Source organism: Anser brachyrhynchus, assembly GCF_964034855.1.
Source record: "Anser brachyrhynchus genome assembly, chromosome: 1".
Lineage (NCBI taxonomy): Eukaryota > Metazoa > Chordata > Aves > Anseriformes > Anatidae > Anser > Anser brachyrhynchus.
The window spans coordinates 211,161,778-211,661,166 of record NC_137694.1 but is presented as its reverse complement, the minus strand read 5'-3'; the positions used below and the strand labels follow the sequence as shown (position 1 = coordinate 211,661,166).

General features: G+C 51.7%; 16 protein-coding genes and 1 long non-coding RNA gene across 50 annotated transcripts in view; 9 read left to right on the top strand and 8 right to left on the bottom strand.

Moving 5' to 3' along the window:
* Positions 1 to 10,519: 10,519 nt before the first annotated feature.
* Positions 10,520 to 38,792, bottom strand: CHRDL2 (chordin like 2). Of its 2 annotated transcripts, none has more exons than XM_080575301.1 (11): positions 38,094 to 38,792; positions 30,637 to 30,749; positions 30,068 to 30,161; positions 29,026 to 29,168; positions 24,912 to 25,005; positions 23,390 to 23,445; positions 21,927 to 22,095; positions 20,800 to 20,994; positions 17,892 to 18,074; positions 13,363 to 13,455; positions 10,520 to 11,730 (listed from the first exon to the last, which is right to left on the bottom strand). In XM_080575301.1, exons 1-11 carry the CDS (start codon positions 38,173 to 38,175, stop codon positions 11,651 to 11,653), a joined length of 1,302 nt encoding a protein of 433 aa, XP_080431427.1. In that variant the 5' UTR covers positions 38,176 to 38,792; the 3' UTR covers positions 10,520 to 11,650. The 2 variants fall into 2 exon arrangements, with proteins under 2 accessions (XP_080431427.1, XP_080431428.1); XM_080575302.1 differs by lacking the exon at positions 38,094 to 38,792 and adding an exon at positions 36,288 to 36,511.
* A 10,703-nt stretch (positions 38,793 to 49,495) lies between these two features.
* On the top strand, positions 49,496 to 73,181 carry RNF169 (ring finger protein 169). The gene is made up of 6 exons (XM_080559987.1): positions 49,496 to 50,330; positions 58,203 to 58,279; positions 63,767 to 63,913; positions 64,803 to 64,915; positions 65,931 to 66,030; positions 67,676 to 73,181. Exons 1-6 carry the CDS (start codon positions 49,874 to 49,876, stop codon positions 68,873 to 68,875), a joined length of 2,094 nt encoding a protein of 697 aa, XP_080416113.1. The 5' UTR covers positions 49,496 to 49,873; the 3' UTR covers positions 68,876 to 73,181.
* On the bottom strand, positions 71,349 to 87,582 carry XRRA1 (X-ray radiation resistance associated 1). Of its 2 annotated transcripts, XM_080559959.1 has the most exons (19): positions 87,343 to 87,582; positions 86,089 to 86,198; positions 84,978 to 85,132; positions 84,689 to 84,760; positions 83,782 to 83,854; positions 82,971 to 83,068; positions 82,498 to 82,557; positions 81,203 to 81,336; positions 80,586 to 80,684; positions 79,350 to 79,600; positions 79,150 to 79,190; positions 78,265 to 78,381; positions 77,335 to 77,428; positions 76,846 to 76,964; positions 76,261 to 76,533; positions 75,691 to 75,847; positions 75,463 to 75,575; positions 75,051 to 75,156; positions 71,349 to 74,592 (listed from the first exon to the last, which is right to left on the bottom strand). In XM_080559959.1, exons 1-19 carry the CDS (start codon positions 87,441 to 87,443, stop codon positions 74,327 to 74,329), a joined length of 2,439 nt encoding a protein of 812 aa, XP_080416085.1. In that variant the 5' UTR covers positions 87,444 to 87,582; the 3' UTR covers positions 71,349 to 74,326. The 2 variants fall into 2 exon arrangements, with proteins under 2 accessions (XP_080416085.1, XP_080416084.1); XM_080559958.1 differs by lacking the exon at positions 82,498 to 82,557 and having other exon boundaries at positions 74,451 to 75,156; positions 75,463 to 76,533.
* A 3,584-nt stretch (positions 87,583 to 91,166) lies between these two features.
* On the top strand, positions 91,167 to 97,595 carry SPCS2 (signal peptidase complex subunit 2). Its single transcript, XM_080559998.1, has 5 exons — positions 91,167 to 91,301; positions 93,611 to 93,694; positions 94,239 to 94,403; positions 96,089 to 96,219; positions 96,839 to 97,595. Exons 1-5 carry the CDS (start codon positions 91,224 to 91,226, stop codon positions 97,023 to 97,025), a joined length of 645 nt encoding a protein of 214 aa, XP_080416124.1. The 5' UTR covers positions 91,167 to 91,223; the 3' UTR covers positions 97,026 to 97,595.
* Positions 97,596 to 97,712: 117 nt separating this feature from the next.
* Positions 97,713 to 100,523, top strand: NEU3 (neuraminidase 3). Of its 2 annotated transcripts, none has more exons than XM_080590239.1 (4): positions 97,713 to 97,792; positions 98,651 to 98,716; positions 98,829 to 99,062; positions 99,231 to 100,523. In XM_080590239.1, exons 2-4 carry the CDS (start codon positions 98,690 to 98,692, stop codon positions 100,299 to 100,301), a joined length of 1,332 nt encoding a protein of 443 aa, XP_080446365.1. In that variant the 5' UTR covers positions 97,713 to 97,792; positions 98,651 to 98,689; the 3' UTR covers positions 100,302 to 100,523. The 2 variants fall into 2 exon arrangements, with proteins under 2 accessions (XP_080446365.1, XP_080446366.1); XM_080590240.1 differs by having other exon boundaries at positions 97,727 to 97,792; positions 98,656 to 98,716.
* Positions 100,524 to 104,595: 4,072 nt separating this feature from the next.
* P4HA3 (prolyl 4-hydroxylase subunit alpha 3) lies at positions 104,596 to 109,799 on the top strand. 2 transcript variants are annotated; one of them, XR_013940348.1, is made up of 13 exons: positions 104,596 to 104,866; positions 105,259 to 105,401; positions 105,512 to 105,732; positions 106,626 to 106,778; positions 106,862 to 106,913; positions 107,080 to 107,237; positions 107,324 to 107,500; positions 107,943 to 108,007; positions 108,103 to 108,262; positions 108,544 to 108,601; positions 108,891 to 108,959; positions 109,350 to 109,446; positions 109,631 to 109,673. XR_013940348.1 is itself a non-coding variant. In XM_080559474.1 (13 exons), the coding sequence occupies exons 1-13, from the start codon at positions 104,688 to 104,690 to the stop codon at positions 109,699 to 109,701; spliced, it is 1,608 nt and encodes a 535-aa protein (XP_080415600.1). In that variant the 5' UTR covers positions 104,598 to 104,687; the 3' UTR covers positions 109,702 to 109,799. The 2 variants fall into 2 exon arrangements, 1 of the variants encoding a protein (XP_080415600.1); XM_080559474.1 differs by having other exon boundaries at positions 104,598 to 104,866; positions 108,539 to 108,601; positions 109,631 to 109,799.
* Positions 109,800 to 111,124: 1,325 nt separating this feature from the next.
* PPME1 (protein phosphatase methylesterase 1) lies at positions 111,125 to 140,714 on the bottom strand. Of its 4 annotated transcripts, none has more exons than XM_080559587.1 (15): positions 140,543 to 140,682; positions 133,846 to 134,553; positions 129,455 to 129,548; positions 127,531 to 127,623; positions 124,643 to 124,700; positions 124,044 to 124,095; positions 122,106 to 122,260; positions 121,509 to 121,599; positions 121,064 to 121,129; positions 120,082 to 120,214; positions 119,200 to 119,329; positions 118,595 to 118,639; positions 117,558 to 117,622; positions 116,433 to 116,500; positions 111,125 to 115,176 (listed from the first exon to the last, which is right to left on the bottom strand). In XM_080559587.1, the coding sequence occupies exons 2-15, from the start codon at positions 134,019 to 134,021 to the stop codon at positions 115,158 to 115,160; spliced, it is 1,245 nt and encodes a 414-aa protein (XP_080415713.1). In that variant the 5' UTR covers positions 134,022 to 134,553; positions 140,543 to 140,682; the 3' UTR covers positions 111,125 to 115,157. The 4 variants fall into 4 exon arrangements, with proteins under 4 accessions (XP_080415713.1, XP_080415716.1, XP_080415714.1 ...); XM_080559590.1 differs by lacking the exons at positions 133,846 to 134,553; positions 140,543 to 140,682 and adding exons at positions 132,166 to 132,315; positions 132,827 to 132,956; XM_080559588.1 differs by lacking the exon at positions 133,846 to 134,553 and having other exon boundaries at positions 140,543 to 140,714.
* A 49-nt stretch (positions 140,715 to 140,763) lies between these two features.
* C2CD3 (C2 domain containing 3 centriole elongation regulator) lies at positions 140,764 to 200,493 on the top strand. 3 transcript variants are annotated; one of them, XM_080559422.1, is made up of 32 exons: positions 140,764 to 141,258; positions 142,694 to 142,851; positions 143,479 to 143,678; positions 144,107 to 144,324; positions 145,077 to 145,209; positions 146,639 to 146,767; positions 147,956 to 148,100; positions 148,482 to 148,642; positions 150,573 to 150,788; positions 151,234 to 151,346; positions 153,015 to 153,133; positions 154,168 to 154,290; positions 155,987 to 156,448; positions 157,370 to 157,521; positions 158,891 to 159,134; positions 159,684 to 159,867; positions 160,880 to 161,060; positions 162,822 to 162,994; positions 164,014 to 164,131; positions 165,443 to 165,711; positions 166,558 to 166,647; positions 167,964 to 168,584; positions 169,228 to 169,545; positions 172,862 to 173,000; positions 174,460 to 174,527; positions 184,224 to 184,429; positions 185,446 to 185,546; positions 186,421 to 186,582; positions 187,644 to 187,861; positions 189,397 to 190,420; positions 190,844 to 190,937; positions 199,575 to 200,493. In XM_080559422.1, the coding sequence occupies exons 1-32, from the start codon at positions 140,904 to 140,906 to the stop codon at positions 199,716 to 199,718; spliced, it is 7,038 nt and encodes a 2,345-aa protein (XP_080415548.1). In that variant the 5' UTR covers positions 140,764 to 140,903; the 3' UTR covers positions 199,719 to 200,493. The 3 variants fall into 3 exon arrangements, with proteins under 3 accessions (XP_080415548.1, XP_080415549.1, XP_080415547.1); XM_080559423.1 differs by having other exon boundaries at positions 186,406 to 186,582; positions 187,719 to 187,861; XM_080559421.1 differs by having other exon boundaries at positions 186,406 to 186,582.
* Positions 200,494 to 200,639: 146 nt separating this feature from the next.
* Positions 200,640 to 204,138, top strand: LOC308179487 (putative mitochondrial transporter UCP3). Its single transcript, XM_080559724.1, has 6 exons — positions 200,640 to 202,059; positions 202,173 to 202,383; positions 202,615 to 202,812; positions 203,142 to 203,243; positions 203,337 to 203,517; positions 203,672 to 204,138. The coding sequence occupies exons 1-6, from the start codon at positions 201,934 to 201,936 to the stop codon at positions 203,775 to 203,777; spliced, it is 924 nt and encodes a 307-aa protein (XP_080415850.1). The 5' UTR covers positions 200,640 to 201,933; the 3' UTR covers positions 203,778 to 204,138.
* Positions 204,139 to 204,321: 183 nt separating this feature from the next.
* Positions 204,322 to 208,244, bottom strand: DNAJB13 (DnaJ heat shock protein family (Hsp40) member B13). 2 transcript variants are annotated; one of them, XM_080559668.1, is made up of 8 exons: positions 208,128 to 208,243; positions 207,106 to 207,209; positions 206,857 to 207,018; positions 206,308 to 206,465; positions 205,933 to 206,046; positions 205,370 to 205,483; positions 205,157 to 205,233; positions 204,685 to 204,887 (listed from the first exon to the last, which is right to left on the bottom strand). In XM_080559668.1, exons 1-8 carry the CDS (start codon positions 208,193 to 208,195, stop codon positions 204,734 to 204,736), a joined length of 951 nt encoding a protein of 316 aa, XP_080415794.1. In that variant the 5' UTR covers positions 208,196 to 208,243; the 3' UTR covers positions 204,685 to 204,733. The 2 variants fall into 2 exon arrangements, with proteins under 2 accessions (XP_080415793.1, XP_080415794.1); XM_080559667.1 differs by lacking the exon at positions 205,157 to 205,233 and having other exon boundaries at positions 204,322 to 204,887; positions 208,128 to 208,244.
* Positions 208,245 to 209,049: 805 nt separating this feature from the next.
* Positions 209,050 to 221,255, bottom strand: PAAF1 (proteasomal ATPase associated factor 1). Of its 2 annotated transcripts, XM_080559644.1 has the most exons (12): positions 221,145 to 221,255; positions 221,006 to 221,046; positions 220,289 to 220,392; positions 220,006 to 220,095; positions 216,830 to 216,928; positions 216,020 to 216,170; positions 213,944 to 214,138; positions 213,493 to 213,584; positions 212,323 to 212,438; positions 211,212 to 211,294; positions 210,745 to 210,827; positions 209,050 to 209,551 (listed from the first exon to the last, which is right to left on the bottom strand). In XM_080559644.1, the coding sequence occupies exons 1-12, from the start codon at positions 221,189 to 221,191 to the stop codon at positions 209,474 to 209,476; spliced, it is 1,179 nt and encodes a 392-aa protein (XP_080415770.1). In that variant the 5' UTR covers positions 221,192 to 221,255; the 3' UTR covers positions 209,050 to 209,473. The 2 variants fall into 2 exon arrangements, with proteins under 2 accessions (XP_080415770.1, XP_080415769.1); XM_080559643.1 differs by lacking the exon at positions 221,006 to 221,046 and having other exon boundaries at positions 220,289 to 220,414; positions 221,123 to 221,222.
* Positions 221,256 to 221,306: 51 nt separating this feature from the next.
* On the top strand, positions 221,307 to 223,104 carry LOC308179557. The gene is made up of 2 exons (XR_013940421.1): positions 221,307 to 221,353; positions 222,616 to 223,104. It is a non-coding gene; the product is annotated as an uncharacterized lncRNA (long non-coding RNA).
* A 2,699-nt stretch (positions 223,105 to 225,803) lies between these two features.
* Positions 225,804 to 351,268, bottom strand: MRPL48 (mitochondrial ribosomal protein L48). Of its 4 annotated transcripts, none has more exons than XM_080559683.1 (8): positions 351,161 to 351,268; positions 232,348 to 232,400; positions 231,960 to 231,997; positions 230,894 to 230,979; positions 229,988 to 230,160; positions 228,334 to 228,436; positions 227,336 to 227,425; positions 225,804 to 226,063 (listed from the first exon to the last, which is right to left on the bottom strand). In XM_080559683.1, the coding sequence occupies exons 1-8, from the start codon at positions 351,251 to 351,253 to the stop codon at positions 225,989 to 225,991; spliced, it is 711 nt and encodes a 236-aa protein (XP_080415809.1). In that variant the 5' UTR covers positions 351,254 to 351,268; the 3' UTR covers positions 225,804 to 225,988. The 4 variants fall into 4 exon arrangements, with proteins under 4 accessions (XP_080415809.1, XP_080415810.1, XP_080415808.1 ...); XM_080559684.1 differs by lacking the exon at positions 351,161 to 351,268 and adding an exon at positions 233,276 to 233,436; XM_080559682.1 differs by lacking the exon at positions 351,161 to 351,268 and adding an exon at positions 232,851 to 233,084.
* RAB6A (RAB6A, member RAS oncogene family) lies at positions 239,250 to 297,400 on the top strand. Of its 3 annotated transcripts, none has more exons than XM_080559879.1 (8): positions 239,250 to 239,576; positions 274,369 to 274,427; positions 279,124 to 279,177; positions 280,550 to 280,655; positions 282,704 to 282,815; positions 283,977 to 284,070; positions 292,325 to 292,391; positions 294,393 to 297,400. In XM_080559879.1, exons 1-8 carry the CDS (start codon positions 239,507 to 239,509, stop codon positions 294,455 to 294,457), a joined length of 627 nt encoding a protein of 208 aa, XP_080416005.1. In that variant the 5' UTR covers positions 239,250 to 239,506; the 3' UTR covers positions 294,458 to 297,400. The 3 variants fall into 3 exon arrangements, with proteins under 3 accessions (XP_080416005.1, XP_080416004.1, XP_080416003.1); XM_080559878.1 differs by lacking the exon at positions 280,550 to 280,655 and adding an exon at positions 280,723 to 280,828 and having other exon boundaries at positions 239,251 to 239,576; XM_080559877.1 differs by lacking the exons at positions 280,550 to 280,655; positions 294,393 to 297,400 and adding an exon at positions 280,723 to 280,828 and having other exon boundaries at positions 239,271 to 239,576; positions 292,325 to 292,711.
* PLEKHB1 (pleckstrin homology domain containing B1) lies at positions 295,767 to 308,086 on the bottom strand. Its single transcript, XM_080559900.1, has 7 exons — positions 306,834 to 308,086; positions 305,482 to 305,541; positions 304,955 to 305,107; positions 304,138 to 304,240; positions 303,562 to 303,601; positions 302,359 to 302,464; positions 295,767 to 302,045 (listed from the first exon to the last, which is right to left on the bottom strand). Exons 2-7 carry the CDS (start codon positions 305,516 to 305,518, stop codon positions 301,909 to 301,911), a joined length of 576 nt encoding a protein of 191 aa, XP_080416026.1. The 5' UTR covers positions 305,519 to 305,541; positions 306,834 to 308,086; the 3' UTR covers positions 295,767 to 301,908.
* FAM168A (family with sequence similarity 168 member A) lies at positions 311,140 to 490,672 on the top strand. 13 transcript variants are annotated; one of them, XM_080559743.1, is made up of 12 exons: positions 311,145 to 311,372; positions 345,637 to 345,837; positions 363,102 to 363,202; positions 401,075 to 401,189; positions 401,349 to 401,446; positions 407,413 to 407,500; positions 470,904 to 470,984; positions 480,501 to 480,626; positions 485,767 to 485,909; positions 487,254 to 487,428; positions 488,527 to 488,657; positions 489,366 to 490,672. In XM_080559743.1, exons 5-11 carry the CDS (start codon positions 401,360 to 401,362, stop codon positions 488,637 to 488,639), a joined length of 813 nt encoding a protein of 270 aa, XP_080415869.1. In that variant the 5' UTR covers positions 311,145 to 311,372; positions 345,637 to 345,837; positions 363,102 to 363,202; positions 401,075 to 401,189; positions 401,349 to 401,359; the 3' UTR covers positions 488,640 to 488,657; positions 489,366 to 490,672. The 13 variants fall into 13 exon arrangements, with proteins under 13 accessions (XP_080415865.1, XP_080415869.1, XP_080415867.1 ...); XM_080559741.1 differs by lacking the exon at positions 345,637 to 345,837 and adding an exon at positions 331,390 to 331,523; XM_080559736.1 differs by lacking the exon at positions 345,637 to 345,837.
* A 3,238-nt stretch (positions 490,673 to 493,910) lies between these two features.
* RELT (RELT TNF receptor) overlaps positions 493,911 to 499,389 on the bottom strand; it is an 8,726-nt gene continuing 3,247 nt past the window's right edge. For 3 of the 6 annotated variants that reach the window (XM_080559535.1, XM_080559536.1, XM_080559537.1), the window contains exons 2-11: positions 498,671 to 498,891; positions 497,859 to 497,933; positions 497,590 to 497,750; positions 497,378 to 497,463; positions 496,902 to 497,126; positions 496,569 to 496,649; positions 496,396 to 496,477; positions 496,052 to 496,267; positions 495,826 to 495,961; positions 493,911 to 495,549 (exon numbers count right to left, since the gene is read on the bottom strand). In XM_080559535.1, coding sequence (XP_080415661.1) covers positions 495,358 to 495,549; positions 495,826 to 495,961; positions 496,052 to 496,267; positions 496,396 to 496,477; positions 496,569 to 496,649; positions 496,902 to 497,126; positions 497,378 to 497,463; positions 497,590 to 497,750; positions 497,859 to 497,933; positions 498,671 to 498,700 — 1,284 coding nt within the window. In that variant the 5' untranslated portion in view covers positions 498,701 to 498,891 and the 3' untranslated portion in view covers positions 493,911 to 495,357. The remainder of the gene's footprint in view (positions 495,550 to 495,825; positions 495,962 to 496,051; positions 496,268 to 496,395; positions 496,478 to 496,568; positions 496,650 to 496,901; positions 497,127 to 497,377; positions 497,464 to 497,589; positions 497,751 to 497,858; positions 497,934 to 498,670; positions 498,892 to 499,389) is intronic. The other 3 variants (XM_080559539.1, XM_080559538.1, XM_080559540.1) reach the window with 3 other exon arrangements.

Below are 499,389 nucleotides of genomic sequence, written 5' to 3'. Positions count from 1 at the left end.
TCCTGCGGCCTGGCACCATGGCTCCACTGGGCGCGCATCACCCTGCGTTTGGCCGTGGGGATGTGAGAGGAGACAGCGCCAGAAGTTTTGCTGAAATCCCATTGAAGCCCACGGCCTGCCATGGACAGGATGTCCCCGTGCACGCTGCCTCTGCTCCCTGTCCAGCGGGGGTCCCAGCCCACCTCGCTCCCCTGTTGCTGCTGCAGGAAATCTGGTTCCTGCGGGACAGGGTGCAGCATTTTGGGCCCCTGGGCTGGGGGGGACATCCCGATGCTTCCCGTGACACCCCACCAGCATGGCTCATCCCCACAAACTACGAAATGCAAGACTTAGGGAAGGCCAAAATTAATGCTGGGTGGCCCTTCAACACGATGGCTTCGGGTGTAATATCCACCTCTGGGACCCAGCACAGCTCCTGCCAGGAACCAGCGGGGGGCACCCCAAGGAGGGGGCTTTTCCCACCTTCCCCTTTTTTTCTGTTTTTCCTCAAACTGGGGAGACAAGCCTGGTGGGAGGTGTCTGCCTGAGGTCACCCATCTGACTCACACAACACTCGGGGTTTCAGGGACAAGCACTCCCGTCCATCCTCGGCAGGGCGAGGACCACAGGATCTGGCCCCTTCCAGCATCGCTGATAAACAGGATCCATCGGCGCCACGGCACAGAGCTCGGGTCACCCCCACCACCTGCGTGCAGCCACAGGGAAGAGACGAGGGGACGAGGTGGAACCCCACGCTGATCGTCATGGTTCAAAACACCTGAAGGGGAGGGAAAGCTGCAGACCCGAGATGCCGCCCCTGCCTTGCAGACCTGCCTGGAGATCTGCTTGGGACGAATTCAAAACTCACTGCAGGGAAAATAAATAACCAAGGGACAACATCTGCTCCTGAAGAGCCCACCTCACCCACCATGGACCATGGGTTGGGGAGGGGACCTGTTGTGTCCTGCGTGCAGCCAAGCAAGGGCTGGAGTCCACAGCGGAGACCGGAGAGCTTCATGAACAACCATAACACTCTGCCAAAAAGCTGTAGGAAGACTAAAAAAGCAGAGGAGAGAGGATAAGAGAGGAGGACATGAGAGAGGAGAATGCACAGAGGCATGGGGCAGCCAAGGCGCTTGCCAAGTCCATCCCTTGGGGCCACCAGGACACCATTCCCCAACCTCCCGCTGCCCTACCCCCTGCACCATCCCAAACCAAGCTGCCTGAAGACCAAAAGCCCAGGGCGTTGTGGTGGCAAGAGCTGCCTCTTCCCTAATCCTTACCTCGGAGTAAAGGGAACAGAGCAGAAAACTGCGGAAAGCGGCGGCCGAGCCCTTCCCAACCGACTCCCGGCGGGGAGACTTGGCGCTGTGCTCGCCCGTGCGTTTTCCCCCAGCTGGCCTCTTTCCTGGCCTGCTGGCTGGTATTTTGCAGTCGTTTCGGTGCCAAGGAGCTGTGTTCGGCCGGATGACGTTATCCCTCTTCCCCAGGCCAGGTGTGGGGAGCACGGCCGCTCCCCGGGGCTGCAGAGCCTCGCAGGGGAGGAGGGACCATCCCCGTTGGGAACAGCGCTGGTGGGACCTCACCCAGAGCTCATTTTGGGGTCCCAGACAGAGATTGGGCCACTCTTCTCCTGCTCATGTCACCGACACGAGGAGCAGATCCCAAGCTGCGAGCCCCAGCTCCCACCGCTGCTCCTCTTGCAGCCCAGCGCCTGTCCCAGCCCAGGACCCGACGCGTGGCCCAAGGGACCCCGAGGTGCTCAGAGGGCAGCCAGCACCTCGCCAACCTGGCCATCCCCATCCCAGCCACCATACTTGATGCCCCGCTGAGGAAGAGAGGCGAAACTCAAGTTCTGGGTCATAGGAAAATGGTTCTCCCCAGGCAGCGAGCAGCAAGAAAGTGTTAAATTCCCCTTTCAAAGAGAAAACCTCACTCAAAACCCTTTTGAGTGTGTAGGGCTAAACCCCGGCTAAGCCAACATGAACAACAAAACCCCCTCTGATTCCAGCAGGCTCCGATTTTGTCCCGAGCTGCTCGGATCTGCAGAGCAAGCCCAAGGCTTGGATCCACAACCAAGCAAGAGGCACCCAAGTGCCCTTGGGCGTCCGATCATCTCGGTCCAGTGCTGGTCTGGCAATCCAACGCCAGCCACAGATCGACGCTGCCTGGAGGGCTCAATTTGGCAATCTGGGGTGTCTACCACCAGTTGTTGGTCATTGAGATGAAGGGCCAGAATTCATCCAATTCATCCACCTCCACTCGATCTTCTTGTTGGTGTTGGTGATTCACATCCAGCTTCGAAGGGGCCCACACCGACGTCCATGCAACTCCTCGGGACGTGATAAATCAGTCTGGAAGCAGGTCAGTGTTTCTGTTCACTATTTAGTGCTGATGCTCCCACCATGGGATGGGAGCTGGAAGCCTGATGAGGGTCAGAGGAACTTCCACGGCCACACACCAAGCCGTGCTCGCAGCCTTTCAGCTGATCCCTGATGCAAGGGCATGGCCCCTTCCATCAATTTGTCCCTGTCCCCATCTGAGCTCAAATGAACACTGTTGGCCACTGCAAGAGGCTGTGGTGCCCATCCCAGCCCATGGGTTGAACTTTATCTCAACCCAGCCAGGACCTGGTTCTTCCCAGGGCAGAGAAGTTAGCTGTCTTCTCTCAGCCACCCCAAATCCACCCTTCCAAGCCTCCTGACCAAAAATCTGCCACACAACCACATCGCAGGATCATCCAGTCCATGCTTGGGAGATGCTTGGGTGTATGCTGAGCACCAGCCATGCTAACGTCTGGTCGTGCAAGCCACTGCTCTTTGACAAGAGGAGGAAGAGGAGGCTGGTGCATCCATCTGGCAAAGCTCCCGGGCTAGGCTGAAGAAGACAACGTTGAGGAGAAGGACAGAAGGTGGGCAAAGGGAGGGATGAAGATGGTTTGGGGAGGAACAAGGGTGTGAAAATAATGAAATAAGGGGATAAATGGGCCAGCTGCATGTAAGCAGGTGGGTGGTCACCATGCTTGGCCCTGGCCAGAGCAGTCTGTCCCACTAATTAAGCTCCATTTCCTCATTAAGCTCTGTTTCTAGCAGCTCTCCGAGGTGAGGAGCTGCATCCCGTGCGTGCACAGCCGAGGTGCCAGCTACAGTCGGAGCAGAGTCCAGGTGCTGGAGCAGCCGTCAGTCTGGGATGGATCCTGGAGAAACTGGGGGGCTGTGGGTGGGCACTGAGGGCACTGGGAGAACTGGGGGGGTCCAAGCCATTGACCGGGGAGGTGGTGGGGCCTGGGGGCTGCCTGCTGGGAAGGTCCCTGTGGGGTGTGCATGGTCTTCCAGGAGTGGTGTCTCCTAACATGTATGTCCCAGGGAGCCTGGCTTCTCATGTGGACACCCTGGGGGTGGACTATAATTTCTCCGTCCCCAAATTTCTGCAGGCTCTGAATGCTTCTTGGGGCAATTTTGGACACGGTGAGTAGCTCCTCACCCTTAAAAACCAGCGGTGCTTCCCGCTGCCTTCCCATGCCATCAACCCAACCTGGAGAACCCCACATCCAACCTCCAGCCCCTGCAAGAAGCTGCCCCACTTCTGAAGGGGCCCAAGCCCCTCTGGGCACCAGCAGGGACCTCTGAAAACCCCAACTCTTCCACTGGGGTACCTCAAGCTTTGCCCTCTCCGGCTCCATCCCCAAAGCCCAAACGGGGTGCGGAGCTTTGTGCAATTCGGGCAGGGGGGGCGAGCTCCTCACCCCCGTCCCCTCCGAGACCACCACTTTCCCATTTGGGGACACCAAATGTGTCTGAGGCACGTGGTGAGATACAGGGGGATGTCTTCTCTGCAGACCCCCTCCCTGTGTCCGATGGGCCCACTGGGTTTATTTTCATTGTCCGTGCAGCTGGGAGTCAAAAAGGGGCGCCTGGGCCAAACAATCCTTCTTACTTCATTTTCAACTGTTTTCAAAGCCCCTGATCAGACGACCCAGATGGTGCTAAATGGCCATGAACAACCTTTAAACAGTGGGTTATTGTTGTGCTCATTGAGTTAGATAATTGTGATGGGCCTGAACTAATTAATTTCTACCACCCAAAAAAAAAAAGGAATGAATCATGGTCTTTTGGCAGTGCTGGTGAGAAGGACTCAACCCTAAGCAGTTGCCTTCAGATTTACAGGCAGGATTCAGCCCCTGACCAGCTCCCACGGGTGAAAAATGAGAGGCCAAGAAACGCAATCCTGGCACGAAGGGGCAGCAAAAGGCAGCGTGCGCGGTGCTCCTGCATCCCACCGGGCGGGAGGACCACGAGCACCACGCGATGCTCCTCAGGCAGAGCCCTTTGGGAACACCACGCTGGTGATGGCTCATGCACAGGGCACAGAGGGGAGAGGAGGAGTCTGATATAGAGATATAGAGGCACAGAGATATAGGCGTATAGAGCTATAGAGATATATAGGCATAGAGAAATGGAGGCAGGGAGATATAGAGGTGTAGAGATATAGAGGTAGAGAGAGAGAGAGGTGTAAAATACAGAGGTATAGAGGCATAGAGGTATAGAGATATAGAGGCCTAGAGATACAGAGATATAGAGGCATACATGTAGATATAGAGGTATAGAGAGATAGTGGTATAGAGGCATAGAAATATAGAGGTAGAGAGTTATAGAGGTATGGAGGTATAGAAGCATAGAGATAGATATAGAGGCATAGAAATAGATATAGAGATATAGAGGCATAGAGATAGAGAGGCAGAGAGATAGAGAGGCACACATACAGAGATATAAAGGTATAGAGATATAGAGGTGTAGGGGCATAGGGGCAGAGAGATAGAGGGAGATGGAGATAGAGAGATACAAAGATAGAGATACAGAGTTACTGAGATATAGAGATACAGAGGTACAGAGTTATAGTGAAATAGAGATATAAAGATACAGAGATACAGAGATACAGAATTATAGAGATATAGAGTTACAGAGATATGGAGATAAGGAGACAAGAAGATGCAGAATTATAGAGATATATTATAGAGATATAGAGGTACGGAGATACAGAGGTATACAGATGCAGAGTTACTGAGACACAGAGCTATAGAGATGCAGCTCCCTCCTTGGCGATGCTCAGAGCTGCCCCACCTGGTCCTGGGCACCTGCTCCTGGTGGCCCTGCTGGGCTGGGAGCAGATGGACCAGCGGTGCCTCCGCCCCGTGATGCTGGGACAGGGCCCCTGCAATGTGGTCTGGCCTCGCTGCTCACGTTTCCTCCCTCTCCGATCCCTCCTTGGGCTCCAGCCCTGCCAGCCGTGCTCTCTGAGGATTTCCCTGTTTTTCTCATCACCCCTCTCTCCTCACCCCTCTTCCTGGCACCGCAGGCAGCCGGGGGCTTTTTCCAATGTCCCAACGCGCTGGCAGAGCTCTCCTCGGCAGGGAGATTTTTGCCTCCAGGTTTGGGGGTGCCGGGCTTTGACGGAGCCAGGGGCAAGGAAATGTGATCTCGTTTCCCCAGATTCTGTATGTCCTGAGCCTCTCCAGCATCCAAAAAGGTGCAGAAACCAGGGAACGGAGTGATTACAGACGCGTTTCTATGCGAGAAGAGACAGGAAATATTAGGACTGTTTAGTCTGGAGAGAGACGGGCTCGCGGTGGCAGGAGAGCAGCCTGCGGGCTGCGCAGCGTGGACACTGCTGATTTCTCCATCCCTCACCCCTGGAAGAGAAAGGGATGCATGGGGCAGCGTGGCCACGAGGACAGCGCTCCCCCAGCACGGCACGAGGGGCTCTGACCCTGGAAAGCCCTATGGAGAGCCGCTTCGGGAGAAATCCCATCCCTCTGGGGAGGGAGGAGGTGAGCTGGGAATAGCACGGCCCCGTTCACGGGGAGATGCTTCACCTGTGAGCCCAAATTCCAGCTTCCCCCAGCGCTGCGGGGCCCTTGTTGGCTTTTCGCAGCAGCACCGAGCCCACCCGACCCCTCCTGGAGGTGTCAGAGCCCCGCGGGCATCGTGACACCGGGCTCAGGAGGCAGGATTTGGCTTCCCCTCTGCTCCTGAGCCGCCGGCAGGGAAGGGGGGCTTCGTGCAGATTAAGGTGAAAGTAGAGATTTTGCATGACTGAAAAACCCGATGCAATGGAAAACAGCAGGAGCCAAGGAAGTTAGCGTAGCTGGCAATTATATAGACATATAGTTTAGAGAAGTGTTTTGACTAACCTGATAATAGAGCATGAAATAGCATGGCTCTGACGTAAAAGAACCCCGAGACCCCGGAGGTAGAGCCAAGATTTCTGGTGGTGACTTGCCATCGGCCCTGGAGCGCGGAGCCGCCGGGTGATTCAGGCTGGACGGGACCCCAGGAGGTCCAGCCCCAAGCAGGGCGAGCTCTGACCTTACACCGGGTTGCTCGGGGCTGCCTCTGGGCAGGGTCTGAGTTTCTCCAGGGATGGAGATGCGCCCCCCCCCCGCCCTGCTTCTGGCGGTCCCTGTTCAATCAGCCTGAAGCAGAACGCTTTTTTGGGGTAACTTCCAGCAGGGATGGGTCCAGCCCAGTGCTGCCTGCCTGGTACTGGGGACCCCAACTGGACCCAGTGCCCAGATTTGCCCTGCAGTGACCAAAGGTGGCCCAGCTCAGGTTCCTTTGGCCATGGCATAGGTGATCTCCTACTGCACACACAAGAGACCCCAGTAAGAGGAGAGAAGGGGACGCAGGAGGGCCAGCAGGAGATATGGGTCCTGCAGAAGAAACACCAGGAGATGTGGGTCCTGCAGAATAAGTGCCAGAAGATGTGGGTCCTGCAAAAGAAAACCATGCAACCATGTCAGTGCTTGCACGTCTATGAGCAAGGAGGACCCTCAGCTTGTGGTTGCAGAGCTCTTTGGGAAGGATGGGGATCTCCGAGACCTCCGTGATGTCCCCTGCCCTGTCCCACCTTCCCCAGGAGGAACAAGACCAGGTTTCTCTTGACTTACCCAGCAGGCACAAGAAGGGGTCTGAGCCAGGTGGGACCTTTGCTGGTGTGGCTAAAGCTACTGGTGTGAGCAGAAACACCGCACCCGCTGCTGGCACCGCTGAGCTGGAGGAGCAGCAGGGCTTTGATGCCACTGCACAGAGGTTGTCTGAAGTCCTGAGAGCAAAAAACTCACAGCAAATACCCAAATGCAGTAGTGAGGCACTGGCACAGGTTGCCTGGAGAAGCTGTGGATGCCCCATCCCTGGAGGTGTTCAAGGCCAGGTTGGACGAGGCCTTGGGCAACCTGATCTAGTGGGTGGCATCCCTGCCATGGCAGGGGGTTGGAACTGGATGGTCTTTGAGGTCCCTTCCAACCTGAGTCATTCCTGGGCATGCCAGGAACATCCCCAACCCCCTTGGTCCCCAAGCCATGGTGGCATGGACACCACGCGGTCAGGGTGGTGGGACCCATGGCATATCCCCAGAAAATGTCCCCTGTGGACCCCCAAACCACAGCACAGGCACAACCACCCTGCAGAAATCCCGGCCATAAAGTCAGCCCCTTTCTTGGTGGCCCAGGGTGGAGGCAGGCTGGGTCCTGCCAAAGGGACACAAGGAGGAGGAGGGAGGTGACAGGGAGGTGACGCCACCGGCTGCGAGACGTTGGCTTTGAAGCGGTGGCTGCTGATCCAATTAAAAGTGTTAATCCCCAGCAATGCCCCCGCGGGGAGGCACGGTCATTAGGGCATGGCCCCGGGGCGCGGGGACTGGCGTGTCACCGACACCCTCGCAGGAGATGTCCCACCTCGACCCCCCCCGAGCCCCTCCTCGGCCACGTCCCCAGGCAGCGCTGCGTGCAGAGGCTGTCACCAGCCCTTGTGCACGTCCCCAGTGCTCCCCTGGGGTGTCGCATCGGGTCAGGTGTGTCCTGGGCGAAATGAAGGTCTCCAGCACTGGTTTGGGGGGGAGCAAAGTGATGCCGATGTTTTCTCCCTCCCATGTCATGGCGGGGAAAGAAAAGACGTAGGGTCCGAAAGGTAACGGATGGGGAAGGAAGGGTGGGTGGGGATGGATGGATGGATGGATGGGGAAGGAGGAATGGGTGGAGGGATGGAGGGATGGAGGGCTAGAGGGATGGATGGATGGATGGATGGATGGCTGGATGGATGGATGGATGGATGGAGACAGGCAAATGGGGAAGGGCGAATGGATGTGGAAGGATGGGTGGATGGATGAGGAAGGATGAATGGAGAGGAATGGCTGGAAGGATAGGGAAGTGTAGATGGATGAAGGAAGGGCAGGTGGATGGAGAAGGCAGGTGGATGGGGCATAAGGAACCCCCCTAAGAAACCCATAGGTGCACTCTATCACCTGCAAGGAGAGCTGAGCCCACCACTCAGACCCCCATTGGCTCAGGGTCACTTCAGTTGGGTAAAAGCCCTTCCTGCCTCACCGCAGGAAGCAGAGGGGACATTTTGGGGCCTCCTTGGGTGGAGAGAAGCTGTCCCCTGCCAGCCATGGCTCCATCCCTCGGGCAGCAGCCCCCTGAGCTGCCCTGGGGCAGTGCAAAGCCAGCTGCTCTGGGATCGCTCCTCCAACCAAGCACCAAAATGCCGGTGGTGAGGCCCTGGCCAGCCTGCCAGGAGCCAGCAGCTGAGATGTGGGGCTGGGCAAGCACAGCTGCAGGCTCCTCGAGTTCGCCCCTTTGGTCCGTGCTGCTACAGTGAGCCAACGCGAAAATGTTTTATCGTTCCGTATAAAATTTATGGGGTGCCTTTATGACAGCATCCCAAAGCAGGGCTGCAGTAAAGGAAGAACTAAAAGGCAGCAGAAAGCCTGACCCACATCAACAGAGAGCTGGCAGTGGCAAAATGCCTGATGGCAGGGGAAGAACTGACAGTGGAGAAGATGGGACGGTGTTGGGAACAGCCAGGGCAGGGGATGCGATGGGTCTGGGGGATCAGGAAAGCTCTGGGAGGCTGGGACAGTCACATCCACAGCCACACCATGCAAATGGCATCTCTGGAGCTCTCTGGGTCCTCCTTTCATGGTGGGTACGCACGGCACCAAGCCCTGCTTGCTAGGAATGAGTTCAGTGCAAGGACAACAGCAGCAGCAAGAACGGAGCACACCCAGTCCATCTTGTGTCTCCACCATCTTGCATCTCCATCGTTGTGCATCTCCATCGTTGTGCATCTCCATCATCGTCTGTCTCCATCATTGTGTGTCTCCATCACCTTACGTCTCCATCATCGTGCATCTCCATGAAACCTCTCCAAGGACATCCCTTGCTGCTCAGCCCTTACTCTCTCCATCTCCCTGTCCAAGGCAAAGCTTTCCAGGGATCCAGGGCATTGTGGCGCTGACCAGGATGGTGCAGCTCCATGGACACTCTAAACGTGCGCTGCCTTTTAAAATAAATACAACACACCGTGCTCCGGGTATCCCCACCCGGGGACAGCAGTGAGGTTCTGTGCTGATCTGCACCCTGGAGGCCTCCTGCCGTTTGTGGGCTCAGCACCCTGCGCTGTCCCGGTCCCGTACAGATGGCTGTAGGAAATCTCATCCAGTGGGCTTTGTGCTGGTTTTCCCCCAGGAATGAGGCCGCTCCAGGAAACCCAACTGAGCAGCCTCATTTCCAATGTCCAGTTCTGGTAAATGAGCATAAATTGGGCCTCAGCTGGGCTTCAATTAGAGCATGCAAGCATGAGTTAATTAGGCTGACGAGCGAGGGGTCGGGCTGTGCCTGGGGGCTGGCAGCATCCTCCCCTGGCAGCGCTGAGCGAGTCGGTGCCTTCGTGCCTCTCCCTTGGCAGGGGACACCCCCAGCTCACAGTGCTGCGGCCGTGAGGTTTTTCCTGGGTAAATTTAACCAGAGCAGCCCCATCGCCTGGATGATGGCACGGCGATCCCAGCTGCTCTGGTCATTCCCCAGTCGCTCCTTGCTGCGTGTTCGCTGGGGCTGGAAACGCTTTGCTACCTGCCTGTGCCCCCGTGAGGCTCCAGCGATGCTCCTCCGTCCTTTGAATGAGCACAGACCTGGTTTCCAGCCACGTCCCAAGCCTGTGGCAGCAACCCCTGGTCCTTGGGAGCATGAGGAATAGCAAAGAGGAGGACACGGACATCCCCAGGGTGGGAGCTGCTCATGCTGAGCCTTTCACAGCCCCATGTGAGTGCTCACCTCTCCAGCAGCGAGCACCTGCCCTCACTTAGCCGCTTAGGTGCCAGTCCAGCGCACCAAAACCTCCCGTTTCCTGGCCCAAACTTGCCTCCAGCTTGACCCCCACACCCGCTGCCAGCCCTGAGCTCAATTCTCAGCCCCAAACCACGTGCAGACCATCAGCAAGCGGGGTCAGTGCTGCCTCGGGACAGGATGATGCCCCGGGTGATGCCCCAGATGATACCACAGCTGCTGGGTGGGGGGTCTGCAAAGCTGCTCCCCAAATCCAGGTGGCCAAAGCAGGGCCCCCAAAGCCTGCTGTGCCCCAGGGAGAGGGGACCATGACATGCAAGATCGGGGCCACTTGGCTACCCCTTGCACCCCCTCCTGCCAAAACATGGATTTAGGAGAGACTCTCATGGCTGCAGGGAAAGGAGAGCCGGCACAGGAGGGTGAATCAAAAAGACGCTTTAATCAGATTTATCCGACAGCTCTGGATCTCCAAATAAATAGATTTATCAAAACGGAATAAGACAAGAAACCAGGGATAAATACATGTACCGAAACAACCTGAAAATCCCCCAAAGCTATTTCCAGTCAGGGGGAGAGCAGCGCTGCTGCACGCCCTCCTCCCCACGCTACAGCAATGGTCCTGTTGGCCCTTTGGGAGATGCCCCTCCTGTGAATACAGCCCAGTAGATAGTATGTAGGATATATATAAATATATAGCATAGTAACACGCGTAGCAGCAACCTTAGTGCAGTGTTCGGGGTCTCGGAGCCAGTTAAGCTTACATCCTTGCAGGCTGCTGCGGCGAGAGGGGACAGGGGACAGAGGGGGGCGGCACCAGCGGGCGGGTGGCATCGTCCCCGTCCCCCACTGGCACCACGAGCAGCAGCTGTGCTGCTGTTGGCCTTGAATTTGTGTCACCATCCCAGGACCCTGACTCTTCTCCACGGTGTCGCTGGTGCCAGCAGGCACGTCCTCCCAGAAATCGCGTTGCTGCATGACCTGCAAAGAAGGGAAAGTGCCCCCCCAGAATTCTCCCAGCTAAAAAAGAGGAGAAAAGACTTTTCAGGAACTACCCTGCAGAGGATATTCAACCAAAGAAACCCTTTGCAGCTCACAGGGCCTCCAAGAAAGGAGGCAGGGAGGTTTTTTCTCTCCTTGCAGGTCACCCTTATGCCGGCAGTGGTACCGAGCAGGGTCTTCTCCTGCTTGGCTGCTAGCTCCCGATGCTCCTCAGCAATTCCTCCTCTCTTCACATTGCACCAGGCCTCCCTCTGCTGCCTCTCCCGCTGCACACCCAGCACTTTTGGCAGCAGGGGATGGCGATGGCCGTGTCTGCTCTCCCCTGGAGCACGCCAAGGGGTGACACGTCCATAGCGGTGGCCGGGCTTCGGCGCGGACGTGGTGGCATCGGTTGGGTTCGGTTCCTCTGCTGGAGTTGCTGTCATTTACACTAGTGTACCTCTTATTGCTGTGCCAGTCTATTTAATAATGCGAGTTTTTTTCGTATATATGGGTAGGTGTGTATGTGTGTGTGGGTGTAGATAAATCAATAGCTAGGTTAAAGTTTCTCTTTTACAAGTTCTTTGTTTCTTTCTCTGGACTCTCTGTCATCGTCAGCTCTGACGTCTGGGCTCGGAAGATGTTCCAGTGACCTGGATGAGAAGAGAAGGACACTCATTAGCACCCACCCTCGGTGGTCTTTTCTCAAAAGAAAAGCAGCACCTTCTGAAATGGGGACAACACCCTCTTCCTCCTCCGCACGTGTTTTAGCTGGAGCGCAGCGGGCTAGATCCAACTCATGGCCAGTTACTGCAGCAGGCGAACGGCCCCCCCAGCATGGCCGGGGTTAGGGTGAGCCCTTTTATTTCAGGGAGAGAAGGGTTTTGTTTGTCCTCTGACTCTTCTTCAGGAAGCCAAAATTCATGATTTGTGGACCATGGGTGGGTGTGCTTCTCTGCCCCCCTTGCTGGCACGGGGCAATAGCTGTCAGCCCCATTTCTTTGGGGTATTGCTCAAAAAAAAAAAAAACACATTTACACTCGTTTTTCTGATGCCAGCCCAGCCTTAGCTCTTCGTGCAGGACTTTGCAATGACCTGCAGTGGGGAAGATGCAGCTGAAAAAGGAGGAGAAACCCCCAGGTCGCCCCTCAGCACCACCAGTGGGCTGCAAACTACCTGCAAAGCAAACGCATCCCCCCAAAAAGGGGCACCAAGCCCCCCCAGCCCCTCTCCTCGCTCCCCCTAAACCCCAGCATTCCCATGTACCCCCCCTCAACCCCAGAGATGCTGGAGGAGGCTCAGAGCCTTCTTTGCATCCCCTCCAGGTGGTCGCCCCCACGTAATCCCAGCGAGGATTACGCAGCCCAAACGTAGCCATCCCCGGGGGCATATTTTCTGCCTGAATGAACCTCCTGTGGTGGAGAAATCCCCGGCCAGTGCTTTCCGAGAATCTGCGGTGGCAGCAGAGGGATGGTTTCCCAACAGGGTTATTCATCACGGGAAACTGAGGCACGTGCCAGAGACCCCATCCTGGTGCGAAGCCCAACCTGGGAGCGGGGGCTTGAAAATCCCCCAGGGCTTGGCCAAAAGGTGTTGTCACAAATGGGTGGGAGGTGAAAATAAATCCCCACCTGCCCCAACCAGAGGCACCGGGTGTGCTGGTTCGACCCAAGACCCCAGCCCATGGATGCTGAGCAATGCGGGAGTGGGCTCGATCCCAGCCTGACCCATTAAACTCTAATCCAGCCCAGGAGAAAAGGCAGCCAGCGGGAAATAACACGGCAGTTTTGCTCTGCACAGGCACTCTCGGCATGTGCACTGGCATTCCTGCTTTTTGTAACATTTACGCACATCCAAGACCATTAAGAATGATTTTTTAAAGGTATTTCAGAGTTTGTTTTCTTTCAAATCCTTTGCATCATTTTTTTTTCTCCCCCGTAATGCCAGATGGATTAGATATAAAAAAATCAAACAGTTTTACGGGCTTTGGAGAGATGTAGCCTTTGGATTTCACAAGCGTGCGTCCACTTTTAGAAAGCTGGCTGCCCTTTCCAATGCCATAAAGTGAAAATGTGACCGCTGACCAGGAGTGCAGGCTCTGCGTGTGAAGGGAGCTCAGCCCTGGCCCCGTTGGGTTTGCACAAATCTTCTCCCCCATGCTCGATCCCGCGCTGTGCCGGTGTTTGGGCAGCCTTGGCGGCACGGCCAGCGCACGTCAGCAGAGCTCGGGGTGCTGGGGCCAGGCAGGAGGGGGGACGGGGGGGGGGGGGGGGTTCTTTCTCTACCTTCGTTCGTCCTGGTGATCAGCCTGAAGTTCTGCGCTTCTTGCTTGAATTCCTGTTTGCTGATCTTCTTGGTCTGGATCAAGTGAAATATCCCTGCAGAGGGAAACACGGGGCGTCAGACAGTGAGGACCAGCTGGGATTTGATGATGAGATGCTCATCTCACCCTGCCGAGAGGCACAACCAAGGGACAGAGGCACCAGGGATGCAACAGGGTCCTGTCACCGAAACCTGCTGGGAGTTCAGGATGTCCAGCCCGGGGCTGGCAGCAATCTCGTTTCCAAACAGCGATTACTCACCGATTCGGAACACGGCGTTACGACACCACGGAGCAGGTGGAACCAATAAGACTTTGTTGCTCTGGAAAATATCTCGCCCTGGAGGAGCTCTGATCTCCCCCAAACCACCAGGGAAATGAAGGTGGGATCAACAGGATCCCAGTTCCCTTCCTCTCTGCTCGCTCTCCCCCAGTCCCCTACCCATGGGGGCACCGCAGAGCCTTCTCCATCCCCGGGCGCTTCCCTATCCTCGAAGCAGCCCGCACCAAGGATTTTCCATCCCTTTGCCCCCAGCCCTGAAATTCCTCCAGGACAGGAAATCAGGACTGACCTCAGCACAGACGGATGGTTCTGCCCGCGCCAGCACCGTCCCGTTGGGGGGGGGGTGTGCCTGAGTCAGAGGTCTGACCCGAGGAAACCAGAGCGTGCATTTAGCAACGGAAGCGACCTTTCCGTGGGATTAGGGCTCGTGATATTCCTCTTCGCCTGCAGGCGTGACGAAGGGGGCAGGTATGCCTGGCACATCCTTCCCCGCGTCTCGCCCAGCCTCTTCCCGTGCGCCCAGCATCTCGCCGGTGTCGGGGGCGGCGTGGTCCCCTTGTTTGGGTAAGAGACCTTCCCTCTTCCCAGCAGCAATTACACATGGAAAGGGTATGTAACGACTGGGAACCGACGAGCGATGTGTATAAACGAGATGTTGTGGGCTGTGGAAAATTAGTACAGGAAGTTAAGTACAGCGGGAGAAATATGTGGCTGGTTGGACTATTAATAAGTCCTTCGAGTGGGTCAGGAAAAGAAGTCCTACCAGTAACAAAAGAAGATACTGGATGGGGATAATAAAACTGTTAATGACGCAAGGAAGGCACAAGTGTTCAATAAATCCTCCTGGTCTATACTTAGAAAGGAGCAGGAGGGTGTGCTTGTAGCCCCCGTGGCTGATGAAGCACTTTCCAGTACATTAGTAACCAGGAGCCTATTTTAAACAAAAGCCACAAGAGATAAACATCTTTTAATCAACCGACCTAGATAATTTTCACCTGAGAGCCCCCGGAGAGCTGGCTGAGACCTTCGGCCGCTGGATGGTCACTGCTGACAAACGCCAGGAGCTGGGGAGCTGCGGAGGAATGCGGACGTGGAGCCAGCACTCGCACGGAGAGCGCGAGGCGGCGCGGATAAGAATAGCCCACCGCCCGTGGAAAAGCCAGCACGGGATGGAGCCGGTGAAGAACAAGAGCATTTGGGGTGGTGACGGCTGGACGGTGCCATTTCACAGCCAGCAGAAGCCGTCCAAAGACCCTGGCTCATGGGGGATGAGATGGAGAGAGGCGCTGGGGCTGTCCGGCACTCGCCGCCCTTCTTGGTGCTCTACGTCCTGCCTCAGGACCAAACCCAGATAGATCCCAGTATCAGGGAGCGCAAGGAATGAATGAATGACCGGACCATCTCCGAGGCAGAAATCCATCCTTGCTAATTTTGGAGACGCAGGGGAGAGACAGGCTCTTCAACAGAGGAGTTCTGCCCATCCTACAATGCGTGGACGGGACAAGTTGTTGATGCCTCTCTCTGCTGGCCACGTGGGGACCACCGTGACTGCAGAGACGCGGCACGCCGTGCCAGGCTGGGAGGGAAGTCTCAGGAAACTGGTGTCAGGACTTGCTAAGCCATGAACAAAGTGGGTATTTCTACGGGGTTCTCAAGGGATCGGCCTTAGAGAAACACCAGGCAGCGTCCTCGCCCATGTGCTGGAGGCAAACAGGAAACCCGTGGCTGAGCCAGAGAAAATGGTAAATAAAGTGATCTGCTTGAGGGAGCTGCGATGCCTGGTAGGCAAACGTCTTGGTACACCCAAATTGTGCTGATACAAGCCATGTCCGTGCACTACAGACCTCCGAAATGTCCCCAGGGACCCGAGAGCATCAGCAGGTGGATGGAGACGTGGGTGCGCTTGTGTGAGACCCACCCCAGCAGGACGCAGAGGGGAGACCTTTGATCAGAGCCCTGCACTCTGTTTCGGGCTCTGCACTTCAGAAAGACACAGAGGGAGCCTGGAGAAGAGCTATGGGAAGGACCAAAGGACCAGAAATTGCTGACATCAAGGGAAGACCGAAAAACCTGGAGCTGTGTAAGAGAGGACACAGGCAGGAGCTGATGGCATCTTCAAATGCATCAGGGGAAAGGAGTCTGCTTCTTACCCAACGCAGAGCGAATGGGAAGAGCTTGAGGTGCAGGGAGGCTGTGTGTCGGGAAAAGATTTCCCTACAGAAAGAGTTTGTGGCTCTGGACCCCAGAGTTTCCGTGGCAGGAGACCTTCAAGCTCATGCCAGAAGTGCACAGGGGTGGCTGGTCCGGATGCCACAGGTCCTCTCCAGCCCAGGCGTGAGGGCACACCGGAGTGGTGAAACAGAGGAGATCGCTGGTGGTCCTGGAGCTGCAGGGTTTTAGGACAGAAAGGAATCTTTTGGGCATTGTCTAATGCACAGCCTGGCAGGGTAAACCCAGGAAAGAGGTCCTGGGGTTTTGCACCTCCTCGTACAGCCCAGGCATCCACAAGGCAGCAGACGACAGAGCCTCTGAACCGTGCCGATCCCATCCATTCCTTTTTTGTCTTCTCCTTTTAATTCCTTCTCCAAAACATCAGAAAGTCAAGTTTCAAAACCCCCAAGCCATCCAGACCCCTAAAAACGCGGGGGAGCCCCCACCGTGACCCGTGCAAGCTGGGCAAAGCTTTGGGCTGGACGTTGCTGCCAGCTTCTCCTGCTGCGTCCTGCCCCGTGGAGGCACCGTCCCAGCACAGGAACGGAGGAGGCCACGTAGGTTTGGTGAGCCCGTACAAAGGCAGATGGACGGGCTCCAGGCGTGCCTTGCAGGCTCTTTTCTCCACACACGCTGCTCTGTTGGTAGAGTGATGGACCATGGAGAGGTGGAATCCATAAGTGACTGAGCTCATGCTCTTTCCCAATAGTAACACTTCCCTCTGCCAAGCAAAAGAGCTGTGTTGGCCTCGGGGACAAGGGCCTCCCCTGTCCTTGGCTGGCAGGGCTTGGGAGCTCCGTGCAGACGCGAAGCTTTTGGCCTCGGAAGGTGGCAAGAAGGTTTGGGTGGTGACCTCTGCCAAGCAGCGAGGAGAGGAAACGGTGGGGCCCAGACAGTGCAGGCTCAGAGCTGTCCTCCAGCTACAAGGTGCCATTGTGAGGGAGGCTTCGCCGCGGTGTGTGTGGGGGGGGGACGGGGAGAGGGGCACCGTGCAGGACGGAGGATGGCAGGGGGAGGATGGAAACATGGTGACGGCCACGGCTCCATCTCTGGAGGCGATTTCTCTGACTGCTACCCACGTACGCCCATGCACCCATCCTAGGCGGCTGGGAGACCAGCCCCTGGAGGGCTGAGGACTCCTCTGGGAGAGAGGTGAGACAAGAACACACCCAGGAGACCAGAATATCTGCTCACAGAGGTCCACGAGACACTCAGCTCCATGGACCAAGGGGTGCTGTATCCATAGGTAGGGCGCAACCGACCTCGAGTGCCTGAGGTTTTGAAAGGGGTAGAGTACGTCCGATGGAGGCTCAGGGTTGGGTCTTGCTTTGGGCACCCAGAAACCAAACACAAATGTCTACTGGACCAAGCATTTTGGGTGGAGACAGGCTCCTCTGGTCCATGAGGGTGTTGCACAGCTGGATGTGTGGGGAGATCGGTGTCACTTCACAGATGATGTGCTCTGCTCTGACTACTGGAGGACACACCAACCAAAGGGTCCAAATCCACCTGTCCCAAAAGCAGGCTGGGGAAACTCATCGTCCCTGCATGCATTTTGTGGAAGCCCTACAAGCTTTGTTCCCAGCAGTAGGAGGACCGGGAAAAAGAAAGAGCAAAAGCGAAAACTACAGAGTGACCAGAGTTTTTTGGCTTGTTTGTTTTCCATGTGTGTTTGGCATGGAAGCAGGCAGGTTTTGAGGAACGGCCCCACAGCCCCCGCCTTGTTTGCCCACGTGCTGTGCCTCCGGGTAGTGTTACAGCGTGCCACTGGGTACACTGGGACCAAGAGTGGTTTCCAAGCCCTGGTCTGCATGCAATGACAGCAAGAGAGTGTGAAAGGGAGAGTTAGAAACGCCAGCCTGCTGTCAGCAGGTTTCGACTCACTACACGAGGTCTGGAGCACCACTCGAAAAAGCCTGAAAAGTTGAACAAAGCTTGGAAAGCACCACATTTCTGCACGCACTTTCGCCATTGCTGGCTGGTTTTGTTACGGGACTCACCTTTAATCAGCTTCCAGTTATAGATTTCCACCTCTTCAGAGGGCTCCTTCTCGATTGCGATTGTCCTCAGGACCTCCTTGGAGGTCTCGGAGCTCGGTGGCACAAACATGTACACCAGGACGCGGTTGGGGTTCTTGCCGCATTGGGCGGTGACGATTTCATCGGTGGGTTTGACTCTGGTTTCTGGGGACAAAGAAGAGCAGAGTTTATTAAATAGGGCCATGCAGAGGGGCAGGAAGGAGGTTGGAAGAGGCCATCTCAGCGCCCAGAGGTGGCACCTTGCTGTGTCTGATGGTGTGGGACACAGCCTTGCTCCCCAGAGCTGGGAGATGGCTCAGAGCTGGGTTGGGATCCTGGCAGCCCCAGAGCACCTGCACCAGGACTGGAAGCGAAGGGCGACATTGATAAAGGGTCCGTAGACCTGCTCACCCCAATATTCCCCTTGGTTTTGGCAGCCTCTACACCAGCAGGGACGGGGCAGGGTGCTTTGCTCTGCCTGGATCCCCCAAACCCACCGTGGGGGGCTCGGTGCCGTCGCCACACGGCACAGCCCAGGCTGGGTTCCCCGCTCCCCGTCTCGCTCCCATCCCGGAGAAGCAACGTCAGCGAAGCGGAGAGGGACGAGCCCGCAGCACGGGAGCCAGGGCTGCGGCTGGGCTGCCTGGGCACAGCGCCCGTCCCAGCCCCACGGGTGGGCTCAGCCCCAGCCCCAGCCCCCTCCCCGTGCCCACGCTGAGCTCCTTCGGCCCCGGAGACCACCACCGGGACCCCAAGGGGGATTTCTTCAACACCCCCGGTGAAGAAGAGCCGCTAATTTTCTTGTTGTTGTTGCTTCTGGAGCAATTAAGAATCCCCCATGGTTTTGGAAGGAGATTTATTGCCTTTGGTTGTGGTCCTTGGAACGCAGAGGAGCTCGGCTCAGCTGAATTTAGCCTTGTTCTCCCAGTCATTTTGGATGCTGAAGCTTTTCACACTACTCGAAAGAAAGTTTGGCTATAAATAGACGCGTGGGGTTTATTTTAGTAGGACGGTTATTTTAGGCCCGATTCTGCTCTCCCCACGCTTTCTGGGGTGGTCCTGAGCCGCTCCTCGCATACACCAGGGGAGAGGGGATGGAAATCCCAATTTAACGGGACGCAAAGCGGGACTTTTTCAGCAAAAAGAAGATAAGAGTTCAACCCTGCAGCCTCAGCGTGACCCGAAGCGGGACAACCACGGCTTTTGGGTGCAGGGTCTCCATCCCAGACCACCAAACCTCTCCCCCTCCAGGGCTGCTTGCTGCGTGGCTCGAGGCAGCCCCACATCCACTAGTGGTAAGGATCCAAACGCTCTCGCAGGTACAAGAGGTGTTTAACAACCTCGGAGCTTCACACCAGAGCCACTCGATGGCCAACGGCGTGCAGCACGTCGAGGAGGAGGAATAAAGACCGAGGTGTCCTGGCTGCTAGCTTTCTCCCCAGTAGCGGTGATGGTTTGCCCAGTGCATCGCAGCAATTCCCCTTTTGCAAACAGAAAGCGGTCGGTGTTTCTCTCCAAGCTCCCGCGTACAAAGGAGCACGAGGAGGACAGTCATGGAAAGTGCCTGGAATTAGAAGACGGGCGAAACCGCCGTGCAGTGAAGCAAGGGACAAGCATGTAACTTGGCTGAGCAGGGGTGTGTGTGTGTGATTGCTATCTGTGAGTACTGGAAAGCAAGAAAAAAAATCGTTTTGGCTGGGTCAGAGTGTTTAACTGGAAATAAATGAAGACTGAAGAGCAAACGATCCCAGCAGAGAAAGCTGTAGACTTTAAACCGGAGAGACCTGCTATAATGGGAATGCAAGACTGGAAGGGCTCTGCTCAGTCATCACATCCCATTCCCACCAGGCACCACGTCATAAATCCTGCTCATAAACATATCACAAACCTTATTAAAACAAGCTGAGCTTCTGCCCTTCGCTCCCCAGGGGAGGCCGTCCCAGCACCTCCCTGCTTGGCAGAAGGAAAACCTTAAAAATCCCAGCTGAAATTATTTTGCAGCCTGTTTGCCCCCATTCCTTAATGTGATAACGTCCTTTGCTTGCTCTCCCTGGCGAGACCCCTCCATGAAACCACCCTGAAGGAGCTCATCAAAGATGACCCAGCAATTGCTGCATCTGAAATCAGGCTCAGGGAGGCTCAGGTCTCTCTAGCCTCTCTAGGGAAGCCGTGGGTGGTCCATCATCTAAACATCCAATGCTGAATCATAGAATGGAGAGGGATAACCTAGAAAACATTCTCCAGTGGGAGCAGGAGAAGATCTGATGCCCTGATCTATCTTTTCCAGGTCTGTGCTTGCAGGTGAACTGCTTTCCAAAGACCCAGAAGACCCTGAGAGACCCAAAACACATTGAATATGAAAGAAAGAGGTCCTCTTCACCGTGCCCCAACCAGCCTGGTCCCACCTGGTACACCCCAACAGCTGTGTGTAACCCGGTCCTTCCAGGGATGGAGAATTTAACCCCAACTCAGACCAAACCACGGGTGCCACAGACACCCCGTACCTGGAGAATCTCCTTCTAATTTCTAACCTGCATTTTTTCAGCTGCCACAATTTAATCCCATGACTTCGTGTCCCAGCTGGAGGCCTGGGGCACCATCTACCTGTCTGAAGACTGCTAGCGCGCACCTCTTCAGGCATCTTTCTGCAGACTACAGCCACCCAACGCACGCGACCTTTTGGGATCAGTGCAGTTCCCTCACCTTGGGGCAGTCCTCCAGGACAGGACAGCCCTTATTTCAGTGCTTGCCCTGCCGAACCTGCTCACCCAGCATGAATTCAAGCCTCCAGTGACGTGAAACCCTCCCCACCTCCACGCACAGGGCTTTCAACCACAGCTACAGGAAGGAAACAGAAGACGGCAGCAGGAGCAGGTGGGATTCCACGTACCTGGACATATTTTACAGCATTTCCCGTCCACTTTCTCGGGATAGTCACAGGGATACTCCTTGGGGCACGAGATCTTCTGGCAGTCCTGGACGCCGTCCCTGCAAGTGCAGAGGATGCAGGGCAGGAGGCCGTAGAGCCGGAAGACGGGGTGCCACACTTCGCCGTGGGAGTAGGTCTTCCCGTTGTAAACACAGGCTGGAGGAGACAGAGAGAAGAGCCTGACGCCCGTGGAAGTAAATCCTCCCCCTCTTGGCACGCCCGAGGTCTGCTGGAGCTCGCCACGTTTCACAACCTCCCAAATGTTCGTGCCCACCAGCAGCACACCCGCGTGCAGCGGGCACAGTGAGCGCGGGGATGTTGCAGCCACCCCAACCAGGAGGTGCCCCAGGACCAGGGGACGAGGCTCCAGGAGGTGGAGGCTGCTGGGGCCGAGCACCCCGGGGGAGATGAGGGGCGGCTGTAGGCAGGACCTCACCTGTCTCCTGGCTTCTGTGAGGCCAGGGTCCCTCCAAGGCCATCGCCAGCAGCAAGCACAGCAAAGAGTGCCACCTGCTGACTTTTCCATGCAAATTTTTGGAGGTCCCAAAGCTTTCCTCCAGGGCTTCATCTCCAAGGGTTGGAAAGAGCCCTTCTGGAGGCACAGTGGTTGGAGAGCCCCCAGGGGGAGAAGGGACCTGTCTTCTCCCCTTTGTCTCCATGCAGTTGCCTCCCCGTCTTGCCTTTCTGCTCTCCCCTCCAGGGGGACAACAATGGCCCCAGGACAGACCCACCACATTGAAGGTAGGTGCAAGGAGGACCCCCCTGTCCTTCTGCATCAGGGGGGCCTGGAAGGACCACATGAGGTCTTCCAGCTGACCACCTCCCTTCCCAGGTCCCAAGGTCTCCAAAACACCCCAAGAACCGACCTTCTCCCAGTCCTGTGGTTGGGGGATTCATCCAGACAAAGGGTTGTGGGCCCAGGGTCTGGGCCACCAGGGCTGAGATGGCTGGGTGAGGTTGGTTGTGGAGGAGAGGGAGGTGATAGTCAGTGGTGGAAACCTGCTGCTGAAACAGCTTCCCTGGGGTCCCGAGTCCTGGAGAAGTCAACTCCGGCAACGTACAGAGCACCTGGCCCCTCCATCCCTTACCTTTCTTGTGCTTCTCCTTCAAGACGATCTTGACGGTGGTGCCACCTCCCCCCTTGGGTTTGAAGCTCCTGGGAATGAACTCCAGGGAGGAGCTGAGAACGGTGGATGCCGTGGCTCCGAGGGGCTTCCTGCCCATCGCTTCCCCCGAGCACTGGTCTTGCGAGTGCCTCTGGGAACAGTCAGAGAAAACAGGGGGACTCAGACCCAGGCAGTGCTGGAGAAAGGCACACAGCGTCCTGCATGCTCTCCACCAGGATGGGAAGGTTCAGGGACTGCAGGGATGAGCAACGACCCCGGAGCCATCTCAGCGCCTGCCATCTAAAGGGTCCTGAGCAGTTTGTGCCAATGTCCCACGCTAGTGACCTCCTAGGCTGCATGTGGGTCACCTCCCTCATCGGGGCAGCACCCCAAGCCCAACACAGCACCCTCAGGGAGACATCTGGGGTCCTAACACAGGCAGGGAAATGTGCTGGGCTATTCTAGGCACTCGCTGGACAGCTGAGGATTGGCATCAGCACGACCTACCCAGGATCAGCGAGGTGAGGACGGGCCGTATCCTGCCCTCTCACCTGGCTGGCACCACGAACACTGGTGAGGAGCTGCCAGCCAGCAGGAGCAAAACCCCTGGAACATCCCAGGCTTCCAAGAGCAAAACGCTGGGACAAGACACGCAGCACAAAGGGTCCCCTTGTGTCTATTTTGGAGGTTTTATAGGTGGTGGAGGTGTGATGCTGGCAGTTCACCCAGCAGTATGGAAAAGGGAAGGGCCAGGAGCTGTAAGTGACCTAATCCCACAGACCTGGCGTGGGCTGCCCAGCTCCGAAATGTCACCCTGAATCAACCCTCAGCAGCCAGGGAGTCACTTTTTCCTTGCTGGGGCTGCTGATACAAACAGCCTGGGGAAGAAATGCTTGTGGCCAGCTCCAGTGCTGGCTGCTCTGGGGGAGCTCCAACCAGGGGCAAACACCCCTGAGCCCAGGGGGAAGAGAAAATAACAACATCTGGAGCAAAATCCCCCAAAGAGAGATTTGGGCCACCTGACTCCATGGGCAAGGGTCATATCTGGCTCTTGGTCACCTCTGAATCTTCTCTGTTCTCAACTCTTTGAACCCACTGGCCAAGGAAGAGGAGAAGTGCTGAAGATTTCCAGTTCCCGCAGGACTTTTGCTCTTTCAAAGACATCAGAGATGCTCCAGAGAAGCCAAGAGTCCTCACCTGGTGCTCTCAGGTCTCAGCCCGTGCTGATAGCCCTCACCTAAAGTCACCCAAGCACGACTCAACTGCAAAGCAAGTGTCAGTGGTTCTGCTGCCCAAGGAACTGGCCACCCTTGTAGAGCTACTATGGGCTGTTTTTTTTTTCTTTGTAGAATACTATGGCCAAGGGCAAGCAGCTTTGTTTGAGCTGTATAATGGGAATGTGTTAGAAGCAATGCTCTGAGTTTGAAAATGCAAAGGTCACGTACAACACCTCTGTTTAACTGCAGGGGTTCCTCTTCCGCGGACTTCTCGTATGAGCCGTCTGCAAGGAAACAACATTGTCCAGTGAAATGCAGCAGGGCTGGATGAGGGTTTGTTCTCTGGGGTCCAGCCGACTAAAAGCAGCTCACCGCAGGGTGCTGGACCCCTGAGAGCTCTGGGGTGAGAGGAGCTTTGAATATGCAATTCACAACATTCAAAGCAAATGGCTTCTCTATGTCACACGCCAAAACCCTTTTATCCCCACTGACTGTTAATGAGAGCTCAGCTCCGAAAAAGACTTGGCCTTGTAGCCTTCTGAAATTAGGTGGCATGGAAATACCCCGGAGGTAGAGTACGAGGTGATGGGGATGATCTGGCATTAAAAAGAGATTCAAAGACATTCCTCATGAAACACTGAGCAGATGGCACCAACTGCAAGGGAAGCTCGGGTGGTGCCCACAGCTCCGTAAACGTGGTTTGCTTGGTGTCCCACAACCAACCCAACCTGGACCAAACTCCAGTCTTCCCAATGTGCACACTGGTTGCACTGTCTGGACCTCACCTAGGGCTTTCTGTGGGACCTGGGCTCTTCTGAAAAGCTGCCTGTGCCAGAGCAAAACATCCCCCCTCCTTTCGGAGCAATCTCTTTGCTGCTGGTGAGGTCAACAAGGCCATACAGATGCCACCAAAATATTTTAAAATGTCTGTCTTTTTCATGAGGTCATTAAACAGTCTTAAATAGATCACCCCAGCCCTGAGAGTCTGCGATTCTGCAAAACCCAGTGACTTTTGTTTTACCATAACAAAGAGTCAGCCCAGCACAGAGCAGGGAGGCAACCCCAGCCCAGTTTTCTGCCGACTGTTCAGCAGCAGCCAGCAACCCTAACAACTAAAAAAACATGAGGGGTTGGGGCTACAGGTTGCAAAAGGGGAGAGCTTGTAGGAGGCACCCCCAGGTCACTCTGTGTCCATGGCCAGGGGGTCACCATTGCCTTCCAGCTTCAGATATATATTTCTGGTATTAAATGAGTTAGGGGAAACAGCAGGAGATTCATGACTTTTCCTTGGAGAGCTGTGAGAGTGAAGGCTAAGCTGTATTTAGGTGGAACAGGGGTTTTCCCTAGGGTCTGACCGTCCTGGAAACTTCCCTAGAGCATCAGCAGCATTCACCATCCCTACGTGGTCCGTACAACCACGTCCATCCTGGTGGGCGAGTGATCCAGAGGACATCACCCCCCATGCAGGTCACATCTTTTGCAGCAGTGGCAGGACAAAGGGCTCAGCCCTGGACTGCATGCGGGCAGCAGGGAGGCAGGACACAAGAACTTGTGGGAGGGGAAGCATGGGAGAGAAAAACTCAGCCCTTATCTTTTGTTTCCTGGTGTGACCCAGACATAGCGAGTGGCCTGATTCAAAGCAGAGGTTTCCAAAATCTTGCTTAAGAGGCTTGGAATAGCTTCCGACAGGTCATGGTAGTCCCCATGGCTCCCATCCCTTGCTCAGGAGCAGCTCCTGGCCCCCCCTTACCTTTGCAGACCTGGCAGCAGGAGTCTGGCACCGTTAGGGGAGAGGAGCACAGCAGCTCCGGGCAGGTCACCAAGCCGCAGTAAATCTGGCCTTCCTAGGGGACAGGAGCAAAAAAAAAATGCATTGTCAGCATTACCAAGGTCCAAACAGGGCTGAATGGCCCCAGTATCGGTGTGCCAGCACTTCAAATTGCAGACCCAGCAGAAATCCTCAACACCCCAATAGTCCATCCTCAAATATCACTAATCACCTAATGACCAAATATCCTAATGACCAAATATCTTCAATATAACTAATCACCAGTGACCAAAAGCTGAAAATCTGCCCTGCCGTGCTCTTCATCCAACATCCTACCCCAACGCGGGGTATCACAGTATCACAGTATCACAGATTTCTAGGTTGGAAGAGACCTCAAGATCATCGAGTCCAACCTCCGACCTAACACTAAGTACTCCACTAAACCATATCGCTAAGCTCTACATCTAAACGTCTTTTAAAGACCTCCAGGGATGGTGACTCCACCACCTCCCTGGGCAGCCCGTTCCAATGCTTAATAACCCTTTCGGTAAAGAAGTACTTCCTAACATCCAACCTAAAACTCCCCTGTCGCAACTTTAGCCCATTCCCCCTCGTCCTGTCACCAGGCACGTGGGAGAACAGACCAACCCCCACCTCTCTACAGCCTCCTTTAAGGTAACTGTAGAGAGCGATAAGGTCGCCCCTGAGCCTCCTCTTCTCCAGGCTGAACAATCCCAGCTCCCTCAGCCGCTCCTCGTAAGACTTGTTCTCCAGACCCCTCACCAGCTTGGTCGCCCTTCTCTGGACTCGCTCGAGCACCTCCACGTCTTTCTTGTAGCGAGGGGCCCAAAACTGAACACAGTACTCGAGGTGCGGCCTCACCAGAGCCGAGTACAGGGGCACAATCACTTCCCTCGACCTGCTGGCCACACTGCTTCTTATACAGGCCAGGATGCCGTTGGCCTTCTTGGCCACCTGGGCACACTGCTGGCTCATATTCAGCCGACTATCAACCAATACTCCCAGGTCCCTCTCAGCCAGGCAGCTTTCCAGCCACTCATCTCCCAGCCTGTAGCTCTGCTTGGGGTTGTTGCGCCCCAGGTGCAGGACCCGGCACTTGGCCTTGTTGAACTTCATACAGTTGACCTCGGCCCATCGCTCCAGCCTATCCAGATCCTCCTGCAGAGCCTTCCTGCCCTCGAGCAGATCGACACACGCACTTAGCTTGGTGTCATCTGCAAACTTACTGAGGGTGCACTGGACGCCCTCATCCAGATCATCGATAAAGATATTAAAGAGGACCGGCCCCAGTACCGAGCCCTGGGGGACACCACTAGTGACCGGCCTCCAACCAGATTTGACTCCATTCACCACAACTCTCTGGGCCCGGCTATCCAGCCAGTTTCTAACCCAGCGAAGCATACGCCAGTCCAAGCCCCGAGCAGCCAGTTTCTTGAGGAGAATGTTGTGGGGAACGGTGTTGAAAGCCTTACTGAGGTCAAGGTAAACCACATCCACAGCCTTTCCCTCACCCACCAAGCGCGTCACTTGGTCACAGAAGGAGATCAGGTTCGTCAAGCAGGACCTGCCTTTCATAAACCCATGCTGACTGGGCCTGATCGCCTGCTTGCCCTGCAAGTGCCGCGTGATGACCCTCAAGATAATCTGCTCCATAAGGGTAGGTAGTGCCTTGCCCTCAGGCACCGTTAGCACCACCAGACCTGAAACAGCCACCACACACCTGCAAACACTCCGTAACACCAACTCAGAGCCGCGCAAGAACCTGTTCCCTAACAGATCCCAGGACGAGGAACTGCAAGGGGTAGGTGGAGAGGGGAATCACGATGCTGAACCCAGAGCCAGGTCCACCCCATAGCTCTGCCCCATCTCGGTGTGGGGCGATTCAATAACACCAGAAGCAAGCAGAAAGGCACTGGGCCAAGAGCTCTGGATGGGTGTTCAGGTGCAGACTTTTTTCCACTGGCTTGGTGGTTGCTTTGGAAAACACCTGTAGCGATACAAGCTGAAAACCATGGCCAAAGCCGGTCCTGACTTCAGTGCATCCCAGTCCCATTCCGGTCAGCAGATCTGCAACCTTTAGCTGCAGGGCTGAGGTTTTGCTGCTTTGCAGAAGGGTTGACGGGGATGTTGAGCAGCCCAGCAGCAGCAGACCCCAGCAGCACGGCCATCTTCTCCGCACGGGAATTTTCTCCAGGACGCCACCAAGCTCTCGCTCAATGGAAAGCAAGAGGTCAGCCAAGGATGTCCTTAAAATCTAAATCACAGCAGCTTCTCCTGCCATCAAAAAGCCCAGCCACCGCGCGGGGGACACGAAGAGGAAGCAGAAATCTGGTGGATCTCGTGGAGGTCGCTGCCAACCAAACCCTTCAGGGACCTGCACGTGGACCAGACCTGCAGGGAGCAGGGCTTGGCCAGGGAACCACGTTCTCCTTTCTCCTTCTGACCAGCGGGCCACTGCAAAGACCTGCCCTGGGCAGGAGAGATCACGTCATAAAAAGCAGGATTTAGGCTGGAGGCCCTGGTCTCAGGACGGTTTTCAAAGACGTTTAGCCCAGCTGTTCCCGCAGCTGTTCTAACAGCTGACAACATCAGACACAGCCCGGCAAGACCCCACTGCTGCGAGGCTCACAGTCATCCTTTTATTTTCCCCTTTGTATCCAAGGCATTATCCTAATAAACAGAGGCTGAGCGAGAGCCAGTGCCTCCAAGTGGGACAAGCAGTTCCACAGGCTCTTGGTGATGGTGGGGTTGGAAGAAGGGCCACATGGGCACTCACAGTTGCATTTGAGGGCTCTTTCCATGGTGTTTGTCCCCATCAGAAGGTGGTCTGGCATCCACTTGGGGTCAGTAAGAGTGGAACCAGCCTCAGAAGCTGCATAAAAGCTGTAGGAGTTGGACTCGATGATCCTTGCGGGTTCAGCTCGGGATATTCCATGATTCTCTGATAATTTCCAAGTGTAAGCTCTTGCTCTTGCCACCTAGCTCCCAGCACCTTGCTCCCAGGCTCACGCAGACACCAAGGGCCCAGGCCAGGTGTGCCAGGTATCGCGGACACTCTGCAGTAGAAGCAAGCATCAGCTGATGGCAACCACCACGTGCATGCTCCTGGCATGGAGAAATGAGATGGTTCGGGTTCTTTCACTGCTCTTTCTTCTCTGGCTGAGCTCAGACTAATTCTTTGCTGCAAGCAAAGCACGGACCATTGGAGCCTGGAACCATCAGGCTCTGCACAACAACCAGTGAAAGCCACATCTGTGCCACCCTCTTGTTTATGGCAGCGTCCAAGTCCAGCAGTTTCTAACGCCCTTCCTCACCGCCTCTCGAGGAGGAGGAACTCCTCCAGCCATCTCCCGACACTCAGCTCCTGGCTCGCGCAGCCCACGCTCCGCACACCTTCACCATCACCTCTGGCCAGGCTGCTTCCTGCCCCCCCGAGCAATGCTTCTGATTCACTGCTTCTGATTAAATCTGAGCACGTGGGATGAAGATCACCAGGAGCCTGCCCGTTGCCATCCCCGACTGCCGGGTTCGCAGCGAATGTCCCCACCTCGCTGCCACCACCCCCAGCACCCAGCAGTGGCTGGGAGCCACCAAATCATTTCTGGAGCTCAGCTCAGCCCCACCAGCTCCACGCCAGGCTCAAGATCCCAAGAGCTTCTGAAGCCCAAGAGCCGGCCCCTCACGCCCATGGCACCCTGCAGGCGGGCTGAGCTCTCACAGATCCCCCTCGCTACAAACTCATCGGCTTTGTGCAGGTGCAGGAAGGCTTCCAGCTCTCCTTTTTGCCTTAAGATGTCCCAGTGGGGCAGGTGGGACAGCTGGATGCTGCAGAGACCAGTCTCCATCCCCTGGGACAAGGCTTTGCCCCCTGCCCACCCCAGGGAGCCCTGGCTGTGCCAGCCCTGAACCCATCCGTGAGATTTCCAGCAAATAAGTGGTGTGACCAGACGTTCAGGCTACTTTCCCCAGTCTGCTCCAGCACAGCAGAGGTTTTTAACCTAGCAGAACATTTTAGGGGTGCAGGAGAAGACCCCAAGCCCCCTCCCCACCTCCCGTGGGCTCCCCGGAGGCTTACGGAGCAGCTGCACTGCACACACTGGTTGGGCTGGCGGCTGGGGAAGAGCTCGCTGGTGGTGAACGTCTCGCCTTGCTGGTACGTCGTCCCGTTGTACTGGCAGGACCTGGCAGGCGCCCGGAGGCCAGAGGGGGAGTTTGGCTCTGGAAAGGAGGATGAGAGAGCAGCGGGGTGAGAGCCAGCCCCTGCCAGCACAGATACTCAGCAGGTTCCCCCCAGACCAGCCCCAAAGGACGAGGACCTTTTACACTCCCCAAAAGCTTTTGGGGAACGGGGCTGCCCTGACCACGCTGAGCTCATCACAAAGGTGAAACCCAGGCAAGTGTCGTTCATTTTTAGTGGGATTTAATTACCCATGGGAGAAGCCCTTTAGATCTGGCTCTGGCTGATGTTGGAGGTCATCCCAAGTAAGGGAGGGAAAAACTCAAGAATTTTGTGCAAAATCTTCCAAAATGTTCTTTTTTTTTTCTGCATCCAACACATTTTGCAGGCAAATGATCTGGTTAACATGCTAGCTTCTGGTTTGTCACTGAGCTGTGAACTGATGTTTTGTCCCTACAAGGATGCTCAGGATGGGGGGAGCTGCAGAAAGCTGTCTGTTAAAGGGTCCTTTCACATCAAAGTGATATTTTGGGGGAGGCAAGAGCAATGTGGGCAGTGGTCATTGCTGCCCTGACCTCCTGAGCAAGGCCAGGCCCAGCACCACCGTGCTGCTCCCTGATGGCAGTCGAGGCATGTCCCGCAAGACTGTGAGCAAGCCCCAAGCCGTGCCTCAGTTTCCCAGCTTGTTAGAGGTCTGCCCGCTTCCTTGGCATGAAAACCCAGGAGGGGACAAGGAGGTTGTGTGCCCCTGGCCCAGCACTGGCGTGGTGACCCCAGGGAGTGACCCACCCCCGTAAGGGGTTTTCTTGTCCCCTGTTCACAGCTACAAGCGCTGGGAGCTCACAGCCCCAGATATGTCAGCTCTGGGGTGGGATCTGCTAAACGTGAAACAATTCCCCCCTGGTTCCCGTCATCCCCTTCCCAAGGGACATTCCCCTACCGAGACACCGTGGGCAGCACTGCTGGGGGTCCGTGACGGGGCTGGCGCACTGCAGAGCCGGGCACTGGATGCGATAGCACCTGGTGTTCCCATTCTGAGAAGAGATTAAACCGGTTCTTTTAGCTACACGTTCACCCCACGAGGAAAGAAAGAGCTTCCCAAAGTTACCCCTTCCTTGGCCTTTCTCTAGGGAGCTGGGCAGAGGAGGAGGATTTTGCATGATGGCCCCATTACCTCCTGGACGAGGATGTCTCCATCCTCGGCTCAGACCCCGGTGCCAGCTAGCTCACGGTCTCATCTCTCATCATCAAAGACCACCCATGGTCCCATCAGAGCCCAGAGCCACCTCAATCCACAGCCCATCACCGCTGCTGGGACAACTCCCTCATGAGGTCAACCCAACACCTACGGGGGCGTGTGGGGCCTTATCCAAAGGAAAGACATTAATCGAATGCCCCCATGGGACTGGAAGGGGCTTTTCTGGTCAAATTAGACCCCAGGATCAGCCTGTAATGCCCTGACGTGGTGGCACCCTGCTCATCTCTTGTGGCACCCTGCCCAGGACGTACCTCGGAGCAGCTGCAGCGGATGCAGTACATCAGCCCCTGGGGCTCCAGGTAGGGGTGCCAGCTCTCGCCTGGGCTGTACTTCTTGCCGCTGAAGTCACAGAACATATCCGGCCCTGAAAGTCAACGGGGAGAAGCTGCTTGAGAGAAGGAAGGGGACAGCCCCCCGGGACAGCTCTCCTCCCTCTGTGATGAGAAGAGAAAGGACGGATCGGTAGCTGCACCATCACCGAGAAGCTGACGGTCACATCCCATCCACCAGCCCAGACCTGGAGACATTCCCCAAAATCCATCTTTTTGCCACGACGTGTTTCTTTAGGCTGGGACCCCTCTGACCAAAGGGCAGCTTTGCCGTGCAAGCTGGACTGCCTTTGCAGAAATTAGAGTTGTCCCTCTAAAACACTTCAAGTATAAAACATTTGGAGCATAAAACATGCTCATTTGGAGATGGAGAGGTGTCTTCAGGGTGACACCGTGGGACTGGATTTCCCCCAAGAAGACCAGAAGGGCTGTGAGTGGGGGGGGAGAGAGGAGAGCCTGAGTTTACAGCAGTTTCACTATTAACAAAATGGGAAAGGGAAAGGGAAAGGGAAAGGGAAAGGGAAAGGGAAAGGGAAAGGGAAAGGGAAAGGGAAAGGGAAAGGGAAAGGGAAAGGGAAAGGGAAAGGGAAAGGGAAAGGGAAAGGGAAAGGGAAAGGGAAAAAACGATAGGCTGACCAAGTCAAACTTTTAGCCCACAGAGCACAAAACCATGTATTTATCTATTCCTCTCTGATGTTATCACCATGAGAAGAACCAGATTCCAGCTTCCAAACTGGAGGCATCCATCCCAGAAAGGATCTGGCCCAGGATGGGTCTGACCTTGGCACAGGGGGAAGGACAAGATGGTGCCCAGCAGCACGGGGGAATAAGTCACCCTTTGGAGATCCCCCCTCTCCCTACATCTCAGCAGACCCCTAGCAAATCCTCCCCAGCTCCAAGCTGCACTCCAGCCCTTCAGCAGGACGAAGCCATCCTCAAGTCCTGAGGGCTTGAGGGTCCATAATTACCAGCAACAACCCAGGGCTTTGGCCAGAAAGCCCAATTCAGCCATCCTTAATGTCTGCACCAAAAAACATCGCCTGGCCCTACGGGGTCGAGCTCCAGCCCCATGTAGGTCAGACCTACACGAACCTGGACCCCATACCTCCACCACAGCCTGGTGGCTGTCCCCGTGCCATGTCCCCAAGCCCCGAACAGCTGGAACGACACACCGCTGCTAAGGCTCTTTGGTGAATAAGCACACGCCTGTCCGTGTGTTATTAGTGGTTTAAGTGCTTACAGCCCCACTAAAAACTGAAGGTGATTTAAAAGGTTATGTCATCGAGGGGATTTGAGGTAGTTGGGGCGATTACGTTGCTGGAAGGCAGCTGAGATGTTTACGCTCCCTGAAGTATTTACGGGCCTTTAAAACCTTATGGCGCCCTGGGGGAGAGGGCAGAGGGGAGACAGCTGTTTGCCGAGGCACGGTGCCCAGCTCCTGCCGCTGAAGCTGGAGATGTCACGTCCTTAACGCCAGCATTTCTCCCACCGACCAGGTAAACCTCACACAAACACGTTTTGGTGGGCTGCCGTCCCTCCTGAGGCTACTGAGCATCCTCAGGATGAAGCCGAGTGATGCTCTACAGCAAGCAGGTCATCTGCAGCCGCTGGGAAGGGCAACCCTAGGGGTCTGCCAGCAGCTCCGAGCTCCTCGTTGGGTTGATGGGTTCAGGCATGAGTTTCTCCAGGTTGCACCTTCCAAGCAGGTGGCCACCAGGTGTCCTGACCGCCTGGCCCAAGCTCAGTGCGGTGGGGCCAGCACTGCCTCTGGAGAGGCGGAGATCTGCAATGATTTTCAGGTGGATGCCATCAGAGGGACAGGCTGGGGCGCTCTCCTTTCGCCACTCAGGTCTCTACGTAGTCCTCATAGCGTGCTCCAAACCTCTGACAAGTCAGCAAACCCATATTCCTGGCCATGCACCGGCTTACAGCAAAGCATGCAAAAATGCGGAGTGCATGGCTGGAAATTGCAAATACCAGGGAGAGAAAAAAGAATATTAAAAAAAAAACACCTCATCGTCACTTTGCAAAAGGGTGAGAAAATGACTTCATTTTTCCCTGCTTGCAGCATCTTCGTGAATTATGCTGAGGGTGAAGAAATCAAGTTGCCTTCATGTGACACGGCCCCACTCGGCTCGCAGGCTCCCATGCCAGTTGGCTGCTTCGTTCAAACATTTAATCACTTGCCTTTCACAAGTGGAGCCCTGGTTTGGGTCCAGCCCTCGAAAGCAGCCTGATTCATGTCTGCAAAGGGCCCGCTGGTAAAATTAAAGCCGACTGGCAGCACTGGGCAGCAGCAGACGCTTGTCCGCATCTCAGCAGCACTATGCCGCCTATTTGGCAAGAGGCGCGCACGTGTTTGGTTAAAAGCAAGCTGGGGTGGATGGAAGGAGGAGGCTTAAAAGCTGGAGGCTCTGGATCATTTTTTCCCATGCCAGGCTAATAATTTCATTTTCAGAGGTCAAAGCTTGGATATCTTCCCAATTCACTCGGAGTGAAAAGTCATTCGTGGCAGCGCGTCGCTCCCGTGCCTTTCAGCCTCCTCGCTTACTGCGTCTTCAGCAACAGCATGCTCACAACACTCAGGCTGCTTTATTTCATAGAATCCCAGAATCACAGAATTGTAGGGGTTGGAAGGGACCTCAAGAGATCATCGGGTCCAACCCCCCTGCCAAAGCAGGTTCCCTAGAGCAGGCTGCCCAGGTAGGCATCCACGTGGGCCTTGAATATCTCCAGAGAAGGAGACCCCGCAACCTCCCTGGGCAGCCTGTCCCAGCGCTCCGTCACCCTCACCGTGAAGAAGTTCTTTCGCAGGTTGGTGCAGACCTTCCTGGGCTCCATTTTGTGGCCATTGCCCCTTGTCTTGTCCCCACAGAGCACTGAAAAGAGGTTGGCCATGTCCCTCTGTCTCCCACACATAAGATATTTGTAAACATTGCTAAGATCCCCTCTCAGTCTTCTCTTCTCCAGGCTGAACAGACCCAGGTCTCTCAGCCTCTCCTCACAGGGGAGCTGCTCCAGGCCCCGTATCATCTTTGTGGCCCTCCGCTGGACTCTTTCCAGGAGATCCCTGTCTTTTTTGTACCGGGGAGCCCAGAACTGGACACAGCAGCCCAGGTGAGGCTTCTCTCATTGCTTCTCATTTTCCAGGGAGGACTTCTAGGCCGTGGAACGTGTTCATGGTTGCAGGACTGAGAATCCACGTGAAGCCATCCTCCTCCATCCGCCTCCGAGGCACAACCAGGCCGCGATGTCCTAAACCTGGAAACCCCACACCTGGAGTGGGCCCCACAGCAGCAGGGATCATATTTGGGAAGGACTGAGCTCCCCTTGTGAAAACGTCCACAAACAGGCCCCATCCAACCGCTTGCTGACCAAATACACGAGCCCCTGATACGGGACTGCGCCCTTCGGAGCACCATTATGGGCGGTAGGCCTCCCCGGCCACCAGCCGCTTTCTGAGGCATCTCCAGCCCTGTTCTGGGTGAGGAGCATCTGGTTAAACCCACTGAAGGCCCCAGGTGGGATTCGGGGCCAGCGGCCCAGCCCCACTCACGTCTGGAACCGATCTGGCACAGGCTGTCCCCAAACAGTGCCCACGCATTTGGCAGAGCCCCCGTAGGCACTGCCAACGCCACGCTGGGGAGCGTGCCAGGAGTAGGAGCCCGACACCCCTGGGCAATGCTTGAGGCTGTGCCCAGGCCCTAGTTTACTCTAATTATCATTAATTACCTTCAGTTATCATTAATTATCATTAATTGCATCCTGGGTAGCAAGGACAGTGTGTGATAGATGGAAAGCATGACGGGGTGAGGCAAGAGAGGGCTGTTGCAAAAACAGGGGTGATGTCTGGCCACGGCAGGGACAGAAAGAAGCAGTCGGCCTGGGGCAAAGCCTGGGAGGCTTAGGACAGGCATTGAGGGACGTTTTCTGGCTGTCAGGAGATTTAAGCACCACATTAGGCTCTGAGATGCTGTCTGAACCCACTGGAGCTGCACCTTCATGAGACCATCTAGAGACACCAGCGCGAGGTGTCTCAAATAAACCCAACGGCATGGAGAGCCCCCTCCTGCGCTGCCTGCGGTGACCGCCGACACCTCCCTCACGCCACCAAAACTGCTCTGATGCCTCTTTGAGACAGATCCTGGATGCAGACAGGTCCCCTTGGCCTGTGCGTCCATGAGAGCTGTCCCCTGAAGCTCCCCGACGCCCTGGCACAGCCGTTTGAGCCGGTTCACTGCGTCCCCAGCAGCAGCAGGCTGGGAGGACGAGGACGTTCCCGTGGGTTTCTCAGTGTGTCACGACTTATCCCAGTGCCTGAACGCTTTGGCCACGGCTGCACCAGGGGCTAACGCGGGTGAGATGCTCTCCTGCACTGGTGCTGAGCCCCACTGCGGTCTGTTAGCAGGAACCAAAGCGAGCTATTCAATCCTCACGCGTGATCGCTACCGAAACGCCGCGTTCGGCCGCCGAACCCTCCTTTGCTCGGCTGTGCTCACTTCGCTCCCCTCGGGATACGAGGACTGGTGCTCGGTGCGTTTACTTGTGCCTGTGCAGGACCTTGTCCTCACACCCCCTGCTCCCGGAGTGGGGTATCCAGACCCGTGATGAAGATCCTGATGGGTCATGGGGGGTTAAAAGCAGCTTTTACATCCCAGGTTGGACATTCCCGGGGCAACATTCACCTTCACGCACCTATCCCCAGCGTGGGCTCACGGTCTAAAGCCTGAACCGTGGCTAGAAAGGGGCAAAAACACCCACAAGACCCAAAAGCACAGAAAACGAGGGTAAACCCACTCCACTCTGCTCGCCCCCCAGCCCCGTGCCTCAGTTTCCCCAGCAGGGAGTTTCCCTCTGGATCCCAGCTTTCCCAGCAAGGATGCTACCGAAAAATGCCGCAGGTTTCAGCGAAGACACGACACCCTTGCTTCTCTGCGTGCCTCTCTGTGCCTCTCTCCCCAGCCCTGGCGCAGGATTTCCCCCTCCCCACGGTCCCCGTTGTTCCCCAGAGCCCTGCCCCACGCAGGACACGTCTCAGACGGGCTCCTGGCCCCAGCATTTCGGATGTCAGGCACCTGCCACGCCAGGCGAGCAGTTTGTGCAAAGCAGAGTGCAAGCTTTAAGAGCAGCCATAAATAAAGTGAAAAAAAGCACTGTCTGGTACAGAAAGTCCAGGCGCTCCCGTGACAGCCCGGTATTTATGAAGGGCTTAGAACGCAACTGAGCTGCGAAGGGACTGGTTAAAACACATCAGGCTCTTGACGTGTTGCATCCTAACGTCTCCGCTCGTGTCCAGATCACTTCCCACACGTTTGCCTTACTCAGCCCTGGGCTGGACATCTCTTCTCAGGGCTTTGGGAGCCCAGAAATCCCTGCAGCTCTGCAAACGCAGCCTCATGAATTATCACTGAGCTGCCCAGGGCCAGGGCAGAGGAGCCAAGGAAAGCCCCGCACCCGGCGTGTCCCCGGGGGGCTACAGGAGCAGCGGATGAGGCCCCGTTTCCCTCTGCTCCTCCCCAGGAGGGACACCTGGATGCCTAAATCGGGGCGTGCAGCCCTCACCTCTCCCTTACCGTGGCCACTGGCAGGATTTTTGCTTTCCATCCCGGTTCCTCCCATCCTGGAGCACTGCGTCCCTCATCGTGCTGGATTCAAACCCGGTGCGAAGTTTAAAAGCAGGGCTAGGCAGAGCCCCTTTCTCCAGAAGCCACGGGATAAACAAATGAAAAGAGCAACTTCCAAGCTCCTGGGGAGAAGCACTGCCCTGCGCTCTCCAGAGATGCTGGTGTTTAAATGCCTCCAGCCAAAACATCGTTGCGCTAAACTATTGCCGCTGAATTACTCACAGCCGACGGGCTGCAGCACTTTCAGCCCAGTAACCTGTGCCTCCGATATTTTTTCAGCGGAGAGTGTAAATCCCCTAAAATAGCCTGTTTCTATGGGCAAATTCTTCTTTTCTGACTTGCCTTGAAGCCCGAGCCTTTCTGCTTTCTCACCTATTTTTAGCCAAGACACTGTAGGTCTCTTGGCTGATGAGCCTGCTTGTAACTAATTCATTCCTGCCTTCGTTCGCCCCAAGTGCTTGGCCTTGAGCGAAACGGGAGGCAGCGAGCGGCGGAGGTGAGCGGAGGAGCAGAGCCCACGCTCTGACCTTGCCACCAAGCCCAGCGAGGGGGGCTCCAACCCCGTCCCCATCCCACAGTCCCCAGTTCTTTGTCACCATCGCCACGGAGCCCCCGGCGCTTCCCCCCAGGCTGGGTCCGTCCTCAAACACGCCCGGATCCCCCTGGGACCAAGGACCGTGCCCGGGTGGTTCTGCTCACGCAACCCCCCGATTTGTGCCCAATCTGGGGGCTCTGCTACCACCTCCAAAGAGCAAAGAGCTCACCAGCATCTGTGTCACCTTCGGGGAACGTCCCCATCCTCCTCCTAACGTGGGTACCACGGCTGACGCAGCCCTGTCGGAGCGAGGACTCAGACCCATCGTGCAAAAAAAAAAACGATGCCGCGGACCGAGCTTGGCAGATTTTCGTAAGAGCAGGGAAGGGAAAGGACCCAAACTCACTCAGATTTTCCCCTCTGGGGCTCCACACAGCCCCGAGGAGCAGAGGCTGGAAACTTCGCTGTGTTTTTGCCCCATCCCCTTGCACCCACAGCCCTCGCTCGCATCCCGATCCGGCCACCTGCTTTTCCCCCAGCCCCACCCCACCTCCAAAAGGAGCAACCCGGCGCCCACATTTTGGGTCCGTGCTCCAGGAGGGCGACTCTTTGCCGAGAGCCTAACGCAGCGCTGGCACCGGGCGAGCCATAAATCACCCTACCGCAGCCACCGGCCCCCGTGGACTCTCCTGGGATTTGGGTAGATTAAAGGGGAGAAGAAGTGTAGGGTCACAACGGGGTCCTGCTCCCTGCCCGGCGCTCGGGTGGCTTCGTGATGCTGCAGGGGTGCCCAGCACCTCCAGCACCCTCCGGGCTGCTCGAAAACCTGGGCGAGTCCTTCGAGACGTCTCGTCCAAGCCTCCCTTCCCTTCCCCATCCCAAATCGTCGCTGGGAGCAGAAGCAGGAGAGAGGGCAAGCGTCGGGCAAGGAGAAAAGCCCCCAGCTTCGGTCTTGGGGGTGGGAGGGGGGGGTCGTTTCCCCAAAATGCTCATCCCTCCATCGCTCTCGGAGGTGAGAAGCAGCGGGGTGGGACGGGACCTGCGCGGGGCTGCAAATGAGCCCCCTGTCCTGCGCGACACCCAGCCCCCAAGCCCTGCCCTCGAAGCCCCCCTGCTCCTTTTTTTTTTTTGGGGGTGTGGGGGGGGTGATGGGGAAACTGAGGCACGGAGGGACCCCGCGGGGGCCAAGCAGGCGGGGGAGGGGAGAGGGGGCTACTTACGAGCCCGGGCTCGGCTCTCGGAGGCGAAGAGGAGCAGCAGGCACCGGAGGAGGAAGGCGAGGGGGCCCGCACCGGGAAGCATCGCAGCCCGGCGGTCGGTGCCCGGGGGGGGGGCTTCGGTGCCGGTACCGGGGGTGCCTCGGTGCCGGTGCTCGGGAAAGCTCCGGTCCCGGTTCCCGAGGGTGTCTCGGTGCCGGTACCGGGGGGTGTCTCGGTGTCGGTGCCCGGGGTTGCTCCGGTGCCGGTGCCCGATGTCCCCGGTGCTGCTCCCGGGGCGCTGCGCGGCGGTGGCTCGGGGCTGGGGGCGGGGGTGGAGTGCAGGAGGTGGGGGGGGGGGGGACGGGGTCCCGGGACCGGTGCTCGGGGCTGCTGCTGCTGTCCCCGGTGCTCGGGGGTGTCCCGGTGCCGGTGTCCCGGGATGTCCCGGTGCCGGTGTCCCGGTGCTCGGGGGTGTCCCGGTGCTCGGGGGTGTCCCGGTGCCGGTGTCCCGCTGCCGGTGTCCCGATGTCCCGGGGGTGTCCCGGTGCCGGTGTCCCGGGATGTCCCGGTGCTCGGGGGTGTCCCGGTGCTCGGGGGTGTCCCGGTGCCGGTGTCCCGCTGCCGGTGTCCCGATGTCCCGGGGGTGTCCCGGTGCCGGTGTCCGGGGGTGCGGCGGTGCCGGTGCCGGTGCCGGTGCCCGGCGGGGTTCGCCTCGCTCCGATCAAAGGCGCCTCCTTTAGGAGAGCGAGGAGTTTGTTTGTTGGTATTAAAGGCGGAGGTTGGGGGGGGCGGGGGGGGTGTTAGGAGGAGGGGGGAGATCCGCAGGGTGGCTTTTTTTGATTTTTTTTAATTTTTATTATTACAATTTTCCCTTTTTTTTTTTTGGGGGGGGGGGGTTAGGGAGGAGTAGGGAGCCACACGCTTTAACCCCTGCAGCCACTGCCCGGGCCGGGGGGGTCGGATCCTGCCCCGGGGTGCTCCAGGAGCTGGGCTTAACGCCCACGGCACCGCCCGCACCCCCCCCATCTTCTCCCCCTTGCCCCCAGCCGGGCACCCGGGAGCCACGAAGCCCCCCCCCCACCCCACACTCGTCCCGGACGGACCCAAGCCCCACGCTGGGGCTGAGCCCCCCCTGCTCCATCCGCCCCATCGCGGGGCCCGGCAGAAACGGGGGGGGCCGCAGCCTCCCCTCCTGGGGCTCTGCTCAGCCCCCGGGGCTGCGCTACCCACGGCCCAAAGAGCTCAGGACCACCGGGCCCTCACACAGATGGGTTCCCGCAGCCCCCTTGCACCCCCGAGACTGGATTTTGCCTGGATTTTTACTCGATTTCTCCTACTACAGCTTTTTTTTTTTTTTCCCATGGGGTCTCCCTCCTCTTCCTCATGCCGCCGGCCAGGGAGGGGCTCCCCTCCCCTTCGGTCCCCTATCAGCCGCGTTATTGTTTATTTTCCTTCATCAATTCGAGCTCAGGATCAGGTTTTCCAGAAGGCGAGGTCTTCATGCCCAGCGCCAACCCAACTGAGACTGGCGCCCGGTGCCAGCAGCTCCAGTGTGACCCCAAATCCCTCAATCCTGGTCACCCCAGCCACGGAGAGGAAATGGCCGAGGGGAATTTCTGCAAAAAAAAGCTCTTCTCTCCATCTCTCTCTTCTTTCTGTCTGTCTCTGTCCCTGTCCCAAGCCAAGCACCCCCTGCACCAAACCTGCAGGTGCCCCCATTCCCGGAGCCGGCTGTGAGAACGGGAAATCTTTGCGATAAGAAACCCGTTTTAATAACGCTTTAAATCCTCAGCTTTGTTGCCTTCTGCTCCAGCTGCCGCGTGCGAGAAGTCAGATTGCATTTCTTCACCCCCGTGGGCTGGACGCACCTTTCTGGAAGAAGGCGGCACCCACGGAAGCACAGCAAGCAGAGGCAGACGGGTCCTCGCCCCACCTTGGCTCGGGAATATTTGTGATCCTGGAAGAGCACAGCATCGCGCACAGATCCACTTGCTCACGAGCTCTAAAAATAAGCCCACCGCCCCGCTCACTGCCCTCCCCTGTGAATTGCGAGCATGGTTCGGCTGCAGGACCGACGGAGGGACGCGGGAGCCCCTTGGCTAAGCGGAGGAATCCTGAAATGGCCGCCCGCCTTCAGGACAAGCTACAAAGCCTTTCTTCAGAGAAGCCAGCGAAATCCCCCCTTGTGTCCCGTGTGGGACAAGGATGTCCCCATTTGGGATGAGGGTTTCCCCATCTGGGATGAGAATTTCCCCATCTGGGACAGGGATGTCCCCATCTGGGACAAGGATCCCCCCATTTAGGATGAGGATGTCCCCATTTTGGATGAGGCTGTTCCCCTCCTGGATGGGGACGTCCCCACCTTGGACAGGGACATCCCCATTTGGGACATGGATGTCCCCCTCTGGGACAGGGATATCCCCGTTTGGGATGAGGATTTCCCTGTCTGGGATGAGGATCTGTGATGGGGATGTCCCACGCGGTGCTCGGGGCACCCCCATTTTCTCTCCGTCTTTCCATCCCTGCCAGCAGCTCAGTGCCTCTGGGTGGTGCGGGTTTGCCCTGACCGTTCAGATTTATCGGGTGTCCCATCTCCGCATCTCCTCGTTTCACCTCTCCTCTCCTTTCCAGCCCCTGGATTTTGCTAGCAACGCTCCTCTGTTTTCTTGCCCGGCCTCGTTAAGGAGGCTAAAGGGTTCGGGGCAAGCAGCGGGCTCCTTCCAGCCCCCCAGCACCTCGCCCAGGGCAGACGTGAAAAGCGCGCTTGTAGCGTTGGTCTGAAAGCGCTGAGAAAAATGGGGATGCGAAGCCCAAGTCAATGAAGGTATTTTGTGCCTCCGCTGCGAGGGCAGCTGCTGAATGCAGGACTGTCGATCCTGGCCGAAACTTTCGGGAGGGTTCAGCCGTGTCCTAAGCGCAGACCCAGGAAATAAAGGCCGGTCTTGTCAGGAGCAAGGTGCTGTGTTACGTCTCTGTTGCATCTAATAAAGAATACATTCACCCCTTGGCAAAACCCAGGCTCTTTATCTTAATCTGTGACGGAATCTGGCTGACAGGTTGATACTGCCAACACCAATCCATCTGCGACCGTGAATCAGGCTCCAAAAAAACACGGGATTGGCTTGCAAATAATAAAACCTGGCTCCTTTTTATTTGCCTTCTGGTTCCCGAGCCTTGAGGTCAAATTCACTTCATGTTTTCTGGGCAAGCAGGAAGACGAGAGGATTTTTTTATTATTTTATTTTATTTTTTTTCCTTCTCCCCAAATGAAAACCGAGCTTCTCCTACAAACTACTGAACAAACAGCGTGGGCTCCAACAACATCCCCCGCCTCGCGAGCCTCGTGGCAGGAGCGTGAGCTGGCCGGGCTGCGGGCCGCGGGAGCTGGCTGCTCTCCCTTCTTTTTCCCTGGAAGTTTGCAGCCTGGCCCCGTGGGCCAGGAGGAAGGCGAGGGCTGGCAGCGGCCGGGCGGCGGGGCTGGAAACCTGGGGGACGTGGAGCGTCACAGCCGGGCCGATGAAATCCAGCTGCCAAAAAGCAGGAGCGAGCCCGGCCACGGGGATGGAGGAGGTAAAACGTGTCACTTCTGCTTGGGGGCTGCTCCTCACGCGGAGCCCCGGCATGAATCCTGACCGCCGGTCATCCCGCAGCGCCGCCGCGGCCCCGTTGCGGCCCCACAGCAGCCCCCACACTGCTCCTCCACCAGGCGCGGCGCCCGAGCCGGCTCCAGCAGGGAAAAGTCACCTCCACGCGTGGATTCGGCTGGGTTTTTACACGGGGTGTTGCACGAGACCCCGAGCAAATCCGTCCCGGCACCGCCTGAGAAAATATAAAGATAGGATAAGGGGGTTTAAACCGAAAGGGGGTAGGGTGAGGGGGGGGATTGGGAAGAAATTCTTCCCTCTGAGGGCGCTGAGGCCCTGGCCCAGGCTGCCCAGAGGAGCTGGGGGTGCCCCAGCCCTGGCAGTGCCCAAAGGCCAGGCTGGGTGGGGCTGGGGGCAGCCTGGGCAGAGTGGGTTGGAATTGGACCATTTTTAGGATCCCTTCCAACCCAAACCTTTTGGGGGTTCTGTGAGTCTACGAACTGCAACCGGAGGGAAGGCTGACACCCGAACCCTGCACGAAGCAGAGGTGGGATCCCTGTTGTAGCTCCAGTCTTCGTTCAACCCCGCTGATGATCGGTCACCGCACACTTCATTTTCGGCTCACGTTTGGTACCTTTGGAGGAGGAGTTGACGCATCCAACATGCTACAAGTCCGCGTCGGTCACCTACAGCAGCAGAGACAGAGCCCTTCCATCCGAGCAGGATGGGCATACTCTGCCATACGCCACCGGTAGGGCTAAAGTGAGCAAAATCCAACTTCCCCAAACCCCCTTGGTGCCACGGAGTGACACAGGGCATTCGAAAGGGGGGAAGGCGATCCTACAGCACCTGCTCCCCATCCGTGTCCCCAGAGAGCCGGCTTCCAGGGAAACCCCGTTCGCCGCGTCCCCAGAACAACAGTGTCGGCAGCAGAAAGCCAAGGTCACCACGGCAGGAGCACCACGGGGGTCCCAAAAAGAGGAAAGCAAGAGAGGGAAAGGCCAGAGCTCAGCACGATGCTGGGAAGGTGCTTGGTGTGTCCTGGGACCATGTCTGGCACCGTCTGGACATCTGCATCCCATCCTATGCTGGAGCCTCGTGGGCAGCCAGTGTTTCCTGGGGATTCAGAAGCTTGTCCGTGCCCCTTCCTGCTTTTCCAGCAGCTATTAATTCCCCTCCAAATCCAAGACTGGCCACCAGGGAGAAGCCTCCACCTCTTGAGGCCCAGAGCCGCTCAACCTGTCCTGCTCGACAGCCCTGGAGCCATCACGGGGTAGAGAGGGACGCTCGGGTAACTGGGGCGGGTGGTGTGGGTGGCTCTGTTCCTCACTGCTCCATCTGGGCACCCCATGGAGAGCGCTGGATGAGGAGGAAAACCATTTTTCTCAGAGGCGCAGAGTAAATCCGGCCTTCCCATGTGAATCTCCAGGAGCCACATCCGCTGCTGGCTCTGCAGCTCCACATTCAGTGGAGAGGAGAACTGGCGTGGACCCTTCGGGCCGAGCCTTGACCTGGTTTTGTGCTGCCACCTCTTGTCCTGGCTGCTGGTGAGCTGCCCTTGCTCGGGGCGAGTTCCCCACACAGCTCTAGTACCCCTCCTTCCTGCCTCATCCCCGTGCGTCCACCAAGCAGAGAGGGTTGGCTTTGACCTCAAAACACTCAGCAAGCGGCGAATGCTCGCTCTGCCTCGAAACGCCGCAGCCCCTCGAGCTCTGCAGCCTGCAGGGGACATCGCCCTTCCTCTCCTCCTTCACCTTCCGGGGAAAAGGATTAGCAGCCTTTGCGTTTATCACCCTACAGCGATCCCACAGCTGTGGGAGGGGATACGTGCAGCCCAGGGAGCTGGAGGTAAGGCCATTCGTTACAGCTCCTTGAACACAAATTGTGTCCCTGAGGGCTTTGCAGATACACGACAGGGTCCGGTCAAACCCTGCGAGAGCACGGGGTTGCCGGCATCTGGGAACATTTGTTCCCTGAGCAAAGAGCCGCAACTACCATAGGCAAAGCAAATTTGAGCAGGAATCGGAGCGCTGGAGGATTTGTAAGAGCTCTAAATCCGCACATTTGAGGGTTTGAGGCAGCCACTGACTGATGAGGCTCAGAAAGAGAATTTACCCATGGAGCCGTGTGACCTGGAATGGGAAATTTGGTAATTTTGGGTCATCTCAGTGTGCCGGCAGGCACAAGACCAACACCCGGCAAGTCGTCTGGGTGAGCTGCTGACAGAGAGCACGGTGACTCAGGGCAGAGGTTTCCCTCCAGGGATGGAGACCAGCGACCAAGAGAAGGTGGGGAAGGGGTGAGAGATGCGAGGAGGAGCCCCGGGGCAAGAGGAGCTCCAGGAGAGGTGAGAAGCAAAGAACTGCTCCTCGGCAGGCTGGGCAAGGCAGAGGTTTTGGCTTGGGGTGGCGGGACGCACGGCTGGAGCCTTGCACAGGCTTAGGATACCCTCTGCAGGCCAGCCCTGAGCTCCGCACGTCCCAGTCACGGCGCTGCGGTCGGAAGACGAGCAGGAATCTCAGAAACCAAGTCCCGCCGAGGCCGAGTTGGATGCGCAGGAGAAAATCTGGGAGTGAGCCCCTTCCAAACCCCACCTGCTGCCCCTGGGGGCTCTGCAGAGAGCTAAGGCTCTGCAGGGTGGCTCGGTGGGGAAGCATCGTCTCTTCCTGCATCTTCTGCTCCTTCCAGGACGGGCTGCTCCACGAGGAGCTACTCCCGCGGGAGGAACACACCTTGTCTGGCTCCATCCCGCAGAGACAGCTTCTGGACGAAGTCCAGCCCCAGCACCAACCCGACGCCTCCTTCGTGTTGTCGCTTGGCTTTACAAGGCCACGAAGACTCCGTCGATCCCTGGCAATGGTCGTTGTGGTGTTTTGTGGATCCCCTTGGGTCTTTCAAGCGGTGCAAGGCTTCGCCTCCAGCTCTGCAGCCGCACCTTCTCAGCTGCCTGCCCAACGCTCAGGTGAGCAGAGGGCCTTCACCAGGGGCTTGAATTAACGCTAAAAAAGCAAATAGTTTTAGTGCCACGGTAAATAGATGAAAAGAAGCAGAAGAGAAACACAAGAGATTTCCATAGCAACCAGCACCAGGGCTCGGATTTCCTCCGATTCCCCTCCCCTGCACGCAGACAATTCGGGGGTGCCGCCGTGACCGCTGGCCTGGCTGGGCACGGGGCTCCTCAGGGAGCTGCAGTGAGCACGCGATGGGGCCGGGCTCACGGAAATCCTCTGCTCCTTCACCGACAGAAGCACCGAGTTCCTTTGGAAAGGGATGCTGAAACCAAGACTTGCTTGAAAAACAAATATAAAAAATCTTCTAGCTGATTCAAGCCCCTGAAAGCAGATGCCCGCGGTGCCAAGTCACGTTCCCAGGGCGCTGAGCACAATCGCCATCAGGGTGACACCCAGCCCCAGCACTACTAAAATCTGTGCTTCAGGCAATGCCCAAAGCGGCCAGAGCTCCGTTTGGCGAAATGAAGCCACATGCAGCCTCGATGCAGCTTGGGACTTCCCAGAAAAACAAATAAATAAATGTCACCCTGGCCAAGCTGAAGGCTGAGAAAGAAGTTCTCGCACACCTGAAGACGGACGTGGTAGAAAACAGGGTTGGGGATGTTTTGGTACCAGGATTTTAGAAGAATTATAAAGTAATATCATTATGTAATAGAGACAAAGACTTGTTCAGACAGGACGGCAGGCAGGAGGAGACATCCCAGGGGAACTGGACGAATCGCAGACATAAATTTCAGCAGGAGAAATTCAGGTCAAAGAGTGAGATAGGAAAAGATTGGGACAGAAAATCTGGGAAGGCATCCGGGGCCCCATTGCGGGAGATCTTTGAGACGAGGCTGAACGTGTCTGTCCCGCTCAGCGCACAGCCCTGCAAGAAAAAACTCTCCAAGAGGATGCCCCAAGAAAACTGATGAGTGTTGTGGGCTGATGGGCGTTGTGAGCCACGAGAATGTCCTAAAGCCACAAACGTCCCTGTGTGAACGGGCGCCTCTCCCGCTAGCGGCACCGCCTCAGCCGTGTAGAGTGCCCAAAACCTGAGAGCTCTGCCCTGCTGCAGATAAACGAGCTCCAACTGCATAGCAGTTGATGAGGAGCTGCTGGAGGCATTAAAGGATGGAGAAGTCCAGAGAGAGGTGGTGGACGCAGTGACCTGACACCAGGAGAGAACAAATCTCCACAGGTACAAGTCTACGGGGGCCGATGCCATGCGTGCCGGGGTCCTGAGGGGACTGGCTGATGGATTTGCCAAGCCTCTCTCCATGGCATTTGAAAAGTCCTGGCAATGAGGGAAAGTCCCTGGTGACTGGAAGAAGGGAAACATCACTCCCATTTCTGAAAAGGGTAGAAAGGAGGACCTGGGGAACTACAGACCAGTGACCTCCGTGCCTGACAAGATCATGGAACAAATTCTCCTGGAAGCAATGTCAAGGCACGTGGAAGACAATGATGTGAGACAGCCAGCACGGCTTCACCGAGGGCAAGTCGTGCCTGACCGATCTGGTGGCCTTCTACAATGGAGTGACTGCATCAGTTGGCAAGGGAAGACCAACCGATGTCATCTACTTGGACGTCTGTAAGGCCTTTGACACGGTCCCACATGACATCCTGGTCTCCAAATCGGAGAGATTTGGATTCGATGGGTGGACCATTCAGTGGATAAGGAGTTGGCTTGAAGGCCGCACCCAGAGAGTGGTGGTCGATGGCTCCATGTCCAGGTGGAGGCCAGTGACAAGTGGTGTCCCTCAGGGGTCTGTCCTGGGACCTGTGCTGTTTAATATCTTTATCAACGACGTAGACGATGGGATTGAGTGCACCCTCAGCAAGTCTGCAGATGACACCAAGCTGAGTGGTGTGGTTGACACACCAGAAGGAAGGGATGCCACCCAGAGGGACCTGGACAGGCTGGAGAAGTGGGCCCACGTGAACCTCGTGAGGTTCAACAAGTCCGAGTGCAAGGTTCTGCACCTGGGTCAGGGCAATCCCAGACACGAGCACAGACTGGGAGAGGAACTCACTGAGAGCAGCCCTAAGGAAAAAGACTTGGGGGTTCTGGGGGACGAAAAGCTCGACGTGAGCCGGCAGTGTGCGCCTGCAGCCCAGAAGGGCAACAGCGCCCTGGGCTGCATCACCAGAGGGGTGGCAGCAGGGGAGGGAGGGGATTGTGCCCCTCTGCTCTGCCCTCCTGAGGCCCCACTTGGAATCCTGCATCCGGGTCTGGGGCCCCCAGCACAAGAAGGGTGTGGGGCTGGAGAGTGGGTCCAGAGGAGGGCCATGGAGATGATAAGAGGGCTGGAGCACCTCTCCTATGGAGAAAGGCTGAGAGAGCTGGGGGTGTTCAGCCTGGAGAAGAGAGGGCTCCAGGTGGACCTCATGGCAACCTTTCAGTACTTAAAGGGGACTTATAAAAAAGGACTTATAAAAAAGATGGAGAGCGACTCTTCGCTCAATCAGATAATGACAGGACAAGGGGGAATGTCCTTAAACTAAAAGAGGGGAGACTAAAAATTAGAGGTTAGGAGGAAATTCTTCACTCAGAGGGTGGTGAGGCACTGGAACACCTTGCCCAGAGAAGCTGTGGATGCCCCATCCCTGGAGGTGTTCAAGACCAGGTTGGACAAGACCCTGGGCAACCTGATCTAGTGGGTGGCATCGCTGCCCATGGCAGGGGGTTGGAACTGGATGGTCTTTGAGGTCCCTTCCAACCCAAGCCATTCTATGATTTTCTGAAGTCTCTATTACAACTATCTTCCCCTTATTCCCAGGGCACACAAGAACATGACAAAGCCCAGGTGGATCCATGTCCCCCTCCCCTAGGCCAGCAGAAGAAGCAGCTGCTCCTGCTCCCTCTGCACATTGCAACACCCCAACCTCAGCCCCCTCAGCCAGGGTGGGAAAGGGCAAGCTCACAGCAGGGGAAGTTTCAGGGTAATGGGAACTTCAGGGATGGTTTATCCCCCTCTTTCTTCCCTGCTAACTCTTAGAATTGATTAATCTTCCTTGGGATGTTATTGCTGGACGGACCCCCCATCAGATGAATAACCCAAACACCAGAGCACTGACTTGCCCGAGCCTCCTTGCACCCGTCATTTCTGGAGAGGACAGAGCTGTGCACCTGATATTGAACATCCAGACAAGCCGGGGTCTGACCTCACAAGCCTGCATGTGGCTTCGTTCATGGCCATATCCAAAATATTTGGGGGAAATTATCTGTGGCCTCAGTAACCCCAAAACCGTGCCCGGGGATGGGATGGAGCCAGTTGCTCGAGGCCAGAACTGTGCCAAGGACCTTTCTAACAATCCCCTTGGGACATACCCTGTTTTACCCCTCAGGTTCCTGGCATGGGGAAGGGGGGGACAGGAGGGAAAGCCAGGGGTGCAACGCATCCCCCTGCCCTGGGACCTGATCCCCAGAGCAGGGCACTTAATTCAGGGAGCAGTTAATTCAGGGCAGCTGCCAGTCTGGACGCCTCCGTTACTCGCCCGAGGCAGGAGGGAGGGGTGTGGGTTAACGTGGCCAGCAGGAACATTGAATTACGGGAGATTTATGCCTGACAATGGAAAAAAAAAAACTTTCTGGTGACAGGGATAGGCTCCGGCAGCCGCCCCGGGGGGAGGTGGGTTGCCAGCACTGGAGGTTTTAAAGAACAGGATGAACAAGCATTGCTCGGGAGTGACTCAGGCTGAGCTGATCCCGCTGCAGGGAAAGAGGATGAGTGAACAACCCCCCTTGGGGACCTGGCCGGCCCCATTTTCCATGAGTCCTGCCCCCCTCTTGGGCAATGCCGGTGCGTGAGACAACACGGGTCTGAACCTCCGCAGAGCGTGTGTCTTCCATGACCAGCGTGCCAGGGAGGTTTGCGTTCATTCCCCTCATTCCCGAGGAAAGCACATGCATCCGGACGCCACCGCTTCTCTCCTCAACCTTTCCCTCCTGGAAAAGCATCCCTCTGCAAATCCTGCCCGGAGGAGGAGGAAGCGGGCGAGGAGAGCTGCTACGAAATACGTCCTGGGGAGCTGCCACGAAACACATCCCAGGAACCTGCTCCTAAGGCAGCCGATAACCCCTTGGGGCTAGAGCTGGGGTTTGCTGTGCACCCGGAGCTCGTCCTCGCTGTCACCATCTGCTTATGCCTTTGCCCTGCTGCCTGGTCCCCACTTGCTTGTTCCCAAAGCGTTTGCCTGGCTTCTTGCTGCCCCCATGTCCCTCCTTCCTACACCCTCCCTTCCCCGCCAGAAAGCAGCACGATTAAATGCGATTTTGCATCTCTTCCTCCAAGGTTCCCCCACAGGACGCGGCACCTCTCAGGAGGAAAATAGTTCAAAGCCTTTCCCTCTCGGTAAAAGCTGCCTGTTAAATTGTCAGTCTGCTCGGTCGCAGCTCTCCTCCTCGTTTGCTAATCGCTTGGCGCTGGGGGCCAAGCGCTGTCGGTCTTCCTTCAGAAACGGCTGTTCCTCATATTGAGCCTCATATTGAGCCTCCAGGGGATGTTCGTTAACTGCTATTAATGGAAATAATCGACCCTGCATCGCTAAGCCTTCGAACCCTGACAGCGGCGGGTGTACGGCAGCGCGGTCCTCGCAGCCTCCTGCAGGAGCCAGGCTCTGCTCAGCGCCGTGGGGCTGCTTTGGGGGGTTTTTAGCCCAATTTCTTTGCCTGGGCTGAGGGAGCCCAGCGGTTTGGGTGCAGGTCCCCTTGATCCTCAGCCCTGCCAGCCAGGCTGACAGGAAGGCCACGTCAGGATGGGATTTGGGGGTGCGAACTGTGCACTGAGCAAAACGCTAACATATAAAATGCTAAAATACGAGTGAATATTACCCAGGAAAGGCTAAACTACGTGGTTTGTGTGGAACTAGGCTCTTTGCTCTGCCTGTTGATGCGGCACAGAGCTTATAACCGGCTGATCTCTGGGGGGCCCCTGGGTGCCTGCGGGCGGCAGGAGACGCAAAGGGGAGCTCAGGCGGGTTTGGTCTGTCGGTGAGTCTAAAGGGGAGCGCAATCAGTGGGTGTAAACCGCAAGTGACAGCGAGTCGGGATAGAAAAGGGCTGTTAAGGAAGAGGGGTTGTGCGCGGTGCTTTTATCACTGGGGCAGCGCGAAGGGAAGCTCCCTGAGGGGAGCCGCGGGCTGCGCGCCCCCACCTCCCCACGCGGCCCCGCGGGCACTGACAGAACGCGGCGCCCTCCCCTTCCTTTTATCCCCTCCCCTCATGAATATTCACCACGGAGGGAGGGGGGCGTGGCCTCGCCTCATGAATATGGAGATGAACCCGGGCGGGCGGGGCCGCGTCCCCTCCAAGTGTGAGAAGATGGCGGCGGCGGCGGCGGCGGCGGGCCCCGGCGGCCGGGCCGCGGTGGGGCGAGGGCGGCGGCGACCGGGGGGGCGGCCGGGGACGGCGGAGAAGACCGAGGATGAGGCGGCGGCGGAGGCGGCGGCGGCGGTAGAGTGCCCGGCGTGCCGCCAGGCGCTGGCGGAGGCGGTGACGCCGCCCTGCCGCCACTCGCTGTGCCTCGCCTGCTTCCAGCGCTGCCTGCAGGGCCCGGGCCTGCGCTGCCCGCTGTGCCGCGGCCGCCTCGCCGCCGCTGGGGCCGGAGGAGGCGGAGGAGGAGGAGGAGGAGGAGGAGGAGGAGGAGGCGGCGGGGGGGAGCAGCGGGCGCCGGACCCAGGTGCGGTGGCGGCTCCCGCCCCTCCCCCAGCGCCAACCGCCGCGGCGGCTGAGGGGGGGGGGGGGGGGAGCGGGGGGGCGTGGCCTGTGGGCGGTGGGCGGGGCTTGGCTGGATTGGGGCGGGGCTTGCGGCGGGGGGCGGGGCTTGAGCTGGTGGGCGGGGCTTGCGGGTGTGGTGAGGGTGCGCGGGGCTCGGCCCCGCAGTGTGGTGGGTGGAGGGGCAGGGGGAGGGGGGTGTTTGTCGGTGGTGGGGGATTTAAGTTTAAAAAGGGGAGGTTTGGGGGGGGGGGGGGCTGGGGGGCTTAGGAAGGTGGTGGTTAGGGGTGGGGGGTGGTGGCATGGGGGACAAATGGTCCCCGGGGGGCTTTCCAACCCTAATGGTTCTGGGGTTCTCTGAAAGTCCTCCAACCTTGGCTGGGGTTCTCTGAAGCTCTTCGCCCAGAGGGTGGTGAGGCCCTGGCACAGGTTGCCCGGAGGAGCCGTGGATGCCCCATCCCTGGAGGTGCTCAAGGCCAGGCTGGGCGAGGTCCTGAGCATCCCGATCTAGCGGGCGGTGTCCCTGCCTATGGCAGGGGGCTGGAACTGGGTGGCCCTTGAGGTCCCTTCCAACCCAAACCATCCTATAAAGGGGCTGCAGCTGCCCCACCACCACCAGGGGACATGGGGCATAGGGCTCCCCACCCCTCCGGCATGAGAACGCCAGCCAGGGGTGAAGGGCATCAGCCCCCCGTCCCCTTCCCTGGGAAGCCTCTCGCTGGTGGCACCGGTAAGGGGATGGATGGGGCAGCATCGGGTCGCCTTGCATCCCCACGAGGTGGCACCAGCTGGGACCATCCGATGGCCAGCAGGCGGTTATTTTGTCGTAACACTGCCCAAAAAGTTAACGGTTACGGAGGCGTTGGCCGGAGGGATTGAACATCAGGCAGGTTTGCGCTTCCTCGGGAGGGGAATCGTGGTGAAGCCCTGGTCCTCGCTGACGGCGAGTCCGTCATCCCCGAGCTTTTTCTGTGGAGTTTCCTCCCCACCTGGTGAGCTCAGCGCCACCAGCACGCTGCTCAGCCCTGGCGCGGCTCCTTCCCTGCGCGGTGCCCGGAGCAGGCAGCGCTGACGAGGATCGTCCACCGTCGCCGTGAGCACCTCTTTGCTGTGGGAGCCTTCCTGTGTGCTGCTGGAAGCCGCGGCGAGGTGCTGAGCTCCGGATGAACGCCCACGTGCCGCTTCAGCCGTGCCCCAACCTGTCCCTGCGGGGCACGCTGCTGGCCCCCGGGTCCCGCTCCTGTCAGCGGGGAAAACCATCAGTGTAGACGGCTTAAATTGCTGGTTCAGACCAACCCCGCTAACCTCTGCTGGGAAGGAATTCGCAAGGGTTTGCCGGATTTGATGACTTTTTGATGGACTGCCTGGAGGGGAGATGCACCGCGCTGGGACAGGAGGGACAGCCACCAGCCCGCTGCTTCGCCGCAAAACCTCCCGCTGAGTTGGTCCTTGCTCCTTGCTGGTTGTTGGCCCTGCTTGGTCTGCCCTCGCCTGCAACATCCACGCTGCAGGAACGCTTATATTTGATGAAAAAATGAGTTTGGACTCTCTGCTTGTCTCGCGCTGTCTCAGGTGCGTGCGTTTTGCAGCAGGCACCCGGTAGTCGTCTCGATAAACGTTTGCTGCCCACCTGAATTTCCCGAAGCTCTGGAAGTGGCTTGGAGAGAGTGGTGAGGGCTCTTAGCACGGAGGAACGTGGGGTGTGCACCCAAACGCAGAGCTGTGTGTATGGCTGACACCGCGTGGTCCCAGCGTTTCCTCACCCCGGGTGCTGAACAGGGCTGTGCTGAGCGCTCCGCATCAGCCTCACCGCCACAAGGCCGTGCTTAAGGCTATGGAGTGGCTCAATTAACGGGTGATGAGGCGAGCTCAAACGAGCTCTCATCTCGAATGGCATTCCCGGTAAGAACAAGCTCGTCCTGGAGCAGCACCAGCTGCTGCATCCAGGCTGGAAGCTGTGGGGCTCATTGACCACTTAGGTGGCAAGTTGGGCTACCAGCGTGGAAATTGGGCTGCCCAGCACCATTGGGGTTTGTCCCTCTCCAAGGATGGATGGAGGCTCCGCAGCCACCTTAACCGCCCCGTCAGGAATCCCAAAAAGCGTTCTCGGTGTCCAGCAGAACTTGCTGCGTTTCACTTTGTGCCCGTTGCCTCTTGTCCCGCCGCTGGGTGCTGCTGAGAAGAGCCTGGCAGGTAAAATCGTCGTGGCCCTTCGCTGGTCGAGGCAAGCCCCATCCTGCTTTGCCCTTCGTAAATCCACGGCGGCTGCTCCCGATCTCCTTCTCCGTGTGCCTGGAGGCGGTTTCCGGGATGAGTGGCTCCGTCACCAGGGATCGAGGTGAGGCCTTCCTTTTCGGAGAGGGGCGACGCTGGCTTTCTTCAGAGCACCAAGAACCTCTCCTGATTGCCGTGGCCTTTCAAGAGCGGCCTCCCCATGACGTTGGCCAACTCTCCACGCGTGAGAAGGAGCCGTAAAGTCACCTGGACCCACGTACCTCTGTTTAAATGTTTCTTAACCTGATCCTCCCTCCAGCGAGGGTCTGCCTGCCTTCCCCAGACATTCCCGGGACTCGCCAGCGTGCGTAAACACCTGAGGGGAGGCCATAAAGGCAGCGGGGCCGGGTTCTTCTCTGCGGGGCCGAGTGACCAGCACGAGCTAACCCACAAGAAGTTCACTTAACGCCAGGTCACTTCCCTTCTGTGCCGGAGCACTGGCACGGGCTGCCCGGAGAGGGGCTGGGGGCTCCTCCGCGGGGTCTCCGGCAGCCGCCGGGACGTGGGGCTGGGCGAGTGGCTCCGCGGGGCCCCGCTGGGGCAGGGGGCGAGCAGCGGCACCCAGGGGTGCCCCCAGCATCAGTCGGGCTCTCAGCAAACACTGAATAAGCTGACACAATTAAATCACTTGAAACCTGCAGAAATGATTGAGAAAAATACTTTTCATGTTTTTGTTTTTTTTAAACATGAGAGATGCTGCATCTTGACTTGGCTGAAGCTTCTAGCTTAAACTGGGCAGCCAGCACGGGTTTTGAGTCTCAATTTCTGTCCTTTGCTGGGATTTGAACACCACAGTGGACTTGGGGAGACCCTGGCAGAGATCAGGGATTAAGTGCTGTACAAATACACAGGAAGACAAAGTCCTCGTCGCGGCGCTCGCCAAACAAAAGCGGACGGAGGTAAGCGGAGAGGAGGCGCCCGCTGCCCTTTGAGCTCCCGTTTCCCCCAGCAGCAGCACCCAGGCATCCGTGGGTCCCACGTGGCAGCTGGAAACGTGCCCCTGGATGCTGGTAAGAGGCTGGATTTTGGGCTGAAGCAGCCGAGAGGAGCAAGGATGCATGTGCCACGCTCCTGGTGAGCTGCTCAGGCTGAGCCGTAAGAAAATCAGGACGCTTACGTTTCTCCGAGGACGATGGAGTGCCCAGCAGCGAGACAAGTGGAATGAAATTCATGGAAGGAGAGGTGGATGAGGACGGGGCTCGATGTTCTCCAACAGCGGGCACGAGGCCCAGGTTCGACCAAACTGATAGGTTTTTGCCTGTCGCTCCTGATGTCGCCATCAGAGGGTATGGGTGTCTTCGGGGAGCTTGGAAAATCCCCGAAGGAGCAGTGAACAGCGAAGCATGACTTCAGTTTTCCAGGGAAGAGGCTTGTTACGCTGGGCAGGAGCTGGAAGCTGCTCGCTTGGTGCATGGATAATAAACGGCTGCTTCAGCAAGAGACCTGCAGGTGGTTTTGGAAAGCCATGGGGGAGGTTTTTCTGCTGCACCGAGGTCAACGTTTGGGGCATCCATTTGTGAAAACATCCCCAAAAAAAACGAATTCCCTGGCCACGTTTGTATAACAACCTAAACACACGGAAATTTCGCCTAATACCCAACCAAAATCTCCTTTGTTACAAATTCAGCCAACTTCCTTTGTCTCTCCTGCCCAGCAGAAATTCGTGCAATCAATAACCGAGCCCTTAACGAGAGGGCATTTTGATGGCCAGCCGTCTGGCGTGACTTCCCCGTCCTTCCTCCCCTTCCTCCTGCCTTTTTCTGGCTCTGGATGCCCTCTTGTCCCGCTGACCTAGACCGGTCGAGTTCTCGAACATTTCCAGGTGATTCCTTGATTTCCTTCCACTTCTGCTTTCTGCAGCCTGTCTCCAGATTGTTTTTCCCTCTAGAGCACAGCGCTACGAGCTCGCAGACAGCAATCCTGGCCAAGCACTCCCGTGCTGCGTGAAAAGCAGGGATTGACTCCAAAAACCCAACTGAGACCTGCACCATCGGAGGTTCCAAGTGATTTAATTAAGCACATCCAAGGAGCACCACCTTCCTCTTCCTCCGCGTTGTGTTTAACCTACCATCGGAGCCGGTAGCGAAGGGACTGGTTAGGACCTGACCTGGGCTAGTCCCGGTGACGACGTGGGGTGCTGTCCTGGCCTGGCTGTTGATCGTTAGCTCTTGGAAGATAATTGTTCAGCAAATTGGGCATCCTGCTGAGAAATGGTTATAGCTAGTTAACCGGGTGAGCTTTTAGGTGCTTCTGAATGCAATAGAAGAAAGCCTGCTGTTAGAAACCCTTCTGTTCCTCAGGTGCTGGGACAGGGAACGACTCAGAAATCGCAGGAACCGGAGGATGGGCAGGGAAGCATCACACGTGGAAGCCTCGTGATGGATCCGTGCCTGCTGAGCCCACGCTGGCACCGTGGCTGCTGCGTTTTTGGCCCCAGCAGCTCCGGGAAAGGGGGCGAGCTCGAGTGCTGCTGGATCCTCGAGTTCGGGCAACACCACATCTGTGCTGCGATGTTGTCCATGAGCCTGAAGGGCTCAAGACTGACCCCAGCAAAAAAAAAAACTGACCCCAGCAAATCTTCTTCCCCTTCTGCACAAGGTTAGGAGCTGCCGCTCCTTGCAGCTTCTCCATCGATGTCACCCTCACGCACCATGTCTAAGGGCAGCATTTAACGTCCTCAGCAGCGTGCTGGTTCCTGCTCTCTCACCTTCCTGCCTTATTTCTTTATGTGTTTCTGTCCGGAACAAGATTAGGGCAGTGCCGGCGTAGTGCCTGCGTTCTGGGGGCAGGTTCCTGCAGGGGCTGTGCTGCAGCGCGTTGGTGCCCGCTCGTACCACTGGTCCTTCACTTGCTTCATAGAGCACGACTGTGAGCGGGTGCAAACCCTCTCACCCCTGGGAGGTGACTTTTTTTCCCCCTCAACCCCTAATCAACCCACCAAAGAAGGAGGTGAGGTGGAATTAACATTAGTTGGGTACGCATCCACGGCCCCTTTGCTCCACGAAGCCTCGAGAGCCATCACAAACCACCCGCAGCTTGGATTTCGGCAGCTTTCCAGCACCACCCCTCCTGTCCCTCGCATCCCAACGGCCTCTCCATCTCTCATCTCCCATCCCAAGGCGTTTGCTGCTGTAGGATCACGTCTGTAGGACACCAGACAGGACTCCCACCTGCACCGGGACCGGCGTCGGCGCACCACGTGCAGGCATCGACTGCTTCCAGCCACGTCCCCGGAGAGGTCTGGCCACTTACAGTCTGTTGTATTCTTCACTTCGGTGCGTTCCCTTTAGTGCGAATGGCCTTTCATCTGGTTATATCCCCACAAGACCCCCAAATGTTGTAAATCCTCGCAGAAGACCTGTTCGCGTGCCTCGTGTGAAAGCCGCAGCCACTGGGAGCCAGGCAAACCATACCAGTGCCACGGATGAGCAACAGCATGCAGGAAGGCTCTTCCGAAACGTCTTCCCTTCTCACATCTTTGTTATTTATAAATTGTGTCTGTGCTCCTGTTTGTTCTGCAAAAAAAAATCAATGATCACAAATGCCGAAACTTTTCATATTTCCGATGTTTTCATATTATTTCACCATCTCGTTCTTTCTGCACCCGCTGTTCGTGTTCACTGGTGGATTTCTCCTTTTTCTCTATCTTCCTTTTATTGCATGCATGGATCCGTTTTGTGGCTTTGTGTACCTTTACCAGCTCCCCAAGCCCATCTCTTGGAGAGGAGGCACAGGGGGAGGCAGTGAATTTGGCACCCGAGGACCCGGGCTGGCGAGCGGGTTGTGAAGAATCTCCTTTTCTGACACCCCAGGTTGGGGCAGGAAAACGGGGAAACTCCCCAGGTGTTCCCCCAATGCCCTTATCAGGGTGAGTTACGTATGCGTGCAGCACACAGCTGGCATTTCTTCATATAACTCCGTAATAAAATACTTGGAAAAGAGCTGGAGCAACTGCTCCCGTCGGAAACCTGCTTCCAAACCTCTCTGCATTCGCAGCCAGAAAATCGCGTTGTGTTTTGGAGGCGTGCAGATCTCCGAACAGAAACCCCAGCTGCTGGAAGAGGGGAAAAAAAAAAAGCAAAGCCTCGAGGTTTGGTTATCCCCCCGGGAGCGAAGGGGAGAAGGAAGCAGCAGAGCTTGCTGAGAGCGGCCGAGCTTTGGCTTGCAGGACAATGGATGGGGAATTGAAGGATTTCTGCACCGAGGTGACCTGTTTGGGGTCTGTTGTTCCACCCACGCTGCTGGATTTGCTGGGTGCTGCTCGGGAGTGCAGGCGAACGGTGCCCGGGCACGATGCCCCCTTCTGGGGGCTGAAATCGAGAGGATTTGAGGCATCGAGGGGTGTTGAGGCTGCCCGTCAAATGCCACTTATTATTTAACATCACTTTTTGTTATGAGGAAATGCGCTGTCCTCTCATATGGTGCAGGAATTGACGACTTTTCGAGGCTGAGCACCGCAGGATGAGGCCCCTCTCTGGCAGCCTCAAGAGCTGGGAGCTGAGGTTGTCCTGGCACGGGCGCCGGCCCCGAAGCGAAAGAACTTTTGGAAAGAAGAGGGCTGGGAAAGTACCGCTGTCCCTAAACCCTGCGCATCTGGGGGTGTCCCAGCCTTAAACCTTGGGGTAAAAAAAGCTGAGACTCTTGGAAGAAAGAGGAAACTTTGCCGAGCAGCCCGGTGGAGGCGGGGCCGGCGGGGAGGATGCAGCACCGCGGTGCCACGTGCGCTCGGTGCCTTTATTCCACGCGGAGCTGGAAACGTGGGTCCCCGGGCTTTTTGGCGTGTCCGTAGGACGTACCGCTTGCTGCATACAGGTGCTGTACGTAAAACCGACCGTTTTAGCTAAACCAGCACAACCTTATAAACGTTTTATTTAAGAGCTCTGGTGAACCCGTGTGGGCGATGGAGCGGGTGGCACGGCTTGCCTTCGCTGCTGCTCCGCTCCCTCAGCTTAACCCGTAGGTTGTGTTACCCTGGAGGACAAAAACATGCCTTTTAGTGGTGAAAATAAGGTCTGAGCTGAGCCCCAAGCACTCAGAGGTTGCTGTAGGAGCATCACACGTGGAAATCCAACCCGATAACGCGCACGGGGAGCTCGAGGCCACGACCGACACCGCCTGTGGCCGTTTACAGCACGGGGAGGGCATTTCTGTCCTAGCACTAGCTCGTGCAAGGTGGAGCAGCAGCTTTTTTAGAAACAGCACAGCCTGTTAGTCCATATTCCACTGCAGGAGGTGTGTTCGCCTTAGGAGCGTGCGAACCTCGCAGAAATACGGCGTGATTTGTTAAATTCGGGAGCTGGCGGCGCTCCTGCTCCCTCTTAGAGGGGTTCTGGTGGTGAGTTTAGAAGCAAAATGGGTGCAGAGGGGATTTTATCGGCTTTTAGCCCACGTTGTCCACCTTAGCCTGCGTTGGGGTGCCTGTGGGTGTGAGGCTGGCAGGCAGAGGTGTGCCAAGGTGTGCTACAGCTGTGGGAAACCGCTGCGGGAGCTGCTGGGCAAGCAGTCCGGGCAGCCCCGGCCACCTGCACTAAAATGTCCTTCCTCCTTCTTCTTCTCTTTCCAGACTTCATATTCAGAGCGCCCATTAAGCTAAGCAAACCAGGGGAGCTTCGGGAGGAATACGAAAGCCAGCTGAGGAAGGTACGGTGCTCTCATTGTGGTTTTTCTTCCAGGGTTCCCAGCAGGAACGCCATCCCACCTGTAAGGACGACGAAGGGCTTTCAGTTCCTGCTCTGGAACAGCGACCATTTGTCCCCTTCTGCTGCTCAAACAGTTCAGGGAGATGCACTTGAGCGTGCAGAAAGCAGTTTCTGGTGCCGTGGGCTGCCTTCCAGAGCCGGGAGGTGGGCACGGACCGTCCGTGGTGGACCTCACACAGCCCTCAGTTGTGTGGGGTTTATTGGAGCATCCGTATTTGCGGATAAAATCCCATAAAAAGTCAATCCCATAAAAAGTTTTGCAGCATAGGGCGACTTCTCCTTCCTCCTGGAGTAACATCCTTCTCCTTAACTGTCCATCGCAAAACTGAGTTTTCTGTCTGTCCTTAGGCAGGAAAAGCCATTATTTAAAGACAAAAATTAAGAGGGGAAAAACAGCTTTCCAGCTGTTTTGGAATTAGAGTCCGGGAAAATATTTTCTCCATTTAAACTAGGGATTGCTTGAATCTAAATCATCCAGTGGCTAGTCCTTTATGGAAGCTGGCTGCTTTGTAAGTGAGAATCATTGCAGTGAGAGCAATAACCGCTGTAGCAGAGCGGATAAAGGTTAAATTAAATCCAATTTTCTTAAATCCCAAATCCCACATCCCTAATCCCATTATGTGCCCGGACCCGTGCGTGGCCCTGCCGGAGCAGCACCTTGGTCCTCGTGATGGCGTTTTGCTTCATCCTTGATGAGTTTTCTTTGGGGTTTTTGATTGAAGGTCTCAACAACAACGGAAAAGGCTGATATTTAGATGGAAAAACAGCCTTGGCCACTGCATGATGCTGAGTAGGAAAACACTGTTTAGGTGGTGTTTAAGGTAAATAACCAAGAAACGCTTGCGTTAAAATGACACATAAATTAGGCAGATTTAATGCGGAAGGGTTTTCTCTCCTGCTTCCCCCTATGTGGAGCTAGCAGTGCCAGGTCACTCGGGTGACTTTGCCTGACCGTGACCTTTCATTAGCCGATTTTTAAGAAACAGAAACTTCTCTGGTCTGGGTGCCTTGTGCTGTGTGTCAAGTGTTGCGGCTCGTGGCGCTTTTGGCAGCGGCGAGGCGCTCCGTTGAAGCAGAGGTGGGTTAGGCAGTGCTGCAAGACTGGGCAGAGAGAGACAAAAGTCTGGTTTATTAATTAACTTGGATGTGGATCACTGTATCGGGCAATTTATTTCCCTGGGACCCAGAGGATGAGTGTACTCGGGGTGTCTTTGGCTTAGCAAAGAACTAAAGCTGTTCCTGTAGGTATTTACTGCAGACCTTGCCAGGGTTTATAAATCTCGCAGCGATAGCGATTGGAGACTTCCCACGATGGTTTGGGAGCCAGCCCCAGGTGCCGTGAGGCTCAGAGGAGCAATCTGAGCTGTGGTCGGGCTGCAGCAACCCGGAGCGGTTCTGGCGTCTGCTGCTTGACCTCAAAAAGATGCCCCATAAGCAAGCACCGGCACTTCTCCCTTCCGCGCCCATCAGGAGGAAATACTCAAACGTGTTTCTGGCATTTCGGGGATGGTTTCGTCTCGTTCCTGTTCCCCTTTTTGCTCGCCCCAGGGAAAACGGCAGCGTGGCCGTGCCGGCAGCGTGGCGGTGACGATGCGCTCCAGCTTCTCCCTTGTTCCAGGGGGAATTTTGACTGCTGCTTCACAGAAGGAGGAGACTCCTGGTGCCAGCGCTTCGGGGAAACTGAGGCAGAGGACTCCGATTTGGGAACCACGCAGAGGACTCGGATTTGGGAACCAAAGCTGGCGTATAACCGGCCTTCCCTCGGTGTCCGGAGGCTTCTCCCTGAGCCTTCAAGAAGCTGTTCCATCCCCCAGACGTGAGTCGTTTTCCTGGCCCTGCTGCCCAGCCTTTTGCAGTCAAAACCAAGACAGTCACTGGAACAGCACGCCGAAGAATATTTATTCAGAGTGGATAACCTCGTGGTGGGATTTTCTCAGCGCCAGTGGTGACCTGGCTCTCGGAGGGAGGTGAAGGGTTTGCTGCCTAAGCGCAGGATGGCAAGAATAATTTTCCTTGTATGCAACTCGCTTGGTGCTCTCATATTTTATCTGCTTCCCAAGGAGGATCTCGTTTCCGTGTGCTACAAACAGAGCTCGTCCTCCCATGCTGTCCTGTCGCGAGTGGCCGATCGCTTGCCAAGGCGTGCGCTGACGCTCGGCTCCGTGCAGCGAGGAGGAGAGGTCAGGCGTGAGTCTACCAGACTTTTTTCAAACAGCAGTGCTGAAGTTGCCACATCTCGAGCAAAGATTGCCGTTTCAAAATCAATCAGTGGCTTGTACGGCATTTTTTAAGTTCCAAATGTGGTATCTGAAACGGTGACAGGAGGTTAAAAGGAGGTGCGGTAACCGTGCTGCTGGTAGCAGCTGATGGGGCAGCATCCAGGAGTTCAGAGGTGCTGCAGAGCATCAGGTACTTCTCCCGGGGTAGAATCAGAATCAGTCAGGTTGGAGAAGACCTCTGTGATCATCTGGTCCAACCTCGAACCCACCACTGCCAAGTCCACCACTAAACCACGCTACCAAACTCTACATCTCCACAATTTTTGAAGACCTGCAGGGATGGTGGCTCACCCACATCCCTGGGCAGCCCATTCCAGTGCCTCGCAACCCTTTCAGTAAAGAAATTTCTCTTAAAATCCAACCTAACCCTCCCCCGGTGCAACCATTCCCTCTGGTCTCATCACTTGGTACGTGGGAGAAGTTTCACCCTGGCTTGCTTCAGTTCCCACTCCTCATGTCCTAGCACGGTACTGCAATGTAATCACCCGCTCCGGGAGATAATCGACATTAGGCTTTTTAAAGCGATGTTTCAGGATTAGCGTGCGCCTCATCGTTAGCGTCTGGCTTCGCTTGCAGCCAGCAGGGCCAGAGACTTGGCCACAAGTCTCACACGCAAGGTGTCCACGGATGCTGACACAGACTCACTTAGGGACTCGCTCACTTTTGTCTCTAAAGCAGAGTATGTAAGTTCTTTACAAAGAGAGGTTTTTCCCTAAAATGCGTTTTTTCTCCTCTGTAAAGGGAGAGCCTCCTGGTTTTGGGCATTGGCCATTGGCAGAGTGCGTGCTGGCACCTCTGGCTGGCTGTCCATGGGCTTGCCTAAAATTAAATATTCCTGTGCATTCTTACGTATGCTTGCGGCTTTATATTTGGGAGCTGAGTATAATTTTGGACATCAGGAAAAAAAGGGAAGGTTTCCACCTAGCTTCCTTCCATACAGCTGAAAGGTCCAGGAGCACTGGGTAGGACTCAGCCAGCCCAAGAAGTCATCCTCACGACGCGCCTCAATGTGACCTATTTTTTCGGATCCTTCCTGAAGGCCTCTGAAAGCACAGAAGCATTGCTGAAAGCTCACGAGATGTGCAGCGGAGCACTCCCCGTGTCTGAATCACGTGGCGATAATCTCTCCGGCAGATGATGTGTTGTAGTTCCTGCTTCAGCTTATGAATAGATCGGGAATTTCAAGACACATCTTAAAGGCGTTGCTTAACAAGAAGTAAAATCTGCCTTTGAAACCGTTTGCTGAACACCCACAACCAGCCAAATGATGGTTTTTTTTTTTCCTCATCTTTCTACCTTCTCTTGTCCTCCTTCACCCTCCCTCATCCCTGTGGGGTTTGGATTTTGTAGGGTTTGGGTCCTTCCTAGCCTGAAAACCCTGCTGTGCCGTTTGTGTAACGCACTGTGAACTCCGTTTCCTTTCCCTTCGCATTTTAGGATAGCTTCCCTTGCATGTCTATGCTTTTTTTTTTTTTTCCCTGCAGCAGGGAATGAAAATACTGAGTATTTTTGGAGAAGCGAGGAGCTGTCGCAGTGTCACCCACGCTCTTTGTGCGCGGCGCCGTAGGACGAGCACCCGAGCTGCCCGTGAAAGCCGTCCGTGCCTGAAGACAGCCGGGCACTGCTGCCCCAGGAGAAAAGGGGGAAGCCACCAGAAGAAAATAAGGGAAATTCAGGACAGCTCCTCGCCGCCTAAGCCACCGCGCTCGGCCTGAACAGAGCTGGAAGTGCCGGTGCTCAGCACGGCCGCGGATGATCGGTGCGGCGGAGCTGCAGCTCTAAAAGGTTGGGCTTGTAGAGGAGGATCACCGTTCACGGAGGTGGGTGGAGGAAGGAGGGAGGAGCAGGTCCATGCACGTACCTACGGGGGTTATTCACGGCGTTACGTGCGAGCTGAAGCTCGGGGAGAGGGGAGAGGCTGGGCGAGACGAGGGAGGAGAGACGAGGGTGATGCTGCCTGGACGGGCTCAGCCGGGCGGTGGTACCGAAGGCGTCTGCAGATCTTCATCAGGAAGAGGTGGTGGAAGGGAGGAGAAGAGGGGCTTTGTTGGCTCTGAGCAGAGCCTGCGGCCGTGCTGGGATAACCCCTGGGCTCGGGAAGGCTGAAACCTCTGCGCCAGGAGGAGCTGCTGGAAACCAAAGGTTGGCCTCGGTCAGTTGGAAGCGGTCACTGTGAGGGCTCCTGCTTTTCCCAGGAGGGCAGGGGAAGTGCTGGCACTCCTCTAAAACCCACTTCTCTTCTTACTGGGCTGCACAAGCTCAGGAATGGGGAGGGGACCTTTGGGGAAGGTGAAGGAGCATCTGGGACTGGAAGGGGCATGGTCTACAAGGCACAGCAAAAGCAGCATCGGTGCAGGGCATGGATGGGAGATGTGGCTGGATGCTCCTGAGGCTGCCGTGATGTGCTGTGGGATGCCTTGTTCAGCCTTCAGGCTTGGAAAACGCGGCAGTGCAGGACGGATGGATGAAATAACGTCGCCTCGTAACCTTTTGGAGTTGCTGCCAGTGGTAAAAGCAACCTGAAAATGTCTAAAAATACACGAGGATTAGAAAGAATTAAAACTTTGGGCCTCCAGTTGGAAAACTTTGGGCCTCCAGTTGGCCATCAGAGGGTTGGACGATGTCTTTGGGTCTTCTCTATCCCAACGCATCCATGGAATTTATTAGAGAATTGCTGTAACTAACGAACTTGCATGTAGGTGATGCTGTCTGTGTACCTGATGAGTTGTGGGTATCGCGTTGTGGTCCATTTGAAGACTAAAATGGAAGCGTAGCTCGCGTGACGTTATTGTATACGTGCATTGTCTTGCACATTCCTATTTGTTGTATGGTTACCTACAAGCAGACAGAAGCTTTCGTCTCTCTTCTAGAAAACAGCGTGGCAGAGAAGTCTTCGTCAACCATTGCACCTAGCTGTTTTTGTTGCCTTTGCTGTTACGCAAAGACGATGTCCGTGCTGTTCGTGTAGCAGCAGGAACAACCCCATCTTCCCGTGACTGCTGCTGAGTAGGCAACAGCTCTAGAGCAGAGAACTGGAGACACAAAATTAAATGATGTGGCCAGGCTCTTTTGGAAAACCCCTTGTTGACAGCCAGGTGTGGCACCTGAGACACTTCGATTATTCTGTCTCCTTTGTCGTTGTTTTCCAGATGAGAGAAGAAAAACTACAAGAAGAAAAAGCTTCCGAGGATCTGATTCACAAGCTCATTCTGGATGACATGGAAGCAGGAAAAAGAAAAATGGAAGAGCAGCAGAAAAAAGACGAATCTGTGGTGCTCAAAGCCAACCAGGAGTGTGTAAGTAAGCTTGTACTTGGCAATCCACGTCGGAGACGCTGTCTGGGGGGGGTGAAATTACTGCTGAGATTCAGTCGTGGAGCAAGAGTTGCTTTTTTTTAAAACAATTCTTCCTTTGACAGTGGATGTTGACACGGGGTGCTTTCCAGGATTGACTTCTCTATAGCCTTGAAGGGGATGAGTTAACAGTTTACAAAGATCCGTGCTGTTGAGAACTATTTTCCAAGAAGGTTTTTGATGACTGGAGATGTTCTTCCGGGGGTTTTTCTCCCCTTCTGCCCACCTCACTCAGGACTGGAGGTGCGGCTCTTCCAGTTATGTGGGTTAAACCTGCAGAGGTGCCTGCTCTGCTTCGGGTGTCCTCAATCCGCGGGTGTTCCTGTGAGCGTATCTCCATGGCTCCTGCAGCACAGCTATACGATGCCGTAGCCCAGCAGATTCCTCCTGCTGAGTGGTGCCCATTTCTCATTTCAGCTGTGAGACTCCACAGGAAATGCTCTTAAGAATTAGGGATTGGTAGAGGATTATGCGGGCACTGAATCATGTCCTGAAGTGTTTTTGTTGAAAGATTTTCTCAAGCTTCCTGTCCATCCAGTGTCTGATCGTTAAATTCTCTTTGTTCAGTGAGTCACAGCTCTACGTAGGAGCTGTGTGCTTATTTTTGCATTATTTATGCTTCTGGAACCAGCCTCTGAGCTGTTACGGTTCCGGTGAAGAGAATCCACGAGCGTTTACCTTGCTGGGAGGTTGCACTCTTGGTTTATTTCCTCTAGGTGTAATCACAGCAGAGGCTTTTGGAATCTTTAATACCTTTGCAAGAAAGCCCTTTGTTTTCCAAGTGATTCTTTTTGTCGTACGTGTCAGCTAACTCTTCCTTGATTGACCTCAGTTTCCCGAACGCCTCTCGGATTCGGAGAATGAAGAACCATTCCAGGGCAAGCAAACGCATCGGTCAGCTTTCGTTTCCAAGACCAGTGCCTACTCCTTTGCCTTCCTTTCAGGGTAAGATGCTGAGACCTGATTCGAGTTTATTTACGTCCATTACAGACATAAATATCTTGTTCTTCTTGCTGTTCTTCTAAACGTACCCGAGATGCTTTGAATTTATTAAAATCCAATCCAAATCTAAAACAAGCAATAACTTTTCTGAAATTTTAGCGTTGGTAAAGTGTCTGACTTCCTCCTACCTGTTATAAAATCCTGGGGGTTAACGCGTTCAGTGTTCATCCCATGGTGCAGAAAAATCGTTGACTAGGTGTAAATTACCAAAATCATGAAAGAACAGAATTCTTTGTGTTGAACTCAAGCTTTGTTTCAAACAGCTCCTCAGTGAGACCTCACGCGAGCAGCCCAGGGGCTTCCGTACTGCTGTCGTTAGCTCTGTCCTCAATTAACTACAATTAGGAGAGGTGTCAGGGTGTTCATTGGGGAGACCCTGAACACACGATGGGGCTCTGGGGTGCCGTGGTCAGGAGTGTCCATCCCAGCTGCTGCTTCAGCTCCCTCGACCCGAAGGTTTCCCTGCCCAAAACCCTGGGCTCAGCAGCTCAGCGCTGCGGCTCCCCCCGGGAACGATGCAGGCAGGTCCGTGTGGTGCTCACGGCTCGATTCCACCTCCCAGTGAGACTATTTCTGCCTAATACAGAACAGCTCAGCTGGAAGGGACCTACAAAGATCATCTAGTCCGAGTGATTTTCATCAGTGGCTTCATTTTCGGTCTGGTCCGGCTTGCGGCGTAGCCGCGCGAGTCAGACCGTGGCCACGAGGCAGTGGGGATGAAGATGAAGAGGGTGGGGGAACGGGGTGAGGTCCTGGCACCGGGGTGGGCAGCAGCCTCCTGTCCCATCAAGCTGGATTTGGGGCTCTGTCCGCAAGGACGTGGTCAGCTCAAGGCTTTTGGGTGCCCTGTGCTCAGCCCCAGCCTCTGCCGGGGCTGTTTGTCGTGCTGGTCCCAAGACGAGGAAGTTATCTGACGTCGACTCGTATCCACTGTTATCTCACATCAACTGCTTTCCAGGAACCTCACCTCCAAGGTGGAGAGGAGTCGGAGCTGCACTGACACCATCCAGGAGAGATCAAAGAGCAGGCAGAGATCAGCCCCGGCCAGCAAAACAAAGGTACGGCCGCTTCGACGGCGCGGGGCGGGGAAGGCTTTGATGTGTTACCTGCCCTTATCCGAGGTCACCCAGCGCCAGCGGTCTGCGGGTACAAAGTGCTGGTGCTTTGGGGTGTTGCTGGTGCTGTGTTATCGCCCCGGGGCCAGTTGGCTCCATACAGCTCACAGCAAAAACCTGCGAGGTTGGGAATTACAGAGCGGGAGGGTGGATGGCTTGCAGAGCTTTGTTGGCTTTGTGGGGCAATTGGAAGGGCTCTCTTCGCTCCTTCGTTTGGTAATTCATTTTCTTGCCAAGGCTGAATCTCCAGACAACTAAACAGGTTTTTTTTTCTTTAAACTTTAGGAAAAAAATCCTCTTTCTCCCCTCTTCTTTCCAAAGCTGTTTAAGAAGAGCAAAACTCGCTGCTCGCCTGGTGCGAGCGTACTTTCTTTCGCACTTTCACCGAGCTCTCTGCCGTGGGAAATGTTGGCCTGGTCCTGCTTCCCTCAGATCCTGCAGATGAAATGAATTTCCTGGCGGCTTCCCGGTGGCTGCAGCAGCAGCTTTCTCAAGGGTCCCGGTGGCTTTGGGCAGTGCAGCTTAGCAAGGGACACCGGTGCCGGGGGTCACCGCGTCAAAAGTGGGAGACATGGGGGTACAACATGCTTCAAGGCCATGACGCCTTGATACCCGTTAGGTTTTCTCCTCCCTCAGCCACCTGTGGTGCAGGACAAAAGCCTCTGCAGCCTTTTGGAAGGTTGGCTTGGTTGGGGGGATGACGCTTGGGATCTGGTGACATCCCCGTCGGTACGTGAAGTTGACCCCAGTGAGCACCCGGCTAGCGTCCCCGAGGTTTCGGGCATGGACCTTGGTCAGTCTCGTGTTAAAAGCCTGGTCCAGTCCCTGTCGAGGCTGATAAGAGATAAATTGAGCTCAAAGCACAGGATCTGTAACTAAGCTGCCCTCCCAGGCCTTTTTTTTTTTCCTCTTCAAGTTCATGGGCCTGGCCAACTAAGAGTTGCACTGCAAGGATGTTCCACAAATCTGTTTTGACCCCAAAATCATAGAAACCACTCCTATTTTGGGTGAAGCAGAGCAAGGCTCCCATTGTCCTCGGTTAGCAGCTGGATAAAATAATTTTATGTTGGAAAATAATGATGCCATTTGCATTAGTGCGTAAATTTACTTGTGGCTGGGTTCTGCCGCGTTCCGGGTGTAGGAGCAGCAGGAGGTGGTGCTGGAGATGCTCCTCGCAAGGTCTGCCAGAGCCCTTTCCTCCTGGTGGTTTGCAGAGGAGCGAGATGAGCCCAGGCCGAGTATTTATTCCTCCTCTCCTCTGGGTTCCTAGGGAGCAAGAAGCCCTTTGGTGATCGCTTCCCTTGAGGAGCGTGGCTTCCTCCAGCTGCCTCTCAGCTTCTTGCATTGCTTCAGATGTGTTTTTTTTCCGGTGGGGTTGCCATTTGTGCGAGCCCGGTAGCCCAAAGAACAGCTCTTACACTAAAATAAACTCGAGCCCCGGGTCGTGCCGGGGTCTGGCGTCCCCCCGCTTAGGTCCCGCGTCATCCCTGACGTGCCATAAGCAGTGGCGGCGGCTGCTCCTCTCCCTCACTTGCCCAAACTCTCCTCCCCGACCAGCTTTGTTGAGCGGTGATGCCTTGCCTTGCAGGTCCCCCCCGTCACCAGCGCCTCGACGCCTCTGCTGGGCGTCCTGTCGTCCACCCAGAACAACCGCTGCCTCTCCGCCCCCGACCTGACGGCCGAGAAGCGCCCGGTGCTCGCCGCCGCCTCCTCCCTGCCGGCCCTGCACAAGCCCGAGCGCTCCATCAGCCCCGAGAGCAACGACAGCATCTCGGAGGAGCTCAACCACTTCAAGCCCATCGTCTGCTCCCCCTGCACGCCTCCCAAAAGGCTTCCAGATGGCCGGGTCCTGAGCCCTCTCATTATCAAGTCCACCCCGAGGAACCTCAGCCGCAGCCTGCAGAAGCCAACCACCTACGAGGCCAGCCCCAGGATACTGAAAAAGTGGGAGCAGATATTCCAGGAGCGCCAGGTGAAAAAGACTCTCTCCAATAAAGCCACCCTTACGTCCTTGGCTTCGGAGCCCGGGGAGGACGCCGTGGGTCCCGACGTCACCAACCCCGGCCACCGAGAGCAGCCGCAAACGCAGGACGATCAGCTCCCCCCCGAAGCGCCGGGAGGCCCCCGCCCCGAGCTGGATTTCTTCCCTTCTATCAGTGAAACAACGCCGGGAAGAGGGGGCGAGAAAACCAGGGATTCCCAGGCCTTACCGACGGACGAGAGCGCCGCCGAGCGATCCGCCGTCGTCACCTCCCTCCACCCGCGGCCGCCCGAAGCCCCGGACCCCAAAACGAACGCGTTGGTGGACAAATCCTGCCTGGCTCTCGGCCCTAAAGCGCTGAGCAGGAGGATCATCGGGGTGAGCGCGGCGCTGCCGGACAGCGGCGCCCTGGGCGTCCCCGTCAAGCCTTCGCCGGGGAAGAAGCAGCTGAAATACCTGAACAGCAACGAGCTGATCCACGTGCAGAACAGCTCCTTCGAGGGCATCATCGGCGAGCAGGCGCCGGCGCTGCGCCGGGGAAGGAAGAGGCGCTGCAAAACGAAGCACTTGGAGCACAACGGCTCCGTCAAGAGACTGAGGCACGCGGCGGGGGACGCGGGCTTGGCCCCGGAGGAGCGGCTGGTGCGGGAGGTGGAGCAGAAGCTCCAGCAGGAGGAGGAGGACAGGAGGCTGGCCCTGCACCTGCAGAGGATTTTTGACAGCGAGAACAGGACGGTGGTGGAGAGGCGGAAAGTCCGGGTGGACCGCTACCTGCTGCGCTCCAAGAGCACTCTGGGCGCCAAGTAGCGCTGCCGGGCGACGTTGCCTTTCTAGGGGACGATGAGGTTTATCGGATTGTCTTAGAGGAAAGCTATTTTTTTGTCATGCTTCCACCCACGCCGTTGTGTTTGTTGTTTTATTTTTTTTTCGTTTTGGTGGTAAGGCGTTTGGAGGTCCAGTTCGGAGAGAAGCCAGAGTCCTTACAGATTTAAAGAAAAAGGGGAAAAAACAAAACAAAACTCCTCCAGCCTGGCTGGTCCATGGGTCTGAAAGAGGTCCCTCAGCCCCCCGAACACACTGCAACGCGGGTGGCAGTCGGTGACAGTGGGGTTCCCCTAGCAAGAAGGGTTTTATGGGCAGTCCCCGGGGTCCTGGCTCCTCAGCACCCCGCTTGAGCAGGGGTTGGACCAGACGGAGCCAGAGGTGCCTCCAACCTCCGCCTCTGGGTGAATGTTTTGCGATTACTGTTTACGTTTTGAGATTATTGAGGTTTTTCTCGCGCGAAGGACCTCGGCCAGTCGTTGCCTCGCCATCTCGGTGCGCCAGGAGCACCCGGAGCTCCGCTCGCGGGGAGGAAAGCAGGTCCTGGGAGAAGTGTGCTCCTCTCTGCCTGTCCTCTTCTCCCGATGCTGCGGTGATCAGACGTAATATTATCAGAATATTTGTACACCCTGGCTGGATTTAAGCTTAAACCAGCCGGGCTGTTGGCGAGGGAGGCTTCGTGCTGCTGCTTGCAGGTACCGGGTGGGTCCACCTCCGGTGGTGACAGCCGAATGTGCCTCGCTGGCTGCACAGGGCTGAGGTTGCTTCCTCCGAGCAGAAGGCCAAATGTAGTGAAGAAGGGTGTAAAATCGGGATTTTACAGAACGTTTTAGGAATGTTGCATGTTCCTGGTAACGGCAGAGCAGGAAACTTGGGCTGGGAGCTGTCCCCTGGTGCTGTGAGCCAGGGAGCTCCTGCAGCTTTTCTCCCAGGGTTTCTTCTCCTTCCTGCTGAGGCTTCAAGGGGGAAGGAAGGGAGGATGGAGGAAGGGGGACGCTGGCCCTGGGAAGGAGGTGGCAGGTACCCTGCAGGCTCTTGGCACCCCTAAGCCCTCTCCCAGCTCCCGAGGAGTTTCTGGCAGGGGGTTTGGGGGCACACGGGGTGCAATCTGCCCTCCCCAGGCTCCGAGCGTGCCACCCGCAGGTGTTTGAACCACTACGAGAGCTCAGGTGAGCGATGCACTACAGATTTCCACTTCGGGGCACGGGGTCGGGCACGGCTGGTGGAGCAGGAGGAGTTGTCTACCCAGACGTGGCCCTCGGTGGCAGCCGCCTTCCGTGCTCTGCTTCCTTTCACCTCTCTGCCCCATCCTTGGGGTGATTCCTCGGGTTATTTCTGGTAATCGGGCTCTAAGAGCGCTGCCTTGCAGTGTGTTCGCTGGGGACCGTCGGTGCCAGGGGACGAGGGACGTTTCCAGGACGTAACCGAAGCACGGGTTAAACGCGCCGTGTCCGCGGCACGAAGGGAAGGGCAGCTCGTGGTTGTACAGACCCAGAAAATGGTCGTTGCCCAAATTCCTCCTGAATTTACCTTAAAAATGGCCCAATTTCTCCCTTCCTCTTAAACAAAAAAAAAAAACAAAACAGGAACTGGTTTTGTTTTTCTCTTCCAGCACGCTTGTGGTAACTGCAAGGACCCTGGCGCGTTTTCCGACTTGAACTGGATTTTTTTAAAAAAAAAAGAAATCTTATATTTTAATGGATAAAATTTATATATTTTAAATACTATATTTCAACAGATCGACACTTTCGTTTTGAGAAGTCTTATAGCAATGATTCCGTAATATATATATATATCTATATATATATATATCTGTATCTCCTTACACACAAACTACTGGATGGCCGAAGCCGTACCCAGCCCGGGTCTCCGCACCTCTCCGGAGGCGGATCTCTGCCCCTCGCACGGTGCTGCCGCATCAGGCGCGGTTCTTTGGACTCGAACCGAATCATGCTCGCGTACCCGGCGATTAATTGGAAGGAGATGGAGTAATTAGACCCCTGACTGGACCGAGAAGAGCGGCGCGGAGATGAGTAGCCGTGGCCTGAATTCGCCCTCTGCAGCGGTTTCTAAAGAATAAGCTCAGGATGGAAACCCCCAGCTTTTACCCAGAATTTGATTTTTTTTTTTTCCCTGATATTTTAACTTAAAGCGTGCACTTCCTGAGTTCATCCAGGTTTATTATTAATTATACAAATCCCCTGGGCTCTGCCCCTTGCCTGCGGTTAATCCCTTGAGCCCCGAGCAGATTTCCCTCGACGGTTTTCTCCTGTCTCGCTGTGCTGGTTCCCTCCGTGCCGGTGCTGCCAGCGCTCTCTGAGCAAGCCTGCACAACCCAAACTACGTTTACAGGGGGGTTACGTGCTGAATGTATCCTTTTCCCCTCTTAAAAACAATTTTGAAGTCCGGTGCACCAGGCCAGTGTCTTTAAATATCATTTTTTAAAAAAAAAAAAAAGAAAAGAAAAAGGTTACGTAAATATTTAGTTTTTTTGTGTTAATTTTCTCTTTCTACATCTCAGCGGATGTGCGTGCGGCACGGCCTGAGCTGAAACCTGTCTGGAGACAAAAAAAAAATAAATAGATGATGGGGAAAGAGCCGCATTAGTACGGCCGCTGCCCACGGTGTGCCCGGATCCACGGACCCCAAATTTGGCTTTGTCAGCGGCCGGCTCGCCCCGAAACCCGGCTGCCCAGGCCCTGCACCGCGGCCGGCCCGTTGCGTCGGTGTGGGAGGAGACCTCTGAATGTTTCGTACCACGACCGGGAGTCGCTGCCTTCGTGCGTCGCTGCCCCCTCGCAGTAGACGCCGCACCCAGCGAGCGCTGTCGGCACGGGACCGACCTCTCCTGGAGCTCTGTGCCTGCAGGTTCCCAGCCCCGCTGACTTCAGCCTTCAGAGAAAACCACGGCTCGACCGCAGCTTCGCCGTCCAGCTGCTGAAAGGCGGAGGCAGGGGCTGGCAGCTGCTGCTTCCCATCCAGCTCCCGGGGAGCTGCTCGCCCGCGTGCCCGGCTCGCCTCGAGTCCACCCGCGTCGCTGTCGGGTTTAGGGACTCGGGGTGGTTTGAAGCGACGACGAATGTTTTATTAATTTAACGCCGTGTGAGTTCGTTTGAGCTTGCACAAAACAAAAGAACTGTATATAACTTGGTGTGAAAGAGCAGAAATTCCCAGCCTCGCGCGCTGCAGCGGGCAGGTGTTTCCTTTGCCACAACGCGTGCCATCTGAGGAGCAAAATACCTCTTGCTGGATGCAGCGCAGGATCTGCAGAGGCCCTAAGATGACGCCGAGCGTTTCTCGCCGCTTGCTGGGAAGCAGTTTCTCACCCTCCTCCCTCCTGCAGCCGCCTTCTCGCTGGGACAGAGCCGTCCTCGCCGGCCGTGGGACGGCACGGGCGCTGCACGTCCTCCCACCACGTGAAGCTGTCCCTGCCGTGTCCCGCTCCTGGGAGCAAAACCAGGGCAAGAGCTGGCTTGCGGCACCCCCCTGGGACCGAGGGGGCGATAACCCAGTGACTGAATCTGCCAAAGACGCCGCCGGACTCCACCAAAGCACCTTGGACTCCGTGGAGCTCTCTGCGCCGTCCGGAAAGGTTCGTGCTCAGAGTCGGCGAGGACAACCGAAGGAAAAGTGCCAAAAGAAAGGATCACGCAAGCTGATTGTGTAATGTTTTGTTCTATAGTGTCAGTATTTTTTTCTCCAAACGCTCTTGTACATGCAGCGCACCGTAGTCCTTGAAGTATCGCCTGAACAAGCGCTTCTGTGTATTTGAGCAAGGAAAGCAAGGGGGAGGTAGAAGCCTTAAAGACTCGCTCCTGTTTCAAAACCAGGCCTTCGGTGCTGCTCTGAGAACCCCGCAGGGCTCCCAGCTCCTCGCCAGCCCTCGCTGTTCACCAGAAATGCGTCCCCTCAGTCCCGCGGGGGCGTCTGAGGAGCAGGAAGGGCCGCTCCTCGCCGTCCGGTGGCCGTGGGCGCGACGTCCCGGTGTCACCGCGCCGGAGAGCTGCGGGGCGCTCCCTGCGGTGGCGCTCGGTGAAGCTGGGAGGTGGCACCAGCTCGGCAGCAAGCTCCAGGCGTGGTGCGCGTCTGATAGAAACGGTGCAAAGCTCGTAAAACCTTTCCTCTTTCCCCTTACCTTCAAAGCACGGCGAAGCGTCAAGACGGCTCTAGAATTAGCTACTCACTATGCAAAGAGGGAAATCTTCAACTGCTGACCGAGGGGGGTTGTGTCTGCCTGGTTTTTCTCGGTGTTTACTGTCAAACTGTTGAAAAACAAAGCTAGATGTTGCTACACTTTCCTCCCCTGCGCTTTAAATCGTTGTGCTTTAGCGTTCTCCTCAGCTCGCCATCGGGAACACCGGTGCGGTAAAAGACTGCGGTCGTTTTGGGTCTCAGCTGAACCCCCGTGGCTTCACCCGAATGTTTTTAAAAAACGATGGAAGTTACTGGGAGACCGTTCACTTGCATGTGTAAATGTGTGGGTTAAAAAAAAATGACATGCAGGCGTCCGTCATGTTGTGGCTTCTGTTATTCGGAACAGAGTAAACCCTGCTTGTGAACGCTCGTCACAAACCAGAACCGTGCCAGCCGTGTGCAAATCGCGCGTACCTTTTAACAGCAACGAGGACTCAAAACTGCAGGACAAAGGCAGAGGTTAAAACAGAATAAAACCAGGTTCTGACAGTGAGCCGCCTCTTTCTGCTCAAGTCGCTGCGCGGGGAAACCGGCACCGTCCTCCCGCGGTCTGTTTTGAGCGGGTTACGGGTGGCCCTGTCCCAGGGAGGCTGCTGATTAATATTTTGGGGGGAAAAAAAGGGTGAAGGTGAGTATAATGACACGTTCTGCACGTAGGGAAGCAGGCAGCGGGTGCTGCTTATCCTCCATGTCTCCCCTTCTTCCCCTTGCCTGTCCCAACCCCTTGGTTGCACTGGTGCAGCTCTTCTCGGGCTGGATTTGGGTTTTTAATGCCTGGTTTTGGGCTCAGCTCCCCAGGCACGTTCAAGTCCAGCAGGCAGAGCCCCGGGGCCAGCCTTGCTCTGGTGACAAGAGGGACACGGTGACATTCAGAGCAGGCAGACGCAGACAGGGCGGGCACCGTGCTGCTGCTCATCGCTGCCAAAACCTCCCTGCAGTGCCCAGGGAGCGCGGCAGTTCTTGTACGGGTCGGGTTTGCGCAGGGGCGGGGAGCACACACCTTATTTACAGGAGCTGCAGAGCGTGACAGCGAGCAAAGGGTTTTCATGTGCTACCGTCGAAGCATTTCAGATGTTTTGGTGAGATGTTTTGGTGCTTTCGAGCTGGAATTTGCTGGCTGAGAGCCTCAGGTGAACCTTTTCCCTGCTCTCGATTTTCCAGTCTCGGGAGGGGAAAAACGGCTCCAAACCAATTTATAAAAAAAATAACAAATTTATCCAAGAGGACAAAGGTCTGGGTGCTTTATTCAAGCACTGGCTGTGCCGCAGCCTTCCCTTTGGGCACCTTCTTGGCCACTTTTTTTCCTCGCAGCTGGAACTGTTCAGGGCTCCCCTGCTTGGAAGCTGCCTCCGCCAGCAGAGCTTTGATCACCGGCACCTCGTCCGAGAGCCTGCCCGTGCCCGGGGCCGGCTCCTCGCCGCTCTCAAACACCTCCTGGAGCTCCTCCATCAGCCTCAGCGCCTCCCGGTACGTCCTGGGGCTGGATTTCCTCTTTTGCAAAGCAGACGCTGGAAAAGGTGGGAGCAGAGCGATGGATCCTGCCAGCACACCCAGCCCTCCCAACCCAGGGGGCTGTGGGAGCGGGGCTGGGAGAGGTCCTGAGCAATTCCAGAGTGAACACAGACGTCTGCGCGGCCACAGGGCTGGGCTCAAGCTGGGCAGTGGCTCTTAGAGCCTAATTTATTCCCTTTTCCCCCAGTCTTTCCCCAATTAGTGCAGGGGAAGGGGTTGTGGAGCCCAGAGACTCCAGCAGTGCCTGCTCTGCATTTCCTCCTCCATGAACCCGCAGCCAGAGCACCGGGGGCAGCGCTTTGGGGGACTGAGGGGCTCAGGGTCGTGGGGTGAGGCTGCAGCAAGCAGGGGAGCCTCAGTTCCCAATGCCCGCCGAGCTCAGGGGCACCTTTTTGTTCAGATCCTGCCCCTAAATCTGTGGTGACGTGGAGAGAGGGGGAGTGCGGGCACGTACCCAAGGGGACGGTGGTGACGGTCGAGGCGTTTCTCATGGCCACCAGGATCCCTTCCAGCACCTCCGCTTTTGTCTTGCGGGCGGGAGGGCCGGGCATCCTCCCGTGCTGCAGGGAGGGAAGATCAGGAGGCTGCGGCGTGCCTGCCTTCCAGGGGGACAATCCTCCACCTCCTTCTCCTGCTCCCTCTCCCAAACTAACACAAGCCTGTGCTTCTGCAGGAGGGAGGTGAGACGGACTCTCTTTTTTGGACCGAGCTGGTCCGTTTTAGACACTGACCTACGATTATCGATGCATTAGGCAATACTGGATCAGCTTTCCACCACCCCAGAGCTGCGCCGTCAGTTCAGGGACACTCCCAGACACCAACATCGCTAACGGTGCTGTTCTCCCTTCAGAGGCTGCTCCCTTTACCTTTTTCCGAGGCACGTAGGGCTTCTGCAAGCTGTCCAGGCGTGGCTTGGCATCGCGGTAAACCAGGGGGTGGTTCAGGATGTAGCAGAGCGCCTGCACGTTCTTTTGTATCCCTGTGAACCAAAGGGAAAAGGGGACAACAACAACAGCTTTTGCTGCTTCTTTCTTGGTCAGAGCAGACCAAAGCGCCCAGCAGCCTGCTAAGAGCCCTCTGCTCTCCTCGCTCACCAACTGGCTCGATAAAATCCGGGTCGGTGTCCCCACTGAGCAGCTCCTCGTAGCGCTCCGGAACAGCCCGGGGGCTCCCTTCCTCGCCCTGCTCGCTCCTCTTCTCCAGCCTGCCCTCCGCCACGGGTCGCCGCCGGGGCCCGGACACGTCCTCCACCTGGAAGAAGCAAAACAAAAGACTTCACAGCAGCGTTTTCCTCGCAGCCCAGAAGGAAAGTCAGCCGGAGCCCGTCCTGCTGGGGTCAGAGGTGTCTCCTGGTGGCCCTGAGCCACGCAGCCAGCACCTCGTCCCGTCCACGCGTGGTGGGAGCGGGCGCGGAGGGGGAGAGGGTCCAGCCCCGTCCTCTGCAGACTGACAGTCCTGGGATTTCCAGGGAAATCAAATCGGAAATTGCCCTCGTGGGCTCTAAGAGGGAGCTTTCCAGCAGGCGCAACGCGGGACGGATGAGCTGGGTGTTTGGGGCTACGCCCCGAGCCAGCACAGCTCCGTGCCCCCCCCCCCCCCAGTGCCACCCAGGGCAATCTGCCCACCCGTTCGTGTCCTCGCGAGTCCTGCCCAGCCTCACACACCTGAGTCATGAAGAAGGCTTCAACGTCCTCCGGGGCCGTGCTGGGAGGCCTGGAGCCGCGTTCCCCGTGCCCCAGCACCCCCGGCCTGCTGCTGCCGGCGTCCCTGCTCAGCGCTGCAGGCGTGGGGCCGAGGGGAGGCAGCGGCCGGGGCGGACTCGGAGCCCCAGCTCCTCTTGTAGCCTCCTCCACGGCTGGCAGCGGCCTCCGCAAGGTTTCAGCAGGAGCTTCCAGCGTCGGCGGCTGCTTCTTGACCTTGGGGAGATGCGACGAGACCTGGAGGGACACGGAGGCATTCAGGGGACGTCCTGGCAGCAGCTTCAGCCCCCCAGGAATCCCTCAGCTGAGGCCGAGGGGCAGGATTGGGCCCAAAGACCCAGTTACGAACCTCACCTGGGCAATGAGGGAGGAACTGGGGGTTGGACACCCCGGCCTCACGCGGAGTAAAGCTCCTCCACTCCTTCCCTCCAGCCTGCCAACCCCACCGGGGTCCTGAATGCTCTTCCCGTGCCCCCCCCCCTCCGCCCTAAATACTGCAGCCGGGGTTTTGTCCCTGCCCTAGGGCAAGCCCCATTTCCCCTGCCTCACCTTGCGGCTGGCTTTGAGAGGGATGGAGAAGTGCCTCCGCCCCGCAGGCAGGCTCTTGTGGCGAACGAGTTTAATCCCCAACCTCTGCTGGAGGAGCCGGGTCAGCAGGGGCAGCTGCCCTGTTGGAGCAGGGGTTCATTAGGATTTATCCCCTGGGAAAGCTGCTGGAGGAGGAACCCTGGATCTTCGGGGGATAAACACGATCCGGGGAGCAAAATTTAGCCCGAGACTGCGCCGCTGCAGTCATGGTTGGGCTGTTAGGGGCTTCAGCGGGGCCAGGAGCAGCAGCAGGGCGTTGAAACAGCGTTTGCAAGAGCCCTGCTCGTGGCGTTGCTCTTTCACAATTAAAGCACCTTCCTGGGGGCCTGGGCCAGCGGGGCAGGGGTATCCAAACGCCAAGTGACGATGACAAAGGGGTCCCTGTCCCAGAGAGGGGACAGAAGGAGGGACGGAGCAGGAGTGCCCCGTGGAGCCAGGGTCACACTGTACCGCTCCGGGCGGCGGCGAGGGGGTTGTTGTGAAACGTCAGCTCCTTCAGCCGCGGGAAGAAAGCCAGGGGTAAGAGGGCCGTCTCATCCGTGATCTGCAAGAGAAAAACGGTTTGCCATTCACTCCGAGCAGCTGCCGCCGAGCCACACGGGAGGCTGTAGAGTTTCACCCCAATCCCCCCAGAAAAAAACCATCCCTCCGACGCGTGGGGAGCCCAGCACTGGGCAGATGTGTGCAGCGGGGAGGAGGGGAGGAGGAGGGAGGTGGCATCCCTGAACCAGAGACGTGGTTTGCGAGCAAGCAGAGCTGCACCATCACACCGCAGGGGACTGTGGCGGTTTTACCCTGCTGGGCAGCTCCACCACAATCGCTCTCTCACTCAAAAGAGAGTGGAAAAACTGCCCTCGAAAGAAGAGGGAGAAGAAAGTATGCTGGGGGAAAAAAAAAAAAAAAGGTTCATGGGTTGAGATAAGGGGAAGGTGGGCCTTCCTGTACCCCGTTTTCTGATGCAATCCCCCTTTTCCTGGTGAATTCTGATAAATCCTTCCCTCTGAGGGCGCTGAGGCCCTGGCCCAGGCTGCCCAGAGGAGCTGGGGGTGCCCCAGCCCTGGCGGCGCCCAAGGCCAGGCTGGGGGGGGCTGGGGGCAGCCTGGGCTGGGGCTTTAGGGCTCCTTCCAACCCAAACCAGTCTGTGATTCTGTGATAACGTGCAGGGGTTTAGACAAGCTGGGTGCAATTCAGCCGCCTAGCAGGTGTCCTGTCCCACCTGAGCGGTGCTGGATGCCTGAGACGTCCCCGTAGGTGGCAGATGGACGCCAGGGAGAGCTGTGCCCCTCTGCCTCAGGGGCCGGGGTATCTCCACGGGAACTAACCTGGGGCTCAGGCAGCTGAACCTGTGCACCTACGGAGAGCCACGGGACCCAAAATCACCTTGTTGAAGGCCAGGCTGAGACGCTGCAGCTCAGGAAAGGGAGCACAAATGTCTCTGCGCACGGAGGGAGCGGGCAGAGTCTTCGAGGCAGATGGGCCCCCGTCCCTGGAAACACCCTGAAGAGAGGAGGAGGAGGCTGAGGCACCGCTCCAGAGGCTCTGCAAGACACGGCAACACCTCCACGTGCACAGAAACTGTTAATACTGGTGCTTTCCCAACCGCTACCTGCTGCGTTCCAGAGCTCAGGCTTGTGGTGAAAGCCTCTGAGGCAGGAACCAGGCAGAGAGAGGCAGCACGTTGTCAGTCCAAGGCTCCAGACAGGCTGGAAAACGGTGTCTCAAAGCAAAACAGCCCCTTACAACCATTGCAAGGCGGTGACTCTGAGCCAGCTGGTGGCAGTTGGGTGGCAGCCTCGTTCGGTACACGGTTGGTGGCAGATTGTGAAAGGGCCTTTAAAATCCTCTCCGTAGGAAACCAGTGCCCTCTCAGCAGGGACACGGCAAGAGGAAGCCAAGAGCTCTCATTTCCTTCCTGCTCCCTGCTGCGTGCCTCGAAAGCCCTCAGAAGCCTTCACGTGAACTCCAGGCACCTGAGCTTCAGTCCTTACCTGAGCTGCAGAGCACGCTGCCCCACGCAGGGAGCGTGTTTGTGTGTCTGCATGAGCAAAGAGCTACCCAGCTTCCATTTCAAAGCTACAGAAGTTTAAGCTCAAGTGGTTGAGGGAAAACTTGCTCCTGACCTCCCTGATGGCAGACAGTAATTACTTGCAGCACCCAGAGTCTGGGCAGTACTGGTGAGCTTAAACAAAGAGCTGAGAGAGAGGCGCGGGGAAGGGAAGCTTTGGAGCCCGCACCCCAAACCACAGGTCAGCCAACGGTTCTTACCGGCACCGGGCATCCCTGAAAGCCAGAATCAAACCGGACCTCTGCAATGAAACACAAAGTGAGGGTTTGGATGTGTAATGCATGAGGCTGAGCGCTCAGCTGGCCCCGATCTGGAAAAGCCAGGCTTCACCCTAATTTAACTGAGCCCTCTCCCACCGAAACAACATCGGGGAGGGCAGGGAGAGGCGTGCACTGCTCACCTCTCCCGGCTGGATCCCCGTTGTTCTGTAACACAGAATATTCAAGCTGCCCTCTCTTCGCTTCCAGCTCTTCTGGCACCTCCGTGCCCTCGTGCTGGGGCTGCTGCCGGAGGCTGCTCAGGGACTGGTACCACTCTGCCCTAAAAGTGCCGTCGTCCAGCGCGGGGTGGAGGGAGAACTGCCTGCTCTCTGCTTGCTGCAGGTAGGGGACCGCTGAAATCCTGTTTCGGTCCAGATTCAGTTCCCTCAGGCTAGAGGAAAGAAGAAACGCACACACAAAGCCATCTGCTCCTCCTGGCAGCCGCGGGGCACGGGGCTGGCCCTCCAGCGCAGAGCCAGCCCGACACCCCCGTCCTGCTGCCCCGCTCCCCTCCTCTCCTGACGTGTAAAATCCAAACCATGAGCTCAGTTCATTGCCCCCGAAGCCCATGACTTCAGCCCCCGAGACCAACCCGAAGGTCACCCAGCACTGGCTCATGGTGGGAATTGAACAGACCAGGAGACACCCTGGCAGCTCATTAAATCACCAGAGCTCTGATGAGCCGTGGTCCTGCTGGGATTCCCTAACGATGGCCCAACTTCCCATGCAAGTGTAACACCACCGGTGCACTTACCTGGGGCCACAAGAGAGCTTAGGGAAGAGCAGAAACCCCAAACTCTTCACGCCACTCCCCCAGCCTCATTACGAACGCTGCGCAGTTTCCTCTGGGAATATCCTGGCGGAGCCAACAACCCAGACCCGATTCCCACCTCCAGGTCACCAGGTGACATCAGAAGGTCCCGGCGCCGTACCCAAACCCTTCACAGCTCAGCTGAGGGGCACGTAACTGCCCCCTTCCTAGCGGCTCCTCTCTGGCTGAACCACGAAAGCCCGTGTTAAATAAAGGGAGCTGATCCACAGCCTTTCCTAGCGCTGCTGCGCTGGAACGAAGGACAAATTGGGGCAGAGAAGGGAAAATGGAGAAAGTAACTGCTGTTTCTCAAATCGGACCCGGCGGTCAGCAAACAGCCAGGGCAGGATCTGATTTAGCAGCCATCTGCTGGGTCTGGCCTGCCTGCGCTTTGCAGCAGGCTGTTCGCTACCATTCAGTAACATTCGCGAGTTCCCAGGGAAGTACCCGAGTGAATCACAAAGAATTTGGGTTTTCTTTTAAACGTTGTTGCTGTGCAGCAGCTGATGGAGGCAGCTGCCAGCCCCCGAAAGCCAGCGCTGCCTGCTGCTGGGTGCTGCCTTACCTGCAGAGATTAGAGAGGCTCACAAAGACACTCGGGTCTGACAGCTGATTGTCATCCAGCACCAAGACCTCTAGAGACGGAAATCTTAAATGAGCAGAGCTGTGAATACAGAGAGGCTCATTAATAGCAAAAAGGGGCTCGTTAATAGCTCATTAATAGCATACTCAAGCAAAGACGGGTGAAAAACACATCATCTGCTGTCGCTGGGGGAAGACGTATCTATCTGCTCGCTCCCCTGGGAGACGGGGCTGGGGCTGCCTGCTTTTTTTGAAGAGGAAACTGATATCTTACCTAAAAGCAGCTAAATCGAATCAGTCTGAAAGACCACCTAGCTCGGCGCCTTATCTCCGACAGCCGCACACATGCGGGCAAGCTCCATGGCAAGGGTCTAATTAACGAGGAATAAATAGCATCCTGCTCACGTGGCTCGGCCACCCAGCTGCTGAATCACCGCCTGGAGGTCCCTTTCTGGACAGCAGGTACACTGGGTGAGCACGGTCCTAGCTCAGGGCGCCAGGTCAGCCCCCTGGCTCCATCCCCTGCCCACCCAGCGCATCCCCTGGGCACACCAGGACCTCCCTGGCCAAGGCAAAGCCCCGTTTGCTGCGTGCACTCACTGCCAGGAGCCTGCCAGGTCCGCAGGCAGGGTCCGAAGCCCGTTGGCCGTCAAGCGAAGGATCTTCAGCTGGGCCAAATCCCCCAATGCCCAAATATCCTCCGGGGATAAGTTGTTATAGGAGAGATCCAGGTCCTGAAGGAAACAGAAGAGGGCAGCCCCTGGAGCAAAGAACAAGTCTCTGCTGGCTTTCCCCAGGTGGATGTTAAACCCTTACAGAAAACTTGCTGTCGTGCTACTGCCACCCCAGGGTGACGCCACGGGTGTCTCTGATGTGCAGGGACTTCACGGACAGCGGCGGGACCTTGGCAGGAGGGCTCAGGGCCGGCCACTCGTGTGACAGCAGGCAGGATAAAAACAGGGAACAGACCCTGCTGGGAGCTCGTGCACAAGACGAGACTTGAGGTTGAACAGTGATAGTTTTCTGGGGCATTACAATAGGCTGTATTTCCCTGGCCCGAGCTCACGGCTCTTTCCAAATCAATTTAATGTGATTTTCCAATGAATATTCCCAGAGCTGTCTTCTCCAGGCTGTCAGCAAACAGGATCCTGGGTACTGGTTCGAGGACGAAGCTGGGATCCAAAAGGGCACCATACGAAAGGGAGATGTGATGGGGAACGACGCAAGGATGGGCCCCATCCCCACCTTTCACGGCCGATGCCAGCGACCAGGCTGCTCAGGCAGAGGCACTCAGGGATGGCCAGGGTCCAACCCGGCCTCGTGAGCCCTGCAAATTCAGTTCCCAGCACCCGGGGTTGCGCTCAGGGACTGACTCAGACGCTGAGTGAGCTACCAAAAGCACGTCGGAGGCACATTGGAGAAGCTCTCCCACGTTTCATGGGTTTTGAGGCCTCCCAAAGCCTGCAGGCAGGAGGGAGGCCAGGACCACAGCAGCGCGGTGAGCCACGCCATCAGAGCCTGCAGAGCCGACCGCCAAGCCACAAACCATCCTTCGGATGAGCCAAGAGAGAAGCCTTTTAAGACAGAACTTTCCACCCAGCAGCAATCACAAAACGTATACGGTGAGAGAGAAATCCAGGCAGGGTCACCTCCCTGAAGAGAGCAAACCTCGGCGAGGTCAGAACTGCTGATCCAGAGCCTGAGCTCCCTGCAGCAGAGACCCACTCCAAGCTGGAGGGAGAGGACAAGGCCCCAAGCGCATTCTTTGTATTTAGGATCCACTTTGTCCCTTTTTTCTTTTTTTAAACAAAAAAGCAAAAAAAAAAAAAAAAAAAGAGACTCTTTTGCTGTGTTAGAAAGGCAGCCTGTAACTCAGGGAAACCGCAGAAACCTACCTGGAGAGGAGGAGGACGGGACGCAGGGAGGTAGAGCATGGCATGGAGGAGGATGGGGACCTGCCAGGGATCATACAAAATCGGGTGAAGGATGACACCGGTGACTGAAAGCCTGCCTGGCATCAGCAGGGTGAGGGTCCATGAGGAGCAAAAGAAGGGCAGGAGGTGAGGAGGACAACAGTGGGGAGTCTGTGATGGGCTGAGTGGAGAGGATCCTACAGCAAAGGGGTTGGTGTGTGACGGGGAAACAAGGGGTCCTGTGGTAAAGGGCTGAGCAGTGGGCATCTGGAAGAGGAAGCAAGATGTGCAGGTCCCTGAGGGGCAGCAGAAGGGACGTCCTGGTTTCACAAGGAAGCAGGAAGAGAGGATTTCAGAGAACTCACACCGCAGGGACACACGTCAATGCTACATGTTAGGCTTCAGTGTTATGCTAGGGAAGAGATGACCAAGGTCTCGGCTCCCCCTCATCTTACTTCTAAATGCAGGAAGTCTCCAGCGGTGATTTTCAGATTTCTTAGGCCGTTCAAGGAAAGTTCCAGTTCCCGCAGCCCCGGAAACTTCCGAAATGGCTCTGCAAGGGTGGAAGAGGAAACAGTCCAGCGAGTGAAGACCAGCAGTAACAGAACAAGCCAGGTCCCAAGGTCTGTCGTGGACCAAAACCAGCAGGAACAAGCAGGACTCTGTAATATTCCACTGTGATCAGTTGGCACGTTTGAAAGAAAATGCCAACTCAGTTAGACAATTGTCCCTACCACACATAACGCCCCAACAGCCCACTCCTTAGACATCTGGTTTGCTTTCATGCATTTCCTTCCCCCCCCAGCTGGACTCTTGCGCGAAGCTACTGCCAGCACATTTAGCTTATACGTTTTACTAGTCATAAACAGATTTCCTTTCTTCTTATTCAAATTAACTGAGCCCATGACACTGGATTTGGATTCACCTCCCGGCTCCCCCATTAGCCTTCTGAGCCTTTGGGACAAGTCGTTTCATTATTCCATGTTTCTATATATTAAATGGGGATTTTCTTTGTAAAGAGCTTTGTTTCTAACAACAAAAAGGGCACGGCCGTGGCACACAATTATCATCACTGAAGAGGGAATTAGTGCAAGGATTTCAGCTCAGTAACAGAAAGGAAGCAATTCTGCAAAGTGCTGTCTGTGTACATGAAAAGTCTTTGTAAAGCTCTGAGTTTAGACAAGCATAAGCTGCCCTGGCTTGAAAAGCAATATCTGCTTTTTGGTAATGCAAAAAAAAACAGATTTTTTTTTTTTTTTACCTTACCTAACGTCAGCAGGTTCTCAGCAGCATTTATAAAAGCAACACAATCAAATTTCTCAAAATCATCTTCTTTAGCCTGAAAAAAAAAAAGTGTATTAAAAACAAAGCAAAGCAAAACAAAACAAAACAGCTCCAGCTGTAAACTGATCTGAAACAAGTGGGTCTCTCCGTTTCGCGTAATGCCTAAATCATAGCATTTTGTTAAGTCTTCCTTTGGTTTTCTGTCTATGGAGAGCATTTAAAGCACAGCTGAGCTGGTGGCTGGCTTCCAGAAGACCTGGGTTAGCCGAGCCCCAAAGCAAAGCCCCCTCTGTGCCCCCACTGCTGACCTTGCCCCCCTGCATGACACAGGGCTCCTAGGCCACATCTGATGCCCACAAGTGACCCACAAAACTTTGCCACTCTATATAGCACGTCTGTCCTTCCCGGCACCAGGACAGGACCCTAAAAACACCCTTAAAACTATCAGCACCTCAGCTCGTTCTGTCTTTGCTCTGCCAGCTAGTCACCGGCCCAAAGGAAAGTCACTGAAGTTAAACTCCTGCCACAGCTGAGATAAACACCCCTGAATCCAGAGAAAAATAACTTGCAAGTGTACATAAATGAGGAACAGGCTACGCCTGGTGAAGACCATGTTAATCTGGGGAAGACACTATTTAATTTAATTTTAATTAATTTAATTAATTTTAATTTTTTTTAATTGAATTGAATTTTGTGAAGACACAATCCAACAGCCTGCAAGACAGATCATTCAAGCCTGTTCACAGCTGGCTGGCTCACCCTCCTGGGCAGGAAACATGCCTGGTTCTGAGGTGTTTTCTCTGATTTCTGGACACTTACATGCTAATGTAGTATTTTTTTTCAACTTTCAAGGCAGTTCCTTAATATTTCTTGAGCCTCTGATACTCACAGAGACCAGATTTTGGCTGCTTATGTTCACGGAACACAGGTCAGAAGGGTTATGCAAACAGTGGTGCTTCATCTGAAAGTAAAAAAAAAAAAATAAAGAAATGTTAAGGCCTGCACCACATCTGTAAGCAACCTTGTATGTCTCTTCCTGGGACCTGAACCCCAAAACCAGACCTCAGCTGTCCCCCGCTTCACGGAGCAATACCCCCAGGTGAGGGTAGCATCTGGTCCCTTGGGTCCCAGCAAGGGGGAAGAAAGTGGCAGGGAGATGGGGAGGGAGAGGCACTCGCCAGAAATGTCTCATCCAGGACATTGTCTTCATTATTTTCTTCCACAGAGGCAGAACGTGGGGGCTTTCTCCTCTGCTGTGCTGTCTCCCTGGTGGTTCCCGGCTCGGCCCAGGCCCGTGGGGTGGCTATGGGTGCCAGCAGCCAGCGCCCAGCCCCTGGCACGATGGAGATGCACAACAGAAATGCAGGGATATAAAATGTTGAGTGACCACATATTTAAGATAGGGACATTAAAGCTGCAGCCACAGCCACAGAAGAGGAGAAACATGCTACTTTAGAGATGCTAACAGAGCAGTGGGCTGCAGATGTAGAAATGTGGGCCGAAGAGCCTTCTGGAGGTCTCCAATCCACCCTCCCTCCCAAAGCAGGACCATCAGCAACATCAGATCAGCGGCTTTGCCTAGCAATTCCACCACCTCCCAGGGTAATTTGGCCTGCACCCAGTGCAGAAGTTTCTGCTAGCATCCAACCTAAACCTGCCAGGCTGCAATTTTTTACCTCATTATACCATCTGCCACTACTAAGAGGAGTCTGGCTTCGTTGTCTTTGTAGCTGTGCTTCAGGCAGCTGTAAGCACCAGTCTGGTCTCCCCTTGGTCTCCTCTTGGCAAGAGGAAACAAGCTCAGAGCCCTCAACCTCTCCTAAAGGGTTATGTGTTCCAGCCCCAACCAGCCCTGTAGACCTCTTCGCTATTTCTCAAATATTAGAAGGCATTTCTGCCATTCCTAAGCATTTCACAGATGTGACTCTCAAACCCCAGAGACGAAGAAGCTCTGGCTCAGAACAACTGATGAAGAACCATGCCGTCTATCCATGTGTGTTTCCTGAAGCTTAGATGTTGCTTCCCCCCTGCCATAATGTTGAGTTGTCTGCTGGAGCTTTCATTGAACAGATGCCTTAAACATTCTGCCCTCTTCATTTCAGTCTTAAACAATTTTAAGACTTTTTTAGGCCAGTTTAGGCATAGCTTTAAGTTCTTTTATCTGGCTTATCAGCTGTGATGTTGATGCAGAAAACCACAGCTGAATGTATGTGGCATGCCTGGTGGATCTGCCCCTGTGGGCATGCCGTAATTCTGCAGGGTGACTTCGCCAGCAGCACTCAGCGTCACCTTCTTTACTGTTGTGCAAAATGTTTCTGGCAGGAAAGCAGTTCGTGGCATAATTGCTTCCATCACCCATTTTATAGAGTCCGGTTGTAGCCATCTCGACTGCAGTATTCCTGGGAAAAGTGGGAAATAAATAAATGAGTTAAATTTTTCACTACCTCCAGCATTACTTTGCTTTAAGCAGCTCTTTACAGAGGTAGTCACAAATCAAGTATCGGCTTGTACGCAAAGGAACACTGTTAGTGCCACATGAAGAGCATCGCTTCTAAAATGGAGAACAAAATGAGGTGATAGGCATATGTGCATTATTTTCCATCTCAGGAGAGCAAAATGCAGACACCAGAGAGCGTGCGGGTCAGGCTGTGTGGACGGTGACTCAGGGGATTGCGGCTTTACCCATTCCTCCTTCCCCCGGCTCTTTTCCCTTGCAATCTGAGGAGGCTCTGGGAAAAAAAATCACCCACCTTTCAGTCCTTGGAAATACAGTTCGGGGGTGCTACATCAGTAATTAACTGTAGCATGAAGCACAGCACCATCGGTACGGGTAACGATGGTGCTTCAGCACCCACGGAGGTGCTCAGCGCCATGCTGGCACTGCTGGGTGGCACAGCGGTGGTGGCACAGGGCATGCCAGGGGCACGCAGCTGCCCGTGTGACTTGTGAAAAAATACCTTTAAATCTCAGGATTTCTGAGGCCTTGCTTCACGGGGGTACAGGGGAAGGAGACTGGGAATTTGACATCACAGGAATGTGAGGAAATTGAGCCAAAAGCAAGGGTAAGGTACAGGTGTGCTGGAAATTAGGTGCCTTGTGGTGAGCGGGTCACGTTAGGAAATCTTCAAGGAGGTTCAGGCGTTTATGAAAAACGCATGAGACTTGTTTCTCTTTCAGCTTAAGGTCGGACTAGGCGATCTTGGAGAACTTTTCCGACCTAAAAGATTTGGCGTGTCTCTGACCAGCAGCCCCCAGCATCCCCACCCGCTTGCGCCACCGCTCCCCACGCACACCCCACTCACAGCCCACCTTGCACACGCGCCTCCCTCAGTCCTGACACACTCGTGTATGTCCCCTACAGCGCCCCAGACGCCCAGCACGCCCACACACACCAGCACCGCATGAACACCCACATGCACGGAACAGCACCACACGTAACCCCGCCTGAACACCCCCACACAACTCCCACAGCCCCACACGGCCCAGATGCACCCTGACACTTCAGTCCGTGCGCCCACAGCACTCGTCACCCCCCTTTCTCACCCCACGGACCCGGCGCCGCCCGCCCTCTTCCCCCTCTCCCCCCTCGGCCTCCGCGCCGCGCCCGCCATCTTCTCCCCCTCCCCTCGCCGCGCCGTCGCCATGGCAACGGGAGGGGGGGCAGAAAACTACAACTCCCAGCGTGCCTCGCGCGGCCAATCCGCAGCGCCCAGGTCGGCGGAGGAGGAGGAGGAGGAGGAGGAGGGAGGCGAGAAGATGGCGGCCAAAGGCGGCAGGAACGGGCTGCTCGACAAGGTGCGGGGCGGGACGGGGGAGCTCCAGGCGGCCTGCCAGGGCCTGCAGGGGGAGGCAGGGAAGCTGGGGAGGGGCTCTTGGTCAGGGCTGGGGGGACAGGACGAGGGGCACCGGCTGGAGCCTGGCAGGGGGGGAGGCTCAGGGGAGGCGTTGGGAAGAAATTCTTCCCTCTGAGGGCGCTGAGGGCCTGGCCCAGGCTGCCCAGAGGGGCTGGGGGTGCCCAGGCTGAGAGGGCTTTAGGGCCCCTTCCACCCCAAACCCCTCCCTGGTCCGCCTTCGGAGCAGCAGCTTTGCTCGCAGCCCGGTTTCAGGTGCTCGTGGCGCAGCCCCTTTGTTGTGTCTGGGGGTTGCTGGGCCCTGCTGGCAGGCAAAACTAAAGATCTGGGGGCGTTTTATTCCCTTTTATTCCCGAGAAGACAAAAGCAGCTGCCCCTGTGTCAGGGCGTATCCACAGAGTGGCGTATGTGGCATCTTCCGCTCAACTTCAAAAGAGGGCCGGCTGCACTTGGAAACGCTTTAACTCTATTTTCATTTCTATTTTCATTAATCTCTGTATACCCCTAATTCCTAATGAGCGCCGTTTCCTCGTGTCTGCTGAAGCTGAGGTCACCCTTGCTGCGTATCTGCTGAAGTCACCCTCGCTGTATGCAACGTCTGGTGGCGTTTCTTTAAAATGGTCAGCTAACCCCCTAAGTAAATTCTGTTAGGGGACGGTGCCGGCGAAATATCTCCGGACGTCTCCCGCAGGTGTGCTCGGCTTGCAGCTCTGAAACGAGAGCGCTTTGTGGTTACGCTGCAGGAACTTAACAAGTGTCACGCTCTCGAGGCATCCCCGCGGCCTCCGCCACGTGCCGTGTGTCCGAGCGCTGGTTATTTCGGAAGGAAATGAGATCGTTGGTGAGGGAAAGGCACTGCTGCTGCGGGAGCTGAATCGCTCCGGAAGAACTCACTGAGAAGTTCCGTCAGGGTTTGTGCACAAAGCACGTGTGCACGCTTGAGTCCGCTCTGTTTTCCTCTCCCTTTCTTCCCAGTGCTGATCCATGCGCCTTCATTTCCTCCCCCTTGATGACTTAGATGAAATCTGACCGTTTTCGGGAACCGGGCTATCTGTTGCAGAGGTATCACCTGGAAAATTGTCTTCTCAGTCCCTAATTGCTCACGTTTTTCTCAAATTGAAAAACAGCGCCTCAGCGCCAAGGCTTGGAAGTCCTACGACAGGCTGCTCGTTTCACGTACCTGTTTGTACTTTGCTGGTAAGCTGAATCAGGGGGAGTTTAGGAAGACAGGCACATTAATTACCTGCTTTTTTCCCCGCTTTCTTTTGTCCTTCTCATGTTCTTTCAGTGTCCGTGAAAATCAGGTAGCTCCTCCTGACCTCACGTAACCAGGGCCACCCCGGAGCGCGCGCTGGCTGACTTCAGGCTGGCGTGACAGCGACTCTCGGGTCCTCAGCACCTTGAGGTTTCACCATTTTATTTCTCTGAGCTGCCAGCAGCACGGCACTGAGTTCTTAACCAGAGCCTCAGCCCTTTTTTTTAGGTTTCGCAAGCCACATCCTGGTTCCCAGCTGCTGCGGATGTTCCTTTGAGGCCTGTTAGAAGTTCCTGATCGTAGGGTTTAAGAAGGGGAAGCTGTTTTCTTTCCGCCCTTCTACTAGAAAACACAGATCAGGTGCAATGCAGGGATATTACTCTCCTTGAAGAGCTTAGGTAGCCTGCACTGGTGTTGATGGCAACAAATGTTGATGGCAACAAATCTTTGTTACTCTGTGGCTTGATTGTTTATGTTTGCAATACCCAAAGCGCGCCGTAAACTTCCGAGCGAGATTCGAAGAGACAAGGCGGCTGCCAGAAGGTGTCGCAGGCTGGAGTTGGACGTGGTGTAAATGAGGCTGGCAGGAGAGCAGAAGGAACAAGGCAGGGGAAAAAGGTGAAGTTCGTGCTGCGCCTCGCGTCCGAGACGTGAACGTCTTGAAACTTCCCCTGGGGTTTGTCTCCCGCTGAGGAGGGAACGGTGAGCAGGGGTTTAGGGGAAGGTGAGAGCTCGACAAAGGAGCTGTGTGCGTGCTCGGATGCGGCGGTGGCTGCAGTGACACGAAGCGCTTGTGTTCCTGCCCCTTTCTTGGAGCTAACAGCAGAATGCTTCCTGGCTGCTGCAGGCAGCAGCTTTACTGAGCAGCCGGGGTCCCCGGGAGGCTGGTTTCTGGCTTTCCGAAGTTGCATTTCTATATTTTTTTTTTTTATCTTCTCTTAGTTTCAAATAAGGTAGCCGCCGGCCACGCTTGGTGCTGAAGCCTCGTTCTTACAGGGCTGTGTGGCCAGGTCCCAAGTCCCCTGGCTGCAGAACACCACGTTTGCTTCCCCTGGGGAGCTTTCCCTGGTGGGGAGGAGAAGTGAGGCCTCCGACGTGATGCCATTTCACTCGATTTTTAACAGAAGGGAGTCGAGTCGCACCCACGCTGACGATGGTTTCAGAATAGCTGGGTTCTGTTTTACACCCCGCCCCCACTCAGGCTGGAACCAAATCGAAGTTTTCCCTTTGAGGCTTCCGATCTCGCGCCCGAAGTGGTCAAAGTAAATAACGTGATAGCGAAATTCCTCCTTCTGGCTTCAGGAGCGGACGTGTTGGCGTCTGCCGTGCTCCACGGGACGTCGTCGTGCCCCCTGCAGCTCTGCCTCCCCTCGCGCTGATCCGTGGGGGGGCTGCCGGCGTTCCTCTTTCCCCCGGAGCTGCAGCGGAGAGGCGCGTGCGTGTCGCTGCGCTCGCGTGGACGTTTGTTGCCTCCTGTAAGCGCCTCCTTCGGCTCCTCTCCCGCAGCCTCGGCGCTAACCGAGAACGGAGGTAAAGGGAAGGCCAAAGCTTCGCCCTGCCTGGCGTCCCAAACTGCAGACGTGTCCCCACCGCCAGATCCTCTCCGGCGTGAGCCGCCCCGCGTTTATCCGCCTGTTTCTGCCTCGAAGCAGAACGGGTTGAGGCTGAGCAGGAGCGAGGAGCTGCTGGTTCCGCTCTCCGCTTTACGCGGTCTAAGATTAGATTTATTTTTTCCCCCCCGGTAACAGCTTTATTTAAAAAATGCCACGTGGGCTCCACGTGCGCCTCCGAAAGTGCTGCTTCCCGGCTCCGGGAGAGATCAATATTGGCTGTCGCCGCTGTTAGCTGGCAGCTCCGGCATCGTGTGGGTGAGGACGGAGGGCAAGGGGCACGAATCCAGCTCTCGCGCTGCCGCGGGCTTCCCAGGTAAAGCTGGGGAGATGATTGTGGCAGTGCCTCCACTCTTTTTTTTTTTGAGTATCGACGCCCCCCTCTGCGCAAATCCCTTCTCTAAGTGAAGCGTTAGCGGCCCTGTGCCCCCAGGGATGGAGTGCAGGCGCCTGTAAAATCGCTTTAAAATCCTCAGGCTTTTAATAATAAGCCCGGGGCTTTATTCTCATTCGTTTCTCGATTCCTGAGCTTTTCTCCTTGATATTTCCCAGCTAGTTTTCCAACGTACCTAGGAAGCCGTCGGTTTTATTTCAGAGAAGAAGGGCAGAAAGCTGAGCTTCGGCGCTGATTCCGTCCTCTCAGGCTTTAGGGAGGAGAACCAGGCCTCGGCAGGCGGATTGAAAACGTGAGTCCCGACCATGAGGTAGATGCACCGGGCTGTGACGCCGGGCAAGCTGCTGTCGCCGGGAGGCGAGGCTTCAAAGCGTGCAAAAACAGTCCCCGAGGTAAGAGGAGGGCAGGGCCCAGCCACGGAAGGGACGCGGGAAGTGGGACCGTGCCCGCTGGCCTCACATCGGGACCTCGGCAGGCTCCCAGGGTGCTGGGCGCCGTCCGAGCTGCCCGCCTGCCCGTTCCTCTTGTCGCAGAGCACGCCGGCTGTTTTTAGGGTGTGATTCCCCAGCGAGAGCTGCAGACAGCTTCAAAAGGAGTAAATGCAGCTCCTTTTTTTTTTATTTAAATTCACCAGAGACCCCGGGGGACTGGTCCCCCTCTGGCACTGCTCGGTGTGGGGGCCTCTGGCTTCTCGCTCTCCCTTGGGAACAAGCCTGAGAGCACTGGCACGTTTTACGTTCGGGGTGTCCTGTCCTAGCTCCAGAAACATGGGGAAACATTACTCAAAACATTTGCTCGGTTTTTACTTCTTCAGAACGATTCTTTCAATGGTCTTTGGGGAAAAAAAAAAAAAACGCAGCTGTGCTTCGAGGCAGGTCTGGTTTGGAGAAACTCCCGCTGGCCTGCGAAGGTTCCCCGTGCTGTGAAGTCCTGCCCGTTTACTTTGTTGGTTATTATTCGCCAAAAGCAGCAGGGGAAGGGTTTGACCAGCTGTAAAGACTCGGCCTTTTTTCAAGATGTTTTACCGACGGCAAAAACAGACGCTGCAGGCTTTCCTTTCCTCCTTAGCAAGGCTCGCTCGCCTTCCTTTGAGCTGCGCGAATACGAGAAAGGGGAGAATATTTCCCCGCGGGCAAAGCTGAGTTCAGGGTTCGGTTCCTCACGGATCCAGCAGAGAATCCAGCTGTGCTGTCCTGCACGTGCAACGCCAGTCGACCCTTTTGTCCCTAAAATAACGGGGGTTTTCCGCACCTCGTGGGAATAATCCTGTAGCCTACGCACCTGGTGCTGTCTCAGAAAAGCTCTCCCTTTTAGGGTTTTGCCAAGCAAAGTAAGGTTGCCCGTGGACGGGCTCGTTGTCTTCCCTTCCTCTCCCTTGCCAGACACGGAGCCTGCCCCTGAGAGCAGCGAGGGCAGGTCTGAATGGTTTTCCTCAAGGCTTTTTTGATTTCCCAGTGGGATGAGGTAACGGGGGCTGGGCGCAGGGGTTGTTTCCTAGGGGTTTTTGACTTCCAGCTTTCCAACTGGGAGAAGAAAACAGGCATTTTTTTCCCTTTCCCTACTCTAGCTCTTGATCCTTCTGTCCTTGGGAATTCCGAAGGGCAAGAAATAAAGCTGCTGTAGATGCTTTTAGAAGGACGGATAAACGTTTGAGGGAGTTCTGTGTTCTTCCCTGGAAAAGGGTTTGGCTTTTGGTATTGTACGCTGTACTGACCTCGGAAAGTGGCTTGAAAAATGTGACCCAGCAGCTGCCTGAAATATTTCGTAACATCCACCGACAGGAGAGCTCCTTGGTTGTCTGTTTAAAGGCTCCTGGCCGTTCCTCTGGCCCCTCGTAAGCCACCCTTGGTGACGTTTGCTGTGCCCCGCGTAATTCATACCCGCGGATCCTGGGGGATGATCGCGCTTTGCCCTGTGCGGACACGGGGGGAGCAGATCAGGTTTCACCTCTTACTTTAAAACGGTTTCATTTGCGTTGATTTCCAGAGGAGGAAAGGAGCTTTCGTGACAGGTACGTGGTAAATCCGTCTGGGGAGCTCCAGGAGCGGGAAGTAAGACGAGGGAGGTTGAGAATCGCTTCCGCTGACAGCTAGAACGCAAACTTCCAACAGCGGGTTGAAATAACGGGCTGCTACAAACAAAAAGGGCTCGGACTCACGGGTCCGACTGTGGCGAGAAGGAGTCGCCACCAAAAAATACATTTCAGAGGAAAACTAAGGCCTTGCAGCACCCGAGCCATTGTGTCTGGGGTCCCTTCTTGCTGAAGGACCTGCTCCTGCAGCGCAGTTTGGGGACAGTCTGAATACTGAAGGGCTTCAAAGTCTTTTTGTTCCGTGCAGGACGATGGTCGGCCTGAAACTTCCTTTCTTTGTCGTGCCTTTATATTTGTCGCTCGTGCCCAGACTGCTGAGGGTCCTTTGACGTTTTCCTCTTGTCTTCCACCCGCAAAGAGTCCGCTTGTGACTTCCTTGCTCTGAAGCATCAAGGCAAGCGTGAAGCCCTAACTGCAGCTTTCTGGGGCTGACAGCAGTAACAGAGCGAGTCCTGGTTAGGCTCGGGTCACAAACAGCAGCTGTCCTGTAGGATCTTTGGGTTTTCTCTTCCCTTTTGTGCTCCCGACAGGAACGAGTGTGTTCAAATGCGACCCTAACCGGTGCCAAACTCTCCGGGGGCAATTAACTCCTTTTTCTTCCCGTTGCAGTGGAAGATCGACGACAAGCCAGTCAAAATTGACAAATGGGACGGGTCGGCCGTGAAAAATTCCTTGGACGATTCTGCCAAAAAGGTACGTCCCACGACGAGCTCCCCCTGCTCGGAGCCACCCGGGCCTTTGCCTTCCTGAAGGCTTTCAAACACAGAGCGATGTGAAACTGCACAGAGAATTCGGGGATCGGCCTGCGGCTGTTTCCCCGCAGTACCCAGCAGCTCCCGTGCTTCCTCGGCCCCTTGCAGCGTGCTTTCAGCGAGTTGGGTTGAATTTGGTGGAGCTGGGCTTTTTATTTTAGCCCTTTAGGTGAATCCTCTGCGCCTTGGGCTTTATATTTAGCTTAAGAACTCGTTAAACATTTACGTTTTGTTCGTGAAGTGCCTGTACCCATGCTAATTCTGTATCTTGTTTCTTGATTCCTGTGGATCTGAATTGGCTACAGCAGCTTTTGTGCTTGCAGTAACAGCAATTACCGTGGTGTCCGAGGTGATATTAATTATGCATAAGGTTTCTGTTCGGCCGACCCGCACGAAGTAGGTCGTTTTGTCTAAAGCCTTTTCAGAAGGTTTGTAAAATGTATTAAAAAGCACAAGGTAAACCCGGCTGCACGATTCTCCCGCAGGTCCTCCTGGAGAAGTACAAATACGTCGAAAACTTCCGTCTGATCGACGGCCGCCTCATCATCTGCACCATCTCGTGTCTCTTCGCCATCGTAGCCCTCATCTGGGATTACCTGCACCCCTTCCCTGAATCCAAGCCGGTCCTTGCGTTTTGTGTCGTCTCATATCCTTTGCCTGCCTTGTCCCGTCTAGAATCCCGGAATATCCCAAGCTGGAAGGGACCCCCGAGAATTATCGAGTCCGACTCCAAATTCGAGTCCCATCCGAAGCACGTTCCCTCCAGGGATCCTGCTTTGGCAGGGGGGTTGGACCCGCTGATCCCTTGAGGTCCCTTCCAACCCCTCCAGTCCCGTGATTCTGTGAAACTTGCGCCAGAAGGGTTTTATTTTCCCCACGAGCCCTTCTCGGTCTTCCCGTTTTCAGGCACGCGGGGATCTTGCCGCCTGCGGCGCGGCGACCGGCTGACTCCCAGCCGTTTTCCGCGTGATGGGCAGCTCCGTGCCTGTCTGGGTGGTCGTCATCTGATGGTCACGCGCTGAAATGCGGGTGATCTGTGCGCGATGGGGCTGCAAACTGCCCGTTAGAGCAGAGGCTGGGCAGCAATTCAGCTCGCTCCGAAGCCCGCAGCAGCCTCCTGGGCAGCTGAATCACCCCCCTGGCTGCGCTGACCCCCGTTTCCTAAATCTGACAGCTGTGCAGACGTTCCTCAGCTTAGGGGTGTTAATCCCAAACTGGAAATCAGCCCTTAAAAGCTTCAGGGTTTTGTTTTGTGTGGTTTTTGTTGTGTTTTTTTTAATTGTAGTGTGGCTACGGAAACCTCTGTCCTCCCCTAGTACAACATCTCGGCTACTGCGAGTGGGAAGTGGAGCGGGGGTAATTCTTGCCAGCACCTCTCTCGGAGAGGAGCAGGTGCTGAGTTTAGGGGGGCAGCGCTACAAATCGGGGTTTAAATGCTTAGAACCAGCTCTAGTTAAAGGGTTAACTCTGAAATACCAAAAAATACTGGCGGTACTGCTTCTAACGCGGCACTGCTGGAGTGGGTTTGTGTGTGTGTGCACGCGGTTGGGCAGTCGGGGTCTGTGCCACCGATTTCTTCGCAGTTCCTCCAGGGGGACAGACGTCTGCGGAGGTTTTACAACGCAAATGGACGTGACAGAGGATTTCCAGCACGAACGGATGTGCCAGACGAGCAGCGCTGGCCCAGAGCCGCCCACGGGCCTGCTCTCAAGGGCGGCTTTGGCATCGGTGAGGCAGCCTGGAAGCTTGTTGCTGACCTGGGAGCCGCAGTGTCGCTAGCTGGGCAAGTCCCGTCCTTGTTGTAGGCTGTTTTTTGTCTGTTTGGCACTCGGCATGAGCTCCGGGATACTTCATCCCCCAGCATTTGGGGTGATTTACTCCTGAAAATGAGAGAAATTGCTTGATTCGTGCTCAACAGAAAAATAGCGCTTATTCTGTGGCTCGCACTTTGCCACCATCTCCTGCAGATGTTGCTCCAAATAATTAGCAAAGTAACGGAAAGGAATATTTCATTGCTGTGATTTCTGCTTTACTTAAGGGTTTCACGAAGCATTCTGTGCAGCTGGCCCGGAAATTTTGTTCTTCAAAGCCCGTAGCGGGTTCTCGCTTTCCCCACTGCTTCCAGCCACCGGTTGGTGCTCTTGTGCCGGTGCAAAGATCCTAGGAAAGTGCCCCAGTTATTATTTAGCTTCCCGTGCTCGCGGGACGTCAGCCAAACAGCTGGCTGGGAATGATAACGCCGCGAGAGGTGGCTGAAAGGCGCTGTCTCAGGGGACCCCGGCTCCTTCCTTGCCTATCTTCAGCGTCTCAGTTTCCTTAACCTTTCCGAACATATTTTGTGATGATGGGAATCCTGACCATCTACACCTCCTACAAAGAGAAGAGCATTTTCCTGGTAGCTCACAGAAAAGACCCAGCCGGGATGGACCCCGATGACGTGTGGCAGCTCTCCTCCAGTCTCAAACGGTATCGGAGCTTCGGTTGGCCTGTAGTTACCGCGTGCTCCACGGCGGGGCAGGAAAGCTGCATTTAGGATACCTTAAAACAAAATGGGGGAAAATACTGGTGTCACAGCACCGGGGACGTGAGCTTTCTGCACTGGCTACTCTGTCGTGCTCTTTGCTGCTTCCCCGGCAAGCCGTGGTTAATATTTGCCACGGAATTACTCAGAAGCAGCAGCGATCAGTAAAGCTCCTGCCAGTCTTGTGTGCGCTGTTTCCACTCGTGTCTCTGTAGGATCATCCAAAATATTTTCCCTTAGTTTCGTACCTACAAATCTTGTTCCACCCCCATCAAGATCGCCGTCCCTAAAAAAGGGAGTAGCGCCGAGCAGTTCTCCGCCACAAACGTTCACGTTGTGCTTCTTTTTAAAACGGGGGGGGAAAGCCTGATCCCTTACAAAGAGTATAAAAACCCTTTAATTGTGTTATAATTAAAGCCTGGGTGAGCTCCCACATGGGGTGCTGGGTGCTGGGACCCCTCCTGGGGCTTTCCCCGTGCCAAAAACGAGGGTTCCCCCTTGGCTTCACCATCCTGGGCCAGATTCGGTGAATTCTGTCCTGAAATCTCGCTGCTCTCCCTGCAGGTTTGACGACAAGTACACCCTGAAGCTGACTTTCATCAGCGGGAAGACCAAGCAGCAGAGAGAAGCCGAGTTCACCAAATCCATCGCGAAATTCTTCGACGCCAACGGGACGCTGGTGATGGAGGCCTACGAGCCCGAGGTCTCCAAGCTGCACGATAGCCTGGCCCTGGAGAGGAAAACCAAATGAGTCCCGCCGCCGCCTGCCTCCCGAGATCATGCTAAATTAATACCAATAAAGTCAACGAGCAAAGCTAATTGCCTCGGCTTTTGTCCTGAAATCCCATTCCAGTTCGGATGAGCCCCCCGCCCCCTCAACGCGTGGCCGGAGGGGGGGCTTTTTTATCTCGTCGGCATCGCCTTTTGCTACCTTTTGCCTTTCTGCTGGTGAACTTGCGGTAGGAATTCAGGACAAAATCCGCGTAGGGAAACAAAGCGTCCACCCGCAAACGAGTTTTCTTTATTTTTGTATTTAATTGGGGGGGGGAAGGGGGGGGGGATCGTTTTATATCAAAGCCTTGTATGTGTTGGGGTGGGGGGGGGGAGATAAATGCGCTGCTTCTGTACGTTAGGGCAGGAAAGCTTGCCTGCGAGGTGAAAATAAAAGGAAGAAAAGGTTTTTTTTCAGCTGGGAACGTCGCTGTGGTGTCCAGCTGCCCCCCCTTTTTGCCCCCCCCCCCACCTTGTCCCCATCCCACGCCTCCCGCTGTACCCCGGCCTTTTCTAAACGGATTTTTTTGCAATAAAAGGGTCGAACCGCCGCGAGCCTCTGCCTGAGCATCTCTTGGGGCGCATCCCGGGGTTTTTTTGGGGGGGGGGCGGTTCGGGGAAGGTCCTTTAACGCCCTCCCCCCCCCCCGGGGAACGGGGCCGGGCGGAGCCGGGGGCGGAGCGGGGCGGGCGCAGCGCGGCGGAACCGGGACGGGAGCGGCGGCGGGGGGGGGCCGGGAGCCGAGAGGTGCCGGGGGGGGGTCGGAGGGTTGGGGGGGGACCAGGGGGTCGGGGGGGCAGGGGGGTATGGGGGGGTATGGGGGGGTATAGGGGGAATCGGGCCGGGGGGGGGAGAGGGCCGGGAGGGGGGTGCGGGGGTGTTTGGTGCCTGGGGGGGGGGGAATTGGGGGAAATTGGGGAAATGGGGGGGGATCGGGGGGTGCAGGGGTGTTTGGGGGGGGATTGGGGGATGCAAGGGGGGGGTACGGGGGTGTTTGGTGCCGGGGGGGGGGGGAAATTGGGGAAGACGAGGGGGATCGGGGGATGCAGGGGGGGTGCAGGGGTGTTTGGGGGGGGGGGAATTGGGGGAAATTGGGGAATCTGGGGGGGGGGGGATCGGGGGATGCAGGGATGGGGGGAGTTCACCCATAGGGGTTGTGGGGGTGTTTGGTGCGGGGGGGGGGGAGGAATTGGGGGAAATTGGGGAAACCGTGGGGGGGGGGTCGGGGGATGTACGGGGGGATGCAGGGGCGTTTGGTGCGGGGGGGGGGTGGGAAATTGGGGAATCTGGGGAAAATGGGGGGGGGGGGAATGGGGGATGCAGGGTTTGGGGGGTGTCTGCCCATGGGTTTTGGTGCGGGGGGGGGATGCAGGGGGGGATTGGGGTGTGCAGGGGTGTAGGGGAGTGGGGCTGGGGGGGTGGCAGGGGTTATGGGGGCCGTAGGCAGGTTTTGGGGTCTGGGGGATGCTTGGGGACTCCAGGGTGGGGACGCGGGGGGTGTTAATGGGGGTTTGGGGGGGTCTTGGGGATGTCCTGGGGGGGGGAAGGAAGGAGGCTTTCATGTAATGGGACCGAGGGGCTCTGACCCCCCCAACTCCCCCCCAGCTCAGGTCCCCTCGGGGACAGGGCCGCCGGGCCGCCACCATGGCCCAGGCCGTCACCTGGCTCAAGGTGAGTCCTGTCCCCACCCCTGCTTTGAGGGGGGGCCACCAGGAGCCAGCCCCATTCTTTTGCGATCATTAAACCCTTTCACTACCCCCCCATCCCGCCTCTTCCTTCCCAGCGGCTGCGGGGGTCCGGGGAGCGCCCGCAGCTTGCGGGGGCCCTGCTGAGCCCCCCCAGGGAGACGCTGTTCCGGCAGGAGGCGGCCGGCGGGGTCACCTACCGCATCCCCGCGCTGCTCCACGTCCCCCCCGCCACCTTCCTGGCCTTCGCCGAGAAGCGCTCGTCCGCCCGCGACGAGGACGCCGAGTACCTGGTGCTGCGGCGGGGCCTCCGCAGAGGCCACGCGGTTGAGGTAAGGCAGGGAAAAAAAAAAAAAAAAAGTCAAAACTATTAAAAGCGGGGCGTTGGGATGGGTCGCGATGTCTGTTGGAGCGGGGTCGTGCTTTGGGAAGAAAGGGGGCGGCAAGTTTTGGGGTTTGGTGGTGGGGACCCCGTGGTCCCAACCCCGTTGTCCCCGCAGTGGGGGCCCGTGGAGGAGCTGCCGGGGCTGGCGCTGCCCGGCCGCCGCACCATGAACCCGTGCCCGGTCTACGAGGCGTCGAGCGGCACCGTCTTCCTCTTCTGCATCTGCGTGGAGCGGCGGGTGACCGAGTGGCACCAGATCCTGGCGGGACGCAGCGCCGCGCGCCTCTGCTGCGCCGCCAGCCGCGACGGGGGCCGGAGCTGGAGCGCGCTGCGGGACGTCACCGACGAGGCCGTCGGCGCCGACCTGCCCCGCTGGGCCACCTTCGCCGTGGGGCCGGGCCACGGGGTGCAGCTGGCCTCGGGGCGCCTGGCCGTGCCCGCCTACACCTACTACGTGCACGGGCGGCTCTGCGGGCTGCCGCTGCCCTGCTGCACCCGCCCGCACGCCTTCATCTTCTACAGCGACGACACGGGACGGAGCTGGCGCAAGGGCTCGCTGCTGCGGGGCATGCGGACGGGCGAGTGCCAAGTGGCCGAAATCGGCTGCGGGGACCGGGGGACGTTGTTGTACTGCAGCGCCCGCACGCCGTGCCGCTGCCGGGCCGTCGCGCTCAGCACCGACCGCGGGCTCCGCTTCGGGCTCCCGGCGCGATGCCCGGCGCTGCGCGAGCCGCCGCAGGGGTGCCAGGGCAGCGTGGTGAGCTTCGCCGCGCCCGACGGTGCCGAAGACGCCCAGCACTGGCTGCTCTACTCCCACCCCACCGACCGGCGGCGCCGCCGCGACCTGGGCATCTACGTCAACACCGCGCCGCCGGACGGGGCGGGCTGGAGGCACCCGTGGGTGCTGCAGGAGGGACCCTGTGGGTATTCCGACCTGGCCGCCTGCCCCAAAGGCGTCTTCGGGTGCTTGTTCGAGCGCGGGGCCACCAGTGCCTGCGAGGAGATCGCCTTCTGCCTCTTCGCCCTGAGCACCGGCGGCGGTGCCGAAGCGCCGTGCCATGGGAACGGACCCGTTTTAGAGGTTTTGTCCCCAAGGGATGGAGGTGACAGCGGGGAGACCTCGGAGGAAATTCTTCTGGGCGCGACCCCGGAGGAGGAGAAGCGGGGTCGTGCGGCTTTTAATTGACGCGTTCGTTTTTTTTAATGAGTGATGTGCATCGTTGGCCGCCGTGGGGTTGGTGGGAGCTGGGTGCGGGGGGGCCCCGGGGTGGCACCAGCCCACACCAGGACCCGAAACACTCCTCAAAAATCAGCATTCCCAGCTCCCCTCCTTGTCATGGCAAAAAAAGCAGAAGATGCCACCGAAAGCATCATGGGGAAAACCCAAACATGAGGTTTTAGTTACAAATTCCTGCCGCTCTCACATGGCATGAGATGATTCCTCTTTTCTATAGTTTTTTTCCCCCAGTTTTCCATTCCCTGAGTTTTTCCTGCAGGGAAGGGCACTCAGACGTGAGCCCAGCCGCAGGGGACAGGCGGTGGCTTTGTCCCTGGGGGTGACGGTGGCAGCTCATCACAGTCTCACGTCCTTGTGCCACCGGCAAATAAAATCCTCCACAGATGGGTGGAATCCGACCGGTCCCGGGTGGCAGAAGGAGGCAAAGGGGACGGTGTGAGGACATGGGAGATGGAGTGAAGGGACGTGGGACATGGGGTGAAGGAGACGTGGGACATGGGGCAATGGGGACATAGGACATGGGGTGATGGGGACATGGGACAGGAACTAATGAGGACATGGGACATGGAGTGGAGGGGCCGTGGGACATGGGTTAATGGGGACATAGGACATGGGATGATGGGGCCGTGGGACATGGCATGAAGGGGACGTTACCCACACCCCGGAGCAGAGAGGCTCACAGCAAACCCCGTCGTGTCCCTGCACCCATCGTGCATTCACCCATCGCGGTCCTGCACCTCCCCACCTTCACAGAATCACAGAACCATCCAGGTGGGAAGAGACCTCCAAGATCACCCAGTCCGACCTCCGACCTAACACTAAGTACTCCACTAAACCATATCGCTAAGCTCTACATCTAGACGTCTTTTAAAGACCCCCAGGGATGGTGACTCAACCACTTCCCTGGGCAGCCCATTCCAAAGCCTAACAACCCTTTCAGTAAAGAAGTTCTTCCTAATATCCACCCTGAACCTCCCCTGGCACAACTTGAGGCCGTTCCCTCTGGTCCTGTCACTGGTTACCTGTGAGCAGAGGCCGACCCCCAGCTCCCCACCCCTTCCTTTCAGGCAGTTGCAGAGAGCAATAAGGTCTGCCCTGAGCCTCCTCTTCTCCAGCCCAAACCCCCCCAGGTCCCTCAGCCGCTCCTCACAGGACTTGTGTCCCAGGCCCTTCCCCAGCTTCGGAGCCCTTCTCTGGACACGCTCCAGGGCCTCGATGTCCTTCTGGTAGCGAGGGGCCCAAAGCTGAACCCGGCACTCGAGGTGCGGCCTCACCGGAGCAGAGCCCAGGGGGACGAGCACCTCCCTGGCCCTGCTGGCCCCGCTACTCCTGACACAAGCCAGGGTGCTGTTGGCCTTCTTGGCCACCTGGGCACACTGCTGGCTCATATTCAGCCGACTATCCACCAATACTCCCAGGTCCCTCTCGGCCAGGCAGCTTTCCAGCCACTCATCTCCCAGCCTGTAGCGCTGCTTGGGGTTGTTGCGCCCCAGGTGCAGGACCCGGCACTTGGCCTTGTTGAACTTCATGCAGTTGACCTCAGCCCATCGCTCCAGCCTATCCAGATCCTCCTGCAGAGCCTTCCTGCCCTCGAGCAGATCGACACACGCACTTAGCTTGGTGTCATCTGCAAACTTACTGAGGGTGCACTCAATTCCCTCATCCAGGTCATCGATAAAGATATTGAAGAGAACTGGCCCCAGTACCGAGCCCTGGGGGACACCACTAGTGACCGGCCTCCAACCAGATTTGACTCCATTCACCACAACTCTCTGGGCCCGGCTATCCAGCCAGTTTCTAACCCAGCGAAGCGTACGCCAGTCCAAGCCATGAGCAGCCAGTTTCTTGAGGAGAATGTTGTGGGGAACGGTGTTGAAAGCCTTATTGAAGTCAAGGTAGACCACATCCACAGCCTTTCCCTCATCCACCAAGTGCGTCACTTGGTCATAGAAGGAGATCAGGTTCGTCAAGCAGGACCTACCTTTCATAAACCCATGCTGACTGGGCCTGATCGCCTGCTTGCCCTGCAAGTGCCGCGTGATGACCCTCAAGATAATCCGCTCCATGAGCTTCCCTGGCACTGAGGTCAAACTGACAGGCCTATAGTTTTCCAGGTCCACCCTCCAGCCCTTCTTGTAGATGGGCGTCACGTTTGCTAGCCGCCAGTCAACTGGGACCTCCCCTGATAGCCAGGACTGCCGATAAATGATGGAAAGCGGCTCGGCCAGCTCCTCCGCCAGTTCTTTCAGTACCCTTGGGTGCATCCCATCCGGCCCCATCGACTTGCATACATCCAAGTGCTGTAGCAGGTCGCCAACCATTTCCTCATGGATTGTGAGGGCCACATCCTGCTCCCCATCCCCTTCCACCAGCTCAGGGTACCAGGTATCCAGAGAACAACCGGTCTTGCCGCTAAAGACTCAGGCAAAGAAAGCATTGAGCACCTCACCCTTTTCCTCATCTCTCGTCACTAAGTTTCCCCCTCCATTCAGTAAAGGATGGAGATTCTCCTCAGTCCTCCTTTTCGTGTTAATGTATTTATAAAAACATTTTCTGTTGTCTTTAACAGCAGTTGCCAGGTTGAGCTCCAGGTGAGCTTTGGCCTTTCTAATTTTGTCCCTGCACAGCCTTACAACATCCTTATAGTCCTCCTGAGTGGCCCGCCCTCTTTTCCAAAGGTCATAAGCCCTCTTTTTTTTTTCCTGAGCACTAGCCACAACTCTCTGTTCAGCCAGGCCGGTCTTCTGCCGCGCCAGCTCGTCTTTGGGCACGTGGTCTTCTCCTGAGCCTTTAAGATTTCCTTCCTGAGGAGCGCCCAGCCTTCCTGGACTCCTCTGCCCTTCAGGGCTGCCTCCCAAGGGACTCTGCCAACCACTGACCTCGTTGCTGTATTGTATTTCCAGGATATGTCTGGGAAGCTGGAGTCCCCCACGAGAACAAGTGCTGGTGATTGTGTGACTTCTGCCAGCTGTTTCTAGAACTCCTCCTCCATCTCCTCATCCTGGTTCGGCGGTCTATAACAGACCCCCCCACCAGGATGCTTGCCTTGTTGGCCTTCCCCCCATCCTAACCCCCCAGGGACTCAACCTTATCGTTCCCAGCCTCGACTTCCACAGCATCAAAACACCCTCGAATACGGAGAGCCGCGCCACCACCCCTTCTGCGCTGAGGACGAGGACCAGCAGGACGGGGAAAGGACGGGATGGGGACAGGCAGGAGGGGGACAGGAGAGAATGGGGACAGGGAGGGATGGGGACGGGATGGGATTAGGGACAGGAGGGGATGGGGAGGATGAGGAGCAGCAGAATGAGGACAGGACGGGATGGAGGCCAACAGGAGGTGGGGGGAGAGAGAGGCTGGAGGCGGGCGGGACAGGACGGGAGGAGAGTGGGGACAGGGATGATGGGGGCAAGGAGGATGGGGACAGGCATTATGGGGACAGCGATGATGGGGAGAGGGATGACAGGGACAGGGAGGATGGGGACAGGGAGGACGAGGACAAGGACAACGGGGACAGGGAGGACGAGGACAGGGATGACGGGGACAGGGAGGACGAGGACAGGGAATTTTGAGGACAGGGAGGACAGAGACAGGGAAGATGAGGACAGGAGGGTGAGGACAGGGAGGATGGGGACAGGGATGATGGGGGCAAGGAGGATGGGGACAGGCATTATGGGGACAGCGATGATGGGGAGAGGGATGACAGGGACAGGGAGGATGGGGACAGGGAAGATGGGGACAGGGAGGATGGGGACAGGGAGGATGGGGACAGGGAAGATGAGGGCAGGGAGGATGAGGACAGGGATGACGGGGACAGGGAGGACGAGGACAGGGAATTTTGAGGACAGGGAGGACAGAGACAGGGACAATGAGGACAGGAGGATGAGGACAGGGAGGATGGGGACAGGGATGACAGGGACAGGGAGGATGGGGACAGGGAAGATGAGGGCAGGGAGGATGAGGACAGGGATGATGGGGACAGGGAGGACGAGGACAGGGAATTTTGAGGACAGGGAGGACAGAGACAGGGAAGATGAGGACAGGAGGATGAAGACAGGGAGGATGGGGACAGGGAGGATGAGGCCAGGACAGGATTTTTACAGCCTGGGGACAACCAGGAGGCCACAACCACACCGGGGCCAGCCAGGAGGGGCCGCCAGCACCACGCCACCACCGCCTTCCCCCCCCCTTAACCCCCCTCAACCTCCCTTCCCCCCCCCCCCCCCCCCCCCGGCGGGGCCGTCCCGGCCTCCCCGTCCCTCCCGGGCCTCCCCTCGGCGGCCTCCAGGCGGAGCCGGGGCCGGAGCCGAGGCCGGGGCCGGGGGGCTCGGGGGGATGCGGGCCGTGGGGGTGCTGGGGCTGGGGGCTCTGCTGGCCTGGCTGCCCCCCGCCCCTGCCGACACCTTCTCGGCTCTGCGAAGCGTGAGGCAGGCGCGGGGGGCCGAGGGGAGGCTGCTGCGGAGGCTCCGAGCCTACCTGCGGGAGGAGGGCGCCCGCCTGCGCCGCCTGGGCAGGTAGGGACCCCCCCATCACCCCCACCCCGGGACCCCCCGGTGGGGGACACCCGAGGACCAAGCCGGGGATGCGCCGAGGTGCTGCTGAAAATGGGAGGTTGGGGCGTGGGGGGGGGTCCGAGAGGGGAGGAGGCTGCGAGCACCCATGGGTGGCACCGGGGGGTCCCGTGGCACAGGGGTGGCCCAGGAAGGAAGGGGACGAGGTCCTGGAGCTGGGATGGTCCCGAACGTGGGCTAGATGCTGGGGACGGAGGCTCTGCCGTCCCCACGTCCCCACCGGGGAGGACGCTTAGGGTCTTGGCCCATTTTTCCCTGCGGTTTTGGGCAAATCGGGGCGTTTGGGTGGCCCCGAGTTGGCGCGCCACCAGCAGCCTCCCCCCCCCCCCCCATAGGTTCTACGAGAAGGTGCGGGCGCTGCACCAGGACCCCGGCGCCTCGGTGGACAACCCCTTGCTGGCCTTCAGCCTCATCAAGCGCCTCAGCTCCGACTGGCCCCGCCTGGTCTACAGCGACGAGGCCACCGAAAACACCCGGGGTACGGCACCGCTGCTCCACCCGGGGTCCGGCGGAGCATCCCCAGGGCCGACGGAGAAGGCTCGCGGCCTCCAGCCTCCACTGAGAACCCCCCCCTCGCCCCCTCCCCAGCTCTCCACGATGGTTTCAAGGAGGTACAGCAGGAGCTGCCCGGAGCCGAGGACCTGGACGGGGCGGCGCGGGCGCTGATGCGGCTGCAGGACGTCTACGGGCTCAGCGTCAAGGGCATGGCCAACGGCGTCTTCCAGCCCGCCGGCACCGGCCGCCCGCCCCTCTACAGCCCCGGCCGCCGCGTCGCGCTCTCCGCCGACGACTGCTTCCATGTGGGCAAGGTGAGGGCGAGCGCGGCGGCGCGGTGCCCCCGCCGTGGAGCCACGTGGAGGTTTTGGGTTTTTTCCCCCCCCCCCCTTCCCACATGGAGGCGACGGGGCCCCTCTGAGTCAGCCCGCAGGCATCCCGCGGCTCCGGCCCAGCTCGCGGGGTTTCTGCTGCCTCGTGGCTCGGGGAAGGGAAAAGGCGAGCTGATGGCTCGTCCTGGAGCCCCCGTCCGGCACGGTGCTGGCACAGGGCTCGGTGCTGCGGGGAGGGTCTCATCATCCCCGCCTGGGGGTGAAAGTGGGTCCCCGGGAGGGATTTTGGGGGCTGTGAGAGAGGCTGAGACATTCTCGGGGCAGTCCCCACTGCGGGGCCAGGACTGAGTCACGGAACATGGGGTAGGATGGGGCGAGGTGGGGTGGGCTAGGGGGGTGAGATGGAGGTGGAGACGGGGATGGGATGGGCAGGGGGACGGGGATGGGATGGGGATGGAGATGGGGGAGTGGGGATAGGGGGCAGGAAAGAAAGGGATGGAACGGGTGGGGGATGATGATGATGAGGATAGGAGGGAATAGGGATGGGGAGGGGACTGGATATGACTAGATGGATGGGGGAGTGGGATGGGATGGGACGGGATGGGATGGGACGAGATGGGACGGGACGGGACGGGACGGGACGGGACAGGACGGGACGGGACGGGATGGCACGGGACGGGATGGGATGGGATGGGATGGGGATGGGGATGGGGATGAGAAGGGGATGGGATGGGACTGGAGGGGATGAGAAATGTGACAGGCTAGGAAGGGGATGGGATGGGACCAGGACAGGGACGGGGACGGGAACAGGGACAGGACACCGGCCACGATGACCCCACCAGCAGCTCCGAGCCACCGGCTGCGCTGCCTCGCAGGTGGCCTACGACACGGGCGACTACTACCACTCCATCGCGTGGCTGGAGGAGGCCGTCAGCCGCTTCCGCCTCTCCTACGGCAGCTGGAACCCGGAGGAGGAGCGGGGCAGCCTGGAGGACGCGCTCGACCACCTCGCCTTCTCCTACTTCATGGTACGGCCCCCGGCCCCCTCCCCAGCCCCCCGGGGCCGAGCCGTGGGCCTGGGGCTCCTCACACGCTCTCCGCTCCCACCCAGGCTGGAAACATCTCCCACGCCTTGACACTCTCCAAGGAATTTCTCCACTACGGTACGGGGCTAAGCTTGGTTTCGGGGTGTCCCCGTCACCTCTGCGTGCCACCGGCCCCGCTCCCCTCATTTTTTTGGCACGGTCGGGGTAAATCTCCAAGGACCGAAGCCAAGGAGGTTGGTGATGGGGACGTGGGGCTTTGGGTGACGCCTCCCCGCCCCAGCAGACCCCAGTAACCAGAGGGTGACGAGGAACGTGGCCAAGTACAAGAAGCTGCTGGCCACAGGGGGGGACCGTGCGGGGGGTCCCTTGCGGCGCCCCAACGCCACCCGCCTGCAGAGCCGGGACGCCTACGAGGAGCTGTGCCAGAGCCTGGGGGCGCAGGTAGGGCTGGCAACGGGGATCCCACAGCCCCCATCCCACCACCACCAGCCCCTTCCCCACACCACCCCCATCCCCTCTCTCCCCAGCCGGCCCCGGAGCGGCCCCCGCACCTCGGCTGCTCCTACGAGACCAACGGCAGCCCCTACCTCCTGCTGCAGCCCGCCAAGAAGGAGACGCTGCGGCTCCGGCCCTACGTCGCCTTGTACCACGACTTCGTCAGCGACGCCGAGGCCGAGACCATCAAGGGGCTGGCGGGGCCCTGGGTGAGCCCTGGGCGGGGGGGATGGGGATGAGGTTCCCCTCCTGGAGGAGGATCCCCAAGAGGTGGTGGCTCGTGGCCCACCCTGAGCATGCAGAAATAGATTTATTTTTTTAAAGTAGGGCCCAGCCAACGCTTCCCGCACGGTGGTGAGCCCAGCTTGACTCCATCCTGCTGCCCTTGAGCCCCCCCAAAGGTTTTGGGGACAAACTGGGGCCTGGCACGCACCTGAACTCCCTCCCCGGCCTGCTGGCACCCAACACGCTGCACGGCCACCGTGGTGCCACCGTCACCCCCAGGGGACACCTTGGGCGGGGATTTTTGGCCGCCAGCTGGTTTAAACACCCCAATCTGGTCCCCAAGGGAGTCCCCGCTCGGCGCTGGGGGTCCCCCAGCTCGGGGGCGGCCCTGTTGGCAGCAGCGTCCCCTCCCCGTGTCCCCTGCAGCTGCAGCGGTCCGTGGTGGCCTCCGGAGAGAAGCAGCAGAAGGCCGAGTACCGGATAAGCAAGAGGTAGGGCCACCTCGTCCCCCGTCCCCCAGCAGGGCCCCAAGTGCCCCCAAAGGAACTTGGGGGGGGGGGATGCCTGAGGCTGGGCGTCCCCGCAGCGCCTGGCTGAAGGACACGGCCGACCCCGTGGTGCGGGCGCTGGAGCTGCGCATGGCGGCCGTCACCGGCCTGGATTTGAGGCCGCCCTACGCCGAGTACCTGCAGGTGGTCAACTACGGGCTGGGCGGCCACTACGAGCCACACTTCGACCACGCCACGGTCAGGAGGGCTTGGGGTGGGCCCGGGGTGGTGCCTTGGGAGGGAGGTTCCTGGGCTGGGCCCGTGGCGTTCCCTGGAGTCCTACCTGGAACAGGTCCTGCAGTGGTCCCCAGGGAGGAGGGAGAAGGAGAAAGCAAAGGAATGGAGGTGGAGGGAGGGAGAGGGACTTCCCTGGGGACAGCGCAGAGCTGCGGGGTCCGCCGGGCGTGCGGGGCCGCCGGGCTGAGCGGTGTCAGCGTGCGCCTGACCTCCTCCACCTCCTCGTTCTTGGGGCAGTCCAGGAAGAGCCCCCTTTACAGAATGAAGTCCGGCAACAGGATCGCCACGGTCATGATCTACGTGAGTCGCCCCCCCTGGGTTTGGGCCGAACGAGGTTGCGCTGCGCGGTCGTCAGTAGGGTTCAGAGTGAACGGGGTTTCAGACGGGCGAGGGCGGCCCTAAATGGGATTGTGGCAGGGTGTTAAATGAAAACCCGGTGCTGGCAGGGAATTTCTGGGCTCGGGGCGTGGGCAGCACATGGGGAGGGACAGGGGAGGGTCCGTGCCTCAGTTTCCCCGTGTTGCGTCCCACAGTTGTGTCCCACGGGGCAGGGCGAGGGCCGCGGCTCACATTTCTGCTCCTTTTCCAGCTGAGCGCCGTGGAGGCCGGCGGCTCCACCGCCTTCATCTACGCCAACTTCAGCGTGCCCGTGGTTAAGGTGAGGGGGGAGCGGGGCGGGGGGGGGGGGACGCAGCTCTCCGGGGTCTCGTCTCATGCAGGGAGTCGTGGCTGAGCCCATCCCCGTGCCCCAAACCCTGACCTGAGGCTCCCCGATCATTTTTGGGCTCCAATGCCTGACCCCGAGGCTTCTGCCTCCATTCTAGGGATGCCAACCCCCAATTTTGGGGCTTCTGGCTTTGTTTTAGGGGCACGAAACCCTAATCCCATCGCTCCCAGCCCTGTTTTGGGGCACCGAACCCCAACCCTAGAGCTGCAGACTGCTTTGGGGAGCTGACCCTTAACCCTGGAGCTCCCACGGGGTGTTTTGGGACCTCAGGGCTGTTGTGGGGTGCCAAACCCCGGGCCGTGCCCCCTCTCTGCCCCGCAGAACGCAGCCCTCTTCTGGTGGAACCTGCGGAGGAACGGCGACGGGGACGGGGACACCCTGCACGCCGGCTGCCCCGTCCTGGCCGGGGACAAGTGGGGTGAGACAGCGCCCGGTGTCACCCCGGGGTGACACGGGGCTGGAGGGGACGCGAGAGGCGCTGGGAACCAAAAAATCCTGGATAACGGGGGGAAAAAAATCACCAATATTGGAGCTGGGGGGGGGGGATGTCCCCGTGGGGTGCAACGGGGGACGGAGGCAGACGGGTTCCTTGTCCCCCCCAGTGGCGAACAAGTGGATCCACGAGTACGGGCAGGAGTTTCGGCGGCCGTGCAGCCGTGACCCCCGGGACTGAGCGACATCGGGGGCTCGAGGACGCGGCTCCTGGCCGGGGGGATGTTTTTGGACCCCTCCGAGCCAAAGCTGGTGAAAATAAAATCGAAGGAGACCGAACTGGAGTCTGGGGGAGACGCCTCGGCGTGGTCCGCAGCGGGACGGGGACAAGGCTTGTCACATCCCCGTCACATCCCCAGCCCCAAAACGGCCTGGCACAGCTCCGAGAGGGGACACGGGACAGACTGCCACCTCCCCCTCCGCGCCGTCGGTGTTCCTGGCCCCGCCAGGGGCCTCGCTCAGCCCCACAGGGATGCACCCCAAAGAGCCTCCCACCCCACACCCCAAAGAGCCTCCCACCCCGCACCCTACCCAGCTCGGCATCCTCGGGCAGGGCTGGGGGGGGTTTGTGGGGGTGTGGGAGCGCTCGTGCGTGTGGGGTGACGTGGGGGCGCGTGTCTGTATCCCCCCCCCATACGCCTCTGATGCCGGCCTCGCCCCCTAAACACACCCCCAGCCCCAGCTAAAAAGCCTAAATGACTTTTTTAGGATAAAAAGGACCGCCAGCCAGAGCCATGGCGTTCCTACGGTAATCGGTACGCTTCAGAGTGAACGAAGCGGACCCGAGGAAAGCCGCGGTATCGTCCTTACCCCAAAGGGCCCAGCTCAGGAGGCATGAGCGCAGCGGGGTCGGCGCGGCGGCCGCTGCCTTCCAGCCTCCCTGGCCCCCAGCCCACGCCCTCGCTCAGCCCCACTCCCCGGGGGCGCCGCGGACAAGCTCCCTTTTCTCCGGCCGACCGCAGCTCCCGACGTGACTGGAAGGCAAAGGAGGCGGCCGGGCTCCCCGGCAGCACCCGGAGATCGGGCAGGGACCCCCGCGCCGCTCGCTTCCCCCTGAATTTCAGAGGGGGGGGAACAGCCCCACGAGGGACTCGATTTTTGGGGATCGCGGTCAGCCCCTACCCCCTCAGAAGCTGCCCCGAAACTCCCTGACTTGCGCGGGAGAAATTGAGGAGCTCCCTCGCCGCTGGGGCTCTCGGGCTTCCTTGCAGGCACAGGACCTTGAGCACAACTTGAGCCATTTCGGACGGCGCTGCCCCAAAAAAATCCCCGCTCCGGAGCCGAAACCCGCAACCCCAGCAGCGGGGGCGTTACAGAACACACGGCCCAGCACAGCGCCCGCCAGCCGGAGCCCCACGATTTATTACTTTCAGCTGCTCCCGGCCATGTGGGAGCGATCAGGCGTGGAGGGGAGGGGAAAAAGCAGGAGCTGGGGCCCAAGCACACTCCGCACCCGCTGGAGCACGAGCAGGGAGGGTTCGGAGGATGAGAGGCTTCCGTGCATCACCCAAAAACCCCAAAGCGCCCCTCTCGGGGCCACGACGGTCCGAGAAGCAGCAGCTCTACCCCCTGAGACAGGAGACGGAGGAGCTCCTACCCGAGGCTTTGCACAAATGCTTTATTGGGAGGCGAGAGAGATGGACACCGAAGGAGAGAGCGACAGGGCGAGGCGGGACACGGCGCGCAGCCTCCGGGGACCCGAGGGACGCACGAACACCGTTTTCCTTCGGGGGAACAGACACCGATGACGAGAGGGCCCGGCTGGAAATCCTTCCGCGGGGCCAGCAGCCCCCAGGGGAGCTTGGAGCAAAAACCCCAAGGGTTGGGGCTGCCTTGGGGACAGGGCGCTGAGCGGCGACGCTGCAGGAGCGTGGGGCAAGGGGGTCCGGCCCAGGCGGGCCCGGTCCAGGTTCCCCCCCAAAACTGCTCTTCCAGCTCCTGAGCAGGGCGCCAGGGCCACGTGTGGTTGGAAACGGCAACCCAGGGCTGCTCGGCAAAGCGGTTTTTGACCTTAAAAAGATCCGGGTCTGGAGTTTCGGGGGGTGTTAAGCACCGCTTGAAACCACGGGGTTCGTCAGACGCTCGGGGTATCCCTCCCAGCCCTTCCACAGCCCAGCTAAAAGGTAATAGGGGAGGGGAGGAGAAGGGGCAGTGCTCAATGCGAGGCTGTGCAGATCCTTTAGGGCTGTCCTGCCCCGACACCCGCCTGGTGCTCACCCAAATGGCAGCAGAAGTGTTGGGTTTTGAAGCCCTGCTGCTGCCCCGGGATGGTGGCGGCGGAGCAGAAACCAAGAGACGGGAAAGGCCGCAGGGTGCTGAGCTGAAACCACACGCGGCAGGACGGGGCTGTCGGGGGTCACCCAGCCCTTCCCTCTGCCAAAAGGGTAAAAAAAAAAAAAAACAAACCACCCCGCCAGCTGGGTTGTCTGCGAAAAGCCACCGTCAAGGCTCCGGGGGAGGAAATGCAGCTGGGTTCGGGGAGCCTCACAGACCCCCGCAGCGCCGCTCTGCGCTTTCGTTCCTTGCCAGCAGCGCTCCTTTCTTTGGGGGGCACAGAACCCGACGTCCAGGCGCAGTGAGCCCCACGATTTTTAATCGGCTTTGGGAAAACCTCAGCCCCCACGATTCGCTTCTGAAGGCGCCTGACAAGGGCCAAAAACGAGGCTCCGAAGCAAGCTCCGCGCAGCAAGCACCTGGTGACACGGTCCGGCCCCCTGATTGTCGGGGATTTGGACACGCAGCACGGAGCTCAGACGCGTGCGAAGATATTCACCGCGTCCGCAGGATCCGTACTCGAAGCAGAGCCACGCGCCGTGGCGGATCAGCAAACACCTTCCCCAACAGCCCCCGCCGCTCCTGGAGCCTGCAAGGCACCGAGGGTTCGGTCCGAGGCACCCGGCGGGACCCATCGCGGGGCTGCTCTGAAAAATTTACGAGGTCAACCCCGGAGCAAAGCGGTCCCCCGAACCACGCCGCCTGCTCCTGCCAGGCCTCGGCCTTTTCCATTGCGCAAGTTTCCACCGATCCTCAACCCCAGCCGCTGGAGCGACAGCAAGGAGAGATTCCTAAGCGGCGTAAAATCCGCACCCTTTCCCTTCAGCCTCCCCCCGTTTCGCTTTAACCGCGGGCAGAAAAGCGCTGAAGGCTGTGAGAAAGCGCGACGGGCTGGCAGCCGCGGGGGGACCTTCCAGATTTCCCCGCTTTTAACGAGTCGAGGACGCCTCTCTCCGCAGCTCCTTTTGCCGTTTGCCGCGTTATCCCTCACCCGGACGCCATTTATCTCTGCCTGTCGCTCCTTCCTCCCAGAAAAAAAAAGAAACTGCAAGAATTTTTTTTTTCAGGCAGAAGCAGACCCTCGGAAACGTTCGGTTCAGCGCAGCAGGAAGGGGTTCCCAGCCCTCCCACTGCTGCCACCCCTGGGGTTACCCTGCTCCGAAGCCAGCGCCGCACCGGTCCCCAGACGGACACGCCGCCAGTCCCCAAATTCCGTGGCAGTCAGGACCGAGAGCCTGGCGTGGAGCACTGCCACACGAAAAAGCCCGTTGAAGCGTTTATTTCTCATTCACTTCTCGTACGTTGACACCAAATTGAATTTCTGAGGAGCCCACGGCGCTCGCGGACACTTGTTCCACTTCCAAGGATACTTCTGCAGCGCGCCAAACCGATCTTTTTCTGCTCAAAATGAGTTTTGTTTTGTTTTCAGATTTCTCTCAAACCGTAAAAACAAACAAGGGCAGCAAACGCGAGGAGCTGCCTGGGCGAAGCGCTCAAAGCCAGCTCCTCCAGGACGCGAAGCGCGGAGGAACGTGCCTTCACCCGCATCGCTCCCGAGCCTGACGACACGCTTAGTTTTCCCCGGGCTGCAGTGCTCACACGCTGGAGTATTTTGGTCTCCAACAACGCGAGCACGAAAGCAACGCGGAAAGGCCCGAGAATTTTGCTGCTCTTCAGGTTGCATCTGGAAAAAGTGACATTTAACGTCTCAGCTGGCCAAGGTCCGTTTAATCCCGCACCAGCTAGCCCGGGGCTGGCTGTAGCCCCACGGTCACAGCGAATTACCGCAAGAATTAACAGGGAAACGCACAGAGAGGGAGGCCAGCAGCCAGCGATTACTTTTAACAGCGCCAGCGGCCTGGGAGAGAGCCGAGTGCTGTGGAATCGGCTGTTCTTGCCTCTAATTCTGCTTCTCCTGCCCTGACGCGCTGGGGAAGGGACACGGCGCGACGCCACGACCGCTGCGCCCAGGGCTGGCGCGTGAACGAACCGGAGGAGCAGGGCAGCGCTCCGTCAGAGTAAATCTCCGCGTTCAGCCGGCCGCGCCGGCTCCTCGCCGCCCTTCCCCGCGCCCCGCCTGCACCAGGAATTCACCGCGGCTGCTCGATATCCGCAGCTGCCCGTGCCGGGACGCACGCCTCAGCAAAACAGCCCTGGCAACGCTGCTTTCATCATACAGCACGGAAGGGCGACGGACGCGAGGGAAAAATAAAAGGCGACCTCGGACGACCACCGGCAACACGGCAAGAAAAACCGCTCCAACACACGGCCGCTCGTACGCTCAGGAGCGATTCTTAAGGGAGGTGAAAGCAAGCGGACGAGTTGTCTGTGGATAATGACCCCTGAAGAAAAAGTTCTTCGTGTAGCTATCGGTTTAAATGGAAACATGGAAAAGCAGGCAGCGAAACGATCTAGGAAGGGACGGGGAACACGAGATCTTTCCTCCAGTACTGGGGGAGCACACGGCAGCCACCAGCCGCCTGCACCCCCGCATCGACGTTAGGATTGACTCCAAGCTCTTCCAGGCTTTTCTCTACTGCGCCCCTTGCATCTTTCTCATCCCAAAGATGTCGATCTCTGCTCAGTCATGTGTAGCGGCTACACAAAGGGGAGCATAAACACATTCCAGAGGCAGAGAACAGCCAAATAGGCAAACTGCCTGTTATTCGGGCTAGTTTTCCTCAGTGAGAACTCGAAAACGAATGTTAACAAAGCTGCGAGACTCCGAAACGGAGCTCACGGTCCCCCCTCACCTTTTCGTTTCACGGTCCCGTCCGAATCGGCGCAGGAAAGCAGCACCAGGCTCCTGCCACAGCTTAACCCTTAAGGCTGACACCGGTGAGAGGAGCCTCGAGCTCCCAGCAAAGCCAATTCCTCCCTCTGCTTTAGAGGGAAACATTTTATGTGTTAAAAAAAAAAAAAACAATCCTAAGGGGCACTTTGAAGACGACTAGGCGATTCGTGGAGAAATCCCGAAGCCTTTGGATAACGTTGCAATGGCCTCGGTGGATCCGGGCTGCCAAGAGCCCCTTTTTGCAGTTGGGTCCAAGAAAGCCTAAGAACTGACGGAGATGGGCGTGATCGACTACTTGGGGTTTCAGGAGGTCTCGCCTTGCGGCAGCAGAGAGGAACCCATCTTCCGAGGGTCTGAAGAGCTTTTCACGGTCTTCAACACGAGCCGCTTCCCAGCAAGGAAGTCCCTAAGCGGGTACACATTCTGGAGAACTAGTTCTAAAGGGACGAATCTCACACCAGCTTCTCGCCGCTGCTGAACCGGAGGGATGAACGGGTATGGAATACATCACAGTGGCCTCTGGTGCAGTTTATTTACAACATGACTCCGCGCTGGAGAACACCAGGGTATTAACAAGCAGGAAACACACTAGGAGGGAAAGAAGGAGAGGGGGGAAAAAAAAGGTTACACGTTAAAAATCAAGGTGCTCCCCGAAGATATTTGGCTCTGCGACGCTCTAAATTTAGTAGATTAACCCAGAGTAAAACACAGCCAAGAGGAGCCTAGCGTGTAAAAGCACTCAGCAATAAACTTGTAAGCTACGTGATAGTGAGAAGCACAAAACCTTAATATATTGCTGCCCATGGCTAGCGAGCCACCTCACTGCCTCCAAGCCGCCTGTGTCAAAGCTGCCGTTGCTACAACCGTTAAGAGCCGAAGGAAGAGAGTAGTGCCTCCGAAGGCTCACAGGCAGCACGGGTTGCCAAATACAGCGCAGAAGCCCTTTGGTCTTCTCACCCTCATCATTTATACATCACCCTACACCATTCCCTTTCACTGAAGTTAAAATACGCAGCCCGCAGCCCTACACTTCGACTGCTCCATCCCTAAAGGCACAGGATGAAGGGGAAAGAGAAAGGGAAATCATTCAGCAACACCTGTTTCGTATTGCCCGTCCTACAGTATGAACAAATTTTGAAGCTTACAGCTTCTGTGGAAGAATTCTTAGCTAAAAGCAGGACGGCTTTTCGGGACTGCTCACTGAAACCTGAAGGATGATCTCGAAACAGGTTAGTACCTTCTGCGAGCGTGGCCCAAGCACTGGTTTAATTATTACCTTTATGATATTGTAGCTAAGATTTTAGGAGTTTTCCAAGCAACCTTACCAATCGCAACCCACTCACGGCTGCATGGCTAACGCCAGAGGGCTGGCTTCTGTAGCTCGTCACGATAAGAAAAGACAGGAGGTAATTATCGAAAGCCTGCAAAGCGAAGCACGCAGCTTTACCTGCCTCACCTCACCAGCATTTCCTGGCCAAAGCAGCGTGGTACAAGCTGCTTCCAGGGCACGGTGCCTTGATTATTTAAATAAAAACCTGTTTATTCTGAGTACCACAGAGCTTGTAGTTTTGCCCTCTGGCAGGCTATAAAGAAAGGAATCAGCTAGGTAAGATCTGCCTCCCTCCAAGGAAGGAGGTTTCACTAACACAAGTGAATACCCGAAAAGTTTACAGAGAGCACAGACGTCAAATAATTACTGGCTGCGATTCAGCGCTGTTTGTTTACATGCGGTTTCAGCATTACGCTGAAACTCCGAGCTACCTCCCGCGCTGAAAGCCACAAGCACACAGGAGGAGCAAGAGCTCTGCCCGAGGACCGCGCAGCCTTGGAGTACAGAACCTTACCACTGGAATCCACCGATGGGCTCTGTAAACCTGTGACGGATCAGGAACGTCGCAACAGCTTCAGCAACCTGAGGGTAGGAAAAAGCGGTCAGAATTCAAAGGGGGTGCGAAGTCAACAAGAAATCCAGGCAGTTCTTGAAGGCTGCAGCAGTTTCAACTGCAGCCCGTGGCCGTAGGACCCTCCTGCTGAAGCAAGCTTGCTCCTTTAAAACTAAGAGCTCGGTATAACAGGCTCGGGTCTAAGAGGAGGAGATGCGTGCGTCCACACTTCTACCTTTACTCTAAAACTGATCACACAATCAAGAACTGACAAAAAATTTCAGGAGTTCTAAAATAAAAGAAACAAAAAGCACCACATCAAAAAAAAAACAACCTCTTAAGTTTAGCATGTGAAAAAAAAAAGGTTAAGTGAAATCACGATATACGTTATTCCTACAAAGGATAAATCAGTGTCCTGACACTATTAATATCACTTAGAAGCCATATTAAAAAGAGCAAATATTTAGATGAAAATAGTTATTTTACACTGGTAAAGAGAAGCACTGACAGACTGAGTTTGGTATTCACAGCGGTCAGCGTAGAACAAGCTTTAAAACCAGCTCTGTTTCCGACCACAGGCTCCCCTGGCTGCGCCGCATTCCTACCGCTATCGGGACAGCAACTTCAGCATCACAGAAGCGGCCCTGCTCTGTCAGTCTGTGAACTGCTTCAGCAACATTTGGAAACTATTTGGAAAATCTGAGCCGCCCGGCTCAGCCAAACAGACCGACTCCAAAAGCTGGGACGAGCGGAAAGCTTCGCGAGGGAAGACAGGAGGTTAAAACCGATCCGCGCCCCATATGGGAACAGTTAGTTCCATCACCGCCAGCCTGACAGTTCCATCTACGCCCTAGCCAAGCTCCGCATCTCATCTAACATCAGGCTTTCCAACAAGCTTAAGAAATGTGATTAAATCCAAGCTGTTTTGCAAAAAAACAAAACAAAACAAAACAAAAAACAGTTATGGTATCATGCCCAAAAGGTTCTTGCAGCGTAAATCTCTGCTTCGCAGGAAGCAAGGGCCCCTTTCGTATTTAAGCTGCGAAGACCACGATGCGTTCGGCACACCACGTGCGTGGAGCTCACCTTGTCTGGAGCATCTTCATGGACCGCATGGCCGCACTGCGGAAGGACTTGCATCTGGAACTTCCCTGCAGACCAAGAGAGGCATCGTTGGAGCGGCTTTTTAAGCGGTCCTGCTTTCTAACAGCAATGGTTTAGGCAAGTAATTCTCGTGTCTACAGGAAACAGGCACTGAACCCTCAAAAGGGCTGTGAATTTATGAGCTCCTCTTATTAGGATCACTGTATTCTTTATAAACCTCGCTGTGCCTCACTGTGCGCATCTGGTGAAGGAGGAGCAGGGAAGGCAGAGTCTAAGGGAAACTGCACAATACGCACAGCAGCCAGTTTCAACAAAATGCAGGAACTGGACGCTTAATTCATCTTCCCCAGGCGTAACTAGAGCAGGTTCCCAGGAGATAAAACAAAGCCAAACTTCTTAGAGGTTCTCGACAGAGGTTGAACTAACCTTTCAGTTGAAACTGTTACCAGATCTACCCTAACGCGATGTTTATCCCGTTGCCCAATGCTACCTTCCAGTATCAATTGACATGGAAATCTATGAAAATTGGGACCAGTTTCTTCTGCCCCATGAAAACTGGGGCAGAAGAAAAAAATACATTCATGGAGATGCGGCTAGAAACACTGGGAAACATGACATTTTTGGGTGGTCCCAAGTGTTCTAAGCTAGGAACATCGAGAATGTCACTAAAAAGGGGGAAAAAAACAAAACCAAAAAGAAATCCACAGAGAACACCAGCCTGATTCTCCAAGAGAAGTGTGGCAGCCCCACTGCTGGAGACATCAAACACTAGACTGAACAAAAAGCATGGTGAAAAGCCCTTCGTGGCTTCTAATTCAACCTTCCCCTTCTCAAATTCTCTGCTTTTCCTACAATCACGCAGCTAAGGAATACTTTGGGATTCACTAAGTCTTTAATGCGCATTTGTTTTGGTATAATCTGTACCTGGTAAGAGGCCATTCCAGTGCTCTTGTTTGTGTACCCACAGCAACAAGCTATCATCCAAAAAGAGCGTTACAGTAACAATATCAAATATTTACCTTGCATCTGTCCAATTGTTAGATCTTTATCCAGCCTGTCAACACCTACAACCAAATAAACAGATGTATTGGAGAAGAGCCAGGGAGAATATGGCTGCCTAAGCAGATCTTTACTAGGCGTTTTGAAAGAGACATTTGGCATAAAAAAAACGCGAACCAAACATCAGCTTTGACATTCGCTAGGGTGTTTCACTGCTGCACCTCAAGAGAGTGAAGTGACAGGAAAGAATCCCAGCCAAAAGTGTAAGAACGCATCCTTTCTACAACTTCAAAGGATGTTTGTCTTGGTCATGCGTTGTGTTTCCTACCATGACACAAAAAGGGCCCACAGCTGGCTGCAGAATATTGATAAACTGACTTTCAGGTGAAAGTCATGCCCGCATCTGTAGGAAAATACCGTGTTAGCAGAAGCTATCTTGATACTAGAGGCTCTGAACTGATTCCAGATCTGCACAGTTCAAATGGTTTACGATATTTCATGATACAGAGAAAAGCCAGGGTGGGGAAAACAGCTCCACTATTCTCAGACAAAACCATTAGCCAAATGCTGACCTTGTTTTCTAAAACACAAGTGGGACACCACTGAATTGAAACAAGACACGTACCAGCTAAAAGCAAAAGCTTTGGAGTTGGACAGCTTAGGAAGAGGTTAGATAACCCCCTGAACCAGCCATCCCAGTACTTCTCTGTTTTCGCCAGTTCAATTCGCCACGTGTATAAGTGCTCCTTCTTTGTCTGCAGGGAGGAAAGAGAGCTCTGCGTTAGCGATCAGTAAAACAGCTGAAATAAAACTCAGTGTCACCTCGAAATGCATCTAAAAAATACTGGCTCCCTCTGGTGGATTACGCACTCCCAGCAGACAGTTCTTCTTGCTCCTTATTTCCTCTCCAAATCACAACCAAAGTATACAAAAAGGGAGCAAGAAAGTCAGCAGGAGCTACACCTACAGACTGAGAGAAGACTGGAGTTTTCAGGGAACTTAATTTTCTGTTTTTTCACTGGCACAAATAGCTCGTGCACTGCCTGTGCCTTCAGATTTGCCTCTCAACAGGTTAGGTGACACAGAAATAGACGGGGCTAAGCAGGCTGCAATGATTTTCCTTAAGGAATTTTTCATTCTTTGGTCGCAACTGAGCAAAAATACCATGAAGGCTCAGAGAAGAGCAGTCCTCATTCACGACTTAAAGCCCCAGTTCAGATCGTATGCACTAAATCTGAGAGCCTCTGAGGAAAGAAAACCAAATACACACTTCACTTCTAAGTCACAACCCAGGATGGAGTCAGTGGAACAAGACCAAGAAGAAAAACAAGAGTCCCAATGTAAGTTTTCCAAGGGAATTGCTCTCATTTATATCAGAACAATATTTTTATATAAATATATAGATATTTACATCCAAATATATTTATCTTTGGATAACTATTGGCTACTTTTCTTGCAGGGGAGCACCATGCAAACACAAGCTGAAACACAGCGAGAAACTCCCTACCTCCGTGTCATCTTCCTTCTTCCTTTTGTTGACAGAGCCACCCCCTTCATCATCCTCTTCCTCCTCCTCCTCTTCTTCAATAATGCCCTCCACTATGGCTTTAGGACATTCAGGACTAGCAGCTCCCTCACACCTGTGAAAATAAAGCCAGGAACTGATTCCCCTTCCAAAACCAAAAAAAAAAAAAAAAAGCATGTTTTAAACCTAAAGCGGTCAGTAATTTCTCAAACACTGGCTGAGAAAAATCCCCCCACCAGTTTAAAAATAGCTGGGGATGAAAGATAGTCACGAAGTGCCCCTGCAGCACACGCATCCCTGTGCAAACAGAAATGCAAACAGCTATTTAAAAGGGACAGAAGTGGTCAAAAAAGCAATACCACCTCTTCTGAGCAGGGTGTTAGAGACCTTTGTAAAGGTTCCGGGTATGTCACGGATTACTGGCACAGGCAGATCACTCTGATCCCCCCAAACCCACCTCAGCCCACTCCTGAAAAGCAGAATTAACCAATTTTTAAAGGGAAGTGAAAGGCACCATACCCAGAAGGCCAACCCAATGTAGGCCAACGTTTCTGAAGAGACATTAGACTAACACTTATGTCCTTAACGTGTGCAGAAAGGCAGACAAAGAATACACAACCAGCAGCAGTTTATACATATGCATATATATATATATAAATATAAATAACTGTATTACTCCCGTCCCCCATATATATATATATGTTATTGTTATTATTTTTAATAATTTAGCTCTTTGTGGATTCTGCCCTACTGAAATTCTGGGCAGGTTCCCTCCAAGTGCCATGACTATGATTTAGTGCTGCTGTGGGTATCCGACTGTGATCAAATGAAACGAAGAAATTTGTATTTGCTAGAAAAAAAAAAATCAAGTTCAAGAACATTTATGCTCTGTAGGGATGGTATTGCACAACAGACAGGAAGACTTTCAGAGCTTTAAGGAAAAAAATATCAAAAAGCAACCTACTGTTTGACTTGACCGACCATAGAAACTCTAGCAGATTCGAGATTTCTTATTTGTCCGCTTTTAACACTAGAAAAAAAAAGCGAAGGCAGAAACAGTTACTGAACGCATCAGTGACTAGCAGGCCCAGAAACAGAAGCAAAACCAGGTAATTTTACCCAAACCACCTGGCTCCCAGCAGCTCGGTGCCCACCAGGCCCCCAGGGCCTTTCCTGCCCTGCTGCTGGAACTCTGCACCTCTCCTTGCTGCACCCCACGAGGTTCCTCCCAGCCCACCTCGCCCTCCTGCTCAGGGCCCTCTGGAGAACCCGCTACTCCCCCTGTTTTTGTATAGCTGGGGAGGTGAGAGTGTAAGGAGGAAAACTGACACGTTACGTAAAGTTTGTGCCTTTCAGGAGTCAAGCAAAAATGGCAAGAGATTTTGAGACTGCATAAGCTCACACCTTACCTCCACTCAATTGCGTTCTCGAGCGACTTGAATGTTTTGGGGCGGCTCCGTAAGAAGTTCTGCATGCTGTTCAGTGCATCCATGGCCGTACCTAAAAACAAGAATTTTCACTTTATGGCATGTAGTGGAATAATTATCGTGTCCTTCTATACAGGACTGGCTACCAGGGAGTACCCTCAGAGAGAGCTGGGGCTCAAAGGGGATTTAATGCAGTTAAGGAAAATACAGCTTAGTATTCCTAAGCCTACAGCTGTACCTGTTCCCCCAGCAGAGAATTAATATTTGAACAGGTAGGGCATTCAGAGAGTAGGAAAAAGCAGTAACCACACATCACCACCATGCACTAAATAAAAAACAGCCCTCCTCCGTGCTAACAACACAGTGTTACAACCAAACGATGAGGACAAGAGCAAACAGAGATCCCACCTGGGAGGAGGAAAAGGAGGGGTCCCGCAGCAAAAACTATTTTATGTAGGTAATTTGTGTTAGGAGGATGGAATTAGCATAGGTTTAAGTGGGCAAAACCTCCTGTGTTCAGGGATTTGGGGGTAAGAGAAAAAAGATGAGCGTGGAAGAAAGAATCACGCTCACGCTTACCTTCCACAACGTCTATCATGCACAGACCCAGTAAACTTGGCACCAGGTTTGCGACCGCCGTGTGCACCGCAATGGCACCACCCATGCTGTGCCCAATAAGCATGATGGGGGGAGGGAGGTCCCCGTACAGAGCTTCGACCACGTTTCCAACATCTCTGCCAAACGAAGATAAAAACCACGGTCAGCACCTCTACGTTCATACGTTTCTGAAACCGTTCTGGACAACGGGAGGAGGACGTACAGATCCAAGGCAGACGTCTGGCTCCAAATCGTCTCCGCATGCTTATTTAACCCACAGATTGTTGGGACAAGTTTATTCCCTTATCACTGTTCAGTTTCATTTAGGCACCAATACAGGAAATCATTTAAGCCAACACTTCACTGAACAAGCATGTCATTTCCCTTTTTATAAACAGAAAGTGCTTTTTTTTTTTAAATCCCTTAAGCAAACATTTTACATTGGCATTAAATGGTGGGAGTTTTAAATAAAAGGTGAGGAAAGCGTCACATTCTCTCGCACGGAAGCGTAGACTAAAAAAATTCACAGTTCTGAAAGGAGAAACCTTTTGCAATTAAATAGAAAAAAAAAATAACCAAGCCCTAGCAACCAAGGCAAAGAAGCACTGAACACAAGCAAAGATTGACTCTCGGGAGCATAGTTACTACAAGGCAAGCAGAGATTTCCCCTTCTTTTTCGTTAAGGCACCTACTGTAAACTGAAGCTGTCACTGCAGTATGTGAATGTTGGCTGGCACAATTCACACACAAAAAAAAACACAAAACAGCACGGCTAAAGACTGAAACCTAGTAAAGAGCACAGTATTTTTAAGACGGATTCAGAGTTGCCAAAATTGTCTTTCCAATTCAGAGGAACTGAAGACCTGAGCAGCATCGCATCTCGTAAACAGAGAGCGAGTCAAAAGAAAAGCTAGCTTGTTTGTTCTGTCAAACAGAAAATGATTGGAGGATTTAATAAAAGATGAAAACTAGCTATAATAATAAGGCTTCCATTTAAAGGCTAATGAGGAGTAACTTTCAAAATCACTGCTAAGAGGAGAACGAGGTTTAAAAACAAAAGGCAACCTGTTTTCCCCCGTAGCAGTGCTGCCGCAGATTTAAAAATCCCAATTATTTCATACGGCACCTCTTCAGGACGCTGACGGATCAGGACCTGACAAGCCGCAAGCAGCAGCAATAAGGCAGACAATGGAAGTCAGAATACATTTCACACATGGCCTCCCCACAACAAACCCAGTAGATTTGTTCATACGAAGGTTACAAAATCCTTCGTGATTTAACTGTAGTCATAGGAAAGAGCCTCTTTGTATTAAATGTGGACATAAGGGGACGTACTGAGCTATTCGCTGCTCACGCAGCTTGTCAAGAAGAGGATTTGCACCCCAAAGCAGGTCATGACAATTTGTAAAAGCAACTCCCTCCGTGCTCGAGTCTCAATCCTTGACCCACACATTGGGGATGCTGCCAGCCCAATGCAGATGCAGTCTGAACGCTCACTAAAAGAGCGGAAGAACCTCCAAACTGGTGTCTTCAGGCTAAAATGCCCAAATTATGCCTGAGGAAAGCTTTCTCCCTTCTATTCGGAAGTCTCTGGCAGGTGTCATTGAGTATTACAGGTTTAGTGTTTGCTACAATGAAGTCGCTGATCTTTAATTTGGGTTTAAAGCCGATGGGGCCTAGAGAACAAGCCCACTTTGGAATATGACTCAGCTGAAAGAGCTGATAATTTATTCACAATAAGTTTTAAAACTGTCCTAAAATGGAAGGAAAAGAAGTGATAGCTGCCAGAATCATGTGAAATGAAACTATTCTTCCAGCTCCCTTGAATGAAGGTTGTGTGCCCTCCAGAAGTTCAAGCAAGAAACAAAAATAGATGTGTGAAAAGCAAAATACCGAGGGGAGCACGTAAAGCTTCCTTACTTTGACATCGTCTCTGCAGACAGATCTTCAGGATTCCTAACTTTTGTTTCTCCTGAAAGAACAAAAAAGTTAAGATCACTTAAGCTGAAAACCTTCAGACCCCTGAGGACTTCGAGCAGCAAATGGACAAAGCTTTTTGGCACAGTTACGAAGAAAGAGCCTACCTCAGTTAACATGAATAATTAAGAAACCCAGAATTAATAAAAACGTTTGGTACTTTATCACTTCATAGCTTAAGGGTAGGAAACACTCCCCATGACTGTTCCATATTAGCAACGCGTCTTAAAACTGAGCACCACACCTGATTTCTAACAGGAAAAAACACCTTTCGGTTATCAAAATACAGAGGAGGGGGTTGCTGCCAACAGGTAGGAAGGAACAAGTCCACCAGTGCCCCGCATAAATGCGCAGGGAGTCTCAGCTGTTAACGGACGGGGTCAGGTGGCTGCAGAGCTCTACAAACCACTTCCCCATCCCTGTCTTCGAATAAAAATAAGGATGCCTTAAGGATGATTCCTCAGCCACTTTGGGAGGGATTCGTTACAAAAAAAAAGAGAGCATGCGATGAGCTTATGTGATTTGAAGTTTGTTATACTTACCATGGCCCCGGAGATCTAAAGCCACAATCCTACACTGAATCCTGCTAATGATTGCAGACTGCAAGAAGGGACAAAGACAAGATAATTTGCAAAGCGCCACACCTCACCTACAAAAGGATTAGCAACATTAAGCACCCCCTGAAACGACAGCAAAGGCTAGGACGGCGTGACAAAACCCTCCACTGCCAACGAAGGGGCTGAACCTGGAGGTTCGGGTCCCACAAAGACTATCCCGTATAAACTACCCTTAATTAACCAAAGCTCCATCCTTTCTACCATTGTTCACGCCGCCTCTGAGGACGTTTATTTCATTGTGCGTTAAGACATTACGTGTGCTTCCTAACAAATACGGAATTCAAGCTCTGTAGCACCTCTGAAACACAGCAGTGGGATTACAGCTGCTGAAGCAATGCCCCCCTTCCCCAAGCCCAACGTGTTCCAAAATTAGCCTCAGCTATCCACAGCAGACATGAAGATGAAGCAGCTGCTTCGCAGCACACATTCAATTTGCTCTTAAAGAATGGAATTTTACAGTAAAGCTGGAACGTACAAAATTGATTAGTCCAAAGACGTTGGGAGGGAAGAAGCGAGGCATCTTTTTAAAGTAAGGCAAGGCTGCCATAGGATGATGCCTCTATTTGTCCCTGACAGCTCGATTTGCATAAGTTATTTCAGGCATCACAGCGATTAAACAGCTTTCTCTGTTGAAAGGAAGACTTTTGTGTTAAGGAATCGTTGATGATTTAAATAATGACCCTGCAGGGTTGGGAGGATTTGTTGAGGGACTGTTAATAAACCACCTACGTAACAGGCAGAGATCCAAAAGCTACCCAGTCCTCATATTTTGGTTGTTCAGCTGTTCAACTCCTTAGCGACTGAAGCAGGTGCTTTCCCAGCAACCTCTGAATCCACAAGGTAATATTTTAGACCCCAAAAGTCACCCTGAAACCTCCCTTCGCAAGGTGCTTATGCACCTAAGCAGTAATTTACCCAGTCAGATGAACAGCCTACTGCTAAAAATCAACCCACTGTCACCGGAGAGCAAGGCAGGAGGGCCGTCAACATGATGTGACAGAATGGGAAACCTTCCAGTACTCTGAGTTTTAGCCAAACAGAAATAGTTTGGGCAAGAAGAGCACAAGCACATCACCCAGGAATTTAGCAGGCCGCTAAACAAAAGAAGAAAGCAGCACCCTCCCTCTGCCGGCTATTATTAGATGGTTACGTTCAACGCTTCCTAACTGGAGAAATTCTTCTTCTTCTGTTGTTTCTGGTTGGTTTTGCTTTAGTTTGTTTGGTATTTTAAAGATTGTTTAAGGTCTCGTTCATTTAACTTGACTATTAGGACGAGGCCAGAAGGCCACAAAGATGCTGGGGAAGAGAAGGCCCCGGGGAGAGCTGCCAGCGGCCTGCCAGGGCCTGCAGGGGGGGCAGTAAAGCTGGGGAGGGACTCTTTGTCAGGGCTGGGGGGACAGGACGAGGGGCACCGGCTGGAGCCTGGCAGGGGGGAGGCTTCGGGGAGGCGTTGGGAAGAAATTCTTCCCTCTGAGGGCGCTGAGGCCCTGGCCCAGGCTGCCCAGAGGAGCTGGGGGTGCCCCAGCCCTGGCAGTGCCCAAGGCCAGGCTGCGGGGGACTGGGGGCCCTGCCCAGGGCAGGGGGTGGAATTAGGTGGGCTTGAGGGCCCCTTCCAACCCACTCCATTCTCTGATTCCACGTCTGCTTGGGACAAAGCTGCTTTTTCAAAGCATGCACAGGATACAACTTAATAACAGCCACATAAAGGCACCAGCTAATTGTGGCAGTGGCTTCCTCCAGATGCGCAGGCAGGTGCGAGGCACAAATCTGCGTAATCTTCTGTGTTATCTTTGTTAGCTGTCAACAGCAAATTAAAAAGCCAGGAAGTGTGAAGCACAGTATTACAACCGCAATCACTCCACCAAATCCAGCAAGCTTGAGATTTTTAAATACGAAACTGGTATTGGTTTTGCTACTGGGAATAAGAGGGGAATGGCTTTAAATTGCAAGAGGGGAGATTTAGATCAGAGGCCACTAGGAAATTCTTCACTCAGAGGGTGGCGAGGCGCTAGCACAGGTTGCCCAGAGAGGTTGTGGATGCCCCAAGACCAGGTTGGACGAGGCCATGGGCAACCTGATCAAGGGGGTGGCATCCCTGCCATGGCAGGGGGTTGGAAATGGGTGGGCTTTAAGGTCCCCTCCAACCCAAGCTGTCCTGTGATGAAGGTGGTTTAGCCGTGGGTTACACCACCAGGATTGCTCAGTAGTAGTCACCATGGGAATTCAAGAGCCGTTGGTATGAGCTCTTGTGAAGCGTTCCTTCTTGCTACCCGTCTGAACGTCTCCTTAAAGCCCACTGAGGAGCAAAAAGATAAATATGACACAGCCAGAGGCACAGAGGAGATGTAGACACTTCATCTGTCCAGTCACACTTCCATGAAAGTTGTCCTATCCCACCCTTCTGCTAAGAGTGCTAGATAGCTCAGAGTCCCTGGATTATAAAAGCTCCCAAACAGAAATCAAGTGCTGCAAGCGATTTTACTTTACCTGCAATCCTTCAAAGTTTTTCTTCCTCACCTCTTTTTTGGTTTTGTTTTCAAACACTTTTTTGTTGTTGTTTTTAAACCTTTAGTGAAGTGCTGTGTGGAAGTTTTGGCCACTGTTGATAATTAGAGCCTACAAGATAACCCTTCGCTATGCTTTACCTATTTAATACACAGACGACTTGAGTCAGGTACATACCAAGAGATAAGACACAGTTTTCCGAATTATTTTTCCTCATGCTTAACACAGCTGAATGATCAGCTGCCTTCCATGCTCAGAGGACTACATGAGCATGCATATATACTTGTATAAGTCAGCAGCTTACTTACAGTAAATACAGCCCAGGAAAGAGCAGAATGGCCTCCACCGTGCAGGAGCAGTAAGACAGGTCCCTCCGATCCACTTTTGTAAATTCGAAAAGTGTATGAACAGTTAAGGACATCTCATAGTTATCTGATGTTACTCAGCTGAATGTATTTTGGAGTCTGCAATACCCGACAGTGTTTTGTTTCTACCCTTGTGTACACAAGGGCTCATCTCTGCCTCTGAGCAATGGGCACGTGCAAGCATAAAACAAGCTAAATTTTGTACAGTTAAAGAGTTCTTTTCCTACTGCCCAGGTCTTCTCCTCTATAACCTACACACCTCCTGCCAGCAACCTTTTCCTTCCTCGAGCAACAGAGAATCGAACTGAGAGAAAAACAAACCATTACCAGCATGTGCTATGGAGCAGGTAGTTTTGATTTGGCATATTTTCCTGTTACATCCAAGAAAAAAAGTCAGGTAAGCCAGTAAAAAAGATTCTTAGGGCAGTATAACTACTACCTGGAATATAAACTGGTGAAGAAGCTTCAGTATGGTAGCTGACATCCCCTTACAGTATTTATTTAGACAGAAAAATCAGTCCAACTATCACTAAAAGCATTGTCACTTAGGGAAAGGCACAGATCTGGGAGTCGTGAGATCTGCATTCAGTGCCCCAAACTGTGACCAAGAGATCAGAGAAGTCGCTCCACCTCCTTCTGCCATTCTTGGGGCGGACAGAAGCGCTCCCCTAAACCTCACCACGCCAGCTGAGGTTCCTGACCAAGCTGTTCGTCGCGGTTCTGCTGAATACTGGAGTGCCCTTAAGATTTCTGGTTATCACCGACCCAAATAGGTCCATCATCCTTTTTATTATTTATAAAGCCTCAGGGGCGCATGCAGCACTTCACAAGGAACGCAGACAAGGTGTACATCGTGACGAAGTCATAGCATCAGTTGGCACGACTAATGAGAACACAAAATAATGACAAGGTGAATAAAACAAGGGCAGAGAATTTTGCTCATTTTAAAGTAGCACATGCTATTGGCAAGGAAGAAGTAATTATCATTGATATTGGGGCTGAAATAGCTTGGAAATTTGGTTTTCTTAACAGCCTCCAGCAAGTTGGGATATGCACGTGTAAAAAATAAACAACTATTAAATTACAGCGTTGCGTTATTTAACCACAGACAAAAACATTTTCGTTTCGCAGTTAGGTCAGAAGACCTGGGAGTACCTCTCAGAGCGCTTTTTGTCAGAGCTAACGGGTACAGGCAACCAGTGAATCGCACACCCAAAGCCAACTGACGGCCTTTGCCTCAAACTGAGCACGTTAAAGAGGATTACGGACATCAGCTGCACTGAGCAGTAACTGGAAGACTTGCAAAAAGGGGCGTGCTTGAAGAGAAGTATAAAAGCAGCACGGGTATTTGCGAAGGGGGCAGAAATCTCGGAGAGCAATAGTCAAAACCTGGTCCGATGCAGCCAGAAGTCTCCCTGCTGGCACCGCCACCTCTGCCCGGGCCAGAGGGAGAAGCCTCCCCACCTGTACACCAGCTCGGGGGCTTTAATTTGGGGTGCAACAAGTAGCAACCCACGCTTCTCGGGGGTGTGCATGACTGTGCTTGTCCGTTTGTGCACGCATAAAGGAACAGAACTCCCTGGGATCAGCTGTAGAGGGCCTCGGGAAATCTGTAGGTATTTATTAACGTGTAGACGTTCAGTGTTGGGGCCTGGTTTTGCCCTGCTGACGCTGATCCTGAACGTAGAGCTCGCTGACTGCCAGTTAACTACCTGTCGGTAATAAATTAATAATAATAAACGTATACGGATAAACAAAGGAAGATGAGAAGAAATAATGTGGAAAAGATTAAGAGAACCCCGGTAAACTCGAAAGACACGACACTGAGATTTTCATAATGACTGTGGCAATCTGGGAAAAAGGATATATCCTTGCCAGTTTCGTTTTCTACCACAACGTCCTCCATAGACTCAAAGTACTGGCTCCAAAGCACTGGGGAGAAATCACGCTTTCTTCCAGGGCTGCAAGGAAAAAAAAACAAAAAAGATATTTTGGTAAGTCTTTCATTTAGATTGGCATGCAGGGGTCACAGCATCCACTGAAGAGAATACACCAGTGTTATACAACAGTGTAAAATTAGACGCAAATGGTACATAAGTGAAATTCTTACGATATTAATGATTTTATAGTCAGTATGGAAATCCATCTTTTTTTCCCCTCTAATTGTTGTTCCTGTTGAGGAGATCCCAAAAACACACAGGAAAACTAATGAAGAGACAATGAGGAGAACGCTCTCCTCATGAAGCGATGCCAGGGAAGACTGACCGAGGGCCAGTTGGACTACAGGGACCTAAAGTCAAGGGAAAAGGAAAAAAAAAGAACAGGGCCACGTAGAGATGCCGTCCCCCTACAACCTCCCAGTTTGCAGCCACCCACAGATCGCAGCCTTCAAAGTCAGAGGTACCTTTGCGTGTCACGGTCCTTCTCCAGCCCCTGCTGCTGGCAGGGCTGGGAGCGCTCCAGCGCCTGGAGCCATCCTGAATTTATGACTCAGCCCATGAATCATAATAAAAATAACAATAAAAAGAGCACTTCCCCTCTCAGGAGTCACCTTGACGCTCTAGCTGCGAAAAGCAGAGCGTCAGCTGTATGCTGCAGGTTACTGCCAGACTAGCAAGGATATAAAAAATAAAGCATCCGATTAAAGACAAAATTAGCGCTTGCCACGAGAGTACGACTTTCCTAGAAATCCCCCCTGATTTTTGGGAGGGATATTGTTCAAGCAAAGTCAAACTGCCCCAAAAATAGGATTTTTAAAGGAACTTGTATTTTAAATTAAGGGCTGTGATGACAAGACCGCGTAACAGATGCTGACAGCTCTGCCTTGGAAGTACGGGCTTCCAGGCTTCGGTTTGCTCCAGGCTTCGCACTTATTCCCAGGTTAATTTCTCTAATTCCTTTAGAAGTCAGAACCTACCACATGCAGAAAAGCTCCTTCATCAAAAAAAAAAAAAAAAGGAAAGGAAACATCTGGCCAAGCACATCGCAGTCGCCAGAGACTCCTGGATGCCTGACGCCACCCAGGCAGCGCCCAGAAGCGAGATTCCTTTTTTCCATCAGACCGCGTGCCGATCGCAGATGAAAGAGCACTGAACAGGCACAAAAATCGTGCTGGTGGGCACCGGGGGTGCCCGTGTTAAAAATCAACTGGTGACGAAAGATTTGGGGCTTGGGGCTTCAGGCAGACGGCAGCTTCCACCTGCACCGGGGCTGCAAGGGAAGCCGAGCGCCACCCTGCTTCGTGCCCCGCCTGGGGGGGTTTTCCTCCCTTCCCGTGGTATTTTCCTGCCCCCGCTCTGCAGGCACAGGGAATAACACCGAGGAGAGGCACTCGGACGAGGCCTGCCTCCCCCAGTGACACCTCCAGAAGGCCAGCTGGCGTTCCTCGCCTGCAAGGCTCGCCCCCTCGCTGTACGAAGGCTGGCTGCTGCCGCAGCTTGTCGACGGGCACGTCGCGAACCGCCGCAACGAGCGCGCCTGAAATTAGCGCCACCGATCCGGGGAACGCAATCCCCCCCTTGAATTACGGGGCGAGCACAGCCCTGCTCCGCGGACACCACGCGGTCGGGGCTCTCAGAGGCGCCCCACCGACAAACCCATCTGGTTTTTTGGTTTTTTTTCTGGTTTTCTGGTTCCATCAGCGGCTGTGCCCCCGTTACTCACGCGCGGCTCTGCGCTAAGTTTTCCTGATGACTCAGGGGATGCAAAATCTGTTTCTCGGGCTGACATTCGCTCGCTAGCGCTAACGGAGCAGCGCTTCGTTTCGGCAGCGACACGACCAGGCTCGATTCAAGCCCAGCGCCACGCAGGATGAGTAACGGCGCAGCGCTCCGCAGCATCCCTGCTCCTCGACTTCTGGGGGAGGCGATCAGCACGAAACAGGGAAATCGGGCACGGGCGAGGGGGGCTAGAGACCCTCACAGAAGGAAATCCCCTCTGCTGAAGGAAGTTCCCCCCGAATTCCTGGCTTCCTAAAGAAATAAAGGGACAGACAAAGCAGCTTCTCAGTTCTGTAGAAATAAAACTCCTATTTCCCCCGATATTTCTAAAAAACGAAACCTAAAAGAGCCGCCCCCTGAATGTTCCAAATTCGCTTCTGTGGGTTTCCAGACTCCGGTATTGTTCTTGTCAAGCTTCAGTTAAATAAAACGGGGTGTCACACACGTACACGAACCCAGAAGACATTCGTCTCAGAGAACGAGATGAAGCTGAGGCAGTGGAAGAGATGAAAAACCACCTCATTCTTTCAAAGAAGGCCGTAGCTCAAGAGGCACAGAGCAAGAGAACAGAGGCGACGAGCCACTGTGGTATCGGGAAGAACCGAGCACAGGCGCCCAAGCGTCTGGGGAGAGGAGGCCACGTTTGCTGCAGCACTGATAAAACATCCCGCTAGGCGAAAAAAAAAACAACTCCCACTGAAGATCAAGACCCAGAAAACTGCAACCGCCGAACTTCACAACGACTCTATGATTGCCTTGATGATGCTACGATTATTAATAGACGGTTTATCACCCAGGACCACCAGGATGAGGAGAGGCGGCGGCAGCTCCGTAAGGAGGGTTACCCGCTATGACACGCCTCCAGGTTTTCGCCACGAGCACCAAGGGGATCTCCGGGGGCCGCATCCTCAGCGCCAGGCGGTGCTCATGGAGGGCAGTTTCCATCCTCTCGCCACACAAAACTGCTTCCACGGCAGCCGTGACAGCAGCGCCACGAGTCAATTAAGAGCTGAAGCAAAAAGGAGAACTTTGCTTGCTTTTAAGCCCACGCCATCACGGCGTCTGCCCATCCTTTACAATATTAAGGACTGCACAAACCTCTGTTACATTTCCCTCGCCTGGCCAGGTGCTTTGCCGGCCGAGAGCCCAACTTTATTGATTCCCTCCTCGCCTGGAAGCCATCCCAGCCCCTAACCTGCCCTCTCCGTACCATTTCTTGAACTTGCTGTAAGGGAGCGAGCAGCCCACAGCTTGGGGAATTCCCCCTCTCCTAGGATGCGCGGTTAATGACAACAAATTTCACCATTATTCTAAAAACGCTGCGTTTCAGGCTTTTCTACAGAGTGTTGCTGCTGATTTCAGGTTTGATTGTCCCGAATAGATGCGTGTGATTAGTGAGTATCGTCACCCACCTGGCTGCAACCCTCCCACGGAATTCATCGAGCTGGTGAACCGCAGGAACCCCCTGGAAACTTCCCTTTTATTGTGAGATCTGAACGTCTGTGAGTGGTTTTTCCTACCCATAATGGAGGCAGGATTCCCACAGGAAGCTGCTGGTTGATCCCGTCACGCCGGATGAAGGCTCCTGGTTGCGTGACAAATTCCTCCTCTTGTGAGAGCAGGGCCACAGCGGGGACAGCGAGCAGCACACAAATGAGAACCGGTTCTGGGGACACAGCGTCCTGCTGCTAGTGCGAGGGCGTTACACCAGCACCGGGTCGTAGAGATAAGAAATCAAAGAAGCTGTCAGCAGCACGAATTTGGGATATTTGGAACCAAAACTCAGTTGCACAGCAATGCTACAGCGATGGGAGGTAGCCTGCGTTGTCCCCGATGGCATCGGGCTCAGGATCTGTCACAAAAGGCAAACCCCAGCCCGTGGTTTCTCCCGATAAGAGCAGACCTCCGAGCACTCAAGGCTGACAGAAGCAGCGTTAAGCGCAGCACTAACCGAAACCAGCTGCCACGCAGAAATCATTCCCTAATCCTACAAGGCCGAGAGCAAGCTGTCCCCGTCCCCGTGGCTCGGTGCCTCACTCCACTGAGAGCAGGGAACCGTACCAAAAACCCGGGGATCATTGTGAAGCCTTTTGGGGTGACCCGACGCAGCTCCTTCTCCTGGCAGACACCGGTGGCAGGGGAATGGTCGGACCAGACGACCTCGGAGGTCTTTTGAACCCTGATGATTTTAGGGTTTTAGGACCCACCAGCTGCTGCGAGCGCTCGTGCAGTCACCGTAACGCAGGAGGAAGCTGCACCGCTAGAGAAGATTGCTGCCCCTCCATTCCCCTCTCCTTACCATCTACCTGCTCCCAGTTTTGTGGGAAAAAACGAATGGGGAATAAAAACAAAACAGAAAAACAAGGGCAGAAACCAGCGACTTGTTTTAACATCTCCAAGGCCGTTTCTGGTACCAGAAGTGCAACGCAAGGTCTACTGCTAAAGCTCTGGAAGCTCCACAGACCTCCTCCTGCTGAAGTTCTCCTGCAGGAGGCAGTCAGACGCTAACACCAAGATAAAACCACGATGGATAACTCACGGGTTGCAAGAGGAGCCCGTGAAATCAGAGCCGAGCCGCTCCCTGGGAACTTGCCGCTCCGCTTCTTGTCCTGTTGTTGAATTTCGTGGTGTTAGTAAATGCTCGAAATTCAGCTTAATAAGAGTTAACGCCTCCAGAGAAAGTGTCGTGTCAGAGATGAAGTCTCTGGGACCCATAAATCCTGGAACTCCTGCTTGCAGGAATTAGAGCAGAAAGCAAAAAGGACCTGGGAGTCACAAACTGTCGTCACCTCTGATGCAACTACTGCAGACTAATTGAAATCGCAATACTTGCCTCCAAATAACGCTGGGGAAAAACGCAAGGGGCCTCTGATTTAAACCCCACACAGGGTAAGGCCAGCCGTGGAGCTTTCCACGAGACAGCAAGCCCAACAAGCAGCGGCTGCAGTTTTGCACCTCGCTACGCCGCAGCGGTACTTTGCCGACCAAATATTTAAGCTGTCAGAAGTAATTACCGCTTTTTAAAGCATCCGGCAGACCAAAACAGAAGCGGCTCCAACACAATAGCTTGTCGAGAACGAGCCTTAGCCTCGAAGCCAGGCAGCCACCACGCGGGACCTGGAATCCCAAAACGAATTCTGGGCACGCTCTGCCGCCGGTTTTATCGTCCCGCGCGGTCTGCCAGGGCACCGGGAGCCCACGCGTTTCACCAAATTCCTCACCAGTCCGCACTGGGCTCTTCCTTCGGCTATTAAAACAAAAATCAAAGTTGTATCGAGCAGGGAGAAGCGTTTTTAGAAGTCCCTTTTTCTGTCGACCTCGGCTCCGTATTTACAACCATAAAACCAATTGCAGAACATAGATACTTAACCCTTGCGTTGTATTTGAACCTGACCAAAATAAATTAAATACAAGCTATTTAAGAATCGCCACGGCTGACAAATTGTGTTTTAAGAAAAAAAGTATCTAAAAATTGGCCAGAACAGTGTGTTAAGTTCTGCATAAGACTCTGAAAACACAAAGTGATTCTTTATTAAAGAAAAATCGGAAGAAAAAATGATTAAAGAGGGAGAAACTAGTCACAAGCGTCACGATCAAATTAAGCACATCAGATTCAATCAAGGCCTTCCAGCTAATTAAAAGATCCCGGAGAACATGCATCGTTTTTATTCCCGCGCTGGAAAACAACAGCAAACTCTTCACCGCCAAATCTCATTTGGATGCTCAGCTCCGATTAAGCTGGGTCTAGAAGGGAGCTAATGAAGAACTTACAATTAAGCTGGGTCTAGAAGGGAGCTAATGAAGAACTTAAGTAAGATGCACACGCAGAGGCTGTTCCAGCTGTCAGGAGCTGCTTCTAGGGGGGTCTCGACCCCTCACTAGTGGTTTTGTAAGCTCCGTTTTACCAAGCCAAGCTGGATTTTATTTCCTTTTCAACCAGGCGACTCAAGCGAAGACCTTAAGGCGTGCAGGCAATTAGGCAGATTTGCTCCTTGAAGTAAACAGGCACTAAAAAACCCGAACGCGAGCTCCTCTCACCAGGGTGGCTTCCGTGCGCCGCCCAAGCGAAAGGGAAGCGCCACCTCCCTCCCCACAGCCGGAGGATGCGGCCGGAGAGCGCTTAGAAGACGAATAAATCAGGGCAGCAGTGCACGTGCAGCTGGGAGGGGGCTGGAATTTAGAGGAGAGGAGGCAGAAATCGAGGGCAGCGTGCCGCGAGACACAAAGAAATCCAAGCGTGCGCCTCGCACTGCTGCACGAGCCATCTAAGCGCTGTCACAGCAGCCATTTTAGCCACCCGGGGCTGGGGTTTTGCTGAAACATTAACGCCGGCGCTGCACACAAAGGGAGGATTCGGTCTCCCCGCCGCCCCGCCGCGCCTGGTTACATCTTCCCCCGCGTCATTTCCCGACAGACAACGGTAAACGTGGAGGAGCCCGCAGGCACAGGCAGGGCTAAGACGAACGGCGGCGGAGCAGAGCAGCAGCCAGCCCCACGCGGGCACGGCTCCGCTGTTTGTGTCGGCCGCTCTGATGACCTGAGCGAGACTTCCCAGTAAAGGAAGCGCAAGGAAGCGATCGTACTGGAAAACGGCAAAAAAATAAATAAGATACAAACCTACTCTCACCCACGTGAAGGCGGCAGCGGGCGATGTTTTATTTCACACCGCTGGAACGTAGCGATCTTAACAGGGCACGACAAAAAAGCTGCAAGGATTTATTTTGGCTAAGAAGCCCTCGGCACTTCTGGGAAAAGCTTCTTCACCAAAACGTTAATCCCAAGGGAAGCTGGAAAATGGTTTTTTTTTTGAAGGAAGCATCCCACCTACCCCCGTAACCTGCCCTTCAAGCCGGGGACGGCTGGTGCCTGAGGCACCTCAGCGCCGCAGTAAATTACGTGCCCAAAGCAATCTCACCTGCGCCACCCTCTGCTCCTTCCCTTTTCCTCTCAGCCACCCCACAGAGCCACGGCAACACTGCCTGCCTGATAAAAGAGAACATTTTTAAAGTTAGGATTAGAATTAAATAAATAAAAAAAAAAAAGAATTGGGGGGAATAAAAGAGAATCCAACACTCCGGTCTGAGGCCTGGCGTAGTCGAAGCGAAGCATTCCTCTGCAGAAAAACCAGCTTGCCGGTGCTGCTGGCTAATTAGCGAAAACAAACGCTGATGGCCCTGCTTCCACGTTAAGGCATTCGTAAGAGCCCAGAAACGAAACGGATTTATAAGGACGAGACGATAAAAGCCCAAACAAATCTTCTAATTTTAACTGTTTTCGCTCCCCACGAAAGCTTGAGTTTTACAGGACTATTTTGGTGTGCCTGGGGTATCTGCCGGCGCCCTAAGTCACACAAAGATTTTCCAGTGCCTAAAGTTACGTAGAAACGATTCACACAGATACGGCCGAGACGCGAGCAGCCACACAGCGAAACCGTAGAAGGCGACCTGAGTTGAGAGGTAGTCGTGCCACGAGGAAGAGAGAAATCACCGTGCTGAGATGTGCGCATGAAGTTACCACCCACAAACGCACACGAAATTATCTTCCCAGTTCCCAGGCGTGCCAAAGCCTCTGCTGAAATCCCATTCCCACTTTTGCGCTGCTGTCCAAACCCCAAAATGTCAGATGAGATCAACGGGAGAGGCCAGAGGTCTCGAGGGGAGAAGAAAAGGTTCCAGGCAGCAACGCGTCGAGCCCCCAGCCTGAGCAGGCTCAGGAGCGAGCGGGGAGGCGGTGCTGACCCCCAGGCACACCTCACCTGCGAGCTCATCAGCACCAACAGGCCAAAAAAAAAAAAAAAAGGAAGGAGACGATCACAAAAACGCTTTGGCAGGTCCCACCCCGTGCAGCCCTGCTGGTGGAAAGCCCACGGGTCCAAGCCAAAGCGTCTGCTACAGCGCCGAGACCAGAACCCATCACCCAGCCCACGTTACCAGACAGGGGCTGGAGCTCTCTGCTGCGCCACCCTACCCGCGTGGGGCGTCCAAAACGTATTTAAAAGCCGCGCCAGGTGCGCCTTGCTCCGCTGTGACAACCCCAAACCCCTCCTCAGCACAGCATTTCTGCCTCCCCGCTGCCCGTCGCGCTTTTTGCTGTCTCCTTTTCGCGCTTAAGCTCCGAGTCTCGCCGTGCGGGGCCGTTCTGGTGCCAGGCGTGCGGTGCCTGCACAGCAGGGTGCCATCCGTAGAGGGATTGCCTCGAGAGCGCTCCGCAGCCACGAGAGGACTGGGAACTACTCCCAGCTGCTTCTAAGGGGGAGGACTGGGGAATTTCTGATCCTCATCCCAACACCACGCTTCGTATCAATATTTCTGAAAGTATTTGAAGGGGAAAAGAGAGGTTGATAGCATCATAAAACAACAGGAAACCGAGTTCCCTTCCTAACCATTTCCCTCTCTAACACCGAGCGTTCAAAAACCCTCCGAAGATCGGGAAGAGAAGGAAGTTACATGAATTACTGTATGGGATCGCTACTAAGCAGCACTCCGCCTGCGTAAATATCACCGAGGTGCGAGAACACCCCACAGACGTACAGCACAAAACCCATTAAGGCCACCTGGAACCCGGTCGTTTACCTGCCACGAGCAAGTGAAGCAGCGAGCGTCAGGGGTGCTGCGCCCGCACCTCATTAAGCCGCTCCCTTAACAGCCTTCTGTGGTATTTCCTACCAAAAATTCTCAGGAGCCTGGGTTTCCAGAAGCAGCGCCGACGCGGCAAACGCATCCCCCAGCGCAGCAGCGTTCTGCAGGAAGCCACTTGCTAAGAAAAACAAACAAACAAAAAAAACCAGCCCGGATCTGCCAGCTTACCAACTCCGAGGTCCTGCAGCAGCCAGCAGGTCGCCCGACATTGCAGGGAATTAATTTTTGACTTCTTACCCTTACCGCGGAGGCGCCTGCCGCCAGGAGCTGACAGCGGCGGCAAGAGAAACTGGGAACCGATCTTCCTCCTGGCGAAGGCCGCCTCAACGCCAGCGTGAAGCCTTTATTAACAAAGTACGAATACCTAATTGAACAGGCAACGAGACGTGGCGCCTATTTATAGCGCCATCACTGCACGCGCTGCTTTAAGGGAAGAATTAGGGTGCTGGCGACGTTCACAGCCCATGAACCCGCCATGAATTACGTTGAAAACTTCACCGAATAACCACAGGAGGCGAGGCTAAGCTAGGCAGGATAAAAGAGGAAGAAATAAGAACCATTTCTTTACCTCAACCAGAAAAAATTCAGCGTTTGGCTTTGTAGAGCGTAAGGGTTTGCTTGCTTAGTCCCATTTTAAAGGGAGCCAGCAGGAGTCAATGAGATATTGAGCATGAAATCTAGCCCTGCGCGCACGACGTCGCCTTCAGCACGCTCCTCTGGAGCGCAAGACCCTCCGCAACACAGGCGGGTGAATTTTTTGTTCGGTGACCCAGGCGCATCACCGCCACACAGCACAACAGCAGGAATCAGAGCCCCGGCGTCCCGACTCCACCTCGGGTAACCGAGAGCCCTGGCAGCACTCCCGAGAGGGAGAAACCCCCTCCGAAAGTCGCTCAGAACCGCTCCTCACTCCCGAGTAATCCTCCAACGCAATTTTTTTTGGGATTAGCCTCAAAGCCGTGCCATTCTATGCGGCTTTAAAATAATCCAAATTAAAAGAAGGGAGCATTTGACGAACATTTGTTAGCGGGGCAGAGTCTAACCGCACCGATTGTATTGCGCCTACTCAAATAAGACAAAGGATGTGATGGAAGAAACATTTTACAACTATGTTTTCAAGGAGAGGAGAAGCAGCCGTCATTCAGACATCTCCCCCATCCCTAAAAACCTAAACATTTCATTTCCGTCACAGCGGAGTAGCCGTCTTCTTCATTATTTCTTTCAGTTAGCCGATTTCACGCACCAAGGCGACGATTCCCGGCAGGAACTGCGGGGTATTTTTAACCCAAAGCAGAGCACTTCGTGTCCTCGGGAGCTGTGCAGCACACACCCGGCCCTGGCGGAGGCTGGCTGGCACGGGAGGACGGCATTCCTCCGAAGGATCCTCCTTTCACCACACCTAGCTGCCTGCGTGGAGCACGAGCTCCCTCCTCACCCCTCTGGAGATGAAATTACTACTCCTCTTCCAAACCATCCCATTTGCAAGGCATTTTCCTCCCTCCGACTCTTAATTAAAGGGCAAAGCTTTCACCAAGGTTGTCCTTGCCCAGCCAGTCCCTGACAGCTCCCGTCCACGCAGCCAGGCACCAGCCGATCTTCTCTCACGCTTCCAGGGGACGTTCTCGCTCCTGCTTGAAAGACTTGCCATCTTTTTACCGTGTTGCACTGTCCCAGATGAAATATTGTCATCACCTGAAGCACCGACTCGCCCACTGCACAGCTTCACGCAAGCTCCTGCTGCCGGGTGAAGCAGCAGGTACGAGGGAGTTACTACAAGGGTATTTTTGCACTTTTTCCCTTAAAATGGAGGCAGGCCAGGGAACACCGGGGTATGCTCTGGCTCACGTAAGTCCCAGTCCCCACAAGAAGCCCCCCCAGCACTGCTGCAGTCACCGTCCCCAGCACAGAGGCACCTGCAGAAGCCTGCTCGAGGCTTCCCCAGGCAGGAACTGGGCAGGAATAGGGCTGGCTTGGGGGCTCGCTGGGCTCCCACCCCACATCGCCACCCACCTTCCTTCCGTGGATATCCACCTCTGAGGGGCTGCACCCCCACCAGACACACACACACAGAGCTCCCTCCCCCACCAGCCCCCCAGCAGCAAACACCCCAAGCCCCCCAAAAGTACACCCCAAACACCCCCTAAAATCCGTCCTAAAGCTCTCCCGAGCGCCTCAAAGCACCCCCCCAAGCCCCTCAACCCCCCCCAAAGCACGCCCCAAGCCCCCCAAACCATGCCCCAAGCCTCCCCCAAAACACCCCTCAAAGCACGCCTGAAGACCCCTCAAAGCACCCCCCAAACCCCCCAAGCCCCCCCAAAACACCCCAAACCCCTGAAAACACATCCTGAGCCCCCCTAAAGCCCCCCCCCAAACACCCCCTAAGCCCAATGAGCACAAAGAGCTCCCAGAACCAGCCCCACGACGCAGGAGGCCCCCACCTTACCCAAAAACCCGTGGCCTCACCGCCCCCCGCCCCAAATCCCCTCAGACCCCCACCCAAATCCCCTCAGCCCCCCCCCCCAGCCCCCTCCATCGCCCCCTCAGCCCCCCCCATCGCCCCCCCGTCCCCCAAAGCCGCCCCCCATCGTCCCCCCGTACCCCATGCGCATCTTGGAGCCCGCCTGGCCGCCGCCGGGCAGCGGGGGCCGCGGCGGGAGGCGGCCGAGGTGCAGCTGCTTCTCCAGGGCCGACATGGCCGCCGATACGGCCCGGCCCCGCCGCCCCGCCGCCTCCCTCACACGGCCCCGCCGGAAGCGCCTCAGCAAGGGCTGCTGGGAAATGTAGTCCGCGCCTCCATAGGGGTCAACGGGACCGCGTTGCCTTAAGGGAGATGTAGTCCCGGCAGCGCCTCGCGAGGTCTCCTGGGAAATGTAGTCCGCGCCTCCGTGGGGGTCAACGGGAGCGCGGTGCACGATGGGAGGTGTAGTCCCGGAAGCGGCCGTTGCTAGGCAGCGGCTCCATGGGGCCGCGGAGGCCGCAGGCCTCGGGCCCGGCCTCGGGGGGTTCCCGGAGGCGGCGGGGGGCGGGCGGCGGGGCCCGGGGGGGCTCCGAGGGTCGTCCCGGTGAGGTGGCCGCTTCCACCAGCCTGCCGCCGCTGGTGCGGGGCCCGGCGCGCTGCTTCCTCCGCTGTACGCTGGGCCCGGTGCTGTGGGCAGGCCCCGCGCCCCCCGCCTCGGCCCTCGTCCGCCTCCGGTGGTGGGGGGAGACCTCGGGAGGCACCGTCCTGAAGGTCGGGGGGCCCGGGGGGCAGGGGGCGGCCAGCACGCGCTTCGCTGTCCGCTGCGGGCCCCGGCAGCTCGCTGCCTATCTGACGGGTGAGCATGGAGGTCCTGGAGAGCATCCAGGGAAGGGCTGCGAGGGGGCTGGGACACAAGTCCTGTGAGGAGCGGCTGAGGGACCTGGGGGGGTTTGGGCTGGAGAAGAGGAGGCTCAGGGCAGACCTCATTGCTCTCTGCAACTGCCTGAAAGGAAGGGGTGGGGAGCTGGGGGTCGGCCTCTGCTCACAGGTAACCAGGGATAGGACCAGAGGGAACGGCCTCAAGTTGTGTCAGGGGAGGTTCGGGTTGGAAATGAGGAGACATTTCTTCTCAGCAAGAGCGGTCAGGCGTTGGGACGGGTTGCCCAGGGAGGTGGTGGAGTCCCCGTCCCTGGGGGTGTTCAAGGCAAGGTTGGACGTGGTGCTTGGGGACATGGTTTGGTGGGTGACATTGGTGGTAGGGGGACGGTTGGACCAGGTGATCTTGGAGCTCTTTTCCAACCCTAATGATTCTGGGATGCTGGATCAGGAAGGTTTTGTTGTCGCCCTGGGGGCTGGCAGCAGTCCTGCTGGCGGTTGAGGTTTGGGCGGGTCTCCAAAACCCTGCCGCCGCCTGTCATTTCGAGGTCAGGTGGCTGTTAGTAGCATATTTTCCACATTAATTATGCATTTTAATTTCGAAGAGTGTGAAGAACACAAAGACATTCAGATGAGCTTGTGCTGTCATTAAGGTGCTTGCTTTACCCAAGGACCTGCAGGAGCTTTATTGGAAGGCTGACGTCCAGTGCGTGTCCCCTGCTGGCACTACTTCTATGGTGATATTGTAGTCTTTATGTGGTAGAGCAGATCTTATACTTGCTTATTACGCCCTGTTATCAGTGCAGTGCTTTCCCTGCTGTCCGATGCCCAAAGAACTTAGTGCCCAAAGAATGGAGCTGCTGAAGGATCTAGGGAACGAGACTTTCTGAGGAGCAGCCAAGGGAGCTGGGGTTGTTTGGCCTGGAGAAAAAAGGAGGCTCGACGTAGACCTTATTGTACTTTATGGTTATCTTGGTTGGTTGTAGCGAGTGGGGATCGGGCTCTTCTCCCGAGCACCGGGTGATAAGACGAGGGGAAATGGCCTCGGGTTGCGCCAGGGGAGGTCGAGGTTGGGTTTTGGGAGAAATTTCTTTACTGAAAGGGTTGTGAGAAATTAGAACAGGGCCGCCCAGGGAAGCGGGTGAGTCTCCATCCCTGCAGGTCTTCAAGAGATGTGTAGATGCAGAGCTTGGTGACGTGGTGCAGTGGTGGACTTTAGGACTGGGTAAAGGTTGGACTGGATGGTCTCGGTGGTCTTTTCCAACCTGACTGATTCTACGATCCTGTTTCCCAAGTTTGCGATACCACTCTGTGTTGACCTCTAGCATCTCTTTCATTTCACCCGACAAGTCTCAGGTGCGTTTGATTGTGGCCTTGCCGTGTCACTGAAGTGGAGCTCCTCCTGATTTTTGCAGATATGGGCGTGCTTGTCCTCGAGGTGATGACCAAACTCGACCACCTTCCAACCGGCAGAGTGCAGATCACCCAACTGCCCCAGCTCTCTCCCAGCCACCCGATCGGGGGGTTTTTCACCATACTTTCACCAACGGCTGAGGAACTGGGCGAGCTGCAGGTAATCCTCCCACCTTTGCTCTTTGTTGTCCTATATAATGCTGTAATGCAGAGTAATCAGGTGTCAGGACCCGGTTGTGCTGTGTATGCATCCTACAGACCTGCCCCCTGCCCTAAAACATTTACAGATTAAGGTAGGAAATAAAAAAAACGAGTACCGATGACGTTGACACTGGTTCCCTTGGAAGGATGTGTGGCGTTGGTAGTTCAGCTTGAGTCAGAAGATTTGTGAAGGTGAGTTTTTAATGGTGGATTTAAAAGTAAATGGTTCTGGATAGTTTCTCTGGAAAACGCGGATAGTTCTGATGTTTCTCTAGAGCCCCACAGGGCTGATGTTTGTAAAATATTTGGAAATCTGGAGAAAAGAAGGTGCAGTTCTGTTCTGCAGCCCTGGCTCTGGTTAATTTATGCTGGGAGATAGTTGCCCGTGGTTTGGAAACGTGGAACGCGAAATAAATAGTTGTGGATGTGTCCGAGTTTTAAGATGTTACAGAGCTGAATGATACAAATATCGCTTTGCGTGAAAAAGCGTGAGCTTTCCGTATCGTGAACAGTGAAGTTGAATAGAGTACGTGCTGCACTTAACTAAGAAAAAGATGAAACACTGTTTCCACATTCTATTTTTCAGGTTTCGCTGGTTCTCGAACCCCTGCCAGAAACGCATGGCACCGGCAGCCCGGTCCCAGCCCCAGAGGGAAGTTTAGATACCGCTCCTGCTCAGGGAAGCAGCAAGCCCCGGTCTCTTGCTCCGTCGCCGCAATCTGAGCGCACACGGGTGACTGCTGCTGGCCGAGAGCCTGCTGACAGCAGCAGAGCCACAACTCCCAGGTATCTTTTCTTTGCCGTGACAAAATTCTGGCTCGCTTTGCATTTCACGCTTCTCTTAAAGCAATGACAGTACACTTGTGGATTATGGAATACTTGATTTCCTTTGAACATGCCTTTTATGAGCTCCAGCACGTTCAGCATTTAAGAGCCTACAGGGACAGTTTCTCATCGGGTATAAAATTGCATCCTACCTTGACTTGGTTCCATCTGCGCTAGTTGAGGCGCCACGAGTCCTTTATTTACAGCTTGAGTCAGTCTGGCTGATGGGATGAGTGGAAAATGAGGAGTCAGTAAAATGAGATGTCACTTTTCTTTTTGGAGTGGGTGCAGAAGGGAAGCAGCTGCAGTGCTGGGGAGAATTTGAAGAGGTTTGAATCCCTTCACTGCTCCACTTCAAATGGATCAAATGCTGTTTTCTTTTTCAATAGAGGAAAGGACCATTTATTCTTTCAAGAGAACTCTGAAAACATAAAAGACGTTCCTTCTGCTTCCCACCGCCGTCTGATTTTACCAGATGAACGTTTAAAAGTGAATCCTCTAAAGCAGCAAGTGTCATTTCCCGCCAGCGCTGATCCTGACGCGCCTCCCGGAACAAACACGCGTGTGTTCTCTTTGCATAACCCAGCTACAAAGGACCTGCTCTCAGGTTTGTATGCAGTTGGTGTAGAGAGATCTAAGGAAAAGTGACTCTCCCATGCTCTTGCTGTATTACCTCAAACAGAAAAGGATAACAAAAAGATGTTTACTTTAAAAAAATTAATATTTTAATGTGCCTGAGCCCTGACCTGGAGGGATAAAGGAAAAGGAATTTCAGCCTCACAGCCTGTTTAATCGTTGCCATATCTTCTGAGATGCCCATCAAAAGATGCCACTCGTGTTCATACAGGGGTTGGGAGGGTTTCTCTGGCATTTTCTGAGGGAGAATGATTTCTTTTCCATCGCCTGCTAATTAATTAGCATTCCTTTTCGATCACGGACCTCCTGGACTGGATTCGAATGAGCGAGTTCCCGTATGTGTAGTCTTTGGAGTTTTTATATTTTATGTATTTATAGAGAAGACTTTAAATTACACTGCTGATGAGGCATCCTAAGGTGACAAGCTACTCTTCCGTAAATTTATCTTGCTACTGGATCTTAATAATGCCTTCTAATGCCTGGCTTGCGTGTGCGGATGAGTTATTTGTACAGCTGTGAGTGGGAGACTGACAGAGGATTGCTGTCACTCCCAGCTGTGCTTTATGGTGTGTAGCATGCACTGAACCTCTGTTATGTCAAGATCTCTTTGTAGTAGTATAAAATAGAAGGTTCGTGACTGTATCCAGCATGCTTATTGTGTTTACACACAGCTTTTAAATTGCGTTTGAATGCTGAGGTGTCGTCCCTCCACTTATTTCTCAGCTCTTCTGGATCAAGGCAATAAACTCCGCGATGCCATGGTTGTTTCTGCGATGAAGTCTAGCCCGGACATGGAGATTGAACTGAGCGAAGTGCCTCCTTTCGTGAAGACGGATGGTTTCAAAGCAGCAGCAAAGTGAGCTTGGAAAGGGGGAAGTGAGATTTAGTTCCAAAACGTTAATTTTGAGGCCTTATCCTTGAAATACTGAGATTCACATGCTGTATTTTAGGATTCTCAGTCAAAGGGGAAATTAGTCTTTGTGAGTAAAAGCCTCCATTTTGTGTATTGATTTTAATCATCGTGTAGTAAGCCTTGATTTAAATAATTTTAATTATGTTTTGCACTATTTTTATATATAGTACAGAATTTAATAATAAAATATCAAACGTTGGTAAAGAGTAGGAGTATGATAAGGAGCATAGCAAATGAAATGTTACTTGCTCACAGAGAACAGGTTTTCAAAGAAATATAGTAATTAGTGGCATAAAGTGAGTACTTTTGCATATTCTAGTTTGCTTCTATGGGTACCAAAACACCCATGAAAATTTGCATCTCTACGTGTGTTCTCAGAATTAGCAGTCATTGTTATTTCTGTAGGAACTTTGCTAGCAGATGGGTAAAAATAAGTGTGCCTTTTCAGCCTCAAACTCCAATTTCTTGTTTTGTAGTAGACTTAGTAAATGTTCTCAATCCAGTGAAAGTGAAATTTAGAAGAATTAAGACAAATGCACATTTTTTGCAAGAGAAACGTTGGAAACGTTAAATTCTTATTTTTGGAACACGATGAATAATTGCTTTTTGTTCCACTGTAAGCCAGAAAATGAGGTCATTCTTTAACAGTCAAAGCTGCTGTGCAAATACAATTTAAATCATTCAGATGTGAATAGCAGTAATATTGTGTTTACACTTTCTAAAAATCTTTTGATATTAAAAATATGTTTAAATAGAAAATGCCGTGGAAATGAAAACATAAAAAGCACTGGATCAAAAGTCGCTATCATGTGAAAGACACCTAATGACGTGTATAAAAATTATTGGTGGCTCTCAGTTCATCTTTTGAGGTATAGATGTGCATACGTGCTTTCTTTGTGATGAATTAATCAGAACAATTACACAGGTTGGCGTTCGCCGTGCCCTGAAGAACTCACTGGTTGTAAGACACGAAGTCCCAGTGCTTTTGCTCAAACTGTTCATTTTTATTTTTTTTAAGTAGGTGATTTGTTGGACTCTGTTGGAAAAATTCACAGCATGTCACTTATAAACATCTTACTTGACTTTCTCAAGCCCTCTCTCCTCTTCCGTGCACCAACTGTGCTTAAACTGCAAGTTTGGGCCATCTTGACACGTTGCAAAGTGTAAGATTTTTGGATGAGAAATGTGACTTGCAGCAGGAAGTTGTAGAAAGCTTTTGTGTACCTGGAGGTTAAGCTACAAATTGGAGAAGGCTGAACATAACCTTTGCTTTTTACCCTTTATATGACTGAAATCCTGAGCGTGCCAGAAAGACTTAATACCTTTATTTTTCCTTTCACTGCTCTCTGTGCTGCTGTCGCTTGTTAACCAGGAGCCCAAACGTCTTGAACTCCGATTTCGTGCCCGCTCCTGAAGATCCCCATCCCTTCACATCTGACATCACAAGTCAGCAGCTGGCCCTCAACTCGGAGGAGAGAGCGATACAGTTACTGTTGGGCAAGTGAGTGTAACGCACTGAGGATTACTGCAAATTGTCCTTGTTTGTCCACTTTATACTGAAAAATGCCTTTTGACCCTTCATATTCTCCACACTTCTGGAAACGTGAATTGCATGAGCTAGTGGTGACAGGAGGTGTTTATCAGCTTGCACTCAGCTTTAATATATGACAACCTGGGTGGCTCGAAGTCCCTTGCTGTAAAGACGACAGGAAGATTAATCACAGTCTTTGATAAAATTAAATTACTTAAAAGTTGTAACTGTTGTGTCCTAAAATATTGAGGTGTACGTAAATACAGTGCTTCTGTGAAGGACTTAGAGTCTGTTAATTAAAAATAGAGAGGACTAATAGTTATTTCTAACCTTTCTCAGGTATTAAGTTGACCTTTCTCTCTTATTTTGTGAAGAGTAGCAAGAGTATAATCGATGCTTCCATTGTCTCTATTCCAGTCAGGGGTGGGAGGCATACAGCTTCTGTGTCAGATGTGCTTCAGAATTACAGTTCCTATGTCCTGTTCCCTGCACGTATTTTTTCCCTGCACCTACTGGATAACAGTGAAGACTTTGCAGGTCATAAAATGGCTTTGAACTTATAGCACAGATGGAAAACCCTTTAACCAAACAAAACTCAATTCGTTCCAACCGTGCTTTAAAGATAGTTTTATCTATGTACCGAGACACGGTTTGTATTTGTTTTTGATTATTCTTAAGTATTACTGAGAGCTTGAAGAGACCCAAAAGGTATAAAGAGCTTGTGAATTAGTATTATAGGTAGCTGTTTTCAGATACCTTTCACAGTGAAGGTCATCAAGCACTGGAACATTTTGCCCAAAGGGGCTGTGGAGCCCCCAACTTAGCAGATATTCGAAACCCAGCTGGACAATTTCCCAATTTCCATGCTCTAGCTTTGAGCAGCGGGTTGGACCAGACGATCTCCAGAGGTCCCTTCCAACCTCAGCTGTCCTGTGGTTCTGTGTGCATATATTCATAAGCTTTTTATTTCAGATGGGTCCAGAGATGGTATTGTAAGGACTACTAGCTGGGCACAGCGCTGTGCAATCATAGTTCGGCTGTTTCCAGAGGCAGTACAGCACAAATCCAGTGTAAAATAGGCAGCGTTGTCAGAATTTGTGTGAAATTGACTGCAGAAGTTGCAATGCTATGTTACGTTTCTTTCTTCTGTTCCCACAGTGCTGACTTATCTCCTGTGCGTTTCTGGGATCAGACAGGTTCCCTTTGGGATTCTCTGTCCATTGGGAGCGAGGTGTATGACAGCGAACTCAATGATCCCCACTACGACCAGAGTCTGCTAGAGAGTCTTTTTTACACGGCTCCTGTAAGTGCAAAGCAGAAGGAAGGTGCTTAATATGCAGTCCCTAAGGGGAAAGGAAATCAGAAGCCTGTATCGTAAATAAATAAATCAGTAGTAGTAAAGTTTAATAAAGTATCCTACAGAAACTCGTGAGAACGTTGCTTAAAATTAGTAATGTTAATAATATTAATACCATAAAGACTAAAAAGTCAAGTGTTGAATTTGGAAATTGTGAGGACTTCGGCTGTCCACGAAGCCTTGCTTTTTATATGTCTGTGAAAAAAATTGTTAGAATATTATTTGTTTCAAATTATGCAATCCACAAGCTGTGGGTCGCTTTTTTCTTTATGTATGCTTTCTGACAATGATGGCTAACTTATTTTACACGCATTATTTCCATTTCAGAAATCAGACTCCAGTTTAAGTGATTTCCTCAGCGATGAAGACGTTAACCCTTCCAAAGAAATGGGCAAGACAAAAACTGTGAAGAAAGCTGATTCTGTGAATCCACAGAAGGATTCTAGTGCCTTTGATCAGGATCAGAAAGTGACAGAAATTAAGCCCAGGTAAATAGTTGTGACTCCTTTAGCAGCACCTTGCTTGTAAGCTGCTGTTAGCATGAATGTTATGCTATGCTAATGTTATAACTATGTTATCACACTCTGTCATTATCACACAATTTACCAAATAACCATTTTGGTGGGGAATTTTCATAGCATTTCTGGGAATGATAGAACCCAGGAATAGCTGTATGTTGTTATAGAAACTGTTTTAAAGAGGTGTCATTAGTGAAAATGGTGAGTTTGACAAAAATGCAGTGAGCCTAATAATATTTTGAACTGTCGAAATAGAAATACTAAGGTCTGAGCGAGCCTTTTGAACTCTCACCCTGTCTCTTGGAACAGTAATCACTTTGTAACCTTCACCATAAATCAGTCCTTGTGCTGAAGAAAGCAGACTGCAGACCAGCCTTGTACAGTTCTGTGGTCTTGTGTATGTATCAGAACAGCTCGCATCCTGTGATCTGTCTTTGCGTAGCATTTCTAAGTGTACAAAACATGAATCCACTTTACAGGAACAGAGTTCACATCAGCAGAGCGTGTTTCACTGCTGCTCTGTGTTCTCTCCTATATCTGCAGTAAGTAGATTCAGACCTGAGCTAAATTGCTTTTTTTTTTTCTCAACACAGAACCAATAAAACTGCAGAATGTTCTGGGATCAAAATTATTCTTTTTCTCTTGTGCTTTGACTTTCCTCTAACTTGGGTGAGGAAGAATGTTCATTTTTGTTTTTTTTTTGTAGTCAGATACACTTTTGGCTTATCAACTAATTACGAAACCGCACATGCCACAAAGGAGCAAATGTCAAGTAACTTAAATGCAAACCAAAAGCCTGAAATCACAGAATCACACTATTGTTAATACTGAAATGCACTTTTTGAGATCATCCATCTCAACCTCCTGCTCAGGCAGAGTCACTTGGAGAGGTTCCCCAGGACCATGTCTGGTCAGGCTTTGAATATCTCCACAAGTGGAGACTCCACAACCTCTCTGGGCAACCTCTTGCAGTGTTTGACCACCACCCTCACAGGAAACAGTTTTTTACTAGTTATGATCAAGCTGTTTCAAAAAAAGCTAATTCGTATGAGATTTGAAATGGTATTTCTTTAATGCTGAATACATTTTAAAAGTTTACAAGGATTACGTATTTCCACACGTTTTGTTTAAAGAAGTAAAAATGATTCTAGTTATTTTATGTAATTTACAAAAAGAACCAGTAGCATTATGCTTCTTTGTTTGCTAGTTTGCGTGCATATGTACAAAAGATTCTGGATTCTAGCAAACAGACAGGAGAATTACAGTAAACAACAGTGAAATAGAAGTTTCTCTGCTTTATGTGCTTGTAACAATGTCCTTCAAAAATCTGGTTATCAAGATTTACCAACAAGTATTAAGGTTTGGGTTTTTTTGTCCTAATACAGCTCCAGACAATTATTTCTAAAACTTTTCTTACAAATGCTGCTGTTTTTATATTCAAGTAAAATTCGTATCTCCAGAGGTGCCAGTACAAAACCATTTACAAGTCAAGCTTTAGAAATAAACTGTAAGTGAGATTTTAAATTATGACAAAAATCCTGTTGCTGTTCCTCTGCAGCAGCGATGGATCCAAGCTATTTCTTCTGCTTGTGTTGTGTAGGACATGAAAAAAAGCTTTTCTTTTCAAAGAGTTCACCTACAATAAGCATCTTTCAAAACTCCAGCAGCATGGAACGTGCTTTTTTGATTGTTCGTTTTAAGTAATAGACCCTTGGTACTGTATATGGTATGATTTCTGTTACAGAAACCACCAAATTTGTTGTAAAAGGTACATTAAAATGTGTATTTTAATGATCCATGAGCAGTTTTTAAATAATATCCTACCAAGCTACAATTTTCCATTTGTACAGTCACGTTAAAAACATTTGCATCGACCTGATTCTCAGTTTTCTCTCTGCAGCTGCTCTCCTCTTAGACAACTCGCTCCTCTGGATGTTGGCACGGAAGAAGTTCGCGTCGCTTCCTTGAGCGTAGACAAGTTGGCTTTGCTGGGACGAATACACCTGGCCAGAGTCATCATTGAAAGCTTGAGAATCCCTCCCGAGAGCACCCAGATTACACCGAGAAAGAAAGGTTTAATGGGGAAGCCTCCAAGGCCTGCATCAGTTAATAAGTGGTAAGGGGGATTGTTTCTCACCAACTTCTTACCTGTGCCATGGAGGTAGATTTTCCTGAGGTCTGTTTTGTCACCAATTTTACCTAAGCTCTTCTGACATAATCCCATTTCTCTGGTCGTCTCAGCAAACTGTATGCTATAGATTTCTAAAAAGTAGAGATGGGAATAATTTGCCCTGATGTGGTCTCGCTTCAGGCTGTTTTTTCTAGTGCTTTGGAAAAGTACAAATGTGCTTTGTGCATGGCTGCACACTGCAAACAAAAGGCATTTTTAGAGGCGAATCTGACTTACACATAACCCATTGAAAGAATAAAATAGTTTAATTCTAAGATAATAGAGCAACTTAATAAATTGTGAATACAAAGTTTGTCTGCTATGTTTGGGTTCATTACGTGCATTAGGCTTCAGATGGAGTGTGATCACCCATTCGCTTTTTTATTCGCAGTACCTTCTTCGTTGAGTACCACTTTCCTGTGGGAGCCTCCAAGAACGAAAAAGGACAGGTCTCCGTGACAACAGAAGTGATTCGAATAGCTTCAAGTAAAATCACTGACGGCGGTAAGACCGTTATTTTTCCTCTCTTTTATTTAGTCCTGTTGAGTGTGACATCAGTTAGAAATTAGTAGCATTTTCTTAGGTATTTTCCTTGCTGCATGAAAAATATTCTGTTTTATATTACGATTGGTGGCACGTCTACAAACAGAGTTAGTGCACTGCAGCTGGTGGAATGCTCCTCTTTGGGAAGAGAGAATTTTTTTTTCTTCCAAGAACTAGTCACATTTCTTTTCCAAGGGACAAAAATAGCAGGTCTGTATGTCCATTCCTTCATGTCAACGTAAAACCGATATCCCTTCTGCAATAATACTTAAGATGACAAAAGACTTTTATCTCAAATAAATACCTAATTCCTCCAGGTGCTGAAATATGTCACGTAACATACGAGAGCTCAGAGAGTCTCCTGGATCCAAGAGCCCCTAACGAGTCCTGCGCTCCAATCAGTAGACGTTCATCTCGTTACTGAGTTACCGCTCCTTGTATCCCTGAGAATGTTTTAGTTTACATTTCTGTCCTTGATGAGCAGAAAATGATGCATGAGCATCATTCTGTGCCCAGTCTTCCCAGAAACTGGAATTCCAGCGTGATTTTCAAATGACTTTCCCATATGGTCGTTCATTGGCTTCGCATCTTTCCGTATTGAATTAATTCTGAGTTCTCCACCTGCGTACAGACAAAACTTCTGAACCTCGGCTGTTTGTACCACAGGGAGAATACAGGCTCCTGCGCTTTGTCTTGTGTAGGTAGATTCCAGCTCTTTGGAACTTAGAAAAATTGATGAGGCCAGAAATAGTCTGAAGAAGCCATCTAGTCAATCCAATGTGCCTTCATTTTTCCTGAGAGCTGCTTATCTCATTTATTCAAGATCCTGAATGAGAGAGATTCCTTAGCCTCCCCAGGCAAGCTATGAAAGTTCCTTCCTGTCAGCAGATTTTTCTTATATCAAACCTGAATTTTTGTCATCACAAGAATACTTATTTTATTCATTGTGAACAAGGAAAGCACACTACTTGGTCGCTGTTACTGTACTTCTTGTTCTTCTCTTTTCCAGACTAAGCACCAACCCGTTCAGTCTTTTCTTGCAGATAATATTTTTCTCCTGAACCTGCGATTATTCTTGCATCTCAGCTTTTGACTCTGTCTTTATTCAAAGTGAGCCAGAACTGCCCTCCTGCTATTTCCTGGCCGTAGAAAATGAAGAACAGTTCAATTTGGGCTCGATGTTACTAAGTAATGCATAATTAGATGATCGTGTTTATATCGGAGGAGTGATTACCTCCACAAGAAAGCCTATTAATATTCAGTTAATTTTGAATATTTGTTGCTGCTCTGAGAGAGGGAAAAAAAGGTAATTACCCACTGACTCGCAGCATAATTTAATAGGTTGAAATGTTGAGAGATTCTTGTTGAGGGTTCTAGCAACAGCTCTTCCCCTTTCAGCTTCCAGCCCTTCCTGATCTCTTATTCTGGCAGTTGTGCAAATGCTCTCTGCATATTTGTCCATCATTGCCAGAAGTGCTGTCACTTTCCTCTCCTGCCTCCTGAACTTCCCGTGTCTCTATTCACCCTGCATATTCTCTGCGGAGACTGAAGATTTCTCTGTTTCTGATCCAGCTCGAAAGACAGGTATTGATCCAGCTAAGAGCTCACAAGTCTCTGTCTTCCTTGCAGTGGTGAAATTTCAACAGCGGTTTGTGTTCCCTGTTCGTTTCGGTGGAACGATGATAGAGCACTGGTGGAGCTCTGACCTTGCCTTTAAAATCTACATGAGAAAAAGCACCCAGAAAAAGGTACTTGTTAAAAGTTGCTTATACTTTGTGTCCTGAAAAGCAAAAAAAGAACCTCTTGGTGTTTCAATTTCCTCCGGACAGTTATGCACCCAGAAGTGGCTTCTTTAAGTCTTAATGCAATGCTTCTTTTCAAGTGCTGACATCTCAGCCATCAGAGGCAAAACGGACAAAAGCAATGTGGCTCAACCGGGCAGCTTTTTAACCAACCGTTGGAGGGGTTAGGTAGGGAAATGACACTGTGTGCAGACGCTGTAAGTTGAACTCGGCGCTGTTCAATCTTGTCACCCAGCTAAATGATTTCCTGAGTTCAAGACTGACAAGCAAAAAAAAAAAAAGCCTTTCCCTCATCCTTAAAAACTGAGCTCTTGCTGTGGAAGCGCATTGGATCAATTACAGACATGAGTCTTCAGAGAGAGCACAGCTCGTTTAGGTGCACAGACTGAGTTAGCGTGGGTGCGCTTGATATCGTTGCTCTGATTAGGGTAAGGGGAATAATGTGAGTTGTGAGAAATTGGCATCTTGTGCATCTAGGAAAAAAAAAAGATCTTTATTTTGGGCAAATAGATGCAAGTAACCGTATTTGCATAATCGTCTGCGTGTGTTAAAAGTCGGCTGTTGGTGTTAACTCAGCCTAGGTTTTGTTTTCATCACCACCAAAGATATCTGGTCGTCAAAGATATCTGCCCATCTGTTCTGTAAGGAGCTTTTCTTTTAATGGATTAATAAATCGTGTCTTTAAGTAGGGAAATCTTGCTCGGTAATGAGGATTTGGAATGTTAATTTTTGTATTAATCTGGAACTGTTTACTGTCGGTGCTGCAAGAATTTTCCTTACAGTTTTCCTAGTGATACTTGGAACTGGAACTAAGGGAAACTTTCCTACAAACCCCTGTTGGTACCACTAATGGTGTCAAGGTGGGGAGGGTGAGTGGCTGACCATGGCTTTCCAGCTCTTTCAGAAGCCTTTAGCTTCACAATATGCCCGTAGTTGTTTAGCCCTGACAGAAATCTTAGAAAATAATTTCTTTTTCTCAGCCAGTGGCCGTTGGCTCGGCAGTGCTTCAGCTGTGCAAGGTTATTCAGTCGGAGTTGCTCACCGTCAGCGACGAGATACCTGTGGAAAAAGAGGGAGATCAGATACAAGTTGGACCACTAAAGGTATGTTTTTTTTACTACACACGGCTAGAGTTAAACCGTCCACTGTTACTGAATTTGGCCAGATGTTCTCCTTTCTTTTTTTTCCCCCTCTTTCTTTTCTGTTAATTTGCCAGGCCTCAGATATGGAAGTTCCTAAGGCCAATACAAGACAACATGAAACTTTCTTTTTCCTTGGGGTTTTTGGAAAAATATTTAGCACCTTCTCCAAGTCTAAGGATTTTGGTGTGTGAAGTTCCTCTGGCTGCAGGGTGAAACAAGAGTCAATAAGCTAGGGCTTGGGTACAGAAACCACTCTGCCAGCAGACTTTGAGTGGCTCAGGGCTGGGAGGTTTGGCAATATGAGAAAAGGAAGGCTGCAGCTCTGTGTTCCTTAGCTCCACGCGTGATATGAGCTGAGGCCTCTCCTGCCACAGAGGCCTGATGCTCCTGCCCTTGGTAGCACTTTCTCTCTTCAGGAGTTGCCTTCTTGAGCCAAAATTTCTTCTAGCAAGTTCAGCATCTGATTGAGAAGGTGTAACAGTTCTGCACAGCACACTGGAGAGGTTTGCCACTTCTGAGGATAAAGAGCCCTCTAGATTAGCAAACGAAGGGTGAAGAGAATATTTGGAAATTACATTCAGAGCTCCTCAATTATTCCAAGAGAACCTGAGCAAGGATTGGTTCTGTCACTTTGTAGTTCAAGGTGTGCCTGATGTTCTTTGTCACGGGGGCCTGTGAAACTTGTCGGCCTTCTTCCAGAGAAACTATTCAGCTGAGCAGCCAGTAGAGGAGCCACAGGGAAGTGAAACACAAAAGTTGAAGTTAGGTGTGGGAGGAGTTCATCGATGGCAGGAGAAGAGAAATGGCATGTGGTACAGGAGACAAGGGAGCAGAACAGGATGTGGAAGGAGGCATTGGAGGAAATAAGTGGAACAAAATTCAATACAAGAACTGATGGAAAGGGAAGCTAATCTTTATTTTTAGGAAAACTGCTTTTGGTCACTCCGTCTCTTAGATTTCACCCACTCAGTGTAATACCTACCTATCATCACCACGTGTGTCCAGCTATTCTGGCCAGGGCATGGAGGACAAGGGATGTCAGCTAAAGAGTCCACATCAAACTTCTTCGGCTGTTTCTGACGGATGGTCTTGAATGCCTCTGCTTTGGATGTGCCTTTTATACCCTTCAGCAATAGATACTGTTTGGGATCTTTTTTCCCCAATATCTTGTCTCATTCCTCCTAATTCTTAGGCATTTTTAGAACTCTCAATTCTTGAGTCTGATTATTTTGTTTCCCTTAACTGGGTATTTTATGGCTTGAGCCCTTCCTTCCTTTATCATGCTGCCTTATCTTCTGAGTTCAATTCGTTCTTCATCCTGTCATGTGTGAGGAAAAAACAGGAGCCCACAGAAGAGCAAGAACTTAGGGCCAGCTAAAATCAGCAAGGAATGTAGAGGTGAAAGAACAGTGAAAGAGAACATTGAGAGAGAAACACCTCTTTTTCATAATTTTCCTGAGCAGTAATTGCTGTAACAAGGTTTATTTTGCACTCACGGCTGTAGCTTGTAGCCAGCTGCATCTAAAGGTAAGCACTCCAGGTGACGATCTAACGCAGTTCTGGAACAAACCACGCAATGCTTTGTTCCTGAGTTCGTGTTGCAGTCTCTCGTCTCGGCACATCTTCTGATCAGCTCGATTTGCCTTTTTCAATATAGGTGGCGTTAGAGCTCGCTGCTGACAACAAGGACTTCACCTGCACCGCTGCCAGGTCAGCAGTGGCTGCGCAGCAAGTCCCAGCGCATGCCGTAAGAAGTCCCCGGCTGGAATTCCGGGAGCCCAACAGGAATGGTGTAAACGCAGAGGGCTGCGTGAAATTCAGCAACCGTGAGGACCTGCAGAAGGCGGGAGCTTCCAGCACGGACGTTGGGTGGCCACCGCGGGCTGTATCAGCCTCTGTGGCCCGTAATCTCCTGGCACAGACACCTGCGTCTGAAGATTACGGGTTATTGCTGCACGTGCTGCTGATGGTGCCTGATGGGAAGGATTTCATTGCTGAGCAGTACGGGCTCCACGCTTCTTGCAACGTGTATTTAAACTGCAAGCTGCTCAGCACGGAGGAGGCAACAAGATCTGCTGTCATATGGGGCACGACACAACCTGCCTTTAATTTTTCTCAGGCAAGTCACCTTTCTGCCATGTTAAACTGATTTAAATGTGCTATTCCACACCGCCACCTGTTTCGAAGATGGTTTTACGTATGTAGGAACCTCTCTGCTCGGCTCTGTCCAATACACTGAAAGTATTTTCAGCATTGTTTTGGCTGCTTTGCACAGTTTGAAATGCAGCTCCTAGAATCACCCAAATAATAAATGAGACTCAAAGTACAAAAGAGAAACAGTTGGAGAAGTTTAGGTTAAAACTGGGCACAAAATTTGACATCTCCTTTCTTCTGCTTTGGAAAGAAAGCATTGAGGACAGCATCCTAATATGTAAAAGTAGATTTTTTTTTTTATTTTGTTCCATTCCTTGGTGTTCTCTTTCTTCTTAACAGGTTTATCAGCGCAGAAGTGTGAGCTTCTATCCTAACATGGGCCAGAGCCTTCCCCCAGCAAACAGCAGAATTTCAGATATTTAATAATTCCAGTTTGTGATATTCTTCTCAACATATTTCCTTGGAAAAGTCAGCACGCTCAAATGCATTTGTTTTGTTTTTAGCAATGGCTAGTGATTTGTGAGACTTCTCGCTCTTCAGCTGAAAAAGTGAAACGTACAAACGTAGCACAAGAAGTCTGAAATAGTTGTCTGAAAGGATTTCGCTGTGGTTTAGTAAGCAGGCGTTAAAGTTAAAAGCAATTGTTCTTAAGGTAGTGTGTGATCATACGTTAAAATTTGTATAAATCGCGTTTATTTTCCTGGCTTGCTCTTTGCCAAGCCTACCAGTTTTCTGACGCTTCCTAGGCAATTTAATTTTTAATTTCCACTTCTGAAGCACACAGTTCTGTACGCTGTGGACTAATACAGTGCTACCGGAACTCTCTGCACGAAGCAAATAACTTCAAGCGTGTTCCGTGTCCTAATTCTGAATTAAACTCTTCCAGGTGATGCCTTTTTCACTGACTTCCAAGCGCTTGGAGCGACTGAAGAACAACGTCATGATTATCGAAGCGTGGAACAAGCTGGGAAGCCCTGGCAGTGACAGGCTGCTGGGATTAGTGAAGCTGCCTCTTCATCAGTTCTACGTCTCGTTCAAGTAAACAGCTTTGTTCCACGTTTTAGCGGGTCGGAAGAAATCCTAACGGGTGCTCAGGGAAAGAAGAGAAGGGTGGCATCTGAGGTGTTGTGCGAGGGTTCTTAGCAATGATTTGTAGCAAAAGGCGTTTTTGTCACGCTCGAGCTCCCTCTGACGCTTCCACGCTGATCAGTGTCTGAATAAATTCTAGTGTCCTGGTACAGAAATAGAAGCAGGCAGTGAGAAACAGACCCTGCGCCGCGCCAGGCTGGGATCCAGGTTAACTTGCGGAACTACGGAAGAGTAAAGCTACAAGAGATCAAAGTGACTGCCCAGGAAAAGCGAGTCCATGGGTGATTTTCCAAGGCTGTGACTGGTGGAGTGATTTTGTTCTTGGTTCTGCTCTGCCTGGATCCAATCGCTAGGGATGCTGCTGGTTTGCGTGGCACAGGATCGTGCTCGTGGTGTCACAAACCTGCCTACTGCACGTCTTAATTGTTATTTTACCCAGTGGGTCTCTCCAGAGCTCTTCGTTCTTTTTGCTTCAATGTTCTGGCTTCTCGTTCAGTCAAATAAAACACCAGATTAAAATAACTTAAATTAATAGCAATACCGTACAGAAAAGATTCTTTCCAATGGGAAGGGTTAGTTCCTTTTGTTTTGGTCAGGCTAGTCGTAGGTGGAAATCAGCTGGTGCTGGAGCTGGCTCGCAGCTACATTATTAATTGTTAGTGTGCCGTTTGTTTGTGGCTGGGTTTTTTTTGTGTGTTTTTTTTTTGTTTGTTTGTTTGTTTGTTTGTTAGTTTTCTTTCATAGAGTCATAGAAGGGTTTGGGTTGGAAGGGGCCTTAAAGCCCACCTAATTCCAACTCCCTGCATGGGCAGGGACACCTCCCACGAGACCAGGCTGCCCAAAGAAGCAATATACATATATATTTTGTGCCTATCTTTTGCTTGTGTGTACCTTCGGTGTGTTATTAAAGGTTTTTGCACTTCTTCGGGAGATTGTCCCCGTCCCTGCTTGTCTTTCTGCCCAAGTCCATCTCCAAAGGCATATAACTACCTCATAAAAATCATATATGGCTGCAGTAAATTGATAGAGGTCTTGTTCCAGTTCACCACCTTGCTCACAGATCTCTAGGCTGGCTTATGATTAAGGCCACTTTGTTTTCCGAGAGCTTTCATTGCCAGAAATAGCCTTTTCCAGTCAGCAGAACATGGAGCTGGGCTTTATGAGGGCTGTGATGTGATGGGGCTGAATTCTGCGGGAGGAGAAATGGATTGGTTTCTGGTTACATTATGTTCCATCTAAAATGAGTTGTGTGATCGCGATCAAATACAGATGGCTCACTCTCACACTTTGTTTGTTTGTTTGTTTTAATCTGTTGTAGGGATCCAAAGATTTCCCACCTGCTCCTGCAAGCTCAGTATCCCGTGGTTGCTGTGGACAGCTACATGCCCGTGATAGATGTCTTTACCGGCAGTAAAAGCGGAAGCCTGCGGGTCATTCTGGCGATGGGGTCAGCGGATCAAATAGTGGCACTGCAAAGGCTAAAAAACGAAGAAGGAATGGTGCCTCCCATCACCCAGCGCCCTGCCCACTCTCTGGACCCTCCTCCCCCAAAGCCCACAATGGTATTGTTTGCTAAATTCCCCTTATTTTTTTTTATATTGCTTTTATTGCTGCTAAGGACACGTGAAAAAGAATTTTACCTTTGGGTTCACTGACAGACCAGTCATGCCCAATCTTTTTGATTTTATAACCGACTTTTGTTATGGATGATCGTGTTCTGTGCAAAATTATATTGTTTATACTCCTTTCTCGTCTGCTTTGTCTCCAGTCTGGACATTATTCCCCTTCTTACTGCCCTGCATGTCCGCCCCTTCTATTTACATGACAAATGCAGTAAAAATAATTCTAGAAAATCGTAATTTTCACAGCCTAATTCTGTACCATACAGGTTTTGCCACTACGTTTGGGTTGTATACACATAGAGTTTCAAGCTTTTTATGTGCTGTGGTTTTTGGTGTCTGCAGGAAAAAAATACTATCAGGCTTTCAGTATTTCTGTGAGCTTTAGGGAAAAAATGGCAGATGTCTGAGCTTCTTAGAATCTCATGTTCCTAATGCTTGTGTGCTCTTTCCTAAACAGTTTTCCTTTCCGTGTGCATTTTGTTTTATTAGCTGTTAGGGAGAGAAGGGGAAGAACTGATGGAGCACGTCTTTGAGATTCACGTGGAGAGCGTGAAAGGACTCACCCCCCTGCAGTCCACAGTCTGGGGGGAGGCTGACTGCTACGTGCAGTACTATTTCCCGGTTCAAGAGCCTGGCTCTGGTGCATTGCAGGGAACTGAACTGCATGAGGAAGGTAAGTTTGTTTTATGACACCTCCTTATTTAGAGCTTTACTTAAATATCTCCTCAGAGATCAGCTCGGTACAGGTAGTGACCTTCTAGTACTTGGGCTCGGTCGGTAAATTAAAAGCTTGCTTCAGCTGAGGCAGGTGGCAAAGTTTCCAGCAAAAAAAGGTGCCTGGTTTTCAATCTATTCACGCAGTACATTTCTGAACAGCTTTGCAGGGAATACTAGGACCACGTACGGTTAAATTCAACAAAGACTTGGCATGCACAAGTCTTCTGACGTACTCAATTTTTATGGATACACAAGAAAGGACCACCTGTTTTAAATCCTTGGGAGTAGCAAGGAGTATTTAAAAAACTGCAGTTGTAGAAAAAGGACTGCGTTGGCTCGGTGTACTTTAAATCACTAATATATATTTCCTCTGAAAAATGACAGTGACGTTGTTCCATAGCAACTGCTGTGGGCTGTGTCAGCTTCCAGCCACGTTTAACGACAGTTTGCAGCCCGCGTCTCACAGATTCGTGGGTGAATTGCTCAGAAAAGAATTGTGAAGTGAAATTCAGAAGAGCAAGCATTTCGTCAGGAGGCTTTAACTTATCGTCCGTGGGTCCTGCCTCCTGAAGGACTGCAAAAAGGAGAGGGCTGGAACCCGCTAACGCAGACAGCTGAAGCACTAGGATGTTTCTGTGCCTCATGGTGTGGTCTGCACGGAGGCTTCCTGCGCTTCCACCAGCCGAAAGCAGGGAGTTCCCATAGAGCCATACAAACAGAGCAGTTTTGCTCTGATTTTGGCCAGGCTTTTTAGCACGTGTGTGACACTGCATGAATGTGGCCGCATTGCTTCCAGGCCCAGCACTGCTTTCCTGTCCCTACACAGGTCTTCCCAGCACTTCTGATTCTGCATTAACTTCCCCAAAACCAGTTCAGGTGTTTGAAACTTAGACTGTGATTGTCCTCTGATTCTCTGCTTGGATTTGAATTCAGCGGTGGCTGTTTAACCAACTCCGTTTGACTCGCAGGCATCAAGTTAAAGCCTTTTCGCACAGCAACCGCTTTGTGCATTCCTGATCCTGTCTTTAATGATGAGCATCACCATTCCTTGTTGGTTCCTGCCGATGTCCCAGTTCAGAGGCTCCTGGTCGGTGCATTTATGGCACCAGGAGCAGTCGGAGGAGGAATCCAGTTTGAAGTCTGGTGCAGGTACAGAATAACATCATATTCTTCGTAGATGTCACAGCAGTACAGATGGAGGCGTGTCTGTTACTGAAAAATCTCTAGCTGTGGTTATTGAATAGTAAGGGAAAAATTGGTTAACTCATCAGCATCTGGTGATGAATAGCTGCATTTAATATTGTTTAAGACATTTGAGCCTTTTTCCACTAGAAGTGCTGATTAGCCTTTTCTTCTTACAAGCTCATTAGCAAGTGTGTGCTGGCTAATAAAGCTGTAACAAGGAAAGGGTAACATAGGGTAAGATATTTTGTTATTTTTTCCACTTTATTACCAGCATAGTGGTCTAAAAACAATGTTGAAATACTTGGCATGTCTACATTTTAATAGCACCCTGGCAATATGATTGCATTATTTTGTTCTTTTTCCATAATACAAGTCACTGGCTTCAAGAAAATACACCGTAAAATGTTTACAATATATAAATATATATATTTTTTTGTATTTCTAATATTCTTCTTAGATGATTGAAGAGTGTTAGCTTATGTTTGTGCCTATTTGCACAATGTTTCATGATGTAGGTAAGATGAAATTATCTCATTTAAGCGAAGTTCAAATCATGGTTTCTTTGGCAGCTGAAGCTAATTACTAGTAACAGAAAGTAGAGAACATAAAGATGGACAACTTTAGAAAAGCCTAATTAAAATAACTCATCTGTTCATTCTGTAGGAAACGAGCCAAGCTATTAAAAATTCCCAGGTTCGTTATTATATGCTGGATGTGTTCACATCAATGTTGGTAATGACCAGAGCAGCTGAAGTTACGAATTGTTAGTACCCGGCATCTCAAATACACACTTTTGTAACTTCAATTTAATCTTGCCCTAACCACTCTCATATATTGGCTAAGAGATTTAGGCTGTTTTGGTACAAAGGAACAAATTACTGAGCTGGAAACTTTTTGAGAATTATGTAGACATCTTCTTGCCAGCTCGCAATATTTGAAATGAAAAAAGCTTGCCAACAGATCCTAGTAATTAGGGAGGAGCTTAGATTCCAAAGATTCCAAATCATAGAGTTCTTGCTATGACACTAGCAGCATCTTGAATTCCTTCTAGAAGCATGGGGAGGAAGGAGAGAAACCAGCAGGTGTACTACAACAAGGTATTGGGACTAGAAGTCAGGCAGTGCTCCAGCCAGGACTCAAACAGTCTATTCATTGCCCCAAAACGCAAAGAGAAACCCAAGTCTATGTTACTACCACGTTACTCAGTCACTGCTGCTGAAAACACAGTGGATGCCTTTCTCCTGGTCTCCTGGTTCAGTAGATACGGTGCCAAACCTGGCTTTAAGCTGAGTGAAGCAGAGTAGCACAGTTAGAAACTGTCTTGAGTCACTTTATACACTCACAAACTGGCACCACAAATCTGTTCCACAAGTAATATTTTGATTTACTAACAGAAGCTGAGAGTGGGGAATATTGTGTGCTAGATCCTTCTCTTGTTTTCCTTTGGGATGCCAATTTTGAGTAGAGTTTTTGCTAGATGCCTGGCTACGACTAGTACAAGTGTACATGTGTAGCATTATCTACCTTGAGCACTTAGTCTTTTTTTTTTTTTTTCCTTTGGGAATTCACTTACGTGGGCTTATCCCTTAGCTGTCAGGAGTCTAACAGGTCGTGTTGGAAGACACGCAAAATAGAGTGGACTTTTGTGTAGTTTTGAGAGAAATGATGATCACTTTGTCGTTGCCCAAGCAGCGTGACTGACACTGCGCCTTTGTCTCTTCCCAGGTATTACTACCCCAATGTCAGAGACCAGGTGGTTGCCAAAGGGACCTTGCCTTTGTCGCGGCTGTGTGCTATGGTGACTATGCAGCGTCGTGAGCAAATAGACATACAGACCTTTAATCTTCCGTTGGTCCCGAGGACTGATTCCTCAGAGGAATTTCACCTGCGGTCTTCAGGTAAGGAAGGCTTGTGCTTTTTCACTCATCTATAAGATGAGAGTCTGCGTATTCACTGCCGAGATAAATTAATATGTATTTGTGTTGACAACTGATAATCAGCCAGGGGTGTTTTTCCTCCCAGATTTCACTGGACTCTTCACCTAGTGAGAGTCAGTGAGAAACATGAGCAACCTCAAAGTCCTAGCAAGTTTTAGAAAAGCTCTTCCTATGTATTGACCTGCTAAATTGCCAAATTAGCCTCAGTTAGGTTTCCCATATAAGGTGAGGAATGGGAGGTCTGAAGGAGGGCTGTGCGTGGTATTTGGTATGAGCAGAGACGTCTTTCTGCTCTGCGGTAGTTCTTTCAAATAATACAGACATCAGCTCTGGGAAGGCCACTGAGGAAACCTCTACAACCTCTTTCCATCAGAGGTTTAGCATTAACTGTAAAAATGAAAGGCAACTTCTTGGAAAAAGTGGACATAAAAATGCAAAGAAAATCTGTGGTCGCAGAGGGAATTCAGTGTACTTCAGTTATTTTGTAATAAATTAGCCACGTCAGAAAACCTCATGGAAGCTTTTGTCACTGCAGTGCTATTAAAAAGATCTGTTGAAGCACTGCAGTAATATATTTAAAAACTATTACAATAAACGCACACATGAGGGCGCGTCTGGGTTAAAGAGGCCGTCCTGGTTTTACTATGTCATAAATTTGGCAGTGAGAAGGAGCCATTACGACCGTCTGATCCGACTGCCAGTAGGTCAGGCTGCAGGCTGCAGTCCTTAAAATCTCCTCCTGTGCCTCCAAATCTTTCGTGCCTCCTGTAGCAGCCCGTAAGGAAGCAGAGCACCTTGCACAGCCGGTTTCAACAATCTTTGATTCCCAGCTAAACCCCTCTGTTTTTTCCATATGGATTTTTTAATGCATTAATAGAGTAAATTTTATATTAAGAGTTACAACTGAGCGTTGATTCTCTTGGATGCAACTGTACAAAAAGCTGACCGTTTCCTTGCTTTCTTTCTTTCACTGAATCCAGGCTTGCTTGATGTGAGCGTGAGATACCACCGTTTTGTGAAAACAGCAGGAACAACCACTCGCGCTGTTTCTCTGTCTGTACAAATACACAGAGCAGCTGGTTTGCAAGCAGCAGCCAGGTAAAGCCTAGCCCTAAAAATAAGATTATTTTTTTTTCTCTTAAAATAACTTTATCTGGAGGCAGCAGGCTGAAACATTAGATTAGAACAAACTGTAACTGGCCAACTTTCCATCTGCAGAGACCGAGATTCAAACTGGGTTCTGATCAGAAGTGAAAATATTTTTATACAGTGGTTATTTTTGTCCCTTAAACTGCAGAACAATGTAGTAGCAGTCGTACTACAGCAAGCTTGAGGCTGTAATGTTGAGAATGAAGTAGTTTAGACTTGCAGTGCTTTAGCAAAGCGAAGAGCTGGGAAAGACATCATGTGGTATTCTTAGAAGCAAAGCTCTAGCCATAGCTTTTGGTCCCTCGGCCTTTTGTGCAGTATTACTTCCTTCCACGTTTTCCAACACTGAAGGGTGAAATAAAATGGTGTCTGTGTGGGCACTGGATCTTGGTGTTACTGATGCTATTTAAAAGCTAGCTAAGACTTGTTTTCTTGAATTTGACTGGGGAAACGTGGGTAAACTAACTGGTAGGTGACACATCTCTTTTCTCCAGAAGGCTGCTGCTGTTACTGCACGGTACCGCATGAACTTAATTCTTGAAAATTGCACATTCTAAGCGTAAAATAAAAAGGTGGAAGAGAGGGAGTCAATTCTGTAAGCTAAGAGAGGATGACTCCTCCTGTTCTAGAGTACTGCCCACTGATCTTTTTTTAGTGTTGCTGAGCTCCTGATCCTAATTAATTCAAGTAGAGTCCTTACAGTGAAGATCACTACCATATCGTGCTTGAAGAAGTTAATTTTGAATGACCTCCAAGCTCTTTATACATCAGGTGTATGACCTGAATAATACCTGGGTCTGTTCTATTGTAAAACACCCCATCTGTTAGTTTCACCTCCTTTTGTTTATCAGGTATAAAAATAATTTAGCTTGGCCATTTACTTCCTACTGGAGTAGGTTCTCTGGGAAGTTATCCTGCAGCTTTGTCTACAGTATGGGATGTTTTTCAAGGTGCTGAGTCTCAATGACTTTGGTCTCAGATCCTGACAAGGATAAAAGCACAGCCACCAGTGCTGGACCTTGTCATAGTTACTGTCATCATTTTGTATCTTTTCCTACTGTATTCAGATGAAAAAAATGATGAAAATAATCTATAGCAAAAACCTATTTTGACTTAAAATACAAGTTGTTTTGTCTCATCTTTTTTTTTGCCACAAAGACTTGAAAGCTTTGTATTAATTAAATAATTAATTGAAATTCTAGATTTCTTGTACTTTACGTTCATTCTCATTCTCGTTTTCTTTTTGCATCCTAAATGAAGAGCTGTGGCAGAAAAGAACCCTTCGGTCCAGTACTATGCAGGTGTGGGAGTTAACGCTTATGTCTCTGTGCACCTCTCCTTCCTACCTGAGACAGAGAGGCGCAACACACAAGCCGTGGCTCGTACTTTCTGCCCAGAGTTTGAGCACCACATAGAGTTTCCTTGTAACCTCATCATCCAGAAAAGCAGCGGAGAAGCCTCTTGTCTGGGAGAGCTCTTGCAGGCTGCCAACATCGTCTTCTCTGTCTACCACCAGAGCGTCAAGTCAGGTAAGGAGAAAAAGTGATTATAATGACTAAGTGTAGTTGCATGATGATCCAGTCCTTTAATTGTCAGTGTAGAAGACAGGCTATTCTGTGCAGTTGCTAATAGATGTAATTACCTAAATGGTCTTCCAGAGAAGGCTTTGGGGGGTACTGTTCCCCTTGCACAAACAGTTAAGGCTTCCAGTGCTCCAGTTGATCAAGATCACCTTTTAAACGAAAAGATAACAATTAATAGTAATAGTTCTTAACTCTTGAAGCACACTGGCTTTGTATGGGTGTGCCTTATTGCCTTCGCTTTATGAACGAGGTAATGGAGGTTCAGAAACACGACAGCTTAAAATCCTCCAGTGATCCTATGTCAGATAAGCAAGATTCTTTCATAACACGACAACATACTGTAGAATTACTTTGTAAACAAAAGTTATCGAAAGATGACGTTGTTTCTTACTTCTGGGGAAGAAAAGTCAGGAGTGGCATGTAGAGTAACTGTAGTAAAGTACACCGCTAGCTCCCTACTGACTACTTAGTGCTCACCTGTGGAAACATTCCCCAAAAGCTTCTCCAAATTCAGTGGTGGTGGAGCACGTATCCTGTAATTAATGTGCATTGGGACCACTTACAGACAAGCTTTGTTGACACCCCTGGTTCTCACTGAATTTGGCTTCATATTTTCTGCACCGTTTGTTTTTTTCTTTTTCCTTTTTTCATGGGTTTAAAGTGTTTAAAGTATGACAGATGAGCTGTTTGCTGTTAAGGCGATGCAGCTTTCTTTCAAAGAAGACAGAGTCTCAATAGCTTCTAAATCTTCCGTTCTAGCTTGGTGCATTTACAAAATTATTTGTTTTCCAGCCACTGACACATTGGCAGCTCGGACATCAAAAGATTATCTTCTTGGGACAGTTACAATTCCAACCAGAGACCTACTGAGAAGAAGATCTGGTAATGCAGCAGTGTTACGCTACCAGCGTTCCGTGTACATGCTATTGTAATTGCTTAAAACAATTTTGATTCTTACGGTATTTTTTAGACTAAAGTTCTCTCAGATACTGCACATCTTCATTAAAAATCCTATCTTAGAAAGCTCATAAATGAGATGTTGTTTGAAGATGAGTTTTTAGGGTGTAGGATCTTGTGCATTGAGTACAACTTACACTGCTAGCATGGATTTTTTGGAAACTGCAAGAGAGCAGCTATTTGCACCTTATTAAGAGTCAGGAACTGTACAGGCTAGAAACTGGAGACACTCATCAATTGACAGCTGAACTGGCTGAAGGAATATTAACCTGCTTAATACTTTATTTGGTGCTCTTCATTTTCAAGTTTAAGATGGAAAGTTTAAGAGTTGTAGCATTCAGCGGAGGACCAGTGATTACTTTTGAGTTGTCAAAGCCGGAAACAAAAGCTTAGATTAAAAGCAGTTGAATTAACTTTTTCTTTTTTTAACTGAATGTAATATACAAAGTAACACTAGGTAGAAGAGGTAAAGATTTTGTAAGATACAAACTAACACCAGATAGAAGAGGTAAAGATTCTGTGTAATATCTTTATTATCCCTCCCATAGATCAGGTTGCTCAAAGCTCCATCCATCCTAGCCTTGAATGCTTCCAGGGATGGGGCATCCACAGCTTCTCTGGGCAAGCTGTTCCAGTGCCTCACCACCCTCTTAGTAAAGAATTTCTTCCTTATATCTAATCTAAATCTACCCTCTTTAAAGCCTTAAACTCCTTGTCCTGTCTGCGCACTCCCTGATAAAGTGTCCCTCCCCATCTTTCCTGTAGGAAATGATGTTTTCGTTATCATAATGATGATTTTCATTAACATAATTATGTTTTCGTTATCATCTTGTTTATTTCTGCTTTAATTTCAGTGTAGCGCCCATTTTCGCCAACCGTGAAGTCTTTGGTTTATTTTTAAGAAAATAGGAACGGAAATTTTTAAGAAAATCGGAAGAGAGGAGGAAAAAACTGAGAATGCCTGATTTTATAGCTGGAGATTCATGGGATATAGTTTTATTGTAAAATGAGTATCGTTACTGAAATGGAAAGAAAAGTGTGTTTTGGATCAGCACTACCTGTGAGGTTGTCTGAGGTCTAACAATTTGCTGCTTTTTCAGGCTAGAAATGAATTCCAAACTCACAGGAAATAGACGCTTCGAGTACTGGTTCTTGGCTGACGACCAGAGTGCAGGATTTTTTTTGCTGACGTTTTCAGAGGGTAGGAAAAGTCTAATTAATTATGATCTCTTCTCCTGAAGGTATTACAGGCTGGTACCCCGTTACCCTAGCTGAAGATGTAACGCCTTCACGCCGCACAAACATCATGCAGGCCCTTGGGGGAGGACTGGAACTTTCTGTGACTTTTGCTCATCACGGTGACAGAGACCGTGTCTTGGAGGCTGCGAAGCTTCTGGGATGGAACAGTGAGGAAAGCCCTGAGGACAGTTTGGATGAGAGTGACGAATGGGATCAGAGTGACGGTCCAGTGGCTGTGACCATTTCAACCCCAAGGGTGTGGCTGCCTGTGCACTGCGTGCTGCTCGCAGGGCAGGCGCACCCGAACAGAAGCACCTACTGCTACCTCAGGTATAAGCTATACGATCAGGAAGCCACGTGGACTTCCCTTAGGAGGCCTAAATTGAGTGACGACGCAAAGAAAGTCACGGTGAACTTTAAGAAAGCAAACAAAGTGACCCTCAGAAGGAGCCAAGGGCTGATTTGGTTCTTCAGGGAGGAGAAACTAGAAATCCAGGTGTGGTGGGCATACGGTAAAGAAAATGACGCGGAAAGACCACTCGATACAGATCGTCTCATTGGATCCGCCTATGTCGACCTCGGAGCGTTAGCAGAGAGGTCAAGGAAAGCGCTGAGCGTTGGTGGTAAGTTCATAAAGAACGTTGTCATGTTCTAGTCCTCTTTATTGATGTTGCTTAAATCTGTAGTGAAGCAAAAACTGTACAGCTTTGTTTTGTCCTCGATGCGATACACGCTCAACTCCTCCTTTCATCGACGATAAACAAGGTTCGGATGCTTGCCTCTCTGGATTCAAAACCTAGCAAGCTTAAATGGGTGCAAAATTGGTAGCAATGAGCAATAACAATTAGCCTAGCTGGATTAATGAGGAATGTTCCTTGAGAATGGCAGTTTTGGGCATCGTAATAGAGTGAGAATAGAATATCTCAAGAAGGCTGAAGGCTTGTAGTCAGAGCAAAGGACTAAGCAAGAGAAGATCGTGTGTGTATGCAGAGGCACTCTTCACAGGACTCGCAGGAAGTTGACGCGTTTTCAAACAGCAATCTGAACTACCAGTGAGAAAATGAAGTGCACCGTTTGGAGGTTTGGTCATTATTTTTACCTTTCCAAGCTGGTATTCTTCACTGTGTGATACCTGGCTTAGAAGTCACACTGAAAATCAAAATCGTTCTGCTGAGAGATCTTAAAATAATGAACTGGACCAGCTTTTTCCAAGATCCTATCCTTTCTTTCTCTTCTTTAGCTGGTTGTTTGTGAATTCTCTTGCAGGAGTTTACCCGTTGTTCAGATGCAATGCTGCAGACCTAGCAGGGGCTGCTGTACGTGTTCACGTTGCCCTTTCTTCCACTTCTGCTGCCCTGACCAGCGGACTTCACTGTGCTGAGGAATACAGCAGTAGTGAAGATGAGAGCACAGAGAAAGCACCCGACCCGAGCCAACAGGTTGCTGAAAATCATTGTCAGAATCTGGATATCGTAAGTGCAGAAATCCCCAGTGAGAAACCACAAGAAGGCGACGTGGAGTTTCTGGAAAACACAATTGCTGTCAATGTCCTCGTGGAAAGAGCAATGCATCTAAGTTTAAAAGGTAAACCACCACCACCTCCCTTTTTGCTGGCGGTGGCTTTGTTTTTGATTTGTATGTGTGTGTTTTTGTTTGGTTGGTTTGTTTCCTGGGTTCTGCTCGTTAGAGGTACTGCAAGGAGCAATTTACAGACAAAAAGCCCAGGAATTTTCTTCCAACTTACTCCAGCAGTGAATGAACGCAGCGGGTTTTGATCTTGGCTCGCAGTATTGCAACCCTGAGACCATTGCATTGTAGAATAAGTAGAGGGGAAGCAGGAATTTAAACTATTCAGCCCCTCTCTATTAATAAAAAACAAAATATAAATGATATAACGTTCACTGTTACAGATGACAACTGAATTCTGCAGTTAAGAATTACCAGAATAACTTAACCCCGAGATCCTCCTGTCTCAAAGACTCTTGCCAATTTGCATTTTTAGCATATAATCAATTTGTAAAGCTGGCTTTATTTGTGCTATCTGGAGGCTGCCAGCCGCAGCACGGAGGAAGGGCAGTGTGAGGGCAGAGCAGCCTGAACTCCCCCAGGCTTGTCGCTCTGCTTCTCGCTCTGTACGGTGGGAATTACAGCGAGGTGGCTGCTCGCTGTGCTGAGCGTGACCGAAGAATTCCCTTCGCTTTTAAATTTATGCTAAGCGTATTAAAATATTCCTTCCTAGCGAGCGATGTTTGCTTCTGGATGTGCAGTAAGGTAACGTGGCGAGTTTCCAGTTTCAGAAGCCTTGTTTGCCTCAAGTTGCGGTCTATAAACGAATCTGGTTTATTAAAGGTGAGAAGTGCCTCACCCTTCACCTTGGGCACCTTTAATGCTGCACGACTTGCTCACTTTGTGTTTGCTCAGCACTCGGAGCGATCAGGTCTCTTTTGGACCGTTACAGATGCAAATATGCGGTGTTACCAAATATGAATAAGGGACTGACTCAAGGTGAGCTTCCTGGACATGTCTCCCTTAAAATCAAATAGTTCCTAGTCTAGGTGACATGGCAGAAAAAAGCCCTCAGCATTTTCTGGTCTCACAGCTAAGAGAGTCAAAGAGAAGCCATAATTTAATTCATTCTGATCCATAGTGAGCCCCACAGGTGGCTTTTTTATAATCAGTGATTCTGTAATCCTTTGGAATTCGTAGCCTTTGGAAACTTGATGCAACATTATTTGCCACTGCAAAGTTCTGGGAGTGATAAGGAGGTGTCTTTTGGTGGCGTACGCTATGGCAATGTTTCTGTCTTCAAACGAATTACCTTCTCTTGATATTTTTAGAAGTAACTCACCGTGAGGCAATGGATACACTGGAACAGTGCATATATATAAGCTGGTTACAACAAGAATTTGCATTTACAGATAAAAAGGCTAGAATACGTTTCCAGTCCAGTAGGTAATGGATGTTAAACTTCCTGCGGTTTTGGAAGAATTACTTAAGACATACGATTTTCAAAAATTGAGTGAAGTTACAAAATGTTTTCCCAAGTCTCTTGATATTTTTTGGTGTTCTGGAGTGACATTTCCCATTTTTTTTCTTTTTTTTTTAAGATCTTCCAAAAATACAAAGGAAAGAACCTACATTTCATAACGTCAGAAAGGAATGAAATTACTTCTACTTTGACTACAAAAATTGATTATTATTTTTTTGTTAGGTCTGCCTTTACATGCAAGAGCCGGTGAGCTGGTCTAGACAGGTCCTGCTCGTTTCTCTGAGCTGATGTCACATAACCCACGCCTGTGTTTGACTTGCCATGTCTATCGTCTTGCCAAACTGAGAGGATTTCTGTGTGGCATGTTTTAACTGAAGCCATTTTTCATATTAAAAAGTATTTTTTTAAAAAAAATCCTCTTCTTGGTTAAATCTTCACGGTTAAGGGATAATAAGTGAGCGGTAACTCCGTAAGCTACAGCAAACCAAACGCATTTATTTTCATGGCGAATCAGACTGCAGGAGAAAAGAGATTTTTGTAGTTAAATCAGATTCATACTCATCGGTTTTGATCGTTCTGGACAGCGAAGTCTTAGAGAAGTCCAAAGCCACACGCAGAGTCCTTGGAAAGCAGAGTTGAGGAAGCAATCTGTAACAACAGGGCGGTATCTGATGGCAAAGCGTGACCTTGTTTCCCCTTGGCTAAATCCATTTCTCCTAGCAGATTTTGCCGGCTACCAATTCAGCATCTCAACGGCTCCATTAGCAGTAAAATGCTTCTACAGCTCTGCAAGCCAAATTAATCTCGCTAAAGTGACAGTGACAAAGAGGGTCCGAGCCTGGAGGAAGGGTCGCATGCAGAGGGGAGGTAGCAGGGAGGTAGAAATCTTCTGATTCCTTCTCTGAATTTCCTAAGTGCCTTTGCAGGTCACCGTCCCCCACAGAGGCCCTAAGCCTCCCTTTTGAGCTGCAATTCAGCGCGGGTGACCGTATAATTTCTGCATCTCTCATTCAGTACTTTCTAATCCATAATATTCAGCGGCATCTAGGGAATATCGAGCTCCATCCCTTAATTTGATCTTGTGTTCCTCTGATTATAAACTTCCTGCCTCTAAGTGCAAGCACACCCAATTATATCGGACTAGTTCATTCATTACGTGTTTTCTCACCAGTGTTTTCCCAGCTCATTTCAGGACAAATGAGGGAGGAAGCGGTCATATATCCAACCCTGAACTGTGCTTATGCAAGGAATTTCCTAAAGCTTTCATAGGTGCATTGCAGAGTGAATTGCAGCCCTAGTTGCTCAGCTTAGCAATCACAAAGATCCACTTTGGGTAGGGATTAAAACCAAATTATTTAAAACCAAATTAAGTATTTGCTGAAGCTACTTCGTACAACTTCAGCTGCTCCCTGTGTAGCTCCCCGGGCTAGGGCATGAAGGCGATTTATTTTTCCTTCCCTATTGATGTTTTGACCAAAATATTAAGGCCTCATCTACACGAGATTGTTTTTTTTTTTTTCTCACATTTCCTACTGATGCAGTAGCAGGGCTGGTGGGAGCACACAAGCACTTCCTTAGTGATCGAGTGCTGGAATAGGGTCCCAGGGATCTGGGTATTATTCCTAGCTTTGCCTTTGACTTCTCAGATGATCTTGGGCAAACGTTTTCTCTGTTCCATCCTTAAATATTCTGGTTTCTGTTCTATAAAAGGTTCGTGTAACGTTTGCCCCTTTTTGTAAACCCAAAGTATTTTCAGCTCCGCCAGTGAGAAGGAGCATTTCCTAGACGGTGAATTTATTTGTTAATGAACAGTTTTTAACTGCTAATCCTTCCTTTACTTCTTTCCACAGACGTTATTAATAAGCTTTTTATCCTTCGGACAAATCCGACTTTAATTCTGTGTGATTTCAGGGAGTCCTCTGACAGAACGGGAAGTAACAGCACCCAGCAGCTGCGTGACGTTTGCTGTTGCTGGCGCGGATGCTCCAGTAAGCACTTCGGTGATAGAAAACACCGACTCGCCCGTCTGGGACTTTCAGCAGCAAGCGAGGTGCGTGGTGTGGACTCGCACAGACGTGCTCGCAGAGCCTCTGGGTCTGACAGCCAGTGGCTAGGTGTGAAAATAACACACCCAGTTAGGGGTGCCTTTCTGCTTGCTGCTATATTTCCTGCTCGTGGGTGTTATCAGCTGTAAGCCTAGACTCCCTCTCATTCAGAGGCTCCAGCTTTTGATCCAGCGAGCTCTAAAAGGTGCTTCGGCCAGCTTTGAGGAGCAGTCTTGTTCAGCTTCTCTCAGCTACAAATGCGTATTTCCATGTTTTACAATTGCCACGTGCTTACCCTGGGTAAAAAGTTACGTGAGGAAGCTTGATCTTAAAGCTAACATGAGGAAGGGCATTTTGACCTGCACTGAACCTTGGCTCCGCTGTGTTTTTGTGGCTTAAGACCTTGGATGAGTCAGTTTGTTTCCACTCATCCGTAGTTTCTCCATCTAGGGGAAGGGGCTGGTAATGGCTAAAGGCCTCTTGGGAAGATAACATAAAGATTTGATCCAGTTTATTGGCTTTTTCTGTACATTTTCCTTCGTTTTATGCTTAGCAAACTGGCAAATCACTATAGCAAACACAGCTCGGACTGGGGTATCAGAGCCTAGGTTGGAGCAGGTGAATTGACCACTGCAAAGCACCTCAGCTGATGAGTTTGTTCCTTGTAATAGTCAGTAATAAACCTGTGTTTGCAATCTTGTTGTTTCTCCAGAGCTTCCATACCAAATCTTAAATGAATGCCAAAGCTATAGCCAAGGGTGTTTTCTAAACGAGGTGAAACAAGTCAGATACAGGCAACAGGAAAGCTTACCTAATTTATTTTGTCCGTCACAAAATACTTGCAAATCCCTCAGTCACTCCTGTGACTGCACAGGAGTGGGCTTTTCCTACCAGACTGTTGAGTGGGGTTTTTGGTTTTAGGGAATTGTAATATGAAGGTGAAACCTTTGAAGGGCAAATAGCTGCAGGTTAAAGGTTTGTTTCAGAGGTTGCTTATGCCCCAACTCGTGTCTGAATTGCTTTAAGCAACTTAAAAGCTGCTCCGCTAAGATATTTTTCATTTCAATGTTCAGGGTTTGGTTTGGTTTGGTTTTGTTTTCCAGAAATCAGCTTTCAGATATTACAGCTTTCAGCCTTAACCCCAGTGTTTTGCTGTCTCCGTACTTACTGAGTCATGAGACTGTTTCTCTTTCCTAAAATTCCTTGTGGTTTCCATGGCCTAACTTCTAAATCTACAGAAAGGGTGAGGAGAGGGAAACACTTCTTGAATAATCAAAAGCCCAAACCATGTAAGATAGTTATGCTTTTGAGGACTTGGTGATCTTTTTTGTTTTCCTGCTCATCACTCCAGGAATAAACTGACTTGTCTGGGTAGATACAGTGTCACTGAATCTTCAGAGACATTTTACTGTACTTGCTCTTTTTCCTACTTCCCATAACGAAATATGATTTTCTTCTTCGCAGATTATCCAAAGAACTTCTGCTGGATCCACAGCAAACCTTGGTCTTCAAAGTGTGGCATAAAGCAGCAGGTAAAATTTGTAGGGCTCTATTGGGAAGAGAGTTTTTCTGCATCCCTTTTCTTGGGTGACTTCAAGTAAATTAAAGAGTGGAATTGTAAAAATATTTTTGGCTTTGCACTAGAAGAATACTGTAGATAAATACACATTGATTTCCTGCCCCTCAGCACCCTTCTTTTCCCCATTAACCTTCTGGCAAGGTTTGGTTCGTTTGCATTTCCATTTTTTAATTTGACAGCATTTTAGAGGCTGGATTTTCCTACGGAACATACATTCTTTACTGTGTTTTTCATCTGCTGTTGCATTCAAATAATGTTATAGTGGCATGGGTATGTTTTAAGAATTATTTTTGTGTCCAGTATTATTTTTTGTGTCCAGTATTAGCAGTCACTGGGTCAGTTGGAGGCCTAATAACAAATACGAGCTTTTTATAAGCATTTTTACTGAACCTTCTATGTATTGTTAAATGATAAAAGTTACTGCTAATGGGCCAAATTGGTATTTGCTTGTTTTGCTGCTAGGCCAGATGCTCCAATATTTAATGGATACCAGCCCAGCACATGTTTAAAAGTCTGCGTGTTTATTGTTGGGAAGACAGCCCTGCTTCTTCACTTCAAACTGCTGTGTTGTGAGCTTTAAAATCTGGATCTTTTCCCCCATTTCTTTTCATGTATTTGTTGTGGTTTAACCCGGCTGGCAGCTAAACACCACACAGCCGTTCGCTCACCCTCCCCCCTCCCTCTCTGGGATGGGGGAGAGAAACGGGAAAGTGAAGCCTGTGAGTTGAGATAAAGACAGTTTATTAAGACAGGAAAATAATAATAACAATAATAATAATAATAGTGATAATGGTAATAGTATTAACAATAATAATGTGTAAGAAAACAAGCGATGCACAATGCAATTGCTCACCACCCGCTGACCGATGCCCAGCCTATTCCCGAGCAGCCGGCCCCCCCACCCCGGCCAGCCACCCCTATATATTGTTTAGCATGACGTCAGATGGTATGGAATACCCCTTTGGCCAGTTTGGGTCAGCTGTCCTGGGTCTGTCCCCTCCCAGCTCCTGCTGCACCCCCAGCCTGCTCGCTGGCAGGACAGAGCGAGAAGCCGAAAAGTCCTTGGCCTGGTGTAAACACTGCTCTGCAACAATTAAAACATCAGCATGTTATCAGCGCTCTTCTCATCCTAATCCAAAACATAGCACCCTACCAGCTACTATGAGCTACTTAACTCTGTCCTAACTGGAACCAGGACAGATATCCACCCCTTATTCCATACCATTTATGTCATGCTCAGGTTACACTCTGTCCAATACATTCTAATTAATCACCATTTTCATCTATGATATACAGCAATCATGGTAGTGATGACATACATTATTATATAATAATTAACATACTACAATTCAACTCATGGGCTATTCTCACCCAGTATCAAATCCCCTTGAGGTACACACCAGACCTCCCCATTCTTTTGCATTACCCACCAAGTGCATCCAGGTCCCTGAGCAAAAGCAATTCCACGAATGGGTTTGCCTTTTCCTGAGGCAGGAGTAGCCCAGACTGTTTTACCCAGCATGTTTCTTATGTGCACTACAGGAACTTTATCCCCTTCTACAGTGCGTAACAGGTTTGATTGGGCAGGTCCAGCTCGGTTGGCAGATCCCCTGGTATTGACTAACCAGGTGGCCTTTGCCAAACGTGTATCCCAATTTTTGAATGTCCCAGCACCCATTGCTTTCAGTGTAGTCTTCAACAGTCCATTGTATCGTTCAACTTTTCCAGAGGCTGGTGCATGATAGGGGATGTGATACACCCACTCAATACCATGTTCTTTGGCCCAAGTGTCTATAAGGTTGTTTCGGAAATGAGTCCCGTTGTCTGACTCAATTCTCTCTGGGGTGCCATGTCGCCATAAGACTTGCTTTTCAAGGCCCAGGATAGTGTTCCGGGCGGTGGCATGGGGCACAGGATATGTTTCCAGCCATCCGGTGGTTGCTTCCACCATTGTAAGTACGTGGCGCTTGCCGTTGCGGGTTTGAGGGAGTGTGATGTAATCAATCTGCCAGGCCTCTCCATATTTATATTTCAGCCATCGTCCTCCATACCAAAGAGGTTTTGACCGTTTGGCTTGCTTGATTGCAGCACATGTTTCACAGTCATGAATAACCTGTGCTATAGTGTCCATGGTCAGGTCCACCCCTCGATCACGAGCCCATCTGTAGGTTGCATCTCTACCTTGATGACCTGAGGTGTCATGGGCCCATCGGGCTATAAATAATTCACCTTTATGTTGCCAGTCCAGGTCCACCTGAGCCACTTCAATCTTAGCAGCCTGATCCACCTGCTGGTTGTTTTGGTGTTCTTCAGTAGCCCGATTCTTGGGCACATGAGCATCTACATGGCGTACCTTTACAACCAGGTTCTCTACCCGGGCAGCAATATCTTGCCACAATGCCGCAGCCCAGATGGGCTTGCCCCTGCGCTGCCAGTTGTTCTGCTTCCATTGCTGTAACCACCCCCACAGGGCATTTGCTACCATCCATGAATCAGTATAGAGATAGAGAACTGGCCACTTTTCTCGTTCAGCAATATCTAAAGCCAGCTGAATGGCTTTTACTTCTGCAAACTGACTCGATTCACCTTCTCCCTCAGCAGCTTCTGCAACTCGTCGTGTAGGACTCCATACAGCAGCTTTCCATCTCCGATGCTTTCCCACAATACGACAGGACCCGTCAGTGAACAAGGCATATTTCTTCTCATTTTCTGGTAGCTTGTTGTACAGGGGGGCTTCTTCAGCACGAACCACCTCCTCCTCTGATGATATCCCAAAGTATTTGCCTTCTGGCCAGTCCATAATCACCTCCAAGATTCCTGGGCGACTGGGGTTTCCTATTCGAGCCCGCTGAGTAATCAGTGCAACCCACTTGCTCCATGTAGCATCAGTTGCATGATGCGTAGAGGGGACCCTTCCTTTGAACATCCAGCCTAGTACCGGCAGTCGGGGTGCCAGGAGGAGCTGCGCTTCAGTACCGACCACTTCTGAAGCAGATCGAACTCCTTCATATGCTGCCAATATCTCCTTTTCAGTTGGAGTATAGCGGGCTTCAGATCCTCTGTATCCCCGACTCCAAAACCCCAGGGGTCGACCTCGAGTTTCCCCAGGTTCTTTCTGCCAGAGGCTCCAGGTGGGACCATTCTCTCCGGCTGCGGTGTAGAGCACATTCTTTACATCTGGTCCTGTTCGGACTGGCCCGAGGGCTACTGCATGAACTATTTCCTGCTTAATTTGTTCAAAGGCTTGTCGTTGCTCAGGGCCCCATTCAAAAGCATTCTTCTTACGGGTTACTTGGTAGAGCGGGTTTACAATCAGACTGTAATTTGGAATATGCATTCTCCAAAACCCCACGACACCTAGGAAAGTTTGTGTTTCTTTTTTGCTAGTTGGTGGAGACATAGCTGTTATTTTGTTGATCACATCCATTGGGATTTGACGGCGTCCATCTTGCCATTTTATTCCTAAAAACTGGATCTCTCGTGCAGGTCCTTTAACTTTATTCTGTTTTATGGCAAAACCGGCCTTCAGAAGGATTTGGACTATTTTCTTCCCTTTCTCGAAAACTTCCTCTGCAGTGTCACCCCACACAATGATGTCATCGATGTACTGCAGGTGTTCAGGAGCTTCCCCCTGCTCCAGCGCAGACTGGATCAGTCCATGGCAAATGGTAGGGCTGTGTTTCCACCCCTGGGGCAGCCGATTCCAAGTATATTGGACTCCCCTCCAAGTGAAAGCAAACTGTGGCCTGCACTGTGCTGCTAGAGGGATGGAGAAAAATGCATTAGCGATATCAATTGTGGCATACCACTTGGCTGCCTTTGATTCCAGTTCATACTGGAGTTCTAGCATGTCCGGCACTGCAGCACTCAGTGGTGGCGTGACTTCGTTCAGGCCACGATAGTCCACTGTTAGTCTCCACTCACCATTAGACTTTCGCACTGGCCATATGGGACTATTAAAAGGTGAATGAGTCTTGCTGATCACTCCTTGGCTCTCCAGTTGACGAATTAGCTTATGGATGGGACTCAGGGAGTCTCGGTTGGTGCGATATTGCCGCCGGTGCACAGTTGTGGTAGCGATCGGCACTTGCTGTTCTTCAACCCTCAGCAACCCCACAACAGAAGGGTCCTCTGAGAGACCAGGCAAGGTAGACAACTGTTTAATGTCCTCTGTCTCCAAAGCAGCTATGCCAAAAGCCCAGCGGAACCCTTTTGGGTCCTTGAAATATCCTCTTCTAAGATAGTCTATGCCAAGGATGCACGGAGCATCTGGGCCAGTCACAATACGGTGCTTTTGCCACTCATTACCGGTTAGACTCACTTCAGCCTCCAATACAGTTAACTGCTGGGATCCCCCCGTCACACCATAAATACAGATGGGCTCTGGCCCTTTATAGCTTGATGGCATTAGAGTACATTGTGCACCGGTGTCTACCAAAGCCTTATACTTCTGTGCGTCTGACGTGCCAGGCCATCGAATCCACACAGTCCAATAAACTCGATTGTCCCTTTCCTCCCCCTGGCTGGAGGCAGGGCCCCTCTAGTCCTGGTCAGAATCTTCATTTCTGTGTTTAAAGGACTGCCTGCTGGAAGTTGGAGCAGCAAACCTTTCAGAGAACTCCTTTTTCCCAATTGTTTTCCTTTGCAATTCACGTACCCGTGCCTCTAGGGTCGCAGTAGATTTTCCATCCCATTTTCTCATGTCCTCTCCATGGTCACGTAGGTAAAACCACAGGGTGGTGCGGTGTGTGTGCCCACCATATTGTCTTCCTTGCATAGATGAACGTTTACCCCTAATAGCTGAGACACTGGTTTGTACAGGTGGGGAGGAAAATAAACTCTCTTTAAGTTGGTGGATCTCTTCAGAAAGTTTCTCCAAGGTATTCTCTTTTAGCTGGTGGACACTGGTTCGTTCAGGTGAAGGGGAAGATAATCTTTCTTCAAGTTGGTGGATCTTTTCAGAAAGTTTCTCTAAAGCATTCTCTTTTAGCTGGTGGACACTGGTTCGTTCAGGTGGAGGGGAAGATAAATTCTCTTTAAGTTGGTGGACCTCTTCAGAGAGTTTCTCCACAGCTGAGACACAGGCCTTTAGGGAAGAGGAGAGATTTCCTTCGTACTGCCGGAGTATTTTAGTCACTTCATTCACTGTGGGATTCTCCTCCGTTTTCCAGGCTAGCATTGCCAATGAGCTGGCATATGATGATGGGGCACTCTGTACAAACTTCCGCCACATGGGTAGTGTACACCGGACTGCATCTGGATCTGCGGATGTTTGTGCGTCGTCTAGGTCCTTATAAATTACTTCCCGTACGGCCAATTCCCTCAGGTACTGAATTCCCTTCTCCATGGTGGTCCATTTGCTTGGTAAACATACAAGTTCTTCCTTGAAGAGATACCTTTCCTTCACAGCTGACAGGAGACGCCTCCAGAGGCTGCGAGATTGTGCTCCATCTCCAATTGCTTTGTCAATGCATGCGTCCCTAGCAAGGGATCCCAGCCGCCTGGCTTCCCTGCCCTCTAATTCCACACAATTGGCTCCCGTGTCCCAGCACCGGAGCAGCCAGGTGACAAGCTGCTCGCCTATACAGCGACCAAAATCTTTTCGCACATCTCGTAGCTCACGCTGGTATAGAGTCCGGGTAATTACTGTTGATTTTTCGACATCCTCATCCTCATCTTCAGTCTTCTGCACCTTTGATGGCTGGTATGGAGTCCGGGTAGTTACTGTTGATTTTCCGACATCCTCATCCTCATCTTCAGTCTCCTGCACCTTTGATGGCTGGTATGGAGTCCGGGTAGTTACTGTTGATTTTTCGCCATCCTCATCCTCATCTTCAGTCTCCTGCACCTTTGATGGCCCAGCCTCGTCTTCACTTCGCCCAGACTTAGCAGAAGACTGTCTGCGTTTTAAACGACCTGAGCCTCTATACCATTTTTTCACCTTGTCTACAGGGGCAACTTGCACTGCTACAGCTCGTTTCTCTGACCCAGCCACAGGGTCTGCCACAGGGGTTGGAATACCCTCTGCGGGGTCAACTTGCACTGCTACAGCTCGTTTCTCTGACCCAGACGCAGGGTCTGCCACAGGGGTTGGAATACCCTCTGCGGGGTCAACTTGCACTGCTACAGCTCGTTTCTCTGACCCAGACGCAGGGTCTGCCACAGGGGTTGGAATACCCTCTGCGGGGTCAACTTGCACTGCTACAGCTCGTTTCTCTGACCCAGACGCAGGGTCTGCCACAGGGGTTGGAATACCCTCTGCGGGGTCAACTTGCACTGCTACAGCTCGTTTCTCTGACCCAGCCACAGGAGGGGGAGCAGCTGCAGGAGCTGGGGCAGCTGCAGGAGCTGGGGCAGCTGCAGGAGCTGGAGCGGCTGCAGGAGCTGGAGCTGGAGCGGCTGCAGGAGCTGGAGCGGCTGCAGGAGCTGGAGCGGCTGCAGGAGCTGGAGCTGGAGTGGCTGCAGGAGCTGGAGCTGGAGTGGCTGCAGGGGCTGGAGCGGCTGCAGGAGCTGGAGCTGGAGCGGCTGCAGGAGCTGGAGCTGGAGCGGCTGCAGGAGCTGGAACTGGAGCGGCTGCAGGGGCTGGAGCTGGAGCGGCTGCAGGAGCCGGAACGGCTGCAGGAGCTGGAGCGGCTGCAGGAGCTGGAGCTGGAGTAGCTGCAGGAGCTGGAACTGGAGCGGCTGCAGGAGCTGGAGCGGCTGCAGGAGCTGGAACTGGAACGGCTGCAGGAGCTGGAGCTGGAGTAGCTGCAGGAGCTGGAACTGGAGCGGCTGCAGGAGCTGGAGCTGGAGCGGCTGCAGGAGCTGGAGCTGGAGCGGCTGCAGGGGCTGGAGCTGGAGCGGCTGCAGGAGCCGGAACGGCTGCAGGAGCTGGAGCGGCTGCAGGAGCTGGAGCTGGAGTAGCTGCAGGAGCTGGAACTGGAGCGGCTGCAGGAGCTGGAGCTGGAGTAGCTGCAGGAGCTGGAACTGGAGCGGCTGCAGGAGCTGGAGCGGCTGCAGGAGCTGGAACTGGAACGGCTGCAGGAGCTGGAGCTGGAGTAGCTGCAGGAGCTGGAACTGGAGCGGCTGCAGGAGCTGGAGCTGGAGCGGCTGCAGGAGCTGGAGCTGGAGCGGCTGCAGGAGCTGGAGCTGGAGCGGCTGCAGGAGCTGCAGCTGGAGCGGCTGCAGGAGCTGCAGCTGGAGCGGCTGCAGGAGCTGGAGCTAGGTTGCTAATAGCATCAATTGCAGCTCGATAGGCACAAGCCAGACCCCAGCACGCTACAGTGATTTGTGTCACTTTGGAACTGCCAGAGTCATGACACCTTTTTTTCAAGCATTCTGCCAGCTTTTTAGGATTTTGCAGTTGTTCAGGGGTGAATGTCCAAAACACTGGAGGTGACCACTGCTCTAGAAACCTGCCCATATCCTCCCACACTCCCTGCCACTCGCAACTATCCCGCCTCAAGACAGATCTCCGGATGAGATTCCTAAGTAGTTGTTTAACCCTCCACAAAATCTGAAGCGCATTCAGGAGACATAACAACAAGAGCAGGCTGGTCTGAGTATCCCAAGGATATTCAACATCTCGGAGAACCACCGTAACTAGCTCGGGGGATAAGAGGGTGGTGGTGAAGGAGAAAGGGAGAGTGAACAGGTAGGGAAACATGTCTTCCCCTGTCCCCTTCACAGATTGGCTCCCTAACGAAAACAGGCAATAGGTGTAATTGCTAATAGTTTCCGAGATATGGGTTCCAAAGTATAGAGTCGACGTCAGTGCTGAGTACAAATACCAGGTTAAAGTCATGACCAGATATCTCATCATTTCATAAGCCATTGTTACACCGCACAGTACCATAACAATCTTAAACCAGGGCCCGGAAAGGATAAACAGTGCAACAGGGAGCACATACAGAAAGTAACGCACCATAAAACTCAATTTGGAATACAGGTACAGCAGACTGGAGATTAAGGCAATCAACATCGTGACTAGCAACTATTAAGCAGGTCCAATACTTATACCAATTTTAGTTTAACACACTCTGGTCAGATTTGTCGATATCTCAACCCTTCGGGCCCCACGTTGGGCGCCAAAAAGACTGTTGTGGTTTAACCCGGCTGGCAGCTAAACACCACACAGCCGTTCGCTCACCCTCCCCCCTCCCTCTCTGGGATGGGGGGAGAGAAACGGGAAAGTGAAGCCTGTGAGTTGAGATAAAGACAGTTTATTAAGACAGGAAAATAATAATAACAATAATAATAATAATAGTGATAATGGTAATAGTATTAACAATAATAATGTGTAAGAAAACAAGCGATGCACAATGCAATTGCTCACCACCCGCTGACCGATGCCCAGCCTATCCCCGAGCAGCCGCCCCCCACCCCGGCCAGCCACCCCTATATATTGTTTAGCATGACGTCAGATGGTATGGAATACCCCTTTGGCCAGTTTGGGTCAGCTGTCCTGGGTCTGTCCCCTCCCAGCTCCTGCTGCACCCCCAGCCTGCTCGCTGGCAGGACAGAGCGAGAAGCCGAAAAGTCCTTGGCCTGGTGTAAACACTGCTCTGCAACAATTAAAACATCAGCATGTTATCAGCGCTCTTCTCATCCTAATCCAAAACATAGCACCCTACCAGCTACTATGAGCTACTTAACTCTGTCCTAACTGGAACCAGGACAGTATTAAAGTTCAGCTGGCAGAATTTTTGCTTCAAAAATAAACTTCCTGCGTTAGTCAGCCTTTCTCTGCGTTGTGCGGAGTGCCGTGTGTACACAGCGATTCTCCTGCCAATCCTTCTCCCTGCCCTGGTCTTTCATTGTTTCTGCGGAGACATTTTTAGCTGAACGTAACTGCTAAGATAATCCGAGTGACATCCTCTTCTTGGGTAGGATTGTTTGTTTGACAAATTTGCAAGACAGAAAAGACGAAATGTCGCACAAGAAACGAAACAGCGTAATGCCAGTGGGCATTTTTGAAAGTTTAGGCAACACGAGAAGGGAAGAAACGTGAGTTTCTGAAGTGAGAATGCAGTTCTGGAGGCAGAATGCATTTGCTGAGGTTGTCAGATTGGCTTTCAGGTTCATTTTTACAGGCCTCTGGCTGGCTTTTATTTCTAGCCCATTTTCAAACTGAATATTTTTCACTTTATTATAACCCTTTGTTAACTAGTCCGTCTGATAAAGTGTTAGATAGGCTGTGAACTACCTTGATGTCCTTCCTTACACCTGCAGCAAGGCCCCTGTTCTGCTGTGAGCTACCCCAGTGTCAGCATTCAGGTTATCACAGTAGGGACAGACATTTTGGCTTATCTGCAGGGACAAAGCTGTTCTAATTGCTTGAAACAATTTTTCCTTCTCAGCCAGACACCATAGGTATCTTAGTTTGAAGGCTGGTAAAAACAGAAATAACAAGTTTCTTTTTGTTTTCTTAAACCCTATTCTTTACACCACTTTTTTTTTCCACTCTTTTCTTGTTCTTCATCTCATGAGAGCTGTCAGCCTTTAACCCTTTTTTCTTTTTTTTTTTTTTTTGAGTTTTATAAGATGTCTTTCCCTGTAAAGCTTCGACACATTTCAAGGCCCGTATAACTGACTGACTTCTGGCATTTCTGAAAATGTTTCGTTTTCATACAGCTTAAATTAATATGTGCTTTATATTCCTCTTCCTCAGAGACTGAGCGGGTGATAGGATTTGCATCTGTGGACCTTTCTCCTCTTCTTTCTGGCTTCCAGCTGGTGTGCGGGTGGTACAACATCACAGACTTCAGTGGGCAGTGCCGAGGACAGATCAAAATAGCAGTTTCCCCCCTTCAAAACATAAATAATCTCAAAGAAGAAAAGCAGGCGAGGATTCGGACCCAGACTCCAAATTCTTCAGTATGTAGCTGAATTTCTTACCCTATGTGTATCAAATTTTATCAAATTAGATTCCTAATAATCAGCACTGACTAGGTTTCTGAAGAAATGAGCAAAAAACACATAATCCATTCTTTAAGAATATCGCTTTCTAGTTCCTTAGTACCTGCAGGACAACAGTAGTTACAGCGCTCAGTTAAACCTTGGTCATGATCATCTCCAGTGGCTTATATCGCTCTGCTGTTACCTGATGGGTGCTTTTTTCAAATTATTATTATTATTTTATTATTTTTTACCGTTAGGAGGTGATTCTGTGGTTTTGGGAGCCTGGCATTGTTCCGTTTGATTGGTAGCTGATGCCCAAAACCGTAATTTAAATTTGCTCTTTTCCCAATTAGGAAATTTCTAATTTGACAGGGATTTAGTTTTCTGGAAGTTTTGCCATTTCACATGTGTGTTTTAGTCTCTCGACTTTCCAGCTGTACTGGGATGTGATATACACATGGAATGGAGTCACTGTACCCTACTTTCCATCAGTTTCCTCTTTGGTAGGGCAGAGAGAGATCCAACAATCCTCACGCTACGTGTAACACATGCAGTTACTAAAAACAAAAAGGTAGAATTTTATCCTCTTGCTGAGTTAACATTTTGTGGTTTTTGTAATATTTTATGATACTATTTTCAGCATGTGTTGTTGTGGTTTTTATTTTCTGTTATTAGCCACGTTTCCCTTTTTTGGATGCCTGCTTTATACAGCAAGGTTGAAACTGGAAAACGTAAATTGGAAGCTGTGGTTACAAATGAACAAAGGCTTTAAAACAGACTTCCTGTATTTTGATATTGGAATCTGCCTTCTAATAAATGCTTCTGAAATAAGAGTGTTGTTAAGTGGCAATTTGGCTCAGTGCTGCAAAATCCTTTGAAAATTTAAATTTAGAAAACTGAAGTTTTTATTTGTTAGCGCAGCAAGATAGTACTTTAATTTATTTATTTTCTTACTGTGGAAATCTCACACGTGGTGTTTCTCTTTATTCTAGGTGAAAGAAAGCTTTCCAATGTTGCCCAGTAATGTTACAAGCTTTTCCAAGCAGATGTCAAATACCTTGTCAAAGGAAGTTAGTGTTCCTACTCGAGAACCGTAAGTCAACTGGCTCTGGGTCATTTTGGTCATTTTGGGGGCTCAGAAGTCCACGTATCTGAAAACATAAAGCCCTGTCAGAGGTCCTTCCCTGTGTTTGGACTTAAAGATTTTACCAAATTCCCTTTACCAGTGAGAGGAGCCCAGGAGATGGCAATCTTGGGACATGTACCTTTCTACGAAATCCAGATCTTCTTTTTCTCACTGGTGATTCCTGACTGTTGCATTTCCAGCCTTCTGCTTTAGGATTTACCCTATGCTAAGGCTAAAATTGGCAATTATTTCTTCCAGGCCTTTATAGGAATAAGGGTTTTTTATAGTAAGAAATTAGAAGTGAGTGTTACTGGTGTATCCCCTTCATTTTGCCATACCTCCTGGCTGGTGAAATGCTGTGGTATTGCGCATTCCAGGACTAATACTGGCAGATATCCTGCAGAAATTCTGCTCAATGTCCCTTAAAACAAGCACCAGTGTGCGTACATGTATCTAGCAACATATAAGAAAGCATGTTAATTCATGGTTGGTTTATTTAGCGCACGTAAGAGATGGTATTTCTCCTGTACGTGTCTTTGAAGTTTAGAGGGTCCATGGGCCAGCGTTATTTGGCCTGACCAGCCAGACTGACAGCTGCTGGTGGGCGTTGCAGATTCCCTACCAGCTGCACTATGGGTAGCTGCAGGTGTTTTTTTTGTTTTACTGTAAACCTGACGCAGTCAGTAAAGGCCATTCTTGATGATGTTTGGAAAAGCTAGTTTCACCCGCCAGTGGCTCTGTAGTGTGCTTAAAGCTGTTGCGTGTTCTTAGTTAGCAGGCTTCACAAAATCAGAGATGCCAAACTGCTTTCTGTGGTTACATGTAGGCCTGTTCCCGGCAGAATGAATTCCCCTAAGACGCACACACCTCGTCATGAAGAGCATATGCAGAATGTGCGCAGGTTTCATGAGTCCTTGCAGCAAGCGGAAGGAAACGCACACCGGGCAGCCAAGATGGACTCGTTATCGCTGTCATCACGTGCTTCTCTTCTAACCGCTCTCAGGTAAGGCAGAGCTGTAGCCAAAATCTTGATCTAGGCGTTCCTGCTCTGGCAGGGGGATTGGACTAGATGATCTTTCAAGGTCCCTTCCAATTCCTGCCGTTCTGTGATTCTGTGAAAATGGTAATGCAAAGCCTTAGATTCGCAAAGCGGAGCTTGAAACTTAAGAATTCTTGCGTTCAGTTTTAAAGGAAATGAAAATATACAGTAACTGATTAAAAGTTATCAGTGAGATATCTGTAATAACAGCGGGATGAGATGAAATTGGAAAAGCACGGTCTGGGGGGCAACTCAGCATTAGGACTGAGGTGCTCTAGCAATGCAGTGAGTCTCCAAAGGGAAACAGTAACAGCAGTGTTTTCAAATCTAGGTCGAATGCTTTGCTTTATCCATCTCTGTTCATCTGTAACACGGCACACACTAGTAAGCCAATAGTCCTTTGAGTGACTTTTTCACGGATAGAAAAACAAGCCTGTAAGCACTTTCATCGTGCGTGTAGCTGGATGTCCTTTCCCAGCAGGATGCCTTTATTCTTACTAGAAGCACCTATTTGTTTATTTATTTTTGACTAGATTCTAGGTTTGTAGATCAGGTCTAAATTTTGGGAGAAGCATTTTCATTACCTGTAGGAATATGGGACTGAAAGAGACTCTGAGTCGTTCCATCCCTTCCCCAGCTACCAGAAGCAATATATCATGAAATCCTTAGAACTTAAGCAGATATAAATCCTTAGATTTTTATCATGCTCAGTCATAAAGTCAAGTAATAACGTTGCCGTTAAGACTTCTGCTGGAAGGTCATTTCAAATCCAACTTTCTTTGAGTGAGTACGTTTAAAACTAGCTCCTTTTTTTAACTTCCAGCCTAAATTTGTCCTTGAGAAAGCTTTGTCCTTTTGCTTAGGTAGAGCACTTACCTACTGATGTGTTTTTCAATAATAATCCTTAGTCCTCTGTTTGCTTATTTACATGCAGTTGACTGGAATGATGCAAACAGAACCAGCCTGCTGTAGGTTGGTTGTGGTTTGGGGTTTTGTTTTTATCAATTTTTTACCACTGCTTACAGAAAAAACTTGAGTGAGCTGGATGAGGTTCAGAGATACTTCAGTCAGAAGCTGACCAGGTCTTTTCCTGACTTCAGTTACGGTAACACACCCAAACCAAGCCACGAAGAGCAGGAGAGTGATCATCAAGGCTTGAGGAGCCGAGAAGCGGATCCCAATGGATACCGTCTTCTGAAAAAGTCGAGTCAGTTGGTGTCTCAGGTCAGCAGCCTCATCAATGGTAAGTTGTCACTTGGCCTGGAATTTTTGGTCAGATGCTGCCTTAAAGTATCTTCAAATTTCTCACATAATCGAGGCCAATCCCTGGTGTTGGTCACCAGTATGTGTTAGTGCACTGGGGGAACGCTTCGGAGAGATTTTCAGACTTCTTTTGGTAATGATAATGTTGGGTCGAAACACACTCAGAAGTCAGGTTAGATGGGAGTTAAGGCTCTCTCAAGATAGCCTAAATTGTACTAAAATTTCAATGGCTGTTCGGTAGAAAAAGAGAGGTCCACAGGATGGTTCTGAGCTGAGTCTGCGGCTCTTTGCTGAGAGGAATTGGCATAGATCTGTTTTCAGGTGAGACTTATGCCTTGTGATGAATAGCTAAAGTAAAGCTCAGGATAGGTAAGACAAAGCTCTCAGTAAGCAGCTTAATTTCTATTTATCATATTCATTACATTTAGTCCTTTACAGGCATCGGTGCAATTAATTTTCCGTATTATTAGTACACAGAAAGACATTCTTAAAAAGGCCAGAGGATGACACAACAGTGAAGGAACTCGTATCTCTTTGTACACCTTGTTTTCAGATCTATGCTTTTTTCACTTTGCCTGACATTTCTCCCAGCTCTATTCTAACTTTCTTCATTAACTTCTTACTGATTGCACTTAATTTATTTTAGCCTAACCACTCAAGCCGCTGCGATGTTATACCAGAGAGGCACAGTGAACAGTAAAACGACTAAGAAGCCAACTCAATGCTAGTACTTTTAAAATAATCTATCAGAGGAGAGAAGCTGTGGCTCGGGGAGCTGCCAGTTGGAAAGTTAATTCCGTGCTGCTTCTGCCTCCAGCTGCCTGCAGGGAAACGCCACTTCCAGGAGATGGAGCTGGAGGGCACGTTTCTGTTACGCCAGAACCTGCCCTTTTTGTATCGCCACCTCGATTTTCTCATGTTTTCTTCTCCAGGCTTTTGCTTTTTTTTTTTTTGTCCCCTTCTGTTAATTGTTTTTACTGCTTCTTTACGTACTCTCCTCTACAACCTGTCTCAAACTCTTCCTTCGTTTCCAAATGTCCTCCCCCCTTGCGTTGCCTCGTGGCAAGACTTTCACTTGCCTCAGAGTAGCAGTACTTTGCTGTTTAACCTAACACTAGCAAACTAATTTTTCAGAGAATTTGAGAATTGAATAGGATCTGTTAACTAGGAACCAAAACCAGGTGATCACGGCTTTCTAAAGAAACTGCAAAATCCCCCGAGATATTCAGGATTGCATATATTCTCTTAATGTCAAGGCTCCTAATCCAACCATCTTTTTTCAGAACCTGTGTCTGGAGCATAGGCAGCTCCCCGTTTTCAGTCCTTGTAATTTGGCACAGCAACTGAACAATAGTCCTGAGTGAATTTCTGGTTTATTAATATTTAATTAATAATCGCCTGTCATTTGATTGGAGTTGGGAAGTTGAACTGATTTTCTGCAAAAAGCCCAGGTAAATCAGCTAAAGGGTGAATGGTTGCCCTGTGCACTTACTGATGCTGTTTTCTATTAATCAGACTTACAGACCTTCACTAAAAATAGTAAAGACTCTTCTGCTGGGCATCAGGACAACGGCAGAAAGCCGGGTGCTGCTCGTGTACCCCACCAGAAGGCTGCAAAAGCCAGAACTGAAGTGCGTCAAGGCCAGGGTGAGTTGGACTCGACCAATGCTTGCAGTGATACGCGGCTGCCGTGCTCTTTTGGGAGGCACATATTGCAGGAGTTGCTAGACCAAGCTGTCCCTGAAAGCGAGCATCCTTTGCCAGCGGGCTACATCCAGAGAGATGAAGGTGCTTTTGCCATCCAGCCCCACAGCGAAGAAGAATACGAGGAGGATGTTATAGAACCACGAACTCTTAATGAAATAACAACCCTGACGGACAAAACCAGCCCCTGGTCCAGCGTGCTCTCCGAAGTGGAACTGGGAGCTGACCAGCAGCCCATAAATGCGAGGCCTGAAGATCAGGGGGATACAGATTGTTTGCAAAAAGGGAACAGCGGGCGGAGCAGCTCGTTGTCCAGCGTACCGCAAGGTGACAACCGAAGCGTGCTCACCGCTCTTAGCCCATGCGTCAGCCCCTGCACAGAGCAGAGCAGTCCTTGGGCAGGAGTAGAAGGCTTGAAGAGCTTGAACGGTGTCACAGAAAAATCTGAGATGGAGCTGCTCCGTTCTGCTCGTTTGTCAGCGGTGCATCAAACAGTTGGTGGCCCTGTAGAAAATGGAAATTGCGACTGGGATAGAACGTTTAATGCTAAACAAATAAAACACAATGCAGAATTTCACGCGGCCTCCGAAGAACTTCTGGAATTTCCAGGAGTCATTGGTTTGACCAATCGAAAAACCACAGCGAGAGAGAAGGAAGATGGTGAGGTTTTAGGTGAAGATCATCAAGATGAGGAAAAAAGTGGTTCCAATGAGATCTTTGCGAAGAGTGTATCTGCTCGAGCAGGCTCAGAAGGAAACAGTGGTGGCTTTTCTGATGGCAGCCGTGAAGACCCACCGGCAGAGTCAGGAAAGTCTGAGAAACCAACAATTGTTTTGTATCCTTCCGTTTCCTTAAGCACACATTGCATTCAAGGAGCGTATCTTACTGCTTAGTTAGAATCGTATTGGCCTCAGCAAAGAGAAATTCACTGTGTGGAGCTCTTCCCTGTGAAATAAGTCCAGAATTGATGGCCAGGGAATGGGTGAGAAGTCACAGAATGGTTTGGGTTGGAAGGGGCCTTGAAGATCATCTCATTAAGTCCGTGTTACGTCGTGTTTCAGAGCGTAGTGAGGACTTCCTTCCATTTGTAACCAGTATTCGGTGTTCCGAATGATAGCACGATGATTAAAATTAATGAGTTTCACCGTCGGGGATCCGCTTGGAGCTGTTACAGCGAGGCTCATTGCCCGCCTGCTGCCCCGTCAAGCTTTGTGCGGTCACGCACTGCCAAAGGTTGTTCCTTAACAGCTCTGCTCAGACCTGATCCCGTTGTTGTTCCCAACTTCTTCCTTCCACCGCAGCAGATGGAAGCCTCCATGAGGATGCTCAGCATTTCTTCCCGTCCTTCCACGGTAAGTACGGGGCGTCCTTTCCTTTATTGTCCCAGCTTAACGGCGTCCGAATGTTCGGGTAGGAATGGAAGGACTTCTCCCTTCCTTTGCCTGTCAGCGCTGAGGTTAGAGGTTGTGACAGCTTCCAAATCAAGGAGAATCTCTCTGATACCTCTTCTCACAAAGAGAATCATTTTCAACATTCGTGATTCAACGTTCTCAGTGATGCTTGTTCATCTAAGTGGCGTGTTTGTCCATGTAGTCAGGGAGGTTGCTCTTTTCCTCCCCTGGAGTCGGTGGAATTCGCAGGTGCTCCACACTTCCTTGTGCCTTATCATGATATAGGGTGCCTAATTTGGGGGATACCTGTAATTATGACTAATTTGCACCTCTTAGATTGGGATAAAATAGGGAGTTTGCAGCAGAGAGCACCTCCCTGGGAGGTATTGACTCCTGTTCTTCGATGGAGGGAGAGGGAGTAGTAGAAGTACTTACGCAGGCTGATGATTGCTTTTATTGCTTCATAAATATTTTTGTTTGCATAAACGTTTACTTGGTGCAGGAAAGTAGAGACCGTTTTCTTTCCAGAAGGTTTGTGACTCGATTGTTTTGGGGTCTAACCGTTATTCCTGTGCAGCCACAGCAGGGCTCTGGATGTGGATCTCGGGTACTGCACCATGTGGGCCAAGTGTTTACTGCTCCCAGAACAGATAACGCGTTCACTCCCCTCCCTGTGACCTATGAAACAAATGCTGTAAGGAACATTTATGTAATCAGAAGCAGCTTGCTTGATCAAACAGAACAAAACCAGGCAGGATCTAATGGCTCCGAAGCAATGGAAACTCCTTGCAATTAATAAACATGTTTACAGGCAGGTAAAATGCATGGATTTTTGCTGTTTTGCGTTATTAAAATGATTTTTTTTCTCATTTACACAAGGCTTACCCGTTTCTGAAGCCTTTGAAACTTGTTCCTGATGAAAATACAGAACTCTATCAGAGCAGTCATGGTCACAGTGTGCTTTCAGGGTCCTTGGATGTAGTTTGACCATAACACCTAGGCTGCAGTATGTCTCAGTGCTTGTTAAGCATACTTTTCATGCTCTATCTGAACACTTCAGATAAAATCCAAAGCAGATAAAATCCCCAAAAAAATCCAAAAATCCAAAGCAGAATCTCTGGCACGTTTCTCCTGGGGAATCTCCTTTGAATTATGTTTTCCCTTCTGTCCATCCTCGCTCTCTTAATTCACTGCCATGCCCCTTCTTCCACGTTTTGCTTTCTCTGAAAGCTTCTGCTTCTTCCTGGAAGCAGCCTGTCCTTCCGTGCGTCTGCAAAGCAGCGCTCAGACCTGCGGGCTGATGTTAATGCCGGTTTTACTCGAATTCCCTTTCTGTGCAGTGCTAAGCTCGGTGGCTAGCAACACACCCCTGAAAGTGGTCAATAATTAGGGAGAGTATTAGTAAGGCCCCGTTTTGGATATAGCTGACCTTAAACCAGCTTAATTCCGGGAGTAACTAGAGCTAATCTTTTGCAGTTACACTTTGTAGGCATCTGTTGAGACAGGACTCGGTTCTGCCCCGCGCTGCGCAGCCACCATCAAGCGCCCGATGTGAAGAGCAGGAAGTTTTACGTTTATGCCGGCGTTACGCCGCCGTTCAGGAAAGCCTGCTTTCTCGTATTTGTGTTCCTAGCTAGCGCCGAGGACGTCGGTTTCTAAATCCGGGTTTGTTTAGTTTCCGCACAGTTCAGCAAACGCCGAGCGTGACGGCAAGGCCGAAATCTGAGCTGTTATCATCTGAGGATCAGCAGTGCCCTGTCGCTCACATGGCGCTTGGCAAGCCTCCCTCCTGGCCTTGCTGGCGTTCCTGACGCCTCTCCCTGTGGTGCCTGACACCCTGTTTTCCCTGCCTTTCTCCACAAAGCGAGGAAAAACCGGTGAGGAGGCGAAGGGGGCGGTCACGTCAAAGGAGGTGGCAGAATTTTGAGACAAAAGGGCTTTTCTGGGTCGTGCTGCGAGGACTTGTGGATCTTGAGGACTTGAGAGGTGCTGCAGTAGCTCAGGCCACGTGGCAGGGACTGGAATTTTGCAGAGCCTCACGAAATATAAAAAAAAATCAACAAATGTTTGACCTTTTTTCCTCCACCACATCAGATTCATGTCCAGTTTCTTGAGGTCCTTCCCGGCTTTCCCGTTCCACTCTTGTCACCTGCTGTGACCCAGCAGGCCAGGTTCAATTTCTGCCCCTTCTCAGGTTCATGGAGCAGCTTCGCACTTGTCTCCACTCAGCCCCTTTCCCGGCTGTTCCTGATATAACCTAGGGAAAAACTTCAATGCTAAACTTAACAGCATCCAGCACTGTATCGTGGTTACTTTAAAGCTACATCTATTTTTTAATGAACCAGAGCCATCGTGTAGGTGGCCCGGATTACAATCCAGATCTTTTTACTGACCGTAGCCTCTGGCCTCACTTCTCCTCCCTCTTTGCCTGTGCTGCATTCGTATGTTCCGTGCTATTTTATATACCAGGGCTGAGTTTTTGAGTCAAAAATTTAATCTCTCTAGATAACGACCACTCACGCGGAAGGCACTGCAGCGCTGATTCTGGTTAGGGTTTCAGGTAATCATACACTAGAGAAAAATATAATAATGAAATAAAACATTATTGCAATGAGGTGCTAGCTGGGAAGCCCGTGTTAAGGTTTGCTGCCTTTCAGAGTGACCCAGTCTACTCGTATGAAGCTGTTTGGGGGGGAAAAAAGGTATTTAAAACCAACTTTTCACTAAAATATCTTTATTTTTTTCCACACTTCTACGAATATTCCAAAAGGATAAGAAACTTACATTGAAACCAATTTTACCCAGCATAAGTAGTTGTTTCGTATGGATGTACCTTCAGCGTAGGCTAGAAATAACACTTTTATAACACAAACTTAGCACCTTTGAGGTGTCCTGAAACTGCAGCTGGCCCGCGAAGGTCCAAACATCCTTTCTTGGTTGTGACGTTTGTTCTTGGCCTGCTCCCCTTTCAGCTGCAGCCGTGGAAGCTCCTTTTTTTCCCCAAGCACGTTCCCCAGAGCTGAGGTTTTTAGCCAGTAAAACTTGTCCTCTTAACCTGCTGAACAGAATTGCTGCTGTTCTTTTTCGTTTTCGTGATCAGAAGCCGTATTCCCCACGTCTGCCTGGGACGGGGTGTGCCGCCTGGGATGGGACGCGAAGCTTTGGCTGTCCAGAAAGCAGAAGTAGGTGCAAGGTCGCTCCGCTGGGAGGGTTGTAGCCTATTGACACAGATCCGTTTCCACTCCTGCGTCAGCGCTCGGCCAAAACTCGCTGTCACGCTTGCTGCGCCGCCGGGGCTGAAACGCTGCTCGCTGCCAAGGTGCTTACCCGAATTCTCTGACCTTGAAACGAGCCGGCCCCCAGGACCTCCAAAATGCCGACAAATCCCTTTGCTTTGCTCGAATCCCCGGCGCACGGCAGGTAGGTAATCCCAGGCTGGTTTAAGCGTCCTGCCGTATCGCAGCCGCTTCTACGAACAGGAAAGCAAAGCACAGTCTTCTGTACCTAAGTCCTCTTCCTCTCGCGTTTTCCGAGAGGAAAACGCGTCCTAAAAACGCAGCGCTGAGGCCAAAACGCCTTGCTAAAAGCTGTGTGTGCAGGGAATTTGCGTATTTCAAAGAAAAATCGCTTTATACAGAGGGAAGCACAGAAGTGTAGCCCTTTCCTGTATCCCCATCCCAAAAACGTTGGTGAAGCTAAACCTGCGGATGCGATTTCCTGAGGCTCCCGATCACCTCTGCAGGCTGGGGGTGTTAACTGTGCCTGTGAGCTTGGCCCGTTTTCACGCCTGAGCATGGGAGCAGCAGGAAGAAGAGCCTCTGAGCCTTTCTTACGGCTGGAAGTTCGTGTTTCAAAAGGGTTTGGGTACGCGTGTCAGCGTGTCTGAGTTGCCGCAGGTGGACGCGGCGGTACAAAAACGGGAGCAATAGGATTTGAGGCACCTGCCTGTGTCTGGAAAAGCGTGCAAGTGCGGTGTTTGCGTGCTCACCCTGTTTACTGGCAGTCAGGAGCGCACAAACCGCTACCCGTCGCCTTGGTGTCATCTGACAGCAGCGGGCAGCTGCTCTCCTGTCGTATTTTCAGTTTAGGAGCACGGGGCTCCTTTGGGGTGAGCCGTCGCACCGGGGGCTTACGTTGAAAATGTGAGCTGCCGCGTCTCCCTGGCAAGCGGTGCCCAAAGAGTCCGTGTACAGCAGAAATGCTCATGAGAGGGGAATTCGGGAGCCAGTTTTTTAGAAAGCAGGTTCTGCATCGTCCAGGGCGCTTGTAGTTTCGGTAACGAAATCCCAAAGTTGTCCATCGGACACATTTCCGTAAGCGTTTCCCAGGCTGCAGTGGCTGCGGGCAGGAGTTCGCAGCCTTGGCGGCGCTGGCGGGACGATTTCTTTATGGCCACGGTACCAAATGCCATTTCGTGATAACGTGAAATAGGATGAATTGGATGGTTTGGGGAATGTGATAGAGAGCCCTTGCTACAGTATAAACCCGCATCTGCTGTAGCATCGCACGCAGCTCCCCCGAGCTGCGGGAATTCCTTGCCGTGTTTGGGTTTGTGGGCTTTCTTTTTTAGGCTTTCCTGGGTGAAGGGATGAGGCAGTCCGTGTAAATTCCTTGCAGATACATAAAGCTGGTGTTCGGGAGCGAATGCTGCCTTGGTGCACCGAAATTAGAGCCCTTTCGCCAGCCCTGAGCTCTCCCTGTGAACATTTTTCTCCGTGAACAGCTAACGAATGCTGTACAGAGACCAGAGAGCCAGCACGAGCTGGTTGCTGCCCGGCTCCAGCCAACACGAAGGTTTCGGCTGTTTCCCAAACACTTGGCTCGGGGAACGGGGTGGGAAGAAAAACCTACTGACCCGGCCTCTCTGCACGGCCTTGAGCGGGGAGGCCAGCAGGCATCTCTTTTTGCTCGCTTTTAACCTTCTGATGTTGCCAGGTCTGTGTTTAAAATCTCTCAGCAGCTTACGTTTGGTGTGGGCCAGGTTATCCCAGAGCAGAAAGAAAAACAAAGCAAGGATTCTCGAAAATATCGACGTGTCTTTTTCAGCAGGATAAAAATGGGTGCTGGTTTTGAAGGATCGCAGGCCCTAGCTATTTTCCTGCGTAGCCTGAAGTCTCTTGTAGCACTATTCATGTAATTTCCAGGATTCACAGGACAAAACTGGGAGCTGGTTTTTAATTCTACTGATTTATAGCTAGTTTGTTGTGAGCCTTTTCTGCACTGCTAGCTGTGAAGACAAGCGAGCCGTTCCCACCTGTGTCGTCCTTTTTCTTGACCGGGCAGCCCGCGAGCAGCGCCGTCATCTCGGTGAGCATTGCCCAGCACAAGAAACAAACAGGCCGCTTGCTCCTAAAAGAGCCGTTTCCCTCCCCAGACGGCGCCCCTCGAGGCGGGCAGCGCGCGGCAGCGGGCTCCGGGCAGGGAGCCGCTCACCTCGGGAGCCCTTCCTGCCGCGGCCGAGCCCGGCGGGGACGGAGAAGGCAGCACGGGGATGTGGGCCAAAGGCCGGGCCGCTGTCAGCTTTCGGAGCCAGCGCCGTCCTCCGGGGCAGCCTCAGCCCTGTGGTTAGCGAGGTCCCAGCCCAGCACCACACCTCCCACACGGGCACCGCTCGCTTGGGCCTCCGCGGGCACCCAAGGCTGGGTCCTCAGCTGCCTCAGCACCCGAAATGTGGGGCACGTCGGCTCGTTGGTCTAGGGGTATGATTCTCGCTTAGGGTGCGAGAGGTCCCGGGTTCAAATCCCGGACGAGCCCTGCTTTTTTGGGCCACCAGGGCCAACGGCATCGGGCTCGTGTCAGGAGGGAGCAGTGCGGCCAGCGGGGCCAGGGAGGTGCTCGTCCCCCTGGGCTCTGCTCTGGTGAGGCCGCACCTCGAGTGCCGGGTTCAGCTTTGGGCCCCTCGCTACCAGAAGGACATCGAGGCCCTGGAGCGTGTCCAGAGAAGGGCTCCGAAGCTGGGGAAGGGCCTGGGACACAAGTCCTGTGAGGGGCGGCTGAGGGACCTGGGGGGGTTTGGGCTGGGGAAGAGGAGGCTCAGGGCAGGCCTTATTGCTCTCTGCAACTGCCTGAAAGGAAGGGGTGGGGAGCTGGGGGTCGGCCTCTGCTCACAGGTAACCAGTGATAGGACCAGAGGGAACGGCCTCAAGTTGTGCCAGGGGAGGTTCGGGCTGGAAATGAGGAGACATTTCTTCTCAGCAAGAGCGGTCAGGCGTTGGGACGGGTTGCCCAGGGAGGTGGTGGAGTCCCCGTCCCTGGGGGTGTTCAAGGCAAGGTTGGACGTGGTGCTTGGGGACGTGGTTTGGTGGGTGACATTTGGTAGGGGGGTGGTTGGACCAGGTGGTCTTGGAGGGCTTTTTCAGTTAATACATTAGGTTTTTACTTAAAGGGAAACGGGAGTTTCTGTGTACGCTGAAAACCCCAGTGTTTAGTGGCACTGTGACGTCCGTGAGGAAGTGCAGCTGCCGGGAGAACTCGTGCACTGAGGGGCTGTGACAAAATACTGAAAGAGTAGCGTGCGGCCTGTGGGCTGCTTCATAGCGTCCCTGCAGGGAACCGAGGCTGCCCGGTCCCGTTTGTCAGCGGGCCTGGCCTGGCTGTGTGGGGGCCCTGCCTCTGCTTTGCAGGAGCGCTTGGTTTGGTTTTAGGGCTCCGCGTATCACAGAGTCACAGAATCGAAGGGGTTGGAAGGGACCTGAGGAGATCACCGGGTCCAACCCCCCTGCCAAAGCAGGTTCCCTAGAGCAGGCTGCCCAGGTAGGCGTCCATGTGGGCCTTGAATATCTCCAGAGAAGGAGACCCCGCAACCTCCCCGGGCAGCCTGTCCCAGCGCTCCCTCACTGGGAAGAAGTTCTTGCGCATGTTGGTTTTCTCCGTGAGTCTGTAAATAGCAAAAATCCAGGCAGAACGTTAGAGATGGAAACATTTAAGGTGAAATCATCCGAGCGCTTACAGCAGGGAGCTGTAACGGTGAGCACCGATCCTCCCGCCTGCCAAGCCTGTGCCGGAGCAGGCCGGGTCAGCAGAGCTGAAGATCACACTTGGGAAATGTCGCTGGGAGGTTCCAGCCTCTTGCCCTTGTCTGCGTGTGGGAAGGGGGAACTGGTGTTAAAGCAGCTTTAGCCTCTTACACGAGCCTCTTGTCCCTCGCCCTGGGCTCCAACAAGCACAGCTCCACCCGGCACACGCAGGGCAGGACGGGGTTTTGTTCCGCAGAGCGCTTCCCCTTACGGTTCTCCGCCGGCAGAGCTGCCACAGAGCTGCCACTCGGCGTGCTCGCCGCACAAGAGGTATCCCAGACCGCTTGCTCCTAAAAGAGCCGTTTCCCTCCCCAGACGGCGCCCCTCGAGGCGGGCAGCGCGCGGCAGCGGGCTCTGGGCAGGGAGCCGCTCACCTCGGGAGCCCTTCCTGCCGCGGCCGAGCCCGCCGGGGACGGAGAAGGCAGCACGGGGATGTGGGCCAAAGGCCGGGTCGCTGTCAGCTTTCGGAGCCAGCGCCGTCCTCCGGGGCAGCCTCAGCCCTGTGGTTAGCGAGGTCCCAGCCCAGCACCACACCTCCCACACGGGCACCGCTCGCTTGGGCCTCCGCGGGCACCCGAGGCTGGGCCCTCAGCTGCCTCAGCACCCAAAATGTGGGGCACGTCGGCTCGTTGGTCTAGGGGTATGATTCTCGCTTAGGGTGCGAGAGGTCCCGGGTTCAAATCCCGGACGAGCCCTGCTTTTTTAGGCCACCAAGGCCAACGGCATCGGGCTCGTGTCAGGAGGGAGCAGTGTGGCCAGCGGGGCCAGGGAGGTGCTCGTCCCCCTGGGCTCTGCTCCGGTGAGGCCGCACCTCGAGTGCCGGGTTCAGCTTTGGGCCCCTCGCTACCAGAAGGACATCGAGGCCCTGGAGCGTGTCCAGAGAAGGGCTCCGAAGCTGGGGAAGGGCCTGGGACACAAGTCCTGTGAGGGGCGGCTGAGGGGTGGGGAGCTGGGGGTCGGCCTCTGCTCACAATTAACCAGCTTCCAGCCCTGACAGCACGTGAGCACCGCAGCGAGTTCACCTCTCCCCTAGAAGCTAAATGCAGGCACGCAGCCGCTGAAGGCGGGGATGGGAAGCCACGGGAATGCTGCTCGTCCTTCTCCTCTGCCTTTCGCACAGCCGACAGCTCCGGCAGCCTGTTCCCCGGCCAGGCTGCGCGGTGTCGGAGCGAAAGGGCGCGGAGGTGAGGGGCAGAGGGGAAGTAAATAGCAAAAATCAAAGCAAAAAACTAGAGGTTTTCACATTGAAGGTGAAATCATCCGAGGGGTTACAGCAGTGGGATTTCTGTTCGGTGGTTGTGTTTGGAACGGACACTCAGGTAATGTGGGAAGGAGGAGACGGGGACTACTGAGATACTCCCCGAAATGCGGAGCGCTGTGCTCCGAGACCCATACCCAGCCCGGGCCACGATGCCTCTCAGCGCGCAGGGTGAGAAAAAGCCCTTGAAGAAGAACCAGTGAGCAAGGGAAGACCTCGGGAGGGGGATTTCTGCGTATCCAGCTGCTCGTAGGCTGCAAAAGGCACACCCAGCACCCGGGCAGAGCTCGCAGGGCTGTAAGGTTTTGTTCCTTCTCTCCCCAGAGCGGACGCGGAGCTGCGCTGGGAGGAATCCCGTACCGAAGGCCGAACCGTCCGAGGCCGGCGCTGGCCCCAGACGCTCTCTCGGAAGAAGAAGCCAAGAGAATCGCCCGCATCTTCTCTGCTCGGCTCTCCAAGAAAGAGTAGCGAGGGTGAGAGCCCGTCCGGAGCGGCTCCTGCCTGCTGTGGGCAAAGGCTGCGGCCTCCGGGGGGGAAGGAGAAGGCAGCAGTTGGGCTCAATCTCTGATATTTTGCCTAATTGGTATTAATTTAAAGGGAGGTGGAGCCTGGTGGTCAGCCAAGGGGAGCACAGAGGCTGCACCTTGCGAGGCCAGCGCCCAGGTGAGACTCAAGCCCCAGGCTAAGCAGCAGGGCGTCACCTGGCCTTCAGGTGCTCGGTTTCTGAGCTTTATTCCTGTGAAATTTCTCCGGTTACACCACCCCTCCCCTTTTATTTTTATTTTTTAACGAGCTGGGTGAAGCGTCCCATTTTGGGGCAGCTCCTCTTTTCTTGAACCAAAGGAGGGAGGACGTTAAAAATCGGCCGTCCTGGCGGGGAGCTGAGCGCCGCTGCCTCCCTGCCCGCGTGTGCTGGGGACGGGGAGAGGAGAGGAGCTTCCTCCCCGCCTCGTACACCCAAAAATCACTGCTGGGAAGCAGTTTGCTGATTCTCCGAGTGCGAGAGGAACGCGTGCGCCCGCGGTGCTTGTGTAAATACGGACCCAGGGTCCTGTGAAATAGCGGTGTGTGTACAGAAGGCTTTTACGGGAAATGTGGCACTTTTATAACGTAAATTATTTTTGTACGTGTTCGTCCGCTACCTTTTGGATAACGGCTTTGATGCAAACCAAGCTAAGTTATTTTTTTGTACCGCTCCCCGACCGCTGCTTGTGTTTCAATAAAATTATGATTTCTTCTCGTCCGGGGCGCGGTGCTCGGCTCCGCATGGGCAGGGCTTGGTCCCACAGCAGCCTCGGGGATGCCCCAGAAACGCGTCCTGGAGGCTGGGGGGCTGAGGGCGTGCGTGGAGGTCTCTGCTTTGAGAGGGAATCGAGCGTTGCTGCGTTGCCCAAGGCGGACGGTGGAGGCGAGCAAGCGCGAAGCCTTCCTGTCCCCGGAAAGAAGCTGCCTTTAGAACCCCGCTTTCGAGTCAGGATGGAGGGAGCCGAAGTTTCATCGTCCCTCTTTTGCTCCCTTCTCTGCGCTTTTGTTTTTCCTAAAGGCGAAATTCGCCACGAAGGTCTCTCTCCTTGTCCCTGCGGGGAGGTGAAACCGTTTCCAGGGCACGCTGAGCGTCAGCGCCGCCCGGGCAGGGAGGTGGAGGTGCCAGGCGTCCCCGTACCGCGCGTCCTCAGCTTCCCTTGCAAGAACAGGAGGGATGCGAGGGCTCCCTTCTCCCCTTGCCAATCCCGCTGGCAGCCCCAAAAAGCCCAGGGCGGGGTTGGGAGCTCCGTGCCAGCACGGCCTTGAGTTTTAAGACAGTAGGAGAGGGAAGGAAAGGGACACTTGTTGAGCTTTCACCCCATCCCCAGCCTCCAGCACTGTCCTGAGCTGCATCCTGAGCCTTTGCGCATCGCAGCCCTCGAAAGGACAGCGTGGGTTTCATTGCCTGAGCCCGGGTACGGCCACGGAGGGGTTTCGGATTTGGGGTTTACCTCAGCCGCCCGCCTGGCCCCTGCCCTGGGGTGGCTCCACGTGAGCGCAGGGGACACGTTGTAGGAAACCCCACTGGTAAACAAGCTCAGCGGCGAGCCCGGGGCCCTGACAGCTGCTCGGGATCGATGACAAACGCGCGGCCGGTGCCGGGGCCAAGAGGGTCCCTGCCCTGCCCCGTGCCGTGCTCCCCGGCCCCAGGGTCCCAGCCGGGCAGGAGCGTGTTCGGAGCGGGGGCTGAAATGAAGCAAACCCCTCGCGGCTGCCAGGTGGCCCCGCGTTCAGCAGCTCAAATGCCACCGGGGGACAGGGTTTTGCTGTCACCCGACGCCGGCGGCTGCTGGAACGTCCCCCCCCCAGGCGCTATATAAGGGGAGGGCCGAGGAGCTGGCTCGCAGGGCGCTGGCTGCGCGCAGTGGGTGTAAGGAGGCAGACGGGGACGCGGTGCCGGGTCCCCACGGTAAGGCCCTGTGGGATCCGGGGAGGGGGTGGGGGTCAGCGGGCTGAGCGAGGAGGCTCCGTGCCTCGGTTTCCCCGAGGACGCGTGCGAAGAAAGGGGGAAGGATTTGGCTTCTGAGCGTGTCCCAAGGCAGCCAGAGCCTCCCCGGCAAATCGTCACCTCCGTCCCCAAACGGGGAGCCTGGAGGAAGCCCCTCCCGACGCGGCACCCCGCTGCGAACCCTCCCGTTCCCTCGCAGCCCCTCCAGCCATGGTGGGCCTGAAGCCCCCCGAGGTGCCCCCGCCGGCAGCCGTGAAGTTCCTCAGCGCCGGGACGGCCGCCTGCATCGCCGACGTCTGCACCTTCCCCCTGGACACCGCCAAAGTGCGGCTGCAGGTACGGCCCCGAAAACCCCGCTGAAAGCTCCCCGCAGCGCTGGGAGCCCCCACGGGGGTGCGTTTCGGGAGGGGGGAGGCGGAGGGTAAGGCGACGCCGTCGGCACCCTGCAGATCCAGGGCGAGGTGCGGATCCCCCGGAGCCCCAGCACGGTGGAGTACCGGGGCGTTTTGGGCACGCTGAGCACCATGGTGCGCACCGAGGGGCCCCGCAGCCTCTACAGCGGGCTGGCGGCGGGGCTGCAGCGCCAGATGAGCTTCGCCTCCATCCGCATCGGGCTGTACGACTCGGTGAAGCAGCTCTACACCCCGAAGGGGGCTGAGAGTGAGTGCAACAGCGGCCGGGACCCTGCCCCGCGCGCAAGCCCCTTCCCTGCACCCACCCCATAGCGACGTGCGACCTCCCCGTGACGGGGCAGGGCCCACCCCGTGGTGCCCGACCCCCCCCCCCCACAACCCCTCCCAAATCTCACACCCCGGAGCCGTCCCCGCTTGCGGGCTCGCCGCGGGGTTCCCTGCTCGGCCGGGTCCCCAAAACGTGCGCGTCCTCCCGCAGGCACGGGGCTGGCGGCGCGGCTGCTGGCGGGCTGCACCACGGGGGCCGTGGCGGTGACGTGCGCCCAACCCACCGACGTGGTCAAGGTGCGCTTCCAGGCCCACGCGGCGCTGCCGGACAGCGCCCGGCGCTACAGCGGCACCGTGGACGCGTACCGCACCATCGCCAGGGAGGAGGGCGTCCGCGGGTTGTGGAGAGGTAGGGGCTGAGATGGGGATGGGAATCGGAGGATGGGTTTGGGTTGGAAGGGGCCCTAAAGCCCCCCCCCAGCCTGGCCTTGGGCACTGCCAGGGCTGAGGCACCCCCAGCTCCTCTGGGCAGCCTGGGCCAGGGCCTCGGCGCCCTCAGAGGGAAGAATTTCTTCCCAACGCCTCCCCGAAGCCTCCCCCCTGCCAGGCTCCAGCCGGTGCCCCTCGTCCTGTCCCCCCAGCCCTGACAAAGAGCCCCTCCCCAGCTTCCCTGCCTCCCCCTGCAGTGGGGACAGGGCTGGGACCCCCCACCCAGCTGGGACCCCCCCTCCCGCACAGGGACGCTGCCCAACATCGCCCGCAACGCCATCGTTAACTGCGGGGAGCTCGTCACCTACGACCTCCTCAAGGACGCGCTGCTGCGGGCGCAGCTGATGACAGGTGAGGTCGGTGCAGGGGGGACGCTGCCGGGCGCCGGCCCCATCCCCACGGCCCTCACCGGCCCCGGCTCTGCCCCCCCCCCCCCCCCCCCAGACAACGTCCCCTGCCACTTCGTGGCCGCCTTCGGGGCCGGTTTCTGCGCCACGGTGGTGGCGTCGCCGGTGGACGTGGTGAAGACGCGGTACATGAACGCCGGGCCCGGGCAGTACAGGAACGTGCTCAGCTGCCTCCTGGCCCTGCTGATGCAGGACGGCCTCGCCGGCCTCTACAAGGGGTGAGTTTGGGGTAAAAAAAGCGCAATATCACGGCGGGCACGGGCAGCGGCGTGGCTCAGCACCCCCCCGGGGCTGCCACCATCGGGACTCGAGGCAGGGCTTTGGGTCCCCGGGGACGTCGCCTCCAGCGCCGTTTTTTTTCCCCCGGTACAGTTTCATCCCCTCCTTCCTGCGGCTCGGCTCCTGGAACGTGGTGATGTTCATCTCCTACGAGCAGCTACAACGTGCGGCGGTGCTGGCCCGGCCGGCTCCCCCCTGAGCCCCTCCGGCCCCTCTCGCCAGCGCGGGCGAGGGGCAGGAGTAAATTACGTTAATTGCTGCGGCAGCAGGAGCGGGGAACGAGGCCGGACGCCCCCTCCCCGGCCCGATGGGGATGATGACGAGGACCAAGAGGGTCCCCAAGAGGGACCGGCGAGGCGGACGGAGGCGCTGCAGGCGGCCGTTTGCAGGGACGTGGGAGAAAAGGTTTCCGGAGAGGAGTTCAGAGGGGGATTAAAAGCACTTGTGGGGTTTCCAGCCCGGAGAGCATCGCTCCTGGCGGCAGCGGGAACAAGGCGAATGGAAGGGAGAGGTGTGGGCAGGCGGGACGGAGTTGAGGGATGGGGGAAAAACGCGGTGATTCCTGTGATTTCCTCACCCGTGCTTCAAATAAATCACCCCTACGGGATCTGAGCGCAGCGGGACTCGGGGTTCCTTCACCTTTTGGGGGGGGGAATCAGAGAATCGTTAAGGTTGGAAAAAGCCCTACGAGCTCACCTGGGCCCCCTACGACCGATGTCAGGACGGGAGGGGGTTCTCTGAAGGAATAACTGCCTCTGGGGGAGCACGTCCCCAAATAAAACCCAGGAGCGACCTTGTTCTGCCTGGCTGTGGGCGAGCCCGTGAGTGCAGCCAGCGTGTTCCCCAGAGGGTGGCTTCTGGGCTGTGAGGAGGGGGCTCCCCGAGTCCCCAAAAAGCTTTCTGCGATCTCTTAACTCCAGCCCCGCGCGGTGCCATCCGTGGGGGCTGCGCCGTCCCGTCCCGCTCCGCTTCCCCGCCAGCACCAGCCCCCAGCAGCCCGCGAGGGCAGAGCCCGGTGCTCCTGTTCCCCCCAAAACCCCCTCTGTGACCCCGCAGCAGCTGAGCTGGCAGCCGCCCCGTCACCACAAAGCCACGAGAAGCCCGGGTCCTGGTGGAAATCCCTCGTCCCCAGCGCTGGCGGCAGAGCTTTATTGGCTAGGAGAGCAGCGCGCTCTTCAGGAGCGTTTTCTTGTCGGGCGTGAGCTGCTTGGGGAAGCGGATGTCGAAGGAGATGAGCAGGTCGCCTCTGCGCCTGGGGTCCCCGGGCAGCGGCATCCCCTCGCCGGGCACCACCTTGCGGTACTTGGGGCTGCAAAGCAAAGGAAGGGCCGAGGAGCTCCCGGTCCCCCCAAAAAATCTGCCCTTGCAGCGCTGCCCCGCACGCCGCAGAGCCCCGGGTGCTTCTGAGCAAGTTGCTGAGGGCAGATTTGCTCCCCACCCCCAGCTTCCACCCCTGCCCCGTTCTCCCCTTTCGGCTTCACCCCCCCCCCCAACGTTACCAAACCTCAGAGGCCCCCAAAAGAGGCGAGGAGCTCCCCCGGGCCCAGCGCCCTGCGGGGAGGCTCCGAGGGCACTCACTCCACGATGTCGTTGACGGGGACGTTGAGCAGCCGCCCGTCCAGCGTCCTCACCTCCACCGCGCAGCCGACCAGCGCCTGCGGGACACAGCAGGGCCCCCGGGCTGCGTTTTTAAGCCCCCCTCCAAGGGACCCCTTTTATAAAACCGCGCGAGCAGCACGTGGCCTCGCAGCGCAGGAGCAGGCGGCAGCTCCTCGCCTCCCGGCTCCTCACCTTTCCCAGGGGGATGGTGGCCACGTAGGTGAGGTGGTCGCCGGCCCTTTTGAACCTCGGGTGGGGTTTCTCCTGGACAACGAAGGTGATGTCCGCTGGAATGACATTGGGACCCTAAAAGCAAAGGGAAAAAAAAAAAAGGGAACTGGAGATGTTAAAGCTTTGTACAGGGGAAGGTGACACGAGCGCCCGCCCCCTTCGGTGCTGCTGGCTGGGGAGAAAAGAAAGGGATTTTCTTCATTTAGGGGGGAAAAAAAATGTCTTTATCAAAGTCTCCTGCCGAGCCAAAGAAAACCAGCCTGGGTTTTGCAAAGGTGAGGCCAGACAGAACAACCACCACCCCTTTCAATTATTTTTACCCTAAGGAAAAAGTCAGACAGAAAGGAAAAATACAGACAGAAAGGGCTCTTTGTTTTATTATTATTTTTTTTGCTGTCTTCCTGAGCACAGCAGCACTCGTCTGCGCCGGAGGACTCTGTCGCTTCCCTGCAGCAGCGCACAGGGCACCAACGGGAAATCTGCGACGAGCGCGCGGCCCAAAACATCACCCCCGCGGCCGTCACCTGGTCTCCTTCCTTCTCGAAGGTGATCCTGGTGCCTTGCCTCCACCCCGGCTGCACGTCGATGGTCAGGATCTTGTCCCTGATGGCGCTCGTTCGGCCGTCTTGGTTCATCACCTGCGGGGCAGATGAGGGTGACGAAGAGCTCGGCAAGGCAGCAAGGGCTCCCCCTCCCTGGAATCAGCCCTTCCCGGGAGATTTCCGTCAGCTCTCGGGCTGAATTCCTCCCGGCGAGCCAGGGAAGGAGGCAGCCGGTTGGGATCCTGCCCGCATTTCTGGTTTTCGGGGTCCCGTGGTACGGGACCAGCCTCAAAGCTTCGGGTTCTGCCGCCGGAACGTCCCGCACCGCCAGGGGAACGCCCCAGCGCGAGCCCTTACCCTGCGGGAGATCTTGATCTTCTTGGTGCAGCCGTGGAAGAGATCCTCGAGGGAGAGGTGGAGATCCCGCACGATCGGGGGGTCTCGCTTCAGCGCGCCGCGGCCTCGCAGCCCCCCGAAGGGCACGACCGCCTCCGAGCCATCCTCAGCAAAGAATTCTGCGGGGGCGAGCGGAGGGAAATAGGACGCCAGGGGGGGTAACACGGGGCTCAGGGATGGCAACGCCGAATCCCAGGGTCAGTCGGTTCCCAGGAGAGGGGAGAATAAAAGCTCCCAGCAGGGGAGGCTGGTGTCCTCCAGGGGACTAAACCCCGCAGCATGGCCGGCCTCGGAGAGGCAAAACTCAAGAGGAAGCACCGAGGGAGGAAGAAGACGGAGGGGCAGAAGCAGAGCTCCTTGGGCGGCAACCCCGGGGCACACGCGGTGCGTTCGGGTAGCTGGGGAGGGAAACGTCCCCGCGAACCGCAACGTTTTGGGGCTGGCAGCGGCCTCGGAGCCACCCCAGGGCGGGCGCGGACCCCGCGGGGAGGCAGCAGAGCAGCCACGCACCCGCGAAGGGGTTGTCGCCGCCGAAGAACTCCTTGAAGACCTTGTCAGGGTTGTTGTGAAACACGTAGCCGGCCGCCCAGGCGTTCTCATCGCCGCACTCTAGGGGGATGCCGCCTTTGAGACCTTCTTCCCCGAACCTGTCGTAGATGCCTTTCTTCACAGCTAGAGGACGAGGAGATATTGAATATTATTATTTTTGTTTGCTGTAGAACTGGGAGAGCTCCTCCGGCTCGAGCCCTGCGCACTCACGGTCGCCGAGCACGTCGTAGGCTTCAGCCAGCTGCCTGAACCTCTCCCGCGCCCCGGGCTCGCGGCACTTCAGCGGGTGGCTCTTCAGGGCCAGCAGGCGGTAGCTGCGGGGCGGGAGGAGGAGGAGGAGGGAGATGATGGTGAGGAGGAGGAGGAGGAAGGTGGTGAGGAGGAAGATGACGGTGAGGAGGAGGATGAGGAGGAGGAGGAAGATGGCGAGAATGAAGATGATGATGGTGGGGAAGAGGAGGAGGAGGAGGGGGAGATGATGGTGATGAGGAAGATGATGAGGAAGATGATGGTGAGGAGGAAGATGGTGGTGAGGAGGAAGATGGTGGTGATAAGGAAGATGATGATGTTGAGGAAGATGATGGTGAGGAGGGGGGAGATGATGGTAATGAGGAAGGTGATGGTGATAAGGAAGATGATGATGTTGAGGAAGATGATGGTGAGGAGGAAAATGAGGAGGAGGAGGAAGATGATGGCGATAAGGAAGATGATGATGAGGAAGATGAAGGTGAGGAGGAAGATGTTGAGGAAGATGATGGTGAGGAGGAAGATGGTGAGGAGGAAGATGGTGAGGAGGAAGATGATGGTGTGAGGAAGAAGGTGATGAGGAAGATGATGGTGAGGAGGAAGATGATGAGGAAGATGATGATGGTGATGAGGAAGATGATGATGACGAGGAGGAGGAAGATGATGGTGAGGAAGATGAGGAGGAAGACAATGGTGAGGAGGAAGATGAGGAGCAGGAAGATGATGGTGATGAAGATGGTGAGGAGGAAGATGAGGAGGAGGAAGATGATGGTGAGGAAGATGAGGAGGAAGATGATGGTGATGAAGATGGTGAGGAGGAAGATGATGGTGAGGAGGAAGATGATGACGAAAAGAGCCCATCCCGGAGCCCCGCAGCCCCCCCACCCCCCCCCACCCCCCAGCCCCCGCCGGCTCCAGCCCCCCCAAGCCCCGCAGCCTCCCCCCCGAGCCCCCCCGGCCCCCCCCGGCCCCCCGGCCCCCCTCACGCCCGCTGGATGTCGGCGGCGGAGGCGCCGCGGCCCAGCCCCAGCACGGCGTAGTAGTCCTGCCCCATGGCGGCCCCGTTGCTAGGGGCGCGGCGCGGGGCACGCCGGGAGTTGTAGTTCTCGCCGCCCTGTGGCCGTCCGCCATCTTGTGCCCCTGTAACGGGCTTAGGATGGAAAAATGATTAAAAAACCTGCATTTTAAGCGGTCCCCAAATCAAACAGCCAGCTGTCCTTGCTCAACACGTGCAAGACATATTCTGCATATGGTCTCTAGGTATTGAGAAACCAACTGTGGTTGTTTCAGGGAGCCTCAAGCTTTACGGGGTTCAGTGTGAGATTTAATCGTGGCTCTGGGCCAACGGATAGAAACCCACGTTGTAGTCCCAAAACTGCGAAAAAACAAAGAAACCTTGACGTAAAGAGGGAGGCCTGTAGCTTGGGTATAGTCTTGTAGCTGAGAAAATAAGGAAACACAGAGACAGCTAGCCTTGAGCTAGCAGAAGCGAGGAAGATAAGGGATAAAAGGTAAAAAATAAGGAGAAAAACAGCTCCAGACTGATCTCTAGTAACCTTCTGCTCATTAGGGGTCATTAACATTTTAAAAATCACACCCGCCAAAATGCTGATGTGGGATTTGGTGTCATTTCCCCCTCCCCCCAGTCCTCTGTAATGTGCAAACTGAGCAGAGATAGTTAGGGGAGCTGGAATAGCTAATCCAAAGTAGCCCAAAACATAATTTTCACAAGTTTGCTGTGTCTAAATAACAGCGATTGAAGTCAGAGGTGTGCTTGCTTTGCAGAAGATCACTAAGCACCTGACTCTGCAGAATTACATATTTTATTAGTTAATTAAAAGACCTTCATGTGGATTCTGACTGTGCTTATTGGCATGGCGCACCAGGCACAAACCTACAGACAACATCTCAGGCAGTGCTTCATTTTTTTATTTTTATTTTTAAAGTTCTCATGAAAATGTTGTTCCCCACACACGTTACGAAAGCAGTTGCTTTATTTCAGTCCGTAACACAGTACAGTCATCGCAACCATCGCACCCAATCCCAGTTTAATCCCCCCCTCAGAAACAGCAGTTACCTACACAATAGTTTAAAAAAATGGAAAAAATTGCTGCAATGCCAAGAACCTAACACCTCAGAGACACTTACCAATGAAAAACAGAGTTGTGTTCTAACAGGTAGCCTCCTCCCACCAAAAAACTCTCTATTTACAGCCTGGTCATCACAACAGCCTCAGACACTTCTATTTACACATCTCACACACACTGTACAGGAAAATAAGCTTGGAACAGCTATTTCAGCACATCTCTCTGCTATTCTGTGATCACAACGCCTAGAGGTCAGAAAGCTGGTATCTCCTCACTATCCCGTCTCTGCAGCATGTATAAATCTGCTTCTCCCAAGAAGCCACCTGAAAGGAAAAAAAAAAGAGAGCAGTATTTGAGCACAGTATCCCTCAACGTGACAGTTAAACATAAAAGAAGAGATGGTCAGCACCCTGCAGCTCCTCCCAAGAAGAGCCTGGATGTCTAGAGAAGACACGTGGCACCTTAAACTTTCTCTCTCAAAACAGATCTCTTCCATCAATCACCAGTCACCACCATCTGGCAGGAAACGTTCCCATCTCCCCTTGGTACCTCACAACTCACTGAAGGACATTCACACATAGAGGAAAAAGTTTATTTCCCTCGGATTTACAGGCAGCCCAAATAACCCTCTCCTTCATCCTTAGAGCAGTCCTGACAACCAGCTCTGGCACTTGTTGACAGAAATCAGGTTTCCTTTTTGGACTTTTTGAAAAAAAAACAGAGGGAACAGCAGGTGACCATTTCCTGAAACAGCATTAGCAGGTTTGTAAGGACAGTTCGAGACTTCACTCGTCTCAGAGGTGAGCAGGCAAGTGCTCACATAAGGGGTCTTCTGGTAGATCTGAAGGGGAAAATGACTGGGTTTTGCCCACATACAAATTCTGCAGGTCAAGTTGCAGCCTCAGAGCGATGCTGCACATTAACCATGTCTTTCTAGGTCAGAGGACTGTGCAGCTAGGACAGTGTAAAATTAGGAGATAACTTCCACCAGTAACACAAGGTTCAGAGCCCAGGGAACCCAAGTCACGCTCCCTGATCTCTGCAAGCTCAGCAGAGCTTCTGGACACAGAACATCACAAGTACTTTCTGGGCTCACACTGCCAAGGAGCAGAAGACAGGCAGCACTATGCCACCAACTGTTGCTTTTACCCTGATAATCTTCCAAGCACAGATCAATTCCAGCTTCTTTACAGAAACACGGCTCTGTAAGATCTACTCCAACAACGAAGTTTTTCCGCTGCTTCAGTTTTACTCCTGCACAGCGGAGATAATGCTACCACGTACCGCAGAGAAACGCTGACGGGATTTGCTTATGCAAAATATTAAGATTATTCAGCTCGAAAAAAAAAAAAAACAAAGCTGAAAAGTCAACTGTGCGAAGGAACCCATTGCGTGGGCTGCCAACTCCTGAGATAAATCATAGAATCAAATAAATATCAAATAAATGCAGCTGCCTGCTACCTGACATCGCCTTCCCCAGCACCTTTTACCTTCGTCAACGTACCACGTTCCTTACCTTGTACACAGGGTCACAGTCAGCTTCGGTGAGGTCGATGACATAGTCGAGGTCTTGCTGGATGATAAAGCAGGTCCCGTCACCTGGTCAAGCAGAAGAGACACCAAGCAAGGAGGGTGCGTGGATTACTGACATAAGCCACGCTGTTCCTACAGCCAGGACTACAGGCTGAGCAGAAATGCCCAAGAAAATGGAGACACGCTGCGGGAGTGAGATGGGAAAAGGCTCTAATGGTTGAGAAGCACCTCGGATACCCAATTTTGGAGGAACACAAGAAAAAACAAAACAAAAAGGCAAGAAGCAAGCACATAATATAATTCCTACTGCATTCCCTTTGTGCCATGGAAACTGTCCTAGCAGCTCAGACGCCCAGCCAGTGCTCATTTATTAGGGCAACCCACCGAGAGCACGGAACTGCTCAATTCCATTACACAACCCGTACTGCCATGACACAGCACCCGAGTTACCTTGGCTGGCAACAAATCCATCCCGGTAGGGAAGCAGAGAAAGCACTGGCGCTCCTGATCTCTGGATGACCTGGATTGGAGCACTAGAAAGAGAAGCAGAAACAAAAATGACGGTCTGTAGTCAAGAACCCATTCCAGTGCGTCAGCACTGAACAAGGAATGTGAGCTAGCAATTAAAAGATACGTGAGCAGAATGTAAGACACGGGGACTTGATCAGAAGTTAGCGGTCTGCTGTCTGGATGCAGAGGAAAGACAGCACGGTTGTCCCACAGATGTTATCACAGAAGTGGGAATAAAAAGTGAGCTAGCAGGCAACCACCAGCAAGCCTCCCTGCAGGATTACAGACAAGGATTCTCCTTACCAAAACACATCCGTAAGCTCAGAGCTTACCCAGCATGAAAGAATCTTCAGACTTTTATGTGAGCCTCTCCACCCAAAAGCACCATCTGGATGCTTCCCACTTAGTGCTTGCTTTTGACACTGATTAAAAACTGACCTCAGCAGCTGTCTGCTGCCCTACGCCAGCATGAGGAGCAGACTAAAGGGGTAAAATCCTACACGCTTAGGTCTCGGTGGCAAAAAAAAAAAAAGGAAGGGGCTGTGCTTTTGGTGGGAGAGAAACTGCTGCTGGAAGTCTTATGGTAAATCTGCCTGTATGTACGCAGACACCAAGAAAAGGTTCTTCACTGAGAGGGTGGTCAGGCACTGGACCGGGCTCCCCGGGGAAGCGGTCGCAGCACCGAGCCTGCCGGAGTTCCAGGAGCGTTTGGACAACACTCAGAAGTACGGTTTGATTTTTGGGTGGTCCTGTGTGGAGCCAGGAGTTGGACTCCGTGATCCTCGTGGGTCCCTTCCAATTCAGGACGTTCTGGTGATTGACAAGAGAGCATCCCACCAGATCACTAACGCCAGACAAAAGCATCACCCTCGGCGCTCCCCAGGAGAAAGAGCCGTCCGCGAGGTGCTCACACGCTCACAGGGCCGTTTTCGGGGCTGTACCCACCCTTCAGACGAGGCGCTGTCTGCCAGCACCTGCGACCTGCCTCTCCTTCCCAGAGGAAAACAAGAATTTGCCATTTAAACACCCGCAGCCCCAGGCGGGCACTCACTTTGTGTTTCTCACGTCCAGCTGATAGATGTTCCCATCCTGAGTCCCTGCTAGGAAATAAGTACTCGAGAGGAACGTGCAGCAGTTGAACGCGTCGGATCCACCAAAGAGGAACACCTGCGGATGCAGGACGAGTGTCAGAGGCTCACGAACGGGGACAAGGCAGGCAAAGGACACAGAGGAATAGGAACTGATTGATTTAGGAGGTCAGCACGGTCGTTTCTGCGAGTCACGGCACGAACTGGCACACCCTGAGCTAGATTAACGACCCCAGGGCTCTGCTCCAAGATGCACGGGAGAAACGTGCCTCAGGACCGGTCCGGCCAAGCGGGCGACGCTGATGCCATCGGAGAATGCTCCTGGGTCCCCGCTGGAGAACAAACGCGCCGCGCACCGGCGGGCAGACCCACGCCGAGCTCAGATTTGTCTCCAGACACGCACGGAGCAGCGGGACCAGGTTGGCAGAGGCCATTCCCTTCTCACAGGGCCGCGGTCGATGCCGCGAGCTTTTACCAGCTGGGCCCGTGCCACACGCTCACCGAGGCTGGTCAGCGGAAGCGGCTCCACCCGATTTTCCCTCCCCACAAAGGCCAGAAGGAATGAAGTCTGCTACAGCAGGAGGTTCTGTCCTACTGCCCAGGAGAGCCCCGGTATCAGCAGCCGAGGCCTGCCAGCTGCCTTTCCCTCGCTGAGGAGGGAGCACGCGAGTAATTCTTGTTCCTCAATATCCCCCCAACACACACACACCCCAAACCTAGCCAGCAGGAAGGAGGGAAAGGATCCTTTTATCGCTCTGGGGTTCGGCCTCTCCTCCAAGGAATAACTACGGAGGAGGACACCGCAACGTGGGACCCCAGAAGAAACAGCAAGCTTCCCTCCGCCTCCGGGCAGCCACTTCGCATGCCGCACACCAAACACGAGCCGCGTTACCACCAAGCCCGGCTTAGTTTTAGCCTGGTTCTGTCCTTCAGCTGCCAAACCGAGGAGCAGCTGCGGCAGAAACCAAGGGGCTGGGGCCCCGGAGATGGATTTGTAAGAGCAGCTTTGCGTCTCAGAGCGCTCGCTGCGGGTGGCAACAGCCCCACGCGCACACCACAGCCCTGCGCGGACCTCCTCCTCCTCCTGCAGGCGGGGTATTTCGAAGGGCACTGCCGCGGCTCGGGCTCCTTACCGGCTGCCTGCTCTGCAGTCCCACCCCTTGAAGCTTCTTGTCTTCTCGTGCCAGCAGCAGGATCTTCCCTTCCGTCCCGATCTCCCGCTCGCCTGACAAGAGGGGAACGGTTAAGCCCAGCAACACATCCCCGCAGGGAGACACGAGGGCAACAGAGCCTGACAGCTGCGCTCGCCCCTGCTGAACCCGCAGGAACGTTCCTGCTAAAACGGCCTCCAAGACACCAGAAGCAGCAAGGTGGGCCAGTCATCGAAAAGCCCCCAGCCCTGATCACTCAAGTTGCTTGATAAGGCTTAATTCCTCCCCAGGGTCGGAGCGAGCTACTCTCACGACCCTCGCGAGGGCGCGCGGCAGCACGCCATGCCCTCGGAATTGTACCTGCGACACCAGGCCAAAAAAAAACCCCAAAAACTAAGAGGAATAAAGATCGACTTCAGAGAAAGCTCCTCACTGGGAGTTTTTTCCGGGGCGCCCAGGTTCACCGAGTTGTCAGCAGCGCCCACGGCGATGCCGTTGACGGGGGAGCCGCAGTCAGCCACGACAGCCAGGCAGGCGGACTGCCCGCAGTCCCAGAGCCGGGCGGTGCCGTCTCTAGAGCAGGAGAGGACGTTTCTTCCCCGATCCACGATGGCGGTGTCCAAAATACCTGCACCGGAGGAGAGACCAACGGTCATAGGCGGCACAGAAGGCAGACGGAGGCCGAAGAACATCTCACTTCCGAAGGCAGCCACGCGCACTCGACGGCGAGCCCCGAGGCGCTGCTCCCAGGGCGCCAGCAGCAGCGCAGCGGGGGCACGGAGGCTGCAGGCAGGCAAATTGCGGGGGGGCGAAACGTGGGGGCACGGAGCCACGGCCTCTGGAAAGAGGTACGCGGAGGGCAGCAGCTCCCGGAAGACTACACGGAGCAGGAGCCCTGCACAAGGGGGAGTTATCGTCAGCGAGACGATCGGCAGCGCCTCAGGACTGAGCTGATACTGCAGCGGCTGCCAAGTTCCTACCTCCAGAGCCATCCTCTCCCTTGGAAAAGAAAAAAAAAGAGTCTGGGCCAACGCTCTTAAGATGTTGCCAGCTCTGGATAACCTCAGAAGCTGCACGGGGCAAGCGGCAGCACCAGGGGAGCAGCCTCAGCGGACGCTCGCGTCCCCCAACCACTCGAATTCTCTGCAGGCTGTCGGGTTTGGGCCCGGAAGGTGACCCCGCGCTTCTGCGGAGGGGAACAGTCAGACAGTTCGGTTCAACCAGCACTTCCCCTCCAGGAGCAAACGTTCGACATCGCGGGCTCGAAGGGCGAGACGAGCCCAAAAAAAGTCAGCGGAGCAACGGCAGCAGTTCGGGCTGGGGTTGTGAACAAAAAAAATGTCGGTGCCAGAGGCACCAGGAGCCAGCCAGGGTTGTTCTGACCGCAGCCGCCGCCCTGCCCCGTCGCGTTTCGCTTACGGGCCGTTTGTAGTTCGGATCCGCGCAATTAAATCCCAAAAAACAAGGGCCGGCTCAGCGCAGAGCAAGCTCAAGTCCATCGGGTTTTCGGCAGGCAGCCACCGAGCGCCCCGTGAGACGACAGCAGCACGAGCAGAGCCGCGTTATCTGCTCAAGGAGGAGGGAACTCGGGCAGGGTTTGGGGCACCTGACGCTGCGTCCGAAGCTCCCTCGGGCTTGCTCGTGAAGCGTTCGGGTTTGCAAACAGGATTAAACAGCTCAAGCGTTGCGGGTAAACCCGCAGCGCTTCCGAATGAAGGGTCCTGGCAACCAAACCCTTTCAGAGATTGTGTCAGGCTCTGGCCAGGAACCTGCTCTCAGGAGCCTTTCTGGTAGCTCCTTTCCCATCCCCTGCAGTCCTTCGCTGCCCCCTGAGCGGAGGGAACAGCGCTCGACTCGCCACAGGAAGCGACCTGGGTATCCTTCACGCAGGAACACCAGGAACGTAAGAAATTTGCTCTCATTTTCGGCAGCGAGATCGCCGAGGGGGGGCAGAGCTGAACATCTGCCACCAGCGCAGGGGCGAACGAGCTTATCCCAGCCCTTCCTAAGGAGCGAGAGCAGCTGCCAGGGTGAGGTAACCGCCTGCCCGAGCTCTGCACGCCCCCAACGAGCTGCTGCGCGCTCCTGTGGGCAGGGGAAAAAAAAAAAAGAAGAGGCTCTGGAGTAACTGGATGTAAGCACGGCGATCTGGGAGCGAGCAGGAGGCAGTCCCAGCGCAGCACAGGCAGCAAGGCCACTGAATGCAGCTCAGGGCTCTGGAGAGGCAGAAACGCCCCGGAAGAACAGCGTGCCCTCCGCCTCCGGCAGGCTAACGGGCTGCGTCCTCCCCCTCTGCGCCTTAATCCGCGAAGGAAAACGCAGGTCGCTGAGAGGGGCGGCTTCAGCTGGCTCACGCAGCGACCGCCGAGCTTTTCGTTCACACCCCGGGGGTTTAAAAAAACAAAAAAAAAGCTCCTCGGGACGCCCGCGCGGCACAGAGCGCGGCAGGCCGGCGGCCGAAGCCCTCCCTCAGCCGCACGGCGCCCCGAAGGCCGAGCCCCCCCCGTACCTCCTTTGTGACCTTTGAAGGTTACGACGCAGCTGGCGTCTTCCGCCGACCAGATCTTTAGCTGGGCGTCCATTCCCCCGCTGAGAACCACGAGGCCCGAAGGGAAAAACCTGCAACAATTCACATCATACACATGGCCTTCCAAAAGTCTCTGGAAAAACAAAGAGCTCCGTGCTAGTTCCGTCGTCGTCGTCGTCGCCCTTCCGCCAAGCGGTTCCCGAGCCGCGACGCCGGAAAACTCGGGTCACACGCGGGGCTGAAGCTCAAATCCTCTGGTTGCGGGCAGGCAAAAAAAAAAAAAAGGCAGCAGGCATGCTTCGAGCCTCGCGCTGCCGCTTGGGCAGCGAGGGGCAGCACGTTTCTCTGTAATAACGCCTTAAAACGCCTTCAGCCTCTGCCCAGCAGCTGCAAGAAACGCCCGAGCAGAAGGCAGCTAGCCGCGACGCGGTTAATCCGTCAGGGGGCAAGAGTTTTCTCTCCCTCTCTCTTCGTTTCAGAGGGAATTCGGTGCTCGTACCGGGCGGGCGAGGAGCTGGCAGTTACCGCCAGCACCCCGGCCGTAAATCCCAAGCACCCTCTCTCATTTTTCACCCCGGGGGCTCTCCCCCGGCCTGCTGGGCTTCAGTTCTTTTTGGGGGAGGCATGACAGAAAACCTCCGAGACGTCAAATTTCCATGAGCTCGTCAATCAAAACCCGAAGTCTTTTCCGGCCCCAGAACGCGGTGGGGGAACGGCCTGACCAAAGCCATGCCTGAACGATTTCGGCAACATCTCAGACAAGGTTTAAGCACCAAAGCCACCCGCTCTTACTCTTATTTCTCCATTCGCAGCCTGCCAGATTTTCATGGTCCCGTCCGTGCTGGCAGACACGCCGAGCCCTCCGCCGCTGGAAATGTCAAGGCAGGTAACCTGCAGGAGGGCGAAACAACAAATAGCGGCTTCAGAGGATTCTGTACCCAAGTATCTCTACTCAAAAGCATTTTGCTGGACTCTTCACAACACAGAAAGTTTCCTTACATACATTTTCAGCCTGGTAACAGCCTCCTAACATTTAACACCCTTCAGCAAGGACGCACAGGCTCTCCCCCCTCAAACCCTCAACGCGTTTTCTGAGATTTTTAACTAAGGCTTCCTTTAGGAAATCAAAACCCGAGCGGATCCTGAGCACCAGGACAGCGTGAAAAGAAGCCCCCCCCGATTTATCTGTTGCCACAGCTCGCTGCGCTCCGCCTTCGGGAGCGAGCCGCTGCTCCGGGCCGAGCTGCAGCCAGCGCCCAAATGAATTGGGTGACCGGGACCCGGCACAAAACCCCGCGGATTTCTTGGAATCGCCACAAATTTGACAAAGAAATTGTTGTTCTCTGCCCGTCTCTCTGCAGAGATCCGCAAAGCGGGGAGGGAAAAGGAACGCCGAGTCAGGAGCCCGCAGAGAGAGCGGATGCGCCGGAGGTTTGCCCCAGGTGAAGCAGGAATCCCGATCTTTCTGGCAACTCCTGTAGGCAGCTGAGAAATAAGCTCGAGATATTACAAGTGCCCCGACCCCTGAGCCTACAGATATTCTCGCGGACGTTGAGGAAGCCAAAGTCTTCTGAAACGCTGAGCGAGAACTGACTGCTCGCGCAGGCGGGCCGGCTCCTCGGAGGGTCGGACTCGCCGCGGGATTAACAGCGCCCCGCCGCAGGATTAACATCGCCCCGCCGCAGGATTAACATCGCCCCGCTGCGGGATTAACAGCCGCCTGCTCTGCCGGGCCACCTGACTCCTTCGGGAGGCAGACGTCGAGCTGCCACACCTGCCGAAGGATCGCCTTCCCCACACCACGCAACGTTTACCGCTGCCGATTAAGAAAGGCAGGGGTTTTTTTTTTTCGGATACGGGTAAAAGGACGCAAGGCGACGGGCATTCTGCACCCTACAAGTGAGATAATTTCCAGTACGGGCTGCGGCGACGCTGAAGGGGTCGGCTAAGCGCCTGCTGAAATTGTTAGAACGAGGTTAGGGGCAGGGGGAGCACCGGCACCGCACCCTGTAAAAAAAAAAAACCCGCAGAACCATCACGGCTCCGCAGAGGAACGGCTGCCGGGCCTCGCGAGATCCCGAAGGCTGCCGGATCCACGCTTCGTCACCTTCAGAAGCTCCCCAGTGAGTGCGCTCGCGCTTTTGGGGTTCGAACGACCTACTGCGGCGGCCGAAGTCAGGGGCAGAAGTGAGGAGCGCTGAGCCACCACGGGCAATCGCCCCGATTAGCGAGGGGGCTTTGCTGAGGGAGGCGATCGATACTCAACTTAAAAAAAAGCGGGGTTTGAGAACTAAAACTACTCAAAAAAAAGCTTCAAACCGGAGTTGGAAGCACGAGGCAACGGCTCAGCCGTTACAGGAGCCGCTAGGCACGCTCACTTGCAGCTCGTTACCGTTTTCTTGACCCGACCCGTGGCAATTTGCTCCCTCTCAAGCAAAAAGCAGCCTGCGGAGGACGTTTAAGCAGGAAGGAAACCCCCCCCCGCCGCCGTTTAATGCGTCCGCGAGCTTCCCGGAGGGCTACGGACGTGCAGGAGCGCTCGGAACAGGAGGCGGCAGGTAAACGGGACGAGTTTTAATCTCGGCTTTAAGCACGCCAGCTTGAAGCTCAGCCGCCTTGCAGAGGGGAGAGGTACAGCTGTACACACCTCGGTGTACGTCGCCGCTGAGCTTCGTTACCGCGCAGCCCGCCTTTCCAGAGCTTTCTGCCGGGTTTAGCGCAACGATTCGCTCGGTAAACCACGGGGCAGCTGGGCTGCAACGGCCCCGGAAGCCTTCGGGGGACTCCCTTTAGCCCAGCTCGCTTTTCCTGGGGGCCTTTTCCGCCTCGGCAAACGCAGAGCGCTCCCCAGTGGGGCCGAGCTACGCCTACTCCGTGAAAAAAAAATTAAGTTTTCGGTCTGAACTGGCCGTTCCGCGGCACCGCTCAGCGAGGAGCTGCACCTGGTGTATGCCCACATTGAGCGAGGTGCAACGAAAAAGACGATTTAAAAGAAAATGATTTAAAAATGATTAAAAAAATGATTTATGAAATGATTAAAAAATGATTTAAAAGAAGATTTACTTCTTTTATTAAAAAAAGCGCCAAGTTCGTGCCCTGTTTTGTTTTTTTCAAGCGTGCAAGCTGGGCTTTTCTACTCCTTAAATTCTACTGTTTAAATTCTCGACCATTAACAGACGATTTTATGCAACGTTCGAGCCCTGAGCGCTCCACTGACCCTGCGAGCAGGAGCTCAACGCGGTCGTGTGGCAAACGTCACAACTTCGTTAGACGAGAGCAGGCAGGCCCTACAAACCGGGGATGGCTTTGACCAGGGACGAAGAGCTCGGCGCCCGGAGCCTCTTGGTTTTGCCTCTTTTACTGAAACGCGCTCGTTTCTGTGATTATTCTCACGGGTCGCCCTGCGATTACTGAAACGCGAAGAAGAAATGCAAGAAAACGCTTCAAAAAAAAAAGGGAGTTAACTGCGAGTGCTGCAAGAGCCACGCCTGGTGCCTGCGGCGACGGGCAGCCCCTCGGACCCCTCGACAATTAATCCCTACTCCATCCCCTCGCAGGAACGCGCTAAAATATACTTCAGCGCTCACCTCGAGACTTTAATAGGATATCGGTATTTTTTTTCCTAGGAAATACAGGGAAATCGGGATTCTCGTGGCTTGAAATCGCTTGGGATTCTCTTAAAAAAAGATTTTTAGTCCCAGCCCAAAGCCAGCCCTCGCTACCGGTCGCGTTTGAAGGTCTGGCTTCTTACAAGTTCGATCCTTCAAAGCTTCCAATATCCTAGAACCACGCGCATCGTGAGTAGCTAGAAGAATAAACGGGTTCGTTTTGGAAATCCACGCGAGCGTCTAAAGGATCTCGGACTTTTTTTTTGGGAAATTGAACCCCGATTACGTGTCTGAGGCCCGGGAGGTTTTATCAGCCGTTTAAAGCCGCCGCCGGGTTCCCCGCTCGAGGGGGGCACTCACACTTTTCTGGTGGATCCTGGAGAAGGTCGCGAAGGGCGCCAGGAACTTCGTGGACGCGTTTTCGTGAGGGCAGGAAACGAGAATGCTTTTCTGCGGGGGGGAGAAGAGGAGAGGGGGAAAAACACGAGCTGTTAGTGCTGTTGGAACGCTGCTGAGCGGAGCGGCTCCAAACCAGTCGCCGCCTGCTGCTGGGGAGGCCCCGAGCAGCTCGGGATCCCCCCGGAACCCTCAGGTGACAGGTTTTGGCCGTCCCCCCCCTCGCCGCCCCCCCCAGCCCCGGCACCTTGGTGACTTCCCCGACCACGAAGCCCTCGGAGGCGGCGATGTCGGGGACGCCCTCGGCGCTGAGCCCGCGGCGGGTCAGGCTGCCGTACAGCGTCGGCTTCCCTGCGGGGACAGCGGCCCTCAGCTCCAACCACCCCCCCCGCCGCCCCCCCCAGCCCACAGGGGCAACCCCACACATCCCCAGCCCACGAGGACCCCCCCCCTCCAACCCCCCTGCCTTTAAAGACCCCCCCAAGCCTTCCAGCACCCCCCCCAAGCCTTTAAAGCTCTCCCCCCCCCCAAGACTCCTGCCCCCAGTCTTTAAAGATCCCCCCCAGGGCCCCCCAAGCCTTTCAGGACACCCCCCAGGACCCCACTGGGCCTTCCAGGCCCCCCAAAACCTTTAAGGGATGCCCCCAAGATTCCTCCCCTCAAGCCTTTAAGACACTCTCCCACCCCCCCAGCCTCCAAGGACCCCCCCCAGGCCCTCTCCCCAAGCCTTTCAGGACATCCCCTAAGGCCCCCCCAAGCCTTTAAGGACCCCCTCCAGCCCCCCCCCCCCCCCTTTAAGGGCCCCTCCTCCACCCCCCCAATCTTTCAGGACCCCCCCCCCCAAGCCTTTAAGGACACCCCCCAGGGCCCCTCCTCGCCTACAAAGACCCCCCCCAAAAGCCTTCAAATAACACCCCAGCCCCTCCCCAACCTACAAAGACCCCAGCCCCCCCTCAGCGCTCACCCGGGCTCCTGCAGCTCAGCCAGGCCTCGCCCTCGTCCCTCCTGCGGACAAAAAGCAGCGGGTTTGAGCCGGGGGCCGGTCCCTGAGGGGAAGGGGCCGGAAGGGGGGGGAAGGAGCCGGGGCCGGGCCCGGCGCCCACCTCAGGGCCCGGCTCCAGTCGCTCTGGATGCGCAGCGCGGCCGCCATCTTGGCGAGGCGCCCTCCTCCTTCCCGTCAGCCCCCGCGCGGCGGAAGCGGGGCTGCGCCGTCCAATCAGCGCGCGCCCCTCCCCTCCCCCGCGGCGGAGCCCCGCCCCCGGCGGTGCAACCCGGAAGCGGGGCTTAAAGGGGCCGCGCCGCGCTGGCTCGGGTGCGGAGGGGGGGGCACCCAAGGGTGGGGGAGGTGCTGAGCACCCATGGGGGGGGTGGGGGCGGGTGAGGAGCTCAGGGGGACGCTGAGCACCCATGGGGAGTGCATGGGTGCCCTGGAGGGTGGTGGGAACCTATGGGTGCATGGGGGAGGGTGCTGGGCGCCCATGGGTGTATGGGGGGTGCTGGGTGCCCTGGGGGGGGCTGAGCACCCATGGGTGCTCTTGGGGGGTGCTGCGTGCCCTGGAGGGTGCTGGGTGCCCTGGGGGTTGCTGGGCACCCATGGGTGTATGGGGACGGTGCTGGGTGCCCTGGGGGGTGCTGGGCACCCATGGGTGCATGGGGGGTGCTGGGCACCCTAAGTGGTGCACAGGGGGATGCTGGGCACCCATGGGTATACAGGGGGTGCTGGGCGCCCTGGGGTGTTGCGTGGGGGGTGCCGGGCGCCCATGGGGATACAGAGGGTGCTGGGTGCCCTGGGGGGTGCTGGGAAGCTATGGGTGCATGGGGGAGGGTGCTGGGCACCCATGGGTGCATGGGGGGTGCTGGGTACCCTAGATGGTGCACAGGGGGGTGCTGGGTGGCCTGGGGGGTGCTGGGCACCCATGGGTGCCCTTGAGGGTGCTGGGTGCCCTGGGGGAGTGCTCAGCACCCATGGGTGCCCTGGGGGGTGTTGGGTGCCCGGGGGGTGCTGGGCACCTATGGGTGCCCTAGGGGGTGCTGGACACCCATGGGTGCATTATGGGTGCTGGGTGCCCTGACAGGATGCATGGGGGGTGCTGGACAGCCATGGGTGCATGGAGGGTGCTGGGCGCCCTAGGTGGTGCTCAGGGGGGTGCTGGGCACCCATGGGTGTATAGGGGGTGCTGGGTGCCCTGGGGGGTGTTGGGCACCCGTGGGTGTATGGGGAATGCTGGGTGCCCATGGGTGCATGGGGGGTGCTGGGTGCCCTGGGGGGTTCTGGTCACCCATGGGTGTATGGGGACGGTGCTGGGTGCCCTGGGGGGTGCTGGGCACCCATGGGTGCATGGGGGTTGCATACGGGGTGCTGAACACCTATGGGTGCATTATGGGTGCTGGGTGCCCTGAGGGGGTGCATGGGGGGTGCTGGGCACCCATGAGGATAGAGGGGCTGCCGGGTGCCCTGGGGGGTGCTGAGCACCCATGGGCGGGGTGATGGCAGGGTGCTGGGTGAGTGCCCCCAAAAGGCAGGGCTCTCACGGGGGGAGGCAGCACCCCGACACCCATCCCCTCCACCCCCAGCCCGCCTCCAGCAGCGGGGCGATGGCGAAGCCCGGACACTCCTGGAGCCGCCGCGGGTCCGGGAAGGAGAAGAAAGAAGAGGAGGAGGAGGAGGGGGAAGGCGAGGACCCCGTGGACGCGATGATCGCGCGGACGGGCTGCACGGCGCAGCACTGGGCGCTGCAGGAGTGCATGGCGGAGCAGCGCGACTGGCGGCGCTGCCAGCCCCACGTCCAGGCCTTGAGGCACTGCATGGCCCGGTGGCAGCGCCCGCGCCCCGAGGAGCCGAACCCCGAGCAGCCCCAACGCTCATCCCCGGGGGGACTGAGAGACCCCCCCCAGGGCTAAAACCCCCCCTGGGGATCCCCCACCGGGCACCGGCACCATCGACCCAAGGACGCGGGCTGTGCTATTCGATGTTTTTTCTCTTATTTTTTGTTAAGCGGGTTGCTGTCGTGGTTAAATCCGCGTTTAATTTTAGGCCGGGAAATTAAATTGTGGTGTCATTCGTCCTCCTGGCTCCTGTCGTTCCGCACTGCTCGGGCGCAGAGGAGGTTGTGGCGATGTGGTGATGGAGGGCTGAAATTGGGGGTGCGGTGCACATTTATAGAATCCCAGAATCATTAGGGTTGGAAAAGCCCTCCAAGATCACCTGGCCCAACCACCCCCCTACCACCACTGTCCCCCACCAAACCATGTCCCCAAGCACCACGTCCAACCTTGCCTTGAACACCCCCAGGGACGGGGACTCCCCCACCTCCCTGGGCAACCCGTCCCAACGCCTGACCGCTCTTGCTGAGAAGAAATGTCTCCTCATTTCCAACCCGGACCTCCCCTGGCACAACTTGAGACCGTTCCCTCTGGTCCTGTCACTGGTTACCTGTGAGCAGAGGCCGACCCCCAGCTCCCCACCCCTTCCTTTCAGGCAGTTGCAGAGAGCAATAAGGCCTGCCCTGAGCCTCCTCTTCTCCAGCCCAAACCCCCCCAGGTCCCTCAGCCGCCCCTCACGGGACTTTTACTCAAAGATTTACTCAAAGCACTCGCTCCGGGGTGGCCGGCGATGAGGCAGCGGGGCGCGTCGCAGCCCAAAGCATCCCAAAATGGCGGGTTCACACCAGGCCACGCAGGGCTTTGGCGCTGCCCTGCTGTGGATTTCCCTCCTCTGCACCTTCCTGAAGCTGTTCCTGGCGGCGATAACCTCGTGTACTGTGGGACGGGGATTTGGGGGGGTGCTACCTTCTGGGAAGCCCCAGGAGGGAAGGGGTCGGGGGCTCTCATGGGGCCGCGAGCCTTCCCTCGTTCCTCCTGGCACAGCAGCAGGAGCTGGGTGGCCTCAGCCCCACATAACACCACCTCGAGGCCCAGAAGCTGTAAAAAACAGACTCAAATCTTCCCCTATGATATTGAAATGGGAATGTGCCCCCAGCTTTGGCCCCGGGGGAGCTTCCCAGGGAGGGGGCTGCAGAGTGGCTGCGTTTCAGCAGCCCAAACCCCAAAACCGGGGGAAGCTTTTCATTCCTGGTCAAGAAACCTTAGTGAAGCTGGTCTTGAGAGCGGTGCTGCTGGAGGCAGGAAGGCACTGCCTTCATCTGCTTCTGGAGATTTCTCATCAGACGTCCCCAGATACAGCAGGGAAATTGCTCATTTCCCAGTGAAATGCATCAATAAATCCTATATTTTCCTAACTTCCTCTTACTATCCATCAAGTCGGGGCTCAGACTTGTTTATAACGTACTTACCCAAAAGACGGCATGATCAGATCCCAGCCTAACTAAAAACAGCCTTCGCCACTGGCTTTCACGACTAAAAACACAAGGAAAGGAGCGAAAACCCGGGTGCTGTGACCCGTTGGTGGGTTTTACAGGACGGCCATACCCGGCCGAACAGCCCAGCCAAATTCGGGACACCCTCGGTCCCGCGTCCCTCCGCCCTGCTGGTGCTGAGCTAGGGCAAGGAGCCGGGCGGTCCCTTGTTGAATTCCAGCAGCGTGGCAGGGCTGATCAGTATTCCTGTGGGGGCGCAGAGCTGGCGGGCTGCGGCTCTGCGAACAGCTTTCGTCTCGGCTTCCCGAACCTGCCGGCAGCTCCCGCAGCAGCTTGGGGCGCTGGGAGAGCAGAGCCGGCGCGGTCTCGCTCCCCGCGTCGGAGCCTAGACGCGGTCAGAATAAAACGCTCTGGCTTTCCTGGTGCTGCAGGGCTGAAATTCTCAGCACCAGGGAGCTCCTGGTGAAAGCAGCCTGATTTTCACACGTGTGCTCATTGTAAGAATGAGGTCGAGTTTACAGGTCTGGAAAGCTGTGAACTCGGCCTAATTCTGCCTTCCCAACAGCGGCACATCTCCCCCTAATACACGAGAAGGTTCCCTGGCACAAAACAAACACAAGAAGGGAATCAGACTTGGATCTTACTTGCCCTCCCTGCCCAAGCGTGGACGACAGGCACCGTCCTGGGGAATTCCCCAACCTCCTTTGCACTTGGTCCTTTCGAGGCACACCCATTTCTCCCCTTCCAAAGGGCTGTTGTAAAAAAGAAGGCTGACTTCAGAGATCCAGGGGAAAACGCGTCCTTTGTGGCGTGAAAGGCAAATGAGAAACGGAGGAGTGATTTTGCACACGCTGCCTGCCAAACGGCTCCAACCTTCCTGCCTCTGCCCTCCGAGGCTTTTTGCTGTTACTCAGTGATTGTTCAGCTGCTCGGGGATGATCATCCCCAACCCTCCCAGGGCTCCGAGGCTCCATTCGTGTTGGCACAGCTCTGACTGAAGCAGCTGTACGAGAATAACGCCGTGTTCCAGCCTTCAGCTGCAGTAAAGGGCAGGATGGTCCCTTCCACGTCAGTAGCATCCGGGAGAATTTGCTTGCAGCGACAGGAGAGTGGCTGCAGGAGTCTGCGTTTGGGCTGGGAGGACAGGGGCTCCTCCTCGTAGCAAAGTCCCTGCTGGCTGCCACCTTTTTGACTGACAAAAGGCAACCGGTTCTCCGATTCTAGATCTCTAAGTCATGAAGTTTAAGCCTTCGACTCTAAATTTGAGCAGAGATTTGCCTCAGCAAGCAGTGCAGGTTAGCACAACGACCTAGCGATTTCTGCAGCCCTAAACCTGCAGAAACGTTCACAAACCAAAAGCAAAACATGCAGAAAAAAGCAGAAGAACTGAGAAAAGTGAAACATTTCACTGTGGACCCCATTCCCCCAGAGAAAAAGAAAAAACAGTTATAAACATGTGTATTTCTTTTTATTGAGACGGGATGCTTGACAACAGGGGAAATTTCTTTGAAGTCACAAATTTATCAATACAGCGCTCGTAAAGCTACCTTCTGGAGGCTCGAGCAGCTGAAGAGGAGAAGCATCACGTTCCCAGGGATGGCTCTGAAAGGGACGGAGTGTTCTTCCTCCTCTCAGCTCATCTGCGCTAGCAGCTCCTCGAGTTCGGGTCGGGCCTTCAACCGGCTCTTGAAGTCAGCTTCTGTGTGCTGTTGAGGGAGGTGAAAACCAAGCAGATCAAGATCACCTTGATTACTTTTTCCGAGTCAAAAGGAAGATAAACCCTCTCCTGAAGAGGAATCGACGAAGAGTAGAATGAAAGAAAGCCAACTGAAGCCAGCGGGACGCCTTCCTGGCAAGCACCAGGCCGTGCGTCATCACCGCGCGGCCGCTCGGCAGTTCAGCCTCGTCGGTCCCTCCTCACCCAGCTACCTGCCGCAGGTCCGCTGAGGTGAGGACGCACCAAAATTTACCACAGGGTAAACAGAAAACTGGGGCAAGCTGTTGACCGTGTGTTAAGTGCAGCTACCAAAGCAAAGCACGCTTCCTTCAAGCGAGAAATTCCATTTTGGAAGAGAGAGCACTGGTGTCGTGCTCAAGAAGTCAGCTGAAGACGTCCAGACCTGCCTCTTTCTCCAGAATTTCAGAAGAGCGTCCCGAAGCTCAGATCTCTTCTGCGTTGCCAGTCTCACGGAGCCAGCTTGGGTCTTTCCCAAGGGCTTCCTGCATCAGACCGCGATGACTTTGCAAATGGCACAATGTCACAGCTCTCCCTCCAGAGGCAGAGCCATCAGCCAAAATTTAAAAAAGAAAAGGCAGTCCTAAGGCAGGGATGGGACTGTGACCAAAGCAAAGCAGATTACTGGACTCAAGAGACCTCCTCCTCTACTCCACTTTGCAGATACGGAAATAATTAAATATGCTACAAAGGCCAACGAAGGGAACTGCTTTCACATTTGAATTTAGCGTACTGCTTTCCCTTTCCTGCTGCAAAAATCTACTCCCTGAATAAAAAAAAACTCCCCTTCTGCAGAAAACAAGCAGGACCCCTTCCAGAACTCCCTCAAAACGAGGCGCAGTATTTGGCTTTCCCACCTCAGCTTTGCTACCACCTGCTCCACGCAATTCCTGATGATTCCCAGACAGGCGGCTGTGGATTCTGACTCGCAGGGAATCCGCGCGAGCGAAGGAAAACAACTTGTAACTCGCCATCCCCTACAAATCTCTGGGCCTGGCTGGGAAGGCGCCTTCTGCGGCACTAATTCTAGAAGGCTAAAAGGGAAATAAAGCTCAGCAGGTGTTAGAGGGAACAGCTTTTGACAGATCAAGTGAAGGCCTGGTTCTGGGAGATCTTGGGTGTCCATAAGTCTCGAGCAGACGCTGGCAGCCTCGGGAACAGGTCCCGTGCTTTTCCAAGCAAATTCATAGCAAGCACCACAGCCGCTTTGTAAACGCGGAGACGCCAGTGAAACGAAACGTACCTCTTTCACTAGCAGATGGACCCCTTCGGGCTGGTTGCTCTGAACGATTTCCAGCAGTATCGGAGCAAACGTTGAACTCAACCCGCTGACCTGAAAGGATAAACGAAGTACTGCGGGAGCAGAACGCGAAACGCAGAACGGACTTGGCTGTTTTGTGTTTTTTTTTACTAACAGCACGGGAAGAGTCCACTCCAGCGCGCGCCAAGGGCTGTCAACCGCTTCGTTACGGAAGCAGGCTGTTTCACGTGCTCACCCCTCACGCGCGGCACAGCCCCGAGCTCTTGTTTTGGCTCTCCTCTGTGAACGCCGTGCTTCCCGGCCCCCTCCTCCACCTGCATGACAGCTTTCAGCCCCGCAGGCTCTACCGCGCTGTTCACTCTCAGTGGAAGCACGCTTCTAGCCCCTTTTCCACGTTGCGCAGACGCGTGGAAGTAGATGCAGGGAGTCTTAACCACGCACGAAGGTCGTCTTTACTTCAGGTGAGGCTAATAAAAAGCCACCGGGGCAACCCACAAGCTCCAGCATTAACCTCACGCTGACTCCCTAGAGAAAAAGTCTGCCTCAAGGTTCAGAACGTAATTCAGCAGAGCAAGGAACACGCTATGCAGGGGGAAAGAATCATTTAGCAGAAGTGCTTATCTCAATCAGTTGTATAAATCTGAAGCTGATGCTAGCAGTATTTTTCCATTTCATCGAGTTTGTCCAATTGTTCACCCTTAAACATGATTTTTCTACCCCTTCTATCAAGCACTGTGCATAAAACAGGTAACACATCTGGCTGAGGCAGACAATCCAGGAACCCCTTCTCTGTCTTCTGCTTTCTGAGTAGAAATGCCAAGAAATCTAATTAGACTTCTTTGCGCTTCCATTTATGCGCAAATGACACACAAATGACACAAATTTGGGACTTAACTCCTGCTGTCAATGGGATTTTGAGAGCCTGAGAGAGGAGGTGCCGCACACGGACCGCAGCGCTGGAAACAAAGCCCAGCTCGTACCTGGATGACCCTCTGGTGGGTAGTAAGGACGGCGTCCAGCTGCATTTTGGAACCTCGCTCTTCCAAGAACAGCACTTCGTTGGTTTTGGTGGGCATGGCGTAGCTGCAGGAAGCACAGGTCAGGGCTTAGGACGGGGGGATCGGCGCTACCTTACGGGAATGAATCAACTTCCAGCAGCGGAGAACGTGGAAGGAGATTAACTTTTCATGAGAAATTAATTATGCAAACAGCGTATCGTGCAAATCAAGCCCTGGCAGAAGCTGGGGGTTTTACTGGAAAGAGATAAGGGGGAAGCTTGCAGCACTAGAGCCAGAAGAAACCTCTTTCAGCTACAAACACCAGCCCAGGAAGAGAACTTTTAATTTCTTTATAACTGAAGGGGAGCTTTCAAGCAAAACTTCTGGCTGAACCGCCACACCTGCCTCTGATCTCCCACGCCACTCCGAGCACCACCTCACAACCTCCGCCTGCTCCCATTTCTCACCCAGAAGAGTATTTCCTTCTCGCCCATTTTGCCTCGCCGATTGCGAGGCTTTCAAAGCACAGATCGTTTCTTTCTGCCTACACTGAACTTCGCACATCGAGTCCGGCCTCAGAGGGCACAGGCACGAGGCGAGGCGAAGACACTTCACGCTGGAAGTGCTTTCAGTGGCCCGAGGCTGGGGGATTTCCCTGATTTTCCCTTTCAAGCACATCACCATGGACGGCGCTAGAATTTCTTTAGAGTTGCTGCGTATCCTTCTTGATAGATGCCTGGGAGACGCTGACGTGCCTCAGCTTTTAGTGCACGAGGTGTCACAGAGAGACCCCAAACAAGCGATCTGTGAATTCCGGATTTCAGATCCACGTCTGACAGTTCAGCACAGTGGATGAACAGGAAGAAAAATGATTTTTTGGTCTTTTTTAACCAGCACGAAGCCTGAACCACCGCTTATACTCAGAGGTACACCTGAAGAGGACATTTCAAGTAACTGCCACTAGTATTTTTACTTCCTTACAGCAACATAGTGTTTCTCTCGGTGACTACAGCTCCTCAGATGCACTGCAGAAGCCAAGAAGCTCTGTAATAACTCTTAGAACTCACTCAAACCACCAAAGCTGCTATGAGGGGTGCACCTGCTTCAGAGATCTGCTGTGCAACAGAAGCATCCTTTACTAAGGCACCTGCTACTGAGCTAACGTTGCGGGTAGCTCTCCCAAAACCTTCACCCTGGGTTTCCCAAGCTCACGCTGGTTTGTTTAGCACCACTTGCTTGTTGCACGACGTACGTGCAGAGGGACGAGCCTGGATGAAACGCTACAAAGAAAAAAAAACAGCAGCGGAAGTCAGCAATATTTATGCCCGCGTTCCTGGGCTCAGCACCCCCACGCTTTAGCTTTTCTCTCAGAGGAATGAAGCTACACTTCATCCCTGAGGTTTGTTCAGTGCCTGAACAGTTCTGTTTCAGCCTCCCATAAATAAAAAAACTCCACAGACAAACAAGAGAGCTAGCAGAGAACACCGGGCAGATGACATAAGGTTTGGATTTGTACGTGGGAATCTATCACAAGGATCATCTCGTGCCCTTTGCCACAAGGCGTCGTCATCTACAAGCCTCACGACGCACCGCGATTGCGCGGGATGACAAACGCACAGAGCCACGTCCTTTGTACCTTTCGCTCACTCTGACGGAGAACTGGTTGCAGAGTTTGTGCACATACTGAGCAAAACGCTCCACGAGACACATATCATAGGAAGTCAGCTGGATATTGACATCCCCGTACTCATACTCGGTCCCAGCATTTATCTCTTTCATCTGTACTTTATCCTTTTTCCTCTTTGGAACCTGTTTTAAGGAAAAAAATAAATAAAAAAGCATCTTTTTTCTGAACGCGGCTGGAAATAAAACGCATTAACCCTTGCCAAACACAGGAGACTGCCCTACTCTCATCTGACAAAGGTTTGCTGAACTGTGCTGAACACATCACAGCCCATCTGTGCTCGCTTTCCCTAGCTATAAAACCGGGCTGACATTATCTTAGCAGATGTTCTCAAGTTGAGCAGTTCAGCTCTTGGATGGCAGAACCACAGAAGCCGCAGAGAAAATACGTGCCTACCATGATTAATTTCGTCTTCCAGGAGACACCAAAGATGAGAAAACAAACTGCTTTCATTTCAGCTCCCGCCTCCGAGGCAGCTCCCTGGATGAGTTATCGTTACCTCATTTTGCAAAAAAAACCTGTCCTCCTTCCAAATTTCAGGGAATGTAAAAAGTTTAAATGCAAATAAGAGCTGCTCGCAACGATTTGAAGTTGGTTTGTCAGCTTCATCATCAGGAACACCTTCCTCCGTCCCGGGCTACTCGTTAATTTAAACAGGAGCGTGGTGGACAAAAGAAAGTATTTGGGCAGCGTTGTACTTCATAACAGTTTCTACTGAGAGATGTAGCGGTAAACTGTTACCTGCCTCCTTTTTAATACAGTTCACCAGCCACGGATTTAATAATATCAACGTTTTAATCAGCCTGTAAATAGACGGGTCGGTGAAAGCAGGAAGAGTAAGGGAGTTTTTATGCCTACCTCCTTCGGGAGTAGATGTTTATACTTCCCAATGCCGTGTGTAGGACGGGATTTGTACTGTCTGTGGCAGCTCACGAGGGCACCACCTTAAAATCAAAGCAGAGCAAACATGTTTTCTGCCAAACAGCACACATCCCCTCTTGGAACAAACAGCCACGGGTGCTTCACAAGCCCAGAATCCTTGCTGGGGACAAGGATTTCTCCTTAGTTCTTTGAGGGAAGGCAAAGGCAGACCAAGGCTTCAGCGGTCTCTACCCCACGCGAGCAGCCCGTGTAGCCCATCAGGCTTGCTACAATTCACAGTCGGTTACGGGGAGCAACCCGTAAGGGAGGTAGAGATTAAAAGTGACTCATTTCCCAGGCAAATTCTCAAGCAAACAAAACGAAACAAAAAAAAAAGAGGCAGGCTTGTCAGCACCAGTGGATGGTGAGGATCCTAATGAAACGTTGCATCTGTCTCCTCTTACGTGACAGCAGCGATGTTGTCATGATGGATCTGAGCCCGCTTAATTTTAAATCCAGCCTGTTCAAATATTCATATGCTAGGAAGCCAAATCAAAATGGCATCAGCTTTTATTTATACTTCCTTCTCCAGAGTAAAATGAAACCCTCCACAGCTTTCATTTTAATAAACGAAGCTCAGAACAGCAAAGAGAAACTGAGCACCAAGGATCTAAGCCACTTGGTTACACTTTGCCTCCATGTCAAAATCAAATTCTACTTCAAATTTAAACAGAGGACTCCACCAGCTCAACAAATGTTAAAGTGGAACCTCCTGTGGGTATAACTCACTTCCTGGGCAGCAGTAGAGCAACAGGGGCTGGCTGGTGCCACCCTGCAGCGTAACGCCATGAACAGGAGCGTCTGCCCAGCCAAGAAAGGGGAAACAGGAGAAAAGGTTAGGGGAAAAAAAAGGTATAGGTGGAAGCGCAACAGCACGCGTTGGGTTATTTAACCAGCCAAAATGTGACTGACAAAAAAAAATCAAAAGGAGACGTGAACACTCAAATGTGAAATATTTATGTAGATAAAGTTTATCTTGCATGGGATTGATGAGAAGCCTTACCTGCAGCACACAGATGGCTTTCTTGGGGTGTTGCTGCTCTGTAGGAAACAAGACAATTATTATCTGTAGGAAACAAGATAATCATTAAAACTCCAATCTCACACAACTATAGAAACGCTACATATCTGGCCGATCTCAGCAAAGCCTCAAATCCATCAGCCACAGATCAGATCCTGCTATCACAGACTCTCTCCTGTCCTCCTCCTAGAGGTCTTTCACCTCCCTGATTTCAGCTGAAAGTCTTCCCTCCACAATCAGAAAACTTTCCTTATCAAGCAGTACTTTTTACAATCGTATATGTCTTCTGACCCAGTCTGTAGCAGCGATCAAGTGTTCTTAACCCCTTATGCTGTGTTTTGTTTAACAGATTTGATTTCAAACCACTCACCTGCTAAGAGCGAACACCTGCTTCAGCAGCATTCCCTTCTTCAGGCACAGCACCTGCACCGCAGTCACAAAGCAAGCTCGGTGAATTTTCAGCGGCGCCTCCCAGAACATACCCCTCGAAACAACACCCCAAACCCTGCGAACGCGCCAACAAACCTCCCGATCCACCCACGGCTACCGCTCCCCACAACACCACCGCGACGCAGAGGGAAGTGACAAAGGAGGAGGGTGATGGTGACTACGACGAGGTTCTCCCGCACCCCCCTCACCTTCCTTTGAAGGAGTCGGGGTTGGAGATCCTCCTCCCTGCGGTTACAGATCCCACTCGCCCCTCGCACCGCCCCAACGTCTCCGGGCTACGACGGCCACGCGAACAACCCTTGCGCTTGCCCCAGCTCCGCGCGGACCGGCGACAACGCAGCTCGGCCATGGCGGAGCGAAAAAGGGAGCGTTGCTCTGCCGTCACCACAGCCCTGGTGGGCTGCATCTGGTTGACACCCTCGCCTCGCCACCAGAGAGATACGGGGTGGGGAGGACCGGAGAGCTGAAGGGTCCCCGATGGTGGTGACAGGGCTGGGGGCTGTCCTGGACCTTGTGGCACTGGGGTGGTCCCTGGGCTCCCAGGGAGGGGTGGGGAGGCCCTACACCTCCAGACCCATCACCAGTAACAGAATCTGGGCCTGTCACAGAATCATTAAGGTTGTTAAAGCCCTCCAAGATCATCTGGTCCAGACATCCCCCTATCACTACTGTCCCCCACCAAACCATGTCCCCAAGCACCACGTCCAGCCTTGCCTCGAACACCCCCAGGGACGGGGACTCCACCACCTCCCTGGGCAACCCGTCCCAACGCCTGACGGCCCTTTCTGAGAAGAAATGTCTCCTCATTTCTCCTAATTTCCGACCTAATCCACCTCCCACCCCATTACCTTGGACCCCGCCGCGCTCATCCCCACAGAGCCGCGTCCGCCGCCCAAAGCGCTCCCCCCGCACCCCGCGGCCCCCGCCCCGCGTTCCGCCGCCCGTCCCTTTTCCTTTTGGGGCGTTATAGGGCGAAACCCCGGCGGTGGGGGAGCCGCAGGGGGATGGAGGAGGGAGGAGGGATGGCGGCAGGCAGCGAGGGCTGCGTGGGGAAAATGTCTGCTTATGCTGACGGGGGAGGGCAGAGACCGCCATAACGGGCATTTGTACAGCGCAGGAGCAAACAGGAGACACTCCTGCTGCGTAGAAGAGAAAACACACTATCCCTGTCCCTATCTTTGTCCCTGTTTTTGTCTCTGTCCCTGTCTTTGTCTTTGTTCCTATCCCTGTCTTTGTCCCCATCCCTGTCCTTGCCCCCACACCAGGGCCAGCGCGGCGCACCCAACCCTGCCCGCTCGCCGCTTCGCCTCGCTACCCGCCGCCCGCCCCCGCGGTCTGATTGGCCCTCCGCCTCGCTTCTTGCAGCGTGATTGGTCTTCCCCTCTCTTCTCGCAATCCGATTGGTCTTTTGCTGTGTCCATCAATAGCAGCCGGACGCTGTTGCGTCGCGGCTCGGCGGCCATGTTGAGTGTGGCGCGCTGAGCGCAGCCAGCCCGGCCCCGCCCCAGCGCCGAGCGGCGGCCATCTTGAGTGTGGCCCGCGCGGCGGCGGCCATGTTAGGGCGGCGCAGGGGCGCTGTGAGGGGAGTGGGGCTGTGGGGCTGGCAGCCATGGGGTCGTCCCTGTCAGCCCTCAGGCGGCCCAGCTCCGTCCCCTCCGGCTGTAGGATCACAGCCAGCACCCAGCAGGCTCCCCCCAGGCTCCTTGTCCTGTGTGAAGGGCGCTTGGGGTCATCCTGGGCTGAGGGGATGCTCCTAAAGCTATCGGGGGCAGCCCTGCTGCCCAGAGCACAGAAAAGTTTTATTTTTAGTGCTTGCAGAGGCAGGACCGGACCTTAGCCCTTAGTAAACATCCACGTAGCAGTTACAGGGTCAGCTGTGTCCACGCTGGCAGGAGGCCAGGGGCTTTGAGCCTGAAGGAGGAGGATTGAACAGCACTGGGGGCCTGCAGCAGGCACGCATGTGGCCTGTGGGAGAAATAAACACGATTTTATTTTTTTTTTGAAGCAGGGTGCTCTGCTGAGGTGAATCCTGCCTTACTGCCCGCACTTTTACCCCTGTTTCTGTCCCTCTCAAGGCAATTCCCTAAAATATTTTAAATGGAAAGAGTGGGGCTGGCAGGAGCCTCTCTGATTTATATATAATGCCTGTTTATCGCTGAGGGGAGGTAGGCGAGGAGGTCTGCCTGGAAAAAACAACACAGTCACACCTTGATTCCTCTGAAACAACAACAAAAAAAGGGTGGCAGCTCCTTACGGTTTAATAGAACTGAAGAGACCCTCGCAGGGTCTTCGCTGTCCCTGGCACCCTTCTTAGCCCTCTGCTGCTCCTCTTCTTCACCAACCCAAACCTTCGTTTCCCCGAAGCTCTTCCCCACACTTCAACCTGGCCCCAATTTCCCCGTTCTTGCCTGGCAGACGCTCCTGGGGCTGAGCCCCCATCTCAGCGCCCTCCCTCCCGGGCAGCAGCTGCCTGGCAGCGTGGTTTCAGGGCAGGATTTAAAGCCCCGCGGACCGATCGCTGCCCCGATCGCTTTTGGCTGGAGCTGGCAGGGCTCCTGATGGGCTTTCTCACTCTCTCTTTAGAGTTTCATCAGCGTTCGTTGGCACGGCAAATCTCCGCAGCCGACCAGACTCGCGTGTCTGCTTCCTGCTCCGTCATCCACCCTGCCGGCCCTTGCCCTCGCTTGCTGAGCGCACGGAGCTCCCAACGCGCCCTCGACACCCCCAGGTATGCACGGAGGGAGGAGGAGAAAGGTGAGAGAACAAGGTCCACGCAAAAACAGAGCCCAGGTGGGCTTTATGCCGTGCGCAGGGCTGTTCTGTCCCCTCCACCCACGGTGTGGGCTCAGCACCACCTTCGCGTTCAGCCTCCCTGCTTTGCGAGGACGCGGGCTCCCAGACCTGAGCCGTGTTTTCGTGGCACTCCCTGGACACGACAAAGCTGCTCGTGTGGACCAGATGTTGTCCTGCCCTTTGATCACTCCTCCGCAGCCCCAGGCAGGGCCACCTTGGCAGTGACGCTTGTTTGATAACCCCAAGGCGCTTTCAGCGAGGAGCGCTGCTGGAGTTTGAGCTGGGTTCAGACCTACGCTCCCATTCCAGGAGGGCTGGGCTTCTCCTCGGGTAAACTTTGAAGCCGTGGACGCAAGGCCGTGCTTGAGGAGGGACGGCTGTGCTTCGAGGGGAATTAACCGACCCCATTAATTTACGGGGTGAGGCCGTGACAAGCGCTGCAATTACGAGCGTGTTGTGCCCACGATGGTGCTTTATTCCATGGCCTCAAATGCTGGATGTTCCTGGAGGGGAGCTATAACCCCCCCCGATTCCCTTTAACACCTCTCCCCTCATGGGCACTAACCTTTTGGCCATCCACGACACATTTCTGAGCATGGAGCATTGCCCCAGACCGAGCTCGGGGTACAGCAATCCCTGCGAAACACACAACAGGAATCCCCCCCCATCTCGTAGCGGCCTACACGTCTCAGTGAAACAAAGAGTCCACCCCTTAATTGCAGAGTTTCCACGAGGTCTGCCTCAGACTGATGAATTTTAAGGCCAAAAGGGACTGTTAAATGACGTAATCTGGTTTCCTGCAGGTTGCAGGCTATAGATTGCCGCAGCCTTACAGCTGTATGGAAGCAGATCACCCCGGGTTTGACGAAAGCATCTTTCTCACAAAGGCTCCTGCTCTTGATTTCGCCTGGATACAAAGAGAGCTCTGCTCCTGGCAGCTTGTTCTGCCAGCCGAGAGCACTCTCAGTTAAAAACGCGGCCCTTATTTCCACCGTGAACGTGCCCCGGCTCCTGCTCCCAGCCGCCGCTTCTTGTCGTGCCTTTCTTTGCCTCGTGAATCGTTTCCGAGCCAGGTAACCCAACACCTGCTGAGGCTGTTTCCAGGAGCGGAGCCTGCTTTGCTTTTTTTTTTTTGTGACTGTTGGAAAAAGAAACAAAGGTTTTCGCATTGTTCCTTTCCCCCGGTGGGGGACTAAACCCAAACCATCACCTTTCTCTGTACATCCTCTCTTCTCTGTTTCTAAAAAACCAGAGGCTTAGGGCCACCTGTAGGGCCTGCAGGAGTCGGTGGACGATCTCCCGTGGCTTCGATGAGCGGAGCAGGTCCCTCAACTGCTGGATCTCCGAATCCTCATCTCGGTCCCCTGCCAGTCCCTCAGGCCGAAACCGCTCGGGCAGGCAGTACGAAGCGTTTACTTTGCCCGTCATAAAGGGATGCGGAGCCCGAGCAGGGCTTTTGGACAGAGCAGCGGTCAACATAATCCTTACCAGCAGTCAAGATTCATCCCTGGTGGAGAGCCTTTCCCCGGGAGCAGAGGGAAAGGTCCCGGAATCCATCCAGGCACGTAAACAAGGGCAATACACGGATTTAAAAAGACGTTGAAATGATTTAAGTCAAGCCTCTGCCGGTCTAAACGTCCTTTCCTCATCACGTCAGAGAGCAGATGTAACGACCAGCGCTGCCCAAGGAGCGCTCCCAGATGCCGAGCGCAGAGCAGAACGCGACCTCCTGCCTATTAAAGCCTCCCTGAATTTAACCACCAAACTTAAACTTATTTAAATTTTAAATTTAAATTTAAATGTAACCACCAAAGGCACGTTTTCTCTTTCAGTTCCCTGGCAGTTCGAGGCCTGGAAGAGAAAAAAAACAACTCGGGAGCGGTTAATGGCGTTAAGGGAATACAAATTAAATAATCAAAACTAGAAAGGACAGGTGGTTTTTTTTTTCAAAACACCTCCTAATCCCGCGCCTGGGCTGCGGGTGCTGCTCGGGGTGGGATTCGTGGCAAAACCCAGGTCCCCGGAGCAGGAAGGGTCAACGAGCGTTTGCGTTCGCATGCAGAGGACGTGCCGGGAGACCCCGAAGGACGCTCACGGCCAGGACGACCTACCTGCGGGTAAATAAATAATCGCCGGGACTTTGTGCCCCCTTCAGCTCCGAGGGCCGCGTCCAAATCCGGGACAGCCTGAGGCGGCTGGGAGCCTCCTCTGCTGCTGAGCCTCGAGGGCGAGGCAGCCAAAACGGGGAGAAACGGGCAAAAAACAGCTAAAGGAGGGCTTGCCCTAGGTTAACTGGATACGGTTCATAAAAAAAAAAAGGAAAAAGGAAAAAAAATGGCCCAGGTTTCCCTCTTTTCCTACAAACGAAGACATTTTGATGAAACCAACTGGGGGTGGCAGCTTCCTGGAGGAGCCTCTGGAGACGTTTTGGGCCGTGTTTTTCGTTTCCTCGGGACCTGGAAGTGCCGAAGGTCACCAAGAGCTTCCTGAATTTCCGCACGCGCCGGCGCCGCGGCGTCGCTCGGGGCCCAGGCACCAGCTGAGGCGCCCGAGGAACCGCCGCGGATTTCGACGGGAGCGAGAGGCAGCGGTAGAGGCGTGAGGTTTCGGCGTCCGCTCGCAGCATCGCAGCCGGACGGCGGGGGGAGGATTCGGTGTTTCCACACGGGGAGGGAGGCGGAGGAAGAGGAGCGCTTGGAGGAGAGTATGGGGGGCGCTTTCCGTCCAGCTCCACGCTGCTTCCAGCCGTCAGTAGGATCCAGAGTGAACGCCCCCCCCCCCGCTTCCAGCCCTCGTTAGGCTCCAGAGTGAACACCCCCAGTACTGAGGACCACCTCTCCCCGCCATCGTTAGGCTCCAGAGTGAACACCCCCAGTATTGAGGACCACCACTTCCATACATCGTTAGGCTCCAGAGTGAACACCCCCCAGTATCCAGGACCACCTCTCCCCGCCATCGTTAGGCTCCAGAGTCAACACCCCCAGTATGGAGGACCCCTGCCCCCTGCCATCATGAGGCTCCAGAGTGAACACCCCCAGTACCCAGGACCACCTCTCCCCGCCATCGTTAGGCTCCAGAGTGAACACCCCTCGGTATCCAGGACCACTGTCCTCTGCAATCATTAGGCTCCAGAGTGAACACCCCCAGTATTGAGGACCACCTCTCCCCGCCATCGTTAGGCTCCAGAGTGAGCACCCCCCAGTATCCAGGACCCCCGCCATCATTAGGCTCCAGAGTGAACACCCCCAGTACCCAGGACCACCACTCCCCACCATCGTTATGCTCCAGAGTGAACATCCCCCAGTATCCAGGACCCCCACCATCATTAGGCTCCAGAGTGAACACCCCCCAGTATCCAGGACCCCCGCCATCATTAGGCTCCAGAGTGAACACCCCCGGTATTGAGGACCACCACTTCCATCCATCGTTAGGCTCCAGAGTGAACACGCCCAGTATTGAGGACCACCTCTCCCCGCCATCATTAGGCTCCCGAGTGAACACCCCCCACTATCCAGGACCACTGCCATCATTAGGCTCCAGAGTGAACACCCCCAGTACTGAGGACCACCTCTCCCCGCCATTGTTAGGCTCCAGAGTGAAAACCCCCCAGTACCCAGGACCCCCGCCATCATTAAGCTCCAGAGTGGACACCCCCCAACATCCAGGACCACCTCTCCCCTGCCATCGTTAGGCTCCAGAGTGAACACCCCCAGTATTGAGGACCACCACTTCCATCCATCATTAGGCTCCAGAGTGAACACCCCCAGTATCCAGGACCCCGCCATCATTAGGCTCTAGAGTGAACACCTCCAGTATCCAGGACCACCACTCCCCACCATCATTAAGCTCCAGAGTGAACACCCCCCAGTGCCCAGGACCCCTGCCCCCCGCCATCATGAGGCCCCAGAGTGAACACCCCCCTCCCCCATTCAAGCCCCGCCCCCCCCGCCCCCTGATTGGCTCCGCGGCCGGGCGCCGAAGGGCGGGGCGTTAAAGGGCGGGGGCCGCGGCGCGCATGCGCACAGGAGGAGGAGGAGGAGGAGGGGGGCGGTGACGGGCGGGGCCCCGCGGCGGCTGCGTGAGGCGGGGGCGGGAGTGCGGCCCTGAGGGGAGCGGCGGCGGCGCCTCCAGCTCCGGCAACTCCCCGAGCCTCTTCCCGGGAGAGGGGGGAAAAAGGGAAAAAAAAAAAGGGGAAAAAAAAAATAAAATTAAAAATAATATAGCCGGGGAAGCAGAGAGCTCGCTTGGGGGGGGGGAAGGCTGCCGGCGGCACCAGCAGCGGCACCATGTCGGCGGGCGGCGACTTCGGGAACCCGCTGCGGAAATTCAAGCTGGTCTTCCTGGGCGAGCAGAGCGGTGAGGAGCGGGGTTTGGGGGGGATCTGGGGGGGGGGGTTGGGGCAGATCTGTGTGGGGAGTGCCCCTGGGGGATGGGGGTTGGGGGGGGGGGATTTTTGACGGGGGTGCCCCCCCCCCCCACCCCGAGGGGGTATTTGAGGGGGGCTGCCTCCGGGGGGAGATTGGGTAAATTTTGAAATAAATTAAAATGTAAGCGTTTAGGGTTATATATCTGTATATATATTTATTTATTTTTTTTGGGGGGGGGGTCCTGTAATGGGTCCTCCCCCCCATCAGCTCCCTTTCAGGGGAGCGGGGCTCGGCTGCTGATTCATCAGCCCTTAAAACCCTTCAAATTCCAAAAAAAAAAAAAAAAAGGAAAAAAAATCCCTGAAATTCGAGCCAGTGGGGTTCTTTTCTTCCTGGCCTTGTGCATTAAAAAATAAATAACCGTGCTTCTTCCTTGGGAGAGCCCCCCCCCCCCCGGCGACGTCCCCGGGGCAGCGGTGAGTTTTTGGGGTGCCCCTCGTGGGGGGCGGGGGGCTCGGGGCCATCCCCGCTGATTTTTGGCACGGGAACAAAAAAATCTGCGGGTGTCAGGGTGGGGTGCTGCCCCCCCCCCCAGCCACCTTTGGTCCCTGTGTGGCAGCAGATGACGAAACACCTCGGCTTTTCTCCCCCAGCGCCTCGCAGCCCGGCGTTTCCTCGCCCCTGTGGAGGTGAGCCCGGCCATAAAGCTGCTCCTAAACCCAAATATTTTCATTTTCCACGTACACCGTCGGTTCCCTTTAGCCTGCTCCTTCCACCCTCTTATTTTTTCCCCTTCCCGTTAGCGATTCAGGGAGCACGAGTTCAACCCGGCGATTTCTTTTTGGGGGGAGTCGCCGGCTCGGCTCGGTGCTGCTCGGCCAGCCATTTTCTGAGGGTTTGGGAAGAGGGGCATGTGTAGGGGATGCTCTCGGCTTTATTTTTGTTTCCCCTCCGAGTGATTCGTTAATCTGAATTAAAAATCAGCCGTGCGTTCGCAAAACGCTGCGTTTTCCTGTATTTCTGAGCCTCAGTCGAGGTTTGGTGCATCTTAAATCTCAGCAGCTCAAGGATTGCACGTGAATTTCTCGGCTGTCTGTTCCAGCAGCCGCATCTTCAGACAGCTCCTTCCTCCAGCCTCGCCGCGGGTTTTCTTTTTTTCCCCCTCCCAGCTAATCGTCTGGAGCTCGTGAATGATTCCCCTTGATAGCCTCAAATCTGGAGAGATTTGAGGGGGGGGGGAGAGACGGGGCTTTACGGGTGTAGTGTAAGAAAATACTGCTAACGAAATACCCGGAGCGCCGCTGCTGTGACCGGCTTGCAGATGCCTTCGAGCTGGCTTTAACGTGGCCCCGCTGGCGGCTGCGCTGCGGGATTGAGACCTGCCTTTGTCTGGGCTCCTGGGCGCTGACCGTAGCGCAGCGGTGCGGCCCCGCGGCCCCCAGGTGCTGCAGCCCGGCTGTGCTCCCTGCCCCGACGCCGTTCTCGGATGGTTCTGGCACGAGAAGGGGGGAAAAAAAAATGCCTTTTTTTATTTCGGGGCCGAATCTCTTCGGGTGGCGCTGGCGTGATGTAATGCTTTTTTTTTTTTTCCTTCCTGGTGTCCAAAGCGTGCCTAGCTCCCCTTAACGTGCGGTTCCTGGAAGAATAAACGTCCTAATAATGCTCCTCCGTGTCGTGGAGGTAATTCAGGAGCATCTCTCGTTCTGCCAAGGGATTTCGAGCGGGTTTTGCTTCCATGCACCTCCCTCATTTGCCATTTTGAAGGTTAAAGGAAAATGTAGATTGTTTTTTTTAAAAAATAACAGCGGTTTTGTGAACCTGCCCGTCTCTTTGTACAACTGTTGCGGTGGGTTGCTGCGTTCCCTCCCTGCGCAGCCCGAAGGTTGCCTGCCCCGCTGGAAGGCCGTGATTAAAGCTCTCCTCCCGCCGCTCGGAGGGGTGCTGGGCGCTTCTGCTTCGTTTGCCTTCGGGGACCCGGCGGTGGCAAACGAAAACCTTCCGAAGGGCTGCGGTGCCGCCGGGGCCGCTCCGGTGAACGTCTGCGGTACGGTTAAGAGATCCTTAACCCGAGCTTGGCGCTGCGCAGGCGTTTCAGCCCCGCCGTGTCTCTCCCGACCTAGATGGTTGTGTGGCACGGGCAGGGGCTCGCCGGGTAGGGGCTGGAAGCGTCGCCGGGCGATGCGACTGGAATCTTGAGCCCGCTCGGTGGCTGCCGCCCGTGCTTTCTGCCCCTCTCCTCGGCCATATTGCGGGAGCTCCGCGCCGCTCGCGCCGACTGCGGTGATTCCTCCTCGTTATGCAGCTCACCGCTAGCTGCGGATCCTCTCCCCCCGTGCCAAGTTGATGGTTTTTTGGTTTTTTTTTTTTTAAGAAACCTTTCTCCCCTCGCTGCCCGAATCCCTCCCAAGCCTTTCCCTTGTTTTTTTTTTTTTTTATTGTCTGCCTCTCGTGCCTTTTATTGCACCAGCTCCTCGAGGAAGCTGCCGCCCCGCTGCAGGGAGGCAGGTCGCTCGCCGCTCCCCCCCCCCCGGGATTTCCTGCAAGTCATCGCCTCGGCTCCGCGGCCCCCGCGCCGGCCAGCGAAGCCTGGGCTCTTGCCGCATGCACCGAGGATTCATCGCGAGCCCGCAACGTAATCCGCAGCCAGCTCGAGGAGAAAGAAAGAAATTTCTGCCTCCTTTTTATTTATAAACTTGTAGTACAAGGGTACGGCAGCGGGCCAGAAGGCAGCTTCGGCAGCGCTTGCCTTAATTGAATTACTTTTTCTCAATGATCGCAGCTTACAGAGTTTAGTGGCTTTAAATACGCTAATCTTTGCTGAAAAGGCAGAGAGCTCTGCGCTGGGGGGATTAGATAGAGCTATTGTGTTTAAAAAAAAAATAAAAAATAAAAATGGTGTGCTTCTTACTGCCTTTGATCTTGTTTTATCAGGTGACTTTCCTCAGCCCTAATGCCTCAAGCTTAAGGGATTCTGATTCCTGGGTCGCATCAGTGAGTGCGCCCATCACCTGTGCCGGGGTAGCTCCCCATAAATACGGTTTACACTCAAATATGACATATTTAATTTTATTGTGCCTATGAACGCCTCTCCTCTGCTCAGTTTTTGACGGAGGGGGCAGAACCGGCCGCTGGGGCGCTGTAATAGCGATATTCTCTCCTCACGTGGCTTTCTGATGCGGCTTTTATTGGCGAGCGAGTCTGAAGGGCACCAGCGCGTGCAGAAAGCAAAAGAAGCCCCCGTCGTCTCGTACCGCCTCGCGTAAGATCCCAAATAAATAAAAAAAAACCAGAACCAAGCAGCCATTTTTGTCGGGAACCGAGATGTTGGCGCCGAGAACGCCGATGGGTGCGATGTAAGAACGGGTAGGACGTAACAGTTCGGAAACCGCTGCTGAACCGCGCCGTTACGCAATGGTGTTGGTCTGGGCAGCGCCGAGCCCGCTAATTAATTAGATAATTGGAGAACTGCGGGTGGTTTGGGTGCGAGGCTGGCCCAGCGCTGACCGCTGCCTGTAAGACGGGCGTCCCTGGGCGACTTGGAGCTCGTTTTTGGGGAGTTCTCTGCCTTGCGAGCTCCTGGCGGCCCTCAGCTTGTCCCTTTCCCAGCGCCTTGATTTTCTCGCGGCCGTGTCTCCGTGCGCTTGGCTTTGCGTTCGGGCCCGACGCGTTTTTGCACAAGTCGCCGGGCTTCGTTTTCTTGGGCTCTCCTGAATATCGTCGTCCTCTTCTCCGTCTGTGAAATAACCTTTCCAAAAAGCGTGTCGGGCCTGGAGAAAGAGGCTGGAGTTCTTCGTGGTGCCCGTTCTCCCGGTGCCTTCTGATTCCTGCCTATTTGTGGAAGGAAGGGGAGAGATCTGAAGGAGCTAGATCCCTTTTTCAAAGGAAAAAGAGCCGCACCTCTCCGCATTTAAGTGGTTTTTTTCTGTCTGCATCCGAGAAATAACTTGTGAACTTAGAACAGGGTCTTCTGATCCCTTGGCGTCAAATAACAGGGTTTTATCTGCAGCTCTTCGTTTGGTGCCTCTTGGCACACAGTCCAGGTTCTGCGAGGCTGATGGCCGAGCCTTTCGCTGAAGATGTAAGCGAGGCTAAGGGAGGAAGGAAGGGTGAGGAACATCACCGCTAGCAGGTCGCTTAGCGTTTGGAAATGCCTGCAGTTCTCGGTCATTTTTGGAGGCTTCGCCATTCCATAAAAATCCGCTTTGCGCAGTCCCTCTTTGAAACGTGTACCTCCCCATTGACCACGCGCAATTCAGGTCTATTATGGCATCGGCGGATTAAAACCAACCAGCAGAAGAAGCAAAACGCCTCTCAATGGTGTGAAACGTGGCTCAGAAATCAAATTTTTCTCTCTCGACGTGAACGCTGTAAGGCTTTTTTTCACGACAACATCTGAAACTCGTCGTTTGAGTCCTGTAAGCCGCAGGAAAAGGTTCCTCGTGACACAGGCATGTTTCTGAAAGGGTGTAGGAGCTCGTTTATCTCTTCTGCTACGGGACAGGGCAGCACGAAATACAAATGTTATTTGGAGATGAATGGATATGATCAGAATTACGGGTTTGACGCATTAGTGTAAATTATTTATGCAGGTCTAACAAAAAAAAGTCTCTCATCGGATGACTTGACAGCCGAAACACGGACCGGAAGGGAAAGCGGGCTTTGCCAGCTCTGATTTCTTGATGTATTTACTGAGCGTACGTGGAGTTGAAAAGCTAAATGGGTTCTCTTCTCCTCTGCACAGAACAAACTCCGCTGGATTCAAAAATATTGAGGGGCCCAAGGACAGCAAATGATCAAATCAGCGTACAGCAGGCGTTTTCTTTCCTGTTTGAAGCTGGATAGGCTGAATGTGTTTTTAGGATATTCGAGTAATGTTAACTGGGGCAGGTTTTTGGTGCGTTTCATTCAAATTCTTCTTACCCAGATGCAGCTTAGTGCATCGCAAAGTAAAAAATGCTAATCTGGGAAGGAAATATCGTATCCAGCTAAACTTAAATGGGTGTTCTTCACCTGTGTGAACGCGATACTGGTTCACACGGCTTCGGGCTGCCTCCTGTTGGCTTTTTTTTGGCAGAGCCCGGTCCTCAGGTGAGGAAGGAGCTCCTGGTTCCTCTGCGAAGCCCAGCAGGAGCGTTCGCTTAATTTGACTTCAGAAGCGGGGTGTAACTTTCTTTCTGTTCCCAGCTAGCCCTTCTTTCTGCTGGCCTCCTGTTACGCCGCCGTGAGTCGGAGCTGCCCGAGGGCCGCTGCACGGTTTCCCACTCCCCTGCACGCCTTGAAAAGGCTCCTCGGGCTCCCGGTGTGCGCGGGGGACGCCGCCTGGTTCAGTTACGGCACGCACGAGGGAAGCTGAGGAACACCCTAGGTACTGTCCAGAGGTTTGAGTTTTGTAATATTTTTTTTTACAGAGCCAAACCCCAAATCCTTAAGACTTGGTGACGATGAGAACCGGTTAAAACGAGCCGTTTTTGGCCACGTCCGAACTTCTTTAGTCCCATCGCCAAGACCGGAGCTGGCAGTGCCACCGCAGTGGGTGGCTGCGGGTGGATCCCGCGTGGCCCTGGCTCCTCGCTGGAGTTCCTTGCTTTCGCCTCGGTGCCTGGCACTGGGGCGTACTCGTAGGAGTTTTCCGGCGATGCCAGTATCCCTGGAGATGCCACTCAGCTCTTCTGAGACTGGTGGGCTCGTAGCGTTCTCATCCAGACGCGTGTAGGAGTCATCAACACGCAGGATTAAGGCTTCGGTCGAAGTCTGAAGCATATTTGCCCAGAACTGAACAGAGTCTGGAAGAAATCAGCTGTGTCAGGGGAGGTGCGGGCAAATCTGCTGCTGAGAAAATGTTCTTCGCTTTCCCTTGGTCTCGCTTAGGTCTTGAATTTCCTTAAACCTTGGTGCTGTTAATGTTTGTGACCGTATAAACGGGCACTGCTCACCCTGCTAAGTGATGTTTTTTAATGATTTGCTTCTAGGAGAGCCGTCAGCTATTGCTGCGGCACAACCCCCCCTGCTCCACCGGCCTTGTAATTAATGCAGGGGCCGGTTTATTCCATTTCTCTAAATGCTTCCTGTTACGCTTCCTGTGCCTGCCTCTGTCTAGGTTTGAGTTACGGCCAATTCATTTTCTTAATGTTCGTGATACGGGCAACACAAAGGGAAGGGAAATGAAATCTGGACTGGATGTGCAGCTAAAAGGAGAGGGGCCCTCGGAGGGTGTAGTCTCGCTGGCGGAGCTCCAGGCAGGGGCTGATGCAGGACTGACGACGTTCCTGGGAGAACCGGGTCCCTTTATCCCTGCCAAGGGGTCTGAGTAGCTGCTGCTGGGGTTAGGGAGCGAATCCCTGCTGGTGGGGGGGGAGAGTCGGGCCCTGCGGAGGCTCTGAAGCTGTCTGCAGAGAAACGGGCAGGCACCGTTGCGTTGATTTCACTGCAGAAATGTCCTCGCAGCTTGTAGGGCTGGGAGCTTCCTTTGTTTTAACGAAGACGCTGGCTTCTCCGGGAGGAGAAAATACTCATTACTGCCTCTGCCCTCTTCTGCCAGCGCGGCAATGGCTGCGAGAAGCCCACCTGTCAGGACGGGGAGATATTTTCTCCGTCTTGACAGAAAGGAAGGCTTAGCAGAGGGAATCTGAGCTGGATGGGCGATTGAATCATCCAGCGAGCGGCGGAGGCGGCGGAGGAAATGGAGAGGGAAAAAAAATTTATTGTAAGTGCTGCGAGCAAAAGCGTGGTGAGCACACAGATCGATAGGTTTTTGGGGAGAGCAGCGTGAGCTCGGGAGCAGGAAAAGAGGGCGTTCGGTTAGAAACGCAGGTAAGTGGAGAACGCTTTCTTTGGGAAAAGCAACTGAACCTGCAGGTAATGTGACTGCATCCATCAGGAAACTATTGTGGAGGCAGAGGAACAGGGCTTCACTTCCACGGGTAACAGAACTAATTGGCAGTGAAGCACCGTGCTGCATTATCTTCTCGTTCAAAGGAAGTTCTGACCTCGTCTTGACTTTCCTAGACAGGAACAGGCACGTCCTCCTGCTACATGTTCACGGCCTTGTATTTATGTTGTCTGTATTAGCTGATTTTTTTCCCTCTGGTTTCACACTGATGCATTTGCTCTTGAAGCAGTTTTCGAGCGTTGTGTGTCCTTGGCGCTCTCAAAATGGCTGAAAATCACTTCATGGCTCCGGAAAAGCTGCAGTGGCTTTACTAAAGCCGAGCTTCTCCTGCTTGCTTGGGTGAAGCCAGGAGCAGCTCTCAGCATAGCAGGCGAGCGCAGCAGGAGGAGGCTCAAATTAAAATGGCCGTGGAAAGTTTGGCTTTGGCATGTCACCTCAAGGAAGCACTGAGGTGTTTTGCCTCTCCTCCTGACCTCCGAATGCGTTGTCGTAGAATATCCCGAGTTGGAAGAGACCCATGAGGATCATCGAATCCAACTCCTGGCTCCACGCAGGCCTACCCAAAAACCAGAATGCAAAGAACTGCAAAAATGGAAGGAATTGCAAAAAAGGCCTTACAAACAAGGCCCCTCAGGCTGGGGCTCTTTCCAGCCCTGTTCCCAGCCCCAGCCACCGTTTTGAGCTCCTGTAATGCCTTCTCAGCTTTCCAAGCTGCCCCTTCATGTCTGTCCTTTACGTATTTGATTCACAGTCGCGTTCCCATTCTTTCTGTTCTTCCAACCTTCTCATTTTTTTTGAGTTATCTCTTGCCTCTTTGCTAAGCAGTCGTTAGAGTGCCTTTTATCCGCCACCATGCAATTAACGTGGTGACCGTAGGCCTTTTTCCACTTCTTTATTTTTAGCTGCCTTTAAACCTCGATGGCCCTTGGAGAAGGGGATAATTTTTTCTCCCGAGTCCGCATAAACAGCAGGCAGATCATAAGGTTGTGTGCCATAAAACGTACCCCTTTATTTGGATGCCGTAGTGTCATAGCAGACTTGAAACCAGCTTTTTCTCAGTGAAAGTATCACAATATTGTAATCATCTGCTGGTCTGCTGTTAAAAATTTTCCCGTTTCTCTGTGCAGGAGTGCAAGAGGCTGATAGGTTGCATCTGTTTAGCTGTGTCTGCAGGCTTTGTGGGCTGCTGAAGCAAGTAGTTTGCTGTTAGTACAGTCTTGGCCTTAGAAATTCCAGTTTTGCTTCAAATTATGCAAAGGGTTTTTTTCTTCTGTGAAATAGAGCTGGATTTTTCACCGAATCGTCAAAGTGCAGAATATAGAATAAACTCAAGGGGAGCTTTGTGCTAGTTACTGCAGCGTTTCCCACAGAAGTTCCTGACTTGGAGAGGAACACTTCCCTCCAGGATTGTGAGGATAATATTTCCAGTGGTCCTGGTGGCTAGTGCAAGACTTGCCCAGGTAAGAATGAGCTGGGACTCGAGAGCTGGCGTTGCCTGCTGGATTTCAGGTTAGATCAAGCCGCCTTTTTTCTGTTGTCACAGTCGGAACCAGGAGTATTGAAAGGTGGAGGAGCCGTGTACCCCTACATCACAGTATTTCTGCAGGAGATCCTAGGAAGAACAAGGCTTTCCATCCAGCTTTGCCTTTCGGACAGTGGAGGAGGGGAAGAAGTGCCCTGCCTGAAGTGTTTAAGGAGTTTCAAAACAGCTCTGTACATTTTTTTGGTGATTAGATGCTTCCCAAGCACTTGCAGGTTCTTGAGTCAGGTATTTTAGGCTTTTATGCTTTTTCTCCAAGCTGCTTTGATTTTTTGGTAGGTGATTCCCCACAGCCACCATCAGCCACATAGTGGAAGGTGACAAGCAGGAGTCGTGTACTGCTTGGTGGCAGCTCTTTTGTGCATCTTAATGGCAAACAAACGTGACCTGTGGTTTTGATAGTATTTCTTTGAGGCTCTCAGGGAACTTGGCGTGCTTAAAGCTGGCTTTGTAGGTGTGACAGCCTGAAGGCCCCAAATCGTCCTATGTGCTTGGTTATAGAAGTTTCCGAAGTGGGAAAAAGTCTTTTAGTTATATCTCGGAGAGCAAAAATTGCAGTTAAGTAGAGACTTAACTAGTATGCGTCCTTCAAGCCCTTATATGAATGAATTTAGCATTGTTGTTCCTGTGAAAAATACTGCAGGAGGAGAATATTTCAGGGTACTGTATTGCAACCAAAGCGTAGATAATTCTGTTCTAAACAATTCCCTACTCCAAACCCAACTTCTCACATAAACGCTTTTTTTTTTCCCCGTTAAATCCTGTAATTTGTCTGGAGTAAACTTTCTAGAAAACGTCAGAATTAAAAATAATACCCAAGCACTTGTTTCGCTGACTACTTGTAACCAAATCCCTATCTCTTGAAGTCTGTTTTTTATTTAATTCTACCAGCTGAATTTTAAACCTCGGGCCTGCAGACCCCTGTGGCTCCGTGGCCTATTTCCAAGGCATTTGTGAAACGCAGCTGAAGGGGGGGAAAAAAAGTTTGTCAGCTGGCTTAAACTCCCAACAGAGAAGCCTGTGTCTCACTTAGGAAGGTTTTAGAGGCCTGCACATTGAAAGGGTGGCAACAGTTGTGCAAGATTAACGTTCCTTCCTTTGCCAGGTTGACTGTTTTTGCCCAAAGTCCTTCCTCCGTAGGGCCGGAGGAGCAGGGGTGCCAGGTGTCCGTGCTGGCGGCCTCCATGTGGCTCAGTGCTGGGTCCCGCTCTTTGGTCACAACAACCCCATGCAGCGCTACAGGCTTGGGGCAGAGCGGCTGGAAAGCTGTGCAGAGAAGGATCTGGGGGTGTTGGTTGCCTGAACACTAGCCGGCGGTGTGCCCAGGTGGCCAAGAAGGCCAACGGCATCGGGCTCGTGTCAGGAGCAGCGCGGCCAGCGGGGCCAGGGAGGTGCTCGTCCCCCTGGGCTCTGCTCTGGTGAGGCCGCACCTCGAGTGCCGGGTTCAGCTTTGGGCCCCTCGCTACCAGAAGGACGTCGAGGCCCTGGAGCGTGTCCAGAGAAGGGCTCCGAAGCTGGGGAAGGGCCTGGGACACAAGTCCTGTGAGGAGCGGCTGAGGGACCTGGGGGGGTTTGGGCTGGAGAAGAGGAGGCTCAGGGCAGGCCTTATTGCTCTCTGCAACTGCCTGAAAGGAAGGGGTGGGGAGCTGGGGGTCGGCCTCTGCTCACAGGTAACCAGGGATAGGACCAGAGGGAAAGTTGTGCCAGGGGAGGTTCGGGTTGGAAATGAGGAGACATTTCTTCTCAGCAAGAGCGGTCAGGCGTTGGGACGGGTTGCCCAGGGAGGTGGTGGAGTCCCCGTCCCTGGGGGTGTTCGAGGCAAGGTTGGACGTGGTGCTTGGGGACATGGTTTGGTGGGGGACAGTGGTGGTAGGGGGGTGGTTGGGCCAGGTGGTCCTGGGGGGCTTTTCCAACCCTAATGATTGTGGGATTCTTTGAAAGCTGTCGTGGTTCAGGAGCAGAGCTGTGAAGGAGAAGCAGCGTGCTGTCGGGATACACCCCTCTTGAATTCTTAATACCAGGCATTTATGGCCATGGATCGCCTGGGCCTGTCTGAGGAGCCAGGAGCGTGCAGCTGCCTAAGCCGTGCTGCTCTGGAGTTCTGCACATCTTTGGCTTCTGTTGCTAGAAACGAAATGCCTCAGTGGGGTTTTTTGGTGCTGAAAAGCAGGGCCCTGTGCAGTTCTTGTAACACACACACAGGTGTACATGCTCTGATCTGCTCTGGCGCCGAGCTCCTTTCCTCCTGTGTTGCTGTGGAGTTGCATCATGTAGGCCAACCTCTGTGTATAGTTGTGCAGAGGATTTTTTTTTTTTTTTACGTCCGTGGTTATTTTTGCAGCAGTCCCCAGGTATTCTCCGCATCCACGCTTGTCAGCTTGGATCAGCAAACGCCGTCGGGATCCGCGCTGGGCTTTGTGGAGGTCTGCGCTAAACGGAAACACGCAGGTTGTGCTCGGTGTTTTTCCTACAAGCTGCCTCCTCGGGAGCCAGGCTGCGCCGACCTTAAATCAGGGCTATTTTAAGATCATCTTCGAGCTTCGTTCTGTAGAAATACTCACCTGTGTGTCTGTCTGAAACACGAATTTGAGAGAAGAGAGCCGTTGTGGAAGCTGTTCTGTTGCTCTCGTGTGGGAAGAGTAAAGCTCCCGTCTTAGTCCTTCCCAGGCCCCTTCCTTCTTGCCGAGGAGGAAGCTTTGGGGAGCTCACTTCTTTATTTTCTTTTCTTCGTCTGTCCTTCAGGCAAGACAAAAGTGGGTACAGCGTCAGGGGGCAGAGCCTTCTTTGGGGCAGCGTAGGGGAGATAGTCACAAAAGGAGGGAACAGGGGAAGTATTCACCTGTTTTCCAGGTGGATAATGGTGGTGGGGAGATGTTTGGGCAAAACTTAAATTAGGTAGAGGACGGAGGGTAGGGAAGTCACTAGTAAGTAATCCCTAGGGTTTTAATAGTCTCCTGAAACTTCATCATCCCAAAACCTAGAAAGGCTGACAGCATTACTCGTTGGTTTCTAAGAGCCAAACATATTTAGGAAGGCAGTGATAATTTCTCTTAAGTGCTCCTTCCAGTTTGTGGCACAGGGAAATGGCAGCTGCATTCCTAATCCTAAACCTGTGCTGGTTTAGTTTGCATCAGGGTAACGTTTAGCGTTGAAAAGAGTAGAACCCGTAAGTGTTTCACTCCAGAAATGTGTCCTCAGGTGGCCGCCCATTTCATCTCCTCCTTCATGCAGCCGTTTTCTGCCTGAGGTTATTGCCACCTTAATGAGACTTGCAGGAGCCATACAAAGTCTCCTGTGTTGTGTACCCTGATACCATCAAGCAGGAATTTCTCCTGCAAGACAGCCCATCTTCCCTCCCCGTTGCAGTACGCTATATGGGATTTTATCTATTTTCTTCTAACTTAGTGGGGTTGGTTGTATCTCATAATAGTATTTTATTTGGATTCACCTGATTTGAGCTCATTAAACTAAACAAGTAATAGTTAGGGCAGGGGTTGGGAATGTGGAAGCAGAGAGCAAAGATGGAGACGGTGCTCTGCATACTTGTGTAGAGGGGAAGCTGAAAGACAGACGTCTGAAGTGGACTCGGTTCAGACTGCGTACTGCAACAGGGACCAAGATTTTTATGTCAGGCTTCCTGTTTACACAAACAGCTTCTGGCAGGAGGAGTGCTGGTATCCACGTTTGCCGAGCTTGCGGTTGGGCTGATGAAACTTTCTGCGTGTGCTGCTCGCGCTGTAAATCAAAGGATTGACTCCGAAGGGATCCAGCTGTGCCCGGGCAGTGCAGAAATATGGTGTCAGGTAATTGGGGCTCGGAGGAACCTAGGTGAAACTTGGTGGGTTGAGAAGAAAGGGCCAGAGCAGAACAGTGCTTGAGCACAACAACAGATGTAGGGGTGAAAGATGTCCTAAATCTGCGCTTCTAGCGATGTGCAGAGTAGGGTTTTATTAGGAAGGAATCATCTGTAGGAAAAGGAGATGAATCAAGTTTCAAATCATCGAATATTTTTGGGAAGGAAATTCAGGTTGAAGATGCCTGTTTAGCAGAAACATGACAACTTCTCTGTGCTTTCTCCAATGGCAGTAACATAGGGAGAGACAGGTGGGCTGAGCTTGGGAAATTCATAGTAACCCCATCACAGCAGTGAATCTGGGTCTTCAGAGAGAAGATGTTGAGGACAAAACAGCTTTTTTTTAACCCGGAGTTAAGTGTATTGATCTAGAGACCCTCTCCAGATGGCAGAGGATGGAGATGCGTTGACACCAGCGGTGACCATATGGCATTGAGGTGTGGGCAAGAAGTTGGCTCTGGATAACCAGGAAGGAGTTCAGAGGTGAGAAAGTCTTTCTAAGAGGGAGACTTGCAAAATGCAAAGAAACTTCCGGATACTGGAACAATTGGGCTAGTGATCTGGGAAGTGCTTTTGTTTGGCTTCTGCATATATATATATATATATATATATAGCTATATATAAGTGATAGCATAATGTGAAAAGCAAGGCTCCAATGCACCGAATTCATCCAGCTGTTCAAGAAGAATTTATTAGAAGCCTTTCAACAGTGCTTTGCAGGAATTTACCCCCTGGGCCCCGCTCTCGGGAGGCCCCCCCTGCAGCGCTGCGTTCAGCTCTGGGCCCAGCACAAGGACACGGAGCTGCTGGAGCGGGCCCGGAGGAGGCCGCGAGGACGCTCAGGGGCTGGAGCAGCTCTGCTGTGGGGCCAGGCTGAGAGAGCTGGGGGTGGTGGGCCTGGGGAAGAGAAGGCCCCGGGGAGAGCTGCCAGCGGCCTGCCAGGGCCTGCAGGGGGGGCAGGGAAGCTGGGGAGGGACTCTTTGTCAGGGCTGGGGGGACAGGACGAGGGGCACCGGCTGGAGCCTGGCAGGGGGGAGGCTTCGGGGAGGCGTTGGGAAGAAATTCTTCCCTCTGAGGGCGCTGAGGCCCTGGCCCAGGCTGCCCAGAGGAGCTGGGGGTGCCCCAGCCCTGGCGGTGCCCAAGACTGGGCTGGGTGGGCTTTAGGGCTCCTTCCAACCCAAACCATTCTGTATTTGTCACAGATTATTAAACTATATAGATGTTTCCATACCCGTACAGAAAAGTTTTCCTCATTTAGCACTTCTAGAGGTGCATTGGGCAGCTGTTAAGTGGCAAAGATGAACAGTAGGGTTAGTGACTGGTATCTCTGTGAAGATCAGGGCCCATTTCTGCTATACATACACTATATATTCAGGGCAAGGTATAGTAAAAATCTTAAGGTCTTGTGGTCTTAACCTTTCCTATTAGAGCTTCCGTGGCTGTCATTGTGCCACAGCTGGTTGCAAGATTAAAATGGCCTTTGTGCAGAGCTGCTGTAGCGCCGTATGTCCACCTTCACTAAAATGGCTGCCACTGACTGCAGCGGGAGCTGTGGGGGACTGGCTTGGACGTAATCTCGTATCAGGCATTTGTGTTAGTGCGGGTGAATTTTACCCCGACTTTTCCCCATCTGCAGTGGGGACGGTGTTACCGTGCTTGATAGGCATTAGGAGGATGATGTTTCCTGTCAAATTTACGTTGTTTCATGGATTTAAAACAAGGATTCCTTGAACAATGGGCATCCTTCTGGATAGCTTTCTCAAATCCCCTCAGTGGAGGTGTGGTCTTCAACATGCACAATTCCTTTATTTCTTGATGAATTGTCCTAGCACTCCCTCTACAACCCCACAACTATCCAAAAAAAAAGGGTAAGCTTTCCATTTCACGTTATTGAGGACCTACCACGGAGTCTTTAGGAGTAAATGAAGTGAATGAGCGGTCTGTTAGCTTACAAGACCTCTTGGTTCAGTTTCCTTTGTCTGGCTAGAACATTTCCCTAACAGTTGCTTGATTCTGCTTTTTTTTTCTTGTCAGTTTACTTCCACGTTAATCTGGCAGAAAGCTTTAGGTTCGAAGCTGTGAAGGAGGTGGTGAGGGATGTTTCATTGTCCAGAAATGTGGGTCGTTCAGCTACACGTAAGGCACACAGTAGTTCGCTTCTCCTGTACCTGAGATACGACCTGCAGATATGATAATTAGCTAATGGAAGCTGGCTGTCTCCCTGTTTATCAGTAGCTCCAGGACAGGAATCAGCTTTTTGTGGTTTTAGAAGTCTGAGGTTGTACGCTCACTGAAACGGGACAGTCCCATGCTTCTGGTTTGCTCTGAGCTTACTTGAACAGCGGAGCTGAATCATCCAGATTCCTCTCTGCCATTTTGTCTGAGCATGGGATACCCACTGAAGTGTTCATGCAGCGCTGTCCCAAGACCTGTGGAGGTGTCCAGAAATTTGAGCTGTGCATCTCCTGAAGACCACCACAGTGACCTCGCTTACGCGGAGCTCTTCCAGGTTTTTATTCTTGGCATTCAATTTCCTAATGCACTTGCCACTTCTAATTAGTGCCTGCCTAGGTGTTTTGTACTTGTAAACACCTCTTACGATGAGTTAATTAGTCAAGTCTTGAACTGTTTATTAAATAGAGGCGTTTTCCTTGCCCTGTTTGCAATATCTAGTGAATGCTTTCAGTGGGAATCTCCTTAGGTTAGTGAAAATCTTTGAACCTTGTGATTCGGTTGGAGTATTGCTGCTGGAGCTGGTTTGCCTGGATAATTTTGGAGATAAAAGTATCCTTTTGTTAATAAAGGATAAACTTTGAGGACATGGTTAAAGGTTTGTGAAAACAGTAGAAATAGCTGTCATGTGTTGTCCTTTTTCTCCCCCAGATGAATTGTTTTCATGCAGTCTAGTTCAGGAGCAATCCCAAAGCCAGACCTCCATGTCATTAGTGCCTAATAAATGAGCTTCTTTCCTTCTTTGGGATGATATTGAGTACTCTTCTTGGGCTGCCCTAGAAACAGGCATTTTCTGGTATCAGCAGTCGTATACCAGCAATGTTTTGTGTCCTGTTCATTGAGCTTTCAGGTGGGAAGTGTAACAATTCAAAGCAGAAGGAAAAACAAGAAGCTGGAGGTTAAAACCTGACTGCTCCATGTGAAGTGACAGGACATGAGGTGTCCCGAAAGATCCTTGCAGCAATGTCATCCCAGATGGGCTAGCTCCTGAACTGGACTTTTCTAACTTCACTGGAAATCTGTAATGCAGCCACCATTCAGTGTTATGCTTTCTTAAAGAGAAAGCTGGAGACTTTGTGAAAACTGGAGATTTTTGTTCATTTTGCTTCAGGCGTCCTGAAAGCCGAAGTTAAAGTGACACTTTTAGAAAGCTAAGTTTTGCTTAGCAGTGGATATTGAACTTCATCCTGATTTCTCTGCTTAGTTTTTGGCTATCTGTATGGTTTTTGGACAACTTATTGGGAAAAGCCATAAACACTGCATTAAAGACTGAATTCAACCTTCACTCCTAGTTAAGCAGGTCGGTTATTTGACAGCAGCTGAACATGTCCTCAGCAGGAATTTCCACCAATGTTGAAATAGGTGAACAGTGTTCACTGACTTTCAATAAATGTAGGTTAAAGAGACTTAATAGGGGGCAGGCATTGGTATGCCTTTGCAAAAAATCTGGGAATTAAAATGATTTTAAAGCTGATTTTTTTTATATTTCTCCTTACATAACTATCTAGACTTTGCAATTCCTTTCCTCCTTGTATGTCGATTTTCTGCCTGTGTTTTCTGCTCTCTAGAGCAGATGTGATTCCTTTTGTTCCTGGTGGATACAGCTTTTCGTGCACGCTGGTATAATCCAGGTGGTATTTGTAGCTGATGATGCTGTTCCTGTTGGATAGCGTTCCCAAAAGCACCAGCATCTAGACAACATTGGACTGACCATCCTTGTTTAAGCCAAGGCAGATTTCTCCAGTGTACCTACTCTAAAACAGCAGGAGTAGATTCATGTCTTGGTCTGGGGCTGCACGGAATTTTTGATGAAGACTTGTTGGGAAGAAGCCTCAAATACGCTTTATCAGTGGTCAGTTTACTAATATTTTAAACTGTGATTAAACACTTAATGTAAAATGGTGTGGTTGTGTTCCTAGACCACTCAAGTTGCGGTTTGTCCTCCTTAAATTAAAAAATACAAGACCACCGGTGTTGGGACGCTCCGATGGTTACGGTGAAAAGTAACCATCCCAATCCTAGGGCTCTGCAACGAAGGAAAATCAGAGGCAGTGCAGGAAGGAGCCCAGCCAGCAGCTGGATTCAGCGGTGTCAGGTAGCAAGTCATTAGATGTGGCAAGGAGTGCTCTGACTGATGTCATTTCTAGTGCGTGTCTTACTGTTGCCATTGTTAATACTGAAATCTCGGGGGAAAATGAGTGATGCAGAGAAAAAGTCAGGATTTCTGAACATGTTTAAGCACTTCTGCATAGGAAAGAGGAATCTCCCTTGTTATTGTATTATGTTCCTCATCCTGTAAGATTTATTTTTGGCAGTGGCAGAGAAATGGACATTACTCTTTGTGGTGCCTTACTGCAGAGATAATGAAACAGATAATTTTGCCGGGAAATGTCACCAGTGCAATAGAATTTTGAAGAATCTAGAGGAGAACTTCTTGCGTTGGATGTTCTAGCCTGTCATTTTGAGCTTATCTTATTTAGTTTTGGAAGACATTGAGGATTTACATGCAGGTTCTTGCGGAAACTGGCTGTAAATATAGTTCATTTTGGAAACAAATACTGTATTGAAGGTATTTAAGCTAGAAGTTCGTGATTATCTTGTGTGCCTCTTGTTTCCACAATGCTGCTGCGGCAATTAGTTTCTTATTTAAATTAATGTAAAAGAGGCAGTAGAATTGGGAAATCTGCTTGAAGAGCACATTTCCTCTTGATGCTTTCTCGTGTCTCCTTCAGTAAATATGAACATATTTCATAGGTGCATAGATTGTATTTTTGCTGATGCTCCCCTGAAGCTGCTTAATCCTGGAGAAGCGGGATGAAGCTGTGAGTATTCTTACTCCTAACATGCTCGTTCCAAAACCAATTGTAATCACACAAGGAGACAATCGTGTTGGCCCTGGCTTGGTATCCAGAGCGTATTTCTGCAGTAGGAGGTGTCATTTTGATGATGGCTCTTTTTTCCTGAATCCCGTGGGCAGGGAGAGGAGCTCCTGACTCTTCCCTTCGTGCAAGAGGACGTCGGTGCAGCACCGGTCACGCCACCAGGACCGCTCCTTGCAGGCACAGCAGCGCTTCCAGCGCAGCCTGCCTGAAGTGCCTTAATTACCCTTGATCCGTGTGTGCAGCGCGTTACAGCTTCCAAGTGTTTGAAAGCAGATAATTAGGTATTTAAAATACTGGGATGTAAAAATTGGATCCGATGAACGATTAATTACTTCACCTCTCCTTGTGGATTTTTGCTCGGTGTTGCGCTTGTTTTTAATAAGGCGTCTGAACGATAGAGCCTCTACGTAATACAGGCTTCAAGTGAATTTGTCTCCCTGGGCTTTAACTGCAGCCATATATAACGAGTATTAAGCTACCCCTGCATGACAATAATAAAACTAAATACTGGTTGTAAAAATACACGTCAGTCGGATCTGAAATTGTAAGGGAAATTTTATGTCACGTTAACGCATAAAAGCAGAAATAAAACAAGTGGAAACTGTCTGTAAGCTATTAGAGAAACAAGAGCCAGGTTTTCTTTGCCTTACGAAGTGTTGATGCAATTGCCTTTCTGCCTGGACTGAAGGCATGAGGCCGAGATGTCTCTAAAAGCCTTTAATTTGTCTGAACGTGCTTGCAGGAAAGCTGTGGTTTTGGGCAAACCGGAGCAAAGTTAAGCAGATAGAGGGCAGATAGCTGTTCTGAAACGCCAACCCAAACAGCACAATCCAAAACGGTGTCAGAAATCGCATTACCAAGGAAATCCGTAGCCGTAGTGTTGCTGGGACCTTTGAGGCACTCACTAAGCAGGCTCTTTGGGTAATAAGTGATACTAAAAATTAATCTTTCTCCAGTCGGGGTGCCTGGGACCTCATTTCACATGCTCGCTTCAGTGCCGTTTTCCCTTCAGGAGGGGAATTGTGCAAGATTTCATCAGTCCCTTATTTTAAGCTGGATCCTGTAAGTCCTCATGCCCTAGCTCGGGCTAGTTTGATAGCGGAGCACTTCTCCATGCGCTGCATGCAATCCAGCTTTTAAAAGCGGAGCAGAGCGCAGAGGATGCGACTACCAGAACTCCGCCTGCTTGTCTTTGAACAAATCACTCCTGGATGTAGGAGGAGCCTCCAGTAGCATCTCCTGGGTGGCGTGCCCTCGCTTCCTCATCCGTGCTGGCCTCTCTCGCACCACCTGAGCTGCTGGGAGAAGGTCAGCGTGATGTTCTCTTCTTTCCATCCTCTGCTCACCTTGCCTTGCTGCTGGGAAGTTTGGGGGAAAGACCTGCAATCCCATGGGCTTCTCTGCTGCCGGGTATTTTTTCTTCCTTAGCTTCGCCGTCCAGGCTCGATGAGAAGATTCTTGGGATGCGTTTTCCGGCATCTCCATCTCTTGGTTTCCTGGAGGTGCTGCTTTGTGTTAGCAGTATTTATGCTGAGGCATTTTGGGGGCAGTTGAGGTCCTTTGGAGAACGTGTTCAGCCTAACTGGAAACTTGTTCAGCAAAGGTTTAACTACGTGAGATGAGAGGGAAAGCTAACTTAAGGCTGTCCTGAAAAACAGCTGCACGAGACTCTGTGCTGAGGTTTCTTCATTCCCGGTAAATAAGGAACGACTCTGCAGCAGTCTTTGAAATGCAAAGGTGACCTGTGAGTACCTTCAGTTAATTAACTAGGCTGTACTGCTTGTTTTCCCCCTGCTTCTCACCCAGCGAACCAGAAAGCCAGGAATGGAAGGCGCTTTCCCCAATCCATTTCTGGGGGCTGTAGCTGTGGACAATTAGTGAACTAATGCAGACCATTGCAGAGGAGAAGGGAGCTGTTTGCTTCTGGTTGAGCAGATTTCCGCTCTGAGATTTCACTCTCAGAGCACTCTGGCATAAATCCTCCTTGTGTTCATGTCCTCGGAGGGATGCAAGGTAAGTGCCCGAGCGCTGTGGCCAAAGCTGCTTCATGTCATCCGGAGGACAGGACGCAGTATGGAGTCCTCGCGTCTCCTGGGTTTTTTGGTTTTGTGACACCAAACTGGTACTTGTGGGCTGTGTTTGGACCGCCTCAGAGTGGTTCTTTTTGCCCTATCTCAAGTTTGTTCATCCTCCGGTTGTTTGAATGAAGCCACGCTTACCACAGCGTGTGGCAAGAGCGTGTGCAGGTCTCCTAACCCTTCTTCTGCTGATGCTTGCTCGTTTGCACGTGTTCAGCTGCATACTTTGTGCATACCGTCTCAGCATCTCGGTTACAGGTCTGTACAAGATTATAAGAGACTTTTCCATCGATAAAAGCTCCTAGCCTGCTCTGCTGTACGCAGTACAAGATGGTTTCTGACTTCCACAGCAGCTTACAGGGTGTCAGTCATCTGGAAACAGCTTTCGGCTGCTTCAGATCCAGCTGCATTTCAGTTTAGGTCTTGGCAGCGTTCAAGTTCCGTTTTTTCTGCCTCTGATAGATGGTCTTTGTACCTGCAGAATGCGTGGCTCAGGAGACGGCAGGATATTTGGCCCTCTAGTAAAGGCTTTTGGAAGGTTCGGAGATCTAAACGTGAGCAAAACCAGCTGTTTTGATAGAAAACTGGAAGTACTAAGTGCGAAACGGCGTTGTGTAACTTCCCAGGTGCTTGGTGTTGCACCAGCTGAGGAAAACTGAAATTGCCAGAAGGCCGTCGGCTTGTGATACTAGTTCTGGCTCTGTTTTTAGAAACTCTTTAACCAGCGAAACTAGCACGGGCTGCGTTATGTGGCTGGCTTGGAACTCCTCTGCAGAAAACCAGACAAGCGACTTCATCTTCCGAATACAAAGCCTGTATTTGTTAAATCTGTTTTATAACAGTGCTGGAGAGGTAGAATTTCCATGCTTTTTTTTTTTTTTTTACTGTCTTGACAGAATAATCAAACAGTCGTGTTTTGCTTTCGAAAATGTTAATAAACGTCCAAAATTTTTAATGCATGTCTTAATGGATTCTTAGCTTTGGATCAGAATGATTTCGAGGGCCGATTACTGCCCGTCCATCTTGAAGCCTTTACATTTTTCTTAGTTTTTTTTTTTGAATGTGGAAGGTTATATAACTGCCTGAATTTCAGCAGCAGGACTTCTGAAACGGCTGAGCGCAGGGGAGCTGTGAGCGTGCTTCTGAGTAAGCAGCTCCTCGGAGCACCTGCCTTCGCTTCGGAGTCCGCTGTGATCGAAACTGTGCCCTTGCAAGGAGGAAGAGCGTAGGAGCCGAATGATGTTCCCTAGAAAAGAATAAAAAAGGGGTAAAAGTGCATATGTCTGTGCCGTAAACCTTTCTCTTCCTGCTCAGCAGTGAGCGGCTGACTCTTGTGTTCTCCACCTTAGTGGACGTGGTGAACAACATGGGTTTTGTATGAAGATTTCGCAGAGTGCAACTTTAATTCTTTAAAAAAAAAATAAATAAATCACACCTGCAGCATCTGTAAGCTGCGTGGTGCTGAGCCGGCGCCTGAGCGCTGACCCGTGCGCGGTGTTTCGTTTCTTCGTGGCTGCGACCGAACAAACGGAACAAGATTTTCCTTTGTGCTCTTTCCTACGTTTCCCGTTTGGGGAGGAAAAGTAATTACCAACAAGAAAACCCCAGGGGTTAACGAAGCTCTTTATCGCCGCGTATTTTTGTCACCGTCCCAAGGCAGCGTGTATCCCAAGGGAAATGTCGCCCACCCGTTAATAATCGGAGCCGCATTGGTTTAAGTGCACCAGCCCTCGTTAGGATTTACGTAGCGGAAAAGTCTCACGCGAACCGAAGCCACGTGGTGATAAAAAACACAGGCACCAGACCCCAGGTAGAGCTCACCTGCATCTCCCCCAAGGGAATCTCTCTCAAACCAAATAAAATGGGGTTCTGACGTGTCTAAAGAAAGCAAGCAGCTACTCTTGAGTTAAAAAAAAAAAAAAAAAAAAGCTAATAGAAAATACATTTTTCTGCCTCCTCCTTTTCCCTCTAGCTACTGCCAAACTTAAGCACAAGTGACAATTCGTTGCTTCTCTTGCTGGTCTTAAAATGCCTAAGAGACAGCCTAAAACGCATCCATATGGCAGTGAGCGCTGAGATCAGTGGCACAGCAGATTTTTATCCAGTCATCCTCCAGCATCTAGCTGTCAGCTGTAAAAATCAGTGTGTTTTTTTCTTTTTTTTGTAGTGTGGCATTTAGCTCTTGGTGGCTTGGTTACATAAAAAGTAGGATCCTTCGGGAGAAATGCTCCCCTGCTGGTTGAAGGCAATTCCTTGCCTGTTTTTTTGTCACCGGGGATCACGTGTGTGAGGTTTAGCATAGCCTTAACGTTCCTTAGTGCACCATGCGATTACACTGGGCAGCATACGAAGTTTTCGAGGAGCTGGAGCAAGATTCGGGGTGTGCTCGGTCAAAATGTCCTCAGGATGTTCTCGCAGGTGTTGTGCAGAAGGACCCCGGCGCCAGAAAGGGCGGTGGTTCGTGCCCAGGAGAGCTGGCAGGCTCTCCTCTGCCCAGCAGGGAGCTGGTTGTCACTTCTTCGTGCACGACGATTGTGCTTTTGCTCTCTGGGGATCTGCCCTGTGACGCTGGGGGTGTTCTCCGGTGCTTCGTGGTGGCTCAGAATCGCCTGTTCCCTCCGTGTTGCAGCGAAGAAGCGTTCCTCCGTGTGCCACCGCCGCAGCCTGAAGGCAGGAGAGGCTCAGCAGCCACGTGCAAGGACGGTATTTCTCGCACCTTCTGTGCCCCATACATCCCCGGAAGGCTTCTGGAGGTATTAATAGATGATCTCCGTCGGAAGATCCCGAGTTCAGGGCACGAAACGCTCGAACATACGCTTCCGTAGAAGAGCAGTGTGAAAATTTGAGCAACCTGGAGACGCTTCGCTGTTAAAATAGAACAGCGAGGCAGCTCGGCTGTGACGCGGAAGGAGTCTTCTAGCAAGATGGAGCCAACAGATTGCTCTCAAAGGGACGAGAGGGGCTTTTCTTCTCGGTGGCGTATCGGCCTGCATCTCCGGCGTGGCAAAAATGGCGCTGTTCTTAGCTGAGCTGCTCCCCGAGCTTTTACATCGATGTGAGGATTAAGAGCAGGTTCCTCTGGGGAAGGGAGGTCTGATCTTTTTAAAATGGGAAAGCAACCGCGTTGGTACCGACTCGTTTGCTAAATACGTACAGCAAACTGAAATAGCGTGCACCAGGAATTAGCCCGGGAAAAGGTAGAGTGCAAAGTTGAGAATAAAGTAATAATTTAAGGAAAAAGAGTAGTCTATTAATAGCTTTCGTTGTCTAGCTGTGTGTTCTACACCACAGAGACGAAGACGTTAAGAGTGCTCAATTAGATTGAAATGCAAATGTGCATCCAGACTTGAGTGTTTAGCTAATCTAAGGCTGAGAGCTTCGCTTTTGAGACACGAGGCAGCCTTGAACTGCTAGGTTCTGGAAATCTTTTCTACCCCCTTTTTGGGGTGGGTAAGGCGGGGTGAGGGAATAAATCACAGAATCGTGGAACGGGTTGGGTTGGAAGGGACCTGAAGTCCTCAAGCTCTGCTGGGTTTCTCTGCATCGCGCTGCGTTGGCTTTTAGTTAAACGCAAGGCAGGGCAGAGTTTCACAGAGCGGACGTTTCGTGCGTATCTCCTGTAATAAAACTGGAGGGTTAAAAAAATCTGGAGCCAAAATCCGACACAACCCAATTCTTCTGTTGGCGCAGATGCAGAACCTCTTAAAATCCCCTCAGCTCGAGGGCAGATTGAACTCAAAGGCCGAGTTCCTCACAGAGCACGCTACTCCTGGAAACTTCCTTTGGTTCATCCACGTGCGAAAATACGTTGGAGATTCCCTCTGGAAGACAGTCGCTGTAGGCAGGGCAGCTTTTCGGTCCTGGGTTCTGCTTCGCCGAGGTCCCGATCCCTCTGAATGAAGGGCCTGGAGCAAGTTCGCGTATCAGAATAAATTGTCGGCCGTCTGCAGGGTTTTAACTAGCGAATGAGTCTTGTTCCTCCGCAGCGGGGCAATGAACGAAGCGGCTGCTTGTCCCTGGCAGCGCACGTCGAAGATCACGCTTTGCTGTTGAGGCGGCATCCTGTCGGAGTCAGAGCTGGTACTTTCCACGCAGGAATGTAAAAAGATGGGAAGAAACTGGAAATCTCTGCTTTCGTGTGACATCGTTGTCTAAGCAATGCAGGCCTTGCCAGTCGTAGCCATGAGCGAAACCCTGGGGAAAAAAAAGCGCTTTTTAGGTCAGAGAAGTGCTTCAGCTTCCATTTCCTTCTGTTTTGGGTGAAGTGCTGTGGCACAAGCAGGGCCGAGCTGCTTCTGGTTGGAAAATAGCACCGTGCTCCTTCTCTTCTGAGGTACTCAAAGAAAAGACGGCATGAAAATGAATGCTAATGAGCTTTTTCAGACGAGCCTGTATTTTCATAGGCATCCTTTTTATAAGGCAGTTACCGGCGTGTTAATCATTTGATTACTGGTTGTTGCAGATAAGGGAGTAATTGGTCCCTTTTTGTAACTTAGGGGAACGCTTGACAGGAGAGAGCAGCGGGCACGACAGCTCTTGTTTGCGTGGGTTATTGCCTGGAGAGATTGCCTGAACTGCAACCCTCTGCTCCGACGTATGGGTTGTGACAAAATTGTGTTCCCTGCTTGCTTCTCCGATGGCAGGGGCATGTTTTGCTGCAGGGTCTCAAATGCTTGATGCTTTCCTCGCTTTGGCCGTGGCTGGAAGTGCAGATGCATCAATTTCTATTAGAAGCCATTAAAAAATTAATCTTTGGCTCGGGCCAGGGAGGAGAGCTGAATCTTCGCCTCCCGAATGACAAACAGCTTTAGTGGTATCTGCTGTCTGAGGACATCTCACTGAGACAAAAGGGACTTAAGGAGCTGCAGATTTCACTGCCTTCCCGGGGCCATAACCGAAATAGACGGATATTTTTGCAGGAACTCTTTAAAATCCTTTTGGAGGATCGTATCGTGCCCTCTGTCTCGGCGAGGGAAAGCATCAAGTGTAACAGGAACGTGTGTGAGATGCGGGATCACTGCACCTCCTTTATATACTTAGTGTTTAAAATTTCACTACGGTGGAAATCCACTTGCTCCCTTTCTTTGTGTCCCTGTTACTGTAGCATGTGAGAATAAGCCGCAGATGATATCAGCCGTTCACATAATAGCTTTATGTGCGCTCATCTGCTAGGTAGGTGTCATTCCTTGTTAGATCACGCTATTTCACTCGGCTCCGTTGCTTCCCTTCCTGCTGTTCTGCACCAGACAGTCATAAATATTCATGCACGCTTCTTACCATCCGTTTAGGCTTGTATACCTAGCTTATGGCCTCCTCGAGTTTGTTAAATGCAGGGTGTTGGTTTTTTTTTTTTTAACGCTGGAGTGCTGAAGGCTGTCTGGTGAGCTAAAAGGCTGATGTCACAGCTTCTCGGTGGTGGAGCTGCCGAGATATCGAGGCTTTAAAATATTTCGCTCCGTTCTTCCGTGACAAATACTCGACTGAAAGTCGAATGGCAAAATGAAAACTGAAATTTCCTCGGCACCAAACCTGCTGGCCGTGCTGCTGCTCGCTTAATTGCAGCGATCAGTACAACCTGTCTTTGCACCTTAAGCGGGTGCTCAGCTGGAACAAAAACTGTCTCAGCTTGCCTTGAAAAGACCGGTTTGGGTAAAATCTCTGTAAGGACTAAGGTGATCTAATTCCCAGTGAGAAAATAAGCAGCGCTTGTTGCATCTTTTATTTCATACTCTAAAATACTCATGGCCGTGCGCTGAGGAGGGAGGGATCGGTTATCGTGCTGGCCATTTCACGGTTTGGTTCGCCAGATGCTGGATCTCCGAGTTCATCACCATCATGTGCAGGGCTCTTGGTTTTCTTACCTGGGCCGATGCTATTCCTGCTGATCCATCAGGGTGTTACAGCCCCTGTAAAACGTGACTTTGTAGGAGGCTGAACCCCCCAGCACCTCACCGGGAAGGGAAGTGGGAGATGAGCAGTGCGTCTTAACCTGAGCCCGAGGAATGGGTGTTGATTTTACTTCAGGCTGTGAATTTGGGATTTCAAGGTTAGCAAAAATGTCGTAATTCTAAATAATGTCCAGTACTATGGCCTGAGATAAAAAAAAAAAAAAAAAGAAAAAAGTTGATGTGCTTGCAGGATTACCTCAGGCTTCTGGAAGTCTCTTTTTTTACCTCAGGCTTCTAGGAGTCTCTTTTGTCTTCCAGGTGATTAATTTCTATAGGTTTTTTTTGTTTTTTTTAATTTGCTCCTGGTATAAATAGTCTTTGAACAACCGTGGTCATGGCTCTCGTACGTTACTTCATATTATTTTGCCAACCGGTGACTAACAAACATAGACAGAAAATGCAAAAATGCTCAGTGCACCTTTTCCGTACGGTTCCCTAAGGCGGCTGCAGGACCAAATTTCAGCTATGGGAACTTCTGGGGTCTCATCGGGGATTGAAAGTCCCAATAACACGTCCCATCAGTCTGGGGGATGTGAGATGTCCCTGCCAGTGCTGCAGCCCACAGTCGGGTGAGAAAGGTGCGCAGGGTGAGGCGAAGGGAAGCCCAGACCGGGAAGGGGACGTCCTCAGAGCTGAGGAAAGATGTTTAGGGCTTAGAAAATCCCGATGGACCTAAAGCTAGTGAATTTTAATGTGTTTTACTGGTGGTTTGGTGCCTTGTCACTCTTTTGATTTGAGGAGGAAAAGGAAGAGCGGAGGTGTTGGAGCAGGGGGCTGCTGCTGGCAGCTTGAGCTGGCTTCCCGCCCCTCAGCCGTAAGAGGCCGCTCTGAGGCGGTGGCGTTTGGTGTGCGGTGGCCCTCTGAGGATCCCAGAATCATTAGGGTTGGAAAAGCCCTCCAAGATCATCTGGTCCAACCACCCCCCTACCACCACTGTCCCCCACCAAACCATGTCCCCAAGCACCACATCCAACCTCTCCTCGAACACCCCCAGGGACGGTGACTCCACCACCTCCCTGGGCAACCCGTCCCAACGCCTGACCGCTCTTGCTGAGAAGAAATGTCTCCTCATTTCCAACCCGAAACCTCTGCTGGCACAACTTGAGGCCGTTCCCTCTGGTCCTATCCCTGGTTACCTGTGAGCAGAGGCCGACCCCCAGCTCCCCACCCCTTCCTTTCAGGCAGTTGCAGAGAGCAATAAGGTCTGCCCTGAGCCTCCTCTTCTCCAGCCCAAACCCCCCCAGGTCCCTCAGCCGCTCCTCACAGGACTTGTGTCCCAGGCCCTTCCCCAGCTTCGGAGCCCTTCTCTGGACACGCTCCAGGGCCTCGATGTCCTTCTGGTAGCGAGGGGCCCAAAGCTGAACCCGGCACTCGAGGTGCGGCCTCACCGGAGCAGAGCCTGGGGGGACGAGCACCTCCCTGAGGGGACAGCTCTTCTTCAGGCACCTGCTTCCTTTGAGCCTGGATCCCAAGAAACCCATTACCGCGAACCTGCACCTTGTAGGCCTTACAGTGCTGGTTCTGTACTTTTTTGCAGGCTTGTAACCACTGATTTTTGGTGAGCAGAGCATACTTCGCTGGAATTCTCCAGCAGCGTGACACAAACGTGGCAGTGTAGTTTTTGTGTACCCAGGGGCAGGTCACAAGCCAGCGATTCTCCGGCTGGGAGCTGCAGGCTGCTGGCAGTCCCTGAAGCCAAAGGAATCGATCCAGTACTACGTCTAACAGTTTTCGATAGTGCTTTTAATTAAAAAAAAAAAAAAAGAAAAAAAGGCATTGTTGGGGTGGTGACCTGAAAAGAAATTAAGGCTGGGCAGTGATTCGTTGGCCCAAAGAGGCCACGTGCAGTTGTCTGGCACTGTCATCGATCGCGCCCGCCTTTCTAGGACTACTTTTCGAGGTAGGATGCCATAAAAGCTGCACACGTATTGCCAAAAAAACCCCTTCTGGCTTGGTTGCTGGCCTGTCCGTCCTCCTCCCCCTGCTCAGCAACGCACGAAGCGCTGGCGTCTGCCGGCAGCAGCCCTGTTGCTGCTTTTCCCCATTTCTGCTGTTCGCCAAGCGACCTCTGCTTCCCTGCGCTGCTGCCCAGGGGGGTTTGTGGCATCCAGTCCTGCGCTGCCTGGTCTGCTTTTAAATTACTTTTTGCATTTTAGAAGCATCCTTGTGATGGAGCACAGTTTCTCCTGAACCGCCGAAGAATACGTGTAAATAAATACCGGTGGTTTGCATCAGCGAGTTACCTGCAGATCCTCGCTGGCTCATGGTACCTGTGTAGAACAATAACATAGCCACTAATTTCGTCTGTCAGAGAGGCTGTACAAGTGACAAAGCTGCCAGGAGTATATTAATTAACTTTCTAATCAGAGAACGCCCACTGCTCGGGGCTCTGCCGCGTTTCGCTCGATCTGAAGGTGACAGGTTCACTGCACGTGTTTTAATTTCCTTCGCTGATCTCCGAGCGTGTGATCTGGGCTGCAAGCTTCGGTTCATTGTTCGTTCAATTTCAAGTGAATATCAAAAATATAATCAATTAACATCAAGGTGAGTTGCCTCTGTTCTCTGGGATAAATGGAACAAATATGTTTTAAGTAGAAAATGATGGAACGTCTCTTTAAATTACTAAAATTACCTAAAACTCACCCTGCTCTTTGGTTTTCTGCGTCTCATTTGTTTCGCTTTCGCTCTCTGGATACTCTGAGTTGACTTCCTAAAGAAAATCTTAAACTCCTTAAAGATGCAAATCTGTTTAAAAGGACAAGAGTATAATTTATAAGTTAGAACTTTAATTAGGCTGGGAATAAATTATCTTAAAAGAGGTTATTGGAACCATTTTCTTTGTGCATAAAGAAGCTATTGCTGCTTTGGAGTAACGCAAGGACCACTGAAGTAGTACGAAAGCGACTTGCACAATTTTTATAGTGTTAGAGCACAAAATGTTCTTATTGCCTGGAATCAATGGGGCAGCCATTTCAGCAGCAGGGCTGGGAGGGCGTCTAAAGCTCTGGCCAGCTTTATCCTGGGTAGCCAAAACAGGCTTTGAAAATGTCTGCTAAATGCACGTATAGCATTGCCTTTTGCTCTTGAAGTAAAATAAAAGCTGTAGCCTTATGGTTCTGTTAAAAATAACTCATCTTTTTTTTTCCAGACTCCATATTTTCAGGTGTGACCAAGGCTACTTATTGAGGGGAGAGCTGTGGATGTTTTAGGGAGTTTTCTGCTTTGCAGGCTTTCTTCTGATTTTTGTCCCGGATTTGTTTTGATTTATTGGACACTTAAGGATGGCAAGTATTGGATTAGGTGGTCCTTTGGCCTGACCTCGTCTGGCATCTCGCAGCAGGAGAGAAACGGTAAAATAAAAGAGGTTTGACAGCGGAGCACAAGTGGAATCAAGGGAGAATACTTCAGGGTAAACAGTTCTTTAATTACAGCCTGGAGGTAGCGCGCGGAGGCGAGACTGCACCAGCTTCTGCTCGTACCTCTGCTCTCTGCGGCTGGACCTGGTGCTGTCCCCGAGTTCCTCAGCTCCGCTGTGGGTGGACCTGATCTCGCTGAGAAGCTGCTGAAGCTGCAGTCTGGCTCTGTCGGTGTCTTTGGGATGATGAATGAGCTCTGTTTCTTGCGCTGGGCGGACCGGTTAAAATTTCCATAGCACGACTGCGAAAAGCAGAGGAGGATTTTTCTTAACGAAGCTGCTTTAATCACTTTAATACAGCATTTCTGTTTTAAGAGCTCAGACTGACATATCTAAAAATACTCCTCTTGATTACTGGTTCGTACAGATCATTTTAAGTTAAGTATGAGCATCCTTGTTCCAGGGCTTCGTCTTAAATAACAACCTAAAAATGGTTTTCATGCGTTCATAATTCAGTATATTGTTCTTAGCAGTGCTTTTTTCGTCGCGATGCCTTGGGTTGTTTTTACCAGAGCTGGACTAGTACGTTCGCTGATCCTTGAGCGTTCGATCCTTGAGTTCCAGTGACTTTTAAGTTTTGGGTCTCAGGTACCAACAAATCAGAAGGTCTTGGGGCTGGGACTTCCCCTAGGTGCTGCCCTGCCAGCTGCTTTGAGTTGAGGGCGTTATTACGGAAATACTTCCAGCGAAGGTTTTGAGGGGAGCTTATCTGGGAGGGAAAGCTGTGTCGCTGGGGTTTGTTCTTCAACCAAATCACAAAGGAATCTTGCCGATTTGGGGATGATGCTATTACCGTCTCCGTGATGAGAAGCTTTCTTCATCTTCCTCTGCCTCATTTATCCTCTTAGAAAGCTGCAGCTTTGTTAACGGGACCTGCCACTGAGAACTTGGAGAGGTTAAGTCTAGATGTTTGGCTTTACAGTGAAGAGGCTGGATAGATCGGTGATTTTTGAGATTTTTTTTGCTTTACAGATGTTCCTTCTTACTGACTGTGATTTGAAAGTGCTAAACAACAACCGGTAGGAATTCAAATTAGAGGAACTCAGACCTAAGTGTGACTTTTTCGGAAGAATCCTTGGACCAGACGCGACTCCCCGATATAAGAGGCAAGCCCTAAAGCAGAAGTACCACGTTCCCAAGTTCTTTTTCCTCTGCAGGTCACTCCTGAGCGTTGCCTGAGCTCTTTGCAGACCCCGCCTGGTGACAAAGGACCTGGTAATGCCGCGTTGGCGGCGTGCTGTCCCTAACGGGTCTCCTCCACCCCTGGCTCCCGTGAGAGTCTCCCTGGGGACTCGTTACCGCGCGGAGCGCCGACAGCAGGTATTCCACAGGCTCTGGCACCGAGGAATTACCGGTACCCGCTATTAATCAATGTCGTTAGCGGTGCCTGGCACTGGACGCACGAACCTCCGGCACACGAGGCTCCATCAGCAGAAGAATCGAATGAACGACCATCAGGAATCAGATGGACGACCTTGAAATCTCTCCGGTAGCTGCTGGCAGATCAAAGTTGCCGGAGCTCTGAGATTAGCGTATCGATCCCATCTCGCAGATGAATGCTCGGCCTGAAATGAGTGCCAGGCACTGGCTCAAGGCTTCCAGACAAAAGAGTATTGATCGGGGCGACTCAATTAGCTGCTGGAGGCTTCGAGTTTGGGCCCCCGTCGTTAGCGGCAATTTCACGGATAGAAACTTCACAAGTTCCCATCTTTTAACTCAATTATGGCTCTTGGACGCTTTGGTGTTAGCCACCGCTGATTCAGTTGCTGGGTTAGAAGGATGCTCGTCTTTGGGCATCTGCTTGTCTCCGTAATGAAAAAGGGATCGAACCTCTCTTTTTAGGAGCTTCTTATTCTTGTGTAGCAGAATAAAAGCTTTCTTCCCGTCTTGTGGGATATTAAACCATTGCAGTTTATCAAAATTAAGGCAGATTAACGCTTCCACTTACTGCTTTGTCCAGCAAAACTTCTCTCCCCAGGAGGAAGCACCCCACAGGCTGTGTTTTTTTGGGTCTAATGGTTTAGGGGATGGGTCAGGGAGGCAGCTGGTGAGAAAGTGCAGTGCAGGAGCCGCCAGGCATCTCTCGGTCCAGACTCTTCTGGAGCTGGTGTAGCTGAGGAGAAACCTGCGAGCAAGTCAGCGAGCCCCGAGCTTAACCATTGCCGGCGGGGTTGGCTGCCTTTCCATCGATCCGGGCACGTAAGCGGCGGTGCCTGAGCCGCAGCGGTGCGATTAGGAGCTGGCTCGTGGGCGCTTTCTGCTCCTTACATCAAAAGCTTAAAAGGAGCGGAAAACTCCCCGGATGAAACCCACGGCGCTGCTGTTGGGCAGCCGCTTGGAAAAGTTCCCAGGATCGACGCCCAGCGCCGGGACAGACGGGGTTTTTGGTTAAATCGCTTCTTTTCTTGGCTTCTCGGCGCTTCAAAAAAGTTCTCGGGTGCCTCGTGTCTAAATTCCTTGCGGCGGAATGAATGGCATCCGACAGCTCTGCGTGCCGAGGAGCAGGGAATGCGCTGCCCGGCTGAATAGCTGCTTTCAGACTTGAATTACTCGGACTTTTGAAAGCGTGCGCCTTTCCCGGTAGGGCTTCGGACTCGCCTTTTAGCTGGTAAGGTCTTCGTCTTCCAAGGGAGAAGAGGCTGGAGGACAACCTACTTGTACCACTGAGGCGCTCCTCTGCTCTCCGTCGCCTCCCGGTAATCCGCGCAGGCTGAGGTTTCGTGCCAAAAAAGCTCTTCCTCAGCTCCTGAGCCGTTCAGAGTTTTTTCTCATTTCCCGTAACGGAGCTTTAAGTGCCGCCGCCAGAAGCTCCCTCTGCTCCTCCAGAGCCCCTGCACGAGGGCAGACCTCCTGCGCCGCTCTCCTTCCCCACCTTTACTCCTCCAGGGACAACGTTAACGCTTATTTTTTCTTTTTTTTCTCTTGTCCCAGCAGCATACCAGAAATATTTTGGCTTGAAGGCCGTTGTCTGCTACTGCGCCGCCGACTTAATGCTGCCCTGGACGTGTTTGCGCCTTGAAACTTTTCCAAGAGATTAAATTAACCCAGCAGCGCTTAACGAAACGAGGCTGGAAGCTTGGGTGTCTGCTTTGGTTGTAACCCCCAGACTGCCTGCCCAGTTGTTTGCAGTCTGTTTGAGGCAGTCGGGTATTCTTGTCTGAGCCCTTTCCCCCTTTCCCCCTTTCCCCCTTTCCCCCTTTCCCCCTTTCCCCCTTTCCCCCTTTCCCCCTTTCCCCCTTTCCCCCTTTCCCCCTTTCCCCCTTTTCCCCTTTTCCCCCTTTTCCCCCTTTTCCCCCTTTTCCCCCTTTTCCCCTTTCCCTTTTCCCCTTTCCCTTTCCCTCTTTTCCCCCTTTCCCCCTTTCCCTTTTCCCTCTTTCCCCCTTTCCCTTTTCCCCCTTTCCCTTTTCCCCCTTTCCCTTTTCCCCCTTTCCTTTCCCTTTCCCCCTTTCCCTTTCCCCCTTTCCTTTCCCTTTTCCCCTTGTCCCCTTTCCTCCTTTCCCTTTGCCTCTTTCCCCTTTTCCCCTTTTCCCCCTTTCTGCCTTTCCCCTTTTCCCCTTTCCCCCTTTCCTTTCCCTTTCCCCCTTTCCCTTCCCCCTTTCCCTTCCCCCTTTCCCTTCCCCCTTTCCCTTCCCCCTTTCCCTTCCCCCTTTCCCTTCCCCCTTTCCCTTTCCCCCTTTCCCCCTTTCCCCTTTTCCCCTTTCCCCTTTCCCTCCCCCCCATCTAAGTACCGTTAACCCATCCGAGCATCCGTTCCGCTCACAAAATGAGGCGTTTTGGTGCCGGCTGGCCCGGAGGCCCGCGCTCTGCCTCTTTACGGGAGGAACGCGAGCGACCCCATTGCCCAAGAGATTCATTTCTGTGCTTCCCTTCCCTGTCTGGGGCTCTGAACGGGGCGCGTAGCGGCGTGCCTTCCGCGGGGCAGCGAGCGCAGGCGTCGCCTGGGTGTGCGGGGTCCTACGGGTGTGCTACGTCAAGACCCCCGCTCTGTTTGGGGGGAGAAATGTCTTAGAGCCGGAGCACGTTGAGAAACTCGATCCGAACGCTGGCTGAAGCGGTTACCGAAACACGAGCAAGCCAAGCTGCACCCCGTTTCCCTCCTCTCTCTGTGAAATGGGGGAAGGTCGGGGGAGAAGCCCGAGGAGCTCATAGGCACCCCTCCCAGATTTTCTTCTCTAGACCAGGCTCCCTCCAAGACACCTCAGCGCGTGGTGGGAAGGCAGGTGACTCGCCGGAAGATTTAAAAACGAAAAAGGGATTTACCAAAACGAACCCTTTGGTGGGTTTGCTTGCGTCCCCTTACGCCCCAAAGAACTCCGTTTACCCGGCCGCCTCGGTGGCCCGGTGAGGACGAGCCAGCTTGCTTGCGGTGCTGCAAAGCCGGCGCTAGGATTTGTACCAAGCGCTGCGGCGGGGAGGCGTGGGATTTTCTCGTCTTTTTCCTCGTGGGTTCTTGGTGTTGCTGGGTCTGGGGTGAAACCTTGCAGCCCGTGGCTGTTCGTCCTGCAGCGGCTTGTGCTGTTGTTCGTCGCAGGGTGAATTGGAGCGCTGGGCTCAGGAATCCCGCCCGTCTGAGACGCGTCGCTTCCGAAAACCTCGTGGAAGGGAGTTGGCTCCGTTTGCGACGGCAGCTTTTTAACCTGGGGGGGGGGGGAAACGTGGCTGTGCCGATGGAGCTGAACGTGCTGAGAATTCGCGGAGGAATCCAAATTCTGACCTGGGAGCCTTTGCTCCAAGGTTGTCTGCTGGATCCCTGCTGGTTTAGCTCCCCTGCAGCTGACGGAGGATTGGAGGTGGATTAAAATGCTGCTCAAGTGTGACAACTTTTGAAGTTTTTGCATGATGATTTTTTAAAAATACAACTTTGACTTAAATTCTCTTACTCTTAATGGTCCCCGCCACCCTTCCCGAGAGCGTACACCCCTGTAGGGGGACTGTACAAGACAACACAACCTTTTTATCCTTGAGGAAATCCGTTTCCTAAATGACCTACCTGCAATTAAGAGTCTTCAAACACATTGAGCTGAGGCAGCTTCAAGTGTTCCTGCACCTCTGGGCGAAGGTGGGATGGGTTAGGGAGATGTCTGTTGGGTGTGAGTGAGGTTTTATCCCAGCTCCGCTGTGTCGTTGGCCTTGCAAAGCGTGGAAAACAACTGTTGTGGTGATGGTTGTTCTGAAATGAACCTCCGGTTACTTGGTTTTTAAGAAAAAGGGGATTACGAGGTAGTCTGAGACCCGCCTGGAGTGCTCTGGAAGTGTTTTTAACTATATATATGTGCGTGTATATGTATACATATGCATATATACGTACATATATGCACGTACGTACACATAAACACACGGCTTATGTAGATCCTGGTTATGAAATGAGCGGCTTGACAGTTCTACACACCGGAGGTTTAACGGGGCCGAGCAGATCTGCAAGTGGAGGAGCGGCAGCGTTGCAGACGGCTGGGTTTTTGGGCAGCCAAGGTGTGCCCGCAGCTGCTGCGGTGCCGCCTTCTGAGCTCGCGGCGCCGCTGGCTTCCTGAATCCGCAAAGCCTGGCCCGGCGCCCCGTGGATTTAGCAGCTGCGGCCGTGGCTGGGGCGGATAACGGCAGCTTTGACAGCAGATCGACCTGCTTGCGCGAAAAGGAGTGGTGGACGCCTCGTTCGGAGGGAGGGTGAAGTTAACGGAGCGGTGAGGGTTGCGGGCGTCGTGGGCAGATGGGAAGGAAGCCTCGCGGGAGCGTTGCGAGAGCCAACCCTTTTCAGAAAAACGTGCACGTTAGCGGATTTGCAGTTTTAGAGTCAAATAACTACTCTTTCGTTTATAGGAGGCTTAATTGCACTAAACGGGTCTGCGGGACTCTGCGTAAAACTCAGCCCGAAACCATTTTAAAACCACTCACTTAAAACTTGCGCCGAAATAGCTCCTTGACCCTGTGTTTTCTTCTCTTCTTGTAGTGGGGAAGACTTCCTTGATCACCAGGTTCATGTATGACAGCTTTGACAACACCTACCAGGTAAGTCAATCCACGTTATCGCCTTCTCTGAGGCCAGGAGGAATCCATTTGAGTGCAGCGGATAATAGTTAGTGCTCTGACCAGACTCTTAGCTGTTAAATCCGTAAGCTTTATATTTTAATAACCTTTCAGAATGGCGTTTCAGTGTTAGATTCTGCTCAAATAGCTTATCTGCTGCTTGCAGCAGGATGAGCTGGGCTTTGGAAGGCCTCGTAGGCCTCTTAGGTGTACCTCAGTGACAGCAGCTGTGAAGTCCACCCATTTTTTTCACTGTTTTCTACCAGACCATCACAGATCTAATGCCTCCGCGGGGAAAATGTAACGGGTACCCGACTCTTCAAAAGAATAGGCAGAAGGCCGAACTGCAAGAGGTGGTGCGGTGGGGTGAGCGGGGACTTGAGGAGCGGAGAGCACTGGACTGTAGGGCTCGGTGTGTTTTAGGACGCCATTTTATGCTGTCTGCTGAAACAAAGACCACAGAACTGGCTGTTAGGCACTCATTCCCTGCCCCCCCTCCAATTCTGTGACTGTTTGCTATGCGTGTTTATTATTTAAACCAGGTTGGGGTTGCAAGGTTGGGGCTGGAGCAGTGGTCGTCTCTTCCAGTTGGCCCTGCAGCCCCGTTGCTGTTTAAGGTTTGGTGACGAGTCTCTTCAAGTTGGTGCAAGTTGAATTCCAGAGGAGCGATTTTTGTCACCTGCTCCCAAATTTTATAGCTTGCCACCTTTCCGGGCTCATCCTAAAAGCACTTTAGCTTCATAAACTGAAGACTTTAGTTTCATAAACTAAAGTGGGTCTTCTCCAAGGAAAAGCTTGCTTCGTGGCTTGATTGCACTTGGTGATGTTCCATATTTGCTAAACTGAGAAAATCTGTTCCCTGACGGATGTGAAGGATTTTTTAGGGAGGTGGGAGGAGAAGGTGATGGGAAAAAGGCACAAAAAGCTGTGTCTCTTTTGTTACTTAGTGTCTGCCCGAGTATCTCCTGATTAAATCTCTTTACCCATTAATGATTTCCTTCCTGCCTCCTCAGTAATTCCTCACTGCTGCTGCTAGGCAAGTTGGGCAGAGTGAGACGTAAGTTCTCACTTCACGACAGGAAAAGCGAAGCTTCTATGGTGTAGGAGGGCAAGAGTACACATCATTGCTCCCAAGGGAGCAAACATCCTTTCAGATTCTACCCACTGTAATTACATGGACATGTGAATGCAGTTCTTTTATTTAATCTGTGTTGTGTTTTTTTTTCCCCACAGTATTTTTCTTTCAGGTCCACTCCTTTTTCTCTGCGGAGCTCGCGTCCTAGTTCTTTCTTGAAGAGGTTTGACCCTCTGTGCTTTATGATAATATTGTAGTCTCCACGGGAAGCTGGTCTGACATAATACACTAAATGATTGCAAAATGAGTGAGTGGGACTTAAAACAGTGAGAAATCTTGAGGGTTTACCAAACTGCTTCGATTTTGCCATCACTGGTGTGCGCTTATTTTGCGTGTTCATGTACTTGGGATAGCGTCATTCATCCAAAGACCTCTGTTCTGCTGGAGTCATGACCGAGGTAGGGAAATATGTCCTATTTTGATAGAGCTGGGAGAAGGAATGAGTCATAAGGATGGAAGTAATTCAGCCAAAATCACGTCATGTTAGTAGCACCTCGATGCCCAGGATTTTATAGAGACCTCTCAAAGCCAAGTACTCGACCGATAACGTGTATGGAAAACTGTATGTGGTTAACTGCAGCTGTAGGTTAGCTGATGGATGATTTGCTCTTTCTGGACATTTCTGATAAATTTTGAATGCGTGTTTTCCGAAAGCTGCCACAACCTATCATTTGAACAAGGCTTTTTGTGTTCAGCCGGTAAAAATAGCAAGCTGCCGTTTAATAAATTCTGTGCTGTACATTGCTTTCCTTTTCGCTTGCTGCTAGATAAAAGGAGTTCAGCTGTTGCCCATATAGCTTATTAATAAGCTGTTTTTATGAAAGCAGCGTTTGTGAATGAACCAAGAACTCGCTGTACTGCGTCGAGCCCAAACGCCTGGAATAAAATCGTGCCATTGGCGTTTGCTGTATTACCAGGAGAGATTCTTCTCCGCGGACGTGCTAGGAGAGGTTTCCCTTGTTCTGTGGCACTGTGTGCGATGCATAATGAAAGGCCGGCGCTGGCAAACGCGATGACTCCGTGTTATGCAAGAGGAAAATTAGAAGCCACGCTTCCCTTTAGCTTCAGCCTCTTGGAGGAAAGGAGGGGAGGACGCTGCTGAGTTGGAGCGCTGGCCTGTGACTGGGCCTGGTTCTTGCTTCGCCTCAGGCTCCTCGCGTAGTCTTGGCTCATTCTGTGTCAGCAAGTGTAGTCTATAAAATGGTGTCCTCCTTAGGCGGTAGGGATGTGAGGATAGCTGGATTAAACACTGCTCTGATGCCCATCCGCAGTGTGGCCCACCTGAGCATCTGTGTTGGGCTTTTGTAGTCTTTGGATTTCCAGTTGGGCCTCGCAGTACCTCTCATGCTTAATTATTGTTTGTCCTGTGTACGCAGCCTTTCACAAGTGGATTAAACCCGCCTCCCTCTTAATTAGGGTAGCTAGCTTCATTTCACAGAACCATTTGTGACAGCGGTTTTATGTCCGTGTGTTTTGTCCCGTCGGGAAGCAGTCTTTTTCTCCACTCATACATTGCCCAGCTCTTCCTCACAACCGATCTGTGAAGATTCCCCGAGCTTTTCTCCTCCTTTTTGTCAGGACTGTGACAAAATGTCTGTTGGTAGCTTACCTATTTTAGTACAAGTCTGGGGTGGGGGGTGCCTGACTCCTCTCCTTGCCATCTGCTCCTGGTTCTTCTCCGTATCCTTGCGGGACGCTCAGAACAGTACAGGTGGACACACGCATCTGGCTCTCAGTTGTGTGATTCTTAAATGCAATTATTAAATGTAATTTAATGTTAATAAATCTCCTGTAATTCTCAGAGCTGGTAGGGGCTTAGAAACAAGAGCTTTGTCGCAGCCTGGAAGCGAGGGACCTGCCGGCCTGTTTTCTCAGCACGATCAGCGCAAATTTTTTCGTTGCCAGGATCTGAAGTAAGTTTTGGGCCTGGCCTTTCTGTCCCATCTCCCACGTTACGAGTGTCCACGTGCAGGAGTCTCGCTGGCCTGACGGAGCTGTGCAGCATTTCCAGCAGGCACACGGGGACTTGTTACGGCGGTGAGGAAGCTGCTGGGCGCGAGGAGGGCCGAGGCAGGGGCTGAGGCAGGTTCGGCCCGTGCAGCTGATGTCCCAGCTCTTACTGAGAGCAGAGAAAAATCCGAGTCTGAGAGCTCGTCAGCCGCAACGGGATGGTGACTTGTGTGGTGTGAGATCCCAGGGGCTTTGTAGCTTTTTTTCTGCGAAGGCAAATCAAGTAGCCGCAAGGGAAAACAGAAACGTCTTTGAGGCAGTCGTAGAGGAGTACCCCGTCCCCAAACAATACAACACAAAAGCAGAAGGGAGGCATATTGCTCTGTTAGCCGTGTAAGGCTTCTCGTGTCCATCTTTCAGTGCCGTCTGTCTGAACTGGTAATGTCACGGCTCATGAGGACGGGTGAAAATCACTGGGTAGCCACGTCGGGACCCTCCAGGTTTTGTTGTTCCTGCCTGCGTCTCTTCAAAGCTGCCGTCCTGATCCAGCCAGGAAAGTTTGCTTTCAGATGTGTCAGGCTTAGTTGCAAGTGGAAATTCAGGTCTGTTTGCCCTCAAGCAGGCTGGCTGGCTCTATTCTTTATTCCTACCTCCTAAAATATCTGACAGAACACAGGGACTTAATTATGATAATATATAATGATGGCATAATAGAAGGCTAACAATATAAGGCATATACAGTAAAATAAACTCTCCGCTAGAAATTCCTGCTTCAACATGGGAGAGCAGGGAAGTCAAATCTTTTTGTCTTAGCTGACACTTGTCTATTATTCTTATTTTTTTTAAATCAATTTATTTGGATTAGCTTTTAGGCTCTACTGATGTTGCTGAGGGTGCAGCTGCCTGAGGTGCTCGGTGTCCTGCTAAACCCTGGGCACCCCTTTAGCCTCAGCTCAGCTGTTTCCCTGATGCAAACGAACCCTTAGAGCTCGGATTTGCTCGATGCAGCCATGAAATACGGGGAGAAGATATTTAAAAAGCAGTTCTTGAAAGCACTTAGTAGTGCTTTCCTCTTTTCTTTCTCTTAAACACATTTGGATGTTCTACGCGAAGCTCCCACTAGCGTCTAGCAGCTCGGACGCAGTCGTGCTGCAGTGAGCTGTAGGATGAGCTGAACGTTATTAGAGAATTGTTGTGTGCATGCATGTGCTCTTGTGCTGCTGCAGATGTGAAGCTGCCCACCGTAGCCTTGATGAAAAAGGCTTGAAGTGAAGGTACGTGGTTCAGCTGATGGACACTAGAATACATGCACAGGAATCCTTGCTGATCCCCGTATGATTGTGTGGATTAAATTGTCAGATAAATTAAGGTTAAGGTTAACAACTTCTTGTGCTTACGATACCGTGCCAGTTACGGATATTAAAGAAACTCCTAAACGAATCTTAGTGCAACATCCTGAAAGTAAGAAAACACGTTTTTTTTCTGCAGATCCACTACAGTTGTGGCAGAAATGCTCGCTCCCCTGAAAACTGCTGCAGTTATTCTGGTACCTAATTTGAAGTTTTTTTCTTTTTTTTCTCTATTTCCCTCCAGGCAACAATTGGCATTGACTTCTTATCGAAAACCATGTATTTGGAGGATCGAACAGTGAGTAAGATTTTCGTTGGCACTGCTCTGTGTACGGTAGGAACGAGGATCGGCATCTGCTGTGACTGTGCAGCACGCGGTTCTGAGATCGCTTGAAAGGACAAGCTTGAGCCTTCACCTACCAGCTGCTTCCAGGCTGACAGGCGCTGTGCAGACAGCTCCCTTCCCTCGGTGGGGAAAGGAGAAATCGCCACGGGCTCGTCTGTGGAGGGCTCGGGAGTGCCGGTTTGCAAGTGGCAGAAGCTGCTCTGCTGTCTTCTTTTTTTTGGAGAAAGCTTATGTGGCTAGCTTGCATCATGGTGGGAGGTCAGAGAAGGGGGCCACGCTTAACCCCTTCAGCTTTTGAAGGGTACGGTACAGTTTGCCAAATGCTGCCAGTTCGTAGCTAGCTCATTAGTCCTCACCATGACTTATTTAAATAGGAAAAGGTTGCCTTCAGTAGTAACCCACAAATTATGCCTGTTACTTAGCTTGGTGCAGCTCTCGTTCCTGAAATGAAATCACCGCTCTCTGGAAGAAAGTCTGTGGTTTAAAATTAGCTCAGATCCTTCATTAAGAAGTTCCCTTCATTAAGAAGTTCGGTTCAGCTGCTTGCAGAAGCAAGTTGAGCAGTGCTGCATAAGCTTACGGTTTTGTATAAACTCACAATGAATGTGATTGCATTAAAAGTGCTTCAGTGATGAGAGATGGTCTTTCCGTAGCAAAACGACTCTTGCACATCTTCCCACACACGTTGCTTGTAGTATTTCTTGCCTTTTCTTTCAGAACCTTGCTGGTAAGAGACGTTAAACCTCATCTGTGCGCATGTTAATTTAAAATGTGGCTAAGGCTTGAATACAGAGTGCAACTAGCATTTTATCCTCCTTGAAAAAATTCACGTTAGTAGCTTCTCCAGTGCTTTGGCAGCAGCCGAAGGTTTTTCCTTTAGAAGTGTGGTGTGGGGCTGGATTCTTCCACCAGCAACCGTCCTCCAGGCTGCTGGAGAGTTACGTGCTCGAGTCCCGCGGGAGGATAGCAGCAGAGCATGAAAACCTTGTGTAGGCAGAACTGCAGGTGAATATTTGCCTTGTTTACCTTGTTGCTCCTTTCCCTTTGAAAGCTGAGCAATCCTATTTCTCCCCTTCTGGAAGGAAAACGTTTTTGAAGAGAGAAGAGAGCAGAAAGGGAAGATAGGTGCACGTCCGCCAGTTTGGCTACTACAGGTGCTTGGGAGAGATTGCTGCAAAGGAGGAGACAGTTCGCAGCTGCTCCCAGTCCCCAGTCATCTCCTGCATGAGTTTATATTTTTCTTTAGCTTTTTCAAAAAGTGCGATTTATTTACTCTTTTATTTTTAGTGGCAGTTTGGCTTTTTTAATTTTCTCCCACCCACAGATCAGGTTGCAGCTGTGGGATACTGCGGGTCAGGAACGTTTCCGTAGCCTCATTCCCAGTTACATCCGTGACTCTGCTGCTGCTGTAGTAGTTTACGATATCACAAGTAGGTATATTGCACTGGGTTTGACCTTTTTTCTTATTTTTCTTGCTTGTTTGACTGATTTTGTTAGGTACGGTTGCAATTATGGGACACAGCAGGTCAAGAACGGTTCAGGAGCTTGATTCCTAGCTACATTCGTGACTCCACTGTTGCAGTTGTTGTTTATGATATCACAAGTGAGTGGGGGGAATTCTGCATTTCTAATACTCTGCCCTTTCCATCCTTTAGCCTAGCTTTGCATGTCCTATCACAGCCATGTGCTTGTTCTCCATTCTGGCATGAAAAAAAAGACGTTTTCTTTCATCGTAGCTAAGTTTTAAGCTAGCCACCCAATCACTGCTGTCGTAACGTATGAACTGTCTCATAAACGCCCTCGTTTTGTAACCCTTTCCTATCACATCCTCCTGAAGCCTTGAGTCCTGGCTGGTCTTGTTGCACTTTTACCCCATTTCATCAGCTTTTCGATCACGGTATGACCTGTGATTTTTGGTCTCAAACACCTGACTCACGTTCGCAGATGTCTGAATTCTCAATTTAGACTTTGCGCTGGTAGCCGTAGCTTGCTTCACTCCATCTGCCCCCCCCCTCCCCACAAGGTTTGGGCATGGGCTGGGGGGAAGGTGCATTAACCTCACATTTTCATTTGAATCAATCACGTTTCACAATGTGCGACTTACCCCTAAGCCCTTACCCTTTTAACAAGTGCTCTTTCATTTCTTACTAAGGTACGTACATTTTTGTGAACTAAAATATTAGTGCTTTCTTCAACTCTTCTCCTTCTGTCCCTCCCCTCAGTCCAGAGACCCCTGATTTACTAGGGTTCAGTGTTTTCAAAGAGCAGAAATTTGGATTTGGTGTAGAAGAATTAAACCTGTAGACATTTTCAGTTTTAAACCAAAACTGACGGAGAGCAATGGCCTAGATCTCTACAAATGCAAAAGAGCTTGTCCTTTGATTTATAAATATTAGAAGATTATAGCAGGAATAAGGGCTTTACCTATAAAATCTTTAGTTGTTAAAAATAGCGCTTTCACATGAGCTAAAATTGCAAGTTAGCTGTGAACCTCGGAGTTTTTTCTTACCGACCTAGCAAATTCAATATTACTGAGTAGTAAAGAGACAAATTAAGACACTGGCAAATGATCAAGCCTTGCCTGTCTGGCACGCAATATATTACGATGCAGTAGAAGCCATTAAAAAAAATCAATTACTGTCGAGAACTGCTGCAGAGCCCCCATTTTCTAAGTGCTGAAAACTACTTAGGCAACTCAGATGCTCTCGGGTGGCCGACTGGCAAATGCTGAGCTCTGTGGCAGTTTTCCTTATGGGAAAAGGAAACATTTTTACAAACGTGCTGTCTCGTTAGAGCAGGGTAGCTTCCTAAAATTACCTTCCCTCTTTAGAGGACGTATCATTAAGAAAAAGTTCCTGTGGACACGTTAAATTTCTGTTTCTTGTTCCATGCAAACGAACTATTTGGGACTCAGTGTTCAACAGTGCAGGAGTTGCTGGTAGGGTTTTATAACCCTGATATTTCTTAGGGAAAACCCTAAACCTAGCAACTGAGAAGCGATTCAGCTGTACAAAACGCGTAGCTGGTATTAAATACCTTTGAGAGGCAGTGAAACCGTAGGAGCCTCTTGCTGTAGGGGCATAAGTCATGAGCAGTTAAGAACGAAGGGCACCATCGTGTTGACCTCTGTACAAAAATCTACACAAAATTTTTGTTCAGCTGAACAAAATGGGAGCTGGTCTAAAAGAACAATGAGACTTCTCATTTTTGATGCTGTCAAATCCAAGTCAGAGATCAACTCCGTTCGTTCGAGGTGAATTCCAAGCCAGGGAGCCAAGTTACTAGCCCATTTGAAGTTAATGCCAAAGCTTTCCTACACGTCAGCGTGGGGCACTTAGGGTTTCGCTTGCTGGTTCTTCATCACCTTATTATGCCAATTCCAGAGGGTACGAAGCTTCTGTATGAGACTTTGAGATGTGTTAGCGGTGAAATGTGAAGAATATCTGCAGTGACAATCCTCTCCACTGTTCTCCGTTAGATGTAAACTCGTTCCAGCAGACAACAAAATGGATCGATGATGTCAGAACGGAAAGGGGCAGCGATGTCATCATCATGCTGGTGGGAAATAAAACAGATCTAGCAGATAAGAGGTACGGAGGAATAACTCATCTTTTGGATGCTTTTCTTAGCCTGATGTTATTTTCTCCAAGATGATTATTTTAAAAGGAACACTTCTATTTTCTTCCAAAATGCTCAAGTTTGTTTTAACTGTGCTGGAGGTGGCAGTGACTAGATAAACCCAGATCTTTAAACTCCTCTCTTTCGGGCAAGCCCAAGTTTGCAGCACGATGCTATGAATGAGTGAGAAACTGTGACCCAGTTGTTCAGGTGTCAGGAGAGAACAGGACGTTAAAAGCAACCTGCATCAGTGAATGAATAAGCTAAAGTGGTTACAAATACTCAGACTTCATAAATTTGCTGCGGTACAAGTGATAGGTGCAAGTAATCCTCCCATTTAAAAGTCTACAAGGTAAGTTTTCCTAAGTTGGCAGACTGAAATATTTTTATTTGAAGGTGTGCATCCTCAGCTTTAGCTGTGTACTCTGCTGATTCTGGGTTTATGGTGCTGCTAACACGGAGTAAAAAGCCATAAAAATGTAAAACTAAAGCACGAAACGGAAGTATTCTGTATTTGATTGGAATCCCTGTTTTCTCAGAATAGCTTGTGACCCTTCAGATTTATAAAACCTATTATATAAAATCTATAAACCTCCTATTAAAAACTGTTCTCTCTCTCTCGCACTCACACACGCACAGATGCCTCATGATTTTTGTTTGGAAGCTCTTGAGACAAAGTTTTCTCCAGATTTTAGCAGACTGCTTAACTGGGGGGACACCTGGGTGGGGGGAAAACAACAAAAGTCGTTTGATATAAGATGGTTGTGCTTGGTCCTCTGTTAAAATAGTTCCGTAGCCTGCAAGTTGATGATTGTTATTGGGTATCAAAGTCTTTCAGTTGCTGCTTTTTCAACCATAAAAGCACAGCTTCCTGGACAGGGACTTAAGGAGCCTCACTGGCCCTCCCAGCTGCTTTATTTTGGGAGCCAGGTGTGCCACTGAAGTCCATCTGATACGATGAAATGGTTATGCTAGTGCAGAGCTATGCTCAAAACGTGGCATCTGTGTGCAGGGAAAAGCATTAAACGCTTTGAGAACTGTTAACGTAGGAGCCATCTCCTTGGGTTAAAGACAACAACCTAAATTCCCAAGGCGTCCGTCTGTTTTTTCTGATTCTGTGTTCTCTTCCCCAGACAAGTGTCCATTGAGGAAGGAGAAAGAAAAGCCAAAGAGCTGAATGTAATGTTCATCGAAACTAGTGCAAAAGCAGGATACAACGTAAAACAGGTGAGTAACGTGGTGCCTGCATCCAGCCCTCGGACGTCTTCTGTCAGCGCACCAGTGTGGAAATAAGATCGGCTCCTAGGCATCGGGAAGTCTTTGCGTGGGGTGTTAGAGGGACGTTAGGAGTTCATGCATAAAAAGCAAGATCTTGGAGTTAAATTGTTGGCTGAAGGATCCCTGACCTTGCAGCAAATGACTTGGAGCTTCTTTCCTCTTAGAAAAGAGGAATTAGGAAGGAGCTTTGTGGGTACAAAATCATGCCTTCCCAAAGTCTTGTTGATGCGGCCCCTAATGGTGTTCAGATTGAAGGGATTTAAGCACCAACCCAAACCTGCTCAGTGAATGAACGTGGGCAAAGCAACGTAGGAGGAATGTGGTGGATTAAAATGCTCATACCATATAGTGAGACAGCATAAACTGGGGTTCCTGCTCTGTTGGAAGGCACTGAAGGTTCGAGCAAATGTTCTTGGACGGCTGAAGCTATTTATTTTCGTTAGATGATGAGTTGCTTTTGAATTGGGGAAAGCAGTGAGATGTCTTGTGAGCTGATGCAACTGCAGCGCGACTCGGTTTTGTGCTGCGAGATGAGCTGCAGCTCTTCAAACTCCATCCAGCAGGTCAGAATTTAATCAGTTGCGCTAACGAAGATAAATCACCCGGCAATCTGTGAGCTGGTAAAAGCAGTAAACACTACGCAACTGATCTGGTGTTTACATGCCAGGGTTTTTGTTTAGGCTTGTTAGTTATGTCAGCAAATATGCTTACTGGGAGTTCCTGCGTACAGAGCCAGAGCCGTCCATCCCTCCCGGCTCAGCGGGGTTCTGCGCTTTCATTGATCTTGCAATTTCTCATACGGAGCCATGCCCACTAAAGCATTTGGCAGCCGCTGTTACGGCAGGAGGAAATAACGACTGCAAGCTGCAGAAGGCTTTCGCTCTCGGGTACCTCCACAGAGCGAGCACACGCACATGTGTGTGCATAGATAAATACGTAAAAAATATAAATATTATGTCTTTTAGAATCGTGGGTTCAGGTCAGAAGGGGGCCTTATTTTATACGTGTAGCTACTCGAGTAGCTCGCGTACAGGAGTTTGTAAGGAGCTGCTAAAGCAGGTTTATAAATTACTTTGAGTGTATGTTATAGATGGGACGAAAGGGTCTGTTATTAAAACGTCCCTTGACCTTGCGTATTAGTAGCAAAATTATTCCCTCCGTAATGGAATAATGAGATGTGTTAACTCAGCGCTGCCTTTCCGTGCGTTAGCGAGCGTAAAAAGCGTTCGGTTCCAGGGTCCCCCAATTATCGTGCCACAACACAAAGGCTGCCTTGTAATTAAGGCTTGGATTTCCTGCTGGAGCCCTTGGTGTTTGCTCGGAGCGGGGCTTGCATTTGGGAGCAGTTGGCGCTGAGAGGAATGGCGCTGCTGCAGCTCTGCTCCCTCTTTTCTTGAGGGAGCTGCCGTGCACCTGCCACGTCCCCAGAAGCGTGTCCAAGCCTGTAAAAGGTAGCTTGGGGCTTTTTTTGGGGGCCGGTTAGCGCTGGTTGGGTTGGGGGCCTGATGATTTGAGACGCGAAGGGGGGAAAATCCAGTATGCCCGTAGTCCATCTTAGCGTAAAATACTGTCGTTTAATAAAACGCGCGCTTTGTAAAGCCTCCGCTGCCTTCCTTAAGGATGGTAGCTCCATTTAATGCGTGACGAAGGAACCAACTTCACCTCCTTGCGTTTTGTGCTGAAGCCATTTAGGGATTGTGCTAACGAGCTTGTCAGAACACAAAGCCATTTCGGTAGCTGGAGCCTCACTTGCACTCTCTCTAGAGAAAATTCGTCGTCGTATAACGGAGGTCTAGACACATTATGCCTCTGATTTTAATTGCCAGGTTACGTGCTGTAAGGAAATAGGCTTGGTAATTCAGCTCCAGCAAAAAAAAAAAGGTGTTAGCGGGTAACCTGGGGGTGAGTTCCCTCTGTTAAAGTGCAGATCTGGTGTGCAGAGATGCGGTTCTTGTTCTTCGCTAACATTGTCAAACAGTACTATCCAAAAAAACCCGGGGCTGCTGCATATCCCTGCATCATAATCCGTGGCGTGAAGCCTTGTCAGAGTTGGACAGGAGACAGATTTTAAGTGACTTTATCCTCTGTGCAAGATACCAAAACAAAAGATGTGAGTACTTATTGGAAAAGAACTAAAAGTGGCTTTTTCTTCTAGATTCCGATGGCTGTATTGCAGACACGGACTGTGATTTTTAGGGGCTTCAGAGCTATTTTATACTGTAGAATATTTGAAACCTTCATTTTTATTAGCTTAATAAGCAGTTATTGAAACAACTCTCAATGGATAAGGCTTAAACCAGTAATCTAGTTCTTTATTTTCCTTGCAGCTTCTCTGTTGAATAGTCTGAAATTATTTTACTAACTTGCCAACAGCTTCTTTTCCCAGTGAAGCAGGAAAATGTGGATACAGCTGCAGAATGGTACCATACCCGTATAAAATCTTCCGTTAATAAGCTGAATGCAAGTTTGACTTCCCCCTAAGGTGACAGCGTCGTTCCATAACACATCCTGATCCCGCAGAACAATTACTGTCCGAGTTAACTTTCGTACGGGATTTTTAATTCGGGTCAAGTTATTTTGGAAGGAGTCCGTATTTAATGAGACATGAACGTACAAATTACGATCGCTTCGTGCCGGATATCGAATATTCACGTAGAGGTGAAGCTTGGACCGGTGACAAGTCATGGGTTCGTCCACTAGGTTATAGGTTAGGATTTAGCAATTACCGTGCAACTTTCATACTAAATATGACTGAGATATGAACTGTTTTTTCCCTTCCATGCAAAGCTCTTGTCTGTCAGTGTTGAAACGTCTCAGGCTGCTGAGGGAAGCACTGACAACCCACCTGGGCAGCCCAGAAAACTCAATAAAATGCTTTTTTTTTTTTCCCAGTGCCCTCTCTTCCCAGCACAACGTCTGTCTCCTGGCCCTAAACGCTGTGCCCTGCTTCAAAGGCAGTGAACTGCGGAGCTGTGGTTCATGCAGGAGGTTTGGGACGGAGCTGGATCCCCAGTCCCCCGTTGTTTCTTTTGAATTTCTATCCCTTTCACGTTAGGGTTTTGGGTTCTCTGCAGTGTTGGACGTGTACATCTTGATGTTACCACCTCCAGATCTGTCTCACTTCGCTCTTGTGTGCCCCTTGGACGGCCCCGTACAGCCTCCTTGCTTCCCATCCTCTCCAGCACGTAGCTCTCGGGGAGTTCCAGCCTCACTCGTGTGCCTGAGTCCCGGAGACATCGCTTGCAGCCCGCCTGCCCTCTCTGCCCGATGCTGCCTGCGAGCTTTGCACATCAGCGTTTGCCCCACTGTAAGGATACAGAAGAAACTTAAATTTCTTGTCCTGCTTGGGGAAAATAATGGCCGAGGTATTTTTTTCACCTCCTTGGCTGTGGCACTGGTTTGCTGGCCTTCGTTCCGTCCTTTTGACCGTGGGTACTGCTTCTGGCCTCTCCTTCATCCTTTTCTGCAGGCAGGCAGCACTGAGGAGAGGGAAGGGTGCTGTGCTACAGCTCTGAGCTCGCTGTGGCCATCCCGCAAATCCAGAGTGGTTTTATTGCGTGCCTCTAGAAGGCGGGTTGCACCAACACGCAGTTCAGTGCCAGGATCTTCCGCCAACAGAGAAATAAAGGGGAACATGCTGAACATACTGCTGAAGATGGTGAACCTACAGGCTTTTTTAACTATTCCCCTGTGGGATGAGAGGAAACAGCTCGCTGGTGGTGCTGGGGGCCGAGGTGAGATGAGTGACCTCACGGTTTAGAGGCTCGGAGGCAGGTGTGCACGCAGCCTCTGCAGAGGGTTTGCGACCTGTGCGCGTGCCAGCTGAAGCCAGCCACCGCAGGCTTTCATTTCGTGCCTTCTCTGTCGTTTCTGTTCCCCGGGGGCTGATCTGATGAGCTGCTGGGGCCAAGTCTCGTCTCTTCTAGCTGTACCAGGCAGTAACGGACTGCCCTCCTGTGCTGCTGGACCTCTTAATGTACGGAGACCCCGAGCTCCTGTACACCTTCTGCTCCTTCTGGCCGCGGGGAGGGGGTGCTGGAGGAAAAACGAGAGGATGTACGGAGTGAAAATGGTGATATTATTGTCCTGGGGTTAAATAGATGCAACAGAGGGAAAAAAAATTGGCTTTTGGATCCTCCGAGTTTCAGCTAGGAGAGCCCTAAGACTGAGGGGAAAACTGGATAGCTCGCTGCGGTTAACGCAGAGAGTCACTCCCTGCTTCAGTTGGTTTTCAGCCCTGAACGAGCTTTAAAAGACGCTGAGATTGGTGCTCTGTCTCGGCAGCCCGTGTTTCGGGGCATCTTCTTGTTAGCCTGGGGACTTCATGCCCAGAATACGTCAGGGTTCGTTTTGCCATCTCGTGGAAAAGAGATGGGGGGCGGAGAGCCCTGGAGGCCTCCTTCCAGCAGTACCTGGCACGCTTCACGCTTCTGCTCAAAGAGCCCCAGTCTGAGCATGGTTTTTGGCAGGAGAACTTTCTCACGGCTGAAGGACCGTGGCCCCACGGGTAACCCTTTTTTCACGGAGCTGGCTGCATCCAGCAGCTCGGCTCTTCCCCCTGTCCTTTGCTTTTTTGTCTGCTTGATGGGCACGAGTTACTCGGAGTTGCAGAGCTCTCCTTGGGGAATGAGAATTAGGGAAATACTTCGCTCGCTTTGCTCCGGGGAATAGGTTTCGTGTGGCTCTTAGCCTTTCAGACGGCTGCATTTAACTCCTGCTGTGGGAGAAAAGTCCCAAATCCTCACCAAAACGCGCGGTTTGTGTGTTGACGTGTACACACACATGCACAAACGTATATGCATGTGCACACCGCGTTATATCGGTGTGTAGACGTGCCGCTGCCTGTGACATTTTCCAGGGAGATAAGAGAGCTGGCGTGGGTCCCGAAGGTACTGCGGAGCAGTAAGGTCCCTAACTAGAAGGCAGCTTTCTGCCCATCCTAAAGTTTCCCTAATTGGATTTGTTCGCGTATGCTGCGGCTGATAAGCAGAAGGTTAATAAGAAAGAAAGTTGATTTTCGTAGTTGCCAAATTCCTCTTTGTAGTCAAATAATTCAGGGCGAGAAATACAGCGAAAGGCATCAATTTTATTCCCGGTCTTCGCGTTAAAAAAGGATTCTTTTATTTTAAACAGCCTTTCTGGCAGCAGTTTTGTCTAAATGCAGTGATTCCAGTTGGTTCCCATCATCTCAGGGTTTTTTTTAAAGCATCCTCCCCCTTCCCTTCCGTAAACTGCCTCCCTGATTTGCAGCCTTTGGTGCTGTGCGTTGTAAAAGGGGGAACGGAATGGTGATGTCACCCTTTAAAACGTGATTAAAACTCCTTTTTGCAGTTCTCTTTCCACCTAGGATTTTCCAAGCGTGTGCCAACAGCAGAGAGACCTGAGATGTCGCGTTTCCTTCTGTCAGAGCGGAGGTGTTAAGCGAGCGGCCTCATTTAGGGCCAGGACTCTGCCAAACCTGCGTATCCCTCTTTAAAACGGATCGGGGGGGGACTCGCCCCCCGCCACCCCGCGTCGAGGGCTGGGTCAGAATTCCTCTTTCAGGCTCTGCCGCAGGATAAGAACGAAAAAAGTGCCGTAAGTTGTCCTGGTTTTGGCTGGGACGGAGGTGGTTCTCCGTGTTGCAGCTGGGATGGCGCTGTGTTTTGGGGTTAGGGTGGAAAAGGTGGGGGCTTCGCTCTCCCTCTGCCATATCCCTCCCACTGCTGCTCTGCGTCGGAGGGGCGGGAGATCGAACGCAACTTCCCCCGCAGAGCTAGGTGCCCAGATGATGATCGCTAAGCCGTTTCCCTTCGTAAAAATGAACTTGAAATGGCTAAATATCAAAAGTTTGGGGAGCAGAAATCATTTCAGGGACAGAGCTCGGTAAAGGGGGAGAGTCAGAGCCTTCTGTACCCAAACGTGGTAGATTTGGGAGGTTTGTCCAAGACCATGAAAGACAAAGCGTTGAGATTGCCGAGTGTCGTGGATTCAGATATAATGCTAAAACTTTAAGTCTTCCAAGGGAAGGTGAGATGGAATCTAAATTACTTCTTGACCATCTTCGATGAGAGGGGGGAAAAAACATAAAAAATGATAGTGAATGGTCTAGTTCCGTGCCGAGTGAACAAAAAACCTTCTGAAAAGTCACACAGCTGAGGGTGGCAGAGCTCTGCCAGTTACCTGGTTGGAGCGGCGAGGAGAAATAGCGCCGAGCACGGGGATATGGTGGGAGGTCACTCTGAGAGTCCGCAGCGTCTTTCTTCCCCTTTGTTTTGTTCTTAAACCCTAAGAGATCGCGTCTGGTTTTGGTTTTGAAGCGGCCTGGAAAATAGGTCAGGCTGCTTCTTCCAACAGAGCTAGGAGGGCTGCTGAGACGGGGGAAGCAGAGCAGATAACGCGATGGGAAGCGTCGAACCACTCGACGGGACTTCTTGGTACAAGGATAACGGTTAGGTCCCTGTCTGCCTGCCTTCATTTAATTCTGACCACGAGGTCCTCGTTGCCTCTACGCTTTCGGGCGGTTGGGCATCCCTGCCGGCTGTTCAGCGTGGAGGGCTTCCACAGTTCAGCACCTGGAATTTTGGCACACCTTCATTATTTTCTCGTTGACGTGTGAGGAAATGACGTGTGGTTTTGCCTGAATTCTTCAGCGAGGCCGGGCGGCTCAGGATGATGGCTCAGACGCTTGGGTGAGAACGCTGAGCTTCGAAACCGTTAGCTAAAATCGGCAAAATAAATCAAGCGTTGGCCTCGGCAGACCCATACCCCGGGCTCAGTCCCAGTTTCGGTGCATTGCTGCTGGTGAAAAAGGAGCGAGGATGCTGGGGGCTGTTTCCAAAGCAGTTTCGAGGGAGATGACGGGAGTCACAACGTGCTTTGCCTCTTCCTACCCGCCAGCTTTGTCCTCTGCTCACGTAGGAACCTCTTCGGTCAGTGGCGAGGAGCGGTGACAGCACAGGTCAGACCCCGATGAGCACTGCGTGTCTGCGGAGATCGCGGCCGCAGAGATCCGGGGGTTTGCTCACGGTTAATTTGTGCGGTACTCATCGAGCCAGAAGGGTTTTCCCAACGTCTTCCCGGCGTCGTTTGGGCACTCGGGGCCAAATTGGCGCGAAGCGCGTGGCCGGAGGTCCCTACACCTGTAACGCGAACGGACCAACGGGGGCTGGCTCGGTTTGCTGGGGAAAGTGGGTCACTGGGAGCGAGCGGTGTAGCTTCGTGTCGTTGAAGATGAGGGCCGGGATAACACGAGATAAGGTCGATTGAATGCCTTAAGGCTGACGTCAGACCCGTGCCGAGCTTTTGGGGAGTCCTGCGCTGCCTTCGGGCTCGCACCGGGCTTTTATTTATTGGGCAAACCCTGTCCAGAGGGCTGGCTAAATGGCATCTGAGAGAATCCCTAGCTCTGAGCCTCGCTCCACAAGAAGGGAAGGGGCAAAGTAAGGAAATTAGGAGAGGGCGGTGGTTCTTCTCAGCCTACCTTTTATTTCAGCATCCTTCAAGCTGAATAAACCTGTGAAGTTTGGAGCTCGGCTTTTGCTGGGGAACAGCGCTCACGGGATGGATGAGTGCCTGACTCCTGTGGGGTTGCAGGAGCCCCCGGCACCTGGTTTTGTTCTGTTTTATACCCACGTGTGGGCTGGACACACGGTAGCGATGCAGAGGATACCGAAAGTTGAGGGTGCTAGGAAAGGATAGGGCAAATTCCTGGGAAAAAAAAATAAAATAAAATATCCTTTCTCTGACTTTCGGGCCACACGGTACATGGAGCCTGGAGGGTGGCGTTTAGGGGCTGTCATTACTCGTGTGCCCTGTTCTGGTGCTTTTGTGGGTGCCGGCTTGGCCGCTGCTGGTGTAGGTAATGCCCCGCGGAGGTCCGAAGGCTGAATTTCCAGCTGGCGTGGGGAAGTTTTGGGGTCCGAGTAAAGCCCGGGGCAAAGCCGAGCCCGAAATCCTGGGTTCCAAGCGGCAGAAATGCAGAGGTGCCGGGAGGTTTGCTGCTCGGAGGCAGCGACGTCTCGTCCCCAGTAACAACAAAACCGCGCTGTGCCGTTCCTGAGGAATAAAGGTTATGTTCGGTGTCAGGCGTTCGGGTGCCAGCAGCGCTCAGGGATGTATCGGGTCATTGTTTGAACCGGATCAACCGGGGTGCACTCTTTAAAGTCCGATTGTTTTGATCTGTTCCCTGTGTTTTGTTTTTTGTTTTTTTTTTTTTTTACAGCTTTTCCGACGCGTGGCAGCTGCCTTGCCTGGAATGGAAAGCACACAAGACAAAAGTAGAGAAGACAGTATCCTTTATGCGCCCGTGGCCTTGCGGTGGCAAAGCGCCGCCGGGCGTCGCCGCGGACGAGGAGGACGCAGGTCCTGAATGACGGGGGTGAAAGAGGAGGGAGCAATATCTGTCCCGCAGCCCTCAGGCAGCTTACGGGCATCCCAAAAAGGGGGGCAACAAGGGCAAGTAGCCCCCGAGCTTTGGTTAGGGGAATGAGGCTCGGTGAGATGGATGGCTGGGGCTACGGGTAAGGGCGGAGGCTGCTGCGGTGAAGCAGAGGCAGCGGGGATGGTTAGGGGTAGGAGGAGGCGTGAAAGTGAGGTGGATAAAGCTGAAGGGAGGAGAAGGGGAAGGTGCAGAGGGATGCAGCCAAAAGGGATGATTTGTGGAGGGTTTGAACAGGCTGGGTGTGGAGGAGCTGGTACGAAGAGGCTGACAGAGATGGAGTGGTGGCCGCGGTTGCTCGCTGTAGCCCTGAAGGTGAACGAAATTTCTGCTAATCGAGCCTCTTGCCACCCTCGGCTCCGCCTGGCTGCCCACCTCGGCTGTCTTTGGTGGAAGGAGGCGATGGGGGAGCCAGAGGGATGCGGCAGGGGTGGGAGCTGAAGGGACAAAGGGGGCGAAATCGCGGCGGGTGCTCCCAGGGGGGAGCGAAGGGGTTGCATTAAACCTCGTGGGAGTTGGCGAGGTGCCAGAAGTGAGCTGGAGAGGAACTTCCCTGGGGTCTTCAGGTTCATTTACAGCAAGGATCAGCCGTATCGCTGGTAAGCGGCGGAGGGACGGTGTTTCGGAGGAAGGACGCTGCGGGATCTGTAAGAGAGGACAGATTCAGGGCTGGAACTGCATCCGTAGGGCGTCTTACGGCAGAGGGGGAGATTTGGGAGGCTGCGGACCGCGGCTGCTGAGGCACAAGCTCCGTGTGACGCGGTTCTGCTGATCAAAACTGGTTCCTGAGGCAGGTCACCAAAAGGTTAATGAGCAGCCACCTTCGTTAACGAGAGGATGAGGGCAGGCTGCACGAGCCAGCGGCCGACGGGCCCGCGGTTGCTCTGTCGGGGGGGGGGTTTGATCACCAGTCCCTAAACGGGAGGCTGATAAGGGCGCTTTGAATTCGGCTTCCTGCAGGCTGCAGATAGCAAGGGCTGAATGCGATTGTCTCCCAAACAGCTGCGTTGGGATTAGTGGTGGTGGTGGGGGGATTTTCCATGGGCTTCTTTTCACAGAGCACCAAGGGCTCACGGATCTCGAGCTGCTCGTGCTCTGGCGGAGCTGGCAGGGCTCGTTTTGAGCATCTCCAGCTCTTAGCTCTCAGCGCGTGAGCCAGGTTTAAACCAGCCGAACGGGCGGATCGGATGTTTGAAATGAATTCTTGCTCTCCCCTTTCCACGTTTTTCTCCCAACCTCCGTAAAGAGCAACTGGAATCCCCCAAAAAGAGAGGAGCTGGAAGAGCCAGCTGTGTTCGCCGATAAGAGGGACACTCGAGACTGGTGCCGAACGCCCGCAGGTCGATGGGGTTGGGATCAGCCTTCCGGGCTCCCGGGGTGAAAAAAAAAAGCTGCCGTAAGCGCTGCAGCTGCGGGGCACGGGTCGGGAACTGGAGCGCCCCAAGGGGAGCACCTTATCGGGGGCAGGCTCGGGGTGACCTTGTGTCACCCAGAAGCCAGGCTGGCCCTCCTGCTGGGTGCGGACGGGAGCACGGAGGAATTATCTGCCCAGCTGGCACGAAGCGTAGGGGAGCAGGAGTTTAAGAGGTGAGCTTCCTCCAGAGAAAGGACCTCGGGGCTTTCCAGGACGGGCTCTGACCCTGCCGTGTTCCCAAACGTCTAGCGGAAACGGTGCCGGGGCTGCTGAGAAACCTGTATCGGGGCTTTTGGTTGAAGCTGGTCTTCACAAGAGCACAACGAAGTGTTTTAGTAGGAAACGCGGGTACCGAGCTGAAAACCCCGGTAAAAAAAAACCCTGCCTGGGTAGGGAGACCGAGCTGACGTCTGTTCGCCTTAACTTAACTTCTTCCAGTGATCGACATAAAACTGGAAAAGCCTCAAGAGCAGCCTGTCAGTGAAGGAGGCTGCTCCTGCTAATACCACGTGGCTTCTACCTTTCTCCAGAACATCACTGCTTCCCCTCCCTTTACTCTTCATTGACTGCAGTGTGAATATTGGCTTGAACCTTCCCCTTTCAGTAATAACGTATTGCAGTTCATCATCGCTGGCTGTCTCGTGGAGATGATCTATTAGCTTCACAAGCACACACACACACACACACAAAGAAAATGTCAGTGTCTTCATTATTTATAAGAAAAAAAAAAAAAAGCCAAAATATTCCAGCGTATTCTAGTTATAACTTTAAACAAAAAAAAAAAGAAAAAAAAAAAAAGAATAGGTACAATTTCTTAATATTTGTTCCTTTTTTTAATATGTTATGATATTGCACTTTGAAATGATGGGAACCGAGTAAGTTTTGAATTGGACTTAGACGAGAAGTACGTGCAGAAGAAACGCTTGCAAATCTCACCCACTTGATCTCTCCGACCACCCGGAGATGGCCAGACAGCAGGCAGGAGTGCAAGCGGAGGGGGCGTATGCCGAGGGTGAAATGCTGTCCTTAAACAATAATAAAAGACAACGACGACTAAAACCAAGCCCTTAATCTTTCCAGCAGAGATAGTCCGGATGGTTTTCAAACCCCAGAGCTTTTTTTGGGGGGTTCGATACCAGGACAGGCTACCGGGATTTTTTTTTAGTTCTGGCCGAGGCGACGTGAGCGCATTTCCAAGGCGGCATCCCGAGAAACGCAGAGGGGCTCCGGATGGGGTAACTGGCTTCCGAAGGGGTTTTTTTTGGGGGGGGGAAAGGTGGAAGCGCGTTAGCGAAACACTTCCAGGAAACAAAACAAGCTTGGAGTGCAAGATCGAGTTTTTAGGAGCATTTTTTCCTTTTACGTAGAACAACAATAAAGCAAACGATGGCTGCCCGAGAGATGGGAACGTAACGTGTCAGCCGCTGCGGGGGGAGAAGGCGTTCTGCTTCCTTTTTTTTTTTTAAGCAAGGGGAAAACCTTAACGGGACTGGGGGCTGGCACCGAGGCCTGCCTGGGGACCTTTACGTCTGGCAGAGGGACGGCGGAGCGGCGCCAGGCCGGGGAGAGAGGGGCGGCGGAAGGGGGCTCGCGCCCGCGCCTCCACGGCGGGGGGCGGCTGGGGAGGGGGCGGCCGCTTTGGCCATGCAGAAATGTAGCTGGGAAGACCGTAGAGGGAAAGGAAGGGAGTTCGCAGGATGGAAACCAACTTACGATTATGCAGATTAATGCCTTTATTTTTTAGCGTTTTTTTGTTGGTTTTTTTATGTTCCGTCTTCCAAGTCGGGTTTAGTTTTTTTCACTAGAGCTGTATAGTTTGGGTGAATAACCAGTCGTTTAGTTTTCTATTTAACTAGGCTTACAATTAACCGTTTTTCTTTGATATTTATTTCCTCGCTTAATTTTTTTTTTTTTACAATTTCCAGTAATTTTTCTTTTTTTCCGTTTTTGCTGAGGAATCCGTTTAGAGCTTTGCTGATGTCGCGAGGTGTAGCTACCCGAGAAACACAGAACCGAACACACTAGAAGTGCACCCTTTTAATCTTTACTAGTCATTGTGAAGTTGCTGTGTAAGTTAATAAACACAATTGTAAATACATTGTTTGCTGGGCGAATACGGCTGAGTTACAGTGCAGGAAGGAATTCGCGAGCCTGGCTTGCGATTGCTGCTTAAGGAACAATTGCAAGCAAATACTCAGGCTCCTCCTTCGTTCCCTTCTGCCCCTCTACCACCTAAAATTACCAACCGGGGAAGAGAAGGGAATCGTCCTCACCACCACTTTCACCAGGAAACGGGCATGAAAGGCTTTGGGATTCTTCATTCCTGAGACGAATGCTAGGCTCGTGCCCTGCCCTGGGTTTAGAGCAGCTCTGCACACCAATAACTTAAAGGCAGGAGGAGATGTAAAAGTGCTTTTATAACGCAATATTAAAGGCGAGTTTTTTTGACGTGGCATGTCTTGAAATAAACATCAATGATATGTGACCAAGGATCATTCTTTATTTAAAAGAAACTCTTGAGGGGAAGGAAACCTGGCTGCTTTTCCTGTATTGTACTGTTCTTAACTGTGCAAAAGCGATCCATCTCGCTGCTTTTTTTGCCCCCCTTCGGTTCTCCATGCGGTTCGTGTTGGTCATTTCATTGCTTTCCACAACCACGTGCGTTTTTTTTTTTTTGCTTCTGACGTAACCCAAACCCTACGTTTCCTCGTAGTCCTGAGCTTTAAGCACTGGATTTGCAAGGAGCTGGCTCACCGCGCTGGGTTAGGTGGGCGGGCAGCCCCGCCGCTGCTCGGGGGTGCCGCTTTTGGAGAGCAGGCTCGGAAGGCGGCCCCGTTACGACCCTCTCGAGAAAAGGTCTCGCAGGGCGTGCGCCCGACGACACGGTGGCCGCAGGCACGAGGATGAGTTCTTGGTCCCCGAGGTCTGCTCAGGACCACCGGGTGCGTTTCACTCCTGCTGGTCCTGCAGCCAGTGCTTAACGCGACGGCAGGGACCGGTCCTGCCCTTTTACTTTCCCACCTTCCCAGGGAAAAGACCTCTCCCAAGCGAGCGCAGGAGCAACGGTCTCTGTAATTTTTTGCACCCTGATGCCTCGTGCCATCTGTCTCTTGGTTTTTGGGTTCTGATTTTATTTTGCTCCATCGGCGTGGCCAGTAGGACCATGGGACCAGACTTCTTTTGTGACGACTTTGAAAACAGCGAAGGTTTCTGCTCTGTTTCTTTTCTCCTCCCCACTCTGGCTTGATTGTTGTACAGTACATTACGCGGCTACCCATTACTCACTTTTTGTCTTGAATACAAGTAGTTGAAGAAATTGTATAAGGGGAAAAAGGTTCCTTTTCTTCATGTTGGAATGTCACTGGTACCTCAGCTCTGTTTGATAATATGAAACAACGAAAAATTCCTTAGCGCTTGAACTAAATAAATACCTGTCTCATTGGAAAGCTCCGGGTCTCTTCTCTGTCCACATCCCTCGGAGCATGGGCTGGGGGGGGGGGGTGAAGGACGTCAGCGGCTCTGATTTCTTCCTCCTGCTCCTGCCTGTCGGCCTTGGAGAGTTTGGAGGAGGCTTTTTTTTTGCAGAAAGGTGGTGGAGGACGAGGGCTGCAGGAACGGGTGGGTGAGTACCAGTAACAGACGTGCTCCTTGCCGGCCTTAGGGGACGAGGAGAAGGCTCTGGTCGCTGGGGGGGCTCCTGCTCCTCCTGGCGCACCCAGGTCCTGCCGGAGCAGGAGGGAAGGGGCTGCTTCAGGGCACGGCACGGCCCTGGGGCGCTCAGCCCCAGCTCCACCTCGGGAAGCGTTCACAAGAGGCAAGCAGAGCGGCTCGAGCCGTGCGCGTATTGGGAACCGAGTCAGACGGGGAGCATCCAGCTGACTGCACGGTCAAGGACTGGGTGAGGCGGGTGCTGCCGGGTAAATCTGGGCTGGCTTTAGGCTTGGCGGCCTCCCCTCCGAGCACAGCGTCCTGGTGGTGCCCGCGGGGCTGCTGCCGGCACCGTCCCCTTGCTGCGTGGCGCCTTCCTCCCGGCGCCCAAATCATTAAGAAACGAGGCAGAGAGGGGTCTGCCTGAAGCAGCTGGGTTCCTTTTTCCCCCCTCCTTCGCCACCTTCTCCTTCCCCACCGCGTGTAAACCCCACCTGCAGCTTTCTACCAGATGAATTTTGGGATCCTGAGCGCCACGGCTGCCGTGAATCCCGGGAGCTAAACGCTGCGGGCAGCTCTGCCCGTCCCCGCGGGAGGTGGCGCGGGGCTGCGGCCCCCCGGGGATTTTCCTGCTGCCCTCGCAGGGACGCGCTCTCCAGGAGCTGCCGTTTCCCGAGCCGAACCTTGCAGGTTCCCATTTCCCAGGCTTTGGGTGTAAATTAAAGCAATTCCGAGCGTTCGCTCGGAGCCACCCGGAGCCCAGCTGGAAGGAGGACGGCTGCCCTCGTTGCGCTAAGGGCTCGATCAAAGTTACCGGTGATTAAAGCACCGAAATCACCGTTTCCCTCTGCACCCCGCGTGCTCAGTCCGGGTGCTGCTGAGGTCGGTGAGATACAACGGGTTTTCAGCGCCGCTGGTGGTGGCTGGGGCGTGCTCTGACCTTCCTGCGTTTATCTCGGCTCAGGAAGAGGGGCGGCGGCGGGGAGAGGCGATCCCGGCCCCTCGCGAAGCCGGGCACCACGCGGTGCGGCCGCTTCGTTTCCGAACAAGCGATTTGGGGGCTCAGTGGGAGCAAAGCCAGTGCCAGCAAATTGCTCACTGCGACATTTGGGGTCTAACCTGATGGGGCTGCTTGCGGGCGTGCCTGGGTGTTAACCTCTTGTCCACTAACCTCCCATTCCCAGTTGTCGCTGCGCATCCCACCGCATTAATCCTCATTTCAGATTTTTTGGGGGGGGTTTTCGGGGTCTCAGGCGGCGTGAGCAGCTTTGGCAGAGGGGGCGTTGCTCGTGTGAGGCCGTAGGAGCGGTGAACGGCGCGGGCCAGCCCTCGTTTCTGCTCATTTCGTGGAACGCTGGCCTGATGTTCGTGCCTCCAACACCCGCGTATTATATTCCAAATAATTTTAGTGCGTTCGGCTCCTTCCCCCAGCGTGGAGCCCCCGGGGCATCGCGACGGGAGCCGCCGGCCCCTTGCTGCTGTGCGGAGTCGCTCGGGGCCTTCGGAGAGCAGCACCAGCCCTGGGGAGGAGAGGGGCAGGATCGGCCCCGGGACGCGCAGGTACCGCGGGTGGCGGGGGCGCGGGGCTGGGGAAGGGGCTTCCGCGGGGCAGTGGCTGGATGCGGCACGGGAAACGAGCCCAACGCTGCCGCGCGCCCAGGCATGGAGATCCTGGTTTGTTACTGGCTTTGCGGAGGGCTGTGGGACGGGGGGGGGATAAACCCTAAGAGGCGCTGGTGATGGGGAAGGCGCCGCGTGCTCCTCAGGACGTCCCCACAGCCTCGTGCCCCGTCCATCCCATGGGGCGCGCCGCTCTCGGTGACACTCATCCCTCTGTGTGGGGGGCTCTTGGGGCTGCCGAAGTCCCCGAGGAATGGATTTAGGGGCTGTCCCTCTCATGGCGACCCTGCCACCGCGCCGTGCCGCCTCCCTGCCCAGCCCCGTTGGGGTGATGGCGCCGGCTCTCGCGCGCGTTTTTCCCCCCGGGGCGCTCGGTGGCAGGTGGGACGGCACCGGGGAGGCTCCTTCGGCACTAATTAGCGGTGAGGCTCCATCGGCGCTAATCAGCGGCGGTGGCACGGGCTGGGGGCAGCCAGGCTGAGAAGAGGGCTGGTGGCTCACCTCCGCCTTTGGGATGGGGACACGGGGCCCGAGGGTCCCCGGGGGCTGCGGGGACAGACGGGGGCAGGTTTGGGTGGAGGTGAGGATGGAGGACGGCGAGAGAAGGGGCAGGGGCGGCGTGGGGCCGGATCCTGCTCCCGGCTGCTCTGCGAACAGCCGGGGTTTGTGTGCCGGGGGAGCTTCTGCTGGCTCGGAAATCCCTGGCTTAGGGAAACGCTCGGGAGTGGGAGGTTTTCCTAAAAAGCAGGGGGCAGCAGGCGCCAGCTTCTCTTTCTTCGCACGCTGAGGAGCCCCAGCGCTGATTTAAGCCATCTCCAGGCTCGAAGCGGGGCCGGCCGCGCGCTCTCCTGCACCCGGGGTGGGTTGCGGTGGGTGCCAGCCGGAGCCTCTGTGGGTCCCCACGTGGAGGTGGCTTCGTCGCACCGGTCCCGGTTTGGGGCTGCGGAGCAGGGACGTGCTCACGGCTCCTCGGGCACGCGGCGCTCGGGTTCCCAGCCCGAGGACCTGCTCCTCGCCCCGAGCCATCTCTCCCCCCCCCCTTTCCCCCCCCCTCACCCCTCTCCTCCCATCCCAGCCCCGGGCTCACCTGGCCGTGACGGAGCGGGATTCCTCGGTGCCTCCTGCTGCCCTGGGGACCCTCGTCAGACCCGGCACCACGGGGACCCCACCGCGAGGGCCTCAAGAAGCAGGGGACATTTCCCCCGATCCCACATCCCCCTCCCCGACACCACCCAGCTCCCGAGGGGCTCCCCCACCTGCTGCCCCCTCCTCACCCCCACGCGCCCGCAGGCTGGGTCTGGGTTCGGCCGCCTTTATTAGTTCGCCTTTGGGGTTTTTTTTCTGTTTTTTTTTTTTTTTTTCTCCAAACCTCGATGCACTTCGCAGGACGGGGTTTGCAGCAGCAGCGACGCGAGGGAGGCTGGGGGGGCGGAGGATGGGGGGGGGGGGCATTTGGGGACGTCCCGACCCCCGGTGTGGAGGAGCAGGTGCGGGGATGGGGTGGCCTGGGGCAGAGAAAGCAAAGCCCCCAGGAGCCGAAGCTTCGACAGCAAGAACCGGGGCGCTGTTGGGTTTCTAAATTTTGGGTTTTTTTTTTGCTTGTTTCTGTGATTTTTGAGCTCCTCATTTAATGTCAGAGGTGGCTCCAGGACGAGGAGCCTCTAGGGGCGATGTCCCAGTGTCTGCCTGGTGCTGCCCCGTGCAAAAAGGAGACCCCCTTGGTGCCACCCCCGCATTGGGGCCACCACAAGTGGCCGTCCCCACACCCCAAACCCTTTTTGAAGCCCACGGCTTGGCTGCCCCGAAGGGGCTCGGGGCCCGGTGAGCGGCACCTTTGCCTCCTGATGCTTCCCCTTCCCAAAACCCTCGGTGCTGTGTGTCCCCCCCCAGAGCCACTGCTGCGCGGTGCTGTCCCCCTCCTCCCCGTGTGCCTGGGGGCTCTTCCAGCCCCAATCCTTGGGGCTTTGGCCCCAATTCCCAGGGGTTCGACCCCAATTCCTGAGCTCGGTCAGCCCCGGGGGCTGGTGCAAGGCTGAAAGCCGACAGGGGCTGGACGGAGCCCTTGGGGTGCTCGCCTGTGTGTGGGGTGATGCAGAGTGGGGCCGGGGCTCTCTGGTTTTGGGGTGAGGGTGGAAATCCTTCCAGGTTCTCATTTCCCCCCTTAATCCTTCCGCAGCCACACAGAGCGGGCTCTGGAGCCCCCTCCTGCTTCCCCCTGGCAGCATTTGGTGCCCGCGTCCCGCCCTGGCGCCCAGGGGCAGTTGTGGCTTTGCTTCTCCTGTCCCCAGGGGAGGTTTTGCGCCATAAATCCCCTGCTCTGGGGGAAAGCAGCACTGAGCATCCCGCTGTGGTGCAGGATCCCCCCTTAAAAGATCCTCCAAAAAAAAAAAAAAAAAGGCGATTTTGCAAGAAAATTTACCTACCTCCTGGAACTTGCTGGTGGGGGCAGCACCCCTCCCACCGTCCCCAAACCCAAGGTTTTGCTCCCGGCACCTGGAGGTTTCGGGGTGGTGAGCGGTGCCGGGGGGGTGGTGGTGGCGTGCCGGGGGCAGCTTCGGGTCTTGGCTTAGGATTTCGGGTCCCTGGAGCCGCGTGCGGGTTCTCGGATGCAAAAGCCGGGAGCGGGCGGGATGGGGAAGCGAAGGGGCCGCATCCTGCGGGGTGTGTGTGGGGGGGGGGGGGGGTGCTAAAACCAGCAGGGCATCCACATGAAGGAGCCCAGGGCGGCGCCGGTGGCGGCCCCTGCCAGCAGCCCCAAGGCCATCTGGTCCCCGGAGACGCGGTAGGGGTCCTCCCGCACGATGACGTGGGTCACCCCGGGGGCTGCAAGGCAAAACGGGGCTGGGGGGGGGCACCGAAAAAAGGTGTACCCCCCCCCGTCCATACACACACACACACACAAAGCCAGGGCTCCCCCAAGCACCCTCGTTCCCCCCACCCCATCCCTACGGCACCCGGTTTGCCGGCTCTCAGCCCGCCCACCTCCCAAAACCGGGCGTAAAGCCCCAAAATGCGAAGTGATCGTGGGGGGGGGACGGGCACCGCCCCCCCCAACCCCAAAATCTGGGGGGGCCAGGCAGAGCCGGTGGAGGGAGGGGGCGAACGGGGACGCGGCCGACGAGCCGGGGCCACCCACCTCCGTACTGGTGGCCGTAGTGGCCGGAGCTGATGTAGGCGGTCTGGTGGGAGTCGATGGGCACCGTCTGGTAGTAGTCGTCGTCGTAGGGGTCGTAGACGTGCACCTGAAGGGGGGGGGGGGCGTGTGTGAGGCTGGCACCCAGGTGTGGGGGGGGTCCCGCGTGGCTCCACACCACCAGCGACCTGCCAGAGCCTGGTCGCGGTGCGGCCGGGCCTTGTTTTCCCCAACCCACGCGCGCGATCGGGGCTGAGTCCCTTGGGGTGGGGGATGCGAAGTGGTTTTTTTTTTTTTGGGTTTTGTTTTTTTTTTTTTTCCCCCTGTGTGGCTGGCAGAGGTGCCCACGGTGCCCAGCTGCTGGGGGGAGCCTTTGCTGAAGCACCTCGGACACCTCCCTGATCTTGGGGCCCCTAACCATGCCCCTCGCCCTAAGTGCTGCCTCCATTCCCCTTAACTCTGCCCCTGCTCCTCTTAACTGCGTCCCCATCACCTGAACTCTGCCCGTGCTCCCCTTAAACGTGTCCCCATTCCCATTAATTCTGCCCCCATCCCCTTAACTCTGCCCCCATCACCTTAACTCTGCCCCACTCCTCTTAACTCCATCCCTATCCCATTAACTCTGCCCCCATTCCTTTAACTTTTCCCCCTTCCCCTGAACTCTGCCCCATCCTCTTAACCCTACCCCATTCCCCTTAACTCTGCCCCCATTCCCATTAACTCTTCCCCATCCCCTTAACTCTGCCCCCATCCCCTTAACTCTGCCCCATTCCCCTAAACTCTACCCCATTCCCCTTAATTCTTCCCCCACCACCTTAACTCTGCCCCCACTCTGCCCCCATCCCCTTAACTCTTCCTCCTTCCCCTTAACTCTGCCCCACTCCCCTTAACTCTGCCCCATTCCCCTTGATTCTGCCCCATTCCCTTAAATTCTGCCCCATTCCCTTAAATTCTGCCCCCATCCCCTTAAATTCTGCCCCATTCCCCTTAACTCTGCCCCATCCCGTTAACTCTGCCCCATCCCCTTAACTCCCCGGGGGCGCAGGTAAGCCCAGACCCACGCCCCGAGGCCGCCCGCTGGGCACAGGGCTCGGGGTCACCCCCACATTTGTGGGGCCGGGGTTGGAGCCACCTGAGCCCCCCCCCCCCCCGATACCCAAAACCCGTGCGGTGCCGCCGTTTTTTGGGGGCACGAAGGAGCCTCACCGGGGTGGATTTCGCCTCCAGCACGGCCATCTTCCAAGCGCTGCGAACGAAGCAGAGGGAGGAGGGCTGGGGGGGGGGGCGCAGGGGGCACCCGGCGGCTCCCCTGGGCGCACGCGTCCCCCTCCCTCCCCCGGTGACCTGGATCGCTAATTGTTAATTCCCGATTAGCCGGGGCTGGGAGGGACCCGCCGGCACGGGGACGGCCGTGCCCCCGGCTGCGTGGGGCAGGAAAATGACTCCTAAATTGGGGGGAAAAGCGGAGAATTGGAGAGTTTCCATCCAGCTGCGACCGAGCTCGGGTATCCCAACACCTTCCTCCATCCCCTCTCAGCACAGCTTGAGGGTCCTGACTCAAAAATAAAAATAAAAGCGGAGCGGAGCTGACCATGGCCGTTTCCTCCTGCTGGGCACGGCCCCGATCCCATGAGGGTTCACATTATTTATCAGCAAACCCCGACGGAAACACTCCTGCAGCTACCCGTGGTCGGCCGAGAGGTGGTTCCTCAGGCCACCGAGGCCCTTTTTGGGCTGGGATAATTCGGGGGCAGAGCCCGCCGAGCGGCTTTGGGCGCTTACACGGCGTCGTCCTCGCTCTCGGCGCACAGCGTGGTCTTGGAGCCGTCGCGCAGCACCACGGTCAGCAGGCACTCGCGGCTCTTCCCCTCGGGGGGCTGCACGTCTGGAAGGCAAAAGGGGCAGGCTCCGGCCTCAGCGAGGGGCAGGGACGCCCCCGTCAGACCCCACAAGACCGCCCGTGGGGAGCAGGTTGGGTTTTCACCCCAAAATCCCCGCTCGCAACTTGGGGTTTCGTTTTTGTCTCCCTCTTTGCTTCAATCGGGATCTCAGAGGTTGGACGTGAGCAAAGGGCTGGGGAGCAAACCCTTCTGCCCCCGCAGCAGAAAAACAAGGGGGGGAAGGACAGAAAAAATGCCCAAAGACAGAAAAAATGCCCAAAGACAGAAAAAATGCCCAAAGCGCTGTTGAAAGGCGCTTTGTGCGGCGGCCGTGGGCTGCCGGGGCCGCGCCGAGCTCTGCCTTTTGTTCTCCCCCGTGTTTGTGCGAGACGGTGGCGGCTGAGTCAGGGCCGTGGGCTGCCTTCCGCACCAGCGCGGGGCGGGAGAGGAGACGGGCTCCTGCCTTCCCTCCCGTCCTGGCGCTGGACGAGGACGCGGCAGTGCTGGGTACGGGCGGGAGCGGTGATAATTGTGCACCCCGGCAGGTTTTTTTTGGCTTAGGCGCGTGCAAGCACCTTTGTACGCTCCTGGAGCATCCATGGAAGCACTCATCCACGCAGGGAGGGACACGGGGCTTGGGGACACGGGGTTTAGGGACACGGGGCTTGGGGACACGGGGTTTAGGGCCACGGGGCTTGGGGACACGGGGTGTTGCTCGCCTCGGCACTCGCGGCCGGTCCTCACGTCCCGGCAGCTGAACTTGACGTGGATGCGGCCGTCCATGTCGCGCTGCGTCTCGTCGTGGTAGTAGACCAAGCTGCCGTCCAGGTAGAGCACGAACCAGTTCCTCTTCCAGCGGCGCAGGATGGAGCCTGGCGGGGGGCGAAGGGGGGCTGAGGGATCGCGGAAATCCCCCCCCCCCCGCCATGGGACGCGGCCAACGCCGTCCCCAAATCCGCAACCGGGTCCCCGCGGGGCGCCTGGCGTCGGCGACAACCCCGGCGGCGCGGCCAGGTGGCTTTAGCCGAGCGCTTCCACCAACCCTTGTTAAACCTAAAGGGCTGCCAAAAAAAAACAAAAAAAAACCCCATAAAACCCCGCGGGGAACCTCCGTGCTGCCCTGTAGGATGCGGAACAGCCTCGGCCGTGGGGCAGGGGGCTCCTCTCCGCTCCGTGCACCCACGGCTGAGCCCCCCCGTGGGTAATCCCCGACGGCAAAACCTCGCCTCGCGGGCTCCCGACTTACTCTGCCGCCAAAGCCAGCCGCTCTTCACCAGCGCCATGGCCACGGGAGGGTTTTCGGGACCTGCGGGACCAAGGGCGAAGAGCGGGATTAGGGGAGCAGCTCCCCCTTCGGGGGGGGGACGCGGGGATGTGCCCGGGGTTAATCGGGGGCAGGCGGACCCGGGGGGGGTTTCGTAATCCGGGAACCACCGAGGCGGGGAGGGCTCCGGCCACCTTGCTTTGCGCCTTTAATCTCCTCGGGATTTAGGGATTATCATCCCGTGGAGGTAAAAACGGAGAAAGCCGGGGCCGCGCGTGGAACGAGGAGGTTATTCTCCGAGGCCCCCCCGCCCCCAGTAACTTTCCACAGCCCCGCTCGTTTGTTTTCCCTGCCTGGGTGGAAATTAGTCCCTAACGAGGCCGTGAAGTCATCGCTCCCCGAGTCCCCGAGCACCGCTGGGTGTCCCCCCCCTCGGGGCACAGAGCCCCCCCGCCCACGGCCGCCCAAATCCTTGGGCATCCGCACCCCCCCGGTGCCCTCGTCCCCCAGAAACCGCGGCCCCTGGTACCCCAAACCCCCCGAAATCGCCGTGCCGGGTCCCCACACATCCCAACACCCCCCCCCCCCCCCCGCCTCATGAGCTCGCATCCCCCCGGTACCCCCAGCCCCTTATTTACAGCCCCCCCACCCCCCACCCTCCCGGTACCCACATCTGGTGCCCTCGTCCTCCTGTACCCCTTGGGCACCCCCATTTTGGGGCACCCCCTTTCTGCCTCCCCGGGGTACCCACATCCCCCTCTAGCTGCACCCCCGGTACTTTTATGCGACCCCCCCCCCCCCTTCAGCACCCCCATCCCCAGTGCTGCCACCCCCCTGTACCCCATCCCCTGGTGCCCCACTCCCTGGCACCCCCATCCCCCTGTACCCCATCCCCCTGTACCCGATCCCCCTGTACCCCATCCCCTTGTAACCCCATCCCCTTGTAACCCCCCCCATCCCCTCGTACCCCACCCCAATACCCCCACCCCATTATTCCCAGCCTGCTACCCCCATCCCCTTACATCCCATCCCCTTGTACCCCATCCCTAGCACCCCTATCCCCTGGTACCCTAACTCCTAGTAACCCCACTCCTGCTACTTTTATTGCTTTATACCCCCCCCATCCCCTTGTACCCCCTCCCCATTTTTCCCCATCCCCCTGTACCCCATCCCCTGCCGCCCCCCTCCCCCTGTACCCCCATCCCTCTTCACCCCATCCCCTGGTACCCCATCCCCGTTGCCCCCATCCCCTGGCTCTCCCCTTCCCTCTCCCCATCCCCGTTCCCCCCCAGAGCCCCCCCAGACCCTCGGAGCCGCCCCGGGCACCCCCTCACCGAGCGGCAGCAGCGCGGCGGGTCCCCGCTGCGGGCTGCGCTCCGCTCCCGCTGCCCGTCCCTGCCCGCACGCACGGGGCGTCGGGAGCTGTAGTCCTGCCCGGGGAAACGCGGCCTAAGGAGCTGCGGAGTCCCCGAAGGACCACGGTGGGGTTGGGTTTGGGTTTTGGGGGGGTCGCCGGGCACGGCGGTGCCGCCAGCAGGGTCGCCTTGGGGCTGGTGGTGCGGGGGGACGCCGCGGTTGGCACGCCGCGGGGGGACCCCCGCATCACCTCCGGCCCCGAGGGCAGCGGTGGGCTCGGGGTTGGGCTGAGATTCGCCTGCCCAAATGCGAGGCCCCAAAAAAGCAGGGCTGGGAGGAGGTGGGGGGGGGATCCACCGAGGAGGTTGCAGCTCCGAGCCCTGAGCCTACACCCCCCCAGACCTCCCCGAGCCCTGATTTCCCCCTGCGGCGCACGTGGGGAAAAGCTGGGAAAAAAGCTGCGGGTAACGCTGAGCCAGAGCCCCCGGCTCGTGGCACGGGCGCTGGGGGGCTTCGGGGGGGCTGTCGCTGCTGCTGCCACTGGTGGGGGTCCCGTGGGTGCCGTAAGCACACATTGGGGGTGGCAAAGTGGGGGCCACAGCCCCAGCGCCGTGGGGAAATCACGCCAGGGGATGCCGAGGCTGAGGGATGGGCTCAAGGAGGCGTTTAATGCCTCGGTGCGATATCACGGCTGGAGCAGGGACGGGGGGAGCCTCCTTCTGCAGGGAATTCCCCCCCCCCCCGCAGGGAATTCACCTCGCTGCAGCGGATTTATGGGTCGAAAAGCACGGGGTGGAAGAAGCTCCCGTACATAGGAGCGAGCCGGGAGCAAAGAACCGCCCGGGACCCATTTCTGTGCCCGGCAGAGCGCCGGTGGCAGAGGGACGCGGTGCCCAGCCCGCGGGGTCTGCGGGGCAGATTTGGGAATCTGGAAATTTGGAAATCACGGGTGGGGGAAGCGCCTGTCGCATTTGGGGAGAGGGGACGTGAATTATTCGGGGAGATCGTGGGCCAAGGAACACCCAGCTCCTCTTATCCACTGCTCCTTGTCCGTGAAACATGGGCCGTATATAGGCACGTATATATTGTATATATTCATACCGTGCAGGTGTTAAAATCCAAGGTTATTTATAGGCGGGGCTGGGCTGATAATTAAGATGTTTATTAAGCTTTTGGCAGCCCTTAATGCAAAAACCTCATCTATTCCAGCAGGCTTTTCAATATAAAAACCTTTCCCCTCCCCTCCCTCCAGCGCTGGCTTTACAGTGTTGAACATCAGAAGGAATTAAATTAATCCAGCAGCTTGCGGGTTGATTACCAAGCACCTAAATTGCGATTGCCCATGCAATTGCTCTCTGCAGCCAAAATATGCTCAACACTTCCACGCCGGTTATCGGCCCGCAGAGCAGCCCGGTCACGCTAAGCCTTTCAGAGAGAGCCACGTGCTTGGACATCAGGCCTCAGGGCCCGGCCAGCTGCTTTGTTCTGCAATAAATTGATAAAATTTGGTAAAAAGAGTCTCTTAGGAAGGGTCAGACTTTGGCTGAAATTTTAATTCGCTCGAGGCTGATGCTGGTGTTGGTCGGACCCTCAGCCAGGCGCTGCGTGCCGCTGTTCGGTGTGGTCGAGCCCAAAGGTTTTCTTCTGCGTACCGTGGGCTCTGCCACAGGGCTGGAATGATTTGTCTCCTTGACAGCCAAAGGACGTGCCGCTGACTGAAAAGAAATAGATGCTATATTTAAAATGGCAGCGGGTTTTCATGGAGTTGAAAATCCATAGCACTGCACTAATGGGTTCTGGTTGGCTGCAGCACCCGGGTGGCTGGAAGAGAAGACATCAAGTTTATGCCAAGAAGAGACAAGAAAAGGTGGGGAAAAAGCAGAAATATAACCCGCAGGGAGCAAAAAAAATCAATGCAGCAGTGCAGGAGGCAACGGCAGGCATCGGGACCCTCAGCCCAAAAGCAATGCCATTAAAACATCCCCAGATCACTCAGCTTTCCTCTGGGGAAGAACGTGGTGCTGGTGCAGGGTTTGGGGGGCCTGATTTATTTATTTTTTGCAAACCGTCCATTTTTTATTATTATTTTTAATCTGTCTGGGATAAATTTGGGGCATGCTGGATGGAAACGGTGATTTAGGGAATCAGGGTGGGGGTTTAAACTTTTCTTTACAGCTGGCAAAGTTGAGAGGGTGGAAGAAGGGAGGTGGCTGTGGGATGCAGTGTGGAAACAGCCCCACATGCTTTTGTAGGAGGACAAAGCATGGCTTTCTCCTCATTTTTGTAGTAATCAGGTGGAGCTTGTTAGGAAAAACCCTTTTTGGAGATTTCCAGCTTGCTCTTCCTCCAGCTAGGCTTCGGCCGCATGGCGCCTGGGGCTGTGATAGCGATGCTCTCCCAGCAGCTCGGGGCAGATCTGTGCCGTGCTTCCCACAGACTTTGATTTTTGGGTATAAAACAAGGGATTTCTGAAACCGTTCACACATCTCACACGACCAGGTGGTGCGGCTGAAGGAGCGGGGTGGGATTGGGATGTCGTCCCTTGAGGAATCGCATTTGTGCCGGCTCTTTGCACCCCCAGATTTCGCTTCAGCCTCCTTGTGCCCCCCAGGGTCAGACCAGGGGGCACTTGGGCAGGTGAGGAAGGGACAGGAATGGGCCCGAGGACCTCGGTGGGGTCAGGACACCACAACATTTGCTCTTTTTGTCCCATATCTTTATTGATGATTTGGATAAGGGAACTGAGTGCACCCTCAGTAAGTTTGTGTATGACACCAAGCTGGGAGGAAGCCAGCAGGGCCAGGGAGGTGCTCGTCCCCCTGGGCTCTGCTCCGGTGAGGCCGCACCTCGAGTGCCGGGTTCAGCTTTGGGCCCCTCGCTACCAGAAGGACATCGAGGCCCTGGAGCGTGTCCAGAGAAGGGCTCCGAAGCTGGGGAAGGGCCTGGGACACGAGTCCTGTGAGGAGCGGCTGAGGGACCTGGGGGGGTTTGGGCTGGAGAAGAGGAGGCTCAGGGCAGGCCTTATTGCTCTCTGCAACTGCCTGAAAGGAAGGGGTGGGGAGCTGGGGGTCGGCCTCTGCTCACAGGTAACCAGTGATAGGACCAGAGGGAACGGCCTCAAGTTGTGCCAGGGGAGGTTCGGGTTGGAAATGAGGAGACATTTCTTCTCAGCAAGAGCGGTCAGGCGTTGGGACGGGTTGCCCAGGGAGGTGGTGGAGTCCCCGTCCCTGGGGGTGTTCAAGGCAAGGTTGGACGTGGTGCTTGGGGACATGGTTTGGTGGGTGACATTGGTGGTAGGGGGGTGGTTGGGCCAGGTGGTCCTGGAGGGCTTTTCCAACCCTAATGATTCTGTGATTCTATATGTTGGGACAGGTCGGTAACCGGGAGTGAATAAAACCCACGTGCACCCACAGCGTGCTGTTTATAAGTTCCCGGATCCTGCTGGGTGCTGCTTTGCTACAACACTTGGCATCACCCCAGAGCAAAAGCCCCCAAAGGGGCATTGCAGGAGGTCTGGGAGCCTCGGGCAGGACATGGGGACAGAGATGGGGACATCCTCCTACAGCTCCAGTCCCTGCACCAGGGTCCTGAGGCAGGTGGAGACCTGCAGGGATTTCATTGCCCACCTCCTGGATGCCAGCACTTGCCAAAAAGCGTTTTGTGTTTCGTGATTTTTAGGAAAGTGCTCCGGCCCTAAAAGCGGGGTGCTGTGTACCGGGGGGTGCTGTGTAATGGGGGTGCTGAGTACTGGGGTGCTGTGTGCTGGGGATGCACTGCACTGGTGCTGCTGGTCCTTCCTAAAAGGATGAATTTGTTTATTTATTTATTTGTTTGTTTGTTTACGTATTTATTGGTGCCCGCTCCCCCAGGAACGAGACCCCCCCCTCCCCTCCCCTCAGCCCCCCTCAGGGCTCGCTGCGCGGGGCGATGCGGGCCAGCCGCCGCACGGGGGGGTTAAAAACACGATTTTTCACTTTATTTCACACGCCTTTAGAAGCCTGCCCGGCCTCCCTGTGAGCCGGGCCGGGCCGGGCCGGGCTCACTCCGGCTGCCCGGGGGCTGCGGGCGGTGGGGCTGCGGGGCCCGGCCTGACGGGGCCCTCACGGCCCGGCCACCCTCGGCGGCCTCCTCAGCGCCGCGCGAACTACAACCCCCATCATGCCCCGCGGAACTACACCTCCCGGCACGCCTCGCTGCCCGCCTCCTCCGCACTACACCTCCCATCAAGCATCGCGCCGCTACCCTCCCCACTTCCCCCCTCGTCTCCTGCGCCAAGACTACGCTACCCATCGCGCCCCGCGGCGGGCCGCCGGCAGCCGGGCAGCGCCTGCGGCGCGCGGGGCGTGCCGGGAGCTGTAGTCCGGGAGGCGGCTGTAACGGTCCCGCAGCGGTTCGCCGCCCCCCCCCCCCCCCCCCCCGGTCCCCGCCTGCCGCCGCCGCCCCCTCCCCCAGCGGCTGGCGGCTGCGGGCAGAGGCAGGAGGCGCCTCGGAGGCAGCGGGAGCCGGAGAAGCCGCAGGTGAGGGAGGGGGGGGGGGGAGACACGGAGGAGACCCCCCCCCCGGGGCGGCTGCGGCGAGTCCCGGGGCGGGGGGGGCGAGATGGGGGGGGGGGGGGGGGCGAGGATGAGGTGGGGGGGGCGGGGGGGGGGGCGACATGGCGGGGGGGGGGACACACGCACAGGTAGGGCTGGGACCCGTGAGGGGAGGCGGGGGGGAATTGGGTCTGGGGGCTGCGGGGGGGTTTGGGGGCAGAACGGGGCAGAACGGGGTCAGCGGCAGCCGGGGACGGCACCCGAGGGTGCTTCGTGGGGGGGGGGGCAGGGGGTGAATTGGGAATTGGGGAGGGGGGAATTGGGGTGGGGGTGTGGGGGGGTCCTGGTCACAGCCCTGGCCTCCCCCCTCTAAGCACCCCCCCCCCCCCAAGCCTTTGTGGCAGGGTTTGTTCGGAGCCCGGCGAGAGCAAACGGGTCCGCTGCCAAAATTTTGGCTGGGAGCCATGTTGTGTGCGAGGGGCCGGGGGGGGCACCCAAGGGGGGCTGAGGGCATCCAGGAGGGTGCCGGGGGCACCTAAGGGTGCTGGGGGGGTACCCGCGAGGGTGCTGGGGGGACAACCCCGGTTTGCCCCAGCAAAACCCCGCCGGGGCTGCTTGGACCTGGCGGGGCGTGCGAGGAGCCAGTGCCAAGCCAAGTTTCACCTCTTCCTCTCCTGCCAGGAGGGCGAGCGAGTTGCGGGGTTCCCGCCTCGGTTCGTGGACGAGCCCAGCTCCGTTCGGACCCCGCGTTTCGGCGCGGTGGGCTTCGGGGTGTCGACACGGGCGGGTTACTCGGGAAGGCGGCGGGATGCTCCCGCTTCGCTCTGCTCCCGCTTCAAAACGCCGAGAGGGGCTCGCGGAGCCGGGGACCCCGCCGCCGATGCTGGTCTCTAAAGCCTCCGTTACCCATAATATTCCCGAGTCCTCTCGCACGGCTCGGCGCGCTGAGGTTGGGGGGCTCCCGTCCCGCTCCCCGTGACACCGCCGCGGGGTCGGGGGCATCGCCGCGGGACATCCGTAGCCCGCAAGCAGCGAGGCCGCGAGACGCGAGGCCGGGTGGGTGTTGTGCCCGTAAGAAATAGGTAGGAGATGGTGTTTGTTTTTGGGAAAGGTTTGGGTTTTATTTTCTTATTTTTTCTCCTTCGGGATCGTTGCTTTAACCCTCGGTGGCTGGCGTTGCGGCGTGCGGGGCAGTTGGGTTGGGGGTTAAGGACGCCAGGGAGGTGCTGAGCAGCGGTCCTTCGCGCGTCGGGCAGAGGAGCCTTGACATATGGAAATGAGAGAAACATCCCTCATCGAAAAAGGTGTTGTAATGTGTTGGGTTTTATTTATTTATTTTTCAATTTTTCTCCTTTTTTTTTTTTTTTCTCCTTTCTGCTCCTCACGGTGACGAGCTCGCAGGTTGTGCCTTGTGTTTCCGTACACCGAATTTCGCTCAGAAAGCGTTCTTTTGGTGCTGAATTCTGTCAAATGTAGAAAAACGAGCAGGTCGAGTGGTTTTTTTTTTTTCTCTTTCCTGGACAAAGGCATGTTGTACCAACCAGAGAGAAACCCCAAGCGATTCTATTTATGTTTTAATCAAAATATGATTTAAGATGCAGCGGTATGCTTATTCTCGCTGCTAAATAGCGATGGAGGAAGCTTTTTTTTTTTCTTTTTTTTTTTTTTAACAGGAACGAGGGTGATGGAAACATCTTTAGGGAAACATTTTGCTGGACTTGATTGCACCAGCCGCATTATTTCGTGAAACGTTAACTGTGAAGTGGTTGTTGATTAGAACTCAAATCGAGTGGAGATGTCGAGTGATGTAAAGAAAAAGGAGCTAACACTAGGAGATCAAATGCGTTATTTTTTTTTCTTATTTCTTTCTGATTTTGAATTTCAACGGTTTCTTGGATTGTCTGGACCTTTATGGCTGAGTACATGAAAACGAACAAAACCACCACAACTATGTGCTGAATATTTATCCTTGCTAGGTGTACGCAGTCATTAAAAAGACCGATAGCAGTTGGCTGTGTATATTATACACAGATATATTATATATATTTTAGATAAAATGCATATTAAGGCTGATTTTGTTCTGGAAGTTACAAATATCTACTTGCCTACTTTCACATTTCAATATATATATTTTTTTTTAACGAAAGGGAACGTTAACATTTTTCTGAAAGAATCTCTCTCCGCCAGGTGATGCGGTTCTGTGGATGTCACGTTAATGACCGCGTGCTGGGTGTTTCGGGTACTGTCATGCTTCTCGGTCGTGTCTTTGCTTGATGAAAATCCGTGTCCCTTTTTAAGGATGCACTTTTTGGAGGGATAAATGCACAAACTTCTCCTTTGGAACAAAGGGATGGGAGAAGCAAGACGTTTGCACGCTGTGGGTTTTTTTTTTTTTGTGTCCGTTCAATAATAGGAAACATTGCTTAGGGTGGGAAACCTAAATAATACACCTCAAAATTCTGTGAGTGCCCGTGGGGTGCGGGGAAGGACGTGGTGCTGAGGCCCTTTCTGGTCTCAGGTGGCAGCGGTCAGCCTGCATTGCAGTAGGCGAACTCGACGGTGGTTTTTAAAGTTTATCTTTGCAGTTAGGCTTTGGTGCCCCCCCCAAAATCGGTAACCCACCGCGGAGGTAACGGAGAAAACGGGAGAGGAAGGAAGGTGGTGCTGCTCCCGGTGCTTCCAAATCGTTCCTCAGGCACGTGAAAATGCCTCGCAGAAGCATTTCTGTTGAAGGCCTCCTGTACCTCAACCGAAAGCGTAATTAAAACTCTAATTCGATTGTGTTTAAATTTAATTATCTGATCTGTCTGGAGGAGCCCGGAAGCCTCCCGTTGGATGCCCGAGTGCTTGAACGCCCACTGTCGGTACGGGCGGCGTGCGTTTAGCCCAGGTTAGCGCCTGCTTTTGGGACACTGTGGGTGTGATGGTCATGGATCGGCCTTGACCATGGTCTGAGGAAGGGCTGGGGCACGTTTTGGGGTCACCCGGTCCCCTCTGCAGCTGAATTTGGCAGCGCCGGCACGGACACGGCCCAGCTTTGTGTCAACCTGGCAGAGGACTCTCTGAGTCCTTTATGCCTCCCGTGGCAGGAAACCTTCCCGTTTCCACCCCTAAGCTCTCAGCTGATTTCCAGCCATCAGGCAGTCGGGAGCTGGAGCTGATGAGGTTGTCAAAAGGGAAATACAATTTTTATTTCTTCCTTTCTGAGCCCGCTCTTTCCTTCAGCCTGGGCTACGGTCTTCATTTGTCTTCCAGCCATGCCTTTTGGGCTTGATTGTATCCGCAGAGGCCCTGATTTCCTTTTCCGCAGCACAAGTGCTCTGTGTACTTTCTGTTTCCTCTGTAATTCGTAAAAGTCTCTCCGTAAACTCTCTTTTCTGGGCCGTGGATTGCGGCAAGGGACTGCCTTTACTCGTGTCCTGCCCGCTGCCCCGCGGTACCCGGCCCGGGCGGCAGGAAACCCCTTCGGATGGTGGAGCCTCCTTTCCTCCCGCGCCGGAGCCAGGCACTGCAGAGGCGATCGCCCCATCACAAGGTGAGAGAAACACAACGTCGTGCCAGTCTCCTCCTCCAGGTGCTGGTGTGACAAAGGGGCATGCGAAGGGACCCCTCGAGAACCAGCTTCTTAGCCAGCGTGCTCGAGAAGGAGCGACCCCAGCGTTGCGTTCAGGAGCAAGAAAAGTGCAAACGACTGGTGCAAAACCCAGCATAATTTTGGTGCCACGGTGCTGGCTTTCATTTACTCGAGGTGAGATCGTGCATCCGAGAAAAAGCTGGCTGGGAAGGAGAGGTTCTGGCCACGACGTGCCTTAGGTGCATCGGTCTCATTCCCTAACGTACCGTCATCTTATCGATGAGGCTACGTTTTGCTGCTTGAAGGTCGTAATTCGTCGTGTTCCGCCCCTAGAAGCCTTTGATCCAAAGTGATTTAATGAGAGAAGTTCTCCTATTTTATGGCATTTTTCAGACTTAGGCGGATGGCGTCTTCTGCTGATTTCAAATGGTAGCCAATGAGTCTTGCCTGATGTTGCTAGGTTGTTGTATGCTGCCGTGGGTCTGTTCAATAAACAGATGAAGATTTTGTTTCAGTGAAAATAAATAATCCACCTCACCATTTTTTGCCCGTTGACAGTCTCTTAACTCCTCGAATTAAAAACTATTGGCTTAATCTGTCACTATTTAGAACTGGGAATAAATTTTCAGGAATTATTTCCATATGACTCTGTTGCCTCTCACTAAAACAGATGCAGTTCTCCAGAGGCGTCTGAACAGCTTTACCTTCTTGGTTCTTCAATTAAACTGCATCATTCGGTTCCTATTTTTGTTGAAAACGTAGCACTGAATTGATACCACTAAATCTGAGAGGAGAATGTCAGTGGCAGTGTTATGTTTATTTACACAAATACGCGCAAACCTGATTTCTTGAGGAAGTAAGGATTATGTGTTTGTGCTGCCTGCCTGCCCACCAGTAATTTTGCACTCCAGTTGGCAGCTTCATCCGAATCTCGACGGGCCATCCAAGTAGAAAACAAAATAGCTTCATTTTTTTATTTTATTTTTTAAAGTTTTGAGAAAGTTGAATGTTGGGTAGAGGGCAAAGGATCAAATCTGCGCTTCTACCGAGGGAGTGCAGGTGATAACTTTTATATTTCCGCTGGGATCCTGGGCAGCTCTGTAACGTTTGGAGCCTTTTGCCAAACCAAGAGACAGGGGCTGTGGAAGGAAATCTGGTAGAAGAGAAGTCCTGAGCACCTGGGGAGGAGCTGGAAATATTCTGTAGGTGGTGGTTAATGGTCTTCATGTAAAAATCAATAGGAAACGCGTCCTTGATAGTTAGTCTTGTTGATTTTTAGAAGAACATATATAGGGCATATATTCTGTGTTATTGTGCGCTGATATATTGACACTTTGCTTCGTTGGGTGGGTAATCTTGATCTGGAACCGTTGTTTCTTCACTTGTTGGTTTGAATCAATAGCAAAAGGAAAAAGCTGGGAATTTTCAGGGATATTTTGCGAGTCAGGGCCGCTCTGCCATGGGTGTCTGAAGCAAAAATCCCAGACCCCTACCTACGATGCCAATCAGGGATCCTACTTTGGAGGTACACAGAGCCCTTGCAGATCCCCTGGAAGTTGTGGGAGCTCTGAGTGTGAAGCAACTTAGAAAACCAAACCTTTCCTTTCTTTTTTTTTTTTTGTGTGTGTCTTGGGCTCCAAACAGGAACACGAATACACAAATCTGAGTCATTTCCAGATAGATGCTTTCTTGTGTGTCTTCTCTCCTTCCTGTTGGAGCTCCGGGGGGAAGCGATGATGGCGATGATGATATTGATGGCGTAATGCTTTATTTTTCAAAGAAGCGTACAGGGAATGAGGTTCTGCTGGGGATGACGGAGATCCATTGGTTTCCTCGCAGTGTGAGTGGGTCTTGAATCATTTTTAAGAAGTCCTGAGTATTGTTTAGTACGGATGTGCCGAAATCCCTGAGCACTGCGAAGGAATTTCAAGTGACTTTGTGCTTTCTGGGAGGAAGAATGCAGGCCTGATGATACTCTACAGCAAACCACGTAGAAGATTATTGCTGTAGGACTGGTAAAAGCTCAAGGAACGTGCCCTTCTCCTCTGCTGGAGATGCTGATTTGCACTTGGACGTTCTCTTTCCTTTCTTTCTCTCCTCTCCTTGAGTGAAACGGTCACCTGGAAAGCTGGCAGGTGGGAAAACGAAAAGGCAGAGCAGAAAAATGGGGTTTATTGTAGCTTTAATCTTCCCATTGAGAAAGTTACCATATGAATGCTGAAGTATGTTTGTAGACTGAAAATTTCTGGCTTCCTTGTCTTAGCAAGGGTTAGAGATTTGGGAGGATTATTGAAGGCAAGCTCAGAGTATTTCAGGAGAGAAAAAGGAAGGCAAGGGAAGAATAGATGCCGTTGTGCCTACTAGGCATGTCTAATTCTTTGATAAAATGGATGAAGACTGCAGACTGCAGCAAAAGTTAAAGCGGGCTATAACATCTTGGATTCTGCAGGTTTTTTCTGAGCTTCTAATTTTCCATTGAACTTAATCAAAAAGATCTGGCTCTTTTATGGCATCAGCCCGTTCTGATTGTCTGTCAGGAATTAAAGCGCAGCAGCTGAGCTTTAATGTTCTTTGTTGTTAGGTACACAACTGTCTTAAATACGTTTGAAATACGGATGTTCCCGTTTTTCTGTTGGAAATGCATGATGAGGACTAGAGGAATTTAGAGCAAAGTTTGTCTTTCCTCTTTTCCTTTTGCTTCTTTATATTTGAACGTTTACGAAGCATAGAATCATGGAATCATGAAGGTTGGAAGAGACCTTCAAGATCATCTGGTCCAACCATCACCCTACGACAAGATGGACAACTTGCGTTTGTAAGGGACGAGCGGATTTCCATGGTTAGTCCCGACCAGTTTCCGATAGTTTCTGGATCTCCAACAATTAATTCGGCTTCTGTTCTTTAGGTCATCCTGTTCAGTGCAAGATTTTGGACTTAACTGCACCCTCCGTCTGTGTGTATGTATTTTACGTACGAGACAACGCGTGTTTTTATTTATGGAGAAGGCAGAGCTGGAAGCGATCCCTGGCAAATGGCTACGTTAAACGTCCCTAGCTGGGGGCTCGGCTTAACCCCTCTCTAGAGGTGCTGCTGCTAACTGGAGGAGGTCTCCAAGAACCTTTTGAGTTTGTCCTGCCCGTTAGGTGGACAAGGAAGATGGCTCGATACCATTGCTGATTTTTCAACCAAGATGAGCATGATGCCTACACGGACAGGAAGGCTCTGAGGGCTTGTCCCTGTTGAAAATATCCTGAATTAAGCTTGTGAGAATTTAAAGTGCAATTACTTTGGAATAAATGTTATTTATGAAACAAGTTATTTATTCCGTTTTACGGAATAAAATGTTTCCCATGTGAACATTTATTCTGTAGTCGTTCATTCTGCAAATTATTTTCTTTAGCTTCCTGTGTAGGCATGTCGTAACTTAATAAGGCGTTTAAAGGCTTTTGTGAAAAGTGCAGCATGTTCCACGCGTTTCCCAGGCCCGGCGTTGTGCAGTATAGGCACAGAATATAATTTCCAGTTGGCCTGAGATTGTTTGGAGGAGACTTGTCCCATGCTTGCCGTGCCAGCGGAGAACAGGACCTGCTCAGTGCTCTCCTCCCCGTCGCCCTTGCGTGTTGTGCTGCGAGCGGCAGGTGAAACCGATGCAAGGGCATCCAGTGCATTGGTTGGAGCCTGAGTTCGCCCTCGATTCGTCTTATATTCACAACAGGGAATTTTCAAAGTCTTAAAATGTGCTGCTGTAAGGTGGAGAAATGGTTTCCTTTCCTTTACTGCAGCGTCCGCGTCCCGCTGCTGAGCTTCGCGGTGTGGCTGAGTGTTCTGCATAGGGACTGCTCTCATGGGGAAGCTCGATCAAATCCTTCATTCTGTAAGAATTGTTTCACTGCCTGTGTGTAACACACAAATCTAAGCTGTAGAGAAGATCTTTGGTTTGGGTTGTCTTCTTCTGTTGACTTATGTTGTGGGCTCCAGAGATAAATCTGGTTTCATACATGTGTTCATCTGAGTTGCAGCTTTTCTTTCTCAATTCCCAGAGGTTTAGCTAAATGTTTGATTTTATGTATGTGACCGTTAGAGTTACCATCAAGAAATAATGTCTTAAATGGCTTTAAGCTTTGCAAATGGTGCTGGGGTGACATACAGCGGATCAGTGCTACCTAGAGCTTTTGATGGCTCACGAACCAAAGCCCTCATTTCGGAAGCGAGTTAGCGTTACGAGCAACTTCCGAAGAAAAGATGTAAAACTTTAAGAGTTCTTGGTTGCTTTTGGATTGCCGTTTAGCAAAGTGTCCAGCATGAAGCATTTTGTTCTTCTTCTCTTCTACAAGACAGTGGAGGCGGTGAAGAAGGGCGATGCAAGCGATGAGCCCTTTCCTTTCTGATGCCAACTCCGTCCGGTGACCTGCAGCTGTGTATGCCGTAAGGCTACTTCTGTCTCAGCTTCTTGAAAGGTCTTTGCCGACCTCCCCGTGTAAGCCTCACAAGATCCTCGTGTGTAGACGTACTCCCTCTGTTTTCCCCATGGAAAACGGGAGCCTGGGATTTCTTGCTGACGTACGGACGGGCTAGCTCAGGAGGTTGGACTAGCCTCCCAGAAACCACAGATCCTTAGGTTTTCCCTGACAGTGACTATATTTTGGGCTCCTGTCTCTCGTCTTGGTTTGAAGATGTCAAGTCATGAAGAACCCGCCACTTCTCTTGGTATATTTTCAGCCATTAAGTACTCTCTCTGATTAAAAAAACGAGGTCTAAATTGAATTAGTTTCCAACTATTGCTCTCAAAAGCCTTTTTTTGGCTAAATTACAAGGTCCTTTGATACCCAGTAGCTTTTGCCTTTGGAGGGAACGCATAACTCCGTAACCAAGTGGCCTTTCAGCTTTTATTTTGGGCAAGATAAATACGTGGGGCTCCCCGGGTCTCTCTGCGGTCCTTAAACGATTGTTGCGCCCTGCTCATTTTTCATTATTCCATTTAAATCGTGGGCTGCTTCTGCGATGTTCCCGTGAGGGGAGTCTTACCAGAGCAATCTGCAGAGGCAAGATTGCTTCTTTATGCCCGAAGTAATTTTCCAGATCAATAGTGGACCTCTGAACACCACTGGGCTCTTTATCAAGCCCCACAGAACCTTACTGCAGCTAACTTCGTTGATGGCGATTTTCCACGGATGGCTGCTTTCAGTGATCTGTCAGTTGGCCAACTCGAAATCCGTTTAGCGCGCGATGTTGACATAGTGTAGCGGTAATTTTTTAATCGAAATGTCATGCTCAACAAAAGTTTGTCTGTTGCATTGCAGCGGTTACCTTTATCAACCTAATTTTGAATCTCAGCTAAGAATGAAATAATCTTTTTTTTTTTTTGCCGAGACCTATTTTCCATAACATTGTGTTGACTGTCGTTAATTTTGTTCCCGTTCTTTCTAATTCTAGATCAAGTCTGATTCGCTTTTCCCTTGCTTTGTCCAGAGCTGATGGCTGGCTAACTCAGTTAGAGTTACTCGAGTCATCTTTTTGCCCTCTTCTGATGTTGGGGTATTATAAACGCTTGTCTTTGAGTTCTCTTCCGTGTTCCAGAAAAGACTGAAGTAGAACCGTCAGGGTCTCAGAAACTGGAAGACTCTTTGAGGGCTCACAGACAAGCCATCCTGGGTCCGAGACACTTCTTGTCATTGAAATGTGGAGCTGGTAGAGCGCTCACAAGACTCTCCGGTACGTTCCCCTTCTCGAGGAAAGCTAGTGTATCTCTACAGCATCCCTCATGGGTATTTCTCTAATTTTTCCTTAAAATAAAAGCTTAGAAGGCACTCCAGCCTCCTTAGGTGGATGGTAGTTGTCGCTTGGCTGCCAGTTAGTTAAAAGCTTTTCCAAAGCTTTTTCACTTGGCAGTGTTTCTCTGGCAAATGAAGACACTTCACTCCCGAGGACGTGAAAAATAACCCGTCTCCGCTGTCACGGGTGGAAGTGTGTTACGTTCTCCCTCCGTTTTCTTCCATCTAGGCCGAACGGAGCCTGTTCTCATGGATCACGTTGTTTCTAATTATCTTAATATCTCTGTTGCTTTCCTCTGTACTCCAATGTGTTTGGTTCCCTCTGTCCATGGAATCAGCACTCTGCATCCTTGTCAGCGTTGTACAAAATGAAGTGATGCTATTTTCCACCTGTCACTATTAAAACAATTTGAAATGCCCCTTCCCTTTTTGGCAAATCCGTTGTACCGTTGACTTACATCAATTTGTGATCCAATATACCCTCTAGGTTATTTTCTGAAATCCATCAGCCTCGCTAGTTGTTCTCCACCTGCGCCGCGTGCCCAGCTCTTGCACTGGTCTTTATCGACTTTTATCTGCCTGTTTTGGTTTGGCACAGTTTGATCTTGATGTAACCCATGTTGCTTCAGTTTTCATCTTATCCTGTAGTTGCTTCTATACAGATTGCTTAATAATTTCTCTTGTATCTTTCCATTGATTGCAGGGAGAGTTAAATCTCTAATTTGCTTTCGAAGCTTTTCAGGACTCCGCTACGTAGCTGTTTCCTTTTTGATCCCAAAAGCGCTTGGAAAGTTTGTGAGCGAATATCAAGTGGATCATCTATATGCAAATTCCTTAATTTTTCCTCTGCTAAGTTATATTTGTGAAAAATCACCGTCTTTTACGTGACGCCTATTTTCATTCCGGTGATATTTCGTTAGGGTGATAACTGAAAAGTACAAACGTCATGCGAGTTGAAATCAATTATTTAAATCAGGACATTCTGAAACCTTGATTGAATTACTAGGCGCAGCCCTACTGAAACGCGAGCCTGCTCTTCTTCTCGGCTGTCAAGGCTTCCAGTTCAGCGATCACCACAGCTTTATTGGCTGTAACGAGGTCCCAGCCAGTTCCTTTGCGTTTGGATTCAGATATGCTCCATGAAATGTCACCCATCATTTCTGAAATGAATCGTGTGTAATTGTGTGCTGCTCGAGGCTTTGTACCCTTCCTGTCTCCTCCGTAACCCCACATCTCTTTTACCCCTTGCTTCTGTGCCTGTGGAGTCCCCTACCAGAGCCTCCTCCTGGGCTCCTAACATGCTGAACTTCTGCTGAGGTCCTCCAGAAATTCACTGATTTGACGTGACTGATAAATGAAGGAGAGGTAAGCCTTTTTTTCCCCCTCTTTTGGAGGTACACAGCAGCCCCCACCTCTTTTTTGCATCTGAACACCACAGAACTCCCGATTTTTAAAGTCTGGTCACGCGTCCATCTCACCAGATTTCATTTTTTTCTATCAGCCAGTCACAATTTTATTCGTTCCTTCTCGTTACTCAGAGTCCTTGCATCCATATATAGCAACCGAAAATGCATTTTCTTTACAGACCCTCTCGTCTGACTTTGAACCTCATTTATCCTTCCGTGTCCTTCTCTCGTGTTTAGTTCATTCTTTTCCTGGATGCATCAGCAGTTTCCTCCGGGAAGGTGTCTTTCTAGTTGGAAAGATGCTGCCTCTGCAGTTCATGATCCCCGTGTTCCCTGCGGTGTAGTTCAGTCGCTCAAATCCAAACATCCTCATCAGTTGTTCGTCGCTTCTGCCTTTTTTTTTTGCCTCCTCTTGCAGCCAGCAGTGGATGCACGTTTCAGCAGCCTGCGGCGGGGTGTGGAGCTGACAGCGCCGGCGTTTCGAGGCGCTCGTTTGCAAGAGGCAGCAGTTTGCAATTCCTGAGCCTCCCCGAGCTCCACGCTCAGCAAAAACCGCCGTGGTGCATGAGAACAAGATGCCATTGACTAGCAGATTCCCACCCGTTCGGGAGGCAGCTTCCACCAGATCCTGCTAGGTTTCTCTTGGCACGCTTCAGCTGGAGCATGGGGAAGAAAAAAGTCTGGCACGGTACCGTAGAAAGACTGCCAAACCTTGACTTAGACTTTCCTTTTCGGTTCTTTTCCAGGATCCTTGAAATATTTTTATTTTTTTTTTCATCTGCTCAGTTCCAGCTGATGCAGCGCTGCTGGCCCCAGCGTGAACGCTTCCTTCTTTTGACCAGAGCGATTAGCCAATATTTGGGATTGTCTGCCGAGGGAGGAAATCGATGACAGTCGGGTATTTCTTGGAGGCAATCTTGCTGATTCACGGAGGCCGTTTGCAGAGGCCGGCTTCTCTGAGCGCAGCCTGAATCGAGCAGCAGGAGAAGATTTTGCTCTCAGTATTCCAAGGTCGTTTTTTCCTGCCAGCGCTAAATACACGCGCGCCTGCACGTGCACACATGTACGTGCACGGTTCTTCAGTGACTTACACCATGGGTGTTTCTCTGGCTGTCCTTGACTTCCCCGTGCTTTCCTGCTGCTTGTTGTTGATGTTCCCGGCTGTGTCCGTACGCCTGACAGCGTGCGTATTCTCTCCCGCTCTCTGCGCCTTGCATAGTTTCCTCCTCTACCAAAACAAAGCCTGGCGCTCTCGTGTTCAGCCCCTAGGAAGCTTTTTTGCACACATCTGTTCAGGCCGGTTTCTGGCCGGCCTCGCTAGCTTTAACCTTTCCGTCCAAAATTCCACGTAGCTGAATTGCTTTCAGTGGAGATCTGCTGGGCAAAACCAGTTTTGCAGAGCCTGCTGCCTTGCTTTCCCATTTGGGTTACGGCAGAAAGGGGTGACGGTGTCTGTACTGCCCAAACGTGACAGCGAGGGATAAATGAAACGCTGGAGATGCCCTGATACCCGCAGTGACGACTTCCCTCCTCCTTCAGCAATCGAAAGGAAGGAAATTTTGTTCGTCGTCACCTGGTTGGGTTCCCCCAGTGTGCTTTTTACGGAGTTTTCCTCTGAAGTTTTGCACAGATTTATAAATATCGCCGAACGCGCCCCACTTGCATGGAGATGGCTCTTGCAGAAAGCGCTCCGTGTCAGCGCTGCAGAGTCTGCTCTGGTGTCTTACTCGTTTGGGTTTACAATTCAGGCAGCTGCTGCCTTTGATCTGTGAAACTCTCTCGATTTGAATCTTATCTGCTCGGGAGACCTCTTTCCCCAGGATTGTGCTGGCAGTCAGGATTAGCCGGGGCTTACTTGGTTGGCAATCTTGTTTTTAAATCTGAGAGGGCTTCAGCAGAGTTTTTTCTCCTGGGGCAGGGGGGGGGCATTGATTCTGGAATCTGTTTTTCTCGGCGTTATCAGGACTTGCTGGCTATCAAGATAAGCTGCGGGGCTTACGGATCGCTGCGTTTTCTTCCTCCGGTGGCGACTGAGAGAAGCGGCGCGTGTCCCTGGTGCTTTCAGGTTTTATCTGACCTTCCTATGATTTTTACCTTCTTCTTCTTCTCCGATATTTCTCGCTTTTGTACGCGAGTTTATATTAATCGAAAGATAGCGGTAAGAACATTGGGGAAAACAATTCCTTATTCTTTGGCTCTTGGCTTCTGCCTGCCCTCCTGAGATGCTGGCACAAGACCAGGAGCCACGGGCCCTCCCGAGGGAGGAGAGAGCAGGGTCAGCCTGACTTCTTCTTGGTTAGGTTCCGGGAGCCAGGAGATCTTTGTCTTCAGCATTCAGGACTTGCTGTAATAAGAAAAAGATGCCGGAAAATCTTGAGGGCCAACACGGCAACACGCGTTCCCTGCGGCTCGGCCAGTTTCATAACTGCCTGGCTGTCAGAGTTAATAAACGTGAACTTCTGCACGCGGCGGGTTCTGTGGGTCTGCATGAGCGCCGGGCTCTTGGGAGTGAGGTCACTCATCTACAGGCTTGGAATGGTGGCCTGTACTGTTACGCGTGGCTGCGCTACGTCCCGGGAAGGAAAATGTAAATCGTTACCACCTGGTGGACGTAAGATACTCGTTTTCTTCCCAGCAGCCTTGCAGCTTGTCCAACAATAAACGCTACCTGAAGAGCGAACCACAAATTCCTGCTGATGCTAAGAGGGTACAAAGCCCTAACCCCGAGATCCCACGGTGCGGGGTGAGCTCAAAGACAAAAGGACCTTTTGCTGTCATCTGAATCTGCGTTCCAGCAGAGCGAGGAGCGTGATTGCATTTCAGGACTGCGCATTCCTGAACACTGGCAACCAAATCCAGAAATCCTGACGCTGTCGTTTGAAGGCAAGAAGTTTTGCGTAGGTGTCTGGCAGTAATTTTAGCTCCTTTCCTTGAAGCAGCACATACCCTCTCTGAACTAAGGCTATTGCTTGCCTGCTGATGTAAAATAGAGCGTGCTCCAAAGGCTCGTCTGGTAGCCAAGTCTCAGGAGATAGTATTTTTATGAAGCAGCATTGAGAATATGTGCTAAAAACGCTTCAAGTGCTTTTGTGGCTTCCTTATTAGACCATCCAAGCCGGTTACAAACTGCAGTTAACATCGCGGTGCTTTTATGAGGCAGAGGAGTGTTGTTTACCCCAGCTCCCCACTTGTAAAACGTGCATCAGATGGGCTCAGAGCCTGGTTTTGTCGCGGGCTGAGGTCCTTGGTGCTGCAGAAGATGAAGTTCTGCCCTCCCTCTTGCGGCTGACACTAAGGTACCGTGTGCCGAGCGGGTCGTTTCGTGAGATGCCGACGGGACCGACTGTACTGTTCCTTCTGCTCGGAGCTGCCTGGTTGTGTTTCCACCTGGTGTGAGCGTCTGTTTGGGAACACACAGCCAAGGAGGAGGGAAGGAAGGTGAGACCGTGCCTTCTGGTAACGGCAGGGACTTCGCTTTGGCTTCGGGAACTGAAGCAGCATCCTTGGGGCACGGTCTTGAGATGTGCTCGAGGTAAATAAAGGCAGGAGCCACCTCTCGACCCCTGCTTCTGCCCACGCAGCTGCATCCCTTGCACCATCCGTGACGCTCGTCTGGCTGCATGATGAACACTCAGCACTGCAGGCTGGCAGGGCAACAGCCCACAAAATATGAAGGCCTCGCAAAGCACAAATTGCTAGGGGAGCGATAGGCTCAGGGACAATGTCTGCCATCTTCCAGGACTTCCAGCAGGACAACTCCCCCCAGAACTTTTTAATTTTAGCAGTGCAGTGTTTCTTTTGCCCGCTCAAAAAGGTAGGCACCAGGAACTTGGGGATCTTGCTGTTTAGTAAAGAGGGAGTGGAAAAAAATATGGAGGTGAAATCGACTTAAAATGTGTTCTCAGGGTGAAACATGGATGCTTTGCTGGAGATCAGTAGTCTCTGCAAATCTTTTTATATTGAAGTAATTTAATGGGAGTATCCATTTTAAGATTATTGGGGAGTATCCAGAGTCTATTCCTGGTGCTTGGAGCGGAAATCTGTTTTAATGGGAGCAGATTTCTGGGAGCCGTGCTTCCTGCCAGAATGGCAGCGGTACGAATGATCAGCAGGCTGCGAGATTATAAAAACCCCCCTGGCAATTTACGTCCATTTCAGGTAGCCTGAAGTGCAGCAAGAAACAGGACAAAACCCAGCAGCACCTGGAAAAACAGGCGCTGTTCAGGAGATTCAGGCTGTACCGGACCTGCATCGCTGGGGCCACAGCTCCTGGCTTCGCCTTTTGTGGTTTTTGTTGGCTATCTCACAGAGGAACAAAAAAAAAATCCGTGTTGCCACAAATAGCGCTCGAGATGACTTTGTTACTTATGTAGAATTAACGCCGATGGTTTCTTCCTGATTTGGTTCATTTCCGTATTTATAGGCAACGTACAGGAGCGAAGAAACAAAAGCAATTAAAACTAGGAAACGATGACAAAATGTTATCAGATGACCCAGGGAAGTTAGGTAACTGGGAGCCTTTAAAAATACTTTTTTCAAGACAACTGTATCCCTCTGATTTCAGGAGAAGAAAAGCAAGCAGGTACTTTATTTTTAAAACCAATTCTGTTTTCCAGAACGCCTGGAAAATGAAGCTTAGCCATCAAAAGTATTTCTTCAGCATTTGCCTCTTTAGAAGTTTTTCTTGACAGGGAGCCTACAATACAAGTGAATAACAAAACCTTGGATATTTTTCTCAGTAGGTACTAAAATGAAGAGGAAAATAAAGACTGTATCTAAATAAAATTTCAGGTAATCTGGGATGGCGAACATTAAAACACCCCAGCTATCAATATATGTTCGTTGCCAGGGCAGGAAAGACTGGGCGCTGTGACCTTCGTTTTCATACCCTCGGTATAGTTTGAGTCCTTCTAAGATTAACCTCCAATTCTCATTTTCCTTAACTTACTCTGTTTATTTTCAGAATGATCGCGCTCTCTCTAATGCAGCTGACCAGAAGCTGCTGATTTTTGTCTGGATGCTGGTTTCTGTCTGGGTGACTGTCTTAAAGGCAGCAGTAGTGCAATGCGTTCTTATTCCCCGAAACTGCAGCTGTTTCCAGTGTCACGTAGAGACTCATTAGCGAAGTGATGCTGCACAGTCGCACATTCCTGGACTAAAAGCATATTAAGGTTTAGCAAAGAGTAAACTGCAATTTGCAGGGAATGCTCTAATTCTTTTTCTCTTTAGAAGCCTTGAGCGTGCTGTATTTTGACTGTATTTTTCACATTTGATAGGAGAATCGGTACAGTAAAATAAACCTGTATTAATGCATGCCGTTGTGACAGACAATTTTTTTGGGACTCTTTTAGCAGAGCACAAAGGGAGCGATAAGATGGAGGCCTGCACTGCAATTTCAGAGAAACTGCTGCTGGAAGGAAATTATCAGCTGCTTCAAACCTTTCTGCAGAAGGGAAAGTAACAATGACTACAATAATGCTGCTTATCTGATAAGAGCTGTTTAAATAGGATGTTTGTCTTAATAAACGGTCTAATTTGCAGGACTCCAGTTACCGTGATTTTATTCTCGTAGAAATAACGCTGTGTGTTCGGACTCGCAGGGCTCCTGTTGCGGTTGATTTCCGAGGCAAGTTCTGTGGACAAGCGTGCTGAGCAGTGCTGGGCTCTTAGATTTGAGTTTGGAGCTGGCAGGTGGATACCAGAGGACTAGTTGGCCTTGGTGAAAGTGCACAGAATTGCTGAGAGCCCATCATTAAAGGTTAAACAGCTCGTGTTCTTATGTGGATTTTCCCTTCAAGCTCTTTAGTTTCTCAATACTTGTTATGTTTTTAAAAGCCGTAGAGAGGAAAGGTCTGAAAATCTGTTTTCTAAGTTGTTATTTTCAACTGATCTAGTCAGGATTCTGCCTTTATACGTAGGCATGCAGTAAACGGCTCTTAAAAACATCCTAATATAAGCACATTGAGGGAAAGCCAAACTTCAAATAAGAAAGGAGTGGTTAAATGCTTGGACTCGGTCGTGTTTCAGCAGTTCTACTTTGCAACTTACTGTCAAGTTAATATCAAGTTGTTATTAAGTTAATAATGCCGAAGTAGGTTGCCAGTTGATTTCTTTGCTATGAAATTAAATCAGGTTGACTGTACTCAAGTTACCGTTTTCAGATTAAGGGGCTGGAAGGAGGGCGGCAGCGGGGAGAAGTAACCCTTGTGCTGCTGGGCCTGCGGGCCTGGCCCTGTGAAACTTCGGGGGGTTCTTCTGGCTGCTACAGACAGAGCCATCCTTTGAATGATTTCACAGTGAAACCAGTGACTTCTGAGGCGTTTTATTACCTAGTGATGTTCTGATTAAGAAAATGGGCAGTATGATATGAAATCACAGAATCGGAGAAGGGATTGGAAGGGGCCCTAAAGCCCACCCGGTGCCCCCAGCCCCATCCAGCCTGGCCTTGGGCAACACAAAGCTGACAGTAATTGCATTAAGTCCAGCTGCTGGATTTCAAGAAATGGCTGGAGACAGGTGATTGTGGTCAAATGGATGTGGTTTTAGAAGGCTTTCGATGGACTGGCAATGGCCCCACTCATCCTGGGGAAGAGAAGGCCCTGGGGAGAGCTGCCAGCGGCCTGCCAGGGCCTGCAGGGGGGGCAGGGAAGCTGGGGAGGGACTCTTTGTCAGGGCTGGGGGGACAGGACGAGGGGCACCGGCTGGAGCCTGGCAGGGGGGAGGCTCAGGGGAGGCGTTGGGAAGAAATTCTTCCCTCTGAGGGCGCTGAGGCCCTGGCCCAGGCTGCCCAGAGGAGCTGGGGGTGCCCCAGCCCTGGCAGTGCCCAAGGCCAGGCTGCGGGGGGCTGGGGGGACGTGTCTGTGCCCATGGGATGATCTTTAAGGTCCCTTCCAACCCAAACCATTCTGTGATTCTGTGACCCAGAGGTGTTTTCTGTCAGTGATCTTGAGGTAGTGTCACTGTTGCTCTTTGCTAATGACACACAGAGCTTGGGCAGCTGGAGCCTGGTCAGCTCTCATGCTGAGAGGAGCCCACCGAGGGCAGGTATATTCAGTCGTAGAGGAGCTTCTCATTGCCTGGTGCCTTGGGCCTGATGCTTTTTGGTTTGATTTAAACCGTATTCAAGCAAGAAAATAAAGCAGACATGAAGCAAAGCTGCTGGAGGGAAGAGCTGCAAGCCACGCTTACAGAATGGGGGTGAGATGGAGGAAGGGGAGAGCTGCATTATGAGTAGCAGTGCTGGAAGGGATTAAAAGGTCAGTGGTGGGCAATGCAGGATTGGGTAAACACTAGGGTTGATGCTCTAGCAAAAATGAAGGAAAAAAAAAAAGACATGCATTTCCTTCAAATTTTTGAGCAAGAAAATACTTAGAAGAGAACAAACGCGTGTTTGGTACTTGTGACTTTCATGCAGGAAGACTGGGTATGATTTCCATTTCAGCATCTTGAAATAGCTCTTGGATGAGTTGTAGAGGAACAGAAGAAACACAAAAATAATCTGAGGATCAGAGAAAACACTGCGCACAGGAGCTTACAGCTAAGTCTGTTTAGCTTTTCAGAGAGAGCACTTGACTGCAGTAACATCACCGAGAGAAAATGCCAGGCGCTGAGTGTGTCCTCCTGCATCTGAGGAAGGCGTACCTAAAATCACTGTTTTGAAAGGGAAATCAGGCGGTTCAGATGGGAAGTGAGGCACGGTTTTATTAGGGAGGTGGGCTGCTCGTTGTAATGAATAATCGAAGGAAAATGTGCAACTTGTGTCTCTACAAATTTCCATATTTGACAGCTTTTAAAAAAAAAATTGGTACCTAGAGGTTATGTTCTTGTCAAGTACATTAGGTTCAGTTTGTGGGTTACTGGGAGATATTTCATGGTATTTGGTAGGTGGGAGATGAATTTCAGTGAAGCTGCGATCTCTTTGGGCCTTTAAATTGATGCATCTGCAAACACATCTTTTCTGGGCAGAAAGAATTGTAGGAAGGCACCAGGCACTGTTAAACTGTGGCCGTATTACAGAGAGGTCGTGTTAGGAGGCGATGCGGTTCGCTAATTGAAGCATTAGTTTTTACCTACTGGGCCAACCTTTGCATTAAAATTACCATCTCATTCTAGTTAAAACATCTCCGTACAGGATGGCACCCAGTAAGGGCGGTCTTGGGCTCACGGCTCAAATTAACGGGGAACTGAAGACAAGCCCTAAAATGCTGCAGAGCACATCGTAACTATTGGAGTAGAATTGCGCTGCTGAGAGTTCAGGGTAAAAGTATTGCATTTATTTATAACGGGGAATCTCTAAGAGCTGTAAAATACGTGTGGGGGCCTGGGTTGTTTTGAACTTGCTGATGCTCACAGGGCTATGGGTGGCGACTGGTGATCTGAATTCAGGATCAGGCTTTTTTGAAATGCAGCCACCTGCAAAATTGCTGCTTCCAAACCAGCTGTAAACTTTCTTCTTCCCCAAAGTGATCTCATCCTTGGTGTTTACCTCTGGCTGTCGCGCCTTTGGAAAATAAGCTAGACAAACTCGTAGCGATGGAGTCTGAAGTGCGTGTTAGCACCAGCTAAAGTGATGCAACAAGAAAACTGGAAAGCACGTGAGCAGCAAGACAAAGACTCTCTTTAAATCTGCTGGCTCCAGGCAATGTATTACAGTATCTGGGTGTTTCCAGATGATTTGTTCTGGTCATTGAACCCAAGCTCCACCAAGGTACTGGTAGGGACCCCGTTCAGAGCAGTTTTCAGAAAATGTAACGCGTGCATTGATCAGTCTTTGCATGCGAAACCTTTTTCTGCCAGTTCTGCCTTGCAATCAAAGTTGCTGATTTGAGAGATATTTGAAGTGATCTTAGAATCCTTTAGATGTATTGTCAAGGAATTCAGTGCTGAATAAATTATAGGAAAGATGAGAGCCCAGCAAGCATTTTGATAACATAAGAATGCTTAATGGTTTTAACCTGTTTTCTGAACAGAGGGACAAGTTTGATCAAAGAAAAATAATTTGTTTCAGTGGCTTCTTGATGCCAAAATTATCAAGAACTGAAAATAAGCAGCTCAGGTAAGAGAGCCAGGGCTTTGGGAAGAGCCTACCTACTAGAAGAGTCGGGGTGGGAGGCTGTGAAGGTACAAGTTGGCAGATCTGCCTTGTGTTTCTGTATTTACCCGTAGGGATCTGCTGTAGAAGACGTCTGGCAGGCTAGTGGAGCTTGGATAGTTACTTTTCATTTTGCTTTGTTTTTTTTTTTTTAATCCAGTAAAGAGATCATTCAGGCATTGGTTTCAAAGGCCTTTGTGGCGCTGTAAAGAAGAGCTGAGCTCCTCGAAAGCTGGTCTGCTTCGCTCTCTGGGGAAAAACAGAGCTGAGGAGGTGGAAAGCTGATCATCACGGGTAGGTGGCTGTGTGTGAGTAGCCTTGGAATAAGCACAAGTGCAAATTGTTGTCTTCTTCCTTCCCAACCCTTCCCATCTCCTGCAAGTAATGTTTCCTGCAATTCCTGCCCACGATCGCTCCTCAGGTAGGGATTTAGGAGCTTGTTTCCACACTTGATTCTCACTCAGGGGAAGAAATGCTGAATTTCCCAACATTTCAGTGTTGCCTGGAGCAGTAGCAAGTAGATATGGCGGTCTGGTGCCGATGGAGCTTGCAGGGAGGAAAGGTGAGGCCGGAAACGAGCAGGGGAGCATACAGACGTGGTGGTGCTCAGAGCTATTTCCCCAGAGGCATTTTGGCTGTGTACTTTTTGCACGGGGAGCTGAGACAAATATTTCTTGGGGCATAAACATAAGATGAAGTGGGAAGCTGAAATGCAAAGGGCACGTTTGGTTGCAGCAGCATGAAGGTGGAGCTGGGAGAACAGAGCTGTGGCGTACGGCGCTACCCGGACCTGGGCGCACGGGGGGAAGCTGATAAAGGCTGTGCTGGCACCAGATTAACTGGGCTCTACAGATGTTTGGAAGCAGATTACTGGGCAGCAGCACACACTGCTGCTTCGTCTGTAGCTGAGCACTATGGCATGCAAGGAGCGAGTCACCCCTGCTGTAAAGGGCTGTGCAAAATCCCTTCCTTGGAAGGCAGGTCCTGTTTCGAGGGCAGGATTGGGCTGCTTCAAAAGCAGGAGTGTGCTAAATTGATTCTTCTGGAATGGGTCCCGGTTTTACAAGCGGAGGAACTGAGGTCTGGAGAGAGTAGTTAAGTATTTGTCAGAAAAATATTTGCTCACCAATATCATGTGATGCCTAGGGCGTGTGTTTTCAGAGAATCTTTGCATCTTCGCAGCACGTCGTATATTCAATACAAAGCTCTGCGTTGACCGTAGATGCAATTGTCAGGTCTCAGCATCTGAATTGCAGATTTGGCCTCAAGTGTCCAGAAAAACGAGGATTACACATTTTAGTTAATCAACTAGAAAGAGCGCTAAGGCGAGCGTTGCAAAGGCTCTGTGGCAGAAGCTAGGAAAGACCAGTTCCTCGGGGCAGTGTTCATCCTAACGCGTAACAGCAAGACCATACTTGCTGCTCCTGCAGTTCCTTGTCAGCTGAACTGTGTGCCATCCAGTTTCTCCAGCAGCCAGGGCAACAGCCTTTCAGCCAACGATTTTATTCACTCTTAAGGGTATTTTGGTCCTTGGACTGATTAAAATAGGTGTCTTAGTTCTTTTTAAAGTGACTGAAATACCATTTCTAAAATATCATGTCGTGCCAGTTCTGGAATTTCTCTTTGAGTTGTTTGGCTTTGCAATCACAAGTGTTTATTCATGTTGAGCTTTATCTAATGAACTGGAAATAAGAAAAATCAGAAGTTATAATATAGAACTCTGTTGATCCTTAGGACTTTAAATAGGAATTACAGACCTCTGGCAGAAATAGTCAGTGTGAGGTTGGTACGACTTGTGTGAAGTGTTGGAAGGGACTCGCGCTCTTTGCTGTTTCTTGCTATTTTAATTTATTTAATGCAGGAGGCTGTCAAGTTTGGACCCATCCTGAGTTCTGGGTACTAAAGAACAAAGTGATGGGGGAACGCAAGGACCCTGCCTCTTGAGCTTGTGGGGAGGGAGCAGGATGCCTGCTGCCAGCGTATGTAAAGGGCCTGAGTGGCAGAAGAAGATGACGAACTATTCTGTGTTTAATTGTGCAAATTAACGTGTAAAAGCTACAGTTTTCATAGGTCTGTGATCTGGCCATATTAGAGCTGATTTTTGTTAACGTAGTTAAAAACATGTCTTCAACTTTGTTTAGCTTTGCCTAACCTTTCGGCCATGTCCTCCAGCCAATTTTTGGGTACAAAAGGTCTGAACCTTCTTCGTGTCAGAAGAAGCAAACCAGCTACAGTTGCTCAGAGCTGAAGCCCGGCGAAATACATCTCGAGTCAGACACCAAAAGCAGAAAAATGCCTTGGACAATTAAAATGCATTCAGGTTGCAGTGTTGCTGATGCCAAGCAATGGGAAGTGGGAGGCAACCTTTGCTCAAGTTGTCCGTAGCAGCTCCACTTAGGGATACACAAATTTGTGGACGTTTGTGAGCAATGCTCCTGTGCTTTTAATGCGTTGAAAGACGCACGTTCACTTTCTTTAGTCGGAGAAACTTGGGTACAAAAGTACTGTACTTGATGGAAATGTCATTCTTTGAAGTTAAATTCTGCTGTTCTGCTTGCCGAAGCATGTAAGAGAGTTAGAAACCTAGGAAGACGTTCCGGCGTTTCCTAGCATGGTTTTTTTTGTTGCAGCCTCTGTATGACATTGCCCTTGACAGGCATCACAAAACGTTAAGAGATGCTGCACTGGCTAATCTAACGTTGCTAGCTGTAATGGGATTTCATTTAGCTCAGTCAAAATATCACAGCTGTGTGCGAGAGGAACAGTTTTATGGGAGTGTTTCAGATAGCATCTACCTTTTCCTTAACAAGTTTTTGAACTTAACTGTTTGTGTACGCACAAGTCCAAGCACGTGCTACCTCTTGGGATGGCCGTAGGCTTCTCTTCGTGCTTTTTCTACCTATCTGTCTGTCTGTCTATTTATCTATCTATTGTATTATGTTAAACAGGGATCAAAAAGGGATTAAACATGAAAAAGATCTTTTTGCTTCTTAGAAAGGTAGGGCTTCTCCCTGTGTTGAAATTTGTAAGAGGTGTGTAAGATCTGGGGAGAAGTTTCCCAAGTGAAATCCTGCTCTCTGTTTTGAAGAACACTTGGTATTGAGTAGGACAGCGCGCGAAGGAAAACAGAAATAAATAGTGGAAAATACCACGCCACGAGGCAAGAATTAAGATTGCTTACGTTTTGTGGTTTGGAAATATTCTTTTGTAGTACGAGAATAGCAATGCGTCTGTGATCAAAGAAGCGAGAAAAATTCGTGGCTGTTGGAAGAAATGGGGCTCAGGCCCCCAACCAGGTTCCAGTTCATCTCCTGTCTCCAGATAAGCTTGGGTAGCAAAGGTGGGCCAACTGCCCTTCATCTGCCTCTCTTCGCTGTCCATCATTAGTGATCCTACAACCGTGTAGGTCACAGACAATGGGTATGTGTAACACGGTCTCGTGTTGCCGAGGTTATTTTAGTTGGTTGAGGTAATCTTTTAAAATACACCCAAAAGCATCTGCGTAGGAATAAATGCAAATTTATTCCTCAATACCCATACAGACGTTTTTTCCTGAAGGAAGCATCGAAGAAGAAAGATGACTTAAACCTACTTCACCGTGATTTGTGGAAGAACTAGGAAAAACAATGCGCAAACAGTAATTACTTGTGACCACTCGCTCCGAGCGTCAGTTTTAATTTTAATCTTTTATAAGCCACTTGATGGTTGGATATCACAAAGAAACATAACCCTCTTGGAAGAAATCTAAGAGAATCCTGCTATTGAGTTAATTGGATACAATTTGAGTGTGTTTTTTATAAAGATTAAGTGATCTTTTGAACTATTTCAGGCTATACTTGAGAAACACACACCTGTGTCTGGCTTGCAGAGGATTTTCCTCATTAATTAAGAGCACTTTCCTTGTGTTATTACTTAATTGGGTGTCACAGGGAACCTGATGAGACAATGAAGCGGTCTTAATTGCATACAAACTAAATGCATGGTACTTCACGTACTGGAGTGTTACACGACATGACCCACAGCTAGTTATCATCTAATAGTGATAGTAATTGCTCAGGAAAAAAAAAATAAAAAAATAGCCTGTTTGGTTCAGGATATTGTCAATTAAACACTTTTCTTTCCTGTCGACAACTTTTCCCGTTTGTCAGACTTATATAAGAAGCTTTCCAAGTTAGGTGACGTGCAGTTCTGAAACGTCTAAACAATCTCGACTGCTGCCTTGAGTTTCGAAAGGGACGTGTGTGTCCCCGTGGTTCCAGGCTGGTAACTCTGAAGGTAGAATATTATCTTCAGCTTTCAAAACCTTTGCCCAGGGAGGCGGTGGAGTCACCGTCCGTGGGGGTGTTCAAGGCAAGGTTGGACGTGGTGCTTGGGGACATGGTTTGGTGGGGGACATTGGTGGCAGGGGGGTGGTTGGACCAGATGATCTTGGAGGGCTTTCCCAACCTTAATGATTCTGGGATATTTTTTTAATGCAGGACTTGATTTTTGTGTGTGTTTGTAGATAATTGCCAGGCAGGGCTGTAGTGGAAGGCGTCTGCCCTCGTGGCGTGGAGGGAGCGATGCTTTAGCCCAAGGATCCATTTATCCCCTCCACCTTTCAGCTGCTGCGGCCACGTGGTTCTTGTCACCCCGTCTAAACCACAGCAATCCATTTTTATTCTCTTTCGCTGGAAAAAAAAATCAATAAGGTTCTCTTACTTGTCTGGGATTCATGTACCTTCACTGCTCTGCTTCTTCAGCCGCTTCCAGCTTTTTATCTTTCGGGAGGGTGGAAACGAGAGTAAAAGACAGAACAACTCTTCCCCGTTTCATGTCTCTCCCTGATCAGCTTTCCCGAGCAGCAGGTAGGTGTGTAAATGACATGCATTATGGATGTAGCTGCTGTAGCCCGCAGAGCTCTGAATATCCAAGTGGAGTTAACCACTTTTAGGCTGCCCTAGACAGAAGAGCCACCGATGGTATTGGAAAAAACCAAAACCTTCACTTTTTGAGCGCTCATTAAGCCTTAGAAACCGGATTCTTCCCTTTTCCTCACCTGATTTCTCCTCTCTCCTTGAACACCAGGTCTACCCGAAAGCCTTGGAGAGACCTGGGCTAACCCCATGTGTGTTGGCTGCTTCCCAGTAGTTTACCAGCTCTGCTTGGGAAGGTAGTCCTGAACAAAACTATTTAAAACTTAGCAGGGAGGAGCTGAGGAGCTTTCAAACCCTTCCATTGTGGAAAAACGTCTTGTTCAATGGGGTATTTCACATGAAAGGAGAATAAAAAGAAAAGAGGCTAAAAAGGTTTTTCTGTCTTGGAAACGAACTCTTTGTCTGCTGAGGTTATTTTTTAGATTTAAGATGAAGGGAGGCTTCATCAAGACAAGGTAAAGACAAAATCAGGGACCTGGACGTGGCCTGTGTATGACACAGAAGATGACTTTCTTGCATGGCTTTGAACAAGAGCTGGAGCTTGCCTGGATGGTTGTTTCTCTCGCGCTGAAATGGAGTGATTGATATTTCCATTGCAAGGCTCTTTTTTAGGCTGCTGAGATAAAACCTTTGAATGGAACAGTTGTACAGAAGAAAAGTCTTAAGTAGCTCTGGGTTCTGGCTTTGGTGCCACTTCAAAAAAAGAAAATAATTGGTGAGAATTGAAGAACAAATTGTGTTTTGTAGTGAAGTCCTTGAGAGCATTACAGAGTACGTACAACCGACGGTAAGAAGTGGCAATGAAACTGTTTTCCGTCTTCTTCATCTTGCTACTTTGGATTTCGGTAATTCCAACAATCAACACTGAAGGAGTTTGATAGGGAGGAACTGAATAATTTTTTTCGTCGTTTGTTGTTTTCACACGTTGCTTAGGTTTTCCTTTTGTAGTTTTGCGTACAGACATGGTCTGTGTGATTGCCTTCTTGGTGGAGAAGGGTGATGGAGTTGGATTTTAACGTTTACTGTCCTATCTTAAGTGTGTGCCTATTATATTTTGCCTTCCTTACATTGGTTTCCCTCTATAATTATTTGGGTTATGAGGCTATTGAGTATCTGACACACTTAGGCCATAGGTGCGCTCCCTTTTACTTGCCCAATACACGACGGTGTCATCCCGGGGGACAAAGCAGGAGGTCTGGTTGTGCTGGGCTGCCTCCTCCCTTCCATCCCCTATGGCCTTTCCCAGCGATTCACACATTTCCGTGGGGCTCCCCACGGCTGTGTCCCTCTTCCCGTGCCCCTTTGAGGGCTGCAGGCAGGGCAGAGTTATTCCTTTCCCTGGTGAAAGGCATCAGAGATGAAAAATGATTGCGCGAATGCTTCTCTAATAACCTTGTCAGGGAGATTTGCCTGCTTCTATTTTTAGGATTATTGCATTTTACATGAGAAAGGGCTGCAGTAGCCATAATACGTTTTAAATATTGGATTTCTCTTAAAATTCCCCATTTATTTGGCAAAGGGGATCTTGGAGTCTCACCTGCCTGGGGAGGAAGTGATTATTTTTGCCTGTCCTTCTTTACCGGCTTTTTCAGACGTGTTCCGTGTATCGGAGCTTGCTGTTTTGTCCCCTTCATCCGTCCTTCAGACTCAGAGGTACCTTCATCTGTGTCTCTGGATGGGGCTTTGTCTTGCTCTTCATTTAAAAAACGATGTTTTTTCCTAAAAAACCATCTGTGCCCGTAGATCGTACCTGGGCATAAATGCAGTGCCTGCGGCTTGACGAAGCAGGTGTGTTCTGACCTGTAGGCATTTCCTTAGGCGACTGCTGCTGAGCCTTCAGTCTTGGTTCGTGCTTAAAAGCTGAAATTTGTTGTGCTGTGTCCTTGAAAACAACCTGTGCCAGGAGGAGACACCTGGGTGCGGGTGCACAGCCTCGTTTTGTTGCATCCCGGAGCTTTCCCAGTTCACCAAGGAGCCGCCGAGGTACAATCACACCGTAAAGGTTTTTCCTGGGAAAGTTGCCAGGAGTTGTCACCTGAAAAGCTGACAGTGCACCTATTTAGTGGTGAGATAGATTAAATTGAGTAAAAATTGATTTTTATCGCTGATTTTAATCGTAATTAAGTTGAGGATTGCAGAGTGCTGGTGTAAAACACTGGGTTTAAAACTTCTTTTTTTTTTTAAATTTGTAGTCTGTTTTCCTAAAAGTTTGTGCTCCCTGGTTGGTGTAGCCTTTCAAATATTAGACATAAATTGCCCTTCCATTGCAATCTGAACTGCTTTATTTCGGCTATTGCTTCTACTACAGTTACTTAAACAATAAAATAAATAATTTGAGATTTTTTGCGCTGTGGAAGAAGCAGAGGGTACGTTTCAGCGACGATGCGTGCAAGTCACTGATGTCGGACTTCCCTCGGGAGCTGGAATTGGGTTTGATTCGCGGAGGAATTCAGGTGACGGAGCTGCCTTCCATGCAGGGGATTCCTGAGGAACACGACAGAGCTCTCCTGAAGCAAGCTGCTACCTTAGCAGCATGTAGTGACTTGACAGAGACGTTTCAGGTAGGAGATGTTTTAGGTTTTCAAAGTGCTCGTGGGGTAATATTTTCGGAAGATACCCTGTTGCGGTTCCGTACAACTTCCTCGGAAACCCGTGGGGTGATTTGGTCGTGCCCCCGTGCTGTGAGCAGGAGTTTTCCTGTTTTGTTTTTTTTTTTTTACCAGGTGTTCCCAAACGCCCCCCGCTCGCTGCTTCACCCACTGCAGCTTTGCTTGTGCAAGAAGATCCCGTAAGCGGGGAGAGCCAGCACCTGCACGCCCCGAACTGCTCGGGGTCCTCGGGTCCTGCAGGCCAAGCCTTTTTCGCCCTCATCGCTGGGCAGATGGTATCGTCACTGCTTTTGTGGGTTTTGGACTGCTTCGGGAAACGCAGGGTACATGAAAGCGCCAGCCTGCCTCAGCTTGTTTGGTGCAGAAGATAAACATCAAGCTCGCTCAAATGAAAGTTATTTTCTTCTTTTTCTCCTCAGAGGTGTAAGCGCTCTCTTTGCACTTGGGCTTCGCGCAGTAATTCTATATTTTTTGCGTCCTTGAACGTTTCCGTGCCCGTTTTAAGGTTTTTACACCAGGCCGTGAGCGGAGAGCTGAGCAGGACGGCGGTAGGATCGAGGTCAGGAATGCAAGGCTGCTGAAGAAAAGCTCCAGGCCTTGTTAGAAGGTATTTTTCTCAGCAATCACAACAACCACGGAAGGCAAGATAGTCAGGTGCCGTTTCGCCTTATTGACACCAGCGATTCCTGCGAGTATAAGCCGCCGAGCAGAAAGCAATTTCAGCATCTGTTTGAGATGCAGCGTGCGGCTCTGTTTGGCATGTGATTCATCCAGCCATCAAAACCCGGGCTGGGGATTTGTCTGGGCTGATGGCTCGTTTCCTCCTGACATTCCTCCGCACAGAGACGTGGTTGTTCCAGGAGATCCGTGAATGCGGCGCCGCTTCCGAGTTCCTGGGGGGTTTTTAGGGTCCGGTTCTCTCATTTACACCAGGGCGGAGAAGGATTGGAATCGTAACGCTGGAAGCTTTCGTAGTCTGCGTACGCGTCCTGAAGAAGAATTAATTTTACGGGTTTTGTGGAAATTAAGGTCAGAGAGGAATATTAGATCATCGGGGCTAATTACGAGTTAATTAGATGACACAAATTCTGAGTAGCAAACCAAATACATGCCTTCGGTCCTTACGGGCTAAACTGCGTCTGAAATAAATGATGGGAGAGGAGGGGGTCAGGCCCCAGGACTGCTGTGACAGCTGAAGATGCACTTGGGCACAGCTCGTGCTGCAGAGGAAGAGGGGGAAGGATTCCTTCCTTCCTTCCTTCCTTCCTTCCTTCCTGGACTCAGTCGGATTTTCGGACTGATCCTGAGCGTGCTGGGCACAAGGCTCTGGGGGTGCCCAAGGTCACCCCACAGCTCTGTCGTCTTTGTGGGTGCCTTTTAAGGACCTGCAGAGTTGCAGTTAGATGGTCCTCAGCTTCTTCCTGGCCAGGCTAAGCAAGCCCAGCTCCCTCAACCTCTTTTCATGCCCTGAGCATCCTGATGGGTTTTCTTCAGTCCGTTTAATGTCCTGGCAGCACGGGGGTGGCCCCCCTTGCTGCTGCTGCCTCACCAACCCCACGTCAGGGGTGATAACGACTGGTTTTAAACCCATCTAGACACTTATCTCTGATTGTGCTGATTGCCTTCATACGTAAGTTGCAAATTTTTTTTAGAGACGTGATGGGTGTCTCATAAAAAAAATAGTGATGCAGAATAGACTGACTTAGATTTACAGGTCTCCAGATCAGGAGGGACGGACATAGTTGTGGTTTTAACTGGAAATAGGGCTGAAAACATGGAAAATGGGAATGGAATAAGTTTATTGTTATTATTATTTTAATATTTAATATTCAAGTAAAGACACAATGCTTTGTCACTCCTAATAAACTTTCCCTTGTCACTCCTAAGGAACTTTCTCAGCATCTACCTGCTTTCCCTCTCCTTTTTAAGGAAGTCCCAGGAAAAGAGAGTGAGCTGCTTCTGGCAGATGGGAAACGAGCGGAGACTTCCCCGGAGCTGCGTTTCGGACGGGAGAACCGCAGGAGAGGCGCGCTGGCCTGCCCTGGCCAGCCGGGGTGGAGTGGCAGGGGCCGATGCTAGATAAGTACGGGTGGGAAGCCGGATAAGGTCTGGAGCTGGCAGCCAGAGCAGGGTTGAGAAAGAAGGGGAGGAAATGAGAGCGATTCCGAAATGAGTAAGGAGCCGTGCGGGGGCCTCTCTTTCCAGGGAGCAGGCAGACAGCTGCCGATGCTTTATGCCAAGCCAAACTTAATGGCATAAGGGAGGAAGCGCTGGTGCTGCAGGATGGAGAGGGGAGGGGAGAAAGGTGCAAGCTTTCGCCCTTCTCCTCCCTCCTGCGTCCTCCTAGGGAGGGTGGCAGTGTTTAAGATCCATTAAATCACGACAGGTCCTTCTGATGTACACTTGGAAAGCTCTTCTGTCTTGGCTCTGCCTTTTATCTCTTGAGTCTTCAGATGCTTACTTTTTTTTTTTCTGCTCGTGAACTTTATAAAACTCCAGAAAGCCGTTCAGCCCAATTTAATGTGTAAGGAAAGAAAAAAGCATGGTTTGGTTTCAGCCTCAGTCAGGCAACAGTTAGAAAAGTATAATTAGTCTTGTAATTGGAGTGTGTCTTAGACAATTAGTTTCCGTAAATGTGTGTAATTTAGCCCAAAGTAAAGGGTCAGGAGGAACTTAGTGGGAAAGAGGCTAAGGAATAACGTGCGTTATTTCTAGGTCTTAATGCCTGACAGAGCTGGAGGGGAGCGTGTCCACCTTTTCTACACGAACCAAAATTAAACCTCCAGAAACCCGTAGGTGAGTCAAGGTTTCTGCTCTGACCGTCTCCCAGTATTTCGAGAACAGACTTAACAAACCCAGGGGGATGCTACGTGCAACAGCGGTGATTTACCAAATCCCCCGTCAAGAAAAAAGCAAGAAGAAATGCCAGTGTGCGAGGGAAGGGAGAGCTGCTCCGTGGGAATCCGTTCAGCTTTTAAGGAAACTTCTGAGAAACGGGAGTATTTACGGAGCTGGGCTGTGCTGGTTGGGATCGGGGCTGATCCCAAACAGGCGATGTGCACTTCGTGCCAAAAAAGGATGGAGCGTCGGGCCCGCACGGTTACATAATGGCAGTCTGGATGTTTTTCTTTTCCCAATCCTTTTGTTAGGAAAGGGGGCGGCCATTCAGCCTCAGAGGTCAGTCCAGGAACGGGGTCTGCTGCTCGCAGCCATGTGTTACTCATTTGCTCGGCATTTTTGACACCGCTTATTACAATAGCGTGCAGCTGCTAGTTCCCAGTCGCCTGTTTTGGGGTAGGACTGAATGGTAAGAGAGAAATGTCAAAACCTCTTCCTGGAATCGTACCACACCACTTGCACGTGTAGCGGGGGGGAGCAGGGAACGCGTTCCCAGGATATAAAAGATCCCGCATAATTACGGTTCGCCTTTCTAGTTGTAGAAAAAAAACAACCTTACTGCGCTGGAGTCCGAAAGAATTGATCAGTGGTGCTCGGGATCGGCTGCACCTGGCTTTTACCATAATTCTCAGCCCATTATTTACGGTTCCCAGTCTGCACTGTGCGTGACCCAAGTCCTGTCTCCACAGATGTTGGGGCCGGTGAAATATTTCGTGCAAGTTCTCCAGCAGCCTGCAAGGAGACCCCGCAGCGCAAGCGTACGGCGTGGCAGCGGCCAGCGTGCTGCTGCAGCACGTGCGAGCTTGGAACGAGTGGCTTCTTATTTATTGCGTTTTGCTTTAATAACAGTAGCGGGCGAACGGTGTGATTAACAGCGAGAGTCCAAAAGCAGCAGGCTAACAAAACAGCGTGGCTTTAAAGCGAAGCCTCAGCTCCTCATGGTTGGGAAGCCTGGGCACCAGCTAGATGGTAGCTGCTGACCCCGCTGTTATTTGCGACCTGCCTTCAACCACCGTGTTTTAAGAAACCGTTTGATACTTAAATAAAGCCAACAACTAGTAATTAATGAAGCGTGCCGAGTTTAGGTTTAGTATAATCCAATCATGTAAAAATAGACAAACATTTTCTGCAGAAAATGTCATCAATTCCTCTTGTTTTAATTCTTCCTGCCAGCAAGTGCTCGAGGTGTTTCTTCTTTTTCCATTGCAAATAATAATAATAATAAAAAAGCCATAACCTTTTCTATCACGTATCTGGTATTTTATAGAGCAATCACAAAGGGTAGTAAATTGAGTAAAACATCCTCTCCTTGGCAGGATTTCCCTTCTGACTAAATTCAATATGAACAAAGAGGACAAGGGCAAATAACTTCACTTATTCAGGTCATTTTTCATAAGAATCATAAAAGTTAGATAGAAAAGGCCTATTAGATTATCTCGCCTCTCTTCCATCTTGCCAGCTGCGGGTTGTTCTCTGCAGTAACCTTGTGAAATTTCACTTGTCCAAATGGAAGAAAGATAATTCGCCGGCTGATTATTATTATTTTTTTTTTTGAGTGGAAGAGGATGGATGGTTTTCTATCTGGCTAAGCAAATATTTTTGACACTTCTCGCAGGGCTCATTTTTAACTCCTACAGCTGTCTTCCCTTCAGTAGCTTTGTGCTCCTTTTCTCGAGCACAGCGATCTTATCACGAAGCGTGTTTCCTACACTTTGGCCCACGTTTTTATTTCCACCCCGTTATTCTAGTTGTTCAAGTATTGGAATAACCCTCAGGCTATCTGTAACAATTTCACCCCATTGTGTTTATGCCCTTCAAGTGCTTGCCAGGATTAGTGTACGAACAACAGCAGATTGTTCTTCCTGCATAATGGGAAATGTTTATAGTGCTCTTCAGATTAAAATAATTTAAAATCCTCTTAAAGATATATATTTCCCCCTAGGAGAGTTACCAGTAAAGTACGTACGAGTGCTTCAAAACAAGAGCAGCAACAATCTTCCACCCCCAAAAAACAATAAGATAAATGAAGCCCGTTAACCAATGGTAAAAGAATTTGAATAACTTGATAGAAACTTATAAGTTAGGTAAATATGAAGCTCGTGCTGTGCAGCTTTCAGTCACAAGCACGTTGAATTCAATTCGTACGTTTTAATTGCTCTGCAGCTAACCAGCTCCTCAGTGCTCGCCTGCGAAGGTAGGAGTGGGGTGGTCTTGACATTTTGTTGCTCTAAATTACCGATGTTTCTGTAGCATCAACGTGTCCAACGCAATACTAAAATGAATACGAGTTTGGAAAGGATTCACGTATGGGAAGTGAACCCGCTTTTCTGCCAGGTAAAATGGACTGAGGACGGACCCAGTCATTTCGCCAAGGGTCCCCGTGTCGTGGTCCTGTAGAGGTCCTGGTGAAATGAAGGATCCCATCTTTCCATCCACATCTGACTGTGACTGTTCAGGGAACAGGGCCGTGCCTCGTGTTGCTGGGAAATAGAGAATCTCGGTGGTTTGATGCAGTGAAGTTGTTTGGCACAATTTCGGGGCGTACACCGTGCGGCGCGATCCTATGCCAGCAGGTCCGGGGGCCACACACGCGGATCGTAATCCCTTCGGCATCTCAGCTGTAAATGGGTAGGGGGTGAATTTTGGAGGGAGGAAGAGGGGAAGGAAGGTGTCCGGCTTGGTCCGAGGGGAAATTAGGTGCTTGGTCTTAAAGTCCGGGCCTGTCCCCTTCTGGCACCCTGTGTTTGGGCCTCTCCTGCGTTACTCTGCATCTTTGGTTAATGGTAGGAAAATCAGGCAAGTCTGTAATTTATGGACATGAGATGTACTGGGTGCGACAGGGAGAACAACTGAAAATTGGGATACGATGAATTTTTATGAAATCAGGTTAGTTGTGTGTCTTAATGGAGCTGACCTGCTGCTATAACGAAGGGAAACAAACCTGTAGCACACGACGTTGCTTGTCTGATGATGTATTTTGATGGTACACGTATGTGGCCGTATTTTGGTCTAACGGCGGTACACCCCGACCTTACAAACACAAAGTTTGATGCCTCCCAACACATACAGCAGCCCTTCCCCTGTCTCCAAACCTGGTGTCCCTGAAGCAGGGGGTCTCTGTGCTGGGGAGTTTCTGCCCTTCGAGATGGATTAGGGACTGCCACGGTCCGTGCCAGCAGGCAGTGGCTTTATTTAAGTGCTCCTTTTCTGGGAGGGCGGTTTAATTGTGGGGTGGAATAAAGCTGCGACGTCCTTTCTCTCCACCCTACATAAAGTACACGTATGTAAGGGTTACCTTGTACAGGCTTGCGATAAATTAATGTTGTTTGCAAAAATGCTGTAATTACACAGCTCTCCTGCCAGTTTGGCACGGGAAGACAAGTACAGTCTGAAGCGGAATGCTTTCCCCGTGAAAAGTCTTTCTGGGCTATTTTTCTTTAGCTTTAACGTATTAATCTGATTGGCAAACCTCTTTAAACCCTGAATCGCGTGGCTTGCAGCACGCAGCGCTTACCTATATGGGAGTTATCTTTTTTTTTTTTTTTTTTCGCATAGGCAGGAGAAAAGCGAGCTGTGTGCCACCGAGAGCTGCCGGGTCGTCCTCGTCGGGGGACTGGCAGGCTGCAGTGACCTGGAAGGCGCCCAGCTGGTGCGGCGCCGCTGCTAGCGCTGCCTTGCTGCACGTTTCAGCTCAATTCCTGCTCCCCGTGGCAGCTGCTTAATTCTCCTGCCAAAGAGAGTTTCAGGGAAAAAAAAAAAACAAAAACAAAAACCAAAAACTAACTGCAAAGGAAGGGATTGTTTAGAATGTCGGGTCTAAACATAGATGGTGATGGCGATCGCTGGTTCCATTTTTAGCCCAGCTCTGTAAAGAAATGAGGCTCGTGCAGCAGCGGCACCTGCTAGACCGCCGGCTCCTCGCGGGTTTTGGGTGCGTTGGTCAACTTCAGCTCCGTTTGGATTAAAAAATATCTTCTGCTCCAGGTTTTGGCATTTAGTGGCTGGTGACATTTGAATTAGCGCTCCCCTTCAGGGGAAGGGCAGCCGTTCGAGTCCAGCAGTGGTCTCTGGCGGCGAGGAGACGTGGAGGAGAGAGGGCTGCTGCAAGCAGGGGCTGAGAAGCGGAGCAGAAAGTGGCTGCAGGGAGGTGGAAGGAGCCGGAGCTGCCGTGATATGACTCCAAGGGTAAGAACGAAAATGATGGGAGAGCAGGACCCCGTTGTCCCACCGCTCGGAGGGCAGCCTGTCCTGTGGCACACAGGGTGGGAGCCGCCAGCAGGAGCCCAGCTCTGTTCCTGCAGAACATTTGTGGGGTTGTGGCTCCTTAGGGAGCTCTTCTGGCCACGCTGCTTGGAGCCAAGGTCCCAAAGCGATGGTGAAAGCCCCCGGGAGGCAGCGCTGGGGGATGCCTGGTGGTGTAGGTCAGTCCTCCCATCGCCCAAAGCCACCTGGACTCCTAAACAAGCCTGGTTTGGGGTAGGATTAGCCCCGCTGGCTCTGCAAGTTGTGTGATGCCAGCGAGAGAGCAAGCATTCGAGGAAAGGAGCGTCAGCACCTTTACCTAAACCCAGGTGGTGGTGGAGTCCTGCGGGGACTGCTCGAGTCCTCCTGGTTCCTCTTCAGCTCCTTCCTGCTCCGTTCCTCGCCATCCAGCCCGTGAACTTCTCCTGCTAAGCCCTGCCTTGCGAAGACCACGTTCTCCTCCTTCCACCACCAGAGCTGCTTTGCAGGCAGGCGCGCTGGTTCCTCCAGCTGCAAGAAAGCCAAAAAAAAATTGTGTATTTAGAAATAATTTCCAATCTGGAGAGTCAGGGTGCAGCACTAGTTCTGCAGAGGGCTTTGTCTGCGTTCTGGTGGATGCATAGGAACATTTTGAGGGATTCTTAAGACTTTCATAACAGGGCAGTAAACTGCTACAGCTGCAAAGAATTCTTTAAGATGCCCTCTCACAGTCTGCTGGGAGCTCTCAGCAGCGAGAAGTGAACTGGTGACCTGGATAAAGAAAATGAAGGAAGCGAGATTAGTCTGCTCTACAGGGAGCGCCATCATGGGATTTATTTTGATTCTTGTGAAAGTGCCATTCTGAAAGACTTATACGGCGAAATTCTCCGTTTTATAGTCGGGGAGAAAAAAAGCATCCTTTTGGTAGATATTTTTCATCCCTGGGTGGGGAAACTGTAAGTGCTTGGGGGGAGGCAACCTGAGTTCATGCACTTTAGTTAGCAGCTGTACTGCCAGTCTGTGTGATCTCCGGCGATAGAACCTGTCCTGGGAAATGTCTGAAATCCAGAATCATGAAATATTTAGCGGACAGTTCACCGCTAATGGGCTCCAGGTTTGCAGCAGTAGCACAGGATCAGCAAACCGAAGGCTCTGTGTACTGGTGCCAAGTTGCCTGAGACTACTGATTTTTATTTTATTTTATTTTTTATTTTTTTCTAATTTCAGTTTTTATCAAAAGCAGAATCTGAGTGCAGCAAGGCAGGGTTTCATCAGCTAAAACCAGCAAAACCTTATTTTGTTTTCCCAGGTTGCAGGAGACCTTGGATATGGTACACAGAACGTATGCAGAAGCAAGTTATTTTTTTCAGCAGTAGATAAATTGATGTGAGAAAAAATACACAGTATTGATTTTTCTTTTCCTGTGGCTTTTGAGAGGTTGTTAATGCAGCAAGTACACAGGAGCACTCATATGTCTGTCTGCACAGTAATCTCTAATAAATTGACTTTTTTAAAAACCATTTTTAGTCTGTATTTTCAGTGACTTGATTTGTGGAGTAGATGATATCTCCTGGCACGTAATTACTCATTTTGGGGTTGTGTAAAAGGTTGGAGGATAAATTTTGATGCATTATCTGTAGCTCTGAACATCTCTCCTATTACTCATACAAGTTTTTCCTCTCTGCTCTTCCCTAGTGGAGTTGAGTAGCGAGGTTTTGGGGATCATTTTTTTTTCGTTGGTTGGAAACCCTTTATAGTACAGATACTTTTCAGGGCTAATTCTTGCATGTGACATGACTATAAGGGCAACGATTTATATCCAAGGAGGCTAAATATTTCTTAGTCTTAGGGTCACTAACTGTGTAAGCAGGTTAGTGACCGTAACATGCTGCAACCTTTTGGTTCTTGCTTTCTTTTGGGAAAGAAATGAAAATGTGCAGCAGGAAACATGGCAGTAATCATATTAATGGTGAAGTGTAAACAGTTTGATCACCTTTAACAATTTGATACCCAAGGAGCCGCCAGTCCGGCGGTGTTAATGACCTGAGGATGCCGAGAAAGGCAGTGGGTAGATGCAGATATTCAGGCACATGAGATGTTTGTCCGTGGTTCGGCCACTGCGTCTGTTGGATATCCACGGGAAGCACTTCTGGGACCGATGGACAGGTAGGCAGATAGTGCTGCGTATGAATAAGCAACATTCGGGGACGCTCGCTGTGTGTGCTCTTCGTTTTTGCTGTTCTGAGCTTGAAGTCAAAATCTGGAGGCATTAGTATTTCCTTCCCGTCACCCAGCGCAGGGCTGCATTCTGCCCAGTTTCTTAGGATCTGCACATCCTTAGCTAGGATTTGCTGTCCCAAGCCACTGATGTTTTTCTTCTTCCAGCGTTACGTTCTCTCCATGTCTCCCTGTTTTCGATTCTGTGCTCTTCCCGTGGTGGTGCTCAAGGTCCTGCAAAATCACCGATCTCCACCTGGAAGCCTGTCCGTAAGGGAGACCTGTAGCCTTGAGAACCTTCAAAGTCTTACAGCTTGAATTTTTAGGAATACGTAGCGTTGCCTGGGGTTAGAACTGAGCTCGGACCAGCTGAAGACAGACTGATCTGTTAGCTGCACAACAAGGATCCCCCCAGAAAAGAAGAGGGATAAATGCCAGTGCTTTTGTCACTGGCAAAGCACGTGGAATCCGTCTCCTTTTCCTTCATGACATAACGCTATCGTTGAAACTTCAAGTGATGCTGTTAAGTCTACCTTGTCTCTTTCCCTTTTGTGTTCTTGCATCAAGAAGGAACCAAAGGCTCAGCGTGGGATGCTTTAGCATCTTCAGGTCACAGGCACCCCTTGACAGAAAGTGTTCGAAGAGCAAGACAACAAAGGTTTCAAGAACCTAAGCCACTTACTGCAGAGAAAGAAGGAAAACCGGTTGCTTTCCCAAACCTGTGCCGCTCTGGGACTTCTGCTCTCCAGGCCGCAAGCAGACCTTTTGCCAGGTTAAATCTGGCGTTATTGCATGGGATCATTTTTCTCCCACTAGCCGAGGGACAGGCAATCTGGCTGCGAGTGCCACTTGCACACAGCAATAAAAGTCTGCGGGCTCCGACGGAGACCTTTTCTTATTGCCGGCGCAGAAGAGGAGTAAGACGAAATACTTGTCATGTGTCTGGACTATTTTAGTGATGGACAGGCCTTCAGAGTAGCCATCAATCAAACCCGGTAGGCTTTATCCTCACGCCTCTCTCTAGCTTTGCATTTCTCAATGAATATATTCAGGATTCCAGCTGATTCTACCAAAATGTCCGTTTCGTTAATTCACAAATTAACGTTATTGGTACCGGATGGGAGAGTGGGCATTTTTCTCTCCTCTCTCACTTCTTGTAATCTTGGAACCAGGAGACTGAGTTTCAGGGCCTTGCAACTTACCTTCCTTACACGGTCCATTACGCTCTTTACATTTTTATAAGGAGATGCCTTTTTTCTCTTTTTTTTGGACTCAGACGTGTTTGTCGTGGGGCTGCTGTGAGCAGAGTTCAGTGAGGACGGAGCTTCTGTCACATACGTTTTGCCCCAGTGCTTGTACTGGGATCTTGGGCCCTGCTTTGAAGTGCTGCCTGAGGACGACTCCAGCAATGTTATGCAGGAATGTTATTTTACACCTGTGTATTTATACAGCACCACCCAGCGCAGACGGGGCTGTTCGTTCACACCTTGTTATTAATACTGATCTGAGAAATACATTAGAATTGATACAAAGTCCTGTAGTTAAAAACGGAGCGTGCTTGACGTCTGGAAATGGCTCTGATCTGTTTGTCCTTTTCCAAGAACCCATGAGGATGCGTTTTTATGGCTTCTGATACTTTTGAACGAACTTTTCTGGAGGCCCTTTCATGCTTTAACAGGCAAATGCCCGGCCTGTATGCCTTCTGTTTTCCTGCAGTTGTCCTGTACAATCCTTCACCTCTCTCTCCAAGCTGTTCTCACTCCAGTGTATGTTCATCTGCGTTAAGGAGCACCACTTTTTGTCGTCTTTCCCTGTTTTTGAAAATCTCGATGCCCTGGATGCAGTACTCAGCAGCAGAGTGTGAAGGACATGAGGTTGAGCTTTCGGTATGGTTTTTTTTTCCCCCAGGACTCAGCTTTGGTAGACTAGTAATCCACCAGAGTGGTGGCAGTTCTGTGCATTACTTTCCCCCACCTGGTTTCTGCTTGGTGTTCAGCAGTAAGATGTGCTTTGTATTTGTCTGAACTGCACCCAAAACCAGGCTGCGGAAGGTCCCACGGGGCCAGAATAGCAAAGGTTGATGCAAAGAAGCCAAGCACCCTTTCTGTCCTGACCAAAGGGACTGCTTGGAGCATCTGTTGTGAGACGTAAAATAAAATTACAGACTTCTAATTCTTGTGACTTCGTGGCATTTCTTTTTTATTTTTTTTTTCCTGAAACGCTGATTTTTATTTTTCACTTTTTATGTACTGTTTAGAAGGTAATGGCTTCCATGGGAGGGCCGTGTACGTTTGTGTGGTAGGCTTTTTATTGCGGCAGGCTTTTAGTAGGTCAAGCAAGCACACATAGGGGGCTCTTAAAGTGGACTGTGAAATCATTTTGCTTAGCTTTGTTTTATCACTGCTTTGACAAATCTTTTTCTCCCCTTAGATTGCGGCTTCCTAAGCAGTGCCAGCAAAACAGCAGCGCGTTGCCAGCACTGCTAACTTCAAATACAGCACGGAGTATATTTAATTTAGGTGGTGTTTGTGCAGAAGTGCTTGCTTCTTGCCGTAGCTCTTGTTGACGGTACCTTGATCAGGCTGGTATGGGGATGAGCAGCTCTGTGTGTCGTTTCCTTAGAGGCAGTAAGGTTTTCTATGCAGTCTCCGCCAGCATCCTACACTGAGGTGGGTGGAAAACTGGTTGCAGAGGTCAGTGGTTTGGTGTAACCTGAGGTTGGGTGTGTGTGGCCTCCCTGAGGGCTGATTGTAGGACCCATAAATTTTAATGTCTTTCTCAAGAGCTTGGTGGATGGGATGGGGTGGGATGGGATGGGATGGGGTGGGATGGGATGGGATGGGATGGGGTGGGATGGGATGGGATGCAGCTCTAGTGAAACAGTGGATGGAACTTAGCTGGGAGCAGGGCTTGTTGTTCTCAAGGGCAGGACCCCTTCCTGGGTGCGGAGTCATAAAATCCCAGAATAATTCCGGTTGGAAAAGCCCTCCAAGACCACCTGGTCCAACCACCCCCCTACCACCACTGTCCCCCACCAAACCATGTCCCCAAGCACCACGTCCAACCTTGCCTTGAACACCCCCAGGGACGGGGACTCCACCACCTCCCTGGGCAACCCGTCCCAATGCCTGACCGCTCTTGCTGAGAAGAAATGTCTCCTCATTTCCAACCCGAACCTCCCCTGGCACAACTTGAGGCCGTTCCCTCTGGTCCTATCACTGGTTACCTGTGAGCAGAGGCCGACCCCCAGCTCCCCACCCCTTCCTTTCAGGCAGTCGCAGAGAGCAATAAGGCCTGCCCTGAGCCTCCTCTTCTCCAGCCCAAACCCCCCCAGGTCCCTCAGCCGCTCCTCCCAGGACTTGTGTCCCAGGCCCTTCCCCAGCTTCGGAGCCCTTCTCTGGACACGCTCCAGGGCCTTGATGTCCTTCTGGTAGCGAGGGGCCCAAAGCTGAACCCGGCACTCGAGGTGCGGCCTCACCAGAGCAGAGCCCAGGGGGACGAGCACCTCCCTGGCCCTGCTGGCCGCACTACTCCTGGCACGAGCCCGATGCCGTTGGCCTTCTTGGCCACCTGGGCACACTGCTGGCTCCTGTTCAGACGTCTTTCCCCGTGATTGGAACAATCCCACCAAGAGGCTCCCTGACACAACGAGGGCAGTGAGGTGCTGAGGTGAGACCAGCAGGAGCCTGCAGGTGGCTGCGAGCTGGAGCGCATGCTATTAGAGCTGGGTATGCCCCATCTGGAGAAGGTGCAGGGGGATCCTTGCTTCTGTCATTCCTGCCATCACCTGGAGGGCTTACAGGTTACAAGGGGAGATGGTGCGTGCTGCTCGGAGGTGTGCAGTGATAAGATAAGGGGTGGCAGACACAAGCTGGATATGGGTTGTGCAATGGGGTGGGGGGAACCATCCACAATCCCTGAACTGTTGCCTGAAGAAACATGGGAATCCCCGTCAGAAAGGTTTCCAAGAACAGGTTTCAGAAGCACATCTGCCAGGAACAGCTCCAGTATTGTTCTTGCCTTGAAGCAGGGAGCGAGACGACGGCTTTTTCCCATTCTGCTTTTACCATAATGGGCTTGTGGGAGTTCCGTGAAGAAAGTCTCATCTCTGCTTCTTCTAAAACAAACAAAAAACCTGAACCAAAATAAACCAAACCCCAATACAACCCATCAAACATCCCCAAAATGCTCTGCACATCTGTGTCTGTGTTATTGGTACTTCCAGAACTGGTCGCCCTCTTCCAGTGTGTTGGGCTCTTCGTGAAGACGTGCTCCGGCGCGTTGCAGGTCTGCTGGACGCGCAAGCCTTGGATCCAACTTGGAAATCACGAGGGAAGGATTCGTTACGGATTCTTGCTTCACAGTGAAATACAAACAGCCCTTTTTCACTCCCTCAAGAAACATTCAAGTCTATTCGGAGGAATAAAAGTGCAGCGCAACATTTAGTCATAAATTGAAGATTTCCAACACCGTGTTGACTTAGAGCATATGTTAGGGAAACATGTCTCTGCTTTGCAGACAGTTTTTGTGCTTATGCTGTGGCAAGCACATTTAAAACAAGCATGGAGAGTGTGCTGCCGGGAACAATCCAGCGGTGATGGTAGGGTCATTTAGATGACTTAATAGGTCTCTCCTTTTTTTTTTTTTTTAAGCTATCTGTATTAAATCAATGATTCATATAAATTATGCCGAAGGGAGTTAATTGTTATTATACGGTATAAGAAGCTGCCAAACTGAGGGCAAAACTCGCAGTGTAGCGCATGAAATAAAATGGAGTTATGATTTCTGGAAGCCTGAAATGGCCGAACCTTTACCCCTACCTACGGCAGGAGCTGAAAATGCTGCCACGCAATGGGAATGAAGGAATTTTTGGACGCCAAGGTTGGGAGGTCCTGGCACGTTTGGAGGTTTTGGCACGTTTGGAGGTTCTCCAAAACATGCAACAAAAAATGAACGTGAAATACAGCTTTCTCCCTGACCTGGGTACGTCTCCGTTGCCCAGATCTGTGGAGGAATTTAGGAATTTAACTTCGTTGGTTCAGTGGGAGTTGAGCTTCTGAATATCTTTGAGGGATTAGGCGTCTATGTAATGTGGTTTGTTTCTTATCTCTACAAGAGGGGCACTGCTAACGTTCTCTCTTGCAGAAATGTTATAACGAAAATCACTTCAGATGTTTTTTGTGGTCAGATCTGGTGAAGATGAGGCTCCGTGGGTATCTTAATGAGGTAGCTACGGGCAGGGTAATGGGCTTGGCTCAGAATATTGTCTGTAGGCACGCTTTCAGGGCTGTTTGGAGATGAACTGTAGCTTCTCTGAGACACAGCACATCACGGGGGGTTGAACAGACACCCAGGGAGCGTATGAGATGGCATTGCTGAAGGTGGTGAAACTCGGCACTCTTAGTTACTAAATAATTCATAATGGATAATTTCTGGCCCGCTCAGCGACCTGGCTGATTGCAAGAAATGCAACGTGGGGGTACGGACTCGAGTGCTCTTCGACTTGGTCTTTGCTGTGAGCGGCTGGTAGAGGACCAGTAAATGATTCAAGTCCTTTGCAAAAGCTGTTACAGGGCTGGAAGAAAGCTTTTTGTTTTTCTCTTACATTATCAAGTATTTTAAAGGTTGGACGTGGTGCTTAGGGGCATGGTTTAGTGGTGACATTGGTGGTAGGGGGACGGTTGGACCAGATGATCCTGGAGGGCTTTTCCAACCCTAATGATTCTGGGATTCTAGGATTTTTTTTTATCCTTCTGCAGTACTCAGGGAGGTGAAACACTTGCATGTGTTCGGGGGATTCTTGTAATCTGTTCAAGAACTGGTGGATATTGCTCTAAATTTGGGCTCGCTTCGTCACTGGCACTGCTGCTGTAAAACTCTGTGTGGCAAAGGGAATCAAGCGGAGAAAAATTAGGTCTGTGGTGACAGCTGTGGCTAATGACTTCCCGAGGAAGGAGAGATTGGGGCTGCTTTAAACAAGTGCTTAATAGTCCCTAGTGAAAGAAATGTTGACTTAACTAGCTTTTAATTGCTTTTAAGCTTATTTAAAAATGAGTTTGTTATTGAAAAGTAATCAGTCCTTGAAAATTTGTGGCGATCTTTGGGAACACCTTTATGGAAAAGCAGTTACCCACCTTAACGTTATTTTTATGGCTACCTAATCTGTTTGCCTGGCTCAATAAATTACTTGATTAAATGTAGTTCAGCGCGGGGATGCTGCTCTGGTGTAAGTCAACGTGTGCGTGCTTTGGGCATGGTGTAAGACAAAAGATCTGATAAATGGTCGATTGTTGCTTACGGAAACTTTATGGGTAAGTAAAAAATCACTTTGTGAATCACTTTTTCGACCAGAATTCCTTCTCCCAAGACATGGAGCGTGGCAGGATTGGGTGTAGGTTCTCGAGACAAAATCATTTGGTCAAGGCATAGCTTGTACTGGCAAAACAATGATTTCCTCAATGCGCCTTAGCTGGGTTTTCAAATGGAAATAACTGCAGGGAGAAGTTTCTTTGTCAATACGACAATCTGCAAATTGATTTTGCTGTCAGGACAGCTGAGAAAAGATCACACATCTCTGCTTTATGTGGTTGTATTAGCAGAACATCAAGAAGAGATCAAGGTCTACTTTTAACGGGTAATTCTGTTGTGGAGTTTGACTTAGAAGCCGTTAGGTGGCTTTACAGGACAGGACAAAGGGTGGATAAAACCACCAGTGAGACCTGCGTCAATTGTTTCATCTCTGTCCCTAAACAGAGTGTTCCACTTGACAAATAAATGTCTTCTTTTTGCAAAGCACGTCTTTTGTTGCTGGAAATGTCTGTCTGTCCCCAGGAGACCGCTGGGGGACTTCATCCAGCACCCTTAGGGCGTGTTAAGGGACAGTCAATGAAAGCCAGGCTCTAGAACCCAAACCTGATAGTAAGTTTTATGGACACCTTCTTGTTGTAAATTTGTGGCATAAGAAAAGTGTATCTTCTCAGAAAGACTTCATGAAGCTTTACAGTTTCAGGGGTTGGACTTGATGATCCTTGTGGGTCCCCTCCAGCTCGGGATGTTCTCTGATGTTAACCATGGTGGGTGTTAGCCCACCACGGGCTGTGGATGCTGAATTTAATGGCAGGTTGCTGAGTGTGGCTGTATTGCTTCCCTGCTCTCAAGAGGGCCACAACAGCAAGCTGGAGGTGGCAGTAAGTGAAAACTAAGCCTAAAGCTTTGGCCAAAAAAATCAACAGAAGGGCTTCCTTTGTCTTTCCTTTCATCTGTGGGCACACGGGAGACTTCATTCAGAGGGAAAGGCTGCACAGAAGCAATGCTGTTCATGCTTTTGTTTGCACACCCTGATGTAAGAACGTGTCGGGCTAGGGAGAGTAGCTGCAAGCTCCGAGGTGGTGCTGGGGGTAGGTATTTCTTCCGTCCACTGCGCTTTGTACCAGGTGCAGCGTCCTGTAGGGTTGGATCTGTGCTGGGTGGCTCTGAAGCCACCTGGGACATGAAGAGTTGGCTGAGGAAGAAAAGGTGGATGAAAGATGCGATGCTGATAGGTGGGATGACAGCTGAAACACCTTGCTGCTGAGCCCTGGCGTTGCCCATCCTCCCTCCTCAAGGCTGGAGGACTTGAGGCTGAAACCTCTTTTTGCCGTCTGGTTGGAATTACAGCTAGGGTTGTCTCTCTTGGTTTTCTTGCCCAGTTATTCTTGTTGTGGGAATCCATGACAAGTGGTTTCTTGCAACGTATTTCGTGTGAGACTGCCACTGAAGGTCATTCAAATGCAGGTGGACTTTTGTCCATACTACATTTTATTTAGCAGCTGTCCAGTTGTACACAGACCTTTAAGATCTCAGCACCTTCATTGTTGTTGTTTTTTAATGCATCGGTTTTTAGAGGGACAACAGCTGTAAGGATGTCGAAGTGGCTTGGATGGAATTATTGCATTTTTCAAGGGTAAAGCAAAGGTAACGTTTAATGTTAGGGCCTCCAGTTTTTCATAGACTTTTGGCAATGGTCTCAATATTTAGAGAGTTGCTATCTCCAGATGACAGTTTTCCACTTTCAAAGCTGCATCTTTTAAAAGATGGTAAACACTTAATGTTTAATGTGTTGAGAGGATGAAATCTGACCTTAGAGATCCTGGAGGATTGTGCAAATAAGAAACGAGCTCTTTATTTCACCATTTACTGCTTTAATACCAATTAAATAAACAGGATAATTTAAATATGTGTTTGAACCCTACTGCAAGGCAGTGTATCGAGCCTGGTTACTGTGATAGAGTTTTTGAAATACAAGAAGAAACTTTCTTCAAAGATGGACTGTATAAACTGAAAGTAGATTAATAAACTAGAGTAGAACATATGCTTAGAATAGCAAATAGCATTAAAAAAGTGAAAATTAAGTGTGTGAATAAATGTATTTGTCTCCAGTGGGTATCTTTCTGGATTAAAAAATGCAGCAGACGTAGTAACATTTCTTTGCAAACCGGCACCTTTGAAAGACTGGCCTTATAAGAAATAGTCTTTTTTTTTTTTAGGTAGGTTTAAATATAAATGCAAAACCGATCTCGCTTTGTTTATTGAAGTTGTCTTCACCCGGCGATGTGAATCCAGGTTGGAATGGCCGCCTTCGATTTCTCGAACCCGCCCGTGCTGTTGTCGTGCGGGATCCCAGGTCCTGCACCCAGGGGATCCTTTCCTGAGCCGAACAGCAGCAGGAGCAGCGCAGGCAGAACATCGCTGGGGTTTCACCAGCAGCTGTCCTTTTACCAGTCTTTGGCTCTAAAAGCAACCGCTCCAGTTTGCCGGTGGTTTAGGCTTTTTTTTTTTTTTATCAGTAAGTGGCAGAACGGTGAAAACGGGGACGTGATTTGCTTCGTTTCCTAATCCTGCTCTGCCTTAAACTTCGTAAGAAAGTAAATGTAACAGTGCAGCAGAAGCGATGTCAGAGGGAGGTGCGGTGGGGCGATACTCAGCAGCGAACGCTGATATTTATCGCCTGTATTTCCTGCAGGCTGGGATGACAGGACGATCCCGAAGGATGGATGCTGCCCAACTCGGCCGCTTTTAACGGCTTCTGCTCTTTTCTTACCTCTCGGTTTCACCCTGATACCCTGTAGGTAAAAAACACAAAACCACAAAAAAAACAAACAAAAAAACCAAACCAACAACAGCAACAAAAAAAACCACACAGGAAAATAAGCAAACGAACAGAAAACAACACAAGGTTTGTTTTCGTGGTGTGTAATACCTGTGATGGTGGAAGGCCATCGCGTGCCCTGGGAGGGAGAGCGTGCACGGAGGTGTGGGGCATCACAGGCGTGCTCTGCAAGCAGTCCTGCTTGAATTGCTTCCCATTTCTTCCATCGGACCCCACCGAAATGCTTTCCTTAGCTCAGCACTGGCTCAAGGAGCTGTGCTCCTCCTCGGCTGCCTCTTCCCATCGCCGCGCTACCTCGCCGGGGCTGCGGCAGCTGCCGGAGGGGCCATCTGGCGAAGCGGGTCAGGGAACAGCAAAAAAAAAGGTTATTTTTAACCCAGATCAGTTCGCTCATCTGGTTTGCTGCGTGGCCCCGTAACGGTTGCGATGGCACCAGGACGGCAGGCAGCTTCTGGGGGAGGAAACGAGAAAGGCCCCTCGGAGGTTTCCTGCGATGTGCTCTGTGTTCCCAAATTATTTCTTTCCGTGCCTTGGTTTCCTGCTAGGTAGTGCCACGGATGTTTTTGGCTTCCGATTCGTCCAGGTGGATTTCATTTTATATATAGATATATATATACATATTTTTTTTTTGCCAGTACCACCAGTTTCTCAGGGATTTTCTTTAATTTTGATTTATTTATTTTATATATATATTTTTGCCAGTACCACCAGTTTCTCAGGGAATTTTTACTTATTTATTTATTTATTTATTTATTATTATTTTTTTGACGTGTCCGGAGAAGACCTGATCTCTGCTCCGCTCTGGATAACCTGTGCGCATTCATTAACATTTCGCCCCTTTATTCCTGAATTTGGATACCGAATACACAAAACGCCGTGGCGAATGGCTCCGGTATCCTCTGTGTGGTATTTCCTCGCTCCCAGCTTGACGCCGCACCCGGTACTAACACCTTTAAGTCGCAGTCTGTGGTTGCTCGCTGTTGGAGCAAAGGTTTCGTGAATTAGCTCTCAGCTGTGCATCCGAAGAGGTCGGAGCCCTGTCAATGCTCGGCCTGATGTCCGAATAGATTGCCTGTCATGTTCTCCTTAATCCCCCTCCCTTAATGCCACGGAGGCTCGCATTAGAATGTTTTCCTTGGATTTTGTGTTTTTCTAATAGAGATAAAGGTCAAACCGAGGCTGCTATAGCCGTACATTTTATTTTTAGTTTTTAAGACGGTTGCTGCGTATAGCTTTTTCACACTACATCTTTTTCTGTTTTCATTTGACGGCTCAGTGTTGTCAGCGGTGCCATAAATTGTTCCAATTAACGGTCTTAGCTAATTAACTTTTTTCTTTCACTACAAAGTTGTCCGTGACTTAGAAACCTCTGAATACCTTAGAATATAGAAATTGCACAGGAGAGAATGACAAACCCGGAGTGCCTTGGTTTCAGTACTTCAAGAACTGTTTTTGACAAAGGGATGAAAGCAGGAGGTAGGCAACTGCCAGCACCTACTTCTGTGGTCTTTGGGGAATTTTTCCTGCCTGGGATTAGGAATGTGGTTGAGGTGAGGACGCAGGGGGGCGCGGGAGGCTCTGCGAGCTCGGCATCGGAGCGGAGCAGAAGGGTGGTGATGCTCCGGGACAAAATGGGGTGCAGGTATAGGAAAGGGATGGCACGTCCATCCAGTAACGTCCAATAAATATTATTTGTTGGAGCCATGAAGTTCCTTTTCAGTGGATACTCAGAGGGTTAAACTCAAGGCATTATGGAAAAGGATTTGGTTAAGGTACGTGTTTAGGTGCCTGGCTCTGCTCGAGCATCGTTAGACCTCGCCCAGCTGGATTTTTAGCTCCTAATGTTTTTCCGTTCCTTCCAAAATCCCAGCCTTGGTGAGTGTCCTGATGGATGGCCGTGCATTTCGGGGTCTCAGGACGGTCTTTGAGACAGAAAATTGGCTCGTGAGGGAAGCTGTGCAGTGCTGTCCGACTGAATAAAGTCATTTCCTCGGCTGTATTTTTTTTTTTTTTTACCTTCCAGCATGTCAGACACTTAGTGAATGTTTTTATCTTCACTTGATAAGTTGTGGAGTGTATTTTTAAATGAGTCACGCTAACACAAGTTTATCGTAGCGATCTGCAGTCTCCCAAGGCGAGTTTTTTAATCAATACGTTCTAATTAATTCGTAATCTATTTTATAATCCATGTACCCAGCTCCTGCCACTGGAGCAGGAGGTCATAGGAGGGGAGGATGGGGACAAAATGAAAAATATTCTTTCCCTGCTTGAAACACCCCTTGTAGTTGATGAAGATATTAGGTAGCAAGTTTTCTTACTCGGTAGCTGCAGTAATCTCCTGAGGAAACGTTAAAGGATTTGAACTTTTTCACACCAAGGAGAAAATGGGAGGGAAGGGAGGACTTAGGGAGTGAGCTGCAGGAATCCTTTGTTAGGTTTCTTTGCTCAACTCGATAGAGGTAATTTGCTTTAAAAGCGAGAGCAAGTAATCTGATAATTAGGAAATTAGAAGTTAATGGGAAACTTGCGCAAAATGTATTCTGCTTGGGCTAACGAATTTATTCGGCAGGTTGGAGCAACTTTGGCTCTACAGAGAAGGCTTGAGAAGGGTTGGGAGGAAGCTGAGAGCCGTAGGCAGGAGCTGGAAGAGTCTTGACCCTAAACCGAGGGCTTTCCACGTGCAGAAGTCTGGTATACAGCAAAGGAAGGGAAAATCCGTGTGGACCAGCTGAAGAGAGAAGGTTAGCAACATCCTGTGTCTGCAGAAGCCAGAACAAGACAAAAGCCCTCACCAGCACCAAACACACCTTCGGAAAGCTTTAAGCCTTGGTCTCGCCCCCCATCCTGGGGGCTGCACATCCCCAGGTTCGCTCCGTGCCTGGCGCGGGGGTGCGGGAGGATGGTCCCAGCATCCCTTCAGATGCTTTGGCATGCAGGTGGCAGTTTTAAAACAACAAGAATTCGGCAAGCGTGAAAGCATTTTCTAGCTCGGGATATTTTGCCTTTTCTTCTTTCCACGTCGTGTTTCAGGAAAATTTTATTTCCACGTGCAGCTTTGTCGGGCAGTCCTCCCGCTGGTGATGCTGTTCACCCACCAGCCGGGAAGCTGGTGCTGTGCCTCTAGAGAGGGACACGGATTCAGACTTCTTGAAGCCTTTGCTTCTCGATCCCTCTTCCTTCCCAGTTCTTTTAACGGGCTGAACAATGAGCCTGGGTTAGACTTGCCAACACCCAGGAAAAGAAGAATATTAACACTGGGGAGAAGAGCCTCCTTCTCCTGCCCTAATGCTCTTCGCCAAGGAAACACTAGTAATTATAGGCTAGTATTTGTGTGCGGGATAACTGATCTTTATGGGATGGCTTGGATGAAAGCTCCTCGGGGAGAGGCACATAGATACTTCAGGTGTATGCCGAGAGACTTTTAACACGTTGCCCAACATAGATTGGTAATTAAAAATGCGGTGTTCCCATTTTCACATCTACCCTTGGCTCTTCACGTGTTGTATTTTCCCTTGTTAGAATATATTTTTTTATATATATATTTTTTTTTGTCCAGTTCTCTAATAAATAAACGTCTTTGTGCTTCTACGTGAAGGCCTGGATTGGGACTGGCTGTGTTTCTCTGCAAATCCACTTAAATTGTCCACGTGTGGCAGCCGCTGTGCTTAGGGAACGTGGCAGCCCAGGACTCCAGCCGGAAGGGGAGGAGATGCGGGCACGAGATGGAGCAGGAGAGTACAGCGAGGAGCTTGCCGCAGCCGTAATTACATTTATGTGCTTGCATTTCTGCCTTGCGCCTTCTCACTGAAGTTAAGAGAGAGATCCACATGAAACTGGATTTTTATCAGTACTCGTCTGAACCATTTATCTTAAACTCCCACCGTTTGTGAGTGCTCTTTGAAAGCCGAGAGGGCAGTGATATTTTGTGCGCGTAGGCAGGCGGACGGCCCCCATCTCCCCGCGGCTCATCAGCTGCTCTCAGCAGCAGCAGCGTGAAGTTATTACGAGCCTCGTCGTTCTGACTGCTGGTCAAGAAAACGCAGAAAAGGACTAAAGGAAAAAGAACCAAAAAAACCCCAAACCCAACACCAAAAAGGGTGACTCTGCTGAGTCGGAAGGACTTTACCAAGTTGCAGAGCGGGGCTGGTGGAAACCCAACCAAGGTGTGCAGTCGTAGAATCCCAGAATCATTAAGGTTGGAAAAGCCCTCCAAGATCATTGGGTCCAACCATCCCCCTACCACCACTGTCACCCACCAAACCATGTCCCCAGGCACCACGTCCAACCTTTCCTTGAGCACCCCTAGGTTCAAGGTGTAAAATTGGTGGGAAGAGGGCCCGCTGACCCCGTAGCTGGTGCGAAGCTTGCAGGGAGCTTTTCAGAAAATGGCTCGAGGATGGAGGAGGAACTGCAGGCTTCGGGGGTGGCTCGCTCCCTGCTTGCTAGGACCCAGATTGTTTTTTTGTTTTTTTTTTCTTTCTTGCCACAAAAGGAGTCATTTGTTTAATTTTACAGAATGTTACTGGAGTTTTGGAACTGAAACTGCAGCCCACGTCTTCTTGATAAATGACTGTGTGTATTCCTGGAAGGAAGTTAATGGGGCTGTGTTATATTTGGTACCTCCTGAAGCACTGAGGCTACTTTGAGAACAAAATGTGCTCAAAGAGAGACTAATTTGCCACTGCAGAGCTTGATGTGATGAGACTTGTCAAGTCGCCGTTTCTGCTGGAATTCACTTCTCCCTTTCCTCTCCCTCCTGGAGACTGCTTGCTGATGTATTTTAGGGCTGGTACCCATTGAACTGGGAGGCCAGACAGGCAAATCAGAAACCCTAAAACCACGATGAACTTCCAAGCAACGAATGTGCTCGTTATAAGGTGAAAATACAGCAGGAAAGCGCCCGCGCAGCAGATGGATCCCACCAGCGTGGTACCAACCGCGTTGGGATGATCCGGGTGTGGGAGCCCCAGCTTTTTGACTTGGTTCCTCGGTGCCATCTCGGATGGCGTGGTGGTTTTTTCCTCTAGCAGCTGATCCCAGGGACCGCAGTAAACATTTTACTGGAACTGATATCGATATTCTGTGCCCGTTTTCTCCCTGAGACTGTTTTTAGAGTGAATGGAAGCTAACGCTGGAAGGGTGGTTAGTGATAATGCAGAAGGATTTAATGGAAACCTCTCGGTCCTGGGGTGATTAAAATAAACAACCCGTGCAAGGCACACGGGTCCTGGGTTGCAAACAGTAGGTTTTCTGTTCCTCTGCATAATGCAGAAAGCATGTGGAGCTGCTCGTGAGCCTTTTCTGCGCTGTGTTTTGAGCTGTTTCATTTTCAGTTCTCCGAGTTTCCGTGTCAGCTGAGGCGGGAGGGTGTTGGAGAGCCGTGTAAAACTTTGTTTGGCCAAAACCTGTTTAGTCTAAAATCCTGACAGATAGCTGGCTGGCGGGTAATTAAATAAAAGATCAGATTCCCTTCTTTCCTCCATTTTGAAAGCTGAGGAGACCCTGGTTGTGATTTTATCTGCTCCTGATGCTGTTTTGTTTCTAGTTTCTATGCAAATCTGCAGCAGGATGTCAGGTAAGGAAGGGCGTGAAGGCGATGGAGCCTTTGTGCAAGTTTTCTGCCCCAAATCCTGGAGCTGTAGCGTGTCCCTGCGGGAAGGTGCCGAGCCTTGCTTTGGTGGAAGATGCAAATGTTGAAAATGTGCCGCGTTTCGTCCTGTACCTGTAGCACTGGAAAATCTGTCCTTTGAGCTTTTAGGGGCTCTGTCCTCTTCCTCCTCGTATCCTGCAGCTCTGCATCCGTGCTTTCTGTCCGGTGGCTTTGCTGGCGGAGCCTTACCCCTCTCCTCTCTCTCTCTTGCAGCTGAGGACTCGTGGAATGCTGTGAAGACTCCCACTGCCCCGCAGCCCTAGGCAGATCACCGTCGGGATTGTCTCCATCCGAAGGAAGTTCGTCCACGAGAGGTATCGATCGATTCGTGTTCGTCTGGTGCCCTTGAACGGTCGTGTTTTGGTTTAGATATCCTCCAAACAGCTCCCAGACCAAAAAGATTTGGGGGAATAGGGGATGGGGAAGGGTAACCGCAACAGCAAGTGCAGACTGGTGAAAAAGTGTTGGTGTTTGTTGTGGCTCGGACCCTTGCCTATATTAAATGAACTTCTGTACAGGATTGCATTAGATTTTAAACAAATTATGTGATTTCTGGGTCAAGAAATGCATAAACTGGAACTCCAGTATGCTTAGTGTATTTTATTGTGTTGATTTATAAAGTTAATAAGTCCAAGGTAATCAGCAGGCTGGAACAGAATGCACAGTAGGTACATGCTGCTCCTGTAAAGAATTGAGAGGGTTGCTTTTTTTAGCGTTTCTTAGTCTTAATATCATCTTAGTAAATAATTAATTTTTGTTTTGTATTAGAAAGAAGGCAAAAGATCCTGCTTGTGTTTGCTACTGGGTTGGCAAAAGGGGTGATTCCTGGTATAAATTTCCATCATTTGCCTGCAGGCAGTTTCCTAATAGCTTATATTGCAGCCTTTCATAAAAGAAAGGTAGAAATAGTTTTAAAAATAGACACTTTGTAGTGTCACGCTGTCTGTAAACTGTTTGGGGCAGGTTCCATCTTAACTACTTCTTTTTTATGTGATGTCTAGCATTATGAACTGGTCCGGTCCTGTAGGCATTTACATATAAGAAGATGCGTTATAATAGAGGTATGACATGATATATAGTTAGCTATTAAATATGAGCACACCACTTCAGGAAATCCCTGAGCTGCACAATGTTACAGGCTGGAAAATGTGCTGGGCAAGTGTCACGGTACGGCTGCCCCGTGCTTGCATTTTCCCCGAGGTATTCTCATTTCTGTTGTTGCTGCACGGAAGGTGCTGGGGTAGCCGAAGTGTTGGCCTGACCCAATCCAGCTGTTCTCCTGCACAAGTACAAAAACCACAGGGTTGACATCTTTTTTCCCCCCCTTTTCCATGTTTTTGCTGATTGCTTAGTAACATGAACTGCCAGGCTACCCGCTGAGTGTTCTGCTCCCACTCAAGGCAGATTTGCCGAAAACCAGCTGCGGGCAGACGACAGCGGTGCTGATGGATGCTCCCCGCTCTCGGATCCGCTGCGTTACGCATGCGTCAAGCACTCACGCGTGCTGTCGTCCTTATCTTCCAAATATTTTAGCCTGCAAAAGTGCCCCAGCCCATCCTGGGGAAAAGCCTGCCCTATTTAGATGCCTGCTTTTGGGGTATGGACAAAACCAGACCGTTGGCTCTTCCTCTTCCCACCCTCATCAACTCCACGTCTCAGGTGGGATGGGACAGAAAGTGCCAAACATTTCAGAAAAAACTTTGCTTTTGGCAGTCCTCTAGCAGCAACAACGATGGGCCCCTTTCTGTTGAATATCAAGCTGGAAAAAAGGATAAAGGTGGGGAAAAAGGGGGCCTTGATGCTGCTCCCGACCCCTTTTCCTGCCCACTGCCCCTTAACAAAATAGTAGGAGACACAGATGGGGCTGTGCTGCTTCTGCAGGGCCAAGGAAAGGGAACTGCAGGGCTGCAGGAGGACTGGAAGGTAGGGAGGAGGTAGGGGTGGGGGCTGTATTGCTGAGAGATTAGAAAAGTGACAGTGGCATTGATGGAAGAAGAGGAAGACGAGATGTTTTTCAAAATGAGAGTAAGCTAAGTGTTGGCTTCGTATGAGAAACAGAGCTTCTGGTCCCGTGGCTCTGTCCGATTCAGCTCCAGATTAAGAAGCCTAATCTTCAGCTTTGTGTGCGCTGGGTGTCTGAGCTCCCGGTGGGCTCAGTGAATGTCCTGGGAGAGAAATTGATGGAGCCTGGGGAAATCCGGCTGGCGAGCCACCAGCTGCCTCCTCCAGCCCGGTGGGGAATTGCCCTGCCCGAGCGTCTCCACCAGTTGCTTCAGAGATTCACTTCTGGGTGTCTCAATCTTGGGCTGAGCCTCCACCCTTTAGATTCAGGACGGTAAAAAGTGCTCAGAAATCAAAAGACGGAAGAAATTCAGTCAAACTCTTGGTGTGTGTGCGCCTGACCTCTTAACTTGGTTTACTTAGGTGAGGTTATTTCCTGCTCGGGAAATAACCCCTCGTCCCCTTCCCCTGCCAAATCCTAAGGGGAATACCAGCAAATAAATAGTTAACCGTAATGTGGAAAGTCTGTGTGTACCTAACAATGCTTCACTTATCTGTGCAATAGCCTGGTTTGGTGTAAAAGGTTTTTTTTTTTTTTTTTTTTTACATTAGGCTGTTGTTATGCAGCGTGCCTGAATGGAATTTGGCGTGTGGCTAGGTGCACTTGGGCTTCCTGGATTTGCTTACTTCACCTCAAAATCTCAGACCTCATCTGGAACATTTCTGGTCTTGAGTCTTGGGACCACTTGTGCCAGGTCTGTGGGGTCCCCTTGTCCTCTTGGGAGTACGTGCGATATGGCAGACGGTTTCTGTAGAGCCAGGCTGTGTAGGGCAGGGGGATCCCATGGGACACCTGATAATTGTTGGAGGAGGGAAGCGAGATCCCTGTCCCTTGCTCATGGCCGAGCTAACATTCTGGTACAAAGAAGACAGGGATCTCCTGGAAAGAGTCCAGCGGAGGGCCACAAAGATGATACGGGGCCTGGAGCATCTCCCCTGTGAGGAGAGGCAGAGACCTGGGTCTGTTCAGCCTGGAGAAGAGAAGACTGAGAGGGGATCTTAGCAATGTTTACAAATACCTGAAGTGTGGGAGACAGAGGGACATGGCCAACCTCTTTCAGTGCTCTGTGGGGACAGGACAAGGGGCAATGGCCACATAATGGAGCCCAGGAAGTTCCGCACCAACCTGCGAAAGAACTTCTTCCCGGTGAGGGTGACGGAGCACTGGGACAGGCTGCCCAGGGAGGTTGCGGGGTCTCCTTCTCTGGAGATATTCAAGGCCCGTCTGGACGCCTACCTGGGCACCCTGCTCTAGGGAACCTGCTTTGGCAGGGGGGTTGGACCCGATGATCTCCTGAGGTCCCTTCCAACCCCTACAACTCTGTGATTCTGTGGTTCTAACACTGAGGACAGCGATTCGTGTTCCCTTCTTTCCTCTGGGTGATGTCTTGGGAGGAAATGGGTCATGTTGGACCACCGTTAAGTTGGAACACTGTTCTAAAAGACAGCTTTTATCTATTCTACACCCGTTGCGGGGATTTTACTGTGTTCCTGCGTGCTCCGTGACACGCTGCCCATCGAAGTGCCTGAGCTAGGAGCACGCCACTCATCTGTGTGGCTTGGGAAACATAGGCAGGAGCGCGTTGGTACCTACGCCGTAGTGCCGTGCACATAGCTGGAGCATAAACTGGTGCTCAGGAATGTCGCCTGGTGCTCCGGAGCTTGTACTGAGGAGGTGTTCCAGATGTACCTTCCTGAGAGGGAAGGCTCAGAGGGACGCGGTGGCTCGGAGGGACGTGGTGGCTCAGAGGGACGTGGCACCTTTCTGTCCTGGGGGACTCTGCTTTGGTGGCGAGGGCAGCTCAGAGGAGCGACGTGTCCCACCACGCCACGTAACTGACCCCGTGGTGAGCGTGAGATGTGCTTGGGCACCTGGCTAGGATGCTTGCAGGGAGCAGGAGCAGCTGCATCTGGTCCAACCATCAATGGATGAAACAGGAGAGTTGGATGCTCTTGGTAGGTGGTGGAGGATGTAGGTACCCTTCTTTCTCTTGAGCTTCGTCTCCTTCATCGTCCCGTGCTCCCTGGGAGTTGTGCAGTAGCAAGGCTCTCCTAAATGTACCGCAGCTAGGTCCTGAAGGTGCTGGATTTGGGGTTCCCTTTCTTCTCTCTCCCATGGCAGTTGCAAATAAAGGTGTGGGAGGCTCTGGGACCTGTGGTTACTTTGCCCATCCTTGCTTCATGGGAATTTTCACTTCCTGAAAAGACTTTTGTTCCTTTCTGGACAACGTTGCAATGCTGTTTGTGTCGGCAAAGGACAGGGAAACCCCCCTCCAGTACGTACCCAAATACACTGTGATATGTTACATAGGGTAACCTGTTCCTGTACCCTAAAATATGATGAATTTATAAAGAGATTTTCACCTGAAATGAATGAATTTCATGAATGCAATGAAGCATGCTTGCAAATACTTTCCTTATTCAGCTCTACGTCCTTAAGAAATTGTCTTTCAAATGTTTTTGCCTCGGTATGTTGGGGCAGTCGCTCACCAGCTAACGACACGAACATCAGCTGCGCCTGCAGCTAGACGGATAGGGAGTGAGACATCATTAGGGAGATGACATTTCCCAGAACAAGGGGAAAAAAATCCAGTGTCAAAAGCTGATTTATAAAACAGAGGAAGGTTTTAATAAGACTTAAGGACAAAAGCAGCAGAGAGGATCTCTGACACCAGCCTTTCCAGGACGCTCAGGACTCAATTCCTGCTTCTGATCTTTGAGTTTATATGTGCTGTAGCTGCTGCCCCGAGGTAGGAGCAGAGTGCCCCAAAAAACTTGTGTCCGTCTGCTCAGCCAGATAGATGAGGTTGGGGTCTCTTCTTCCTTTGAGCCTAGGAAGTGAATTGTATCTATATCACTTCTTAAAAAATATGTGTGTCTGTTGAAAGGTTCGTGGCCCTGGCTTCTTTTTGGGCTCGCGTTTAGCGTCAGGCTTTTGAGTCACGGACTTCCAAACCAACACAAAAATGGAGACGTGCATTCCACGAAACAAAACCCCAACCAGATCATCTCTTCAGATGCCACACCGAAACGAGAGCAGCATGCTATGGAGAAAACACGGAGGGGCCGTGCCAAGTCGGTGATGGCGGGGGATCTGCTCGGGCGCCCCTTTTCTGCTCCTGCTGGAGTCGTGCAGAAGCGCTCCCAGTTCTCGAAGGCTTTGTGGCCACGAGATCGACGTGGGACACTCAGCACGACTTCCACACCTCTCCGTAGCTCTTCCCACGGCGCTTGTTCCACATCTCTGCTCTCACAAGGGCCCTGCTGGGGCTGGTGGCCCTTCCCTCAGATGTATAATTTACCACCTCTTCCCGGTGTGCCAGCCTTGTGTTGCTCAGCGAGTGCTCTCTGCGTCCAGCCTGCAGATAACGCCGCTCGGTGAGTACGGTGCTGCTAAGTCTACCTGTTTCTGATTAAGCGCGTTTGAATTTGCGCGTTTGGTTAATAAGCTGCACCTTTCACGGATTCTTTTGTTAACTCCTAAAAGCTGCGTGTTCTGATTTATAGTGCCAAAAGGGGTAAACTGACATTAAAAGCATTAATTAGTCTTGGTTGACTGCACAAAGAATAGAGTTGGTGTGAGCCAGCTTTTGATTTAGCCCTTTGTGGGCCTTTGATTTTGCCTAAGCTTGTTAAAGGGCCTGGATCTCTGGCTTTTTCATGCTAGATTGTATAATTAGGGTTTAGTGTGAAATACAGTGATTGGGCTTGAAGAGCAAGAGCCCTGCACAATTATAAGCAATAAAGTTGTAAAGCAGTTGGCCAGAACTTTACATATATTTTATTAGAGCAATGTTCTTTTTAACTCGTGGGTGTGATAACTTAATTTGCAGTAACGATACCAAAGGGTTTATCCTGAGCTTTGGGCACCTCGGTAAACCTTGGAAATGATATTCTCAAGGTCCTCGGGTTGGCCCAACGCAGTGCTTCAGCAGCATGCCAGCGTAATGGAAGTGGTGTAAACCACAGGTATTGCTGTGGCATTTGGTGTTTTTTGGTTTTCCCCATACCTTTCCCCATTTCAAACAGGCTAATGGAAATAGAAATTTAAAAGTCGTAGCGTTGCCTGGGCTTTTTACTTGGAAATCCTACATAATTGTGAGTGTGTACCAGCGTAGGGTAGTTTCTGTAGGACTCAGCTCTGCACATCTATTCTCCATACAGAAGTTTGAAAATTAATTGAACTAGTGGCGAAGTGTCTGTGTAGACCTTCCCTAATTATACGTGACTGCACACCTCCACCCCTCCCAAGAAAAAAGGCAGAATTGTGATAATTGCCTCTGGTTTGTGTTTCTGAATTCAGATTTCCCTCTGTCCGTATAAAGTTTCCCTCTTCCTTAGATATTATCACACCAACTGCTAGATAAAAAGAATCCATCTTCAAGGCTGGACTGCGTTTCCATCCCAACTGGCTAACGCTGGCCATCGAGGAGCCACCGCTTGCCCAGCGGTATCTCCAGTGCTGCCTCCGGTTCCTTTGCGCGGCAGGATGTGCTGTAACAGCCGCCTGGGGTGATGCTGGTAATGCTGACCCACTGCAAAAATGCTTTTTAAACGTGCAGATATCCACCTACCTGGGAAAATCTATGCCTTTCCCAGTGTTGGATGTCAGAACTCACAGAGGATTTTGGGTCCTAGATGAGAGGGAGTGATGGGATGCACCTGAGGTTCCTCAGCTGGGCTAAAAGCGCCTTTGGTTTTGGGCACAGGCACGCTGCTGTCCTCTGGGGTGAATGGTGTCTTCCCTCTGAAGTTATCTGATGTTCTCTGTAGGTCATTTCGGGGTTTGGCAGTTTTAAAAGCCTAATAGTGTGTAATTTCCTTCCCCTCACTGTTGATCGTCAGCAGAAACCCCACAGCAGCTGGAGGCGTTCTCTGCGGGTAGGTGTGAGCGCTGGTTTTGGTCGAGGCAGGTAAGAACCTCCAGGCTTCAGGGGTTCGGGCACACTGAGAGCTCTCACCTCTCTTGGGATGTCCCCGTGCCCAGCTCCTAAACCTAAGGAGGACCGTTCAAAACATGTCCTTGTGCTACCTTTGGCACTGTGGCCGAAAGCTGCTGGGCTCTGGACTTTGCTGTCGTGGTGCCACCTTTTTCCAACCCGATGGAAAATTCCCTTCTCTTTTACCTAGCTGAGATTTAGTGAAGGTGGAAATGGACCTCTGATTTTTGACACTTTAGCAAAGTTGTAAGGCGACGCTAGGATGGGATTTGAGATTTTTTAAAATACCTTTTCTCTTGTTCAGAATCCTTGCTTGAATCCATTTATGGCTTGTCTTCCTTGGCTGTCATGGAAAATGAAAACAAAGAGCCATTGCAAAGGGTTGTGATTATCATTCTGTCTGGTCCAATAAAGGGTCGGGGTTAGAAATGAACCTGCATTACTTGTTAAATGACAAATTGGGATTGTTTTTCACTTTTTTTGGCAAGTTGTAATTTAAAAATTGGACAGCCGCACAAATTGTTACGTCTCCGAACATTTAACCAAGCGTCAAGTTTTGCCTACCCAGGATGAGATCGCGGCTTTCCAGACCCTTTGTGGAGCTCCTATGGCGAAGGGGCTGTGCCCACGGTGCCCATAAGCAGCACGTCCCTTGTCTTTGAAATGGTCAGGTGCCAAAAAGAAGCATTTTCAGAAGGGGATGTTGCAATTAAAACAAAAAGCATGGTGTGCCCAGTGCCTGCGCTAGTGCTGGCAATTGCATGTGCGGCTCCGCCACCAAATTAGTCTTTGTTCCTGGAGGATTTTTGCTAGCGGTTGCCTGCTGAGTATCATCCTCTTGCTCATTAACATCATTGTTTCCTATTGTTTGGGCTTTTTCTTACACAGTGTAAACAATTTCTAGTGGTTTCTTCCCCCTCTGCTATCAAATAATGGCAAAGGAGAAAGTTAGGAGTAGCTGAAGGCTTATTTTTTATGAGGCAGGCTGAGGTTTCTGCTAAGGGCTATTTCTCCTTGCCTTCTCAGCTAGACGTTAATAAACAATTTGTCATCTCTGCAGTATTTGCACTTCTGAAAGTTTAAAGCGTATGCTTTTGCTTCAGGTATTGTGTTTGCTCATGACTATTAGTGTAAGACAGTGCACGTGATGTCTCCCCTTTCCTGGGAAGCTCGTAATCTACAGGAGATGATGTGAGCTAGGAATTGAATCACAGAACGACTTGGGTTGGAAAGGACCATAAAGATCATCAACCCCCCATGGCAGGGGGGTTGGAACTAGAATTGGGCTCACTTCTTCGTGTTTTGGGGAAAAGCCAGGCTTTAACAGGGATGGAGGGAATGCTGCAAGGCAGAAGAGGACCAGCAGGCAGAGGACATTGGCCGGAAGAGCCAGAAGTCATGGGATTGTCTCTTTGTAAGAAGGTGCTTTTTTTTTTTTCCATGAGCCTTGTAATCCATTTAAAACATGATATCCAGTGGAGATTGGACTTATGCCTTACGCTGTCCGTGTGAGCATTTCCACTCTGCAAACTTGGGAAGCCTGGTAAGGGGTGGAGAGGTCTCAGAGGTGGATGGATTCCTCCAGATCTCATGAACGTTGCTGCAGGTTAAGGGAAGAGGACTTTCTGTAAGCTGACTGGTGGTGGGTGAGGTGGCAAAGTGAATTAGCACACTGGAAATTCACAAACTGGAAAATCTACAGGGATGTCTCATAAATGCCCAGCCGCAGGAGAAGCTTCGTTTTGAGTTTGTGCTTGTGAGCAAAGTCGATCAATGTGAGAAACAAAGCCGTGGGAAAACAAAGGAGCTCCTTGTTTTCTATTTTGTGTTTTGTTTTTGCCATTGATCTGATTCCTGTTACATTTACAGCTGCTTCTCTAGGGAAAGAGGTACAAGAGTATTTTGAGTGGTGAGGTAGGGTTGTGAGGGTTAGGACTGGGGTAGTTGCATGTTATTTCAGAAGGGTTTTATCCATTCAAAATACCTACATTAAGGTTCTTGTACAGTGTATTTACTCATTGTTTTCCCGTTAAAACTGAAACCAAGACATGCTGCTTGGCGATTTGTCCATTTGTCTTCAGGAAAAGGTAGTGAAAACAGAATTTCCATCATTGTGTGTTTAATGGGTTTAATTAGGCAGGATTAGGGAGGACTGGTGGCAGGATTTGGAAGCAGTTATAACAGGTCGTAGACAACCTGGAGGGAGCTCTCCCTTTCTGCCCTGCTTTCGTTGTTGGTTGGGAGCTGTCTACTTATTTTAATTAAACTGATTTGGTAAATTCTGTAGTGCATTTATATCCCAGAACAAATCCTGTGCTTGAATGGCTGAATATGGAGAGCGAGGAACCTAGAATCCAAATATGCACCTTGAGATGTGGTTGCGGAGGACTGTGGAGCATGGAACTGGAAATGTCCTCTGTGCGTCAGGGAAACTGGAGCTACCTCGGCATGGCATTTTTAAAACGGCTCGGTTGATAACAGCAAACATGGACAAACTGAGGTGAGAAGTGTCTTCAGCAGCACACAAACATCATAGAATCCCAGAATCATTAGGGTTGGAAAAGCTCTCCAAGATCATCAGGTCCAACCACCCCCCCACCACCAATGTCACCCACCAAACCATGTCCCCAAGCACCACGTCCAACCTTGCCTTGAACACCCCCATGGACGGGGACTCCACCACCTCCCTGGGCAACCCGTCCCAATGCCTGACCGCTCTTGCTGAGAAGAAATGTCTCCTCATTTCCAACCCGGACCTCCCCCGGCACAACTTGAGGCCGTTCCCTCTGGTCCTGTCACTGGTTACCTGTGAGCAGAGGCCGACCCCCAGCTCCCCACCCCTTCCTTTCACTGGTTCTTCCCTCACAGATCTGTCAGCTTGTTTGGCTCCCGTGTTTGTTTCTCCTGGTACAGTTGATAACATCATTAATGCTCGATGCAGGGTAAAGAGTGCAGCTCCTTGATCCAGAGCAGTCGCTGCCGATGCTCCTGGCTGGCAAAGACGCAAAGTGCTCCAGGCCCGAGCTCAGGCTCTGGCAGGTAAAGGCCTTCCCGTTCCCTTGCAAGAGCCCCATGCCCTTCTCTCCCTCCTGAAAGCCCCTAAATCCTTGGGGCAGAGAGCTGCCAGTATCCGCCTCGTTCAGCAGACAGATTTTTGGCCGTGAATGAAAGCTTTTGAGCTTCGATTTTGTTTATTGCTGTCAGTCAGCACATCCCTAGGAACAAGCCCGGCATGCTATGACCACCAGTGTGCGGCACGGCCGGGATGCCGTGAGCCCATCAGCCGGGGCACGTTTGTTTCCCTTCCCCACTTTGAGAAAGTGGTTCTTCCCACTATTAGAAGCGTTAAATTGACTCAGCTGGTTTGTTTGCTGAAGTAACCCTTTGAAGTGAGTCTTTGAAGTTTCCAATAGGATCGGGGATTCGATTAGGCTACTTTTATCCAGCAGTCCCATAGCACAGATTTGGTTTGGAAGAACCTCACCGGCTATTTCAGCTCCGACAGGTATAATTGGGGCCGTTAATTGCTGAGACAGTGGGGTAATTGAGAGAGTGGAGTCGTATGGAAGCCTAATAAAAACAAGTTCAAATGACGGTGGAATTGATCCAAATCCAGGAGGAGAAGCCCTCTTTTTTGAAAACATCCTATGAGGTCCACTCTGTCCTTCTTCCAGAAATCTGTGATTAGATGGCTGCTTTCAAGTTGAGATGTTTAATTACCTAGAAATGCCAGGTAAACAAAATATTTAGCTTTTTTTTTTTTTTTTTTTAAATATAAGTGGAAGGAAGGAGAAGGCTTTTTAGTTCTGTCACTTTTGATCCTAACTCGCCGAGTTTTCAGCGTTCGCTTTCGATGCTTCACTGGCGCTTGAGCATACAGACGTTATGGGGTCATCCGTGGTATCAGCACAATCTCTCTGGTCAGCTTTTCGAGGCATGTCTATAGCATTAAGTCTCGAATTGGAAAGGTAATCCCCTCTGGAGTCTTGACCTAGTCTCAGAATTACTCTCTCCTGCTCTTTGGAGCCTTTGGGTCCTGTTCCAATGTTTTTTCCCCTTCATCAAGACAGCTTCCTTAATTGCTGTGACTGCTAGGCAGAAATCTTACTCTCCTGCCTTACAGACCTCCTTTTCTTTGGTTCTCCTGTAATAAAGTGGTTTCTGGAACGTTGCCAAGCCTTTAGCCCAAACTGTCTTCGAGCTTTCATATCAACCAAGGAGTGGCGCAGCCAGTTTTCTGTCCTAATCCCTCTTCCCGAAGACAAAGAAGTCGGCGCTGTCTAGACATTGGTGTTCTGAAGATTTTATTCGCTTTAACATGCGGTAATTTAAGGCTGAGGGTTCCCTCTTTCTCCTTTTCATCCCACATAAAAGTCCCCGAAGCCTCCAGTTGCTAGACGGATGAAATCCTGCACAACAGGAGCGTGCGATTTGGGAGTAGTCCTGTGCCCCTGGAGAGCAGAGTTGAGGAAACGACATGCAGTGAGTTCTGGCCGGTGGCCCCCGTGGTGTGTGGACTAAGTATTTGTGATTTAAAAGCTCTTTTTCGTATCAAATGCTGCGTTCAGTCATGAGATATTACACAACAGGTGCCAGCTGCTCTTAAACGTTTGTGCTTGTATGGTTTGCCTATTGCAGCAGCCTTTTCTGGGGTCCACACCGTACAGCTTTTTAGTGGGGGAGTGGATCCTTACATGCTACAGCTTTTAAGAAGGAAAAGCTAAAAACAGCTGGTTTCCTGGTCGTTTGAAATTTTCTTTCTGTTAATGGCAGGTTTTCACCTTCTTTTTCTTTGGCAGTGTTCTGCTGGCAAGTTTAGCTGATGAGAGATCATTAGGATCCTAGTTAACCTTGGATGGGGTCTAGCTATATAATGAAGAAGAAGCCAGGTACAAAAATATTGGGAAAACTGAAGAAAAATTGCTATAGAGCAGAAGTTGCCCGAAGAACGTTATCACAAGTTCTTTTTGCCCCATGTTCTCACTTGGAGATGGGTTCCTTGCCCCTATTTACTTCCCAGTTTGTGTTGAAGTATGGAAATAGTGGTCTCCAAGTCAAAACAGTCATTGGATTCTCTTGCAGATGTGAAATGATTTTCCCAGTTTGTCAACCTCCCCGAGGATGGATGCATCGGATCCCTGGAGGTGCTGGCCATCCCGTTCCCACACCGAGACATGTGTCTGGCACGAGTCTGCAAACCAGAAGTGAGATGCTCTGAGAAGAAGAAATGGAACTAGGTGAATTAGGTGCTGGAAGGCCGCAGTTAGACGTAATAAAAATGTAAACGGGGAGAAGACGCACAAACTTGAGGCCATCTTCCTTGGCACTTCAGTGCGTGCCTTTTGCCTGTCAGTATTTTTGGATATCACAGCTGGGGACAAGGAGAGACTTTGTGTTTTGTGTCTTGTACACAGCTGAGCATGTAATTTCTAGTTAAATAAAAGACAGCGTACTGTCAAGATTACGAGTTCAAAAAGCGAAGTGGAGCTGAACGTCACTAACTGCACTTTCATTTTGTTCCGTATATATGTAGAACTTTGTCAGCGATATTTCTGTCCAGATTTCTCTCTCTAAAAACATTGGTCTGAGTGGCAGGGCAATCCTGGGGGAGTGCACTTCTTCTAACTTTTGCTGCCTAAAGGAAAGCACCTAGTTATGTCAAAATGGGGTGAATTTGCTTCTGAAGTTTCTTACAATTGTCTATGGGGCAAGTCTGGACCAGTAGTGTCACCTAGATACTGAAAATTTAAATGAGTGAAGTTAGGGATGATGAAGAGGGTCTTGCCTGTGTTGGCAATGACTTTGTTATACACACATGCTTATTATAAGATCCTTAATCAGCTAGGATGCGTCTTCTTTATAAGAAACTCTACCAAGTGTTATAGATCAAATGATGACTTTAGGGATTGTGAATTGGCTTTAACCTGTTCTGGGTGGCCAGAATCCTATTTATCTTGTCTTAGAGGGGGCACTGAGAAGACATTAATCTTGCTGAAGGAAGGAAAGCTAATCATAAAATAACTTCTCGAATCCAGGGTCCTCCAAAAGCTGGGCAAGACAGATCTTTTATCGTAGCTTAAGCAGCGGTCTTGTTTCTGAAGGGGCTTAAACATAGGCCAAGTGGCAACACGTCTTCATTCTGTTTTTTTTCAAACTCAGACTCTGAAGGTCCCCTTCTAGTTCGATGTCATTTCTTAATCTTGGCCTCTTCATTTGGCCTCGTTGCTGCTGCCACCCCATTCCTTCAGGTCCTGCCCTGGTACTTCCCTACGGGTGTGTGTTGCCTTTCTCCCCGTCTGCTCCCAGCTACGATGAAATCAACCCAGTCCTTGGGTTTGCTGCTGACCCCGTAATCTCTACCCACAGCGACAGAAGCTTGGTGAACTGGGGGCTGCTTTCAGTCTGCTGCCCTTCGGGAGTGATCGCGGCATCTCTCGGCATTTAGGAAGGTGGTATAGGAAGGTGGTATTGCCTTGTTTATGGGCAGCATGGATTTGAAAGGTGTTTCTTTAGCAAAAGTGCCTGGAAAAGGACTGAAAAACACCCTTTTCATCAAATGTTGACAGTCAAATGGCTTGTTGGTGGACTGCAAGGGTTGTTCCACAGGTGTTACTTGAGGATTATTTTTTGTCAGTTCGTTAAAGGTTTTGATGGGCATTAATTAACGGATAGAATGATGTCTCTGCTTTGGTTTCTTGGGGGTACTCATTGGGGGTTGCTAAATATTTTGCATTTAATGTTGGTAGAAGGTGTTACCGGGATTGCAGAAGGGGTCGTCAGCTCTCCTTTGAGTTAAAAAGGATTATAGGCAGAAAGCTCGCAGACTACGGAAAGTAATCGAGTGGAATGATGTCGGATAGGAAGACCACGGCCCGCATGCCACTGCTGCAGCTTATTTTACAGTCGCTGGCTTCCCTTAATGCCTCCCTCCATTTAGGCTCCTCTGCCGCCTGATTTACGGCCCCGGCGTGTCACCGGAGCATCCTCGGCCCCGGCCGACAGCGCGGAGGATCGGCGAGCCCCCCTCGGCAGCAGCCTTTCCCCAGCGTCTCGGCGTAATTCGGTTATGAATCATCGCTTTATTTGTCATGTCAAGCTCCAGCAGGACGGTTTAAAGTGCTTTTAGTCGGCAGTAATTTGAGGCACTCTGCCAAGCTGTTCAGTTGTTGTCAGAGCTGGCGGTGGCTGCAGCTGATGCGATGATAAAACGCGCTCAGACTGCAGATTACTGCCGTGGTGGCAGGAATGCTGTTCATTTGTACGTGTGGCAGGCAATAAGAGCTAATTAACAAGCGTATGAATTTGTTGGGTTTATCCCCGTGGATTGCCGAGTGGGTGTAGGTATTCAAAACTGCTAATGTATGTATTTTACTGTCTTTTGTGTTTTTAAAATTCATTTTCCTGAGTGTTATTTTATGCTGGAAGTGCATCAGCAAAATATGGGTCTCTGTGGTGCAATCGGAATATTTTCTACATGAGAGGAAATATGTATTAAGTTTTTTCTCCTGAAACAGCAATACAATTTGCTCTGAGGGGAAAAAAAATATATCCTTTTGCTCCTTTCAAATAATTTGTTGGGGGGAAAAATAACTTCACATTTTTTTTTTTTTGTATGAAGGTTTTGTGTCTGGTTGCAGGATCCCAGCTGAGTGCCGTGTAGGAATGGGCTGCTGCCATTGCTTTAAAAAATGAGGATTGCTTCGGACCCGAGGCCGCGGGCTGCCTGGAGCACCTTGCCCAGGGCTCTCGGTGGGCAGTCGGATGGAAGGAAAAGCGTTCCTTCTCTCCTGATTATTTCATTAAATCATTTTATAGTGGGGATACGCGTGCCTGTAAAGAAAACCCACGCGGGTGTTGCTCCTGCTGTCACCTCGCAGCTGTGGCCCTCGCCGTGCCGCATGCCCCGCAGCGGCTGCGGGCTGAGCTCCTCCTCCTCTCTGTTGCTCTGCTTCAGCTCTTCCCTTCCGTTCTCGTTAGCCTTGTCATCTCGTGTCCATCCTTTTTTAATTTCTTTGATCCCACCTGTGAAATAGGCGTGGTAGTAAAAAGAAGAAAGCCCAAACGCGAGGTGTGCGATCTTGCATCGCTCAGCCAAGAACGGCCACAGCCAGGCGTACCGGCTCTCAGCTGCCTTTTGCAGGAAGATAAATTTAAAGCAGGGGGGATTAAAATATAAAGGTAAATGCATGTGAGAAGGGGTTTCTCACCTCTGGAAGAATTGGTTCTGGCTGGCTGGAGCGGAGCTATTTTATGATAACCAAATGTGCGCTTCATGCTGCTGTCCGCTCGTGTTATCTTCTCAGCAGTGACACAACCCGATCAAAACAACAAATTCGGTATTTAGACTTGGAAATGCCTGGTATGTGATGATGATAGGCGCTTGGGTTGCTCTGTGGGGTTGTTTTCCTGCCTCCCAAAGCTAAAGGAGCCGGGGCAGTTCTCATTTTGTGCTGAAGAATAAGGCACGGCTACGAAAATCTTCAGACTTAGTGTCTTCGGGAGGGCAGAACTGTAAGGGAATAAAAGTGCCTTTTCTTGGGCAGCCTGTTGAGCAAACATGGATAAAATGTTAGTGTTCAGATTGCACTATACGTCCCCCATTTCCTTTTTCCCCCATCTCTCTTGGGCGACGCAACGTGCGAGCACGTGGGGACACGGGGCAGCGAGGTGCGAGGGGCGAACCTCTGCTGCTCCTCCCCACCTCGCAAGAGGTTCAGTGCAGAAATCTGCTGATTTCTGAAAAAAAAAAAAGTGCAATGCTTAACGTGTTTTTTTAATAGGTCCTTCGTCCAGCCACTTGAATTTTGTTGCGTGGATATAAAAACGCAGCCTTCAATGGCAGACTGAAGAAGCCCCACCAGGAGTGACTTCGGAATGAGCTGCTTCTGGGAGACCCTTTTAGGATGTTTTATTTGGTGTGTGTGAGCCCTTGAGAGTTTTCACCTTTAAAATGTGTCTGTGCATGCGAATTGCTTTCAGACCGCAATTCTCTTTCTGAATCTCACAAAGCTGTTGTCCACGGTGTTCAGTAGCGAATTTGTCAGACCTGGAGCAAAAGTTGGTTGCGTTTTATCCCTTATTCTTGCAGTATGTGGTGGGCAAATAGTGGCATTTAACTTCATTTCTCATATCCTTTCTTTCAAGATACCGCTCTCATATATGGTATTTTTCTCTCAAAGTTAAACCCGTACAAAACCTTGTTTTTTTTTCTAGCGTGCGACTCGTCCCATCGGCCATGTGAAGTGGAAAAGGAGATGTGGAGGAGGAAGGTGGGAGGGCTGGGGGTCCCTGTGTTACGCAGCCCCTCTGGTCGGCGACACTTGGCTTCCTCGTGTCGCCTTCCACGTCCTTCGTCCGCTTCTTGTCAGCGTTGCTTAACATCTCCGTATTCAGAAAAGCAATTATTTGCGAAATTCTTTGAAAAGGAGCCTTTTGCGTTTGTTGTCAGAACAAAAAGCCGCCCGTGCCGAGCCGAGGTACTGCAGCATCATGTGGCAGGATTACCGCGCGTGAGCTGGAGCGGCGGCCCGAATCCCTGACCTTGTACCAGGTGCGAGGAAGGGCAGCGAGATCCAGCGCCGGGCAGCCCGCAGGGACATTTTCCTGAATTCCCGGACTCCACTTGATTACAGATAATTTAATCTTTGCAAATATTGCCTTATCTCTTCCGCTCTTTCCTGGTTTTAGTGCCGCACACGAAGATCTGCTGGTCCTTGTAAGGCATCCTGGAGCACCTTGCTGTTCCCCTTTTGGCAGCACGAAAATCTGATGTTTCATGCTGGACTGTCTCCCATAGCTTAGCTGCTTCCTAATCCACGACCATCCCTTTTCCTCTTAAATCCTTAACTTTAGATTTTAGTGGTGTCTTGCTAGGGCTCTTGGTAATAGCTTTTTGAGGTCACCCTCCTGCCTCCCCCCCCCACTTCTGGACTCTTTAGTTATTCCCGTATTGCCACGATCAAGGGATTTTGTCCGAGCTGTTTTGCTTCCCTTGCTGTGTCTGTTTATGTGAGTGTCGTAGGGCCCTACCTCGTTACAGCCACTTTGCTTCCCGCAAAATAAGTCATTGGGTAATTCCGTGATAATCCTTAATACGCTTATTAAAGATAAATACAAGTCTTCTGTTCTTCTGTAGTTATGTAATGAGTGATTTGAATAAGATAGCATATTTTAATAAACATTTTGGATAAGTCATGCTAATTTTTTTCCTGAATTTTTAGTGAACAATTGTTGGATTTACTGACTTTTCTCTAGTTTGTGTTTACTCCTCTCATCTTGCATTTCTCCCGTAGCTTTTTGGTGATGCCTAATCTTTCTATACTTGAAAATTGATAGATGTGGAGTAGATTTCTAGATTGTTCTTTGCTTGGTTTGGATTTTGACGGGTTTGCTTCCCATATCCTTGTCTTTTAGTGAGCTTTCTCCTCTCTACTGTGCTTTTCTCCTCCCTCTGGAGGCTCTGGTGCAGAATCTCCTCAGGCGGATGGCAGGCAGAGCCTGTCGTCCTTCATTTTCTCACCTTTTGACTTAGGGCTCTTCAATGCTATTATCCTTATTTTAAAATCCTCCTACAAATGAACGCATCAAATTTCCGGGTCACAGAACTGACAGTTGAAAACATTGTGGCTTTCGTGACATTGCGCCTGTCAACGCTTAGCGGCTGTTGCTGTTTCTCAAATCCAGTCTCGTAATTTGTGTTGGTTTGGGGCATTAGATGAAAGTGGCCTCGATTCTTAAATGCAGTAGAAATTGCTGTTTCAAGAAACACTGCTGAAGTAACAGAATTTGCTGCTCTGGTCTCTGCTGTGACAGCTGACACCGTTCACCTTGTCCCGTGTAAACCCAATCGGATCTTGTGCAAAGAGGCGGTTTTGCCAGACCTTACAGAGTCACAGAACCACCGAACGGTTTGGGTTGGAAAGGACCTCAAAGCCCACCTAATTCCAGCCCCTGCCATGGTCAGGGGCCCAGGGAATTACCCGCACGTGTCAGTACTGCAGGCATCCTTCACTGGGTGTGATGGTCGCGATACACGAGGTCTTGCGGACAGTGCTCGTCAGGCTGCAAACTCAGCCACGTGCCGGGAGTCATGGCTTCAGAGGCGTGGAGGGGGAAAATGGGCTTCATGGATTGAAAGATTATTACCTTTCTTAAAGAAAAAAAATCTAAAAATTCAGTTTTGAAATGAAGGGTTTTGAAATGGAGTCATTTTATGTTGCTTCACACCCAAAAAGCCTTACACACAAGCACCGAGTAAAGGTGTTTGTGGGGATCAGAAAGATACACGAGGTGGTTCTGATGGCAACTGAGCGATCTCCTGAGACATAACGAGACAAATTGTGTTGTAAAAATGTGACCTGATGTGTCTCTTGTCTCAAAGACCTTGCAAACAACTTCAGTTCCAGTTTTCCCCTGTCCCAAATAGCCTTTCACTATTGGCAGTAAGGATCTGAATTTCTGTTTGTTATCAGGATTTACAGTGCTCAGCCCTCTTTTCTCATATTAAAGATAGTTCTTGCTATTGAAAGCCATATAACAAATCCAGAAAAAGCAGGGAGTGTACGATATTCCCAAGTTAGGAGCAGCACACGGTGCTTTAATGGTAGCGTGCTTGATCCTGGGTATAGGAGAAGTGGTGTGTTTCAGATACGTTGCAGTGAGAGCTGGAACATTTTTTTTTCCTTCTTCTTTTCCTACTCATCCAGAAACACTTGGAAACAAGAAATTCCACTTATTATTCCTGTTGATTGCGGATTTCTTCTAGTGTAAGGAGGAAAGAGTTTCCACTTACATCCTCCCAATATCTTGCAGGGACGTGGAGCAGGTTTCCATCCACTGCTCTTGGCCAGAGAGGAAGAAACGTGGGGGAAGCTGGGGAAAGAAAAGGAAAATCTTAAATAACTTAAAGTATGCGCTGCGATGTAGCTGAAAGCTCCTCATTCTTCGAGCGACGGTGATGGGAAGAAGTAAAGCAGTCCTCGTGCTGGGTCTCACTGCCGGCGGTGTGTGGGTGCTGAGAATTTTGCTTTAGGCTGGGGAAATGCCTTACAGGTGATAAAACGCCGGGCTGCGGCATGTCGTGATGTCTTCTGTAGCCACGTCAGTTGTTGATGTATGCATTTGTAATGTTATTAGTAATAGAAGTGTCTTGGGGAACGAGGTCTTTCGGCCAGGCTGGCTGTACAAAGAGATAAGGTTGGTACGAAGCACTGAGTATGCTAAAAGCAGAAATATGCCCATCCTTCCTATTTTTGAACTTGGAAAAGATTCAGTAATTTGGGTGGTCTACAGCTGTTTGCAACTGCCTAAACCTTTTTTTCAAAGTAAAAGAAACTTGCAAAATATGGAGGCCAAACGTTATTTTCCCTTAAGTATCATGTTTTCTTAAGCCCTGCTAAGTGATGGTCCATTGGCAGCGCTAGGACTAATTTCATGACTCAGAGCTACCAACGCAAACAGAATGTCTGCAGGACCAGTTTTTAAAAAATGATCCTAGCGAGGTGTCTAGCTATTAAAATAGCACATGTATATTAAAAAAAATAATCAGTAGAATGGTTTTGGGGGCTCCCTTTTCTCCAGAGCTGTCAAATCCCTCTCCCAGAGTGTCTGTGAGGTCTCACCTGTGGCTCAGATCACCTTCCAAAAGGGGAACGGTCGGATCAGGTTCTCCTTCTGCAGGATCCTGTTAACAACTGGAAGCCCGTTGGAGTTTCTTGGTGGCAACGCTGCAAGATGCGTGCCTGGCAGAGGGACCCAGCAACCTTCAGCCTTGGACAGCTGGAATAGCAAAAGAGGCATGAATAAATTTGTTTCGAAATCCCATTTGAAATCTGGTTTAGGCAATTTTAATCTTTAACTCATTTTGCTGTTAAAATTTGATTACAGATAAGTAAATTCTGGTTAAGGAATCCAATTTTCTTCAAGTTCTGCATCAGACAAGTTGCTGGACTTAAGCCGAAGACTTAATATTATAGGCTACGTTTATAAATTATTTTAAAAACATAAATTTGCATAGATTGCAGTTAGTGTCTTTCAGAAAAACGCAATTGCACACCCCCTGCCTCCAGCTGGGCCTATCTATGATTAAACACACTCAAAAGTAGGATTCAGGCTTTTGGGAAGATGTGTTTGCCAGACTCCCAAGTGAATTGCCAACAGCAGCTTTGGGATGGAAATTAGTCATGGGCTTGCGGTCTGGTTGTGTGGATGGGTAAATGAAAGTGAATTTCAGTCGTATCGTCTATTTTTCTGGTAGTTTGTATGAAATGGGCATCTAGTGAACATAAAATTACCAGCTTCAGATTCCTTCGTGTGTTTTGTGTTGCTGGAAGTTCAGATTCTTGATTTAAAACTGGACATTGAAATAATGGTAGCGGTGGTTGAAACGTATGACGATCACTCGTCAGCGGGACTGGTTTTGTCCTAGAAAACATCACCCATTTATTTTGCTCAAACCTCTGTCTAATCCGTTTGAAGTCCTTGGGGTTTGACTGCACGAGAACAGTTGTATCTCTGCTGCACGGCCGCGATGCTGCTGGCGTGGCCGCATCAGCGGCACAGGGCGTCCTGGCACGGCGGTGACCGCTTTGAAGCCGCGCTGAGCTGACGTCTCCGCGAACACACAGAAACCTTGTACTGCCGAGGGTGCCGTCTGGGAGGTAATGTGGAAATTTTAGTTAACGGTGATCATTCAGAGCAAATTCCAGTAAAGCCTTGAAAATCCCAAGTCCTTTCTCAAATTACAGCCGGTTTCTGAAATTGGGAACGGGAGAATTATGCTTTTGGCTGAATTTGTCTTCTAGTTGTATTAGCTTTCTTTAGTGTGTGTTTTAGAATCTTAGACTCGTAGGAAATCCTGAGTTGGAAGGGACCCACGAGGATCAGCACAGTTACTTGCAGATGACTCAAATACACGGAGACCAGAGCCAAAAAAAATCCTCAGGTCCACAAATGCCATAAAGGTATGTACTGGGGGCAGCCCTGCCTGGGGTGATGACACACTTCTTTATGGACAAAAAACTAAACGGCTCTGCAAATGGCAGCAGAGAGAGCCTCGTGTACAACAGCTTTCTCAAACAAGAATGCTGACAGAAGGGGACGTAAGGCCAGGCTGCTGGAAGGCACTCACGTGTGGAAGACTACGGCTGGATAACGTGGCAGCAGAAAGTCCTGCAACGCGGCTGTGTGGGAATGGAAGTGGACCTGAGTGCAGGGAGATGCTGAGTATATGGCCACCTGCTCGCAAAAAGTGACAGTGGCACCACAGAAGGACTCGGACACCAAAAGCGAAGCACCTCCCCAAAACCAGACCCTGTTTCTGTGGGTGCTGTCCAAATGCTCCTTGAGCTCTGGCGGCTCGATGCTGTCACCACTGCCCCGGGGAGCCTATTCCAGTGCCCAACCACCTCTAAGTGAAGAACCTTTTCCTAACATCCAATCCAATTTTTTTCTTGTTTTTCCTACTCTGCCAGTCTTGGAGAGCCAAGATTGCTGTGAAGAGAATAAGAATTAATTGCATAACTGTTGCATTAATATTATACACAAGAGTCTCTGTCCTCAGAGACAATGGAACACCAAGCGGACAGGCCACGTGCAACCTAATGCAGCTTTGAAGTTGTCCCTTTTGGGGCAGGGGTAAGAGAGGATCACTGCCCGAGGTCCCTTCCAGCCTGAATTATTCTGCGAGTCTTGATCCAAACAGAATTATTCACTAAGCTCTTGTTTGTTTCTCTGCAGCCAGGTTGGAGATGGGAGCACGTGTTTACCCGCCGGACTTTTATCGACTGTGATGTTGAACACGTGTCTGCGTCTGATGGACGGGAGGGAAGGGTGCCTATGGCTCTTGGGTTGCAGAATGGACTTGTGCTAGCAATTAAAGTTTTGTCTGTGAGGACGTGACCTCTGTCTTTCCTCAGTCTCAGTCCATGCAGTGCTGCTCTTCAGCTGTACCCCAATTTGTTCCCAAAGGTGGCTGTTATTTTAGAAAAGCAGTAATTCCCTGTATGGGCCAAAATTTTGGGGGGTTGAATAAAATAAAGGAAAAAGAAACGGACATACTCAGCATTTAAATGCTTCCTGTTTGCCAAGGGTGCATCTCTTCCACAATGGTTAAATATCCTATTAATGAGGAATAATTGACTCTGTTGTTAATGTTAGAATATGTTGGTGGTTGAATGGGTGCAATCAGTTTGGCAGTCTCAGAGACTGCTGCCTTGAATAGTTTCAGCTCTTTATTACAGGTCGTCTGAAAGCGGTTAATCTGAAGTAATTTAGTTGTGATATGACCTGGCTAGTCTCAAAATGACACTTTCAAAGAAGTTGCCAAATAGAGCCATCTGTTTTCTTATACTCTAATTGCTCATTCAGCCCAAACAGCTCAGCAGATCTAAGAAACCAGTTAGCGGGGAGGGCCAAGTGTTGATGGGCTGCTCTGAAGCTCTCCCAGTATGAATTAGGACTCCGTGTCGGGAGCTCAAATCCAGAGCCTTAGAGTGCTTTCCTTTATTTTTTAATACCTCCCGACTTATCTGGTTGTGCTTCTGTTCACATCGCCTATTCCTCTCCACAGATGAGGCCGCTGGGTTTTATCGCCTCCCCCGCTCACGAAGAAGTGACCTTTAAATTGCTTTTCCGGCGGCTTTCTGGGCACTGCCAGCCTCCTCCGAAACGATGTTGTGAAGCCTCAATTTGTGAGGCTTTCAACCTCTTCCTTAGGCCGTACGTGTATTGTGGTGTGTGTTGAGGAGTGTTTCACAAAGGGCGAAACCCCTGTGCGAGGCCGTGCTTTATCTGCCGTCGCTCCTGGGGCCCCTTCTGCTTTTTCTCTCACAAATTAGGCCTCGGCCTGTTGCTCCTTGCTGTGCAATGTTTAATTTTTCCTTTCTTTCTTCTGGGAACAAAGTTCAGTGCTATTTTTCTCTTCATTGTACAGTGTTTAGTGCAGTTTTGGGTGCCATCAGAAGCGATCGGTAATACTTGAACTGAGGCTTCGCGTCACTTCTGGCGGGACAAATGTTGTGGGAGCAACTCGCTGCAAGTGGCTCTAATCCAGCAGAAGCCCCGGGGGATGCCGCAGCAGAGGCTGCCAGCACTTCTCGAGGACATCTTGGTGAGGAGGGAAGCACCGAGGGGGAGAAGAAAGGCGGGGGTCCGCAGGGCAGGCCTCCCGAAAGGAGGCGGCGGGCAGCAGGCCGCCTGCCCCAGGCCACCTCGGGCATGACATTTAAACCTAGCCAAAGGGGCTAAGGAGGAATTGTTCACTCAGGATATCCTCGTGGCTGTGCGTTTAGTGAATGCCCTCCTCCCCTGTGCACGAAATTCGTGTTGTAGACTGCTCTCAGAACTTTGTTGTGTAACACAGTCTCTTCTTTGGAAGGGATTTGCTCAGGTTTGCGGGCATCTGCCCGTGCTTGTGTCTGTTACGAGTGGGAAAGGTGTCTCTCCTTGCACTGAGCAAGTGCTGTTAGCACAAGTATTGGGGTACCATAGTACATGTACCCTCCTGCCATGTCTGAAGGCTGTATATCTATGAAGTCCAGTGTCAGATAGGGAACGTGAGCAATCTTGATGGCTCTTTGCTACAAGAACTGGGGGACGTTGAGTAAAACTGGCGGCAGTCTCCTTAGGAAACGGAGTAGTTCTTTACATACGTGCAGTTCAGCAGTTTAATTCATAGCTGTTGTGAGTTGTGGAGGATGAGAGCTTTACACAGGTTAATAGGCAGTGGGAAAAATTTATAGGAAAGATCTTTGCGGGCTGCCGAATCCCTTCTTTCTCAGGGCGGCTGTGAAGTGCAGCTTGCCAGAGGTGAGGGGCATCACGGCACATTCATCCTTCCCACGTCTCCTTCCCTGCTCGCGTGTCTGGCCTCCATTGGAGAGAGGATGCTGGTTTACTGGACTTAATGGTGTCTGATTTCCTTCTTCTGACCATTCCCAGATCTTTGTGCTCCTGTTCTCCCGGCCCTGGGGTTCATCAGGAGCAGACACAGTTCTTTATCAAGCTCTCATTGAGGATGCTCAGCCCCGTCGCTTCAGGTCGCCTTAATAAAGTACGTGACTTCCATGGCCTCCAGAACCTCTGCGTGGCTGGAGCTGGATGGGAGCAGCAGCAGACTTGGTGCTGCACTCCTGGAGATCACTGCAGTTATGGTCTCATATTTAGTTATACCCAACCGTTCCCTGCTCACCGAGGGATTTCGGTTAGGAAACTATTTCTTGAACAGCCTCAGCCCTTGTTATGAGCTCCTCCAGGCTGCACCTGGGCACCAAGGCCATGGAAACCTGGTGTGGATGCCTGAAAGCAAGACTTTAGAAGGAGGTCAAGCTGCATCCTGCTCCTGTACCACAACGCTGGTTGTGTGTGAGCAGTATAACGCCTGCAAGATCAGACGTGGACCAAAATGAAACACCTGAGAGTTCAAATCAAAATGGAGTCTGAGCTCCCGCTGCTGCCTGATACAGCCTATTGCTTGTCCAGGAGAATTACTGGCATTCTCTGCAGTCATTAATTGTTTTTTTTTTCAAAACTTTGTTCTACTGCTCAGAAATCGTACCTGTGTTACAACAGAAAACAGTAAGGACATTATTTGTGTCTCTCAGTTTCTGCTTTCTGAGCTCCTCGTTTTCCCTGCAGCTCAGGCGGTAGCCGCTGGGAGCCCAGGTCCGTTTCATTTCCTTTTGATGTGTCTTTTCTTTCAGCTCAGGCTCGGACTCAAACTGAGGTTTTGAAATTTTTGCCTGAACAAAGGGAAAACGGACGCGTTTCTTGGGAAACAATGTGAAACACGTTTCCTCCCAAGCTCCCCAAATGCAGCACTCATCTAGCCATTTCGAAACACATACAGCTTTGGGATGGGGGAGGCAGGGGCAGCGGGTCAATCGTTTGGTTATTGTGCTGAGATGGGTTTAAGCCTGGTTCCTGTAGCTGTATAATTCCTCTTGCAGTCTCTTTTTCTTTCCTGGAGGCAGTGAAGGAGCTGTGGGATGTGCAGGGCATTCTCTGCTAGAAGGATGTGGAAGACAGGTGGCAGTGACATGGTAAGAAGCCCCCTTGTCACCTGCGGTAGCTCCAGGTGCTGACATGCATCTCAGCCCAACAGGAGCTGCTGATTCTTTTATGGCTGCTCTAGGTCTCTGCTTGCTGCAGGAGGCTGCGAGTTTGTTTTTCTGAGGCTTCTTTGTCACTGCTCTGCTTCTGAGGTCCCCCATGTTGCAGGTAAAACAGTGGCTGATGCTGTGCAACAAGGCATCTGTCCTTGACGGGATGCAGCACAGCTGCTGAGACTACAGAGTGGAAATGGGATTATTTTCTTCCCAGTTTAAAAGGTAAATGATTCGGTCCTTTTGTTGGTTGAGGGTTGCCGTTGCCAGTTTGTATTCCCAGACAGCTTCGGTATGTGCCCTCCTGGTGATGCTAAATGGTGTCTGTGCAGCAATGACCCACGGGGTGGGTTTGTTTTGTGCTGAGTGACTGATCGCTTTCTGGATCTCGAGATTCTCCAAGAATACGTGGGGCTGGAAGCAAACCTGGCTGCCTGGGAAGCTTCAACCCTCCTTGTTTGGCATCTTCTGCCAACTTCAGTCATCTTTCCTGTAATCCTGTTAACCCTCAGGGAGACCGAATTTCCCTTGAACAGAGAAACTCTGCCACGGTATCCTCTTTTTATTCCCAAACTGCTCATACCCCGTTTCAGGAGGTGCATGACCTCCTTACAGGGTGTTTGCCAGCTTTAAGCCTCGAAGGATCCGTTAATACCACAGGTACAAAGCTCAGCAGAGCTTTAGCTGGGACTCTGTGGAGCTCCAGGTGTCTGCTACGAGTATGTCTGTCAGGAATCGCACCTTTTATCATTCCTTGTGCTCTGAATATCTTTCGCAAAAAAAGCTTCCCTATCTCAGAATTAAAGGCACCTCTGGGAACTAAACCTCGATCCCCTATGACAGTGGCATTTTAACCTTAAATCTTCCTTTTTCTGTATCTTCTCTGACAGAGGTGGAACTTCTACCCCAGAAGGAGGTACCTGACTGTAGATTTTACGGCAGGGCCATTTGGATGGTAATGTGCGTGTTATTACCTGCAGCTGGCCAACCCCCCTGTATATAGGACAGGGGCAGGTAATCCCATTTGTCGTGGCTGTAGCTCAGTGCTTGAGAGAGGCGACGCTTCTGCTTTCAGCTGGACAGGGCTTGCAGGATGAGTGGGAGGAGATTGCAATGTTTGTGTTTGTTATTTTGCATTTTTCAGTTGCAGATCTGCTAGCTAAGAGGATAATGCTGGTGCTCCATCACAGTGATAGTCTAGGAGAGGACTCTCTAAGGTGGTTTCTGTCCTTCGGACTACAGGTATCATTTCCTTCCCTGTGCTTTGACAGAGTCATCTCTCTGTTTACATGCCTCTTGCTGTCTTTTCACACGCACCACTTTGCAATCTCTGTGCCCTATGCATTTTTTCTCATTCTGTGGGGGAGGCTGTTGTCCATCTCCAGTTGTCCTTTGATGGCAGCCCTCCTCCTCCTCCCTCACCATTTGATTTCTTCAAGCACGTGCTGAAAAGAGCTACCTGTAAACACCTAACTGCTGCTCTTCCTCCTCGGATGCTCGCTGAGAACATTTCCATGGCTGTGATGCTCGACAGAACCTTTGCAAGTGGTGGTGCGGGTGCACGATGATTAATGCTGGTTGTGATCCCCAGAGCCGCCTTGTTTTACACTTGGCTGCTGCCTCCTATAAAACTGGGACGTGCTTTGTGTGTGACAGCTGTCACAGCGCTCCAGAGCTGGGATGCGTAGCACTCCGCTAATGCAAACTCAAGTAAGTGCAATTTGCTTGGCTTTTCATGCCTTATTTAATAATCAGTGCAAGTCCACAGTTCAGCAAGTAAAAAGTTTCACAGCATCAGATCCAAATTGAAAATATTCATAGGCTTGTAGCAAAACCCTCTAAAAGAAATTACTGAGCTCTGCTTTAAAAAATTGCAGAAACTAGACTGCTCCTAATGGGGTAGTTTATTTTGGGAGACAGATTAAAAGCCACACTGATGATGGGACATGATGTATTTCAGGGCAATGCCGAGTGGAGAAATAGCACTTGTTGTCCTCCTACTGAATCCAGCTCTGGAATTGCCTTTGTCGTGGTGAGATACCTGCACTTGGCGGAGGGCTGCTGGTCCTGCCAGCCAAAAGATCTGGAAGATTGGAGCTGGAAAAACGAGCCTTTGTTCTGAAAGTCCGCGGATCCGTAATGATTCATCTTCAGCTTGTTTGCAGTTTAGGGAGCAGAAGAAGACCTGACAGTTGCTGACAGTGAGCGTGGGTGAGCTGCCGAGGCGCACTCAGTTGTGTTCCTTTGCCTCACTTGCAGGGAGACTTTCCGAGGCCTCCCCACTGATCAGCTTTAATAGGTTCAATAAGTTTTTAGAGACTTGAAGACCTCGCTGAGCACATCTAGCCTGACTTCCTCTCAGCCAAACTGCGGAGTGCAGTAATGTCTCCATCAGACCTGTAGCTCCCAGGTAAACTAATGAACATGCGAGATCCGTACGCTTAATTTATTGCATGTTTTCCCTCAAAAAAGGATCATGACATGATTAAAGCAGTCCCAGTTCCTGGGACTGCAACTACTACTTCCAAACTACATTGGGAAGTTTTTGATTAACCTGAATCCTTTGGTAGTTGCCTTTGGACTGATCACTGACAGATCTGCCAGGAACTTGTGCAGATCCACCTGAAGGTCATTCCTAAATGATTCTGTGACTGCGCCATCCCTGGAGGCACTGCAGAGACACATGGACGTGGCACTAAGGGACATGGTTTGGGGATAGGACTTGGTAGGTCACGTTGATGATTAGACTTGATGATCTTGAAGGTCTTTTCCAGCCTAAAGGATTCTGTGGTTGTATGAAGTCTCCAACCTGCCAGGACATACATAGGACATGGGACATGGACAAGCAGGACACCTCCTTAACCAGATCCCATCAAAGCCACCCTAACTGGTCAGGAAGAAACTACACCCACCCAGGTTGCAGCCCAACTTGCAGCCATCTCAGTGCTAGCACAGGCTTTGAAGAAACTACCAGCAAGTCAAAACCACATTATGATGGTAGAAGAGATGTATCCCTCTCCAGCCCTAAAATAGGGGAGCTAGAGATAGCCAGGAATAGCTGCCAAGCCTTAGGGCCGTGGTGGACGAGACGCGTGCGTGCTGTGAATCGCCCACTTCTGCTGAGCTCAGCAAGAGACGTGTGTCTCGAACGGCGAGGCGCCGTTAAACACTTGTGAAACGGGCTGTGGGAGTAGACCTCAAGTTAACAAAATGAAAGCAAATTAAGATGTATGATTGCGAAGGGTTCTGATGTCGAGAAAGCAGCGATGCGTAGCTTCACTTTTTTCGGAGCGCCATAATTAACAGCCGGAGAATTGAGTTAAGGTTTGTCACAGTCGTGCAGGGTAAGAAGCACGGAGAACATGCCTGGAGAGCATGCAGTCAAAGAGGTTTGCAGGAGATTATCTGACGTCGTGGGCTGTTTCACGGCTGTCTGCTCCTACCTGAAAAGGTCACCCCTATAGGACAAAGCCAGCCTGATAGCTACGGACATGCTTCTTTTGTGAGCCCCGTCTTTTGGGGAATCTTGAGAGTTCCTATAAACTTCCCCTGGGTGCTGCACACTTGAAAGACCTTTCTGTAAATCTCTTTATTCAGTCTCGTTACCTCTGGGAAAATAAAACACCAGAGTTTGTGTCGCATTCGTCTGAAACCTTACTTTGTGAAAAAACACCAAAGAGCCTTTAAAAAAAAGAGCTAGCAAGAAGCCTTTTCAAGTGAAATAAGTTCTTAATACTGGACTACAAGATAGGAAATAGTCGTATTTTTTTGTTACTCTTTTTTAATTCCAGGATTACGTTTAACAAAGGACCTCTTCAGCCATACCAGTGTTTCATTAGCTTTGGAAGCTAGCGATCCCACAGTTTTTCCTACTGTGTTAAATTCCCTAAGACTACGTCTTTCTCTCTATATTCAAGATGGAATTTCCCTTTTATCCTTCTTAGTATTTCATTAACCTAATTCAGGAGTGATGCTTCTGGATTTATACCAAGTGTAGCTGCCGTGACTCAGCTGTGTCTGTGCCAGGTTTTGGACTCGGAGATCCACTTTTGCGTTTAGTGGCATTTCCCTCCACACTCTGTAATTTCCCCTCTCTTCGCTTCTAATCCAGTCCACTTGTGCCCCCCCCACATGAGCGTTCTTTAGCTTTAAATGGCTTTGCTGTTGACCACAGCATTTTCAAGACTGTCACAATATTTTAGAGCACGTCCAGCACCGGAGATTCGCAGAATCCACTTTGCCATTGGAATTTCATGAAGCCCTCACCTGGCATTTTAATAACACAAATGTCAGATGTGGAACCGGAGGGTGTTAGGTGAGTTGTCCCTGTTCTCTAGGGAGATTCTCCTCCTCCACATCTCACCCGTGGAGGGAAGTTCATCAGAGCTACATCCATGGGCTGGTGGCTTTGTAACTCCCTCACGGTTTTTGTGATGGTTCCTGTCTCAGCAAGAAGGAAGCTTTCCCAGGGTATGAAGTTATTTTCCAATCTGTATGCCTTTATTTTGAGGGCAGGGTGAATTGAACGCTGAAATCATCAGCAGTGGCTGACCTAGAGATGTGGACGCTATGAGATGCTCTCACTGTCGTGCAGAATACGGGCAGCATCGCGGCTTTTTTCTCCCTGCTGACCTCAGCCCTGCCGTGGTCCGGGATCCGCGCGTCGTTTGGCTGCGTGCGTGCTCTGCTCTTAACTGCCACTAAAGGGGCAATTACTGCCCGTTGTGGATGCGAGCATCTATTTACTGAGATCCGGGCTGAAATCGTTAACTCATTTCACTGCCTGTTCGATAGCCATGAGATGGAGAGGAGCGGGCTGGGCGCGATGTGACACCGGTGCAGAGGGACAGATCCGCACGGGAAGCTGCCTGCTGGCGATGTCAGCTCAGGTTTGAGCAATGGTACAGGTGAATATTTTTGCCTCTCATTTTGCCAAGAACTGGCAGCGCAGACTTAGCAGCTCGCTCTCGTGTTCCATTTTCTGTGTCCTTCCCTCCCCTCGGTGTCTGCAGGCTTTCAAAATCAGACGGCGACGGTGAGTTGCAAATTGGGAGGCTCAGCGTTTGTCGCACACGTTCCAGCAGAAGGAGATTGCAGTCCTGGGTCAGCAGATAACTGCACAGCCCAGCTCTTGCTGCAGAGTGGTTGCTGCTGGAAGGGATGAGAGGGAGAGGAGCTCATGGCATTGGCCACCTGCTATTCTGCTGGGGTCCTTCTCCAAGGCTGCCTCAAAAGATATTTTGCCTCTGCTGAGATTTCACATCCTTCTCTGAAAATGATAGGAGGCTTTACCTCTCTGCAGAATGCAATCCTTCAAAAAATGTCATTCCTCCCCTTCTGTATTACACCTTTCTTTCTCTTTCAGCCGGTGACAAGTAGTTTGCATCAGATGAAAACGCAGCAGAGGTGCAGGCGTGTGCTTCGTCTTTTTACCGACGCTTTCAGTGTAGGCTGCTGGGAACAAAGGAGGGATGTGAGACCACTGAGCATCACCGGCAGCTTCCCCAAAAAGTGGAAAAGGCCCGGCTCATCCGTGCTAGTCTGAAATACCTGCAGTTTTGTATGCACTCAGCGTGGTGGCACGTTAATTTGAAAACTAATAGTGCTAGCTGGGGGAAACCTGGGCTTCCTCTGCAAAGTGCTTTAACGCTAAAGGAACGCATTCAGCTAATTGCTTGCCTGTGGCAAACAGATTGCCTAAGGGTGAAGCAGAAGTGCCACTCCTAGAAGGCTTTTTAATTACATTGACGTAGCCTTCAGCCACGTTGGAAGGCAAAGCCTGATGCTATTGTGCTGGTGTCTGAATCTGGGCACTGCTGCTTCATTATTTCTGCAGAAAGTGGTGGGGTGCTCGCAGCCGCGGCACAAAGCGGGCTCCCGGCGTCGAGCACCTTCCCCTGTAATTTGGGAGCGTGGAGGGGTGCTGACGGGGGACCCCTTCACCCCGGGAAATTTGTACTCGTGATACCCCACGGCGTGTCGTTCGCTGTGCACCGGCTCCTAAACATGTGCCCTGCTCCATTGAAACGTTTTAACGTATCTAAAGAAATTCGTATTACGAATTGGAAAGTAATAACTAGGTTATTTTAAAGTTATTGAAAGAAATCTGTTCGGGGGAGAAAAAAAAGGAAAGAAAGAAAGAAAGGGGGGGCTTTGGAGAAGCGTCTTGCTGTGTAATGCTAGTTCTTTATGAAGTGTATATTCCCAGGCTCTCCAGATTGTAGAGGTCATGATTACTCTCACAATTTGCCCTCCTCTTCTTTCCATCAAGGACATTTTTTCCCCGCGTTGCCTGGCAATTCATGTGCAGATCTCTCAGGTCCTGCCCTGTGCTCTGCCTCTGTTTTCTGTGCCGGTCACACTGCCAGCACCTCCGGACGGGCCTGCCGGAGGATGCGCATTTCTGTCTTGCTAACGGGGCCTGCTGCCTGCTGGGCTACGGGGGATTTTGCTACGCTTCCTATAGTTCATAGATCACAGCTCCTTATTAGCTCTCCAGAGTTCTGTCTTCCTAGGAAGCTGTCTATTAAATCTGAACTGTCTGTGAACTGAAAGCAGGAACCTGATTTCTGTTGTTTTTAAGAAAAACATAGCACACCCCACCCGACATTTCTCAAAATGCTGCCTCGGAATATTGAGCTCATGCTCTGAGCATGCAGAGACAAGCGTGCGAGCTCATAAAAAAGGGATTGGAGATCGAATCAGAAAAATAAAAGTCCCCTGCCAGGCTGTGTTTTTCATCCCAGGTAACTTGAGTAGGTGGCATGCACCTGTTGGATGATTGATGGAGTTAATTTAAGACATGAACGGAATTGGTTTGAAGAATGATGGCAAAAAGGTTGTTATGTACAGAGGTGTTTTTATCAGCCTGAAAAGAAATGTATCAAATCGGTTGCAAATTAAGGGCCTGATATTCTTTTTCCCCCCAAATGCATAAATAAGGGGTGTGCATCTGTAAGTCATGTAGTCAGGTTTGTCTGATGTGCCAGGATCTTTGCAGAATGCACACAAGTCTTTGCGCTGAAGAGTTTTTAAGGTAAGGCCATGAGGCTACTAACGTCTGCGTAAATTCAGCTGGGGAATGCACCTGAGCATGCAAAGGAGCACATTTACAGCCAAGTGTAAAATGGCAGCAGTACTTAATTCTAGGCATAATTAAATTAGAGGTTGCAGATAACACCTCCCATACGTATCTATTTGGACATGCGCAGGCACTGGCTTTGGGATGGAGATCAAACCAGTGCTGTGTCCATGTATAAAGCAGTGGACAGTGGGTGCTTTGGTGTCTTAAATCTGATAAGTTATTTCTGGTACGGAAACTTAGCGAGATGCACAAGTTTAATGTCACTCACTGTGTTTCAGAGAAGGCCATTACCTGAAGATTGTACGTTCTGTCTTCAGCTAAACTTTTGCCTTTTCACCTATAATAGTACGGAAATGATATTAAAAATGCAGAAAGCTTAGGCAGACTTACAATTAAATAGATTCTGTAGACAGTCGGAGCTGTGGTGGCAGCATGTGTGTAAGATACGGGGTTATCTGTTGACCGTAGATGAAATATAAAGAACAAACTCACTGAATTGGTTAAATTACAAAATTGATTTCTTTATCATAACTAATAGCATGCAATTAAGCCATTGTGTGGCAGATTAAAACTTTTAGACTTTTTTTGTCCACGTGGGAGTTATAGCATCAAAGGGACACCGATAGATTGAAAATCAGATTTTTATCACTGCTACGTTGAAAGGCGTTGTAGTGCCCTGTGTAGGGGCATCCTTCAAGCCCAAGCAAAGGTGAACGTCAGCTTTGTGAATTAAGGTGATAGCATCTTTGCTGGATGCCCTCTTAACGTTGCATCATCCATTGACGAGTGAACGTGTTAACTTTTTTTAGTATTACTTTTATCAAAAGTTTCAGTATTTGCACCTGAAACTGCTGCTTCACTCTTTGACGCTGAGTGCATCGTTCCCGTTGGATTTGCCGGAGTATCCCACTGTTCACCTTCAAACCAGCCACCACGGGTCTTGTTTTTTATTGCCTACATTTGGATCCCGAAGCCCTGGTCATCCGAGTGCTTCCACATCTGCTCGGCCTTCCACGCAGGGGAAATCCACTTGAGGCGAATGGAAATGTGCGCGTGTGAAGACAAATATTTGCTTAGCTGCCTGGGGACGACAGCCGACAAGTCAGCGTTTCCTTTTCAACATTTCTGAGAGGCCTTAGCGACTTTTTTTGGTTATTCTTCAAAGCACGAATATACTGTCATTTTAAGAAAAAAGTTAATGACTACTCGTCTCTTTCTTTATGTCGTGCCATTCAGTCCCCAGACTAGCTCGTATCCCCCCAAATGGGAAACAGGAAAGCAAAACTGGGCCGTCTGGCCAGCCCTTGTTGAATCAAGTCTTTTTTTTTTTTTTTAACTAAGAGTGCTGATATAAACTGCGAGCCATAAGCTCCTTCAGACTTCATTGAATCTCTTCCCACTCTTTAGTTTGGGAAGGAAAATCCGGAAACCTGTGAAGAGTGTTAATTGTTGACTTGCTGTGGCCTTTCATCCCTCTTCTTTGTGTCGGCTGTGAAAGCGCGCCTGGTGCTGGCCTCCTGTGCCGGATATATTCACTGGAAACCTGAATGACTATTCAGGTGAATAAAAGCCCTGCAAAATCCTCTGGAATGGCAGGCTGAAAACTACTTGGCTTTTGCAGTGATTATGAAACAAATATTGGAATTGACTGCATACTGCGCGCGTTGTGCAGCCGCGTCGTAGGCTCGCGGATCCTGGTCTCCTGTCTCTTGCATATGGCTACAGCTAACCTTGGTAACTTCTATACTGAATGTTTAGCGTGTGTTTGAGATGTATTACAGCTCTGTGAACACGTGTAGCCTTCATTTAAAGTCTTCAAGGGTTTGATCATGGTCATCTGATGTCAACTTATTTTTCATAAGCGGGTCACGTGCTATTTCCAAGGTACTTTTGCAGTGTCTACCCGTAGAGTCTTAGGCTTACTTGGTGTCTGTAGAGGAAATACCAAGCAGTAAACGGGTCAGATATGATGTGCATTAGATATTTACTACAGCACTGATCCCCACCAGCACTGCTTAACCTTCAAACTAAAGCAGTGTGAGCCTTCTGTGGGCAAGGGGAGAGGAGCAAGCTATAGACTGCCTGGTCTTCCACTCCACGCTGATATTGGAGAGGTAGAGGTGGTTAAATAAGTATTTAGCATTTAAACAAACTAATTTATATCATATTTTCAATTTGAATTATCTGTATATTGATGGCTTTTTAGTAATAATTGCAGTAGCGCTGCCTTGCATCTCTCTTTTTCACCAACTGTCCCATATGCCCGTAGGAAGTAAAGCACCTGCCTCAGCCCGGCTGTGGTTGCTGTAAATGCCTGATTTTCTTAGCTTCAGTTCTGTTTCTTCATCACTTGGCGACTTTTACGTGAAAAGCCCAATGGGTTCCTTTTTTTTTTTCCAAGTGGTACCCCTTTTGCAAAATATATTAGCCAGGTAGTGGTTTTCAGTAGCACCAGGCACACCAGGACCAGCCCGACTCTGGGCTCTGCTCTCCTTCCTTGCACACAGCTTTCCAAGGAATAGTAAAGGCTTCCATTCTCCTGGGCGCATTAATACAGTACCTCTTGCCAACGCAAAATTGCAAAAAGAGGATGAGAAACAGACCTCTTGCCAAGGCTCCGTTTCTGCTAACAGATTTAGCATGCGCTCTCCTTCGTCTTGCCTGATACAGCTTTGTTTTAGAACAAAGATAGCAAAATATTGAAGGAAAAAGGGACTGTTGTGGAGGATTGATTCCCTCTCTTTGCACAGTTAATCTTTTTTTTTTCCCAGTCTCAATATCCTTGTCTTTGTCCTTGAGGGGAAAACGGAGAGGACAGGCAGGGACGTGGCATGGTGCCCACCAGAGGACGGCTCCGTCGCTTTCCTGCCCCTGTGTTTTCAGTCTCCAGCAGAGAAGAAAGCCTGCGACCAGACAGCAGGACCTGGGGGGAGACCGTTGGAGGGCACGGAGGAACAAGCATGCCTGGAAGTCCTAAATCACATAGCCAGAACCTGTAGCACGGTGGATTTCAATGCTGACCCAATAAAGCCGAGGGGATTCTGTCCTATATATTATTTAAAGGACGTCTCTGCTCTCGTCTGATTGTAATTCCAGGGATATTGTATTTCTGCTGTGTCAACTTCGTCCTGCATTCAGAAACAAATTCAGATCTTTATCCTGTTGCAGTGTGTGGGAAGGAAAGATGTTTTCAATATTCAGGATATGGTTGGAAAGTGATTCTCCCGTACTGAGGAGAGTAATTGCAAAAATTGAAGGAAGGCAATTAGTGGTAGTGGTTGGAAATTTTGGAACAAACGTAAATTAAAACACGTCTTTGAGGATAATGTGACTTTTTCTGGTATTGATTTTTTTTTTGTCCACGGTTGGTTAATACAGTTTAGTTTGACCCAGTGGAAAAGAAAAGAAAATGCCATATTGTAGGCTGGAGTGAAAGCAGGAGTTTGTGCACATCCACTCTGATTTGGATGTGTGGTATGCAAGTGAGAGTGGATTCTTTGTCCAGTCTGAGTCCACATCTCCAAAAAATGCTTAATTACTTGAGTCATCTGTGTTAAAAACAGCGTACTGATGGCAGCAAGTGTTATGCTCTGGGGCTGAGTCTTGGTCTGGCTTACCTGGAGCAAGTCACCCCGCTGCTCTCCTTCAGGCTTCTTGGCATCTGCATAAAGAAGCTTGCAGCGGTGATGGATTATTTAATATACTTAGAGAGGGGAAGCTTATTTTTACTAGTACATAAATTGTGTTTTATGAATATTATTTTTGGTGACTAGTTTTATATCTGGCTACTAAATCGTCACTTCTCTTAGGAGCAAGAACAATGGCTGGCCGTGAGCAAGGTCTGAAGCAGCTCGAGAAGTCTCAGATAAGAAAGATAACTAACAACATTATTCTGCCTTTTTTACAGTGACAGGATGAAATTCATCACGATGATATAGGATAGATGTTTAAATTTCAGTAATTTTATGGTAGGTCAAATTCCGTGCTAGGTTAACTAAAAACGTCAGATACTATTTAGTGCTTGTTTGGCATCGTAGCTGATGTGGTAAGTCAATTTTCATGATCTTGTGAAGCATCTTAAAATCATACGTTTTATGGATATGCTTACAGTATAGTGATGAATGAAAAAGTGGAGGCACCAGTCTGTCCCCTGCTGCCCCTCCAAGGCTTCTGGTGTCCAACCGAGTACCAAAAGGTCTTTAGAAAGCAATTAATATCTTTAATATCTGTTTAAGATCCTTATTAATGATATAGACAGGGGGATTGAGTGCACCCTCAGCAGGTTTGCCCGTGACCCCGAGCTGTGCGGTGCGGTCGGCACGCCGGAGGGAAGGGATGGCATCCAGAGGGACCTGGACAGGTTGAGGGCGGGGGCTGTGTGAACCTCATGAGGTTCACCAAGGCCAAGTGCGAGGTCCTGCAGCTGGGCCGGAGCAATCCAAGGAAGTTACACCCTGCGACTATGAGATGGAGATGTGAGAAAAGGGGAATTAAAGCACAGACTGCTTTGAGCTGGAGACCGAGTCCTGGAAACGCTGGTTGGAGACCTCTGGAGCCAGCCAGTCCAACCTCATGCTCGCTGCGGGGCTTGCACCAGCACTGGGATGGGGCAGCCGTGGTATTAACTGGGACCAGTCCTGAAAACCCCTTGCACATCTGCGGATCCCCTGGTCCTGTACTGCAGCACCCTCCTGATGGCCAACCCGAATCTCCCAAGCCATCGTTAGTGCAGAGGAAGAAGCAGAGGGAAGAGGCTTCAAGCTGCGTGTTCTGGGAAGGCTTTTTAGCAAAACACAGCAAAGTCAGGCGGTTAAGATAAAAATCAGGATAATCACCCGGAGGAGGATGTGGCTTAGTTGGAGAGCAGAACGAGAGCACTAAATGCAGGAGTACAGCGGGGTTCGCTTCAAAAGGAAAAGCCAGCAAGGTCTCAAGTTAAAGAAATTAATAGGAATATGTCGGGGAAGGCATTTGAGAACTACTGAGAATGTTTTTTGGACATGCAGGGACAGATATGTTAGATATTTTTGAAAATGCATTTATTTATTGGCTACCTGCTGGTGAAACCCATCTGTCTTGCAGATATAAAGCGAGGAATTTATAGTGCAGGATTCATCTGCACACGGACATTTTGTTCTCTGGATACAAGCTAATATAACATCTCTTTTTTCTTTTTTTTCTCATTGCTGCAGTTTTGTTGTAGGGGGGCTGGTTTCTCATGTACTGAGGGCCATGCGGGTGTTTTTCTAAGCTCTGACCAACACAGATAATCACAAATACAGCTGTGGTCACTTTGCTGCACCATGTTTGGGCTCGCTGATTTGCTGTCACCAAGTGCAACGCCTGACTGCAGTAATCGTGTGATCCTCGCCTCTCTCTTGCTTTTTTGGGCCAGGACAAGGTTTTTTTTTTACTGTATTTTTATGTCCTATATAGCATTATTGAATTGTGAGTTCTTTGGATCTTCTGGCTTTTAAGTAGATCATAGATTTCAGCAAAGGAAAGGTCAAAGATTTTTCACGCCTAAGCGTTTATTTTGGGGCATTACGAGATCCAGAAGATCCCAACTCCAGAGCTGCTTTGTGCTTAGAAATTAGCCATTAAATTTTCCATACAACGAAGACACGCGGGCCATATGAAATCCCTTGCTCCATTGCATTTCCAGGTGCTTTAAGCCTTACCCCCCATCACAACGGCATCTGTTCAGCCTGCCCACCCCGGTTTAGGCTTCAGCGGAGCAGGCTGGGGTTGGTCATGTCACTACGTGGCACGAAACACAGGGTCTGGTCATTAACGTCTCGCTGTTTCTGTGCTCTCTGCCCGGGTACCTGTTGACTGAGCCTTAAATTGTGAGATCTGTGGCAGGGGACGGCGGCTCGCTGCCCCTCCTGCTCCCAGCACCTCGCCTTCCTGATCGCCGCAGTGGCGAGACACGAGGGGTCTGCAGAGAAAGTAGGCTGTCACCCTAATTAACGGGTAATGCAATTTATTCCCATTCAGAACCTCCTGAAAGGCCGCACACAAACGATGTTGTGTTAATCACTGGCTCCATTAGACGTGTCACCGAATTAAACGCCGTCAGCATTCATACAGGGAACTGGCTTGATTGCAGCAGGTAATGACCGGGCTTCACACACGTTTGTATTTTTTTTTGGTATTCTCTCAAGTCGCAATCTAGTGAATAGAGGGGATATTATTTAAACCAGAATTAATGGTTTAATCTAAACCAGAACTGGACTGGACCATAAAACTGCTCGGCATCTTCCCTCCGCAGATGGCCCGTGCATGCAGGATGCTGACACCGGGAGCGTGTCCTCCCGAGGGATGCCGATGTGCCAGCCAGTGGAAATGCTTCCAGAAAAAAGGGTCCAGGTCAGAAATGAGAGCAAGTGAGCCAGCCCCAAATCAGCCAGATTAACTACCGTGCCTGGGGTTATGTCCCACGTGTGGGAACATACTGAAATAGCGAGCTTTTACTTAGCATAGAAGGAAAGCTTCGTGCCTTAGCTGCCACTTCCTGGGTGTTTTATAAATAAAGATGGCAATATGAACTGGATTTCAAAATGGATAGATGTATCAGGAGGAGGGTTGGAGGCCAAGGCTGCTCCTGCTGCATGCGTTCCTGGAGCAGTGATCTGCAGGTTTTGGTCGGGGTGCTGGAAGGTGCAGGACGGAGTTTGCAGTCAGCCAGGTAACACAGGGCTGGAGCAGAGCTGAAAGTGGCTTTGAAAGTGAGGCCGATGAGTTGGTGTAGATGAAAAACGGGGAAAAAGGCAGCAAATAATGAAATAATGAAAGAGTGGTCAGGCGTTGGGACGGGTTGCCCAGGGAGGTGGTGGAGTCCCCGTCCCTGGGGGTGTTCAAGGCAAGGTTGGACGTGGTGCTTGGGGACGTGGTTTGGTGGGGGACAGTGGTGGTAGGGGGGTGGTTGGACCCGATGAACTTGGAGGGCTTTTCCAACCTTAACGATTCTAGGCTTCTAATGTCCAGGCTGAAGAATGATGCCTTCAATGCGTTTCCATAAATGTCAAGGTATAGCTGAAATACAGTCAAAGAGATAAAAGTAGACATTGTTTTGTAAAAGCAAGACCTACCATTAATAATTTACAGCTAAATGAAGTCTTAAACTTTTTCTGGAGCCTGGCCTTTTTTTGGTTTCCCTAGTTATATCAACTTTTTTTTTTTTTTTAAATGGTATTAATAAAAGATGAGCCAAAAGGGTGACAGTTTTGACCAAATTCTTTTACAAGATCTGTGACAGGTTAAATATATTGAGATATGCTCAATCGGCTTTTAGTTAGGGTGTAAACAGGAGGTGTTATTTGTGAAAACGACATTGTGCTGCAAACCTCTGAGACCGTGCGTGCTGTCGCAGCAGAAATTTTGGGGGGAGAGGTGGGACGTGGCCCTGTAGCTTGCCTGAGTTAACCTTTCGCAGATGAACGGGATGGTAATTTAATTATTGTTTGGTGGATCCCAAGTGAGGGTCAAGCTTCAAATGACTTAACTGAAAAATTGTCAGAAAATTATTGCAATTTGAATGTAGGATAAGGTCAGGAGGTCTTTTCATGTTCAAAGGGGCTTTGGCTGAATACTATTAGCATGTGATTTGTATAAAATGAATTTTAAGCAGCGATGTGCAGATCAAGAGAGAAATATATCTTTTGGGTTTGTCTTTTTTCTTTGTTCGCGTCCTCTAATATTTGGATGCGTGCTGTCTTTTGTAAAAATAAATAATTTTTGGTACCTATGTGCAACCAGAGGAGAAAATAGCACTCTATTTCAAACGAAAAACATGAGGAAAAGGTCCTTCAGAAGCACTTACATTCTGATTTCACAAAAGACCAGGGCAAATCACAACCAAACGCCACGGAAGGCTGAAAGGTAAGTCGGTGACACGAGGACTGAAGTGAAACACGGTGGAGGAGCGCGTTTCATCCAGAAAGGCTCGCCTGTGCGTTGTTTACTCTCCTCATTGTGATTGTACTTAAATTTAGATCAACTGTTCAGTCCCTTGAGAGCATGAAAGATGTGCCTGTCACAGTTAGTCTCCGTCTTTTAAGAAGGCTGTAAAATATATTTATTTCTAAGTAAGTCTATATTTATAAATTATTTATATCGTTATCCTTGCAGACTTAGTCTGCAAAGAAAATGAAAAATAGCTTTATAAACTTCCCGAAGCTTGCACGCCACATTTGTTCGTTTCTTTTAGGATTTTTTACATCTTCTTCAGTGTCATTTTTCTTTTCCCCTGCTTCTGTACGGTAGGAGTGGGAACTGCCTTCAGATCTGTGCATCAGAGTGGCCGAGGAACGTAAGATGCCTCTTCCACCAACATGCGCATAGAAATACTTGCGTTAAAAATTGTTTACGTGTAAAATTGTTGATGCCCCTCGATGTTTGAAGACTCAAAGCCTTGAACGGCTTCGGGAAGCAGCAAAGCTGGTCTCACACGGAGCTGTTCCAAAGGCACAAAACAAACCGATGACAAATAACTGGGTGAGATGTCCCTTGTGTCTTGCGTCTACGGTAATTTCAAGGCGGTGGTGACAACAGCATTGGTTTTTGTTCTGAGTACTCCCTAGGAAGAGGACTAAGCAGCCAATGTCCTGGGGTGTCACCAGGATGGGGGACAGAGACCTGGGGCCACCATGTCCCGTCCTTGCCGTGGTGGCAGCAGGAAGGCACGGTGCAGAGCCAGCAGCACGGTGCTGTCCAGAAGCACGCTGTTGTTCAGCTCGCACTCAGCATTCACCATGCAAACATTTCCATTTTGCTTCTCGTGCAACGTAGTCTGAGCTCACAGCTTGGGAGTCCCTGGTGCGAGCTCGATTTGAGTGACACGTTGGCTGCTGACGGCGTGGTGGCAGCTCGCAGGCTGACCTCCCTCGTGCTCCTGTTTGCCCTTCATCTGGAGTCGTCTCCCGGCGTGATGGAAGCGTGTCATGCACTTTCATGGGAAAGACAGAACAGATCGAAATGTAACCAGGTTACAGCCAGGAAGCATCCCGAGACTGTTTGCTAGCAGCTCATTCCCATGGCATTCCTGCTGGAGCTGCTCCTTCGGCTACTCGGTGGAGCCTCAGCAGCTTCTAAGCAACCGAGCATCCCTGTCACGGGGATTAGAAAGTGGTGGAAGCTTCGTGCAGCACAGCAATACTTGCGGTTGTCTGTTTATAATTCATTTCTATTAGTCTTTTTGTTGTGTATTCATGGCCACGAGCAAGTGCTGCAAGTTATTGTGGTGAAGGAGGTTTAATTTTGCTAATCCTGTTTTATTCCCATTTCAGTGTAGCTGTTCGAATGCCACAATGCGGGGCCTGTAATGAATTTAAAATGGGTTTTTGAATGGTATTGTCTTGCAGAATGTATTGGGAGCTCATCTGAATCTGTTTTAATACTAGATGCTAGAAAGAAAGAAAATCATCCATCTGAAATGCTGTTCGCATGGAGTCTTTCATGCCGGCTGGAAATAATGCCCTGCATACCAAGCAAGGAGGAAGCACAAGCCTCTTCCTCACAATACATTCATCCCCCTAATGCAATTATAATCTTTTTATCTCAGCTAAGAGGCATTTTCTTTCATCCTTCTCAATACGTGTGTTTTTTTACTGTTTGGTACAACACTTAGTGCAAGCCAGACATACACGGCAATAATTTTCACCAAATCATCATTTATTTATACTCTTTACGCCCAAAAGAGCTCAAGTGAGATGATGGCTGTGTTGAGCAGGGCTCTGTATAAATGCAGTCGTGTCTCCATCTGCCCAGCAGCTCATGGTCTGATGGACGAGGCCAAGGAGGAGTGAGAGGGGGATGCGGTCGCAGCGAGGTGAGCTTGTGCGAGCAGCTCTGAAGTTGGGTATGCCGAGTCCCAGCCAGTCTCCTGCCTCTTCATTTGATTTTGCAGCTTTGTTTCTCCTCTGTTAGCTTTGTATAACGCTCACCCAGTAACGTCTGTGCCTCAGAACCTTCCCAGGTACTACTGGAAGTAACCCAACAGCACGTAAATTGCTTTCTGCCGGATTGGTGACCTGAATCAGCTTGCAGAAGATCCATGCAAATACCAAGAAGGTGTCTGGGGGAGAGAAGGGGACTGGTCCTGTCCCTTGGAAGGCTTTCCAAATCCCTCCATCCTGTCAGCGAGAGACTTGCTGAGACGAATGAAGCAACCAGCCGCCCCCTTTGCTTGTTCTGAACCTGCAGCGTCTTTTTCTTCTCATGCTTCCACCTGCTGGGGTTACGAGGAAGCGTGTGTGATTGCTGCCTCTCCACCTTCTCCAGATCCTTTGTGGTTTTTTTAAAATAGATATCTTACTCCCTGCCCCACTGGGCATTTCTTGTCCAGACTTATGGGTCCTGCTAATGATTTAACAGTTAATTATGGCCAGGAGATCTTTGCAGCTCTCTGAATCTCTCCTGCTGTTCTCTCAGATCCTGCTTGTGGCATCTCTGACACAAAGCATCGCGTACAGGTAGTAATTCTTAGGTCTTAGCACTGCACTTTGGAGGTGACTCTCACCCACTGCATAGTTATTTCTGTGTGCAAAGTGGTGTTGGTGTGTGGGGGCCAGGTTTCTTTCCGAAGCTTCACTCCAGTTACCCATCACGTATCCTCCGACCTCTCGTGGGACGGAGGGACTGAACCCAGTGATGGGCCTGCAGGCAAATTCAAGCCATGCACTAGGTGGGGACGTTCAGACCGGAAAACCAAAGTAATCGTGCTCCAAAGGAAACCTCAGAACACAGTGTGTGGCTGTAGGAGCCTCGGCACAAGGTGCTGTGATCTCCGATCGTCCCCGATTGTCCCCAAGGGTTTGTTAGTGCAGGCTCATCCCAGGATTTTTGTGGTGCTGCCTCCTGTCAGAGTGGTTTCTGGCCTTTAAGAGTCTGAAACACCCCCTTGCCTTACTCCCACTACGGATGTGGAATCTGCATTGCAGGGAGATGAAAAAAACAACATTAAAGGAGGCATGGGCAGGGCATTTGGGTAAAAAGGAGGCAATTTTGGCTGCAGTGGATGCACCTCCTTGTGTGCTGAGCTGTGTCGGCACTTCTAGGCAGCGCATTCCCCCACTTGGCTACTGTCAAATCATCTCCTCATGCTTTCCACTTACTTCTTGAAGTACCTGCTCAGAGGGGTGACATGTCCTACGTGCTCTGGGGGCTCCTTCCGACTTGTTTCATTTTATCATGCTGCGTTTGGTGTGGTGGAGATGTGAGCAAAGACATCTCGAAAGGCGCCACGGCCGGGCGCTGCCGAAGGTGTAAATTCTTCCCCCCTGCTTTACGGCCCCGGTTGTCTCTGCTTTGAGAATTGCTCCTTCTGTGCTACCTTGGGGGAGGAGGGAAGGTTAATTAATTAAGCAGTAATTGTTGTCAAGTCGGTTGTTGCGAGCATTTAACATTTGACTTGTTTACTATCCTGAGGTACAGCGGAAGGAGTTAATGATCTATCAAATCGTGCACCCATCATCAGAGGCTTGTTTGGAAAGGACGGCTTTATTTATGAGCTGTAAAATAACGCGTTTAAAAACCCCACGTTTTGGAGAAAGATTGTTGGGGTTCGTGTTTGAAACTGTCACTAGGTAGCTGTGGAGACAAATGTGTTGCCTAATAAAGCTTAATGACTGATTTTCCCATTAATCAGAATTGAGAATGTGCTTCATTAAGATAATTAACTGAGCAGTTGCTTAACTGACAGTCAGTAGACACAAATTCCCAAGTTACTTGCTTTCCTCGAAATAAAACTCACAAGCAGAGCTATGCAAATCTCGCCGTCCGCGCCGTGTCTGTGGGCACTGCTGGACTGCCTGGTGCATCCACGTGCAGCGCCCAAGACCTGGGTACAAGGTTGTTGTAGTCAGTTTGAGCAGCTCCGTTTCTCCAGCAGCAAAGGGCCTTTCATCTGCTGATTTCTGAAAGGCCATAGCTCATTTCTCGTTGTTTTTGCCACCCTCAGAACATCAGCTCCTCCAAGGAACTGGAGGAATTCCTCCTTGCCTGAATTCCTGGCTTTGTTCGCCGCGCGCTAGAAGTGGGGTCATGAATGCTGAGCCCCCCGAAGGTAGGGTTGTGTAAGATTAATCCGCGCCGGGAATATTTGTGGGCAGTATACGCCAACAGTGAAGAAGTTAGGAGAAATAACTGAGGGATCTAAAACTTGAGTTCTTAAATACGCTACCTAGTTGTAAAGCCTGGTTGTAAATCCTTTTCTTTGCAGCTCCCCGCGTCTTGAATTATAACTTGGTAATGCGAGCGTGGAGCACAGCTCAGAACCTTTGCACAGAAGCCTAACGCAGGCAGTCTTCTCAACTCTGCTTTTCTTTTGTCTCCAGAGTTCCCGGTCTTCCACGATGAACCCTGTTTACAGCCCCGTTCAACCTGGGGCTCCCTACGGAAACCCGAAGAACATGGCTTACACAGGTAGGTCTGGCGCTCAGCGGCTGCTTGTGGACATTCACACTTGGTGGTGAGAGCAGGGGATTGTTAATGAGCCGTTAATCCCTTAATTAAGGGAGAAACGGGATTCCCACTCAGATGGGAACTCAACTTTTCAGCAGGGGCATCACAGTAAGGTTAGTGAGAAGAAACGGGCCTCAATTCCTAAGAAGAGGGCAGAAATCTGAAAAAAAAGGACCAAAAGGGTGTATCTTTAAACAAAAAAATGCCCAAGAAATTTCTGGGGCAATCCGCTGGGAACTGGAGGGCTTGGCTCCAGAGCTGAACCGAGCGACTTGGGTGCACGTGCTGGAACGGTCCTGCCACGTGCAACGGGGACCCTGCTGCAGAGGGTTGCTGTGGAGAACATGCAGTTGTTTTGGTAGATGGAGGTTTAAAGTGCATTGTTGACTGATTTCTTTTAAATGAAGATTTAAAGTGCATTGTTGACTGATTTCTTGTTTTCAGATTATGCTTTGGTTGAGTTAGCCTCATGTTGAACGGCAAGTCTGATGGTTGTTTGAAGTCCGTCTTTGGAACGGAGGGAATTGTCTAAAAGCGTCATATTTAATACTTGAAAAAGGCACTGAAATTTGTTTACCAGAGTTATGTAACCAGCGTGTACAAATACGGAAAGAATTTAGCTCAGAGAGAAATTGTGCTCTGCAAAAAGAAAATCTCAGCCTAAGTGTATCCGTGTTCTTCCTTGTGCATGATGTTTACCTGTAGGTGTTCTTCTGATCTGGTAAGCCCCTTACAACATCAGCCTTGGAAGACTCCCCCTGCCAACGTGTTGTTGGATATAATTAACTGTCAAGCGTTGCGTTGCATCAACGCTTCCTTCTTTGTGTTTGCGTTGCCTGTGTTCGTTGACTTGAGCCTAATGCGTGAAACTGCTTGGGAATATGCTTTTGTGGAGCAAAAGTGGTCAACAGCAAATGAAAATGAACATAAATGCTCTCAGCTATTTCATTTATAAAATGTTCTCGTTGACTCCGGTAGCTGTTTCTGCCAGCAGATCAGTAGAGCTGGCTGTATTGCTCGAGGAGGCCTGTCTGATACTCTGGAGCAGAGAGTTCCTCAAAGAGGTTTTGCCCCATTTTTATTCACCCTTTCTTTTTTTTTCCCAATCAAATGTATGCATGCTGCTTTGTTGGAGATACTGTAGCTCAGGGGAACTTTGGTCTTACAGCCAAAGCGCTAGAGGCTTAGAAAAAAATTCGCTGTGAATAATCATCTCTTCAGAAATATCACCATTGTAAGAGGACTGCAGACTCCAGCAGTGCTGGGGTGATAGAATGAGCTCCTAAGTGCACAGTTATTTTCCTGCACTGGAAAGAACAGCAATCTTGTGCTTTCCAGAGCATGCATGGTTTTGACAAGAGGCTACTTCTCTCCCACTTTACTTTCTCTGCACGTGTTGAAAACTCCACGCTAATATCTTGTCAGTGTAGACTTTCTCTATCTGCTCTCCAACAGTTGGATGTTTTAGAAGCTGCCTTCCTGGCACCGGGTAAGGCAATTTTATTGAAATATTGAGCTGCAGGCTGTATACGGTTCGTACATTGACCTTTCTGGAGGGAGAAATTTAGAGGGTGGTTTCTATTTTAAATGAACCGATTCTACATGGCTGCATTCTGAATAAGTCAAATGGTGACATTAGTAGGAAATTATCTTCTAAAATAACCTGCTGGTTAAGCAGCGTGAAGATTATATTGTGCATTTCAATAATTGAAGCCATTGTCCACCTTGAGCAGGTTGTGCCAGCTCTGGTCGGTGGCACAGGAGGGAGGACCAGAGGGCTCCGGCCGCTCATCCTGCAGAGTTCATGGTGACGGAGGAGGCGGCGGTGGCTGATGTGCAGGATGACCTTGGGGAAAAAAAAATTGGAGGCAGATCAGACTTGAGAAAATGTACCAAGGTCCTTGGTTATGTCAGTGGGAGCTCCAAAAGGGGGAGATTGGCCTGGCTGCACTGAGTTATGTTAGCGCCTGGCTTTTCCGTTGCACAGGTGGGAAGGGTCAGTGGGCTCTGTTCTTATGACGAGTCCCAGAATAGATAGTAGGTTAAAGAATGTGTAAACTAAGAGCTATTTTCTTTGCTAGGCAAATAGTATTCCAGAACCTCATTTAAAAATGAATTTTCTTGAATATTTAGTGGGAAAACTAAAGTTATGTTGTGAAAAAGGGGGAAAAAACATAATTATTTCCTTTAAATACCAAAGACAGGCTACTGTGCAGGGCGTTCTCAACGACTGCGAACAGAAGGCTGCCGTGACTGTTGCGTTAGAAATGCCAGGTTCTGCCTATGTAATGCTTGCTTTCTGTCTGAGACTTCATTTGCAATGCTTTAACTTGCATTGTTCAGCCATGTAACGGTTTATTATGTAGCCACAAGCTATTCTGGAGGATATTAAAACTCACACAGACAAACCAAATAGACTTTTCACAGGAGAAGCACGAAGCTAAAGAGTTGGTAGATACTTCCTTCTCAAATTGCTTGAAAATAATAGCTGAGGCATGTGAGGTGGTAGATCTGGAAGGGACGTTGCCTCCCGGCCCTTGCACAAAGCCTTTCCGTGCCCTGAGAGCTCGTTATGGCTTCAGGGTTTAATGAGTGCCTGGGTCGTGATGGTGCCTTGGTAGCCGAGAGCCGAGTGGCAGAGCTCCCTGGGTGCTTCTCCGTTGGAAACAGCGGGGAAGCAAGGTCTGGAGGTCTTTCCAACCCTTATGATTCTTCCCCGAGACAGAGCTTGTGGCGTCTGTCCTGAGATTTTTATCTGAGGTACAATTTGGGATACAATGCATAATTTATATAATTTATGTAAGAGTTAAAAAAGAATTGAAAAAAATCTTTCTGGAATAGTAGAGGGCACTGGAAAAAAGTAATGCTAAGCTTTACGTTGGGCAAGAAATGGAAATCAAGAAAACCACTGAAGTGTAATAACGCTGAGTTAAAGGTTGAGAGCCCTAAGCTATGTTCTCGGTTTGCTTTAGAGTTCATCTTTTTACCCCAAACCCAGTACAGCACATGGATTACTTATTTTTTTTGTCCTGAAAGTTCATGCATAAACCATTAATTTATAATCTTGCGGAGTACAACTCAGGGGGGATGTAGGCTGAAAAAAACCCAAGGGTGGTAATAAGGGTAACGGCGCCTTGAATTCTCCTCTCTTGTTTTTCAGGGCTAAATGCGAATGCTTTATAACAAATAGATTGCTTTTGGTTTAAATTATCAGTTTTAATCTGATTTTCTTTTCCTTCTCACTTCTTTGGTATTTTACATGCTTGTGAGAGATGTGTTTTGAGATAAGCAAAACTTTGGTACCAGATTGGCTGTTGTTTGCTGGGGAGAATTGGAAATCCTTGGCACATGCTCAAGTACTTCGTGTACGTACGTTTAGTTACTTTCTTAATTTTTCCATTCAGCCCTTCCTTAAAGAAAATGTAAAGGGTAGCTTATTTTCTAAATGGTTAACAAAGTGAATTAGATGATTTTTTACTGGAAATTATAATGAAATACAAAAAAAAAAGCAGAAAACCAAAGTTTTGAAGTAGAACTGTTAGGTGAAACGGTCAGAAGTGTAAAGTTCATACGAGAAATGTTTATCAAAACATCCCGTATTTGAACCAGGAGATCTATTAAAGAAATCTTCTTTCTTATTAAATAAATAAATCTATTAGTTTCTTCTGTAGTTAGTGAATCTAATTTTCTGGGTCCTTAAGAACCACAGATCTATTGCATTGCAGCCTCCTTGTTTTTTTTTTTTTTTCTTATCCTCAGTTGAAAGAGGCGAATAAGCCTGGTGCATTTTCCAGCTGGTTATGGATCTGGTCCCGGGGGACACGGGCAGAATATTTTCCCTGAGGACGGGGCTGTCTGCCCGCCTGCCCCTGCTTCCCACGTGCTTGTCGCTGGTGCTCGTCACCGCTTCCCCATCCACAGGTTCGGCTTACTTCAGAGCATCAGCGGCAAACGGTGTTTGAGTATCGTCTGCTGTTTAATTAAAGTAGGCTGTAATTAACTTGGATCTTAATGTAAGCTGTCGTTTTAATTGAGGTTAACTCTAAAACGCGTTTAAGGACTGTCATTTGCTTTTTTATTTATGTAGAATCCACTTTGCCTATCCCAAACGTGAGCTGTTGAAACGCCTGTTTTTTCTTTGGCACATTTGCCTGCTGTTAACTCTGAGCATTTTGCAAAAGGTCATGAGCCTGTTACCCCCTTAAAATGCACATCAGTCCAGCAGCCTCTCCTTGCAGCCCTGTGCAACGTTGTTGACTGCAAGGAGACCGTGCGCCCAAGTGCTGGTGATGGGATCCCTTTCAGTGTAGAAGAGTCTCCAGCAGCTATTAACGCTGTATTTTCAATCCTCCCCAGCACCCAAGGCCACAGATGTTGGATATTCAGAGGAGCCATGCAATGCCACCACCACTCAAAATGCAAGTTGAGTCAACTTTAGCCAAGGCGCGTGTCCTCGGCGCGCGCCAGTCCTGCAGCAAACAGATGAGCTCGCTGGTGTGGTATCAGGGATGAAGAATCGGTCTCTCCTCTAGCTCGCTTGACCTGAAGCATGAAACTCTCAAAGCGCTTGTACGAGCTCAGACCATTCTTGTTTTCCCTCTCACAAGCTGATTAATATGCTGGTAAGGTGCTTCAGGAACCTTGGGGAGACTGACCCCAACTGCAGTCATTGCAGTCATTGCTAAATAATAACTGATAGGGAAGGCCAAGAGCCCGGAGTTGTGAAGCTCGTTAGTGATTCTCCACTTCCTTTTAGGTTAGCGAATCTCCCCTACCTTTCTTGGAGAGCCTTGCTCTGCACTGCCAGGTCTACAAGGAGCTCACTCTTCCCCTAATTTTTCCCTTGGAGAGGGCAGGAAGGCACCATCCTCCATTGCTCGTTCTCTAGCTTTTCAGGGAAGATCAGGCAAGCCTTCTTCTGGTCCTGCTGCTGCTCGCCTTGCTCCATCCCTGCAACTTTTCACACCATGCAGAGCCTTTTTCTTCTCTCCCCCAGCTGGCAAGGACCTGCATGTGTATGGAGAGCTGGCCTTGTTTCACCAGGAGGAACCTGACGCCTTTTAATAAAAGCCTTTGTGCAACTGGGTTCTGTTCAGTTTCCAAAGTGGATTAGCCTAGACTGCCCAGAGGCACTTCTCGTGAGCCACTAATGTGAAATAAATATTCCCGGGTAGCTGCTCAGCAAGTTTTATCCTGCACAGGATTCACCAAGAATCGCATTTGCAATTCATTTGTGGTCTTGCTGCAAGACCCAGTATGTTTCTTAGATGTTCTTCCTGAAGTAAGGGTTGCTGCTTCTTCAGTTTAAAGAATAAAATCGTCTTATTTCTTCTGACTTAAGGACACATCCCAAGCACTTTGTCATTTGTTTGTCGCGTCTCCCTGTGTCACTGCTGCCTTTTTTGTGCTGTCTGCAGGGGCTGGCTTCATTTCCTTCCCCAGTTAATTGATTTTCCTGCTTCTTCAAGTGACTCTGTGAGATTTTTGAGAGCGCTAAAAGAAACATACGACAGTAACATAACTTAGATTTACAGTGTAATGCACACTTGTGGTTATTGCTGTAAGATTTTGTGTTAGAGAATGGGCACGGCTGGTAGGCAAACAACTTTGTGAGTCGGTATACTAATTGCTAGTTTTTGTGTTGGCGGAAAGGCATCAGTTTGATAGTTTTCTTACTTGTCTGTGTTCTTGGAGGTCTTTCAGGGGGATCCCCGAGAGGGTTAAGGAGTTAGACGAACCGATGCTCTTGTAGTTGTGAACCATGCTGGCACGCAGCACAGGTCTGAAGCCAAAATCGTGCAGACAGCAGAGCCTGATTCTGTTTGAACAGAAATCCCTTTCCATAAACGAGAGTTTAGCTGTCATGAGAAGACAGAAATCAAAACACTCCAGCCCCGAATGAAAATTATTTTTCTCTGTAAAGGTTTGGGAGACCATGAGCTAGAGATGCGGAGAACAGCAACGTGCCCACACAGCCCTTGCGGAGCGTGAATTTTCATAGAACCACCAAATGGTTTGGGTTGGAAGGGACCTCAAAGCCCATCCAATTCCAACCCCTGCCATGGGCAAGGACACGGTTTCGTCCCTTTTCCCAAGGTGAAACCACAACGTTTGTTCTGACATAAAGACTAGCAGAGGGAATCGGCATCTTCCAGCCATTGGTTTTGTTGGCAGGACAGGACGTTTCGGGGCTCTTCCATGTGTTTTTTTATTTTTTCTTCTTAATTCATGTATTTTGTGTTGGTCACTGAACCTTGGGCATGGCTGACCTGATTTACACTGTCAGCTTTGCTCCTCATTTAATTCACCCGTACGTTGAAAGCCAGTAGCCTCTGATTTTGTCAAAGGTGGAAGGATGTTCTGATAGGATTTCTAGTCGGCCTTTAATCCTCCTTTGCATACTCTTTGTGAGACAAAGATAATTCTAGGCTTGATTTCAGCCTTTCTTATTAACTTAAAATTAAAAATTTGCTATATTATTCTCTGGCAAGGCTACGCCTTTGATAACGGATTAGTTCTTCGGCCAAGAAAACCGAGTTCTTTCAGAACTGCTGTGCGTGAAGAGGATAAACGAGACTTTTTCCTTTCTTTTGGCGTTGCTCAGCACGTTTGCGGGGAGTGCCAAGGAGCACAAGGCAAACGGCCGTGATGCTGAAGGAGGCAGGGATGCGGCGTTCCCCTCCTTGCCTTTGCTTGGGCTTCTGCATGCATGCCCACCGCTTCCATTGATTGCGAAAAGCCATCTCTGGATTTAATTAGGTGATCCACTGCTTACTGGTTCTGTAAAACAGGAATTTTAAACTGTGTTCAGGGCGTTGAATTGATTTCAGGGTGATTAAAAATGTATGAAGTGGGTACAGTGAATATTTTTCCTCTGGCGTTTCTTCATGTTTATTAATTGGTGTGTATAGAGCAGACAGGCAAATCGTACTTGACTGGGAGAGGAATGAGCTCTGACTTGTGTAGGCTCTTGTTATTTTTGTGTTTAAATGCATAGTTTTTGTACAGCAACACTACCAAGCGACTTGCTGAATTTCTCAGTGCTGGAAGCTGATGGAGTTTCAGCTCTGCTTAGCCGATCACCGGTGGCTAATTCATAGTAATAAATTAAATCGAGGAGTTTCTTGAAGTCACAGCAAGCGTAGGTCCCCTCAGGGAACGAGGCACAGGTTTCCCTCTTTGGGGGAGTGAGGGAGGACGAAGCGGGGAGCCGTCGGTGAGATTTGGGGTATTTGTGAGCGTGCTGACGGCTGTACTTTGGGCACGTGTTGGCTGTGGACATACCACAGATGGCAGCAGGGCCGGGCGATGGGCAATTGTGTCCCCACGTGCCAGGATGAAAGGCTTCCTTCTTTCCTTGTAGTGCTAGAAAAGGAGAGCGGGCACCAACCGATCACCTGGGGCGCTGCAAAGCTCCATTTCAGAACATGGAAATAGGGATTGGGACGGATCCTTGCACGCACTTGTAAGCTCAGCTCCCTCAGAGGTCGGTCCAGCGCCGTCAGCCTTCCCCGGAGCCCCGCAGAACTTCGGGGAGCATCCTTCGCCCCTCGTTTGGCGTTGCGACTGTTTGCGTAAGGCTCTACGTGCTTTTGAATTTCCCCGTGTTGTAAATAACCAGAATGGTCTCAGAACTTAAACGCAAACACAACTCAGGTTATGTGTTCCTGAATGAGCCCATTGTGTGCCTTTTAATCCGATGGGCTCGCTTAGCGCAGGGAGCGGTTTTGTGCTGTGCCGCACTGCTCGGCTACAATATTGATTTTGTTTTTTCCTCGTAGTGAAAAAGAAATAAAAAGATTAAATGACTAGGGCTGAAGCAGACACGTATAAGGCAGGGAAGAAAAAAGACTAGAGGGGGAAGGAAGAGGTGGCCTTGGAAGCGTGTTTTGAAGGAGAAAGTGCCTCTTCATTTAAAGGACATAGGAGGCGAACAGAGGATTTTTTGTGTTGGTCACTGCTGTAGACTGTTGGCATATAATCAGAAACTCTTCACTCACTTGGGGAAGAAATAAGCTTTATTTTGAAGCATGAGCTCTGCTAAAGCTCTGTCTTACGTCGCATGTAGAGAAATTCTCACCAGCAATTTGGGCTTTTAAAATGTATGTCAAGTATTAAAATCGGTGAATGTAATTTTTTTCCTTTGCGATTTCTTAGTCCCTGTATATCATAGAATGAAACTCTATTTTTTGTTGGCTTTCTTTGTCTGCAGTGTGTTTGTAAGCAGTCTGCGCTTTGTAGTTCTTTGTGCAGTCATGGTTCTGTGTTTTAGCCCATTTAAAATGTCTCTTCCTACATGTTACTTCAATATAGCCAGTTGGCTCCGTCTTCTTCATTGCTAATGTTTATGTTTCATCCTTTTATTTTTTTGTCACATCGATCTGCCTGTTCTCTTGATGACAATTATTATTCTCTTCCTGAAGTTTTTTCTGTGCCTTTCAAGTAACTGAAGTGCCCAAACCAAAACGTGGTGTGAGAGGCTCTTTCCAAGACTCGTGCCGTTGGAGAAGCGCCGTTGCCTTTGCTGATGTCCGACAGGGACGTTGTAGATGCCATCAGAGGTCCCGCTGGCCATCCTGGTACCCTTTCTGCAGCACTGTGGGTCTTCATGCCGCTAGTTCACATTGCAAAGTCACGTTGGATTTGCCACACGTCAGATCTTAAAATCCTCTCAGCCTCGATGCTTTCCAAACCCCCGTAACTATTGCCCTTCCCTTTAAACTAGCTCTGGTTCTCCAGTTTGCCCAGTTGAGAAGAACACAGGACCTGGTAATGGTGTGAATTTGAGATGGGGATTGGTAATAAAACAAAATGTCTGCTAGCCCTGAAACCACACGCCTGCCTGGAATCTCTCCGTTGTAAGTTAAACTCTCACTGAGTCTGAAATATATGCCTTTTTTTTTCTGCATATTTTTTTTCTGCCATTTCCAGTTTGAATTCATATCCTTTCTTATTTTTCTCGATGCATACTTGCACAGCACACATTCAATACCTCTTAAATCCTCAGGTGCTTCAATTAAATGACTGAAAATAAACTTCAGTGCTGCCTTATGATCAGCGCAAAACACTTAATATTTGCTGCCTTCTCTCTCCCCGCCTCCGTTTTCTTTTTTTGCCTGGCACAGCAAATAAGTGGTTAGATATTTGTTGTTGTATTTTTGTAGTCTGAAAGTAATAAATTAAAATTTTGTGGCTTGACTTCTGGAAACGTGTCTGTAGATTAAATATTGAATTTTTCTCCTCTCCTGGTGCACAATTATTTTTTACACTGTGCGCAGTCAATGCAGCACAGCGCAGAGGTCTGTCTTTATGTACAGAAATGTGATCTGGTACGGGGTCGTAAAAGACTTTTATAAGCTTCAGAAATAGTTCCCCAGTTTGTACCAGATCTGTAAATTACCGCGTCTATTTTTCTACTGTGCTTTGTACCAAACCTCATAGTTTTAGTTCCATGTGGATCAGCTCTCCCAAAGTGGCGTGGTCTAGCTCTGCCTTGTTAATCTGTTTTGCTGTTTTGTTTGTGTTCTATTTAGCCCCAACTGAAACTGAAATGGGGAGTTGCTTATATGCAAAGACATTCTTACACTTATTTTATAAGTGCGTGCGCCTGCCTTTCCCTCTCTACGCGCTTGCTGGCATTCGGCCTCGTTTCATCTAATGCAGTACTGGGCTAGAATTTTAATGTCTCTGCGGCCAGAGATGATTTATTAGATCCCAAAGCCCTGGCTCAGAGTGCAGGAAGAAAATATTGCATCAGTGAGCTTGCTTGGCACTGTTCAAATAAACGAGTCCTGAAAGACTCTTTAGTGTTAGGGCCTTTTTTCCTTCCCTTCCCCTTGACCACCCTAGCCCCCAAATTTTTGCTGATACAAAGAGGTGCTCGCTCCTTGCAGGAATGAGGGCTGTGTGTTAGCCATCTCCAGATCTTGCCACGATAAATGTGTTTGTCAACAGCTTCATCGTAAAGCTCCTTAAATCCGCACAGCCACAGCACAGGGGGCTGAGACAGAGCTGTAATTCCCAAGTGGAAAAAAACGCCGCTTTTAGGACAGGCTGGGCTCTGGGTAATGAACTGTTGGGAATGCAGCATCGTGGCAAATGTAGGAGGCTGTCCCCTGGTCCTTGTTCTGGCCGTGGATTTGGGGTTTCACACTGTTGGAGCAGCCCTGCATGTCTCTGCTGCCTGGGGCCCAGCTCTCAGGACCACATCTGGCAGGTGTTTACCCGCTGTAGGTTTTCAGTTCTTTGGAAAACATGGTTTTTCTTCACTGAGCTTGCAGTATCCAATACATCTTTGTTTAGCTGAGAGCCAAATTGTGCCGCTGCTTACACTGTCCCCGCAGGTCAAGGCGTGATGAGTTGTGCGTTACAAGTCACTGCATTTCTTTCCTCTTTTATGTGCTGTTGGAGAGGTGCCTTAAGAAAGACCTAAGTTTGAGTCTTGTTGTGAAGAAGGAGAAAAGCACCTCAAATAACAGGGAAGTCAGGCTGAAAAGAGGAGCTCTCGCAGGACTTGAGATGAGATGTGGGCAACAGATACTGGATGCGAGGGTTGGAGAGGGAAGTGCGAGAATGAAACCCTGGGGTGGTGACAGGTGAAGACCTTTGTATCTCATCGTGAATTAAGTCCCTTTACTAAGTAAACAAGGGCATTTTCAGCCTTACACTTGATTTATTGCCATCTGTTTACGCTCAAAAATGAAGTTAGCGTCTCTCGTTACTAGAAGCCCAGTGCATTGCAGAGAAGAGCATCCATCTCAAGGGACAAGGAGCTGTTGGTTGTGGTGGCATTCCCAGGAGGTGCAAAGCACATTATAACCATGAATGAGATCAGATAGGGGAAAAAACTGATTTGAGCAGCCTGAAAATGAGCTGTTGTGTTCAGGAGTGTGTACGCATCTGAGCTTCTGTTTACCTCTAGTTTCTTCTTATTTCAAATTAGTAACTATTTCCTGAGGTGAAGGTCATTTCCTATTGCAGGTGGAAGGTGTGGGTAAAGAGTCGTGTTCTGTTCAGGCATTCGGTTGCAAGAATGGCTTTTTGTTCCTCATAAACTTTGAGAGAGCTGGGGGTGGTGGGCCTGGGGAAGAGAAGGCCCCGGGGAGAGCTGCCAGCGGCCTGCCAGGGCCTGCAGGGGGGACAGGGAAGCTGGGGAGGGACTCTTTGTCAGGGCTGGGGGGACAGGACGAGGGGCACCGGCTGGAGCCTGGCAGGAGGGAGGCTTGTGGGGGGCCTTGGGAAGAAATTCTTCCCTCTGAGGGCGCTGAGGCCCTGGCCCAGGCTGCCCAGAGGAGCTGGGGGTGCCCCAGCCCTGGCAGTGCCCAAGGCCAGGCTGCGGGGGGCTGGGGGGACGTGTCTGTGCCCATGGGATGATCTTTAAGGTCCCTTCCAACCCAAACCATTCTGTGATTCTGTGAAAATAGTTCAGGAAGCAGTGGTATAATTAACTCCCATAGCAATTTTGGGGTAGACAGAGTCATTTTTCGTAAATGAAGACCCAATAGTGGCCACATAGTCTTTCAGTAGAACATGGCTTGCTTTGAGCCTGAGGCAGGGACCTCTCATCTTGCTTGCTCTGTCCTACTCACACCCCCAAGGTGAATATATTCACAGAGTCTGCCAGGATCACCTGCATGCTGGATGGATAGCGAGGGATGTGGCCATCAACTGCTTGTCAAGGCTCCTGGGTCCCCTCGGCTGGCAAAGGCAGACGGTTTGGCCGTGCCACTGTGCCCTAGGGGAGCTGGTGGCCATTGGAAACTTTCTCCTTTTCATCTGGCCTTGCCCTTTGTGAGTCATTAGGCATTGTTGCTGACTGACTTCACGCCCCTTTTTCTCTCTGTGTGGATGTTTTATGGCCGTAGGACTTTTTTCTTCCCTAGTCCTGGTGCCTTGAGAAACTGGACGCTGATTTTTAATGTGCTGTGGCCTTAAAGACTTGCTAATTGTTGCAGGACACTAATACAGCTGCCATCAGCACGTGCTTTTCTCTCAACCGCGCTTCCGCCATTCCTTCAACAAATCTGAGCCAGCTGTGCTAGGAGCACACGCTGGGAGCTGGACGCTGCGGCACGAGGAACACCAACCTTTTGTGTGCTAACAACGGGGATTTGTTCGTACAGGCGGGGTGGTGCCCACTCCGCCAGGCACGCCTGCTTTTTGGTTCCCGTTGAAAACAGCAGCCGGACTCTCGCTGTGCTACTCCCGAGCTAGTGCTTGGCAGCATCCCTAAACGAGACAGAGTCTTCAGTGTTTCAAAACGCACCGAAAACGGTGCAAATAAATAATAAAGTAGTGAAAAGCAGTGGGCAGAGCGCTGGAAACCCCAGCAGATCCCAACGCCAGTGTCCTGCAAAGTGCAAATACCCCGGGTGAAGGGGAAGAGCTGGCAATAACATGGCCTAACTGGCTTGGTCCCGTTCATTTGTCTCCATCAAGACAATAACTCGTTCGTGTTGTTGCTTCCCTGAGCATTAGCAGTGCTTCAGCCGGAGAGCTTGGCTCAAGGGGGCTTCCCTGCTCCCTGCCTAAATTATCGTTAGTGACTTCTTGAGTTGATTTCTTGCCTGCTCCCTGCCTAAAATATCACGTTATCTCCATGTTGAAGGGCAGAGGGGAAAGTCTCCCTCCGAAAGGCCCAGCACACCTCCCAGTGTGTTTTCATCTCCAGTTTCTGTTCTGTCCTAACAGTGCTTTGGTTTGGCTGTGGGGTTCTTTAATTTCTTTTATTTCACCAGACAGTGCATTATCCCTCCCTTGTCTCTCTCCCCAGCTGTCTCGGTCCTTCAAGGCAGCAATGTGTAATTCTCCCATTGTGGACATTAGACCCATGCTGAATAAAGATGAAGTGGAAGCAGAATGCTTTCCCATTAATTTAAAACTTTGGTTATCATGACAACAGGTTACAACTCCTTTCATTGCCATGACAATCTCTCGCAAAATTGTTAAAATGCCGTCTTACAGTTATTTTTAGTTTGTCCTCCATTCCCATGGAGACCAACTTTTACTTGAGGCGTTTGATGCTTTGTGCCTGGAGCTGTTAATGAGCCTCGCAGAAGTCTGGAAGTCAGGAACAGAGACCCCCGAGGTCGCCCATCCCTCCTTCAGCCCTCGCAGGGATGGGCCGTGCACTACACGTTCCCGATGCATTTGTCTAGTATGTGCCCTCCTTTCTGTTACCTCCCCTCGTGTGACTTTTAACATTTACATTTGCTGTTGCGCCAGCAAATGTTGTATTCTTCTTTGCCTATGGCCCTAATTGTTGCAGCAAGTTGCCGGAAAACTTCAGGTTCTGCAGAGGACGCTGAGAAAAACATCTGCAAGGGAAGAAAAAAAACATAGAAGACCATGAGAGCACATTTAAAACGGTCATTTCGTTTTAGCCATTTAGTTGGTTTCGGAAAAAGAAAAAAGGCTTGTGTTTTTTTAGGCAAATCCCAGAGGTAATGGGATGATTTTGCTGACAGCACAAAATGTAGAATTACGCTTAGGTTTTGACATTACAAAAAGCTACCTGGTGCAGAGGAGTTCACACCGAAATCAAGTTTTCTCTGTGTCTGTGTTCAGTTTACAAAGGGAGTTTTACTGGAGTAATGTTTGCTTGATCAGCTAAAAAATTACTGGCATGCCATGGAATATTAGAGATGAACTCACCTTGTGAGTTTCCCTTTTTTTGTGCTTTTATCTTATTGTTATCTAGCTAATTCATGTAATCATGGGAATCTCCTCCTCGTCAGGTGGAATTAGGAATTAAATAAAAATAAATAGCCAAGGCCAGTGGTGGCTTCTTTGCCCCTTTCTGCTGGGGCCAGCCCTGGCTGTCTCAGGACCTTCTGAAGCCATCCTCAGTGCCTCCTTCGCTGTATGGCTGATATTCATGGTGTAACATGTAGGATTTCTATCGATGAGGCTTTTCCTTTTACTCCTCTTCAGTGGATGTGAGCACGGCTACTCCAAAATCGAAAAGGGTGAGATGGAGATGGCCTCCCTGTTTCAGCTGCGCTAGAGAGGTGACACCATGGATTAACAAGGATGTATTTAGGGCTAGCTGCTTTTGCCAAAATTTCAAAAAAAAAATCCCATGTGAGGGTATTTCCCACCTATTTCCCATCTATGCTGTGAAGATGCAGATGATCTGACTATCATGTTCCTTCCACAAAAGTCGCACAAGGAGGACAAGGTGCACGGGGTCTGTGGGCATCTCCTTTACGTTCATCGCCCCCGGAGTGCTGGCGGTGGTCGGTGTTCCTGCTTCTTGCCGTAAAGCTCTTTGTTTTAAGAGATGGTGTGGAGATGCAGATAGTATTTCGATCAATAATTTTAGCCTTGTTTAGCTCGGGAGCTTATCGTCAGTTCCAAAACGTTCTTTTTCAGTCATCTAAAATCTTGCCCTCTCCGAGATAATTAAATCCTCTTGCTGTGTAAGGTCATTCTGAATCTTTGTACTGCAGATAGGAGCAATCAGTAGAGTTTTTAATGTGTCTTGTTTGCAGGATCAGAGTCCTTTTGCCTTCTGGTGTGGTCTGACTTTGCATAAAGACTCAAAAAAATAACATTTTTGTGCCATAACTCGGTCTCATTATTGTGCCGTTACATAGGCAGCAGCATTACCTGGGAAGGTTGATTTTTTGCTTCTGCTTCGCCCCGGCTGCGAGCTGTAGGATTTAGCATCCATTTGTGCAGCCCGGACAGCGTATGGCACACGGTGCCAGTGAAACCTGGCCATCGAGGTCTTTAACGAGGGAAATAATGAGCTATAAAGCCCTTTGGTAAATTGCTCATACTAGCACTTGTAGAGGACATTACATAACTACACGGGTATTACTCACGGAGAACTACGTGTGCTGTAAGGTGTGTGACTGTCTCTTGAGATGTTCCCACCGAGTTCTGTGCACGTGCTGTTCTCCAAATAATTTCTTGGCTTTTTTTTTGTCTACAAGAGGGCATTTAGCATTTCCTAGCAGCAGTTGTTCCTGTAATGGCTGCCTTCACTAGCTCTAAAGTATATGCCTAGTATAATTGATGCGAGTTATTAATAACACCTCTGGTGGCGTTTGCGCTAAGTAGATTTCGTTGCTTGCGTTTTTTATTTGCTATGGCGTTCTTTGGGTTGTAATTTGAATTTCTGCAACAGGATGGTCATTTCTCACGACGTGGTGGTTAGCAGAGCACACGGCAATGTGTGTGCTTGCTATGTTTGGGACCAGCAGCTCCGGCGAATCGCCCTAAGAAATCTCCAGGCGCAGAAAAATCCGGTTTCCTTCCTCTCTCATTAGCAGGTGTGGTAAAGGCGTGTGGTAATGTGTTATTTTAGCAGGGAGGGGGAAGACAGGGTTCTTCAGATTTCCCTGCTGGAATTCATCTTATTTAAATCAGTGCAGGAACAAATTAAGTCTGTTCAGTTCCCTTAGTAATGCGAGGGAGCAGACTTTTCTGTACCGGAGGGTTTTGTCATCGTAGGCCGTCCTTGAGGGCTGCTCAGATGGCAGAAGACCTCGACCTGCAGCTGGAAGAGCCCGGGCTTGGCAATTCCAGCCTTGTGCCTGGCCTGAAGCGGGGCTGGGCTGCAGCCACCAGGAGCTGGGCTCCCTCGCGCCGAAAACGGGGCCAGGAGTTTGGGTTCAGGCTGCCTGGGATGCAGAGGGGTCCTCCTCCATTTCCCCTCGATGACGGTGCAGTGCTGTCACTTGGTATGCCATCAACTTGTAGGGTGAAGAGATCACTTAGAGGGTGAAGAGAGCTGTGCAAAATCCTTTCATCGCAGGAAGGTTTGCTCTGTCTGGTTACACACCGGCCGCGAAAAGCTTGTCTGGAGAATCGGCTTGCGAAGATTTCGGAGAAACATAAACCCTCGGCAGCTATTTCCAATATTTCTTGGAAACAACACAGCGTGATGTGCGCGAGCTTCGTCTGTCAGTAAACAAGGATGGCAAACAGCTCCAGGCAGCCGGGGCGTTTTTTCCTTGGATACCAAAGCAGTCATCCCAGGCAGGAATCCGCTCTTAAATACTTCGTTTTACCATAATAAACAAATCTTTGAAGCCTTGAGATCAAGGAGTAAGCAAAAATGTAGAACAATAACTTATGAAAGTGTTACGTCGTTTGTGCCCCTCGAAAATATTGCTGGTATTTATTATAGTAATTTTGTTCTAATAGGAGGATTTCTCATCTGTCTGTGGCTTCTTCTTTTGCTGCTTGGATCCCTGGCTTGGCTTGGCGCTTGCAGTGATGGTTTTAGGTCCTGTCTGTGCAGGGGCATTTTATTGCCCTCGGCTCTGAAGATGTATCGGGTATCGAAGTGGGTCTTGAGCTCAGAGCCTTACATTTCCCTCTTCTTTCTGGATTCCTGTGGAAAACCCAATGTGTTTCATCAGCTGGCAGAGCTGGTAAACCCGTGTTCGTCTTCAACCCAAGCCTTTATGGAGGTTGTCCGCTTCCTCCTCTTTTCTTGTTTTGTTTCTTGCTTGGTTCTGAAGAGATTAAACCTCAGCTTAAATGAAAGATCCCCAGCTTGGTTTTCTTACTTGCCATTTTTTGATAATTTACAGAATTAAAACAGGTCAAATTTTCCATCTCGAGGAGACATTTCCCATCCTTGATGCTGACTGAATTTGAGACAAAATCTCCCAGAGCTCGCAGAAGAGCCTCAGTAAACACAGAACGGGGGGGGCAAAGTCTTCACTTTATTTTTTAGGAGAATATTTTTCCTTGCAGGAGGGAGATACGAGGTGGTCCTCGCTGCGGAGTTTGTTGCCCCTAATGTAGCGTTTTGCTGAGATAAACGAGGGCAGCTCACGCAACCTTGGGACACCGGGGAAATAGATGGCACGCAGCAGACGGAGCTTTTCAGCTCTACCTCATCGGCTCAGCTGCCGTCCAGGCAATTTCGGGGACGTGCGGCTTAGCAGACAAGTGGTTCTCGGCCTGCGTGCACTGCGTGGGTGGCGTACGTAGCTTCTATTTTCTGTGCTAGAGCAGGAAGGGACACGGCATTCATGTGAAAGAAGCATTCAGCGTTGTAGTCTGCTCCAAACGAGCAGAGGGAGCGTTTTGAGAGTGGCGTGAAGCAAGCGAAGGGGAATTCAGGAGGCATCTGCCACGAGCTCGGTATCAAACGCTGCCAGGCACTGACTCAGCAAGCACGCAGCTATTGATTATCCAGCGAGTCGTCCACTTGTGCGCCTTCCAGCTCCTGCATTAACCCGTGATTAAATCATCCCGACAGCTCCCCGGGGCTCCCTTGGCTAATTTACAGCTCGAGGCGGTGCAGGTGGGTCCCTGCGGGCACGTTCCTGCAACACGTGGAGCCCACCTGGGGCTTTGGCCATGGAGAAGCCCCTTTTGCTTCCCCCAAAAGAGGAATAGGGTCATGGGGCAGCCTCCAGCTCTGCCCACGTGAACCCAAGCCAGAAGCTGCTCCCCTTATGACGTTTGCAAAGGTGCCCTTCGGTTGTGGGACAGACCAAACGCTTTCTGCTGCAAAGCACCGCGTGGCTCTTCTTCATCATGCACGTACTTAGTGGTCGTAGGGAACTTGGAGGCTCCATCTCCTGGCAGATCCCTTCAAAGTAGCTCTCCAAAGAAAACAGAGAGCAGGGCAGCCTCACCAGGCAGGGCACGTCGCCCTGAATTTCTGTAACCGAGCGGCAGGACTTGGCGTTCTCCTTGATGGAGGTGTTTGGTGGGTGTCATGACTCCTAATAGTGCTGGCAAACAGTGCAGGCTGCATTTATTTGACAATGTTCGATGGGTTTTATTCCCTTATTTTTAGAGACATTTTTATTTCGTTCTTACTTCTGAAAATCAATAGGCTGCATAGGGAGGTCTCTGCAGACACTGGCAGGCACAGCATCCACGTGGATGCGGACATCGTGCCGCTGATGCCCACGCTGTTCCTTCTTGCTAACTACAAGCCTTTGCTCTCCTGGACTGCCCGTCCAGCACATTGCATCAGCCGAGAAAAGGTCGCTTAAATCCTGCAGGTGAACAGGAGACGGGCCGTGTGCCAGAATCAATGCCGGTGGCAAGCTTATTTTGGGGACGAGGAGGTCAAACCCAGCACCGCCGGGTTTTCCTCCAGCCTCAGTCCTCCCGAGTCCCCGCGGCTGATGTGTACAGCAAGCAGATTTATGCAGCTCATTTGCTGCCCCTCTGTAATCGTTCTGAGCTCTGCATTAATGTGCTGAGCAAGTAAAACTAGTTAATGAGAGGAGGAGAAAGGAATCTTTTTGTAGGTCTAATGCTCTTGTTCCTGGAAGCGGAGGGGAGTAATTAGCATTCCAGCAGAGGAAGCAGTTACTATGGCAGTGCGTACTGATGAAACGCAGTTGATACAAGCGAGCTAATTCAAACCAGCCGAAGGCCGTATGTTTAGCTCTGTCTTTGTTATATAACAAGTTTGGAGGTCTTTAAAAATTGCTGGGTAGAAATGACCTTCAAGGAGCGGTTCAAATAAGAAAGCCTTTTTGTTGCCGGTGCGCAAACTCATTAGTTACATAAACAGGACGAAGGGTTTTAATCTCCTTTTGAAGTTATTTGCATATTTATTGAGACTTATCATGGCTTTTTGTTTGGTATTCCACTGATCTGAAAGTGGAGGACACAGACAGCTACAAAACCCACCGTGTTTCCCTGAAGTTTCTATTGAGATAGGTCATCAATCCTTGAGGTGGGGCAAAAGAGCAGCCTTGAAATCAGCGAAGAAGGAATTTCTTGGTATTTATATAAACTTTTTTTTTAATATGTTTTATTTCCATTTGTTTGTATTCCTTGTTAATCTTTAAAAAAAGCGTTGAGGCAAATGCTCTTCACTCCAAGTTGCCGCGGAGAACACATATGAAGAAGGAGGACTGTGTCTTGCCCTGTGTTTGCCGTCAACGCCATCGCTCCGCTCCGCGGTGGGTTGGTTTGGCAACTGAAGGAGACGTGGGAGCTGACGATGTCCCTACTGCACCGTGCTTGGTGTGGCTTCTGGAAGTTGAAGGCATATTAAGAACAAAACAAAACTGAAACCCTACACTAAATATCATTTTCTTAACCACATGTTGCCAGAACGGCAATTCTAGAGACTACAGGTAGGAGAAGGTGCTAGGAACAGCAAGGGATGTAATTAAAATTGCACGGTGTACCTGAACGTGGGCTATTGTGGTGATTAATTTTAAATGCTGCCCTGTAATTATAATCAGACCATAGACTCTGCAGAAACCTTTGTGCACAAGCAGCAAGGAGCTGTTCTGCGTTATTGACTTTGGAGTAGCTGGAAGAAATTCAAAACATCTTCATATAAATTACATTTTGGTCATGGTCCGCTCGTCCACGCTGGCTCTGCGGGCACAAGCACTCCATTCTCCAACGCACGCGCGACTGCTCTGCCCCATTTTGTTGCTGCACCTTCTCTGGCCCCCACCCATGCTAAGAGGGTTCCCCCAGCACGGCAGCACCACGGTGGGGCTCCGCACCCCCATCCTCACATGGGTCACATCCCTGCCCCTCTCGTGTTTTCGGGATGCTCTCAAGGAGCATCTAGTCCCGGGTCCCTAAGTTTGGCACATGGCTGGAGGAGATGAATCATGGAATCACAGAATCACAGAAGGGTGTGAGTTGGAAGGGACCTTAAAGCCCACCTAATTCCACCCCCTGCCATGGTCAGGGACATGTTCCACCAGCCCAGGCTGCCCCAGCCCCACCCAGCCTGGCCTTGGGCACTGCCAGGGCTGGGGCACCCCCAGCTCCTCTGGGCAGCCTGGGCCAGGGCCTCAGCGCCCTCAGAGGGAAGAATTTCTTCCCAACGCCTTCCCTAAGCCTCCCGCTTTTTAGTTTAAAACCATTACTCCCTACTCCCTTCATTACTCGATGAAGGGACACTGCTGTGCTATGCTGGGATGCTGTTTCCATCATCTCCTCCCAAGCCTGGTACGGGTTACGGCGGTGATAAAACTTGCACTTGGTCTCATTCCCGAGTCCCGACTTTCCCAACTTTCCCCGCTTTTCTCAGTGCTGTGCTGCCACTGGGGCTTTTTGCTGCCTTTGTTCCTTTTGTAGTGTTTCTGCTTTTCCCCGATTTCAGGGGAAAAAGTAATTAGGGGAATAACCAATTCCCCAGCCACGTGCTTCTTACCAAGCCCAAGGGATGTCTTTTTCGAGGAGGGGCACCCTTGCCACCAGCTGTCCCTTCTCGGGCTCCGCGTTCATCTCAGCACCCAGACGCCAGCTCCGTGGAAATAGCTCAGCACCACTCCTTGGGTTCCCGTCGTCGTCTTCAAGTTTTCCTTCATTTTTTTAATGAAAGAAAAAGGAACTCAGGCAGGCTCCGTCGCGTGTCGATCTGGGCAAGTGTTCCTAATAAAACATTCATAATGTTGCGTTCTTTTATGGGCAAAATGGTGGCCTACACGCTTTTATGAGCAATGCTGTACGAGCCGTTGTAGAAAATAAGCGCTCATTTAATGCATTGTAATAAAGAGCTCTTTATAGAGAGGTTTTGTTATAGTTTATTCATCTCTATTTATGTAGAATTCCCTTGAGAGTCTGCGAGCCTTTTGCTTATTCAACCTTTCTTGGCTGTTTTGCCACATCTCGCTCATCAAGGGGCTATTTACAAGGTACTTAATATTTATTTATTTGATGAGCACTGCCAGGCGCTTCGCTTTTGGAATAACACGCTCTGCCTGGCTGCTGGGGGAATGGGCCTGGGGGGGCTTTGTAGACGGGAGGGCTGCAGTGAGCCCTTTGAAACCCCGATCCTATGGATAAAGAGAGCTGCCGAGCCTCCTGCTTAGAATCCTAGAGTCATTAGGGTTGGAGAAGCCCTCCAAGACCATCTGGTCCAACCACCCCCCTACCACCACTGTCACCCACCAAACCATGTCCCCAAGCACCACGTCCAACCTTTCCTTGAACACCCCCAGGGACGGGGACTCCACCACCTCCCTGGGCAACCCGTCCCAGTGCCTGACCGCTCTTGCTGAGAAGAAATGTCTCTGCTTTGGAATGCAAGTCCACGCTTCTCTTATGTATGAACCATATTAATTTCAGGAAATGTCTGCCTGACTCTTAAGTGTTTTTCTCTCTCTTTTTTTTTTTTAACCATTGGCCATTTTATTGCAGAAGCTCAAGTAGACGTCGGAACCACATTTGATTTAAAACAGGCGTGCAAACTTAGCGCGTGCCATAAAAGCCAGCTCTGTGTTTATTACAGGTCTCGTCTGGCTGAGCAGAATGTACCTGCCTTTCTGGGGAGACGCGTGTCACGCCTGAACCAAGGCTCGGGAGATAAATCAGGGCACTGGGACGCCTGGCTAATCTCGTGGAGGATGCTGCTGTGATAAGATAACTAACTTGTTGGGGTTGCTGGAAATGGTTGTTAGCGCTGGGAAGAGCGACGTTGCAGCACGCGGGCTGCCAAAGGCAGCAGATAACCCCCTGCACGCGTGGCACCGCGCTTCCTATCCTGCTTTCATGTTTTCGGGTTTTCTGCGCATATCAGAGGATAAATGAATGTTTTTAATCGGCCATGTAAAAAAGCCCAAAGGTCAGATGCGTTATCCTAGACTGGGTTCTCCAAAGCCTCCCCGCAAGGGCAGACGGGGAGGTTGCAGGACCTTGCAAGCAATTAATGCTTTCAGGGAGATTCTGGGGGCTTTTCCTAAGGCAGGGTCGAACTCGTTGGATTAATTCTCCTTGAAGACTCGCAGGGTTTATAGCAAGGACAAGAACTGAAGCCTGCTCCGGGCTTGACAGGGGGTTGAAGGACGTGCCGGTCGCGCTGGGTGTCGGGATGTGGGCAGCGGAAGGCAGGGAGCTGGGGGTTCTGAAGGTCCGGCCTCAGCATGAGCAGAAACACAAAGCAGGGACGTTTAAACAAATCTGAGATGCTGGGGGATGGGATGAAGTGGAAATTCAGCAGCAGAGAAGAATGGCATGGAGCTAAAATAAACCCAAAGCAGCTCAGGTCGTTAAATGGCCCTTTACGTTGGCATCTCTTTGTGTTCCTGTTCCTCTCCCTAGCAGGTTCATTTTTTTTTTTTTTCGATTGGAACAAATAGTCAGGATTCTGTTAAAGAAAAGAGAACTACATAGTTAAAAGAAATTAAACCGCGTGTTAAAAATTGTTTTTCTCCCTTTAACAATACTTCGGGTGTATTCACCAGGATGTGGGCAGAAAGGGAAGCGTCCCGCAGTTGAAACCCTTGCGGTGATTTTCACGAGGAAAGCAAAAATAGCTGTATTTGGGCAAACAAACCTATTTTGCTTCCAGTTGTGGCTCAGGTGCCCTGAAGTCGGTCCGGGCTTGTGCCACGTGCACGCCCCAGGCGCTGCGGGATGCTCCTGCTGCTGCCTGGGGGAATGAGGACCATCCTAATTAGGACCAACCTGCAGCCTTTTGGCACGGCTTCTGCAGCTTTCCCCAGGCTCCCGTGAGGTTTGGGTCTCGGATCCAGGCTTGGGGCCCTGTATGGCCCCATTTCGACCCCGTTTTTCACTCCCCGTTCTGCCTGCTCCTCCTACCGCCTCCTCGGTCCGGGCTGTGGAAGCGATGTTTCACTTGGCAGGCAAACTGAAAACATAAAAATAATTCCATTCAGTTTGACTAATAATTAATATTTATTCTTCCCCAAACACCCCGTTTGCCTGCCAGCCAGTCTGGTTGCGTTTAATACAAATCATTTCATTCAACCCCAAATGTTTAATTTCCATCATTTATGAGAAAAATAAAGGAAACAAAGGGTGAAGAGAGGAGCTAATTTTCCCCTTCAATCCAGTAGTCCCAGGGCGAGGGTTTTCGTTCGGGATTTGGAAGAAACAGCTTCGGTTCTGAGAAGATCTGAAACCTGTATGCTCTCATTTTAAAAGTGATCATCACCGGGCTGGAGGATATTTCGGGCTGTTTTTCCTATTTATTTATAGTCTAGTGGGTTTGCAAGATTTCCCCAAAAAAGTTCTCCTGACTCCTGCCAGGTCGTGAAAGGATAAGACCTGTGCTGTAAAGGGTGCTCTGGAGGCATGGAGAATTTCAGCTTTTTTTTGTGTTTTCCCTTCTGCTTTTTAAAATATGCTTCCGCGGTCAGGTGAGAAGCGTGAATAACATGCCCTGCGTGCACCTTACGGATTCAGACAAGCCCCAGAAATAAAAATAACACCAAATTTAGGGTGGCACAGTGGAAACCAAACAGCAGCGCTGTTTTGTACGGGAAGATTTAGCATCCTTTGCTGCACTGTCAGTCCGAATGCTGGATTTCTCGTTTTTTTTTCCCCAAATTTTATAGGATTTGTAGACAAAAAGTTTCTGCAGCTGGTGCTGCTTTGTCAATGGACTCTCACATCCTCCCAAATTCATGATGGTGAGTCACCCCGCAGCGAGAGGGAAGGAGAAGCAGCGCCGTCTGATTTCAAACACGTCCCCCATTCATACCGATGCGCACGTTATGTATGATGAGCGTTATATTGTTTTGTTTTCCTAGAATGTGCAATTAGTGGGGATATGAAAAGCTGCTCACGGTTTTCTTTGGTAGCGGGGTGAGAATGAAACAGCTGAAAGAAGGCAGGACAAGCAGGAGCTGCTCAGGGCTCTTTCCTCTCCTAGGGCTGTCTTGGCTTTTCTGCTGACCTGGCTTCCACCAGCGCGCCCTTCCTATGAGACCATCACCCAGAGGTTTTCCTAACTCACCTCCTAAGGCTCACCGTACGGTTATTACGGTAAATACGTACCGATTAGCAAAAGTTCAGCTCAGCTTTCTTCCTGGAAAGCTGGCTTGGTCTTGCAGTGGAGCAAGTCTGTGCTGCAATGTCCTAATGAAATGGTTTTCTTCATAAGAAGCAAAATGTCAATCAAAGAAGGCAGGTGGCGATCATAGCAGCTCCCTGCATCGTGTCCCAGGTAAATGGCTAAAGCAGGGCAGTGTGATATTGTCCTTGATTAACTGTTGCACAAAGTAAGAAGAATAATTAGGAAAACTCATCTGTTTCAGCTAAAAATGAACGCACAGTAAGTTGTGAGCATGTCACTATCAGGTCATATCTTTTCCTTCCTTGCCTGTGTGTATTCCCCTTATTTTCTGACTATTTCCACAAGAAAAAACAGCAAAGGTAATTTACAACATCAAAAAATTCAGCTTTCACCTTGTTACAAATGTATACCCGTGCATACATGCTGGGTTTTAGGTTTTGTGACCGGACTTCTGCTACATACTCATTAATTGCATGCGTACAACTCAACCTTTGGGAATCAAAGACCTTCTTGAATATTCATTGAATAACTCCTGCGAACGTCTTCAACTTGCATACCTAATTAGGTGATACATTTACTTTCTTAATCCCTCCTGACCTCCTTGCATATGTAAATGGCACGATCTGAAAGCAGCACCGGGCAGGAGATCCCTGCCTGCTCTACCAGCAATTGCAGTGCCTCTTCCCGAAACCTCTTGGAGAAATACTAGGTCTTAAGTCTCGCTTGGCCAGGCTATGCCCTTGACAACTAATAAATGAGTTTTATCCCATTTCTGTTCCCTCTGAAAAGGAACCTACATCTACATTTTCTTTAATCTCCTGAAAGCCTGCACGAATTACACCAAAAAGCTTTTTGGAAAATTGCTTGAAAGCATTATCAAACAGGTAGGAAACCAACTCACAATCATGCTAATGTCTTGAAACTCTTTCCTTTTAATTCTTTTGTGAAACGTCGAGGGTCTGTTCCAGTAAGTTTCCCTAGACATCCCTAATGCCACCATTCATTTAATGCGATTAAATGGCACTCCTCGTTATTTATGAAGCAAACCTAGTTGAGCTGGAGGAAGGGTCTCAGAAACAAAGGAACCTTTTGAAAGTCACAACGATGAGAGCGTGAGTAATAAGAGTGCGTAATGCCATCACAGCCTTTTCTCAACTTCCAGGTTACTCTGTGGCTTTAAAGTGAAAATGATGGTGAGATTCTTTAGGATTTATTTATTTATTTATTTATTTTTCTGAATAGTACTGACTGGGCTTCTCCTGGGTCATGATTTTAATCCACCGTGGTTTGTTGGTTTGTATCCTGCCCCTACGGGGCCCTTGGCATCCAGCAGGACCATGTCAGTCTACATAGACATGCCCGGCTGCTTTTGGGGTTAGAGCCACTGTGGCTTTTGGGGATTTGTGTTGCATCGGTCCTAAGAAGACATTCAGGCAAATGCTTCAAATACATCCCTATTCAGGAGAAATTGCAGCATGAGCCGAAGTACTTTGCAAAGCATTTGTTCTTTTTGGACATTGATGTGTTACATTATGAGAGCGAACTCTTTCACAAAGGCAGCGGGACAGCTGCGTGGCCGCGAGCAGGTTGGGCTGTTCAGCTCGTGTTGATAACGTGCTTTGTTTAGGGCTTAATAATCGGAAAACCACCCTAAAAAGACAATGAAAAAGATTGTTTCAGAATAAATAGCTAGTGCAGGTTCCGTACGCGGCAGCGCTAGAAGCTGAAATGTGTTTATTAGCTCTGTACGGCTGATATGTGTATATTCAGCTTAGTGTCCAGTAAAAAATAAACAAAAAAGTTGAACTGGTGTCAGCTGGGAGCTGGTTCTTCTCTCCTGGCCTGAGAGGGTGTCAGGGCAGAGGGGCTGTGCACGAGTCCCCTGCCACAGGCTGGAGAGAAGAAGGATTTTGTTGCGTGTTGCTCATCCCCGCAAAGGTACGACTATCAGGTGCCATGAACCTCACCCCACGTAATTAGCTAATCATAAATGATTAATTTCTATGAAACACATCGGAGGTGAAGGTGCGTGAACCTCTGTATAATAACTGATCGTAGACCTCTTTATAAAGATATTTGGCAAGCCTGTTCCTTGGTACTACGTCTGATCAGCAAAAAAAAGCCCCTAAAACAGACAAAAAAAAATACCTGCAAAAAGATGCATGGGAAGAAAAATAGTTGTGGGGTGATGGGTGCGTGTTGAGGCTTGGACTAAAAATGCCACGTCTCAAGCTACTGCAGGCGAATTTACGCTGTCATGGAATATGAATTGAGCCCTGTGACAGTGATTTCATTATACACTCCAATAAAACAGGTTATTGAGTTACATAGGTTATATATAGTTATGGAAGACGGCTACTGTAAGAAGTACAGTACTTGCTCTTCTTTCGTTCTTGTGATGGCACATTTTAAGCCAGAATCATCCTACACATTGCAGCTGAGCCCTTGTAGCATCTTGCTCAGGTGAGCCGTAAGGACTCTGAAATACAGCTCCGTCTCCAGCCATTTGCAGAACTGCACGCAGAGAAACGCCATCTCCTCTTCTGCCTGTGGTCGCATAAAATAATCCTGACACCGTGTCGTGCCTGGTTCCAGGACGTGACTGCCAGCCCGGCTGTAATTTCCTAGTGAAAGAAGGCAGTGGTTTTTTTTGTACCAGGAAAAGATAAAGGCCATGACGGAAGCTGGTGTCACTTGGCCAGGGCATTCGATGGCTTGGTGCTGGGAGGGCTGACTGCACGAAGCCTGCCTGGTGTTTACGTGTTGGCATTTAGAGGAGCTGGTCCAGTACGGTCTTAAAACTAGGAGGTGGTTAATGAATCTCTGGGTTCAGTCTTGGCTTAGCTCTTACTCCAGTGAGTTTTCTGACTGCACACGGAGTTCAGTGAAGCACGTGGCAGGGAAAAGAAATGTTCGCTGACCTGTCGGCCCTTGTGGAATCATCTCGCCGGGCTTGGCAAGGCTGCCATGGGAACCCAGCGAACGGTGCTGCGTGCGCTGTAAGGATGAGCAGAGCTAGCTAGGGGTCACGTTTGGCACCTGTAATGAAGGAGAGGAGAGAGAAGGAAGAAGTTCAGACAAAAATACGAAGGCTAGATTCAGGGTGATGCTTTTAATTGGTTCGTGAGGCAGCCCCCGGGGTGCTCCCGGGGCCAGAGAGGCCTGGAGCTGGTGGCGAGAGCCCAGCGCAGGGCCCCGAGGTGCGGGAGGGCCTGGAGCACCTCTGCCGTGAGGAGAGGCTGCGAGAGCTGGGGCCGCTCGGCCCGGAGAGGAGGAGGCTCCGGGGGAGCTCCCCCGCGGCTGCCGGGGCCTGCGGGGAGCTGCGCAGAGGCCGGAGCCGGGCTCTCGCCGGGGGTGCCCAGGGCCAGGAGCAGAGGCCCCGGGCCCAGCCTGGAGGCCGGGAGGTGCCCTCTGGGCCCCAGGCAGCGCTGCTGTGCCGGGCGGGTGCCGGAGCCCTGGCACAGGCTGCCCGGAGAGGGGCTGGGGGCTCCTCCGCGGGGTCTCCGGCAGCCGCTGGGATGTGGGGCTGGGCGAGCGGCTCCGCGGGGCCCCGCTGGGGCGAGGGGGCGAGCGGCGGCACCCAGGGGTGCCCCCAGCATCAGTCACGCTGTGTGGCAGCGATTCTGTGGTCAACAGGTCACTGAAAGTGTGCGTCTGTGAAGATCAAGCGTTAAAACAATGCGGCAGGAAGGTTCATACATGACAGAGCAGCCAAGTGCTGCACTATTTGCATCAGTACGTTGCCAGTCTCTGCACGGAAGAGCATTACGAGGAACATAAACTGTCAGGTGTAATGCGAGATGGAAGTTTGAGCTGAAAATTGAAGTTGCAAAAAACTAAATGAGGTATATTTGTGCAGTTTAAAAAAAACCTTCTCTGCTATCACAGTAACTGTAGGAGGACTTTTTGCTTATGCTGAAGCTCTTCAGATCTTTACTTTTATGTCCCTTTTCATAACCTTTTTATCTTTCGGTGCATTTGGAAAATAAAACACCAGGAAGATCCTGCAAAGCTGCCTGAAACTGTATAAAAAGCAGTTGCCCTGTTTATTGACCTCTGCTGGAAAGCTTGAAAGCGTACTTCATTTTCTTAGATGTGTTCCTCGTTTCACCGCCTATATTATTTATAATCATCTGTCTTTCAAGTGTGGGACAAGCTGAGAGCCCAGGAATTGCTGGTGTGGAGCAGGTCCTCGTGGTCCATCTGGTTCCTCCTCTCCGTAGCAGGACCAGCACCAGGTGCTGCAGAGAGGGGCAAGACCTGGTGAGAAGACACGGAGGAGTTTTCCCTCTCCAAATGCATAGATGTTAGGTCGTACTCTGGGCTTTTTTAGTTTTGCTTTAAGCTCTCTGGTATGAAATCTTCCAGCTCCTTCTATGGCTGAAGCCTTTTCATGTCCTTTTGCTGCCCTTCCCCGATCCCCATTAATTTTGCAATGCTCCTCTAGAGCTGAAGAGCCTGGCACCACACAGAGCGCCCAGAGGAGAGCAAAGCACTGGTCAACAGAGGCGTTGCACTGCTCGCTCTGCTCCCCAGTGCCTTGCCTTGTGCATTGTAAGGTCTTATTTGCTTTCTTGGACCCCAGCTGCTCACTGAGCAGACGCTTTCCTTCATCCTTGCACTGCTGGGTCAGTCTCTTTCCTTGGACATAGCTCATTCAGTACTTCAGATGTTCTTTTTTTCTCCCAGTATGCATTGGTTTATACTCGTCAGTACTGGATTTTGTTGGTTGTCGTTGCTTATTCACCAGACTTTGTACAGTCTTTTTCCCCCCTAAATTCCCCATGGCCCTCTCTGATCTGGCTAATGTTGTTAATATATGTTACCAGCACGTTTCCTTTCATACTTCTCACTTTGCTTTATTAATACATATATCAAGCAATTATTAATGGCTTTTCCTTTTTCTTCCGTAGACTAATAGAGAAGTGGGTCTGCAGCGGATTAATACAAAATAAATTAAATAACCTCCTCCATGAGCAAAGGGAACTGCTGGGGGATATTTTCACCTTGCCCAAGTGTCACGAGCCAACCCTCCCCTGTGCCCCCAGGGCAACACATCAGTGCTACAGCGCATCATTGCTGGCTTTTATGAAGGGCTGTGACCTCCTCTGTCCCTGGCCACTATCGCTGAATCAGGACAGCGAGACCAAATGTCCTTTCTTGGCTGTTCAGTGCGGGCTGTTGTTACCGATGCCTCACAGCAACAGCACAAATCAGTTCCAGTGGGAGACAGAAAGTACACCCTGTCCAGGACACCGCGCCCGGGTCGGTTCAGGCAACGCGTGTTTTACCCCTCGTTAAAACGGGCGGTGAGCTGCTATCTTTTAATTGAGTGCTCAGCGATAGCAGCAGCATGTGTGCTGGGACATTTGGTGTCCGGGAGTGGACAGGGATGCTGCAGAGGGCAGATGCTCGTGTGCCTTCCAGCGTGTTTGGAGTCTACTCTTCTACCCTTGTTTTGTGTGAGTTCCCTTCATCCCCTGCCAAACGATTAATTTAAAAGCATTGTCATTTCACTATCTGTGTTTTTTTTTTGCCTGCCAGACCATCTATACTTGATTTGCAGTTAATTTTCCAAAGTGCATGCAGCTTCTTGGACAGGGAGAAAAAGTCTCTGATGTACGATCCTCACATCGAATCATAAAGCTCCACTTCACGTCACTTGCTGGCAAATGTAATTCACCGTGGGAAGTCTGTTTGTGGTTCGGGTCCTTGGGTCTAAGACAGCTCTCGGCTGTAAGTCATTAGCAAACAATAGAGAAGCTCTGTTTCTGACTGACAGCTCAGCCGCTATGTGCCATCATTCTGCTGTGGTTTATTTACCTTTTTCATTAAGCTTAGGTGTACAACTGCCCACATTAAAAAAGAGTAAATTAGCTTCAACGGGAATGATTAAAGCTATTACCATATAGTAATTTATTACCTATTACCAGGCAAATGAGTGCATACTGACTTAGTGCTTTCCCTGCAACGTGCTCTTCACTGCCAGCATTCCTCCTAATAACAGGAGGTACTTGACACCACTTGCAGTGCAGTGCCCAAAATGAATCCAGCACCTCTTAGCTTCCAAATTCAGGTGAAAAACAGGAGTGCTATCTCCTATAAATTTCATATAATGCCATGCTTGCTTTAATTGCAAGTGTGGAACGAAAAGATACCATTTCGGGGGAGAGAGAGAAGACAGAAAAAGCAGGGACTGAAGTGCAGAAGAGGAATAGAGAAAGCATAAAATAGCAATTATTAAATAATTCTGTGTCAGAAACTCTCTGGCTAATATATTAAATCCTGGAATAATTTAGTTTAGAAGGGCCCTCTGAAGATCTTTTTTTCCCAGCTCCTGGCTCGAAGCAAAGCCAACTTCAAAGTTAGATGTGGAGTCGTATCCAATTGAGCTTCAAATATTGCCAAGAAGGGATATTTCCATACCCTCTGGGCCGCAGTTCCACCCTCCCTGTGGATGTTTCTTCCTAATATCGAGTCGAATTGTGCTTGCAGCAACCTGTGCCCATTTTAGCTCATGCTTTCGCTGCGTGCTTCCAAGCAGAGCCTGGCTCCGTCTCCCCTCTAAGCCCCCAGCAGGGAGCTGCAGGTGATATTAAGGTCTCCCATTTGCCTTCTCTTCTGGCTGAGCGAAGGCAGCTCTGATCCTCTCCTCACGTGTTACATGTTCTAGGCATCAGGAGTGCTGGCTCAACAGCGAACAACCCTTTCAGTTTCATGATCCAGCTAGTTTTCTACCCACCTGGTAGTCCTCCTGACCCATCTGTAATTCCCAATTCCAGGAAAGCCATGCTGGAGTCAGGATGCCATGCGCTGTGCTCTCATCAGCTGCTGAGCCAGTTTTCTCACTGGTGAGGGCATCAGGGTAGTCGGGCATGATTTGTGCTTCCCAAATCCTTGGTGGCTCTTCCCAGTCACCTTCTTACCCTTCACATGCCTGGTTATGGTATCCAGAAGGATTTGCTTCATGGGTACGGAGGTGAAGCTAACTGGGCTGGTGTCCCCAAGTTCCTCTTCGCCCTTGGTGAAGATAAACTCATAGACTCATTTAGATGGGACAAGACCTCTAAGAACATCAAGTCCAACTGTTAACACTGCCAAGTCTACCATGAAACCATGTCCTTAAGTACCACTTCAATATGCCTTTGAAGGACCTCTAGGCATGGTGACTCCACAACATCCCTGGGCAGCCCGTTCCAATGCCTCACAACCCTTCCAGTGAAGAAACGTCCGACCTAAACCTCCCTTGGCGCAACTCGAGGCCATTTCCTCAATGGAAATATCATCAGATGGGTGAGATGCTTCCCTTTTCCCCATCATCAGGGACCTTCCACATTGCCATGAGCCTTTGGAGATGACAGAAAGCGGCAGAGACATCAGCCAGCTCCATTGGCACTCCTGGACACATCACTGGACTGGGGACTTGTTCTGTATGGAACTTAGCCTTCCTCGATTGAGGGTCGTACTCGAGTCCTTCAGACTTGGCCAAGACAGCCTGCTCTCAGGCACGTGGGAGCAGAGCCACTGGTAAAGACAAAGCGAAGAGGTGTTGAGTTTCCTTGGTCTTTTCTGTGTCTACCTTTGCATTCTTCCATTTCCCCCTGCTCAGTCCTGTGGCATTGCCTGCACCAACAAATAACTGGTTCTCCGCCAGGTGCTGGTGACCCACCCAGCCCTCAGGTGTCACCGCCCCGTGACATTAAACCAGATGGGATCGCAGGGATCGGAAAGGGACTCCAGGCAGGAGAAATGGGGTGAAGCAGTCCAGAAGCAGCCAGGAAGGCAGGACGGATAAAGTTTGTGTTAAACTGCACAAAGGATCAACAGGCTTAGCATTAGCAGGGATCTGGAAGGGGATGAGGGTTTTGGTGGGTGAAAGATGCAAGTTTGGAGGAAGACGAGGGGGGATGTGGTGGAGCTTGGCCAGAAAGCAGATGCTGACCGAAGAGGGCTGCCCAGAGGAGCTGGGGGTGCCCCAGCCCTGGCAGTGCCCAAGGCCAGGCTGGGTGGGGCTGGGGGCAGCCTGGTTTGGGGGCAGGGGTTGGAATTAGGTGGGTTTTGAGGTCCCTTCCAACCCAAACCCTTCTCTGATCCCAAGAAGCTCACCGGGGCTATGGCTACGCACAGTTGCAGGTTGACCTGTTGTTTTTTGCTATTCCGTATCATTTAATTTGTTTTGCATTTGGTGCCCAACTGATGCCTCTCAACTTCTCCAGGAGACCAAAATAAATTCCCAGTGGGAGTTGGTTAACATGGGGGTCTGACTTTGGCGTACATTTCCAATCCAGGTCAAGACGTGTGAGTCTTGTGCCATCGAGCGATGTCCATTCAGGCGTGATCGTTTTCTTGATGCTTCTCTAGATGTGCGATGCTTCTGCTTCTTCACTGAACTTTATTTTCCTTCTTTCTTAGTAAAACTATCCAGCAATGAAGCGCAGAAGAATGTAGGAAGCAGACTGGTGTTTGCTGTCTTCAGTTCATTTACCGAAAACAGCTGGTAGCCATTTAGGGGAATGGGACAAATACTGCAACTGCTGTCACACTGAAACTGAACACATGATTAAGGCAGAATTGACAACTCCCGTTTCACAACTGATTATTTGTCATCTTGCTTTGGTGAAGGACATCGAGATGAAAATTCATTGTTCCTGTGTGTATATAGATACTATTTATTTGTACTGGCAGAGACTGGATTCATCTGTTTGCCTTGAAAGTGCAGCAAGACGAAGCGTGGCAGTCCCGGAACGCTTTCGCAGCTGGATTCTTCCCAGATAGTTCGTACTTATCATCCACTGCCGGTCAGATTGAGAAAGTTAACTGTATACTCTTGTGGAGGGGGAAACAAGCAGTGTTTATTTGTCCTAATTGTGAAATTCAGGGCGATTTACGGTTCAGTGGCTGGAGGTTGGCTTGCACAGGCTGATCCCGTGATTCTATCCCCGTAGTTGCACCACGGGTCTTATAAAACCATCCCAGAGTTTCCATTTTACAAAGCACGGTTTCAGACAGCGTTTTTGAGAAAGGGGGATGTTAAAAAACAGGCAAAACTCCAAACCTCTCTTGTTTTCTTTCAGCAAGACCCTTTTCGTACGGAGCGAGCCGGTGGCTTCTCTTTGCATTGTCTGGCTCTTTGGCAAGTTAAGACTTCAAGTGGCATCTGCGAGCTGTTAACATTTTCCCCGTACTAACAGAAACGGGATCGCGTGTGATAGTTGTAAAGTAGTCCAAAGATTTTTTTCCAAGAAATGGTGATCTTTTAGAGAACTCCGCCGTAGCTCGTAAAAGCGTTGGCTGCTCTATGGCTCCGTTTCAAGCGGAGCTGCGTTTCCGATCTGTGTTTACGCTCAGGAACATCAGGTGAAGTCTGCTTTTGGTTTTAGCCTTTGACAGGGGCAGCCAGGAGGTTCTGCCGCTCTTCTCCTCGCTGTCTGCCAGCGTTTACACGCAGTTAACCTCTCCCGATAGATAAGGCCACGTGCCTCGTAACCGCATCAGAGATGGAGCGGTGCGACACTGATGTATTACATGAATGGGGATCATCTCGCAGATGGGGGGAGGCTGGAAGTGAGATAAAAAATTACAGTATTATTTTTTTTTTTTTTCTCAATTCTGAAGGACGACAGAACTTCATTATCCAATATGCTTAAAATTGAACGACCTAATGAAATTTCACACCCACTAAATTTAATCATGGATTACTCATGTGGGATTTGAATCAGATAAAAAGGATGCCTCAGATATTTGGTAGCGCTTGCATAAGGTAATAAAAATCCGCAGTGTTCTTTGTCCTTTTCAGCAAATGTGAATTGCTTGACCTACTTTTTTTCTTTGCTTTTCTTTACTTTTTTTTTTTTCTTTTGGCATTGACTGACCTGAGCCCGACTTCCTCCTGGGCATCAGAGAGCGGCCAGCTCTCGCAGAGAAGCAGAGGAGTCTCAGGAGCGCTTCCTCCTGGATGCTGTTAATGCACGGCGGGTTTTTGGTTTTGCTGCGGTAGTCTGAGGCCAACACAGGCTGGGAAGATGAATAAATACGTTAGCCTGTGTACAAAAAGGCCGTGCTGATAAGGGGATGTCATCTGGAGGAGGTGAGAGATGGCTGCTGGGCTCAGGTCGAGCTCAGGGGTGCTTATGTGGCTGCTGAATGATCTTTTGCAGATCTTTTCCCCCCTCCAAGCCTTCGGTGTGCGGAGCTTGATGGCATTTGGCTCCCAGGGATATTCTGAGCCCAAAGAACTGACGGTGCCGTTGGCAAACTCGAGATTACACACGCTCAGTGCCTGCAAACTGGAGGGGTCTCTTACTCACCGCGTTTCCAGATGAGTAGCTGCTTGTTGCCACTGTTGTCAGTCCTGATTCGGGGATAAACCAGAGCTCGTATTCACAAGCAAAGCTAGATTTGGGGGAGAAAAGGAGATGAGCACGATGACGGGACTTGAACTACTCAGGGATCTGCTTGGTGCTTGCACACAAATGACCGACCGAGCACCGCGTGTGCTGTCTTTACAGGCAAGTTCCCAATCAGTAGCCATGGGGGTCTCATGACTGAGGTGCAGGCTGATGGTCCTGGACCCTGTCATTGACTATTTTTAAGCAGGTTGTGAGTCAAAGCTAGTTAGCAAGAAGAAATAAAAGGAAAACCTTTGGGGTGAACCTCTTCTGTCCTTCCCCTTTCTAAAATACTAAAATAGCCTAAAACAGACGCACATTTCTTATTCCTAGTAGAGGAAAGGAGAACGGCATGGAGAAAGCCACGCGCTGAGGATATGGTCCTTGCGGCCATATTCTGAATGCAGAGATGGAATAACAAATGTTTTCATCGGAGCTGGAAGGAAAACTGTTGTGCTGGCTGGGGTGTGAGGTGGGAAGGGGGTGGCTGCCTGGGTGGAGGGAGAAGGCTGTGTTGCAAGGATGCTCTCCACAAAGGCTAGTGAGGAATTCAACCGAATCTGGTGCAGAGAGGTCGCAGCTGAAGGCAGCGATGAAGCTGTAAGTGCGAGTGCCAGGGAAGGTGCCGGTAGTGATGAGACAAGCCTGTAGAGAAAAGTCACGTACTTCTGCTCTGAGAACTTCAGCTGACGGGTGGGCATCCTTGACACCCATGAGATGTCAAGCTGAAATGTTATTTGGCAGGAGGAGCCAGGTGTGCGCTGGACATCTCACGAGTTTCTGGGATTTAAGGTTTAGATTCCCTTTCAGGAACAGTTGAAGTTGGCTAATGCCAAAAAAAAAATTAAAAACAAAGGCTGAGAAGCCAGCACAGTCTCCACTTTTTGACAGATTAGGATTCTGGCTGTCCACAGCACGGCAAAGCCATCAGACCGACGTCTCAAGATGGAGAAAGAAATGCCCTTTGTTGTCGAACAATTATTCTGAAGCTTGCCTGGTGTCCACTGGGTGCCCTTCATCTTCAGAAAAAGAAAAAAAGAAAAAGAGCTTCTGCCTTGCACACGGATATATAAAAGGATCCATCAGCAAACCGAACAGCAGCTTCAAATGTTTCATCAAGGAATATGAAATCTCATCACAGCTGGATTACCCAGAAGCTTCAAAGTCCTTTAAGGTCAAAACCCAGCTAAGTTGTACAGAGCAGCGTGAAACAAGGGCACCGAGGCTTCCTCTGGAGGCACGGAGGGGCGGCTTGTTTCGAGTGCTGCCTTCAACACGGGCCTGCCACGCTTTTGTTCGTGCAGGCAGTTCCTACCAGCGTTTTCTAGCCGTGCTTTTCCCCCCCCCCAGGTCTTTTTGCACCACCAAAATTAAGGTGAGGGAATTTTCCGGTGTGCAGAAGTAAGGTTATAAAAGTCTGCAGGACTTTTTTTATAAAATGCTGCAGGACGAAGCAGCATTTGGCTGTAATTCTTTGCTCGATATGTCCCTGAAAACAGTGGTGGTGGCAGCCAGCAGGGTTTGCTGGCCGTGCCATTACTGGGGTGGCCCTGAACCAAAAGCAAACTCAGATCCAGTCCCTGCCACCAGCCACAATGGATCTCCTGGCTGCCAGATCTCTGCTTGTTGGTTCGGGGGTCTGCACGTTTATTCCTGGGGAAAAAGCAGCCCTTGAAGTCGGATCGGTGCCTGATGCAGGTTTTGTGGTCCACGGAGGAGGCCAAAGGCTGAAGGAGATGATGGATGACAGGCAGCTGGGATTCACTCAAGGAAGTGCTGCCGGTGCCAGATGTTGGGGAGATTTTTCCTCCTTTTTCGGTCCCCTGCTGGCCATATACTCCTGGCTCACCTGCAGCGGAGCTTGTTCCTGCTCTTGGGAGACGTGATTGTCTGCCTGCGCTTGTAAAGCCCAGAGCTTCTCCTTTCATATAAAAAAAAAATCAATGTCTTGCATCTGCCTTGATGGGATGCAAATTATTAAAAATTAACATCTTGCATCTGCCTCGATGGGATGCAAATTATTTGAATCAGTGCGCAAACTGTGCTCATACCTGTGCTGAAGCATCTCGTGCAGCATCAGAGCCACGGATCTGCAGAGTCAGGAGTTGGGAAGTGGCAGAGGTGAGACCATGGGGTGGCCAGGGCTGACAGCAGCATTTCTTGATAGGTATCTGTGTTGCCTTTTCTATGGGATTTTCCCTATCCCTCAGTATCATCCCTCTACACGTTTTGGGTCTCTCTCCAAAAAATAGCCCTTTAAAAGAGATTCAGAAGCTTTCCTGCAAGCAGGCACTGGTGTGGAAAAGCATGGAAAAGGAGCTGCAGCGAGCGAGATCCCAGTTATGGCACGGGGAAAGGACACCGAGCCTCAAAAGCCGGAGTGACCGGAGGGAGGAGGATGGCCAGGAGCTGCAGGAGAGGAGGATGAAGGAGAACCCAGCAGTGACACTTGGGACGGGTGCCCTGAAACATGCGTTGCATTCGTTTTCTCCAGAAGTGTTCGACTTGAATTTAGATTTGAAATCTGCGTTTGCTCATTACCGACAGACTGATGAGTGCCAAATCAGTTCATTGCTTTTGGAGTGTTTTTTTTTTTTTAAATCTTGCCCCATTATCTGGGGTTGCTCAGATCCTCTTCATTCCCAGTTGCCTTTTCTGGCTATAACTGGACTCGGGCAAGTACGGTACTAAATGAAGTGTTGATAACGAGAAGTATTGTTCATCTTTCCAAAGATAGTTGAAGATTTTTTTTTTCTTTCTCTCTTGCTCGTGGCGTGCTGAAGGCTGCTCGGCAGTAATTGTTCCGAGCTCTATGCATTCAGATGCGTTTCATCATTGTCAGTATCTACGGACTGGATGTACCCTCGCTGCTGGAGCACAGGATCTGCAGGAATTTGCCTGCAGAGCTGAAGTTTTTCTGCCTCGGTTCCTTAGGGCTGGTACTGAGGCTCGGCGAGCGGTCAGTGGAAGGATAACAAAATGACCTTAATACCTTTGAGAAGTTAACTACCGTGTTTAGCTCAATAAGGCAGAAAGGAAATTACTTTCCCTTCCGAAAAACGTCCCCTCTCCTGCTGAAGGAATGGAGGAGATCTCCATTTATCAAGCAGCTGAGATCAACAGGAAAATGTTCCCGAGTTCCTGCTGTGCTTTTAATAGAAGATGGAGGCAGTGCCCTGAAGCTTTTCCTTGCCCAAACAAAATGTTTGGTAACCCTAGTTAATCTATCCTGGCAGGGCCAGAGACACCTAGCAGCAGGAAATGTCACCAGAGCCAGCTGCTAAAAAAAAAATAAAATTATATCATTTGTGTTCCCACGGGAGAATTCAGGGAGGGAAGCTGCAGTGGAAATGAAGAGGACGAGTGGGGAGTCGAGTGAGGGCTGTGCTTAGTCTTTAAGGAGGTGAAAACTTTCTCATGGACAAAGAAAACACATTTCCCCTCCCAAATGTGCGCAGTTAATAAAGAGAATATGCCACGAAGAGGGTATGGCAGGAGAGTTGCAGACCTGCCGTCCTGCAAAATCATACCTTGGAGGGAATATAGGAAGAAAACCAGGAGGGTAAGAAGGAAATGTGAGCGGTGCGTTGTACCTTTGCAAAGGGAGGATGATTTTGTGAATGATTTTATGCTGCTCATCGCCGTGAGCAGATTTAAGAGCATTGCCTTTCATACAGCACAGATTCCAGCCTGGATGTGATCCTCTGAAGGTACCAGGGTAAATACACACAGCCCTTATACCGCCGGGTGCCTGCTGAATGTGAAAATATCACTATGTGGGTTTTTTTTCTGCGGCACACGCAGCTGAACCTCTGATTTTGCAAGAGCAATTTCAGTGTTTCCCGTGTCTAAATCAATTTTTAATGCTACCAGGCCTGGTGCTCCAACGTTGTGTCTTTATCCTAAATAGCCTGCCCCCACATCTTGTCAGTTTAAAGCACAGCAGCTTGGCCCAACCAGTCCTCGAGGGCTTTCTGTCTCTACACGGAGCCATTTCATTCCTGTATCTGTTTGAAAGTGTGCGAGGGCTTTCAAGATAAAATGCAGTTGTCTCCTTTTCACTCCTCTGTGGTAGTCATAGTAAATGCCTTTGTTTCCAGGCGTAGCCGAAGCGCTACAATTCCATTCGAAAATCCCATTAATCTCCTGCACCCAATGATAACATTCACAAAAAAACCAGTAGCCTGGATGGTTCCTCTTCCACGGGCTTCCTATTATTCAGCGTACACCTACGGAGCTGTCGGAGCAGGGCTTCCTAAGTACTTCAGAGAGAAATGGAGTAAAATTTCCCAGGCTGAAGCTCGCCAGGCTGCACCTTTTCCACTCCTTCTAAATCATCTCCTACGGATGGATGCCGCACTCGCTCGTGGCAGGAGGGTTGGAGCGCTGCGGCTCGCCTGTACCAGGCCTCCAGCCGTGACTGGTGGTGCCCACATCTCACCTCCTGCTCCCCGTAACTCAACATTTGGGCAAATTCCCTCGGATGCGTTGCTTGTGGCAGCCGAGGAGATGTTACGAGACCTCAGACACGAGCCAAAGTTTTCATCCTGTGTGCTGCCAACGCACGGCGTTGTGGAGGAGCTCAGATCACGCACGTTAAAAGAGAAATACTCTCCAGTAGAAGTGATTTGGAAACGAACTAAGGTTCTTCGTCCAAACCGGCCCCGTATTTATCTCCAAATTCTTCAGATCGCACAGAAGGAAAGAGCTGGCTAGCGATATATTCCGCAGATTTGCAGCCATTAGGAATTCAGAAGGGTCTTGGGGAAAATTTGAACTTCAGCAAGAAGAGATTGGAACTGGGAACAAATTTAGCCATAAAGCTTGGGGCCGCATGGTCTCATTATCTTTTTTTTCAGATGAACTGATGTTCACTGTTCTGTGGAGGTTTAACTCTCTTTGTCTTCAGCTTGAGCTCTTTCTTAGCTATATTAATCTCATCTTTCCATCAGAATAGATTTTTTTTAGATATTGTTAAGCATATTCTGCCCTGGTTGGAAGACTTAGAGAGCTGCGAGCTCTCTCTTGTTGCTCTTTAGATATATAATTCCCCAAAGATAAAGTAGTATTAGGAACAGTCCCCAGTTTTCTCTTGAAAGTAATTTCTGATTTCCATATTAATCAAAAATAGCTTTACCTTCGTACTGCCCTAATCCTAGTAACAACAAGGAAAGAAGATTACATTCTGGAGATGTCAGAAAAGCAATTAAAATTTGCACACGAGACTTGGGGGGGCGGGGAGGAAGATCACCTCTGCACTTCTGTGAGCCGAACGGGGAAATACCCTGACCTCGAAGTGTTTGTTTCCCATCGGCCTTTCCTTTTGAAGCACGCGATGGAAAAGTCTTTAATATTCAGCGATCAAAATCCTGGCGTTCGCGTAGAAGCAGAGGGTTACGTGCGCTGAGCAGAGACATTCTGGGGAGGGTGAGGACCGGCCGTGAAGGGCGTTGGATTTGCAGAGCGAGGTGAGTGGCTATGGCCAGCTCTGTCCCAAACAGAAATCCATCGATCCCAGTAACGAGCTAAGAAAATGGATTTTGGAGAGCAAGGTGAGGCTGCAGCTGCTGACCCGCGGTGGTGTTGCCAGCTGGTGATGCACACATTTTCATGGCTGGATGGCGAGGGGCGCATTTTGGAGGTGTTGAGCAGCCAGGATTTGGAAGTTTGGGGGACGGGTGGGATGTGGACAGCACCGTGGTGCTCCCCAGAGAACCCAGGCGGTGGGAGAGCTCTCAAGGGGGAGCTATGGGGACTTCACCTGGTCCTCCATAGGTGCCCCCTGGACAGGGATGCTTGGGGCACTCTGGGGACAAGGGACAGGTTGGAAAGGTTTATTTACACATAAGTCTTATGTCCATATACACTCCAAGGTTAACTTAGCCATGATAATGGTTTAGACGCCACGATAATGGTTTTAGCCACTATTATGGTCTCCTGGGGAGAAGGAAAAGCAAGGACAGAGCCATGGAAGCCCCGTGGAAGCTGTGAGTGGAGCGCCTAGGTGTGTGTTACTGCAACGTGGACTTTGTGTATGGGATGGGGACTGTCACCCGTGGTCATCAACAGAGAGAAGCTTCCTGTAACTAGTCTCACGTCTTTTATTCTCCAATTTTTCAGCTTACTGGAGATTACACACCGATCTTCTCCCGTACCTCGTGTAGTACACGACATGACAAGGCGCTGCAGATATTGCTTGGTAATTACTGAACCCGTTGAATTATTTTAGTGAACGTGTGTAAGTAGCCTCTGGGCTGTAACATCCCATGCCCAGTAATTCTCTTCCTGATACGTTTCTGCTGCTCAGCAGAGCCACTGAGAGACTGACTGGTTGCTCCCACCTGGCTAATCACCTTGCTCCAGTCCAAAGCATCGCTGCCAAACCTTCCTGTTGGTTCCCAGCAGCAATTTCCTTTGAAAGAACGAAGCATATTTCGTCAAATGAATGTCTCCAGCAACTTGTGTTGGCCTGGCGAGTTACCTCCACACCTGCAGACCCTTTTTTATCACTTTCCCTGTGCACAACTGGTTCAGTAATGTTTTCGGTGACGAAAAGCATCCGATTTCTGCCTGCCCCATCCCAGTGGTACCTGAATGATGCTCCTGGGGTTGGAGAGGTTGTACCGTGCCATTTTGGGACTGCCAGGTCCTGGTCTTGCCCCTTGCTGGTCATTCCCTGCTACAGAGGGGCTGTACCCAGGCACCTGATGTGTTTGAGCAGGTTCAGCTCTATACACACTGCCTTGCAGCTCGCATTTTTCTTGCCCTAAACACGTGAAAGGCAGCTTGTTCTGGAGGAAGACTCGCTTTCTAAAGGAGCTTCATCCTTGAGGTTAGTTGAAATAAAAATCTCCTTCTGCACAAGATGCTCTGCTATACAACTTTGCTTCCTGTTTGGAGTCATTCAAAGCATCTTAATGCTTTTCATGTGACTGCTGGAGCCCCTTGGAGATCTACCGTAGATTAAAACTCTTAAGGTGTTATGCATTAGTTTATTTTATTTAGGGAGAAAATCTGAAGAAGGAGATGATGGCATCCGTGCATTTTTTACTGTATGTTGGCAGGAGGTTACGTAGGGGAGAAGTTAAAACTGACTCAACGAGAGCTGTGACAGTGACAGACTGGGCTCCGGTCATTTCTTCTAAGTTTGGCACTGCAACACCTGCTTAGAGTAGATGCTCTTCTTTCCCCAGAATAACTTCAGATCCCCCAGGTCGTGCTGGACGTGCAGGTCTCTCCGTTCAAAGGCTGAGGTGTAACAACATTGCTGAAAACTGTGGGGAACGGTAGGACAATTTGTACGTGAGTTTGTGGTCTTACAGCTCCCCAAGACTTCGGAGCAGCCAAAGCCCAGGCAGCCCCATCCTGCCGCCCCTGGGCAGAATTGCTGGCGTTGCTCCAAGGACACCAGCCCGGCTCCCACTGCCAAAAAAAATCCCGACATGACAAAGGAGAGGGGAGATGGAGCATCGCTTCCTCTTGCCGCAGCCAGGTGGGAGCGGAGCTGGCCGGATGCTGACAAGTTAAAGCCTCCTCTGAGACAAGAGCGGTCCGAGAGAGGCAACCAAAAGGGGACAAGGCCACCCTGCAGGCTGGTCTTCAGAAAACGTGCTGGTGCAAGCTTTGGCCGGGTTGGACAATGCAGGGAAGTAGTCTAGCACTGCCAAAAATACATAAATGCCTACAAACATGCACGTGAAATTGGCAGATAAATAGCTCTTTACACCTCGTAGTTTCCTGTGCTCCATTTTAAGGCTGTGGCCGACTCTAAGGGAAGCCGTCAACAGCACGTTGAGGAAATGCAGATGTTTGTGGGTTCTGTGGGACACAGGAGCTGCTCGCAACGGTGGGGAGCCAAGGGGGAATGGTCCTTCCCCACGGCTGCTCGTGGAGCTTGGTCATCCCCAGAGCCAGATCTCCAAAGTGCATGGTTGCAAGTGAGAAAATTCGGGCTTGAAGAAGGAAGTTTTTTTAAAGGAAAACAGTGTTAATCTTTATTTTCAATTCTCTTTGTTGTCAGGGAGGATCTTGACCCCTTTACCCACGTGCGGCGGGTCCATCATGGGACACTGAGAAAATGGCAAGGTCTGGCAGGGCTAGGAAGAAATTTTGGGGGCAGAAAAGAGAATAAAAAGAGCCCCTCTCTCTGGCTTCCAAAATAACGTTGTTGGAAACCACAGGTCGGAGGGAGATGAGAAACGGGCCCGAATGCTACACCTGACCGTAGGGAGATGTCTTCTGGGACTTGTCCTGCCCGAGATAGGCGCCCTGATTGTGGTTCATCGACTAGTGGTGTAGTCAGCATTCTCCTAATTTCCTCTCCTACACCCACCTGGGTTTTACAGCATTATTGTCGCTTTTCCATGAGGAAAGTACAGACCCAGTACAGAAATTAAACTCTACAAGTTAGCGTTTCTGTTCTTGTTATATTTCTGAATTTCTTTGGCGTTGGACATTTCATTTTCATAGAATCCCAGAATCATTAGGGTTGGAAAAGACCTCCAAGATCATCTGGTCCAACCACCCCCCTACCACCACTATCACCCACTAAAATTTTGAAAACTTTTCTCAGTCCCCAGCTTCTTTTACAACCATAGGATTTCTGGATGGGTGGCTTGGCAATTTCACTGTTTGCTTTACTCAATATTTCGAGTATGGAGAAATGACAGAGTTTCAAGGTTGGAAATGTTCATGTTTACACCTAAAAGACCAGATTTTTTGGGTGGACCTACAGATGTATTCATGTAGGCACTGGTGACTTCTCATTTCTCCAAGGCATGGAGAGGCTGCAGTGCAGGGGAGGTGCCGAGGGTCTCCAGACTGGTTCTCAGCATCCGTTTCGAGTTCAGCACAAACCCCCAAGTCACGGTGCCCTCACACATCGCTCCCTTCGGATGTTGGTGTTGTGGCATGACTTTGGGTAGACAGGAGGTGAGTTCACAGAATTGTAGGGGTTGGAAGGGACCTCAGGAGATCATCGGGTCCAACCCCCTGCCAAAGCAGGTTCCCTAGAGCAGGCTGCCCAGGTAGGCGTCCAAACGGGCCTTGAATATCTCCAGAGAAGGAGACCCCGCAACCTCCCTGGGCAGCCTGTCCCAGCGCTCCGTCACCCTCACCGGGAAGAAGTTCTTTCGCAGGTTGGTGCAGACCTTCCTGGGCTCCATTTTGTGGCCATTGCCCCTTGTCCTGTCCCCACAGACCACTGAAAAAAGGTTGGCCAAATCCCTCCATCTCCCACACTTAAGGTATTTGTAAACATTGCTAAGATCCCCTCTCAGTCTTCTCTTCTCCAGGCTGAACAGACCCAGGTCTCTCAGCCTCTCCTCACACGGGGGATGCTCCAGGCCCCATATCATCTTTATTGGACTCTTTCCAGGAGATCCCTGTCTTTTTTGTACCGGAGAGTTGTACCGGCTTGAGCTCCAGAAGGCGTGCGGCTGGGCAGAGAGCGGGGTTATTGAGAGCCACGGCACGGCTCCTGCAAACAGCCGCTGAGTTCTGGATCTCAGCGCTTTGCTCAGTGCCTTAATATCTCCTTTTGCTTTACTTTGGGGTGAAAGCTTGAGTTTGACTCATCGGTGATGAGGGGAGGCAGGGGATGTGTATTTTAGAGTTTCACCTAGAAAATGAAGCTGTTACTCACCTGTGGCTTTCCCTACCACTGCTCGCCGCAAGGAGGTATTGCGAGGTGATGACTTGGTATAAATTAATTGTAACGCATCGATTTTGCACTTGTAAATCTGCACAAGTTCATTAGTATCGAACCAGACTGTGTGAGCACCGGCTGACCAGGTACCCGGCGGTTATATGACCGATCTGCAGGTTGCAGAATCCAAAAGCAGGAGGTCGTGAGCACGTCCAAGGTGTCCCTGAGCACCGAGAACAGCCCTGGTGCAACCCACAGAGCTGCCGTGACGTTGGCCAACGGACCCAGGATTGCCACTTGCTCCTGTCTAGAAGCAGCAGCAAAACCTCTTAAGAGAGTTTCATAAGCACCGAATCACAGAATCACAGAATTGTAGGGGTTGGAAGGGACCTCAAGAGGTCAGAAGGGACCTCAAGAGGTAAGGAACCTCAAGAGATCAGAAGGGACCTCAAGAGGTCAGAAGGAACCTCAAGAGATCAATTTGATAAATTTGATAATATCAAATTCCTGTAGGAACCCCAATCGCTAAGTTCTTTAGCGTACGATGCACGTGGAAGCTCTTCATCAGAGCCCTTCACCATCACACAAATGCACGCGGGCAGGCCCATGGGCAGTGGTGGGTCGTGTGTTTTGTTTCACTTGATGCTGCTAAAAACTTTTCCTCATTTCTGGTGACATTTAACGTAACGAAGAAGTGTCCCTTTGGGTTTGAAGGAACAGCCTCTGCAAACATGGACTTTTTTTTTATTGACTTAATTCATTTGATAAATAGGAGGCTACCTTCAGCTTTGCTGATGAAAAGAATACACATTCAAAATACCATTCAGGTAGTCAGTCCCCTAAATGCTCTGCTGCGAAATTAGCCACTGGTTTGTATAATTATGGTTTAAAAAATATTCCGGGGGAAATAATGTAGCATGAGGGTATTTTTAATATCCATTTTGCAACCATGTGAAAAAAAGGCTTCCCTTGTAAAGGAACTAGCTTGGTGCATATTTGTAATTTTATAGGTGTATATTAAGTGAATATCTCACATCTTATAAAGCTGAAGTGAAAATTAAATGGTTAACAGGTTCTCACAGTGTCCCATATGGAGCATTGATACCCCATTGATCTCTGCCTTTTCCTCTACACCGAGCTGTGCTTTGGCCATCTCTTGCCTAGGATAAGGCGCTCGCAAGAGGCATGCTGCCTCCCCCAGCCTGCTGGCCCCTTCCAGTCTCTGCTGCTCAGCCCTCCGAAAATCCACCCTGTAAGGAATGGATCCAGCCTAGAGGAAGGTCATCCTGCACAGCCGGTCCCTCCTGCAGCCTGTGTTGGGTATTGTTGGTCCCGTTGGGGTTTCATCTCTTGCAGACCCTCGTACCTTATCCCAGCTCCCCCCCCAGGAGCCTCACTGCCTGGTGCCCTCTCAGCCCCGCTCCTCTGCTCCGTCCTTGTCACTGCAAGCCCTGCAAACCCATTTCTTTTGGCAACACAGCTTTTCCCCAGCAGTCTGGGCCCCTAGGTCCAAAATCTTGCATCACAGCGACCCCGTAGAAACCGGGAGCCAGCCTTGTGCTTTTCTGAAGCATGCAAACCCATACAGACGTTGGAGAGATGAGGAAGGGTCCTTACTGTTTTATATCCCCGAGGCTTTGCAATAATTTTAATGCATTCTTTGCATATAGCTTTTAAAAGGACCATCGCCAATAAAATACATGCGGTGTGTTCTTGCCCCGCTCAGAAGCAGAGCGGGGTTTTGCAGATGATGGGAGGTGGAGTGGGAGGCAGGAGCTCGGCCACAGGAGGATTTTAGGGGGCCTGAGGAGCAAGCAGCAGGATTGCCAGCCTTCTGCGCGGGACTCTGTGCTGTGCCGGCGATGCTGATGTTGAAAAACCGTGCCAGGTTAAATACACACTCGTCACATTTCAGCTCTTTTTCGTTCCAAACGCAGGCAGCCTCAGCCGGCACGTCATTTCTCAGCTGCTGCCACTGACATCCGTGCACAGGGCAGGAGCCTGCCGCGAGTTTCGGCTCCCCCATCACCTTGACTTCACACGGCCCCTCTCGAAGGCCACGCAGAACTTTACAAATTTACAAAAGCAGTGTAGAAATGGGAACGAATTCCTTAAAAACGCGGGCATTGAGGCCGCGTGCTCAGTGGTTTTGCAGCACTCCCTGGCTTGCAGCACCGGCGAGGGACCCGTCCATCACCCAAACCCATGGTCCGGGATGGTCCCACTGGGACCGAGGAGTGGGCGCGTATGAAAGCAGCGGTGTGTCTGACTTGCCATAGAATAGAGACCCTCTGCACAGAGTATTCTGCAATAGTTGTAGGAAAAAATCTGTAATTATGCAGATTTATTGCCATTTTTCCAGTTTCAAGTGCCTCAAATTAGCTCTTCTCGAGTAGATTCTGGTGTGATGAATTCGAGGCAGCTTGCGACTCTTGGCTTTTCTTGTAGCAATATTTAACAGCGTCTGAGAGATTCCTCTGGGCAGCTCTTTCCTCTCCTTCTCCTCGTTTAAACCCTGGGGTTCTGCTGCTAAAACCGAGGCGTGCGGCTATTCTGAGCCCCTCACTGGTGGCCTTCCTTTTCCTGAGCTCATGGATCTGCTCAGCAGCTCCCGGAGCAGGAGGAGGCTGATGCAAAATGTCTGATTTTTGTTTTGCACGACACAACGCCTTTCGCTGCTCCAACTTCTGGGGGAATTTTTTTTTTTTCCCCCTTCCCGTTTCCATCCGAGCCCATCGCTCTAATTTGCTATTCCTGGAGGGAGCTGGCGACTCTTTTTGCAGTTTCCCAGACGTGCTGGCGGAAGGGTTGTTTTTAAGGCAGCCTCACTACCTGCGGCACGATGACTCAGTACGGGTTTGCACAGTCCCCAGCATTTGTGCAGAGAAGTCAGCCTCTGGATTTAATTCCCGAGGGGATAGTTAGGAGCGCAGCCTAAAATCCCCAAATCCTTTAAGGCCGCTGAAACAAAGTCACCAAATCTTCCCTAAATGCAATGCGACCGTCTGCCCTCCTAAAATTACGGGGCATAGAGAAACGGGAAACTTTTATTGCCTTTGGTGTGCTGGACCCGCACACGCCGCTGGGTGAAACATGAAAAAAATAGGCTTCCTTTGGGGAACAATCAGCTCCAGACACGTGTGATAAAGGGGGAAATAAGCTATGCCTAATTAAGTCTGGACTCTGAGGACTGCTTTTGGTCATTTGGGAGTCAGGATTGTGTGTCACAGATACATGAACAGCATCGGTACTTCGGCACAATTCGGGCTTGCTGAAGCCTTGCCATTGCCTGCTGCGCTTGTGGGCCCCTCCCAGCTCGGGATATTTTGTGATCCTGTGGTCCTGTGATCCCGTGATCCCGTAATTCTGTGATTCTGTGATCCTGTGATTCTGCAATTCTGTGATCGTGGGATCGATCCGATGCTGGATTTCCAGTTGGAGCTGCTGGGCTCGTGGCATCGTGAACATGCAACTCCCACCTCTGCAGTGCCCACACGTATCTGATGTATCTTAGGAGAGTTTTGCTGTGTATCTAACGTTATAAATATTTCAAGATGTGTTACTAAAATCCCTCCTGTTCTTCCGCGTGGACAGGCAGACCTTATTTCAAGAAGCCAGAGCTTTTTGTGGTCTGCTGCTGCGCTGGTTGGGCGTGATGATGGAGGGCACGCCGCTCTTCTCCTCCATGGCTCTACGATTGCCGTCCATCCAAGATTTGCCGAGTTTCCCCATTTATCCACCTAAAATACTGCCCCTGGGTGATACCACGCGAGCCGTGGGATTTTTCAAACAAGCCCGATTGCTTCCCCGTGTCGAAAACAAGCAAAAGAGGAGCTGCCACAGATTTATCTCATCTGCTTGAGCAAACAAGAGAATGCACCTCAACCATAAAATGTAATCTCCTTAATTAGCTGTAATTGGTTTTCCAAGTTGGACTATGACAGAAATCATTGTTTTATGGCAAGCAAATGAAAACCGGGCTTTACTGAAACATCCCTGGGCTGTCACCCCTCGGCTGTGGTTTTTAATAAGTTTGTAGTTTCTTCTGGGCAGAAGCCTGCTTGTAGGGAGTAAAATATTTACGAGACGGGGCGAGGGATTTTTGTTTGCTTTTTCTGTTTCTTATAAAGCTTTTTTGAAGAGTGGCTCTGCTGGAGCAGCTGGTGCAAAAACGTAAATCTAATTAAAACGTTTGCTGAAATGAGTTTCCGTTTTAGGAGAGGGATTATAGGCAGGAGCATGGTTTTAGACATTTCTTTAGGAAGTAATGGGATTGAAAAATTCATTTTGTGAAACAAGAGGGATAGATCCTGCAAAACCACGCCATCTCCGTGCCGTTGCTCGTCCTGCCTTGCTGTCAGGGGCTGTTCTGGGCTGCTGGTGGCTTTTTTGGGGCTCCAGGACAAGGCCCTTGGCCTTGGATAATAGAGAATTTGGGGTAAGTGGCCTTTGTGGCGTCACCATATTTCTCCTCTCTCTTGGAGAGAACTTTTGCACTTCCTAGCTGGTGAAATCAAGCTTTATTTTTGCTAGAGCCTTTTTTTTTTTTAAACACCGAGGTGGAGTTTTGCCAGTTCAAATATTGCGTATCCTCAGCTTCGCCCAAGCGCAATTTAAATCTAATCTCCTGGCCCAAATACGTGTGAGAGACCCATTAAGCCTTTTAACACCCAAAAACTGGTTTTGTTAATATTCCGTGTGTGCTCCATCTGCTGCTCTGTTTGTCGAAAGCTGATGTATTTGGGAGCAATTCGCTCGGTTGGTCTACGTCCAAAATGTCCAAAATACCATATGGACATTTTAAAGCGAATTAGCATTGAAAAATTAAACATCTAACTTAAGGGTGCTGTGAACCCTAAACCTGTGGCCTTCCTGAGTTTAACTCAAGCTCGGCATGTTCTTGCAGTCTTAAAATATTTTAGCTTTTATCGGGGTAACCGTAGCGAGGGAACATTTCCAGCGGGTATGGCAGCAGGCTGACGGCGTCAAGCGTCCCCGCAGTCTGAGGATGTGCCTGGTCGCTGTCGCCTGGGTGTTTTTACTGAATTTTCTACTGGAATGGCTTTGGGAGAAAGTACTTGCACCCTCGTTAGTGCTCCTGGATCTCCGTGCCTTGATGGTGCTGCTCGGCACTGCGAGAGTGGCGTCTGCGCACAGAGCCGGGCCCGTCCTTTGGCCACGGAGAACTGGCCTTTTTGGGTAATAATCTGTTTCCGTAACATTATAATTGCCTATTACTAGAATTAATTGAAATAGCAGGTTCGGTGTCCCCAAAGGTCTCGTGTAAGGGTTTAAATCCAGACTAGCTGCAGCGGAGTCGGGAGGGAGATGCCAGTGTCAGAGGAGAGTGTGGGCCGCGGAAAGCGGCGCGAGGAAGCGCGAGGCTGCTCTTGCATTAGGAGAGGCTCGATTACGGGGCAGCTCTTGTGGTGTTCACCCCTGCGTCGTGCCCTGAGGATGCCCAGGGGACACAGAAGCAGCTGGGGAGCTGGAGCTGGGCAGCACGCCCGGAATACCGCTTATAAGGTAGGTCCCACACCAGCAAATTAAATTAAAGCATCTCGAGGAAGAAGAACTAAAAGTAATGCATGGGCAGGGTAAGGAGCTTTCTGCCATCGCTCCTCTTTGCTGCAGATCCTGGAAGGTTACCGATGATGGAGCAAAGCCTGGTGGATGCTCCTTCTGCTTCTGGGCAGGAGTTACTCGGCGTTCAGCTCTGCCGATGGACGAGGCGCCGGTCCCACGGCGTCTGCACGTGTTTGCAGCCACGCATCCTCCTGCGCAACTCTCTGCAGAAAATATTCAAACTGCGTGCTGGAAAATTGCATTTCTGTAAGAAAACTGCGTCCTGTAATGCTTCAAGGGCTGGGGAGCAAAGCAGGGGGGCAGTCCTGTGCCAAACAGCCTGGGCAGGGTTGTGCTTGTCCTCTGCTCGCTCTCCGTTCCCGGGCGGCTCGCGGCGAGCTGGCTCCTCTCTGAGCTCGTCGGCATCCCTGGCTGTGAACTGGGGCACCCCCTGCTTTCTCCAGTCTTTTAAATCATTTCTTCACACTGCACATTGGCGGGGACAGACCTGTTTCTGACACGTCTGCAGGTATCCAGCGCGCGAGAGGCCCCTTCCAGATGCTGCTGTCATAGAAACCAGGAGTATTTTGGACCCAGCTGCAGTAAACACCGAAGGGGCAGGTCAGAACAAAGGAGCGGTGGCAGGAATGGCACACGAGCATGAATTTCCATCAGGTGCACATGGGAACCTGTTCCCTTCTCACTGCCGGCAGCGCAGAGGTGTCACGTACGCCGCACCTGGAACAAAATGCCAAGACCCCAAATTCATTTTTTTTCCCCTCGGTGCTGCGGCGTGGAAGCGTCAACGGGAAGGGAGGTGAGCGGAGCTGAGACGGGTGCGATGGAAATCGGCCAGATGGACAGCTGCAGTTTGGAAAACACAAAGGGCTGTTTTCTGAGCAGTTATTAGAGATACCCAGTCGGTAACCTATAACTCGAGGGCGCAGAGAGCGTCGGCTTGCTCTCAGCCAGAGAGACGTGCCTGGCTGCATTTACATTACAAACTACTCCAGAAAGAGCCTACCAGAAATCCTCCTTTCCACCCCATCCAGAGTTGCCATAGAAACTCTGCTGCCTGCCTGCCGGAGCAGAAGGGGACCGGGGAGCTCCTGCTTAAGAAAGCTCGGCTCTCCTGCCCTGCCTGGGATCGCAGGGGGACGGGGAATGAATTATTGAGCCGCATTTGCACTTCTGTAGCGCCGCGCGCGGAACCGGAGCGACTTGCGGGCGGCGATGGGCTGAGAGCAGAGGAGGGATGTCTCGGGGGGCAGCTCTCTGCATCCCCCCAGAAGGATGCTCTCCGCACCTCGGCGAGGGAAGGATCCCAAGGAGGATCCAGTGCTTAAAATTCACCTCTGTGGAGCCTTCTCTGCGTCAGCCCCTCACCAAACCTCCCCGTGGAAAAGCAGGAGCGGATCGTCACGTCCCCGTCTTTCTCTTCTTGTGCGTCTCCCCGGATCTCAGTTTACTGCAGCTTTTTCCCCTCCCAGCATCTGTCTGCCCTGTTGGTCTCTGCATGGCTGCGAGCCGCCCAACTGCAAAGCAGGGTCTGGGAAACAGCGACCCTAGCCTGGGACAGGGGACAGCACGAAGGGACAGAGTGGGATGCCGTAGGAAGGACAGATGGGCTCTTTCCCCTCAGACAAAGAAATACATATTCAGTACTGAGCACGTTAAGTAATTATTCCATTAAAGATACATGAATCGAGCTCGCTCCAGCTCGCTGTCCCTGGACCACGTTGCATCCGTAAACCAGCAAGAGCAAAAGGCTCCTTCTGCTGGTGATGTAAGCAGATTTGACTCTGAATACACATGGGAAGCCGGGTTTTTCAGAAAAAAAAAGGCAACCCAGTCGCTTTTCTGACCGTAACCTGACTTTAATTTGTCAGGCTGGATTTGTTCAACTGCCGTCTCCGAAGCTCTGCTGTGGCAGCCCGTCACCTGCCATGCACTCACACTGACCTTCCAAATGTTACAGCGGCCCTGGAAAATGTTTTCCACGACATTCAGGAAAAGACAGACGAAGAAGCCTCCGGACAGGATGAAAAACGAGCTTCTTATAGTCACCGTCAGCAGGAAGAGGAGCAGTTCCTCCCTTTCCGTCTTTAAATCTAAGATATTGGCTGAGTTAAGGGCCCGATGCAGTTGTTATGCTTCACCCTCATTACTCTGCAGAAAAGCAAAACGTACTCCTTTGAAGTAATGATTTTTATAGCAGAGTAAGGAGGCAAGAAGTAGGCCAGCCTTGGGGCAATGCGTGCCAGTGCCTCAGGAACCTGCTGCAGCTCTCCAAGCACCGCAGGAGGGAGGCTGCGTCCCCAAAGGGGTCAGCGAGGACCCTCTGCAAGGATTTGCAAAGAAACTAAATGTTATGGAAGGAGGGGGAAAGGCCTTTCCAGGATAAGAGATGTATTAAATGATAAAAAGAGGGGGTGGGAGTAAATAGCAGGCTTTTCTGGTGCAGGGGGCTGAGCTCTCCATTCCCTTTCAGGAGCAGGGTCCTGGACAAGCCAGCGCTATGGGAATGCCAACTCGGTGCTCAGCACCTGTCCAGAAAAGCACATACCACATGGAAGGATGAAACCAGGAAAGGAGCTGAGGAGCAGGGTGCCAGTACAGCTCTGGGCTCGGGGCAGGTCTGTCCCCCAGCTCAGAAAGGTGGGAGAGGGTCAGAGAAGGACAACGAGGCCACCTGGGGGTCTGGGAGGGCTTCCAGGCAAGGAGCAACGGAGCAGCCCGAACAGCCTCAGCCTAAGAAAGCCGTGATTATGAGAGGTGAGCAGAGTCATGGGTGACGTGGTTGATGAAAATAAGTCACTCTGCACATCTGTGCTAAAAGAACTGGGAGGCATCACATGAAGGAGCGTGACTGCAACAAACCAGAGAGGCAGCTTCTTCAACAGCGAGTTGGGCTGTGCAGGTCCAAGGCTGAAAGCTTACATAATTCAAGGGACGACTTGACAAGACCATGGAAGAAAAGTCCGCTGAGAGATAAATAAATAATAAATAATAATAAATAGATGCAGTGGAAACCTTATCTATCACGGGAACTCCCCAGGCTGGCAAATGTGTGGAGTTGGGGAGTGCATTGGAGGGAATCATAAGCATTTTATCTTTCTTAATCTCCTCCCCAGGCATCCTAGGCATAGTTTTGGCTACTGTCAAGGGCAGGATACTGGATGAGAGAGACCTTCAGTTTCCTGTACAGCTGCTCATGCGTGTTGTGTCCCGATCTCTACAGCCTGTGCCTCGCATGAGTAGGAATTTACTGTGCCTTGGGACAGGGCATGTGTTGCCCTCCATTTGCTTTTTGTGGTATTTTGACGGAGAGGTTAGGGGGTGCTGGGCATCAGGTAAGCCACCGGTTTGGGAATTTGGGTCCTGACTCAAATTCTGGTATGGACACTTGATGCAGAAAATGCCTCCATTGGCATGAGTCTTCATGGCCATATCTAGAAAAAGGTGCTATTTGCCTCTTACACCCCCAAATTTAGCTTTACGCTTTTCACCTTGGCCACTAAACCGTGACACTTTATCGGTAGCATCCTCCCTACAGCAGCTCGCCTGCGGCCGATCGCATCCCAAGGCAGCAGCGCTGCAGGCCGGGGCTGGGCACGGCCTGGCCCATGGCAGCATGACGAAGCCTTAGCTCCAACAGCTCCGGCCTCGTTAGTCTTCCCAGCTTGGCTCTGGACAGGCAAATTGGGGGTTCCCCATCCGTTCCTGGCGTTTGCACAGGCTTACAGCAAGCTGGTTGTCGCCATGACTGGGATTCCTTTGAGGAAGAATGAAAGTCCAGAGATTATTATTCCTCTGGTCATATCTTAGGGGGAACAGGAGGAATAGAAGGGCTCCGAAGCTGGGGAAGGGCCTGGGACACAAGTCCTGTGAGGAGCGGCTGAGGGACCTGGGGGGGTTTGGGCTGGAGAAGAGGAGGCTCAGGGCAGGCCTTATTGCTCTCTGCAACTGCCTGAAAGGAAGGGGTGGGGAGCTGGGGGTCGGCCTCTGCTCACAGGTAACCAGGGATAGGACCAGAGGGAACGGCCTCAAGTTGTGCCAGGGGAGGTTCGGGTTGGAAATGAGGAGACATTTCTTCTCAGCAAGAGCGGTCAGGCGTTGGGACGGGTTGCCCAGGGAGGTGGTGGAGTCCCCGTCCCTGGGGGTGTTCAAGGCAAGGTTGGACGTGGTGCCTGGGGACATGGTTTGGTGGGGGACAGTGGTGGTAGGGGGGCGGTTGGACCAGGTGATCCTGGAGGGCTTTATAACTTACATGAGTCCTTCCAGCCAGAAGTGTCCCTGGGGAACATTATCGGATAAGGCACAACCAACGCTGGCTCTCCTGACACGAGGCCTGGGCTGCAGGGCCTGGGACACAGCCGTATGGGGTCAGACTAAAGGGCTCTCGCCCAGCATCCTGCCCCTGACAGTGGCCATTATGGTCTGGGGTTTAAAAACCCACTGCGATGTCTTTGTTATGGAGGGCTCACGCTTTCTTTGGAGCAACAAACATTTGTATTTTATCCTTAGTGGCCGTTCGTATCTTGCCTTGGGTTAGTCAAACAGAGAACGAAGTAAATAATGGCAGGGAGCATTAATATCGCCTGACCTAAGCAGTTTTCTACAACTTCTTTTCCACGGAGACTTGTCTAAACACAGGGGGGCTGTGACACATATCTCTTGCCCAGGAGTTACAGTGATTGACAGTCTGTCAAGTTCTGTCGCTGTGCTTTATTTATAGGATGTGACTTAAATACTCAAACTTTCTTGCTAATATTTTCAGACAGTTGCTGCCGGTTTTCAAGATGAGTTTTCCTCATGCAAATGCTTCCTGAACCCAGGCGGCTGCAGTGAGGCCTGGGAGGTTTCTGGATGTTGCTTCATCTTTTGGTCATGGGTGGGATGCAAAACCGAGGGGAACGGTCATAAAAATAAAATATTTTTAATATGTTTTTATTAAAAAGAAAATATTTTTATGACTATGTTTTATGGTCATAAAAAGAAAATATTTTTGCCAGATTCGTGTAGTTTTTCCTTTTTTTTTTTTCCTTGCATGGGGACGTCAGGTTTATACTGCAGGCTGCAGAAGTACACTTGTGCTACCTGTGATGCCTGCAGAGCGTCTGCCCAGGCGGTCTCCGAGTGCTGTGCTTACTACGTAAGAAAAACTCCTTCAAGAGAACTTGCACACAGGTCACCACCATCCTTTGGGTCACGTTGTTAGACAAACTGTGTAATAAAAAACGTGGGGCTGGGCGAGCGGCTCCGCGGGGCCCTGCTGGGGCAGGGGGCGAGCAGCGGCACCCAGGGGTGCCCCCAGCCTCAGCCAGCCTGTGGGGCTGCAATTTGTCCTTTGAAGGCTCCATTTTTTTCCAAGAACCTTCTGCCTGTGGTTCCCCCCCATCGCTGCCTCTCTGCCGGTGACAGAGGTGTGGCTGTCCTACAGCTCGTCACCAGGTCCCCCATTAGCATGAAAGCACAACACGAATGCACAAGGGCAACCCTTGAGCAGCAGTTATAATAAATTACCCCACCGAAATGTAGCATTTAATTAAAGTTCTTTAATTTTCATAGGATCAGATGGCATCACCGACAGCCTCAGCAGTAACGAGGATGCGATGCGGTTCTCCAGCTCTGTGATAATGCATCCCATACAGAATTTCACACGGTTTGTGATCACTGGTCTGTACTGATAGCAGTGTTTTACACCAGGAACCACCACCAGAAATCCTGCCAGTGCATTGACATTCCCCATGACGAGTGGCTCTGCATGGCCATGGATAGCAAGCAAGAAATAAGTGATGCTTATATAAAAAAAAAGGATGTATCGGCTGGAAATAGAACAGAAAAAAAAAAGGTCTGCAGGAAAGTGAGCAGGTCGTCAAATGCTAGAGATAATCTTTTTTAAAACGGTTGCCGTGCCTGGCAAATGTATGTTCGTTTGACTGCTCTGCTCCTGGTCTGATGAGGCTTGAAACAGTAATAAGGGGGTGGCACTTTTTCACGGGAATGAATGTATTTATTATCCTCAGAGACTTGAGCAATGCTGGATTCTCAACCATCCATTAACTTGCTCTTCAGAACGGTTCCACCCTTGCTTTCAGCTTTTCCTCTATTTTTACATCCAGTTAGCACGAGTGGGCTGGAGTAGTTCCACGGCAGGGCGCTGAGTGATGGGGCAGCGGGAGGAACGGGGGAAGCTCCGCGCCGTGCGAAACATGCCCAGGGCTCTCTGCCGTGATGCTCGTCCTTCACCGTGCCCGACATTTGGGTAGAGCTTGCCCCAGAAACTCGTGCAATCGCTCTGCCTCTGCGGGTTTAGGGAAGGAGAAGGTCGTGCTGTCCTTCTGATTGTGTGTTGTCAAAAAGGGCATCCCCTAGATTCGTGTCATTTAATAGGTTAGGTGTAAAAGGGAGTAGAAATTGGTTTAGTGGGGCTTCAGCTCTGCCCTCCTAAGGTGGGGACTGCGTCTGGACGTAGCTTTGATTTGGAAAACCCTGTAAATCATGGAATGTACATTTTGAGCTACGGTACAGCACATTTGCCTTTCAAAATGCAAGAGGCCAAATTGAGCTCGGGGGTAAGTGAAATCGAATGGATGAGACACGTCTTGATGTTTTAGTGTTGAGTTTGACCCGAGTTCCAGCTGAAGGACGGTAACGTCTTAAAACACTCTGCCAGTCTCACACGCAGCCATTTGGTCATCTCTGTAGCATCCTAAGAGCCCCGAGCCACTTGTGACAAAGGGCTCTCTGCCAGGAAATCGGGGACTGAGCTGTGCCAGGGCTGCTGCACACCTGGTGCCTTAGGTGGGCTAAATCCTGAGCGATCATCCCTGTGTTTCAAACGGTTCCCATCAAGCAGGGGAACCGTGTAAGAAGCAGGTGCTGCTCGGAAATCACCTCCCTGCCTGCCATTGCCCCAGGGACATCGCAGACGGCAGGAGGGTGCGCAGCCCAGCGCGAGCTCCGCGGAGAGGAACGGCGTCCTTCCAGGCGGGGCAAGCTCACGGAACGGGAGAACAAAGTTTGTTTAAACCTCTGCTGCACGTCGCTGCCAAAACGCCCTAGCTCTTCATCTCTAGAGGCTTGGTTTCCAACACAGGATTAGTTCCCAGATGTCCTCACTGGATCTTTTCTCCCAATCATCGCATAATTGGGCGCATTCTCTCTGCTGTCAGTGCTACCGGCAATCAGCGCTCAAGAGCGTTGCTGCAAGTCTGCCGGAGGATTTGGCGGAGCTGCGTCGGGAAGCCGCCGTGGTGTCTGCTCTCTAATTTCTCGACTCCGCGGTAATTTCTCAAGTACCAAATTTACATGTTCATCGCACAAAACACGACTTCTGGCAGGGATAAACTCCCCGTCAGGCTGAAGAGAATGGATTTACAGCAGCGCGAAGATGTGAAGCCGCTCACGTTTCAGCAGAAGGCTACTCGTATATAATATTTCTGAAGAGGTTCTGAGGTCTAGGCCATGAAGAATGAGACACGATGGGTGGACTTAAAATATCAACGTATTTCACAGGTGGAAATATTTTGCCTTAATATGGCTGACCTGAAGAGGTGGTCATAAAGACAAAATGTTCCTGGACCTATTGCAGTTTAAACGCGATCACTCAGCGGGAACAAGTTGGCAGAAAGTGTTTAGGGTTTTAAAAGGGAGAGGTAATATAATGGCCCCTGAATTTATCTGTCTCGGAACAGTGAATTACACATTACAGACAGTTTTGCGTGGCTGCCTGGGTTTTTCGTCCCTTGAATGTTGGTCGTTAATTGGCTCTTGAGATAGCGCAGCGAGTGTGTGAGCGGCAGCTCGCCGGGGTCCTTGGTGACAGTGGTTCGATGGGTCGAAGCGCGGTTTTATACAGCGCCTTGTCCTGTGCCCAGATAAGGGCCTTTGTTATCTGTCCCTGTAAAAATCCTGGCGATACAGCTGCCATTAGGAGCGTATCGCTGCTCGAGGATCGCTAGGAAGAGGGGCGAAGGGGAATATTTTGTCTTGTAAATTAAGTTGGGCTGCTTGTAGCAATTTAAGCCATAATCAGATAACGGCCAATAGAATCTATTCTCGAGAAATTAAACGGCACATTTTGGAAATCAGCATTGTAAGTGACAATTAATTCAGCCGATCGTCAGTGGAAGGCTGAAACAAGGACCTGGCTCTCCGGGCTCCCTAGCCGAAGAGAAGCAAACTACGTTTCCTTTCTTTTCCGAGAGTACGTGAGTACATCTTGGGGAGAGCTGGCACTAGTATGGCTGGGACGCTATTTGGGCGCTCCCAACAGTTTGGCTTCTGATCTGCAGCTGCAGGCTGACCTGTACGCCGCATGGCACTGAGGTGGGTGCACCGCATGGGTGCTGCTGGCAGATGCCAAACCCTGGCTGCACAGGCGAGATTTGGGCTGCTCAGAAACCACCCAGGTCCAGTTAAAAATGACTTTGGTACGAGACAGCCAGACCTGCTCAGCGTAACAGGCTCTGATCATCTTAGTGGTTCCTTTTTTAATTAGCCTGAAGTGTTTCCTCCATCAGTTTTTAATGTCTGTGGCAGCTGAGCTTGCCCCCACCTTTGGTTGTATTGTTTTAATATTAATTAATAATATATTTGTTTTAATACCAATTAATTAATATGCAATATTCTTCAGTATTTTGAGCGCGTTGCGTGATTTTCCTCCCGTAGCTTGTGCGTCCTCATCGAGGCTAGACGGAGCCACCAGGGGTGGGACCAGCGGGACGCCAGGGTCCCTTCCACCCTCATGGTGACACGGTTAGAAGCGTCAGCGAGATGCCGTTTGGTAGGGGCGAGGGGAAATGTGACCAAAAGTGGCCAAATCCCCGCTCGCTGCCACCTGAAGCCTGTGGAGGCAGCCTCGCAGCCTGGCCGAGGTGCCGGTTAACCTCAGGCAGAGCTCCTTCGTTAAATGGTGTCGTACCCCATGCCGATGCTGCCTGTAACTCTTTAATCCTTCCCACCCTGCCACCATCACACAGGTTTGCCTTTCCTTCTTCGCCTGCTGCCTTCCCTGCTCTCTCTCCTCTCCCCTCTCCCCAGCAGCCCATCCCTTTGGCCGTACCGATGCGCACTACTGACGTGCGCAACTGCAGCGGTCGCGGGGGAACCGCTGCCAGTAGGGGATAAACCATCCCAGAAGGCTGCCAGGATGGAAAGAGCTGTCCTAAAACCCCCTCCAAACGCGTCTTGTAGCGTGCAGAAGTGGCCTGCGGTGAGCTCGTGTCTCTGGTTGCGAGCACATCTGTCTCGCGTGTAGGCAGCGAAACACGGAGCTGGAAATAAATACAAGCGGACTGCTTTGCTAGGACTGTTCTCAGTGTAATCACAAAGGGGCCTGGGCTGAACAAAGCTGTTGCTTAAAAACATTCGCAGGTTCTGCGAGCCACACTTCTCTGATTTATTCCCTGAACTCCTTTCCGAGCACGTTTCCTGAAGGTGTGCGCCTTAAAAAGGGAGAGGCTGGCTCGGGCTTGCAGCCTCAAAGCCATGAATCAAAAGCGGCGTTGCACCGAGGAGGACAGAGCAGAGCTGGAAATAATCTTACAGAAACATTTAGAAATACATGAAAAATTAAAGGCGGCTTTAAAAAGCGTTCTTGTTGCAGCCCTTCGCTCTGCACAGCCGGTTATTGCATCGTAATTTTTACACTAGTTCAGCCGTTGCTGCTCAGCGCCGTAGTGCTGCATGTTCTCCTCGGGGAGAACATTAAATGAGCGCTGGGTTTCCTGCTCCTATTGATTGTGGAGCTGATATTAAATTAAAATAAAGCAAGGAAACAACTTTTGATTTCTTCTTTGAGGAATCTAATAAATTCTGTTCGATATGTTTTCATCCAATTTTCTTCGCTCCTGCATCGCTGCTGTGATGGGGCCCCAAGCCCCAGCAGAGCCGGGGTCCCATCGCATGCAGATCTGTACCAGTATGAAACAAAGGATATTTTCTGTCCCTGACCTTTTCGTATCTCCAGCTGCAGCCTCTGGCAGGAATCCCGTGAAGATCATCAACACCAAGCCAGCGGTTTCCCCCTCTGTGCTGCTGTTTTTGCGGATTGAAGGTGACGAGACGAGGCAGACGTGGCAGGGTCACCAGCAGGGGCTTAGGGTGGCCGCGGGGCAATCAGAGCAGGATGCGGCCACTTCGGCATCGCCACCGCTCCCGAACCTCGGTCACTGGAGCCGGGCTTCGTCGTGGGAGCTGCAGCTGTGGCTTTCCTGAGGATGTTGGCTTGTGGTCGCTTTGGGGATGAAGAGGAGCCAACAAACATAAATCGTGACGGCTCGAAAAGCAGTAGGCAAATACGGGATAAAAATGTCCCGTGTATTTTTAAACCTAGCGATTTTTGAGCTCTGGGAGCTCGCAAGCACGCTTCCCCTTGCCCAAATTGCCACAGTTGTGCTATTTTCTTATATTTCGGTATGTCCAAAAAAAGGAGCAAATCACACTCATTTCCCTACCCTCATTATGGAAAGGAGAGGTGTTGTGCTGGAGGTGAGCACGTGGCAAAGGTTTTGGGGTCAGTGTGGAAGGCAGAGCAGAGCTGAGCCTGCTGCAGCTTTTCACATGTGAACCTCTTAAAGCTCCCTCGGTAGAAATGGCGTTTATCTGAGATGAAATTATTCTGAAAATGCCCATAACTTCCTTTCAAAACAAGGAAAATAAGCAAGAGGCAGCCCTGCTGAGCAGAAGTTAAACCCCGAAGAGAGAAAGGAGACGTGTAAATACACGGTTGTCTCCGTCTGCCCGAAATAACCACGCGGTCTTTGAATAATTGGCTGTATGGAAAAGATTACCCAAAGCCACAGCTTTCCTGTGCAGGCCCCTCCCCAGGCCCCTGAAGGAACATGGTCTGATTTATTTCAGGCTGGTTTTGCACGTATAAACCTAATGTTGAACATGTTGGTTCGTGGGTTCCTCCTGTGCGATTCGGGACCTATTTTGGGGATAAACTGTCAAGAAAAGAGTAAAGGGATTGGTTCCCGATGCAGCCGTTGCTCATCATCGATGTACCATCCACAAACTACGAGTGAGGCACTTCTGAGATGTGTGGGGAGGCAAAACCCAGTGGCTGCGGTCTCCGGCAGCCGCCGGGACGTGGGGCTGGGCGAGCGGCTCCGCGGGGCCCTGCTGGGGCAGGGGGCGAGCAGCGGCACCCAGGGGTGCCCCCAGCCTCAGCCGAGCTGTGGGGCTGCAGATGGCTGTTGTGCAGTTGAGGGAATAATATGGAAAATACGCCTGGTCAGGAGGCAAAGAAGGACTGCTGAGGTCGGGCTGGCCACAGGAGGACCCTGGAGCAGTGAGCGCAATGCAGAAAGCAGTGGTTATCCTCCAAGGAAGCAGAGGGCGGGCAGGGATATTTCTGATTTAATATCTTCATCATTAATGCTCTGCTTGCAATCACTGGATCTGCAAATAACTTTCCGAGGAGCTTCCTGATTGCTAAAAGGCTGTATGTTCCCGAGTACGTTGACAACGTAGTTTTATGTAGTCTAAAAAAAATCTGTTGCACTGCTGCTTATCCAGCATTAACCACAGCAATTTTTAATTAACCTGATTTAGAAGCCAAATATATCACTGATGAAAATGAGAGGGTAGAACACACAGTCATTTATTCCAGTACAGTGGTCATGATTGTTGAATTAGATTTATTTAAATGAACTTCAAAATTTTGCTGCAGTAGTCGGCTGCGTGCCGGGTGCCGGGTTTGGAAACCTGCGTCTGGTCGCGTGACAGCGCGCTGGGGGCATGGGAGGGGGGGGAGAGATTGCGGCGTGTTTGTCTTGCTGTTGGGGAAGAGGGAGGAAAGATCCTTTCTGGCTTGTATTTAATAAAGCAAAAAAGATGGGGTGTGAATTGTTTGCTAATTACTTCTTCCCAGTCTTTGCTGGCAACCAACAGCCAGTGGAAGGGTGTTGGAGGTTCATGTTGTCTGCTGTCGAACTGGTGCTGCCTTGGAAATAGAATAAAATAGAAGAGAAGGGAGAAGGAGAAGGAGAAGGAGAAGGAGAAGGAGAAGGAGAAGGAGAAGGAGAAAAGAGAAGGGAAGGGAAGGGAAGGGAAGGAAGGGAAGGGAAGGGAAGGGAAGGGAAGGGAAGGGAAGGGAAGGGAAGGGAAGGGAAGGGAAGGGAAGGGAAGGGAAGGGAAGGGAAGGGAAGGGAAGGGAAGGGAAGGGAAGGGAAGGGAAGGGAAGGGAAGGGAAGGGAAGGGAAGGGAAGGGAAGGGAAGGGAAGGGAAGGGAAGGGAAGGGAAGGGAAGGGAAGGGAAGGGAAGGGAAGGGAAGGGAAGGAGAGAAGAGAAGAGAAGAGAAGAGAAGAGAGAGAAGAGAAGAGAAGAGAAGAGAAGAGAAGAGAAGAGAAGAGAAGAGAAGAGAAGAGAAGAGAAGAGAAGAGAAGAGAAGAGAAGAGAAGAGAAGAGAAGAGAAGAGAAGAGAAGAGAAGAGAAGAGAAGAGAAGAGAAGAGAAGAGAAGAGAAGAGAAGAGAGAAGAGAAGAGAAGAGAAGAGAAGAGAAGAGAGAGAGAGAAGAGAAGAGAAGAGAAGAGAAGAGAAGAGAAGAGAAGAGAAGAGAAGAGAAGAGAAGAGAAGAGAAGAGAAGAGAAGAGAAGAGAAGAGAAGAGAAGAGAAGAGAAGAGAAGAGAAGAGAAGAGAAGAGAAGAGAAGAGAAGAGAAGAGAAAACGCAAAGGCAAACTCTCCAGCAGGGCCTGGAGATACCCATGTCCTGTTAGGTCTGTTAGAGGGATTTACACACATAGGAAGGGATGGAGTTATTTGAGTGTTACCATTTTCGGTCTGTAAAACTTCCAGCAAGGGGAAGTCATACTACGAACAAGAGCAAGGTCGAGCAGAGTGAGGTGCAGATATCGTCCTCTGTGGGTTTTGTGGAAGACAAGAACTTCTGGTGGATGAGTCTGATGGACTCTGTGTGGGTGCACGTAAGGACTGTTCCGTTTTTGCCTTGCTATGCCAGTTGTCTTTGACAGCAGCGGGTGCAGTCTTCTCCATAACGTCTTGTTTTCCCTTGGCTTTGCCAATTTGGCCAATTCTGCCTGCTTCCTCCGGTGCAGCGTGCCCGCACAGTGCAGTGGTTTCCTACCCAACTGTTTCATTCCAGCTGCCCAAGCCTGCACGTAGCTGCCTGATTTCCCCTGAACTCCCTATGACCGATCCGACTGAAGATGATGGGAACTGAAGATGCTCCATAACCTTCCCCAAAGTGCCCATTAAAACCTCACGGTGGCTTCAAAGGGTATGCGCTGCCGTGCGTGTTCCTTCCAGGTGGCTTGGCAGGTAATCGGCTCCCTCCCCAGGGTGGCAGCTGTGCAGTGAGGAGTGAATATAAGGGCTGGCATGTTCTCATGCTACGTCCTTACCTTCCCTTTAGCAAGAAGCTCTGCCTAATGGAAGCACCGGGCACTCGGGTGGGTGCTGAGCTCTGCTGTCTGGATGCAAAGTGCCGGCTGCTCTCCGTGGAGAGCGCTCAGCATTCCTTGGCACAGGGCTGTGGAGCAGTTACAGAATCACTTCCCAGTTTAGGTTTGCTTTTTAACATTTTTAACACCAGGAATTATTCCCTTCCTGCCATTTAGGGCTAGCTAAACCTGTGATGCCAAGGTTAAAGTTACGGTACGTGACACATCAAGCTACTATGGCCGCAAGCAGCCAAGGAAAACCTTTCAGCTACAGCTGTGCCTCTGGTTTTCGTAGCTGAATTCTGCATTCGGTGTGCGTGTTTTCTTTGTAGCTTTCTTCAGAGCTCATTGAACGTGCCCATGACCGGCGTTCTGGTTATTGTCCTCATTTTCTAGGGAAATAAAGGTTACATGTTGATGACATCAGGTGGCAATCCATGGGGCACATTCATCATCCTTCCTACGCTGTGCCCGACTGAGAACACGTCTGTGCTTCACCTCTCACCTGTGCCGATGGCCTGTTTGCTCACACGGATTGCTTATTCCTTTCCAGGGATGCTCTCCTCTCTTCTCTTGCTGCTGTTGTTGTCAAAAGCGTAATTCATTCCTCTCTTTCTCTCGTTGCAGGTTACCCGACGGGATATCCCACCGCGGCCCCAGCCTACAACCCCAACATGTACCCAACCAGCAGCCCCGGCTACGCCCCAGGTAAAACCACGTTGTGCATGGAGACCAGACAGGGCCCGTTAAAGCCTGCAGGAGGATTTACCTTCAGCAACTCCGTGTACAAACCCCAACAGCTTCTGTGTCCTTGTTTCCAGGGAAGGGGACTGTGTTAAGCTCTTTCCTTACTATCTCTGCCATCATCTTCATGCCGTACCTTGGGAATACTTCTCCATGTTGCAAAGTGCTTTTGAGCCATGAATTATATCTTACTACTAATCCCAGGAATTTTACAGTGGCTGTGATATCTGCACGCTGACAGCTCTTAATATTTCTTGAATGTACCACGTGTTATCTCCCCGAGATTGCCTTCCCCTTCTCCCTGCGTATCATTCTCTCCTTTCGTGTTATAGATGTAGAAACGTCAGCAACCGTGTCCCGTTCGGTGCCCTCATCTCCCATGCCATGTCTTCGTGTCCTTTCCCCTCCCTGCTGCTCCCCATCTCTCTGGGAAATGTTACATGCAGGTACAAATTCTGGTCCCATCCCTGCACCCAGGCTGTGCCCTGCTGCTCCTCTCGTGGAAAAGGGGCTTCCCCTCATCTCCATGAAGCCATTTCTTGTAGGAATTCCTCCATTAGCCCCTTTATTTTTTTTACCAAAGCCCATGACAAGATCTGCATTCGAGCCCAAACACAGAAATCTTTACACAAGCCTTTCTTTGGCGTTGAAGACTTCTCTTAAGCTCCAATTCAGGAAATAATTCAGCTCAAGTCAAGGCTACGTTTAAGTGTCCCAGCCCTTTGGAAGGACCAAGCAACTGCCTTCATGTTGCTGAGTTTTTGGAGCATGGTTAAATTCCCTGCTTTCAGCAAAATTATCCAGGGGGCGGGAGCCTCTTTGCATGGCACAGGACGACAGAAACTCAAGGGCTAAGGGGCAGTTCCAACATGTAGCTGGTTTGTGCCTGTATCTGGAGCAAATTAAGTGAAGTGCAGTGTAAGAAAAGGAAAGATCATATTTAATAGCGGCCTCGAGATCAGAACATTATTTATTAGCTGTGGGTTTTTTAAGCTGCGGTGCGTTATCAGAGCGTTTTCTTCAAAGGATGCGGTCGCACAGGTCAAATCCAAGCTTTTGCAGTGTCTGAACTGCGACCTGAAAAGCGTTTCTGAAATCGGGACTGGGCCTTTTTTCATGGTTTTTATGAAAAAGGCCTGAATAAGAAAAAAAGTCTTGCGCACCCATCTCCACGCAGACTTCGGAGATGAAGAATAACGCCTCGTCTTTGGGGTTGACTCCGTAACTCCTTGGCTGTCCGAGCTGTTTATTCCGAGCACGTTGCCTTGAAAGAGCTGAGGGATTTTAACTTTGCATCCTTTCAGCGGCGTGCTCAGTAGCCGGAGTGAAATGGATGCTCGTGAAACCAGCGCACAGCAGGACTTGGTGGCAGTCCCACTAAACCCTTCCTCCTCTCCAGCGCCAAGTTTTTGGGCTCTCGGCTGTCATCAGATCGGTGGGTTCCCAGGCTCGGGCGCTTTCCAGGGCTGATGAAGCAGGAATGAGGGGTTTCTTGCCAAAAAAACTTCTGAAGCTGTCTTCTGCACGTTGCTGAAGGCCTGGTTTTAAATTTGCTGCTATTTTGCAGGGTTATTAAATGAAGCCAGTAAATGAAGGCTGTAAGGGATCTGTCATGTTTCTGTGGTTTTCACGTGCCTCTAGAACAGTCTTTAGGCGCGTTTTTTACCCCTGGATATCTTGGTGTGTAACACGAAGCAAGCAAGGCCACGAAAGCCTTTGTTCCCCAAGATGTGTGCAGGCCACCCTCAAATTCAAAGGGTGTAATACTGAAAGAGGGACGCGAGAAGAGCTCTGCAGCGTAAAATCCCACAAGTTTATCGGGAGAAAAACCCACAAATTTATGTGGCAACGTGCTCCGTGCTCAGGAAGGGATGTAAGCACGTATTGCCCTGGCCATTATAGAAACACGAGTGGGTGGGAAGCAGCAGCGAGGTTTCTGCAGGCGCCTCGTGCAGGCGGCAGCTCGAGGGGATGGCCAAGGGGCACCCGAGCGAGGCAGCACCGGAGGCTGCAGGAAGGGGTCCCGGGTGCTTCGTGGACATCCCCGACACCCCCTCTGGGAGGCTGGAGCTCCCATCAGGAAACACGTGGGCACAAACCCCAGAAATGCCACGTGGCTCGCCAAGCAAAATAGTTTTCTTTGCAACATCTTGCTGAAATGCGCACGTTCCCCTGGAAAGTTTCTATTTTGGCTCAGTTTAATTTTCCCGAATTAAAGAAAGAAAAAAAAGGCCACTAGGAAATTTTCAGCTGTTTTGAACAGCTGCAGCCATTGCCACGTTAGGGAAGATGCAGCTGCCTTTAGCTGGATAAATATCAGGTCTCTAACCCAGGCAGCCCAGGTCCCTCTGTAGTCGGTGGAGACAAAGAGAAGCGTCCCCAGGGGGGCATTTAGCCGTCGGTTTGGGGACAGACTCCCAGGGGCGTCTGTCTGTCCTACAGGGAGAGCTTCAGACGAATCCTGCCTGGGGCATCCTTCATGTTCATGTTCATGAGAAACAAGAACCCAAAGGGGTTTGGAGAAGCACTCTCAGATAACTCTGATACAGTGAAGATAGAGAAGGGGACATCAAAGATGACGTTTTATGGGATTGCTTTTTAGTAGGTTGTCACTAAATAGCAGGAACGGACTGAGAAGTCTGTGCGGGTAATTAATGCTGCCCAGCAGAACGAGCATCACGTTAGGTCCCTACGCATGGAGAAGGAAATCAAGAGCAGACCCAAGGCAAGGGGCTCCGTCAGTGCCCGGATCTTTATGGACTGACAGATTTTGGCAGAGGCTCAAGAGACGAGCATTCAGCACGCGCCGCTGCGCCTTTTCCAGGAGCAAAGTGCTTTCCTGAAGGGATGCTTTGGTGTTACGGGAGAAAATATTTCCTCCCACCCTCTTGATCAACACGTCGGGGCCGCTGTGGGTCTGAGCAGCCAATTTTTAATTTCCCACAGGGAGGACAGGTTGTTACCTGGGTGTGTGAGGAGGCTTGGCTTCCACCTTGCTGAGCGTGATGGGGACGGGAGGAAAGCCGTGGAGGGTTGGGTTCGTAGCCCTTGGTTTGTCCTCCCCGAGCATCCTCTGCTGCCCCACCAGACCCGTGCCGGTCTCTCCTCCCCGAAAACGGGCAGATCAGCCTCAGAAGTCCCCTTGCCATTGTTCGCCGTGGAATAATCTGCCCCGAACCTCGTTAGTCCGCGGCTTTCACAAGCACAAAACCACGAAGACTTTGATTTTTCCTACCTTTGTGCTGGCGGCTGGGGCTGTGGGTGTTCTCCCTTTCATTAAATATACTTAACCTCCCCTCGCTTTGATTCCGGCTGTATTTTATCACTACAATACTTTGCAGTAGGCAGTTCTGCAGATTAATTAAGGCTCGAGTTACCGATTTTTTATTTTTTTTTAAGCGATGCAAATAATTGTCTGTTGCCTTAGATTTGCATGATGTGAAAGGGGAAGCGAAAGCCCTGGTCAATCTTCTTTGTGCCACTCAGCCTTTTGTTCACTTCCCGACTCTCCCGTCTGAAGTGCTCTCCTAATCTTTGCCGACTTTCTTTCTCGAAAAAAAAAATCCTCTGATCATTTTTGTCACCCCTCGCCGGGTCTTTTTGTTCCGCGGCTTAATGCTCAATCAGGAGCGCGTTCACAGCCGTCTTGACATTTAAATTTCACTTCTCTGTTTATGATTCTTAAAAAATACTCTTAATAATTTCCAGATTAGAAAGATCCTGAAGTCCAGCGAGCTGACAGGCCATTTTCCAGCGAGAACAAAAACCTTCCAGCGCCTCGCAGTGTGCTGTCAGAACAGGGCTAAGCACCGCATTAGCAAGGAAATGGCGCGGATTAAAACCGGTGCTGCTCAGCCCAGCTCCTCTGGCTCAGAAATGTCCGTCCTCCCCATAAACAGCCTCGAAATTGAAATATTTTAGTAGCGTGGCTGGTGGGGGGGGCACAGGATTTTGAGACTGATCTTGTAGGAGGCGCGGTTCGGAGACCCTGGCTTGCTGGTGTGCACCCTGGATGAAGGATGCTCTCCGCAGACCGGCGGCTCGGCGGCTCGGGGTGCTCAGAGCAGGCCAGCAAGTGGGGAAATGGTGGCCCCGATCCCACCACGGTTATATTTTGAGCCAGAGAAAAGGCTGTGATCATGGCTTGGAGCCTTCTGAAACATAGAGGGTGGCATATCCCACGCCAGTAGCTCCCAAAAGCAGGCACAAGACCTGCTCAGCACCTCCCAGCACCTCTCCATGTCAGCAGTCTATGGAAAACAGACCTAAAGGAGGAAATTAACAGTTTTAGAGAGACAAATAATGCAAAATAAGCTCTATAAGATACCCCATCGCTGTGTACGTGTGACGGCGTGGGCAGCGTTCGCGACTGCGTTAAATGGAATTGAGTTAAAGCAATCTTGTGGTTCCGTGGCTGAGCTGAACCCAGCCTCCTGTGTCACTACCAAGAGCGTTTCCTCAAATTGAATCAGCTGCTGTCACCCAGGAGGCTGGAAATGTGAGAAATTATTGAGATTTTTCTCACAGAAATAACCCGGCCGCGGAAACGAACGTGCTGCCAGGGTCCGCGCCGTCCATCAAACACACTCGGATTCAGAAAGAATCAGTTTTATTTTTAAAATCTGCGATTTTTGGAAACAGCAGACTAATTCCAAATACCTTTTTAAGCATTTTTAGACGCTGAGCCTTTAGCTGCCTCCCTGCAGAAGGCAATGCCGTGTGTTCCCAGCAGAACCGCTGCTCCCCAGCGCATCCCAGCCGCCAACGAGGCGCTGCTGTTCCAGACCTCCCGGGCTGGGTGGTGGCTGTGCGAGCTGGCAGAAATCCCTTGGGATCATTAAAAAAGCAATCACAAAACCGAGTTTCATCTGCTCGGATATCTGATACTCTTCATGGAGGTTAGCCATGCAAACGTGCCCCTTAACGCTACTTGGAATATAGGTTGGCAAGGGCGGGGAGAGCATCCTTGGCTTGGGGCGTCTGAATTTGCTGGGTTATTGCTGAGAGAGAGCTGTCAGTTGTGAGAGAAACTCTTCTGCAAAGCTTGATCGCCTTTTCTGGTCCACCTTGGAGGTGCTCCTCAGGGTAGGTGTCTGCCCCAAGCCTCGTGAGTTCTCTTTGGCTTCCGTGCAAAGTCATAGAGATCAACGCCAGAGGAACACCAAGAGTGCCCCCTGCTCCTGCCCTTGGTGTGGCTCCCCCCAAGTGAAGTGTGTGGGTGGTGGTAATTTTCGGAGGATGGTTTTGAAATGTCTGCTTCTGACGTGTCGCCTGCTTTAGTCCTTGATGTCCTCCGGACGCTCCTGCTGCAGTCCCTGATGCCATGCTGGAAGTTGGCTTTGTCAGCCTCATGGGTCCCATGAAAGCCATGCCAAGACACTGGGATCCACGTGGGAAATCAAACGATTTAGCACCCCAGACGTTTGATTCCCTCGGGTGGAAGTGCCCTGAGACCTGGAGAGGGACTTGGGGAGGTCTCGAGACCCCTCGGCCCCTCCAGGTCCAACAGCAGCAGGGATAGGAAAGGAGATTGGTAACTGGAACCGGCCTTGAATTCTCCCTCCTTCGGAGTCAGGGCTCTAGTGGATAATTACTAACATTTAAGTGAATTATCACCAAAGGAATGGTAAGTTCTTCACCAGTTTGTTTTAAACCAACCCTTTCCAAGGAATAGATACAGACAGCGACTGCATTGCTTGCGAAGCTCAGCAAAAGGAGACCCAGTCAAGCAAGGGAATGAATTTCTTGCCATTGTGGCTCATTGGAACGACACGGTTCTACTTTCTGCCTCGCTGCATGATTTTGCTTTTCCATTTTTCAATCTTTGTTAGAGGGAGAGACACGAGGAGGGTCACAAGATCACCGCAAAACACCAGCATTGCAAACGCCGGTGCTTGCAGTAAGCCTGGCTATTTAGGACAGTATTACTTCAAAAACACCTTTCAAGTACGGAAAAATGAGCACCTAAAATCACTCTACTGCAGAGACACAAGGCATGCCAGTTTTTTTTTAAAAAGATGATGTATGTCTTCATTAAGCTGGGTGTCTGTTCCCTCCTAGGCATTCTGTCTTCCTGAGCTGCTTGTTTTGTTTTAGCTTCCCTTCATTAACGTGCGCTTTTTATTTTCCTGAAAGTAGGGCATGCACTTTTCGTGTGGAGACTGGCTCATGCTTTAACCGTACCTATTAATAATGCAGCAGGGAATAATGCTTCATGTCCATTACCGCGGTGCCCTCACTGAGCAGGGCAGACATTTCTCATGTCAGCCCAGGAAATCGCGGCTCCGTGTGGCTGCTGTTGGTACGCTGGGGCACAGGATGGAGGCTGCGAGCTCTCCGTTCCCCCGTTCCTGCTTCTGGATGCTCCCCGGAGGAAGCATTGCTCCGCAGGGGCAAACTGTAGGCATCCTCTTTCCCCACCTAAGTGCTCTAACCACCCTCTGGAGACGCCCGTCCTCTCCCTGCCGACTATTTGGGGCCATCAGTAGGTCCCCTAAGGTGGGCGTATGGGATCTGGCGGCGCGAGCATCCCGTGGAGCCTTGCAGGGCTTTCCAAGAACAAATGCTTCCACCATTTTGAGGCACTCAGGCACACAGCGACGGGACCACCTGGGGAATGAAGCTTCTTGCAGGCTTCGTACAATGCTCGAGGCTATATCCGTCACAAATAAGGGAGGGAAGCAAGAGGTATGTACTGTATGTACCACATCGTCTGCTTGGTCCTTTCCTTGCAATTCTGCGTTCAGTTAATACACAGAATTTTCTTCGGGCACATCTGGTTCATATTTTTTTCTCTTTTCCACTTAAAACATGCCCTCCCTGAACATTGCCATGCCTCGCAGGGAGGGGGCCGGCCCCAGCGCTGCGGAGCCCCATGCTCAGCTCGCATTGCTTGCCCCGCTCCCACCAAGCGGTTTGCCAACAGATAACGAAGAAAAGCTCTTTATTTTGTGATCAATAGCGTGGGCAAGAGTATAAAGCAAATCCAGAAGATACTGGCAGGAGGAGATGGACCTGAAATGCTGTTGGATGGTCATGGCTGGCTGTAAACTCCACGAGTTGTAGCTCCTGCGCAGGACCAGGAGATATTATTGTGCCGAGATGCCTCCGTAGCTCACTTCTTGTGGAGTTTTAAGTGATGGATTCTCTGAGGATGGATGATGTAGTGTAAAGGACAGGCTCCCACCCGCATCTGGCCCAAATTGCCGTGACCGTGATGTGGGTCTGATGTGGAGAGGAGAAATCGCCGAGGAAGGCTCCGTGTAACATCGGAGTAAATCATCTCATTGGTTTCGGAGATTAAAACCTTTGTGAAGCCGGGCAGCAAAAATGAATCTGGTTTTGAATAAAAGCGTAAGGGAAAGAAAGTTTCATCTCAGTGCTGGTGGCGTGACATTTAGGGGTGCGGTGCTGAAGATAGAGCAGTGCCGTTGCAATTATTTGCAAGCCCTTGCAAGAGGCCGTGGGCTTGGAGCATGGCCAGTCCTGGGGCGGAGGAGAAATTGTGCACTGAATCTCTCTGTTCCCAGAGCCTCCTGCTTTCCTCGGGAGGAAGGTAAGGAGGGAGGAGCACATTTCCACATCTCCATCAGACTGGGGAGGATAAGGACCCCCCCCGTCCTCCTTCAGGCCACGGCGTCCTTCCCAAACAGCTCCTCTTTCTTCCCCAGGCAGCTTTGTCCGAGCTTGGCTGCTTCTGCTGTCACAGTTCCCTGCCTATGAAACCACAAAATCACACCTCCATTGCCCAAAGTTCCTTTTTTTTTAATTTTTTTTGCCCCTCCACGAGGCTCTTGACCCAGAACCCCTTTACTGAGTGCCTGGGGAGCTCCAGGAGCTGTCGTTAGTGGGCAGCCAGCCCCAGTCAGCCGGTTTGCGTCCATAAAATCAAGCAGCACCGTACCCAGGGCTTCATCTTGCCTTGGCTCCCTCGGGTCCCCAATCCACTCAGCACACACACGAGGGGAGCAGAGCCAGCTTTGCGCTCTGGAGACCTTGGGGAATTCAGTAATTTGGTGTCGAGCGAGCGTGTCAACAGCCGAGCTTCCGAGTTCCCCAAAAATACCTTTAAAGAAGACATAAATGGGAGATTTCGTCTGATTCCAGCAGCTGCCTCGTTTTGTCTTCTTTACCCTCATCGGCTTCCCGGCGCAGCCTAATCACGGAGCTGCTCGCCGAGGATCGATCGGCCCTCGCCTGCGCTGCTTTCCTTAGCAGCTGGGTGTGTGAAATACGCACCGAAAACAGAAAACCTAGAGCTTATTTCTTTTGTAATGACAGCTGGATCAACTGGTTAAGGGGCTGAGCAGCGAGCTGTGAGGATCGGCCCTCCCGGGCAGGCCCGGTGCTCGGACAAAGGCTGGGCCTTCCCGAAGGCCGCGCGCCCGGTTGAAAGGCGGTGGGAATTAAACGCCCTAAAAGGAGAGCAGACGCCACAATTTGAGACTAGTGGGAACAAAAAAATGATGACAGATCCACAGTTTAAGAAAAAAATGAACAGGAAAAGATCTGGAAAGCTCTGGGAGGGATGAAGACAAGGTCTGCCTTCTCCATAGACGTGCTCCAGGCAGCCCTAAGCACGAAGGCAGTCCTTAGGTAGGCATTGGCAATCTTTGGCTGTAGGATAAAGGCATATCATTGCACCAGGGAAGGTTTGGGTTGGACATAAGGAGGAATTTCTTCATGAAGAGGGTGAAGCGTTGGACTGGGCTGCCCAGGGCAGTGGTGGAGTCCCCGTCCCTGCAGGCATTCAAGAGATGTGGCATTAGGATCGTGGTTTGGTGATGGGACTCAGTAGGTCAGGTTGATGAACTTGATGATCTTGAAGATCTTTTCCAGCTTACATGGTTCTTTGATTCCATGATCATAGAATTAGCATTATGGTGGTTAAGTACAAGACATTTTCCTCTTTCACAAAATTAAAGCCCCACAAAATAATTGAATTCTGGTGCCGCCTTCTCCAATCCCACAACGTTTGCCTCTTGACATTTCCTCTGGTTTCTCTTACTTGGCTCCCTAGGTACTTTCCCACTAAGCAGGAGGAGCTTCCCACCACTGCCTCGTGTTTCACGTTGCCTTGTTTCAGCGCCCCCTCAATCCTGTAGGCTCGGGGTGTCTCTGTAAGCACCCGCTGGCTGGAAGTCACGATTCAATATATGCTTAAGGTGCAAAACCGGTGTTAGCATGCTGCTCTGAAAATCCCCCTGTCCCCAGTTTTGTCCTCAAAGCCCTCCCTGCTGGTCGTGTCCCCCGTGTAGATCAGCCGGGGTGGTTTGCTGTGACGCGCTGTGCAAAGCATCCCTCCATGGGGAGCAGGGGGACACGAGGAACCCCAGGAGGAAATTCCTACACACGCTCGTTCCCTACACGTGGGAAACAAGGAGGAAAAGGGAGGAGGGCAGCCAAGTGGTTCAAATGTGACACGACTGCGGGTTGTTGTGCCTTCGGTACGCTAACATTTCTTTTCTTTCTCCGCTCAAGCTACACTTCTGATGAAGCAAGCCTGGCCACAGACCTCCTCGTCCTGTGCCACGGAGGGCACCTTCCACCTCCCAGTGGACACTGGGACCGAGAACAGAACTTATCAGGCTTCTTCTGCAGCATTCAGTAAATAAACCTTTCCTTCGGGGGTTTTACGTGGTTGTTTTGTGCCCGTTTGCCTCCCCTCCTTCCTTGTGCCTCGGGGCGGGGGGGGGTTGTTATTTGGGACGGGCTCATCAGCCTGTTTGCAACCGAGGGGGTAATTCTGTGTGCGTGCGCGTGTCCTGCCCCGAGTGCTGAGCCCTGGCAGAGGGATGGGTGCTGCAGGTCTCTGGGGTCCTGAGGACGGGAGCATCGCTCTGCCGCCACGGCGCCCTTCTGGGCTGAGACTTCACAGAGCTCTGGATTTCTGTGTGTCCCCGCTCCTTGCTGTCTGCGCTTCTTAAAAGCGGGAAGGAGTGTGAAAAGGAGAGCCCTGACCCTCCTTACACTCCTTGGGAGGAGGAAAAGACACGTGGAGAAGGGTGAAGGTCTCTAATTCAGCTCTTTGGTCCACAGGAGCAGCCCGAGGTTGCTTGCAGGTGCTTACCTGTAGCCGTGATGCTCCTGCAGAGCATTTGGGCACAGCCTGGTCGTATTCAGACAAGCCCTCTCGTTATTTCCGCAGAATTCCTCATGTAGCAAAACCAAAGGGAGAGTATTTCTTACGCCTTTAAAAAGCGCGAGAGAGAATTCCAAAATAACGCGTGGTTTTCCAGGAAGCCCGGTGAAATTCCCACCTCTTAAATCAAACTGCCAGAGCGGAGGTGGGAGGAGAGGGAGTTGGTTACAGATCACAGGAGGTGTAATCTCATCCGTACGGGGCCGAGCTGTGCCTCCAGCAGAGGCATCACGCTAAAAACACAGGTAGCACGGGGAACGCTGCAGGCACGAGGCAGGACCACGCACAGGGGCAAACTTCAGGTAGGAAAAGACATAAAAGAAAACCACCGGTGCTTCTAAACACCCTTGGGGCTTGGAGAAACTCCCAGGCTTATTTGGAGGAAAAAATAAGGTCTGTTAAGTGACTCGGTAAGGTTGGGAACACGATAACCCACCCCACATGGGCTGAGGCATCCCTGGCTGGGGGTCTGCTCCGGGCTGCTAAATTAAATCAGTGAATTAAGTTTAGGGGAGGAACCGTGGTTTCTTTTTGATGACAAGGATTATTAAAGAAAAGGATTAAGAGCATTGGGACGGCTTTCTCTTGGAAAAGGGAGGTCCCTGCCGTTCTTTGGAGGAGGGGGCTGCGGGTCTGGCATGGGACGTGGGCTCTGCGTCCCACCTAATTAATGGGGTTACGGGGAGAAGTCACTCGTCTTCTGGTGCGGTGCCTTCACTCCGTGGTGCCAGCATCTTCTCCCCACGGGACCCGTTTTTTTTTAGCAACGCCTGGGGCTCTCCTCCAGGACCGCTGCGGGAGATGCAGGGGAAGAAACGGGGCTCCTACCCTGGGTGCTAAGATGACGCTCAGGGCTATGGGGTCTGCTCCTCGTGCCCTGTCGGTCCTGGCGCCATCCCGGCCCCGGCATGCTTTGGCAATTATCTTACGCCGGGGGCTGTTCTTCGGGCTTAGAGCTGCGATTTGCTTCACCGGAGCCGCGATAAATAGGGCAGGCTCTGTAAAATCAGGAGTGGTTCAAACTGGGCACCCTGAATTAGTTCGATCCCCCCCTTGCCCAGGTTTTCTCCGAACCACCTTCCCCAGGCTCTCGAGGGACGCTGAGAGCTTTCTCGTGGGCATCAGCAAAGCGCCCGAGCTGGACCAAGGAGAGCCACGGGGAAGCCTTGGATGCTCCCAGGGTGAGCAGTGCCCATGAATATGCACTGGAGCCACTTGCTGAACATGGATAAACACGGGTTGATAAACAGGACCTGCTCAGTACCTGCAGAGGGGGTCCCGAGGGCTGGAACGGGCCCCAAACCTGCAGTGAAAGCCTGGCTTGGGGGCTGGACACGTGCCTCCATCGTGGCTACGGTGTGAGTATCCGCGTTTTCCTGCCCAGCGGTACTTTTTGAAAGCTTCTCGTTGCTGGAGGAGAAGCCAGGCTGGATGGAGGAGGGTGGCCGAGGCAGGACCAGACCCTGGGAGCAAGCTGGAGACCGTGCAACCACTTGGGACCTCCCGGGCACGAAGCCGTCATGTCACCCCCAGCTGGTTGCAAGCATCCGTCCGTTCCATTTGGGTTTTATTTTCTTGCACCTGCTGGACGACAGTGCTGCAAGCTTCAGCTCTGGCCGGCGTATGTGGGTAGTACAAGGGGAATCTCTGCTCCTAGGCAAACCCCGAAAGGATCGAGGCCGTTTTATGGGGGCACACGGGCCCCGAGCCCCAGATCTCGCTGCTGCACGGGCACCCGGCTCAAAAATACAGCTGCTGAAAATACCAAAATACCTCTTAGATTTCCTGACATCCCATTTTGATGCTCTTCATGCCGAAACGAGAGAAAGCGGTGGTACAAAATTCAGCACAGAGCTTTTTTTTTTTTTATTTATTATTTTTTCTTGCTCCACCCCCACAAGCCGTAGTGGTAATATCGGAAAAAAATTATCTGTGCAATTCAGCGCACTTCTGCCTTGCGGGATCAATAAGGGAGAGATTCCTGGAGTGGCATGAGGGATTTAATCAGCAATTTTAATAGAAGCTGCAGCTTAAACGCTCGCTCTTGCCTTTAAAATCCCAGCCCGCTGCTGAACCACGAAGCGGCGGTGGCACAGGCTATGCGAACTTTCTAATCCTAATAAGGTGTTAGATGGTCGTAATTAGGCTTTACAATTAGCTGTCAGACATGCTTTTCCGAGGGTGGCATAAATCATCATGTGCCATAAAACTTTAAAAACAAAAAAAACACACGTAAAACATAAAAACATAAAACAAGTCATTTTTACCTGCAAACAGCACAAATTGTTCCATTTTTTTTCTGATTTATAAACACAGCAGACTGCAGCTGCCCGGACTATTACTTTTAATACATTTATTTTTTTTGTAACACAGCAGCTAAATTGTCCATGTTTCAGTGATGGGGGAACCGCAGCAAGGTTCGGTGTCTGCGCTCGGTGCGGTAAAAGCGTGCAGCGCCGAGCTCGTCCGCAGCTCCGGCAACGAAGTGTGGTGCTGAGAACCGACAGCCTCCGAGGTCTGTGCTTGAAAAACTGAGTTGAAAACAAGAAAAAGTCCCTCGTAGAGGAGAGCAGGAGGTTGGCTGGTCTCTAAGTGCTGTTGTGGTGTTTTTGGAGGACTGCGCCCGAGGGGTCTCCACTTGCGCTGGTTGGATGTGGAGAGAGGCTCTTGCTTGGGGGAGGCTTTGGAGTGATGCCCTGAAGGCGGAGACAGAAGGCTTTCCGAAGATGATTTCCCCACTCTGATGATGCTTTCCAGGGGCTGGCAGGGGCTGGTGATGCTCTCAGCGCTTCCTGGGGGCTGGCAGGGTCTTGGCGAGAGGCACCGGGAATCGGCCGCGTGGTGGTGGCCGCAACGGGGACCAAGCGGTTGGGTTCAGAGAACGTCTTGCTGCACAAACACCCGGCCTCCTCCGCCAGGCTGGCAACCGTGGGGTGCTCCAGGCTTCCTCCTGGCACCTCTCCACCAAGGACAGCTTCACCGAGGAGCTGCAGGAGCTCCAGGACAGGAGCAATCCCCACGGGAGCCTCCGGTGTCTCCTCTCCCCTTCCTATCCCCCGTGCAGAGGCTCGCTCTCTGCGATGTGAGTCACAGACGGGGTCACAGCCCCTCGGCTCCGTAATTAACACATTTCGGCTCCGTAATTAACACATTTCTCCCCATCTGCGGTAATCAGGGGGCAGCGAGAGGCTGTTTGGGAGCTCCTGGAAAGCTCCTCGTTATCTTCACGCCCTTTCAGCGCTGGGCGGATAACGCGGAGTATTAACGGCCTCGAAATCTCGTCCTTCAGCCCTTCGTTAATTGCTGCCCTGAACGCGGGTTGAGTAAATTAGTTCATTATCTTTGAGTGTTTAGACGTGTTATCGCTGTGCTGAGCCTTGACTTCTCCTCTCCATCCTATGCAGTCTTCGGGGCCTGTTTTCTCCCAGCCCTGTCCGCCCTCAAAGAAAGCTCAAAGCGCGACTTTAAGGATTCGTAGGGATTTTTTCCCCAATTTAGCATTTAAGCAGCGGTGTTGCAGGGAAATCTTACGCAAGTGGAGGCTTGGAAAATTCGGCTGGAGGTTGGGAGTTCAGGTGCGGTGTGTCCTCCATCCCTGGGGGCTGACGGTACCATGCGGCTGGGTGGCGAGAGCTGGATTTCGCAAAACTGCTGGAGGAGACAAACATCGACCATTATTTGAAAAAAAAAAGAAAAAAGAAAAAAAAAACATTTTCAGAGCTTTGCTTCTTCCCCCCTTTGGATACCCGGCGATCAAAGGGACTTTTTCCAGCAGAGTGGGGAGGATGGTGGCGGGGTTCAGCTGATGGGGTGGGACTGATGTCGTCCTTGGTTTAATTATTTGATGTTTCTCCCACCGATGGGTCTGCTCCGCACGTGGTAAGGGCAAAGTGGGCTCCTTCTTGTGCTTCCTCTTCCCCGTGAGAGTGACCTGAAAGTCACCGAGGCTTTAGGAACAGGAAATGTGGGATCTTCCTAAAAATAAGCCTTCGAGAAAGCTCACCCTTTGCTGTCTTTCGTTGCCACTCCGTCAGGCTGGAAGGTAGCTGGAAAGGAAACAGAAGAAAAATGGAGAATCCCATGGAATCTCCTAATTCCAGGGAGGGCCCTTAAAAACCAGACAAACATCTCCGACATGCCTCAGAGGAGCATGAGCCGGTGTTTCTGGAAGGAAGACGTAATTCTGTAAGCCTGAGGCAGCTCAAATTGACGTAAATTGTGCTAAAAAAACCCCAAAGTGACACCCCCAGCCATCAGGTGCCATCAGTTAACGTGATCGCGTCGTCCTTTGTTTGGGACAGACACAAAGGTGGGGAGCAGCACCTATTAAAATTAAGGTGACCTCTGTAGACCCACGAATGACTCTTTTGGTGAGGGTAACCAAGTCTGGAGAGCCCCACCGTGATCTCTGGGGCACGGGGAGAAAAAGGGGGCGCTTCTCCGAGTCACGCAGCCCGGCTCGCCCCGAGCCACCCAGCCCATAATTAAGGCAAACGGGCGGCTTCGTTAGGGTTTTGGCCCCGTTAATTGTTCGTGCTGAATCGGCTGTCTCAGCAGCTCGAAATCCTGTCCCTAACGCGGGCTGCTTGTGTCTCTCCCCTCCAGGGTACACCGCGGGGACTCCCTACAAGGTCCCACCGACCCAGAGTAACAACGCGCCTCCTCCCTACTCTCCGTCTCCGAACCCGTACCAAACGGCGATGTACCCCATCAGAAGTGCCTATCCCCAGCAGAACCTGTACACCCAGGTACGTGCCTCGCTCCTCGCCTCGCGTCCTGGGCAGCCGAGGATCCTACGGGGCCGTGGCCGTGGCCGGCAGCGACGTCCTCGAGGGATGGAGGGGCTGGGTTGGGGTATGGGGTGTGGGATTCGCTCTCCTGCCCCTCTTGGATCCGTCCCTGCCCGGCTCCGGATGAGCGGTCCCGTGTGGTTTTTGATGAGCGTTGGGATCAGCGGGGTGACACCCTTGGGAATGGGGTCTGTTCCCCCAGAATTACACCCCTGGGAATGGGGTCCGTTCCCCCAAAATCACACGCCTGGCTGCTGGGGCTCAAGCCTGGCGCTGTGCCTTAAATGAGCCTGGGAAACCCCAGGGTCCCCATCCTGGTGGCATTGCACTCGAGGTGCCTTGCCCTCCTGCCACGTCCCGTAGAAGTGTGTCACCTTCCTGGTGACAGCACGAGCGCCTTCGGGCACGACCCAGATTCGTGTCCTCCCCCGAGCACCTGGGATGAGCTTCCAGGGCCGTCATCCCGCTCCGGCACTGCCGCTGCCTCCAGCCATGTGCTGGGGCCAAGATCCTCCGCAGGGACCCACAGATGGCCCCCCAAAATTCCCTGAAATGTCCTGAAAATCCCCTCGCTGCCTCTTCCCGCTGCAGATCACGCGCTCCCCGGAGCAACCTGGCCCTGCAGCTTTTCCCCTCCTCTTTAATGGCAAATTCAACTCCTCCTGCAGCCATGACCTGATTTCTCCATGCCCGGCCGGGACTGGAGCATCTCCTCTTCCCTGTTTTGCTCCCTCCCTCGTTCTGATCCCTCTGATCTTTCCCTGTTGGCATCGTGGGGACGCTGGCGCTGCCTGCCCCGTGTCGGGCAGCTCTCACCCTTGCGCCGCTCACGTTTCAGGCAACTCATTATTTAAGACGTGGGGCTTTCTCTGTTGGCTCCTTAATTTGATTCCCACCCGTCCTTCCCCCTCGTTTCTTCCACCTCTTGCTCGTTTTGTACACCGGCAGACAAAGTATTTGGGGCTCGGGCCCCGTTTCATCCCCCCAAACCACGCGCCGTGGATTGTCCCCTACAGCATCACAGGATGCTGATCCCCATCCCGTTCCCGCTGCAGGAAAAAAAACAACCCACCGGTTGAAATGATCCTTGGGGGAGCTCTGAAAGAGACAGAGGTTTACAAAACATGAACAGAGCAGGAAAAATTGTCCAAATTGCCCCTTTTTGGGGGTCGGTGCTAGCGGTGCCGCCGTAGCTGCGTGCTGCTGGCACCCTCTGGGCGCAGGGCTGCGTTTGCCCCTATATAAACACCGCCTTGTGCCGGGTGCCAAAAAAAAACTCGCTGTTTTTCCCCTCTCGAGCAGGGAGCTTACTACACCCAGCCGGTGTACGCGGCGCAGCCTCACGTCATCCATCACACCACCGTGGTGCAGCCCAACAGCATCCCGTCGGCGATCTACCCGGCCCCCGTGGCTGCGCCCAGGACCAACGGCGTGGCCATGGGCATGGTCGCGGGGACCACCATGGCCATGTCGGCAGGTAAGAGGCTCCTCCGCGGTCCCACGAGGTCGGAGCTCGTGGCTCAGGCGGGACAAACCCAAAACGACCCGTGCGGGAGGTTTTCCTGGCCGCGGGCAGCGGCGGTGCCTGCCCCCAGGGGACTGCAGCGAGGCGAGCGCGTCCTACAACACCACCAGGGAAGCATGGAGCGGCTTTGCCTCCTGGTTTGCTGCTCCTTTTGCAGGCAAAATACAATTAATTCGCACCAAATCTTGATACCACTCCCATTTTTGGGGTAGCAACGGAGACTTCCCTTCCATTTGGCCCACCCTAGAGGCACCCGCGTGCATCCTGGAATACATTACTCTTCCCTCAGTTTCCTAAATAGAGAAATAATCAAGCCTGTCTTCAAATACCGCTGCATTTCTGTCCTCAAGCTCCTTTTTTTTGAGATCCTTTTCAAGGTCTTTCTGTGCAAACTGGCAAAGTGAACGTTAACCTTGGTTTATGCATCATTCCTGAACCCTGTGTGGGGTTATTTAAATTCAGGCACAAAGGTGATTAACTGAGAGCGCATCGAGCACGGATATGGGGTGTGTTAGTTTTTTTTTTTTTCCCAAAGCCTCGGTTTCTCTCAACAATTCTTGGTGTTGTGCATTGAGTGGTGCACAGAGAGGCGTTATTCACCCCTTTGCATCCGCAGGAGCTGTGAAACAGGACTCAGCTGAGGGAACCACTCCGCGAGAGATTTATTGGTGCTTATGCCGAGGAGCGGTAGATGCAATTAATTTGTGGAGGATGCTTTAAAGTTTCAAGTAGCCCATTACTCCTAGGACAGGGAGATTTGGGGCTGTGTTCTCCCTCCTTGTGTCTGCTGTGCAAATTCTCCCCTAAAATCTCGACGTACATCAGCTGCAGACCAACACAGAAGAGGCTGGCACCAGGCTCTCTGCCCCGTGGCTAGGCGAGGATGCTCGTGGTGCGTCCCGAGGCACCGGGAACATTTATTTTTTTTGAATAAAACGGGGGCAGGGGGGCGAGCAGCAGCACCCAGGGGTGCCCCCAGCCCCAGCCAGGCCCCGAAGCTGTGTCAAATGGCCACCACGCTAAGGATTCCTCCTTTTTTCCCTCTTGCAGGAACCTTGTTGACCACCCCACAACACACCGCAATCGGAGCACATCCAGTTTCCGTGCCAACGTACAGGGCTCAAGGAACCCCCACGTACAGCTACGTACCTCCACACTGGTAAACCCACCGGCCAAGTCATGTAAGTGTCACAAGAGAGCTCCCCCCGCTCCGTCCCCGTACAGGGCTGGCCCGACAGCAGGGCGCCGAGGGCGCTGGCACAACCCTGTGCGTCCCAGGAGGGTCGCGGCTGTGTTGCCGGCCCCCTTTTTGCTGGATGCTCCAGCTGCAGGTGGGGCTGGGGAGGGAATTACCCCCGCTGTTGACTTCGCGGGGACCCTTCCCCGGTGGAAACGGTGTGTCCCCCCCGACTTCGCCGTCACGCTGGAAGGTTTGGGGTGCTTTCACATCACGGAGCGGAGTTTTCCCTGCTGAAGCTCGTTGGGAGAAGTCGCCTTCCCTGCCTGTTCGTTAGCAGACGGGCTGCATGCAGCTGCCTGGGGGTTGGCGTGGTCCTTGGGGAGGGGGGGTCCCCAAAATCGGAGCACCGGTGATGGGGAGGCAGAGCAGGTCCCTCCCAGCCCGTGGGCTGCCCTACGTCTCTCCGTGCTCTACATAACATCAGACAAACCTATCCCGCGACAAATTGCCCCGGTGCAATTAGCGGCTCGCGTCCCGTCTTCCAACCCTGGCCACGTGCTTAAAGCTCTCTGCCGGTGAGCCGACGCTTTCTCAGCTCCATCCACACCCCGAAAAAAAAAACCCTTTGCGCGAGCAAAGGTTGGAGCCCACCCTCGCTTTGCCTCCCCGGTGCCCCCAACCCCTCCGCGATGTCTCTGCTCTCTTCCAGATCCAGAGTCAGACATCGTATGCAACTCCACAAGTCTTACATCGGGGCTGCGGCCGCCGGACTGCAGCACCTCGTCTGTTTGCGAGAACAAAAGAAAAAAAAAAAAACGAAAAAAAAAAAAAAAAGGTGCAAGGGTCACTTTATGCATTCTTTAGTGGTTTTTGTAAAAGCTGCTTTTTCTAATCTTCTGCCTCTTTTTTTTTTTTTTTGTTTTTTCCCCCCTCCCCTCTCCCCTGACCCCCATCAGTCGTGTAACACACATCCTGACACTGAGCAATAGTAAAGGTCTCTCTTTGGTCCCGTCGTCTGCAAGCTCAGCATATTTCACTCCGCACCATTGCCCAGCCGAGCGGTGCAAAAATCCCCAGTCCTCGTTCGTTTGGGTTCTTTCCGTTCCTTTTTTTTTTCTTTTTTCTTTTTTTTTCCCCGTTGTTGTTGTTGTTGACGAGAGCCTAGGTTTTCTTTGCCTAGTAAGAGTGGTTTGATGTTCAGGGTACTACGTGAAAAGCACAGCGCTGGTAGGCAGGCTCGTTCCCATTCGGTTGGGGTGTATTTTTAAGTTGAAGAACATTAAATTATTTAATCTTCCGTAAACACGTTACAGGAAAATTGGTGTCTTCCAGGTAGCTGTCGTGATAGATTCTAACGCGTTCTCTGCAGTGAAATGCTGAACTCAGCCCTTCTTTGGTAGGAGTAAGCGCCTAGAAATACCCTTAGCGACGTGACGCGCTTGTAGGACGTAGGAGGACCGCTCGCCATCGGGTCTGCTGTGAAAAAAAAAAAACGGGCAAAAATTATCTTGCGCCACGGGAAGGGGTGGCCAGGACCCCCCCCCCAGGACCCTTGTGGGCAGGGTGAGAGGTTCCCAAGCCCCTTCCCAGCCTGGCTGGAGGCACGTGGGGAGGCTGGGGAATGGAGTGCGGAGCCCGGCGGTTTTTGGGGATGGAGGCTGGCTGGTGAGAGGTGCCCCCGCCCCGTTTATTTTTTTTTTTTTGGGGGGTGTTACAGCCAAGGTTGGAGGAGAAATGCTCCTCCAAGCGGTGAGGGTCCAGCTGGAGGCGAGGGGCTCGTGGAGGCTGCGGGGATCGGGGCCGTTTCTGGGCGCTTTTGGCCCACCCACGGGCGCGAGGAGGGGAGGCACGGCCGGTGGCACCCCGCTCGCCGGGCTTCCCCGAGGTGCCCGAGGGCTCAGGGCGCTGTCTCGGGGGCTTTCCAGCTTGCAGACAATGCCGTTTGTAAATTCTCAGCCCCAAACCCAGAAACTAGATTTTTCTTCTTTTTTCCTAAGAGAGAAAAAAAAAAATAAATTGATTTTGGACTTTTCCCTCAAGCGTGCCAAAATATTTGCGCTCGGCACGCGTGCGAATCCCGCAGCCCCTGGGCTCTGCGATGCTCCCGGAGCCTTCCGACAGCTCCAGCCCCTTGGTAGGAAGCGTCCCCGTGGTTTCGGAGCCCTTGGGCAGCACCAAAACGTCCCTGCTGCTTGCTCTGCGTGGCCTCACCGAGGTCCCCGAGGCGGCGTAGAGGCCAGACCGGGGGTCTTGGGGGTCTTTGGCACCTGGCTGAGCCCTGCCCTGCGTGGTGTCCGTGCCGGGAGCTGGCTGTCAGTGCTGAGACGTTGTCATGAGGCCACGAGATAAACTCGTTAAGCAAATTAACGGCCCTACAGCCATGGCTGGTGATGCCCAGGGCCGCTCCGGGGGCAGGCAGGTGCCACTGCCTCGGTTCCCGGCCCTGGCTCGGGAGGTGATGCTGGGTTTTGGGGCGAAAGGAGGAAAAACGCTCAGTTTGGGGAAGAAAGTGCCGGAAACGGTGCAGAGCTGGGGGTTATGGAGTCTCCTCCTCGCTGGTGGGATCTGATGAGGTTTGGGTGTTTTGTTTTTTTTAATTCCTTCCCCTGGCTCATTGGCACCCGCGGAGGGCGAGGAGCCAAAACCTTTCCTGCCCGTGGGGCGAGAGGCTTTGGCGAGCCCCTTTGGCAGCCAAATGTTGGTGTTCTGGTTGTAGAAGGGTTTCCATCAGAGGTGTCGAAGACAAATTTTGGTGTTCTGGTTGTAGAAGGGTTTCCATCAGAGGTGTCCAAGACAAATTTTGGTGTTCTGGTTGTAGAAGGGTTTCCATCAGAGGTGGCCAAGACAAATTTTGGTGTTCTGGTTGTAGAAGGGTTTCCATCAGAGATGTCCAAGACAAATTTTGGTGCTCTGGTTGTAGAAGGGTTTCCATCAGAGGTGTCGAAGCATTTCCATCCCAAACCCAGCGCTCTGCGACCTTTGCGTGCGCCCTGGGGGGAGAACCGGAGCTGTGGGACCATTGTGTGGGGGGGGGGGTCCCTGGGGAGGCCAAATTTTGGGTGCGGGCTCGCTCCTGTGGGGGGGGGGGGGGGGGGGGGCTGCCTTTTCCTCTGCTGTTACGCACGGTGAGAAAAAGGCGCCCAGGAGGTGGCCACGGCGCTGCTGTCCCCACCCAAGCCACCTCATAGGTGGTGGGGAGAGCGCATGACCTTGCTAACGGGGCTGGGATGTGAAGGGGCGGTGAGAAGGGGCAGTGACGTTTTTTGGGGAACGCAGCATTTTGGGTGGGAAAGGGTGGGCAGGAAGGAGGAAACCCTGCGAGTCTTGGCGGAGGTGACGGATGGGGAGGTGGCAGGAGGGGTGACACCGGTGGGGGGAACAAGAGTCGTGTCTCACCAAAGCGCTGCTGCCCTCACTTTTACGTGGCTACACGGCAAGCGGGAGGAAATTCAGGCAGGAGGACGAGGTTTAACTCGCAGGAGGGGGTTAAAATCCCTTTAGAGGTGATGGAGGCGAAGCAGAGGGCGCAGCACCGCTTCTCCAGAGGGCAAAACTCTGGGAAAAAAGGAAAATTTTGCCAAGAAAAATCCCTTCCCAGCTGTGGTTAGGACCGGGACCCCCAGCCCCATGCCGCCCTGGCCGAGGCTGATGACCCAAAAGCGCCAGTAAAGCTTCGGCGTGGTTGGAAATCTGTAATTTCAGCGCTTTTTTTTTACCCTTCCGTGTTCTTTAAGTTTCTGTTCTGGTCTGGTTTCACGGCGGATGTTTGCTGTAGACGAGAGGAGCGCGGCGGGCGAAGCGGTGCCGGACGCTTTCGGGGGGCGCGAGGCTGGGGGCTCTGCTTCTGGCTGGGGGGACACGACCGGGACCCCCGGCCCCAGCCCCTAGCGAGGAATTTGGCCCTGAGGAATTCCCCCTAGCGAGGAATTCCTCCCCCCTGAGGAATTTGACCCCCACGGCACAGGGGGGGCCGGGAGCCCAGATCTCGCCCGGAGGGCGAAAATCCTGGCGTTCGGGGTTTTGTTTTCGACGCTAAAATCCAACCAGCTGCAGATAGCAATAAGAGCCGTGGGGTACCTGTAAATCCACTTTTTCCCTTTCTTCTCCTTTTTTTTTTTTTGTTGTTGTTAAAATGCTGATATTTCCAGTCTGAGGGAGGGCTGTGGCTCCTTCCCCTCCCTGCGACCCCGGCTTTTGGCTGCGACCGCCCAGCACCGACTGTCCCCAGTGTGCTGCCCCTCGTCCCGTCCCGTCCCGTCCCGTCCCGTCCCGTCCCGTCCCTTCCCTTCCCTTCCCTTCCCTTCCCTTCCCTTCCCTTCCCTTCCCTTCCCTTCCCTTCCCTTCCCTTCCCTTCCCTTCCCTTCCCTTCCCTTCCCTTCCCTTCCCTTCCCTTCCCTTCCCTTCCCTTCCCTTCCCTTCCCTTCCCTTCCCTTCCCTTCCCTTCCCTTCCCCAACCCTTCCCCAACCCTTCCCCAACCCTTCCTTTCCCCATCCCCATCTCTTTCCCATCCCCATCCCCATCCCCATCCCCATCCCCATCCCTTCCCTTCCCCATCCCCATCCCTTCCTCATCCCTTCTCCATCCCCTTCCCTTCCCCTTCCCCTCCCCATCCCATCCCTTCCCCATCCAGGCGGCCGTGCGGGGTGGTTTCTCCGCTGTGCCCTAGCGAATCTTTCCCGTGGGGAAATCAGGCAAAGCAAAGCCTGGTAAGGAGCCCGGGAGGCAGGAGAGCTTTGGCACGGCGTTTCCTGGCTTGCCACAGACTGACCCTTACAAATCGTTGGGTTTGGGGGATTTTTCCTCAAAAAAAAGCAGCAAAACGCATGGTCCGATGACCGCTTTTACTGCCTGGATGCGTCCAGTCTGTAGGAAAAACCCCGATCAACCCGCAGCATCCCAGCCCTTGGTGCAGGGCGAGTGGCAGGAGCCGTGGGGACAGCAGTCGGCAGGGCTGGGGGGGCCACTGGGATGCAGCGAGGAAGGGGAAAGGGGACGCGGGGGGCATCACGCAGACCCCCCCCCAAAATCCTCCCCATCCCACAGCGCGGAGCCGCCGAAACCCAACCGGCGCGCCCCGTCCGTCTTTCTCCATCGGTGTTTTAATCCGTTTCGACCGACAGGACAGCTTGGATCAGCTTGTTTTTAGCTATTATTGGAACTCTTAAGCAAAAAAAAAAAAAATAATAATAATAAAAAAAAAGAAATAAACATGTCTTCCAATCTGAGTCTCCCAGGTGTGTAGGGAACACGGCCTCGAACCGACGCGCTGGAGAGCCCCACGGCCGCGGCTTGTGAATATAAAGTGTAAATCTGGCTTTTTCGTTTGGTTTTTGTTTTTTTTTTCCCTGTTCCCTTTCGTCCCGAAGATCAGTCCGTGATCTCCCTGACGGGTTTCGGCCAAGAGTTTGTAACTGTACGATATTTACTGTAAGATGTAGAACATTCGATAACTATTAAAAAATGTTTCCAAAAAAAAAACAAACAAAGACGCCCGAAACACGACGGAGCCCGCCGGGGGTTTGGTGCTTGGTGGTTTTTTGGTGCCGTGACGTGGTCCTGCGGGGGTCCCACACCACAAATGTGCTCCGGGGAGGGGTGGTGGGGTGGGGGCTGAAGGGTGCTGACCTGGTCCCAACATAACCTCGCCACCCCGATGTTCTCCGTGGTGGGGTTTCGGATGGAGCCCAGCCTTGGCCGGGCGCACGGTGGGATTTGTGCCGTGCCCCGGGGGACCAGCACAGGCCGAGGTGCTGAGCACCCGGTGTCAGAGGGACGTCGGTTCCTGAAGTTCCCAAAAACGTTCGGTTTCCACCCCTACAGCTCTCCAGGAGCCATCCCGGTGGACGGTGCCCCTCATGGGTCCCGCTGGTGGAGCTCTGCTTGGTCCATGCTTGGTCCCTGCTGGGTCCCCGGGGGTGTCACCGTCCCCCCGAGGCCACCTCCAGGCCGGGTGCCAGCTGGAGAGGACAAGGGACCGGCCACGTCTCCAGGTGACGCTGGATCGTGCCCCCTTGGGGCCCCGGTGCTGAGTCCCCCCCAGGTCCTGCTGTGACAAGGGCAGGGCCACCAGCCCCCACGCCTGGCCTTAAGCACGGGGGGTGGGAGGAAAGAATGGGAAAAATAATAATAATAATTAAAAAAAAGGAAACATCAAACCCTAGGTTCCTGCCCCAAAACGGAGCACATTTATTAACGTCATTTCCAGGAACAAACCCGGGAGAATTCAAATTAAAAAAAAAGTATTTAGGAAACCACGACACAAAGGGCTAGGTAAATAAATATAGGAAAAAGGGGCAACGCTGCCCCAAAACGGGGTGCTGGGCAGTGCCAGCGCTGGTGCCAAGCCTGCTGTCAGCAGTGAGGCTTGGGGACAGGGAGGGGACACGGTCCCCTGTGTGACTGGGGGGTGGGGGGGGTGACCCCCGTGTTAGTGACTTCATTTCCAGAAATTAACCCAAGTGGCTTTAAAAAAAAAAATAAAGAGTCCATCACCCGACGGCCATAAAGGGCCCGGGTGGGGTGAGCGAGGAGCGGGGCGGTGCTGAGCCCCGGCGAGCCGCGGTCGTCCTGGTGCCACCGAGCTGGGGACATCCGTCTGGGGACACCCACCGGGAGGGGGGGGACACGGCTTGGGGCGTCCCCTTCTTTGGCTGCCGTCACCCCAGGCGGTGCTGGGTCACCCTGCGGGGTGCTGAGCCCCTCACCCTGCGGCGGGGCTGATCTGGGGACCCCCGGGGGTGTCACATGGCGAGGGTGCTGTCCCCGAGCCTGGCCGCGGAGGGGCTGCCCTGGGAGGCGAAGGGGAACCGTGGTCACGGGGTGGGGGGGCGACCTCCGTCCCATCCCGCTGTGCTTGGCCCCCCTCGCCCAGCACCTCCCAGCCCACGAGCCCCTTCCGAAAAAAAAAACCAAAAAAGTTAGGTCTGGAAAAATAAATCCCCGAAAAAGCCTGCACCCCGCTGGAGAGCCCCGAAAGCGCCGGGTAGATCTGAGAGCTGCCGTCAGTAGGCTTCAGAGTGAACAGCCCGGCGCAACGCCGCGCCGTTTCCCCCGGGGAAAAACCCCCAAGGGCAGAAGGGCACCCGTAACCCAGCCCCCTCCCTCCCCAAGCCCTGCATGCCCCCAACCCCAGGGCTGCCCCCCCCCCGTGTCCCCCCCCCCCCCTCACCTCGGGGCGGCTCTCGGTGCTCTTCAGCCACGACGGCCTCGTCCCGCTGCCGGCGGGGAGGGGACCCCGGGACGGGTCACCCCCAGTCCCCGCTGCCGTGCCGGGCTTCTGCTCAGGGATACGGGACACCCGAAACCTGCAGGGGGACACCCCGTGACTATGGGGTTGGGTGGGGGGGTCCCTGTTGTCCCCCCACCCCCACCCCGTGCGCCCGCCCCACGCTCACCTGCCGACGGAGAGGATGGTGATCTCGCCGGGGCGGCCGGCCTTGGCCCCGGGTTTGGTGGCCTTGGTGGCATTACCGGGGGACGGCAGCACCTGGGGCCACTTCTTCTGGCTGCAGCGGGTGCAGGGGGGGTCCGAGGGGGGGGCCGGGCCGTGCACCGTGTGCAGGTGCTGCTGGTGCCGGCACACGGAGGGAAACTGAGGCAGGAGGTGCAGCCTGTGGGGGGGGGACAGGAGATGCCAGGTACATGGGGGGGGGGCTCAATGGGGTTGGGGGGGGCTCAGTAGGACCATGGAGGGCTCAGTGGGACTGGGGGGGGGCTCAGTAGGGTTTTGGGGGCTCACTTATAGGCAGGTTTGCAGCCCGGTGCCACCAGCTGCGCGCTGTGATGCTCCTTCAGCAGCTCCTCCAGCGCCGCGGCATTTTCTGCGGGAGGGGGAACAGCAAAGGGTCCCTGGGGGGTCCCAAACCCTTCCCCAGCTATTTGGGGACCCCCCCTGTAATCCCCCCCCCCGACCTTTCTTCTCGGTGATCAGGCGCACCAGGACCCCGATGGTGTCCTCGTTGGCGTCCTCGATCTGGTAGACGGAGCTGGGACCTGGAGGCACACGGAGGGGGCTCGGTGGGCGGGGGGCGAGCTCTGGCCACGGGGACAATTCGGGGACCAGAAGCCACGGGGATGGGCTCGAGCAGGGCAAGGTGGCCTCGGGGTGGCCCCAATTGCGTCCCCAGCTTGCCCACATGCAGCCACCTCCAGATCTGGGACCCTTTTGGGGACCAAACCCGCCCCACACCGGGCTTGGGGCGCAGCAGCACCCAGACCCCCAGGGCGCACGGGATCGGGGCTCACCGGTGCCGGCCCCGGGGTCGGGCTCCTTGTGCGCGGTGCAGTGGTAGCCCTTCTTCTTCAGCAGGTTGCAGACGAGGATGCCCAGCAAGCCCATGGCGCAGAAGATGGGCACGATGGCCAGCACGGCCGACTGCGCCGCCGCCGCCTCCTCCGGCCGAGCCTCCCGCGTCCCGTTGCTCCCCGCCGGCCCCCGCGGTGCTGCCGCGCTCCGGGCTCGCCGCTGGCCTGCAGTAAGCGCCAGAAGTGTTTTTTTTGTTTTTTTTTTTTTTTGGCAAAGTTCCCCCACGTGTGCCACGAGGGGAAGCGTCCTCAGCTGCCACCGGGTGGGCAGGATGCCACCCACAGCCCCCAGGTGACAGCGGCGTGGGGTAGGGGACGGCGCGCGCCGATCCTGCATCCCGCGATGTTGCACCCCGCGATGCAACAAAGCTGAAACCTCCCAGCCCGAGCACCCGACAGCACCGTCCTGCACCCACCTGGGCACCCCGGGGTGCTGGGGGGGGCGGCGGAGCAGGGCAGGCACCGGCCCCGGGGCTCCCTCTCGCCATCAGGGCTGTAAAACCTGCGGGGTGCAGCGTGCTTCAGGGCTGGGGACGGAGCGGGTTCGTGCAAAGAAAAAAAAAACAAAAACAAAAACCAAAAGCCCCCAAACCAGCACCCTAAGGAGCAAACCCCGCAGAGGGCTCACCCGTGCACACAGCCTCCGCAGCGGCTGTCGGCCGCCGCCGTCCCTGGTGCCAGGAGGAGCCGGTTGGCGGCGTGGCAGCGGGTGTGCGGGGCGCACGGCGCGTCCCCCGGGGAGAAAGCGCCGGGGGGGCACGGGCGGCACGTCTGTGCCGAGCCGCACGCCTGCGCGGGTGGAAAGAGAGGTGAGGGATGCATGGAGCCCGTACGGCAGCCGTGCCGCGGTCGGCTCCTGCCTCCTAGGATGGAGGCGCCGCTTTTTGTGCCGCTTACCCCGACGGGTTCCTCTCCGGGCGGGCATCGCGGCGCCCCGCAGCCCGCGGTCCCTGTGCCGGGGCCGCTCAGCACCTATGGGAGAAGCAGAGAGAGGTGCTGAGCCCCTTGCAAGCGTCGTGATGGATGCAAAGCCATCGTGGTGGCGGGATCGATGCGAAGGCACGGCACGCGCCGTGTCACGAGCGACGGGATGGGTGCGAGCCCGCTGCATGCACCGCGGCAGGTGCCAACCCCCCTGCTCACAAAATGCCGGTTGCAACCCCAACGCCCGGGCCGTGGTGGATGCAAACCCCTCAGGAGCAACGTGCCAGGCACCATCCATCCCATAGCGCACGCCGTAGCTTGATGCAAACCCGTGGTGGGCGACGGGACGGACGCGAACCCATTTCGTGCCCCACAGCGGGCGCAAACCCACCATGAGCGACGTGACGGACGCGAACCCACCAGAAGCCAAGTGCCCGATGCAAAACCGCCGTGGGCACTGCAGCGAGAGCAAATTAGGAGGAGAAGAAAACCACAACAAAACCCCTCAACCCCAACTGAGCACCCCTGGCACGGGCACAGGGGCAGGGTGGCTGCCCCAAAGCGGGTCCCTGTCCCTGCCGTCCCCGCCGGGGCTGGCGCACGGGGGTTATTTTGGGACCACCCCGAGCGCACCGGGCTATTTCCACCGCCCCCAGGCGTCCTGGGCTGACCCCTCCAAGCTATTCACAGCCCTGGAAGGGGGGGGGCACCAGGGGCTTTGGAGCCAAGCAGGGGACAGGGACAAGCAGCAGGGCACCAGCGAGGGGGGACGAGGCCGTACTCACCCCCAGGACGGCGACGAGCCACCAGCGCATCCCGCTGCTCCTCACCGGGGGACACCTGCAGGGAAGCGGTGCCAGGAACCCCCCGGCTCTGCACCACGGGGATGGGACGGGGACTCCCCCCCCTTCTCCCCTAATTCCTGCCCTGGGGACAGCGAGGGCTCATCGTTTGGGTGCTTTTACACGAGCACCCCCTTGGCCAGCAGTTATGGGAAGCAATCCAGCTGAAAAAAGAAAAAAAAAAAATCAGTAAAAGGAACAGAAGTAGGGTATGGCACAGCCGGGGCGCTCCGCGGCCCCGTTTGCTGCAGCAGGGCAGCTTTGGGGTTATTTCCCAAACCCTAAAGTTTCCCTTATAATAGAGCAAAACACCCTCGCGACTGAAAAAAACCAAACCCAAAAACCCCACACATTTTGCAGGAGCCCCTTTTGGGCGCAGCTGAAGCCCGGCCTTTAGTGACTCAGCACCCAAAGAAATCCCAATTTTAGCTTTAAAAAAAAAACGAACCCAAAACCAGCCAGCGCTCGCACCTCCCACGCCTTTCAGCGCTGCTACCTCAACCTGCTCCTGCTCAACCCCCCCCAGGAGCCCCGTGCAGCCCCCCCAAAGCCCCCCGCTCCCTTCCTGCGGGGGAAGAAATTTGGCAAATTTGGGCAAATTTGCCAAATTCGACCGCAGACAAAAATCGGATCGGGGGCACCCGTGCCCCCCGCCCCGACGC

Excerpts from the sequence above, each read along its gene's own strand:
- PPME1 (XM_080559587.1), bottom strand. The coding sequence starts at position 134,021 with ATGGGTCCCAGAGACTTCATCTCTGACACGACACTTTCTCTGGAGGCG. Across the intron at positions 121,130-121,508 it reads GAGAACGCAATTGAGTGGAG|TGTTAAAAGCGGACAAATAA; the intron begins GTAAGGTGTGAG and ends TTTTTTTTCTAG. Across the intron at positions 118,640-119,199 it reads AAAGCTTTTGCTTTTAGCTG|GTGTTGACAGGCTGGATAAA; the intron begins GTACGTGTCTTG and ends ATTTGGTTGTAG.
- MRPL48 (XM_080559682.1), bottom strand. The coding sequence starts at position 233,069 with ATGATCTTGGAGGGCTTTAACAACCTTAATGATTCTGTGACAGGCCCA. Across the intron at positions 231,998-232,347 it reads CAGGTGTTCGCTCTTAGCAG|AGCAGCAACACCCCAAGAAA; the intron begins GTGAGTGGTTTG and ends TGTTTCCTACAG. Across the intron at positions 228,437-229,987 it reads TCCGTCAGAGTGAGCGAAAG|CTACGCCATGCCCACCAAAA; the intron begins GTACAAAGGACG and ends TGCTTCCTGCAG.
- CHRDL2 (XM_080575301.1), bottom strand. The coding sequence starts at position 38,175 with ATGCTTCCCGGTGCGGGCCCCCTCGCCTTCCTCCTCCGGTGCCTGCTG. Across the intron at positions 30,750-38,093 it reads CGAGAGCCGAGCCCGGGCTC|GGCCGGATATGTTCTGTGAC; the intron begins GTAAGTAGCCCC and ends GTTGACTTTCAG. Across the intron at positions 25,006-29,025 it reads GTGTGCAGTGCAGCTGCTCC|GAAGGCCAGATTTACTGCGG; the intron begins GTAAGCCTCCGG and ends CCTGTCCCCTAG.
- DNAJB13 (XM_080559667.1), bottom strand. The coding sequence starts at position 208,195 with ATGGGGCAGGACTACTACGCCGTGCTGGGGCTGGGCCGCGGCGCCTCC. Across the intron at positions 206,466-206,856 it reads CGGCGACAACCCCTTCGCGG|AATTCTTTGCTGAGGATGGC; the intron begins GTGCGTGGCTGC and ends TCGCCCCCGCAG. Across the intron at positions 206,047-206,307 it reads AGATCAAGATCTCCCGCAGG|GTGATGAACCAAGACGGCCG; the intron begins GTAAGGGCTCGC and ends TCTGCCCCGCAG.
- NEU3 (XM_080590239.1), top strand. The coding sequence starts at position 98,690 with ATGGCCCAGGCCGTCACCTGGCTCAAG. Across the intron at positions 98,717-98,828 it reads AGGCCGTCACCTGGCTCAAG|CGGCTGCGGGGGTCCGGGGA; the intron begins GTGAGTCCTGTC and ends CTTCCTTCCCAG. Across the intron at positions 99,063-99,230 it reads GCAGAGGCCACGCGGTTGAG|TGGGGGCCCGTGGAGGAGCT; the intron begins GTAAGGCAGGGA and ends TTGTCCCCGCAG.
- P4HA3 (XM_080559474.1), top strand. The coding sequence starts at position 104,688 with ATGCGGGCCGTGGGGGTGCTGGGGCTGGGGGCTCTGCTGGCCTGGCTG. Across the intron at positions 107,501-107,942 it reads AGGGGCTGGCGGGGCCCTGG|CTGCAGCGGTCCGTGGTGGC; the intron begins GTGAGCCCTGGG and ends TGTCCCCTGCAG. Across the intron at positions 108,008-108,102 it reads GAGTACCGGATAAGCAAGAG|CGCCTGGCTGAAGGACACGG; the intron begins GTAGGGCCACCT and ends GCGTCCCCGCAG.
- C2CD3 (XM_080559421.1), top strand. The coding sequence starts at position 140,904 with ATGGGGCCGCGGAGGCCGCAGGCCTCGGGCCCGGCCTCGGGGGGTTCC. Across the intron at positions 148,101-148,481 it reads GTCTTTTTTACACGGCTCCT|AAATCAGACTCCAGTTTAAG; the intron begins GTAAGTGCAAAG and ends TTTCCATTTCAG. Across the intron at positions 185,547-186,405 it reads AGTGTTCCTACTCGAGAACC|GCCTGTTCCCGGCAGAATGA; the intron begins GTAAGTCAACTG and ends GGTTACATGTAG.
- SPCS2 (XM_080559998.1), top strand. The coding sequence starts at position 91,224 with ATGCACCGGGCTGTGACGCCGGGCAAGCTGCTGTCGCCGGGAGGCGAG. Across the intron at positions 91,302-93,610 it reads GTGCAAAAACAGTCCCCGAG|TGGAAGATCGACGACAAGCC; the intron begins GTAAGAGGAGGG and ends TTCCCGTTGCAG. Across the intron at positions 93,695-94,238 it reads TGGACGATTCTGCCAAAAAG|GTCCTCCTGGAGAAGTACAA; the intron begins GTACGTCCCACG and ends ATTCTCCCGCAG.
- RNF169 (XM_080559987.1), top strand. The coding sequence starts at position 49,874 with ATGAATATTCACCACGGAGGGAGGGGGGCGTGGCCTCGCCTCATGAAT. Across the intron at positions 64,916-65,930 it reads TCCTTTGCCTTCCTTTCAGG|GAACCTCACCTCCAAGGTGG; the intron begins GTAAGATGCTGA and ends ACTGCTTTCCAG. Across the intron at positions 66,031-67,675 it reads CCCCGGCCAGCAAAACAAAG|GTCCCCCCCGTCACCAGCGC; the intron begins GTACGGCCGCTT and ends CTTGCCTTGCAG.
- XRRA1 (XM_080559958.1), bottom strand. The coding sequence starts at position 87,443 with ATGGCGACGGCGCGGCGAGGGGAGGGGGAGAAGATGGCGGGCGCGGCG. Across the intron at positions 78,382-79,149 it reads TTCAGGGATGCCCGGTGCCG|GGTGTTTCCAGGGACGGGGG; the intron begins GTAAGAACCGTT and ends TCCTCTCTTCAG. Across the intron at positions 76,534-76,845 it reads CTCTCAAAGCCAGCCGCAAG|GTCTCGTCGCATCTCCCCAA; the intron begins GTGAGGCAGGGG and ends GTGTCCCTCCAG.
- LOC308179487 (XM_080559724.1), top strand. The coding sequence starts at position 201,934 with ATGGTGGGCCTGAAGCCCCCCGAGGTGCCCCCGCCGGCAGCCGTGAAG. Across the intron at positions 202,384-202,614 it reads CACCCCGAAGGGGGCTGAGA|GCACGGGGCTGGCGGCGCGG; the intron begins GTGAGTGCAACA and ends GTCCTCCCGCAG. Across the intron at positions 203,518-203,671 it reads CTCGCCGGCCTCTACAAGGG|TTTCATCCCCTCCTTCCTGC; the intron begins GTGAGTTTGGGG and ends CCCCCGGTACAG.
- PLEKHB1 (XM_080559900.1), bottom strand. The coding sequence starts at position 305,518 with ATGGCGCTGGTGAAGAGCGGCTGGCTTTGGCGGCAGA. Across the intron at positions 302,465-303,561 it reads TGGAGGCGAAATCCACCCCG|GTGCACGTCTACGACCCCTA; the intron begins GTGAGGCTCCTT and ends CCCCCCCTTCAG. Across the intron at positions 302,046-302,358 it reads CTACGGCCACCAGTACGGAG|CCCCCGGGGTGACCCACGTC; the intron begins GTGGGTGGCCCC and ends TTTGCCTTGCAG.
- PAAF1 (XM_080559643.1), bottom strand. The coding sequence starts at position 221,191 with ATGGCGGCCGCGCTGCGCATCCAGAGCGACTGGAGCCGGGCCCTGAGG. Across the intron at positions 220,096-220,288 it reads TGGTCGGGGAAGTCACCAAG|AAAAGCATTCTCGTTTCCTG; the intron begins GTGCCGGGGCTG and ends TCCCCCCCGCAG. Across the intron at positions 214,139-216,019 it reads CTTCAAAGGTCACAAAGGAG|GTATTTTGGACACCGCCATC; the intron begins GTACGGGGGGGG and ends CCTCCGGTGCAG.
- FAM168A (XM_080559736.1), top strand. The coding sequence starts at position 401,360 with ATGCAGGATGCTGACACCGGGAGCGTGTCCTCCCGAGGGATGCCGATG. Across the intron at positions 401,447-407,412 it reads TTCCAGAAAAAAGGGTCCAG|AGTTCCCGGTCTTCCACGAT; the intron begins GTCAGAAATGAG and ends TTTTGTCTCCAG. Across the intron at positions 485,910-487,253 it reads AGCAGAACCTGTACACCCAG|GGAGCTTACTACACCCAGCC; the intron begins GTACGTGCCTCG and ends CCTCTCGAGCAG.
- RAB6A (XM_080559877.1), top strand. The coding sequence starts at position 239,507 with ATGTCGGCGGGCGGCGACTTCGGGAACCCGCTGCGGAAATTCAAGCTG. Across the intron at positions 274,428-279,123 it reads GCTTTGACAACACCTACCAG|GCAACAATTGGCATTGACTT; the intron begins GTAAGTCAATCC and ends ATTTCCCTCCAG. Across the intron at positions 279,178-280,722 it reads TGTATTTGGAGGATCGAACA|GTACGGTTGCAATTATGGGA; the intron begins GTGAGTAAGATT and ends TGATTTTGTTAG.